Raw genomic sequence first — 524,817 nt, 5'->3', positions numbered from 1 at the left:
GCCCATCCAGTTACCTGGTGGCAAAGCCAAAACTAAAACCCAGGTCTCCTTATTTCCAAATCAGCGCAGACCTGTTCAGGGTCTCCCAAGTCAGTTTTCTGTTTTCTGTTGTGATCCTCCTGATCACTTACAAGCCTCTCCCTGGATTTCCTTGACAACCTGAGAGAGGAAAGGGCGGTTGTTTGTCACATCTAGCTAAGTAGTGTCCCTTGACATCAGCGTTTGCATCTGAAAAAATCTAGGGCAGCGCTCCCGTTGGCACCTTTGGGCTCGTTGAGACTACAAAGCGTGAGGTTGGTATTATGCCTTAATCCACATGGTTCCAGTATTCACGATCTGCATCCCCCAACCATAATGTTTTTTAAAGAATTTTATTGTGAAATAATTTTCAGACTCAGGAAAGTTGCAAGAATAGTACAAAGAATTTCTGTATATTCATTATATAACACTTTTGAATCAAGATTTATTTTATCCTGAAATCTGAACTCATTCAATGTGACAATCCGGGTGTGACTTTAAAGATGGAAAATAAGTGCATTAGAAGGTGAAACAGATTTTATTAATATAATTTTTTTAAGAGTAAAATGTTCTAATTTAATAAATGTTAAGTAATTCAATTTGGCTTTGACATTTGGCAAAGAAGTTGTTTGTCACTGTATGTCTACTGTGTGTGAGGCACTGAGAGAAAATAGTGAGAAACAGACGCATAGTTTCTCCTCTTGGAGCTTACAGTATAGTCATTCTTCATGCTGTTTTCCAAAGCAACCCAAAGGACACCAAAATGACATTTGCAGGAAAACATAACATAGACACAGGAACATGGTAGTGCCAACTTTATTAAATAAAAAAGAGGTGAAAACTGTATGTAAATCAAGTTTTTGTTTTTGTTTTTGGTTATTTTAATGTTTGTTTTTTTTACTATCATAAAAGTGATACATCACTACAATATAGATTATGGGTACACACAAGTGTTTGAAAAGCATTAAAAACTGGCCTAGATAAATATATAAAGAAGTATCAAAATTTCAACCATAAGAGAACAACCTAATAAAGAAATGGACAAAAGATTTGAACTGATGCTTGGAAGAAGACAAAAGGAGGGCAAACAAGCTCATGAAAAACTTTCAACATTATTAGTCACTGGGGAATTGCAAATGAAAACCTCAGTGAGATACAGCTATGCAATCTACTGGAATGGCTAAAAATTGTTAAATAGAACAGGAACAAAAACGATAATACTAAGTGCAAGCAAGAATGTGGAGCAACTGGACCTCTCAAACATTGCTAGTGGGAATGCAAAACTATACAGCCACTGGGAAAACAGCTTAGCAAGTTTTTGTGAAGTTAAACATAACACCATATGAGCCAGCAATCTTTCTCCTAGATGATTCTCACCTAAGAGAAATGAAAACTTATATTCACAAAAAAAGCTTATATGCAAATGTTTATAGCAGTTTTATTAATAATTGCTAAAAACGAAGTAACTCGTCCTTCAGTTGGTGAGTTGGTAGTGGAATACTACTTGGCAGTAAAAAGGAATAAGCTTTGATAGGTACTGCAACACAAATCCGAAATGCATGATGCTAGGTGAAAAACCAGACAGAGAAGGCTCCATACCGTATGAGTCCGTTATATGACATTCTGGAAAAGGGAAAACTCTAAGGACAAGGGAGAGACGTCAGTGGTTGCCAAGGCATAAGCCTGGGGGTAGGGTTTGACCACAAAGGAATTTTTGGGGCTGATGGAATATTCTGTATTTTGATTGTGGTGATGGTCACACAACTCTGCGTTTGTCAAAACTCAGATCTACATACCAGAAAGAGTGAATTCTACTATATGTAAATTTAAAATAAATTTAGAAAAAAATAGCCTGGGTAGATACACATCAAAGTTGCTGCCTCTGGGGAGGAATGAGGGAAATGGGACCAGTGTGGAAATTAAAGGGTGTTTTTGCCTTCTCATTTGTGCTGGTGGTGGTTTTTTAAAGGAAAGTAGTGTAAAAATATATTGTTAATTTTATATGGTGAGACTATCAGTTTTGCTTTGTTATTATACTTTGTATTTTTTAATCAAAATATAAACAAGGCAAAATATATTCTCCTAAAAGAAAATTTAGAAGATGGAAAAGTAGAAAGGAAAAAATCATCAGTGATCTTAAAACACTTGGGAGGGTTTTCTTCTATTCCTCTCTACGTGTTTGTTTTTACATAGTGGAAAGTGTACTTTAAGAACAATATAGTCTGGGGCTGGCCCCGTGGCCGAGTGGTTAAGTTCATGCACTCTGCTTCAGCGGCCCAGGGTTTCGCTGGTTCAAATCCTGGGCGCCGACGTGGTACCACTCGTCAGGCCATGCTGAGGCAGCGTCCCACATGCCACAACTAGAAGGACCCACAACTAAAAATAGGCAACTATGGGGGCTGGCCCAGTGGCGCAGCGGTTAAGTGCGCACATTCCACTTTGGCGGCCTGGGGTTTGCCAGTTCGGATCCCGGGTACAGACATGGCACACAATTATGTACCAGATTGTTTTGGGGAGAAAAAGAAAAAATAAAATCTTAAAAAAAAAGAACGATATAATCTGTAGTTTTACTTAATATATCCTAAATATGTTTTTCTTGCACTTAAATTATCTTCCTTAACCTTATTTGCAGTGATGCAATATCAATCTTAAGGCCTGCATTTATCTAAACAACTCTCATTTTAGGGATGCAGGCATTTTTGTAAGAATAAACTGGTGTGTTTCACCTCAGTAGCCTGGGAGTACAAGTTAGGATGTGTTTGCATGAATCCTGAGATTTATGATGGCTCTGAGCCATTGTAGTTTTTTTTTTTTTGAGGACGATTAATCCTGAGCTAACATCTGCCGCCAGTCCTCCTCTTTGCTGAGGAAGACTGGCCCTGAGCAAACATCCATGCCTATCTTCCTCCACTTTATATGTGGGATGCCTGCCACAGCATGGCTTGACAAGCAGTATGTAGGTCTGCACCTGGGATCCTAACGAGGGAACCCCAGGCTGCCAAAGCAAAACGTGTGAACTTAACCGCTGCCCCACCAGGCCGGCCCCAAGCCGTTGTAATTTGATTAACAACAAGTGCCATCTTTCCCGGGGGTTTCCCTCCACAAATGTTTCCATGTTGTTAATGTTCAGTATAACTAGAGGTCCAGCATCACTGCTGGTCGTTTAATCCTGCTGGAGGCCATCAGAAGACACCATCTCTTTGTATAATGCACTGCCAAAGAGAGACCACTGCAAAATTACCTAGGTTCAGAGTGTTAAGTTCCTTTGTAGATTTGTCTGACTCCTTAGATTGACTCACAAGTCATTTCCACCCAGGGCACCAGATGATGAGCCTCTCTGATCCAGCACTCTCCTCTGACCACTGTCTTCACACCCTTATGTACCCTTCAGTGGAAAATGGAGATAATGATGTAGCTTTTTTTTTTTTTGAGGAAGATTAGCCCTGAGCTAACTGTTGCCAATCCTCTTTTTGCTGAGGAAGACTGGCCCTGAGCTAACATCCATGCCCATCTTCCTCTACTTTATGTGCGGGATGCCTGCCACAGCGTGGCGTGCCAAGCGGTGCCATGTCCGCATTCAGGATCCAAACTGGCAAACCCCAGGCCGCTGAAGTGGAATGTGCGCACTTAACTGCTGTGCCACTGGGCCGGCCCCATGATGTAACTTTAATGCATGTGGAATGCTTAGTACTGAGCCTGGCCCTTGATAGATAGGTAGATAGATAGATAGATAGATAGATTTTTTTCTTGAAGTTCATCTTTGACTAAAATGAAACCCTCTCAACCCTGCTATTTCTGTGCTGCCTCTCCCGTTAGTCTATTCTACATCAGTGGATGTTTAATTACACAGAATTATGTACCATCTTCCAGCCTTCCATTTCACCACAGGTCTCTTTTGTTGCACTAGTCATAGTTGCAACTTTGTTTTTCCTTGTGCCGTTGTTGATTATTGTGTGACCCTCCTATTGCAGTGCTGTGAAAGCAGAGACCATGACTGTTCTCTCTAATAGTCTTAGCACTTAACACAGTACCTGGCACATGGGAGGCCCTCAATAAATATTTACAGAATGAAGGAAGTAATGAGTGTTTATACTTTGTAGTTTTAATCTCCCAGAAATGAATGTCTCATATCCCAAATTTGCACCATAGTACTCTGCACATAGTGGGTCTGATTAGTTTTCCCTCTTTACCAGTCGCTTATGGCTTTTAAGAATTGATTTAGATCAATTATATCTCAATAAAATGGGGGAAAAAAGAATTGATTTCATTTTCATTATAAAGGTAATGTAACCCCATCCCAGAGAATGGTGGGGGAATAACTGCATATATTTTACACAAACGTCATCACGCTACACATACAATTTGATGGCTCTTTCCCTCCTTTTATTTCATTTCCATATCCTCAATAAGCTTTTCCTTATTTTAATGGGGTTGCCGTATGTTTGCATCAGTCTTCCTTGTCAGGCAATCAAAGAAATTGAAAGAGGTTGCCCAGATGGGTGAAATCATACATCTAAACCTCTTCTTCATTTGCAGATTTGATTGAGAGAAGATGCCAGAGTGTAGCCAAAACCGAAAAAGGCCTATTTGTTCCCTTCTCCTGCCATTTCTTTTAAATGTTAGGGCCATAATGCTAGTCTGTGGACATAGACATTTGTCCCTCTTTGGCCTAGGCCACCAGGTGGGTTTTCAGTAAGTGATAGTGTTACCAGAACCAAAGTGGGTTCCCTCCTGGTGAGTTAAGTCAGACTCTCCCCCAGAAGTAGTTGTCACACAAAGTAAAGTGTATTTGCAGTAAATAGGAGACCGTATGGAATTATCGCCAAAGTCATGGTGTCCCTGTACAAAGGGAGCAGGGACATTTATTTCAGATGGGGAATGAATACTCAAAAGGGAGAGGAGGGCGCAGGCTCAGTTGGCAAACATGCTTACACGTGCACTGCAGGCTATGGTGATAAGGCCTAAACTCCTCCTGGAGAGGAGATTTTAGCATTAAAAATAAGGCAAAGGTCAAAGGCAGAGCTCTTGTGGTGAGGCTAGGTCTGGTTCAGGGTGGTTGGTGATTGCATCTCCTTAACAAAGAAAAAAAAAACTTTGGAAAAACAGTTAAATACTTTCAAATGCACCCCTGAGTTCCTCATTCCTTGAGGCAATCAGTAGGTGAGGGTAGGTTTGTCTGAGTCCTGGGCTTGGAGGTGGTAGGTAAAAAATCAGTGAGAAGCAAACTGAATTGGGGAATCAGTGCCTACTGTGGGGTCTGCCCTGTCTCCTGAATGCATGAGCCTGATCCGACATCCAGGCTGGATATTTGTACGATGGGAGATAGGAAGGGAAAACTCATAGTCTTTATTCGAAGGCCATCTCAGATATAACCCCTCCAGGGAAGACTTACCTGATTCTTTTCAGGGCCAGGTAGTCACTTTCCTCCTGCTCCTTTACAACCAATATCACAATCTACTGTAACAACACGTCCTGTCTGTTTGCCCAGTAGCCCAAGAGCAGTTTGAGAGCAGAGACGGTGTATTTAATTCATCTTTATAATAATAAGTGCTGCTGTTTGCTGAGTGCTTACTATGTGCTAGGCACTGAACACTTTTCCACCTAATCTACACTTTTATGACGTAGGTACTTCTTAAAAATGCCAATTTCAGGGCTGGCCCCATGGTGTGGTGGTTAAGTTTGCGTGCTCTGCTTTGGCAGCCTGGGGTTTGCCGGTTCAGATCTTGGGCATAGACATACCTACCACTTGTCAAGCCATGTTATGGCAGTGTCCCGCATATAAAGTAGAGGAAGATGGGCACGGATGTTAGCTCAGGGCCAATCTTCCTCAAAAAAAATTTTAAAAAGCCAGTTTCAAAGATGAGCAATTAAAGGCTCAGAGAATTTAGAGTTTTGCGCAATATCTAGACCCAGAATGAGAACCCAGGTGGGTGTGAATTTCAGAGGGCAAACAAACTGCATGTGAAAAGTTACTCCTTTTCGGTTTCCTTTGATCTTCCTGATCATGTCTAGGAGAAAACTGGTTTGACAGCTTACACTCGGCATCTAACATCTACCACTTGGCTAACCATTTTGAACCAAGAGAGAGTTTCTAAACCAAGTTTAGAGCCTTTAACAGACAATAGATAAAATTTAATAACTTGTTTTGTTTTCTTTGAAGTTAGTTCCACTGTTCTCTTCTATGGCAAATGATAATGAATTTCCACTGATGGCAGTGATATAGAATTTCCTCTCAAACCTGTTTAATTGCTTGTGTATGCATAGAATACCTTTGAAAGGAAGTACGTTAGCCTGGTGATACTTGTGGCCTCCAGGGACTCTTTCAGGGTAGCTAAGGGAACTGGGATCAGAGGAAAATTTTAACTTTATTATATTCTTCTGTACAAAATTAGAATTTTGTGACCCAAAGTGGAGATGAAACAAACTTGATTAATGAGAAAATTATTAAATAAATAATAGCGAAGATGGTAGGGAAAATATAGCAAAAACCGCGAAAGTCATAATGATGTAGATCAAGGCTGCCCCAGGGAGAGAAGCCCAAGGCGTCCTGGCCTACACGGCAATCTGTATGACCCGATTCATATCTAAAGTTATAGGACTACACAATATAGGACCGATGGGCAGTGAAGGGCTGCAGTGTGTTGAGGGTTAGGGCTAAATTTATAAGGCATGGGTACATGAGTTATTTTTACCAGACAAAGGAAAGATGATGTAAAAAGTCTCTAAAATGGTATTCCTGCAGGTGGGGTCTGGTTATTGTGCGGTCATATAACTTTAGATATGAATCGGGTCACATAGATCCGCATGTAGGCCAGGACGCCTTGGGCTTCTCTCCCTGGGGCAGCCTCGATCCCCATCAACAAGAGAATGAAGCTAAAGAAAGGCTGTCACAAACTTAACAGGAGGGAAACATTTATTTTTATAGGAAACCGGGAGATGTGGTGCTACCGCCACCCTCCCTCTCAGCGAGGATTCGGCCCCTGTAGCTAGAGGATCCACCTGCGCATGCGCACAGTCTCCAGCCGGCCATTTCTGCAAGCGTGTATTCCCTCCCTCACCGAGAGCGCGCGGAAGCCGCACGCACGCCTGCCCGGGGACGCGCACGCACGCGCGCCCCGCCCCGCCCCGCGAGGCCCGGGTTGTCTAGGCTCCGGGAGGTAATGACCCGGAAGGCGGGGCGGGTGGAAGAGGCCGAGGAGGACGGCCCTGAAGAGGACGGCCGCGAGGAGGCGGGCGCCGAGGAGTCCGGCCCGGAAGAGTCGGACCCGGAGGAGCCTGGCGCCGCGGAGGAGATGGAGGCCGGGCGGCCGCGGCCGGTGCTGCGCTCGGTGAACTCGCGCGAGCCGTCCCAGGTCATCTTCTGCAACCGCAGCCCGCGCGTCGTGCTGCCCGTGTGGCTCAACTTCGACGGCGAGCCGCAGCCCTACCCGACGCTGCAGCCCGGCACCGGCCGCCGCATCCACAGCTACCGAGGTAGGCGCGCCGGGGTCGCCCTCTTTGTCCCGGGGCCTGGCGAGCGCCTGCCCGCGCCCGTGCCGAGCTATGCCCGGCGCGCTAGGCCTGATGACAACGGGAACGGTGGCCCCATCTTACTGAAGCCCCTCCGCCGTCCGGGAGGCGCGTGCTGTAGTCATGATGCCCATTTCACGCTCAAGGAACTGAGGCCCCAGAGAGGTCGTGACAGATCCAAGTTGACGCTGCTAGTAAGTGGCAGAGCGTTCTGAGACTGAGTAGTTTGCATTTGATGGTGGCTTCCCCTCCCCGTTCACGTGCATTTACCCCTGAAAGAAGTGCTCCATCCCTAATGCCCATTTGTTCAGTCCTTGAATGGGAGAATTTCGATGTCCCCAGCGGGCCGGGTCCGCGTAGGGTCCCTACCTTCCCGGAGAGCACAGTCCAGCGGGGGAGACAGACGAGTGCATGAACAGGTAAGAACAAGCCAGTGTCATCGTTGCTTCGATAGAAACCGAGCCCAGCGGGCTGCGGGAGCTTGGCACAGGTACCTGCTTAGTGAAGGGAGGGGGCGGATGGTTTCAGTTAGGGAGAGCTTCCCAGAGAAGAAGGGAGTCCTGCAGGGTGAACGCGAGCCAACCACCCCAAGACGGAGGGGAGAGTTCTGGGCAGAGAGCGCCGCGTGGGCTGAAGCCTGGAGTCGCGGGGGAAGAGGAGAGGGTATGGAATGCAGGGAGAGGAAGCCCCAAAGGTGATTTTTACCTTTATGGGGGCCACTGAAAGTTTTTAAGCGGAGAAATGACTCTGTCGGACTTGCATACTGGAAAGCTCAGCCAGGCTGCAGAATGGTTTGGAGTGGGGAGACTACTGGTGAGGAACTAGTTAGTAAGCTGTAGTAACAGCCGAGGTGAGGCATAGCCAGGCCTTCCTGCCTTAGGAGGCGGCTGTCGTCCATGGCTGTCAAGCAGCATAGTCCTCTTCCAGCCGGATTTTCACAACCACCCTGGGAGGATCCCGAGGGATCAGAAACCTGGAGGGTAGTACAGTTAATAAGCTAATGCTTCTCAAACTTTTACACAAGCTCCCCTAAGAATAGGTGAGGAAGCACACAGTTCTGGTAGGAATCAACGTTTGTTTCGCCTCCTATTTTATCTAGGGAATTCTCTGAATTTGTATTCTACTCCAAAATTTATCTGTACCTGATTTAATATAAAAATTTTTTTAAATTACTTACCATGTGAACATACTTAATGTCACTGAATTGTATACTTAAAAGTGGTTAAAATGGGGGGTGGGCCTGGTGGCGTAGTGGTTAAGTTCACATACTCCGCTTTAGAGGCCCAGGGTTCTCAGGTGCAGATCCAGGCTGGCACCTAGCACCCCTTGTCAAGCCATGCTGTGGCCGCATCCCACATAAAATAGAGGAAGATGGGCACAGATGTTAGCTCAGGGCCAGTCTTCCTCACACACACACACACACACACACACAAAAGGAGTTAAAATGGTAAATTTTATGTATATTTTACCACAATAAAAAAAATTACCAGTTTACATTTCTTAAATTTTCCTACCAAATCTTCAAGTAAGTTTATGCCCCAGAAACACATGCTATATTTATTCTGAGACAACCTGTTCCCTCCTTAATGAGGCTTTTAGGCCTGGGGGTTTGCCTCCTTCCTCCCCTGCCTGCCTGTTTTGCATATGATGATTTTGTTTCTTAAATTCAAGTATAATTTACGTACAGTAAGATGCACAGATCTTTGGGTTTGATGGGTTTTGACAAATGTAGCAGCACCTAGATCAAGTGATAGATGAGAATGTTTCCACCCCCCCAGGAAGTTGCCTGCTGCCCCTCACGCGCAGTCCCGGCCTGCAGCCACTCTTCTGACTTTTCACCCCACACGTTAGTTTTGCCTGTTCCTGCAGAAGGTACCCTTTTCTGTCTGGCTTCTTTCTCTCCACGTGATGTTTTTGCACTTTGGTTTTGAGAAGCACAGATCTGAGAAGTTGATGACCTCTCAGTTCGCAGCCTTTGGTGTGATTTGCTTTTCCACCACGGTGGCAGAAAGGGTGTGGGGTTTGGAGCCTCAAGTCCGTGCTCTTCTGCTTCCTGTCCCTGTGGCCTTGAGCAAGTCACTTGGCTTTTTCAGACCTGTTTTCTCGTCTGTAAATGGACCTCTTGTGAGGATCGAATGAGACGATATTATTGGAAGAGCGCTGGGTGATAGTTAAGCGGAATATGAGAGGCAAGCGTTTCATGTTGGTCAGGGGAGGTGAAGGAAGTGGGTGTGGCTACTGACCAGCCTCTGCTTGTCTTAACAGGTCACCTTTGGCTCTTCCGAGATGCAGGGACATACGATGGGCTGCTGGTTAACCAGACTGAACTCTTTGTGCCATCTCTCAATGTTGATGGACAGCCTATCTTTGCCAACATCACACTGCCAGGTACTAATGTTCCGCCTTACTTGTTAAAGAGTCCAGGCGGTTGTGATAAGTAGAGGCTGGGCCACTGGAAGGAGCCAAGCCTTTACTGACCTGATACTGCACGAGGTCTCCAACCTGTCTGCGCCCTATTCTCCACCATAAATAAAACGGAAGTAATTTATTCGTATGCTCTGTATTGAACAAAGATGTCCTGGTGTCTCAGAAGCTCTTTGGGCTTGTCAGAGGTGAGCTAAATCAAAATATCTGATTGTGGAATTATGAATGCATTTTGTTTCCCTGGCCTTAGAGCAAAGTTATGCCCTGGAGCCCCAGGAGAAGAACAAGGTGGAGAGAATGAGATATCGGGGCTTATTCTTATGACTTCTAGTGTTGTATCTTTTAATGTTATTTAACCTGGTCAAGCTACGGTGCCAGTCAGGGGTTAAATAAATTACCAAATCAAACATTAGGATTATAGTTTACTATTTAAGACTCCAATGATTTTATTAGGTTGAACCCTAAGAAACTGATGTTCCTGTGGCTTAAAAAAAACGAAAATACCTGCAGCTTCATAGGGTTCAAACTAATAGGTATATATAGATTCTATTTTAAGGAAGTGGGTATTCAAAAATGAGCACTGATAAGTTAAATGTAAATTTTGCCTCATAGGCAAAGAGTAAGTTTCATAGTGAGTTTAAAATAGGGTTTGAGTTACCCTCCAATCCAGTTACTCAGTTTGGGTAATCTATTGCTATGTGACAACTACCCCAAAACGAAGAACCGTTTTATTCGTAGTTCTGCAGTCTGGGCTTAGCTTACTAGGTGGTCACTCTGCTCTTGGTGGTCATTGTGTGGCTGCCTTCTGCTGGCAGGTTGGCTGGGGGCTGGGCCTCTCTCCCAGGTAGTCTCAGGGCCTGTTCTTCTTTGGGTGGTCTCCTGCAGCCTAGCTCAGGGCTCCCGAGAGCGTAAAAGCAGAAGTTGCCAGGCCTTCTTAAGACTTAGGCCCAGCATTGCCACACTGCCGCTTCCCCACATTCAGTTGGTTAAAGCACATCGCAGGCCCAGCCGCTTTCAAGGAGAAGTTGCTATAAGGGGTCCTGAATACCTTGAGATGTGCACTGGGGTCATCACGTTACCCTCTGCCACAACACAGCTACTCACTCTTTTTGCCCAAAGTGAGGTCCGTCTGTAGTAACTGTGATTACCGTTTTTGGCAAAGCCTCTTGCTCGTCCCCTGGCCCAAGGCCTGAGTCTGCTGCTGAGGATTCGGTTTTCTGCCCTTGCAGTATACACCCTGAAAGAGCGATGCCTCCAGGTTGTCCGGAGCTTAGTCAAGCCTGAGAATTACAGGCGACTGGACATCGTGAGATCGCTCTACGAAGATCTGGAAGACCACCCGAATGTGAGGAAAGACCTGGAGCGGCTGACGCAGGAGCACATTGAAAATCAGCAGGTGGAAGAGGAGACTGAAGATTTTAACTGAAACTTGTGCTCTTGAGTCTCAGCTTTTGATGGCACTGACTCGTCTTGACCTAGGTATGGGACTGGTCACTTATTCTCGGTTTCCAGGTGTCTCATTCTTGGAGTAGAAACTGCTGCATTGCTTACCAGAAAGTTAGCTGACTTCACTGGGCGTGATGTTTAGGGGCAAATATCACAAAATGTAATTTAGTGCCTGCTCCTTCTGGAAGTATTTATCAAGGGAAAGTAGGTGCATTTTTGCTTCCTAGTAAGTCAGGAAAGTTTCTGTGTAAGGACTTTTGTGTGAGTAATTCAATGAGAATTGCAGCATCTTCTTTAATTATAAGAAAGCAGTGGCATCTGCTTATAATTGCTTATAATGATTGATGATGTATCCACCTCCTGCTCTGAGAAGACCGGGATGGCCTTGAGGCAGGGACACGTCTGTCTCCTGTTTGAGACCCCAGTGCCTCACACACTATGAGCCTTTAGTCAGTGTTTGTTGAATGAACAAACCAGTGAATATGTGGGTAGAAAATGTTTGGAGGTTTTGCCCTTTTGTCGGGGAGGAGGAGGGACCTTAAAGTGTGTACAGTAAACACATGTCTTAAAGGGAATCATTTTGGGGCCAGGCCTGTGGTGTAGTGGTTGAGTTTGGTGCTCAACTTTCGTGGCCCAGGTTCGCAGGTTTGGTTCCTGGGTGGGGACCTAGCACCACTCGTCAAGCCACGGTGTGGTGGCATCCCACATAAAATAGAGGAAGATTGGCACAGATGTTAGCTCAGCGACAATCTTCCTCAAGCAAAAAGAGGAAGATTGGCAACAGATGTTTGCTCAGGGCCAGTCTTCCTCACCAAAAAAAGAAAAAAAAGGAATCCTTTTTATAGAAAGCACTTTTCATAATTTTCTAAATTTTGTGCTTTTCTCTGTCCACTATTGTTGCAGTGCTGTCATTTCTGTTTCTAAACCAGGTTTAGCTTTCTACAGTAATTGTGATGATGGCTGTTTGAAACTTGACATCTGCACAGAAAATAAGAGAAAATAACCGTCCTCTTGTTTAATTCTTGTATTAAGGAGCTACTACTGTACTGTAAATGGGTTTTTGCCAAATGTGGGTATTTCTGTTCCTTTCAGTAAAGCCATGACATTTCTGTTGGGTTCAATATTTTTCATCAGGCAGGATCTGGTGACGCTTTGCATCTGGCTGGAGGAGAGCCCGAAGCCCTCCCACCTCTGGGAACTTATTCCTAACACACAGTGGATTCACACCTAATCTTAGCCAAAAGGCTGAGAAGCGATAACACACAGTGGATTCAGAGAGTCGCCTGGAATGTTTTTTAGTTTTGTAAATGTATAAATCCTTTCTTGTAGGCTGGACTTAAAGTCATCAACTCAAATTCAATACTTCTATCAGGCTTCCTTTTTTGTAACTAATAGTTAAAAAAAATCCTCCTGGTAGAGAAAATTTTGGATAGAAAAGTAAAAGGAAGAAAAAAGATCACAGTAGATACACTACTTAAATACAACCACTAACCTAATATCTTGAACTTTCAGCCCCTTTTAGGGCATCTTTTGGTTGGTTTGGTTTACATGGCTGAGATCATACTGAATATACAGTTTTGTGTTCTGCTTTCTCATTTACCTTTATAACATAAACATTTTTCCATGGTATTAAAAGCTCTTCATAGACGGTCTTCCTTTTATAGATACTGTTGGGATGTTTCTTGGCGTCTTTCGTTCCTCTTGCTGACCCTTGGGCGCAGTTCCGTGCCCTGAAATCAGAGTGAAGGGAAGGGAGCCAAGGCCCCCGGGTCCCCCACTGTCGTCTGTTCACCTCATCTTACTCCCCTCTTTCAACATTCAGCAAATACGTTGGCCTTTTTTTTCAGCATGTTGTAGTACTCGTTCAGTGACACCCCGCTAAATGTCTCATTTTTTTGTTGAATTCTGGGGTAGGGAAGAAGAAATGCTGCTACAGAAGGCAGCTGTGTGAGCCCGAGAGTGGGAGAGATGGGGCATTTAAGGAAGTTGCTGCTGCTGGATTAGTTCAACGTTGGCTTTTGTGTTTTTATTTTTTTTTTTACCTGTCTTTGTGTCAAAACGAGATTTCATGTTCGTCTTGTTAAAACATGTGGTTTGAGTCCTGTGTTTCTTGTGTTGTCCAAGGAAGATGGAAAACCTGTAGTGTGAATAATACACGTCTTTCATTTGAAATCTTATGAATGTATTAAATGTATTGCTTTTATAAGACTGTGATGTTTCCTATTTTGAGTTAAAAAAAAAAAGCTGTTCTTTAATACCTTAAATGGTGCTAAGTAAAGGAAATAGGTAGGGGGTGTTGTGTTATTTTAACCAGGCTCTTCTCTCTTGGGGAATTTTGAAAGCTGGTTGTTTAAAGGCGTAAGGTGGGGAGGGGCTGGCAGACACAAGCAACCAGCTTCATTCTCAGTCCCTTCTCTTTCCAACCCTGGATTTTTTAAAAAAAATTGTTTCTCTTAGCTTTCTTTTTCTTGTAAAAGTGAAATATCTTTGTAAAAAAATTTAAGCACTACAGAAAGATATTAAGAAGAAAACTATTCACATTGGGAACAAAGGTGGTGGTGTATTTTTTCGTGAAAACAGAACCAATCTTAACAGACACCTTACTGAAGAAGAGCTAAGGTGGCAGCTAGACACATGAAAAGATGCTCCACGTCCTGTGTCATCAGGGAAATGCAAATTAGAACAACAGTGAGATACCACTACACACCTATTAGAATGGCCCAAATCTGGGACACTGACAACACCAGATGCTGGCAAGGATGCAGAGCAGCAGGAGCTGTCACTCATCGCTGGTGGGAACGCAAGACGGTCCAGCCACTTCGGAGGACAGTTTAGTGGTTTCTTACAAAACTGAACAAACTCTTACCGTACGACCCAGCAATTGTGCTCCTTGGTATTTATTCAAAGGAGTGGAAAATTATGTCCACAAACTTGTACTTGGATATTTAGAGCAGCTTTATTCATAATTGCCAAAACTTAGAAGCACCCAAAATATCCTTCAGTAGGTGAATGGATAAATAAACTGTGGTCCATCCAGACAATGGAATATTATTCAGTGCTAAAAAGAAATGAGCCGTCACCATGAAAAGACGTGGAGGAAACTTAAATGCATATTACTAAGTGAAAGAAGCCAATTTGAAAAGGCCACATACTGTACAATTCCAACTATACAACATTCTGGAAAAGGCAAAACTATGGGGTAAGAAGATCAGTGGTTGCCAGGGTTTTAGGGTTAGGGAGGGATAAATAGGCAGAATACAGAGGATTTTTTAGGGCAGTGAAACTATTCTGTATAATATTATAATGGTAGATATATGTCATTATACATTTGTCCAAACTTATGATACACCTTAAGTTAACTCCCTGCCCAACAAAACATTTTCCTGGGGGCTCCCTGACTCACCACACGTACCCAGTAATCCATTGGCAGATTGCAGAAAATTAGACACACTTGGGATGGTAATCAAAAGGATTGGGCAGTAATGCTGGATATGTAAAAGAGAAACCCACAAAACTTGTTTCAGACTTTAGAACATGAAACCTCAGGAAAGTCTGTCAGCTTAACATACAAATAGCAGATGCTCTCTCCCTATTCTTCAGGTAGAAAACAAAAAAGATTGTTTTGTTCCACTTGGGAGATGTTGAGTCCTAGAGGACTGGGGCTGGCCCCACTAATGTTAATAACAGACTGAGGTGACCGAAAGGCCCAGAGGGAATCACAGTGAACCATTTTATCCTCAGATAAATTGAAGGAGAGTGAGTTGGGCAAAGGATGGCTTAGCGGCAGTTAGCTTGATAGAGAGTGATGTGAGGTGACCTTCTTCGCTCGTAGGAGGGGCCCATTTACCCAGGTCCAACGCGAGAGGGAGAGACCTCTCCTTGTGTCCAGGGCTCAGCAGCAGCAGGCAGGACCCGAAGGTGAGGGTCATTCTAGCAGCTCCAGAGCAGCTACGGGCAGAAGGGAGGAATTTGGAGGGTGGGCCGGTGTGTGCCCCGGGGCAGCAGTTTTCTAAATGTTGGTTTATGGTTTTCCTTGGTCGACTTTAGGACTCTCCTACCCCCTCTATACAGGCGAAGGCAGGCCCCTCCGACACATACCCCAATGCTGGAAAGAAATGTACATTGGCAGGAGATTGGCCAAATAAAGTATGGCGTTCCCAAACAAGCCATTAAAAGGAAGAGGTAGATGCTTGCTTGTTGATATGAAAAGCTATTAATTGAAAAAAATTACAGAAAATTAAGTGTGTTTTTAAAAATTTCATGTTTAAAAAGTTAATTTTATAGAAGTCTAAAAAACATGGGAAAGTATATACTCCAAACTATTAACGGTGATCCATCAGGGATGAGACTGTGGGAAAGCATTCATTTTCTCTCTCTCTGTGACATAATAAAAGGCACAGAGCTCCTAAAACGCTTGTAAATTCCTACATGAAAAGAGCACTAGGAGGGCTGGCCCCGTGGCTGAGTGGTTAAGTTCGCGCGCTCCGCTGCAGGCGGCCCAGTGTTTCGTCAGTTCGAATCCTGGGCGCAGACATGGCACCACTCATCAAACCACGCTGAGGTGGCGTCCCACATGCCACAACTAGAAGGACCCACAACTAAGAATATACAACTATGTACCGGGGGGCTTTGGGAAGAAAAAGGAAAAAAAGTAAAATAAAACCTTTAAAAAAAAAAAAGCGCACTAGGAGCATCTTTTGTTCTGTTGAGGTGACTCTGGGTGGGCTCCTGGATGGAGTCTGGTCACCAGAAAGACCAAGCCATGATTAGCCCCACCGTCCCATCCTCCAGAGAGAGGAGAGGGGCTGGAAATGGAGTCAGTAACTGATCGTGCCCATGTGAGGAAGCCTCCTTGAAATCCCAATAGCGTGCGCTTCAGAGAGCTCCAGGTGGGTGAACATATCCACACTGGGAGGGTGGTGCACCCCATCTCCATGGGGACAGAAGCTCCTGCGCTCAGGACCCTCCTAGACTTCAGCTACCTGTCTCTTCATCGGTGTTTATCTGCATCCCTTATCATATCCTTTAACAAACTGGTAAACATAAGTGTTTCCTTGAGTTCTGTGAGCGGCTCTAGCAAATTAATTGAACCTGAGGAGGGGGTCGTTTGAACCTCTGATTTGTAGCCAAGTCAGGCAGAAGTTGTGGGGAGCCTGGGGACCAACTACTTGTGACTGGCATCTGAAGTGGGGGCAGTCTTGTGGGACTGAGCCCTTAACCTACAGGATCTGACGCTATCTCCAGGCAGACAGTGTCAGAACTGAGCTAAATTATAGGACACCCAGCCAACGTCGGAGAGAATTGCTTGTCGTGGGGAAAACCCCTCACACATTTGGTGACCAGAAGTACAGAAAGTGTTCTGTGTAAAGTAAAGGAAAAACACACAAGAGAAGGGACCGTTGGGTTTTTCCCTACACAGGAGGAGGAAAGACTAGGACTGGGTTTTTTCTTAATTCTCTCTTTTTTTGACAATGATCATGTACCATCAAAAAAGCCGATAAAGATATTGTTAGGAAAGAAAAAAATGTGTGCAAAGTACACAGGGAAGCCTATGATTGTCCTTCCCTTTTCATCAGTCTTCCTTCACGCCACGGCCTCCTGATGTAATGCTGGTTCTCAACTCTCCCTGCACCTAATTAGAATGACCTGGGAAGATTTCTAAACTTCTGGTGCCTGAGCCCCACCCCAGAACAACTGAGTCTGGCGCTCTGGAGGCAGGGCTGGGCGTGTGCAGTTTTTTAAAGCTCCCCAGATAATGCTGATGTGCGGCCGCGATTGCAAACCACTGAGTAATTTCAGGGGACTTAAACACAAACAGGTCAAAATGACATAACTATATAGCTAATTACATTCAGCCTCAATAACTGTTCCTAACTGATCCTGGTGGAAAGGGTCTTAGCCATGGAAAATAGCTACTTAGGGGAAGAAATGAACCGCACAGGATCAGAGGAAATTTTTGGTGGCGAGGCAGAATCCTAGGGCAGAAGGAGGACTTCCTCGGGAGTCAGGTTTTGGTTGAATCCTGTCACTTGGCCAATTTGACCAGGCCAAGTTACAATTGCCTTGAGCCTCAGTTTCCTCATCTGTAGAAAGGGAACAATAAACCCGCCTTGGAGGGTCATTGTGGAGATCCCAGATAATGTATGCTAAATGCCTGGGACGTGGCAAATGAGTGGCAGCTCTCTTAGTAACAGCAAAGACTTGACTTTGAAGAACTCATTTTAAAGAATGGGGACCAAGATGTGCTCCTAAAATGGCCTGCTCAGGGCCTGAACCACTCAACCTCTCTGACTGAGAGGACTGGGGATGAGGGGGGAAGGACACTTGCCAAGAGCCCAAGGAGACAGCAGAGGGAGGAGCCGCGGGGCCTGTCTGTCCTGGATGGGCCAGGGCTGAACGGGACTGTCAGTGGTCTTAAAGCCTCATCCAGGAGAAGAGTCCTCATGGTGCTAAGGGAGGAGGGCTACAAAGACACATGCTCTGTGCTTGCAGCAGAGGGAGAGCAGACCGAGGGCTCTGCAAACAGAGAGGAGAGAAAGAAGAGGACCCTTCGCCTCCTTTGCCCTGGGACAAGGCGCTTTCCCACTCGGGCTGTCACCGGACTTTCTCTGCCTCAAATCCCACCTTCAACCGTTGCTGAAACACGGGACTCTGGCAAGCAGTCTCAGAATGCTGGAGCGTGCCCCGCTTCCCATATCAAGGAGGTGGACTCGCATAAAAGCGTCCTTCAGCACAACTAGAAGGACCCACAACTAGAATGTATAACTATGAACCGGGGGGCTTTGGGGAGAAAGGAAAAAAAAGATTGGCAACAGATGTTAGCTCAGGTGCCAAGCTTTAAAAAAAAGAATAAAAGCATCCTTTACTGGGCTCAGTTTACAATCTATCTCAAGCATTTTGGGGTCCATTTAAGCTTCACAGGAATCCTGCAAAGTGGTTGGGGCAGGAACCCAATGTACAAAAGAGAAAACTGCAAACTTGCACAAGGATAAACAGCCAGTGGCTGAACTAGGACACATATCTGGATGGGATTCTAAGGCCAGTGGGTGCTCTTTTCTTTTTAAAATGTCGTTTATTCAAGGGAAACAGCCCCTGGATTAGGGGAGTATGGTGCCTCACAAGCAATATCATCAATGGCAGCTGCTTTTTTAAAGCACATTCTTTGTGCAAAGAAGACCGTGTAGTAGGTGTCTGTATGGGCTGTATACATTGATTTAATCCGCTTTCCTCGCTCACAATGCTGAGCAATAGGAATGCTCAGTCCCATTTTACAGATAGGGAAAGCAAGGCTGGAGAAGCAAAACGAGTTGTCCAGGGTCACAAAGCCTGTTGGTGGCAGAACTGGGTCTTGCCCCAGGGACTTGTCACTGGCAGTTCAGGCTCCTTGGGCAGCCATACTCCCTAGCTGATGTTCACAGCTGCAATCTGCCTAGTTGCTTATCTGCCCTCAATGACGTTGCCTAAAATCCTGGGATCTATCTACTTTTGTGTAAAAAGGAGATAATATCTATAGCATAGGCTTATGAGAATTACAGAAAATGATTTATGCAAAGCACATTGTAGGTGTAGAAAAACAGTAGTTATTATAATAAAGAAGCAGTTTGTAGCTGATGGTCAGACTGCTTGGGTTCAAATCCCAGCTCTGCCACTTTGTTCCTGGATAACTTTAGGCAAGTTATTTAACCTCTCTGTGCCTCAGTTTCCTCATCTGTACAATGGGGGTGATAACCACACCTACCTCACAGGGTCGTTATGAGGAATAAGCAAAATAACCCCTAGTGAAGTCTGCACATCGTAAAAACAATAAATACTAGCCATGATTAGCCTGAGTTCTCTCCCTACCCTCTTTAATAATTCAATTTGCCCCACAGTCCCTCTTACCACATTCTGCTTCCCCCCAATAATATTTATTACCTTCTAAGATAGTGAACGATGCAATTAGCCAACCCCTTTCATCGGACTCTACTTTCATCCTCTAACATTAACTAGCACCTTCTATAATGCTGAGTGATTTACTTATTTAGTATTTTCATTGCTTATTGTCAGTCTCCCTCCAGGGCAGGGATTTTGTCCTTGTTTCTGCAGAGGTATCCCCAGCACCCAGAACAGTGCCTGGCACATAGTAGCTGCTCAGGAAATATTAGCCGTCATTATGATAAGGTCTATCCTGACGGTATCTAATAGAGGGTCCTCCCCCTGATATCGACCCTGATATCAGTTTCCCCACACTAAACCCAGCATATATGGGGTTAAAACCAAAACACTCATTCCCTGCTTACTCTCTGGCTTCCTGGCTCCAGAATCCACTATGCTCCATGGAGACAGACACCGTCAAGGACAAGCACCTGGACTATCTCCTCCCGCAGAGATACGGGCTGGTGGGAAAGCTTCTGACCAGCAAGGTCATGAGCTCCCTCCTCTCTGCAAGTGTCTCAAGGCCAAAGACAGGCTGGTGGGAAAGCTCCGACCAGCAAGGCCATATGCTCCCCCTCCCCTACCTAAAGTCCCAAATAAAAACCCTTCCTTTTAGCTTTTTCGGGGAGTTTGGGATTTCAGCGTTAGCTGCCCTCTCTCCTTGCTCAGCGCTGTGCAAAAATAAAGTTCCTACTTTCTTCCATCACCCCCGGTGTCAGAGATTGGCTTGCTGCACAACGGGTGAGTGAACTCACTTCAGGTTCGGTAACACCCCTGCTGGTTCTGCATTCCTGACTCCCCTTAACCAACTTTCCTTTTTCTTTTTTTGCAATAGCACTTATTACCTTTTAACATACTATGTAACTTAACTTTTTCAGTATCTTTATTATTTATTGCTAGTCTCCCCCCCATCCCCCTAGGTTGTAAGTCCCCGAAAGCAAGGACTTTTGTAGGTTTTCTCCACTTACGTATCCCCAACACCTAGCACAGGGCTTGGCACGGAGTAGGTAATTAATGCAACATCTGTTGAATGAACTACATGTGGCAGGGCGCCGAGAGCACTGGAAGTGGAGTCAGCGGCCCTCCTGGGACAGCCACTGAATTCGCGTGTGACCTTAAACGTGTTACCGCGCGCCCTGGGCCTCAGTTTCCCTTCCCAGCTCCGATCCTTTTGGTTTCCCAGCCGCCTGGGTCCAGTCGGGCGGGCAGCGTCGCGGCCACCGGGGGGCAGTCGTGCCCGGCGCCCGCCCCACCCACTGCCCCGCGGCCGCGCTGGGTGGGACCGGCCGGCCCCGCCCCCGCCCGGGTAGAGGAGCCGGGTCCTCGCCGCGTCTGATTCAGTCGCTCGCGTGCCTGTCCGCCGGCGGTCGCAGCCCCGCCATGTCCTGCTACATCTACCAGCTGCCCTCCTGGGTGGTGGACGACCTGTGCCGCAACATGGACACGCTCAGCGAGTGGGACTGGATGCATTTCGGTGAGTGGCCCCGCCAGCGATCCCGCCGGAGCCCGTCCTCTAAGCCCCCTCCCCGCCTCTTTAAACGGGTCCTCATCCGAGGAGTTCTATGCGCCGCCCGTCTGGACCCGGGCCTCGCTGTGTGCCCTCGGGCAGGCCGCTGCCCCCTCTGGACCCCAGTGCGATCCGTCATCGGGAAGGTGGTGCGTGATCTTTGAAGATTTCTGCTCTTAGTCTGTCGCTAAGTAATGACCGGCTGGACTTGGCTGTTTACGGTCAAGTTTATAATAATCTCTGTCAGCAGTTACCCTGTTTTTACTGTGTGTCAGGCCCTGATGTCTGCACTTGACACAGATTGTCTCATTTGATTCCCATCACAGCCTATAAAGTGCTGTTCCTCTTACCCCATCTTACAGACGAGGAAACGGGTTTAGAGGTAGAGTAACTTGCCGCGGGCATGGCGTTACTAAGTGACAAAGTGGGATTTAAACCCTGGCATCTGGCTACGCCGGGACATTGTAACTCCTCGGTGTGCTTTGTTTGTTTGTTTGCGCCTGATAATTGGCTGAGAGGGCATGGCATCTAGGGGGAGGCTTTGCGCGGGTGGTTCTCTGCCTTTCAGGCTCCGCCACCTCCCAGCTGGTGACTTTGGGCGAGTTGCTTAACCTCTCCGAGCCTCAGTTTCTTAATCTGTAAATTGAAGGTGGTTGTGAGGAATGAAAATTGTATAAAAAGCACCTGATACCTAAGTGTCAGAGATTCTTGTAAGAAGGAAGTGTTAACAATGATCGTTCTTTGTTTTAATTCAGTGTAACTGGTGCCACTTTATTTCTTAAATAGTATCTATATTTTCTTTAAAATTTAGATTATGATATATATCATTTATACAAGAGTATATAACATGTATGTACAGTTGAAAGAATGATAATGAAATGAACATGTTGGTGTTATCCATCCAGTTTGAGCAAATAATACGTATTTTAACCTAGTGGTTCTCTGCCAGGGTGATTTCACCCCCTTGGGAACATTTGCCAATGTCTGGAGACGTTTTTGGTTGTCACACCTTGGAGGATGCAATGGGTAGAGGCCGGGGATGTCGCTAAGCATCCTAAAATGCACAGGACAGCCCCCGCCACAAAGAATTTTCCGGCCCAACGTGTCAGTAGCGTGGAGGTTCAGAAACTCCGTTTTACACCAGTAACAAAAAAAGTACATGCTTACTGCAAAATACTGTAGGAAACACACATAGATGAGCTCAAATGCCACTCCTCAGGGATAAGCTTTCTTACTATTTGGATATCAATAACAATAACAACAATGGCAGCAGCTAACATTTATTGGCTCTGACTGTGTGTCGGCAGAGGTGTTTTATGCCTTCTGGTCTTTTTTCCAAAACATATTTACTTATCTGTATATATTTTTCAAAAATCATGTCATTTTGTACATTCTAATAGTCTGCTTTTTCCCCTTAGAATATATCACAGTTATTTCTTCCTGCCAAGCAATGTTCTTTAGCAACATAGATTTAGGTTTTTATTTTCAGTATGTATTTTTATTAACTATTTTTAATGGAGAAAGTACCAAATGCGCTAGGTTAGATGATGTAAGTAATACACTCAAGATAGAGAGGAAGGTAAATCTCTTTCCTCTCGCTGGTCCCCAGCCTCCTGGTCCTCCCCCTGGAGTCACTGATGACATGTCAGGGTACCTCTGAGGGCATCTGTTACCACCTGATTTTCTAGACTACACTGTGTTCCTTTGCTCTGTGATTCAATGTGGTTTACCTACTTTGAATGTTTCCTGGGCAGCGGACAAACTTTGTGTAAGAGACTCCCAGCAGTTTTTTCCGTGTTGGCCTCAATTGTGAATGTCAGAACAACTTCTGCTCCTAGAATATTCATTTAGAGAGCACACTTAGGACTTTTTTTTTTTAACAGCTTTATTGAGATATAACTCGCATACCATATAATTCACCCATTGAAAGTATACAATTCAATAGCATTTAGTATATGCGGAGTTGTGCATCCATCTCCACAGTCGGTCTTAGAACATGTTCATTACCCCAAAAAGAAACCCCCAGCCCTTAACCGTCACCCTCAACACTCCCACACACACCTCCCATTTTCGGAATCATTCGGAATCAATCAGACGGAATCATTCAATATGTGCTCACTCGTGCTGACTGACTGCATTTAGTGTGTTTTCAGGGCTTGTCCATGTTGTAGCATGTGTCAGTGCTTAATGTCTTTTTATGGCTGAATAATATTCCATTGTGTGGATGTACCACATTTCATTTACCCATTCACCAGTTGATGGACATTTGGGTTCTTTCCACTTCTGGCTGTTATGAACAATGCTCCTGTGCACATCCGTGTGCCAGTTTTTGTGTGGACATAGGTTCTCGTTTCCCATGGGTGGACACCTAGGAGTGGAATTACTGAGTCATGTGGCAACTCCACGTTCAAAATTGTGAGGAGCTGCCAGACTGTTTCCCAAACTGGCTGCACCGTTTTACATTCCCACCAGCAGTATATGAGGGTTCCGATTTCTCTGCATTCCCCCCAGCACTTCTTGTCATCTGTCTTTTTGATTCTAGCCATCGGAGCAGGTGTGAAGGAGTATCTCACTGTGGCTTTGATTGGTATGTTCCTGTGACTAATGATGTTGAGCATCTTTGCATGTGCTTATTGGCCCTTTGTACATCCTCTTTGGAGAATACCTCTGGCCTTTTTAGGCCCTGGAGACACCAGAATTGGTCAAAGTCCTCAGCAGCTTCCTCTGGTGGTTGAGGATATAGTCCCAACTCCTCACCAGGATCTGGCACCACCTGACCCCCACTGACCTCTGACCTCCTCTCCTCCCAGATGCCTTCTTGCTCACCCTGCGCCAGCTCACACTTAGCCTCCTTGGTCCAGACTCAGGGCCTTTGCACTTGCTATTCCCTCTGCCTGGGACATTCTTCCCCCTGTGTTCCCCATGGCTGGCTTTCTAGTCTGTATTAGTTTCCTCTTGCTGCTGGAAAAAATAGTCATAGATTTAGTGTCTTAAAAACAGCACAGATTTATTATGTTACAATTCTGGAGTCAGAAGTCCTAAGACTGAGGTCTTGGCAGGGCTGCACTCCTTCTGGAGGCTCCGGGGAGAATCCGTTTCCTTGCCTTTACCAGCTTCTGGAGGCCATCTGCATCCCGGGCTCGTGGCCCCCTCCCCACTTTTAAAGCCAACAGCATAGCATCTTCAACTCTTTCTCTCTGACCTCTGCTTCTGTCATGATATGTTCTCTTCTGACACTCCTGCCTCCCTCTTATACGGACCCTTGTGACTACATTGGGCCCACTGAGATAATCCAGGGTACCCTCCTCTCCAGACCCTTAACTTAATCCCCTCTGCAAAGTCCCTTTTGTCGCATGAGGTACCATATTCACAGGCTTTGGGTTTTAGGACACTGACATCTTTTGGGGGCATCACCTAGTTTGAGAAGCCTGCCCTGCCCCGTTACTCTACCCCATCACTGTGTCCTGTTTCCTTCATTCCACTTACCCTGCTTGGACGTCACCTTGTTCCTTGCTTATGTCTGTGTCTCTCTGTAGGACGTAAGCGCCGTGAGGGCATGGACCTCACCTGTCTAGTTCACTCCTGTATTCTCAGAGCCTAGGTCAGCACCTGGCCAGTGGGCAGATACTCCCTGATCAGTCGGGTGAAGGATGAGCTCAAGGATGTAGGAATGGTGAGGGTGTGGGGCATCCCACATCCCACATTCTCGCCCCACAGAGATGCTTTGAGCCCATGGTCAGCCAGCTCTCTATGTTGGATCAGGGGTCACTGGGCTGGGAGCCAGCCATGCCCCCTACTTAGCTGCTCCTTGCCAAGTCAAAGCACTCTCTGGTTTCCTCTTCAGCAGAACAAGTGATTGTGGTTATCCTTCCAGTCCTAAAGAGTCTCTGCTTCTCTGAGTCACTTTAGAAAAGAGAGTCCCTTAGGGCTGATTGTGGTGCTGGGGGGTAGGGGTGAGAAGATCCTTGAAGTGATTCAGAGAATCACACAGCCACAAACATGCATGCTCTTTGGATTTGACAATTGTTGGCAGATGGCGTGGCTGCCTCCTGTTCATTTCCCTATGATTGCAGCTGCATCCATTTTTGCCTTTGGGGGAAAAAAGGCTTCCTACACCGTCACCCACCCAGGTGTCTTCCGAGGGGCCCAGGGCAGGGGTTCCTTGATGGGACTGCTCCCTATCTTGCTCACTCATGCATGTGCCAGCCTTTGTGCATAGCCCTGCTTTGTCCCTGCCCAGCTGTGTGACTTCGGACAAGTGACTGCCTCCCTCTGAGCCTTTAGTTTCCTCAACTGTAAAGTGGGGGGAGTGCTGAGAGGCTTAGGGGCAGGAGCACTTTCCCCTTCTCTCAACCAGGGAGGACTCTGTTTGGTCCAGATAAGGGGCATGTGACCCTCGGGCGGGTCCTTTTGGGAGGCCGGGCTGTGTCTGCTCCAGAGGGCTTTGAAGACGGGCAGGGTTTTCTACTTCGGTAGGTGAACCCCTGCAGGATTCAGGAACTGAGACCTGGCGGGATGAAAGCAGGTTTTCAGAGAGTGTAGACGGTGGGCCAACTACCCTACCGTGAATATCCCATTTACTGTGTTCTGAGCACTCTTCCAAGTGCGGCTGTGTGTGCAGCTAATCTGATCCTCACGGCAGCCTCGAGGCAGGTGCTGCTGTTATCCTAGTTTGCAGATGAGGAAACTGAGGCACAGGGAGAGGGCCTTCCCCGAGCACACAACAAGGAAGTAGCAGAGATAGGGTTTGAACCCAGGCTGAACCACTGTTGCACTGTCCTAAGCATAGAAAAGTCTGGACGATTAGAAGCGGAAGTGTAACCAGTGCTTTTCTCAGGGTCTTCAAGTGGAACAACCGCAGGCACTTTGATTTTCTCCCGTTTTCCAGATGTTCCGTTATGACTGGGTATCACTCGTGCGTGTTGGGAAAAGAGCGCGGACTTGGCAGGGCCCTGGGTGGTGACTCACCCCCACAAGAGCTTTAGCCTGTCTTGAGCCTGTTTTAAGTACCTGGTTAAGTGCTCACTGGTCGTGACCTTAAGATTTGTCACTTTCATGGAGCTAAAATGTCCAAACTGCGAGGCACCTCAGAGTTCACTTCCTGTTTCTCGGTGTCGCCTGTGAGGGAAGTGTGGCCCTCGTCCCGCGGCCTCTGGAGAGTGGGAGGGATGCTGTGAAGGACAGGTTCGTGTGCCGGAAGGGGTTGCGGGAGGTGTTCCTTCCCCTTCCCTCCACTCCTTTCTCTTTGCTGCTGGAAGCGGCCGCTGACCCTGCTGACATCACTTCCCACTGACCAGGAGTTTGGCCCGGGGTTTCCAGTGACTAAAGCTGCAACTCCAGAACTTTCCATCCCTAACCAGCACTTCTCCCAGAGGCTTTCTCTCCGCAGAGCTGTCACAACCTTCCCCATTCCTCCAGAGGGGAGGCGATTATGCAACGCCATCACGTCACTCCCTGGCTCTGAGGCCTGTCCTGTCCGTGGCTCTTAGGATCAAGTCCAAACCCCGCAGCCCGGCGTTCAAGGCCCCTTGTTATATGGCCCTGGGCTTCATCTCTTGCCTCCTCTTCCCCACTCAGTTCACTTACTTTTGTATTTTTCAAACACAAAAGCCCCATGGGCTTCTGGTTTACTCACCACGGCATCTCTAGAGGTTGTCACAGGCCTGGAGCACAGTGTTGCTCACTAATATTTTGCTGAATGAATGAATGACTTGATGTTCACATAGATTCCTGCTCCATGATTTCTGAAATCCTGGAACTGAAGCGTGATTTTTTTATTACTAACTAAAAAAAAAAGGATGCCTCCCTCACTTCAGTAAACTCAGCGGGGTACTAGGTGACCATTTCAAATCGCGGTGTATGAAGAGCTTGTGACAACTCAGGAAGTGCTTATGGTGTCAGGTTAATAGGCAAAGCAGGAAGCTAATCTAACTGGAGCTTCAGCAGCTGCCTCCAGAACCAGCCCTGTGTGAGTGTTGAGTGGGCAGTTTTGCAAAGGGCAAGGACCTGAGTGGCACATGTGTAACTTGTTTTCTTAGTTTTTTCCCCTATATTTTCCAAGTTTTCTTTCCTAAACAACCATTCATTTTATAATAAAAAATGAAAACAGGAATGTATTACTTTTAGTATTGCCCACCGCAAATCTTGTACACTGCTTCAGAGTAGGCACAGTGCTGTCAGATCTGCGGGCTCTCTTGATCCTTCCAACAGCTCTGTGAGGATATGGGGCCAGGGGTTCATTCATTTGTTCATTGAGTTCCCCCTGCCGGTGGGTGAGGAGGGTGAGATCCCCAGGGCAAAATTTAAGGAGGCATCTACCCTCCAGCTGCTGCGAGTGAAGGATCAGCCCTGAGAGTGAACACCTCCTTAAATTTTCTCCTCTGGGTGCCTCCCTTGCCTTACCCTGGTCCTGCCCCCATTCTGTGCCAGGCACTGTTCTCTGTTCTGGGGATCTAACAGTGAACGGGACAGATAAAAGTGCCTGCCTCCACAGGGCTTCTATGCCAGAAGGGGAGGCAGGCAAAGTCCTACTAACCCCCCTTGCCCCTCCCACCCCGTTACAGTCGAGGGAACTGAGGCTCCCACTGATGAAGTTACTTGCCCATAGCAAACGAGCAGCTAGAGCTCCAGGCCCGACCCTCTCATCCAGTGGTCTTTCTCTTAAGTCTTGGGGGGCAGTGAAGTTGATGTTTATGTTCAAGTGTTAATACGCTGGTCCCTGTGGCTGTTAAATGGAGTCAGCATTATAACTTGGGCTGCCCGTGGACCCCAGCTGATGGTGGAATTTCGGGAATGGGGAGGGGGCGGGTGGAGAAGATGTTCTGGACAAAGCCCGGCCAGCGTGGTGGCCCTCTCGTGGAGGGACTGCCTGTCTGACTCTAAGCAGATCCTCTTGCTCACCCTCCAGCCTCCTACGTGATCACAGATCTGACCCAGCTGCGGAAGATCAAGTCGATGGAGCGGGTGCAGGGCGTGAGCATCACCCGGGAGGTGCTGTGGTGGTGGGGGATGCGGCAGGCCACCGTCCAGCAGCTGGTGGACCTCCTGTGCCACCTGGAGCTCTACCGTGCCGCCCAGATCGTCCTGAACTGTGAGTAACTGAGGTGGCCCCGTGGCCGGCCCCCGAGCGTGTTTCAGCATGAGCTGCACTCTCTGGCCTTAAGCTTCTTCAATCTTACAAAAAAATTTGAATGAAAGAGTTTACTGTCCAGCTAGGAAATTAGTAACAGTGGTTCCCTCTGGGGAGAGGAATTGGGTGGCTAGGGACCAAGATGTTGGAGAGAGACTTTGCTATAAGTCCTTTTCTACCATTTAAATTTTGATTCTCTATTCTAAAAATAAGTAAATTATAATTTTTTTAAAAAGCTATAATATAAAAATTCAAAAAAGTCTATAGGAAAAATTATTGACTTCCTCATCCTATTTCCCAATTTTACATCTCAAGAAATAACCACTATTAACAAGTGCTTGTCTATCTTACTAGAAATTTTCTGCATGTAGGCAAGCATACAGATGTATCTACAACCTTTTTTAGTACAGATCGGAGCGCCCCATGCACTCAGTTGTGGACTTTTCCTCCCCAGCCATCGAGATCGCAGGCTGCTTCACACCGGCACAGTCTTTCAACAGCTACGTTGTATTCCTTTGACAGATGCACCATGATCCATGCACCGCACCCGCACTGATCAGTGCTTCAGTTGCTCCTAGCAGTTTTCTCTTGTATACAGGGTCGTGGTAGCACCTAGGACATACATGCCCTGTTTGCACACATGTGAGTCTAGCTGTGGGATGACTTTGCAGTGTTGGAATGGTTGGGTTGAAGGTTTATGTATTTTAAGTTGTTTTTTTTTCCTGAGGAAGATTCACTCTGAGCTAACATCTGTGCCAATCCTCCTCTATTTTTTTGTATGTGGGGTGCCTCCACAGCATGGCTGGTGAGTAGAGCAGGTGTGCACCTGGGATCTGAACCCGGGAACCGGGCTGCCAAAGTGGAGCATGCAGAACTTTACTTGGCCACAGGGCCAGGCCCAATTTTAAGTTTGGATTGATGTCAGTATCAATATTACCAAATAACCCTCCTAAGAGAGAATACGATCATGCTGGGAATGCATTTAGCAGGCAATAATACCCCCCTTCCTTGAAGGGAGGCTGTTGAAGAAGTGGAACACACCAAGCACCTGGTGTCAGCCGGTGCTCAGCAGGAGGTGGGGGGAGGAGGGGCCTGGTCACCCTCACCTGGGTCCCCCACCCCTCCTCACGTCCCCACAGAGACCCCTTCAGTGTGAGCCAGTGAGCTAGTCTTTTAGCAGGTACTTCTGAGCACCTGCCCAGTACCTGGGGCTGTCCTAGGTTCTGGACTATGGTGGCAGCAAAGTGACAGGTCCTTTCTGTCCTGGAGAGCATAGTTTTATGAAGACACAGTCAATAGACAGGAAAACAAGTAACAATAATGGGATAGAGTGAGCAGGTAGGGGAGTCTCCTAGAACTCGGTGGTCGGAGAAGGCCAGTGTGAGGAGGGGAAATTGGAGGAGTGGAAAGAAGAGCTGGGATAAGAGAGCCCAGGGGAGAGGGAACAGCATGTGCAAAAGCCCTGAAGAGCCCAGGGAACGGACTAGTAGAGCTGGTGTGGGAGTTAGTGAGCAGGGTGCTCAGAACCCCAGAGGCTGCAGAAGACCCTGTGCGGGCCTGGAGCCATCCTCTCTGGGTTTCTGAGCTGGGAATAATGTGGCTGAACCAACAGACCCGGGTTGAGCACCTGCCTGATGTACCTCAGGCCTTGTGGAATCAGGGAGGGCTTCCAGGAGGAGAGCTTCCAGGAGGAGAGGTGGTGGGGTCCAGAGCAAGGAGCTGAGGGATGGGGGCTTAGAGACTTCCACCCTCAGAGACAAGTCGGGACAGCAGGGGGCATTGGAGTGGCCCTGCCCGGGAGGATCTAGAGCTGCACCCCACCCGGGCTTTCAGGGACACCATGGGGGCAGACCACGCTGGGGACATGGGAGCGTGGGGGCGTGGGAGGCCAGTGGGGCAGCAGGACCATCTCCCGCCCTTTAGCCACGTACTGGGGACACAGGGCTGTGGCACAGCAGGTCTCACTGGATAAAGGAGAGTTCCTCTGGGGGCAGGAGTCCCGTCTGGGGGCAGGTTGTGGTGAAGATCCTGCTCCCCCTGGGGGTGATTCCATGAGGAGACTCTAGCCGGCTCCTTTCTGCACTGGCTGACCCCCGGCCCCCAAGAGTGGGCACATCTCAAGACATCTGCCATCTCCGCCCTGTCTGGCCGGCCTCCCCAAGCCCACCATCCTCCTCAGACGGGGTTGGGGGGTGTTCTGTTCAGCCCAGCCTCCCCACTCCTTTGGAACCTCCTGAGATCCCTGTCTGCCCTACCAGCCCTTCCGTCCAAGAGGGTTCCGCCTGGTCCTGTCAGACAGCATCCCTCTCCTTGCGTCCCATCCCCCCTAGGGCCAGGTCCTCTTTTGGGTCAGCCAAGGGCTGGGCGGTTGACTGGGAAGTGGAGCCTCAGTGCTCGCTTGTGCCACCCGGCAGGCCCTGCCTTTCCCTGGGCCTTTGTCCAGCGGAGGTGGCTGCGTGACTCTGTGCTTTGTGCTCTGAGCACAGAGCCTCCTCTGGACCTGCTGTGGCCCACCCGCTGGTGATTCTCCGGTTGCTGTGACCGCCACCCACCCAGTTTCACTGCATGTGGCCTGGCTCTGGCTCCTCTGCCTTCCCAGAGCCTGGCCCGCGGGGAACGCCGAGGAACTACTGGGGGGTGAACCTGCCCTCGCGTGCTTTTCATGTTGTGTGGTTTGTTTTAGAATTGGCAGCTGAGCTAACATCTGTTGCCAATCTTCTTTTTTTCTTCTTCTTCTTCTCCCCAAAGCCTCTCAGTACATAGTTGTATATTTTTAGTTGTGGGTCCTTCTAGTTGTGGCATGTGGGACGCCACCTCAGCATGGCCTGATGAGTGGTGCCATGTCCGCATCCAGGATCCGAACCAGTGAAATCCTGGGCCGAACCTCTCGGCCACAGGGCGGCCCCTCTTTCAAGGTTTAAGGGAATTAAGGATAAGCTCTTAATGAGTTCAAAAGGAGGTGGGGAGGGAGGGGGCCTGGGGAGAGGAGAAGCCGCTGGGTGGAGGAGTGCGGTCAGATGCTGGCTGGCCAGTGCGCCCTGGGGAGGGGACATGCTGGGGAGGGGCCGCAGGGCCTGAGAGGCTGCGGTGCCCTGAGGCCTGAAAGCAGAGAAGTCTGGGGGATTGAGACACAGGCCTCCGGGTGGACATGCCAACTTGCCATTGACGTCAGAACCTGACTGCTGAGTCATCTCAAACAATTCTTGACAGTTTGAGGAGAACACAGAGTGCGGTGCCAGACTCCAGAGCTGCAGTGGGGGCAGTGTGACCCTGTGGTCAGCAAACACTGACGGGGCACTTTTGACCAGCCAGGCGCAGGCTCTCCGCAGCCCCTCGAGGCACGTGCTGTCAGGAGCCCCCTCTCCGCCTGAGGACACTGAGGGCAAGACTGGCTAGGGGACCTCCCCAAGGGTGCAGGTCGGCTAGGGTGGAGGTGGATGGAGCGCGCAAGCCTCATTCTTAGCTTTCTCATGGGAACTTCCTGAGTGCAGTGTCGGGCTTCCAGGAAACAGTGGTGTGTCCCCTGTCAGCCTCTCTCTGCCTCCAGCTTTGCTCGCTCCCTGCTTCCCTGTCCACGGCCTGACCTCTGGGGCTGTGACAGCCTGCCTTTGTTCCCCAGCCCTCTTTTCTCTCCCCTTTGGCCTTGCCAAGATTAAAGTCTGTTTCTGCCTCCGCGAATGCCCTGGCTGCTCATTTGTTTGGGGAGCCTGGCTCTATTTTTACTATTGCTTTGAGTCATCAAGACACTTCCCCTTTCTCTGTCTTGTTTTTGTTTCTTTAGGGAGAAAAGTGCTATAAATCTCTGTCACTTTTTGGGGGAGAATATAGAGGGTGGGTGTGAAGCAGTTTAGTTTTCTGGAGTCCAACTGGTCAAAGCCTTTTCGCTCCCCTAATCGTAAGATGAGTTAAACCCTGTTTTGCATTTACTTGCTGAAGATTGTTTATGAACTTGCTCAGCTGTCTCCCGAGTTTGAGAACCTCACTTGTGCCCACCACTTCTTAAAGCGCTTTAAGAATAGATTTGAATAAAACAGTGCTTGAAAACCACACACCCCAAAAGTCGTAGATATAAAGTGGCTTCCTCAGAGACTTGTGTCTCCAGGTAATATATTTGTGTTTAACACAGGCCTTCTGAAGGTTGTGCCTGAGCTGAAAGGCGGTGTAGGGGGGCCACGTGTGTGTCCAGGCTCTTGAAATCATGTACTGTGGGTGGCTGTTGGTCTGACTTTGTAAAGAGCTGAGTCTTGATGTTTTTCTCGGCGTTAATTGCTAAGACCATTGTTATTCAGTTTGTCAAACATTGAATGTTATAAGAATTCGAATAAACTAGTACAGAAGCCTTACTACCCAACTTCCTGTTCCTTCTTCTGGCAGATCTGCTTGCCAGTGTCAACCTCTTTTTGCGGTTTTTGGTAGTCTCCTGTGTCAGCATTCCAGGTTCACCAAGGGCAGACTACGGTGACTGAAGACACACGTTTATTTCTCTCTCCTGACAGTCCGAGCCACCCAGGGCTGAGGGGCAGCTCCGTGTGGTCAAGGACCATCTCACTGCTGTGCTGTCGTGGACACCTGGCTACCAGCGGGGACGGCTCCCCTGCACCTCCACGTGCACGTTCCAGCCAGCAAGAAGGGCCTGCCCTGGGAGCTGCACACCTAGCTCCCTTTCACAACCCATTGGCTGAGACCTAGTCACATGATCACACCTGGTTGCAAAGGAGGCTGGGAAATGTAATCTTTAGCTGGGTTGATCTTAAAGGAAAAGACAGCCAGTATGGCGAGCCACATGCAAGTTCCAAGCATCAAGGGGAGAAGAGGTAGTCGGGAGGGCTATTGGAAACAAAGAGACCTTTGGAGGAATGGAGAGTTTGAAGTATGGTGGCTTTTCATTGGCTGAGCTCTTGCTGAGCGAGAAGAGGAAGTCTGTCTCCTTTCTGTTGGCTCTGCCATTGTAGGGCATGAGAGCGCCCCCTTCTGGCTTACCAACTCCATTTTAAATTAGGTTTCTGTTTATTAATTTTTACATTTTCCCCTTTTGGTTGAGATCGTTCTCTGAAAGCATCACTGATTTAGTCAGGTTTTTCCAGTTTCATTGGTCTTTTGTTTCTTGAGGTCTAGAAGGATCTTTCCTGTGTGTCGTGTCCCATGTTGGAGGGAGAGTACAGATTGGAAACCTATTGAGGTCACATTTGAGTGACAAGGAGGGGTAGGAGGGCGAGCTCGCAGGCATTTCCCTTAAAGTCCCTGTGTAATCAAGATCATAGGCCTTGGAGATCATCTGAAGCGTTATGTCATCATCAGAGGTTTGGCAGACTTCCAATGGGCCTGGTCTGGACATCTGGGAAAGCTGTCCTATCCACTGTCATCTGCTTCAATTCTGGGAAATCTTTACTTCCAGGTCACCTGATGATGGGTGGGCAGGTCCAGTCAGGGCTTGGTGCTTTCTGTAGGTGTGTCACGTGAATCCAAGAGTCTGTTTCCTGGAGTTTGGCAGCACAAGCGTTAGTAACAGTACCTGACAGGGGCCTTTCCAGTGAGGTTGAAGGGAATCCTCCTGGAGGTGTCTTTTCTAATAGATGAGATCCCTGGGTTGCAAGGTGTAGTGCTTAAGGTCTCTGTCTCCCTGGAGCGCACTGTGAAAGATCACTCTACCAAAACGTGGTTAGTTTTAATAGAAGCAGTTAGGCCTTTGCAATATAGGAGTATATCTCCTTTTATCAGCTGTAGGTCAAAAGAGGCAGGAGCCAAGTGCACTGGGCATCCTGTGACTCTCTCAAAGGGGAGAGTTTATGAGTTCCAGAGGGGTGGATTTGAGGTTTAGAAGGACCAATGGCAGTGCTTTGGACCAGGGTGTTTGGAGGGTCTCTGCAAATTTCGCCAGTTGAGTCTTAATAATGCCATTAGTGCATTCCACTAAACTAGAGGATTGAGGGTGATAAGCACAGTGACAGTGTTGTGAAACAGGCCAACTAGCACAGACTTGTCGAAGCGCCTGACCAATAAAATGGGTTCTTTGATCACTGTGAAGTTGGAGAGGAGTTCCCCAGGTAGGGATAATCTTTTCCAAAAGGATCTCAGCCATGGAAGAGGCGTTAGCTTGTCTGCAAGAGAGGCTTCAGTCCAGTGAGAAAACGTACAGACCATGACTAAAACAGGTTTATATCCACGAGATGGGGGAAGTTGTATGAGATGCATTTATCAAACTTCAAATGGTCCATTAGGCATTTGATGTGTCCGGGAGCAGTACCAACAGGCTGGCCTGGGTTGTATTTTGGACAAATGGGACAAGTGAATTAGGCACTTTTCGCATTCTTCTTAATATTTGTCCTCCAATGTTGATTCATGAATGCTGTCATTTTGTCAGTAGAGCCGTATTTTGATGCACGTACAGTGGTGAGGACTGGGAATTTTAGAGTCTCCGGTAGGACTGGGTTGTTAATTTGGTCCGAACCAGAGCTTTCTCTTTTTATCAAACCAACGATTGTTGAATTTCCAATTTCCACTCATGTTTTTACTCTTCTGAGGCCAATTGTTGGGCTTCTCTAGCCGCTTTTTCTAAGTTATCATTTGGGGAAATATCCCTTTGGACCATGACAGAGGCTTGGCTGCTCTTGGTTCCTTTAAGGGCAGCATAACTTGCGGAGGTATTGGAAGGTGATTTCCCTTAGCTTCCAGAGAGTCAAGTTTAGAATTCCTGGGGATCTTAATAATAACTAAACAGCGGGTAAAATTATAGCATTCGGTAGATCCTGAACATAGAGGCCATTTTAAATTTTATTTCCATTGGAAGTAAGGGAGCCATGTTAGTTCCACAACATTCCAAAATCATGACCTACTCTGAAAGCGTGTCTCATGTCAGTATAAGTCTTGGCAATTTTGCCCTTGGCTAAAGTACAAGCCAGTATAAGAATGTACAATTCAGCATAAGGGGCCGAAGTAGCCATAGGTAAAGATGCTGCTTCAGTAATAGCAAAGGGAGTTGCAACATCACACCCAGCACAGTACTCACCATTGTCACCTGTCATCAGTGAACATGACAAGGCAGCATTATTCATAGGAGTTTCCTGCAGATCATCAGGAGGTGACACATCAGTGTTAAAAGCCCTGAGGGGCCTCATTGGTAGCAGAGGGGAGAAGAGTGGCAGAGTTACAGTTATTAGAGCGTGAAAGAGTTACAGGAGGAGTGGTTAACAAAAGGATTTCACAGGAGCTGAGGTGGCTGGCTGAAATGTGTTGAGTGTGGTGGGAATTCAGGAGGGCTTCTACTGCGTGAGGTGCAGAGATGGTTAAAAGGATACACAAGGATTTTCTCGGTGGCCTTAACCAAAAGGACAGTGGCAGTAATGGCTCTAAGACAAGGGGATATCCCCATGCCACAGCATCCAGTTGCTGGCTGTAATACTGTATGGGACAATGGTGGTCCCCGCGTTTTTGGGTGAGTGCCCCAAAGGCGTTCCCCTCCTTTTATATTACAAAAAGGAAAAGGGGAATCTGATAATTGGGATGTCCAAGGGCAGGTGGGTTCATCAACTTTCCTTCAAGGCCTTAAGGGCTGTATTGTTCAATTCTTCCCATAGAATTGGGTTGGCATTGTTGTTCTTTAGTAAAATATACAGAGGTTTGGTCGTAAGAGAAATTTGGAATCCAGTTTCTGCAATAACCAGCTAGTCCGAGAGAACCTTCCAGTTGGCACTTAGTTTTGGGCTTTGGGAAACTTAGGGCACCGTGAAGCATGTCTGGATCTGGGTGTAGCCCTTGTTCTGATATCTGAGGCCCTAAATGTTGAAGTATTTTGGGCAAACTGCAATTTCTCTTTGGTGATCTTCCATCCTTGTAGGGCTAAAAGCTTTAGCAAGGAGATGCTGACTTCCTGTGAGGAGACTTGGGAGGGAAACAGGCAGATGGCCCACATGTTGCAACAAAGTAGAACCCCTGTGGAATTTTGTATCCTCCAGATCAGCCTTCAGGATTTGTGAGAACTAAGAAGGCGCAGCAGTAAAACTCTAGGCATTACTGTCCGGGTGAATTGTGTTCCTTCCCAAGTGACAGCAAAGAGGTTTGGGCCAGTTTCATCCACTGCAATGCTAAAGAATGCACTGCAGACATCGATTATCATAAAGAATTCACTCCCGGGGCCGGCCCGGTGGCCCAGCAATTAAGTGTGCACGTTCTGCTTTGGCGGCCTGGGGTTCGCCCAGGTGCAGACGTGGCACTGCTTGGCATGCCATACTGTGGCAGGCGTCCCACATATAAAGCAGAGGAAGATGGGCACGGATGTTAGCTCAGGGCCAGTCTTCCTCAGCAAAAAGAGGAGGATTCGCAGCAGTTAGCTCAGGGCTAATCTTCCTCAAGAAAGAAAGAAAGAAAGAAAGAAAGAATTTGCTCCCAGTGGAATGGATGTTAGTAGCGTAGGAGGGTTAGGAACAACAGGGTGTCGAGGGATAAGGATGTTGTTTATTGCTCGGCGGTCCTGGACAAACCTCCAGCCTTGGTCCTTGGGTTTTCTTGCAGGTAAAAGGCTAGTGCAAGGGATAATAAGCCTTGAGCCTCGTAATCCTCTATTATGGGCTTTCTACCTTGATGGATTTCTTTACTTATAGGATATTGATTAATTCTGGGGAGAGGTTTGGAGGGATCTATTTGAATCTTGATGGGAGGCACGCTGTGCATTTTACCAATATCAGTTGGAGATTTTGCCTATAAGGAGGGTGGTAGTTGATTCAATAGGGACAAGTGATCAGTATTTCCAGAATGAGCTCTAGTACTGTCAGATACAGAGCAAATAAAAGATGGCAAAGGGTCTTTTAATTCTCTTGGCTGGCTGTTTTTTTTTTTTTTAGGTTTTATTTTTCCTTTTTCTCTCCAAAGCCCCCCAATACATAGTTGTGTATTTTCAGTTGTGGGTGCTTCTAGTTGTGGCATGTGGGACACCGCCTCAGCATGGCTTGATGAGTGGCGCCATGTGCGTGCCCAGGATTGGAACCAGCAAAACCCTGGGCCACTGAAGCGGAGCGCGACATCTTAACCACTCGGCCACGGGGCTGGCCCCCTGGTTGGCTGTTTAGATGGCCAAACGGGAAATTCTGGAATTATTTCCCCTGGGAGAAAGAAATTCCGGCATGATACTTTTCCAAGTCCCAGCCTAGTAAATGAATAGGGGCAGAGGAACTAAGGAGAAAAGGGTGTGTCTCTCAAAGGGCCTAAATAAAAGAAAATAGGATCAGAGAGGGGAACCTGTTGAGGCTTATCAGAAATGCCCACTATTTGAACTGTTTTAGTATTCCCGTGGCAGGGCTGCTTTACAGTTGTGGGGCTGAGCACCAAGAGTGTGGCTCCAGTGTCAGTTAGGACAGAAAGAAATTCATCTCCAATCTGGAGAAGTGTTTCCCCCAGTTGATTAAGAGGCAGGATTCGGAAGAGCCCCTGTGGTTCCTTGGAGCCCTGTCGTTTAGAATTTGGAGGACGCTGGAAAGGCTGGTGAGAGGGCTGAAGTGGCCCGAAGCGCTTAAATGAGTCCCAATCTCTTTTCCAATGTCCTGGCTCTTTGCAGTAATAACTAGGAAAGAAACTAGAAGAATTTTGGTTTTGTTTAGGGGCCTTCATTTGCTGGAGTTGCAGATTAAGAATTTTATCAGTCTTTCTTTTCGGTGACTCAGCTAGGGTGTGAGAGAGCTAGTTTCCCAGATTAACTAAATCGGAAGTGGACACAGTTTCCCATTCCATCCTGGTACTTTTTACTAGAAGGGAAAGGTCCTGGTTTAGCCCAGCAATAACCATAGAGATAAAAAGCTACCTGGGTGGAACCCAACATCTGAAGAAAAAACAGAATTTTATTTAAAAACAATCTAAAGTTGATTGTAATAGCCATGAACAGGTTCATCAGGTTTTTGTGAGCGAGCCTGAATTTTGTTCCAATCAACAGGCTTTGGGAAAGCCCTAGGACTTGCCCGATGAAGTCACCTAGCTATTGCCTAAGCCTGGACATACAACAGGTCAGCGGGTTGGTCTCCTGGTTGTAATTCTACAGCCCTCTCGGGATTTTCCCAATTTATGGTTTTCATCCAGTGCTGGGCTTGGCCTTCACCAACAAGCATATGAACTAGCTGATGTAAGTCAGAGAAACCAGGTTGATAAGTGTGAATAACTATATTAAATCCCTCCGCAAATTTGTGAGGATCTTCACTTACTTTTGGGAAGACTTTGACTATGGTTAGCAGTTCAGCTTTAGTCCAGGGAATATAAGAAATTAAGGGTTTAGCCTTTGGATCCTCAGAAGGATCTGGGACAGGTTCTGACAGGTTCAGAGGAAGAGGGAGTGGGGAGAGGTCCAGGGAAAAGGGGAAGTTTCGTGAGAGAGTTAGTGTGGGGGAACCGAGGGTATGCAGGAGGTGTAGACAGTATGGAAGGGGAGGAGGGAGGTGGCAATGGAGGCGAGGCCTGAGCACGAGGAGCCTGGGGAGAGGAACATAAGGCTTCAGAAGCCATTTTATCTTTTTCTAATTGTTTATTTGCTTCCGTTAATCTTAAAATTTTATCCTGCAAAGAGGCAATCTTAGACTCCTGATAGCGTTTGGAAGCCTCAAAATACCAATTGAAATAGGTGTTTGATTCAGTTTTGGAAATTACAGAGTTATGCTTGCCCAATTTGGTTTTAAGAAAAGTAAGTTTGGGAGGCCAGCCCTGTGGCGTAGTGGGTAAGTTCCACATGCTCCATGTTGGTGGCCTGGGGTTCACGGGTTCGGATCCCAGGTGTAGACCTACACTGCTCGTCAAGCCATGCTGTGGGAGTGACCCATATACAAAATAAAGGAAGATTGACACAGATGTTAGCTCAGGGACAATCTTCCTCAAGCAAAAAAAAAAAGGTAAGCTTGGGGAGTTCAAAAGTTTCCCATAATGGCCATTGGTGTTCTAAATTACCTTTGGTTAAGTCAATTCATTTATTTAGAAATGCACATGAGGAAAGACCGCAGTGTTTAAACAAAAAATTGGCCAGGGTCCCTGTAGGAGGAGTGCCCCCAAAATATTTGGGTAACTGGGATCTCATTTCTCAGAGGTTTTTCTCTAGAGTAAAAGAATAATTTTCAAACAGCTCAAACAGCTTAAACAGCTCCAGCAGCCTGCAGGCTTACTCCCAGCACAGTTCTAAGGGATCAGCCTAATCCCGAAGGAGTCAGGCTGAAGGCTGAAGACACAGCTGCACTAAAACAGCCTCATCTTGAAGGAGTTAGACCAAAGGCGAAACAGCTAGTTGCAGTAGAACAGCCTGGTTCCAAAGGAATCAGGCTGAAGGCCAAATGGCACAGTTCCAGTGAAACAGTCGGATTCCAGAGGAATTGGACTGAAGGCTGAGCAGCCAGTTCCAGTGGAACAGCCTGATTCAAAAGTCAGGCTGAAATGCCAACCGAGTGCTCACAGGCAAAACCAGGCCTTAACCAGAAAAGGACAAAGTCTTAAAATAGATCCTGAATAGAGCCTGGAGAACTTCAAAATGCAGAGAGTGGAAGCACAAATCCAGGAGCAAGACTTACCCTCACACTCCAGGGTTGGTGAGAAAGACAGTGAGCTCACTGGGCTCTGTGGGTACCAACACTTGTTTGCCCACCCCAGCCTTGGAGCTGTCAGGCATCTTCTCTGGACCCCCACATGGGCCACCAAATGTTGGCCTTAAACAAATAGACAGCCACTTATTTCTCCAGCAAAAATGGGTTTATTCAGGATCACTGAAGAATAGCAATTTGAGATCTGCAGCCATGGTGAGCCACGTGCAAGTTCTGAGCAATTAGGAGAGGAGAAACTCTTATAGAGAGGAAGAGGAAGGTGGGAGGGCTATTGTAAACAAGGAGCCCATTGGAGGAATGGAGAGTCCGATGTGTCGTGGCTTTTTCTTGGCTGAGTTGTCACAGTCTCTCTTTGGCTGAGCTCTTGCTGGGCAAGAAGAGGAAGTTTTTCTTCTTCCTGTTGGGCTCTGCCGTCATCATGGGGCTTGAGAGCTGCCCCTTCTGGCCTCTCGACCCCATTTTAAATGAGGTTTATGTTTATTAACTTTTACAACTGGGAGGTGATATGCACAACTGAAGCTTCTATGACTCTAGAAGAGGATGGAATAAAAGTAGAGGGACAGCAGTCTTGCTACAGTCCTCCCCTTTGGGCCACCCAAGCATCCACATACACCTGTTTTCCCACACATAGAACATGCTCGCCCTTTGCCCAGGGGAGACAGGCTTGGAGTCCTGATCAGTTCCTTCCTGTAGCTCAAGGCCTCTGATCTGTGGGTGATGCCCCACAGATTCTCTATCAGCCCCTGAAGATCCTGTACATCTCCCCCAAAGAGAAGTTTTGTGCTCCTTTTCCCCCAACACAACCAAAACTCAATGGTGGAATCTGAGCAGGAAGCCACAACCAAAGCTCCCATTTGAAATGAGGAACCCCCTGTAGTCACTTGTCTGTAGCAGTCGACACGTCTGGCTGCGCAGCAGTTGTGAAAGGTCCCCTCTGGCTAGAGGGGCAAGTCCTCTGCTTAGTCCACCTGGCAGCCGCTTGTTCTTGTCAGTAGACCAGTGATTCTCAAAGTGTGTTCCCCATACTTCGAAGCATCCGCAGCACCTGGGAACTTGTTAGAAATGCAAATTCTTGGGGCCGGCCCAGTGGCACAGCAGTTAAGTGCGCACGTTCCACTTCGACGGCCTGGGGTTTGCCGCTTTGGTGTGGACATGGCACCGTTTGGCACGCCATGCTGTGGTAGGCGTCCCATATATAAAGCAGAGGAAGATGGGCACAGATGTTAGCTGAGGGCCAGTCTTCCTCAGCAAAAAGAGGAGGATTGGCAGCAGATGTGAGCTCAGGGCTAATCTTCCTCAAAAAAAAGGCAAATTCTTGGGCCTTGCCTCATCTTCTGACTCAGAAACTCCAGAGGTGGGTGCCCTGAGTCTGTGTTTTAACAAGCCCTCCAAGCGATTCTGATGTAGATAAAGGATCCCTTTCTTCTGGCTCTGTCGTCGGGGGATGGCACTGGGGGGAGCTTTCCTGTTCATTATTCTCTGTGGCCTCATCTGAAGTGGGAACCGGGGAGAGTCCCTTATGGAGGGCTACATGGCTCTCACAGTCCACTTCCTGCTAATGTGTGTTTTTGGGGGTCTGCTGGGAGCTGTAGGGGTCAAATGATTACAAGCTTTTGTCACACCCGGCCTCTAGTTTCTCTGGCAATACAATTCTCTCAAAGAACTAGAAGCTTCCGGTCTCTTGGCTTCTAATTAGTTCCACATGTGATAAGCACAGCTAACAAACCAGCCTAGACAAGTCTTAGTTCTTAACCCTGAAATGTTTGATCTTTGGTTCAGTGGCCTGAGTGCTCAGCTCCCCCCACCCCCCACCCCTTTAATTTAACATGCTTGCCTGGAGCTTCCCTGGAGGCCACCTGAAACGTAACTTGGATGGGAAGGAAGCCTCTTAACTTGGCCCTGGGCTCTGTGTCTCTGGCAGACAACCTCTTCTGAGGTTCATTGGTGGAACTGACAAAGGTCGCATGGTGATTAGAAAGGTTGGGATCACAGTCTTAGCTTCTGCTGAGGCTGTCTCTTGAGAGCCCTTAGAATGGGGCTTTTCAGTCAGCTTGGATCGTTAACTCAAGGTTGAGACAGTCTTCCTTTTCAATTCTGCTTGTTCATAGTCTGGCTTCACTGGAGTTAATCTCTCTTGTTGGAGGATCCCAAAAGAGAGCCACGTACACCAACATTTAAAACATTTTCAACTTCTCCCCTTAGAGTTACAGGTGCCGTCAGCACATGGACTGTCTTCCAAGTGTCACAGGTCATGGTTTTACCCACTTCTTTGCTTTGGTGTGAGAAGAGTAACCAGCTTTCCAGCCTGCAATATCTGGATCCTTGCTGCCTAGAGCTCCACTCCTGGGTGCCAGATTCTGTCTTGGTTGTTATATTGGTTTGGCTGCTGTAAGGGAGACCAAAATACCGCAGCCTAAACAAAAAGAGGGTTTCTTTCAACTGGTAGTGTGTGTGTTGGCAATCCAAGGCTGATATGGTGGATCCACAGTGTCGGGTATTCAGCCTTTTTCTGTCTTTTTATTCTGCTGTTCCTAATGTATGGCTTCCATCTCGTGGTTTGAGATCCTTGTTCCTGCTCCTACTGCTGTATCCGCAGTCCAGCCAACAGGAAGGGAGGACACTTTTCTTTCCTTTTAAGGATAAAATCTGGAAGATGCACAGCATTTCGCTAAGTTCTGTTGGCTAGAACTTAGTCACTTGACCATAATTAGCTGCAAAGGAGTCTGGGAAATGTAGTTTTTAGCCAGGCAGCCATATGTCTACCTAAAACTTCTAGAATGTAGGAAGACCGGGGGACTGGATATTCTCTATCACATAGTACTGTCACTAAATAATGTGCTTATACTATTCTTTTCATATTTATCAATTTAAATATTATCCACTCACTTCCTAGAAGTGGCTTATACACACCTCCCTTCCCCCTTCCTCCCCATACATTTATATCATAATTTTTAGTTCCTCTATAGGTTGCTTTTGCAACTCTTAATGTATATCCTTACACTTCTAGTTCTTTTTTCCATCCGCTCTAGGCAGTGCCTCCTGATCCTCCACTTTGTAAGATGAAGACGACTGTTCCCTTGCCCTCTCCTACCCTCTCCTACCCTCTCCTCTCCACTTTCACCTCCCAGTTCTGGCAAAGACCAGTTGAGAACTAGTCCTCCACAGCTGTCGGCACCTCTCCGGGCTCTGCTGAGCCCAGGGAGAAGAGCTGGACCGTAGACGAAGCCCTGGTCTCTGGGTGAGGACAGGAAGGGGAGTGCTGCCTTTGTGTCCTGGTTGAAAGATGGCTTGCTGTGATGGGGAAAGTGCTGTGTGTATAGGACAGCTGCAGGCGAATAATAGTCTAGAGCAGAGTTTCCTAAACCACGTACCTCAGAATCGTGCTCTGGCAAGATAACCCCCCTGCAAACAAAGGACTCACGACTAACTAAACTTGGGAAATCCTGTATGCTTTATCAGTGCCCCCCACCTTTGGAAATTCATAATGCACATCAGCATATTAAGGCTCTGATAAGTCCTGTAGCAAAGAAACCTATTTAGGCCCGTGTTTTCCATTTAAATTTGACTGTGGAATTCCCTTTTCATTTGATACTTGTTATTATTCCCATGGAACCAGAACACTGTGGGAATCAGTGCTCTGGTGAAATGATGACCATGGTGAAATTGCTGGGCATCTCAGGGGAGCCTCGTGATGGACAGTCTGGGGCATCAGGGTCCTCATTTACATGGTCAGGCCATCGTTCAGCATCAGAAGAGTCTCACCCCGGGGGCTAGGACCAACCCTCACCCTGGGGCCTCAAACACGAGAGTCCTCCTCCTGAGAGGGACTCTTCCAGACTACCAGGCTTAGGAGGGGACTGCGAGCCAGGCTCCAGAGCCTGTGTGCCAGCGTCTTAGGGGCTCAGGAGCAGAATCAAGGCAGAGGCCGAAGGATCACAGCTGTGGCTCAGCTATTATCCCTGCTGAGCTCTAGAATGGGTTAAATGCCACCCAAGCCAGGCCCGGGAGCCGAGCCCATCCATGGTGCGGGCAGATGGCTCAGGCTCCGAGATGGAGGCTGGAAACCAGGGGTGCCCAACCTGTGAGGTGAGACTCTCCCTTGTTCCTTCCCACAGGGAGCTAGATACACAGAAGCTGGACTAGAGAGTCAGCAATGAACTGAAGAAGTATTCGTCAGGTGCCTACTATGTGCTAAGTGAAAATACAGACAAGGTCCCAGAGCTCAAGGAGCTTGCAGTTCAGTGAGGGAGACACATATTGACAGGATGATGACGCAGAGACGCATAACCCACTGCGGTGTGAGTGGTCAAAGGAGAAGCGTGGGCAGGGCGGGTAGATAGGTGGGAGAGAGGAAGATTTGATCTCATCGGGGGAGGCTTCCTCCAGGAAGTGAAACTGGAGCCTCTGTTCGAAGGACAAGTGGGCCGACTGACCGAAGTGGGGGACCACGCAGGCATTTCCAGGCAGAGGGGACAGCAGGAGTGAAGGCCCGGTGGTGGGAAGGGGCGATGTCTGAGGACCCAAAGAGAGGCCATGGGGCCTCAGTCAGAGGACACCGGGAGTGTGGTGGGCTGAGACTGCGGAGAGGGCCGGGTCAGGCCACCCAAGGCCGCACAGGCCATGGTCCAGAGTTTGCTTTCACGGGAGCAAAGGCAGAATTTTGGAGGGCTCCTGCATGGGAGTACCCCGTTGTCGTAGCCACTGTGTGGAATGGGGGCCTGTGAGGTTCCAGATGTCAACTGAGTAGGAGAGCCAAAGGCTTTTGGAATCTGAAGGGATTTGGGAGATGACCAAGATTTTATCTTCCCCTCTGCTGCTACCGTCTTCCTGGGAGTTTTCTTTCAATTTTCATGATTTTCATGCGGTCTCTTCTTGGTTGTGCAGTCTTAACAGTTTCTAACTTTTGGTTTGGCGTCTCAGCCAAAGATGTCTCCTTCATGGAGTCAGGCTCGCATCGGCTGGGGAATTTTTGGCTGCTGCCTAAAGTGAAACAGAAAAGAACGAATTCTTTCTCTCCTGCAGAGGCCCAGCGGTGGGGGGGCCTGGGAGGGGACACACAGGGCTCCTGCATTTGCTCTCTTGGGAGGTTCCCCAGCACCATCCCTTTCCAGCCACTAGGGAGCAACAAAACATGGATAGGATTCAGAGCCTGGGGCCACTGGAGACGGTGCTGTGTTGGGCTAAGACCTCCCTGCCCCGGGGTCAGCGTATCTGGGTTCTAGTCATAACTCGTGTTTAGCACCTGAGATGTGCCAGGCAAGCATCTTATCTCACAAATCTTATCTCCACTTTATAGATGGGGAAACTGAGGCTCCGCGATTAAGTAACATGCCCAAAGGCACATAGCTAGTAAGTAATGGGCCAGGATGGGAACTCAGGTCAGCTTGACCTTAACCCCTCCTGGGGTGGGTTACTGGATGGCATCCAGTCTCACTTTCCCCCTCTGAACAATATGTACGGACATTGCCCTACTTTCCTTGTAAATGGGAAACTTCAAAACTCGACAGATGGTGAGATATTTTTAGTTATTGCTGTGTGGCTAGGCTGGGTCACCTGACTTTCCTTCCACACATTAGTTATTCCATTGGGAAAAAGTGGGCCTTTTATCGCTGTGGGTTTCTTGGACATATGAGAGAACGAACAGGGTGTCGTGCGGTGCTTCTAAACCAGTCACCACTTTGTGGAGAGGGAGGGTAGGAGCTGGAATGGAAGGAACTGCCGTGTGTTGAGCTGCTCTGCGCTGAGCCGCTGTGGCCAGGCTCCTCTGGGTTGCAAGGTCTGGACGCATATGGAGATTCCCCGTTAATCTGGGTAGTCTGGGTTCTGTTGCAGTCATAGATAAACCCTGAAATCTCAGCTGGTCAACACAACAAAGGTTGACGTCAAGCCCAGTCTGCCTCCTGCATTCTTGTGGCCGGCTGTCCTCTGGAACTCATGGCTTCCACGGGCACTGTGGCTGAGGGAGAGAGCGATGGAAGAGGCTCCCTAGCTCTTAATTGCTTTGTCCAGGAAGCGACAATAGCATTTCCCCTTAAAATCCATTGGCCCAATCCCGTCACGTGGCCTCAGCCTAATTGCAAGGAGGCTGGGGTATGAGAGGGAGCAAGTGACTATTGGGTAAGCACTGTCTTGGCTATAGCTTACCTCAGTTCAGGGGGGGTTATGATAAGGTTCTACCTGACCATGGCCTACGAGGTCTCACATGGTCTACCCTTGCCCAGCTCTTTCACCTCTTCTCAGCCCCTTCCCCCTCATTCATTCAGCTCAGCCACTAGGGTCATCCTTCATTTGAGGATATATGCCAAACTGTTTTCTGCCTCAGGACCTTTACATATGCTCTTCCTTCTCCTCAGAACACTGGTCTCTGCCCAACTCCCCTGCATTCTTCCCATGGCTAATCCTTCTCATCTTTTGGGTCTCTGCTTAAATGGCACCTGCTCATAGGAGCCTTCCCTGGACACCCCATATAAGTAGGCCTGTCAGGTACCCCTCCCTCAAGTTTGTTTTCAGCATAGAACTTCTCCCAGTTTATAATTAGATGTCTCTTATTTAACTAGCTTAATGTCAGGATCCTGTCAGTTTTGATAATGAATGGTCTCCCCACTCCCTAACACAATGAGTGAATGACTGAGGAAGGGCGAGTCATGTCAGCGGCTGGTGGAGTGCAGGTGCACTGGAGAACCGGAGATGGGGCGAGTAGGAAGACAGGTCATCTCCTCAGACTTCCTGCCTAGCTTGAGTTGGGAGTTTCAAGTAGGGGTGTGTGTGGGTGTGGTGGACTTTGGGTGCCCAGGAGGGCAGAGCCCAGGGATGAGGAGGGCAAGGGAAAGAGAGGCCCAGAAAGCTGCGTTTGTCCCTAATGTGGCCAGCCAGCCACAAGGCCTTTAGTTATGGCCGAATCACTTTCCTGTGTTCTAGAGTGGATCCGTTCAGCCAGATGAGTCACTTTAAGAATAAAAACAAATATATAAATATTTCGTGACTGTTGAACTTGAGGGCTGTGCCTGGTGGGGGATTTCCAGAGTTGCTTATTGAGGACAGACCTTGTTGGCAGCTGGAGGTCCCTCTGCCCCAGAGTGCGGCTCCCGGATTCGCCACCGTGACCCATGTTCTCAGGCAGCCAGGAAGGAGGCCCCAGGACCCTCCGCCAGGGGCCCCACACACATACGCCTTTCTCCGGAACGAAGTGGGAGTACATGAACAAAATATAAATAAGGTGACTATTCTAGGTTTTGCTTTATTCAAGTATAAAACAGAGATAGCATTGAAACTTTATCTGCAGAGCTGTTATGTGAATTAAATAGGCCGTGCGTGTGGGAAAGCACTTAGGACAAAGCCTGACCTGGGGTTAGGGATGAAGATAATAGCGATGGTAAGTAATAATAACAGCTTATAACTGTTGAGCACTTGCTTCATCCTCGCGGCAACTCTCTGTGGCGGGGGGTGCGGTTGCTCCTCTCGTTTGTCGGATGGGACTTACAAAGCTCCCGCCGTGAGCCTGGCTCCGGCCCAGAGAGCTGGTTGGAAGCGCTGGAGCGCTCTGGTTCCTCATTAAGTGATTCATGCTTCTTAGAGAGAGTGTGGGCCATCCTGAAAAGACAGAACAAGGGATCAGGCCTGTCAACTGCCGTGAACCGTGAAGGGGGCCCCGAGAAACGCTCTGCTCCCCTCGCTCTGTCCCCCTGGTGCCTGAGACTCAACCCTCATCAGTCTGGGTTGAGCCAATCGTTCTCAGCCTCACCTCAGGAACTTACGGGAACATCCAGACTCTGATTTAATGGGTCTGAGAACCAATATGTCAACCCCTTGGTGCCCACGGCCGCCAAAGCTGTTACTTGGATCACTGCCATCCTCTCCCCATCTGGGGGTCCCAGCAGGGAGAGGAACCCGGAGCTGCCTGTCCTGTGTGCGCCAAGGCTGGCTGCCAGTGGCACAAGCAGGTGGAAGCAGGTCCCACTGTCCCCTGTGTTACTCTGCCCTGCGGCCACTGTGACTTTCGAGACCAAGCCACTGCCCGCTGACAGTCAGTGTCCATTAGAGGGTTTAAAATGTTGAAAATGGCCGTCCACCCCAAAAGCTTCCTCCAGAGACCCGAAGTTGGGAATGGAGTTTCTTACGCTGCGCCTTTCGGGCAGGGAGAGAGGACAGGGGATGACCACTTGCACGGTTTCTGCCCCTGACCTTGGGCCAGCTGCTTTACATATCTTGTTCCACTGAGTCCTGGGATAGCTCTGAGACAGAGGAGTTATAATTTTATAATTATTCTGACTCCAGGGAAGGTGCAAATGAAGCTCAGAGGGTTAAGAACTGTTCCCTGGGGCACACAGCCAGGAGTGATAGGGGCTGGATCCGGAAGCAGAAGTGTCCCCACACTTAGTCTCTTTCTGCTCTTCAATCACGATTCGTATTTTTGGATCTCGTGATCCTACAGAGTCAACTTCATGTGCAGCATCTGTTTGAGAATATAATCCCGGGAGAAGCGCGTTGTCCTGGAAGCATGGGCTGCCCCTCTGTGCCAGCCATTGGAAGGATGTAGCCAGCTTGCTTCTGGGTCAGGCCCCTGGCAGACGGGAAACTGTGTGAGATTCAAGCTTGTCACACCCTTGCCCACGAACCTTTTGGCCTCCTTTGCCCCATTCTGCCCTCGATTTTCTGTTTTTGTTTCCACACACTCTGACGTCCCAGTGTGAAGGAGTGGGCGTTGTCGCATCTGCACAGTGGTCGGAGACCAGGCTTCCAGGCACCCGGGACAGACAAGCCACGTTTCCTCCCTCTTCTGGCTTTGATGGTGAAAAAGGAGGCAAGCCCAGCCTGCCCTGCGCCTTCCGGCTCAGACCAGGCACCAGCGGGTCCCGCGTAGAAGTGAGGACCTTTGATGTGTATACATATTTTTTATTGTCTGCATCTGAAAGGCGTGTCAGCCCACAGCGTGCTGACACAGGGCTCCACAGGAAGCCGAAACTGCGCATCAGATTGTCACTGTGCACCCGGGGCCCGATGTGGGGCCAGGCCGCAGGACGGTTCTCCCCTCCCCAAGTGGGGCCCCCCACTCCTGTTGCTTGCACGTGACCCAGGGTGCCAGCCGTAGGCCACTGCGTGTTACTGCAAAAGGACGAGAAAAACAGAAAAGCTGGATTCTCCTCAGGATGAGAACATAAAGCAGCCTTTTACATTCCCCATGGGTGGAGGCCATAGAGGTCAGCCACAGACGGGCTGCGGCCTCGGTGTTCCTGCCAGATATGTCCTGACAGAGGCCAAGTCTGTGCAGAAAAGGGAACAAAAAAGGAACAGGGACTGAGGTGAGGCCAGGCCGGTGGTTGTCCTCACCCCCGTTTGACTGGGGAGGAAACTGAGGCTCAGCTGGGCCTCGGACAGGGGGAAGGTGCTGCTGCTTCTGGGGCCACAGGCAGTTTGGGGTGCAGGTGGGAGCTCCAGGAAGCCAATGTAGCCGGGAGCATCTCCTGCTCTTGTGCGCATGGCCTCTGCAGGAAGTCGCTGTCTGGGGCCCCCTTTGCCAGCAGGCCCCGCTGGCCCTGTGTGAGGGGAGCTGGGGCTAGGCCGTCGCTGGCCTCACACACAGGAGCCGCCTCTGCGCTTTGGCCTCACAGAGATGTCGTGAGGACACCACTGACGTGGCCCTTGGAAGAACACAGGTGGGATCCCACCTGAGGCGGTTTGTGGAGGGAAGATGGTCTCCCTGGGCCAGAGAGGGGAGCACGGGGCGGGGGTGAGGACTCTGAGTGGCCCGGGTGGCCCCTTCCTCCTGGGGCAGGGCACAGCGCTCACTCCTGCACACACTCCGGGAGCGGGCAGCTCTGTGCTGGCTCCGCTCACAAATCAGCATTCACCGCTGGCAACTGTTCACTGTTGTCATTGTGCACAGGGACTGTGCGTTCTGCCCCGGCCTGTGGAAGGGGGACCTGTGATTTTGTGAGTCCTGCTGGCAAGGTGCTGTTGGGGGCACCTTGCTTCTAGGCTCCCAGTTTCGGCCAGAATGACCTTGGCCTAGTGGGAGTTGGGGTGGGGCCACGTGGCCCATGGATGCCCTTCTGCGGTACCGGAGGACCCCAGGTGAGGAGAAATGAAGGGTGTGTTCTCCGGGGCTCCCACTGTCGGGCGCGAGTCCTGCCCACAGCCCTGGCCTCACACCTTCCTGCCTCAGTGTCCATCTTTTCACTCTCTCCCTCAGGCAAGTGTCCTCCACTCTCGCTGAGTCTCCGTTTCCTTACTTCCAGGGTTGTGGTGCGGAGGCTTGTGGGAAAATAGCAGGAGCACGTCTTAGACAGCCGGCGGCACAAAGCAGCGGCGAGCCGGATCTGCGTCTGGTGCTCGCCCGCTGGCTAATCTGGCTGGCGGATTCCCCAGGGCCAGCGGCTGGGCGCTCTGGTTTAGAAGTCTCCGTTCCGGTCATTATTTTAGTTAGCTTGCTTGCTGATTTTTTTCTCAAGAAACATAATTTACTGTGCAACTGATGCATGATTGCTGTTGAAAAATTCTGCAATGTGAATAAACTGAAAAACAAGACCCCCTGAAAACCCACAATACAAAGTTGTTGATAATCATACTGCCTAGAAATAATGTGTTAAAATTTTGTGTATATTTTCAGGCTTTATCTCTTCATATATAGATGTCTTCTATATTTTTACACATGTTTTACCACAAATCTGGTCATATCTAATTATATATTCTCTTTCGTCGTCACTCAACAATATATTGTGGTTTCCAGAGGCAGGGGGTGGGGGTGGGTGAAATGGGGGAAGGGGGTCAAAAGGTGCAAAATTCCAGTCATGAGATAAATAAGTCCTGGGTGTGTAATGGACAGCATGGTGACTACAGTTAATAACACTGTATTGAATATTTGAAAGTTGCTAAGAGAGATCTTAAAAGTTCTCATCACAAGGAAAAGGATGTTAACTAGACTTGTGGTGATCATTTCACAGTATGTGCGGATATCCAATCGCTGTATTGTACACCTGAAACTAATATAATGTTATATGTCAATTAAAAAAATATGTTAACAGCTTTCCACGGAATGGATATGCACATACGTCGTTTTAGTTACTATTAAAGTAAAAAACCCCACACAAGTTAAAAAATTTCAATGAATAGTTAAATTCATAGAAACAGAAAGTGGAATGGGGGTTGCCAGGCGCTGCGGAAGGGGAAGTTGTGTTTAATGGGGACAGAGTTTCAGTTTGGGAAGTTGAAAAAGTTCTGGAGGTAGATGGTGGTGACAGCTGCACGACAGCGTGAGTGCACTCAATGCCACCAAACGGTAGACTTAAAAGGAGTTAAATTTTATGTTATGTGTATTTTACCACAATTAAAAAATATACATAATAAAACAAAAACTAAGTGTCAGTGATTCAGAGTTGTATGCAGCGAAAAGAAAAGCCTCGCGCCCTGCCCTCCTTACACGCTCTGTTTGGGCTGCTGAACAGATAACTGGGATTTGAAAATACCACCCAGAGCAGTAACGGAGCTCCAGTCCTTTGAGGGAAGGCTTGCGGGCAGCGTCTGCCCAGCCCTCCTGAAGGGCGTCCACAGTGGATGCAGCTGGGAAGCCAGGGCCTGGACTCTGAACGGCTAAGCTATGCTACTTCTTTTATAAGATAGTTTCATTTCAAAGAATAAGGTGTCAGTGACAGTAAAGGAAACACAACAAGGACAAAGTCACCCATTATCCCCCATCCAGCCTTCTCGTCCCTTCTGTGCATTCCCAACAGCCTTTCTTCACATGCTCCCACCCTTTTTGCCAGCTTTTCCACAGGCGGCCCCGGGGCGGCACCCTCGGCAGAGGGGAGTGGGGGCTGGAGGGGTGGTGGTGACAGCGGTGTTCCAGTAGTTCTGCCCGAGCCAACCCAGGTTTGAATCTTTTCAGCTGTTTGGCTTGGGACACATCATCTTACCTATCTGATTCTCAATACTAAAATGTAGATAATTCTGTTAACTACCAGAGATTGTCATGAAAATAAAAAATCTGTGTGTGCCATACAAGTGTAGTGCCAGAATTTAGGCGTTGTTAATACTGTTCTAGCCCCAAAGCTTGGGCTTGAAAAACTTGGTCCCACGGTAATGATCGGCTTTGTTTAGAGACACAGTTTACTTGTTGGAATAAATGCTGCTGGAGACTCAGAGGCCAGAGAGGTTTTGTTCCAGCCCTGCCTGATGCTCGATGAGAGTAAGCAAGTCGGCGGCCTTCCCTGGGACTTCAGTGCCCCCATTTTTTCGATTCTCAAACATGGGTCCACCTCAGACCAGCAGAGGGTGAAGGGCCTTGAACGCAGGGCTGTAGGGTTTGGATTTGATCTGGGAGGCACGGGGGAGATAGACGAGTTCAGTGAAGAGTGTACACCTTATCTGGGCCACAGGGAGTCACAAAGGCTGCAAGCAGGCGGGTGATGAGGCCAGGGCTGCATTTTAGTAAGATGCGTCCTGGGTGGGGATCTGGAGGCCTCCTGCGTGGGAGGGAGCGGTCAGCCTGCAGAGGTGAAGCCGCGGCTGCGGTGGAGGAGGGCAGAGGAAGCTAGTTCACCAAGAGCAGGCTCCGAGAAGCTGGTGGAAGCCAGTGTGCATACGCCCTCACAGCACCTTTAGGGTTTCCCAAATTCATGCAAAGGGGAAGTGACTGCTCTCAAGAAAGCAGGTGACCTCCGCCCAGGCTGCTTTCGCCAGTCCCGCCTGCCTAGGCTGTGTGACAGCAAGCCACTTAACCTGCTCAGGCCTCGGTTTCCTCATCTCTAACGGCGATGGAATGCAAAGACCTGGTGGGGATTTGGTGTCTGCAGAGTTAGGCTGGGCCTGGCAGAGTGGGTGCTCTGTTGATGTAGCTGCCAGTTGCAGGGTTTTCGTCTACAGAATGGGGAAGGGCACACGTTTCCACTGCTTGTGGAAGGGGAAGCTAAACGACTGCCAGAACTTTTATATTTAGGGGCTCAACTAAGGGTTTACTGAGATGGATATCTTTAACTTCCCCACATGTTCAGGGAAATGCACAGCCTTACGAAGTCCTTTCACATCTGCATCTCATTTCCCCCTCCCAACAGCCCTGTGACGTAGGTAAGCTGCTATTATCATTATCATCATCTCCATTTCGTAGGTGAGGAAACAGGCTCAGAGAAGAAAAGTGACTTGTCTAAGGTCACACAGCTGGTAGGACTGGAAGGCAGCTGTGTCTGACTCAGAATATGAGAGCTGGGCCAATCACGGGAGATTGTCGTGTCCCCCCACTGCATTTTATGGAGGAGGAGGCCGAGGTCCAAAGTGGGAAAGAACTCGCTGGGGCACACTGGATTGGAGGCAGAGCCAGGAACAGAACACGAGTCTCTTACTTCCAGACCCAGCCCCTCGATGGCTCCCCACTTCATTGAACCATAATAACTTTGTTTCCACCTTGTTTCAGGGAAACCAGCTCCTGAAATCAAGTCTTCTGTCCCATACTTCCCGGATGCCGTGAACGCAGGGAGGCCTTTGGCAGCGTCTGTGAGAGACACCAAGGATGGACAGGAGCAGGGGCAGCCCACGAGGACGGCTGCCTCCCCAGGCTCAAGTACTTTAATTCAATTTAATTTTTTATTTAAAGGAAATTTATTTAAGGAAATGATATATCTATAAGGATGTTCAGCTCAGCATGTAGTAGCAAAAAATTGGAAACAACAATGGGGATGATAAAATTAATGACAGAGGGTCTTAAAGGTAATACTGTTACATAACATAATAATATGTTAACAATGAGGTATGTGTGTTTACATACATGGAAACATGCTCATGCTATATTGAGTTTAAAAAGTCAGATAACCTGGGCCAGCCTGGTGGCATAGTGGTTACGTTCCTGGGATTCGTGGGTTCGGATCCTGGATGCAGACCTATACACTGCTTGTCAATCCACGCTGTGCCAGCGTCCCACATAAAACAGAGGAAGACTGGCACAGATGTTAGCTCAGTGGCAATCTTCCTCAAGTAAAAAAAGTCAGATAACAAAAGAATGTGTATCATTTCTTACCATTTTTATAAAAAGAAATAAATAACTCAGTAGATGAAGGCATTCTACGTCCCAGACACTGTTCTAAGCACTTCATAGATGTGACATTTAATCCTCAGCCATATGAGTTAGGTATTGTAATTATCCCCACTTCACACACGAGGAGGCTGAAGCACAGAGAGGGTAAACAGCCTGCCAAGGTCATGTGCTTCGGGCCCAGGTATTTCACCTGTGATTCTCAGCCCCCAGCCGGGAGCTTCTGGGCGGTGCCTCACTGAGTTGCCCGACAGGTGAAGCGAGGAAGCACAGCCTGCCCAAGGTCAAATCTCTGGTGATGATGGAGGCAGGCCTTGAGCCCAGCTCTGTCGGATCCCAGGAGGGCAGATGGGGAAGCTGGAGAGGCAGAGCCGCTGCCAGCCACAGGGCGGGACACAGAAAACCCCAGGTTACACACAGCACTGCTCCCTGTTCTGTACTCGTGCTACAAGGATGCAACTCAGCAGGATGAGATGCAGAGCATTCTGCTTGGGAAGTAGACATTCTAGAAAGATTTCTGTGGGAAACGGTATTTTTTTTTTTTTTTTTTAGGAAAAGTTTCAGCACACGAAGGGTTAACTCTTAGTGTTTTGGAAATGATATTTATGGAGACCAGTGTCTTCCCTGCCCCATTCCTTCCACAGGCTTTACAAAGTAAGGGCGAGTGCTTATCTGATTTGTCAGCCTTGTGGTATTGGCCCAAATCCCATTCCTTTTTTCCTCAAAACCACAGGGCAAAGTAGACTCAGCCAGTCCTCCAACTAGTGGCCCTCATATGTCACAAGAGCAGACCTCAGCCGTCCCCCAGCTTGAGAGGCCTGGTGCAGCCTCAGAGCAAACCTCAGGCATCAAGTCAGACCAGAAAGAGTCATGGCTGGTGTGAGGCCAGCACTGACCTTGGAGCCCCTGGGCCAAGGGGAGGACCAGGGACCTGTGCGCAGTGAGCGCTGGGGCCAGAGCGCCAAGGGGCAGAACTCAGGAGGGAAGCAGGGGGGACGTCTAATTGCCTGGAGCAGTGGTTCCAGGGTGGGGAGCCTGTACCCCCAGTGGTGCATGAGAACATGGGTGTTAGAAAAAAATATGTATCACATGCACAAAAACCCAGGGATTTCAAGACTAAATGCATAGTATATGCATTAAAGTGGATTAAAAGAAAAACAACTCACAGTGACATGGCACAGAGACACGCCCAACAACTAGGAGATGGATGAACGTGACTATGGTTTGTGGGGTGCTGGCCAAGGCTATGGAGCTGAGGCCAGAGAAAGCAGGGCTCAGGCCGAGGCCTCTGCCAGGGGAGCAGCTGTGGCGGGAACCTTTCTGCCAGGCCAGGACCCTGTGCCAGCCAGCGGCCAGCATAGGCGGGTATTAGTCCAGGTCACCTGAGAAGCGTGCAAGGGTTTTCACAGGACAGATGCCTGAGAGAAAAGGGGGGGAGCTGGCAGGACTGGGGGAAGGAGAGGGGGTAGGGTTGGGTGGGAGTGTCCTGCCTGCCTGCAGTCTAAGGCAGGCTCCCAGGGCGTCCTCGGCGGGCCCAGAGTCATCATCAGAGTCCTCAGTGTCCCCTCAGTCTCCCCTCTGCCCTCAGTCACAGGGCAACAGCCAGCGGGCAGCACGGGTCGGGTCAGCTAGGGGATGGGATCGTGTGAGGGCGGGGCTCCGAGTCCATTATGCTGCCAGCAGCTGTTCTGTGGCGCGTTTGTTTATTTTATATTCTAGTTTTATTTTTTCCCTTTTTTTGCCCAAGGTTTACTCCCAGTCTGAGCTGTAGCCCTTACCCCCGACGCTCGGTTTACAGTTACTGCGCACGGATGGGCTGAGGGTGTGTGCCAATGTGTGTGCACACCTGTGTGTGTATTTTGGGGAGGTGTGTTTACTTTTAGTAGCCATTCTGGGGTTCCCTGATGCGGTGTGGGTGTGCACACACGGGACCTCCTCAGTGTAGTTCTTTCAAATATAGCCAACCCTGGAAAATGTGAAAAAAAAAACAAAACCAAAACCCGAAGCCCCTGGAAGCAGCAGAGGCCCCCGGCCAGCCCTGTGGGGTGAGGGGCTCAGGCCCAGCGTGGGGCCTTCCATTTTCTCGGCTGCCTGGGGAGCAGCTTAGCAAGGCTGACTCTGGTTTCAGCATGCTGCTATTTTCTATCTTCCCAATTAATTCTTTTATGGCCAAGGTTCCAGATTAATCACTCCTTTCTGGATGTCGTGAACCAGAAATACCTGAAGCAGGTGGATTTGACTAGCAACCCTGGGGTCAAAGCCAGGTTCCCTCGGAAGGGCCGGCCCCCAGTTACTCACACGCCATTCCTGCCGTGGAGCCACTTGAGTCTTTCCCAATGGTGACATCTGCAGCTTCCGGTTTCTGGCCAAGGCCTGCTTCCACATGTGGCAGCCACAACAGCCCGTCCCACCCCCAGCAGCCCCCGCCCTGATCAGGCAGACCCCGGACTGCCACACTGGTCTTCAGATTAATCTTCCTGTCGTGCCTGCTGAGGAAATGTCACCCCCTTTGACCTGACTTTTCCCTCACCCCTTGACTCCTCTTAAAGCCTTCTCTCTTGTGGATCTTCATTCACTGAGGGATTAAGAGCACACACTGGAGCCACTGACTGTGTGCCCTTGGAAAGGTTACTTAACTGCTCTGTGCCTCAGTTTCACCGTCTGTAAGGAGTAGGTGATAATGCTCCCCGTCTCCTAGGTTATGGTGAGGGTTAAATGAGTTGACACTGAAGCATTTAGAACAGTGCCTGGAGTGATGTCAGCGTTTGCTCAGTAAGCGTGCCTGGAATATTTACTGCACGCCTGGGCTTTCCCAGTGCCACACCTCCTCAGGGGCCGGTGCCACCGCCACGGTGCCCTCCTACCTCACACACACTTGGCCCAGGTCAAATGCTCCTTCCTCTGTGAACCTCCTTGGTCTCCCTACCTGCTTGGCCAGCCTCTCCTGCCTCCCACCTTGGAGGTTGGTTGTTGCTGTTCCCGCTGCGGTGGAGGTTTCTGGAAGGCAGGCGCCGTAGCTAATTCGCCTCTGAGTCCTCTGCTCCTCGCACAGGAGGTGGGATGGTGTGGGGTTAGACGTCACACGAATTTTCGTTTGAAGGCTGGCTCTGCCGCTTACTCTCTGTGTGGCCCTGGGCAAGTGGCCACCTGCAGTGCCTCCATTTCTCCACCGAGCAAATGGGGGTTATTTGCAGGACCAACCCGTAGGGCTGTCATAAGGCTTCAGTGAGGTGACGGACGAGGAGTGTGTAGGATGGCGTCTGGAAGGGCCGCGGAGTGGCCGCTGTCATTATTGACAGTGAGTGTTTGTGGAGTGAATGAGAGACAGGCTCGGTCTGGGGGCCGGAGAGAGAACCACCCCCCTCCTTCTCCAGTGAGCAGCAGCCTGACCCACACTCTCTCCTTTCCAGGGCCCCCTCTGGCCAGAGCCAGCCTCCCGCTTCCTCCTGAAGATGCCTCTTCTGCCTTAAACACCGAGCCTCCAGCTTCATCTGATTCAAAGGTAAATCGCGCCATCCCCCAGCTTGCTGCTCTCCCTCGAAAATGCAGCCTGAGGCCAGTGGAGGGGTCGGGGGTCAGGGCGAGGGGAGAGAGGAGGCCCTTTGGATTGCTCTGAGCTTCTAAGACTGTACCTGTCAGAGTCGGGGGTCAGTACAGCGGGGTGGGGAGGGGTGGGGCTTGAGTGAACCCACGTTTTTTTTTTTTTTTTATTAATGTTATGATAGATTACAACCTTGTGAGATTTCAGTTGTACATTTTTGTTAGTCATGTGTGGGTACACCACTTCCCCCTCTGTGCCCTCCCCCCACCTCCCCTTTAGTCTGGTAACCACCGATCTGATCTCCTTATCAATATACTAACTTCCACCTATGAGTGGAGTCATATAGAGTTCGTCTTTCTCTGACTGGCTTATTTCGCTTAACATAATACCCTCGAGGTCCATCCACATTGTTGTGAATGGGCCAATTTTGTCTTTTTTTATGGCTGAGTAGTATTCCATTGTGTATATATACCACATCTTCTTTATCCAATCATCAGTTTCTGGGCATGTAGGCTGGTTCCACTTCTTGGCTATTGTAAATAATGCTGCGATGAACATAGGGGTGCAACGGACTCTTGAGGTTTCTGATATCAGGTTCTTAGGATAGATACCCAGTAATGGGATGGCTGGGTCATAGGGTATTTCTATTTTTAACTTTTTGAGAAATCTCCATACTGTTTTCCATAGTGGCTATACCAGTTTGCATTCCCACCAACAGTGTATGAGGGTTCCTCTTTCTCCACAACCTCTCCAACATTTGTCGCTCTTGGTTTTGGATGTTTTTGCCAATCTAACGGGTGTAAGGTGATATCTTAGTGTAGTTTTGATTTGCATTTCCCTGATGATTAGCGATGATGAACATCTTTTCATGTGTCTATTGGCCATATTCATATCTTCTTTTGAGAAATGTCTGTTCATGTCCTCTGCCCATTTTTTGATCGGGTTGTTTGTTTTTTTGTTGTTAAGCAGTGTGAGTTCTTTGTATATTATGGAGATTAACCCTTTGTCGGATAAGTGGCTTGTAAATATTTTTTCCCAATTAGTGAGCTGTTTTTTTGTTTCAATCCTGTTTTCCCTTGCCTTGAAGAAGCTCTTTAGTCTGATGAAGTCCCATTTGTTTATTCTTTCTATTGTTTCCCTCAACTGAGGAGTTATAGTGTCCGAAAAGATTCTTTTGAAACTGATGTCAAAGAGTGTACTGCCTATATTCTCTTCCCAAAGACTTATTGTCTCAGGCCTAATCTTTAGGTCTTTGATCCATTTTGAGTTTATTTTGGTGTGTGGTGAAAAAGAATGGTCAATTTTCAGTCTTTTGCATGTGGCTGTCCAGTTTTCCCAGCACCATTTGTTGAAGAGACTTTCTTTTCTCCAATGTAGGCCCTCTGCTCCTTTGTCGAAGATTAGCTGTCCATAGATGTGTGGTTTTATCTCTGGGCTTTCAATTCTGTTCCATTGATCTGTGGACCTGTTTTTGTACCAGTACTATGCTGTTTTGATCACTGTAGCTTTGTAGTATGTTTTGAAATTGGGGTTTGTGATTCCGCTGGCTTTGTTTTTCTTGCTCAGGATTGCTTTAGCAATTCGCGGTCTTTTGTTGCCCCATATGAATTTTAGGATTGTTTGTTCAATTTCTGTGAAGAATGTTCTTGGGATTCTGATTGGGATAGCATTGAATCTGTATATTGCTTTAGGTAGTATGGACATTTTAACTATGTTTATTCTTCCAATCCATGTGCATGGAATGTCTTTCCATCTCTTTATGTCATCGTCAATTTCTTTCAAGAAAGTCTTGTAGTTTTCATTGTATAGATCCTTCACTTCCTTGGTTAAGTTTATCCCAAGGTATTTTATTCTTTTCGTTGCGATTGTGAATGGGATTGAGTTCTTGAGTTCTTTTTCTGTTAGTTCATTGTTAGTGTATAGAAATGCTACTGATTTATGCATGTTAATTTTATACCCTGCTACTTTGCTGTAGTTGTTGATTATTTCTAATAGTTTTTCTATGGATTCTTTGGGGTTTTCTATATATAAGATCATGTCGTCTGCAAACAGCGAGAGTTTTACTTCTTCGTTACCTATTTGGATTCCTTTTATTTTTTTTTCCTGCTGAATTGCTCTGGCCAGCACCTCCAGTACTATGTTGAATAGGAGTGGTGAAAGTGGGCACCCTTGTCTTGTTCCTGTCCTCAGAGGGATGGCTTTCAGCTTTTGTCCATTGAGTATTATGTTGGCTGTGGGTTTGTCATATATGGCCTTTATTATGTTGAGGTACTTTCCTTCTATACCCATTTTATTGAGGGTTTTTATCATAAATGGGTGTTGGATCTTGTCGAATGCTTTCTCTGCATCTATTGAGATGATCATGTGGTTTTTGTTTTTCATTTTGTTGATGTAGTGTATCACGTTGATTGACTTGCGGATGTTGAACCATCCCTGTGTCCCTGGTATAAATCCCACTTGATCATGGTGTATAATCTTTTTGATGTATTGCTGTATTCGGTTTGCCAAAAATTTGTTGAGGATTTTTGCATCTATGTTCATCAGTGATATCGGCCTGTAGTTCTCCTTCTTTGTGTTGTCCTTGTCAGGTTTGGGGATCAGAGTGATGTTGGCTTCATAGAATGTGTTAGGGAGTACTCCATCTTTCTCAATTTTCTGGAACAGTTTGAGAAGAATAGGTATTAAGTCTTCTTTGAATGTTTGGTAGAATTCTCCAGAGAAGCCGTCTGGTCCTGGACTCTTATTTTTGGGGAGGTTTTTGATTACCGTTTCTATTTCCTTACTTGTGGTTGGCCTATTCAGATTCTCCATTTCTTCCTGATTCAGTTTGGGGAGATTGTAGGAGTCTAGGAATTTGTCTATTTCTTCCAGGTTGTTCAATTTGTTGGCATATAGTTTTTCATAGTATTCTCTTATGATCTCTTGTATTTCATTGGTATCTGTTGTGATTTCTCCTCTGTCATTCCTAATTTTATTAATTTGCAATTTCTCTCTTCTTTTCTTGGTGAGTCTGGCTAGGGGTTTGTCAATTTTGTTAATTCTTTCGAAGAACCAACTCTTTGTTTCATTGATCCTTTCTATTGTCTTTTTTGTTTCAATATCGTTTATTTCTGCTCTTATTTTTATTATTTCCCTCCTTCTACTGACTCTGGGCTTTGTTTGTTCTTCTTTTTCTAGTTCTGTTAGGTGTCGTTTGAGGTTGCTTATGTGAGCTTTTTCTTGTTTAGTGAGGTGAGCCTGTATTGCGATGAATTTCCCTCTTAGGACTGCTTTTGCTGCATCCCAAATGATTTGGTATGTCGTGTTCTCATTTTCATTTGTCTCCAGATAAAATCTGATTTCTTCTTTAATTTCTTCAATGATCCATTGTTTGTTCAGAAGCGTGTTGTTTAGTCTCCACATTTTTGCACCTTTCTCTGCTTTTTTCTTGTAGTTGATTTCTAGTTTAATAGCATTATGATCAGAAAAGATGCTTGATATTATTTCAACTCTCTTGTATTTATTGATGTTTGCTTTGGTTCCCAAAATATGGTCAATCCTTGAGAATGTTCCATGTGCACTTGAGAAGAATGTGTAACCTGCTGTTTTTGGATGAAGTGTTGTATATATATCTATTAAGTCCATCTGGTCTAATTTTTCATTTAATTCTATAATTTCCTTGTTGATTTTCTGTCTGGATTGAACCCACGTTTTTAATGCGTTTTTCCATTATTTGTGTTTAAATGAGAACTGATCGTTGGTATCTTCCTCCCCCCCCCAAATATATCAGTTGCAGTAGTGCCTTGCTTACAATCCGCCTCCCCTCCAACCTTTCTTCAACCCAAAGTATGTCTGAGTTATCCTGAATTTTCAATGACTTGGGTGCAGGCCCACACATGGCTTTTGTGGGTCTTCGGCACTTCTGTCTTCACGAGCCCTTTCCTTTGTTAAAAAAAAATTTTAAATTCTATCTTACGATTGCGTTAACATAGAGATGGATTAAAAATTAAAACATTTTCTTCGCCTCTAAAAGTTTATTTTTGTTCTTCTGATTTTAAAAGAGATTCAAATGTTTTTGTGGGCCCCTAAGGGTGTCGTCGTGGGCAGCTGCCTGGCGAGGAAGCCCGCTCCGGCGGGGTCTGCGAAGTGGAGCTCCCCCAGAACAGAGACTGCCGCTCAAGCAGGCTTTTAGTTTTCTTTGAAAATTAATCATTTTCAAAGACGATTTAGTAACTTAGAAGAGTGACCATGGGTTAATGTTAAGTGAAAACACCAGAATTCAAAACTGTGCATGTGCCTGATTCCAGTTTGTTGAATAGACCCGTGTATATCTAATTGTCATGGGACGCCCCAAACTTGAGTGGGAGTTAAGTGGATGAGGGGTTATGGATGACTTCCCCCCTACTTTTCTAAGACAGTTTATAAGAACACATTAGTTTAAAAGGACTTTGGTTTATGTACAGCTGTTTGAAGGCAAGTGATCGGAGCAGAGCTCTTTTTATAGGCTTGTGCTTGCAAGCAGCCTCCGCAGCTCTGATGACAGCATCATGTTTGGTTACGTGAACCTGTATCCCGCTTCCCAGCGTGTACACCACGGCTAGGACCAGGGGTGCCAGCTTGGCTGTCGACCAGCCGTGTGACCTCCCCTCAGCTCTTCAACCCCCTCGGTGCTCCCCTTTGTAAACTGAAAAGAAGGAAACATCAACCGTGTGCCAGGAATACTCACATTTTAGTTAATCTGCACAATTACCCTCCGGAGTACTATTGTTAGCTTCACTTTTGCTGATGAAGAAATGAGGTCTCAGAGAGGTTAAGTAACTTGTCCAAGTTCACAGAGCAAGCTAGAGGTGGAGCTGGGGTTTGAGCTGGCCTTGTTCATGTCCTTTTTGCCATTCCTCCTCACTGGATAAGATGACCCTCCTTACCCCCCAGCTCTGATGTTCTGAGATACCCCGAGGTGGGAGGGAAAATAATATTTTCCGTATTAATTCCATATTAATCTCCGTCTCTTCTCCCTGAATTCCTAGGATTTTAGCGCCTCCATTCCCGAGAAAGAAACACTTTTGAGCCTGGCTGGAGACAGCCTTTTCTGGAGTGAGGCGGACGTGGTCCAAGCAACAGATAACTTCAACCAAAACCACAAAATCAGCGAGGGGACCTTTGCTGATGTCTACAGAGGGCACCGGCACGGCGAGCCATTCGTCTTCAAGAAGCTCAGAGAGGCAAGCACATCTTGCCTTCCAGTTCCGCGTGGAGGCTGCAGGCATGGGGCGGGATTTTCATATTTCTATGTCTTTTCCCACAGATGGCCTGCTCAGGTCTAGGATCAATCAAAAAGTTTTTCCAGGCAGAGGTCCAAATCTGTCACAGGTAAGCCTGCCCCTGGGAAAATACTTTGTTTAATAATGATGACAGCTCACCCTTATGTCGTGCTTCCTATGTGGCAGGCGTGTTTTAAGCACTCTATGTGTATAAACTCATTTAATCCTCACAAGAATTCTGTAACGTAGGTACTATTATCACATTATTTTACACATGGGCAGATTGAAGCACAGAGAGGTTAAGTGTCTTGTCCAAGATCACATAGCTAGTAAGTGGCAGAGCTGGAATTTGAACCTAGGTTGATGTGGCTCCATAGTCCATGCTTTCCCTATGTAGCAACTATATTCATAGGTTAGAATTAGAAAAGAATGTGGGCTCACTTGGCCCGACTGCTTCCTTCCAGGGAGGGAGTCATCTGCTTCTATGCCAGCTTTTGAGATGGGCAGAGACTCACTGGTTCCAACCCTCAGGGAGAATCCTTCTTAAAATCAGAGCGCTCTAGAGCAGGCCTCGGCAAAGGACCCGCGGGCTAACTCTGGCCCCACCTAGAGGAGGGAGATACCTCGAGGAGCAGCTTGTAAAACAAGGTGGTGAGCCCAGCCAAGGAGACTCAGGTTTCAAAGGAAGACAGAGGAGGAGGATCTTGGTGAAAAAGGCCAAGAAAGAGTGGCCGGAGAGGAAGGAGGAGGGAACAATGACTTATAACCCAGCGGAAGAGGATTTTGGGGAAGCACTCCAGTCCTGGGAGTCAGACAGACCTGCAGGCTGATCCTGGCTTCACTGCTTGCTGCTCGTGACCTTGGGCAAGTTCCGTAAGCTCTGATCCTCAGTTTCCGGAAGATGGGGTGGTTAAGGTGTCATTTGCTGCAGAGTAGTGAGGCGGGATACCTTGGAGCCCCTTGACTTGAGGCTCCTCGAAGGCAGGCAGTTTTCATCCTTCTGCCCTGGTGCTGGGCCCTCTGCGGGGTGGCGAGGGCGGGAGAGGGCTGAGAGGTGAGGAAGTGGAGCAGTCTTTGATCGTTCTTTCTGTCTGACTCCTCACCCCTGCGCCGGTGCCTGTTTTCAGATGCTGCCACCCCAACGTCTTACCTCTGCTGGGCTTCTGCACCGGAGGACAGTTTCACAGCTTGGTCCACCCCTACATGGCAAATGGTTCTCTACAGGACAGACTCCAGCACCAGGTAAGGCGCTGGGTCACGGTCAGAGAACAGGGCCAGGCAGCACCCAGTTAGAGAATCAAGGGTGAAGGATTTATAGGAGCCCAGAGGGAGAGGAGCCATCCAGAGAGGCTCTTAAGGAGAGAAGTCAGGCCAGGATAGTTACGATCTGGCTAAACATCTTCAGGTAAAAACCTATGGGGGGCCAGCCTGGCAGCTGAGTGGTTAAGTTCCCGTGCTCCATTTCGGCAGCCCTGGGTTTTACCGATTGGGATCCTGGATGCGGTCATGGCACCGCTCATCAGGCCATGCTGAGGTGGCGTCCCACATAGCACAGCCAGGACCTACAACTAGAATATACAATTATGTACTGGGGGCTTTGGGGAGAAGAAGAAAGAAAAAAAAAAAAAAAAAAAAGAAGAAGATTGGCAACAGATGTTAGCTCAGGTGCCAATCTTAAAAAAAAACCTATGAAAAAATTATTTGACAAGAGGCATTTCATTTAAGTCAAGAACAAGACAGTGGTATCCCATAGTGCTAATTTTATTCAACGTTCTTCTGGAGGTGCTAGCCAATGCAATAGGACAAGGAAAAGAATTGAGAGAGAGATTATGAAAAAGTAGAGACAAGTTTTTATTAAAAAAATGCTATTCTAATGGATACCTGTTTGCTTGTATATTCATGGAATATCTCTGGAAAGATACAGGAAACTGGTACCTGGGCCACCTCTGGGGAGGAGAGCAGGTAGCTGGGCTCAGGACAGGAGGGGACCTTTTATACACACCCTTTTGCACCTCTCACATGTTATACCACATGAGTGTAATACCTATTAAAATTACAATTTTTCAAACAAACCAACCTCCTTCCCATAAAATCCTCAAACAGAGGGGAAAAAGTTATTGCACAACACAATTATTGCCTCCTTTGGCAGGGCCCAGACAAAGCCGCTGTTCATGGTGTAGTGCTGGTCACCGGCTCTGCTGAGCCTCGCTGTGTGTGAGATGCTGTGATGAGGGCTTCACACACTTCTCCTTCAGGCCTTGCCACAGCCCAAGAGGTTTTCTCCATTTTCCAAAAGACGAGTCTCTGGCACAGAGAGCTGCAGCGTCTTTCCCAAAGGAACACAGTTGATAAGGATCAGGGCCAGGGTTTAAACTGGGTTCATCTGGTTCCAGATTCCTGAATTTTTGTGAAGAAATCTATTAGCAAAGGCCAGTTCTTAGAGGATGTGGGATCTAAGACAGGACTTGAAAAATACGTGGCAATTTAGCCTGGAGATTCAGTCTTAGAACAACAGTGGCAGCCCCTGGGGAGGGTGGGGGGCCTTAGTCCACCCTACAAGCCCCATCAGCCCTTGTGAAGTCTCCCCAAATATGCTTAAAATTGGCCTAAGGCCCATTTGCTTGTTGTGCCAACACAAGCTCCCTAGCTCCTCTCCCGACCAGCCCCTCCTAGAGAAGAATTTCAGAGCTGCCGCTATAATAGTTGTGATAAAAATAGCTGCTGCTGGGGCCTGGCCCGGTGGCATAGTGGTTAAGTTCACAAGCTCCACTTCAGTGGCCCGAGGCTCACAGGTTCAGATCCCAGGTGCAGACCTACACACCACTCATTGTCCCATGTACAAAACAGAAGACGACTCGCACGGATGTTAGCTCAGAGACCGTCTTCCTCAGCAAAAAGAGGAAGATTGGCAACAGATGTTAGCTCGGAGCCAATCTTCCTCACCAAAAAAGTCCCACAAGAAACAAAATAGCTGCTACTTATTGAGCACCCACTGTGTGGCAGGCACTATGCTAGGAGCAGACCATACACTCCTTTGAATTCTTATGACAACCCTAAACCATAGGGATTAACATTTCCATTTTATGTCTGAAGAAACCAAGGCTCAGAGACATTTGAGTGTCTTTTCCAGTCACACAGCTAGTGCGTGTCTGAGCTGGGATTTACACCTAGATCTGTCTGATGTCAAAACTGGTACCTAGCTGTTGCAGAGGACAGGAAGGGCTGGAGGAGAGACAGGAGCTCAAGACCCTGCCACTGGGACTTTAAAAAGGCACAGGTGGGACTTTTCCTCTGCCTCCTTTTCTTTCTCTCAGCGTGGCTCAGACCCCCTCCTCTGGCTCCAGCGCGTCAGCATCTGCTCGGGGCTGCTTCGTGCCGTGGAGCATCTGCACGGCCTGGATATCATCCACAGCAACATCAAGAGGTGAGAGAGGGCGCTGCACCCTGCCGAGGGCCCAGGCTGCAGAGAAGAGGCAGCACACGTTCCTGGGTCCCCTTCCTCTCCCTCTGCCTCTCTTCTCTTTGCCTTTCTCTCCCTGCCTCACCTCCCTTGGGTTTCTTCTTCCTATCTTTGTTATACCCTCAAAAATCAGTATTTCTGGGTTGTGTCTCTGCTAGCTGTCAGCCTGAGCTGCCTGCCTGTTACCAAGCTCGTCTTTCTGAGCTGGGGTTTTCCCAGCAAGCACTACACACCCCTGATGGATTTCCCTTCTCACACAGCAGCTGATCTGGACCTGTCCTGTGACCCTGGGATTTTGAGCTCCTTGCTCGGGTCTCCTCAGGGCCTGCCCCTGCTGTGTATGTGTTGGTGAGAGCAGCTCGTGTGTGGGAGGCTCCCTGTAGGCCAGGCGTGCACCCCAGCATCTCAGCACATGCTCCCAAGAGCAAGAGATCTCCGTCTGGGGACTCAAGGCACAGAGTCCGGAAGATACCAGAAAATCTGGCAAAACTGACCTCGAAACCACAGAACTCACGCTTCCCCAAAGTTCTCCCTCTCTGTCCACTTAGCAAGCGGAAGCCCTTTCCTCTTTTCTCTCCCCTCATTATTATTTGATTGCACATAATAGTAAGAAAGGAAATGGAAAGGTGGGAGGTCATCCTGACCCTCCTGCCCGCTCTGACTGTCAGCTGGCCTCCAGTTCTCTGTTTCTCTTGTCAACTGCTGCCCACACAGAAGTCTTAGTCCCAAGGCGGCATGGTTACCTGGTAACCAATTCACAGTCTCTTCCCCTCCAGTTAAACATGGTAAATATGTCCCCACACTGCATGTCATCATTTTCAGTGACTTCTTAGTCTTCCGTTGAAGGGATTTGCCCATAATTTACTTAACCACTCCTTAGAGTAGATATTGGAATTGGTGTCTACTTTTTAAAAATACTTAAGGTTAGTTTGAATATTTTTGCAAATGTAGCTTAGTTTTCTTCATTTTTTTTCCCCTTCAGAGTACTTTCTGAGAGTGTTCACTCCCACGGTTTAGAGGACTGAGTCCAAGAAGATTTTAATTACCCTTCTTCTTCCCCACAATCTGGCAGGTTCAGTAACAAAGGATGCTGGCATTTCGACTTGAGCGAGCTGGGCCAGAGCTCGGGGGTCCGCACAGCTTTGGGAGGGACTGAGCCGACAGCGCCTGTGGGCTTGGCAAGCCAAGGGGGATCAGGGTTGACGTCTGTGGGGATGAGGATGGCCGCACCTGTTTGCCATACCACCTGCCATTCCTGGGGCAGCAGGACTAATCTTAGCTTCATCCCCATTTCCTGGTGGGATTGGGCTCCCAATACCGTCTCTTTCCCTATCAGGACTGGCTCAGAAACCCCATGGTGAGGATCTTCAGTGACCCCCCTCTTGCAGGAGCCAACATTGCTCACTGCTAAGTTGTTTCCGAAAGGGGTCTCTATGGCAACCTCTTCCCATCCAGCTCGAAACGAGAAGGTTCTCTCTGCTTTCTTTTCCACAGCTCCAATGTTTTGCTAGATGAAAACTTCACCCCCAAGCTGGCACATCCAATGGCTCACCTGTGTCCTGTCAACAAAAGGTCAAGGTACACTGTGATGAAGACCCACCTTTTCCAGGCCTCCGCTGCGTATCTGCCAGACGATTTCATCAGGGTGGGGCAGCTGACGAAGCGAGTGGACGTCTTCAGCTGTGGGATAGTAAGAGCTTCCTTTTCTCTTAGACTCGGGCCAGCACTCATTTGTCCTTCTTGCGGCTCCTTTTCAAGCACAGATATAATAGAGGCTCAGATGTGTTCCATCAAATGTAGTAGGGGCTGGCAAACTGTGGCCTATCTTTTATGGCCTATAACTCAGAATAGTTTTTACATTTATAAAAGATTGAAGAAGAAGAAAAAGACAAAGAAGACTATGTGATAGAGACTTGGTTTGTGGCCCAGAAAGCCTAAAATATTTACTATCTAGCCTGTTACAGAAAAACTTTGCCAACCCTTGAAGTAAAGCCACTCATGAGAGTCCGGATTCCAGTAGGCTACAGATATCATCTCCTGAGCTCCCTGATTCCCACCCAGCTGGCCTCTAATGATCCATCCAATTGTTTGTCCTTGTTTGTTCATCCAGCTGTTTTGTCCATCTCTCCATCCGTCTGTCCAGCCATTCATCCAACATCCATCCAACATCCATCCATCCATCCGTCCAACCACCTCCCATCCATTCTGCATCCATCTACCCATCCAACCTCCGTCCCCGCTACACTGCCATCCCTGTCTGTTATTACTCTGTACCAGGTACTTGGGATATAAATGTGACTGAAACACAGTCCCTCCCCCAGGAGCTCATGGTCTGAGAGTAGCGGTCTGCAGAGTATATTTCTATAGAACGCCGATTCCTTGAGATCTCTATAGGTTTGATGTGTTTAAAGGGTTTGTGACCAAACAGGTTTGGGAAATGCTCGGTTAAGCAAAGTCAAGCAGATTTCTTTACCACAAAATTAATCAGAGCCTTTAATATGGTAATGAGCCTTTAATCTGGTAATTGTGAATTCACCATAGCCTGGCAAAGGGTATGCAGCATTTCTCAAGTTAATTTGACTGTGGAACCTTGTTTTCTCAGTATCCTTCAGCATCAGTGTCCCATGGAACCCAGCCTGGGAAATGCTGGCTGGGAAAAGTGACAGTCTGTGGTTGACTTCTGCCAAGACCAAACAACTGCATCTTGGACCTTGCCCTCTCTCTTCCACTCCAGCCTCAAACTCTGCACTTCCTCTTTGACCACAGTCTCCTGTCTGTCTACCTCTCCCAGTGGTGCCCTCGCCCTGGGCTATCTTCTGCCCTCAGCCCAACCTCCACATGCCGGATTCTGCTGCCCCCGTCTCCCAGCCCATCGGCTCCTCCGGTTTCCTTGCCCTGCCATCAGCCCCACTGTGAGTGGCTCAGTGAAGCTCAGCAGGGCTAGCCCAGGCTTTGCTCCTTTAAGAACCAGTGGGACTGAGCCCTGAGGCTGCCAGGCACCGTAGTGTAGAGCTTAAGAGCATGGGTCTGAGTCCTGGCTCAGTTACTTTCAGCTCTGTGACCTCGGGTGCATCACCTGTAACTCTGGGCCTCAGTTTTGTCCTCCCTAAAATGGAGGTAATGCTACATACATGGAGACTAATAAGATACTTTATGTATTATTGTGGTTATTGTTACTATTTCTGTCTTCACACCCTCACTCCTCATTACTATTTACTCTTGACTTTTTAACTCAGCTCTTGATGTGACAGTTGACTTTCTCATTTATTCACTCGTTCATTCATTCGCTGAGTGCCCACTGGCTCCCTTCTCTCTTTTTCTCAGCCCTGCCACTGACTGACAGCAGGTTTTGAACCTCAGTTCCTGTTGTGGGAAACACTATGTTTCTCAGTGTTTTTTGGTGAGCACTACATGACCTCTGTTAAAGGCCCACCACAGAGCCTGCCATGTGGAAGGGGCAGAGGAAATGTTTGTTTATTCATTTCCCCTCATTCTTCCCTCCCTTCCTGGCAACCGCCCATTGGGAGTCCCCTTTCAATTGGCTGCCATCTTCTTGCTGTGGGGTGCCCTCCGCTGCCCCCTACTGGCCTCTGCCAGTCTGTTACTGACCCTGCAGGCCCTTCCTCTTGGGGTGGAGGATCTCTTGGCGGTAAATGTGACCCTGTTCTGACTTGCTTCCAGAGAGGTTGTGGGAGAGAGGTTTGACACTAAGGGTGGGGCACTCTCGTACATTCAACACCACCAGATCACCATTTGCCAGATAAAGATACAGGCGCAGGTTTTAGTGACTTGCCCAAAGATCACCTGTGCATGTAATGAACAGAGTCGGAATTTGAACCCAGGCCTGGCTGGTAACTGACAGTAATACATGCACATTTGGCTTCCATCCTCCCTGCCTGCCATCAGTTAATTCGACCAGCAGTGGGGTGGCGTGTTTAATTGGAGCGGGCGTTTAGTGATATTCCTGTGTTCCAGATTTCAGGCAAGTGTCTGTGCTGGCAAATGGCAGAGCCGGGCCTGGAGTTCAGCCTCTGTTACTGAGAAGCAGCTTCTCTCTTGGCCAGAGTTCCCTGCCTGACCTTGTGCATGCGTGTCTGAGCCGTGCTAACTGCATGTTCTCTGCAGGTGTTAGCTGAGGTCCTCACTGGCATCCCTGCGATGGATAACGGCCGCAGCCCGGTGTACCTGGTAAGGGGCCATCACTCCACTCACACCCGCGGCGGGGCAGGGAGGGCAGGGACCTCCACTGGACCCTTCTTATGATGCTGGTGAGCCCTCAGTCTAGGGTTTCATTTACATCTGTGCAAAGTAGCTTTCACCTCCCCTCCTCCCCAGCCAGCCAACAATTACTTTTTCATGATAATAGAATTTAGAATGTTTAGGGGAAACCCGTTTCTTCTCTCTCTATATCTTCATGTCTTCAAATTAACTTCAAAAGTGAATTTCAGCCCTTTTAAGCAGGTTTCTGTAATAAAAACAATCATGTCCATTTTGTAGGTTCAAAGAAGTATCATTCGTATATATACGTATTTATAGTGTCATTTCAAAAATGTGACAGCACAGCCCTACTCTGTGTTCAGCACTTTACGTATATTATCTTTCTAAATCATCTCCAAATCTCTCAGATTGATGGGGTCGTTATGTTCATCTACGGGTAAGGAAAGCAGGCTCTGAGGTTTCCGAGAGATCTCAGCTTTACTATCAGAGCTAGAGATCCTGAGTCAGGCCTTCTGACCTGCACATCCTGAGTTCTTAACCCCAACACTCTCCTGACCGTTTAATTCTCGTGACGGTCCAAACATATGGATTCAGGGTTCTTATGATCCCCAGTTTACAGATAGAAAACTAAGGCAAAGTAAGAGCCTTGTCTCCTGCCCCCTGGTGAGATCAGAGTGGACCTGGGATTTGAACCGTGTCTTCTGCAGAGTTCCAAATCCTGTGCAACCTCTAGTCCTCTTCATCAGTTTGCGGGGGACACGTTTTCTGACTTGATGTTGGGGCCATGGGAGTAGCTGGCTTTTTTGTGACAGGGCCCCAAAAGCATCTCCCGGGCCCTGGGGCGGGGGCTGAAGACCTCCCCTGTACGCAGAAAGTCACGACTTGGCCTTTTGCTGAACTCCCCGAGCTCTCCCCTCCTGAGCACCAGGCCCCAGATACGGCACAGAGATCGGTTTGGGCAGCTCAGATGTGGTTTGGTGCAGTTTGGGGCAGTTTCTCATATTCTGACAGTTTTCTCAAGATACAGTCCCCAACAATGCTCTTGGGCTCCCTGGGTAAATGCCACAGCAGAACGAGCCTTTTGAGATACTTATGTGAAGTTTTCTAGAAGGTTTTTTTTGTTAATGATTTCTAAAAATGTGGAAGATATAATTTTTTTAAAATCTGGTTTTTTTCCCTTCTTCTAGACCCAAATATAATCTCCCATCTTCTTCTGTTTAAATTAAAATTGTGCATGTAATTAAGATTCAAGTCCGAGATGGAAGCTGCTGATACCTAGTGTGGTCCAGGATGGGAGGAAGCAGCCCGTTCATCCAGGCTTGGGGGAGTGTTTGTGGCCGCAGTGTTTCTGGAGGTCATTGGTGGTTTCCACCAAAACTGAAACTGTGTGTACCCTCTGATGCAGCAATTTCACGTGCGTGCTAGGGAAGCAGCGCACAAGAGTGAGGAAAGAGAGATGGGCAAGGATGTTCGTTGTACTATTATTCATGATAGTGAAGTACTCAAACAAGTGAGATATCTATCAGTTGGGAGATGGTTAAAAAAATATGATATAGGGTCTGGCCCCATGGCCCAGTGGTTAAGTTCAAGCGTTCCGCTTCAGTGGCCTGGGGTTTCACTGGTTTGGATCCTGGGCGCAGACATGGCACCACTCATCAGGCCATGCTGAGGCAGCGTCCCACATGCCACAACCAGAGGCACTCACAACTAGCATATACAGCTATATACTTGGGGGCTTTGGGGAGAAGAAGAAGAAGAAAAAAAAGAAGATTGGCAACAGATGTTAGCTCAGGTGCCAATCTTTAAAAAACAAAAACAAAAACAATATAATCGTATACACCCTGGAATACCATGAAGTTATTTATAAATAACTATGAATATGTTTATAAGTATTTACAAATAATGATAATATGATAAATTTTGACATACATATATATCTGTGAAATAATCACCAAATCAGGATAATGAGCATGCCTACTGCCCCAGAAGTTTCTCCCTTAGAATCCTGCCCTCCCCCCCAACCCCCGCCCCTGCCACCCCCGTAGCCATTGATCTGCTTTCCATCACGGTCCAAAAGTTTCTCTTTTCTGGAGCTTCATGTAAACGAAGTCAGAGAGAATGTGCTCTTGTACTGCCTGGCTTTTTCCACTCAGCATGGCTGCTCTGAGATACATCCATGTTCTGCGTGTGTCAGTGCTTCATTTCTTTTGCCGCTGAATGGCATTCCATTGCATGGATATGCCACCGTTTGTCCGTTCACCTGCTGATGGACATTTGGGATGTTTCCAGTTTTGGCCATTACAAACAGCTACTAGGCACCTTTACTAGTGTGGGGGTCTTGGTGTGGACGTAGGCATCTGTTTCTCCTGAGCTGTCACTCACACTTTTGAGGTATACAAAATGGTATGGGTTTTGACAAATATAGACAGTCATGTAACCAGCACCACAATCAAGATATGGAGTATTTCCATTGTTCCAGAAAATTCCCTTGGGCCCCTTTATAGTCAACCTCCTCACTCCACTTCCAGCCCCTGGCAACTGCTGAGCCAGTTCCTGTCCGTGTGATTCTGTCTTTTTTGGGGTGTCATATAAATGGAATCATAGAGTGTGTACTTGTTTCGGGCTTCTGTCACTCAAGAGGCTTTTGAGGTTCATCCGTGTTGTTTCAGTGGCAGTGTGGGTCATTCCTTTTGTTTCTCTTCCACGGTACGGAAACAAAGAGAAACAATGTCACCATTTGCTTATCCCTACACCAGTTGTGGGACGTTTAGGTTGTTTCCAGGTTTTGGCAATTCTGAATAAAGCTGACATAAACGTTCTTATAAAAAAAATGAGAAAGACATATATATTCTGAGAGGGAAATATCTCCAAGTGAGAAAAGCAAGTTCCGGACCATGTACAGTATAATCCCATCTTTGGTGATAAATAGATGAATGAATAAAAACACTGTGTCTTAGATTTTGCTATTTGTGAATTGAGGGTATAATAGTACCTGCCTGGTAGGGTTTAGTGAGGGTTAATAAGACGTGAAGTTCCCGAAACAGTGATGAGAACATAATAAGCACGGTATGTGGTAGCTGTTATTGTTATTATTTCTATTGTTTTAATAGCTCTTTAGGAGACTGCTTGCTGTTACTATATTTGTTTATGTGTAGCTGTAGACTTTTGTAGCAGAAAGGCTACAATAATCTAATCCAAATTATTAGGAGGGGTTACCTTTGGAGAGTTGAAATGTCTCTTGCCCTAAAACTTTGACCACTTCTATTTTAATTTTTAACAAAAACTTTTTGTAATAATAATTTCTGTTAATTAGCATTTTAAATTCAAGTAACCCGCGTGCTTGCTTAGAAAATCCAGCAGCCCCAGGCAGCGGCTCCCTGCCCGTCTCCTCCCCATCCGTGTCCTGCGCCCAGGGATGGCCACTTCTCAAAAGCCCTTTTCACTGTGGACAGTTTCAAACGTACACATGAGGAAAGAGAAGAATATAAGGAATCTCCATTGATCCAGCCTGTCAGTTATCAACATCGTGCTTTTCTTATTTCTTTTGCACCCAAAAACCCTTTTTTTGTGTGTGGATTCTAAAGGGCAACCCAGGGGCCGGCCCCGTGGCTGAGTGGTTCAGTTCTCACGCTCTGCTTCCGCGGTCTGGGGTTTCACGGGTTCGGATCCTGTGCGTGGACATGGCACCGCTCTCAGGCCACGTTGAGGTGGCATCCCACATGCCACAACTAGAAGGACCCACCACTAAAATACACAGCTATGTACTGGGGGGGATTTGGGGAGAAAAAAGCAATTAAAAAAAAAAAGATTGGTAACAGTTGTTAGCTCAGGTGCCAATCTTCAAAAAAATAAAAATAGAGTGCAACCCAGATATTGTATTATTTTGTCCATAAAATATAGTTTTCTTAATTTGTTAGTCTCATTTAGTACCCATTCCATATTTAGCTTTCCCAAATTGTCTCGAAAGTTGCTTTTGATAGTTGTTTTGTTTGAAACTGATCCACACAGGGTGCGCCTGTTGCCTCTGGTTTTGTTTCTTGACTCTCTCACCCCTCCCCGCGCCCCTCCCCCATTTTCCTTTCTGCATTTTTGCAGCAAGTGGGTCATTTGTCCTGTGAACTGTCTCAGGGTCCAGATTCTGCTGACTGCGTCTCGTGGGTCCCTTGCTTCTCCTTCCCTCGGGTTTCCTGCGCACGGGTCGATAGCTCTTGAGACTTGCCTAGATTCATGGTCAGGGCTGTTCCTACCCGTGCTGGGTGTCACGCCACCGCGTGAGGCACAGAGCAGAGCGTCCTTTCAGTGCGAAGGTTCATCATGGGTTCAGGTGCAGTTGCTGATTCGCGCCGTTACCAAGTTTCCCGTCCCCCTGCCGCCGAGCGTTGTCAGCATCTCTCGATGACGACTGCTGGATGAGACCCACGGCTTCACTGAGGGTGGTCAGATGGGGGGCCCCTGCTTCTGTCCTTTTCTCAGGGCAATTGCTTTGAACAGTTTCAGATTCTGTTTCACGTGGAGTAAACTCCATATCTGTAAATAATACGCTTCGACTGTTATTTATTGATTTATCAACTTTAAACACCATTACACTTTTTTAAAAAGATAAACATTTAAAAGGGAGAGCTCCCATGAGAGAATTGTGCACAAAGGTATTGAAAAATGCACTCCTTGCCAACTAGAGGTTTTTAGTCCCCAGGGACTGACTTCCTGATGGTGTCAGGCATTTAGCCATTATTGGATCCTCAGGCAACCCATTTTCTGGATAAGAAAACTGAGGTCAACGGGGACTGTTTTGTTTTTGGAGCAAATATCACAACCCATGTCTGATAATCTTTTTTTCTGAATTATAAATATATTTATATGAACAGCTGTATAAAGCAATAAAAACAATTTTATATTTAGTGAATCACTTCTATTAAAAATAATAAAATTATGTAAAAAAGAAAAGATGAAACTTAGCCAAAATAAGTTAGTCTGTACAATTTATGAAAATGTTTATGAGGCACTTACTATGTGCCTCTGTTCTTGGTGCTGGGGATACAAAGGTGAGCAAGATAAAGTTTCTACCCTCATGGGCTTTCATTCTAGTGGGAGAAAACAAATGACAGTCAAGTAAATGAAAATATGTTCTATTCCAGGCTGGTGGTATGTGCTCTGAAGAAATGTGAAGTAAGGTTAGGGGATAGGGTGAAAGAGTTGGGGGAGGGCAATTTTAGTTCAGGGAAGGCTTCTTGGAGAAGGTGATATCTGAGCAGAGATCCGAATGAAGTGAGGGACCAGGCCATGATAAAACTTGAGGGAAATGCATTCTAGGCAGAGGGAACAGCAAGTGCAAAGGCCCTGAGGCAGGATGAGCTTAGGGGTTTTCCAAGAATAGAAAGAAGCCAGTGTGGCTGAGTACAGTGAGCTGGAGGCAGAGAGGGAGGAGAGGGGATGGGATAGGTTGGCAGGTGCCAAGGTGTCACAAAATCTGGGATTTCTGAAGGACAGTTAACAGATGGGAACTATTATAAGAGTTAAGGAACTCTTGACATTAAAAACAAACACGTACAAAAACCTTTTAACTTTTATTTTTCTAATCATAAATGCAAAAAAAGCTTGTAGAACACTTGGTAAATATAAAATACAAATCATTCTTGGAGATAACCACTGTAAATATTTGGCCACCTGCCCTCTGGGTCTTTATTTTATGTATGTGCATATATACACATAGTTTATATTATTTATGTATTTATATTTAAGGATCTATTATGTTTTTATTATTTATGGCATGGATTTTCATCAATTTTTGCATTTTATGTGGTATGAAATATTATATAATATTTATATATAATGCACATAGCATATAGTATATAACATAAAGTGCATTGAAATATTTGTATGTAAATATTTTATACAGTATATATATTTTATATACATGCATAACTATATAAAATACTATATATTCTATGAAACATAATTACAAATATGTACATATATATGTTTAAAGTATACTATATATGTATATCAATATGTGTATATATATACATAGGATATACATGGAAAACGTAAATATATTATTTACACGAATAAATATAACAGATGTAAAAACATAAATATAAATGTTTCATGTTAATGTAATATATAATATATACTATATCAATATTATACATAATTATATTGCATATTAATTTTCTTATAATGTTTAATCAATATAAGTATTTAATATATTTGTAGCATGTTTATATATTTGTATGTAATATAAATATATAATATATAATAGATATTTATATATCTATAATAATTAATATAGATATTTATATAGAATATTTATTATTTATATGTCATATCTTCTGTTATATATGCATAGTTCAGATTCCTGCTTTCTATGTAGTATAAAATGTTATAAAACATATAATATGTAAATAGAAAATTTATAAAAGATACATATAATATTATTTGTATAGTAGATCTCCTGTTACATATACATGGGTCAGAATCCTCCATCCTAAAATGTTTATTTTGTATCACAAGAGATTGTCCCTGTAACTGTTAGTAAGGTTAAATTATTAATGTAAATGAAGCGCTCACATGCAGTAAGCACTGTATAAATGATGGCTATTACTGCCAGTTATGATCACTAATAGACTATGAATATTCTGTGTCGAGTGTCACACCTCCCGCCTTAGATGCGTTATGTCATTTAGCCTTTGTGTTAGTCCTATTATCCCCGTTTCCCGATGAAGCAGCCAAGGACGAAGGAGGAACGCTGCTGCTTTGCGGTATGAGTGGACCGTAGAATGCCCTGTGCATGTATGTGGGGAATCTAGCAGTTCTCCAGTTCTGGTCTGTTTGCCTTGTTTCTGGGATCCTTGCATTAATGTTTTTCAATCCTGTTGGGTTTCTGAGACGCTTTTGCAGCTCCGGCAGTCATGCAGGTGGGTGGGCTGCACGTGGTTGGGTCTCACACCCCTGCGGCCCACACGGGGGTATTTCCACTCTTCTTCCCACAGAAGGATTTACTCCTCAGTGAAATTCCCAGCAGCACCACCTCGCTGTGCTCCAGGAAGACGGACGTGGAGAAGGTGATGGCCAAGGAGCTCTGCCAAAAGTACCTGGAGAAGAGAGCGGGGAGGCTGCCGGAGGGCTGCGCCGAGGCCTTGGCCACCGCCGCCTGCCTCTGCCTGCGGAGGCGCAACGCCAGCCTGGCGGAGGTGAGCCTGGCGCGCAGCCCTTTGCCCTGGGCCAGCGGGGCCTCAGTGCCCAGGCCATGGGTCTGCTTTACCAGAGGCTGGGTCACTGCTGGAGGCCGATCCCTTTCCCAGACATGATTTCATATCCCGAGCCCTGTTTGGTTGTAAGTACCAGAACCTAGTGGAGCTCGCATCAGCAAGACAGGGAAGTACATGCATAAGGTGTCTCAGGAGCCTGAGGGCCACGTGCTGCTGCCTCGAGCGCCCACAGCCACGCCCTCGGGTGTTAACAGAGCTCTGGGTGCCTTCTCTGCGTCTGCTTTCTTCCTCCTCTGTCTCTGTAGGCCCCGTTTCTCTTTCCCTCCATCCTCTTGGTTAGGGGACATGGCAATATTCAATTATATGTTAAAGTTCTACCCCCACTGAGAGACCCATTCCGGGTCTCAAGGCCAGCCTCTCACTGAGAGAATCTGATTGGCCTGATTACAGTCAGGTGGCCACCCGTTGGCCAATCAGGTAAGGCGAGGGGGTGGGGTCCGGTATGTAAACCTCGTGGTCAGGGCCTGCCCCCGGCAGGTGGAAGGGCCGCGTCCCAAGGGTAGGCAGACAGCCAGAAGTCAGCCATCACAGGGGATGAAGTGTTTTCCTGTGGATGGGACATGGAGAGGTGGTTTCCATATTAACAGGTGTAGATCTGGGGACCGCTGCTAGGTCGTTCTCGGACAAAATAGCTGCGTGAGAGGGCTCTTGGAGATCATTTAGCTGAGCGGTTTTCGAGTGGTGTCTGGCAGAGCCGGCTCCCGGAGAACACCTCAGGAGTTGTGTTGGCAGCGAGAGGGCTGTGGGGAGCCGCAGCCCCACCGTGACTCCAACCAGACACCCACTTTCACTTCTCATAATTATATTGGGTTCTCAGTATTTTATTTGAGGGAACGGTTTGGTAACTGAAAAAAATCTTCAAACATCACTGCTGTAGCCCAAGCCTCCCATTTTACGGACGGGAAAGTAAAGGCTCAGGGAGGAGAAGATGAGGCCACAGAGTGAGTTTCTGTCTGAGCTCTCTGGACTCCTGGTGCAGCCCCGTGTCGGCCATCTTGCACAGTGATGTGGCAGGAGCTGGAGGCCGAGTCATTGTTCTAAGCCTGGGCTGCTCTCCAAGTGCCCGAGTGCCACGGCGTGTGGTCACGCATTCAGCGCCTGTGTGCTGGGCAGTGGGTGTATCGATGAACAAGACAGGCCCAGCTCCACTTTCCTGGAGCTCACAGACGTTGCATGGTGATCGTCTGTGTGGTGAGCACGGGGATAGCGTGTGACAGGGGCCCCACCCAGGAGGACTTTCCTGAGGAAGTGACGTGTAAGCAGATGGAGAACAATCTAAGCAGAAGGAACAGCTCATGCAAATGGCCCGAGTCGGGAGAGAGCCTGGCAGGGTCAAGGGCCTGGAGAAGGTCAGAGCGGCAAGAACACAAAGTCGGGGGGCAGAGCGTTGGTGATGAGGGAGGAGCCGAATAATGGAGGACTTCGCAGGCACAGTCAGGATTTTGAGGAAGTCACCAGGGGTGTTAAGCAGGGGCAGGACATAATCAGATTGATGTTCTAAGAAGATCTCTGTCTATCAACCACTTACTCTTTCATTCAGGCTTTCCTCCCTTCATTGATTTCATTCATTTGTTCAGTGTATCAGTTAAAGTACACTCAAAGAAGGTGCTGAAATGAGGAGATTCCAAAATACAGTGATTTAAGCGAGATAGAAGTTTATTCTCTTTAGCTTAACAGTTTGAATGTAGACAGTCCAGAGCTGATGTGGCAGTGCCACAGTCCCGGGCTCCTTCTATACTCTTGTTCTGCTATCCTTACCTTGTGGCTTCCATTTCAGAGTCCAAGATGGCTGCTCTAGCTCAGGCCATCACATCTACATTCCAGCCACTGAAAGGGGGTTAAAAGGAAGAGGGGAACACACCTCCTTCCTTTTAAAAGTGTGACCTGGACATGCACACATCACTTTTTCTCAAACCCCATAGGCCAAAACCTAGTTACGTGGCCATACCTAGCTACAAGGGAATATAGTTTTGAGCTTGGCAAATATTTACTGGGCATATTCTATGAAGATTTATCTCAAGAAGTGATATTTGAACTCGGCCTTGAAAGATGAGGCTTTTGCTATATAGAATGAAGGGGCTAGGGCTCTTTAGGTATACAAAGAGGAATGAGAAATGGTCCTTGCTCCCAGTATTTCAGAACCAAGCTAGGAAGATGAGAGATCAACTGGGTAATGGACCTGAAGACAAGCAGGCCTGGGTTCAGTGGTCAGCTCTGCCGCTCACTGGCTGGGTGGCCTTCAGCAGGGAACTTAACCTCTCTGGTCTGTTCATTTTTTATCTATACTCATGGTGCAACACGTGTCAAGTGTACTTTGTAAATTGCAAGACACTGAGCAAATGAGATTTGTTATTGTTATTAAGGGAGTGTGTGTGTGTGTAAAGAAGAAACATCTCTTCCCCATCTCCGTCTAAATTTCCTGACCTCTCTAATCAGAAGAGCCTTCAAGGGCAATATCTATATTACTTAGGGCATTTCTAGTTGAAAGTGATAGAAACTCAACTCAAACTCTTCGACACAGACACACAGAAAGAAAGGGGGGGCAGGAGAGAGAGAATACAAATGAGTGAATGAATGAGTGAACCACATGGGAGACAGGACAGGCATTGCTACGGCAGCTAGATCCAGGGTCTCAACCAGCAAAGGTTCAACTGTCTGTGTCTCTGTGTCTGAGGCCCTCTCTGTCTCTTGCCTCTGGTTTACTCTGCGTAGGGGCTTCATTTTCTCCTGCTGTAAGTGGGTTTTCTGAGTGTGGTGGGAGTCTGGCTCTGCCACTACAAAGGAAAGGGGAGTTTTTCCTCAATAAGCTTTAGGTGGAAAAATCCCAGAGAAGGATTCTGATTGGCTTGTTTGGGTCACGTGCCCAAATCTGGACCAATCATTAAGGTCAGAGGAATGGGATACTGTGATTGGTCCATCTCTGTCCTGGCCTCTCATCCATGGCTGGGGTGGATGGGAGCAAGTTCAGCTCTTCTCAAAGAAAGGATGCTGTTCTTCCAGACAAAGCAAAAAGCATTTGATTCTTCAGTGTGTCTCGCTCCTGAGACCTGGGAGACCTGTTAGATTTTTGATTTCAGAAAGGGTTCTTAGTGCGTGCTTGTCTCTCTCTTTCCTAAGGTGTGTGGCTCTGTGGCCGCCGTGGAAGAGAAGCTCAGAGGTCAGGACACATCTCTCCCTTGGAGTGGGCTTTCTGAGGGCACAGGCTCTTCCTCCAACACCCCAGAAGAAACGGATGATGTGGACAATTCCAGCTTCGATGGCTCCTGCTCCATGAGGACGGCACCCTCGGCTGGGGCTGCTGCCTTGCCTCCCCCGACAGAGGATGGAGAAGGCAGGCCTCCAGCTGGTGGGGAAATAGAGGCTGACTCCTCCTCTGAGGCCTGTGCCAGCGGGGAGCCCCCCGGGGATGGTGAGTGCGTGGAGATTTGACATCCACGCTCATTTATGTGTCCCTAACTCAGCCTATCATTTACTCCCTCCCCCTCCCTCGTTCACAAGTTCATTTGGTTATTCAGCCATTCACCTACTAGCTGACTGCACAAGCAGGCACTGGGGGAGTCATCCTTGATATCTCCCTCTCCCCAAGGCCCTCCTATGTCCATCTATCCCTGCTCCTATCTGGTGATCTCCTAAATACCTCTCAGCTCCATCTGCTTCTCTGCATTGTCCCCTCATCTAAGCAACTCTCCTCTCTTGCTGGATGTCTGCACAGCCTCCTGAGCCACCCCGGCCTCTCTCCAGTCCTATCTCTGGGGGCCAGCTGGAATGGCTTTTAAAATCAACTCATGTCACTCCATGTTTAAAACCCTTATACGGTTCCCCACTGCACTTAGAGACCAAGTCAGAACTCTCCCTCCGGATCATCAAGGCCCGGTGTGGACTGCCCCTGCTCTCCTCTCCATCCTCACTTCACAATGCCAGCCCATCCTTGCCAGCTGCTTCTGAAGATACCTTCTATCTCTGCCTCTTGGGTCCAAATATACCAGGCTTCCTTCTGAAATAAAACTTCTGAAGCCCTTTTCAATGCAGTGTCCCTGTCCCCTAGTAAATGTGGCTTAATGAATGTCCCAGGTTGCTCCCCCCCAATGGGGAGGAGACAGGGAGAGAGAGAGGGTGTAGGCATTAACTCTAAACCCTCCTCGCCCCGTGGGGAGGAACATGGAAGCCCTCCGCTCTGAAAGGTGGGCAGGTGGCTGGGCTTCCCTGCAAAGGCAGAAGCAGTGAAAATGCTCGTTCCACTCGGGCCTGATGCAGAGACCTAATTCAAGGGGAAAACTCTGACCAAGTGTGACTTTCTAAGAATTAGAATAACAGTAACTATTTCCAAATGGCTTTTGTTCAAGTTGTGTTGTTTTTTACTTTCCATTGAACGTCAGCTACAGAGACTTCATGGAAAATTGAGATCAATGAGGCCAAAAGGAAACTGATGCAGAATATCCTGCTCTACAAAGAGAAGAAACTGGACAGCATTGAGCTTTTTGGCCTCTGATAACCAGAACACAGAACACTTGTCCTCAGTTGGAAGGACACCCGTCAAATCAAGAAAAAGATCTGAGGCGAATTAAAATCTCCTAGGAAACACAGAAACCAAACATCAGCTTTCCTGGGACGGAGAGAAGCTTCCATTTTACCAGTGTGAGGTAGGGGAGAAGGGACGTCAGCTGTCAGAGACACCAAAATCCAGGAAATCCTCATCCTTTCTGGGATTTGTCCGTCAGAGCTGGTCACCAGGAGACTGAAGCGGAAATTCGGGCCCAGGATGTGGGTGATTTTGTGGTTCCGGGGAGCGTGTGACAATAACCACCCCAGCAGATGTTGTTACCCAGCTCGCTCTGCTTGACAACTGACAGAGCATTCTGAACGCTCACAGCACTTTCCGAAGTTAAGATCTCTGGGTCATATTTGCCAACAACCACCTGCAAACTTCCGTGACCTGAAAGATTTTCAACTTGTGTCCCAATGCATTTCTTGACTCACCTCTCAAGCTCTCAGGTTTTACAAATGCCAGACACCTGGCAAGGGTCTCTGTAAGTTTTCTGTTCTCTCTACTGGAAATCTTGCAGCCCACCGATATTTATTTAATGCCCGTTCTGTGCCTTTATCCTCCCATCCCACTGATGCTGATATGTTCAATGGGGGTTTTTGTTTTGAGAATGTGTGTTATTTATGGCTGGATGAAGAATCAGGAGAACGAGTTTCATGCCTGATTCTGCTGCTAATTAAGTCAATCATTTTATTTCTGGAACCTCAGTTTCTTCGTTAGTAACACCTGTTCATTCTCCCGCCCTGGGCAGTTGGGAAGAACAGGTAAGACATGGCTGCAGAAGTACCTGGAAAATGCACTTGTCCTGTATTATAAAATAAATTAATAAATAAGCATATATTTCTGCCATGTACCTAATGTTTATGCAGTGGGTATATTTCTGAAAAGTCATGTTGCAAATCTTTTTGTGAAACAAATGCTATTTTAAATTGTGTGTCCTATTTTAATCCTACGATAGTGATTTTGTCTTCTTTCTTTTTGTAAAATAAAAATATATTGGTAAAATCAAGAGAGATCTTGTAATTAGTTTTGTGTCCGGATGAATTTGTTTGGAGAAGGTGCTCTGCATCCATGAGAGGGGTATCGTGGGGTGCAGAGATTGGGCACTGGCTGTAAATGTTGGCTGTTAATAGCTGCAGGATCTTGGGCCAAGTTAGGGAGTTACTCTGAGCCTCTTTTTCTTCATCTACGCAATGGGGAGAATAAAAAGTACCTGTTTCATAGGTTGTTGTCTGGGCAAGGGGCAGATCCTGCCTGATGAAAGCATTCAACAGCCCTTCGGCAAGGTCAGCTTTGTACTGATGTGTAACAAAGCCTAATGGGCTCCAGCCCCAGTGGACAGTGCTCTGTACTGACACCCCTGTCTAAGCTCTGGTTGCTGTGAGGATTCAACTAGAGTGTGTGTCATGTGTCCCAAACAGGACCTGGCACGTGGTAAGCACCTGACAATTATGAGCAGGGTGTTTCCAGGGCTGTTGGAGCAGTAGAATGCTGATGCCAATTGGGTACTGGTTATCCAGACATGCTTGCATTTGCAGACGAGGGCTTCATATATTTCATAAGAGACCAATGAACCACTTGGAGAATCTGATGAAAGCTACGGGCCTTCTCTTCTCAGCAAGCTGTAAATATTCCATAGATATAAATTCCATATATGAATTCCAGGGGTTCATGGGCACGGCGATGTCTTCCCATGAATCTCCAGAGGTTGGCCTTTCTTTTTTTTTAAGTTAATAGATGCACATGACCCAAAAATCCAAATAGTACAAAAGATTACATGGTAGAAAGGAAGCCTTTCTCCCACTGGGATCCTAGTGTCTCCTTTCTTCTCCCCAGAAGCAACACTGTTACTAATTTGGGGTATCCTTCTAGAGATGATAAAAAATTTTTTATCTGGTTGCTCAACTGCGTTAGTCATTAGTGAAATGTAAGTCAAAGGCACAATGAGACACAACTTCATACCTCCTCAGATGGCTAAAATAAAAAGACATCAACAAGTGTTGGCAAGGATATGGAGACACTGGAAACTTCTCACATTGCTGGTGGGATTGTACGATGGTGAACCACTTTGGAAAACAGTCTGGCAGTTCCTCAAAAGGTTAAACATAGTTTCCGTATGACCCAGGAATTCCCACTCCTACATATCTGCCTAAGAGAAATGAAACATACAAAAACCTGTGTACCAGTGGTCATAGCAGCAATATTCGGAATAGCCAAAAAGTAGAAACAACCCAAGTGTCCATCTGTGGATGAATGGATAAACAGAATGTGCTATATCCCTACAATGGAATATTATTTAGCCATAAAAAGAATGAAGTACTGACACATGCATGCTACAGCACTGATGAACTTTGAAAAGATTATACCAAGTAAAAGAAGCCAATCAAATATTGTATGATTCCATTTTTTGTGAAATGTCCAGAACAGGGAAATCTATAGAGACAGAAACTATGAATGTGTGTGGGGGGATTGGGGGAAGAGGAAGAGTGGTAATGGTCACAAGATTCTGGGGTGATGAAAATGTTCTAAAATTAGATTAAGGTTTGGTGATGGTTACACAACTCTATACTAAAAAATCATGGAATTATATACTAAAAAACCATTTTGAATACTAAAAACCCATTGAATTATATATGGGTGAATTTTATGATATGTAAATTATGTCTCAATAAACTTAGAAACAGAAATACGCAGTGGTAATTCTCAGGCACTAAAAAATTTTCTTTTATCTTGAGACCCCACTCCTCTCTCCTTTATTATTATTATTATTATTAATATTTGCTAGCCACAGGGTATTTCATTCACGCTGTTCTGGATCCTGTGTTTTTTCATGTCTGTCTTGGCCTTTCTTCCTCAACAGTACTTTTTACCTGGTATTCTATTGTATGGATGTTCCCTAATTTATACAACTAGCTTCGCTTGCTGGGTACTGAGGGTGTTTTCATTCTCGGTCCTACAAACAGTGCTGCCTTTCAAGGAGGTTGTACCAGTTTACATGTCCATCAGTGATGTATGGGAGTGCATTTCATCACATCCTCAGCTAGAGAGATTATCATGCTTTTTGATCACTGCCAATCTAACAGGTGAAAACTTAATTTTATTTCTATTTTTTAAATGAGCTGGAGCCATCTTTTCATACGTTAAAGAGCCTTTCATAATTTCTGTGCATTGGTTCATTTCCTTTGCCTATTTTAATACTGAATTATCTTACTGAGAGAGTTTTTACATAGTAAGGACATCAGCCCTCTGTCATGTGTTGCAAATACTTTTCTAAGTTTGTACCTTGTCTTTTGACTTTGATATATTTGCTGGGCGGATATTTTACATTTTTGTGTAGTCTCCTTTTTTTTTCGGGGCTTCTAACTTCTAATTCCAATTCTGCCACTTTCCGGATGTGTCACTTGGCCTCTCTGAGCCACAGTTTCCTGCCCCGTAAATGGGGTGATTAGGTTGGCGTGGGTGCGATGAGATTATCCGGAGCTGAAAGCGTCCAGCGAAGGAGGGCAGCGCTGAGCGGCAGGGAGCGGCCCTCGGGGCCCCGGGTCAGCCAGCGGGCCTGCACCCGTACAGCCCGCAGCTCGAGGAACTGCGGCTCTGCCTCGGCTTCGCGCTCTTCGGGCCCATGTGAGACGCCCCGCCCAGCTTCCGACCAATGGATGAGCTTCGTAAGGCGTAGGGTCCCGCCTCCAAGCCTCCTGACCAATAGGCGAGCTCCGTCTTGCTCGGGGTCCCGCCCCTGGCCGATTTGAGCAATGGGCGTCCTCCGTTCGGCGTAGGGCCCGCCTCTGCTGCACGCTGGGCTGCGGGCCGCAGGGCTGGTTCCGGGAGGCGGGCGCGGCGGAGGCCAGTGTGGTCGGAGTTCGGGCGGAGGCCGGGCCAGGGCTGCGGGACTGGGGCGGGCGGCGAGCGGGCGGCCGGGCCGCGGGGGGTGCGGAGCCGCCATCCGGGCCGCGGCGGCTGGGCGGGCGGGCGCGCCCTGAGGGGCGGCTCGGGCCCCTTCCGGCCGGGGCGGGGCGGCGGGGCCGCGGGAGCAGGCGGGCGGCGCGCCGGTGCGGCCCTGGCTGGCGGCCGCCATGTGCGGCCCGTGAGGCGCCGCGCGGTCCCTCGGAGCGCTCTGGCGTCTCGGAAGGGCTTTGTGTTGCACACTCGATGGAAGCGCTTCGTAGTCCCGGAAGCGCTTTGACATCTCGGAAGGAGCGCTGTGCTAGGTGATCGCGGAAGCGCGCTGTGGGCGTGAAAGCCGGACCGAAGCCCTTGGCAGACCCACTGGGGTCGTTGGGACTTCTCCGAAGCGCTTTGGGATCGCAAACAGTCGAAGCGCTTTGGCATCTCTGAAACCTTGAGAACTGTGATGGGCAGTGGAAAGAAGGGGGAAAGGTCAGTGAGGCCAGCCCCTGGCTCTGACCTTCTGGCTCGCCCGTCCCCTCCCAGGGGGCCCGGGGTGGCGGGGGTCTGAGGACGGGCAGCCAGGAGGGGTGGTGGTGGAATCCGGGCCCTCTTTACCTTGCAGGTGCCCATGGCGTCGGAGCGGCGCAAGGTCAAGTACCACTGGAGTAGCACTTCGGGAGGGTGTCCCCGCAAGCGCAGCCGCCCCCGGGAGCCCGGCCATGTGGCCCCCTCCAGCCGGCCCGCTCGCAGCTCTGCGTCGCGGTCAGGAGGGGCCAGCAGCCCCAAGCGCCTGAAAGCCCAGGAGGACGAAGATGTGGCCTGCACGCTGCGGCTGTCCCGGGGCTCATCCCGCCACAGGAATTCCTCCTCCTCCTCTTCCCAGTCGTCTGGCCCAGGTGTGGGCGGGGCTGCCTCCAAGGGCTGCCTGAGTCGGAGCGCACAGGGGTTCCTTTCGTCCGGGGAGTCCCGTCTGGGCCCTGCCAACCCCTCGCTAGAAGAGATGGCTTCTCTAGAGGAGGGAGCCTGCAGCCTTAAGGTAGGTGGCTGCAACGCTTCCCGCCCAGTGAAGCCCCTTCCACGTGGCTTGCGATGTTGGTTGGGGATGGGGATTTTGGTGGACGGAGGCTAAAAAAATCATGTGCTGTAAGATCGCTGGGGTCTTCCTAAGGGATCTTCACAAACCTGGGAAACCAAGCGGTTGGCCAGGGGTGGCCTGAAGTTCCGCAGCGAGATAGTTTTCAGACTTGGCCGCACTTTAGCACTGCTTGGAAAGGTTTAAAATGCTTGTGCCTACCTCCCAGCCTGATGTGGTTGGGCTGGGTGTGGTCTGGGCTTCCGGGTTCCTGAATGTGCCTCAGGTCATTGCAACGTGCATGCGGGTTGGAGAGTCTGTGCAGTAGAGGGTGGGCTGCATGCTCAGACACAGAAGCTGTGTCTGTCTGTTTTGGTTGTAAATTTAGGGAATTGTGCCCTTGCACTTCAAGCCACTTTGAATTGTAGAGCCAAGAATAAGAATTTGGTTCTTGGGGCCAGCTCTGTGGCCGAGTGGTTGGGTTTGCGTGCTCCCCTGCGGCGGCCCATCAGATCCTGGGTGCGGACATGGCACCGCTGGTCAGGCCATGTTGAAGCGGCGTCCCACATCCCACAACTAGAAGGGCCTGCAACTAAGATATACAACTATGTACGGGGGGATTTGAGGAGATAAAGCAGGAAAAAAAAGAAAAAGAAGATTGGCAACACTTGTTAGCTCAGATGCCAATCTTTAAAAAAAAAAAAAGAATTTGGTTCTTGCTGTGGCTTTTCACCAGAGTTATGGTTTCCAGCATGTGGGGGTTTTGCTTTGTGGGGCAGGGTTTGTTTTGGAGGGTGGACATTTAATTACCCAATAGAAACACACGGAAGGGTTTCATAAGTATTTGGGAGCAGATGCAGGAGTGCTTAACAGAGGTACATTCCAGCCACTCGTTCATTTTATATTCACTTTTTAAAGAAAAGGGTTAGTAAAATTTTCCTAGCTTGGGGCTGGCCCAGTGGCAAAGTGGTTAAGTTCACGGGCTGCATTTCAGTGGCCCAGGGTTCACTGGTTCGGATCCTGGGCATGGACCTGTGCACTGCTCATCAAGCTGTGCTGTGGCAGCATCCCACATAAAACAGCTAGAAGGACCTACAGCTAGGATATACAACTATGTACTGGGGCTTTGGGGAGAAAAAAAAAAAGAGGAAGATTGGCAACAGACGTTAGCTCAGGGCCAATCTGCCTCACCAAAAATCATACCTTTAAAAAAAAAAAGAACTAAGTCTCCCTTTAAAAAAATTTTTTTTCCCCCATCTTTTTTGTGTAAGGGAAAGTAGAGCATGAGGCTGTTGGAAACAGAAGCAAATACAGTTGAGTCTCTTGTAGTCTGCTGTTTCCCCGTTAGAGAGAGGAGCGCAGGCACTAGCTGGTGACCCGGCCATCCTGTGTGAGCTTCGTCCACTCATGAGTCGGGTTTTGAACAGTGTTTACTGAGGGCAGTCTGTGCCAGGCAGTGTTGTACTTGCCTGGGGTCCTCCGGTAACACAGCAGAGATCACTGCCCTCTTGGAGTTTGCATTCTAGATGCTGGAGCTCTGGGCCTTAAAAGGTGCGAAGTTCTGCATGTGGGGAGAGGAGGAAGGGTCTTATTTGGGTGAGATGGGCTGCCCCTACATAAAGTTATTTTACAAAAGCAATAAACACAGGCCCTAAGGAAAGTGAGTTTGTCTTTAAGCCCTGGCTCAGTGGTGTCTTAGGTAGAACTGAGAAATGGGGCTGTATTTGGCTGTTTGTCCTGGGGACCCTTTGGAGAAGTGCTCCGGGTGTTTTCCATGTGGACCTCACAGCTAGAACCCTTGCATGGGCACATGGATTGTTTTTTTTAATTTAATGGTGAGTTGAAAAGCTTTGTCTTTGGCATAAGAATACTGAATATGACTCAGATGTAAATCAGGTAAATGTGGGGCTTTGCTCATATGATTTACTCTTGTCATTAATCCTTCTTGCTACAATTTCAGTGGATTTGGATACAGTATAAAATAATATCAATAGATTACATTTAACTTCCATGACGATTACAGATAGAGTGAAGCCTGGTATCAGAAGGGACAAGGGGGCCAGCCGGGTGATGGATACAGTATAAAATAATATCAATTGATTACATTTAACTTCCATGGCGATTACAGACAGAGTGAAGCCTGGTATCAGAAGGGACAAGGGGGCCAGCCGGGTGGTGCAGTGCTTAAGTTCCCACGTTCTGCTTCAGCAGCCCAGAGCTCACTGGTTCAGATCCCGGATGCGGACTTGGCACGGCTTGTCAAGCCATGCTGTGGTAGGCGTCCCACATATAAAGTAGAGGAAGATGGGCGTGGGTGTTAGCTCAGGGCCAGTCTTCCTCAGCAAAAAAAGAGGAGGATTGGCAGCAGATGTTAGCTCAGGGCTAATCTTCCTCAAAAACAAAACAAACAGAAGGGGCAGGAAATGAATCTTGCTTAGTGTTTCAGGTGTGCTGCCTCCCTGGCTCAGGCTGTGCGGCAGACCAGGAACTCAAGCTTTGAGGGTGTGGCCTCTGATCCAGTGGGTCTAGTCCTGTCCCGGGCCTGCCTTTCTTTCATTTAGGCCTAAGGGGCCTTGTTTTGCAAAAATCCATTTAACGGTTAACTGGGGATCACTGTAGTCTGGTCGAGTCTCAGAAGCCTTGGGGTCCCAGCAGTGCCTTGCTTTCAGTCAGTGAGCACTGGAGGGTTATTGCGTGTGAATCCAGCTGTTGGGTTGTGGAGCCATGCGTTGGCTTCTAGGGAGCACACAGTCTGGTGGGAGGGCTGAGGACGTCACAAGACTGCCTCACAATGTGGCATGGTGGAGCAGAGAGCCCAGAATGGAGGCTGGAGAGCTAGGTAGGGGCAGATAGCAGCGGGGTTTTGTTAGCTGAGGGAATTTGGATGGAGAAAGGTGGGAGGTGATGCTGGAAGGGAAGGTTGGGGGCCAGCCTGGGAAGGGCTTCTGATGTCATGCTCGGGAGTTTGGGATGCATTCCTTAGGCAAATGCAGAGCCATTGAAGGGTTTTAAGCAGAGGAGTGACATAACCAGAGTTTAGAACGTCTCCTGGCACACTCTTAGAGAAAGGCTTGGAAGAGTCTAAGCCATTAGAGAGTTTGTGCAGGATTCTATACACAGGGAAGGCAGATTTGCATTTTTGAAAGATCACTGGTGTTGAGTGAGGATAGACTAGGAGGATGTTGCTCTTGGTGATCCTAACCGTCCATCTCTAGTGCTGCGAAGGGCCCTCCCCAGAGCATATCAGTTAGTCTGAGAGCAAGGCACAGTGCTTTGTTCTCTTGCCTTGCCCTCAGTATGCACCTCTGCCCTTCTTGCTTTGCAGTCGTGTGTGAACTTGTTTGTCTAAGTCCTAAGTCCTGTCAGCGGGCACAGTTGAGGGGCACTCCCAAGTCAGCATGCTCTCTCCCTCGGTCCTTCAGAGGTCCCCTCACCACTCTCCTACCCTCTACACACCCATCCACCTGCTCTTCTGCATTTGCTCTGTCAGCTTTGAGGGTACACGCTTGGTTTTCTGTGTGGTGCCCCCCAGCCTCAGCACAGAGGTCTCTGGGCCAGGTCACAAAATATTCCGAGGGGAAGACGTTTGTCTTAGTCTGTTCTGGCTGCTGTAACAAAATGGCACAGACTGGGCGGCTTAGAAACGGCAGAAACTTATTTCTCACGGTTCTGGAGGCTGGAAGTCTGAGATCAGGGTGCCAGCAGGGTTGGGTGAGAGCCCTCTTCTGGGCTGCAGATGTCTCTGTGTCCTCACATGGCAGAAGCGGGCAAGGGACTTTTTGGGGCCTCTTCTGTAGTGGCACTAATCCTGTTCATAAGGGCTCCACTTTTATGACCTCATCACTTCCCGAAGGACCCACCCAGTACCATCACCTTGGGGTCAGATCTCAACGGAGGGATCTTAGGGGGACACATGCAGATCATAGCTAGTCTGGGCATGTTGCAATTGCTAGAGGTTCCTGCTGGTCAGCTCATTGTTTGTTCCCTGTTACCTCGAGGACAGTTGTCTGAGAGGTTTTCTCAAATTCTAGTGGTAGCTGATGATCTTTTACTCCATAGAAAAGGTTAAATGTGTCTAGTATGAGCCTCTTCACCTACCTTCTATTCAGTCTTCAGTATGATGTGTAAATTTCTACATTTAATTTAGGGAAGGAAGAATGAAAGGGAAAATTTGAGCCTTTATGATGTAACATAGTTGATGATATGTGATTCTCAATATTTGACCTGTAGAACCTCCCATAAGCTTCAGAGTCTCGGGAAGTAGGTAGTAGTGTTTTTCATATCTGTTAGCGAATGTTTACATAGCGATTAATAAACATTGGAGCACCTGCTATGTTTGGGCGCTGGGAAAATGAGACTCGGAAAGGTTAAAGAACTTGACCAGGGCCACACAGCTTGTCCAGATCAGTCTGTCTTCAAGGCCAGGGTTCCTTCTGCTGCTGCCTGCCCTCTGAGCACCTGCTCTGTCCTGGCCCGGAGTGAGATGTGAAGGGTGGGGAGATGAAGAGGGCAGGATCCTCCACTTGAGGAGCTCTGCAGGGGGACACAGCTCAGACACCAGAACCCACTGTGTGTCCCAGCTCTCGGGCGGCAGAGCTGTCACGCGTCATCCCGATTCCTGCATCCTCACTCAGCAGATGTCCAGCTTGGATAGGGGTCTGTGCGAGGGGCTGGACCTGCAAAGAAGAAGGCCGTGGTCGACACATGGAAAAATTGTTCATCACCGTGCAGTGCGTGGAGTGTCAGAACAAGGATATTTGAAATACTTTGCGTCTAACCATGGGGGAAAGTCCTCACAGAAGAGGTGTCATTTGAGTTTTCCTGATGGACAAGGAGGAGGAAAGGACAGTTCAGGCAACAGGAGTAATATGTGTACAAAAAGTGTTAAGAAATGCTGCTGGTTCCAGCATGGCACTGGTACAAAGACAGGCGCACAGATCAGTGGGACAGAACTGAAAGCCCAGAGACAAAACCACACATCTACGGACAGCATGGCACTGGTACAAAGACAGGCGCACAGATCAGTGGGACAGAACTGAAAGCCCAGAGATAAAACCACACGTCTATGGACAGCATGGCACTGGTACAAAGACAGGCGCACAGATCAATGGGACAGAACTGAAAGCCCAGAAATAAAACCACACATCTACGGACAGCTAATCTTCGACAAAGGAGCAGAGGGCATACAACGGAGAAAAGAAAGTCTCTTCAACAAATGGTGCTGGGAAAACTGGAAAGCCACATGTAAAAGAATGAAAATTGACCATTCTTTTTCACCATTCACCAAAATAAACTCACAATGGATTAAAGACCTAAAGGTGAGACCTGAAACCATAAGGCTTCTGGAAGAAAACGTAGGCAGTACACTCTTTGACATCAGTATTAAAAGGATCTTTTCGGACACCATGCCTTCTCAGAGAAGGAAAACAATAGAAAGAATAAACAAATGGGACTTCATCAGATTAAAGAGCTTCTTCAAGGCAAATGAAAACAGGATTGAAACAAAAAAACAACCCACTAACTGGGAAAAAATATTTGCAAGTCATATATCTGACAAAGGCTTAATGTCCATAATATATAAAGAACTCTCGCAACTCAACAACAAAACATCAAACAACCCAATCAAAAAATGGGCTGGAGACATGAACAGACATTTCTCCAAAGAAGATATACTGATGGCCAATAGGCACATGAAAAGATGCTCATCATCGCTGATCATCAGGGAAATGCAAATCAAAACTACACTAAGATATTACCTTACACCCGTTAGAATGACAAAAATATCTAAAACTAATAGCAACAAATGTTGGAGAGGTTGCGGAGAAAAAGGAACCCTCATACACTGCTGGTGGGAATGCAAACTGGTGCAGCCACTATGGAAAACAGTATGGAGATTCCTCAAAAAATTAAAAATAGAACTACCATACGATCCAGCCATCCCACTACTGGGTATTTATCCAAAGAGCTTGAAGTCAGCAATCCCAAAAGTCCTGTGCACCCCAATGTTTATTGCAGCACTGTTTACAATAGCCAAGACGTGGAAGCAACCTAAGTGTCCAGCAACAGACGAATGGATAAAGAAGACGTGGTACATATATACAATGGAATACTACTCAGCTGCAAAACAGAACAAAATCATTCCATTTGCAATAACATGGATGGACCTTGAGAGAATTATGTTAAGTGAAATAAGCCAGCGAGAGAAAGATAATCTGTATATGACTCCACTCATATGAGGAATTTAAAATTATGGACTAAGAACAGTTTAGTGGATACCAGGGGAAAGGTGGGGTGGGGGGTGGGCACAAAGGGTGAAGTGGTGCACCTACAACATAACTGACAAACATTAATGTACAATTGAAATTTCACAAGATTGTAAGCTATCAATAGCTCAATTAAAAAAAAAAGCTTTGAAAACTGCAAAAAAAAAAAAAAAATAAATAAATAAATACTGCTGGTTCTGGAGGGCCCTTTTTTCCCACTTCAGCGCCTTTTTCCATTCCCCGGACACCTGGGTGTATGGAGAAAGGTGGGAGGTGATGCTGGAAAGGAAGGTTGGGGCCAGCCTGGGAAGGGCTTCTGATGTCATGCACAGGAGGTTGGGATGTATTCTGTAGGCAAATGCAGAGCCATTGAAGGGTTTTAAGCAGAGGCATGACATTACCAGAGTTTAGAATGCCTCCTGGCACACTGTCGAGAAAGGATGGGAGGGAGTAGGCGGGGAGCTGGTTAGGAACCGTTGAAATTGTTCCGGCTGGTGGTGGTGAGAGCTGGAGTGACATCTCCACTTGATCTTTCCCTTCTGCCTTTAGAGGTGCACAGTTCCCCAACAGTACTGCCAGGAAAAACTGCATCTCTCCTTTTTGAAGCCAGGTAGTTTGTCTTCTCTTGCACTTTCTGCCTAATCTTTGCTTCTGTAGCCTCCCATCCGCTGTTGGAACTCTTCCTCCGTGACCTGGATCCGTCTTAGGTCCTCATGGTCTTTGACATCTCAGCCTTTGATACTGTTTTCAACTTTCATATTTTCACTATTCTCCCTTGATTTCTAGGATGTTAAGGGAAACTTGAGTTTGAATCCTGCCACTTAGAGGCTGTGTGGCAGTTTCCCTTCTCGGTAAAAGAGGGATGACACTGTGGCTGCTCTGTAAATTGTAAGTCCATATGAAAATATAAGTGATGTTTTTACATTCCTGACCTTTTTTTCTCCTGCAAGGACAATCCTGGTCTTCTCTACCAGGGTTGGCAAACTGGTGGTCCAAACAATGAGTGTGGCCTGCTTGGTCCTCTCAGTATTTAAAATTTTGGAAAGTTAACACTAAAAATACTATGCCTCCAGTCCTAACCTCTACCCTGAACTCGGAAGACTTGAGTGATCCCCTCTGCCTCCCCACGTTCTGCTCCCTTCCCTGGTTTATTTTTCTCCCTGGCACTTGTCACTCTAACATATATATTACCTTGCCTCTGGTTTTTTCTTTCCCTCGTCAACTAGAGAATGAGGTCCAGGCAGCAGGCAGTTTTGTCTGTTTTATTGAATGCTAAACTCCCACATCCAGAATAGTACCTGCTGTCCCATGGTGAGTGGTCAACAAATGCTTGCTGACTGGATGAAAAACGCATTACATTTGAGATTTCTTGTTTTACGTGGAAACCAGAATCTCTGACTCTGGGTCTGTACCCCCAAGTGGCAGCAGTTGGCTTGCGGTGAGGAGCTGTGGCCCTTCGGAAGGTGCAGGGGCTGCTCAGTTTGCTGTAGACCTCACCTTCCCATGTTGTCTGACACCTGGCCTGGGCAGTGGACGAGCAAAGGGGCAGCTGGTCCCACTGGCAGAGGTGGAGAAGTCAAAGGAGGGATGTGGGGCCTTAAAGGACGACTAGGAGTTTCTCAAGCATGGAGTGAGGCTGAGGCAAAGCTATCGCAAGTGGAGGAAGTAAGACGTGCGGATGACAGGGTATGAGAAGGTGTGATGGGCCCGGGATGGCAGGTGGGTGGTGGTGGAGAAGTGAGCAGGGGAGAAGTGGGCTGGGAAGTTGTGGCTGTCTCCTGTAGGGCAGGTCCGGGGAGCCTTCAAGTTTATTTTTAACATTTGTTAGATTTTTCTTAAATATATAAAGGTATAAAGAAAACAAAAATAGCCCAAATCTTCTTTCTCAGATAATCCCTCTAGATATTATTTTAAAATATCTAACATGTTAGAAAATTCAGAGAGGTTCAAAGTGAGAGTGTAAGCCACCTGTCCTGTCCATCTTCCCAAAGTCAATAGCTGCCAACAATCTGAGGGCTTCTAGGAAAAAATATTATGCCTATACTACCACCTAGGTTTACATATTTCCAAAGGTTTGGTGATTTTTCTTTAGCAAACATTATGTGCTTCTCAGGAAAAAAAATTCAAATAATATGAAAAGCTTATGAAATAAGAGCTCTGGTCCTGATTCCTCTTTCCCCTTAATCTCCAAAGCCACTGTGTCTGTTCCATTAGAAACATTTTGTCTTTCAGACTTCATCTGCGAACGCATGCATGTAAAGCATTTTTGTCTTTTCCCAGGTGAGATTACACTGTGCTTGTCAGTTGGCTACTTGCTTTTACTCTTACTATATAGCATGGCCGTCAGAGCTCCCTTGTTCTCTTTAAAAGTTGGGTAGTACGTCTTTTTACTTTATTTAACCACTGCCTTATTGATGGATGTCTCTTGGGTTGACTCCTTGTCCTCAGTGGAGGCAAAGGATTAGCAAGCCTAGTGTGGAGTTCCTTTCTCTAAGTCTACGTACGTTTGAGAGGAGTTTAGTACTCATGAATTAGAAGTGCAAGCTGTGGGGGCTGTGGGATGCATTGGGGTGATGGTAAATGCAGGTCACAGCTGGGGAGCTTTGGCCTTCACTGCTTTGGGGATGGTTCTGGGGGAAGGTTTATGGAGCATTCTCACACCAGGCTGGGGTTAGACTGGATCTGAGTTTCACAGCAAATTAACATTGTGAACAAATAGTCTAGCTTCTTCCCTGTGGACTCTGCAGTGAGTGGGTGCGGGGGGAAAAGAGCAAAGGGGCTGAGACCTCACCTGTACCTGTGAGGAGGGTCGGAGTCAGGGGTGATTAGAGTCTCTTGATTGACCCTGGTGTGGGTCTCTGGGAAACAAGGCACCTTCCAACATCAAGGTTTTGATTTGGGCAAAGAGTTTGCAGAGAACTTAAAGGACGCTGGGGTGTAGCGGGAAGCACACTGCCCTCAGGACTCAGGAGATTGGGGTCTGCTCCTCCTGGGCCCTGGGGTTTCCTTGACTGTCAATTTGTGAGAGTGGGTTAGCTGGCTTTTAGGGCCCCTTCCAGTGCTAAAATTTTGAGCTTCTGTTTTGTGTGTGTTCTGAAGCATGTGGTAATCCTTGCTCTCATGGAGCTTGCAGTCCTGTGTTACTGGACTGTTGATCTCTGCTCATTCCTTCCCAGTGCAGGCTGAGGATACTATCTGATAAGCACAAGAAGGTAAATATAAGAGATGGCAGCAACTCAGTCCCTTTTACAGTGGCACATCTCAGTGGCTGGGATGGAAACCACCACCCAGAGAGAATCTTTGCCATGACCACTGTTACTTTCCCTTTGAGTGGTGGAACCACTGCTGATTTCTCATTTGCTACATGCTTTGTGTATGAAATCAGCCTTTCATAATCTCTGGTTTTTCTTCCAGGTTGATTCCAAAGATAGTTCTCGTAATTCCATGAACTCTGAATTTGCAGCTGAAGCTGAGGGCCAGAATGAGGTGACTGAGGAACCTAATAAGGTCCAGAAAAGGAAGAGGGATAGACTTCGAGACCAAGGCTCTACCGTGATCTACCTGAAGGCTATCCAGGGCATTCTGGGAAAGTCGATGCCAAAAAGGAAGGGAGAGGCTGCCACTAGGGCAAAACCAGGCCCCGGAGAGCGTCCCAGCTGTGGAGAAGGACCAGCCAGGAGTGTCAGTGTGTCTGCTCCTCAGAAAGAGAGGGAGTCAGCCCCAGACATCAGAGCGGAGGAGGAAAAGCCTGTGCTGGAGGGGAGCAGCTTCCGCGACAGGAGAGTGGTGATAGACCCTCAGGAGACCCCCAGTGAGGAGCCACTTGGGGACCGAAGGACAGTCATTGACAAGCGCTCTCCACCCCTAGAGTTTTTGGATGACTCTGACACTCATTTAGAAAGCCAAAAGGTGAGTCAAGCTCATGCCAGGCATGGGGTTTTTAGTTTTCTTGATTACATGTATTTGGTCTTTCTCATTTGATCCTAAGTGGTACTCATACAAAGCAGTACTTTACTTACCCAGGACTCAAGGAGACAGGTTGATCGTTCTCTTCTAACATATCTTTCAGAGTTAAGAAACCTCAATTCACTGCTCTTTTTTGGGGGGGAATTATATGTTTTTAGGATATGGATTTGATTGCCATAACAAAGGCCAAAATAACAGTGGCTTAAAGGAAATAGAAGTTTGGCTTAAGGAGGATGGCTCCACAGTGTCAGGGACCCTGATGCCTTCCGTCTTGAACCTCTGCTGCCCCTCAGCACAGTGTCCATCTTGTGGTCTGAGATGGCTACTCTGATGGGGCTCAGAGTACATGACATTGACACTCCAGCCAGCAGGAAGAGGAGAGGAAAGTGTACTCCCTCCCTTTTAAGAGCTTGGCTCAGAAGCTGTCCACATCGTATCTGCTCGTATCTGTTGACCAGAATCTAGAAACCTGGCCAAAACCTAGCTGCAAGAGAGTCTGGAAGATTAACTTCCATCTGGGCAGACTTCCACCCAGATCGACTTCTGCTATAGAAGGAGACAGTGATCTTGGAGGGAAGCTAGCAGTTTTTAACATAGCTTATAATTGTGCCTCAGAGGCAGCCCCTTTATCTCTTTTAGCCCTTTCTTCTGGTACTACCTCCATATTTCTAAGTAATTTTGCTGTGTATTGATTTTTCAGTTTTAGACATTTGTGGACTTCCTACTCAGGAAGATGAGAATTTAGTTCTCTTCACTTGCTTTGGCAGGACCCACACCCATAAACATATCTTCCTGCAGCTCCCTGTGTCGTTGTAATGCAGTTTTTGACTAAATCTGTTTAAGATTTATCATCACCATGTTCAGAGCTGAGTCACCTGGTATACTCATTACATTTTTTCTTTTAAAAGATTGGCGCCTAAGCCAGCATCTGTTGCCAATCTTTTTTTTTTTTGCCTTATTCTTCTCTCCAAAGCCCCCCCCAGTACATAGTTGTATCTTCTAGTTGTAGGTCCTTCTGGCTCTGCTGTGTGGGACGCCACCTCAGCATGGCCTGACGAGCAGTGCCGTGTCCATGCTTAGGATCTGAACCAGTGAAACCCTGGGCTGCTGAAGTGGAGTGTGTGAACTTAACCACTCGGCCACGGGGCCAGCCCTACTCATTACATTTTCTTTCTTGTAAAAGTTTATTTTCCTTGGAATTCATCATTACAGAAGACTGAGGACCGACTTCTCAACAACAGTGATAGAAACCAGAGGACAAGGGGAGAATTTCGTCAAGGTCCTGAGAGAAAAACACTCTCAACTTAGTATTCTGCTCACATGAAGGAGAAGACATATTTTCCACAAAGCTTGAGAGCGCTTGTTTTTTTCTTTAGTTTTCTCTGTACCTGTCTCTAATTTATCCCCAAACTGCTAGTGCCATAAAATATTCCTCAATACTGTCAAAATAAGTAATCTGTCCCATTTTTTACTTGAAAGTGTACATCCCTTAATTGTTTCTTTAAGATTCTTTTTTCCCTGTTTCTTTTCATCTCTGCTTTCTTTATGAGTAATTAAGATAAGTGTGTGTAATGATACGTACTTTTTTTCATTTTTGACATACTTAATTTCTAAGAACCCTGGTTTAGGGTTTTGAGTATTCCTTTCTTAGAACATCCACTTCTTGTTTTGAGCTTACAATACCTTCTCTTTTTTCCTCTGAGAATATTAATTATATAGGTTTGTTTTGAAGTTTTCTTCTGCTTTCTGCACTGCTTTCTCTGAGTTTCCTTCTGATTCTTTTTTTGCTTTTTCCCCTGAACATTTTGGTCTCTATCATTTGTGGTCGGGCTCTCCTCAGATGTCTTGGCTGTCTGTCTGTATTTAAAGGTGAAGCATTAGAAAGCCGATTGGAAGTTCTGAGTGGTGGATGGGCCGATCAACTGCTAGGGTTAGCACAGGGCGCTGCCTTTGGCTGATTCTGCTCCCCATCGGGGTCTGTAGCTCGATCCTCAGAGGCTGCTCCATGTCCCCTGGGAGAACCCTCCACTCCTCTGCCTAGGAGGCACACATGTGGCCGCCAGTGTTCTGGGAGTCAGATTGAAGGAGGTGCCTGGGCTCTCACTGTCCAACATGTGATGGTCCCTCACCCTCGACTGTGTGTCCCTGATTATTCCACAGCCTCCCTGGTTCAACTTTTCCAAATGTGAACCTTAGTCTCTTGCTGGGGGGGAGGGGCAGACCCGTCTGCACAGGGTGGGAGCAGGGGTCTGGCATCTGACTTCGCAGACTTCCAGCTCAGTCTTCTATTTTCATCACCAACTTCACCTTCTTTTTAAGAGGTCTGGAACTTCCAATTCCTAAGTCTTTCTGGGGTTCTTTAGTGTGATTCAGCCTGTTTCTGGGTTTTTCTCACTGTAGCCTTAGGTTTGGCCGTCTGTGATCTGCTTATCCAATAACTATTCATCTGTCTGCTCTCTGGCATCTAATTTTTATTTAATTTGCTTTGCTGTTTATTCTGTATACTTTCTCTGTGTAGGTTTATGCTTTTTCAAGTCCATTTCCTATAATTTTCAAAAGGTTTTTTGACAGGAAGGACAGAAACTACGTGTGCTATATTTAGTTGGAAATCCCAAGAACATATGTTTTGTAACCTACGTTGCCCCTTCAATATTTAATGGCCGTGTTTCCTGTCTAGCGTGGATCACCATCCTGTTTGGCTACCTAGAATTCTGTTGTATGGACAAACTTTCCAAACCTCTATACCTGAACTCCTGTTTGTGAGACTGGATGTTCAGATTGTCTCTGTCAGTTGTAGGTTTGGAGGCAGCATGATATAGTAGGTAAGCACATGAGAGTTGAGATCAGACAGTTTGGGTTCAAATCCTGGCTCTGCCACCTGAACTGTGATCATGAGAAAGTCACTTAACCTCTTGGAGCCCCAGTTTCTTCCTCTGGTAAAAAGGCATGGTTCTTCAAATGTTATCACAGTTAAACTCAGAGAGAGATCAGCTAACCTTTTCTATAAAGAGTCAGATAACATTTCAGGCTTAGTGGGCCATAGGCACTGCTGCAGCTGTCCAGCTCTCCTGTGGTAGCATGGAAGCCTCTGTAGACAGTATTGAGTGAGTGGGCCTGTGTCCCAGTAAAACTGTACTTACAACAACAGGCAGTGCGTTGGATTTGGCTTGTGGGTCTCAGTTTCCTGAACCTTCAATTAATACATGAAAACACTTTGTTCAGTGCCTGGTATATAGTAGGCCCTCAATAAATGTAACTTTCAGTTTTACCACGGGTGTCAACCTAGGCAATCCTGAATGTAGGTAATCTTCCATTTTCCCAGAAAGAAAATCCCAAAACCTTTTGTTGGCCCACTTGTATATAAGCCTTTCAAGGACGTAGACAACATAATCCTAAGTCTGTTTATGGTGTGATATGGTATGTTTATGGTAATTTCCAGTTACATGTGCATTTTTGAAATCACTTTTTCCCCCCGCTCTGCCATTTTTCCCACTTGCACGTTTTATTAAATAATTTTATTAAGCCTTTTCAGTGTGTCTCTGACATGGCTTTGTCACTAGAGTTACTTTTTGAGTCGTGTAATGTGATTTCCTGACTCCCCTCTTGATAAGAATGAGAGAGTGACTCAGGTCTGAGCTGGCACCTCGGAATTGGTGTTTTTAAGAAATACCCCTGGATGGTAGAGAAGTTTGGGAAGCAGCCAGCGACATCATCTGCCCTTCCATCTGAGTTGGATTTCTATTCCAATTTTTGTTATTTTTATTTTAACTTTTTATTATGAACATTTTAAAACATTTATGAAAATTACCCACTTACCCATCACTCATCTTCAACAATTTCTGCCTCACTGCCAGTCTTGTCTTGTTTTGTCTCTGTTTCTCTTTTCTCTCCATGAATTTTGAAGCAAATCCCAGCTAACAAATCATTTCATCCAGAAATATTTCAGTGTGTATCTCTAAAAAATATAGGATCTTTAGGAAAAAACCCAAATATAACTACGATTTTATTATCTCATAGACACAAAATCCTTAATGTCAACTAGCCAGTCAGTGATTAAATTTCCCTGTTTGTTTCGTGATTGTTTTAATTTGAAACAGGATCCAAATAAGAGCCGTAAGATGCTATTTCTAAATAGGTTCTCTCTCAGTGTCTAGATTGCTCCCCTTGCCCCTGAGCTATAATTTATTTGTTGTAAAAAACAGCGTCTTTTGTAGCTTCCTGCGGCTGAGATTTTGCTCTCAAGATGTACCACTTTCTGAATCTTTGTGTGATTCTGTCCCTGGAAATTTTATCCCAGGTTGCAAATAGCTGTTCCCATCACATTCAGGCAGTTTGTTCATTTTTTCTAGAGGTGTATTTTTGGGATTGCCACAATGTAACCACCTTCACTTATTTTTTAGATTGCTTTTTGAGTAAACATATTTTGATGGTTCAAAAATTAAAAATAAGAGGTATTTAGTGAAAAGTAGCTTTCCAGTCTGACCCTGTCTTGCTCTGTTCCTTCACCTAGATACCACTTTATAAGTTTCTTGAGTATTTTTTCAGTGTATCTTTATGCATAACCACTGAAAGAAAAGTGATCTTCAAAAAAACCTGGGGCTGGCCCTGTGGCCGAGTGGTTAAGTTCTTGTGCTCCGCTGCAGGCGGCTCAGTGTTTCGTTGGTTCGAATCCTGGGCGCGGACATGGCACTGCTCATCAAACCATGCTGAGGCAGCGTCCCACATGCCACAACTAGAAGGACCCACAACGAAGAATATACAGCTATGTACTGGGGGGCTTTGGGGAGAAACAGGAAAAAATAAAATCTTTAAAAAAAAAAAAAAACCCAAAAGTGATCTTTAAAACAAGTTTCTTAAAATTGACATCCACACAGAACTGTGAGGTCATGTCCCCAGGAATAAATATTAAATCTGTTATATTTCTTTGCCTCTTCTCTCCCCTCCTGTTTTAAAAAATGAATTTAGGGAACCTCTGTAAGCATCCAAAATTAGCTTGGTTGAGGTCTGTTTGGGGTCATTTGTCTTCCTCAAATAAAAGAGAGTACATCTTTTTCTTTTTTTTTTTTTGAGGAAGATTAGCCCTGAGCTACATCTGCTGCCAATCCTCCTCTTTTTGCTGAGGAAGACTGGCCCTGAGCTAACATCCATGCCCATCTTCCTCTATGTGTGGGACACCTGCCACAGCATGGCTTGCCAAGTGGTGCCATGTCCACACCCTGGACCTGAACCTGCAAACCCTGGGCTGCCGAAGAGGAATGTACGAACTTAACTGTTGCGCCACCCGGCTGGCCCTGAGATTAACTTTTGTTTTAATCTTCAGCTGCTCTTTTGAAGGAAGTATTGCTTTTTTTTTTTTCCCCAAGATTGGCCCTGAGCTAACATCTGTTCCCAATCATCCTCGTTTTTTGTTTTTTTCCTCTCCAAAGCCCCCCAGAGCACAGTTGTGTATCCTGGTTGTAGGTCATTCTAGTTCTTCTTTGTGGGACACCACCTCAGCATGGCTTGATGAGCAGCGCCAGGTCCACCCAGGATCCATACCCGTGAATCCCTGGGCCGCTGAAGCAGAGCGTGTGAACTTCACCACTCGGCCACCAGGCCTGCCCCCTGAAATTAACTTCTAAAAACCGTTCTATGGGAAGTTTCAAACATATTCAAAGTAAACAGACTAGTGTAACGAGTGCCCCAGGTCCCCATTACCCAGCTTCAGGGCTTCAGATTAAATTTTAAATGTGCTGCAATTGAAGTTGTATTGCATTTTAGAAAAGGCTCTTGCTTGGATATTTCTGTTATTCAGGAAGGGAGCAGTATTAGGAAAAGTCTACAGTGGGGAAGGTGTCAAATGGGAAATTTATCATTCATTGGAATTTTTGTTACCAGTATTTGTTTCCTTTTGGAATGTTGACAGAGGTGTGGAACATTAGTATAAGCAATAGAAACAGAAATTTTTTGTTTCATTTTAAGGAGGTAATCATTATATCCATAATGCTCTTTCATAGTGAGTTTTTTGTTATATTGTGTGAATTGTGTTTGCTTATAAAAATATTAAGAAAAGAGATCTGTAGGGTCTCTGGGTCAAGTCATCTGGTGCTGGTCGACCAGATGGCTTCGTTAACCAGAAGAAACAAGGGCACTAAAGCACAGTTTGTTTTTTTTGTGTGTTTTTTTTTAAGATTTTATTTTTTTCCTTTTTCTCCCCAAAGCCCCCCGGGACATAGTTGTATATTCTTCGTTGTGGTATGTGAGACGCTGCCTCAGTGTGGTGTGATGAGCAGTGCCATGTCCGCGCCCAGGATTCAAACCAACGAAACACTGGGCCGCCTGCAGCGGAGCGCACGAACTTAACCACTCGGCCACGGGGCCAGCCCCGCACAGTTTGTTTTCTTTCATGAGTTGAAGTCTCTGTGTTTACTGTATTCTTAAACCTGATCTGTATCAAAATTATATGGAGAATTAAATACAGATTCCCTGGCCCCGCTCTGGACCTACTGAGTTATAATACCTCAGGGTGGAGTGGGCCTTAAAAAGCTGTTTTTCAAAGGCGCTCTAGTGGTTCTGATATGGAGCTAATAAGTTCAGGAACCATTGCATCATTTATTCTGGAAATTAATTCCAACATTTATGAGCACGTGGTATGTGCCTGGCATCATTCTCGGTGTTTGGGAGACATTGGTGAGGAAAAGAAAAGTTCCTGACCTTGTGGAACTGAGGTTCCGGCAGGGCTACATCGATTTAACACGATGTGTAGGTGCTTCTGGTTACTGTTGCTGCCTAGTGGCATAAAATAGCTGTTCTGTTTTCTCTCAATTTTGTGAGTCAGGAATTCAGAAAGGTCCCGACTGGGCAGGTCCTGCCTGGGGGTCTCATGTGTTTCCAGTAGATGTTGGGAGGCTGCAGTCTGAAAGCTCAGCAAGCCTGCATGTCCAGGATGTTCACTCACACGTTGGGTAGTTGCTGCTGGCACCTACACGTGGCCTCTCCAGCCTGACGTCTGGGGTGGTCTGACTTCTTATATTTGGTGGTTGGCTTCCCCCAGAGGAGCAAGCTGAGAGAACCAGAGGAAGCTATAAGGCTGTTCTGACCTAGCCTTGAAAGTTGCACAGTATCACTTCTTCGTTCTCTTGGGTACAAGTAAGTGACTAGGTTTGCCAGATTCAAGGGGAGGGGTCACAGATTCCACCTTTCAACGGGAAGTAGTGTCAAAGAATTTGTGAACATATCTTAAAACTGCCACAATTGTGTTGTTTTACATTTTGAATGTATTAGAGACATGTCAGCAATGAGATGCTTGGCCCTGCTTTTCTCGAAAATCCCAAATACACAGTGTGTTTTAGGGAGCAGTTTTTCTTGAGAGGGCTCACTAGAAAGGGCGGGCGGGCGTAGCATCCCCTTTAGGGACAGAGTTGTAAGACCATGGTCACAAGTTGTTCCCTGAACCCGATATGACTGTTCATAGCTGTAACCTTTCTGGAAATTATAAGGAAACCAGGTGCAAAGTGAGCCAGTGGGCCAATGCAAAGCCTTCACCATGGCCAGAAAAAACAGCCAGGGCTTCCGTTCCACAGACGACTGAGTGTGGGAGGCCGTCTTTACGTAGGTAGGATCACCCTGTCCTCTTTTCCTTTCTGCAGCCTAAAGAAAGGGAGGTGGTGCTAGAGCACACCTCTTCAGGAAGTGACTGGTCCGATGTGGACGAGATCTCCACAGTCAGATTCTCTCAGGAGGAGCCTGTCTCGCTGAAACTCCCAGCAGTTCCAGAGCCTTCTGCCTTCCCCACTGACTATGTCATGTACCCGGCTCATTTGTACAGTAGTCCTTGGTGTGACTATGCCAGCTATTGGACCAGCAGTCCCAAGCCTTCCAGCTACCCCTCTGTGGGCAGCGGCAGCGGCAATGACACATCGCAGGCTGGGAGGGGCAGCCGGGGCCTCCTGAGTGATTATCCTGCCAACTCCACAGTGAGCTCCCACAACGCCTCCCGAGACTTGGTGGCCACAGAGGAGGGCAGATCCCAGAATTCGCGTTCATCGCGCTTCTCCAGAAGCTCGGAAGAAGAAGAGCTGAAGGAGAGACGGACATTCCAGGAGGAGACGCCACTGCGTCCTTGTGGAGGACATGGGTCTAGCTCCCTGCCAAGGAGCCATCGGGAGCCCATCCCAGAGGAGGGTTTCATCGATACCCATTGTCACTTGGACATGCTCTATTCCAAGTTGTCTTTCAAAGGGACCTTTACCAAGTTCAGAAAAATTTATAGCAGCTCCTTCCCTAAGGAATTTCAGGGCTGCATCTCTGACTTCTGCGATCCTCGGACTCTGACAGACTGCCTGTGGGAGGAGCTGTTGAAAGAGGATCTGGTTTGGGGGGCCTTTGGCTGTCACCCTCATTTTGCACGTTACTACAGTGATATTCAAGAAAGAAATCTTTTGCAAGCCTTAAGGCACCCCAAAGCTGTGGCATTCGGGGAGATGGGCCTGGATTACTCTCACAAGTGCACCACGCCTGTGCCCGAGCAGCACAAGGTAATGAGCTTCTCTTTACTTTCTTATGGTTTTAATTCCTCTTAGTTGTTGAAACCTCACAATGCGCGTTTCTCTACTTTTGGAACTAAAGACTTTAGAATCTGTAAAAATTCAGTTGCTCTTATCCAGACCAGCTAGAGGTTGTTTGTCCCATGCTTCACAAGCTGTATCCCTTTCAGTTTTATTATGTGGGAGAGGGGCGTACTGTGTGACTTCTTATGGCTAATGATATGAATGTCAAAACATTTGTCTTCCTTCCTTCTTGGGAAGCAACAAATTTTGTTTTTGATTAACCAATTTATTTTTATTCTGATTTTAAAGTTAAGTATGCCCATTGTAGAATGTTTAGAAAATACAAAAATGTGTAACGAAGATAATTTTCCATTCCACCAGAGATAACAACTCTTACCATCTTAATATTTTTCCCTCCTCATATTTTTTGAGCCTGGAGATCTGGCAGTGTGAGAGTAGTTGTGGCATTTCAGTGGAAGTTTCTGATTTGGGAAGGAGCAGGACAAGGAGAAAGACCCTCCCACTCCATCACTGTCCATGGTGCCAGGTTGAATTTCTTGTATGCTGTCCTCCTGTGTGCACCTGTTAGGTCTGGATCTGCATGGCCGGTATGCTCCAGGTCTTGGTGAGCAGCTGCGTGGATTCCAGCCTGGGCAGAGCCGGGCACACCAGCTTACCCTTTTGGTGCTGTCCCCCACTCAGCTGGGTCAACCTCCACAGTACACTGATGCTGTGCCCCATTGACACTTGCATCTGTGGTTAACTGTATGAATGTTTAAGACAAGGAATCTTTCAGAGCCAGTGGTTTCTTATTTTTCCTTTGACCAAAAAGAGAAAGTTCAAAGGTATCAGTGCTCTTCTGCTGGAGCAGGCAACTCCAGATTTATAGGAGGTACAGATTCCAATTTGAATACAGCTGTCCAAGACAGTCCATAAGCATGCGAAGCTTGACCGTTAATTTACTCAAGAAATAAGCTCGGCTGTTCCAACCTTTCAGATGAGTTTGCTGGGACCTGTCAAGCTTGCTAAATCCAGAGCACGGTGGTTTCCACTTGAGGGTCTGCACTCAGACAAGCAAGTAGGATGTTGTTTGGTGGGTGTTTTCAGTTTTCAGCTGGGTCTAGAGAGTTTCTGGTAGAAGGAGTGTTTCTGTTCAGAATTAGGTTTGTCCTGCACATTCAGACAGCCTCTTGCCTGTGCAGACTTCCTTTCCACTATCAGGACTAGGACACTTGGAATTTCTAGCTTGGGGTGGTGATTTGTTAGCCAGAAGTGAATGGAAAAATAGCTAAATCTGAAGACATAGGAAGAAATAGGTTTTTAAGAAAGTGAAACAAATATTTATTCTGCTTTGCCAGCTGGTTTCCATGGCACAGGGCAGGCGTGGTGTGGAAAGGGGACAGTTCCGGAATGTGTCTCCTGAGGCGACTGGACGGAGGGAGCCGGGGATTCTCTGTAGAGCTGGTGCTGTGGAATGCCCGTTCTGTGCCAGGAGGTAGCTAGGTATTTCACAGTGACTTTTTCCTTTCTGGTTGTTTCCTTTTTCCTTTCCTTTCTGATCGTTATGGTATCAGATCTGCAGTTAGAGGTGGGTGGGCCCTGCTGCACAACAGACTGAACTTGTGATGGCACACGGTGATAAAATCTTGCGGGCGTGATTTGGCTTGGTGAGATGGAACTCAGATAGATGGGAAAATGACACTTCAGAGGAAATAAATTGCTGGCAGGGGGAGGGCACATAGCAGGGGGGAAGACAAAATATTTCTGTAGAACACTGGAGACTCCTCGCCTGGGCAGAGAGAGCAGCTGCCACGTTCTTGTAAATCTAAACTTCAGCACCCAAATGAGAAGTGGTGGTGGCCTGCGGAGAAGAGGTGGTGGCCGCTGGCCGCGCTGGGTGGACAGCTGCGCCGAGGTGCGTTTGCCTAAGAGCAGAGTGGCTGGCAGGTGTGGATGTGTCCTGCGGAACATTTTATCTCGCGAAGGGAAGAAGAGCCTGTGGAAGGACCGTATCTGGTCAAATGATTGAGTGCCAGCTCTGGCTTGTTCTGAGAGAGAGCTCGGGTTCTGTTACCGCATATTTTCTGGAAGGATTGCAAAATAGAGAAAAGCAAAAGAATTGGGCGGAAAAATCAGTAATTATCCTGCCACCCAGAGCAAACCACTGTTAGCCTTCTCCTTGCTGATCTGTGTGTTCATGGGTTTAACCATTGAACTTCCTGTTTAACTCCTAAGAGTCGTGGGTAGTTCGTGTGTGAGTCGCTCACATCGACCAGTGTATTAACAGAATCTCTTGGTATCTGGGGTTCGAAAGCCAGGGAGAATGGACTGTCCTTCCCCACCTGGGCTAGTTGAACCAGGCTACTTCTGCCTCTCTTTGTGTTTGACTGGAATTAATTATTGAGGTAATGAGCATGCAAGAGCCTCCGGGGCCACCCCCTGGAGAGACTGGTTAACTCTGGAGTCCCTGGAAATAATGCATCCGGGAAGCAAGCTTCTGCTGGGTGCATAACGGTCTGCACTTCATTCACTCTGTTCTTTTCCAGCTGGGTTCCTGGGGAGGGCAGGTGCTCTGGATAGCCCTAACCTAGCCGCTGCTTCCAGCGAATTCTTCTTCCATCTTAACATTTTTGAAGTTTGGATGCGTTTTACAAAATATTGTATTTTTAATGTTACTGTCCCTTGGAGAATTACAAGGGACACTTGGTGGCTTGTCCTGTCATAGAATTAAGGAAATTTGTGTTTTATATACATGCTTTTTAAAAAAGAAATTAAGGAAATTTAAAAAAAGAAAGTAATAGTTTTGAATGTTTTTTTCCACTGGTGAAAATATTCCTGTTTCATTAAGTACACTTTGAAAAATATGCTTTTAAACAGCTGTGTAATAGTCCACCTTAAGGCTATCGTGATTTAACTACCCTAAGGAATTCTTTTTTAGAAGCAGGAATTAAATGTTGGAATTAGACTCTCTTGCAATCTCCTGCCTCCGTGGGGTCCAAGGAGGGCAGGTGTGTTAGACGGGGGGTCGAGCCAGCTGTAGACATGGGGACTAGCCTGTCTTTAAAGCCCCTGGCAAGAATTTTGATTCTGGTTCCTAGGGTAATTTTCCTTTAGTTGAAAACACGGGTTAAACAAGAGTTCTGTCAGAATTGGCATTGGCACAGGACTGCTATTTTGCGAGGAGGTAGCATGAGCGTTAGAAGTGAAAATGTCACTCTCAGGTGAGGATCGCCTGCCTCAGGTCACCAAGAGCATCTTATGGTTTGATGTTAAAAATGCAAAGATGAATTATGTTCCACGGTTGAAAAAACCACTCATGGAAACATTAAGTTTAAGATGAAGTAATTTGTTTATAATGGATTAGTGCTTTTGTTTTTGTTCTAAACCTGAACTTGTTAGAGAAAAGAATGAGTTCTAGCCCTACTTTTTTCATTTAAATTATAGCAACATGTGTATTTTACTAATGAAGATTTAGAAGTGGCTAGAGTTAGAAAAAAAGAAAGAAAGAAAAAGAATGTAGTACATGTGTAGGTCTTCACCTAGAAGGATATCCGATTTTGGTTGAGTAAAGACAGCAAGTTACAGAAAATATATATAATATTTGTTCTTTCCACAAAAATTTGAGCACCTTCTGAGCGCCAGGCGTTGTGCAGGGGTGTGTGTGCACCCCTTTGCATAGGAAGAGGTGGGAAGGTGGGTACCTCTTGGGAGTGGGAGTAGAGGGGGGCAATGAAGGGAAGGACATTTAACTTGTACTCTACGTTCCGGGCCCTGCCCTGCTCCTGGCCCCCAGACGAGCATTGTGTAGTAGTTGCTGTGTGGACTGCCAGATTTGAATCGTAGCACTGTGCTTCCCAGCTGCAAGTTCCTTGACCTCACTCGGGCCCTCAGTTTCTCGGACTGCACGATGGGCCGGCAGCAGTGCTCCCTCAGGGTGCTTGTGAGGATTACACTGCCTGGCTCCGTCATAAGCACTCAGTAAGCGTTAGCTGTGACGCATTATATAGTCTAAGAATACAGAATTAGAAACAGTGGGGGTGCCCATTGGACTGGATGCTCTGGAGGTGACAGACTTCTGCAGTGGCCCCAGTCCATTGGCGTGTCACTTTGTCTTCTTCCAGGTGTTTGAGAGACAGCTGCAGCTGGCCGTGTCTCTGAAGAAGCCCTTGGTGATCCACTGCCGAGAAGCTGACGAAGATCTGCTGAGCATCATGAAAAAATTTGTGCCCTCAGACTACAAGATCCATAGGTTAGAAGGCGAGCAGTTCAGCGGGCAAATGAAATGAACACTTCCCTTTGTGGTGGACATAGCTGGAAAAAGGAAAACTCGGGAGAACATTGATAATGTTGTGTCTTTATGTAGTATCTTTTCTAAATATTAAGTATTAGATTGAACCATATGAAATTTCTGATATTTGACCATTTTTTACTTATAAAACGGCAACTTCATATGGTCTGAGCTAATACCCTAAATCTCCAGTGAGCGAGAAGGGGCTTTGGTGCCTCCTGTCCCAGGAGGCAAGCTGAAATGGAGTCTCGGTTCTCAGGGTGAGGACTCTTGATCCTGGGAGAGGCTGCTGGCACTCCGGTGACTTAGTGCACAGAGAACGTTCCAGGGCACCTAAAAAGAAATTTTCTTCCTTTTTGAATTTGAAAGCCCACATCCCCCCATTAAAGTTTGGGGTGTGTTTTATCTGAGTGCTATCTGGAGGTTCTTCAGTTCGGTTTGAATTCTGATCTCCTTCCATGTGCCTGTCTTGGGCCTTGGCCTGGCTCAGGAGCACCCGGGAGGAGCTGTGGGAGCCGGAGGAGAGGGGCCGTTAGCTTAGCCTGGCTAGAACTGGGTCAGAAGGTGTCGCCTGGCTGGCTCTTTCAAGGTGAGTGAGATGAGTTAACTGAAAAAACAAGGAGTCTAGAGCCCAGTCCAGGTCTTGACAGGTAGCAGAAGTGGATGCAGCCTTTCAGATCAGAGGATCTGACCTGTGACTGGGGAGCTCACCCCAGAGAGGAAGCACAGTCTCCAGGCCCTTCTGGGTGGGTGGGTTTGATTCTGAGCTGACTTTAAAGGAAATCTAATGGGTAAGATTTCCTAAATCTAGGCTAAGATGGCTTCACGAAGTGTTGTGGCTGGAGGAAGCGCTCAGTTTCAGATCGGTTTACAACGCATGTGCACTAAGAACATGAACAGCTATCAAATTAAGAGAAGAAATTCACCTGAAGTCCCGCTGTCTAGTATTTTTCTTTTTTGTTTCCTTCCGGTTCATTTAACTACATGGACATAATTTTTACCTATTGTGGTCATAATCTTAAAGGGGCCACAGTTTTTAATTCTGCTTCCCTTTCTGTGTTATAAGTACCGTATCCGTGTCTTGTTGCTGTGTGTTCCTCCTGGTGACCGTTTCAAGTGGCTGTGTAGTCTTCTGAGTGTTGGGGGTTGATGGGTGAGCAGCACTCACCAAGAGCCATCGTGGGTCTTACCAGGTCTGTGGTTATTGTGGAGCCCTTCCTTTGGTTGCAGCCTTTCCGTTTCTGGGGATTTATCCACAGAAAATAATTTAAAAGGGCTAGTATGTCTAGAGGGGCTTGGGGGCTGCCGCGAGGGGCTTGAGAGCGCCCTGATCCGGACTTCTCCTCCTCCAGGCACTGCTTCACCGGCAGCTACCCGGTCATCGAGCCCCTGCTGAAGCACTTCCCCAACATGTCTGTGGGCTTCACGGCGGTGCTGACGTACTCCTCTGCCTGGGAGGCCCGGGAGGCCCTGAAGCAGATCCCGCTGGAGAGGATCATCGTGGAAACTGACGCGCCCTACTTCTTGCCTCGACAGGTGGGGGTGTCTTCAGGCTGAGTTGAGGCACTGAGGAGAGAGGGTGGGGAGGTGGGTGGTGTCCCCTACAAGGATGGCAGGGCCAGAGCCCCAGTGACTTCCAGGTCCCACCCTTGGCTGTGTAGATGTCTCCTCATTGTTTCTCTGCAGAACCAAAAGTCTAGGGGGCTGAGAAGCTGAAGGGTAACCACTCTCTTCCAGGCAGTGCAAAGCCCTACCCTGTAGAGGGTAGTCCAAGGAAGCGTGGGACCCTGCTCACCCAGAGCCCCCCATGACTAGGACTCTTCCTGCACCCGCAGGTAAAGGGGTCTCTACAGGGCAGCCCCAAAGAGGTCCTTGCCGGGGAAGGGCCGGGGAGGGAGTTCTGACTAGTGGCTATGCACAGAAGGCTCAGTGATGTCCTGAATGCTTGATGTCTTCCAGGTTCCCAGAAGCGTCTGCCAGTATGCCCACCCAGGCCTGGCTTTGCATACAGTTCGAGAGATTGCCAGGGTCAAAGATCAGCCACTCTCCCATACTTTGGCCACTCTGCGTGAGAACACCAGTCGCCTCTACAACCTTTAATCAGAGAGGGTGCCATCAGGAGTCTCCCAGAAAAGGTCAGAAAATTCACATTACATGTTTTTTAAAAAATCAAGACAAAAATGTCTTTTGCTGCATTTTCTTAATATAGAGAAGGTAAATACAGGGTGAGCATTAAGCCTGACTTGTCTTAAGTGAACTTGGTTTGGAGCTTTCTTCCTCTTCTCTTCCCAACCCTCCAGGACGACCAGCAGCCTGACAGAACATAGGCTGGGTTTGAACTCTGCCTGTGTCCCGGGTCAAGGATGTGTTTGGAGAGCCCATTGGAGTGGAGAAAACCAGGCAGGATGTTTTCCTTGAAACCTCATCATAAGGCTTCTACTTCCGGCTGGTGGGGGGGCAGGGGGAGGGGCGCACGATAGAGGCGGATAAGGGGTGGGTTTTGCCTCCTGGCCACAGAGCTCCAGGGCATTCAGTGAAGAAGAAAGCGGCTGATGGAAGGATGCAACAGGTTTGCCAGTCCACATCCCTGTTTTCTGCAGCCTGTGTTTTTGAGCAGTCTGTGAATAAAGTCCCTTCCTACTGTCTGAGTACATGTGGGCGTGTAACTTCGTTCCTGGTTCTCAGTGCTAAAAATGAACTCCCAAGTGGGAAAGCTCCTCTGTGGGACAGTCACTGGAGACCTGCCTCAGAGGTTTATTTTCCTGCAACCGGTGGAGTCATCCCCCTTCCTTCCCTGGATAACTCTGCAGTGCGGCTGTCACTGTTGCTGCATCAGCTCTGCGTTGGCACAGGCGAAAGGACCTCAGCTGCTGGTCTCACTGGTTCCACTGCCATCAACGCGGAGGGGCAGAGGGGTGTTCGCTGACCAGGGAAAGTCCTGGCAGATGGCGATCCAGACAGATTTGGGGAGTCAAGGAAGAGGCTTCTTGAGGAAGAGGACCCCAAAAAAGGTGTTCCCACTTCCTGATGCCCCCAGGGCTGCAGCTTGGGTGTGTTAAACTGATAAAGGTCCAGGGTGCAGCAGAAGCTACCTCTGGTCTGCTGTCAGGGGGTCCTAGCCGCCCTTTGCTCCATTTTTGCCCTCTTCTGGAGCACTGGACCAAAAATACTCCTCCCGTTTGATCCTATATAACCGCCCCTTGTTTGCCCCCATCTAGGTTTAGAGGTAAACAATTTAATTCTCTGAAGCTCTGCTGGGGCTGCTCAGCCATGTTCTCTTGCCTCTGCAGGAGAAGCAGGCCTGGTGTCTATACATTTCTCCCCTTCCTGGGCTCTCCTTTGCCTTTGCCTCCTCCCTGTCCTTGCTCCATGCTGGAGGTGAGAGCCTCTTCTTTGACTTTCGAGCAGCTGGGTCATCTCAAGTTCTGAGTGTTTGCTCCCTGCTGGTGCCTTGTAAAGGTGTATTCATTACCGGCCCTGGAAGGTTACAGTGGTCAAGGGTCAAGTGTGAGGACACCGGACTTTGTCCAAAAGGGTCCTTTACCCCAACCTCCCACGGTGAGAAGGCCACCCTGAGTCCCTTGTCTGTTTCTTGGAGGCCAGCAGCTTAAGGTGTATAATCCGTCACTCAGGCTGGACTCCTCTAGGTGTTTTTGGAAGGCCCACTTGAGCCTTGTACAGTAAGAGGGAGTGCACTGAACGTGTCGTATCTGATACTTCCGTCTTGCCCTGGCACACAAGTCGTTGGCCTGGGAAGGAGGCCTTGATTCACTGTCGGCCTTCCATGGATCAGCTGTTTGTGCCTCAAGTTTGCCAGTGTGGGGAATTGGGCCTAGTTCTCCTGCTTGGAAGATTTGGGGTACTGCTGAGTATTTCAGGGTGCTTTATTGACACCCAGGTGAACATCAGCATATCCATCTCCTTCACAACAAGCCCTACAAGTCAATACTGCCTCTTCGGGAAACCAGCTAGTCCTGTTAGAGGATTGAAAGCGGTGACAGCGGATGTCTCTGAGCCTGTGCGGACTCCCTGCCAAGGTAAAGCACAAGGTGCTATAGACTTTCCTCGAGGATTTGGGAGTATCCTGTCTTTGCTGGTACACAGTGACACCTGTGTGGGCATGGAAGCTGGCCGGCATGGCTTTGATTCAGTTTTTGGATGGCTGACATGATTGTTTTTGCTGTGCTGCTGGAATGCCTCTGTATCCCCCCGGGCCATCTCTTTCTGAAAATAAAGTGATGGATCTTCCTCCAACTCCATGCTCTCCATGTGTGTTTGCATTTCTCGTAGTGATGACAATGGTTTAGTTGTCGGCCAGCTTTATAACCTCAGAATCCAAAGGTCTGGAGACATTCTCGAGGATATACATGCCTCTTGGCAAAACTAAACTGGAAATGAGAATGCATGGTACCTTCTTTAAAGTCCTGCTGCCTTTGAACTTGGCTTTCATTATACTGCCTGGGAACTCAGGTACTCCTGCTTCTTAGCCTTTGAAAAGTATGTAGATACCTTTTCTTTGTTTTCCAGAGCAGTGCAGTAGGAGGAAGAAAAATGGAGTACGAGGGGGTGTTGGGGACTCAGTCGTACTGTAGGCTTTGGATGTGAACTCCTCGATGCCTTTGTGTAGACTTGGCAGGAAGTTCTGTTTCACTACTTGGAGTCAGTCCTCTTAATTTTGGACTAAAGTGTTCTTGAACACAAGTGCACGAGCCAAAAGTAAACCCGTACGAAGGAGGGCTGTGTTCCAGGAATGCTAAACAAATCTGAAATCTCTGTGGATTCTTCATCTTTGAGACACAGTCGTTGACTCTAAATTTGCAGCATGTTCATTCACTTCCTCTCAGTTCCTTCCCAGTTCAAAACACAGTTGGCCGCGTCCGTTCAGTGGCAGTCTCTTTGTGGCTGGAGATCTGCTGCTCTTGGCTTTTCTGGTGTTTGCATCTTCCTGTGTTAAGTTTGAGACCAACATTAATTATTTACTGTCAGCATTTTCATTTTTACTTCACTCATTTTTATAAAGTAAGGGCAAATGGCCACTGAAATACACAGTGATTGAACAAACTCTGTCAAAAAAAGATGGCAGAGAACGGTTGATAGTGGTCGGCCAGCCCCCATGATCACTCTAAAATGCTTGTTTGTCGGTGACATTTGGAAGTGTATTCAGATTAGGAAAGCTGGCCAGGCGTGGGCCTGTGTCTTCTGTTTGCACAGCATCATAAGAGAATTTCTTAGCACACCCCTGTAAGTGTATAAGGAGTTAAATACATGTGTGCTGCTATCCTAATGTACTAGATATGTTAAAGCATAAAATAAAAGTGGTTTTGAAGAGAAGTATTTTCTCCAGCAAGTATGTCACTCGCCCCAGGGGTAAATACACTCTACTTCAGAGAACCTTAAGTTAGTGGTATCCCTAAATGATGCGCGGAGGAGGAGTTTTCAGAAAGCTGACGTGGCACTGTGTTTGAAATGTTAAATTTTCTCAAGTGTGTCCTGGTTCTTGGATAAATTTTATTTCTGCCAATTGTTGACTTGAAATTGTCTTCAGCCCACTCCAGGTTGACCCAACGTATTATGAAGGAAAATGAAAAACAGAAGCAAAAGAAATCCCTTGTATCCTAGGCAGCAGGGCAAGAGAAGTGACATTGATTGAGAGAGTAGAAGATGAAAAAGCAGCCTGAGTACTGCAGTCTGAATATGAGTAGTCAGCGTGTTTGCTATGTGACCTTGCAAAGTTACTTAATTTCTCTGAGCTTTAGTTTTCTCCCTCTTACGTGGGCTTGTTGTGAAAATTAACTGGAATTACATTAATTACATGTAAGTCTAGAACTCAATGCGTGGTGCACAGCAGGAATGCGGTGCATGATGGCTGTTAGAATGGCTACTATATGCCAGGCGTCCTCATGGGAGATGCTGTGTTCAGTCTTGACAGTAACCCAGGTAGGTGTTTTACGTGTGAGGAGCCTGAGAAATTCAATGACTTGGTCTGGATCACAGAGCTGGTATTGAAATTGGGGTCTGAGCCTGAAGCCCATAGCTTTCCAGCACACCATGCTGCCTGGTCCAGAGGGTGCTCAACATCTGTTGAGTGAAGGACCTAGGCAAGTAGGAGAGAATGCTGTGAGTCCTTTGAGAGAGGAGTAAGCCCTTGTCTTTGTTGGAGGAAGCATCAGGTGACCAGCATTCCCCCCAGGGCCTGGCACCCATCCTCCCCCGAGCCCATTGGTGGCTTCTGCTTCACTGAGTCAGGAGCTGGTTTCCTGGGCCGCTTTGACCACGTGCGGGTGTTGGATCCCTCTCTCTAGCTATTGAGAAGAGGCCTGTGGGCATGGTTAGAGATGAGCCATAAAGCTGGGGCGTAGCTAAGCTCCAGGACAGCATGTTAGTCTCTGCACCGGTGCTAGGGGGCTGAGTAAGTTGGGGGCTGGCTATCTGGAGGCTGGAGAAGGTCATTTCCCTCCACTTCTACTTCCTTTCTCCTTCCCCCCTCTCTCTGCTTAGTTCACCTGCTCTCTAACACCTTACATTCCTTTAATGGTGATAACACCTTCCAATCTGATTATTACTGAGGCTTAAAGGCAGATGCTTTTGGAAGCAAAGACTTGGTGGACTAAGTCACTGTGTGGTCCTATGTTAGGTATGTGTATATAGTCATCTGAGAGATGGAAGAGTGTGTGTGTGTGTGTGTGTGTGTGTGTGTGTGTGTGTGGTCTGCCCAAGGGATGGACATGGAGTTGACAACAGCTGGGGCTAGAGAGCTGGGGGATGGTATGTTAAAGAGGAAACAGGACACCTTTTCCATGTGTTCTCAGTTTTGTGAGGGCCCCATCTGGCCAGGTCTGAATTTTCTAAAGAGTTCTATATGAGAGTCAACACTTGCTCTATGCCAGGTGGGGTAATGTGGCTCTGCAGTGTGCTGTGCTGCCTAATAGGATCCTTGCCTCTAAGCCACTTTATACAAGCCATTTAATAGCCTGATGATCTCGTTAAAATGCAGATCCTGATATAATAGGGTTGGGGCCGGAGAGTCTGCATTTCTAAGAGGCTCCCAGAAGATGGTGACGTTTCACAGGCCACGTGCAGCTCCTCCGTTAGGGATGGCAGTTGGGTTTTGGTGTGCCTGCCAAGTCTGATCAATGGTTAGTGCCCATAGGGCTGTGCCTTGAGTGCCAAGTGGCCAGAATTTTACTCGAGAAGATACTTGGCTCCTAGAGCCCTCCGTGATAGAGGCTTTTCCAGAGTGTGGATGTTACTACCCTAACTCTCTGCAGAGGAGTGTCCTACAGATCTCTAGTAGGTATTCATATGTCTGAATGGGCAGGTCAGCAGTGCTTATCTTTGGAGCCTCCTGGTTCTTTGCCTTTCCCTTCCCTTACTGATTCACCCATCTGTCATCACCAGCTCTCAGAAATCAGTTCACTTGTTTACGCTGAAGTGTAAATGACTGATAAGTGACATTCCCCCTAGAAAGACTGGTGTCTTCACTGAATTAAGTTGTAGAACTTAAGGACCAAGGCTCACTTCAGGTGTGAGCTGGAGTTGGACATATTTTGGGACGCCTACCTGTATCACTGAAGTAGCCATGGCCAGCCTTGCCCACATGAGGCAGCATTTGCTGTGCCAGGCCGTGTCGGTGGTGTTGTCGGTGGTGGACAAGGTAAGGAGAAGCAGTTACTTCAGCTGTGTCCAGCAGTGGCTGGTAGCCATTGTTAGCGCCCACCTGTGTATAGCCTCAGACTCATGCCTTGGCATTGCCAGCATCCCCTTCTGATCTTTTTTTTTTTTTTTTGAGGAAGATTAGCCCTGAGCTAACATCCATGCCCATCTTCCTATACTTTATATGTGGGACGCCTGCTACAGCATGGCGTGCCATGTCTGCACCCGGGATCCGAACCGGTGAACCCTGGGCCGCCGAGAAGTAGAATGTGCGCATTTAACCGCTGCGCCACTGGGCCGGCCCCGTCCTGCTGTGATCTTGAGTGTCAATTCAAGGCATGTTGGCTCTGGTAATGTCACCTGGGGTTTCTTTGTCCACACAGTCCTTGCTGATTGTTAGTAAGCTCTCAATGCAATTTCGATGCACTCAGGAATCTCTGATATTTAAAGGAACATCTGTCTTTCTGCCTTCCTTTCCTCGCTCCCTCCCCTCTTTCCCCCTTCCTCTCCCCCTCCCCCTCCTGTCATACATTCCACCAGTGGTCTGTCTGCTTGTAGGCGTTGGTCTAATTTGGTTTTCTAAGCATGCACACCTGCCTTGCTGCATATCCTTTTCTATTCCCATTGACCATGGGCCCCAGACCAAGAATTGTTTGTTTTCAGAGAAATGTAATATTTTCCTCTTTGGTGAAATAAATTCCCATTTTGAACATTCAGCATACACTTTGAACATTTATTGACATCCTAAGCTAGTGCCACTCAGAGCTGGGAGTTGTTGCAGAAGCCATCTAAAAGCTGGGTGAGCGCTTCTAAGGTTGGGAGGAAAAGAGGTGGGCCAGTCATGTGGGTGATCACCTGTCAGCCGGGGCCTCTGAAAAAAGCAAGAGGTCAAATCAAAATTCTGAGTCTGCCATCCTGCCAGTGGCATCAAGGATGGCTTTTCTTCCACCGCGGTGACATTGGAGGTGCTGTGTTGTAATGGGTGGAAAGCATTGACCTTGGTGTGTGGACTGTGTGCTTTGGGCGAGTCCCCTAAAACTCTGAGTCTTGGTGTCCTTATCTGCACCGCAGGGCACTGTCCCCCCACCCCCCTGCCCTGGTTGATGGGGGAGAAGCGGTGTTGGGGAGGGAGCCTTGCAGATGGCAGTGGGCTTCCGAAGGGCTGTTCGCCTCCTGGCCCGGGAACCTGTTGGGTGGTTTCTTTTTACAAGGCCGGAGGGGCTTCCAAACAAAACCCAACCCTGTCCTTACCTGGCTGCGGAGCCATTTTGAATGCAATTGTGGCACTAATTCCTTTTGTTTGTGAAGTGATTACAGTAAAGGAGCTGTGACACCAAATAATTTTATGTTCTCACAGTGGCTGTTGGCTCCATTTTATGGTTGAGGAAATTGGGGTTCACTGGGGCCCCAAAGCTAGTTAACGTGCTAGTCCGCGGAACATGGCGCCCCTTGAATACGAAGACTGAGCTCAGCCCCGCACAGATACCGCCTCCCCCCAGGCCCCCCCCCCCCCCCCCCCCCCCCCCACCGGCTCCTGCAGCTGCTGGGAAAGGATTGAAGCTCCGTCTGAGAGTCAGGGTGTGGGAAGAAAGCTTCTCTTGTGTCACCCGGGGGATGGGCTCACAGTTGGGACTCCGAGGACACTCTGAATTGACCTGACCCAGGCAAGGACTCACCGTTGGCCTCCTCCCAGAGGATGTCCTGAAGAAATGTCCCCAGGGCCTGGCTGTGCTGGTGGTACTGAGCCCCTGACAGCTTGATTCCAACATCAAAGGGGGCGTTGAACTAGGAGGAGGGGCAGGGAGGACCAGGAGGTGTCAGGTCACACTCTCCCACTGCTCCCCCAAATGCACCCCCATCCCAAAGGAGGGCCCTCAGGGTCTCACCCGAGGGGCAGGGAGGGAGAGGCCGCAGGCACCAGTGAGGGACAGCTCAGCCAGTTTCCTCGGCCTTTCTAGACCCCTTTTTCCCACCCCCACCATCTTTAGAGACTTACCTTGCACTCTTTCCTTAGCTCTAAGGAGGTTGCTGTAAAAAAAAAAAAGTGAGGTCCCCTAGATCAAGTTTTGGCCCTCTTGCAATTCGGGGACACATAAGGTCGAAGTGCCAGTGGTAGAATTTCGTGCCTGGCAGGGAGACTTGGGGGCAGTGGTCTACCCTGCGTGCACAGCCTGGGGGATGGCCTCGGTCCCCTCTGCAACCGCCGCTTCCTCCTTTCCCCGGTGTTCTTCCTCTTGTGTGCCTTTCCTGGTTCCATGGGAAATCCAACAGGAAGCTGACCTTCTAGAGATGCTCCGAGCCGAGTCCTTTCTTCTTTTTCTGCCTCCGCCTCTTCCCTTCTACGGGGGCAGTGCCCATTTCCTTACTTTCTCGGCCTTCTGTGAGGTGGTTATTGGCGCTAGAGCTTTGGGTGGATGGGAAAGAGCCCTGATGGCAGCCACAGCGTTGTTCCTGCCCCTTGAGAGCAGAGATGGGTCTCGGTTCATCCTGCAGCTGCCTTCATTCCTGGCTGTGTCGGTCATTAAGACAAATGAAGGAACCTTGGTGCTGAAGGGAGCCTTAAGTCATTGGTCCTTCTGTCCCCTGCCCTCCAGCAGCAGAGGTCCAGAGTAGTTCAGTGACTAGACCGAGGCCGCAGAGGGGGCTGGCGGCCAAGCACCAGAGTGCAGGGCCCCGAGTCCACAGCCCTGGGACCCCGTCTAGTCCGGGTGCTGCAGCAGCGCCCGGTGTGCAGCCCTCACCCTGGTCAGCCCGCACTGAGTGCCCTTCCTCCGCGTTGTGTCAGTCCTCTGTGCCTCCCCACCGGCCGGTACCACTATGACTCCTGTTTTCCAAGTGGGCAAACGTGCCTGGAGAAGTTAGTGAAGCAGCAAACCGCTGCTTGTTCCCCTTCACAGTTTACCTCCCGCCTTGTCTCTGCTGTGAAGGTGGAGTGAGTGGGGAATGACGTGCTCGATTCTTTAGAGAACTTGGGCCCTCCTGTTCCCTCCCTTCAGCACCTCCTCGTTTTTCCTCCACCCCTGTGGCTACCTTGGGGTGGTCAGATCCCCCGGGCAGACTTCTTAGGGACCACATGAGCACCAATCTGGGGAGCTGCTGGCTCGTCTGGCAGCCTGGAACTGGTGGCAGGGGCAGTTGAGAGGCGGCATGGTGGCTGTGGGTTGGGAGATCTGCTCTGAGTGACCTGAGAAGGCTCCCTTGGCCTCAGGGTCTCACCTCCTCAGTGGGGGATGAGCGGGGTGCGGGGGGAATGGAGAATGGATAGGACTTGGTCTCAAGTCTTCCAGCTCTGAAGCTCAATTTTAGGAGCAGGTGTTTGGGGGTGGGGGGCCTGCGATGAGAGCGGGGGGACCCCGGCACCGGAGAGGTCGGGGAGCAGCCGCCCCAGCACGTCCAGGCTTTTCAGACTTCTGCTTCTAGCTGAGGCAGTGCGGCTGTTTCGTCCAAGGCCAACCTTCATGGAAACTGGAACCTTCCAGTTGTCCCAGCCCTGCCTTGAGTCACCAGCCACAGAAACCTCTTCCCCATCTCAGCTAATTTAGAGCTACTCTGGCTGCGGCGGGCACCGCGGGCGGGAGCCGGCGTCTCACGGGGGCAGCTCCCGGTCTTAGTTGGAGGCTTTGCAGCCCATGGGGCGGGCGTGTGCTGGGCTGGGAGTCCACACGTGCTGTGGACGAGGTGCCTGAGCGCCTTGAGGTCCTGGTGAGGGTCGGAGGGAGGTGGGTTCCTCCTTGACCGGAGAAGAGGCTGGTGGGTAGGGAGGGGAGGCCACGGCGGGACACGCTTCAGCTTCTTCCCTCCCAGCCTCGACCAGGAGGGGGCGAGCGGGAGTGCCCCGACTCTGTGTGCCAGGCGGTGAGGGCTTGGGGCCTGGAGTCAGGCCCGACCCCAGCCCCCTCTGCCGCGCCGGCTCTGGCCCCTCGGGCCGTGAGTCCCCCGTCTGCACCGCTGTTCCTGGTCTATGAAAGAAGGGCAGAAACCTCAGCTGCCTTACCCCCAGGTGTTGTAGACATAAACGGTAGGCAGCAAGGGGAGAAGCTTCGTAAGCGAAGCCTCGGGACACAGGCCCCGCAGTCCCGTCGCCACGTGAGTGCCGCCCCAGGGCGGTTCTGGTTTTGCGCTTGGAGCTGGCTCACTGCCCAGCTTGTCGGAACCTCCCCGGAGCCACCGCCGGCCCTTCAGGGAGGCTGCGTAGATAACCCTGTACGGTCCCCTCGCCCCCTCCTCTCGTTTGTCTGTCTGCGTTTAATGAATCCTCCATTCCTCTCTGCCCCACGCACCATGTGTCAGAGCCCAAACCAGCCTGATTGGCCCCGTCCTCCTTGACAGGACCAGGGCCAGGCCGCCGGAGCTCGCCTGTCCAGGGAGCTGTCTCGGAATGCCCCAGGCGCAGCGAAGGCCCGCGAGGCCCCTGAGCCAACCAGAAAGTTCCTGTGGGGAAGCATCTTCCATCTACGACCAGCTGTTTCTCCCTGGGTGCCTTTGTCTCTTGGTGCCATATTTGCTGGCTCCACTGGCGTCTGCTAGCGCCCCCCCCCTCCTCTGCTCAGGGCTCCCGTCATTCCTATTCAGTTGTAGCAAAGTGACTTCTCTCAGACATTTGCCTCTTGATGGGCAAAGACCTTGCAGAGCCCGGGGCAGAGTCAACTATTGTCGTGCGATTTGATATTTGTTGAGTAGCTAGTAAGTAGGTCCCTGTTCATAGCCATTCCCCTGCCTTCCCCTCCCACAGCCCCTCCAGTGCCACAGAAGCGTAAAACTTAGAGAGCGGGACCCACCCGGATCTCCAGCTCCTCCTCTGCCCCTTGCGCCTGACCTCCATCTTCAGAGGGGAGCCAGTCTTCTAGAGCTCGGGGCTTCAGTTTGGCTGGCGGCTTCTTGGACTCCTTTCTGTGCTGGAAAGGAGGCGTTCTCTTTAGGGCCCTGAGCCCCATATCCTTCCAGAAGCAGAGTGAGGCATGGCCCTATGGTCAGACCCACAGTCCTCCTTTGTGCTCTGGGAGAAGGCTGAGGACCAGAGAGGTTGGGCCGCTGCCCAGGTTGCACAGCCGGCTGCCATGTGGCAGGGCTGGGACGAGACAACCCAGTCAGGATGTGAGGCTGTGTGGAGACACGTCTCACCTGCACTTTGTGGTGTTCGGGGCTCAGGAAGCTGGAGCCCGCCATGGTCAAGTCCACCCAGAGCACACTGAGGAGCAGCAGGCTGCAGATGGTCCCCCGGGAGGGCATGGCCTTAGCCGACTGGGGACAGATGGGCCTGGAGGAGAGAGGGTCTTTAGGCAGCGTGCCCTCCCTGCTCCCTGTGCCTCAGAACTCACGTGGGTAGGAGCCCAGCAGACAGGGTGCGGGGGCTCCGTCCGACCCGGGATCGTGACTACTGAAGAAGCTCTTCCCCCCCCTCGAGAGGAGCTCCCTCTGCCCCTCCCCAAGGTACCAGTAAATTGAAGGCTCTTGGTTTAGGGCAGAATGCTTGGCATTGGCACTCCCCATGTTGTTTGTCCCAGGCCCCAAGGAGTTTGTGCCAAGTTTCTCAACAGGGATGATGAAGCTGAACCAGCAAGGGACGCAGGGGGACTGGGGCAGCTCCTGACCCCGCTGGGTCTCTGCAGCCGGGTGGCCCGAGGCTGCGCAGCCTTCCCTTTGTTCAGATGGGCCAGCGAGCACAGTGAGTTAAACCTGGAGACAAGCCCACACGTGAAGAGTCGAGAGAGAGAGCCTACCTGGGATTCCTGGCGGAGGTGGTACCTGGTGGTTGGGGGGCTCTTATATAGGAAGCCGCATGTTTGTTTTAAAACAGCATCCCCATTTCAGGCAGCCCGCTTCCGGGGGCTGATCTACATTCCTGAGGCACTAAAAACGCTCACTTCTCTGAGTAGAAATCAACAATAGAGGTCAAATGTCTTGGGAGATTGCTGGGTTGCCCTGGGGTGGTGTATTTGCTCCAGCTGTCCCTAAGTGGGCCTGGCCTGATTTAGGTGGGGGGCCGGGGTAGGGGTTCAGGGGTCCAGCTGGCTTTGCTGCTCTGTGACTTGCTTGCTTCCCTTTCTGAAACTCCCTTGCTCCCCGGTAGAAGGAGCTTATCCACACCAGATCTCCCAGCACTTGCTGTTCTCTGTGAGCGGTGCTGTGCTGGCTCCCCAAACCTCTGGAGCACAGGGAGAGCCCAGCTCCTGCAATTCTCACGCCTCCCCAGTTGGGGGAGTCCTGTGTACAGCTGAGGAAGCTGCTGAGGGGCCGGCAGTGCAAGCTCCGAACCCTCCTCTCCCAGGAGCAGGCGTAGGGACTGTTTCAGACGTCTTCTGGCTGGTGCATCATGACTGCTTGGCATGGTGTTTCTTTGACATGTGGGTTTGCCGCCCCTTCTCCCAGCCAGGTTCTGAGGGAACAGATGGGACCTGGGCAGAAGAGCTGTGGCCTAGTACTGGCACAGGTGGCTGCTCATAAATTGATTGGCCCTAGGCGGGTCACTAATAATCCCGCTTGCTTCAGGGCTGCCTCTCACAGTGCTTTGAGGATTAAATGAGGCGAAGGGTGTCTGTGTAACCTGTACAGTGTCATGCAGGTGACACTATTTTTGTACCAGGCCCATAGGGCTTGCAAGCATACGCCACGGTCACGTGTTCCCGGAGCAAGAGTTAATTAACACGGGGATGACTTACCTGTCCGCAGTGCTGCGTCTAATTGGATGGCCAGGCAGTGACTCTTGAGGGCTCAGGGAGTTGTCTACAAAGAAATGCTAGCATTTCAGAGGAGGGACTCGCTTCAGGTTGGCACCCTGGGCTGGGAGGTCAGGAAGGGCCTGGGTGTAGAATGTCTGGACAATAATGAGAAGGCGGGGTGGCTTGGAGGAGAGTGGCAGTGATGGGGGTCATAAGGAAAGGCCTAGAAGGAGGTTCGGGGTCAGGTTATGCACAGCCTTAAAGCTCCAACCCAAGGATTATTATTTCACTGGAGGAAAACCTGAACACCGAAAGGGCCACACTTGCCCCAACGCCGCCCAACCTTCCGCGGCAATGCTGGGACTGCCCAGGTTCCTGACCCCAGTGCGGGCTCTCTGCCGTGCCACCCTACTTTCACAGTGAACGGGTGCTCCAGGAAAATCAGCCTGCTCTGCGGCCTGGGCTTGGGGCAGGGCGGCCGGTTAGGATGATGCTGAGGCGGTAGACAGCTGGCTGTAACGTGACCACCCAACTGAAAGGTGGATCCAGGGGCACCGGAGCCTTCTAGAGACTCCAGGGACGCTGGAGGCACCGGGGGGCTGGACAAGCCCTCCGTGGAGTGTGGGGGACTCCTTCCTGCTGGAAACCATCACCAGCCTGCTGTGGGGCCGGAATCCCTCCTTCAGTCCCAGCAGAATGTAAGCATGTCCCCAGGACGCCTTCACCCTTGTCGGCCGCCTGATCTTAGACCTCTTGGCCCCAGGCCCGGAAGGGCTGAAGCGGGAGAAGGGTGCGGAGAAATCTCAAGTCCTCAGAGAAGACTTGCAGCTTTTTCAGAGCCCACCCCCCACCCCGCCACCGCAAAAAAGATGACCCAGAAAACCCCAACTGTGGTGACCAAGGCATCTACTGAGACACAAAGCCTCCTGACCCTGGAGGCCTCTGGAGGCAGGAGCCGCCAGTGTTGATCTTAGATAACAGTACCAGCGAGCAAACACCCAGTGCTCGCTGTGCTATCTCTGCGGAACAGAGAGGTCGCCTGTGAGTTGGAAACCACCCTAACCACATGCCACAGAGTCCAGGCTGGTCAGGGGAGGAAGGAAGCTCTGATGGGAGTCAGAGCCGTGGAGGCGACGCCCAGAAAGTACCACACTGCCCACTCGCAGCTGTGGAAGGTGGGAAATGTATGCAAATCTGAGCCAAGAGGAGTTTGGAGGAAGGCCGTGTGACTTGGGGAAAGGACTGACTTTCCCCTGGCTCCTTTTCTTCCTCATTCCTTTTGAGTGTGGATACTGCCAAGGCCAGTTGGGCGCCTCCCTGTTCTGCATCCTCAGAGCTGAGCAGGTGCTCAGTACGCACGCTTCCTCTGGATGGCCTGCTGGCGGGTGATCTCCTTCCCATTTCGGGGCCTCGAGGGCCTGCCTTAGTGAGCGGATGAAAAAGACTCATCATGACGGAATTGACTGTTATATGTAAATGGTATCTGGAAACAAATCATCTTCATACACTTTCCACTGTAATTTCACTTGTACTGATAATAGTTGGCTTAGCAAGCAGGTTTTTTTAATCAATTTGGCTAAACCTCAGTGTGAATGAGGCAGATTTTGGGGTTGCAGAAAGAGGTTTTATCTTTTGAGATAGGGCTTTTTGGTGGGGTTCCTTTTTTCTCCTAGTTCTGGCTTCTGTAACTTCTAGATCAGCACTGTTCGACAGAAATATCATGCCAGTCTCAAGAGCCTCATGTATAATTTTAAATTTCCTAGGAGTCTATTAAAAAATGCAAAAAGAAACAGATGAAATCAATTTTAATATACTTTATTTAATCTATCCAAAATATTATCAGTTTGACATGTAATTAGTATAAAAAATGATTGAGATATTTGACCTTGGTCTTCTTTTTATTAAATCTTCAAAATCCAATGTGTATGTTATTTTTACAGCACATTTCAATTCAGACTAGCCACATTTCAGGGACTCAGTAGCTGCATGTGGCTCGTGGCCACCACACTGGTGGCACAGTTCTCCATGATCCTGAGCGTCACTCTGAAAACTCCCATGACCTGAGCCACGCTCTCTCGTCTCTCCTGCCATCCAAACCCAGCCTCTCCCACCGTCGCTTCCCTCTTCTCCTGCCATCATGGCGCTGGAGCCCCAACAGTTTGTCTCTTTCCTCTCTTCAGTCTTTCTCTCCAACAGCTTCTGCTCTCAGCCTTAAAATACGCCCAGGTCTTGAATGCTGGAAAGGTCTATTTTGCACCAATCCCGCCTTCCCCTCGTGCATAGTTTCCTTTCCCTTTCCCTGTATCCCATTCCTTGCTGTATTCTGGCCCCTCAAAACTCTCTAGCTTGGCTTCCATCTCCACCACGGTGTTGCAACTGTTCTCAGAGCTGCAGGCAGTGTGGCCTTGGTCTAGGGACCACTGAGAACCACAGGAGCTCGGAGGGAGGCCTTTAGCGCCATCTAACCTCAACTGCTGGGAGCAGACCTCGCTGAGCTGCACTGGATTCATGAGGGAAGCATGTTAGAATGCAGATGTTGGGGCTGGACCTGTGGCCTAGTGGTTTGCGCATTCCGCTTTGGCGGCCCAGGGTTTCTCTGGTTCAGATCCTGGGCGCGGACATGGCACCGCTCGTCAGGCCACTCTGAGGTGGTGTCCCACATCCCACAACTGGAAGGACTCAACTAGAATATACAACTATGTACTGGGGGGCTTTGGGGAGAAGATGAAGAAGAAAAAAAAAGATTGGCAACAGTTGTTAGCTCAGGTGCCAATTTTTAAAACAAATAAAAAAGAAAAGTAGGTGGTTGTCAATTGTTCAATAAAAAAAGAATGCAGATGTTTGTGCCTCATCCTCTGATTCTGACCCAGTAGGTCTGGAGTGGGGCCCCAGAATCTGAAACTTAACAAGCATCTTAGGCAATTCCTTTCTGATTATAAAATGCTTGCTTCCAGCAGAAAATTTGGCCATATGGAAGATAAACTCTCTCTCTCCATGTATATTTTAATTTCTTTTTCTGGAAAATCTCAAACGATTTGAAATTAATTTCAAAATTAATATGAGGTTAATATGAGTCTCCAAGCACCCATCATCAGCTCCCACATTTATTAACATGTTGCTTCATAGATTTATCCCTCACACTGTTTTTTCCTTTTGGGGAATATCTTAAAAGCAAATCCCAGCAATCATGTACATTCAGCCTTAAAATCTTCAGGATGTACCTTTAACAGATAAAACTCATAGTTGGTTTGTTTCCGTCAGGATCCACGGAAAGTCCACTTTGGCCGATGCGTCTCTTAGGTCTTCGTCTGCAACAGTGCCCTCACCTGCTGCTCCTCTTTCATCCCAGGTCGTTTATTTTACAGACAGGTTATTTGTCCTCTATAGTTTCCCACTTTCTGGACTTGGCTGGTTGCTTCCTTGTGGTGGTGTTTAACTTGTTCCTCTCTCCCCCGTGCTTTTTGGAAACTGGTAATTACACCTGGAGACGTAGTTTTATTCAGATTCAACTTTTACTTTTATTTTATTTTTTGGTAGGGAAGATTCACCCTGAGCTAACATCCATGCCAATCCTCATCTTTTTCTTGTATGTGGGATGCCTCCACAGCATGGCTGATGAGTAGGTTTGCGCCCAGGCCCCGAACCCGCAAACCCAGGCCACCAAAGCAGAGTGGGGGGAACTTTAACCACTCGGACATGGGGCCGGCCCCTCAACTTTTACCTTTTGGCAAGAATACTTCATTGTTGGTATTTTTTACTCACTACTGCATCCCATTACAAGGCATACAGTGTCCATTGGGTCCGCTTTTACTGTTGTTTTAAGAATAAGACTTATCCATGGGTTCAGTGTTACTACATGAGCCCATTTATTTTAAAGTTCTCCTGTTAACTTTTCACTTAATGAACTTATCAGTAACATTGATAATTGTTGTCTACATCCATTATTAGGGATTACAAATGGCAATTTTCTATTCTATTGTTCCTTTCTACATTTATTAACATTTTTTCCTCCAGCAGTTATTTTATTACCTTGATATACAGGGTTGTACAGGAAAGGCAACATAAATACATGATTTTTTCTATTTGCTAATTTTCAAAATAAGCCTGGTGTCCTAGCAACCTCCAGTTTTTTCCTATTATAAACTCATCGATTTTTTATATGTGTTTCAGTCAATTATAGTCCTCATTCTTTTTGAGGCTTCCGTGTTTGATGAGCTAATTCCTGTGTGCTTTTGACATGACCCTATAGTTTTTAGTAGCTTCCTTGTTTTCTGTCCCAATAAGAGATCTGGGCTCATCTTGTGCATGTCCTTCCTGTCTCAACCTGAATCAACCATCTTTCTAAGAAATCTTGGTTTCTTTTAGTGGGAAATAGGTTTTAGAGACTACAGTCTGGATTCTAACCAATACCATTATTGCTTCTGGGCCTTTTCAGTGCACAGAGATGGAAATACCTACTTTGTAGGAGAAAAATAAGTCATGAGTTCATACTGTTATTTCCAAGTAAAATTTAAGGTCACAGTATTTTCACTTTTTGGGTTTTATACTTAGATTTCTTTCCTTTACCCTAATAACTTTGTTTCTAATTATATTAACAAATCTTGCTCTATCTTACAATACCAACATAATACTTTCAGAATAAGAGTACTATAATTAGTACTAACCATAAAACTATCAAATGCCGCCGACTAGGGATGGACAGTCCAAACACTTGAATATGCATTTTCTCAGTATGGTTATGCCATGGGCTTGATATATTTGTTTGATTGATTGTTTTCAGTTTTTAGGGATTTTTTCCTTTATGACTTCATTTTATTTGTTAACTATTAAATATTACTTGGTTCCAAAGTCAATGGTATAAAACAAGGTACCTGCAGAGAGCATATCTTTCATCCCTGTCCTCTCCACTCTGTTCCTTCTTTTCCCCTGTAGGGGACTATTTGTATTGTGAATTTTTTCTTTGACTTCCCCACCCACCCCCGTTATTTAGATGTGTAGTGCTTAAATTTCCAAATATCCTTCTATTATTGATTTCTAGTTTACTTCTATTATGGTCAGAGAACATGTTCTCTATGATTTCAATTCTTTTATATTTGTTAAAGTTTGTTTTAGGGTCCAGAAATTGGTCTGTTTTGGTGAGTGTTTCAGATGCAATTGAAAAGCATGTGTTGAAGTATTGTTGGGCAGAATGTTCTGTACGTGCCAGTTATGTCAGACTGAGTGATAGGCTTGTTTATGTATTCTAGAACCTTACTGATTTTCGGGGTCTCCTTGTTCTGTTACTGGAAGAGGAGTGTTGAGAGCTCCAACTGCAGTTGTAGGAGTCCCGTCAGTACTTGTTTCCCATGTTTTGTGCTGCTCTGTTTGCTGTGTGGACATATTTAGGACTGTTAGTCTTCTTGATGAATTGTAATCCTTTTATTAAGTCCCTCTTTATCCTTGTTTTGAAGTCTAGTTTATATGTATATTAATATAGGCAATTTGGCTTTCTTTTGATTAGTGTTTATATAGTATATCTTTTAAAAAAAATCATTTCCAGGGGCTGGCCTGGTGGCTTAGCGGTTAAGTTTGCCTGCTCCACGTCAGTGGCCTGGGGTTCGCCAGTTCAGATCCTGGGCACAGACCTATGCACTGTTTATCAAGCCACACTGTGGCAGGCATCCCATATATAAAGTAGAGAAAGATGGGCACAGATATTAGCTCAGGGCCAGTCTTCCTCAGCAAAAAGAGGAGGATTGGTGGTGGATGTTAGCTCAGGGCTAATCTTCCTCCCCAAAAAATCATTTCCATTGTTTTACTCTGTGTGTTTCCATTTAAATTGGGTCTCATATAAACAGCATATGGTTGGGTCTTGTTTTTTTAAATCCATTCTGATAATCTCTTACCAGGCGCCTCTTATTTGGAGTGTTTAGACCATTTATATTTATTGTAATGACCTGTGTAGTCTGGTTTAAATCTACCCTCTGGCTATTTGTTTTCTATTTGCCTCATCTGTTCTTTGTTCCTTTTTTGGTTCTCTTTTCATGCCCACTTTTGTATTGTGTATTTTTTATGATATCATGTTATCTTCAGTACTGGCTTATTAGCTATAGTCTCTGCTTTATTCTTTTAGTGGTTGACCTAGGATTTACAAATACAAGTTCAACGTATCACAGTAGACATTCAACAAATATGATACCCCTTCATATATACTCTAAGACCCTTACAACAGACTTTCATTCTCTCACTTCCATTATTTGTGCTATTGTTGTCACACAGTTTATTTCTATGTAAATTATAAGCCCCACAATACACTTTAGTCAATATTTTTAGAGTGATTAAAGAAATGAAAAACAGAAGTCTTATATCTACTCGGATATTTGCTCTTTCTGATGCTCCTTATTCCTTGGTGTAGATACAAATTTTCACCTGGATTATTTTCCTTCTGCCTGAAGACTTCCTTTGACATTTCTTGTAATGCAGCTCTGCTGGTGATCCATTCTTCTGTGTTTTATTTGGAAAAGTCTTTTTTTCACCTTCAGTTTTTAAAAGATATTTTCAGTAGGTACAGGATCCTAGGCTGGCGTTTTGTCCTCTCAGCCCTTCAGAGGTGTCCATTTCCTTGTGGTTTGCACAATTCGGATAAATGGCTGCCATTCTCGTATTTGTTCTTCTATGTGTAACATCTCTTTTTCTTTGGCTAATTTTATAATTTTTTTTATTTCACCAGTTTTATTGTGGGATATGTGTCTGTTTTAGTGTTTCTTATGCTTGGGGTTCTCTGATTTTCTTGGATCTGTAGGGTTATAGTTTTAATGCAATTTGGAAAAATCTTGGCTGTTGTTTTTTATGTATTTTTTCAGTCCCCTTTCTCCCTTAAAAGTTTTCTCCTTGGGACTCCAACTTACACACGTTTTACACTGAGACTGCCCCACAGGTCACAGCTGTTTGGCTAATTTTTTAGTCCTTTCTCCCTGTTTTAGTTTGTGTAGTTCCTATGTCTTCAGACTAACAGGTCTTTCTTACACAGTGTCTAATCTGCTCTTACTCCCATCCAGTGTATTTTCCACTTCAGATATTGAATTCATTCCTAGAAATTCCATTTGCAACTTTTTTGTACCTCCCATTTTTCTTATGTTCATTTTCCTTTACATTCTTGAATATAACAGCTGTTTTTAAGGTCCTCATCTGCTAATTCCATGACCTCTCTCATTTCTGGGTCTGTGTCTATTAATTTTTTTCTCTCCTGGTTATGGGTCATATTTTCCTGCTTCTTTGCATGCCTGGTAAATTTGGGCTGGATGCTGGACATTGTGAATTTTATATTGTCAAGTGATGAATTTTGTTATTCCTTTAGAGTGTTAGGCTCTTATCTGGCACAAAGTGAAATTATTTGCGGGTCAGTTTGATCCTTTCAAAGCTTGCTTTTGAACCCCAGCGTAGCCTTTGCTCTAGACCTACTTTAAGATGTACTATTAAGGCACGATGGCATAATCTTTCTTAGGACTCTTCCCAATGCCCAGTGTGATTTTAGGTTGTTGCACTCTAGTTCTTGGGAACATGAACTACTTCCACGCCCCTCTGTGAGTTCCAGAAATTTTTTGTCTATTGCTTTCCAGGCACAAAGAGTTTCACCTTTCACATATGCAGGTTACTATTGTCAGACTCCAGGAGACCCTTCTGCAGATCTCAGGTGATTGCTCTCTCTGAGCAGCTCCCTCTTCTCTCTCTTCTTCATTCTAAGTTCTAGCTTAGCTTTCCTGCACTCTGTCGCTTTAACTCAGTGAGATCACTAGACTCTAGATTCTGTCTCCCTGCCCTTTGGCCTGGAAACTGCCTCTAGGCAGTAAGCTGGGGCAATTGCAGTCCTCCTCTCACTTGCTTCCCTCCTCCCAAACACTGCCTGCTGTCATATGTCTGAAAGCAGTTATTTCAGGTATTTTCTGTGGTTTTCTAGTTGTTTATGGTGTGAGGGAAACTCTTATAGCTCTTAATTCTTCATATGTGGAAGTGGAAATCTCCCTCTTAGTCTTTTTGTACTCACTTATAAATGAAAGCCTGTGAATCTTCTGATTTTGTCAGTTGTTCTCAACATTGTCTTGCTGAGTTTTCTATTCAGATGGTTATTCTTGGGTTACCTGGCTCATAGAACCCCCGAAACTCCTCATTTTCTTCCCAGTGCTGATTCCACACAGGTTGTATGGCTATGGATGGTTTGGCCCTACTCCTTCATGTTCTAGGGTTCTAGGTAGTCCTGAGTGTTGTCCGGGGGTTCCTTTTGCTATCCTAGTTGCTTTGTTTTTGTGAAAGGATTAAAAAATTTTGTGGCTGCTACTTCCATCTTGCCCTAATGAGAACTTCCTATACCTTTTAAATTATCCTTACATTTCATTTACCTCCAGAATATTTTAACTGATCCTCGGTGGTATCAGCTACAAAGAGAGCATGTGGGCAGGATCGTACTGACCTATCACCAACCCACTGTGTGACCCGGGACTAGTCCCTCCTCATTATTCATCCGTTGACAGTAGCAGGCACCGTAAAGCAGACCAGGCCTGTCCTTGGGGAGCACAGAGTTTGTCAGGGAAGGCAGACATGTATGCAGAGCGAACTAGAATTCACTGTAGTCCGTGTCCACTGAGAAGTATATGCAGAGGTGCCTTTCTGTTCTCATCTGAGTAACGGCAGGAAGTAAGCAGCAGTTTTCATACCGTTGTCTGAGAGCTTGGATCTTGCAGAATGACTTGGGAGGCTGGGTGGGCCGGGCCCTGGTCTCTCTATCCTCACTTCAACCAAAGCACTTCTACCTTTTCCCATTTTATGTATTACGATCTAAGATTTATTTCAAAACGGGTGTTGCTGGTGAAAACCAAAGAAAGGGTGGAGAGCAGGTAGAATAGGGGCCCACACTTACCTGTGCACAGTCCTGAGGTGAGTGGCCTGACCTTTCACCTAAGTGTGTTCCTGTAAAGGTCTGGTGTGAGCACCACCCCAGATGATGCCTCCTCCCTGATGCTACCTTGCGCAGTACCAACTTCTGGGTTGAGATGGATCAGGACTCAAACACTGGCTTTTACCATGTGGCAGGGGACAACCCTGGGCAGGTCTTTTATCTTCTGGGCCAGTGTCCTCCTTGGTAAATTGGGTATATAGATCTACAGACGTTTGTTGTGTTGCTTAATGTGTGACAGACCCAAGTGTAGTGTTGAATCATAGCAAGTCTTAGTAAGTGGCAGCTCTTGTGACTGCTGAGTTGGGGGCGGGGGGTCAGCGCTGCTGCTGAGAGGTGACCCTTGGTTCAGGGTCCATGAGGACCAGAACCGTGTTCCTCAGCACAGGTCCCTCCTTTCACAGACAAGGTCAATAAACAATGAATCGTGCCCACTTTCCTGGCCCGTCTCTGAGCTACTGGTCTTTGGTTAATACTACCCTGCATTTTCATGGCGTTTTGTGGGTCACCCCCATGCATCAGCTTACCTGAGTGGGGCAGTCTTTGAGTCTCATTCTCTAGAAGAGGATGTATACTCTGAGGATAAGTAGCAGAGCCAGGGCCACAGTTCCCGTCACTAAGGGCCAAGGCTAGTGCTCCGTGTACAGTGCTCTGGATGGTGCCTTCAGGATAAACTGGATCACAGGGATGCTTACACAGTGACAGGCCGGCTTTGTGTGGGGGGTTCTGCCAGGCCACCGAGGACCTGGGTCTTGGCGAATGTTGTTCTAGTACGTTGACGAGCAAGAGTCAAAATGAGCTTTTTAGGGAGGGCTTAGGATAATGTAGGAAGAATTATAAGCAATATGAGTTTATTTAATTACTTTGGAAACGAAACCCTGCAGATAATGCCTGAACCCAAAAGGTACATAAAAATGGCCAAAAAACAATAGACTTGAAGATCATTTTAAGTTTTTTCCTCATAACATGAACGCTTTCAGCTGGACAGTAAATTACAAACCTTATCAAGTCACGTTAAGGCAGATGATTAATCTGGTCACGTTTGTAACTATTCCTGGGCAGGTCATCTTGGTGGAGTTGGGAGCTCCTCCTCCTAGCTGTTTGGTTGGTTGGCCCAGGAAGGGGCAGTCCTGCAGTCAGCAGGTGAGGTGCCAGGCCCCACCTGTCTTGTCACTGCTCATTCTGCTGGCCCTCTGTGACTGAAGTGGACACAGAACCCTGGCCCTTGTTGACATCACTGATGCATACCCACTGCCCGTCGACAGACTCTTTCCACAGGGTCACCTGCAAGCCAGCACACACACAGCCTGTTATAGGTTTGTGCCCCTTACCTCTGCGGTCCTCATCTCACTGGGTCCCCTAATGAGGGCCAAGATCCCCATCAAGAACCACGGCCCACAGGCCTTATGGATAAACAGAGCACTGACCCTGGTTTCCCCACTGAAATCCCATCAAAACGGAAGGAATAAAAACCCACACAAAGGAGAGGAAAAGTAACATCATCAAGATGGTGACACAGGTTGTCCCTGATTTCACTCCTCCTCACAAGAACGACTAACAACTCTTCCTGGACACGACACCACTGAGAGAATCCTAGGACACGGGAGTGAGGCTGAAGCACCCCCTGCGCCATAGAGACCAAGACTGACTGCCTTAGAAGGTAAGAGGAACAGCTACACACTGACCACGCTGCCCTGTCCCTAGGCTGGCCCACCCGCTGAACCTGCGGTTCCTCCAGAGGGAAGAGAGCCCAGGGGTGACATCCAGCCCCATGGCATCGTGCGTCCTCACTTCGTGGGAGCCCCCACGATGACTTCACCCCAAGGGGATCACAGGCGGATCTGCAGGGCTCAACCACTGGGAATCTGATTGTGATGGGGAGGTGGGAGGGGCTTCCAACAACCAGTGCTCGGACCTTGTCAGGTGGAGTTCTGACTGCACAGCTCAAGTGCTAGTCCCAAGCAGCAGCCCTGCTCATCTGCAGAACCAAGTATGGGGCACAGTCTGACCGGGGAACTTGGCAGGGTGCAGGTCTGCCTAGTGTGTATCCACACATGCGGAGTTCTGCTGGCTCTGGAGCCTGCTCTGTTCATGCCTAGGCAGCAGAGCTGAGTCACAGCCCCACCTGCTGCCAAGTGTGGCCCTGGCCGCCTCTGACAAGAAGGGCCAGCAAGAACCCCTGCAAGCTGCATGACTCAGCAACTCTTGAGCTCAGAGGCAGGAAGGTGGGCAGAGCTGATGGCCTCCAGAGCAAAGCCAGTGGCCCTGATCAGCCAGGGAACGTGGGGCATGAGTTGGTTTGAGTCAAGAGCTCAAACAAAAAGCATTAGCCGCCTTAGAGCTGCTTCTCCCATGGTGCCTGGGAAGGGAAACTAATTCATAGCCCCACTTACTGCTGAACACTGCCTTCAGCCTGCCTGACCTGGGAACCTTACCAGAGCACATGGGAAGCTGCAGAGCCCCTCTGACAGCCCTGGTGCCAGTGGCACTGGAACAGAAAGCACAAACCTGTGGCTTCCCCTGCCTGCAGAGCAAAGCCAGTGGTGTCACCTGACCAGGATATTCAGTGTACACTCTTGCCTGATATGGGTCCCCAAATGAGCCGTGCAGGCTCTGGGTCCCTTCCCTGCCAGGGCAGGGAAAATAACTCATAGCCCCACCTACTGCTGAGTAGAGTACTCAGTCCTGACCATCTAGTAAGCCTCACCAGAGAATCCGGGCAACCACAAGGCCCATCCTACAGCCACACTTGGGCAGGGAATCAAGCCAGCAGCCTTATCCAGCTGTTCTCAGCCAGTGGCACATCCCCCCACTCCTGACTTCAGAGCCCATCAGTTGCCTTGCCCCAAAACAGACCCTAACAGCAGGCCCACCTGCCGAAGGACATTATCAGCAGACATGTTCAGAAACCACACTGAGCTGACTGGTGAAGATCTGTCTCTGCCAAAGTGAGCCTGTGAAGTTGGGGAGAGGAGCCCACTGACTCCAGTGTGCAGACACCAGCACGAGGAGACAAGGGCCACAAAGAACCAGGTAAATGTGACACCACTAAAGACACTGACAAAGCTCTAATACCCGATCCCAAAGAAACAGAGATCTACAACTATCAGACGAAGAATTCATGATAATCTTCTTAAAGAAGTCTAGTGAACTACAAGGACACACAGATAGCTAAATGAAATTAGGAGAACAATGCATGAATGAAAAGTTTGACAAAGCAATACACCATAAGAAAAAATAAACAAATCTGAGAGCTGAAAAATACAAAAACTGAACTGAAGAATTCAACAGAGAGCTTCAAAAGCAGACTCGACCATGTAGAAAAAAGAATCAGCAACCTGAAAGATAGGACATTTGAAATTATCCAGTCAGAGGAACAAAAAGAAAAAAAGACTGAAAAAGGATGAAGAAAGCACACAGGGCTTATGGGACACAATGAAAAGAGACAATATTTGCATTATGGGAATTCCAGAAGGAGAAGAAAGGGCCAGAAAGTATATTTAAAGCAATAAAGGCTGAAAACTTCCCAAACCTGGGGAGAAAAATAGATATCCAGATCCAAGAGGCCAAAGGACCCCAAATAGGTTCAGTCCGAATAGGGCTACACCGAGACACATTATACAGGCAAACCTCAGAGATATTGCCAGCTTAGTTCCAGACCCGCTGCAATAAAGCAAATATCACAATAGAGCAAGTCATGTGAATTTTTTGGTTTCCTGGTGCACATAAAAGTTGTCTACACTATACTGCAATCTAAGTATGCAACAGCATCATGTCTAAAACACAATGTACATACCTTAATTAAATAATACTTTATTGCTAAAAAAATGCTAATCATCATCTGAGCCTTCAGTGAATGATAATCTTTTTGCTGGTGGAGGGTCTTATAAAAAATGCAACATCTGGGGCCAGCCCAGTGGCACAGCAGTTGAGTTTGCATGTTTTGCTTCGGTGGCCCGGGGTTCACCAGTTTGGATCCCAGATGCAGACCTATGCACCACTTATCAAGCCATGCTGTGGCAGGCATCCCAAATATAAAATAGATGAAAATGGGCAGGGATTTTAGCTCAGGGCCAGTCTTCCTCAGCAAAAAGAGGAGGATTTGCTCAAGAAAAGGAGGGGGATTGGCAGCAGATGTTACCTCAGGGCTAATCTTCCTCAAAAAAAAAAAAAAAGCAGTATCTGTGATGCAAAATAAAGCAAAGAGCAATAAAATGAGGTCTACTTGTAATTAAACTGTCAAAAGTCACAGAAAGAATTTTAAAAGAAGCAAGTGAAAAGACTGAAGGGACATACATGAACCCCCCATGTATGTATATTTGAAATACTGAAAGAAAAGAACTGTCAACCAAAAATACTATACCTGGCAAAGCTGTCCTTCAGAAATGAAGGAGGGATAAAGCCTTTCCAAACACACAAAAGCTGAGGGAGTTCATTACCAACCAACCTACCTCACAAGAGATGCTAAAGGGAGTGCTTTGAGTGGAAGTAAAAGGACGCTAATTAACATCATAAAACATAAGAAGGCAGTGTAAAACTCACTGGTAATGACAAAAATATAGTCAAAATTGGATTCTGGAAAATGGTAATGTGGTGCATATAATTCACTTACATCTCTAGTTTAAAAATTAAAAAACAAATGTAAAAAACAACCATAACTACAATAATCTATTAGTTACACAATATAAAAAATACGTAAATTGTAATATCAATGACCTAAAAAAGTGAGGGGGAGGAGAAATAGAAGTGTAAAGCTTAGGAATTGTATTGACGTTAAGTTGTTATTAGTTTAAGATAGAATTATAATTTTAAGATGTTTTATGTAAGCCTCATGATAACCACAAGGGAAAAACTGTAATAATTACACAAAAGAACATGATAAAGAAGTCAAAGCAGGGGCTGTCCTGGTGGCACAGCGGTTAAGTTTGCATGTTCTGCTTCAGCAGCCAGGAGTTCACCGGTTCAGATCCTGGGCACGGACCTACACACTGCTTATCAAGCCATGCTGTGGTATGCATCCCACATATAAAATAGAGGAAGATGGGCACAGATGTTAAGATGGCCAATCTTCCTTAGCAAAAAGAAGAGGATTGGCGGTGGATGTTAGCTCAGGGCTAATCTTCCTCAAAAAAAAGGAAAAAAAAGAGACAACAGGGCAAAAATGGAGTCACTTGTGCGAAGCCCCACATCAGCCAATCAAGACTTAATACTTAACTGCAGCTTCAGTCTCCCCCAGGAATGAAATCTTAACCAGTCAGTCTAGAATTTCCTGGTCAGCACCAGTGAAGTCATCTGCCTGACAGACCCTTTTTGTCCCCTAAAGGAAGGTGACCTTGCCTGAAACAACGCACTCTTTCCCCCTCCTGCCTATGAAAGCCTTCCATTTTGTAGGCTCCTTGGAGCTCCTTTCTATTTGCTAGATGGGATACTGCCTGATTCATGGATCACTGAATAAAAATTAAATCTTCAAATTTACACAGTTGAATTTTGTTTTTTTTAACATATCACATTAATAGAATAAAAAAATCATATGATCATCTCAATAGATGCAGAAAAAGCATTGACAAAATTCAACATCTGTTCATGATAAAAACTCAACAAATGAGGTACAGAAGAAACATATCTCAACATAATAAAGGCCATGTATGACAAGTCTACAGCCAACATCACACTTAATGGTGAAAGGCTGAAAGCTTTTCCTCTAAGATCGGGAACAAGACAAGGGTACCCACTCCTGTTCAACGCAGCACAGGCAGTCCTAGCCGAAGCAATCAGACAAGAAAAATAAAAGACATCAGAATTGGAAAGGAAGAAGTAAACCTGTCTCTATTTGCTCATGACATGGTTTTATATACAGAAAATCCTAAAGACTCCTCCAAAAAAACTGTTAGATCTAATCAATGAATCCAGCAAAGTTGCAGGATACAAAATTAACATACAAAAATCAGTAGCATTTCTATACGCTAACAACAAATCATCTGAAAAGGAAATAAAGAAAATGATCCCATTTACAATAGCATCAAAAACAACAAAATACTTGGGAATAAACTTAACCAAGGAGGTGAACGATCTCTACTCTGAAAACTACAAGACATTGATGAAAGAAATCAAAGAAGGCACAAATAAATGGAAAGGGGTCCCATGTTCATGAACTGGGAGAATATTGTTAAAATGTCCACACTACCCGAAGCCATCTATAGATTCAAGGCAATCACGATCAAGATTCCAATGGCATTTTTTACGGAAGTAGGAAAAACAATCCTAAAATTTATATGAAACCAAAAAAGACTGTGAATAGCCTAAGCAATCCTGATAAAGAAGAACAAAATGGGAGGTATCACACTTCCCAATTTCAGGCTATACTATAAAGGTATAGTAACCAAAACAATATGGTACTGGCATGAAAACAGACAAATGGATCAATGGAACAGAATTGAAAGCCTAGAAATAAACCCAAGCATATATGGCCAACTGACATTTGTCAAGGAAGCCAAGAATACTCAATGGACAAAAGACAGTCTCTTCAATAAATGGTGCTGGGAAAACTGGATATTCACATGTAAAAGAATGGGACTAGACCTCTATCTTACACCATTCACAAAAATTAATTTGAAATACACTAAAGTCTTAAATGTTAAGACCTGAAACCATGAAACTCCTAAAAGAAAACAGGAAAAGGCTCTTTGATATGGGTCTTGGCAATGATTTTTTGGATATGACACCTAAAGCGCATACATCAAACTAAAAAATGAACAAGTGGGACCACGTCAAACTAAAACACTTCTGCACAGCAAAAAAAAAAAGAAGAAACAAAACAAAACACCTACAGAATGGAAAAATATTTGCAAACGATGTATCTCATAAGTGGCTAATATCAAAATATATAAAAAAACTCATACAACTCAACAGCAAAAAAATAAGCAATCCAATTAAAAAATATGCAAAAGACCTGAAGAGACAATTTTCCAAAGATGATACATGAAAGGTCAATAGGTCCATGAAAATATGCTCAACATCACTAGTCATCAGTGAAATGCAAATCAAACCCACAATGAGGTATCACCTCACAGCTGCTAGAATGGCCATCATCAAAAAGATAAGAGAGAACAAATGCTGATGAGGATGTGGAGAAAAGGGAACCCCTGTGCACTGTTGGTGGCATTGTAAACTGGTACAGCTGCTATGGAAAACGGTATGGAGGATGTCAAAAAATTAAAAATAGAACTTCCATATGGTCCAGCAACTCCACTTCTGGTAATATAGTCAAAGAAAATGAAAACACTAACTTGAAAAGATATCTGTACCCCCACGTTCACAACAGCATTACAATAGCCAAGACATGGCAACAACCTAAGTGTCCATCAATGGATGAATGGATAAAGAAGTTGTGGGGTGTGTGTAATGGAATACTATTTAGCCATAAAAAATGAGGAAATCCTGACATTTGTGACATGAATGGACCTCAAGGGTATTGTGCTAAGTGAAATGAGTCTGACAGAGAAAGACAAATACTGTATGATCTCACTTATATGTGGAATCTAAAGAAAAACAAAAAACAAAACACCCAAAAAACCAAACTCATAAAAAAAGGGATCAGACTTATGGTTACCGGACGTGAGGAGTCTGGGGAGGGAGAACAGGAAAAAGGTGCAAACTTCCAGTTACAAGAGAAATAAACATTAGGGATGTAATGTGCAGCATGTGACTATAGCTAGCACTGCTGTACAATATATGAAACTCACTCAGTAAATCCTGAGAGTTCTCATCACAAGGAAAAAAAGTTTTTTTCTTTTTTTGCTTTCTCTTTATTTTATCTATATGAGATGATGGATCATTTCACAATTTATGTAAGTCAAAGCACTATGTTTGTACACTTTAAACTATACAGTGATGTATGTCAACTATATCCCAACAAAACTGGGAAAAAAACACAAAAAAGGAATATGAGTAAGAGCAGCTGAGAGATGGCAAGGCTGTGACTAATAGTGACGTAACACAATAATAATGACGTAAACACGGATGCTGTTTTAACCAAGCTGACACAGCTTCAGTGAGAGGACATAGGGTGGCACAGAGCAGTGGTTCTCCAAGTGTGCTCCCTACACCGGCACATCCACATCCCCTGGGAGCTTATCAAAACTGCACATTTCGGGTCCCAGCCCAGACCCACTGATTCACAAACTCTGCGGGCAGAGTTGGCAATCTGTATTTTAACAAGTTTAACAATGCTAAAGTTGAGAACTGTGGTGGAGGTGGGCAAGAGATCAATAAGTATGCTGTTTCTCCAGTGAAGTTAACAGTGAAAGAAACAGCTAAGAGTTGAAAAGGTCTGCCCCTGGAGAGTGAAAATTAGGAGACTGCATTAAAAAAAATTATAATAAAAACTACCTAAAGCTATGTACATATATTAATTTGATAAAAAACCACAAATATGGATTTTAAGAACTCCTGCTTCAGGGACAGATTTTTTCACTAAACATGCACTGTGCAGAATGCTCTGGACTGAAAACATACTAAGTCCGTTAGCAAAGAAATGCTATGGAGAAAGCACAAGTTCCTTTGTAGGAAACAGGCTTGTAAAGAAGAATAAGAAACATAAAGGCATAGTGACAGCAGAGCCCGAACGTGGCATGTACAACCTGGCACTTGCTCACAAGTTAGTAAACATTACTGCAGGGCAACCTCAGGCAAGTCAGGTCCCTTGGCCTGTCCTGGGTGCCACCAAACCTGAGTTCTAGTCCTCACCCTGGCACTCACTAGAAATAAAGAAGGCTGGATTAGCTGTCCTCTGAAGGTCATTCCAGCTCCAAAATTCTATGGTTTTGAGATGGGGTCTGCTGGATCTTTCTAGGACCACTGTACATGAAAGGGCCCCTAGGCTGGATAAAAGTGGCCTGCGGAGGGTCTCAAAGAGATTATTACTTGTACACCCATGTGCATAGAAGCATTTTTCACAACAGCCAAAAGGTGGAAGCACCCCAGTATCCATCAATGGAGGAATGGATAAGCAGAATGTAGTATAATGGAGTATCATTCAGCCTTAAAAAGGAAGGAAACTATGACACATGTTACAACATAAATGACCTACAACACAGATGAGGACACTATGCTGAGTGAAATAAGCCAGTCACAAAAAGACGAATACTGTATGAATACATGAGCTCCCTAGAGTAGTCAGATTCCTAGAGACAGAAATTGGCATGGTGGCTGCCAGGGGGGAGGGGAGGGGGCACGAGCAGTTGTTGTTTAAGGGGTAGAGAGTTTCAGTTGGGGCAGATGAAAAAGTTCTGGAGATGGATGGTGGGATGGCTGCACAACAGTGTGAACGTGCTTAATGCCACTGAACTGTGCACTTAAAAACGGCGATGAGGGTACATTTTATGTCAGGTGTATTTACCACAGTTAAAAACCCCACAAAGCTGCCTACAGAAAGGAAGAAGTAACAAGCCACCACCATCTGCCCTGCTGACTCCACTAAGGCAGAGGGCCCCTAACTTTCAAAGGCAGTGGTCACGATGAGTTTTCAAGTACATCTGGCTCTGTTGCTATCGCCCTGTGCTGGTCTTTGTTTTACTAAGTTTTCCAGTAGCCACTTGGGCTCCATGTTCCTTCCTTTGTATCGTTCATAGCATAACAGGAAGAGGTACACAGTTGGTGTATAATAAGTACTCACGAATTGTACTGAGTTTTAAAAATATGCTGCTTAGGTGTTTTGGACCCCCCCGTCCCCCCTCTTTTTGCTTTTGTTTGAGTTTTCCTGTTGACTTACTTTTTGGGCAGAGCTAATTGATGTCATCAAGATGAGGTCGTCAAATGGCTAGTGGGATGGGCTAAGCGGCTTTGGATTTAACTTGGGCCTGATTATTGGCTCTGCCACCTAACAGCTTTGTGACCCCTATGCAAGTCTCATCGCCTCTGTGTGCTTCTTTCCTATCTGTAAAAGGGGGACATGCATCTCTCAGGGAACTGTAAGATTTAATGATGTAACTGAGACATGCTCTAAACGCAGTCCTCGTTAGGGTTCCTTCCAAGCCCCCCATTAGATGGGAAATTCAACTGAACTCGCTACTTGGCAAGGTAAAGACAAACAGGGCCCTGTCCACCAGGTCATGGAAATGGGGTGTACCTTATTGTCTCCGCCCGAGACGGCCAGGATGTTGGCTGTGATGGACCAGCTCACGTGCCACACAACATCGTTGAACTTGTGTAGCAGTTTGGGGGACCACGTATTGCCCGAGGCATCGTCACAGGTCCAAATGAACACACGACCATCCTGGGAAAAGACAGACTCGAGTCAGGAGACGGGGGCAGGGATCCTGCACTGGTGATAGCCTCTCAATCCGGGGCCATACTGGACCTCTGCAGGAACAGTGCAAAGCACAGCCTGTGTGTCCACAGCACTGACGACCAATTTCCAGCCCAGTACCCTTGCTTTTATCCCTTTACCCTGGGAACACACTCCTTGGTTCCTTTCCTCAAATTGGTTTCAGGCATGGACTTTGTCTGCATTGCTACCTCTCAAATTTTCTCTGGCGCTTCCCTCATGTCTGCTAAGTCACTTCCTTGTTTTGGCTCCCTGTGGCTGTGTCTATACTTTCTCAGCTGAATGGGTACAGCTGTCTAAAAACGAAGCTTGGAGAATGAGAAGGGACAAGTTAAAAAAAAAAAAAAACCCTCTCAAATTTAGGACCAAACAAAACAGGCTCAAATGATGTAAAAGGCCTGGCTTCCCCTTGTCTAGGGTGGTGATAGCATATAACTGAAGGCTTGTCCTTGGTCTTACTTCTGTGATCTGTCTGGGAAGAGCAGATAGTAGATGAGTGCAAGGTCTTAGAGCGTCCCATTGCCCTGGTCCTTGCTTGTGAATACTCTCAGAATTGCACCTGGGCACCTCCATTCTCTACCCAAACAAGGGTCAGGAGGGGAAATCGGTCCTGACCGTGGCCCTGGTCTTGGCCTAGTGGAGGCAAGCCACTTGTGGTTTCTGACGGAGACTTCACTGTGTGATGACCCAGCCCCACACGCCCCCCATTCTGCACTGGTCTAAAAGCACCTGTTCCCTGCCCTTACCTTTCAAGGACTTTTCCCCAGGGGGACTGGCAGGGCTGATGGGACTCACTCAGAGATTAAATAACACGGGATGCTGTCATGGGTCTGAGCTGACCTGGGAGCAGCTGGCGATGGTGCTGGTGGGCAGGCCAATGGAGGGGGCCCAGGCCACGTCTCGAACCCAGTCACTGTGTGCTTCCAGCTTCTGCTCCTCCTTCCACTGGCCATCCTCCTCCTCCCTAACAGAGGAGATCAAAGAGAGAATCCAGCAGGTAGTAGCCCAGGTGCCTTTCCCATACCTCCACTCCTCCCCCACCCTCTAGGCTCCACAGGGGCCAAGAAGCTACTCCATCTTTCTGATTTCATTCACTGAGCCTGTAGAATTTTATTCAGTTCACCAGCTCCAATCCTCCAAGGGGCCAGCCCTGTGGTGAGTGGTTAAGTTCATGTGCACTGCTTTGGTGGCCCAGGGTTTCCCTGGTTCAGATCCTGGGTGTGGACCTAGCACTGCTCATCAAGCCATGCTGAGGCAGCATCCCAAATAACAGAGCCAGAAGGACCTACAACCAGAATATACAACTACATGCTGGGGGGCTTTGGGGAGGAGAAGAAAAAGAGGATTGGCAACAGATGTTAGCTCAGGTGCCAATCTTTAAAAAAAAAAAAGAAAGAAAGAAAGAAAGAAATCCTCCAGGAAATACTTGGTTCCTCCACAGCCAACAAGTCGGCTTCAGCAGTTGGGAATCAGGTGAAGAGTAAAAGTGCTTGAGCAAAGGGCAAGTTCACTTTTAAAGGATGTCCTCTGAGAGACTGAAAACAGTATTCCACGGAAAGAAAGGTGATCCTGTTTCTCGAGAGCTGGGCTGAGTCATGGCAGGTGGAGGAGAAGGTTAAGAAGCGTCCCCTTGAACCCCACTTACTTCCACAGCTTGACGAGGTTGTCACAGCCGCCCGACGCAAACTTCTTGATGTAGTTGGGTTTCTGCCCCGATGGCTGGTCTATGAGGCTTCCAGGCACAACAGCAGGGGCCCAGCTGACGGCATTGCAGCCAATCTGCAGGGAGGGGAACTTGTGGTGACTCGGCCCTGTGCCCTGCAACAGAGCGCTGCTTCTGCAGACCCAAGGCTGCTGCTCATTCTCCCTCAGTTCTCAGGACTGGATTATGTAGGACAGCTGTTCTGATGAACTAAGGATCAGCCACGCGTAATTCTCCTTCAAGGATTCCTAATGGCGCATGTGTTCTTCAGCAATAAGCATTTAAAGTAGGAATTAGGGACTCTCAGGAATTGAAGCAACAGAACATTTTCCAAACATTCAAACATATGAAGGGAGGGCACAGATTCAGAAAACCACACAAAGTAAATATATAGCTTAATGAATTACTCTTGTAACCACCACCAGATCAAGGAATAAAACTGCCATTTACCCAAGAAGCCCTGTCGTATGTCCTATCCGAATCACCGCCCCCCTTTTCCCCTGTAACCATTATCCTGACATTTCTCTTTTGTCACCCAAATGTGCATCCCTAGACACTACAGTTTAGTCTTGCCAATTAAACATTTTTGATTTTCTTACATTTCCTAATTTATAGATTCCTCCTCTGATCCTGTTTTTCCTTACAATGTTTCTGTTGAAGAAAATTGACCTGTAGTCTCTCAGGCTGACTTTTGCTCTTGCATACTCAGTTCAACACATTCTGAATTTCTGAAAATTGTCAGCTGGATCCAAGACTGGTTCAGACCCAGGTTTGGTCCCTTTGCCAAGACCACAGGTGGTCGTATATTCTTTCATCAGGAGGCACATGGTGTCAGATTGCCTAGCTTTATATTATTTGCACCTGTCAATAATTTAGGCTCCTCTTAATTCACTAGGCCTAAGTTACAAAATGGTGACACTGTAATTCTGTTCATTTCTTTGTCATTTATTACATGGAATACTGTAGACAGGCGCAACTCCTCTCATTAATATTTTGTTCCCCAGGGGTACAGATCAGATAGGAAAGGCAGGATAAAGGCATGATTATGAACTGGTTCCACGTCACTTCCCAAAGGTCAGTGACTCTTTCTCTTTAGTATCATTATGAACTCGTGGATTTAAGCATATTTAATGGGTTTCAGTTCATTGCAATTATTCCCATTTTTGGCACTCAAACTGCCCATCTTTGGCAGTGTGAGCTTGTTCAAGTTGGCCCCTTTGACATAACTCTAGCGTGTCAAAGTACGTCTTTATTTCCTTTCTATCTGGGGTGACAGTGTTCCAGGCTCATCTTATACCCTTCCTGCCTCCGACCTGGGATCAGCCGTTTCCTCGAGAGCTCTGGTTTCTTTTAGTGAAACTGTATTTCAAGACTATCGTCTACTGCTAGGGATGCTCACTGCCACGGCACTATTTATTTTCTCTCATTTCACAACAGTGTCAGAATAGTAATATTGCCAATACGACTACTAAAAACATTTAAGAAAGTGTTTGCAATGCTCTCCCATTCTCTCCCAGTTTTGTTTTTTTTGGGGGAGGGGAGTGGTTTGTATGAATGGTGCCAATATTAAAAAATCTGGGGGCTGGCCCCGTGGCCCAGTGGTTAAGTTCGCGCGCTCCGCTGCAGGCGGCCCAGTGTTTCGTCAGTTCGAATCCTGGGCGCGGACATGGCACTGCTCATCAGACCACGCTGAGGCAGCGTCCCACATGCCACAACTAGAGGAACCCACAACGAAGAATACACAACTATGTACCGGGGGGCTTTGGGGAGAAAAAGGAAAAAATAAAATCTTAAAAAAAAAAACAAAAATCTGGCTCTCCGGCTGCTTGTGCCCCACACTGTTTTCACAGCTGTGCTCTATCTACCTTAGCAGAGCACACGCCGCTACTTCCTAGAGGCTGCCTTTTAACCCTCGTTTCATCCTAGTTCTCTACAATTAACTGTATATTTATATGGATGTCTTTCTAGTTATTTTGTTGTTTGAAGCTTATACTTTAATAGATACCTCAGAAAGGGCTCATGGAAACAACAGGCCTTGACTTCTTGCATACTGATAATAGTTTGTGTCCTTTATATTCCAAAATCAAATTTTAAAAACAGCTTTGAGGTATAATTGAGATTAACTACACATAAAGTCTACAATTTGAGGAACTTTGACATAGGTATACCCTGTAAAACCATCACTACAATCCAGATAACAAACATATCTCAAAGTGCTGAAGGAAAAACTTCCAACTAAGACCACTCTACGTGGCAAAGCTGTCATTGAGAATTGAAGGAGAGAGTGAGTTTTCCAGACAGTGAGCTGGAAGGAGCTGAAGGAGCTCATCACCACTCAACTGGCCTACAAGAATTGTTAAAGGGACTTCGTTAAGCTAACAAGAAGAGTTATGAAAGTATAAACGTCACTGGTAAATGTAAATATATAGTAAAAGTAGAGGATTAATCACTTATAAAGCTAGTATGAAGGTTAAAAGACAAAAGTAGTAAAAATAGCTGTAACTACAATAATTAAAGGATACACAAGAAAGAGATGTACAATGTGACATCAAAAACATAAAACATGGGTAGGGAGAAAGTAAAAATACAGAGCTTTAGAATGTGTCCAAACTTAAGTTGTTATCAACTTAAAATAGACTTATGAATATAGGTGGTTATAGGTGAGCCTCATAACCACAAAGCAAAAACCTATAGTAGATACACAAAAGATAAAGAGAAAGGAATCTAGCACACCACTAACGAAGGTCATCAAACCACAAAGGAAGAGAGCAAGAGCAGAAGGAACAGAGAAGAACTACAAAACAGTCAGAAAACAATTAAACAAAATGGCAATACAACATACCAAAATTTATGGGATGCTGCAAAAGGAGTTCTAAGGGGAAGTTTATAGTGATAAATGCTGACTTTAAAAACAAGAAAAATCTCAAACAACCTAACTTTAGAGCTCAAACTAGAAAAAGAACAGCAAATGGAGCCCAATGTTAGTAGAAGGAAGGATATAACAAAGATCAGAGCAGAAATAAATGAAATAGAGACTAAAAAGACGACAGAAAAGATCAAGGAAACTAAGAGCTGGTTCCTTAAAAGGATAAACAAATTGACAAATTTTTAGCTAGACTCACTAAGAAAAAAAGGGATGGCATTTTTCACAGAAATAGAACAAACCATCCTAAAATTTGTATGGAACCATAAAAGACCCCAAATAGCCAAATCAATCTTGAGGAAGAACAAAAAAGCTGGAGGCATCACGCTCCCTGATTTTAAACTACATCACAAAGCTCTGGTGATCAAAATAGTATGGTATTGGCATACAAACAAACAACTACATCAGTGGAACAGAATAGAGAGTCCAGAAATAAACCCATGCATATATGGTCAATTAATTTATGATGAAGGAGCCAAGAATATACAATGGGGAAATGACAGTCTCTTCAATAAATGGTGTTGGGGAAACTGGACAGCCACGTGCAAAAGAATGAAACTGGACCACTATCTTACACCACACACAAAAATTAACTCAAACTGGATTAAAGACTTGACTGTTAAGACCTGAAACCATAAAACTCCTAGAAGAAAGCACAGGCAGTAAATGCCTTGACATCGGTCTTGGCGATAATTTTCTGGATTTGACTCCAAAAGCGAAGGGAACAAAATAAAAAATAAACAAGTGGGACTACATCCAACTAAAAAGCTTCTGCACAGCAAAGAAAATCATCAACAAAAGGGAAAGGCAACCTACTGAATGGGAGAAAATATTTGCAAATCATATATCTATAAGGCGTTAATATCTAAAATATAAAAGAACTCATATAACTCAATAGCAAAAGAAACCAAACAATCCAATTAGAAAATGCAGAGGATCTGAATATCCATTTCTCCAAAGAAGACACACATATGGTCAACAGGCACATGAAAATATGCTCATCACCACTAATCATCAGGGAAATGCCAATCAAAATCACAATATCACCTCATGCTCGTTAGAATAACTATCAAAAGACGAGAGATAACAAACACTGGTGAGGATGTGGAGAAAAGGGAGCCCTGGTGCACTGTTGGTGGGCATGTAAATCGGTGCAGCCACTATGAACAACAGTATGGAGGTTCCTCAAAAAATTAAAAACAGAACTACCATATGATCCAGTAATTTCATTTCTGGGTATTTATCTGAGGAAAATGAAAACACTAATTCGAAAATATACATATACCCCATGTTCACTGCAGATTTATTTACAAAAGCCAAGATATGGAAACAATTTAAGTGTCCATTGATTGAGGAATGGCTAAAGATGTGGTACATATATATATATATATATATCTACGATGGAATATGATTCAGCCATAAAGAATAAAATCTTGCCATTTGTGACAATGTGGATGGAACTTGAGGGCATTATGCTAAATGAAGTAAGTCAGTCAGAAAGATAAATACCGTATGATCTCAATTCTGTGGAATCTAAAAAAAAGAAAGAACAAGCCTCCCTCACCAAAGGCATAGATACAAAGAACAGATTGGTGGTTGCCAGAGGCAGGAGGAGGGAGATGGCAAAATGTGTGAAGGGGGTCAAAAGGTACCTACTTCCAGCTATAAAACAGATTAGTCATGTGGATGTAATATACAGCATGGTGACTATAGTTAATACTGTATTGCACATTTGAGAGTTGCTAAGAGAGTAGATCCTAAAAGTCCCCATCACAAGAAAAAAAATTTTTTTTGGTAACTATGTATGGTGACAGATGTTAACTAGACTTATCGTGGTGATCACTTTGCAATGTATACAAATACTGAATCATTATGTGGAACACCTGAGACTTATATAATGTTGCATGCCAATTATACCTCCATTAAAAAAATAAAAGAGGTGGGGCCGGCCCTGTGGCCGAGTGATTAAGTTCGCGCACTCTGCTTCGGTGGCCCAGGGTTTCGCCGGTTCGGATCCTGGGCGCAGATACGGCACCGCTAGTCAGGCCACGCTGAGGCGGCGTCCCACATAGCACAATCAGAAGGACCCACAACTAAAATATACAACTATATACTGGGGTGATTTGGGGAGAAAAAGCAGAAAAAAAAAAGAGAAGATTGACAACAGTTGTTAGCTCAGGTGCCAATCTTAAAAAAAAAATAAATAAAAGAGGTAATAAAAACATAGTGTTTTATTGGGAAAAAAAAGGATAATAACTACATCCATCATTCCCCAGTTTTCTCAGGTCCCTTTGTAATCCATCTCCCCACATCTCCACCCCCCTTAGCAACCACTGATCTGTTACTGTAGATTAGTTTGCTTTTTCTGGAATTTTAGATCAATGGAATCATAGTATGTATTTTTTTGTCTGATTTTTTTCACCCAGCATAATTATTTTAAAGTTCTTCATCTTGTGTGTGTATCAGTAGTTGTTCCTTTTTATTGCTAAGTAGCATTTCTATTGTGTGGATATACCACCATTTGTCGATCCATTCACCTGCTGATGCACATGTGGATTATTTCCAGTTTTGGGCTATTAGGGCTGCTATGAACTTCTGAGTATGAGACTTTGTGTGAACTTGAAAGTCAGCGTTGCTGGCTATAAATCCTTGGCTCACACGTTCTACCCTTGAGTTTTGTAAATGGGTTCTTTTTTCTTATGCGTGAATCATTGCTGTTGAAAAGTCTGATGATAATCTATTTTCCTTATTAGTCACATGGCTTTTTCCTAGATGCGTAAAGGATTTTTTTCTTTTTCTTTAAAAGCCAGTAATCCTACTAGAATTATGTCCTTTTGCTGGTGAATTCTGGGTTGATATCCTTAAGTGTAGGGTATGCTCTTTCAATATGTAGTTTTAAATCTTTTTAAAAAAATTTTAAGATAGTTTTCTTGAATTAGTTTTTAGTATTTGTTCTTTCTTCTTCTTCAGGGATTCCTATTATTCATACATTTGATCTTTGCCTGTCTCTACTTTCTCTCTCTTTTTTTTTTTTTCGAGGAAGATTGGCCCTGAGCTAACATCTGTGCCCACCTTCCTCTATTTTATATGTGGGACGCCTGCCACAGCATGGCCTGATAAGCAGTGCTAGGTCTGTGCCTGGAATCGGAACTGGCGCACCCTGGGCCACTGAAGTGGAGTGTGCAAACTTAACTGCTGCACCACTGAGCCAGCCCCTCTCTCTTCATTTTTTTGATTTAAAAAATTTTCTGCTTTTCACACTCTGTTTCTCTTAAGGCATTATCTGTTGTGTTTATTTGCTCTTGTGTTCCTTCTAATTCAGACTTTATTTCTGAGAAAAAATTTATTTCTAATGCTTCCCTGAGTGCTGTCACCTCGCTTCTGAGTTTGTTAATTTTGATTTATGCTGTTTTTTGTTGTCTCACATCATTTAAAAGTGCCTCTGAGCTTGATTTGAAAGAGTGGGTGACAGTTGTTCTGTTTCGTGGGCATGTCTTTCTTTCATTGCTTATAGGGATGTTATTCTGCAGATCTTTTTCTTTCTTACAAGGAAGACTTTGTATGTGGCTTCACTCAAACACTTTTCTGTTATTTTTATGTAAGATTAGTTTTTCTGATAAAGTGAGGCTCAGGAAAGCCGTTCTAAGTTCAGAAGTCTCTGTTTTGTGTAAACAAACGTGCCGGCTTGCTCTGGGGCTTTCCAGGCTCTGTTCCCCTCCCTGACTGTGGTCTCCATCCTCTCTGTGTCCCTGTGTGGCTCTGTTTTGATCTCACTCCCAGCAGTTCCTCCCCCGTGAGGCCCTGTTGTGGACGCAAGTCCTGGTGGGTCCTAAAGGTCAGGTTTCCCCAAGCCTCTTCAGTCTCCCTTACAGTGGGCTCCTTGATGCAGTACAAAACCCCTCCCAGCCAGTTCTCCACAGAAGACACACAAATGGCCAATAAGCACGTGAAAAGATGCTCAACCTCATGACTCATTAGAGAAATGCAAATCAAAACCACAATGAAATACTACTCCACACCCACTTGGATGGCTATAATGAGAAAGACGGATGACAACATGTGTTGGCAAGGATGTGGACAAACTGAAACCCTCATACGTTCCTGGTAAGATTGTAACATGGTGCAGTTAATTTGGAAAACAGTTTGGGGCCAGCCCTGTGGCTCAGTGGTTAAGTTCATGCACTCTGCTTCAGTGGCCTGGGGTTTCACCAGTTCGGATCCTGTGCGCGGACATGGCACTGCTCATCAGGCCATGCTGAGGCGGCGCCCCACATGCCATAACTAGAAGGACCCACGACTAAAATATACAACTATGTACTGGGGGGATTTAGGGAGAAAAAGCAAAAAAAAAAGAAAAAAGAAACTAATGAATGGAAAAAAAAAAAAAAGAAAACAGTTTAGCAGCATCTTGAAAAGTTAAACATGAAGTTTCCATGACTCAGCAATTGTACTCCCAGGTATATACCCAAGAAAACTGAAAACATATGTTCACACAAAACTTAGACTTGAATGTGTAAACAGCATTATTTATAATAGCTGAAAATGTCCATCAACTGAAGGATGGCTAAACAAAATGTGTATATTCACACAATGGAATACTATTCAGCCATTAAAAGGAATGAAACACTGATATATGCTATGATATCGATGCATCTTGAAAACATGCTAACGGAAAGAAGCCAGTCACAAAAGACCACATATTGTATGATTCCGTTTACAGGAAATGTCCCACATAGGAAAACCCATAGACACAGAAGGCAGATTAGCAGTTGCCTAGGGCTGGGGGTAGGGTAGGGTGAAGAGTGACTGCTAATTGGGTTTCTTTTTGGGGTGATGAAAAAGTTCTGGAAATTAGATAGTGGTGATAGTTGCAGAACTTTGTGAATATACTAAAAATTATGGAACTATGTACTTTAAAAAAGAATGAATTTTATGATATGTGAATTGTATCTTAATTTATAAAAAGTTAAAAACAAAAACACAAAACTTCTCCCAGTTTCAGCTATTCTCAAACTGGCCAGCTATGCTTTCCAGTGAGTATTTGCCAGCCATTTTGGGGGCACTCCTCTTCTCAGGCTGAGAAGGAACCCACTGCTTCCTTCTTCCTCTGCTTGGACACCAATGCCATGCAGTCCTGTGGCTGTTGCTGGTTCATTCCTTTCTGCTTGTATTTTGGAGTTTGTGGAAATAGCCTGTTACATGGCTTCATTGTAAATGTTGTTCATGAGGTTTTGATTTTACCACCTAGTTGCTCTGTTGGTTTTTAGGAAGAGATGTGGAAAGAATGAAAAACTACAATGCCACTCCCTACCTTCTTCCCAGAAGCCTCCCAGCTTATTCCTTTTTGCAAATTAGTCAGCAAATGGGGACCACAGGGCCCAAGTAACAAGACCCTGAGCCAGGCTCCTGGGGCCTTGAGGGCTGGACAGGCTGTGGATCCCCTGAATTTGAGAACTGCAAAAGTACAGTGTCAAGCTTGGGGGTACCGCCTTTAAATTCCCACCTGGGTAAATTGCAGAAGCATTTGGAGCCATCAAAGCTGGAACTGCTGTGTGGAGAAGGCACACAGGTTCCAGGGTTCTGACCCCAGCACAGTACCTTCTCTAAGTCACTACTTTTTCTGAGCCTCATCATAACAAGGGAATAAGACTGCTTACCTTGCAAATCTGTACATTTGTCAGTTTCTTTTTTCATTCACAAATGTTTGTGAGGATTACAGAACACACGGCAGGGGCTCAAGAAATGTGAGTTTTTCCTCCTGTCCACAGTGCTTTCTTGACTGTTTCAAACTTAATGCCCAATGACTAGAAGTACAGGGAAGTAAATTCCTATGATGCTTTTTATAACACCACTCAGTTCTCAGGGGTCCCAATGACCACTGCAAGGCATGTCAACTTGAGGTGTCCACAGCAAAGGTGGTAGGTAGGCAGACTGCTGCCTTCACCTTGCCAGTGCCCTGGCCCTCCCTGACATGGCAGCTTGCAATGAGGAACCAGTGCCAGCTCCTGCCCTGGCCTGAATGAGGCTGGTGCAGCCTGGCCTCCCTGAATGCAGCTTCTGTCTGGCTTCAGAGCAAAGAGGCTCAGAGCTACTCCACCAAGCAAGTCTGACTGACTGCCCCCTCCCTGGCCCACTGCACAGCAGCGACACTATCCTGCCACTCTCTAGGGAGTCCACAGGAGACACACGGCAAGGCAGCAGAGCTACCCTCTCCGTGCAGGCAGGGTCTGGACTTACCGTGTGAGCATTGTTGATCTTCTTCACTTCCCACTGGCCCTCCCCAGTGTAGGTCAGCAGGGAGATGGCCCCGTCGGAGCTCCCACAGGCTAGGATCAGGCCGTAGTCATGGGGGGCCCAGCACACAGAGTTTACTGCAGGAAGGAGGGAGGCACAGTGAGCAGACTTTCATTTCCCAGATTTACCATTTTACTAAATTTCTGAAAAAAATTCCAGGGATCAGCAGGGGCAAATTGTAATTTTGTCAATTAGGGAGATCGAAAAAACCCATCACCTACCAATATCATCATTTCACAAACTGACATCTATCTTAACAAAAAGTAGGATGGGCAATAAACTGAGAATAAAGGCCAGTACTTAAAATGAGTAAGGCTTTAAAAAAACTCAGTGTGTTATTTTTGCTTTTCTCATTTTGCTTTGGACTGGCTTTAGATCTTAGGCCCTTCCCTCCATTGTGGACAGACTAGCAGATAAGCCAACTAAAGCACAAGGGACAAACAAGGAGCATCACAAGGAGCAAGGAACCAGAGTGCTGGCCAAGACAGAGACCTTTCTCCCCAAAGGTTTCCCCCACCTTGTCCTGCCCCACTCAGTGTACCTGAGGAGTCGTGTCCCGTGTGCTCGTGCGTCTTCTCCCAGGTGCCATTTTCCTCTTTCCAGATAATGACTTTCCGGTCATAGGAGCAGGATGCCAGGATGTTGCCATACATGGGGTGGGCCCAGGCCACTTGCCACACAGGACCCTCATGACTGCAAGGGGAGAGGCTGCTCAGATGGGCCAGAGGAACTCACTGTGCTCTGCCAGCCACTACTCTGGAAAGAACTGAATAGCTTTCTTGGTTGGCAGAGCCAGTGTCTTAAGATGGAACTGCCTAAGAAGTTCAAAAGGGAGAGCCATAGAACGCCATTGCCAAAAGGGATCTTCATTGGGCAGTGAGGACCCTGAGGCCCAGGGAGGTCACAGAGGCTCTGGAAGTGAGTCAGGACTCTAAGTCAGCCTCTCTGTCCTGAGCCGGCAGAACTCTCACTTGCCCCAGACTGCAGCCAGCACCATCTACATCTATTGCCATCAGCACTGTCACCGATCAGTCTAGGGTTTGCACCCGCAAGAGCTCAGTGAGCATCTGTAGAGAATCGCTGTTCTGCCTTCCAGATGGCCAGCTTTTTGAGGAGGCAGTATCTGTTTCATTTTGATACTTTCCAGGACTCTTGTATTTTGTTCCACAAGCATGTCTCCCTCTTTTCTGATCTTTGCGCATTCACCTATCAGTACTGTCTGAGCACGTACCCTGTGCTGGCTTCTGTACTGGAGATGTTTCTTGGTCCAGGGAAGGGTGGGCACCCAGCACACAGGAGGTGGCACGGTGCAGAGGTGATGGGCCAGGCTCTTTCACACCCCTCCCCATGCACTAGAGCTTGACTTTAGACAAGGACCACATCCTCTCTATGGCTTGGTCTCTTCATGGGGCTATAAACAAGACTGCTTCCACAGGGTGACCACGAGAGGAGACGTTTTGTGATAAATCATATCAAGAGCACGGAACAGTGCTTGGTACAAGAAAAGGAAAAAACCCCAACACAAAAGACGCTCAATGCCTCTTAGGTATTATTGCTGCTCCTTGTTCACTCTTTCACCCTCTGGCTGGGACAATAGTATATTTCCAGTCCCTACAAAAGGAGCTGCTAATGAAACTCTCAGTAGCCTCAAATGTCCTACAACTAGCACAGTTCTAACTGAGGCAAAAAAGAATAGGGGTGTGAATTTTTTCTCTCACCAATTCACATCCTTCGAGCGTAAGAAAAACACAGAGCAGAAAGGACTGTGTGACAGCAGACGTGACTGCCTCTGCCAGTGCTGGCAGCCAGGCCTCACCTTAGCAGCTCTCTGCTCAGCCAGGGGCTGCTGGACAGGGAAGGTGGCATTGGGCTCTTCAGTCACTTGATTCTTGACACTCAGGATGAGGGCAACTTCTAGGCCATCTGCCCAAACGGCTACCACTTTAGTTAGGTCTTCTTTAATTCAGTTAACAAACGTGTACTGAGCCCCTACTCATCCGGGGCTTTAGTCTCTTTTGTGCAGTCTGGGGAAGGTTACGGTCCCTTCTCAGAATAACAGATAAAATACTTAGATTATACTAGGATTATAAAGGAAACCCAGTTATATGGAAATACAGTCACTGAAACGCTAAAGAACACTTTATGATACAGTGACATGTGTGCTTCTTTAAGACATTTAGTAACAAACTCTAGTGGCAGGTCTAACAGCCACTCTGATTTCAAAGTAGTGATGAGCATACCTGCTATCGTGAGATGGCTACAACACCTGAAATGTGATAGGAAGATATCTCTGACTTCTGGTAAAAAAGTGACAAGCACTATGAATACTACTGTGGTTTCTGGCCTACATCCATAACTGAAGGAAATGCTAAATATCAGAGTCACTGAAAATAAAGATGTGACTTTTTTTCCCTGCTCCAGTTCCCCAACCCCTGAATTCTATCCACAGAACCCCTGCAGATCTGTGGATTAAGGTTAAGGTCAAGAGCCCCCATCTATTTGAAAGGAAGTGAACTGAAGAAGAGCAGCAGAGATGTGGCCATAAAAATGAGAGCCAGGATCTCAAGAATCTCAGGAGGGAGAAGGTATGTCAAACACTTGTAAATATTCACTGAATACCTGCCATGGGCAAACGGGCAGAATTACGGGATTTATATAATAACTAGGACATTCTACACTACCGCCCTTGAGTGACACTTTAGATCATCTGGCTAAACTTGTAAAAAAAAAAAAAAAAAGAGGCAGTTTCCCAATTTTAAAAGTAGCAGTAGCTACCGAAGGCTTGCTGCGAGCGGCTCTATCGGGGAGGGGGCAGCACCAGCCTGTTCTGAGGGTGAGCAGGGGAAGGCTCCTAGAGGTAACCTCTCTGGCCTAAGGTCTTCCAGTGGGTACTTTGGTAGCAGAGCTGGGACCCTCTCCTGGATCATCAGCCCAGGACCTCTGCTCACTGCACTACGGGCTGCTCCAATGTGGGCTCTCAGCCTTTCCTGCCACATCCGAGAAGCCCAGCCATTCTCTGAGACCTTGCCCTGCACTTACCCCCTTAGGTCGGCGATGAGGATCTGCCCTCCGTTGCGCACGTCGAAGATTTTGACAGACCTGTCTGACGAGCAGGTTGCCAGGCGGGTGCCATAGTAGTCCATCTGTGCATCGTGCTGCAAAGGAAGGACAGCTCAGGAAGCCTGCAGACTGGGTGGCGGGGGTGGGCTGGGGGCAGTCACCAGGACAGAGTCTAGTTTGGACCAGAGTCTACAGAAATGAATCTAACCTCAAAGAATAATCACTATTAGGCAGGAAGCTAGCCTGTCAACATTCTCACTTCTCTGACAGGCAATGTCTTTCTGAAAGGGACAAGAAAAACCAGATCCAGCTGCTTTTAGACCCTTCACATACACAGGGGAAGTCCTTTCCAATCCTGTCCTGTAGGGTGGGTATAGAGGAGAAAAAGCTGGTCCAGCCTCTCTCTTCTTCCTCTTTCCTCAGGCTCCACCATGTTCTGAGGCTCCATGGGCTACTGGGGAAGATACCCGGGGGTTCAGCTCAGCCCCAGAATCCAGGGCTAATGCTGACCCAAAGGAGGTGGCCTCTGACTGTCTGTAGGTCCCAATCAGGTCCTCCATGATGCACATCTGGCCGGGACACAGGGTTCCATTCAGACACTTGGACTCCTTCTTCCACGCATGGCCCTGGATCCTTTGTGGACCTCTGGTCCTGGGTTTCTACTTGACCTTCTTCCTAGTAGTGTACCCAGTAAGCCAGACTCTCCACCCATGGCTTAAATGTCCCCTGTCCCACCACTGATGAACTGACTTCCTCGATGCTGATCGGCCATCCAGACCTAAGGTTGGCCCCCACCCTTAGCTCTTTGTCCAGCTGTGCGATGGCTTCTCTGAGCCACTATGCCTGCTACCCCACTGAACATATTGGTTGGTCCCTCCTGTTTGCTGGCCCTGCCTATTCCAACAGATGGCACTTTCCTCAGCTGTCCTACCCCAGGGGTTTAGGAACTATCAGCTGTCACTCTTGTGATTATCAGCAGCAATGATACTCTATCAACGGAAGCAATCATTCCATCTGCTTCAACATTCTCTCCTCCTCTCCCTACCTAAGGAAAGCAGCCCGATTCTTCTTCGGAAGTCAACTCCCTCCACTAGTCCAGGTCTTGGCTTCTTGGAAGGCAGGCAGTGCAGGTGTTAAGACAGCTCTTCTCTGCAAGTCTATTTCTGAAGCACTTCTCCTGCAGAGTGCTATCCCATGCTTCGGGAGGAAGCAGGGCACAGTACCTAAGAGATTTAAATCCTATCTCTTTAGCTTATCTGCTGTGCAACCTTGAAACATTACCTAATCTCCTTGAACCTCACTTTTCTTATCTTTAAATGGAGCTAATGATGGCATCTGCCTAAAGTTGTCATGAAGGTTCACTGAGATACTGAGTGAACAGCATTTGGCATGGGGTCTGACACTCAGTGAGCATGCAGATGTTATTCCTTACTACTTTGCCTGATCTTTTCCTCAAACTGAACCCACACAAGTAGGTACATATCCATTATTTTCCCCATTTTAGCTATAAGGAAATCAAGGCTGGCTCACAGAAGTTAAGAGATTGGTTAGGGAGTCTCACATTGGATTTTCTTATCCATGGTGCCACACTATCTCCAAGGAGGTGTGGCCTCACAGCTAGACCGCACACGACTGCATCCAGGGAATGTATACAACTATGAGACGGGGCAAGCTCTCAGCAGCCCAAAAGCAACCAGTGGTGGGCAGCTTGTGAGGGCGGGAACTCTGGGACAAAATGCTGTAGGGCTGCCTGGACTGCTTGGCCTTGCATGACGCAGAGTTTGCATCGTTGCTGCTGGAGACTTCAACCTTGGGACCTTCTCCACAGCCCTGTCCTCTTACACTGAGCCCTGTGTTGGCCTCTCAGGAAATACCCGCGCTGACTGCCTTCTGGCTCAAAGAGCCTTGTGTGGCCGCTGTCTGTGGTGGTCCTACCTGGCTCTGCCTTGGGGCCTGGCCTCTGTCCTGGTAGTGAGTCATCTTCTCCTCGCCCTTCTTTTAACCCCCTTTCCAGTGGGGCCAAGAAGTGGCTGCAGGAGGAAGACAGGTGGGAACACTGCTGTCAAACCTCCATACCCACTCAGTCTCCATCCCGGAGCAGGTGACATTGTTGGCCAGAAGGCTGAGGGCCCTGAGCTACAAACCAGTCCCACGTTCTTCCCACCAGAGAGTGACCAGACTGCCACAGCCCTGCCAACATGCAGGACACTGCTGGCAGGCTGACCGCACCCGAGGCTACAGCCTAACAGGCAAAGGCTGCAAAGCCACACTGGATTCATACATTATCAATGGTAACGTTTCCCTCCCACAGAAATACCCATGTCCACAGCCCATGAGGGAGGGCTAAAGGAATACTTACAATCATGTCCTCATGGGAGGTGTCCACAGTGTTAATTACTGACACCTAGAACCAAAAGTATCATGGGTAAGTGAACTGATGGCAGTTCAAATGCAATCAAGTCATTATATTCACTGATCATTTCAAAAGCTCTTGATCTCATTTGTTCACTCACTCATTTAGTAAACATTCACTCTAAGTACCTTCTTTTTGAAAAGGGACTGGAGCCACAGACACAAATAAGAGGCATTTCTTGCCCCTGAGAAGCTTGTACATAAGTACCCTTAACATGGCAAGATAAATACTTTAATGCTGGTTTACAAGTGCTACAGCACCCTGGTTGTGGCCATGAACTGGGGCTTAGATGATGAGGAATTTCCAGGTGGCACAGGGAAAAAAGTACAGTCCAAGCAGAGGGGATAACATGAGCAAAGAGGAGGGATGTCAAGCAGTCCTGGCTACCTTTGAGGCGAAGGGGGTCCCTGAGGGAGCTATGGCTGGTTCCCTTCCCTCTATCAGACAGAGGCTCTGATGTTCCAGGCAGGTTTTTGCATAACAGAGTTAATATCTAAGACCTGGAGAACTGATTCAAGTTTCTCCTGAGTTTCAAGCTACTTCCTGGTCCACCCCCTTGATAGATCCTAGACTGTCACCTACTGATCCAACTCGAATTATGCCCCCTTTTTTGAAGATTCCCAGATCCCCCAAATAGCTGGACTCCTCTGAATATCTTCAGCACTTAATGTCTACAACACTTTATGCTGTTTCTTCTCCCAACTAGAAGGTGAGCTCCCTGGAGCCAGGGTCTGTGTCGGCCAGTTTTGAATCCTCTCAAATCACCCAGCGCAATGCTTTGCAACCAGAAGGAATGAATAAGCAAATGAACAAAAACAGACAGTTTTACTTTGCTCAACCACTATTCTTTTAAAACTCCTGGGATTGAAAAGGAGGTTTCAGTTTGGTATTTCTTACCATTTCCCCCCTTTCATCTTTTTCCAGCACAAGCCCTGCAGGTATAAAGTCTGACTTGACTTTTCAGAAAGGTGGACACTGGAAGAGGATGCAAAGCAGTTCAAGAGGCGTACATTAAGTAAGCACAGGTTCTCTCGTCAAATTCTACAGTCCTAAAAAGGCCCCCCCCCCGCCGCCCTCCAGTGTGCGAAGGCAAGTAAGGAAGAAAGAAGAAAAGAGTCTCTTAAGGGTGCCAAGCTCGAGGTGTCACCGCGAGGTGACAGAGTGCTTTCACACGTGCACTGGGAAGGACAAAGAGCAGGGTTAATCAGAGCTGACTGGCAGATGAAAGAACTGAAGGCGCCCAAGGAAGAGACACGAGTCAAAGGTGGAGCTGGGAAGAGCCCCACCTGCTAACTCCCAGCCCACAGAGCTTTCCACTCCACCAGGCCGCTTCTCCAGAACATCAAGTAGTCATTACCTCCAACTCCCTAAATTGATGGCTGAGCGCTAAGCAGTCAGGAAGAAAGTTTACTGGTAGTTTCACACCAGGTCACCAAAGGACCTTAGAGACAACCAGCACTTATTTTTAACCACTCTTACCCACCAGCCAGAACTGCTGAACCACACTTCTGAATAACTGTTTTTTTTTCTTAAAACCTTTTTTCAAAAGTCTTTTCTCCCAAGCACTTCAAGTTGTCTGGTCCTTGTTAAGTAGTAGAAGGCAGCCCTCAAAAAAGTTCAGCTCTTCAGCGTCATTTAAGGAGCTAAAAATTCACTTAGAAAGAGCTGACTGTCAGAGCACAAGAGACCCCAACTCTACTCAGCAGCTGAAGAATCGGAGGCTAAAGGAGAGGAATAATGTAAAACCCAGCCCTCTGCAGAGCAAGAACTAAACCCAGTGTCTTGACTTCTGGGTTCAGCTAGGTTTCCTGAATACTCCAGGCACGCCCACTTTGCCGAGAGCACTGCTTAGCTGAAGCCCTACTCTGTGCCAGGCTCAGGCCAGACACCTTCATCCGTAAGTTCCCATCAGCCAGTCACCGCTCCCCGAGCAGGTGCGGAGTGATGGACACTGCGAATACCACCGAGATCCAGAACGCCTAGCCCCCGCCCTCAGAGTCCTCGCTCCGCCGGACCTCTGTGTGCTGATCCCCGGGGCCCTCGTCTGGCAAACGCTCCACGAACATCTCTGCTGAGAGAGGCGGGTGGGAGGCGGCAGAAGGGAAGGGCTGGGGGCTTCGAGTCTCGGCTCTGCCACTCAGCCCCTGTGCAGGAGGCCTGGCCTCTGTGATCCTCCAGCCCCCTCGTTCGTAAGGTGTGGACAACGACAGCTCCGGGTGCCCCTACGAGCAACGCTGGCAATGACCTAGGGGCTCAGGACACGGCAGCTCCGACGGTGTTCCTGGTTCCGTTTTCGACGCTGGGGGACGAGAAGCAAAGGCAGGAGCAGGAGGCACGGCCGCAGAACTCCGGGCGCTCCCAAGGCCGCCCTGCCCCAGGAAGGCGCGGGGGGCAGGCCCAGAGCTCCCACACCTCGCAGCGGCGGAAGGGGCAGAACGGCCCCGGCGCCTGGAGGAGCACGGAGGGCTGCGACCACGGCCCCGACACTCACCATGGCTGCTGCGCGGCGGCTCCCGGCCTCGGACGTGGCAGCTTCCCCGGCGCCTCCGACAGGCGTATTTCCGTTGCCGGGCCGGCGGGCCGGCGGGCCGCGGCGCAGGAGCCTCCGGGCAGCAACGCACGCCGCTCTCGCCCAGGTTCCGGGCCTTCCGAAGGCCGCGCCACGCCCTCCCACGGCCCCGCCCCTTCTCCGCGCAGAACCCGCGAGACGCACGGGGTGGAGCTCTCGTTTCCGCGGCTATCCTGACCCGGGGCTTTTGGAATGTGATGCTCTAGCCTGTCTTGTCTCCCGATCACCGGGAGATCCGTATATAAAAGAGAGGATTCATAGCTACAGCTTCACCCCCCTCTCTGCGGTTCTAGGTGCGACTGGCCTTATGATGTCCATCGTAGGATGATTAATTTGGGGGGGAGTGGTGCTTCCTTGTCGTTAGGACATCCTCAGGACCCAAGGCTGGGACCAGGGGCAGAGAAGTCCAGGGGATGCCCCCTACCAGAGGCTGAGCCCTCTCCCCCTGCCCTCTCCAAGCCATGGGACCCGCGCCTCCTAACTTCCCCTTCCCTACAGTCCTGGGATCCTGTGAGTCTGGGTCGTTGGGTAGGTGCCCCAGGCAAGGAGGGATCTCAGCCAGGCTCCTGCCGCTGGAGCCCAGGACCCAAGCCCCAGGGTTCCCAACCTCTGGGTCCCTGGCTTCCCACAAGCACAGTGAGAACGCTGCCCTGCTGGACAGAGCCGAGGGCTCCCTCAGCCACACCGGATGTGGCAGCCCTGGGCCCCTCGTGGCATCAAGGAGTCAGCTAGGGTGGAGCCTGGCTCTCCTTGGGTAGGTCACAGTCCCTCCGTTTCCTCTCTTGAAACTGAGGTGAGAACCCCAGCTGGAGATGTCGCTGCTTGAAGGAAGATGTTGAGGCTCAGAGGGCGTCACAGACCCTGACCATCAAGGAGCTTTGGAGGGGGGCCAAGGGAGTGGGGTCTCACAGAACTCAGGGCTGGGCCTCTGGGCAGCAACCCACCCTTCCACCCCCACCCCAGCTTTCAAGACTCCTTACTGCCCTCTAATGGAGAAATAGGGGAGAGGTGTGATCAGCGGATGTTAGGGTGGAGCACAGCAAAGGAGGCGGGGCACCTGAGTCTCCTGTTCTTCAAGGGGCAGGCCCTGCGCTTGGCTCTGTAGCTGCACCGCTGATTCTCTGGGTGATCAGGTCAAATCACTTCCCTCTGAGCCTGGTCTTCCTTGAGTGGAAAATGGGGACAGTGGCATGTTAGGTGTAATAGAACTATAATGCACGGGGCATAGTTGTTATTGAAGGAATTCCTTGGTGCTTTGAAGTTGGAGAGATTGGGGATTTGGGACAAACAATGCAACAGTATTTTCTTCAATAGGGTCTTTGCTGGTGGGACTGAAAGGCGTTATAATATAGTGGTTTTGAGTGCTGATTCTGGGCTCGACACTGCAAGGTATCAGCACTGAATCTCCTACTTACTGGGCGGCACACCTTTCACCTCTCTGAGCTGCTGTCTCCTCTTCTGTCAAGTGGGAATTATGATACCTCCTCTGAAGGTGGATGTTTGGATTATATGGACCCTTGGATGTGAAACTGTTTGGAATTTGGATGGGCCTATGGTGCTTGATCTGAGGATCGGTTCTCTCTGAAAAGGGATTCAGTGTGTGAGTGTGTGTGTTGTGTACTTGTGCAACCCTCAACCTTTGTACCAACATTGAGATGATCTCTTGGTCTGGGCACGTTCTCATTCTCTGCTGCTGCTCAGCAGAGGTTTGCAAAGTTCAGACTCTTAGGGTGCCGGGTTTCCCTCTGCCTTCCCCCTCCCCAAGAGGGGGTGCCACCTACATCCTGTGTCCATATCTCCCATCACCTTCCTTTGGTTAATCCCAGACCCCAACTCAGCCCATTCTTAGCTTTCTCCAATTTGTGCCTCTACCTTGCAGACCCTCTGCCCCTGAATCTCTTCTTCCTCCTCCTCCTCTTGAGGCCCCTTCCCCCGAAGTCTTGCTCCCTAGGACTGTCACCCATTCCCCGTGAAAGGTTAATGACTCACAGCAAGTTAAACGTGCGTCCCTCAAATCATAGGGTGTTCAAAAGGTGGGTCTTGGTGGAAGGAGAGAGACTGCCCACTGAGCTGTGCACCCTTGGGCAAAGTGCTTTTCCCTCCCAGGGACTGTTTCCCTTGAAGTTCAAATCCACGGAGGATGGGGACCCAGCTGTCCTGCGGAAAAAGGCCTTGTGATGTGTACCGTGTCTGTGTTTCCATGTGTGCATTTATTGTTATTGCTCAGTATAGTGTTGAAAAGGCAGACAAATCCCATTAATTACAAAGAGCACAAGCCAGAGATACAGAGAAATAGTGTACAATAAGAGCACAGTCACTTCCCAGCCCCAATTGTCCCAGAGCCCCCCAGAGCCTGGGCAGCTTGTGGAAGCTGGAGGCGGCACCATTTTCTCGCTACTCTGTTATAAAATATGTGCACACAAGAGTTAGCAAAGTGTGGCGACCCCCGAGAGGAAAGGTCCGGAGGGAGAGCACCACAGGCATTACAAAACAGACTCAGAGGGGTGAGAAGGGCGGTCCCAAAGCAGCCTCAAATCTCTTGTTTTTGGTGGAGGGGGTGATGGCTGATGCCCAGGGCCTGGGATCCCCTCCCCCAACTCGGGTGGGTGGGATCTCTATGTCAACGTCAGGAGAGCTTGCTTTGGAACTTAGAAGACTTGGGGATTTTCTGCTGTTGTCTCATTTAGGCCTTGGCTCTGCAAGACCCAAAAGCATTCAAGAAATGCACCCCTGCCCTGATCTTCCGATGGTGGGATCTCAGACAGTGTGGGGAGAGGTTTGGGCAGGAGGCATGCCATAGTGCCGCGGGGTGACAGCCTCCTGTAAGTGGAACAAGAAAGGGTAGGGGAGACAGGATGGTGAGAAAGGCCAGGCAGGGAATCGCTGCACCCCAAACGGCCTCGCACCCAACTGCTGAAGACTCTGAATGAAGAGCAAGAACTGACCCCCTCCCCCCACAGAGAAGCAGCTCAGGGAAGGGAGGCAGGAATAAGTGTTTCTCCAGGAGGAGAATTAGGAATACGGGCAACCGGGCCCTGTGTTCTGGTAGCTCCGGGTCTGGGGGAGACCCCTCTTTCTTGTCTGGACCAGGGCCGATGGAGGGAGCACCCAAGCACAACCAAGGTGGGTGACTTTGGGTCCCAAACTGAGATTGGGTGGTGGCTCGGTGGCCTCTCTGATGACACCCTGGCTTAGGGGACAGCTGAGACGATGGGAGGAACACTGGGCTTCCCTCAAGATTCAGGACGCCCTTTGGTCTCTCCTCACAGGCCCCTTTACTTAGGGAGCCTGAGTGGACAGCACTTACGGTGGCGGGAAGGGGTTTATACACAGAATGACAGGGCTGGTATTTGGGGTGGGAGGAGGGCACAGGTGGAGCACTTGGCAAAATTTTAAAGTTTACTTGGAAGAATAGATGTGAGAGAATAACCAGGAAATTTTGGAAATTTTTTGTAAAAAAAAAAAAAAAGAGTGAAGGGGACTTGTCCCACCACATATTAAAAAAATTATATAAAGTGATAATAATTAAAACCATGTGGCTGGTGCCACATGAGACACCCAGATAAGGGAACACAAGAGAAATTCCAGAAATAGACCCACGTTTATCTGTCAGTCTGTGGTAAAGGTGGCATCTCAACACGGTTGGGAAAAAGTGTGGCTGTTGAGTAACTGGGATACCCAGGATGAGATAGGTCCGGGGCTCTGCCCCATTGCAGGCATTGTCATGAGTCTCGTGTCAGCAGCAGGGCAGCCTCCCCTTGTCGTCTCTATGCTCTGGGTGGGACAAGGGGGCAAGGGGCCATGGGGAGGGGCTGGTGGGAGCAATCGAGGCTGCTTGTGGGTCAGGGAAAGCACTGCTTGAGTTGCAGGAATGAAACACCTCAGTTTCCTCCCCCCCACCTTAAAGGCAGGTGACTCCACAGCCCTGGAGGTCACTGAATGGGCCCCTGCTCTTCCCTCATCTGTTGTGGGGGGCTAAGTTGGTGAGCTTAGACCCCAGAACGGAATCTGCTGCCTTCTCCTGGAGCCCTTGTCCAGAATAATGAAAAGAAGCTAAGTGGATGGTGCAGTCCCAAACCAGAAAAAAGTATACATTACAGAGTATATATTTACTGTGTTCTGTCTGATGTTGGTTTTTGCCTTTCTTTTTTCAAACCACAGACATTTCAGAACCACACTGCGGGAGTACGAAGAGTCAGCAATTGAAAGCATAACCATTGCATAGTATTAAATGAACAGAGACGGTGAGTTCTTTATTTACAGTTATTGTCTAGATAAAAAAATTCATAAAAACAGATGAATGGTCATAAATTATTTACCCCCTAATGGGGTGAACTGCCAAACGTACCCCATGCTGCTAGATATAGGACGCAGAGTGCAAGCTTTATGTACTACAGTGAGTTTTGACAAACCAATCATTTCCTGTGTGTGGATGTGTGTGCAAGTGTGAGAGTGAGGGTGCGTGTGTGAGCATCCATCATTCCTGACAAGAGAAGACCGACACAAATGTCAGGCATTCTTGGTAGCTTCCATCGCTCCCTGCTCTGCAAGCTTGGCTCCACTCAGAGAAACCCCTCCTGCCTTCCTTGCATCCTGGCTCCAGATGAACAGGGAGGACGGTGCGCAAGCACAACTTCCCTGGTGTCATGGAATGAGGTCATGGACACAAAATTGGAACAAAGAAGGGGGTGATGGAAAACCCTGACAAAGGAAACTACAAAAAACTCCACATTCCAAGGCTGCCCCGAGTTTGACGGGCACAGGTCTCTCCTTTCTCGGCAGGAGAGCTGTGGGCTGGCTTTTGGTGGTGTTCCTATCGGAATCCAGTAAGCGTCTCTGAGGGCTGGCCACCCCTTTCGGGATGCAGTTTCCTCTGCTGGGTACATTCAGAGCTATTTCTCCGTGACATTCAGGCGATGCTCGCTCACAGAGAAGGTCCTCCTTCCAGGAAGGGTTTGCCAAGTGGGTGGGCTGACTTGGGATTCCAAACCCTCAGGTTTCTCCACAGCCGTCCAGACACAGGCCCTCCTGGCTGACTATGGCTCTTTTCCCAAGTGGCTCTCATCTTGTTTGTGGAAGAATTCTCTGGGCCTGGAGCAGGGAAGGGGCGGGCTGACACACAGCAACTGTGGGGAGGGTCAGTATGAGGAACGAACTTCGCAAGCGAGGCGGAAAGTGTTTGGTTTTCCTTGAAGCATGGGACATCATCGATCATGGTATTCAAAATGTCTTTTGCACTGTACAAGTTTATGGAAAAAGATTGTATGCCGAAAAGTCTCAACGCAAACTTTGTATTAAATACAAAAGTTCTTTTATGAAAAAAGCTGATACCCACAAAGTGCTTAGCAGTTAAGAGGCTGACATACAATTAAATAAGCTCTTATTAAGTGGGATTACTAGTGCTGTTATTGTCTTGGGGGGAAAATAACCACCTTTTCTCACCTGTGATACTGTAGGGTTTCAGAATGGCTTTCTGTCTGGGAAAGCAACACTTGTTGTTAAAAGGCTACAGTATATATTGCGACTATGGGAAGACAATTTGGTTTAAAAGTCACACTGAATACATCTCAATATACACGTCATAAGGTTCGTTCGGATCTAAATAGTGCAGAGAAAAAGGCTATTCTTCTTCAAAAATAAAAATTAAAAGCAGCAAGCCATAATGATTCTCATCCAATATGCCAACAGCTCATATGCTGCAATTTATAAGGAAATAAACTCCTAAATTACTAACTGAAAAAAAAATCAACACAATAGCATTTATAATATTGCAACACTACCTCCATCTCTGTACAGACAGCGCCAAAGAGGACCTCTTTTTGAAATGCTCTTAGTAAACTCAAGCGAGTTTCATTGAGAGAAAAGTCTTCAACCCAATGCTTGGCGGGTCCCGTCATCCTTGGGCCAGGCCGGCCGTCAGTGCTGCAAGCCCAGGGAACCTTCTCTCCTCCTCTCCCTTCGTCTACGGAGCATGGTGTGCAACCCCTCAGGATGGGGACTTGGTGGCATTTGGCTTCTGCCTGAGCCTTCCGCGGTAGTGATGTTATCAAACGGAAACAGCAGGCAAAAATCAAACATGGCTATCGTAAAACATCAAGGATGCAATCCAGGGAAATGTCTGTTGGGCCGAGCTATTTTTATAGCATCTCAGCCACCAGTGTTCTTAAACCGTACAAATAGCCAAAGATGTTATCTACAGGTTTGTAAACAAATTACATTCTTCTTTTAGGACATAAATAAGTTAAAATAGAGCAATTTAAGCAGAAACAAGGCAACATGCCGGCAAAGAAACTTTATATATCCATGTATATATATTTATATATATATATATATATCTACCTATCTATATGGACGTATACGGTCTTGGAGAAGTATACGTTGATATAGATACAAAGAAATGGATATAACGTTGTGAGTGTCTATGAAGTTCTTCGGTTCCATTGGTGCAAATCTACTAGGCGAGTTAAGCTCTGCAATTTCAAAAAGTTGTTAAATTAACCTATACAACTGAGACCATGCTGTGCAAGCATTTCAAAAACTCACGGACCAGTGGATTGGATAAGTAGTCTCAGAAAAGAGTCTGTTTGCAGTTCCCGCCTAAGAAAACAAACAAAAACCCCTCCCCAACCCCCCATAAACCAAACAAGGGGAGGACTGGAAGTGTACAGTACATTCATGCAGGGGACGTGGCGGCCGGGCGGGTGCATGGCTGGTCCAGGTTTGGGCGGGAGCCAGGAAGGGCTTGCTCTGGGAAAAATCGCTCACTCCCTTAAGCCCCCAGAGGAGATCCTGCCCCTTGCCTCAAAGTGAAAAAGTGTTCAAACAGCATCGCAGCCAGAAAAAGGGTCTGTTGGGTGGAAACGTTGGTTTTCTCGCCAGTATTTGGTTTCCTGTTGTTGCTCGTTGCTGCTTGGGTGAGCTGGGTGCCTGGATGGGTGGGTGCCCGGGAGGTGGGTGGCGGCGGGGTCCTCAGCTAAAGCGACGTCTCCAGGCTGTGGATGGGGCTCCCTGGACTTGAAGAGGTAGCTGATTTGCTTGTGTCGGTCGTCAGGTTGATCCCGCTGTCGATGGCGCTGTTGTTCTTGTTGAGCGATGACGGCGGGCTCGAGTTCTGCTTGAGCGCAGCATCTTCTTCCAGGTCGGTGTCGTCGATGAGGGGGATGTGGGGCTGTGAATCTTCAATCCGGAATTCAGGATGAGCCATGAAATTATGGATGGAGGTTCGAGACTCAGGCTTTTCTAGACCTTCATAGAGAGAGCTACGGAACGCCTTCACGACGCGGATCTGTAAGGAAAGCACAGGAGTGAGAAGCGCTGCCCTTGGGGGGCGACAGCCAAGCTCTGGGGGCCTCAGAGGAGGGGCGGGTGGGAGAGGGGTAAGGGCACACAGCAGGTGGCTGGAATCCACAGTCGTTGGGTGTTATGAGCATGGACAGGAGGGGAGGAATGGAAGAGGGGCTCAGGTTATATGCATCCATGAGGTTTTTAAAATTGCTTTGGTTTTGGTCAGAACTACAGTCTTAGGACAGGAGGAATCAAGCCCCATCAAAGAGGTGATGGGAAACAGTGGTTAGAGGAAGCATAGTCCGCTCCGGCGGGCACCCAGACCTAGTGAGAGACTGAGCCTTGTTAACTTTGAAGCAGAGGTCCAACCATGCAGAAGGGGAGTGGGACCAGGTGGGAATAAAGTAGGAAGGAGGAGAGGCTATTTAAAAAAATTAATCTTAAAAAAAACCACACGCAGTTAAGAAACGATACAACGTGGAACAGATAACGTGTCACAAACAGAAGAGGAACAGAAAGGAGAGACAGTGGGATGAGCTGGGATGAGAGAAGACACACAAGGACCAAACAGAGAATGGGACATCACACTGAAGGCAGCGAAGCAAACCAAAGCCAACTCAGGGCTTTCCGGGGTGCAGAGCAGAGGCAGCCAGAAAGCACGAAGGAGCCGGCGGACTGATGACATTCAGGGGCGGGAGCATGCCACGGTGGGGGTCAGGAACCACACAGCACACACAGACACACACACGGCTACACTTGGAAGCCTGGACAATGTGAACGGAGGCCGTTTGTCCCACCGTTTCTTTCCTTCATGCATTTGGGAGGTAAACACTCGAGTATAGACTCAAAGCCCTGGCCGGTTATTGGAGTTGGCTTTGGGGCCCCTTATTTCCTGGGGTATTTTCTTTCTTTCTTTATTTGTGCTTTGAAAACACAAAACCAAAAACTGAGGCAGAATCAGATGGCCAAACCCAGCCTTGGGTGGGGCTCTAAGGGAGTGGGGAACGGAGCCACTGAACAGCACGTTCTTTCCTCTTCCGTGTCTCAGTGGAACCTGTGGTTCTCTGGAGAGTGGAAGGAGGTTGGACCCTGAGTCTTCCAGGCCAGTGGGAAGAGCACTGGACTTGGCTCAGGCAGACCTAAGTCTGGGTCCTGGCTCTGCCACTCGGATGTCTTGACCGTGGGCAAGCCACACTGCCTCGCTGGTCGTCCTCTGTCCTGCCTCACAGGGTGCAGAGGAACAAGATCCTCACTTTGAAGAGTGTCCCTTCTCTGGACTCCTGGGAGGGGGCCATGCCTGTCGTCTCAAGGGGCTGATGAGACTAGTGCCAAAGGTGCCTCCTTATCTCTTCCCAGCCCCACCTCAGAGCGGAGCCAGTGGTGGGAAACAGACAGCACTGATGCCTCCAAGGAGCAGAGCCTCAGGTGAGGTGGCCCTGGTGCTGAGGGTGCCCTGCCTGGCCTCCCCTGCAGAGCGGTGGCCGCCCCAGACCACAGGGACTGAGGGCTGGATTAGGCAATTGTGGGGGGGCCCTTGTGGTCCCAGGATTTGTGAAACTCTCAGCTAAACTCAGAGGTAGCTTGTCGGTGGGGCACAGGTGGGGAAAACCCTGTCCAGGGGTGCGAATCTTCTCCATGACTGTGGCTGACGAGTTTAAGTGTCAGAGCTCCTATTTTATTTTCCCATTTCAGAGGGGAGCCCTTCTGAAGCACAACACATGCTCCTCTGCCTTTTAATTCAGAGCACACAGAGAAGGATTTAAGCTTGTCAATAATCCTTCTTGGTCTTGTGTAAGACCCTATAGTTTTTTTTTTTTGAGTTTTTCTTCTTTGCTGTCAGCCATCATTACTAGATTACTAGTTGTGATTTTTCCCTGTCTTCTCAAGAGCATCTCTGTCCCTTCTCCTCCTTACGTGCTGTGGCCTGGGGACTCCAGGGAACACTGCGTGTTGGAATCCTGCTTTAAATAGGAGGCATCAGGGGCCAAGCGAGAGCCAGCCAGATGCTGTGCATTAGTGCTGGTGTGCCGCGAGGCTGTTTGGCTGCTCTGGGACTTCTTTCTCCCTGGACTCCCTATTTGTGGCTCAGTATTCTGATCTCAGGATAAGTGGGTCATTATACCCTTGATTAAGTGAAAACAACAACAAAAAAGGTGTGGCAGGCCTCCATTTTCTTATCTGTACAATGGAAATAATAATTACCACGGTAGCTGCCCAACCTAGTGCCCAGCACATTCTGAGGCTGAATTGCAATAAGATGCCAGCCGGAGTGCCTGGTGGAGGAGGAGGGATGGTGGCAGGACCCTGTCATGTGACTGACAACGCAGAGGGGACGACACACAATGAGATGCAGGCCCCTCGCCCTCCCCCTGGCATGGAGACAACAGAAAGAATGAACTGCTTTGGACAAGACTGTGGGGACAAGACTTTTCGGGACATCCCGCCATGGCCATCTCAAGTCTCCACTTCGGTCCTCTCCGCGGCTGAAATGGAAAAAAATGTGGGAAGAAAAAAAGCTCTTCCGTCTCCCCTCCCTGCCTACCCTACAGATGGGGTTCGGGCTCACACGCCGCATTTGGGCGTGGGGTGGGGGTGAGAAAAGGACCAGGCTGTGGGGTTTCAGACGTTTTGGTTTCATCAGCACAAAGGGAGCAGGGGGCCCGTGCCGTTGGCGGGCTCTGAGGAAATGCCTAAGCCCCGGGCTGGGATGGGTTCGACATACTCGAATGTTTACCCGGCTTCAAGGAAGCCAAGAGTCTGGGATTGGTTCACATTCATTTCAGGCTCAAGGTTAAAGACTCACAACCTCTTTTAATTTCACTCTCTCTTGCTGAACTCTGTGTCCAGGGTTCTCTAGCCCTCTAGGGAAACAAACACATGGAATATTCAGACAGCGGAGAGCTCCAGGGTCCCCCCCAGAAGCAAGCCATTTTCTCGCCAACCCAAGGTTGCACTAATTTAATTACCAAAATGCTAACGAGAGGTCCAGCTTTCCTTCCTTCCCTTCTTCTTTACTTCTCCCCCTTAGAGATGCAAACTCCTTGCCCTAGCAGTCCTCAGAACCAGGGAGCTGAAGGGGGAGTGGGAGAAGGAGATGCCCTGTCCAGCAGGGGATGGCGTCCAGAGAGTGCCGGTCCTGGGAGCCGGGGGGGCGTCTGATGCTCCTGGCCTGGGTGGTTGAGGGGCCAGGACCTCCACTGATGGACACGAGCCTGCTACAAACTTCTGAATGCAAAGGTGGCTTCAGATGTGTTGGGATTTGTGGGGAGTGAGAAAGGAGCTGTGCGGCTTGGCTGTAGATCCAAGAGCTGAATGCTAGCGTTGGCCTGGGGGGGGGGGGGGCACTGCTTCCTAGTGGAAATTCACCCTCCGGGGGGTGTGGGGCGGGGGGAGAATGAAGGCCTTCAGAGTCATGCCTCTTGCCAACCACCTGCCTCTCTGAGCCTCCGTGTCGTGCTCAGTGAAATGGACGTATGGGCAGACCCTCCCGCCTCGTGTTTCACTTGTGAGGCATACACGAAGTGAAGGCGGTGGGGAGCTGCTTTGGAAAATGTTGAGTGAGGCTCAAGCGTAAGGCGTTAGGGGTGTGCCATTAAGTTTCGGGGGGGAAAAATGAACTCATTTTTCTGTAAGTCAGAAGAGAAAAGCAAGAGAGTGGACCAGAGTTCCCTCCCGAATGTTCCAGATGCCAATCTGGCCAGACCGTCATGTCACGGCATGCATTTGTCTGCCTGGGGCCCTCCGTCTCTCAGTGGTGCTGGGGGAGGGCTATGTGATGTGGTGGGGGGTTCCTCACCCCAGTGAGTCGGAAGTCAGCCCCAAGTACACACTGCCCTGCCCCAGGCCTTGTGGTCAGTCAGCTCTTGATAACTCAGGGGACAGGGGTTTGGTTCCTTCCAGGGCACACAGACCCCAGGTATTTTTGACTCAGCATGCACATGGCCACCCTCTGTTGGAGGATCCCCAGGAAGACCCTGCTCCGAGGAGGCAGGAGGCAGCCCCTCCATCCCTCCCAATTGGGTGCCCCTTCTCTGACTTCCTGGCCACCTGCTTCCCTATGGGCAGAAAGCTTTTTGGCTTCTGAAGGGCCCCTGTCTGGTATGTAGAGAGTCCTCGGAGACCAGAGGTGGTGACATTGTTATAGAAACTACTCAAGCAAAGGAGGAACTAGGGCATATCTATTTAGAGTTCACATTATGCCTATGTTGACCAAAACGTGTGTGTTGAAACCAGAGAGGGTGTGATCCCTTTTGGAACCAGTGCCCTCATGCAGGGGGATGGTTGGGCTCTGTTTGAGACCACACGCCTAAGAAAGGGTCCCAGAAGAGACCCAGAATTACAGGCTGACCTCTACAATAGAGGGTAGGAATGCAAGATTCTTAAGGAGGCCCCTGGGGGAGAGGCAAGATGGTGGTTGGGTTAGGGAGTCATGCCTGGCCAGCCCCTTTGGCACCTCTGAGAGAACGAAGGGTCTTGGGCAAGGCCTATAGGCTCTTTTTCAAAGAGTGTTCCAAAGGTGGGGTCCCCATGGGATAAACAGGAGTAATCTGGCCTGGAAGGAGAGTGGCTTAGACACAGGAAGTGGAAGGTGGGCAGAAATGGGCATTTCTCTGCAGGAGACGTGTTGAGGACTGATTGTCCCAGACTAGCCTTACTGAATGGTTTTATAAATGACAGGAGAAAAGATGAAAATGAAATTGCCAAGGTTCAAGCTGACTGAGCTCTTTCTTCTAGACTGAAAGTGAGGATGAGGGGCTAAACTGAGGGAGGACTTTCAGGGGCTGCATGGGTGCCCAGGAATGCCAGACGAGCTTTGTCGGGCCAGTGTGAAGAGCCACGCTTCAAGAAAGAGGCTGAGCCAGGATGGACAAGGAGCAGAGCGTGCACCCAGAAGCCAGGCTTCTGGCAGTCAGAGGGATGCAGGTGTCCCTGGGGGGTGGGGAGGGGCAGAAAATGAGAGTAATGGACTCTTTTCCAAGTGGCTCTCCAGGCTGGAACACTTTGGTCATTGCACCAGACAGGGGGCAGTGCTGAACAAGGCCAGTGCTAAGTGACGCAGGAGTAGGTCAGCTGGGTGGGGGCCTCCCATCAAGATGAGGGCTCTCTGGTGTGAAGGGGGGAAGGATGGGACCAAAGTGCTTCCTGCCCTGAGAAAGCCTGGCAGTGATTTCCTGGGGACAATATCTCATAGAGACGTGACAGCACCTGTTCAAATATGTCCCCACCTCACCTCGGCTCATCCGGCCTCCTCATTGCCATGTTTCTGTGCTAATGAATGAACAGTGAGGGGCTTTTCCCCCTTCTCTGCATCCATCCTGTCATCTTGCATGCCTAGCAGGACCACATCCACTGGAAGGTCATGGGACATGAGCTTATGTCACCTGCAGGCTCTTTTTCAGCATGTGCCTCCTGCCAGAGGGCAGATGGCAGAGTTCCCACCCAGCGCACGGGTCCTCTCCTGCTCAGAGGCAGAGGATGTACGTTGTGGGTGGTTCTGTGTTTGGAGGCGGCTAGAGGCACCTTATAAAGCATCAAGAGATGAGGCCTGGAGTCGGTTCCTCATCAGAGAAGCCCTGGGGCTGGCTAAGTGAGCAAACACACTGTGTCCACACCAGAAGACCAGACTGGGGCCCCCGGGCAGGAGGAGGGCCCCAGTGGAGACAAGGGAGAGGAGGCAGGTGGTAGAAGGAGACTTCTTATTGCCTCGGGGGCCTGCAGCCAGGGAAGGTCTGAAAGATCTAGACAAGGCCAGAGATGAGAGACCCAGGTCAGAAGTGGCGGCCTGAGGAGATGAGCTCGAGGTGGCAGGAGGAAGATGACAGAGGGGTCAGAGTCCCAGGCTGTCCCTCAGATAAGGAAGGCAGGAAGCCCAAGGTTGGGTCAGATCCCACAGGGCCTGCTGGCACCCAGCCAAGACATGAGGCTGGCCCACCAGTTTTCTCCTGGAGGTCAAGCCGAGTGGGTCAGGAGTCTTGTCCCTTCCGGGAAGGGCACAGACTTTCTGCATGCAGGAAAAAGTGTGTGTGAGGCCACTGATGCCAGCAGGTATGCAAGGGGAGAGGGCAGAGGGTTCTGAACCACTGGGGGCTAGGCCTCCAGGCTGTGATCTCCTTGGGGGCCTGGGAACCCTGGCTGACTGTGACCTCTGACCTACAAGGACCCTTCAATTGGCTGGACCCCGCTGTGACTGACTGTGATCCCTGAGGGTCTTGTCCCTTTGCCTGACCTTGACTGCAAAACTGTGACCTCCTGGCCAGCTCTGACCCTTGCCCTGAGCATGATCCGACACTGACTGGGACCCTCGGTGCCCCCCAGCTGGCTGCTCCCTGGGCTGCTGTGACCCTGTAGGGGCTGGGACACTTGATCTCTGAGACGTCCCAGACCAGTGGTGATCTTTGGACTGGCCCGACTTTTTGACCACTTGCAACCCTCACGACCCTCTCACTGACGGGCAACCCCTGACCCAGGCTGACTCTGGCCTGCCGAGGTACTGCCCCCCGTGACTGGCTCTGATCTCCTGAGTAGCTGGGCCCCTCCTCAATGGCTGTGGCCCCTCAGCCCCTGGGCCTAGCCATGACCAGCTGTCCCCCATGTCCTCGGTGCCCCAGCCCCTGCCCGCCCAGCGCTGGCGTCGCTGGCGCCCAAGGCGGTAAGGATGCACACTCACGCCCAGCTGCAGCAGGAGGAAGGCTGGTCGGAGAGGAAAGAGCATTGGACAACGACACGCGACTAGGGCTAGAGAGATTGGCTACGTCCTGGCTCTGGCTGGTGACGGAGGACTGTCTCCGCAGGGCCCCCTGAAAGGAGGCCCCGCTCTTGAAAGTATTGACTACTTCAATCTGCAACGGAGGAGAGAACGAGACAAGTTGCGAGAAGAACGGACACAACAGCTGCACGACTGACAGGCGCAACCACGAGAACAGCCGCAGCCACGGTGACAAAGACGACGTCACTTAAATCAAAACAAAAGTACCAGACACACTCCAAGGCTCGGGAAGACGTCTGCTCAGCTCCGGGCCATCTGTAGTTCCCAGGGTCCCAGGGAGGACACAGGGGCCCCACCTTTGTCCTGCTCTAGTGGCTCAGGGGCCAATGGGCTGGGGGGTGATTAAACATGGCATTAGAGGTAAGGGGGGTGCTCAGCCCCCTCAGGGCCAGGCATGGAGCCAGAGCCGTGTGCTGGGGGCTCTGCGGTGGACAGACCTTGGCCCAGATCCTGGCTCTGCCACTTAGGAGCTAGGTGACCTTGGGCAAGTCACCTCTCTGAGCGCAGTTTCTTGCCCTTCAGAGAGGGCAATGCCACCTACCTGGCAGGGTTATCTGTAGGTGGCAAAGCACCTGGCCCACCTTACTGTCCATGAGAGCCAGGCTGGAGAGGCACGTGGGCCCACTCCAGAAACTGCAGTCCCGGTGTCCTCCTGCCATTCTAAGGCCCCTGAAAGGCTTTGTGGCTGGACTGGTGACAGCACCAGGGCCATGCGCACTGACAGCTGCCCCAGGAGGGCTGGCTGCTGGGCTTCTTGTCGAGTAGGAGAGCCCAGGCTGTGTCAGGCTGTCCCCTACCCCAGCTCTCAGAAAGGGCTTTCTCCCGAACCTCAGTCACCCCTGAAACTGGGGGAGGGGCATACCTACCTCTCGGGGGCTGTGGAGGCCAAGGAGATGATGTGTGAGACAGTGCACTGTGGGGTGTGAGGCAGCCCAGGGGACCTCTTGCTTGTTGTGTTTGTTAAAGGAAGTGCATGGCCATGCCACTGAGGCCATCAAAGTGGGGGCTCTGCACTTGCCAGAGTGTGATGGGGTGGGGTGGCCATGAACTGCACAGACACCACTCTCTCAGGTGGTCTGGGCCAGACCAACCCTCTCTTAGTCTCATCGTCCCCTCTGTTCCTCTTCTTACGGGGCTGTGAAGGCATGCTGTGAACTACAACCCCCACCCGTGTCGAGGAGCTGGCCCGTGTGAGAGTGTGTGGTGTGTGGGGGGGCCCCGTGGTTGCAGCATGTGGCAGCCATGCAGTCTCTGTCCCGGGGAATGGACACACATCCCACACGTGCACTCTGCACATGTGTCCTTGGTGTGCACGTATGTGTCTGTGTGTGCATGGGGAAAATGGAGCTTTACTCCCCGGAGCTGCCTCAACACCCCGGTGGAGGCTGGGGGCAGAGTCTGAAGCCCCGTGGAGGAAGAGGATGTGTGCACATGTGTAGAAGTGGGCTCATGGGCTGACCACCAGGCCCAGGAAAATCTGGGGCTGACCTTGGCCTGAAGCTGTTATTCTGGCTGCACGTGGACCAGTCTCCAGCCTTGCCCGACCCTCCTGGTGGCCGCCCCACAGCCCTGATCCATGGGCCCTGACCAGAGCCCCTCACTCACCTCAAGCCTCCAAGTCACCCCTTCCCTGCCCTCTTAGGGGCATCCCCCCTGGAAACCCCCAATGGGTGTGATCCCCAGTCTGAACCCTCGCTGGGCTGAGAGGGCGAGGTGGAACATTCCTCAGAAGGCTGCTGTTTCTTTAGCAGCCACGCGGTAGTGTGTGTGAGGAACGTGGGCATACAAAAGGCTGGTGAGATGGTGAGAGCAGGTCTGGACCCCAGCTTCTACGGCCCTGGGGGGTGGCATGGAGCACTCTCATCTCCATCGCCTGCCCACCCCAGCCAGGCGTGGGCCCAGCCCCGGGAGCCTCCTGTACCTGGGTTTGGATCCGATTCAGGCCTCGGAACCACAGAATCTGGCCCCGCCGCAGCTCTCGCTCGGCGTGGTCTATCTCCTCCACGTCCTCATTGAGCTCCTCCTCTGGGATCTCCTCCTTCTGCGTGAGCCTGCCCGCCTCCTTGAGGAACTTGAGCCTGCTGGTCGGGATGGTGGCGATGACCTGCAGGGGACGCGACGGTCAGGGAGATGGGGGCTGTCCATCAGCTGGCCTCCTTCCTTCCCGTCACCTCCACCTTCCTCTCCCTCCCTCTCCTCTTAGCCACTTAGCTAGTTACATGTTCAACTCACTCCTTAACTCATCTCACTCATTCCTCAACTCAATCTTTACATTTCTTATTAATTTGCTTTTTAATTCACTCACTCATCCAGAGTCAGGGGAACACAGTGGAAAACCTTGGCCATTAGGAGTTGGACAGAAGTGACTTTGAATACTCCAGACCCTACTGGTGGCATGACCTTGGGCAAGTCACCCAACCTCTCTGAGCTCTCGTTTTCCCATCCATAAAGCTGAGAGCTATTCTCAGAGCTGGGGTGTCTAAGCTGCCATGTGTGAACCTGGCCCATGGCTGACCCTCAGGTCTCTGGGGTTCATTCCTCCTGAGGCTGTTGGGTCCTGGGATACCCAGCATGGGCAACGGGGGCTCAGGGCCTGGGTACCCTGGGGGAGAGCCAGTCCTGGGACTCTGGGAATGGCTGCCCTCCCAGAAAGGGAAAGCGGTATGGGGAGGGACTATGCCTTCATTCTGAGTCTTCCTCCAAAGGGCTCGTCCAGGGGGCTGAGGCCTGAGAGGCAGGACCTAGGGGGAAGCTGAGGTGGCGGAGGTGAGAGGCCCCTTACATCTCCTGCAAAGACAGACAGGGCTGGCCTGGCCGCTCAGCTCCAGGGCTTCCCTGGGAGTTGAAGGTCAGCATTGCCCACTGGCATCGTCCTTAGGGATTAGGAGTCTGCTGGCCCAGACGCCAAGAGCTCCCTGAGGGTGTGGGCCCCAGGGGACTAATGATGGCTTGTCCCATCATTAGTGCCCAGGGAATGGGGTTGCTAAGTCAAATCCAGTTTGTCAACTCTCTGAAGAAGCCCCAAAGTTTAAAGAAGTTCCCTTTGGATGAAACTAAACTTTCTTCTTCATCTTCTAGTTCATTTCTGCCACTGGAACCTCCCACTCTAGCCTGGGAACAGCTTGAAGGCAAGAACAATGTCTCAGGCCTCTGGTGGCCCCATGGCTGGATGACATGACCTTGGGAATAAAGTCCCTCTCGCCTGGAATCTGGCGCCCGGCGCTTCTCTGGCGCCCGACCACGTCCCAGTCGGCGCCTGTGAGCTGTGAGCACCGTGACCGTGTGGATGTGTTTGCATGCCCTGAACGTGGGCAGAAGTAGAGAAGGGAGTGCATGAGAGAATGTTCTGGGGTCATGGCTGGAAGGACCCCTACAGAACATCCGGCCCAGGGGTCCCCGGAGCCAGGGAGAGAGCATCTCAGATACAGCAAGAATAGCTCTGTGACGTGGCAGAGTTCGTCCCTCTTGCGTCCCCTCGGAGCCCTCCGATGGAGTCTCGGCTTGGTGCCCCACAACCTGCTAATCTCCACCACACCAGGTACTCATCCCTTCTTAACAACAAGCTGGCCTCAGGCTTTGAGCCTTCGCGGGCCATGACATCTGGTTAGCGTTTAATAACGTCATTCTCATTACATTATTTTTTTGTTAGGTTCTGTTTACAACAAGAGATGTTCATTTCCCAACCACGTTAGTAATATAAAGTTGCCTCTTGAAATAAATTTGTTAAAAAGCTGATGCAATTGAAAGAAAGTATTAAGTAAATTAACAAGTTCAGTGGTATATGGATATAAGGCAAAAATCATAGTGGTGGCACCCAAGTGACCAGCATTTGGGAACTGGGCCACCCCCTGTTGCTCCGATGCCCAACGATGGGGCGGGTCTTGCTGGGTGTCAGACAGCGAGTCCATGGCAGAGCCGAGACCCATTTCTGGGCTCCCGGAGTCCCCATCCCGTGCTTTTTCCCTTCCGCCATGACAGGCACCTCCTACAACCACCCGGAACTTACCTGGCCCCAGACGAGTTCGCCTAACCCAATGAAGATGCACCACATCCACTGGTCCAGCTGCAGCGGGGAGCAGCTGAATGGCTTCCCCCCAAACTGCACGATCACTATCTGGAGGGCAAGGGGGCGAGACAGAGACAGAGAGACAGGCCGTCAGGAGCCAGCTCAGGGCTCTGGGCCCAAGGGCCCTGGGGAGGGGCTCCGGCTGCCCACGGCCCGCCCCGGCCGGGTCAGAGTGGGGGCCTGGCTACCTGGATGGCAAAGGTGCCCAGCACGATGGCGCAGAAGATGGGGTTCCGGAAGATGCCGTCAAAGACGTTGCGCTCGCCGTGGATCTTGCGGGCGTTGACCTCGTTGAAGAGCTGCATCATGACGAAGGTGTTGAAGATGATGGTGTAGTGCTCCGAGGGCGGCGAGTGCAGGGGCGCGTTCCTCCCGCTGTCGATCTGGAACATCTTCTCGCCTGCCAAGCCGAGAGAGCGGGCGCTCGGCTGAGGGCCGTGGCCTGGGAGACGCCCGGCCTCGCGGGGGGCCTCTTCTGAGCAGCCAGGTGGGTCACCCAGACACGGAGGTGCCCCTGGACACAGGGGGCAGGGTGGGCCTGTGCTGTGGGGTGGCTGTGAGTGGGAGCGACGGGGTAACCAAACGCTTTCTCCTTTAGGGAGAAAAACCTCGGGAGGACTGTTTTCCACTTTTTCTGTGGAAATCTGATAAGGTGGCACGCCTGCTGGCGACACTGCTTATACAAAGTGACCCCTGGTTGGCAAACTCGCCTGGACTAGGCGGACTAGGCGTGAACTAGGACGCCTGGGGGGCCAGGGCTTTGGGCTCCCCCAGGAGTGCTGATGCTCGTGACTGAGCGTGTCCCTTGCTGACACCTCCGGAAGCTCATGGGGCTGTTACGAGACATCTCAATTCCCATTGGAGTTTGGGGCTTCCAGGCCAGGTAGCTCTGGACACACCCGTGCGGCCCCATTCCCTTACACCTCAGCTGTCACGTGGTGGGGGGCAGCCGCCCGGGCTGCTGTGTGGACCCCCGCGGATGGCATGCCTGGTGCCGTCCTGCAGCCTTCTGCAAAGCTGCGTAAGCTGGTGCCAGAGGGATAGTGGGGTTTTCTGAGTGTGAGGCGTCTTGCTGAGCCCAAGCCCACAGACAGTAGGTGCTCGAGTGGGGAAGCCAGGGTGTAAACCGGGAGCCCGCCCTCCCTCCATCTCCCCTGCCTGACAGCTCTCTCTCGAGTCTCTCCTAGTTTTGCATTCATGTGGCTTCCTCTAAAGCTTTTCACGATAATCTTTACAACAGTCCTGCCAACCCATCACCATCAGCATTTATGAAACAGGGTCCACGCCCCACCCCCATCCGTACTCTGGACTTTGAGGGCACGTGCTCGTTGGCATTGAAAGCCCAGCTCAAAGAGGCTCATGTGGAGGGAGTCTGCCCAGGTTGGGGACTCAGAGTGGGCCCTGACTCGCTGTGTGACTGTGGGCCAGCCCTTCCTTTCTCTGGGCCTTGGTTTCCTCATCCATGACCTGGGGGTAGGCTTTGCCTGGATCATCTGTGAGGCATCCATGGAAACCAGGCCAGTCTTAGCCCCAGACAGACCTTGTCCTTCACTGGGCTTCTCCTCAGACCAGCTGCGTGCCCTCGGGCAAGTCACCTCACCCCTCCAGCCTCAGTGACCTCGTGGTACTGTAAGGTGGGGAGGTGGCACAGGTGCCTGCCTCAGGGAGTGGGTAGGAGACCAGCAGGCAGCCTACACGAAGTGCTGTAGAACAGTCGGCAGGGAGGCTGGACTGTGGCGCTGCCCCCAGCAAGCCTCGGCGAGGATGCCTTCCATGGGCAAGGAGGAGGTGCGGGATGGGTTGGAGAAGGGGCCACTCACTTCCCCAGAGCCGCAGGCCCCGCGGGGCTGGTGTGGGCATTAGTCAGCACCTGGGCACTGCCTTGCATGGCATATGCTGTGTCTGGAGTGGAAAAAGCCCTGGCTTTGGGGTTGGCCAGACCTGGGACAGGGCCTGGCTCTGCCCAAGACTTGCTGTGTGACCTTAAGCAACTAACTGGACCTCCCTGGACCCACTGGCAAACAGGAGGGCGGATGTGAATTCAGAATGTTAGGTCCGGGCCATGGTGTCCCCACTGGACGGGGTGGGGGACTCACCCACAAAGAGCAGGGTGAAGATGAGGGTGAGCTGGTAGACGGCGTGGCCCAGGATGTTCTTCATCATGGTCCGAGAGATGAGGGGCTTGTTGCGCCCGTAAGGCTTCCTCAGAAGCAGCGTCTCGGTGGGCGGCTCGGTGGCCAGTGCCAGTGAGGCGAACGTGTCCATGATGAGGTTCACCCAGAGCATCTGCACGGCCTTCAGAGGGGAGTCCTGGGGACAGCGGCCGTGGACAGGGCTGTCAGGGAGGAGGCCGGCCCCACCTGCTGCTCCAAGTGCCGGCGTGGGGCTCATCGCTGGGGTCGCAGCACCTTCCTGCTGGAGCCTTGGGGCCGGCTCTGCCCAGTGGTCTGCCCTCGGCTGACCTGTGCCCTGGGCTCCCGTGCAGGTCCGCTAGGCCATCCCTGAACAGCCCAGACCTGCCACCTCAGCCCTGTCTTCTCCCCCAGGGAGAAAATGGAATCCCCAGGCCCAGTGGACACCAGCTTCCTGCCTCCCGTAAATTTAGCCCCGTCCCGCCATCTTCCCTCCTCCCTCCAGCCTCTGTGGACCGTCTCCCCTCCTGGCTAAGGCCAAGACCTCCGCCACCGTCTCCAGCCCAGACCCGGTCTCCTCCGCCTCCCTGCCCCTCCCCTCAACTCTCAATGGCTCAGGTCTGTCCTGTCCCACAGACAAGCCCGTGACCACCTCCCCTTTCACTGTTACCCAATTTCTCTTTACTTCGTACGGTCGCTTTACCCTAAGCAATTATTGTGTGTACCTACGATTCCAAAAATAATATATTTTCTTGGTAGAAAATCTGAGCAAGTATGGAATGGCAGGAGCAGCCAAAACCCATCCACGATCTCAGCACTTCCAGGTTCCCACCGTCCGCATTCTGCTGTGGATCCTTCCACACCGCCCTCTGGCTGAGACTGGGGTCGCACATTGATATTGTTCTGTGCACAGTCACATCACGTGGTCTACACTGCCCAAAGTTGCTGAGTCCATTTGTCCTCCTCCTTCCGCCCACCCTCGCATGCCTTGTCCTCCGCAGCCAGATGCTGGCCTGTGCACACCCCCCAAATGCCTCTCTTCAAGGTCACCCATGCCTTCCTTGTCACGGTGGAGGGATGCATCTTCCAGCCTCATCTCACTACCTCGCCACTCTCCTGGTCCCCTCCTCCTCTCTCCATCTCCCTCAGGGCTCCTCTTCCTCTGCCTTCTAGATCTGTGCCGCCCGTGGTCCCTTCTTTGGTCCTGCTGTCCTCTCCCTACCTGTCTCCCTGGCTGCAAGTGCCGACTTTTCCCCCCAAACCCCCTCTCCAACCCAGACCTCCCCCTCTGGCTCTAGCCTCATCTCCTGATGGCATACCTCCTCCAGGAAGCCCACAGACTCTGTCAGCCCAATAGCCTGAATCGAGCTGTTCCTCGCCCCTCGGTCCTCTCTCAGTGTGGCTCCTGAGGCCCCCTCTGCCTGCACCCCGTACACCCACTCACCTCCTAGGTATCGATCACAGCCCTCCTCTGGCCGTCTCTCCCACCTCTGCCCTGGCTCCATCACGCTCCCCATGACCCACTGCTTCTTCCTGCCCATCAGCCTTCTCTGATCGCATGCACCTCAGGGTCAGGGCCCCCACAGTTCCACCAAGGCTTGCATGGCCATGGCACCAACTCAGTCTAAGACCTCAGGCAAACTGATAGTCCTCTCAGAACCTCAGTTTCCCCATCTGGCATCAGTTGGTCTCCAAGAAGCCTTGTGAGAGGGAGTGTCATGGGGTGTCCCCAAGCCACCATTAGGGGGAGCCTCTCACCCACAGGCCAGGAGAAGGTCCTTGTGAGCAGAGGTCCCCCAGCCACCCCGGGGCTCTGACTCAGGGCTGGGGGACTGAGTGCTGCCATGTGCATCCCCAAGGGCTCAGAATGTGACAGAGGGGAGTGGCATTCCCAGGGCCACACAGCGCTTGGGGCAGTGTGGCCTCCAGGCCTCCGGGGCACCTGTGGGCAGCAGCTTGTCTTCCCACGTGGCAGCTGGGAGGATCCCGGCCTCAGAATGCCCCCTGTCTCCTCCCTGGGCCAGGCTAGTCAGCCTCTGGGGGAGGTGGGAGGCTGCGGGAGCAATGGCAGGTGAAGGCCAGTCTACCCTCTGACCTGAGTTTCTGCCTCTGTCAAATGCGGATCCTCACAGTTCTGCTTCCTGGGGCTGGGTGAGGAGGCAGGGAGGCTGGAGATGGCGGGGCCTGCCAGGCGGCTCCACAGGGCTCAGGGTACGGGGCTGCTCAAGACCCAGACATGGTGACTGGACAGATTCCTGCCTCTCCCAATGACACAGAGACCCTGACCCCCTCCTGCTGCCCCAACCTGGCCTCAGGAACCCAGCAAACAGGCCTCTCCCAACACAACCCCATGCCAGAACTAAGGCCCCTGGGCCCCGCTGGCTCCTCATGCCCACCCGGCCACCTGATGGCCCTTCATGGCCAGGGGCCCTGCCTTCCCTCAAGGATTGCCTCTCCAGCCTCCTGGGGCAAGGGCCAGGCCTGTGCCCAGGGCCGGCAGACATGGAGGTGAAGCCTGGCATCTCCCACTTGCTGGTGACCTTGGGCAAACCCCACCACCTCTCTGAGCCTCAGTTCCTCCATCCATGGGGCTGGCGCCTCCCCGAGGTCTGCAAGGCAGCTCCCGGCCCTTGGCAGGCACTCCAGCGATGGGTGCGACAACCTGGAATGCCCCTCTCCCAGGCTTGCCCCTGGAGCACACCCTGCCCTGCCCACCCCCCGGAGGACCCACCTGTGTGATGCAGGCGCCCGTGAAGGCCACGATCACAGCCACCACGTTGACCGTCAGCTGGAACTGTAGGAACTTGGAGATGCTGTCATAGACGTTGCGGCCCCACATCACCGCCTTGACGATGCTGCTGAAGTTGTCGTCCGTCAGGATGATGTCCGAGGCCTCCTTGGCCACATCTGTGCCTGCGATGCCCTGTGGGGACGGGGACAGGAGCCTGGGTGGGGTGACCAGGGAGGCGAGCAGCTCTAGCAACACTGTCCTCGCCCCCATACATCCTCAGTCCTACACAACCCCCCACATACCCACACCCAACTGCCAGCACAGCCAGACCACACGGAACACACGCACATGTGCGCACACACACACAGACACAGGCACAGACACACGCCCCTACTCCTCACAGGACCAGCCCCCCTGAGGCCAACGCTTTGCCCTCAGGAAGCCTCTCTTTGGCCCCCCCCCAGACCCATTACTGCAGGGAGCCCCCTTTAGCCTTCCAGCAGACCCTGAGGGCCAGGTTGAGCCTCGAGAGCACTGGGCACCTAAAGTGGACTCTAGGTGGGCTAGAGTGTGAACTGGGGGTCCTGCACCGCCAGCTCAAGGCTGTGTTGTCCATGTCCCCCAACCCCCTGCCTACAAGCTCCTGCCAGATGCCGCCCAGGTCCCTGTTGAGCCGCTCCTACCATGGCGAAGCCCACGTCGGCCTTCTTGAGTGCAGGTCCGTCGTTGGTGCCATCCCCTGTCACGGCCACCACCTGCCGCTGCTCGGTGTGCGTGCTGTCGATGATGCCTATGGGGTGGGTGGGAGTGTGCTCAGGGCCCCGGGACACTCAGTGGGCAGGGGCAGCCTGGGCCAGCCCTGACCCTCAGGAGGACCCCAGGCTGCGCACAGCCTCCTCTCTGGGCCCTGCCCTGCCCCGACCTTCCGTTGTGGTCCTTCCCAGCCCCAGGCTCACCCACAGCTCCCAGCTCCTGCAGGGGACGTCGGGCACCTTAGCCCAGTGCTGGCTTTCAGCCCTCCATGGTCTGGACCTGCTTGCCTCTCCAGCACCCTCTTTGCTCTCTGCAGACTGTGGCCACACTGGGGGCCACTGTGGCCAGAATCACCCCCCCCTTTCCTGTACTCCAGGGCCCCACCGTCTGCTCCCCCAGCACCCTCTCCGTGGGACGTCCAGTCACATCTGACGAGGCCTGGGCTGTGCCATTTGCCAATGACCCCTGACCCACCGTTCTGGCTTTGACCTCTCTCCAGGCGTTCATCCTCAATAAAATCTTCAACAAATAACAGAATGAACAGGTGACATGTGGCCCTTGTCACTGAGCTGGGACCAACAGAAAAGGGCGGGTGAAAGATGTCATCATTGGACATGTGTGAGTTGGGGTCCCGAGCAGAGATGTCCACGGGCAGGACAGAAATTTGAGTGTCAACCTTGACATGTCTCTCTCTCATTCTGCACACCAAATCCATCACCAAGGCCTGCAGATCCTGGCTCTGAAATTCCCCTGGAACCTGTCCACTTCTCTCTGCCCCACCCCCTCTGCCCCCAGCGTCTCCACGCCCCCTCTCACTAACCCCAGGCTCCCCTCCAATCTGCACTGCAGCCCAGGATCTCTCTCTAACACCCGAGCCTGAACCTGTTCCCCAGCTGAGTCGTCCCCTCACCGCCCGCCCTGGCCTCAGGATGACATGTGCATGCACATTCTCTGCTCCACTGACAAGTCTGAAGTCCTCTGCGGCCAGGCCTCACCTGTCCTCTTCTCTTCTCTTCTCTTGCCCCCTGGCCACCCCCAATCTGTGCTCTAGCCACAGAAATGGCCCTCGGTCCTGCAAAGCCAGCTCCCGCTTGCCCGTCTTTGCACAACCTGTTCTCTCAGCCAGCTGTCCTTGTCACCCACCTGTAGTCTCATGCCACTTTCCCTAGGAAAGCTTTGTGACACCCTGAGGACACCCACCCACTCTAATCAGATCACCGTAGCTCCCATGCGTGGGTCTCCCTGTCCTGTGCCTGGCAAACAGCAGCCTGTGGAATGAGGGTCCCCAACTTGGGGCAGTGTACCCCCTAACACCCCTCTTCCCCCAGCTCTTTGCAACTGTCAAAGTCCCACCCTCTGCAAGGTCCAGCTCCGAGGCATGGGCTCAGGGAGTGTCCTGGCCACTCCCCTAGCCATCCCACTTCCCAGACTGTCCAACCTCTGTCCACTTGGTTTTGAGGCCTTTGACCCCGCTGGTTCCCTCAGCGAGCCTGGGTGCTCCTCCGAGGCAGGGAGGGGGCCAACTTTTTCTCTGGGGCTCCCCAGGCTGGCCCTGGCCTTTGCAGAGCCCTGCCTCTGCTTCCAACAGAGAAGGGAGCTGGGGGAGCACCTTCTCTGTGTGTCGTCTCCTCCACCTCCTGCCCTGCCACTCCGCTGACACAGCCCTGCTACGAATGGTCACGTCCTGTGGCCACCTCCTATGCTCACATCCCTGGCCTGTCTCTCGGGACCTCTCAGCAGCTGGTCATGCTGTGGACTACCCCCTCTCCTCAGCAGGCCTCCTTCCTTGTCTTCCTAGACACCACTGCTCCTGGTCACCCTCCGACCCCCCGCAGACAGGGCTCCGCCTCTGCCCAGCACTCAGCTGGGAGATTCCGGGCTCCAGCCGCATCCTCTGCTCTCCCTCCTCGGCATACTCCACTGACGTCTTTACCCCTGGCCAGCTCTCTCTCCTGACGCCTGACTCCTTGGATGTCCAGCTGTCTTCCGGACATCTCCACTTGGATGGCAGAGGGCCTCCAGCTCAGCCAGTCCCAAACCAAGGGGGTCAGTTTCCCTCAAATCTGTCCCTTCTCTTGCGACTCCTAATAGCCAACTGCCCACTCAAAAACCTCACACCTGCCGACTTCCAGCCCACTGCCCTGTCACCACCCCGGTCCCGGCGTCACCTCTCACAGCTGGACAATCCCGGCAGGCCCTCTGTTTCCGGGCCACTCTCCACACAGCAGGGAGGGAGCTTTCTAAACAAGGCTTCTCCCTTCCAGACCCTCCCAAGCTCCCACCCGGCTAACAGCACAGGTCACGCGCCTGGCGCTCAGGGCCCTGCACCATCTGACGGCCACTCCTCCCTCGCTGGCCTCCTCCTCCCGTCTCCCTCTCTTGCTCAAGGTCCTGGCCCAGCCAGCTGAACTTCTTTCCACTCCTTCAGGGTGCTGGGAAGTCCTTGCCTCTGGGCTTTCCTAGGGCAGTTTCCCCGCCCTGCCTGAAACACAGGCCTTCTCCGGGACTCCCATCCCACCTTCGATGGCCTGTGACCTGCCGCCCATCCTCAGCTCATGTTTGAGGACAGCAGAGGGCCCAGGTCATCCTTCTCTTCCTCCAGTGCTGCCTTCATGGGGAAACCACCTATTTAATGTCTGCTGGATGGAACCTGGGCCGTGAATCCCAAGACGGAGGAACCACGTCTGCCAAGAGCCAGGGCTGGCACATAGTGGATCCTCAGCAAATATTTATCAAGAGAATGAGGGAACGAAGGAATGAGCGAATGAATGAGAAACGGGGATAGGTTGGGGCCTAGTTCTTGGGTATGTGGTTCTGGGGTTCTGTGTTTCTGTTCCCAGGCCTGATCTGCCTCCATTAACGTCCCTGGAGAGCACTTTTGGGAGAGGAATCCAAGATGCCCTACGATGACCCCAGCCGGAAACCGTCCCCACTGTGTGACTCTGGACGTGCCCAGCATCTGGCCACTTGGATGGGCTCAGCGAGGGGTGTGCCCTCTCCCTGGAGGGAGTCGGGGAAGGAGAAGGATGCCGGCTTTCAGCCTCATCTCTCACGTTGCTAGTCCCAGGATAGCCCATCCCTGGGCCTGGTTACAGATACTTGTTAGGGGCCCCAGAGACCAGGCAGACCAAGCGTCTGGAACTCACAAGCTCGGGGCCAGACTGAGAACATAAATAAATGAAGTGGGCTGAGGGTCAGACAACAAGCAGTGGTGAAGACAGTGTCAAATGTGAGAGGGCAGGGTCTGTGTAACGTCATTCAAATTCAACATAAAAAAATGCGTTGTACCACTCAAATAAAAGGTGTCTGTGGGCCCCATTCAGCCCTCAGGCCATGAGTTTTGGACCTAGATTGGCAGGCCCATTGCTTCCTACAGGGGGTGGAGCCCAGAGAGAAGATTCATGACTCCTCATTCCACTGTGGCCCCGAGCAGGCCTCCTAGGCCCGCAAAGGGGACGAGCCGAGGGTGTCCCCAGGTGTGGGTGCAGGTGCCAGGAGAGGGAGGCCGGCAGAGGCCTGGTGCCTGGCCTCAGAACCACCTTCGCCCGCTGAGTCTCACCTTTGACCAGGGTGTGCTTGTCCGTGGGGGAGGAGCGAGCCAGCACCCGCAGCTTCGGCCAGATCTTGTCGATTCGCTCCTGCTCAATCTGGAGAGGGATTGGGAAAGGTGGGTTGGTGGGGTCAGGGAGAGAAACTGAGGCCCGGAGAAGGGAGAGGACTCACCCAGAGTCTCTGGGCTCTTAGTGGCACACTGGCTGGTTTCTGTACAATTATGCAGCACCCGTGCCTCCCAGCCCCCGTCCAAGCTCATCCCTCTGAGGACCCTTTGCACTGGGCCACGTACCTCTCCCTTCTCGTTGCGGATCCTCCGGTTGAACTCCTTGCCCTCAAGGCACAGGAAGTCCTCCCCAGGGTGGATGATGCCACACTTGATGGCGATGGCCCGGGCCGTGTTGATGTTGTCACCAGTGACCATGCGGACGGTGATGCCTGCCCGCTGGCACTTGCGGATAGCTTCTGGGACCTGGGTGGGAAGGCAGGAGCCATGGGGACAGGTACTACCTTGGTCAGGTCCTCCCTGCCCTCATGGACTCCAGAGTGAGCCCTGTTCACAGGCAGCAATACTGTAAGGGTCCTAGATGACCAGAAGATACTGATGGCACGTGGACCATCTCCTCCCTTCCTGTGCCCATGGCAGGCATTGTTAATCGATCACAGCACCCTCTGAATAAACCTGGATGTGGTTTAGAATTCTTCTCTGCAGAGTCCCACGCAGCCACCACCTATCAACTGTAACAGTCCATCCTGAGATGAAACCATTAGCTGTCCTGGCTTGGGCAAGGACTTTGAGAAAGACCCCAATAAACACCCCTCGGATCTGGCCCCAGGCACGAGTAGAGAACACTCCCCTACCGCACAGGATCTTGTCACTGCTTTATCCACCTGCACGTTTCCTGCAAACTCAGCAATAAACACGTTCGAGTATTTTCAGGTTTTTGGGGGGTGGGCAGGGACATTGCATTTGGGGCATTTTATTTACGGAATGTGATATTGTCTTAGAATAAATGCAAATGATTATGCTTCATGTAAGATCTGAAATTTCCCTGTGAGACTAAGGACTGCCTTCTACCTGCTCTGTAATGACAGACTGACATCTGGGCCAATCAGGCCAGCCCAAACCCAGCCAATCAGAAGCCAGCAAGGCCTGTGTGTGTGTGTGTGTGTGTGTGTGTGTGTGTGTGTGTGTGTGTGTGTCTCCCGCAGAGCTGCAGGGGTGTGTGTGTGTGTGTGTGTGTCTCCCGCAGAGCTGCAGGTTTGCCCAGCAATTAGGATGCAAAAACCAGACTGGACACAGAGCAACTGAACAAGTATTCTTACCCAGGGGCAGTGACAAATAATAAAATAATAAGGCACTATTTGCGGCAAAACGTCTTTGAGTGGGAGAGGACATGTCAGAGGCAGAAAGTCCAGTTGTGTTAAAAGACCAAAGCCCTCTAGAATCTCAGGCCTGGAGGGGCTGGGTCCTGCTCCCCATGCCCCTTGCACATCTCAGGGCCTGGGAGCACACTCCCCGCCGCCCGGCCAAGCCACTGCCGAGAGAGTTTAAGGACTGTTATGGGTTAAACCATGTTCCCTCAAAAAGATACACTGACACCTCACCCCCAGTACCTCAGAAGGTGACCTCACTTGGAGACAGGGTCACTACCCCGGTAAGCAAGTTGAGACGAGGGCATTTGGGTGGGCCCCATCCAAGGTGACTGTGTCCCCACAGGGGGGAGTTTGGACACACACACACACACACACACACACACACACGAGGAGAACACCACGTGAAGATGAAGCCGAGACTGTGTGATGCTGCTGCATGACAAGGAGCGCTGACGAGTGCCAGCGAGCCACCAGGAGCTGGGAGAGGCCTGCGACAGCTGCGCCCTCACAGCCTGCAGAAGGAACCGCCCCTGCCGACACCTCCATCGTGCACCTCCAGCCTCCAGAACTGGGAGACATTGCAGTTCTGTTCTTCCAGCCCCCAGTTTGTGGCACTGCCTTACAGCAGCACCAGGAAACGAACACAGAGGGTCAGAACGCTGGTCCAAACCCGGCCGTGGACGACTCCTGCCTGCTGCTCCCCTCCTGCCTTTAGGAATTCTGAGAACAAGGGTCAACCTAGGAAATATCGCCTTTGTCCGACCCCATCCATACCCACTGCTGCCCCTTTAGCCTGAGCACCACACCTGGGGCGGTCACTGACCAGCCCCTCCCTGGCCTCCCTGCCCCTGGCCTTGCCCCTCTTCGTCTGTCCCCACCGTGACCTCCAGCCACCTGCCTAACGTCCAGCCTGTGACCCCTTTCCTTCAGGGGCTCCATCCACCGCTTGTAAAGAAAGTCCTGGGATCTTGGGAGGAGGGAGGAACAGATGCCGTGGGCACAGGGTCCAGGTCAAGGGGAGGCGACCTCTCCCACTGCCAGAGTTCCCTAAGATCTGCTCTGTGGTGGCAGGGAGTGACCTCCTGTCACTGAAGGGCTGGGCGGGGGGAGCCGACCATGGGCCTCCTCTGGTGCATTTCCAGGCCCTGGGAGGAGCCCTCTGGTGCCCACTCAGGCTCGGGGCCACGTGAGCGAGGCCTCTGCCTCTGCCACAGGGGCTGCTCACACGAGCAAACACAGCCTCTTCTCACGGAGCCAGAGGGAGTGGGGCTGTGGGGTGTTTGAGATCCCATTCACATGACTTAGTGTCCTCACAACGGCTGTACCAGGGCCGCAGCCCCTGCCGTCCCTGGTCCCAGAGGACAGGGAAGAGCCACGGTGATCTTGGGAACACATACTTTATCTGGCTCCTGCTTCAAAAGGACTAACTTCGGTTATGTTGGTTTCAAAGATGCTTGAGTTCTTGTAGTCGGAAAGAACTTTAGGTCATGACTCCGACCCTCTAAGGATTACTGCCTGGATCTCCTTCCATGCATTCCCCACAGATGGTCGGCCGGTCTCAGCTTGCATGCCTCTGATGACGGGGTGCTCACTCCCTCTAAGGCTGACTGCTCCATGGTGGAACGAATCTATCGTATCCTTTCACATAACCATTATTTTTTCAAATAAGAGAGCAGTTACTCGGGGTCAGACCTGTCCTCTTGTATGGAGACAGGGTCTTTGCTAAAGGTCTATACAAAGGGCTCCAGGAGGGCGCTGTCACTTTAGAAGGAAGTGGATGGGGAGGAGAAATCCATAAGAGCTTCCTGGAGGAGGGGCTGTTTGAGCTGCTTCTGTTCAGCCAAGAGTAACTGAGGCTCTGGTGCCGGGTACTGTGCCCAGGCTGGGGCTCCAGAGATGACTACTTCCCTGTGGTCCTGGCTGCACAGGAGAGAGGGTGGGAAGGGTGACCCGGAGGGCCCGAGGCTGAGGGCTCTGGAGGCTGCAGTCTGCCGATGGCTCAGAACGCCCGCAGGGCCTGGCGCACGGCCGGTGCCTGGTAAATGTGGGGCCTCGTGGAACGTCTCTGTGCTTAAGTCCCTCCAGGCCTGACCCGGGACCCATGGTTTCACACAGAGCCGGGAAATGGGTTCGGACAGCGACATGCAAACCCTTCACAGTTTAGCTCCAAGCTTTATTCTTCACTCCTTCACCCACTCGGCAAACGGCTGTCGCCCCTCGAACTGTTCAGGGCGCCGAGGATCCAGAGACAATTAAGACTCAAGCCCCAGAGCCGCTGGTCTGGGGTATGCTTTCCACGTAGATAAACTGGCCGTAAAATTAAAACATGAAAGATTCCTTCTTTTGCTAAAATTATCCTGGATATTTCTTGCTGAGGAAAAACAGCCAGGAAATGGGTGCTTCCTGTTTTCATTAAATAAAGGCTTTTAAACATCTGTTGTTTCTGGTGACAGCCGTTGTCTGTGACTCCGAGGGCTCCCAACGCCCCCGGATAACCCGGGAATCCGAGCTGCGCTGTCCTCACGGCTCTGTCCTCACGGCTCTGACCAGCCTCAGAGACCGTGCCCCCGGGGGTGTCAAGCCTGCTCTTATCTGCTCTCTCCTTTGTCTTCTCAAGGGAGGAGGGCAATGTGAGACTCACCCCCTTGACAGATGGGGAAACCGAAGGAGGCAATCTGTCTGGCGGCAGCTGAAAACGAATCTGAACACGCCTGTAGGTGCCTAGAGGTGGTCCGGGCCGAGATGTTCCCCCTGGTCTGCCTCTCAGCTGCCCAGGAGAACCTCACACAAACATGCTCAGTAGACACGGACACACCTCAAAGGTCACCCAGGAGACTGGTGACAGCAGCTGCCTCTGAGGTGGGAACTGGGGGCCCTGGGTGGCCTGGGGGCTCCCTTGCCCTGTCTGTGCCACTGGATCATTTGAATTTGGCTCCAGGTGGACAGATCGCCCAGCCTAAAACAAAGGAACAAACAGGAAACCGCACCTGCCGGCCTGCTTGGCCCTGCGCCCACCCCTGCCCCCCGGGAGATGCTCGCCAGGTCAGAGCTTTTATCCTTTCAAGTAGTGGCACCAGTAACCTTGCTGTGTCCCCCACTTGTGAATGTCCAACTTTCTCTTTGTTCAGATGGGGAAACTGAGGCCTGGGGAAGAGATGTGCCTGAGGTCCTCTGTGAAGGAGTGGCAGGGGCGGGACTAGAATCCCTGTCCCTTGACTGCTGTGTCACCCGAGTGAGTCACTGGTCTCCAGCACAGCTTACAGCTTCTAAGTCCACATCCTGGGGGTGCCAAGGGAGAGAGAAGGTCACCAACACGGATGCGCTGACGGAGGAAGTGAAGGAAAGTGTGGGCAAAACTTCTGGGCAGCTGGCTCCGAGCGTCAGGGCTTAGAAGGGACCTGAGGGGCACCCAGGCCCACCTCCCGTTGTACAGAGGCGGAGACTGAGGCCAGCGAGGGGAAGTGCTTGTCAGGGGTGGAGTTGGGGCTGGGATCCAGGCCCCCTTCCTCCAGCGCAGGGCGAATGGGCTGCCTGTCCTCCCGGAGTCTGTGCCTGAAGCCAGCTTCGCTGCAGGATCCTGTGTCACCAGAAGAGGTCAGGGACCCAGCCCAGCCCCCCTCGGGCCCTCCCTCTCCTCCACTCGCCCTCCTGACTCAGAAATGTTTGCCCTTTCATTTCGCAGCACCGGGAGGAGGTCCCGGGGCAGGAAGGCAGAAAACCTGCTCTCATCTGGCTTTGCTCAGCCACTCACGGCAGGACTTCAGGACGTCGCTGTCCCTGTTTCGGCGGCCGCAGTGTTTTCATCTGCGAATTGGGGGTGTGGGGAGGGGTCAGGACAAGACCAGCAGCTCAAACCTTGAGTCGTGCCCCTTTAGTGGGCTGTGAAATCAGTTTATGGGGTGGGGACCAGCGTTTAGTAAAGACAGAGAGAGAAAAATCCACATTACTTTGTGAGATTCTTATTTTGGTTAAGCGTGTGTTTACTGAGTCATGACCTAAAATACATTTCTTGTTATTGTGGATCATGGCCAAAAAGAGTGTGTGTCCGATGCTGTCTTCCACCACACCTCAGGGGCTCCAGGGTGCAGGGCCAGGAGCTCTGGGCGTGGGGCTGGAGGGGGCTCTGGGGAAGGCAAGGACGGGCGAGCCAGGCTGGCCTCATGCACCGTGCATCTTGTCACCTGAAAGGTCACACATTAGCAGCTGGTAATGAGCAGGCACCCCACAGGGAGGCGGAGCAGACAGCCTGTCTGTCCAGCGAGAGACGCAGCCTGCAGGGAACTGTGCATGGGCTGTGGTGACAAGCACCAGGGGCATGAATCGCCTCTGCTGTTTTAGGCTCTGGGTAGCAGTGAGGACGCCTCTGTGTGTGTGTATGTGTGTGTGTGTGTGTGTGTGTGTGTGTGTGTGTGTGTGTGTGTGAGATGAGCACCAGGCATGGTATTGGAAGACTGGGGTTCAAGTCTCATTCATTCTCATTCACTCATTCCACAAACACTTACTGAGCACCTTCCACCGGCCAGACTTGGTAATAGGGGCTGTTACATGTCACTGGATCCAGGGTAATGAATTTATTGGGAAGGAGCATAAAGGAAGGGGACCTACATTTATGGGCCACCTACCTCATGCCGGACACTCTACCTGTTGCTTGTAAGTATGATCTGACACCTCACAATATCCCAGAGCGTGTGTGTGTGTGTATGATACTATTATTAACCCCAGTCTACAGATGAGGAAATGGAGGCTCAGAGAGGTTATGTAACTGGCCCAAGGTCACAGAGCCAACAATGCTGGGACTTGGGATCCCAGGTCTGTCTGATGCCTGAGGTCCCATTCTTGACCCTCTCCATGCTGCCTAAACATGAAGGTCCCCGTCTGCGGCCTTCTAATTTCCCTCGGTCTTTGGAAGGCAGAATCTTACAGCATGGGGGCCAGGAACTCGGAGAGCGTTTTGTCTGCCTCCTTACACTTTAAAAAGGGGGAAACTGAGGCTCGCAGAGGAGCAGGGAACAGCCAGAGACCTCCAGAGAAGGGTGTCAGGGCAAGTGAGGAACACTAGCCTTGCCCCTGGGGGAGGAAGGTGGCCCCGAGGGGCATTGTCACCAAATCCCATGGCCAAGGTCAATCTGGGCCCAGCCTGGGCCTGGCCGGGGACCCGGGTCTGGGCCCCGCAGCTGTGTTGGTCCTGGGAGGAAGGGAGGCTGGCCGTACTGAGGCATGCCTCGTGCCTGGGCTCTGCCCTCTGGGGCGCCACGGGAAAGCTGACTCACTCGGCCTGCCCACTGCAGTGCTGTAGGGGTTCCAGCCAGCTCTCTCCTCTTCCCATAGCCTCTCTCTAGCCTGGGCAACCTGACTAACCACCAACGGCCATCCTGCCCCACCCCTGCAAACCCCAGCACCGAATTCTCTGCCTTTCCCGAGATGCAGATTCAGCTCAAGAAGACCGGAGACCTGCGGGGAGCTGAGCACCCCAATGAGTGTGTTATTACATGGCCTGCCTCCATCCTTACGGGGCCGGGCTGCCGTCATGCCCTTCCCTTCTGCCTTCAGCTAACTTTCTAGCTCTGTTCCCCTGGAAACCTGATAAAGGCCGACTGCCAGCAGGGTCACGGGCGAGCTTGGTAGGGTAAACTGCATCCGGACGGGGACAACTCGAAATGCTGGTGAGATGCCACACTTGGGGGCTTCCTGAGTGTGGTGATCTTTGTTCCTGGGCATCTCCTGTGCAGGGACCCTGGAATCTAGGAGACTCTGGCTCCCATGGGGCAGGAGGCTTCTAAGGCAGGGCAGCCCCCATGCTTGTCCATTGAGTGCCAGGGGGCTGGGTGGATGGCTCTGGGACTGCCACATGGTGGGGTAACGCCTGCCAGCAGGACGTGCATTCTGCCTTTTGTCCTCAGCAGACTGATGCCAAGGGTGGCCTATGCTGGTCTTAGGAGTCCGAGTGTTTAGAAGCAGGCGGAGTGCTGCAGGGAAATGTGGCTCAGAGAGGTGAGGCAACTTATGCCAGGTCACCCAGCAGGCTGGACTCCCAGCCTCGCCCCCTTCCCCGAGGCTGCTGGTAGCAGGCTTACCTCGGGCCGCACGGGGTCCTCGATGCCCACCACACAGATGCAGGTGAGGTCGTTGAGGATGTCATTCTCGTTGTCCCAGTCGGGCTCGGGGCTGCTGGGGAAGTCGCGGTAGGCCACGCAGATGGTGCGCAGCCCGTCGCAGGCCATGGGCTCAATCACTTTCTTCACCATCTCGTCCCGGTCTCGGGGCCGGAAGACCCGGGGCTCGCCTGCTCCACTGAGGATTTTGCAGCACCTGGGGAAGGACGGGAGGAAGATGGGGGAGGTCCGGCCAAGGGTCCAGAGACCCTCCCGCTGCCCGGCTCGAGCTCACCCTCCGCCCTGCTGGCTGTGGCCGGTCATCCAGTGGCCGTCCAGCCCATCTCCCATAATGCTTCAGGACTGGTCCTGGCCACGGGGCCCCAGGCAGGGATGAAATCAGAACCAGCCAAAAAGAATCAGGCAGCCTTTTTCTTGCCATATCGGCCCAGGCCATTCAGCAAGATCTGCTTTATATTTACAAGATTTCATCTAAAAAAAAAACAGTTCCGTGGCTAAAATGGTTTTCAAAGCTGTAAACGTGGGCCAGCGGTTCTTGACGCTGCCTGCACATTCGATCGGCTTGGGGAGCACTGAGTAAAAATCCATGTGTAAGCCCCACCCCCAAGGTTCCCGTGCAGTGTGTCCAGGAATCAGTGGTTCTTTAAAAGCTCTCTGGGGTGATTCCAATGCGTAACCAGGGTTGAGAACCACTGGACTAGACCAATCTCTTCCAGGTACGAGGGGGGAAACTGAGGCCCAGAGAAGGGGAGGGACTTGCTTAATTCTCAAGGCTTATTTCTGGCACCTGAGGTCAGAGGAGACTGGCTACCGCCAACCAACTCTATGCTAAAGTAGGTGAAATAAGGGAGATCTAACAGCGATAATGGGTAGAACTTCCTACCAGCGACTAAGGGAGGAGGGAGGGAAGGGCTCTGAGGAATAGTAGAAAAAGCACCAGGCCAGGGGACGTGGAGGTGGTCCTGCTGTGGGACGCTGGGCAGGGTCCTCTTGGCGCCTCTGGGTGCCAGGTGGCCCCTCCAACCCGGGCCCCCCGACGGCCAGGGCTGCGTGACCTGGGGGTGTCTAGCTCCCGGAGCCACTTACTTCTTGAGCACGATCTCGGAAGCGCCCTTGCTGTACATGCGGAAGCTCTCGTCGGGCAGCTTGATGACGGTGCTCATGGACTTGCGCACTGAGTTGAAGGTGTACACTTTGTACAGCTTCTCCTCTGGCATCTGGCTGCGCACGGGCTCGTAGTCCTGCTTCAGGTCCAGCACGAAGCCCAGCAGGCCGCACTCCGTCTTGTTGCCCACCTGCCGAGGCAGGGCGCCCTCCTTCTCGGGGGGCTGCGGAGAGAGGCAGGGGTGGCTCACAGGAGGCCCCAGGGCTGCCGCCTGGTGGTCTGGGGGCTGGGGGAGCCAGTGCCAGCCCCGGCCGCCCCCCAACCCCCATCAGCAAGCCTTCTGCCTCCCCTGGCCCCCTCAGGCCTGCATCCCAGACCCAATCCTGGTTGGACGAAAGCAGTTAAGCAAGACCAGCTTTTTGAAACCTATGAACTGTTTCAAACATAAAAACATGACAGAGGATAATAAAAGAAACAGTTGTGTACGGACCATCCAGCTTTATACTTAGTGTGAAGTCACGTTTGCTTCAGATGTTTCTTTTTTAAGAGGTAAAACCTAACAGATAAAGCTGAATCCCCCCCTTGTGTCCCTCCTCATCTGCATAACCCCCCACTTGTCCCAGAAAGAAACTCTGCCTTCAATTTGGCATTAATCGTTACCCTGTATGGGTGGTTTAGCTCTTTATCTTGAGATAGTTCTAGAGTCACAGGCAATGAGAAATAATACAGAGAGATGTCACACATCCTTCATCCAGTTTCCCCCGGGGCTCACCTTCTCCATGGCTTAGCACAATGTGACCAGCAAGATGCAGACACTGATGCAATCAGACTGACCTTGTTCAGAGCTCACCAGTTTTACATGCGCTCCTGTGTGTGTGTGTGTGTGTGTGTGTGTGTGTGTGTGTGTTTAGCTCTAAGCAAGGGCATCGGATATGTATGCTCCTGACCTCCACTGTCAAGACACGCAAGAGTTCAGCCCAACGATCCCTGTGCCACCCTTCAGAGCCACAGTCACCTCACCCCCCCCCCCCCCCCCCCGCCCTGGCAACCACTAACCTGTTCTCCATCTCCGTAATTTGCCACTTCAAGCATGTTATATAAATGGAACCAAACAGTACGCAACCTCTAGAGATTGGCTTCTTTCCACTCAGCACCGTCCCCCTGCAACTCAGGCAAGTTGTTGTATGTGTCAACAGCTTGCTCCTTTTCATTGCTGACTAGTATTTCATGCTACAGATGGACCGTCCCTTATAATTTCAAGTTAGGCTGAACCAAAGGCAACTGCTATTTCTGTGCATCAGACTCGTCAAGCACTGTCAATTTCGCGTCGTTTAACCTCACGTATGTTGGTGTAGCTCTGTTTTGCGTGTTGAAAACTTCACGCAGGGAGGCTGTGCACATTCTTCTGTAACTTGCTTTACTCACATAACATTAAATTTTTCAGGGTTGTCCATGTTAATGGCACTAGTCTGTTCCTTTTTAACTGCTCCGTGCATCCCGTTCTATGAATGAGCCATAGTTTACTCATCCACGCTCCAGGTCCCTCCCTCTCCCCTTCTCTCCACTCACTCATTCGGCACACACTCATAAGCACCTGTCAGGTGCTCTCTGCCAGGTGCTGGGCTGTGTGAGCACCACAAGCCCCTGCCCAGAGACCCTCAGTGAAATCACCGACCACACCACCCAGCACCTCCCACCCACTCCTGTGCCCGCCTGGACAGCGCTGTCTCATGCTTCTGGCCCCACCCCTCCCTGCCAGGTGCACTCCTCCTCGCCCTTCCAGGACCAGCTCCGATATCTCCTTGTCTTTGAAAACTGCTTCGTAGACCTGCCTCCCCCTGAGTAAAGAGTTGCATTCTTTTCCTCTCCAGGTTCTCAGGGCCAGCACAGATCCAGCACACAGTAGGCGCTTCCTAATTGTTTGCCGGATGGCTCAGTGCAGATCAGGCTGGTGGGGAGGCGCAGGTTAACAGGTCAGAACAAGATCCCTCCATGCGGACGCTAAGGGTGGGATGAGCAGATGCCTGGGAGTTCACGTTTGCAGGTAAACGCACCTCCCACGTGCACCAGCCCCCACTCCCGCCCCCGCCACCTATACCCACTCAGACCACTTATATAAAATTAACACGCAGCGACTCCTCAGAAGGCAGCTTTTGGAGCGGTAAACACATCAGAGATAAACCCAAACCCCAGAGAGATTTTGAAGGGGAATAAACACCCATGAACATGCCTGTGTCCCCACCATCAGGGGCTTCTCAGACCAGCCCTGCACAGGAACCCTCCGATCCTCACCCTCAGCCTCCCTCGTATTGTTCCAGAGAGCAGCCCAGGCAGACAGAAGATGGAGTCCAGAGGATGCCGGCAGGGCTGGGCTGTGAAGGGGACAGGACGGCAGATGCACATGTCCCTGGCCCACACCCCCTTCCGGAGTTAGGGCTTGGGCCCAGGGAGCAGACCTGAGCCCTGTGGGCTTGTGGGCATTGATAACAGGGTGGTCCTAAGACCCAGGGATTCATAGCCTTAGCCCCCAAGCTCTGGTCCTCAGTTTCCCCATCTGCAGAATGGAGAGGCTGGAGCATATGATCTCCAGCTAAGAGAAAAACCAACCCTCCCCTTCAAGCAGACGGTGGTGAAGGATGGTGGGGCATGACAGAGCTGCAGGCCCCTCAGCGCGGGCTCGGGAGCCGGGCGCGAGGAACGAGGCTCAGAAGGCCGTCTCTGCTCCCAGGCCCCGCGAGCTGTGTCCCCAGCAGCACGGGCCTCGGAAGGCCCCCGACTCCCACGCTCTCTGCTGGGACTTGATTTGGAAGCAGCGGAAGCTTCCATACAGCTTCCCATTTCTGACGTTTGGGAAAAGAAATTCTAAATGCTCCGCTTTGTCTCTGCAGCGTGCCGTTACACTGTGCTTTTAAAATTTATATATTAATTTACTTTTTTCTCTCTTTTTTTTTTTTTTACAATTTTATAATTAACCTTCTGGTGATTTCCAGAGTTTTATGTATCTTCCACAACAGTTTTTTCCCCCCTCCACTAATGAAAGAAAATGAAGACACCGAGGACTTAAATAAAAATGCCTAATTACTTATTTGCCCAAGAGAGTGAGCGGTTATGCCTGCGAACAGCCGGCATTTTATTACCCTCTGTGAAATATTTTAATTTTCCTCTAAAAGGATTTCAAACAACCCATGGTTGCAAACGGCAGAGCTGCCTCCTCCGTAACTCAATTTGTTTCTGTGATCTTGAGCTCTGAGATCGCCCACGTGCAGTACTGAGAGGCAGGGACCCACCCTTTCTTGCCTTCGGCTTTTTTTATCTTGACAAACTCAGAGGTTTTGCTGTGGCTGCAGACTTTCCAAGACCCTTCCATTTCCAGGGCTCCGATTCTGCAAAGGAGTTAAGGCGTTGGTTTTGAGGGACAGGCATCGGGGCCAGGAGGGAAGTGACTTGCTCCCAGTCACAGGCCTGCGGAGGGTCAGGCCTGGGGCAGAGCGTTGCCCGGCACACTGCCCTGAGTCCTTTGGGAGTGCTGGGGGCAGCCACAGGCATCATTTTGAGGGGACAATTCAGCTCCCTTTTTGGGATGCTAGGCAGTGACTGGAGCTAAGATCAAGGAATGATGACCTGAAGACCTGCAAGTTGTAAGTAACACCTACAAAAATGAGACTAAAAAAACATGGCTGGCACGCACTACCTCACGCCGGGTAGGACGGCTATCACAAAAACAAAACAGGAAACAGTAAGTGTTGATGAGGACACAGAGAAACTGGAATCCTGTGTACTGTTGGTGGGAACATAAAATGGTGCAGCCACTGGGGACAACCGTTTAGTGGTTCCTCAAAAAATTAAAAATAGAATTACCGTACCCAGGAATTCCACTTCTGGGTATGTACCCCAAAGAATTGAAAGCGAGACTTGAAAAGATGTTTGCACACTCATGTTCAAAGCAGCAATATTCACAATAGCCAAAAGGTGGAAGCAACCCAAGAGTCCCGTGATTGGTGACTGGATGATGAAATGTGGTCTATACAAACAGTGGAATATTATTCAGCCTTAAAAAGGAAGGAAGCTCTGACACACGCGACAACATGGACGACCTCTGAGGACATTATGTTGAGTGAAATAAGCCAGTCACAAAAGGACACACGTTGTATGATTCCACTTATATGAGGTCCCTAGATAGTCAGAAACACAGAGACAGGGAGTAGAGTGGGGGTTGCCAAGTGCTGGGGGAGGGGGAATGGGAAGTTAGTGTTTAATGGAGACAGAGTTTCAGTTTGGGAAGATAAAAAGTCCTGGAGAGGGATGGCAGTGATGGCTGCACAGTGTGAATGTATTAATGACGCTAAACTGTACACTTAAAATGGTTAAGATGGTAAATTATGTTATGTGTATTTTACCACAATTTTTTTAAAAACCTCAAAAAAAACCCCAAACAACCCAACAACCATGGCACAGTAAACTGTAGCAACTGCAGCGTGATGATGTGGTTGAGAGGGCGTGAGGAGACAGTTTCTTGCTCACTGGCTGCCCCTGAGGCAGAGCCCCCCTCCGAGGCCCGGATGCACTGCCAGCCTCAGCAGCGGCGCCCATCTTCGCATGCCCACCTGCTCAGCGCTTCGCTACGCTCTTCCCGAGCATGATGTAGCAGTGTCCTTCCAGCTCCCTGGGAGGCAGGCTGCCACCACCCACCTGACAGTTGTGCACACGGAGGCCTGGAGGGGCCAGGTCACACTGCAGTAAGTGGCCGAGCAAGGAGCTCACCCTGGTGTCCTGGGCTCTGAGCCCGCCGCAGGCGCTCTTCCGGCAGCCTGGCCTCTCCTCACCAGCTTCAGAGACTGCCCGGTTAACCAGGTAACTGGGCAGTGATTGGTCTAGAGTCTAAGATGGGGGTGGGGGGGTGTCTGTCTCACTTATCTCTGCCTCCCACTGTGGGGTAACTGGTGAGCAACTGTCAAATGAAGAATTTTGTGTTTGTGTGGGGGGATGCTGCCAACAGGAGGCCAGATGGGACGGAATTTTGTCAGAATTTTGGCTTCCAGAATTGTCATCTAAGGGCCTGCCTCCCCAGGAGCTTCCTGGGTGCCAGGCCTCCTGAGGAGCACGGGCGAGCCATGGGATCTCCCCCAGAGGCCACGAAGGCAGAAGGTCAGGGTGGGTGTCCAGGCCGACAGACGGGGCAGGCTGAGATCCCCTGGGAAGCAGACTCCTAGGGGTCCTTCCCAAGCTCCCCAAAGCACTGTGTGTTTGTGTGTGTGTGTGTGCATTTGTGTGTGTGTGTGGAGTGTATGTGCAGGTGAGGGGGTGGGATGCAGCGATGAACAGCTCTGTTAAAAATCAGAATTCCTCATCTGGGATTATTTGCTTTAAACTCTTCTCCCAGAGGTGGCGTTTGCAAAAAAAACGAAATCAAATCAGTTGTTGACCTCAACACAAAGGCCCCTGCCATTTCACACACCAGAACCACAGCCCACTACCTTCCCCGTTTAATGCCCTGCAAAGGCACTTCCAGAGCCTTCTTCTGGCGCCCCTGGCTTGGCCAGCGCCCAGGCGCAGAGCACGGCTTGACTCAGGGGACTGTGAGGCCCATTCGAATATTCAGTCGAGCCCTGGGATGGGGTCCAGGAGACCTGAGCTCAACTAGAGTCACCCCCCCATTCCCCTAGGTGCTCTAGTTCTAAGATTTATGGGCAACACCATCAGGCAGGTCCTTCCTGCCTTTTGGGGGTTACCGGGGCTCTCGGGGGTAAGGCTCCATTATGGTCACCTCAGCTTAGGATGGAGTATATTGAAGACCTGTGGTTTCTAACTAGGTCAAGTTTGGTTTACTTATTCAGGGAAACCATCCTGCTAAGAAAACCTTTCTTGCTTCTTCCTGCAGAACCACTCCCCTGAGGGGGCTCCCGGAAGATTTGCCTTTCTCTCTATAGTTTGTGTTTCCAGAAATACGGCATAAGCTTCCCACAGTTCAGCCCCACAAGAGCCCACTGTCCATTTAATAATTCAGAGGTTAACTGGAGTGCGAACTGGCTTTAGAACAGGTCTCGTGAAGGATGAAGGTAAAGTCCACGCAGGTGGGTTCAGTGCGCAGAATGAGCGCGGCAGAAAGGAGGACGTTCCCCAAGAGGGCACAGCACCTCCCAAGTCCGAGGGAGCGGCTGGCTCCCTCTGGAGGCTCAGCTGGGGCTCCGAGAAGCAGCAGCGCGACGAGAAGAAGCTGGTGGAAGGCTTGACGTTCAAAGAGTCGGAGGTGACAAAGGAAATCTGAGGGTGTGCCAGGATTTCTGAGGCAGGGAAGCAATTTCTGACTAAAAGACAATTCACATAGCTTCCCTCTGAGGGCAAGTTTACTTCCTAATGATCAGAAAGAAAGATGCTCCTGCCCGCCTCAGAAGGGATGGGGCGTGGCATTGAGGTGGGCCCCTGAGAAGGCACTCATGGGCCGCTTTTCCTGGCCTCCCTACTGGCAGCCTTGGTCCTCACACCATCCTCCACCCCTGCATGGAGGCGGTTCTTCTGAGCGCTGTGAGGAGAGAGCCTATTAAGGGCCCATCTGCTACCACCCGGCTCCCCACAGCCCTCCCGGCCTCACCTCTCAGCATTCCAGCCCTGCAGAAACGGCCAGGCCACCAAAGGCCACATTTCCTGAACGAGCCATGCATCTTTGGGTCTCCGGTCTTTGCAGGGCTGTGCCCCTGCTGGGAATGCCCTTGTCCCCTGCCTGCTTGGTAAACTCCTCCAGAATTCTCTGGGCCCAACTCTGCCACTTGGTGGTTAGGAGCAACATTGGGCGGGTTACTTGACATTTCTGCAGCGCAGTTTTCTTAGCTGCAAGGTGAGAATGGTCATATTTGCCTTGATTACCTGGAAGGGATGTGGAGGGTCTAGCAAGACAGTGGCTGGCAAAGCAAACTACAGAAGGGAAGGCTCAGAAGTAATAATAGAGGTAATAAGAGTAATAACTGATGTGGACTGAGTACTTGCTACATGGTGAGCATTGTGCTGGGGCCCCACAGACATTTTCTCTTCTGATCTTCACAGCAGCCCTGGAAGTGCCTTGACGTGCAGATGCAGCCAGATGAGCCGGGCGTGGAGCTGTGGGGAGCTGCTCCGGCTCTGGACTGACACACCTGGGCTCTAATCTGGGCCCAGCCTCTCATCTGCTCTGGGACTCTGGGCACACTCTTTAACTCCTCCAAGCCTCAGTGTCCTTATATAGCAAGTGGAGATGTGATGTCACCTACTTCATGGGGTCATCGTCCATGGCAACACGGGGTAAGCACTCAGTAGTGAGCCTGGCTAAGAGATGTTACCGATTATGATTAATTGTATGCTCACTTTACTGATTGGAACAGAGGCTGGAAGAGGTTAAGTGACTTGCTCAGTGGTGGACCTGAGGTCTGAACTCTGATCTGTGGGACTTCAGAGCCAAAGCTCTTAACCATCACTTCCTGGATGGGTGTCAGGACACCTGGATTCTAATTCCACTAACCCACAGGTGACTTAGCACAAGTCTCTTCCCATTTCTGGGCCTCAGAGTAAAGTGAGGGCCGGATCAGGTGGTCTCTAAGGTCTGTGAATCCGTGTACATGACACCCACACAACCTACAACCCACCCTTATAAATACTCATCTAGTTTTTTTTTTTTTAGAATAAAAGGCACTAGCTAATTGGGAGGTCTCTGGAGGAATGCAGACTAGAGAGCTGAGGGCAGTTGTAGAATAGATGAGCTCAGTATGCTGGAGGTACTGCGAGAGAGAGCTGGTGTTGGCCATGGGGCTGGGACTGGGGCCACAAGAACAGGAAAGCAGAACATACAGATAGTCCTGTCCTGAGCCTCTTATCAATTCATATTCATCCATACACCACCCACATATCCATCCATCCACTCATCCATTCATTCATCCATCCACACCCCCATCCATCCACCCATCCATCCACCCATCCATCCCCCTCCCATCCATCCACCCATCCATCCCCCACCCATCTACCCAGCCATCCATCCATCCATCCCCCACCCATCTACCCATCCATCCATCCATCCATCCCCCATCCACCCACCCATCCACCCATCCATCCATCCCTCTCCCTACCTTGTCCTCATCTCATTAATTATACACCTGTACATTTATTCACCAACCAATTCACATACCTCATCCACCCAAACAGTACTTCCCAAGAGCCTATGCCAGGGGAACAGAGATGACTCAGAATGTAAACAAGTTACTTAATCTCTCTGTGCCTCAGTTTCCTGGGGGGAAATGATTACTGTGAGGATGAAATGAATTAGTGAGTGGAAAACGCTTAGCACCACGCCTGGCACATACTCAGCACTCAGTATGATTAGCATTGTTGTTATTCAGCAATAAAACCCCCACTGAAGGGGGATTCATTTGTAGCACGCAGAGGCTAACCAATAAATAAATAGACAGCAGAGGCGCTGAGGTTACAGAAGGAAAGGGTGTGCCCAAAGTCACACAGACAATTAGTGGCAAAGCCAACTTACAGACACCCCGAAGCCAGCTTTTGAGTAGGATGCCCAGACCAGCTTCTCGGTCATTGAAACAATCCTGCAGCATCTTTAGCACAGGGCAGTCTTGGGAAGGCAGGCCCGGGATCCAGGTGGTCAGGGTCACAGCCAGGGCCTGCCAGCCATACGGGGCAAAGGGGTTCTCGAGGACTGCTCTTCCAGGCCCAGAAGGATCCTGAGAAGAGTCAGGGGGCTGCTCGATCCAGGGTGGAAGTCCAGCCCCCCTCCACACCAGGCTGGGAAGTCTAGACTGCAGAACATCCTAAACCATGCAAGAGGGGAGAGGGCAGGAAGGCAGGCAATGTCCTCCTCATACCACCCATCAGCTCTGTCTGGGAAACGAGCCCAGCCTGGGAGAACCAGAGCACGGGCAGGGCTGTCCTTCCCCCCCAACGAGGCAGTGGCTCTTCTGTGTCCTCCTGCTGCCTGATGCAGCCCGCCGGCTCTGTGAAAGTGAGAGACAGGGTGCGCCAGGCGCTGTGCTAAGCACTTGCCACTTACTGACTCCTCTCATTCTCGAAATAATCCCATCATTTCCCCCGGGAAACCGAGGCATGGAGAGGTTAAGTAACGTGTTTACATTCACACAGCTAGTGAGGGCTATGAACCCAGGCCATCTGGCTCCAGAGTGTGAGATTTAACCATCACCTGGTCATACCAGGGGGCTCTGCTGTCCTTACGCACCAATGGCCATCAGGCCCTAGCAAGGAGAACCATGTGGCCAGCGTTCTTTCAGGAAAGACCTAGAAAGAGAGGCACAGACGTCCTAGGACACCACGGTTCAAGGCACAAAAGGGGACACTGGTGCCCGAGAAGTAAGTGACTTGCAACCTGAGGACCCCAGCTCCCTGAACTCTCTCCAGTCTCGGCAGCTACACCTTCTCCCAGGTGGACGGAGTGACCCCTGTCCTTCAAGCCCCCTGGACACAGCCTCTGCCAGCCAATATCTGGAAACGCGCTTTTAGCTTTGCCGCCGCTGCTGTGAGACACGGCCTGAGTGAGACTTATCCCCGAGGAGATGCTCCCACAGCCCTCCTGGCAGGTCCCGGAGCTCCTTCGACTGTAATTGTGTAACATACGTCTCAATCCTAGCCCACCTGGCGGCCCTGCCCGCGCGGCCGCCCCCGTTGCCCGACGCCTGCTCTGGGACTGGCCCCGCTCCCCTCTCTGCCACATCTGCAGGATGTGATCGTTAACAGCATCTCGGTTATTTTAGGAAGGCCTGGGGAACAGAAGAAAGCATTGCTGATCTCCCTTGATTCCCAAATCGGGCTGAGGTGGGGGGGGCGGGGGGAGACGACAAGAACGTCACCGTTTCTGGCATCGCCCCCAGGGCTCTCTGTCACCCATCTGCACGCATTCTCCCGACCTACTTTCTCCCTTTGTTAGTGCTGCCTCCCTCAGCCTGCGACTCGGGGATGAGGGCGGGTGGTTGCTCTGCAGCAGCGGAGGTCCTTGCAGGTCCTTGGGGTCCTTGCAGCCCCAGCGTCTGGAGGCAGAAGGCACCTCCTCCCCCTCCCCGGCCAGCCATCGGCCCCCACGCTGCTGACTCACAGTCTTCTCCCCGTTTAGATAAAGTTGCTGGCGGCTCCCACCTCAGCCTGCGGGTTCACGCTGGCTCAGGGGCAGAAGGGAGAGGTCAGGGCAGGGGCACATTTGGAGGTTAAGCAAAATGCTCAGCCGCTCACCCAGATGCTCCCACTGCAGAAATGCCCTATGTGTGGGTGCCAGCCGACCTCTGGATGGCCAAGTCTGTGTTTCTCTTCATCTAAATGCTGGTTAATTACAAAAAGGCAGCCTGTGCTTCTAAACCAAACAGGGATGACAGCATGAGGAGTCCAGGCAGCTTAGCTGAGACAGGAATAGGACAGCTTTTCTTAGCAAAACCAGGAATACCACTACTGTTCCTAACAACAACAACGTCGTTGGTGGTAGATTGCTTGTGAAAATGGCCACCATCAGTCCCCTCTCTGAATCCACGCCCTGTGCAACGTGACTCTGTGCTTCTTTCCATCAAGAGCTGGAGTCTACCACTCATATGAGGAATTTAAAATTATGGACTAAGAACAGTTTAGTGGATACCAAGGGAAAGGTGGGGTGGGGGGTGGGCACAAAGGGTGAAGTGGTGCACCTACAACATGACTGACAAACATTAATGTACAACTGAAATTTCACAAGATTGTAAGCTATCAATAACTCAAAAAAAAAAAAAAAAAGAGCTGGCGTCTATTTCCCCACTCCTGAGTCTGGGCGGGCCTCTGTGTTGCCCACAGGACACGGCAGTGACAATGTGAACAAGACTGCTGGAGGAGGGGGAACCACACGGAGCCGAGGAGGATCAGCCCAGCGGAGGCCATCCGAGATCAGCCTGCAGTCCTGCCAAGATCAGCAGAGCTGTCCACTTGAGCCGCTGCAGAGGCATGAGGGAGCCTCGCCGAGACCAGAAGACCCACCCAGCTGAGCACAGCCTCAACTGCTCTCACAGAATGATGAGCCAAATGCAGTTTGGTTTTAAGCCGCTAAGTTCTGGACTAGTCAGGTAGCCAAAGCTAAGTACTTAGGGAGGGGGAGGGCAATGAGAGCAACTAAAGAAACACAACTAACAACAATCTTCTTTTTTGTTATACAAACATCATAGCTAAGCCAAAGAGAAACAAGTTGCTTACTATGTAGCCACCCCCAAATATATCATCAGGACTTTAAAAGAAATCCCATTGCTCAGCCAGGCCAGGGCGTCTGCATCACCACGTGGATCTTGCTCCCCCTGGTGGGGGCTGCACCACTTACCAGAATCTTGGTGGTGTAGGCGCTGTTGATGGCGATGGCGTTGACCAGCAGCTCCATGGTCTTGGCGTTGATGGAGCTGGGGTCGGGGATCTCCTTGTAGTGGACGTCGCCGACGTAGGCCTGCACCACTGTCATGCGATTGGTGGTCAGCGTGCCCGTTTTGTCCGAGCAGATGGCGGTGGCATTGCCCATGGTCTCACAGGCGTCCAGATGGCGTACCAGGTTGTTGTCCTTCATCATTTTCTGGGGAAAGAGGCAGTGAGAGGGTGACAGTGAGAAGAGGGAGCTGGGGGCCGGGGCCCGGGGCAAACTCACAGTAAATGAGGTGGGGCTGTCATAGCCCGTCCCTCTGCTGCCCTCACAGGCAAAGCATCCTGGTTGCTGCAGCCTCTGACTTCTGGGCTCTTCTTGTGTGTGCAATTTATTAGTGGAGCTATTTAAAAGATTTAATTGGCTTAATTTGGATTACAGAAGCAATTTGTATTCTTTACGGAAAAGAATGGTAAATTAAGGTTAGGTCCTCTCTAATTACTTCAAATATTTTTCTCTTACATCCTAATAGAAATAAGCATTCCTTATTTGATTATGGGTTTTCTCAAATGTACCATCTTTCACTGGTACTTGGTTTTCATTGTTACTTTGGTTTCATCAAAAGTAAATAAATTTATTTACATAAATAAATTTATGTGTTTATAGACATAAGACAATAGCTGGAAAAATATCAAAATATTAGTGTCATTATTTCTGGGTGATATAATTATAGGAAATTTTTATTGCCTTGCTTTTAAAATCTATAGATTCTATTTTTTCTACAATGAATACATATTATGAGTTGCATAATAAAAATCACAAGTTTCTTTTAAATATAGATACACAAAAAAGAAAACAAATCAGCCATAATGCTGCCACCCGGAACTGATGCATCTCATATAGCAACATCCTTTGTTTTTAAATTTATAACAAAAATGGAATCCTGCTATCCATATTATCATTAATTTTCTTGTATTCGCCTCCCTTTGTCTCTTTCCAGCTCCATACTTCTAGCTTCTTCCAGGTTCTCAAGCAAGAAATGCATGTAAAGTAATTCTCAAGGAACCAGCATGCAACGCAGGCCCTCTGGACACAGTGACCCTGTCAGGCAAGGAGGGACATGAAAAGCTGCTCGAGGCTGAATCAGACATAGTTCTAGTCTGTTCCTAGGAACCTGATTTCTGTAGTCTTGCTCCTCATTATAACTCTTTACAAGGGTAAAAAAGGAGTGCCCTTGGAATAATTTTAATAGCAGTTCATGTTACTAAAAAATGAGTATTGGTAGGATTATATGAGATGGTAGCTCTCTTATAACCTGTGATGATAGTAACAATAAATGTATGTTGCGCAGACGATCAAGAGCAATTTGAATTTGCAACACGCTTCATAGTTTGCAAAGTTCTTCCGCACTTATTTTCTCATCTGATGTTATAAGAATCCTGTGGAACCTTCGAGGATGCTCGTAATCCTTTGGCAGTTGAAGAAGCCGAGGGAAAGCGACCTGACCAGGCTCACACACCTAGTGAGAGTTAAAGCTGGGACTTGAACCCAGCTCTGTTCCACCTCATAGCCTGGATCATCCCACTGGGACTCTGCCCACCTGCACCTCTGCGGAAGATTTGTCTGTTGGGCTTAAGAACGTATAGGCCTGTGCTGCCTAGGATGGTAGGAACTGGAAACGGGGCTGGTCTGACAGGAAATGTGCTGTAAGTGGAAAACACACGTCGGCTTTTTAAGACTTACTATGAAAAGACAAATGGCAAAATATCCTGCTAGTAATTTTCATACTGCTTGTTGGATGGATAATAATTTGGACATATTGGGTTAAATAAATTATATTATTAAAATGAATTTCACCTGTTTCTTCTTACTTTTTCTTTTTAATGTGGCTTCTAGGAAATTTAAAGTCACACGTGCAGCTCACATCGTGCCCCTACTGAACTGTGCTGATCCACGCGGTCACCTCTGTTCCGTGGACGGCGGCCCCCAGGGCGTGGGTCCAGGCTCAGAAGGCGGAGTTTGCCTCACCTGGCATGGGTGCTGTGCTAAGTTTATCAAGCGACCGTACAAGTAACACTACTCAAGATGCCCGAAGCGCCGGGTGCCAGAGATGTGAACTGCAGACGGTGCGGAGGCCTAAACACGTCTGTCCGTGATTCCCCCAAAACCAGCTCAGCGCGACTTTCAAGGAGCCCTTGAGCTCAGGTGGGTGGCTGTGGGAGTCCCGACTCATGGCCGACTCAAATCTCCATCTCCAGACCCTGGGCCCCCGAGCAGCATCATATTGTGACCTGTTTGGGCTTTGGTTTGTGGGATGGAGTTTCTTCGAGAACCCTAAAACAGGGAGACGATAAGGGTCGTATCCTTTACACAGAGCTGCCACTTCCTGGCACCTGCCCGGAGATCTCTTTTCTGTATGAAATTACATCGGCGAGCCCAGCCCAAATGCCAGCTTGGAAACTGATGCTTGCTGTGCCCTTGGGCGGCTCTGCCAATGTCTGGGAGCCAAGGTCTTGTTTGTAAACATGCCCAGGCCTCTGCCCTCGCAGAGACATCCTGGCCTCGGGGCCCTGGGAAACAGGACTGCAGGGTTCTGCCCTCCAAGGAGGGGACCATGGGGCCAACAGGGAAGAGAAGCTCAGGGTGTGAGGACCTGGGGTGAGCCAGGCTGGAAGGCCCCCAAGAGGGTCAGATGTACAGTGCCCACAGAGACACTGGCCCACCCAGCCCAGCATTCGGGCTTCACGGATGGCCAGGGGCCTGGGAGCAGGGCAGGTGGGCGCGTGCCATCAAGGCAGCACGTAGGAACGCCCCACAGCTCCCACAGCATTCATGGCCCACCTGTTCTGCGCCGAACTGCCCTTAAGACCTCATATTTTCAGCCCATCTCCTGAGATGAGGGGGTGTCCATAAAATCGACATCCTTTTTGTTTTGGGTTTATCTCTTCCAAACTTTAGGGAGCAACCTCTGAGATTAGTTGTGTAAGTTCTCCGGCTACCATGGGGCCTCTGACCACGACGGCCAGACCCCTGTCTACATTCCGAGGGATGGGGATGGGTTTGGGCCTGCATGGTGACATCTGCTTTTAATTTTTTTTTTAAAATTGAGTCGACTGTCAACGTTTAGACATCAGAAGGTTCATATTAAGTCCAGGTTTCTGGCTTCCCTTGAAAAAATGTGAAGATCTGGCAACACTAAGGCCTGCATCTCCTCAAGGTGACACTTGGCTGGGCTGAAGAGGGGCTGTCCCCTTAGCCAGGCTGTGGCTCTCTGGTTTGCCACAGGTCCCCGGACTCCCCGAGGACATATGAGTTTTGGGTTCCAGCACGCATCCTCTCTCTGAGCTTCCAGTGTGTCCACTCCCTCCTTAGCTCTTCTCCCCACCCCAGCCCTGGCCCCACCCGCCACCCACAGACCCCCGGCTGGTGGCAGCCGATCTCAGCAGCATCAGCCGGCGGGTACCGCTCGGTCCCTCTCACCTTCACGGAGTAGGCCAGCGAGATGGTGACGGCCAGAGGGAGCCCCTCGGGCACGGCGACCACCAGCACCGTCACGCCGATGATGAAGAACTTGACAAAGTACTGCACGTAGACGGGCGTGCACTCGGGCAGCCACGGCTTCTTGTTGACCACGAAGGTGTCCACCGTGAAGTAGAGCACCAGGATGATGACGGTGATGGCCGACATCACCAGGCCTGCAACACCAGGTGGGGGAGCCGCTCAGGGGCTCTCCTCAGGTGGAGGCCCTGGGCAGCGAGACGTGGCCCAAACCCTCGGACAAAAGGGCTCTGGGTCAGACAGGCCCTCGCTCACATCCCAGCTCTGCCACTTACTTGCTCTGTGGCCTGGGGCAAGTCCTTGATCCTCACAGAGCCTCGGTTTCCTCCTCTGCCCAATGGGGATGCCTATTATCTCACACGGTTTTGTAAGGATCCAGTGTGATTAATGCACGTAAAGTGCCTAGCATGTGCCCGACACATAGTAGGTGCTCAGGAAGTGTGCGCTGAGTGAGTGCATGAAAGAATGAGAACCGCTTGCATGGCCCTTTCATGCCATGATGGTGTGCACTCGGTGCCATTTATTTACTCATTCATTCGGGCACATCGTCGTTCCTATGCCAGGAACTAGGGACATGCAGCAAAAAGGACGGAGTCCCTGCCCTTGGGGAGCTGATATTCTAGAGGGGGAGGCAACAAGAAACAAACACAAGAACAAGATAGTTCAGATATGGAAGATGCTGTGACGAAAAACTCCAGGATGACGTGACAGAAAGGGACATGGGCAAAGATGAGAAAACCACCCAAGTGTCCACTGACAGACAAACGGATAAAGGAAATGTGGTCTAGACATACAATGGAATACTACCAGCCACAAAAAGAAGGAAATCCTGCCATGTGTAATACCATGGATGGACCTGGGGGGCATTATGCTAAGGGAACTAAGGCGGACACAGAAGGACTTTTACGAAGAATCTAAAAGAGTCGAACTGACGAAGGCAGAGACTAGAAGGACGGCTGCCAGGGGCTGGGGGAGAGGGGGGGAGCTGCTTTTCAGTGGGTGTAAAGTTTCAGTTATGCAAGACGAGTGAGTTCCAGAGCTCTATGGTCCAACACAGAGCTTGCAGTTAACAATACGGTATTGTGCACTTCAAAACCGGTTAAGAGGGTGGATCTCCTGTTGAGTGTTCTTACCCGAAAACCAAAACCCAAAAACACCCCACGAAGGAACACAAGGAAACTTTTGGAATTGGTGGATACGGTCAGTACCTCGGTGGTGGTGATGGCATCACAGCTGTATGCAGATGTCGAAACTCATCAAGATGTATGCATTATATGTGTCATTTTTTGTATAGAAATTATATCTCAATAAAGCTAAAAAGGAAGAAAGTGACAAGGGCTGGTAGGAGTGGCTGCTTTAGCTAGGGTGGTCAAGGAAGACTTCCTGGAGGAGGCGATATTTGAGCAGACAGAGGAACGATGAGAAGGAGCACCCAGGCGTGGTGGCCCATGGGAAGAGTGATCTAGGTAGGGTAAACAGCGGGGGGCCCTTTTCTGGATGAGGAAATTGAGGCTGGGAGGGGTGGAGAGGCTTGCCCAAGGCCACAGGGCAAGGAGGTGTGGGGGAGTTAGCAGCTGCAGGAGGCTACCTGCCCGGATCCCCTGGGATCCTCCTGCCAGTTCAGCGTGCCCAGCCCGTCTGCAGCAGGTGCTATGCAGATGCTGCTGAGACCGTGCACCTGCAGCCTCTGCCAGAGGAGGAGCAAGCTGGGACGGCTGGCGTCTCCTTGTCAGGAAGTGCCTGGGAGGGCACCCCACCCCATTGTGATGGCCCATATCCAATGGCTGATGTGGGGGTGCAAAGACCAGCCCCCTTGCTGCAAGGCCGGGCAGAACCTGCGGAGGTACCAAGGCTCCGGAGCTCCCCGAGGGGTCAGGTGGAGCCAGGGATTTCTCCAGAAACCTCAGCTGTGTCTGGCTTCTTCCTAGCCCTGGCACATCCCTTACCCTTTCCTGGTCTCACCTGAGAGCACCCCCTTCAAAAATCCCGTGCCCACCCATCGCAGGCTCGGCTTTCAGGGAATTCAGCTCAAGAGAGAAGCAGAGGTGGGATGTGAACCCAGAAGTGCTCGGATCTGAACTCCCTGATTGGCAGGGCCGAGGAGGGGGCGGGAGACCAGTGAGGACTTTGAAGGCCCTGGGGTTGCTCTCCTCGCTTCCTTCCCTGCCCCCCCAGCGCCATGTTTCCGTGGAGTCTTTTACGCCGCGGGGATGGAGGAAATCCCCGGGTCCATCGCTCCCCCACCCCCACCTCCAGCTGTGGAGCCTCAGAGCCGCTCTACCCCCGTCTGACAGTCGCAGGGGCGGGAAGCCAAGCTCCCAGCAGCCGGGAGCTGTCACCAGGCCTCCAAGTTTAAATATAGACAGCCAAGCCTGTAATTTGCCTCCCTTCTCTGTGCCGTGGTGCCTATAATTAGAGCCGGAGACAGCATGGAGGAGCGAGCAGCCAGGTGGGGAGGCCTGTGCCTGTGCCGCGTCCTTACCCAAGAGGGGAGGCCACGGCCGTGTCAGATGGGCCGGGGCTCACCTTGCAGCTAGGCTGGGCTTCCTGGGCCAGAGGGGCCATCACCAGCCATCACCTATAGCTACTCCGTCAGCTGGGAAGCCCAGCTTTTTGTGCCAAGGTTCAGACAAGGGGCTTCTCATCGGGCACCTGGCACTGCCCTCACCCATTCAATCTACTCTGCACTGCAGCCAGGTGGTCATTACAGAGCCCAAGTCCACCCCTGCCCTCCCTGCTCAAACCTCTCCCATGGCTCCCACTGTCCTTAGGATAAACCGGAGCTGCAAACTCCAGGCCCTGCAGGATCTGCCCCTCTCCAGTCACCACACCCAACACGCATTAAGCACTCTGTATTCATAATCTCCTTTCATCCTCATAACAGTCTCTGAAGGAGGGATCACCGGCACCCCAACTTCACAGACTGGGGGCAGCGGCTCAGGGCCAGGTGCAGTGACTCTCCGTCCACGTGCTGCAGCAGCCTGCCTGAGAGCCCAGGCTTTTCAACGTCACTCCTCTGCCTCTCTAATTGCTAATCAAGTGCCTGTTAAGGACTCGGAGTGGCCTCTGTGCATAGAGAAGGGTGGGTCTCAGGGACCATCTCATGCAGACGAGGTGATGGAAGCCCAGCTGGAGGCAGGGCCCTGTGTCCCCCCGCGCCATCTGCCGCGGCTGCGCACTTACCCGCCTTGCCGATCTGCACGGCCAGCTTGGTGAGCTTGCCCTGCAGCACGGACTTCTCCTTCTTGTGCATGTTGGCCTTCTTCTTGTCGTCGGCATCGCCGCCCTCGGCACTCTTAAGCGGCTGCATCTCCATGGCGGCTGCCCCATCCTGCTGTTTGGCTGCAGGGGGCAGAGCACGCACATGTATACACACACAGACACATGGACACGCACACACAGGTCAGCCTGCCGGGTGGGGATGTTGGTGCCAAGATCCTCCCGCCCACCCCGGAGAGTGTGGTGACATACTTACTCCCTCCCTGTACCCCACATGGCTGGCACAGAAGCCCTGTGAGGGGGTCTGCCTCTTTCAGCTGGAGACCCTGGTCCCAGGGCCACTGGCTGCCTTGGACCTGGAATCCAGGATGCAGCAGAGAGTGACATGGCTCCACCCTGGATACCCAGAAGAAGTGGGCTGGGGTCCCCTCTGGGCCTGAACAAGCCCACCAACCCTCCCCCAGGTGGCCCCTCGGCTTTTCCCACATTCAGACAAGACACATACGTTTGGGTTTACCCAGGTGGTCCCTGGGCCATGTTGTTAAGATATTAAGTAGTCACCAGACAGGAGGGACAAAAAAGGAGGCTGAAAAGGTAAAAGAGGGTGCCCTCATCCATGGGTACCAAGTCCCCTCCTCCTTCAGTGGACTGCCTGGTGGGCCAGGGGCCCTACCCCTGAGCCCTTAAGGATCTTAAAGAACCAGCTCCAAGTCCTCAGCTAAATGGGCAGCACAGCTCAAAGGCTGGGGAGAAGCTGGCCGCAGGCATCCCCTGTCCTCACCGGGGGGTGCCTCCGTTTGGCCTGGCCCCATGTGAATCAGCCTCACCGCCCTAAAGATGCCAGGCACCCATAGGTGTGGATATGCCTGCCTCTGGTGTGGTTCTCAGAGCCAGTGGGGAGGGGACCACAGAAGCCGGTTAAGACAAAAGGGTTACCTTTGCTCTGGCTGGCGTCCACATTGCCATCCTGCATTTTACCTACACGACAAAGAATTTTAACAGACAACAGAGAACAGACAACACACGTTGGTCATCACGAAGACGCAACAGGGCCACAGACACTCATGTCACGGAAGGAGGAAGGGCCAAGCCGGCCAGGCAGGCCCCTGAGGTGAGAGCAGACCCGGCCTGTGTGTTGGCTGCAGGGTCTGTCCTGATTGTCTCGGGGCTCGGAGAGAGAGCTTCTGCAGGAATTCTTTTGGCCCCGAGCATCTTACAGATTAAACGACAGCCTCTGAGGGTAAAGGGCAAGAAGCAGAGGAGCAGGAGCTCTCAGGTCCCCAGTGATTAATTTGGTGCCTTTTGTGGGCTGAGAGGAGGCGAAGAGACACGAGAGAGAGAGAGAGAGAGAGAGAGAGAGAGAGAGAGAGAGGAGGGTTCTAGAACAGGAGGAGTTTGGCCACTGTGCTCCCTGGTTTCTGTCTCCAGAAGGGATGGTCTACTTTCTCCTTCTCCTTCTGAAGGCGCGTGAAGCCCCACAAGGAGCGACACATACAAAGGGCTGGCAGGGGCTCCCCAACAGTGGGCTCTGCGGGTCCCCAAGTGTGTCCAGGGGGCTTGGTGGGAGGGCCCTGGCACCTGAGGGGAAGCTGCTGGCCCCTCCCGTCCATCCGGCTGTGTGCTCTTTATTCTGAGTTTGAGGGGGTGCAGGAAAAAGTCAGGTGGGTGGGCTCCCCGGGGCACCACCCAGCCCCGCACGTCAGGGCCTGATGCTGCCTGGTGCTGGGGAAAGGGCTGAGTCTGGGGCTCCCCGGCCCCTAGTCAGGGATGCCCGGGGGGTCCTCTCCCCAGGCTTGGCCAGAAGCTTGTGGGCTGTGTTCTCAGTGTGGGAGGTACTGGTGGCCATGGCCCCGTGGCTGAGACACCTGCCCTCACCTGCTGGCACTGCTGAGGGGGGTGGCCTCCTGTCTACTGAGCTCATCAGAGCACTGCCCGCGGGCCTTGCCATCCCGGGGGGAATCTGAGAAGGACGGCCCCCTCGGACGTTTGCTGTGAAGGTGGTTCTCACAGCTCACATTCTAGGAGAACCCGGCGTGTGCTGGGTGCACGCATGACCTCCACGATGCCATGTAAGCCTCACCACAGCCCTGCGGAGAGGGCTCCTGCACGACCCCATTCACAGATGAGAAGCTGAGGCTCAGAGAAGGACACGGCCTGCTGGCTCTCAGCAGGTAGACAGAGAGCTGGCCCCAAAGTGTGTGCGTGTTTCTGCCCTAGTCGGGGAGGATGCAGCTACCCCCAGCCCCTCTGAGCCCAGGCGAGAGGCGGTGAAGTGGGACTGGTGGGACTGGGTTCCGGAAGGAACAAGCTGTGTGGCTTTACCTCTCCCAGCCTCAGCTTCCACGTCTGTGAAATGGGGATGTGACATTCACATCCCAGAGCCCCTAAAAGTTGCCTTAGAAATAACCACTTGCCCATTCAGCCTTTTGCAGGTTGAAAGGCTTTTGCAAGTGTCACCTCTTGTCCATCTTCCCGACACCCTGTGAAGTGGGGGGCGGGGGAGTCATCATCCCTCACATTTTACAGACGAGGAAATGGAGGCCCCGGGAGGTTCCGAGGCAGCCCTCACTCATGGCGCGTCCTGATGATAACCCTGGGGCTGCATTACCCGTTCCACAAACACTGTCATCACCAGCACCATGGCCACGCCATGGGCGCCTCAGAGGGGAGAAGTGGCCTTCCTGGGACCCGGCCCCCGCCCTCTGCAGGGAAGCACAGGGCTGCTCCCACCGCCTCTCACGGCAAAGCGCCAGCGACCCGCCCCGGGGCTGAAAGAGAAAGGCCTCCGCTGCACTGTTGTAAAGTTTTTTTTACTGGATTAAAAAACAAAACAGAAAAAGGCTTTTTAGAGCAAAAAGGAGTGAACTACAACAATTATCTTTATTTTTAAAAATAATTTTACTAACTGGGCTAAAGGGACTAGAGGACCCGCTTCAGTAGTGCGTTTCAGAGGCACAAAGGGGCCTGGAGCCGCACTGCACATTATCAGATGCAATAGCCAGTGTGCGTGTGCGCGCCCATTAGCCAAGCGAGGAATTTCCTCTTTTATTTCCATGGTGACCACGTGGCCAGAAGAATAATCACCAACGCGGGTATTTGAGGAAGGGAGCGGCGTTCTGGGGGTGCTTCGGTGCAGATGGCCTGGTTTCTCAGAACCAAGGGACTTATTCGGGGCTCTCCTCAGCCAAACTGGTGCTCGCCCGGTGTGGGACGGGTGGTGGGACAGCCAGCTCTGGCCCCGCGTGGGACCTGGACGATGGCTGTGTTTCAGGGGACCGGGGATGGAGGACAGGACTCAAGATGGGGAGCAGGGGTGGAGACTCAGAGGCCTCCCTCTGCCTCAGATGCCAGACACAGCTTTTCCAATACGTCTGTTCTCTTCCTGCATTGCGAGGGACATGGGCGCGAAAAGCACGGATGTGGAGGACTTCTGGGGAGGTGGCCTCATAAACAGGCTTTGGGGAGACAGGCCACTAGCCAGGAGGCCTGGGAGAAGTCCCTTCTCTTCCCCGAGCCTCTATTTGTTCCTCTGTGAAATGAGACAATGCCGACTAGGGTGATGCTGACAAAAAGCCCTGTGAAGCGCCGTGTAAATGGCTGGAGTTGAGAGTGATGTATTTCTAATCACGATTCTAAGTGATGTATTAAATAGCGATATATTAGTAAATGTAAAAGAAAAGAATAAAGGAATAACGACAGTCCTAATGCCTGCGAGATGGATGGAATGCGGCCACCTTTCAGTCGGGAGGGGCTTGGGGGAGTGGGGGGGGGGCGGGGAATACCGCCACCTGAGCTCAAATCCGGATTCATCCCGATTTGGCTCAGAGGAAAGAGGGGACGGGGACAGTTAATTCTCTGCCTCACCAAAGCTCAGCCTAGTGCTTCTCAGCCATGAAGGCACTCCGGAGCCCGGGCAGCTTGTTAGAACGCAGATTCTCATTCAGCAGGTCTGGGGGGGCCTGAGAGTCTGCATTTCTAACAAGCTCCCAGGAGATGCCCAGGCTTCTGGTCCTCTGATCACATTCTGAGTAGCAACGGTCTAGAGCACTGTTTCCCAAAGTATATACTGGGAGTGTACCAATCCTACAAGATTCAGCCAGGAAAGGTCCTGCAGCCAGACCAGCCTGGGAACCCCTGCACAGCTCTGTAACTCTCCACTATCCGCCAGCTTATTCAAGGCTCTGAGAAGTCCTGCAATGAGGAAGAAACAAATTCTATCCAGTGGTTCTTAAGCATCTTTGACCACAGGAAACTTTTCTTGTGGGGAAGACCTTGTGAAGTTTACAAGACACACTCCACGGGACATCCTGGATCAGGAAGAGGAACACACACTTTAGAGCCAGCCAGGCCTGGGTTCAAATCCCAGCTCTGCTACTTTCTAGCTCTGTGACCTTGGGCTAGTGTCTTGATCCCTCTGAGCCTCAGTTTCCTCATCTTTAAAATGGGGACAATAAATTCTGCATCACAGGGCTGTCATGAGGATTAAATGAGACGGCGAGCATGAGATGCTGGCGAGGGGCCTGGTGTACAGGAGAGGTGGCCACGAAATGACAGTTCCCCATCTTCCCTGCAGTTTTTCTGGGGATACCTGGAGTTTTCTGCTCCAGTTTGGAAGTGAGGCTGCCCCTTCTCAGGGACCAGCAGCCAGGATGCTGTCTATTGGTTCAGGGAGCCCAGCAGGCGCAGCGCCCGGGGGCTCAGGACGCCACCTCCGTTTCCTCCCCCACCGTGGGTCTGCCCGCCTCGGTCCTCCCTGTCATCCCTCCGCCACCGTCCCTGACGCATGACGTCTCCCACAGCCCAAGCTATCCTCCTTCCTTCTCCTGCGCCTGAAATAGACCACGCCCGAATCAGCCTTTCTTGGCAAGGACGGCACTGCTCAAGGAAGCCCAGCCCTGACAGCACCTGAGGTGCGTCCATCTCGGGTCACTCTGAATCCGGGTGGCTCAGCCTGAGGTCTGGCCAGGGGATGCGAGGATCAGGTGGGACAAGATCCCCACGTCTTCTGGGAGAGGGGAGGAGTAAATGATACAACGGATGAGAAACCCCATGCCCGACACGCAGCGATGCTGGAGGGAAGGCTTTTCCCTCCGCCTCCCTCCATCTGCAGGAGCGATGGGCTCAGGGCTGAGCCCGAACGGCTCTCAGCAGTTCAGGAGCAGCCTGGGGAACTCTTACGTGACCTAACTGGAGCATAGGGGATGTATCTGAAGATGGGAGGGTAGAGACATAAGAAATCTTCTACAGGCTTGGAGGCAAGTGAATGGAATTCCTCCCTGCTGTGTGTAAAGAGGTTAGGATGCAGACCCCAGGTCCAGTAGCAGCCCCCCACCCCCACCCCAAGGAGCCAGGAAGAATGCAGAGACTCAGAACAACGCTCCAGCACAGGCAACAGCTTGAAACACCGGTCCACATCCGGGGGACAAAACTAGGCTCGAGCCCAAGCGAACCCCTTGCCCATCCGCTCTGTGAAAGAGAAGAGGAAGAAACATCCGCTGCGGGCTCAGCCATGCTACAGGGTGGGGCCAAGTAGCTGAACCCTGGCCTGGGTCCCCCCGGCTCGAGGGACTTTTAGAGTCAGGGATTGGAGCTGTCACTGGGGACCCAGATGCCAGCTTCAGCCCAGGTCCTGAGCCCAGGCCTTCTTCCCAAAGCCGGGCCCAGGAATGTGCTTAGGAGAGGGTCACACCAGGTGGGATGCTGCTTCCGGGGGGCCAGATCTGAAGCCAAGGTCATGTCCCTCTCCTGGGCTCCACTGGGGGTCAAGGGCACCACAGGAGTCAGCTCTATTCTGGCAGCCACGAGCGGGCGCCGAGCTGATTCTCTGGTGGGTGGCCCCTCTCCTAAGCACCTACCCCACATGAGAGGTTTGTCCCAGAGCCGCCCATGCACATCCGAGAATGTGCAGTCCAGAACAGGGAGAGGCAAGCCCAGAGCCGGGGCGGAGAGAGACGCCCGTTCACCCGAGACCGAGAGCTCGCCGGCAGAGACGTACCATTGACTAGGCTGGTATTTGCACTATCGGCGGCGTTTGAACTTGCCGCACCATCGGCCTCTGCGGGGGTGGGAGGGATGGAAAATGCAGTGTGTCACAATGGAGAAACGCAACAATGCAAACAGCAACAACAATACAGACGTGAACCAACTTGTGCGAAGTGATGACTATATTCTTAAAAAAAAAAAGTCTCCCTTGGAAATCAAGAAACTCAAATTGGGTGAGGGGTGTGTGAAATGTTCCCACAGAGATGCCACAGGAGTTGGGGGAGAAAACTCAGACATGGAGGGTCTTTGAAATAAAACATGGAGGATGATCAACGTGGTTAGGCGGGATGGAACTGCTGTGTGGTAAGGTCTGGACCAGTGTGCCCTGTTGGCACAGCCAATCAGGCAGGTCTCCCTCAGAGAGGGTTCCACGAGGAGAGGGGGTCTGGCTGCCCATCAGGGCCAGAGGGGCCCATGGCCAGGAGTCAATTCAAAATATTCAACAGCCGGTACAGTACGGCACCAGCCATTCTGAATGGGTGTTCGCTGCGACAACCACTGCCGCGTCCCAGTAGAACATCGGCTGATGGTGGCGACTTAGCAGGATTCACACCCTCGACTCAGGCCACTGCCCATGGCCACCTCCTCCTTCCCTAACCAGCGCCCTAGATTGCCTTGGTGACCTCCATGCGTGCCACCATTTAAAAGGTGACATCGAGCATGTTGCATTTTGCACGAGACAGGGGAGATACGAGCGAGTTTTCCTTAATTTACAGATTAAAAATGATATGAGATGGTCAATTCACTCTTGTTCTTTCTCGGGGTGGGGAAACGGGTTCTGTGGGAAGGAGAGGGAACAGACGCTCCCGGGTGAGGTGGACACGCCGTGTGGCAAGAGGAAGCCGGGATGAGCTGTGTGGGTGCGGCAGGGATGGCAGGGCTGTGGTGGTGAGCAGGGCTGAGCACCGTGTGGAGACAGTGGTGGTGCCATGCACACTTGGCCGGCAGGGGGCAGCACCTGGAGGGTAAGTAGGCAGAGGGGGGCGGTGCTGGCTGGTCACGTGGGGCTGGATCACACCGGGGCGCAGTGGAGGGCCTGGTGGTGCCCAGCCTCCAGCTGTCACGTGGCCTCCTCCAGCTGTGTGCTGGGGGTGTGGGGCCAGGGCTCGGTGGTTAAAGGCTGCTGCTATTTGTAAAAGCCACATCTACCCTGAGGGCGTCTTACTGTACCTGGTAGCTGAAGGCCATCCCCCTTCTTCACACCTGTGTGATGATTTTGGAGACATGTTAATGAAGGAGAAGCACACACAGCCTGCTCTGTGCACATGTGCACACGTGCTCATGCACACACACACACGCATGCACACACACCGGCACGCCGGGGTCGTCCTGAAATAGGCACCCACGGTTGGTGGGCTCTAAGTGATGTCCCTGGTGGAGTGATGAGACGGGAGTGCCGAGGGGGCCCAGCCCTGGCCGTGCTGCTCACGGGAGCCTGGGAGGCTGGGCTGCCCCCGTCTCCCTCCGCCACCTCCCCTCCACGTCCCACCTCTTCCCACTACACTGACACCCCCATCTCACTGGGGTGCAGGAATGCACTCAGCAAGGGACCCGACCTGTGCTTTGGGGCAGGAGACGCCTGTCTTCCTATTGGTATTTTAAAAAATACAGGCCTGGCCCGTGGGAGCTTCTGGGTGCTTCTGCCCCTCATCCTGGCCCCAGAGAGGCCAAGGAAATGGGTGACGGCTGCCGCAACCTGCCCAATGGCCCACATCTGCCAAAAGCTGCCTGCACCCTGGGGCCACAGCTGGCCACAGCTTCTGCGTCACTGTGTGGACACTGTCCTGACACCCTGTGGGCCTCTTGGCCAGGACTCTGTCCTCACTTTCAACCTCAGCTCTCCCTTTGCTCTCTCCAGCCTCTGGATTTCCCAGCTCACAGCTTAGCTCCATTGTTTGTGCTGGTAGGTAGTCAGAAGCTTAGGGGGCCCCACTAGAAAATGAGTTTCACCCTTGGGAGCAAGTATCCTTTGATCACGACCCAGGCCCTGTGCCTCGTTGGCCTCAGAGCTGGAGGGCAGGGCTGCCCGTAAAACTCAGGGAGGGGCCACCTGCTATTTCATCTCCTTCCCCTGGACTCCAGGAGGTCTGGGCGTTGGAGATCTTCCTCTGAAGACATGAGCGGGGCTGTCCCTGAGACGGAGAGTGGGTGTTGGGTGAGGAGCTGGCTGTGCTGGGCCAGAGGCCTGAGCCTTTGGATTTCGGCCCAGCCTGATGGGATTTGGGCTCCTTGTGTCTTCTAAGCATCACCCCCTCTGCTCTGAGAGGCACCTGTGGCCCAGGCTGCCAGCGTGCTGCACTGATGGGGAGCCCAGAGAACAAGGAGTACTGTTCCCAAGGGGGAGTGGGAGCAGAGCTCAGGTGAGGGACTCACAGCAAGGGACCTGGGCCATCTTCCCCAGAAGCTGCTCTGCCACATCTGGGGCGAGTCTGTGCTGGGCGGATACGCAGCTCTGCTCAGCGGAGCTGAGAACAGGCAGGAACATGCCTGGATGGGGATTTCTACTGGATATCAGGGTGATGATGGGACCAGGTCACACTTGAGGCTGGAGACTCAAAGAAGCGCTCAGCACCCTCGATCTGGCCCGGGGAGGGAGGGGCTTCCATGACATGACCGGACAAGACAGAGACTGGGACAAGACCCTGGAGATGGAACAGACAGAGCGCTCCTGGCTGAGCAGGGCCTCAAGGATGCAGGAGGTGGCTGTTGGCACAGGGTGTGGACATAAAAGGCACTCAGTAACTATTTTGTTGAGTGAATGAATAAACAAAAAAATGTGGCCTTAAGAGCTCCTCTCCCGGTCTGCAAGGGGGTTGGGCCTACCTTTCTTGTCTTTCTTCTCCTCCTCCTCGCCGCCAGCCCCCAGCAGGGTAAAGATGATGCCAGTCTGAGAGTTCACGCCCACGGCTGTCACCACCATCCGTCCAGAGCCCTCCATTACATGGGTCCCTGGGGACAAAAGCCAAATTACCATTGCAGGAAAGTTACTGTTGCAGGAGCCCAAGCCCTCCCCAAAGGGGTGGAGGGAGCTTGGCCCCAGTCAGCTCCCATCTCCCTGCTTGCTCAGGGCCTGGGCACCACCCAGGTGCTGTGATGGGCCTGGGGCTCAAACACTGCTGTACCTCAGTTCCCAGGCCCCAAGAGCTCAGGCCCACCACCTACTATCTTCTCCCAGACAGTCGCTTCCTCCTGCTGCCCCCCCTCCCCCCTCCTCTCTCACCCTTACAGGTCACGCAGGGCCCACTCTCGCTTTTCCTTATCAATGGGATCTAGGACTACTTCGCACTCTGCTTAATTCTGTAACCAGCAAAGAAATGCCAGCTAAGCCCTAGACAGGACTCCTTAAGATGGGGTCCAGCCCCACCCAGAGACCTGGGGAAAGAGCACAGGGCTCTGTGAACTTGGATGAGAAAACAATGACTCTCTATTTTAACAAACATCTACCTGAAATTTAGCATTTTTCCCCTGTGAGGAACACAGGCCACAAATCCCAGAAGCGTTAGCGGCGCCCACAACGCCATCACGCGCATTACAGAAATCCCAGGCCCCCTCCTGTCACTTTACGGTGCTGTGCTCACTTATGCTCATCCTTAGGTTACAACGAGGGCAGTTGTTAGACTGACTGCTGGAACTCGTTCTGCAGTGCGCTAATAAAGCACAGATGTTACCATACCACGCTTTCCTTAATTACTTTACCCAAGTTAAGATAACTGGCTTCCTTTGTGATCCAATATATTTTATCTTATGCATTTCAAAGCATTATTCCGAGCAGGGGTGGCGTGTGTGGACACCAGGCCACCCCAGGGTCCATGGCGCCAGAGAAGTTAAGAGCCCTTCCTTAGAATTTTAGATTTTTCAAATTGAGATCCAAAGGGCCCTGGAATTCTTTCCAGGGTAGAGAGGGCCCTTTGGTCAGAGTGGCTCCACTTTATTCATCTTTGGGGTTTCCGTGTCAGCTTCTGTTTGACAAGAGAGCCTTGTTGCTACTGTGAGGCAGGCCTCTCCACCGTGCAGGCTCAGGGAGCAACGTGGCAGAGAGAGGATAAAACGCAAAGAAGACTCATTGAAAATGTGGTCTGTCCCTACAACAGAGTCTGGACACATGGAGCATGTACGACGGAGTCTGTACACGTGGAGAGTCTGTATACATTGAGTGTGCATGATGGAGTCTGTACATATGGAGTGTGAGTGACGTAGTCTGTACACATGGAGTGTGCATGATGGAGTCTGTACACATGGAGTGTGTATGACAGAGTCTGTACACATGGAGTGTGCATGATGGAGTCTGTACACATGGAGTGTGTATGACAGAGTCTGTACACATGGAGTGTGCATGATGGAGTCTGTACACATGGAGTGTGAGTGACGTAGTCTGTACACATGGAGTGTGCATGATGGAGTCTGTACACATGGAGTGTGTATGACAGAGTCTGTACATATGGAGCGTACATGATAGAGTTTGTACATACGGAGTGTGCATGATGGAGTCTGTACATACGGAGCGTGCATGATGGAGTCTATAGATATGCAGTGTGCATGATAGAGTCTGCACATATGCAGCATGCATGATGGAGTCTGTAGATATGCAGTGTGCATGATGGAGTCTGCACATATGCAGCGTGCATGATGGAGTCTGTAGATATGCAGTGTGCATGATGGAGTCTGCACATATGCAGCGTGCATGATGGAGTCTGTAGATATGCAGTGTGCATGATGGAGTCTGCACATATGCAGCATGCATGATGGAGTCTGTAGATATGCAGTGTGCATGATGGAGTCTGCACATATGCAGCGTGCATGATGGAGTCTGTAGATATGCAGTGTGCATGATGGAGTCTGCACATATGCAGCGTGCATGATGGAGTCTGTAGATATGCAGTGTGCATGATGGAGTCTGCACATATGCAGCATGCATGATGGAGTCTGTAGATATGCAGTGTGCATGATGGAGTCTGCACATATGCAGCGTGCATGATGGAGTCTGTAGATATGCAGTGTGCATGATGGAGTCTGCACATATGCAGCGTGCATGATGGAGTCTGTAGATATGCAGCGTGCATGATGGAGTCTGTACATACGGAGTGTGTATGACGGAGTCTGTACATATGGTTCAGCCTTAAAAAGAAGGCAATTCTGACACATGCTACAACATGGATAGACCTTGAAATGATGCCAAGTGAAATCAGCTAGTCATAAAAGGACAAAGAGTGTATGATTTCACATGCATGGGGGCCCTAGGGTAGTCAGATTCAGAGAGGCAGAAAGCAGCATGGGGATGCCAGGGGCTGGGGGAGGAGGGGGAGCTGGAGTCCCATGGGCTGCAGTTTCAGTTTTGCAAGATGAAAAGAGTTCTGTGGATGGATAGAGGTGATGGTTGCCTAACAACATGAATGTATCTAACGCCACAGAACTGTACACTTAAAAATGGTTAAAAGAGTCAGTTTTATGTTACATATATTTTTCTATGATAAAAAAATTGGAAAAAACATACAAAAAAAGAAAAAACAAACTGCTGGAGCCATGGCCTTTCTGGGGAAACAGGTGACCCCAGGGAGGGTGGCTGGGACCAGCCCGGGAATCGACGGCAGCGACGACAGCCGGGTTTTGACAGTGGGAGGCGCAGCACGGCTGGCCCTTCATCCTCAGGCTGGAGCTGGGGACGCGCGGCCACTGCATCCCGCCCAGCAGCCCTCACAGAACCGACGGGCCACTCACAAAACAGAGCTGGCCTGTCCGGCCTACTGGGCCTGGGTGGTGGCGTCTGCAGAAGGCCAGGGCCCCATGGAGGCCCCCTCAGCCCCTCAGGGACTTTGTTTTGTAAAGAATCTAGATATGTGAAGTTTGGCCCGTCAGGCACCCACTTTTTTCTGGTTCTAATTTTTACCACTCTGGATAGAAAGTTCTCTACAACACAGCTGTGTCTCCTTCCAGAGAGAAGGAAGAATCTAGTCCTGGCCTGGGGCAGTGGCTCAGGCTGCCTCAGGCTGCACAGTGAGAACTGTCTACAGACAGGGTCCGAGGGCTGACGGCCACGCACGCTGACCCCAACACCAAATGGCCTCGGGGACCTGCTTCTTGACCTCTGTTCTGATTGTCAGAGTTTTCCCTTCTTTCGCCTCAACACTGACGGCCACTTCTGCCTGCTTCGGGGAACCTAGCCTCTGACAGCCTTCTCTTTGTCTCCCAAGTTGCTTCAGACTCGCAGTCCCGGTCAACAGCTTCATGAGAACCGTGCGCAGAACGGATGAGTCAGGACTCCAGCACTTTCCTGAAGCGAGGAGCCCACTCTTGCTGTTCAAGAGGCTTCGCCCACTCCTTCCCTTTCCTTCCAGGATCTGAGGGATAGTTTGAGATTGCGTGTGTGCACGTGTGTGCATGTATGCATTTGTGTGTGTGCATGCGTGTATGGTGTTCTAGCCTCTTGTCCTCTAGGGTCTCAGGACCTTAAAGTGCTTTACAGACAGACAGACTCTCCAGTGAGTTCCTTTAAAGTAGGTAAAGGTCAGTCCGTCCATCCTCTGATGGGTAAACCAAGTCACGCAGGCTCCCTGAGGGGGCATGAAGCCCGCCGAGCTGTAACAGAACGCAGATTTTCAGATGGCGAGCTCTTTAGCTGGCTCCCTGGCCGTTCCTAGGACAGAAGGACAGTGCTCTTTTGTCCCTGGGCAGGGAATAGCAGGGACCACAGGATGAGCTCAGGCCTGGTGTCGTCCCATCACAGGAGACCCTGGAGCCAACTAGCTGCCAAGAGGCACAGACAGGGAGAACCCGGCCCCACACCAGGACCCGGGGAATTATAACTTGCTGACAAAATGCTTTCTCGTGCAGCGGCCCACCTTGTGCGGGGGCTGGCAGGAGGGGTTGTTCAATATGGGCATATTAGACAGAGGAGGACACTGAGAGGTCACGGGGTGGGGGCACTGAGACCTCTAAACATGAGGGATGAACACACTTCTCTGCATTCCCAGTGTAGACAGCAGTGTCGGTAACCAGCGCCACCTCCTCCAGGATACATGCTCTGCGCGGGCCTTGTGCTGAGCCCATCACAATCGTCTCAGCGGTCCTCACACTGGCCCTCGGTTTACAGAGGAGGAAGCTGAGGCTCAGGGAGAACTGGCATGCCCTGGGTTGCCAGCTGGGGAGGGGCAGAGCCCAAATTTGAACTCTCCCCTTTCTCTCGGGCCTGTCCTTGGTCACACACCACTCCCCCTAGGAAACGAGGCCCTCACATCCTGGAAAATGTGGGCTGGCCACAGTTGAGGCTGTTCCCCACCTTCGCAGCCCTAGGCGGGATGGAAAAAGATGCAGGGGGCCAATTTCCACCCAAGCTAATCAGACCCCAAATCACTTTCTGATCTCATCACTGCCATCGCAGGAGGAGCTGGCAGCTCTGCACTGGGAGGAGGGAGGAGGGAGGAGGGAGGAGGAGGATGGGGAGGCAGCCCAACACAAGGACATGGGGACCTGGGCGAAGACACAGCATGCCCCCTGCCCTGCCTCAGATGAGCCCCCAGGTGGTCCTCCAGGCCCCAGCATGGGACCGGAGCAAGGAGCTGGGGCATCACCCTCCTCCTGTGGTCCTCTGCACCCCAGCAGCCCCCAGCCTCTGCTCTGACCTCTGTCCCCCAGCTCAGACACCCTCAATAGCTCCCTGAAGCCCAAATGCCTCAGTCAGTGCCCCCTGGGTCGGACCTCAGCCTTCTTCTGGCCCTTGACCTCTGACTCCTGCCCTGTGGCCTCTGCCCTGGGAGCATGCACAGCTCACCCGGCCTTTGTGTCCAGGCCCTTCCTCGTGCCCCAACTTTGCTCACACAGTTACCTGAATGCCCTTCCACCTCTTGTCCAAATGCCCCTCCTCTTAGGGGGCCTTCTCTCACCCCCACAAGGGGACCTCCCCTCTCTCCTCTGACCCATCCCCTGCGGGTCCCGTGGGCTGCTTCCAGGCCTGGCCCCCCACTAGACTGTGGGAACTCTTGAGGGCAGGCTCTGGGTGTGAGTAACCCCCAGCAGAGCCTGGCTTCTCGCTGGCCCTCCAGCACCTTTTTCACTGTTCCCCCTTCTTTATCAGGCAGGACCCCCACAGCCCCTCAAGCCATTTCATGGTTTCACAAAGGGGCCCATTCACCTGCCCCACCTGCTCCCGCTCCCCACTGGGCGTCTCCCTCCCCTCCTGGGAGCTCGGAGCCTGGCTGCCCCTCCCACCAGAGGAATAACCAAGGGACCAGGTCACCACCCGCTCCAGGACCCCTGCAGAGGGCAAAGCTTAACAGCAAGGCCTGCTGCTCTAATGGTGGAACCACAGGCACTCAAGCCACTGGTCGGCTGACTAAATGCCTCCGAGGAAACAGCAGGGTCTTTGCTGGGGGCAGAGGCGGGAGCCCTCAGGTGTGGGGGCCTCGGCAGGGCCTCACACAGGACCTCACTGTCCACGGTCTTTTGGGCACCATCTTGTGGCCCCCAGATCCCCTAAGCTCCCACGGACCCCTCAGAATACACAAGCACGGTGGCTGGATAGAGAGGGCCCTGGGCTGAGAGGGGGACCCGGAGCCAGTGTGGCGTCTGCTTCTGATCTGCTGTGTGACCTGAGGCCAGCCCTCTCCTCTCTGGACCTCAGTTTTGTCCTCTGCAAAATGGGCAGGTCTGGCTTGGTCACCACCTCAGCGATGAAGAGTGGGCACCCCGGGCCCCAGGGAGACAGGGGCCACTCCTGGGTGGCATAGGGCAGCTTCCACTCAAAGGCTGCACCTCAGGGGAGAACGGCTCAGATGGGGCCCCAAGGCCTCTGCGGACAGACTGCGCAAAGGTGGGGTCCCCTGCCCGGGGCCCACTCATTCGCTGGACGGACAGACATGGTGGAGGGCCGACTCCGCCAGGCCCCAGGGCCTGCAGGGAGGGTCCCCGTGGTCCCTGCCCCCCAGGAGCTCGCAGTCTCATTGGGGTTGAGGGGCATGGACAGGCACACGGGGCCACAACATAGGACGGCAGAGGCCCAGTGGCTCTCAGGCTGAGGGGGGCAGCCCGGGTGGAGGTGGAGGCGGGACGGTGCTCGACCGAGCTCGGCTCATGAAGGAGGGTGGGGGGCTGGATGGGGGAGGCCCAGGGGGGGCGCAGAGCTGGGTCTGTGCTCGGTGTTCAATAGGGAGCCACTGAAAGGATTCTGGGGGAGGAAGGAAGAGAACCAGTCTTTACAGAGCGTCCCGAAGCGTCAGTTCTGTCTGAGCTGCTGTCACCACCACTCCGCAAGGTCACGACCTCTTGCCCCCACTTCATAGGCAGGGAAGCGGCTCAGAGAGGCCGGCCCGCCCCCAGCCAGGAGGGCAGAGCTGGGGTTGGAGCAGGTGTGTGGCTCCAGCCTCGTGGTCTTCCCGCCATGGAGGTGGTGCGCAGACCCAGGGACTGAGACGGGGCAGGAGAGCACTGGGGGCTGTGTCACCACCTGGCTCCCTCCCTCCATCCATGAGAGAAAAGGAGCTCAGGCCCAGGGAGCACGGGGCTCCCGCTAATGGGACACCCTGTCCTGCCCACTGGAACCTTCATCCTGTGCCCAGGGAGGGGAGTTCTGTGGCCTTTGACCCAGCAGCAGAAGGTGAGCCAGAACCTTCCCGACTGCAGGTTCAAAGCCCGCCTGTGCCTCAGACTGCTCTGAGCAGCAGGAAATGGTCCCTTAGGTCTGGTCCAGACGTTGGCTGTTTCGGGGCCAAAACATCATATGGTGGCAAGTGGGGTGCGCAAGTGGGGTGCGCTGAGCCCCCACTGGCAGAGCTGGTGGGGCCTAGTTTTACAAAATGAGGATTCAGAGCCCAGAGAGGGCAAACAACTGACTGAGGTTGCACAGCGCATGAGGGACAGGCGGGGGCTCGAACCCAGGGCTTCTCTCTGGACAGGGAGAGGGGAGAGGTCCTGTCTTCTAAAAGGTCTCTTTCTCGGCGGGGATGTGAAGAAGGGGTAGAGGCTGTTTCTGGGGATTATTATCAGCCTCCAGGACAGGCGCCGAGCAAAGCCAATCTGATTCCCAGCCCAACACAGTTCTGTCACAATTATTGTGATCAATGCAGTTAATAACAGTAATAAAGCATGCTTGCAGAGCCCTAGACAGTCGGCAAAGCATTTCAGCACCCACAAGCCCACCCCCCTCACAACAGCCCTGTGAGGTAGGTTTTGGCACAAGCACAACCCTGAGCCCCTCCACCACCCGCGGCCTCCCTGGCTCAGAGAGGTTGAGTGATGGCCCAGGGTCACACAGCTGTGAGTGGTGGAGCCGGGACTTGAACCCGTGCTCTATCCACTACACCCCGCTGCCTCTCATGGAGAAGAGGCAGGGTAGTGTAATGGAGAGAGCGCGGGCCGAGCGGCAGACTGGGCCTTCCTGCAGTCACGGTGTCATCCTAGGCTCCCTGGAGGTGGCGGCAGTGGCGGCAGGTCCACTCAGCAGGGTGGGCAGCAGGCCCAAGAGGGTTTGCCGATGTCCTGTGCAACTTTGTGCTGTTAACGCTCTGGCTCCAGGTTGATGGGGGGGGGGGGGCCGTCCTGAGGGGCTCCAAGCCAGTGGGCTTGCTGGAGCCAGGCCCCGCTGCTTTTAAGAACAGTCCCCAGCCCTGACCTGGGCCCCAGGTCCCTGCCCCTTCCACAGCCACATCGATGGCACCTCGTCGTTGGTTTTCCAATGGAAGTCACTGTGAGATGCTTTAAACAGGCCGTGCTCCTGGGTCACGGTCACAGGGCCCTCGGAGGCGGGCTCGCGCACGGGGGCTGCAGAAGGATGACGGGCTGGGCGGCCGGAGGGCTGGGGTCTTGCTCTGCCCTCTGTGGGGCCTGATGCTCCTGCTCTGGGCCTCGATTTCCACGGCTGCAAATCAGGACAAGACCAGGGCGCTCCAGGGATCTGTGACTCTCCTGAGAGGCTGCAACGTCACAGTCTGGCATTCGTTTCTCCTAAGAGGGAGCATCGCGCCATGGGCCTCTCACAGGGGCTCCCGACCCAGGAGTGTGACAAACCACGGCCTCCCGCGAAGTCCAGGGCAGGCTGGGACCAGCCCCGTGTTACGGGGGCTGAAGAGGCAGGACGTCCCAATGCCACACAGGGTCCTGCAGTTGGTCCCGGCCTGGAGGATGCCGAGGGGACCGTCGGGGGGACGTGAGTATGGGCAGGATGCTAGGTGACAGCACGGCATCAACGAAGAGTTTCCTGACTCGATGGCTGGGCTGTGGCCACGTGCAGGACTGTGCTTTCCCAGGACACAGGCCTGCAGGGTGAGGGGCAGGGGGCCGGCACGTCTGCAGGCTGAGGGACAGCGAGGCTCCAGAGAGCGCCAGGCACGGCGGGAATGGCGGGGGTCCGAGAGGAGGGCGTGCAGGCGTTCTCTGTACTATTCTCACAACTTCTCTGAAAGTTTGAAATGATCTTAAAACACAGAGCTAAAGACCAACAGGCCCAGGTGAGAGTTTGCACCCAGGGCCCACCCGGCTGCTGCCTCACTCACACAGGCTTTTAAAGAACTGGAATTTCTCGTTCACACGCATACGTCAGGAGATTGTACACGGAAATCGGGCTTTCCGGCTCCCGGGCGCAGCGAGCATTGCAGCCCCGCTGGGCTCCCTATGGAGGTGGCTGTGATCCTGGACATCTCTGGTCCGCCTGCACGGGAGCCACTGCAGCAGCCTGAGTCCGCCTCTCCGTCCTGGGCGGCGAGCCGCAGGCCTTCAGGGTTCCTTGTGCCCTGAGCCCTGGACCTCTGAGGCTTTCTGAAGGCGGGTCTGCCCCCATTTGTCAGATGGAGGCTGAGGTCCCGAGGGCAGAGGTCATGGCAGAGCTGACGGAGGGCCAGGCCCCGGTGTTCTGTCTCCCAACACCATGCTCGCTCCACACCAGCCGCCCCGACACCAGCCCATGCACAGAGGACAGTCACACCTGTCTGTGCATGTGGCCCCACAGCAGCCCTGTGGGGGACGTGGCAGGGGAGGCCTCCCCCCGGCTCCCCACAGAGGCCCAGGGAGGCGAAGGCACTGTCCAGGGTCACAGGCAGGGCACGGCTGGGCCAAGGGGCCCAGAATCAGAGTGTACTCTGTGCTCCTTTAGGCTGAGCCAGCGGCCAGATGCCACTAGGGGGGTTTCTAAACCAGGAGGACCCCAAAGGTGCCCCGTGTTCCACCAACACAAAGGCACGTCAGCCGTCTGTGTTCCCCGAGGGTCGTCTGAGCAGAGGGCCAGCAAGGCCTCCCGGCACAGGGAAAGGAGCCTGCAAATGGCTGGTGTCGAGCACAGAGCACGGGGAAGAGAGCAGTCCAGGAAACCCCCTGGAGGAGGCAGGCTCACGCCAAAGGAGGGGAGGAGCCAGATGGTGCAGGGAGCGGGCAGCCCAGGGAACGGGGAGGGGGGACATCCTAGATGGAGGGAGAGAGGGGGGATGGACGCTTCGACACGACCTCACCAGCTGGGCTTACCCCGCATTTTACAGGTGAGGAAATGGAGGCTCAGAGAGGGTCAGCAGCTTGTCCACGGTCTCCCAGCCAGAGAGGGGCAGAGTCAGAATCTGAACCCAGGCCTATTTCACCCTCAGTCCAGGCTCTGTCCGAGGACCGGAAGGGAGCCAGGCCGCCTGGAGCATCCCTCCGCTGCCGGCACCGTGCTGGCAAGGGGCTTCCCCCCTAGATCACAGACCAGGACGCCCCTGTTGTCCTCACAGGTAAACTGAGGCTCAGAGAAGACAAGCGACGTGCCCGAGGCCACACAGCAAGTTCATTCCAGAGCCCAGGTCCAGCTCAGCCAGCCCACCTCTGCTCTTTCTAAACACAGCATGGCTTCTCTCTTCACTCTGGCTGAGAATGCCTGGGCCCCAGGGTGTGTGGGGCCGGGGCTGGAACTGGGCACGGCCTCCCACAGCCTCTGGCTCGGGCCCTGCTGCGTGGACCCATCTGGGGAGGGATCGACATAGAAGCCCATCACGGAGGTGTCCACCCACACACGGCCAAGGATGGGAGGGGCCCATATGAGAGAGGCGTTCCATCTGCCTGGGTGGGGGGACCGTGGATGGGTTTTATTCTTTATTTTATTTGAGATGGTTTGCGCGGTGCAAGACTCAGTGAACATTATGAGGCTGTGTCTGAACGGGCCAAGCACAGAGTGGGAGTCTCAGGCTGAAATGGGAGTGTCAGGCGGCATGGGGCGTGACTGCCCCAGGGCAGTGGTGGTCAGAGAAGGCTTCCTGGAGGAGGCGAGGCCTGAGCAGATGGGTGAGAGTTACATGAGGAAGGGAGAAGGCGTCTGGGAGGAGGGAAGAGCCTTAGCAGAGGCAGGGCCCAGGGAAGGAGGCCATGTGGGTTTACAGCGGAGGCACAGGGTGAGGATAGGTGTGATGGATCTGTGACTCTCACGGCTGGAGGGCATTGAATGCAGCGTCCACTCAGTGCTTGGGCCTACTCTACAACTCCTCTACCCACAGCCTGTCCAGGTCCCGCTCACACACAATCAGTGACGGGGGGCTTACTACCTTCCAGGCAGCGTCTTTTATCCTAGAACGGTTCTGCCTGCTACAGAATTCTTCCCTTTCCAGCTGGACTGCTCTCTACGGGGCCAGCTATGCCCCTTTCTCACTATCTTCTCCCCACGGGTCTGGGCTATGCCCCTCCCTACCCCGCACACTTGTGTTTCTGATATCAGCCCTGCAGCTAGTTAGTTCACCCTGCTCTCTGGCCATCTCTGCAGGTCCTGACTCCTGCTTTCCTTCTGCCACCCTCCCCGGGCTTGCGGTCTCAGCAAATTTGATGGGCGCACTGTCCATACCGTGACCGGGAAGGCCTCTAGAAACCGTCCACCAGATGACCCGTAACCCAGGACTCGGCACGCACCCACCGACACCTCCTGGCCTTGGCCCACCAGCTCCATCCTGCGCACGGGGCATGGTGGGTCAGCAGCTGCCTTCTGGCATCTGGAGGCCCAGGGTCTACACCATCTACCCCCGCTTCCAGCCAGATGCATACGTCGAGACCAAAGCAGCTGGTCCGCCTCGACTGGCAGCTGATGCCCAGTCCATCTCTGCCCCGCCTGTGTCTTTCCAGGGTCCCTCTGCACCTGTGCCCACTTCCTCGGCTGGTTCAAGATGCTTCGCATCAGTGATTCTGAACATTTTCTCTCCCCAGCCTCCTGCCATGTAACTGCTCATCCTCTCCCTTTTCCAAACCGTCTGGAACCTGCATCGTCCATCCACTCTGGCCCAGGGCCTCCTCGCCACTCCTACTGACCTGGATGACCCACAGACCACTTCTCCCAAGGATGACCTCTCTTTGCAACCACTGCAGCCTGGAGGTGGGAACCAGGGCCGCAGGGCTGCACCCTCTCACTGAGCTCTCATGTGGCCCTAAGTTCCAGGAGGGAATTCAAGGCTCTCCATGATCCCTTGGTCAGATCCCAGGACCTTTGCACTTGCTGTCCCTCTGCCTGGAATGTTCTTTCTTCTCATTGTTCTGGTTTCAGCTCAAATGCGATCTCCCCAGAGGCCTTCCCTGACCAGCTAAGCTCCCTTCCTCGGAGTCTCTACATCACAACAACGGTATAATGTCTTCCTCTGACTTATCACCATCTGAAACAACTGGGCACACTTGCTTGCTTGTTCCTTTATTGTCCATCCCTTTTACTAGATTCTAAGCTCCAGGTGGACAGAGATCTTGTTTGTCCCGTTAACCTCTGGCACACAGTAGGTGCCTAATAAATGTCGGTTGAATAAGTTCTGGATCAATAAATGTCCCAGCCCCGAGCCTCACTTCTCTCTACCGTCCTGCCCTGCAGCCCTCTTGTTTCTCTTCTCTGCATTTCCAGGACACCCCACACTCCTCCAGATCTCTGTGCCTTTGCACATGTTTGCCTCTGCTAGGAGGGTGGTTTCTCCACAACTCTGCTGGGTGAGCTCCTATTCACCCTTTAAAACCTAGCTCAAGTCCACCTCGTCTGGGTAGTTCTGTTTCCTTCTTGGCTTTCTCGCACCTTCCTCCCTCCTCTGCTGTGGAATCAGCTGTGTGCAGGTCTGTGCCCCCAGCTTATCTGGCTGGGGGGAGGGTCTGAGTCACCTGGGGGGCCCAGAGCTCAGTCCAGCACCAGGACCAGAGTGGCTGCTCAGAGACAGTTTGCTGAGCACCACTGGCAATGAGGCCTTCTGGGTGTCCCTGCTGGGGAAGGGCTGTTTCATCTGGCTGGTGCCTCACCGCTACAGGGTCTCCCCACCTCCTCCCTTGCTCCCTGCAGCAGCCAGAGTAAGGTTTTTAAAATGGAAATGTGATCAGCTCACTGCTTACGACCATTCCAGAGAATCCTCATCACACAGAGAGAATTTCCAAACTCCTGACCATGGCCCACAAGGCCTGACATCTGGGCCCTCCATCCTTTCCATCTTGCTTACAATCCTCCAGCATGGTCCTGCCTCAGGGCCTTTGCACTTGCTATTCCCACTGCCTGGCATACACTTCCCCTGGGAAGTCACAAGACCAGCTCCTTCTCATCATTCACACCTTGGCTCACGTGTGGCCTCCCCGGCCTCCCAGCCACCTGCCTTCCATTGCCCGGCTTTATTTCTGTACACCTGTCACTCGCTGGAATGCTCGCCTTGTCTGTCTCTCCTCCTCACTGCACCACAGCTCCTCAGGGTGGGGGTCTCGTCTGCCTCATTCCTTGCTGTATCCGCAGCACCCAGCCCAGTGCCTGGCACACAGCAGGTGCCCAAAATGATTGCCGTCTGACCAATTCTCTCACCCCTGATGAGAACGGCTTCAATGTTTCACTTTCCAGAAAACCAAGTCCCCAGAAGGCAAGTTCCACAGGGTGCGCATTCTTTGTCAGTTTATTCCCTGTGCTCTCCCCAGGGCCCGGAGCAGAGCTGAGTGCACAGTGGGCTCACTGTACATTTGTGGGGGAGAAGGGAGGGAGCGCCCATTTGGGGCTGAGCTGGCCAGAGATCGGGAGCCAAGGACCGAAGCCTCCGGACCCTCCAGCCTCATGAGGGGGACGCAGGTGCCCCCTCTGCACGGGGGCAGGACCGGCAACGGGAGGGAGCCCACGGCGGGCCGCATCTCACCTGACAGCAGCATGGGGTCCTTGTCCACGGACTTGCGCACCTGGTCAGACTCCCCGGTCAGGGAGCTCTCGTCGATCTTGAGGTCATTGCCCTGGATGAAGAGGCCGTCGGCAGGGAGGAGGTCACCTGGTGGGGCGAAGGGCAGAAGAGTCAGGGGGCTCAGGGGGCTGGAGAGGCTGGGACATCCCCTTAAAGGGGTGAGGGTTCTAGGCGAGCTTCACTACTGGGGACCGGCAGCCCAGAGCTCCTGGGTGCAGGAACCACGATGGCGCCCACCACAGGTCAACAGGCAGCGCCAGCTGGGGCCGAGGCATCGGTCCACGGCCTGGAGGGCCGAGGTCGGGCCCAACAACAATCCTAGCTCCAGTGGGCACGTCCTTCAGTTTATAAAGTGCTTCTCTTGGCTGGGCGTGGATTTCGGGTCTGGTTTTCCCAACGACTCATTCTTCTCTGGTCTCACCTACAGTTTGGGGAAATCCTTTTGGAAGGGACTGGTCTGCCTTGGTTGAGCTGGGGAGACCCCAAGTCAGGCTCATTATCAGAGGAAACCACACTCCCTAGGACTGCCCTAGGGGGGACACTCCCATCTCTCCCCCATCTTCCGCCTCTACTCACCCAGGACATTCTCACTGACATGCCCTTTGGCAACAGCCTGACTCCTTTCCCATGCCAGTATCAGAGGTCCAGAATGTTCGCTCACCCACGACACTGCCTATAACACCTTCTCTAGCCCAACAACCATCCACCAACAGCCAAACCAGAGACGGGCAATGAATTTCATCTCATAGACCCCTTCTGAGTGTTAGTGATCCTTGGGGTGTTGTGTGGAGAAGGCTTCTGAGGCTATATCTAGGCTCTGAGTTGTGATTGATTAGTAATGTCTGCTATGGGTGGAGGCTTTGCGAGAGTGGTACATGTGCCATGTATTTGCCATTCCTGATTTAAATGGATCCCGGAATCCTGCCTTCTCCAGGAAGTAGACTTCCGCCTCCCAAAGGATCTCAGAATCATTGTGGTGTGGGACCAGCCTTCAGGGACCCACCCCTCTCCCTCGGCCAGCCTCTCCAGGTCTGCCTGGCCTATCCCGCCTCTGCCCCAACTCCAGCTCTAGCCTCCAGCTCTGCAGCTGGAACACTCACCATATTTGACCTGAGCAATGTCTCCAACCACAATCTCGGCCACGGGGATCTGGACCACCTGGCCCGCCCGGACCACAGTGAACTTCTGCTCCTGCTCGATGCGGCTCTGCAGGCCCCGGAACTGTTTCTCTTTGCTCCAGTCATTGAAGGCCGTGACCAGGACCACACAGATGACCGAAAGGAGGATGGCGGCCCCCTCGATCCAGCCCGCCTCCGCCTCCCCTTCATCCTCTGCTCCGCCCTGGGCTGTCGCGCATCCTGCAGAGGGCAGAAGGAGGCAGGCAGGGTAGGGTCAGCCAGGCAGGAGGGGCCCCACGGCCTGGATTTAAATCTCAGCTCCGTTAAGTAAAACCCAGACGATCATGGTCCATCTATTCATTGTGCCTGGGCGCCAAGCCCCGCGCCTCACACAGACGGTCTCGGAGGGCTCACTCTGCCCCTTTCACATGTGGAAGCTGAAGCCTCTTAGAGAAGCAATGTGCTCACACTAGGAAGGGCAAGGGGGAGCGGGAGGGTCAGGCTTGGGAGCCTCCGGTCTTAGCCATGTCGGTTTCCCGCCTGTGTTCTAGCTGTGAGCTCTTGGGTAAACAACTTCACCTCTCTGAGCCTCAGTTTTGTCGTCTGTAAAATGGAGAGAATATTCTTTATCTCAGGGCCCTAGGGTGAGGGTTGAAATTGAATGAGGTGAGGTCCCTGGCGTCTTCGGCACAGACCTGGCACAGAGGACAGGCCTGATTCACGGGAAAAGAGAAAAAGTGAGGATGGAACAGAATGAAGGCAATCAACTCTGCACGTGCTTCAAGGTCAAAGCGCAGTTTTGCTGAGGTCCTTTCCTTCCATCCTTCCAGCCAGCGGCAGGCAGGTCTCCAAGCTGGGGGCAGGACCACAGCCCTGGACTTGCCCTCCGACCAGCTGGTCCTGAGCCCACTGCCGCCCCTTCACCATCCTGGGCGGGTCCTCGCCCCCCTGAGCCGCAGCATCCTCGTCTGGGGCCACCTGGGCTGTGGGAGAGGAAGGCGGACGCTCCGGCCTCGCTCAGCACGCACGGGTTCTCCCTCTGCCGGGTCGGATCTGAGCCCCGCTGCACAGCGAGGATGCCAACGCTCCGTGACCCTGCACCCCACGCCCTCCACCACTGAACCTCCCGCCCTGGGAGGCCTGCTGAGCCCACCGTGTGCAAAAAAGAGAAACAAAACCCGCCAGACACGCCTAAGGCAAAGGCTCAGACTCCGAGAAGGTCCTGCCCACGCGGAGCCGAGCCGGGGGCCTGCCCAAGACCCTCTGCTGGCCCAGCCTCTGCATCCGCACAGGATCCACAGAGGGAGAGGTACCACCCCCGTGAACAGATGGGGAAACTGAGGCCCAGAGAGGCGAGGGGACAGCCCAGGGCAGTGCTTCAGCCAGGCCTAGCCCAGGCCCTTTTTCACACTGGGGGTGGGGAACGGCCCCTTCCACGGAGAGTGATGTGAGCAGCATCTGACTATCCACTCCCGGAAAACTCAGAGCGGTTCCCTTCTGTGGGGGCTGGGCAGGGGGCTGGGCCATTTGCAAGGTCTGCTGTGTGCCAAGCATTCGCTTTAATTCTCAAGCTGGCTGAGAGAAGGGAAGCAGTTCAGAGAGGGACCGCAACTCACCCAGGGTCACACAGCAGATCTGGAGTTGGAATCCAGGCCTGGAATCTGACCCTGGCCCTGGCCTGCCTACCGCCCCAGAGCCCAGTGGCCCCCTCTGCTGTGTACCGGCTTCATGTGGGAAAGTAGAAAACGTTGCCAAAGACCCACGGCTGACTGTCTGGAAGTCCAGCTCAGTCCCAAGGAAGACAGAACGGCAGTTTCAAGAGACCCCATCAGGCACCTCTGGGAAGCAGGGTCAGAAGCAACATGGTGAGAAGCCAGGGGGTACAGGGAGCGTTTCTTGGCCCCCAGCTCCTTGGAGGGTCAAGGCTTGGTGGGTGGCCTGGGCTTGGACCGGTGCAGTCACCGCGGCCCAGCAGCGTGTGTCGCTGGAGCACGCCACATCTTCTGCTGAGCCAGCTGCTCCCTCAGGCTGGTAACAACCACGTCACCGTGTGGGGTTCTCAGAGCCACTTCTCTTTCCTTGGGAATTGCAGATTTTCTGATAATTTTAAATGTTTAACTGGCCCAGCCCTCAGGGGCAATGAGAATCATAATTGTGCTAATGGTAAGTGACACGGGCCAGTCCCGAGTGCAGATCCCAGTTGTGCTCCTCCCTGCGTGTGCCCGCGAACGAGCCACTGAACCCTGTGCCTCGGGGCTCCCGTCTGCAAAACAGGGTGGCGACAGGCGCTCCCTCCCAGGTGGCTGAGGGGACCCGGGGGATGGCCCGCGTGGAGCCTTGGCCCTTGTCACCGGGATCCGGCTGGACGCAGCACAATGTGAACACGGGAGGACGGGACGAGGGGGAGGGCACCAGGAGGAGTCCCCATGCTGGGAGCACAGGTGAACCTGGCTGATGGAAACCTGGCATGGGGAGCTGCGTCCTCTCGGACTCGGTGACTCGGGACACAGAGCCCTTCCCTGCGTGGCTGGTGCCCATCCGCTGCCCGGCACAGCTCCGTGAACGGCAGGGCTGTTGGTCCCTCGCAGTGCACTTCGTCAGTGTGCCCATTAGTTATGGAGCCTTTAGCACATGTAGAGACAGCCCAGGACAACGGAAAGCCTTCCGGCTCTGGAACTGAAAGACCTGGCTTCAAACGCAGGCTCTGCTGTGTGACCTTGGGTAAGCGACTTGGCCTCTCAGAGCCTCAGTTTAGACAGCTGTAAAGCAGGATGACCCCAGGCACTTTGGCAGGCCAGGCCTGGTGTATAATGGGCACATGATAAACCTTGGTCCTCTCCCTGTTTCATGAGCAACTCCCCTTGGACTGGCTCCTGGGAGCCCCGGGTATGGTGGCCAGTGGGCTCCACACCCTGTTCCCTGACCCCAACCTGCCTGCCGCCCTGCAGAGCGATACCCAGCAGCCTCGGGGCCCCGGAGGGTCCTCACTCAGCCAGCAGAAGCCATGAGCTTTCACGTCCTTTTGAGAACCATCTGGGGGACACACGGTGCCCGGGGCCAGGCCAGGGAGTGGCGGTGTGACCGCCGGGTGCTGCCCCTGGTGCAATGAGGGGGAAGAGATGAGGCAGGGGAAGGAAGAGGCAGTGGGAGGCCCTGCCGCGCTCTCCCCTGGGGTCCCCGCGGGCTGGAGCAGAGCAGGATCTGGAGACTGTGACCCGCTCTGGACCTGGGGTTTTCCAGGGTGTGGCCTTACACCGTCTGTGTGACCTTGGGGAACCCAGTTGGCCTCTCTGGGCCTCCTTCTACTTCTTCAGCAGTAAAACGAGGAAGCTGCTTCCTAGGTGGTTACCAGGGCCTGGCATCGAATAAGGGCCCTCAGAACTGGTCACGCCATGAATGTTTTCTAAGCATCTACCATGTGCCTGTCACTCTGCTGGCACTCTGGCACCAGGGGAGCACTGGGTATGCCAGTCCCAGCCCTGCCACAAACATGCTGTGTGACCTCTGACAAGTGTCTGGAGGTCTCTGAGCCAAGAAAGCTCAGGGACGGGCTGTGGGTGCTGCAGGGACTCTATTGCTTGGCAGTCCATCATCAGCACCATTTTATACGTAACTGATGAAGCCTGAGTCAGACCCGGCAGGGGGTGGCCTGGCAGCACGGAAGGTCCAGAGCTCAGAGCTCAGGCCCGGGTCTGGGTGTCGGGGAGGATGAGCATAATCACAAAGGGCAGGAAGTGCTCTCTGGGGCTAGGCGGTGTGCAGCTGCCCTCACTGACCCAGAGTGGGGCCTGAGCCAGTGTCTCAGCTGGAGGCTGGGTGAGCAGTGGAAAGAACCAGAAGACTTGGGTTTAACATCCAGCCCTACCGCCTACAAGCTGTGTGAGCCCAGGCAAGTCCTTCCCCTCTCTGGGCCTCGGTTTCCACCTGTCCAGGACGGAGGTGACGGCAGCCGTCTGTCTGGAGGGCTGTGGGCAGCCTCCTCCTGGCACATACCTGGAGCTTGATCCATGCTCCACCCGCCCTCTGAGGTCCCCTCTTGCACTGAGTTGGGTCACATGAGGCCACTTACCCGGGTGGCACTGACTCAACCCTGTGCCTTTCTGAGGAAATGCAGCGGAGGGACAGGAGCGAGGGCTCGGCAGCCAGAACGGCTGGGTCTGAGTCACGCTTCCGCCATTTCCCAGACTGCGACCTAGCAAGTCGTCCCTATCTCAGGGATAATAATAGCACTACCCACAGCGTTGTTGTGAGGGTCAAATGACCTTCCACCGTGAGAGTTCCCAACTGGCGATGCCTATCAAACTGTAAGAATAATCGTTATTATCATGCTTTCGTGTTGCAGCCTTAGCTTTGTTCAAGGCTTATTCATGTAGCCATGTACACTCTTCCTCTATATTCTCTATGAAACGTCTGCAAACAGTGCTGCCCGTTATGCATCTCTTATAACACCCTATGTGAAAGGTCAGCCCAGAATTCACTGTCAGGGGACATGCTATCTTCCTAAAGAACTGTTTTTCCTCCTTGTTGATAACTTGGGCTTATGCAAATCATCCTAATTCCCTTTCTGCCTTGGCTGCCAGGAAGCCCAAAGCCAAATTTAAATCTCAATCACTGTAGCAAGTATAGTTAGTTTATTTGCTTCTGTTCCTTTCCTGTCTGGCTTTCTGTTTGACCTGATCTTGTGAGATGTGTCCTTCTTGTGTCTTTAAACACTCTTTGGAAAGAGGTCATATGGAAAAAAAATCAACCTAGTAACATCACGGATAAAATTGAGGTAGCTGGCCTCATAGACTTGATTTTCAGTTTCTCTGGCAACTCTGGCTTGGGAGGAGGTGGGGAGACAGATGTTCAAGGGACCTCACAGACTTCCTGCTTGTTTGGGGAAAATGAGGCCCATGATGGTTATTTCTTATTTGCTCTTCACTTTCCATGTGCCTGCCTGAAGCAGTGAACATAGTAGGACTATCTATTTACACAGCCCATTCCTTAGGAAATATCGAGGCATAATTAATAACCAAGACAGCTGTTCGCAATATCCTACTAATGCAAAATCAGATTACAAAACAATTCTAACAACAAAACAATATGTCTTATGTGATCCGATGTCCCACAGAGTATGTGCGTGCATCTCTCTCTCTCTCTATCTATCCGTCCATCTGTGTGTCTGTCTGCCTGTGTGTCCAGGCATCTCCAGTGGGTAGAGGCCGGCGGACTTTGCCGCACGAAGCAGAGCAGCCGTGGAGCTGGCAAGGCCCTGGCCCCTGGCAGGTGATCGGCGTCTGGAGCGAAGGGAAGAGTGGAGCCCAGGTTTGCCATCAGGAGGCCCACGTCCTGACCTGGAGAAGAGGGGGTTTGCTCCAGAAGCCCCCCGGGTGAGTGGGTGGTGCCTCCTCCACCCACGGAGCAGCGTCCCACTCAGAACCTGGGGACGGAGGTCAGGACGCCGCCTCGAGACCAAGGCTCCTCATGCGGGAAAACACTGTCAGCATCAGCCCACAAGCGTGCGCGTTACCCTGAGCCGACCCCGGGGTGGGGACATGAGAGGAAGGAGAGGCGCAGGGACTGAGGGTCCTTCTCACGCAAGGCACAAAGGACGAACGCAAGGGGAAGACGCACGGAAGGAAGCCCAGGGCAGGTCCAGCACCCACAGGGCACCTTCCGTGTGTCAGACACTGGCCACATGTCCCTTTATCACCTCCTCATCATAACCCTTCCAGGCGAGGCCATTCGCCTTGTTCTGCAGATGAGGAAACTGAGGATCAGAGAAGGAAAGTGACTTGCTTCAGGTCACACAGCTGGGAAATGATGGAGACAGGATTCTAACCCAGGGGGGTCTGACTTCAGAAACTATGCCTTCGACCATTTATTCTCCTTCCACACCTGGCGGGGTGTGTAAGGGGGAGAGGGAGATGGTTTTCCTGAGGCAAAACATCCCATCCTCATCTTCTAGAACAGAGGTCGGCAAACTTTCTCTGTAAAAGGCCCGAGAGGAAATATTTAGGCTCTGCGGGCCGTACGAAAGCAGGAGGTGAGCCCAATCTGGCCCGCGGGCCGCGGTTTGCCAACCACGTTCTAGAACGTCAGGGCAAGGAGCTCTGACGTCACCATGAGTGTTCCCCGCGGCTGCAGGCCTCAAGGAGCGGCCGACCTGCGGTTCTGAGGAGACGCCAGGCTCGGAGCTGAACGGGGTCCCTCAAAGGCTGGAGCACCAGGGGGCCCCGGGACCGAGGGGGCCCTTAGTCAGTGGGGCTGAAGCACCGTCAGCCCAGAGTGTGACAGATCCAATGGGTAATAGATAGAGATTCGGGGGCCTTGTCCTCAGATGTGGGCATGGGGAGCCCTCAGAGAGCAACCTGGACAGAAGTCCAGGGCTCTGCCCAACAGAACCGACTCTCTCAGAGCAGCCTGGACAGCGGTGTCTGTAACGAGCTGCATTGAGAAACCTGAGGACTCTATCAGCTGGGCGACCTCAAGCAAGTTAACGCACTTCTCTGTGCCTTGGTCTCCTCATCTTTAAAATGGGCATAATCATGGCCCCGACCCCACGGGGCTGTTCGTAGGACAACATCTCAGAGCAGAGCTTGGCATGCTGTAAGTGCTCAATAAATGCTCACTACAATTAGGTCTATTGTTGGTCCAACCCTCGCATTTCACACACGGGAAACTGGGGCGTGGGCTGTGGGCCTCGGTTTCCTGGCCGAGGGGCGGTGGTTGTGAGCCCCGCGCAGGGCGGGCTGTCCTGGCCCCTCACCTTCGTTGCCCTCGCCGGGCGGGTGGTAGAAGGACAGCCCCAGGGAGATGATGGCGGCGATCTCCAGGATGATCAGCGTCACGTCCTGCAGCGCTTCCCACACGAGCTGCAGGAAGGTTTTTGGCTTCTTTGGAGGTATAAAATTCTGCCCAAAAATCTGCTTCCTCTTTTCCAGGTCTGGAGCGGTGCCCGGCAAACCTGTGGAGAGAGTGCAGAGAGGTTGGCCTGGGGGACGTTCCGGAATCGTCCCGAGCGGGGCCGGCCCCACTGCAGAGGGCAGAGGGCAGAGGGCAGAGGGCGCAGGAGGAGAGGGGAGGACAAGGCAGGGCGCGTACAGGCGCCAGCCGGGAGCCTGCACCCAATGCCCGCTCCGGGCCCAGGGGCTCCTGTGACCTGCCAGAGACACTGCAGGGTAGGGTGCAGAGTGACCCCCAAAACGGTACGTCAACATCCTGACCCCTGGAACCTGTGAATGCGACCTGAGGAGAAAATGGTCTTTATTGACGTAATTGAGTTAAGGATCCGGAGATGCGATCACCCTGGGTTATCCGCATGGGCCCTAAACCCGGTGACAAGGGTCCCAGAGAGACAGGAGGGGAGAAGGCCAGGTGAAGACGGAGGCAGAGATTGGAGTGATGTGGCCACAGCCAAGGAACGCGCGGAGCCACCAGACGCTGGAGGAGGGGAGGATGGGAACGTGCCCTCCAGCCGTGGAGGGAGCATGGCCCTGCGGACACTGAGACTCTGCAGACAGCGAGACTCAGGACTTCCGGCCTCCAGACCCATGAGAGAGTTCTCCTGTTCAAAGCCACCCTGGTTGTGTCACTTGTTGGGGCAGCCAGGGGGAGCGGGCGCACCCACGGGGCTGCTCATGCCCACAGCCTCACTCCTGCTGTGTTGCCCGCCTGCCCCTTCCATGAGCACAGCCCCAGGGGATCCCCAGCCCAGGCCCCTGCTCTCTGAGCCTCGCGTCCTCCTCTGCACTGGGATGCAGGTGGCTCCCGACCCATGGGTGGTAGTGAGCATCTCGTGAGAGAACCACGCAGTCAGCCGGGTTCCCTGAGCCCTGCCGTGTGCCTGGCACCATCCTGGACACTGGGACAGAACTGCGAGCAGGACAGATGTGGTGCCCGCCCCGGGCAGAGAGCCATGTGCTGTGCCTGAGCTGTGCGGGGGGTGGCAGACCCAAGGCCGATGCCAGCGGTCTTGGCCGTCTCCCCCAGGTCACTGGTGTCCCAGGAGAGGAGCCTCAGGGATCCGCTGCCCCGGCAGGACCTGGGAGCCCAGACAGGTTGCTCAGAGCTGGCTCCCTCCACCCCACTGTCTGCCGGCCCCTCCAGGACCACTGCATCCCCCTGCTCCTCTCCTGCCTCTGCTGCTCCCCCGTCATCCCACGTCACCGGTGTGTCATGTAACTGTTCCATAACAGGCACGCTGGCACGCTTCCAGCCTTGCTCACGCTGCTCAGTGAGTGGGCCAGAGCTTTCCTTCCGTCCACATGGCAAGCCCGCGCCTAGGCCCTGTGCTGGGAGCCTGCCCCTCCACCCAGACAGAGGGCACCTGCCTGCCTGGCTGCACGGCCCGCACCCCTGCGGGACTCACCTGTTCACTGGCCTTGGGGGCAAAGACCGGTCTGATTCCTGTCCCCAACCACCTCAGAATCCTCCCACCCACTAGACGCAGGTGACATGCCCGAGTGTTACGAGGCTGGCCTGGGGTGTCATTGCAGGGAACACAGCACAAATGAGCCCCCAGAGGTGGGCAGTCAGTCCTGTCCCCGCGGCTAGCCCAACCCGAGCTCACCTGCAGCTTAATGAGGACAGCTGGGGAAGGGACCGGACGGGGCAGAGAGGGGCACACCCCCCAGTGGACCTCTGGCCTCTGTCCACTCCAGGCAAGGGGGAACCTGGAGGGATCTCCAGAACAGCACCACTAGCGTGCTGAGGTTGGAGCGCTGGAACATTCTGCGGTTACAGTTACGGGGCCGAGCGGTCCAACTCCACAGGGCTCCAGGACCTGACAGTCTGTCATCTGTTGGCCTGTTCACCCGTTCATTCTTTCAACCTGTGCTTCTCGGGCCTCCACCCAGTGTCCCGCCTGTGCTGTGAGAACGAGGAAGCCCAGAGCCGGGGTATGTCCATTTTATGGATGGGGAGACTGACGCCTTTGTGAGAACAAGCTGCTGCCTTGGGGCAGCTCCTGGGCCCTGAGAACCCAGGTCAGCCCTGCTCTCAACACAAGGAATTGTTGCCTCCATCTTCCTCTGCCGGGGTGGCCATCTGGAATATCCACATGCAGAGCAAGCAGGCGGGACGTAGCGTGACTCTAGAAACTGCAGGAAGGTTCCTCGTCTTCCATCCTCTGTCCAATTCCACGCACAGCCAGCATCTGAAACTCTTCCCCTTGCCTTCAATCCTTTAACTAAAAGCTCCAGTTCCTTTAGACTCCCTGGGACGGGGAAGCCATCATCTGTTCTGGACACCATGGTGTGAATGAGTTTCAGGCTTTTTCCTGGGAGTGGGTTTTGATAAGAGGAAGAAGGCAGAACTCAAGAGGGTGGTGGGCCTCTGAGGGAGGGGGCTACGCCCAGTTAACACTGGCCTGTTATAGCTGTTTGCTGTGCCTTTGGCCAGCTAGTTCCTTTCTCTGAGCTTCAGTTTCCCCATCTTGACAATAGGAGAGTTCAATCCTCAGGGCGGGCCCTGAGGATCCCAGGGGTTCCAAGGTCTGCAGGCCCTAAAGTGGTCTTCCTGGGGCTGTCCACATTTTGGGGCTCCTCATAGGGTTTGGTGTAAATAAAGGGTTTGGCAGCAAAGAGCTTGGCGAGGGTGGGGCCAGCCCACATCCCAAGCCCCTCCTGATTGATTCAAAGAGAGACAACGCTCTGACTGTTCTGAAGGCCCGTGACTCAGATGTTCTGGAGTCTACAGTATGACTAGTTGAAAACGGGCACGTTTGCTAGTTCTGGGTCTGGCCATGGCTCAGGGGTTCCGTCATGCTGGGGATCCACAGGCCTGGCATTGAGATCCTGGGCCCTGCGACAGTGAACAGGGCAGAGTCTGCAAATTCGAACGGCTGTGAGGGCCAGGCGGGTTTTGTGAACGAGTGAGGTGGGTGAGCGGGAGACGACAGAGCGTGGTGGGGACTGGGGCAAAGTGAAGAAGCTCAGCCTTCTAAAAGGGGGCGGCTACCTCTCAGCTCCTGTGCGGGAATGTGGGCCAGTGTGGCAGATCTTCTGACGGTCTAGGAGAAGCTGGACACTTGGAATTTGATGTAAAATCTCTCCACTAAAAATATTCCAGGGCTGAATACAACACATCCGTGAGCTGGATTCGGCCCCCGGGTTGCTGGTTTGACACCCCCAAGCCTATGGGTTGGGAAGCAGGGGGGGAGGCCGGAAGGGTGAGGGGCCTGCGCAGAACAGCCTCTGTTCCTTCCCCCTGTCTCCTGGGCCGCCTCCTCCCCAGCCCAGTCCTGGCCCGCTCCCCAAGGCTTCCACAAGCCCCTCCGTTGTTCAGAACCGATAGCTCCTGGAATAAAAGTACCTGTGTGTTCTGCTGGGGCCGTCCCCACGGGAGAAACTGCTAGGCAGTTTCCACAACAAACACCCCCATATACAAACCGACGATGGGAAGCTTGGTGTCAAGGCTCACATGGGGCGGCGGAGACGGCAGACGGTGGCCATGACATCTCCCCACCCTCTTTCTCTCAGGGGAAGGGGGGCTGAGGTGGAGCTGGGGATACCAAGCCCCAAGAACTCGGGTGGGGTTTGGACTCAGAGGTCATGGGTTCAAATTCAAGCTCTGAGGGGTTTTGGGGAAGTGACTTTACGTCTCAGTGCCTCAGTTTCCCCATCTGTAAAAAGCGGGAAACAGCAGGGCGCATGTAACAGGGGCGGGGTGAGGCTTCTGCAGGATGTCTGGTGGGAGGTGCACAGGGCTGTGCTGGCACCAGATGAGGGGGGCGAGTTATGATTATTGTCCGGTCTTAGGTGGTGTGGTAAGGAATCACGACCTCCTGGAGGAGCGAGACTCTGGACAGGTGGGGTGTCAATAAGACACGCAGGAGGGTGGTCAAGGCGAGGACAGGCACAGCAGAAGGGCCGTGTGACTGCGGACATGCCTCTTCTCCTCTCTGGGCCTCCGTTTCCCCACACGTCACATGAAGGCCTGGCTTAGCTGAAGGCTGGGAGCTCGTGGCTCTGATCCGTGGGATCCAAGGACAGTGGTTTGGAGGACCTGCGGGTGGGACGGCTCACCTGTCTCTCCCTTCCCGGGAGCCTATCTCAGAGCCTCCTGCCTCCAGGCTGAAAATTAACAAGCCTATTTTTGGAGCAGAAACACCCGAGGCCGGCGGGAGAGGCGAACGGTGTCGGAGATTCAATTTAGATTAAAGAGCGTCTCACCATTTAGCATATTAAAAATTAATATACTGTGTCAAATATCTCTGGGCAAAGCCCGAAGGCCCAGAAAATTCAGAGACACAGACGCCTGGGAACTGATGTCAGACGCTGTGTGGGGCTGCGGGCTCCCAAACGTGAGTTTCTTTTAGCACGAGAGGCAGAGGGCAGAGCATGGGGCGAGCAGTCAGGGTTGTGGGTGAACTTGAGCCTGTTATTTCATCCCCTGGAGACTTAGTTTTCTCACCAATAAAATGGGAGCAAAGTAACCCCTAGGCCAGGCGAGCCACACACAGAGGGACGCGTGTGAAAGCCCTCTGCAAGTGTAAAGGAGCAGGGAGTGTGCCTTCACGGCAAGAAAACCTCCCCCAGGTGTCCACACCCTCCTGTGGGAGTCAGAACTGCATGTTCTATCAGCTACCGGAAAGGAGAGAGCCAAGTGTGGAGCGCAGGGGCCTTTGGTTGTACAGGAATTATTTGTTGTAACGGCTGCTTGCCGTTGTTGGATATTTGAGGAATCTTTGCCCCAAAGTTCATCTCTGTCCAGCTGTCCTGCGCACAAGCTGGGTTTCCCCAGCCTCTAAGCTGCGCCACCGCCAGTCCCTGTTCCTCCGCTTGGAAGGCCTCCCTCTCTCCTCAGACCCAGGCTGGGGTGTGGCCAACGGCAGCCTCAGGCCATCAGTGGGATCTTGTTTGGTCTGCACAATGTTTAAAAAAACCGGAAATTTGTCGCAAACATTAAAAATGCAGGTGAGGGGCCGGCCCGGTGGTGCAGCAGTTAAGTGCTCATGTTCCGCTTCTCGGTGGCCCGGGGTTTGCCGGTTCGGAGCCCAGGTGTGGACATGGCAGCGCTTGGCAAGCCATGCTGTGATAGGCGTCCCACATATAAACTAGAGGAAGATAGGCATGATGTTAGCTCAGGGCCAGTCTTCCTCAGCAAAAACAGGAGGATTGGCAGCAGATGTTAGCTCAGGACTAATCTTCCTCGGAAAAAAAAAAAAAATGCAGGTGATTCCACATAACAATCCTGGCTCCAGGCTCGGCCAGAGCAGGTGCTCGGACCCCAGGGAGCTAGAACTGTGACTGAGGGCCTTCTGACCCAAATGTGGGCCCCTCCTTAGCTCTGGGACGTGTTTCCAGTGGAGGACAGTGAGTGCCGGCTTAAGTTCTTTCGGGGACAAAGGGAGCCAGAGCAGGGGACCAGGAAGAGGAGGCACGGGGAGGGGCCCTGGCCTTCTCGGAGGGAAGGACTCTCTCACCCGTGAGCTGAAGGTGCACGGATGATCTAGCAGGGGAAAGGGAGAGTGCAAGCCGAGGCTGCGTGACCTGCCGTGGGCGTCCTGTCCCCAGGGGCTGGGCCCCCGGGGACTCAGGATCCTCCCATTTAAAGAGGTCCAGTCCCCCAGCCTTCTTCAGCCCCTCTCAAGGTAGAGAAGGTAGCTCGGGTCATATTAGATGGTGAGCCATCCCCTGGCTCATTTAATCAATCAACAAATATTTATTGAGCATCTCCTATGAGCCAAACCTTGTTCTCCACGCTGGAGACACTGCAGTGAGGAAGATGGGGGTGCAGGAAGGGTTTCCTGAAATTGGGTGAGCTTGGAAGAAGGAGGGGGGTTAATCAGAGGGTGTATCTGTTGTGTGCCACGCAGGGTCATCACAATGCAGGCCTTGGGCGAAGGGGAGGGGTCATCTAATAGAGACTTTGGCTCATGGAACTCATCTTGTTGCCCTTTTCCCCTTACCAGCCTGGCAGCTCAGCACTAAATTTGCTGAAAGTTCCCCGCTTGGAGCTGCACTGGAGGACTCAGCGGCAAGCGTTGTGCCTGTGAATTGTCATCTTATTTCTACTTTCTTCCCTTTGTCTGAATTTCCTTCCTTAAGTCATTTTAAATCTTTTTGCATGAGACAAACTTCTATAAGCTGCTTTGGAGGTAGGATATGGATAATTAATCAGAATAAAAAGGAGCTATTGGGGCAGGTAAAGGTGCAGGGTTGGGTGGGAGGTCAGAATGAAGGGGTGAGAGGAGGGAAGGGAGACATAAAATGTGACTGCCTTTCTGGTCTGGTCACTGGGGACACGGCTCCACTCTTCCCGTGTGTGGCGGGCAGTGTAGCAAAGCACCTCCCGCCGACAGGCTGGGCTCCATCAAAGGCAGGGCCTCTACCCATTGGGAGGAACTCCAGGTGAGCGGGCCAGGCCATCCAGATGACCTCTGACCTCTTCTCCCCTGCTCTGAGACTCCGCGAGGCTGACACCCGTTTCCCGCAGAGGGGCCCCAGAGGGTTGTCCGGGCCCCAGAGGGTTGTCCAGCCCCCAGCAGAAGGTGAGGCGAGCTCCGCTCACTGGAGCTGGCTCACATCCGGGGGCACCGTCGGGCTGAGTGGACCTGTCCGCTCTCTGAGCACATGGCTTCAAATACAAAGTGACCACGATAATCACGTCCCCAGACTCTCCATCTGCTGCTCCAAGTCCGCACAAAAAGAAACGGTTCCCCCATGCCAGGTGGGAGGCCAGGACTGCAGTGGCGGCCACGGGGTGGAGGCGGAAGTGAGCCACGTGGGCAGTGGGAACTCGTCCCCTTGTCTGCAGGGCAGGGGCCTCAGGTGGGATGGGCTGTGCGGCGGGCGGAACAGCAGGCTGCGGAAGATCTCAGACCTGGGTCCAATCCCAGCTGCTCTCTGGTTCAGAGTTGGTGCCCTGGGCAAACCATTTCCTCTCTCTGAGCCTCAGTTTCCCCCTCTGCGAAGTGGGGATAAAAATACAATTGTCTTTCGGGGTTGATGGAGGATCAAGAATATGATGTGTGTAAATTGTGCCGGGCACATATTGGCCCTCGTAAATGACGGATGCAGTTGTTACTACTAACCACCACTATTACTAACTACCACCACTACTAACTACCACCACTACTACTAACTACCACATTACCACTACTGCCATTACTCTGCGCCTGGAATGTCTTCTGGATATTTCTGTGTCAGAACCCGCCATCACAGCCACGACACAGCCCTGCCTTGGTCCTGAGATGTACCTTTACTTGCTGTGTGACCTTGAGTCGATCACTCACCCTCACCAAGGCTCTGACAGCGCTCTGTGAACTGCAACGTTCTTCTTCCACTGTGCTCACCCCATTACGCAGGCGCGTACAGAGGCACAGCTTGGGAAGGCAACTGCGTCCGGCCTCCTGCCACTGAGCCCAGGGGTCGCACCTGCCCTGCTCCAGCCCGATCTGGTCAGGGGTGGGCCGTGTCTGCTCGGAACAACGCCCGCCCCACAGGGACCGGGCCGAGATAAGCTGAGGCGTCATGGATTCATGCCGGCCTGACCCGTCAGCTCTGGGGCTGGGGAAGTTTCAGATGAGACGACTCAAGGCTCTCCCAGGGACACCAGAGGTGGCCTCGTGGCCCTGCCTCGTGCATTAAAGAACAGACACGGGGCCCAAAGCGGGCGATGCCTGAGGGGCACCTGAGGGCAGGCCTGGGACTCGGTACGTGGGAGACCCTACCCCAGCAGGTATGTGTGCTCTCGAGGGCGTGGCTGTGCGTCCGTGCGCACACACAGGTTGCGTGTGCAAAGGGGAGTCCATGTATGCGTACCCCTTCAGCGGGCAGGAAGAGGGGGCAGCTTACAGAGGCCCCCCCCCCACCCCCCCCCCCCCCCCCCGCTGGGATGTTTCCGGAATTCATGACATTCAAGATAAAACAGTGAAATGAGAGGAAACAGTCATCTAAGCCTTGCCTGAGGCTGCTTCCTGCCCAGCTGTGTGACCTTGGGCTGGTGACTTTGCCTCCCTGGGCCTTAGCGTCCTCACGTGCAACTTGAGCATGACGATAGCACCGACGTCACAGCACCGTCACTGGGAGGAGGGAACACGTCTACCATGCCAGACGGGCTCCTGGCACGTGGTGAGGGCTAGATAAGAATCAGGTGCGACTACTGTTGCTGTTGAGCTGCCCCCAAAGCACTAGCTCCCTGAGTGTGTTAGAACTGTGAATGCTCGGGCCCACCCAGCCCTCCTGAGGCAGATGCTCTGGGGCGGGGCCCAGGCACGTGCCCTGTGCCAGGCCCTCCTCCGGGGATGGGCCAGGCTCAGGCAGGAGAACCGCTGCCCTGGGGAGGAGGGAGGAGCAAGGAGGGGGAGCTCACCCGCAGGAGCCCCAGGCCTCTGAGCCTCACCAACAGCTGTGACAGGGGGGCTCCTGCCGAGGCTCCGACAGGGCAGCGGCCTGCGCAGGCCCCACAGCGGGTGGGGGGACAGAGCCCAGACCCAGGCTGGGCCCGCCTTTCCCTTCCTTCTGCAGGGGCAGCCAGCTCCTCGGAAGATGCCCATGGTCAGCTCACAACCTGCCCTGAGGCAGCCGAGGAGGGAATTCATGCTGCGGTTTGAACAGCCGACAAACCCAGACTTGAGGCCAAGGGGGATGTGGGGACCACACTCGGAGCCCCTGTCTCCTGCTGGCGGCTGAAGGAGTGTGGAGAAGAGAAACCAGAAACGAGGTGGGGAGAGAAAGGAAACCACCTCAGGCAACGTGGGGCCAGCAGCTCACGCTCAAGGTCGCTCTGACTGCATCCCTGTCCTGCTCTACAAGCTTCTGTGGCTCCCCATTCACCACTGTGTCCAATGCCCGGGCTCATAGTGGCCTTTCTGAGGTGGCCTCAAAGGACTCTTTCCACCTCACTCCCAGTCCCACCATATTTATCCACTTTCCTGCCAAGCCACAGCCCCTGTAACATGTCTGGCATCTGTCTGCCTCTGTCTGGGCTCATCTGGCCCCTAACCCAGGATGCCCACCCCACCCCTCTGTTGAGCTATTTAGTCTTCTGAGACTCAGAGGAGAGTCAGCTGTGCCTGCCTTCATTCGTCCAGCAAGGGCAGTCCGTCCTTCCTGTCCTTCCCTGACGGCATTTGTCACCCAGCTCATTCATTCACTGACACATTTATCAGCATCTCTCCTGTGCCACGTCCTGGTCCTGGGGGTCAAACGCAACTGACAGCTACCCTTTGCTGCCACTGTCTTCTGGATGTTGATCCCACCAGCCCCTGGAGGGAGGGTGTTTATGCCAGCACACAGTAGGCCCTTGGGAAACCTCCCTCTCTCTCCTGCCTCACTGGGGACCAGACATGGGGATGTGGGTGCTGAGGCTGCCCAGGCTCACGCACACATGGGTGGCCACGTGCCACCCGTAAGAGCCATTTAACAACCTGGGCCTGACAACACCTGTGCAAGAACCGCCAGTGCCGTAGGCATCCCTCTGGTCTGTGTCTGCGTCTGTGGGCGCTGTTGCTGCAAGTTCAGGCCAGACTTGACGGCACGTGTACAGTGCCTGGAGCTGCCACCACGTCACTGCGCGTGGTTCCTGATGGGCGGGGTGCAGGGTGACAGGCCATGGCCCAGGTGGGGGCTCCCAGGGACCCAGGGTCTCTAATAACTAAGGATGATGGCATGGAGGCAGTGTTCACGGGTCCATGTGCGCACACAGACCCGGCGCAGGTGCACGCAGATGCGCACACAGCTGGGGATGCAGCATTCGGTGGCTGGTGCGCATGCACACGGCAATGGCGCTGGCCAGCCTCTCTGTCCCACGTGGATGCAGTGTCCGCTAGTGTATTGCACACCTGTGGACACAGCACAGGATGGGACCAACCGCTTGTGAGCACCACAGACACTGTGCCCCTCTAGCCATTGTGACAAATGTGTAGACACGAATTTCTCCACCGACTTGAATCCACCGCTTGTCTTTGCCAAGCGAGGCGGAGTTTCTCTACCAAAGAAGGGGTCCCGTGGAGCGGGGGCCTGAACGGGGCTCCAGGTAAAAGACAGGGTGCCTGGTTAAATTTGAATCCCAGATAAACAGGAAATAACTTTTTAGTATAAGTTATGCCGCATATAATATTGGGGATATACTAATAATAAAAACATTACTTTCTGTTTATCTGAAATTCAAATTTAACTGGATGTCCTGTATTTTTCCTTGTTAAATCTGACAACACGAAAGCACCTCCCTCTCCTTGGCTGCCCGCTGTCAGAGCAGGGCGAATCCGGTGGCTAGTCAGCCTTCCCCTCCCATTTGACAGGTGGGAAAACCGAGGCCCAGAGACGGGGAAGGGGCTTGGCTGAGATGCAGGGTAACCAGCTGCAAAGCCAGGGCTGGACCCCTGACTCCTGGCCCAAGGTCGGGGGACACTCGCGCGGCTCAAGCAAGCTTCGAAGATCTGAGCCTTGTGCACACACAAGAGTTACAGCCATTCCATATTCTCTCTCTGTCACTTAGGAGATTTGATTCAGACTGTCCCGAGGTGACCCCTGAGAAGCCCTCATCTCACCCGCTTGGAAAAACGGAGGCCAGAAAAGCCATTTTTCTCTCCTTCCGTGAAGGAGTCTCGATGCAGAATGCAGACACGGGAGAGGCCGTCCCAGGAGGAGCTTCCCCATCCCTCCACGCGGGGGTACCCCGCAGAGCCGCTGCTCGCAGCCCCCGGACGGCTCGCAGGGGCACGGGGCGCCGAGCGGACCCCACCACCGACGGAGACCTTGGGCAAGTGGCGTCCCCTCTCTGAGCCTCAGTTTCCTCATCTGCAAATTGGAGCAGAGGGACAACCCAGCTCTGCCCGCTGGGGTGAAGACGAAGGGAGGGCCACCGTGGGGAGTGCCTGGCACACAGCTGGGGCCCAGAACCTGGGCAGAAAACCCCTCTCCTGCCCTTGAACTCAAACGCCACCCCCACACGGCGTCGCCAGCTGTGGCTCACTGTTCCTGTCTTCTCGCTGCTCTGTGACCTTGAGTGACCCCTTCAGGGATGCGGGACCAACACCCCCCCTCCACTACACGGAGGTTGCAGAGGGGGGTGGGGCGCTAAACGCACACGCGTGTGCTCTTACACGGTCATCAGGTTACACACATGGCTTTCATTTAATTCTCCTGGCCATTCCAGAAGATGCGGATTACAAGCTCCATTTTACGGATGGAGAAACTGAGGCTCAAAGAGGAAAAGTAACTTGCTCAGGGCCACACAAGGAAAGCCAAGATTTGAACCCTGGTCCTTCAGGCCCCGCAGCTGTGCTCTTTCCACACCGTGACAGGCTGCCGGCTTCAGGACCCAGCGCTGAAACCAAAGCCGGCATCTCCACCCTCCTCCCTGTTGCTCTCAGACAGCCTTTGGCTATAAACAGAGAGTTGGCAGCGGAAGGACGAGAGCTGGCTCCAGGGACGCCAAGCACCTGAAGGAAACTGGGAAAACTTAGTCACACGGTGGGTGTTGCTAAATATTTGTGTTGTCACTGCGGTGTGGGTTCCTCCATTAGCATAAATAAGAGTCTTACATTTTGAAAGGAAAAAACTCCACAAGCCCTTTGAAAGCTGCAACATTTATAGAAAAATGCATTTCTGTCTTTGGAAAGCGAGTGGGCTAAATAAACTGTGGTACATCCAGTGCATAAAATACTATGCAACAGTTAAAAAAAATGAGATCCATTTATACGTACTGACATAGAAGGCTCTCCAAGACGAACTGCTGAGTGAAAAAAGCAAGTTGCAGAGCAGTGTATAGCTTGATTCTATTTATGTAAAACACAAAACTCAACAAAACAAGAGTTTATATTTTCCATGGGCACATATATAGGTACATGTGTAGCAAAAGGTCTGTAAGGATCTGCTCCAGACACATGAAGGTGGGATCTCTGAGGAGGGGAAAGGGCACAATGGCCAAGCGGACTCTAGCTTTCAGTGAAAAATTTTAATTTTAATCAGGAGAACGTGTTCATATTTTATTTGAATAATTCAGAGTTTAATTTAAAGACAGAAATTGATATGTACTGTAAGAAAATACATTTGTTTCTGTATAACCTTTGGATAGAGTGGACTTGCAGACAAATATTCCTGGGTTCCAGTCTTGGCTTCATCATTGGCTACCCATGTGTCTCTGCACCCCAAGAAACACGCATCTCGGATCCAACCACTCCCCTTCCACTCACTGCCCACATGTCGGTCCAGGTGGCTTCAGTGGCCATCTCATCAGTCTCCCTGCTCCTACCCTCAGTCCATTCTCCACCCAGCGGTCAGAGAAATGCTTTAAAAGTGTAAAGCATACTGTGTTAATGTCAGGCCCCTGCTTAAAATGCTCCAGTGGCTTCCACTGCACACAGAAAAAAATCCTTGCTCCTTGGCAAGATCTGGGAGGCCCTGCACAGTGTGCTCCGCGCCCACCACCATGCTCCAGCGACACCAGCCTCTGTTCTGTGGCTTCAACACAGGCGCTTTCCTGCCTCATGGCCTTTGCACATGCTGTTCCCTCTGCCTGGAATGCTCCTCCCCCCTTTGCACCTAACTCAGCACTTCCTTTGGCTGAACCTACCCAGCCCCACACCCAAGGTTGGACCCCCTTTCGAATGTTCTCATAGCTCCCTGAAAATCTCTTTTATTTTATCATTATTTAAATAATTAATAATGGAATTGGTTTTTCTTAATGTTTGATTCCCCGCTGACTCTGAGCTCCACGAGGGCAGGGACTGCATCTGTCTCGGTCTGATACGTCGTAAGTGTTCAATAAACACTTACGTGGCCTCTCTTGCACACACCTGCCCTGGAAGAAAGCAGGTGAGGAGGGGCAGTGCTGAACTCCGCAGCCATGTCTGCTCCCAGGCATTTTCAGGCCGGGGGCTGGGGGCAGGGGACAAACCCGGGGTCCTCCAATCACTCCCCTCTGTGTCCAAGGCCACACGCGTTCACCCCGTGGCCTCCTCTGTCCTTGCTGCTGTGGAGGGTGGGAGGAGGCTGCAGCCAGACCCTCACGAGGGACTTGTAGGGGAAACACACACCTCAGGCCCGGCCTCCCCTGGGGCGTCCCTCACCCCTGGCTTTGTGCCTGAAGTTACGACACAGGCACGGTCGGGAGGCCCGCCATGGGACGTAAACGCCAGGAGAGGAGACGCCTTCATTTCTGCGGCTGTAGCTTCTCCTGCTCGTAAAAAGGGCGGCTTGAGGACCAGAGGCGTCTCCTGGGAACAGATTCTGCCCCAGGAGGACAGAATTCAGGGGTGGGGGAGGGTGGCGGCAGTTACAAGGCAAATCAGAAAGCCCAGGAAGACCCCAGAGAGCTGGGCACAACCCCTATGTGAAAGTTGTTTCCGGAACCACGTCCACACCTGTCCCCGTGTTTGGGCCTCGCGACTCTGCAAGGTGCGTGTTAAGAGGTTTCTGTGGCAGATGAGGGACGGTGGTTCGCAGGCTAAGGGGCTGACCCCAGGCCACCCCTAAACCCCAGAACCACGACAACTCGCACGGCGCCCTTGGGCACTGACTCTGCGCCGGGCCCTTGTGGGCGGGATTTCATCTCCTCCTCATGGTGTCCCTGTGACTTCATTTTGTTACCTCCATTCCACAGGTGGGGAAACTGAGGCACGAGGCTGTAAAGAAGCCACCCTCCAGGTTTCAATTCCAGGTCTGTCCGACCTGGAGTCTAAGTCTGCTGCACCGTGTCCGGGGTCTCTCTCCCTGTCTGTAACCTGTGCAAACTGCCAACAGGCAGACCCTCGAGAAGGAGGCCAGCGGGTGCTAGGAGAGGCCCCATTTCATGGACGAGGAAACTGAGGCACGGAGAGGGCAGACGGTGACTCTCCGCAAGGCGGATCACGCAGTGGGGACTGTCCGCGCCTGCACCCCGCCTTTGAAGAGGATGTTTCTGAGCCTAAACCCTGACACGCTCCTGGCACCTGGGCCTCCTGGAAGGTTGGTTCTGTGACCTGGTGGGCTGTACCGCTGGGGGCTTACGGAGGTTGGTGGAGTTGGAATCCTGGCTCTGTCACTTTCCAGTTGTATGACCTTGAACCAGTGACACAGACAGCTCTGGGCCTCAGTTTCCCCTTCCGTACAGTGGGGATAACTGGCCCCTTCCTCCCAGGACGGGCACGTGAGCCATGGGAGGTAACGCCCATCATACACCTGGCGCAGGGAAACGCCTCCATCAGCAGGAGCCCTGACTGGTGCTATTATCACTTCCTCAGGAGCCGCGACCTTCACTTTCTGTGCTCAGGGCCACAGCCCCAAGGTCCTCCGTGACTGCGAGCTGTAGCAGCGGTGGGCAGGCCCTGAGTATGCTGGCCACAGCCCCTCAGCTGCCCACAAATCCGACTTCTGCTTCAGGGCTCTCCCTGCAGCTGGGAGGTCGCCAGGTGCCCCCAGCCCGGGCCCAGAGCGCCGGGAGTCACCCAGGCCATACCTGGAGTCAGGACGGACGCTCCCGCCTTGCATCTGTGGAGGAGCGATGCTGAGGCGCACCCCACACGCTCCCTGCAAAGGTCCTGGCGGGTGAACCCCCTGTGCCCGCTGCAGGACCAGCTCAACCTCATTTCTCTCCCCCGTTTTCCTCTCCTCACTCTCTCTCTCCTGAGATCGCTCCCAAATACACCACCTGCACTCCACCCTCGACTCGTCCTCTGCTTCTGGGGGAACCCACAGCGGACAGGCGGGTAGGTGGGCGAGCATGTGAGAAGGCCCTGGGCCTGGCCTCCGGCTGCCTTCCTCCATCACTGGCCATGGGACCTCGCGGGGCCTCCTCGCTCCCGACTGAGGGGCTTGGATCAGCTCTCTAAGGCCCTGCCTGCTTGAAAATGCTGAGGTCCTCCTGCACGCTTCTCTTGTAACCGGATCATTCATTCATGAAGCCGTTACCCTTGATAAGGGGCCTTCCAAGGCTGCTGGGTCAGCGCAGTGGCCCCGCACCCAGGGGGTGACTGAGCTGACTGAGGGAGGGGATGAACCCGCACTGTGTGTGGAACACTGAGAGGCGGGTCCCAGGGGTGCAGGGTGCCCTGTCGACAGCGTCACTTTGGTGCCAACCTCTCGTCTCCGCTGTGCCTACTCTCTCTGTCCAGCAGCTGCCTGGCTGTCCTCCAGCCCTCGTCCCTCTGGGACGGCTCACGGCGCCTTCCTGGGGAAGTCACGCCTGAGCAGCCCCACCCTGACTGACGGCCCAGCCCGGCTGCCTCCTCCCCTCACAGAGCCATTAGGTGGTATTTTAACTGACTTTTCAGGTTACTTAATTTTGAGCTCCTGAAAGGCAAGGCCAGTGTCGTTTCATTTTGCATCCTTGGTTGTGGCTGGTACACAGTGAGCAGTCACTATGTGCTTGTGGAGGGAGGGAGGATGTGGGGGGAGATGGAGGGAGGCTAGAGGAAGGAAGGATGGAGGAAGAAAGGATGGAGGGAGGGGAGAGGGAAGGAGGGTGGAGGGAGGAAAGCAGAGGGAGAGAGGGGGAGACGGTTGGGGGGGGAGGCGCGCTGGTGTGAATCTACAGGAAACCCTCCTGACCAGCTCACGGACAACACCTGCTGCTTATTCTGTGCCGGCTCCTCCGCCAACCCTCTTACCCGTAGGAACTTGTGTAACCCTCCAAGTGACTCCTTGTGGCAAGTGCCATTATCACCCCATTTTACACACAACTAGGAAGAGGCAGAGCTGGAATTGAACCCACGGAAGCTGGCTGAGCCGTGTTCTGAATTTCTCCGTGTTTGGCCTCATTCATTCCTTCAGTAGACTGTGACCGTGCACTCTGCACTCCACCCAGCACCGGTCACACGCTCGTGAGCAGAAATGTCAGTTCCCGCCCTGCTGGGACCTTCTACCCCCACCTGGGGGCCTGACTGTGTGACGCTGCCACCGTCTGCCGCGGCAAAATCTTTTGGGAGCAAGTAGGACATGCACTTAATTTTGATCCTCTGGGCTTTGAACCACAGTATCCAATGACTAACCATGGCTCCAGCCGGACCACTTTCCAGCTGTGTGACTTGAGGCAAGTCACTCACCTTCTCTGGGCCTCTTGGGCTATAAAATGGAGAGATCCTGCAGACCCCAGAGGGCTGAGGAGAGGGCTGTGTGAGGCAATGCATTGCACACGGTGGCTGGCCTAGAGTGGGCAATGACAATATTCTCTAAATTTACATTAAAGGACTTTGACCACATAAGGCCAAGAGCCTTGTCTACACTCTATGGAGGAGGAAACTGGGGCTCAGAGGTGAAGTGACTTGTTTGAGCTCATGCAGCTATTACTGGCATATCCAGGACTGGACCCCAGGTCTGGAGACATCGAGACCCCATGATCTTGCTGCTCTGTGACACTGGCGTGCGTGGGCGTCTCTTTTGGGAACAGCTGACTATGTGCACCACGAGGCTGTCATTTATGTGGACGCTTAACTGCACACAGTTGGCTGTTCCTTTGTAATTTAAATGTTTTGTGTGTCTTTCCAATAATTTCACAAAGGCCACCTCTGTTGCTGCCTGTGCAACAAAGGAGGGTTGGCACCTCTTTCATTTCATGTACTGGGCACTTCCCGTCCAGCAGGAAACCAGCCACTCCCCTCCCTCGGGGCCTGGGGTGGTGGTGAGGGTGGCACCAGGGCTTGGTGAAGACGCTGCACTGACCAAGGCTCCCGTGAAAACGAGCCACAGTGGCCATCAGGGGACACTGTCAGTGAGTCCGGCTGGAACAGCCATTGTCGTCAGCACATCCATCTACTGATTTGTGGCAAAACCCACAGAGGCCTCTCGAGAAACCTCCACTTTCTCTCCTAAGTGTCCTTGAGAAGAGAGAGAGTGCTTCCTTTAGCAAGCTGTTGCTGGAATTTCGCTAACTCTAAACCCTGGAGAAGTTGGCGTGCGTCTGGTTTTAGGTCTGGTTGAGGGCCCCCAGGTCCCCGGCCAGCCCCTCGGGGCATTCCTGCTGGGAGGTGCCTCCGTCCTCCTCTGGGAGAGAAGGGATGGTTTCTCTGCTGACCAGCCACAGCCCCACTCTCGCCAGGTTGAAAGCAGGGACGCTGGAAGGCTGGCTGTGATGCTTTCTTGATAACTGGAAGGAGTCTGAGAACATTCTCCCTCTTTCTCCAGTCTGTGGAGGAGGAGAAGTCGCTGGGCCTGGTTGCCAGTGAAACCGCAGATGGCTCTGAGGCTGGTTCTTGCCCTAGTTTGCCAGACGGGAGCTCTCACCTGGAGGAGGCTGGTGGAGATGTCCCGTGCCTAAGGTCGGAGCCCAGAACACAGTAGGTGCTTAGTAAAAGGCGTGGAGCGGCTGGCTGGCAGGCCACAGACCCTGCAGCAGGCAGAAAGCACGTCCTTCCAGTCTTCACCAAAGAGTAATGCTGAACTCAGCTGAGAACAGCTCGGCCACTCAGGAAAGTGCCCGAACTGCCCTCAGAAGATGATTACCCACAGGAGTGAATGCTTGTTCACTAACTGGAATGAATGCATGGCAATAGCTGGGTGATTTTGCTTGAATATATTTTTTTAAAACTCTTAAAAAGTTTAAGCATTTAAACTCTCTTAGCCTTCAAAGTCTGTCTCAAAAAAAAAAAGAGTTTAGAAGTTTACAGAGGGAAAAGTTCACGGTTCTAACCTGGACCTCAGGTGGTTTATACTGACCTTGACCCCGAGGGCTCGCTACCCCCACCTCTGCTCCTTCATGGCCTGTTCCCTCTTTTATTCTGGCTTTCTGAGGGGGGCCCGGGCTGAAGGCTCCCCCCGCTGCCCCTAAACAGGGGCAACAGACAAGTTTCATCTTGCATGTCAATGGTGATTGATTAATAGGGGCCACCTGGAGCTTGAGGTGTCTGAGTGCTGAGATTGATTGGTGATGTCTGCCACAGATGTGGGTTCAGGAAGTGGGGATTTGCGTTTCAGATATCTGCTGTGTCCTGTCCTCTCTCTCTTTCAGTCCCCAGGCTAGGATTTCACCAGGCCCACAACGTAGCTCCACTTGGTTGTTTTGTCCCCATCTCCAACTCAGCAAGTCTAAGACCGACCTCTTTGTTTCCTTCAGATCTATTCCTCCTTCAGACCATATTGATCAGCTTCCTTGATATCTCCTGGAATTGACCTTTCCTCTTCATTCTTGAGGTCATTATCTGACTTCGGGCTCCCAGCATCTCTCGTTTGGCTCTTCCCGTCATGGCTCCTTAGTGGGTCCCCCTCCCAGCCCCACCACCTTCTGACGCTCGCTGCTCTGACCTCCCTTAAGTGTCCGTTATGGAATTTACTTCTCCATTCTGGAACGTTCCATGGCTCTAACTGTTCAACAAACAGTGTGTAACATTCTCCGCTCGACAGTTAAGACCAACCTCCCTCAGCCCCCATTCGTTCACTCCCGTCCTTTCCTCTTTGTTCACATATTTGCTAAACAAACATTTTGTGATCGCCGTATCCAAGACGTCAGATATGTGTTGTCTCCTAAGGACATGAAGATAAATGGCACCTGACCTCTGCTTCGAGGAGCTCACGGCCTGGAGGGGAGAGAGACCCCTAAAAACTTAATTCCAATCCGAGGTGATAGAATGCACCTGAAATGCCTCTCTTTCCACTTCGGTACTTTTCCAGGCCTGGTCTGTCGCCTCTCTGGGATCTGCCTCGACGCCCTCTCCCAGCATCCTCTTCTTCTCTCTCGTAGTGCCTGCCACACCTGGTAGAAATTGTGATAGGCTGTTCAGGCCTATCTGCCTCCACTCCCTTCCCACTAGCCTGAGCTCTTTACCTCATTTCTGCATAATGTAAATTGTCCAGCGCACAGTGGGGCCACAATAAGAGTTGAACTGATTCAGCTCCAGTTTTTGAGCAAATCTCTCGTGTGTTCTGTTCCTCCTCGCTGACCCCCAATCTGCTGTCTCAGACGGGCCGTCCGTTCATTTGCTTTGCTGCTGAGCTTGGGGCCGGACGACCTGGCTCTGCCACTGACAGGTTGGGCATGAGAACCCCAAGGCGCCTGAGTTTTCCCATCTTTAAAATGGGGATTATGACAGTACCCACCTCATAGGGTTGTCGTGAAGACACGATGAGTTACTGTGCTTAGGACAGTGTTTGCCACGTGGTAAATCTCTGGGCCACTATTATGGTCGTAAGGACTTTCCCTACATATGGGGATAGGTCCTTCTCTTTCTTTTTCCTTTGGGGCTGAACCCATTTAATATTTGTTGGGAACTGTCACCTCTCCTGCTTGCATCTATTATGTAGTTTGTCCCGTTCCTTGTGAGTCCCTGGGGCTCTCCTTCCTGGCTGGGAGGGTCTGGTCCTGGGGGGCTGTGGAGAGGCAAGAGTGGGTGGACCAGCCACCTCTGTCTGGAAAGAATCGTCACCCCACTGCTCACGGGGTCACACCTGGTTGCCCAGCAACCAGGAATGCACATCTCTCCCACAGCTTGTAATTTTACGGGAAACAAAATGTTCCCGAGGAACCCTCAAATCACATTGCCTGGAGCTCTGTTCAGCCGGAGGCCCAGCAAAAACCCAAAATGAACAGAACAAAGCACCAAGACCCTTGAGGGACAGGGCACTGAGCTGGGAGGCTGGGGCAGGCGTTCTGGCCACACCCTCCCCTGGCCGGCAGGGCGATGCAGAGACCCTCACCCGGGTGCGGGTTTGAAAAGTGGCCTTGTCACCTCCTCACTGGCTGAGCCATCTCTCCTACCCTCGCCTGCTGGAGTGAGGATTTAGTACCTGCTTTGCGGGGCCATGGCATCGTGTCACCCCCCTGTTCTCAGCCCCCCATGGCTGCCTCACTTTAGAGGGGGAACCCATGCTCCTCCTGAACGTCCCCTCGCCCAGCTGCTCACTCCCCTGGCCTCACCTCTCGCCGAATGCCCCTCAGGGCCCCCCTCCCAGCCTTTGCCCCTTCCACATGGCAGCCTCCCTCTCATTCTCCAGATGTCCTCTGCCTCCGGGTCCCAGGGTCTCAGAGGGTCACTCTGTTATCCCGACCCCAGACCCTTGCTTATTTCCTCCGGAGCCCTTATTACGATGGACAATCGCAATCTCGCTCCCATTTACTTGGCGTTTTGCTTGCCACCCGCGCTCGAACTCAGGCCCCACAAGGGCGGTGGCATTGACTGCTTTGTTCACTGCTGGCTCTCTCCCCAGGGCCCAGAGCCACGTGGAGTACACAGTGAGTGCTCAGGACACGTCTACTGAAGGATCAAATACACAGACGAAAGCTTTCCCAACGCCCAAGCTTAGTAGGTGTCCACAAGCCTCCTTACCCTTCGCTCACTTTAGGCTTTTCCGCAAAGGGGGGGGGGGGTGGGGAACGACACCCTTAAATCCCGCACTGCTTGTTCCCACTTCTACTGGGGGCGATTCTTTTTAGATATTTATAGCAAAAGGTAAAAACACCCTTTAACTGAGACACACGCTAGCAGAAAATCATCCCTGGCACTTTCCAGGGACAAAACTTCAGGACGGAGCTGTCATGACGTGTGCCAAGAGACTCTGAAATTTAAATACACGAAACAGGGCGAGGGGAGGACACCTGAGATTGGAGGGCATCTGGAACACACGGAGAGAGCGGCGTGGGCCGGGCAGGCCCGGGCTCGGATGTCACCTCAGCAACCTGTTGGCAAGTGACCTTGGGCACACTGTGCCTCAGTTTCCTCATCTGTGAAATGGTGATAATACTGAAATGAGAGGCCATACATAAAGAGCAAGGCCCCCCACCCCCAGCGCTCGGAATTAAACCTCAGGGTTGGGACCTGGCCCCCAGCCCTCAAGGGGTCTCCACCTGCCTCCCACATCGAGGCTGTACTTCCTCTGTCACTGGGCCGAGGTCTGAAGCATGGCTGGCTCCCCGAGACGGTAATTGTTAGGACAATTTAGGAAAGCCTTTGGGGGCTACAGAAAAGTTGGCAGTTCCAGATCAAACAGCCAGCCGTCCCCAGAGCCCGTCATCAGAACATCAGAGGGACAGTCTGCAGCCTGGCTCTGCATGAACTGCTGCGGTCAAAAACCTGATTATTCCAAACCCCGGTGCGCGCTCGCTCCGCACTTTCTCCTTGTCTGGGTAATTAGATCTCCCAGGACTTCAACAGGATGCTGGCAGCTCTGTGCCAGCTCGCGCGTCCTTGAGGCTGGCAAGGGGGTGGCAGGAGATGAGTCTCTGCTGATCAGATCACAACCCTCCCAGCTGGTGCCCTCCCCCTGGGCATGACCTCTAGGTGGGGATGAAAGGGTGACATTGGAGACAGAGGGAAGGAGGCCGGGCTGGGCGTGCACAGGGAGGTGGTACAGACACTGCCGGCGGCTTTGGCCAGGGTTAGATTCCCCGACATCCCTGTGGTCCCCAGGCCGAGCTGGGCTGTGGGTTCTGGTCGTGGGGAGGTGGACTGGGGAGCCCTCAGCACGCACATATGCATGCAATCATCACTCAGGTTTTCATTTACTTAGAATCCCTGCTGGGTGCCGGGGCTTCAGTGGCGGATGCAACTGCCCTTGTCCTCAGGAAGCACAAAATCCAAAAGCCTAGGACGTACTGCCTACCCACCAATATGCTATGGCCGCCTCTCTCAAGCGGAAGGAAAACACTTTAGCCCTTTAGGAGCTGAGCCAAAGTGCTGTAATTCACAAAGCTACCCTCAGGGTCCTACAGTTTGCCTCCAGGGGATTTTTTTTTTTTTTTTTTTTTTCTGCAATGGGGTTTGGCCAGGATTCTCCCACAGGCCTATTCCTCCAGGATTGGGCCACAGTTTTGTGACTCCTTTTTCTCACTGAGCACACAGTTTAGGCCTCTTGGGACCTGGTTCTCTCCCAGCTGACAGCTCCAGCTTCTAACAGACTAGAGGGCTCTTTTTCTGATGCTGTGATTTCTCCAAACGCATCCCAGCCGGGAAAGAGGTGGGGGGAGGGGCACAGGGCTGGGAAAGTTAGGAGACCCAAAGACAGGTCCCAACTCTGTCACTCACTCGCTGTGTGACCCTGTGCAAGTCCTTTGTGAGCCTTAGTTTCTTTACTATAAAATGGGAGGCTGAAAATACTTACCTCCCAAAGCAGGACTGATATAAAAAGAGATCATCAAGGTCACAGGGCCTGGCAGAGCCCAGGAAATGGACAGAGGGGATCTGACAACACTGAAGAGCAGGAGCCCCACCAGAACTCACCCTCAGGCAACTGCGGAAAGCAATTCTTAGGCATCCGGCACATCAGTTGAACCTCAGGTTAAATGTCACCTCCACAGGGAAGCCCTCCTTGACTGTCCCCTAAGCTGCCCCTCCCCGTAGTCATTCTCAAAGTCCTTATCCACCTGATATTGTCTTGTTCATTTATTGGTTGCTATATTTTTTGCTGGACTCCCATAATATTTGGGGGGATGAGGATCTTTGTTCACTGCTGGATCCCTAGTACCTAGGATAGCATCTAGCATCAAGTAGGTGATAATAAACGCTTCTTTAAAGGACAGATGAATTAAAGGAATGTAGTGATTCTCAGCCAGAGGGTGGGGCATACCCCACCAGAGGATGTGTCAACATTTGGCAGGGGTAGTGAGGGGCAGGGCATCTATAGTCTCAACATTATAATTATCATTTATTTTCAGTTACAATCTTCAATTTATTCTGGAGTCCCAGATGGCATTAATGGAGGAGCAAGCTCTGCAGTTTTAAAGGAAGCTCTGGTTTTCTATAGGCTGGGGACTCTGATCTCCTGTTCCTGTCCTTGAGGACCCTGCTAAAGGGTGGCGGCTGGATCACACCATGCTTGCAGGCCACAGTGAAGAGTTTAGATTTCATTCTAAGAGCATTGGGAGCCATTAGGCTTCCAGCACGCGGTGGCACAAGTTGCTTCATATTTAAGTTTACTCTGGCCACTGTGGGGAGAACAGCTTGGAGACGGAAAGGATAGAGAAGGGAGGGGCTTACACATCCATCATTCTCACTTAATTTTCCTAGCAACCCTGTAGGTAGGCATATCTAATCCACTTTTCAGACGAGGAAACTGAGGCTCAGAGAGGAAAAGTGATTTGCCTGAGGTCACACAGCGAGTGAGTAGAGTTGCTGACATGGGACCCTCAGTTGGTGCTCCACGTCCAGGCCCTAAAAGGCTCCAGGGCTAAAAGCCTCCAAACCCTAGGTCTCGGATTTTGGGCTCATCTTTTAGAGTCCACGAGGCCCAGACCCAGAGGCCCTTGAGAATGTAGCCGGCCAGAAGGAGGCAGATGAGGGAGCTCTGGAAAGCAGAATCAAGTTCTTGGCCATCCCGTTGACAGAGGGGGTGTCTGCTTGTCCCCCACCCCATCCCTCCCTCTCATATTTGGGCCTGACCTCCAGAGTGTTTGGGAGCAACTGAAAACTCCCAGGCTTCGGGGCCAGAGTCCCAGCACCACTCTGTGGGGACCACAGGGCCCTAGGGGTGCCCTCCATCCCTGTGTGACAGCCGGTTAAGGGCCCGAGGTGCGGCCCCATCCAGGCCCAGGGTTTTACTCCCACAGGTGTGTAAGTTGGACAAGTGAGTCACTCCTTCTGTGCCTCCGTTTCCTCATCTACAAAATGGGGATAATAGAGGCATCTTGGCATACCACTTTGTCCAAGGTGGTCACCAGCTCGGCTATTACTGCAGGACAGGGCAGACTTCCCCGTGGGCTCCCTTCTGAACTGGACCACCTGGCCTGCCCTAGGTTGAGCCTTCTGCTGGCCACCAGATGGTGACCAGTAAGGGGGCAGCTGGAGGAGCTCAGGTGGGGGTCTGGTTCTTCACTTTGGCCATCTGTGGCCATGAGCCAGAGACATGCAGCCACAAGAGGGCTCCAGCATCCTCCTGTGGGGTTGACGGGGTCCCCAGGACATCGTGCATTCACTATGGCGTCCTCCTGTGGGGTTGACGGGGTCCCCAGGACATCGTGGATTCACTACGGCGTCCTCCTGTGGGGTCGACGGGGCCCCAGGACACCGTGCATTCACTACAGCGTCCTCCTGCGGGGTCGATGGGGCCCCAGGACAGCGTGCATTCACTACAGCGTCCTCCTGCGGGGTCGACGGGGCCCCAGGACACCGTGCATTCACTACAGCGTCCTCCTGCGGGGTCGACGGGGCCCCAGGACACCGTGCATTCACTACAGCGTCCTCCTGCGGGGTCGACGGGGCCCCAGGACACCGTGCATTCACTACAGCGTCCTCCTGCGGGGTCGACGGGGCCCCAGGACACCGTGCATTCACTAGGCCTAGGATGCCCACTCTGCCTACAGTGCTGAGAGGAGGCCTCAGGTCCAGAGGTCCTTCTCCCACGCGTGGGCCACTCCCACCTCCTGAGGGTCCCTACTCACCCTCGCCTGCCCTTAGGGGAACTTGAGAACACCCTGCCCTAAGATCCTCTTCACCCGGGGGTGTCTGTGTCCTCCTGGGAGAACCTCTAAGGTGGCCTCTCAGGCAGTGGATGGACGTTTCATTCACTCATTTCCCTCCTTGGAGAAGGTGGGGGGGCTGTGTGGGTCGGGGGTGGGGGCAGCCGCGCTGCTCTGAACCCACTGCCTCTCCTGGCTGGTCCTTCGGTTCACTGATGTCAGGATTAAGCCCCGGACTCTTTTTAAAGACTCTGGGATTGTAAGCAATGATGATTTTTGTTTTGTTTTTTTTTTTAAAGCGTGTGTTAGACGTTTACCTGCACAGCAGTGCTTGGCACCGAGTGACACAAGGACCCAAAAAAGGCCAGAGAGGATTTCTCCTCACCCCACATTCCCCAAAGGGACATCTGTAGTGTCAGTCCTGCCATCCGTGCCTGCACGTCCGTCCCAACTTCCCTCTGGAGAACCGAGCTAAGTCTTCCAGCCTTTGCCCCAGCTCGGGGGGCCACTCCCAGCTGCCAGGGACCATCCTCACAGGCGCGGCCAGCTCCTGCCGCTCACCCCGTCCACCTGAGCTGACCCTCCTAAGAAGGACGTCCCCCCAAGGCACAAAGACGGGCTAAGAGAGACACCACCGCCCCTGATCTCACCCCGCGGCCCCAGCCCCGGCCCCTCGGGATGTTTCCTTGCAGCCTCCTCCCTGCCTCTGTCTTCGTGGCGCCGTCGCCACGCGCAGTGCAAAACCCCGCTCTCTTCACATCGCCTGCTTTAAAGAGCCTCATCCGTGCTGCTCCACATTCCCTGTAACTGTCATTTTCCTACTGTTCCATGAGGTACATGGAGAAGCTGAAAGGGGCTTAATTGCTCTCCTAATGTTGGGCATTAAGGAATTACTTTTTTTTGTTGTTTAAATATAGCACAGGGATGTGGTTAAAAAAGCTAGGACTGAGGGTTGAGAGGCCCGAGTTCTCATTTGGTTTTGTGCCAAATGGCTGTGTGAGCTTGGGCAGGATCTGTCCCTCTCTGGGCCTCAGCTTTGTAAACCTATCATATGTTAACACTGATGACGATGATGACAATAGTAACAATAATAAAGGCCGCTTCCATTCTCTGCAGGCTTCCTGCACTGTGCTGTGTGCTCTCATTTGCACCAGCTCATTTATTCCTTACAGCGGCCCAGGAGTAAGTGCTATTTCACAGATGAGTAACCAGGTTCCGAGAGGTGAAGTCATTTGCTCGGCACAACACAGCGAAGAAGGAAGCGGCACAGCTGGGAGTCAGACCCAGGACGTCTGCTGCCTGATGTGTGGGTGGCATTGCTACCTCCTAACACCCACTGGGGAGGGGTCTCCAGACAAACGTGGCCACACAGATTGGAGCTCGTCTGCCCTCACCACCGTCCTCGTCTGGTCCCGTTTACGCCCCCACTTTACAGGAGAGAAGCTGTGGCTCCAAGTGCAGAAGTGACTGTCTCAAGGGAGAACGTTCTGGTTGAACTGCGTTCCCCTGAATCCACAACTTGACGTCCTAAGTCCCAGGACCCCAGCATGGCACCATAGCGGGAGGCAGGGTCACGGCAGAGGGGAGCAGTGACTAAGCGAAGACGAGGTCATTAGGGTGGGCTCTAGTCCGACATGACTGGTGTCCTTACAGAGGAAACATGGACACGAGACAGACACACACAGAAGGAAGACAGCGTGAAGACGCAGGGAGAAGACGGCCACCCCCGAGGCAAGGAAAGAGGCCTGGAGCCGACTCTCCCTCCAGGCCCGCAGGAGGACCAAGCCTGCCGACGCCCTGATCTCCCAGCACAGCCTCCAGACTGGGAGACAGTGTGTGTCTGCAGCTGAGCACCCAGTCTGTGCTCTTTGTCATGGCAGCCCCAAAACTCAACCATAGCAAGGAAGGGATGGGCGAGAGAGCTGAGGGCCTGGGGGAGGCGGGAGGCTGTGACGGAGGCCAGGGAGGAGGCACGTGTGTCCCCTTCATGACGTCCAGGGATGACTCGAGGGCCCCAGCCCTGGGTCGGGGCCTCACCCACTGTGCGCTTGGGCAGGTCCCTTCCCTCCTGGGCCTCAGTGTCCCCATGTGAACCCTGGGATTGCTGGATAAGATGCTCCCTGAGAGCTGTTCCAGACCTGTGGTCCCGTGGATCCATGAGTCCCTCAGGCCCTCATCCCATCCGCTTACTGACTCAGCTGGTATAGAGGCAGAGGGTAGCCCCAGGGAATGCTCCATTCTGCTCTTGTGTCCAGCAGAGGTTTCCAGGAGCTCATCCCACAGCCTGCCCTTGAGGCTGTTACTCCTTCATTGTCCTCTTTGAACCCTTTCAGTGGCAGCTCCTATGTCTGACTGCCTATCCAGTGTCAGACACCCTGATCATGCCCTACCTGCAGGTGACCCTCTCCTTCTACTTCTCTTACTTTTGCTTTGCCTGCTGCTTGCTCCCTTGTAGCTGGGGTTCCCTAAGGACCTGTGCTTGACGAGGGCCCCAGGTGAATTTACTCCTGCACGCTTATGAAGCATCTTCTGTGCTGGATGCTGTTCCAGGTGGCAGGATACAGCAGTGAATGACACAGGCCCAAATCTCTGCTCCCCTGGGTAAGTGGGGGCTTGTTAGCAGAGACAGGACTTCCTTATAGACATCTCTGTCATCTGGATGTTTCATCCCCAGCCCAGCCTCTCTCCAGGGCTCCAGGCCCGCTGTCCTGTCCCCAGGCAGGGGAATGCCTGGTGCTCAGCACAGACCTCCCACCTCACCCGACACCGCTCCTCTCCTCGTTGGCCCCGTTTCTGCCACAAGTGGCCAGCAGCTGTCTTGAAAACTGAGTCTGTGTTGACACCCCTCCCCGCTGACCACCTACCACAGGCTGCGTCCCGCTGCTCCACGCCCGCTCCTCTGCATCGCCAGTCCCCGTCCCTGGTCCGGCCCTGTCGCCTCATTCCAGACGCCTCTCCCCACTCCCCACGGGCTTTACCCCTGGGGTGTCTCCCCATTCCACACCCAACTCACGGCTGCCGGACCAAGCGTCCCAGCGACACTCTCCTCTGCCCAGGAGTCGGCAAGGGCTCCCTCCTGCCTCTGAACTTAAGCCCAAACTTTTAGGCTCGGCAGTCAGAGCTTTTCAAAGGGGTCCCTACTAGAGACTCTGCAGCTATCTGCCTGCGTCCAAACCCACGTCCTCTACTTGTTAGCTGTGTGAACGTGGGCAAGGGATTTACCTCCTCTGTGCCTCAGTTTCCTCTTCTGTAACAATGGGGATGATACCAGTGCCTACCTCATAAGGTTGCTGGGAGGATCAAAGGGGGTAGTGAAGCTCTTAGGATGGTGTCTGGAACACCTATAGTGTGTGATTGCTCTTAATTATTATCACCACTTCTAGTCCCTTCCTCCCCGAAGCCCCAGCCAGACAGAAAGATCGGCTCTTCCACTGCACACCCTTCTTCTTTGCCTCCGTGCCTTCGTCCATTCTGTTCCCTCTACCTGTGTGCCCTTCCTACTGCAAACCTCGTCTGCCCCTCAACATCTTGCCCGAGTACCGCCTCCTCCGTCGGCCCTCCCAGATCCTCCAGCTGGAAGGGCTCACGCCCACCTCTCAGCCCCACGGCATCTTGTCTAAAGCCGTCCCACAGAAACAGCAGAGTCCTCTCTGCTCAGGAACGGTCCCTGGGACCATGTGCTGGGACCATGGAAATGTCAAGGGGGCCACCCTGTGGGGTGGAGCTGGAGCTGACGCCGGCAGGCGGGGACCAGGGAACCATCGGCTGAGGCGCTCATTTCCACCGACTGTAAATAACTCCAGATCTGAAACCACAGCAGAGGCCTGGATCGCGCCAGGGGGAGTAAGATAATCGTTGTGGGGTGAGAGGGCCCTGTATAAATAACTTCCCTGCCCCCTCGGGGCCTCTCGTGTGACAGGCGGGCCGCAGGGAGAGGCTGTGCAGCGTCCTCCAGCTGAACTCGGGGCCTTTGTCGGACCCAGGCTGGGTGGACAGCTGAGGTTGTCCTAGCGCTAGAGAGGGTCCAGGCTGCAGTACTGAGCAACATCTCTCCCCCTCAGCCCACCCGATGGATGAGGAAACCGAGACTCAGGGAGGTGATGTCATCAGAAACTGGTGTCCAGACCCCTGGACCTCTGGGAGCCAGGGAACTGTGGCCAGGGGACACGCACGGGCCTGTGGAAGCCTGTGGGTAGGGGTCCGAAGCCACGTGGTAGGGACGGGCTGTGACGGGGCCTCAGCCACAGCCCAAGGCTCTGAGGTCACAGCCTTTCAGGGGACAGAGAGCTGGGGTCTGGCTGCGAGTCGGCCACCCTTTGCAGTCTGATGTCTAGCTGCGGGGGCGCTGGGGCTCACAGTTCCAGAATGGCTGCGTCTGGAGGAGCCTCAGAGACCAGCAGAGCCGCGCCCTGTATTTCCCACATGGGGAGACAGAGGCACAGGATTGGGGAGGAGCTTGGAGGGGGCCCCAGTCAACAAGGACCAAAGTCAGACTGGTCCCCACCTGAGTCCTCCCAGCTCAGAGCGTCCTCTCACACAGGTGAGGGGACTGAACGTCCTTTTCCTGCACCCCTGGGGGGCCCAGCACACGAGGCCTGACCATAGCTGGGGGCAGGGAGGCGGCTGCAAGACAACCCGCCCCCTCCACCAGGGCCCTGCGGGCCTGCACCCTGTGTGTTTTCCCTTTTAATCCACAGACCAGTGTGGACCCCGGGAGCTGGACACGCCCCAATCCATTCGACAGATGTCAGACCCGAGGCCTGAGAACTTATGTAACCTGGGCCCCAACCCAGGCTTGGAGACACTCTAGTTTAGCACCTTTCTTCCAGCATCGGAAGTTTCCAAAATTCTTTTCTTTTCTTTTTTCTCAATGCTTTGTTAAAAAAAAATCTTACCAGATGCTTCCCCATGCAAAACAGATAAAAAAAGGAGCAGCCCTGGTACACGGTGGGGCAGGACGCCCAGAGCCCCACCCACTCAGCATCTCCCTGCCTCCTGCGGAACCCCAGGGAACCCAGTATGAGAACTACCTCCCAAGCCTCAGCTTCCCTGTGTTTAGCCAGTTCTTTGGTTTACTGGCCCTGGAGAGGAGCTGTGTTCAGGGCCTCCCCCTCCCCGAGCTCACGGCTCAGTTAGCACTCACACGGAGAGCATTATCACCCAAGCTGCACACACAGCAGGAGAAAACCAACAAAAACCAGAGTCTAAAAATCAGTCCACAGTCTGTGGGCTGGAGTCCTCTGCCCTTTAGATACAGCCGAGGCCCCAGGCTCAGGGGATTCCTCACTTCTCCCCATGCACAGCCAGTGCTTGCCTCAGGGCCTTTGCTCATGCTGCTTTCCACCGCTAAGAATGTGCTCTCCTCCCCATCTCTGCATATTCTACTCCTTCCTGTCCCAGATTTGGCTCAGAGGCAGCCTCTCCCAGTGTGGCCTCTGGTCAGGCAGGGGTCGCCCCCTCCTCCGACCTTCAGCACGCTCCCTCTTGCCGCAGAGTTATTTTTGTCAACAGGAGGCAGTAGATTAAGGAGGTTACGTGTGCACACTCTGGAGCGAGCCTGCCTGGGGACCAGTCCTGGCTGGGCTCCTCGTTCGTGGCGGTGCCCTGTGCCTCGATTTCCTCATCTGTAAGCTGGGGATACGAACAGCTCCTGCTTCACAGGGGTTTGCAAAGATTAAACGAGGCGATGCCGCAAAGCTTCTGCAGAGAGCCTGGCTGGCCGTGAGTGCTCAGGCTGGGCTAAGAGTCTCTAGCGTCTGTTGGACTGCCGTCACGGCCAGGAACCAGCAACACAGCTAGACGGGGAGAGTCTCTGGGCGGCGGCAGGTTACAGCCCAGCTCTGCCTCCCTCTTTCCTGGGCGTCTCTGGGGAGCCCTGGAGGGGACAGGCTTCTGGAGGGGCTCCTCCTCGCCCCCTCTGGCTGGCCTGAGTCCTGGCCCCCGCCCGGCTGCCATCTTTCCTGCTGGTCCCTGCCTGCTTCTGCGCCCCTGAAGCTGTCTCCTGTCTGAAAATCTTCCCCCTCTGCCCCTGCTCCTTGGACCCAGAGGGAAGATCCTGGAAGGCTGTCCCGGCCCTGTCGCACCAACGCTGCTCCTGAGGAGCAGACGGAACCTCTCTTCCCAGAGGAACAATGTGGCCCAAGCCTGCGCATAGTAGGTACACAACACATACTGGTTCAACAAATGAATGTGTGTCAGCCCACACCTCTGCCTGGCATGGGAGAGGTGGAGGAAGCACTGGGGATGTGCATTGAACACCTGTATATGTTGGTTCTGGGAGGCGGGCATTATTTTCATACCATTTACAGGTAGGGAAACTGAGGCTCAGAGGGAGGGAGTGACTTGCTCCAGGTCTTGGTGGCGGAGCTGGGACAGTCCAGAGTTAATGCTCCTCTCATTCCTTCTCTTTTCTGAGCACGCGGCAGGCACTTAGCGTCTAGACCACATTTATTCTGCAAAGCAAAGATGCTTTCAGAGCAAGAATCGGGGCCCACGTCCTCTCAGAGCCTTTGTTTCCCGCTCCAGGAGCTGCTGTGAGGACCACGCGAGTCGATGCATCGCAAGGGCCTGGCCCTGATAAGTGTGAACTCAGGGAACCACAGTCACGGGGTGGCTTCGGCATTTAGACTTTTGTGTGGTGCGTCTGCCTCCCCCACCGCCCATGTCCCCCACCCCTCTGGGTGCCTGGCTGTCGAAGCTTCTCCCAGGCCCAGCGGCGCCATCCGTGGGCCACAAAGTCCCTCTAGTCCTGCTGGACTCCATGCGGCGGTCAGCTGGAGGTCAGGCCCTCTCCCTCCCCGTCCTGCCTCCCCTGGCCACCCCAGGCCCGAAGGACGGCTTGCCCAGCAGACTCGGCTGCCCCGGCCTGGGAAACGGAGAGCAGGCCTCAGTCAACGTGTGAGTTTGTTGGTGATTCGCAAAGACGTGCGGGTGGCATTCTGGAACGCGTCCACACGTGAGTCATCAGACCTTCACAGAAAGCTGTGCTTTTAAAGGATTTATTTTTCCTGATTCGGGTGTGTGTGTGTGTGTGTGTGTGTGTGTGTGTGTAAGCACTGCAAATCCAATACGGGGTGGACTTTTTTCTTTCTAACCCAGAGCCTCGCGCGTGCCATCTAAGCCCACTGAGCTGCCCAGATAAGATGCCTTTCTCTTCTCCACCAATTTACACCCAGCTTGTCCCTTAAAGTCCCTGGTGTGGCACCTGTCCTATGACACTGGCACCGGCCCTTTACGCATGTTACCCTGACCCTTACAGCAACTGTATGAGAGAGGCACTGTTATTATTCCCGGGCACCAATCAGGAAACTGAGGCACAGAGAAGTTAGACAACCGGCCCAACGTTCCACAGCTGGAAAAGAAGTGGAGCCAGGATTCGACCATGACACCAAGTTGGGCTCTTCACTTCTGGGACACTGGCTGTGGACCAGCCTCGCCCAGACAGGCCCGGCTTATGCCCACGACCCTGGGTGATTACTCCCAGGGCTGCGGTTTGGCTGTGGTCACTCCGAATCTGGTGCTCCTGGATCCGGCCCTTCTCCCCAGCTGCCTCCTTGATTCTGTCCTTTCTCGCCCTCCAGGCCGAGCACCCCTCAGAGGCATGGAGCACGGCTGTTCTTCACCCAGGCCCTCCTCAGCACGCGCACAGTAGGGGCCCTCCACACAGTAGGCCCACAAGCATACGTGGCTTGTTCTCCATCCCCTGCGCTTCCCCAGTCTCCATGTGATCTGAGGAACCAACCCGCCCGCTCTGGGGTGAGCATGTGAGCTGGTCCGACCTATTAGCCGAGTCCATCCTCTGGCCACAGGGATGGTTCAAGACTGGCCATGTGACTCCAGGTGGCCCAGTGAGAGTCTGTTCTCAGACTTAAAGGGGGGCACCCTGAGAAAGAGGTGCCTTTAGCTGTGGGGCGGCTGGGATGGGAGGCTGTTAGCCTGAAGTGGCTGGGGCCCCCATGAGGTGAGGGCCTGCCTGAGAATGAAGCCAACGCAGAGGACGGTGGAGGCGAAAGATGGCAGGAGAAGGACGGACAAAGGTCTGCTGCAGCACTGGAGGCCCTGGATCCAGCCACACCTGACGGCAGAACAGCCCCTGGACTTTTCAGTTGCACAAACCAGAACATCTCTTTTTTTGACTAAGCCACTTTGAGATGAATTTCTATCAAATAGAATCCTAATAGATAGAAACCGTTAGTAAATACCAGAAGATGAGGATTCTTTTGTAGAAAACTTTCAAAGCAGTTTCGACTCACTATCTCAAAATGGCAGAGGGAAGTAACACAATGCCCGTTTTACAGATAAGAAAACTGAGGTCATGAGCCTGCTTGGTGACAGAGGCGAGTCCAGGAGGTCTCCCCTGTCTCAGTGCCTTCCGTCCTCCAGCCCTGCGTGCATCTCTGAGCAGGTGGCTTCCTTTCCTGAGCCTCTTAAATACCGTGATGAGTTTCTTTCCTCCAGGCATCGCACCTGCCACAGTCCTGGGCCGGAAAACGGAGCCTGGGTCACTTCATATTAAGACCCGGGGGGAGGCGCTCTTGCTCATCTCTGGCCAGGCTGCGAACTCCCCACATGGACCCCGTGTCTGAGTGGCCCCCAGCTTCACCCTGCCTGGGACACTGCTGGATCTGTGGCTGCCTCAGTTTCCCTGTCTACCCCTTAGGGCCCCAGCAATCCTTGCCGAGATGGAGTACACAGAGAAATAGGGCGGCACAATGACAAACGGAGGCCCCCACTCTCTACTTTCACACCCTCCCCTGTGCCCAGCTGGTGGCGGCTCGGGGATGACATGGACCCCGCCAAGTCCGAGAGGCGTTCTCACTTAACGTCACGTTTATGCAGCACGGGGCGCAATCCCCACGGTCTGTCTCCTGTCCTCCCCCCGCCCCTCTCTCTCCTCCACTCGGGCAGGCTGTAGGATTCATACAAAATTAACCGGAGGTTCCGTTTCACAACACTCCCAAGTATCCGGTTCCTCCCCCGCTGCTGCCCCATCTTCTTTGCTCCCTTTCCTCCCCCAGCTGGAAACACGCGATGCGGGAGCACCCCATGGGGCCCGTCCCAGGCCCTGTCTGCCAGCCGAGGAGCAGGGTCAGGAAGTGAAGGATGAGGGCCGTGCGTGCCCAGCAGCTCATGACAGCACCACTCTGGGCTCGGGGAACAGAAGCCAATGGTTCCACGGGTGACACAAGGTGTCCTGTGTCCTGTCCCCAGGCTTCAGGGAGTGGCCGGGGTGTCCCCCACCACTTCTTTCTCCTTCCCTTCTTCCTTCCTGCCAGCATGTCACAAACCCCCGGGCACTGCACCAGGAGGAGAGTAACAAACAGCTCCTGCCTCCAGGGTCTCAGTGGCCACCCCAACTCCCACGACCCATCTTTCCAGACTCACTGCGAAGTCGTCTACTCCGGGAAGCCTCCTGTGACAGCACAGTAACTCTCTGTCGGGCACCGTCTTATTTAATTGCCCAATTCTTTCATGCATGTTGTTTCTTAAAATAATATTTGGGGACAATAATAACAATGACAATGAGCATCATTCTGTAAGTGTCTGGGGTCTGCCATACTCGGCACCGAGGCCCTCCTGTGGATTATCCGATCCAACACTCACACATCCTGTGAGGTGGGGGCACGATCACCCCCACTTCACAGACGAGGCAATGAAGGCTCGGAGAGGTTACCCTGAGCTCTCCCAGTGTCCCTTGAAGAGTAAGCCAGTCAGGGTTCCAACCCGAGTCTCTGGGGCTCTACCATCCTAGGCTGGAAGGGTGTGGAAGGAGAGGGAGCCGGGAAGGACAAGCAGGGAAAGGCATTAGCAGAATGGAACAGAACCAAGAGCGGGAGAGGAAGGGAATGGAGCCCAGATGCGGGCGAGGCCCCCTTGGCCTCACAGGGGCCAGGTTTCCTTCAGGTGGAAAATCCAACAGTGCCAGCCCCTGGGAGCTGAGTCCATGGCCTGTGCCGGCAGCACACAGAGCCCTGGGTGGGAGCTTATTTCCACTGCTTCAAACCCCCTCTATCACTTGCAGAGACCTTTCTGGCTAAATTAGCTGATGCGACCAGGAAGGCTGATTTATGCGTAGCCCGAGCAGCTTCCTGTAGGGTGACTCAGAGGCCGGGCTCCCTGCCCACGTCAGCAGATTAGGGGCAGGGGGTGCGGGGAACAGCCAACCTGAGTCCTTTCTGGAGCTGGCACAACCCCAGACCACGTGGCTATTAAGTTGGGGGCTGGAGGCCAAGCATTTCTTTAAATTAGAAGCGGGCCAAACAGGGCAGGTCAAGTGCTGCACATGAGAGAGAACAAAGCAAAGCTCCCCGGTGGCCCCCACGCAGGCACTCATCAGTCAGAGAGTGGCCTCAGAGGACCGTTCCCAGGTGCACACGCTGGGCTCGGGGCCGTGGGCACACCTGGTGTGATGGCCGGTGGGGCTGTTATTCAGAGTTTGCTCTGATGTGAACCGTGGTGCCGACGTCGAGCCCCCGGCTCCCATCTGTAAAATGGGATAACCACCCTGCTTCCAGGAACACGTGTAACCAGGAAGCAGGACAGCCTGGTGAGCAGCGCTGCACCACTGGGGACACTGGCCAGGGTTCTGCAAGAGTCAGACTCCGGCTGTTCTGGAGAATGTGACTGCTTCTTCCAGAGGAGTGATAGTCACAATGAAAACAACAAGGGCCGACAGTGGTTGAGCACTTATGTGTGGGGCACTTGCCCTGACCTCATGCAATACTCATGGCCCGTTTTACTGATGGGGAAACACGTGTCTGGTCTCCAAGGCTGATCCTAGCACTGCCCAAGCGTCAGGTGCTGTCCTAAGCTACCTCACCTTGTCCTCACCGTGACCCTATGAAGCAGCCACTGTTACTATCCCCATTTTGCAGAAGAGGAAACTGAGGCACAGAGAGGTTGAGTAACGTTCCAGAGCTGGTAAATGGCAGAGCAGGATTTGAACCCAGGCTGCCCAAGTCTGGGGTCTGCAGCATTATGCTGTTCCGCCCCTCCCCAAGGCTCTTGCAGCTCCACTGGGAGGCCCCTTCTGGGACCAGTGCATCAGAGGCTCTGGGGAATCCTCCTACGCACTCTCCTCCTTCTCGGGATCTTTCCCATTGGAGATCTCATTTGGTCACAAAAAATTAGGGAACCAAGGCCTGGGGAGGTCAGACAAAAGGCTGAAAGCTGCACCCACAGGGCAGACGAGAGGCAGAGCTACAGACAAAGCTGTCATCATTCTTTCCACTTACAGATGAGAAAACCGAGGCCCTTTCATTTTTCACATAACGCCTGACTTCTTGCAGCACACCGGTATTCGATGGAATTCTGTCTAAGAAACTCTGCTCTCTGCCATGCTATGTGCTTTCCCTTCTCTTTCCTTCATGGCCAAAGTTGAACACCTTCTCCAGGAAGCCTTCCTTGACCTTCACAGCCCACCCGCCTCACCTCTCCTCTGAGCTCCGAGGCCTTGCTGCTCTGAGTCTGGATTATCTGCTCAGACGTCTGAGCTGCTCCCTGTGGGCTGGGACTCAGTGGCCATGTCTCAGGGTTTTACTGGACAATTATCCATCCTCCTCTGTGCTAGGCTCCAGGCTGGGAAACAGACGTAGAGAGGAGCGGGGCAGGACTCCTGCCTCAGTGTGCTCATGCTCCCCAGAAGGACACAGGGGACACAATGAGCCAGCTGGTAATGGCCCTGCACAGTGCCGGAGTGCAGCCACACACTGCTCCACGTCCCAGGGTCTGAGAGCCCGTCAGGTGGGCAGGGAGGGCAGACGTCTTAACCCGGGGTCCATGGCCTGGCTTTGAGGGGCTCTGTGAACCTGCCGACGGTGTGAGCTCCATCTGTTGCATGCACTTGGCTGTTTTTCTGCAGAGAGGGGCCACGGCTTCCATCAGGCCCTCAACAGAGTCCGGGGCCCAGAGACACTTGAATTCCTAACTCAGGAGACTCTCCTGGTCCCACACAAAAGGCAAAGACCACGGACCCACCCTGCTTCCCAGCAGGCCATGTGTGCCGACCTAATGGCAACAGGGAGCCTGGGCCATCCTGCCACAGACTGGTGGTTGCACAAGGCTGGCCCAGAAGCCCCCAGGCGGAGCCCGCTGCCTTCTCAGGGCCCCATGTGGGCCTTCTCAAGCCCTGACCTAGACTTGCACAGAAAAGATGCTTCCCCTCTTTCCACCCTCCCTGACAAAACAAAACTAAACACCGAGAAAGAAAGGTGTTTCTAAACCGCCCGGGCTCAGCACGCGGGCCCGAGTCAGAGATGGCAGCCAATCTGCGATGGAGGACCAGTCTCAGCTTTTCCTCCTGACCCAAGAGAGGAGGGCCCCAGACACAAAGGGACACGGACACCCAGAGCCACCAGGCACAGTGGGTGCGGGCACAGCAATCACTGGGTGGACCGCTTGGCCCCAGCTGGGCGGCTGGGTCCACAAGCAGCCTGGGCAGGAAATGGGTCCAGGGTTGGTGCCCACCAGTGCCCAGGCACAGGGGCTGGAGTTAGGGGACAGTGTAGGAGAAACGCCCAATCTCAGAGTTCTAAACTGTCATATGGGGATAATAATTCAGATACATGGGGAAGGGACTGCTACTCACTCTCCTTAGAATAATAATGGCTGCCACTTACTGAGTGCCTACTGTATGCTCAGGCCTCCACTAGGCACTGTGAGGTAGGCACTGGACCCATTTTCCAGAGGAAGAAACTGAGGCTCGGTGCAGCCTCTTTGCACAAAGCAGGAGGATTGGGGAACGCCAGGCGGAGCCTCACATCCACGTCTTTTGGGTTCATGTCTGGAACTCTTCTCCCTCATGTGAGGGGAAGGCAGCTGTGAGGATGGAGACCTGAACTCTGAGCTCTGGTGCCCAAGCTGGGCTGGTTTTTCTTCTCTCGGCCTCGTGGCAGATGGCCTGGCTTTTGTTGCTCCAGAGGAGCCCCAGGAAGCTGAGATCCTCTCTCTCCAGAGGTCCCAGGCCTGCTCATTTTGGCAGTTGCAAGAAAGCCCAACACTCATCTCCAGGGCAAGACACACATGGGCATCTGCCACCCTTCCCGTGACAGCCCATCTTCCTGCCTGCGCTGTCTGCCCAGCCGATCCGCGGCCCACGGCCGCCCCAGAACCCCGACCAGAGCCAGGATTTGGGACAGTAGAACATGACGCAGCCCAGCGGCACGGGTTGGGGAGCTGGAATTGGCTGTGCGGCAACAATGCGGTGGTCTCAGGCTCAGATGAGGGGGGTCCTGGGGTCTGGGGAAGGGAGGGCGAGGCTGGGGGGCTGGACCCCAAAGTCCAACCACTGTGGACTGGGTGGAGCCCTGCCTGAGCCTGACTGCAGGCAAGCAAGGTGTGGGTCCTCTTTGGGCCCCACCTGCCTCCCTCCCGGCCCCGCCTTACAGTCTGGGCACCTCCCAGATTTCCAGGACGGTGAGTGACGCCTGTGCCAGTGGTGAGCTGCTATTTCGTGTTGATTCTGGCACCTGGTTTTAGAACATAGCCTTGACCCAGCTCTGTTCCCGCTGTGCTCTCTGCAGGTGTTTTGCATCACACCTCAACCCAGGATGGTGAGAAAACAGACTCCTCTTCCCTGACCCATCCCAAGGGGCTGACCCTCAGCCAGAACACGCTAGAATGGCTACACTGGCATTTCAGCTGTGTCCTAGGCATGCTTGTGGTTAAATATGAAATTGCCCCTGTGGCCTCCTGACACGGCAGCTGTCAGGGCCACAGCCTGGCTTCGAGTCTCCCACACCTACCTTCGACAGGTGAGGTTTTGAGGCGCCGGCAGATGGCTTCGGTGTCCCCATACGTCTCCTTGATCTTGACCACGGCCTCGGTGCCCCGCAACTCCATGAGGGAGCGCAGCTCCTCCATTGTGCACCCAAACTCGCCCCCATGGCTCGACTCATTTCTTTGGTTTTTGGAGTAAAAGTCGCTGTTGGTCATGTCACCCATGTTTGCCGCAGTCCCTGCTTGGGGTGGGACTGAGGGTCAGCGCCGGACCAGAGGCTGCAGGGCGATGGCTCCGTGTGGCTGTCCACAGCACAACCTCACTGGACGGCTGTGGCTCCTGGCTGCCGACTCCGGGTCCCAGGGGGCGGGGGTGGCTGAGGCGGGCTGGCGACAGTGGTGGCGAGCTCCAGGGGCCAGAGGGGCTCAGGGTTGTAAACCCAGGAGTCTCCATTCAGTGGGGCCCATGCTGCTCCCTGGAGCTTGCATCTACATGGTCAGGGGTGGCCGCTCCTGTGGGGGCAAGCACAGAGTGGTGACGGGGTCAGGAGCTGGAGGCCTCTTGGGAAGGTGCTCAGGAAGGCCCAGCCTGCACATGCTTGCACACACACCACCCCAAGTAACACCCACTGCACACACACACCCCCTGACACGGGATTTTCATGCAACGCCCCATTACACTGGAAATACAAATGTACCAGGGCACTTCACAAAACACCACCCCCGAGGCCCAGCCTAACACACCCTCACAACACACTCAGCTCTCTAACTACATAACACGCTCACTTCACAACACGCACCCTGGGGTACACACACTCTCAGACACACACAGCTCAGGGTGCCCTGCAACACTCAACTCACCTACTTTTAGGGCCCACCCCACTGCCATACACACATGACAATACACGGCCCCCCATGCACACTGTCACACACAGTCACACCTCTAGGCACACATCTTAACATGCCCACCTCCTTCCCTCAGAAGTGCCTGTGCTCACAGCCCCTCTGCGCACACAGACCCTTATATCTCTCACCGTCCTCAACACGTTTACACATATCCCATGCCCACACAATCTGGGGCACACCCCACAAGTACATAGCTCTCAGGCTCCCCAGCAGAGATGCTCCCCCATCCAAGTTACCTATATCCGCAGATATACACTATTCTCCCCACTTGGGTCCCACAGGCATGGGGACGGGAGGGAGCCACCCATCTCCACCGGCAGCCCCCAACCACACTGATCAAGGCACTCAGCCTGGCCAGAGAAGCCAGCTCAGGCATATTCACCAGGACATCCCTGAGCTCACAGCTTGGCCCCCAGTATGAGGTCGGGTCCACAGAGCCCTCACCTTGGGCTCCCCACAGTCCAGCACCACGGACAGCGGCTGCCACGTCCCTCTGACCGTCCAGGATGAGCAGGGAGTGGCAGCTTCTCTGCCCGCCAGGCCACCCTGCCGGGAGTGCGGCATCAGCGGGGCTGCCAGGAGAGAATCTGATCCGCCCCGACACCCAACACCGGTGGCCAAGTCCCGGCAAGCGTTGGGTGACAAAGGGCCCCTGCTGAGCTCGGCTGGACCTGGCATGAGGACTGGCCCTGCCCAGCAGCCGTGGACAGCTGGCCATCCCAAGTGCAGGACAGTGAGGAGAAAGGGGTTGGGGGAGCAAGACGGGACTGAGCTGTCTCTCCAGTCCCCCCTTCTCCCTCTCCTCTGCCCCCTCTCCCTCCTTTACAACTCTTTCCTCTTGCAGAGAAGTTTAGAGCAGGCGGCATTTTAAAGTTAATCTCATTTTCCCAGTGAGGAAGCTGAAGCTCAGAGAGAGAAAGGAACTTGTCCAAAGCCACACAGAGCAAGAGTGGAGGGAGCCCAGAGGTCGGCTGCTCTCCTGACTCTCAGCCCGGGGCTGCTTCCTCTTGCCCTAGGGGGCGCTCCCTCCATTCTCTCCGAAGAGTCGAGGCTGGAGAGTGGACTGTGCCCGACAGAGGTGAAGGACGCAGGGTCTGGAATCAGAGCAGCCCGGGTGCAAATCTGAGCTCCCCGAAATCCTGGCTGTGGGACCCTGGGCAAGTCTCTTCACTTTCCGAGGCTTGGTTTCCTCACCTGCAAGACAAGAGCCATTTTCTCCTGCCCCCCTGCTACCTCCAGCTTACTGGGAACTAATTATAAACCATGTCCAAATCTGGTGTGTTTCCTCCTCGGCTACAGGGCTTCCTAGCTGTGGGCCAGGGGGGGCTGGAGCCACAAGAGAGCCCTGTCATGCCTTCCAGGAGGGCATTTTTCCCAAGGTGGCAGGAGGAAGCCTTATTTTCACACTGGGGCTAACATGTATTTTAAGGAGTAGAACCATAAAGCGGACAGGATGCCTCGAGCAGAGACACGAGATGAAAGAAAGTGTCATTTTGGGTTCCCAGCCCATTCCTGCAGGAGCACTCATGCCCCTTGGCCACCCGAGCATGTACCATGCCTGGAGCCCATGAATTCTGACCCCAACAGAGTGCCCCTGGGAGGCGGAGGGGAGGCAGGGACCAGGGACACCTGTGTGTAGAGATGCTGTAGAAGTTAGCAGTAGGGGCTCCAGAAGCCACAGTCTCTGGGTTCAAATTCTGGCTCCTCCACCTCCCAGCAGAATGGGAGATAAATTAACTTTAGTTTCATTATCTTAAAAAAGGGAGAAGGAATAATAGTATCTATCTCACAGGTGTTATGAGGCTCAAAGGAGTTATGGAGAATACTTAGAACTGAGCTCAGCACACGGTAAGCACTCAGTGATTATTGTACATATTGCTAACCCCTACCACCACTTTATGAGATTGGCAGTCTCGTTATTCCCATAGAATATATGGGCAAACTGAGGCCAAAAGAGGCGAAGTAACTTGCCCGAGGTCACACAGCGAGCAAGCAGGCGAGCTAGGATTAGAACTCGGGCAGTCTGCATCAGAGACTCACTCTTAATCAGGATGCTCTGCCACCTCCCCTGGTGAATCTCCCTCACGGGGGTTCTTATGATGCTTAAATGAAGTGCCGGATGCGAACAAAAGTGCTTGTGAACCACAAAGGACTTTCTAAACCTGAGGCGCTGTTTTCTCTCTGTCTCCCTGCTACCTGTGGCATGGCTCACGGGCACTGATAATTACATCTCTGCCAGCATGAGCTATGAGAATCGTTAGTGGTAATTATATTTGTGATGACAATAGAAGGCATGAGGTAATGGGCTTCTGGTGACTTTTAATGATTATTGTGTTAAGAGGAACAACGATCTTCAACCATCTATCCATGCATCTACCCATCCATCTATTTGTCTGTCCATGTGTCCATCCATCCACCCACCCATCCATCCATCCATCCTTCCATTCATCCGTCCAACCAATAATTGTGTTTCGGGAACCTACTCCACGTCAGGCACTGGATAATCCAGACATGGTCCCTGCCCTCCAGAAGCTGACACAGGGGAAGAGGGCCAATTAAATGAGTGAATTCTATAACATGACGGGTTTGGCATGAGGGGAGTCCCAGGTGCTGTGGACATTTAGAGCAGGAAGATCTGACCCGGCACAGGGTATCAGGAAAGATGTTTCCTCTCAATATGAGTAGGAAATATTTTTTCCTCAGCACGTTACGCAGGACTTAAACTAAAAGATGGACATGGAAGAAACCAAAATATACAACTGTCTGTTAGTAAGGAGCGACATGGTTAAAGGTATGGGAAGGGACCCGTGTGAGCATGTGCGGAGGGATGAAATTCTGGGATAACAAAATCGGTTAAAAATCAGAGCTCCATCCTTGTAGGTATTGATCTTAAACTTCCTTCTCTGAGATTTCCCAATGCAGCTGCCTTTTCTGACGTCCCCTGCCCCATCGCCTCCTGCTCCTGCAACTCATGGGCGGGTGCATGAGAGCAGCCGTGTTCCGGGCATCTTGGTTTCCTTCTAAGTTGCAGAATTAATTTGGTACTTGATCTGACTGCGGGATTTGCTCAGTTTGAGAGTGTGAAGTCCACCGGCACAAAAGCACTTGTATGATGCCACAAGAATGACCTTCTGATGGAGCTGAAGACCTGGTAGTCTGTATAGAATCCGTCAGCTGCTCAAACCCTCCAGTCCTGCCTGACACCTGGGACAGAGCACTCTCCATCCCCGGGCCCTCATGACCCTGTCCTGCTCAGGGTAGTGTCCTTTCCTTGGGAGCCTTCCCTGGCCACCCATGGAATGCTCCTGACTCCCAGATGCCTCCTGGATCACAGCACACTTTACACTTTATTACTTGGGCCTGCTTAGCTGTCTCCCTTCCCCAGGAGCCTGAGAGCTCCGCGTGGGTAGCAGCCATAGTTATTTTGTACCTGGTATGGTGTCTGGCATCCAGAAGGTGCTCAATAAATGCTTGGTGAATGAATGCATATCGGATCAGTCCTTGGGTCATCCATCCATGGGAGGCCCTTGGACCTCAGTTTCCTCATCTGTAAAATGGGCTAGTGATTCCTACTCTGCCTGCCTTACAGATTTGCTGGGGATCAGAAAAGATATCAGAATCAACAGTATTATTTTTTTTCTTTAAGACGTGTCCCCTGCCCTCCACTTGTCAGTTTTAGTTTCCCTTCACTGTCATGAGGCACAGGCGTGAGGCTGAGGGCAGGCAGCTCCTCAGCCACAGCCCACCAGACTCTGATATCTTTGCTGCCTTGTCCAAACACCACGTGGGCCAACGCTCTACGCCTGAGGGGTTCAATGAGCTGTGTGACCTTGGAGAAGTCACCTAACCTTGATGGGCCTCACTGCAAAGCGCAGTCCACACGTCTGTCTTACATGCTGCCGTGAGGACCCACTGAGGCCCCCGTGTGTGTGCTCTTGGAGTGGCCTCCTGGCCTGGAGCAGACGCTCCACTTCTGCGCCTCCCCGCTCCCCGCCTCCCCATTATGAGCAAGTGCACCTCCCTTGCTGCTGCAACGAGCTTCATCTGCAGCCAGCTCTCAACCCCACACAGTCAGCCCTGCCCCACGTAACGGGCACACTGGCTGCCGAGGACGGAATGTGTCTCCGCCAGATTCCCATGTAGAAGCCCCCATCCCCGACGTGATGGTCTCTGGGGTCTCTGGGGGCCAGTTAGGTCATGAGGGTGGAGTGCCCACGAATGGGATTAGGGTTCTCATAAAAAAGATGCCCGAGATGATCTTTCTCGGCCCTGTGAGGACCCCGCGAGAAGATGGTCACCTGTGAGCCAGGAAGCGGCTCTCACTAGGAATGCAACCTGCCAGCACCTTGATCTTGGACTTCCAGCCTCCAGAACTGTGAGAAATAAATATGTGTTGTTTAAGGCACCCAGTCTACAGTATTCTATTATAGCAGCCTGAGCTGACTAAGACATGGGCCTAGACAGGGCACGTAGCCAGTGCTGGGCCCAGAGAGGGTGAGCAATGCTCTAGGGGTCACACAGCCAACTGAGGCCAGAGCACACCGAAAAGCGCCTCGCCGTTTTCCAAGCTCCAGCTGTGTAACCTTGACCAAGCCCCTTTCCTCCCTGGGCCTCAGTTTCCCCACGTGGAAAGAGAAGGGATCGGACTAGTGTTCTCTGGAGTCCCTTCAGGCTCTGAAGCACCAGGCCTTTCAGAATCCAGAGGAACATTCTGACAACATTGAATTTATGAATTTCGGTTTCATCTTATTAGCATTTAAATGACTCTGTATTGTTACATTTCAATGACTCAAGACCAGGTTAGGGGCGCCTTAATAAAAAGCCTCCGCCAGGAGGGACCCCGGCAGAGGACAAGCAATGTTTTTTGCTGGAGTTAATTTTACATAGAAGGAATCTATCTTTCGAAGGAAGGATTAAAAAAAGCCAAAACCCCAAACTAACCGCTTTTTAAATCCTAACTGAAGGATGGTAGCTGGGCCAATCGCAAATGAATTATGCGCTAAAAATAACTTTCAGATGCCGAATCCTTCTGTTTTAGGATGTGCTGAATTTAAACGCCACCTTAATAAGTATTTTTAAAGTCACCTTTTCCTTTGAATCATCCCTGGCAGCAGTGACAGATGCGGGGACACAGGCCACGTCTGGAGACCCCGGGTGATGAGGCCTGGCTCTGCCATTTGATGGTTGTGTGGCTTGGACGTTGCTCCTAAGCCCTCCCTGTGCCTCAGTGTCCTGCCCCTCAAACAGAGCCAGCCGCGGAGCCTGCCTCCTGGGGTTTGTGAGGACTCACTGAGGCAGAGCTCAGCCCAGTTCCTGGCACACAGGAGGAACTTGCTGAATGGGGACTGTTCCTATGAGGACAACTTAACTCACTCCCCGGCCTCTCCTCTGCTCAGCTGGACTCTCCTCTCCGCTGCCGCCATGCTTAATGCAGAACGCAGGCCGAATGCGCCAAATCCGCAAGGCCTGGCCCTGCTCGGAAGGCAAGGGAGGCTCCCGGCTTGTTGGCACCGCATGCAAGGCTGGCCTCCCCTCTGCTCTGGTCCTGACTGACCAGTTCCCATGGGTAGGACATTTCCTTTCCTCTCCTGGATGCGAACTCTGGCCTTTCTGTAGGGCCCCTGCCCCAGCGATGGGGACCCTCCTGCTTGGCACCAACCCAGAGAAACGGGGGAGCTCAGCTGGCAGCCAGGGGCAGAGGACAACTGCTCCTCCCTCAGCCTCACCCAGGGAGGTGTAGCCACTGCCTTAGATGCCTCGTCTAGGGAGGGAGTGTTCTGGGTGTGTGTGCGCGTGCGTGAGAAGGAGAGAGCCTGATGGCTCTGGAGTGACTACGTGAGTGTGCAAGATCAGTGTGAACGTGTTACAGTGGACGTTAAGCACAGCCAGTCCATAGTCTGGGGGCACACCTGAGTCAGAAAGAGTGTGAAAATGCCAGTGTAGGGTTGGGCCTGTAAGTGACTTTTTGTGTGAATGTCAGAGGGTCCCTGTGGCATGGCAGCAGATGGGAGCTTACTGTGGATGACCCTGAAGGACAATGTTTGCTGTGCAGATCGACTAGAGTATGTGAGCATGAGTACGTGTCTGTGAGTGCGAGTGAGCCACAGATGTCTGTGTCCACACGTGTCTCTGAGTGTGCAAGCCCCACGGTGTGTGAGTGTGGGTATGCATCAAAGCTGACAATGACAGTCTCAGCTTTGCATTCTCACAGTTGAGGAGAGAGAATGGGGAAGCAGAAAGGGAATTGAAAATGAATACCTCAGAAGCAAATTTAGTGCTATTTTTAGAAAACTATCCTGTTAACCAGAAAAGGAAAATCTAAAAAGAAAAAAAAATCCCGCAGAAACAGCCACACATCAGCCTTGAAGGCAAGGATGGTGGAAGCAGGGCCAGAGGGTGCGCTATTAGGGCCCAGAGCTTCTCACAGAGCTTCTCACCCTCCTGCCTGGCCTGGGGGAGGGCAAGTTCAGCCCTTAGCTTCCCACCAGGGTCAACTCCCTCCGCTGCCCCCTGTTCCCCAGAGGAGTTGCCAATGTTAGATGATAGTAAAAAACCCCCTCATTTCTGGTCCTACAGCCACCTCACATACCCACTCATCCACCCACCCATCCATCCATCCATCCATCCATCCATTCATCCGTCCATCCACCCATCTACCCGTCCACTCATCTATCCATCCCATCTACCCATCCACCCATCCATCCACCCATCTACCCATCCACCCATCCGTCCACCCATCTACCCATCCCTCCATCTGTCCATGCATCTATCCATCCATACATCCATCAGCTGTCCGTCTATCCATCCATCTACTCATCCGTCTGTCCATCCATCCATGAGCTGTCCATCCATCTGTCCATCTCTCCATCCTTGCATCCATTCACCCATCGAATAAACCTAAGGAGGTGCATCTCAGGCCCTGCCCCCGAGCATTGGGATTTTGAAGAGAGCAAAGGAGGTGCTCAGATCCTCCTTCCCACTGTTTAAAGTCTGCTCACTCTGCCACAAAGAGCATCCAATAGCCCCATGGTCAGGCTCTGCAGGCTGAGTTGGGTGATTCCTGCACAACTTTTGCTTCAGATTTTTGTAGGATGTAACCAATGACACTGGAAACCAAATTCGCTGGGTCCTGATCTTGGCTTGACCACTACTATTAACAGAGACTGCTTAGCAAATGCTTCCATGGGCTGTGTGGTTTCACTGTCTCTGCCTTACAGGAGAGGAAGCTGGGGCTCAGAGAGGTTACAGATGGCCAAGGAAATACAGACCGGACTTGGCATAGTTTAAATACGCCTGCTGCCTCTCCTCTGCGTCCCACTGCCTTCCGCCGGTTTGCAGTACGGCCTTGCACCAGGGCCTTCTCCCCTGTGCTTCTGTTTCCTCCTCTGTAAAGTGATGGGGGGGGGGGGCATTGGACAGATACTCAGTCTCAAAGGGCATTTCAGAGCCATCCTCAAGGAGGCTCCCATCACCTGATACTTGCTTCTTGGGACACACGCTCTTCCCTGGGCCTCCATGCTGCCCTGTTGTCCCCAGCAGGAGCAGCTATTCTGATTGATGCCAAGCTCTGCTTGGCTGGAGGCTGAAGGAAGGAGAAGTGGCCCTAGAACTGGGGAGTCACAGCTGATCAAAATTCACCTGCTGCCTATGACATCCGCTGCCCTCCCTCTGGCCTCTGCAAGGCACCGTCTGCCTTCCAAGACACTTTATGTGCTCCTTGCTTAGAAATCTTTTCTTAAGAAAATCCTTGACAGTTTTCTCATGAAGCCCAAACAGTAAAGTCACCAGAAGCCGGAGGCAAGAAAGCCTAGTTGAGGCAAAAAAGTGTTGGGGCAGACTTTGCTTTGGGCTGCAAGAGAGGGGACATGCACTGAGAAGGCTGGGGACAGTGGCTTTGCCTGGACCAGCCTCTCTGGACATTGTTCTCTGGTTTCAGCCAAATGCCTTGAACACATCCCGAGCCTCAGCTCTAGCCCTGTCCAACTCTTCTGACAGCGGCACTGAACTTCCTGGGGCCCTCTCTGCAGTCCTGGCTGTCCCCAGCCTCCAGATCCTGACTGACTATGGGGACGCTGCCCCCTCTTGTCTTCATCTGCCTCCTTCTCTTTACCCCCTGCTCTGTCCCCAAGGATTACAAGCAGAGGCCTGAAGAAAAGACAAAAAATGATGATAACAGCAACACTTTGATCACACCTACTATGTGTCAAGCACCATTTTACACACTTTATGCTTGTTATCTCATTTAATCCTTCACAACAACCCCATAACACAGGTACTGCCAGCACCCCTGTTTTACAGAGGGAGAAAGAGTGCAGTGATAGTGTAATGTCCTTTGGTTGGGGTTGGCAGAAAACTCTCAAAGATTTTTTAAAGGGAAGATTTGTAAACAAGAAGCACAGAGCGTACAAATCTAGGAGGGCAGAAGCTGCCATGCAGAGGCCCAAGGGGGGCGGGTAGCAAATGTCAAGGGCAGCAGGTGAATTCTGATCAGCTAGTGATCAAACACACACACAGACACTCTTAAGGGCCCCCCAGGCTCACTCACATCCCTCTCTCCACCAGACCAGGCTCCTGCCTTTTTTCCTAGTTTCTATAGTGAAGCACAGGGTTCTGCTGTGTCAGTGCTCTGATCACACACGACAGGTCACTGGCTGGTTGGTGAGTCCTCAGGCTTCACCTCTGACCGTGGAGGGTTGAGGCCCAGAGTGCTGTCTCTGGGGATGAAGTGCTGATGGATGGATGGAGGTGGGTGCTGGAGAGGGATTGGGTAGCTGAGGTCAGGGAACCTGATACCTGTGGGTGTCCCTCTCCCCTGCAGGCTCATCAGCAAGGGGCTGGAGTGAGCACTGTCCACGTAGTCAGGTGCTGACTGACAGCCCCCTGGGGAGGACAAAGAAACGGGCACAGAGGAACCATCTCCACTGGGAGCTGTCCCCAAGGCCACAGTGCTGACTGGGGATGTGGGGTGGGCTTTAAGGACCACGTGCCAAGGAGCTGTCCATGTGCTTTGGTGCTGACGTAGAGCAAAGGGTTCTAAGTGCCCTAGGAGCTTTCCAGTACGGTAGTGCTGACTGACGGAGCGTGGAGTTGCAGACCCTGAGGAGTTGGGTGTGGGTGGAGTGGGGAGGGCACAGGGCCTTTTCCATGAGCTCTGTGAGCAGGCATGGGAAGCTGACCCCAGATATTTGGTACTGACACTCAAAGCCTGGTTCTCTGGCAGTGAGGTGTCCCAGTCAGCAGGTCTGAGCCAACAAAATGACACTACATAAAAGGCCATTCATGGACACTCATGTGCATACACAGAAGACCCACCGGGCCCATCAGTGCCATCTGTCATCAACGCCAGAAATCCCACCATCAGTGATCCATTCTTTTGCATTGTGCGTGGTCCTTTCCCTCTGGTTCCTGCCAGGACCACATTTAAGTGGTGGCATCTCAGTCTGAATTTTTAAAATTCTTTCCTCCACAGAGTGGAGGAGGGATATTCATCTACAGATGTACCAGGGGATGAGTCTAAGTTGGGAGATTACTTTTGAATAGCTGAGTGAGTCCTTTGGGGTCCAGACCAGAGAAGCAGGAAGCTAAGGTGTGGGGGAAAGTCATTCTGCATGGCCTGAGAATGCAGAGGACAGGAGACAAAACTATACGGAGAGGGAGGAAAAAGAGCAGAAAAGCAGAACTCCTGGATTTGAGAGAGGAGGGGAGTCAGAATGACGCAGGCACTGGCCCAGGTTGGTGTATGTATGTGGGAGGGTGTTTTTTAGATTCTATTTCTCACTACTGTGGCCAGTCTCCTGGGCGAGAGCAGAGCTGTCGCTGGTTTGGTGCCTGTGCACTCACTGCCTTCCATGCCCGAGCCCTGGTTCTCTCCCCTGGAGTCTCTCTAGTGGGAAGCCAGACATGTCTGTCATGCCACCACCTTGGCATCAGACTTGAAGGAGGTGAATCAAAAGGCCAGGAGACCAGAGGCGGAGCTAAGGGCAGGAGAGTGAGTAGAGGTCTGTACCTGGCCTGCAGCCTCCCCTGCGGCCAATGTTTCCTCTCTGTCCTCTCCTGATAAAGGCTTCTCTGGGTGGAGCTCAGGGACCCCAGGGCAGGGCTGCTCAAAGTGTGGTTCCCCGAGGGCCACCTGTGTTGGCATCGCTTGGAGGCTGGTTGGAATGCAGATCCTCAGCCCCAAGCCTCCCGAGACGAATCAGGCTCGGGTGATGGGGGCTGGGAATTTTAAACAAGCAGAACCACTGCCCAAGAGCTTTGGGGCTCCCATTCCAGCCCTTCTTTTGGCTCTCTTCCTCTTGTAGCAAAAACTCTCCTGGTTCTGGGTTCTAGAATCCTTCCCAACCTCTGGCTCAAAATCACCTCTGGCTCCCTGTCCCTGACCATCCAAATGCCACTTCCTGCTAGGCCCGGCTCTTGGGTGGTTTCTGGGGACATCTCCTACCGGCTGACACCAGGGCCCTTCTCAGTCTTCAAGCTCTTGCCTATGGCTGACCACTCCTCACCCCTACTTCTCACGCTCCTGGGACTTCTCTGGCCATGTCTTTCCAGGGATCTGCATGGCTTCTTGGTTTGGGGTCAACTGTAGGCTTTTCCCATGGTCCTTCCTTGACCTTCTTAATGCCCTGGGCAATATCACCCATCTGGCATCAACTCTCATCCTAACATGGATGGTTTCCAGACATTTCCACTCTGCCCCTTTCTCCAAGCTCTAGAGCCAACCCTCCCCTGACTGCCCAGTGTCCCCTCTGAAGGTCCTCCAGGCCTCAGACTCCCTCAAATGTCCCCATCCTTCTGTGACCCCTGTCACTTATGGCATCTAATGCACCCTCCCAGGTCCTCAGAGTAGGTCTATCAGGGTCACCCTTGACTCTGTTCCCTTCTTCCCGTCCAATCAGGTATCCAGACCCAGGGAAGAGTGCAGTAAGGGCTCAGGCTCCCTCCTCTTCCTCGCCTCCCTGGGCTCTTGACTGTAGTTCAGGTTCCTCATCCACAACCTCCCCTACTTCACTGTTCCCAAAGTGATGCTAATGGTGACTCCCATTTACTGAGTGGCCTCCATGTGTCAGGAACGGTGTTAGGCTCTGAACATACCTTATCCTAGAACAACCCCATGAGGTAGGCATTATTATGTCTATTGTACAGATGAGGAAACCGAGGCTCCGAGAGGTGAAGTAACATCATGCCCAAGGTCACACAGATAACCAGTGGCAAAGCTGGGAGTAAACTGGGATCTGTCTGACTCTAAAACCACCATATTTTGCTGCCTCTCGGGTGTGAGCATGGCACTCTCTGGATTAAAAACCGTCGCTGGCTCCCTGGTGCCTATTTAAAACAAACATATTCATGACCATGGCATCCAGGATCCTGCCTGACTGGCATGGAGCCAGCTTCCCTGGGCTCTGGTCTAAGAGAATTTCTAGCATTTCCCAAACAACTAATGCAGGCTCTCACCTCTCACCCTTTGCAAACTCTGTTCCCTCTACCCAGGACTGTCTACACCTGCTTTTCCGTTTATCAACACATTCCTCTCCAAGGCCTGGATCCGAAGCCAACTTCTCCAGGTCCCCTGCTCCAAATTTCAAGTCCTCTCCACCGCCAGCCCAGCCCGTGCGGCTCACTCCTCGACTGTGCAGCCTCCACCCTCAGTCTCAGGGTGGGTTTTGTTAGCCTGCCTCCCCCTTGACCATGAACTCCCTGAGGACAGGGCCTCCCCAGGCCCCCAGCACAGGACAGACCTCCGCCAATGTTGGTTCCATGACTGAGAAAGCAATCTGAGTATGGAAGGACACTGGGGACAGTGAATCTTAGGGTGCAGTCTGCATCAGAAAAGAGGAAACTGGTCAGCCAGACGGTAGAGGAGCTGATGTCGAATGCACCCAGGTGGCGGGCCACAGCCTCACAGGCATCACATCGGCAAACCTGTACCTGGACCCCATGAAGGAGCTGCTATGGCACCCCATGTGCATACGAGCGGACGGAGCCTTCACCAGGTTAAGAGGTTGCCCAGGGTCACGTAGTTGTTGGATCTGAAGCCAGGCAGTCTGCTATCAAAGCCCCCGCTTTCATCACCAGCCCAAGTCCCTCCCGAGGTGACTCAGAAGCCCTAGGAGGTGGCAGCTCAGAGGGTGGGACACACTGAAGCGTTCGGGGTCTGGTGGGAAGATGTCTCAGCACAGGACGCCCCCCCACGCCGAGCTTGTCCTATGTGTTGGCCGCCTTGGCCCTGGAGCCACCCCACTGGCAGTCCCAGCCCCAGATCCCAGAAGCCCATGTCCTGTGGGGCCGAGAGTCTCTTCAGTGCCCCATCCAGCAGGCTGGCGTGCTGATCAGTGGCCATCCCAGCCAGTCAGCGCTGCAGCTCTCCCCCTGACTTGGCATGGCTGTCCCGGCCACTGCGGAGACGAACAGAATCCACCGGCACCTTGAACAGACGGTGCCACTTCTAAAAATAATGCCGCACCACGCTCCCCTCCCCAGCGCAGCCAAGTCCCGGCGACAGAAGGGGGTGCGGGTGGGGGCGGGGGCCGCTAGCTACGCTCACCAGCCATCTGCACAGGGACAGATGCGAAGGCAGCCTCCCGGGGGACGCAGGCCCAGGGGACCCCAGCCTCGCTGAAGCTGTGCAGAGCCACAGCCTTCCCCGGAGGCTCCAAGCCCCGAAATGAAAGTGAGCGAGGCCGCGGCAGGTGTGTGCAGCCTGGCTCCCCTCTACCCCCATCATCGGGGCCCTCCAGCAGCCCCCCTCCATATGTATATGGCTGGGACCCCTCCCTGGCAAGCCCCTTTCCCTGCCTGTTGAGTTCTACCCCATCGCTGGGTCCCTAGATTACAACCCCGAGTGCCATCCCCTCTCGGGAATTTCCTCCCACTCCCAGAAGTTTCTTACTTCTGTGGATTCTTACACACTTTCCATTTGATTCGCAACTCAAGCAGGGCCAGCACGGCTTTGTCTAGGCTTAGGGTCAGAGCGATGTGGGCAGGAACGCTTGCTCCGCCGTCACCGAGCGGCCGTGGGGCCAATCCAGGCGGCTCTCTGGCCTCCGCTGTCACATCTCTCGAATAGAGATAATAATCGTTCCTACCTTACAGGGTTGTTGGGAAGATAATGCGGGTCTAGGCAGGGCCACCAAAGGGACACCAGGGTTTGCAAAGCTTGACAGAAAAGCCAGAAGAGGCCCTCACTCCCCAAGCTCACTTGAATCCAGAGACCAGAGGTAAAAATCCCTGTGATGCCCAAGCCCCTTCACAGCACCTGTATAAAGTCCAGCTTGTGCTTGCATGCCTCCCTTGACAGGGGGTTCACTCCCTCCTTCCATGATGATCTGTGTCAATGCTGGTGGTTACAAAGTTCTTTAGGTTGAGCTGAAATTTCCTTCTTGCTAACTATTTTTATTATTTCATAGTTAATGGGCCTTTTCTGACTCATGCAGAATATGCCTGCTCCCTTTTCCACTGGAGGTTCACATCCGTGAGTGCATAGGTGTGTGTGTGTGTGCCAGGGCAACGCAGAATGTGTGCACGGCTGTGCAACCAGGTGTGCATGTACAGATGCGTGGCTTTGCTGGAGCACATGTGTGCTTGCATACAGGGTGTGTGTGAGCCTGCCCGAGCACGTCTGAGGGGGCATGTGTTGAGGTGTGCAAAAAGTGTGGGGATTTCGGAAATACAACTCTAGACTGTGTGTAGGGGGGTGTGAGGAAGCAATGGGTCACAGTGAAGGGTTTTATTACTATCTTGAGACTACCTCAGGCTCCCAGTTTGAGAGGTAGGTGGGTACCAAGAGGGGGCCGCCCACAAGGGCTCCAGAAAGAGCACAGGAGGCTGACCAGCAGCCGACGCTTTGTCACTGTCTCTGGGGCTGTCTGCAGGGTGGCCTTTAGTTCTCAGGGAACGCTGCCACCGGGGCTCAGCCAGGACAAAATGACAGCAACGACAAACGGCACTTTTTAAGAGCGTTCACAGAATGCTTTTCAGTTTGAAGTTCACAAAGAGCCCCACCGGTCTTTTCTATTTCATAAATAAGAAAACTAAGGTTAGAAAGATTCAGGGGCCTGTGGTAGGTCCCGCAGAGAGTGACTCCTCCAGCGGGTGGGTGACCTGGGGGCTCAAGATCATGCACAGAACATACAGCTCCAGAGCTGGTCACTCCCAACCACGAGTGAGTAGGCCTGGGGCAAGCCTGGCTAGGAGGTCCACTGTTAGCTGTCCTCACTCCTCTGCCTTCCCTCTTTGGGCCTCAGTTTCCCCATCTGTAAAATGAGGTCAGACCAGATGGTTTCTAAGAGACTTTCACATGTTGACTTGTGATAAGTTTTGGACAGCGGATCAAGGCCCAGGGAAGGGGGCCTCTCTGGCTCATGGCACCCCCACCCCGATGGGCATGTACATGCCCTGGGACTGGCCAGAGTTATCTTCTGGAAACTGAGACATCAATGGGGGGAAAATTTCTTGGTTTAGTAATAAAAAATCAATGCAGAACTGCCTTGTGGACCACCTGCCATGCTTTTTAGCACAAGCTGTTCCCTCCTTTCTGCTTCTCGGCCTGGTAGACTCCTATTCATCCTGCAGGGCCCAGCTCAGAAGGCCCCTCCTCAGTGAACCCCATGCTGACCCCACTCTCCAAGCAGAGTCAACTGATCCCTCAAAGGGCTTAAATCTTTGTGCCCTTGAGGGCATGGGACTCCATCCATCCCTGGGTCCCCAGTGCAACTGGAAGACACAGTTGGTGCCTAACAGAGCTTGCAGAGTGGACATGTGGAAAAGCGGCTGCAGGATTATGTAGCTCGACTCCAGAAACCGAGAGAGAACGGAATTCCATGGGTCATGGACTCATCCATTTCTTTAACAAGCGCTTGCGTTTGAATACCAAGGCAGAGAGCATGCAGTGGTACCCACTAGATACCCAGCACTGAGCTCCGGGAATGATGGACGCTGTGGCTGAACCAGAGGAAACAAGCTCTCATTGCTGGCACGGAGGCAGCCGCGGTTATAACAGCATTGGAGTAGCGATGGTCACAAAAACAATCGTAAGAGCAGCTAAGTGTTATTCTGACCAAGTGCTGTTCCCATATTCAGCTTTGCCCTGCATGGTCCTGCTCATACCTACGACAGCCCCCGAGGGAGATAATCTTATTCTCTTCACTGTACAGACGAGGAAGCTGAGGTTCAGACAGTGGGATGACTGGTCAAGGTCACATTAGGGTCTGCCTTAGGGTCTGAGTCCCAAAGCTATGCTCTTGACCTGGGCACTCAACAGATTCCGGGACCTGGAACCAGCACAGATGGAGCTGCCCTGTGGCGGGGACCGCACTGGAGTGAAATGTGCTGTTCTCAGGGAGAGAGAAAGCCGGGTGGCCCCGCTCCTCTTCCCTGAGGCTGAGGAGCAGCGTCTGGCGCCGCAGTGGCCTGGGCGGGAGGAGGTCCCCAGGCTATCGCCGGCTCTAGCATCCACTGAGGAAACCCCCAGTGGGACTCTTCTCCCCCACACTGCTGACAGGTGTGAGGTGGGGTTCTGGCCGACCTGGCAGGCTGTGTGTGAGGGGCGGAAAGCAGATGGCAGCCCCTTCCTGTGTTTGGAAGAAGTCAAGGGTGAAATCTTGGAGCCATCAGCCAGGCCGCATCACCTGCTGTTAGAAATGGCTCCCCGGCCAGAGGGCTGGCGGCCACCCAACGCGGCTTTGCTGACGAATGGGAGGCCCTGGGGAGGCACTGCCACCAGCCCAGCCCTCTTCCATGGACCGCATCGCTATCTTTTGATAAACAAAGGCTGCTGCTGGCATGAGTTCTTCACAGCACAACCTGCCATGTCTCATCTGTGACTCTGGGGCAGATGGAGCAGGGTGTCCATTTAAAGACGAGGGGACGGAGGCTGAAGGAGGGTAAGTGACTTGCTTGACACAGGTCACTCAGAGACAGTGCTGGGACTAGGGAGAGGCAAGTAGGCACTGAGGGTGTACAATGTGAGGAGGCACTCGCTCTCGGGTTCCTGTAAGCGCCGGACCCCCACCCACCACTGGCTGTCTGCCCTGCTCTCCGAGCCGACCTGAATTACCCGGGGCCCCGCCTGCCCCGCCCCACCCCAAACACAGGCCAGCGATGGAAAATCTCCAAAGAGATTTCAAACCCGCTTTGGTCACTTTGCCGATGATACAGACGAAATAGATTCTAAAGAAAACCCGAAATTGTAAAAGATGTTTGCAGCCCATGCCTCAGCTCAGCTCCCTGAGCAGCAGTGGATTTCAGGGGAAACGGTGCATCTCTCGCCTCCACTCCTTTGGCAGACTCCACCGTGGGCCTGTGAGGTGCTAGGACCTGTGCAACGCAGCATGGATGGAGAGCAACCCCACATTGCCTGTTCTCAGAGAGCTTTGCGTCGTTCCCTCCCTGCCTGGCACGGCGCCTGCACGCTGTAAGGATCTAATACAAATGAGCGCGACAGGCCGACCTTCACAGAGCGTCTTCTACGTGCCGAGCTGTGTGCTAAGCACTTTACACCGTCACCTCGTTCGATCCACATCACAACTCTCCAGGGCAGGAGTTCTTATTAGCCCCATTTTGCAGAAAAGAAAACAGAGGCAAAGAGAAGTTAAGTCACCTGCTGAGGTCACTCAGGCAGAACCCCATAGAGCTGGGCTGCACGCTCAGTGCAGTATTCCCAGGGTGGACGAATGCAGACGCGGGAGGGTCGTGCAAAGAGGCTCAGGAAACATAAGAGGGACCGGATTTGTTACCTCTGGCAGCGCAAAGTGCCCCAGGGAGCTCCAGGGCACCAGGCCTCCTGAGGTATTGGTAGGGGAGGGTTGGGAATTCTCCCTGCTTTGGGGCAAAGGTGGGCTGCAGGCCTCCAGGAAGAGGGTGACGGTGACAGCGCTGTATCAGTTAGCAGCTCAATGAGGTTCCAATTTCTTTCTCTCTGAGCCTGACCACGTGCCCCACCTATAAAAATATCCCAGGCAGATGGCCCCTTTGGCCCTGAGAAGGTGGGCTCTGAGACAGCCTGGGCCTGGGCAGGTACACAAGGAGCGGAGGCCCCTCCTGGGCTGGTCCAGGCAAGAGCCCCTGGCCTGAGCCCTCCGGCTCCCTGGCTGCACAGTGCGGGGCCTCTGGCCCCCAGGGAGGGGGCTGCAGCTGGACACCCTGACACTCAAGCCTCCCCAGCTCAAGCCTCGGTTGCCAGGCAACCACACAGCTCAGGTTTCGGGAGCCAAGGACAGGGCCAGGGTGAGGACGCCAGGATATAATATTAGATGCAGCCCAGCCCGGTGGGGCTGCTTGAGATACACAAATCTCAGACCCTGGCAGGGCCAGAGTGGTCTTGCGGTCATTTTGCAGGTGGGGAGACCGAGACCTGGGAGGGAAAGGGAGCTGTCTGAAGTGACCAGTGAGTCAGTGATGAAGGCAGGGTCCTCTCTGCCAAGAAGCCTGGAACGGAAGTGACAGCTCAGAAGGTGGTGGCAAGCACAGCCACCCTGTGCAGGGGGCTGGCGATGCGTGCAGCACTGTGCCAGTGGTTTCTCCCACCTCGGCTCAACTCATCCTCAAAACAACAGGGCGAGCTGTAGATGTGGTTTTCACACCCATTTTATAGATGGGGAAACTGAGGCTCAGAGAGGTTGTGCAACCTACCTGAGATCATCCGGCCGGTGAATGGCAGAGGCCGGATAGGAAGTCAGTGTGCCCCTGAAGTCTGGGAGCTTCCCCCTGACCCCTTACTGTGCTCAGGGACTGAGAAGAGCATGGATGAGACTGACGGGCCACCCCCCAGCTGGTCTCTGATGCCTTCAGCAACCCTGGGGGCAGGTGCATCACTCTTCGTGTCTCAACACTGAGGATGCTGAGCTCAGAGCCCCAAGAGGTGGTCCCAAGGTGACCTAAGTAGCAGGTGGGGATGCAGGATTTGAACTGACGTCTCTCTGGCTTCAAGGCCTAGGCTGACCCACTGTGCCCAGTTTACTGGCAGTGGCCGGGGGCGGCATCCCTCTGCCAGGCCTTCAGGTGTCAGACATCTCTGCCCCCCACCCCTCAGCAAGGTGAGATTTCTGGGGAACAGGATGCCTCCCCAGCCCCCAAGAGAGCCCGCAAGCCCCAGCACAGAGCAGTGACTAGGCCACTGGACCTCTCCCTCCGTTGCCCACACCCCCACCTCCCGCAACCTGAGCCTGGCTGGATGGGGACACGCAGGTTGCCACGGCGATGGCACATCAGCCACTGACCTGGGGACCCGCTGGCGGCACGGGGGAGGGGTGGGCCTTGCCTCCGAGGGATGGCTGGAGAGGTGGAGGACGGGGGCCTGAAGGCCCCGTGGCGGCCGTGGTTGATCTATGGGCCAGGCTGGGCACAAGCTGCTATTTATAATTCTGCTGAATGGGCCCAATGACCCGATCCGCAGCCCGGGCAGCCCAGCAGCTGCACAGAGGGGAGGAAACAGCTCAGGAACCTCGCCTGGCCCCCAGCTCTGAGCACGGGAGTGAGGGAAGACCGGCAGACGGACAGCAGGACGGGGCCTCCGTCTCCCCACCGCCTCCATTAGCCTCAACCTCCAGCCCTGTGGCTGACCCTGCCCTCATCCCTGCGTTCTGGGCCAGGCTCAGCCAGTGTGGGAGGCTGTGGGCGCTGGAGTCTGGGCTCTGGTCTCAAAGGGGCTCAGAGAGTGTGTGCATGTGTGCTTGTGTGTGTGTGTGTGTGTGTGTGTGTGTGTGTGTGTTCTAGAATGCCTCCCACTGGAGGGAGAGGAAGGGGTAGGGACGGAGGAGAAGAAAGTGGAGAGAGAGAAGCTGCAAGGCCGAGAGGAACTTGAGAGGCTGGGGGAGGGAGGGAGGAAGGAGGTGGAGGAGGGAGAGAGAGAAACAGAGGCAGACTTCAAAAGAGATAAAGTGAGACGTTGAGGGGGAGGGAGAGAGAGAGAAAGAGGGAGAGAGAGAGACGGAGAGAAAAAGAGCCAGAGGAGCTGAAGTAGAGACACAGAGACTGAAATCTGGGGACCGGGAGCCAGACCCAGAGGCAGGAGCGGGGAGGGCCAGGGCTCTGGAGCATGTCCTTTTCGGCCTCGGCAGTCAAGCTGGTCCAGAAGCCGAAATGCAAACTTGACGGGTCCCATGGGGACAGCTCAGAGGCCTGTGTGCCGCCGCTCTGACTGCCTGGCGCCCCCGCCCAGGGGAGCTCTGGTTGGGGCATCCCGCCTCCAGGCCCTCTTGCCACCTGGGGGCCCTGGGCACGGCAAGGACTGCTCCGAGGAAGCCAGAAGCGGGCCAGGAAAGACAGAGTGGCGGCTCCGGGAGCTTGTCCGGCCGTCCGCCCTCGGAGCCGGGTTATTCTGGGAGCTGAGCAGCCAGAACACACCCCCCTCCCTTGTTCACGGGCCAGTGGCTGCTGACTCAAAATATTCTCTCAAGGAAACTGCCTTTCCGAAACCCAATGTCACTTCTTCTGGGAGGCCTTCTCTGACCCTCCCGGATTTAACTCTCTGCTCGCACAGGCCCAGCTTGTACCTTCAGGGCAGGGCTCATCCTGGGGACCACAGGCCGAGGTTTATCTGCCCGTCTCCCCCATCGAACAGGGAGCATCCCGTTCATTGATCACTTATGACATCCCCAAAACTTTCCCCGCACCATCTCCTTTAACACCTCAGTAGCTCACGTGTAGGCTTTGTTAGCAGGCCCTGTGTTACAAAGGAGGAAACCAAGGCTCAAGGCAGGCCAAACGGTCTGCCCGAGGTCTCCTGGTTGGGAAGTTGCTGAACCAAGATCTGACCCAAGGCAGCCTGACTTCAGAGCTGGTCACATGACCACCAGGCACCCAGCCTCCCCTGCTCTAATGATCACTTCCATTTCCATGACTCTGCTCAAGAACCTTCTGTGGCTCCCCAGTGCCTCTAAGATCAAATCCAAACATCCCGCCTGGGCTCGTTCCTTTCCTCTATTTGCCCTTTGTGCTTTCAGGTCTCATTCTCTCTCCCATGGCCTCCTGCTTGTAGGTCCCCTTCTTCTATTCTCTGAATTATTCACTCAGAGTTAATGAATAAGCACCTACTGTGTGCCAGGCACACAGTGCTTACTCCTGTTGGGAAGACAGACTGTGGAAAGTGCTATGAAAAGAATAAGGCATTATGAGGACCGCCAGGGGACCTATTTTGCCAAGTGGATGTGCAAAAATCTGGGCCAGTGTGTGCCAGGCAGAGGGAACAGCACAGGCAGGTACCCTGAGGTGGAGAGGGGCAGGGCGTGCTTTCAACGACACAGAGAGGGCCAGCAAGGCTGGGGCCTGCGAGGGAGGGACAGTGAGGCGAGGCGAGCTCAGAGAAGGCAGAGGCCAGGTCACACAAGGCTTCCCAGCCACGCCGAGGAGAGTGGGCTTTCCTCCAGGGGCAGAGGGATGCCTCCAAAGGGTCTGAGGCAGCAAGACGGCACAGCTCCTTACTTTTAAGCTCCAACATCCATTGGAGAATGGACTGTTGGGGTGAGAAGACGAGAGGGAGAAAGAGGCGGCAACTGCGCCATCCAGGCGAGTGCAGGTGGGTGGTGGTGGGGTGAAGAGATGGGGGAGGTGGGAGTCAGGAAGCGGGACCCAGAGGACAAGCTCCAGAGGCAGGAGGAGGAGCGAGGCTGTGCCTGAGAAGGCTCAGCCCTCAGAGGAGGGTGGATGGGGGCCGTTTCCTAGGATGGGAGCTGAGAAGGAGCAGGCTGTGGGGGCGGGTGGGCGTGAGCAAGGATCCTGCTTTGGACTTGCTCACGTCGAGATGCCTGAGAGGCGTCCATGCAGAGATGCCAAGCGGCCAGTTGGACGACGAGCCGGGAGCACAGAAGAGAGGCTCCGGCTGAAGATATAAATATGGGAATCAGCAGCTTAAGGAAGGTATTTAAAGCCCTGGGACAGGGTGAGATCACCAGAGGAGAGAGCGCGGGGACAGAAGGGAAGGGGCTCAGAGCCGAGCTCCGGCTCCCAGAGGTCGGCAGGGAAGGAGAGGGAAGCCAGGCAACCGTGCCGGCAGACCTGTCGCCTGACCTGACTTCCCCGCACCATCCGTGGCTCCCTGCAGCCCTCAGAACAAGGTTCAAATCCTCAGCCCGGCGCACAAGCCCTGTGCCCTTGTCCAGCCTTGTGTCCTCGGCCCCTTCCTTCCAATCATAATGAACACCTTGTGGGGGGGTGCTGCACCTCCAGACTCGCCCAGGCGGCTCCCCGGCCTGGGGTGCCCCTCTAAAGGCTAATTAATTCGAACTCTTGCTCTTCTAAAGCCTTCTCCTTCTCAAGAGCCAGCTGCCAATACCCCAGTCGTGTTTCTACGGCCCCTGGACACACCGCACTCTCCTGGTCTTTCTGGGAGCTCCTTGGGCGAGGGGGCTGGCCCACCGCTGCGCCCTGGCCCAGGCTGCTCGTGGGTCACTGAGAGCACCCCTGCTCTCGGCATCTGTCCCTGTGTCACTCACGAGTCTGGAATGTCCCAGAGCTGGGGTGCTAAGACTCAGTCACTTCCAGTTTGAGCCTGGGTGGCCACTCTGAACAGCCTGGGAAGAAGGAAGGTTAACAGAGGGAGGAGGTGAGCGGGCATGAGAACGAGGGGTGGCCACGCCGAACATTTGCTGGGTCCCCCACCTGCCCCTGCAGCAGGAGGGGAAACAACAAAAAGACCAAAGCAGGGAAAGAAGGGCAACCGAGCTCATGCTCTCTCACCGCTGCTCAAGCTTAGGTCAGCCTGCCGCGTGGGAATCAGAGCACGAGGTAGGGAGCGGGACCCGGCCTGGAGAGGCCGCTTCCACTCTGCTCGTGTCTACCACTCCCACCCGTGGGCACCTGCGGAAGCCCCTCTGGGGACAGGGAGGGGCAGCGCCCACTTATTGAGCACCTACTAAGTGCTGGGCACCAGGCACTTGGTCAAGGGCACAGACCGGGTGAGGCGGACCTGGGCTCTGATTCCAGCTCTGCTACTTGCTACGCGGCCTTGGGCAGGCCACTGCCTTGCGCTGCGCCTCGGTTTCTCTGCCCGTGAGATGTGGCTATTTACACGTGCCTGCCTAGGCTTTAGGGGAGGTGACAGTGCTGTGAAACACTGAGCAAGTGCCTGTCACACGATGTCTCTGTTCATCTTCCTAACAACTCTGTCACAGGAGCGTTGATGCTCCCATTTTACACGCAGGGAAACCGAGGCTCAGAGAGGCCCAGATCACAGAGCTGGGATGGACAGGGCTGACATCTAGGAGCCTTTCTTAGCCAGAGGCCCCTCCCACGTGCGATGCCCCACATGGCTCCTGTCACGGAGTCGGTTGATTCTGGGGCCTCAGGTCGGACGCTGGGGACTTGAAGGTGATTCAGACAAAAGCTCAGCTCCCCCGGGGTCAGGGCCTCCCACCCCCGACTACTTGACACCCCTCCCTCCCGCTGGGAGAAGCCGGGGGTGGCGTGGGGGGGACTCCAGGCCACACAGGAGGAGAAAGTGAGTTTGGGACGCCCAGCACACAGGCCCAGCTACTCCTCCAGGACCAGGCAGGCAGTTTGGGGGACCACTCTGAGCCCTAGTTTTTCCATCTGCAACAGTGGCATAACCATATCTCCCCCAGAAGACAACCAGATGGCAAAGCAGGAAAGCACTCAGGGCGGCCTTGGCGCCGTTACGTGGAGCCCCGGGTCAGGCTGCCTCTAGCTGAGGTCCATGGGGGCTGCGGGGGGGGGCAGCCCGTGAACCTGCTGAAATTCTTGGTGAGGGTTTGTGTTGATTCACGTTTTTCTGTGGTTTTCATCACCTTCTCAAATGAGCCCCTGACCCCTTTGTCCCACACAGACCCAGAGGCACCGTCTAGTGGGGCCAAGTCTACTCCCTGCTTTCCAAGGAAAGCCGTGTAGAAACAGACCCGGGATGGCGGAGCCAGGAAACCCGGGGGCTGGGGCCGGCTACAGAGGGCAGGGTGCAAGGCTGGGAGCTGAGGCTGGAGACCCTCGGTGAGGCAAGGCCACCAGGAAACCACCTCTCACTCCACAGTTTTCCCAGGGTCCCGTGGCTGGGGATCCTGTGTGTCCAACCCCCTCCACGCCAGCAGGGCGGAGGAGAAAGAGCTCGGACGCTGTTCTTTCCCAAGCAAAACGGGAAGCTAACTCTTGCAGACAGTAAGTTCCTTTCACTGTGATGGACCAGCCTCTAGTAGAGGAAATCAGATTCCATCCGACTCCGTCATCAGCCCCGGGGACGGGAGTGCAGGCCACGGAGCTGGGCAGAGGGCCGTCCGCACAGACGCACCTCAAGTTCGGCCGGAGAAGTCGACGGATGGTCCCAGCCGCACCGGGTGAGGGGCCGCTCCGAGCAGGACCCCTGGGCAAGCGCCCAGGGCTCACCTGCTCCGACATCCACGAGGCCCCTTCCAGAGGCGGCCCCAAGTCACTTCGTCTAGACTGGTGTGTCAGAAGGCGGGGTACCCCACTGTGGGCCCCAAAGGCAGGTTGTGGCTTGAAATATCAGCGGACTGCAGGGGTCTGACATGGCTCCTCCAGCCCAGGCCACCATGTGAGCGACAGACACCAGGGGAACCCGGCCTCCACCTGGAGTCCCCACGCCTCACACTCAGCAGACCTCAGGCCAACGCGTCAGTTCTTTCTTTTATGTCGTGTTTTTTGTGTCTTCTGTGAAAAGTCATTTCTTGCCCCTAGGCGGTGAAGATGTTCTGTTTTCTTCCAGAAGTTTTACAGTTGTAGCTTTCACGTTCAGGTCTGGGGGTCCTCTCAATTTAATTTCTTTCATCTACTGTTCTTGTCTTATTTCACTGAGCACAATGTCCTCAAGTTTCATCCGTGTTGCAGCATGTGTCAGAATTTCCTTCCTTTTTAAGGTTGAATACCATTCCATTGTGTGCAGGGAGCACACTGTGTTTACCCGTTTTTCTGCCGATGGACACTTGGGTCGCTTCCACCTCTTGGCTACTGTGAATAACACCGCCATGTACACGGTGTACAAATATCTGTTTGAATCCTGCTTTCAATTCTTTTGGGTATATGCCCAGACGTGGAATTGCTGGATCATCTGGTAATTCTATGTTTAATCTCTTGAGGAACCACCATACAATTCCCCACAGCAGCTGCACCATTTTCCATTCCCACCAAAAGTGCACCAGGGTCCCAGTTTCTCCACATCCTCGCCAACACTTGCTATTTTCTCTTTTTGGTTTTTGTTCTAGCCACCCTAACGGGTGTGAAGTGGAATCTCACTGAAGCTTTGATTTGCGTTTCCCTAATGATTACAGATATTGGGCATCCTTTCACGTGCATATCGGCCTACGAATGTCTACGTGAGTCCTGTGCCCATTTTTGAATTGCGCCATTTGTCTTCTTGTGGTTGAATTGTCTGAGTTCCTTCTATATTCCGGACATTAATCCCTCATCCGAGAGACGATTTGCAGCTATCTTCTCCCATCCTGTGGGTTGTCTTTTGCTCTGTTGATAATATTCTTTGATGCATAAAAGCTTTAAAGTTCGATGAAGTCCAATTTATCTATCTTTTCTTTTGTTGCCTGCACTTTTGTTGTCATATCTAAGAAATCACTGCCAAGTCCAAAGTCTTGAAGATTTCCCCTTCTGTTTTCTTGATTTGATCTGCATACGGTGTGAGGTAGGGGTTCAAAGTGAACATTTCTGAGAGTCAACCCTTAAGCTTCCCCACCCTGCCTCACTCTCCCCCGGGGTTCACTGTCACATGAAATGCCTCATCTTCTCTCCAGGTGGACAGCCCAGGAAACGAGAGTCACCGTCTCTGTCCCCTCCATCACCCAGGTCCTGTGGATTCTGCTCCTTCCTCCGTGTCCTCGGAACCTCTCATTTCCCGCATCTCCACAGCCCCTGCCCCATCCAGGTCTTTCTCATCTCTCACCTGGAGGACCGTAGCAGCCTTTTAACTGGCCTCCTTGTGGCCACTGGGCAAAGCAGTTCTGATCACATCACAACCCACTCCCCCCCATCCCACACACACCACACGTTACTCTTAGGATAAAGACAAAATGCCGTAAAGTGGTCAGAGCCCTGGCAGCCTGCCCCGGCTCCACCAGCCCCACCCAGCACCCCATTCTCCTCTCTCTGCTCTCCCTGCCGGGCCTTTGTCTGTTCTGCTCCCTCTGCCTGGAATGCTGATGCTGTTCCCTCCCCATCACCACCTTGTAAACTCCTACTCACCCTCCTCCCACCGCCTCAGGGAGGCCTCCCTGATTCGCCTGTTATATACTCTCCGTTGTCTCACTCACCACAGTTGCACTTTACACATATTTGTGTGACTGTTGGGTTAGTGTTCGACACTAGACCACTGAGGGCAGGCCTGGGTCTGGTTTTTAATCACTACTGTAGTCCTAGGGCCTAGCACAGTGTTTAGCACATAGTGGGTCACCTGTGAATAGTTTGGGAAGGAAGGGAGGGAGGGGGAAGGGAGGGGGTGCATGGGGCGAGAAGAATGATTTCCTTTGCTATAAAGGTTCTTCCCAAAGTGGGAAGCTACGACGTGCTGTGCATGATCTCCAGGGGGCAGGGGGTGACACTCATTTTCTGTTGATCTCAGATTTTCTGGGAACTTATTCCATGACAAATGCCATGCAGGCCCTTTCCAAGCCTCAGTTTCCTCATCTGTAAAGTGGGGATAACAACACCCCCCTGTAGGATTGTCCCGTTAAAAGAGATGATGTGTGTGAAAGTGTTGAGCCCCAAACAGGTGCTCCCTAGGTGACCTTGAGCCCAGTCATGCTCCCAAACACGGTCAAACTCTCCCTGGTCTCTGTGCCTCAAAGTCATCTCTTCGTTAGCTACCAGATCTGGGCATGGGCACATCCCTAGGATGGTACATGGAGACCTGAGTCCCTTCTGAAGCACACAGACTTTGAGAACTGCCCCAGGTACATGCCCTGGGAGGCTTAACTCAGCTACACCTGGATCTGGCCATACCTGAAGTCTGGTCAGAGCAGGAACTTTAGAAAAATGCTCATGGCTCGTCTGTTTGGACATCCATTCTAGAAGTGGCCAAGGACCTAGTCCTGTCTGGTGGGGCAGAAAGTGGGTGATCCCAACGTGGGCCCACCGTTTCCTACAAGCCTAGACTCTGGGCAGTTCTTCCCTTGCAGTGACTCTGGCCAGTTTCTCTGGTGGGCAGGGGAGACCCTTTAGCTGCCCTGAGGCACCAAGTGAAGGCCAGGCCAGGTCCTGAGAAGCTCTGGGACCCAGCCTGCACCCTGCTGTTCCTCTCAGGGGATCCTGGCTTGCCCTGGACCCAGGACTAGCAGAAGGGGCAATGCCCACGGCTGAAGCAGGAGGCTCCCTCAATTCTGCACCGCCTCTGTCTCTGGGTGGGCTCCTTGCCCTCTCAACTCTCTTTTTCTCACAGCTGGGGCCACATGCACGCCACCTGCAGGCTCCAGGCTCTGGCCCCAGCTGCCCCCTAACTGGGAGGAGAGTCAGAGGTCCCAGGCCTCCAGCTCAGGGCACTCACGTCATCCAGGCAAACAGGCCCTGACTCTAGGGACTGGCCCCTGCCTTGTCCCTGGCACAGAGGTCCCTCCCGTACCCCAGTTCCTTCGGGGCTGAGACCCTGCTAAGTTCTTGATGGTGCCCCTACCCCCACCTAGACCCAAGCTGGGTCCCGGCCTTCTCCTACGTCCCTCTCCAGTCCATCCCATTCTCTCCATCTCTACTTCCACCGTCAATGCTCACCTGGGCGATCGCACCAGCCCCCCTGCTGATTTCCCTTCTGCCCCCCGGCCCTACAACCCATTTCCCACACAGCAACCAAACTGATATTCCTAAAACACAAAATGGACCACGTCACTTCCCTGCTTAAAACCTTCCGATGGCTCTCAGCACACTCAGAACTAAGTCTGACGTCCTCACAGGATCTACAAGGCTGGGCCCAGGTGCTCAGGGCCTTCTTATCCTCCTCCCCCCTCTCCATCTCACACACGCGCTGCTCCAGCCACACTAGACCTCATCTGCTCCCATCTGCCACGCCTGGACCTCAGGACTGTGCACCTCCTTTTGCTGCAGTTACAGATGGATAGGAGGTGTGCCCAGGTTGCTGGGACTTCCCTGAGAATGAAGGTAACACAGATGCAAGCAAAGCTGAGAAATGGAAAGACCTCATTTGAGCACCAGGATACAGCCATACCTGAAGCCAATCCTTCTGCTATTCTTTTTCCTGTTAGGTTAGCTAATACAGCTTTTTTCCTTAAGCTAACTTGAGTTGGCATTTATATTACTTGCTTCTGAAAGGAGTCCCAATTAATTTGACTCGTCAACCTTTCCTCACCCCACCCCATCTGCTTTTCTGCTCCTCCAACACGCCAGCACAGTCCCACCTCAGGGCTTTTGCCCATGCTGTTCCCTCTGTCTGGAGCGCTCATTCCACAGGTGTCTACCTGTGTCACTCCCTAACCTCTTGAGGTCCCTGCTCAAATGTCACCTCCTCGGAGAGGCCTGCCCTGACCACCCCATCACTCCTCTCCCTTACTCTGTGTTATTTTTTAAGCAACACTTTTAACCGCCACACATGTTATGTATTTACTTGTTGTCTGTCTCCCCCCACTACACTTTAAACTCCCAGAGGGCAGGGATGCTTACGGCCAACAACCGTCTTGGTTTGCCCGAGACTGAGGGGTTTTCTCAGGGCTGCAGGACTTTGGGGGCTAAAACCAAGAATGTCCCGGGCAAACCAGGCCGCGATGACCAGCCCAGGCCACCTGTTTGTTCACTGTAAGGTCCCACCGCCCAGACCAGGGCTGGCTCAGGGAGGACGCGCGACACCCAGCGGAGCCGGCGGATGAGTGCAGGCCCAGGCCAGGCGGGGCCACGCGGCACTTGTGTGTCTCTTTCATCCTACGCTCAGCCAGCCCGCGGGGTGCGCTCCTTCGTCATTCCCACTTTACAGAAGGGGAGCTGAGGCCTGGGCAGCTGGCCCAGCCCCACAGCGGGGGAAAGGACGGGAATCCAGCTGCGCCAGGCTCCAGTCAGCCCTAACTGTCCTGCAGCACGGGACTCCAGTCACCGCCGGCTCTGCTACCGCCAACTGAGCCTCACTCGGCCCCTGTCGCCTGGCCACTTCCTGGCCTGGAAACCCGCCCCCTCCACCGCCCCGCCCTGCCCCACCATGTGGGCAAGAACCGGCCCAAGGGCAGCTCCTCCAGCAGGCTGGTGGTGAGGGCAGAGGGGGAGCGGGCAGTTCAGGGGCTGGCGTGGAGCTGCATTAGGGCTGGAACCCGGAGTGTGGTGGCCGCTGCTCCTCAGCTACGCATCACCCCAGGCACTGCGGTCCAGGCTCCCCGGGCACCAGCTGCCCCGATGGCTTGTCAGTCCAGCTGCCCTCTCAGCTGGTCCTCACCCCTGAGACCAAGCTGGGATAGCCTGCATTCTGCCCAACAACAGCAGCCTGAACTAAAACACCCTCCCTCCCCAGTTAAGGGAAAGGCCATGCCAGACCTGCCACTCCCCTTGCCCTGCTCTCCCATCAGAACAAGGGGAACCACACTGGGGGAGCACGCTTCCCGCCCCCCGGCCAGTTTCCTTCTTGTTTGATCCCTACAGTCAACCCTTGCAACAGCTGCTCTTCTTTATCCCACTTCACGGGGGAGGAACCTAAGGCCCAGAGAGGTGAAGTCACTTGCCCAAGGCAACACAGCTCATCATGGGGATTCTCAGAGCCGGACTCAGGGCTGCCTCCCCAGCTCATGTGTTATCTGTTCTACCTCGTCTTGCTGGGGAGGGTCACGATGGAGATGATCAAGTCCGCCTGTTCACTGAGCCAGGCACGTCACGTGTGGCATTTCTCATTTCAGCCCGCCTTGTAAGGCACGTGCACCTGCCTCCACCCCATAGGAAGCTGGGCAGACCAGGAGGGAAGCCACTGACCGAGGTCACACGGCACGGGCGGACGGCACAACTCCTCCGAATGGAAGCTGTCTCACCAACACGCTCCCCTCCCTCCTGCCCTTCCTCCCCGTCACCCCGCCCAGGCCCCCATCTACCCACCAACCAACATTCACGGAGCATCAACAGTGTGCAAGGCCCTGCCCGCCATGCCCACACGGTCCGAGCACCAACAGCAGGACAGCAGGCGGAAATCCTTGGCCCGTGGCCGCCCTGGCTCTTGGCCCGGAGCAGCTGGAAATCCCGGCCTGAGAGGCGCCTGGATTCCACCCCGGATCTCCTGGGTCCGATTAGCCGTCTCCTGGGAGCCTCTCGCTGGAGAATTCTCCACAGGTTCCCTTCTGGGATCTCAGCTGCTCTGTCCCTGCCGGGCCACCAAGGAGCTGTTTTTCATAACAAAGTGGGGCGGGAGAAGGGCCGCAGGAGGTTTGACTAACTCGATCATCGGAAATTTCCATGGTGGTGGAAAAGGCCTGCTGGCTAGCCTCCAGACACCTTCCTGAAAAACCTTCCAAAAGGAGCCATGGGCCTGGCCCGCCGAGGAGCCGCTGGAGCCGCCCAGGGAAGGGCCCGGGGGCCAGTGCACTGCCATCAGCCGCAGCACAGAGCTGGGCACCCAGAGGCCCAGGGAGCAAGGAAAATGGGGAGCCCCCTTCTCTCCTGGAGGGAAGTGAGAAAGAACAAGGAAGGTGCTCCCCCGGGAGTAAGCCACAAGCCTGGAGTCCACTTCTTTGCCACTGGCTTGCTGTGTGACCTTGAGCAGTTACTAGACTTCTCTGGGCCCGGCTCCTCCCCTGTGAAAGGAGGTAATTTGGCAGGATGCTCTCTGAGGTCTAAAGCCTCAGTGATGAGTGCTGGCTCTGACTCTGGGTCTCCTGAGTCCTGGGGACTGAGGCCAGGAAGGGTGCAGAGGAACTGAGTCTCTGGGAACTCTGGAGGCACCTGCAGGGGCCGGGGGCTTCCTGGGAAAGAAAAAGACGGGGACAGCCTGCGGGTCCTGGAGGGCACCAGCCAGGGGGTGAGCAGGCAGCCTCCTCCTGCCGGGCCACTGTCCGCCCTCCCATGGGCACGTGGCTCCCCGGATGCCTTTCCGTGACAGGAAGGGACAGGTCGAGGCATCTGCACAAAGGCGAGGACCTGGGGATGCCTCGGCGTCTCCCCGCTTCGCGCCCGCAGCCCTGCCGCTGCCCCCGGCTCTGGGGGCTCTGTGACATTCTGAGCTCTCCACACCCTCCTGCCCCGTGAATTCCCCACCTCCTGCCCCAGGCGGTCTGCTCCAGCTCTGTCTTCACTCCCCGGCCAGGCTAGGCATTTCCTCCGGCTGCCGAAGGCCCTGCAGGGTCCCCCGCCCCCGCTCCCCACTCGGCAGGACTGGGGCCATGGCCCACGGGCCGCCTCTCCCTTCACCCCCACCTCTGCTCCAAACGCAGGACAGCCCTGGCCCGTTAGAGGCCACAGCGGGTACAGGCTCCACGACAGTCAAGAAGGATCCCCGCAGGTCGGGAAAAGGGGTGACTTCCTGGGTGGCCCTGGGTTTGAGCCTGGCTCCTCTCTCTCTGTGCAGACTCCCTCACAGCTGTGAGCCTCAGTTTCCCCAGCCACGAAACGGGGACGAGGCCACGTCCCTCACACTGTGGTTGTGGGATAAGAGGAGAATGAGACGGAGCCTGGCCTGGAGAGACCCGGGCGGAGCTGACGCAGTGGGACCCTCTCCTCCAAGGAAGGGGCTGGTGGGGGCAGGTAGGTGGGGGGGCGGGTGTGAGAGGAGGCGGGGAGGAGGGGAGGGAGGTGTCATTGCCACCATCGCAGCTGCCTCTGCTTTCCAGACTGAGCACCGACAGCGCACCAGGCCCTGAGTGAGGGCTTCTTGCGCCTTCCTCACAGACGTCTCCCATGATCTGGCCCCTCACTACTTCTTCCGCCTCATCCACCTCTCTCCCCTTCCCTCTAGCCACAGTGGCCTCTGATCTTCAAACATACCTAGCTCGTTTCCACCCCAGGGCCTTTGCATGTGCTGGCTCCTTTGCTGGGACTGCACTTCCACTAGATGGTGGCATAGCCAAGTACTTCCCATCATCTCAAACATCATCTCCTCAGGGAGGCCTACCCTGACCATCCTACTCAAGCTATCTCAGGTAGCCCCTTAAATTCCCCTGTTAATTTTCTTTGTAACACTCACCACTGCCTGGACCTGCTCCTTTCATTTGTTAGCGAGGCCTCCTCTGTCTTGTTCACCACTATCTCCCCACTGCCTCAAACAGTGCCTGCCACGCAGGGAGGGTTCAAGAGACACTTGTTAAATGAACTAATAGGTATGTAATGAGCCTGAAGCTTAGCAAGCAGCAAACGCAGACTGGGCCCTCTTCCTCGCCCCATTCCCAGCACAGCTTTCCCCCTGAACACTCGCGTGTGCACACACACACACTCACGACCAAACGAAACCAAAGAACAAAACCCACCAAGAAAACTGTGCTAGGAAGAGGATGCGGGGGTCTCCAGGGTTCCCAGACCGGTTGTGAGGCCTGGCCTGGCTTCCTGGGTCTAAGGCTGCAGGAGGTCAAGGTCACTGGAAAGGGCAGAGGGCGATCCATCCCTTCTCAGCATGAAGCTGGTGGGCGCTGACCCCTGGATCACCAGCATCCCCTTCTGGTTCTCCAGCCGTGGGGGTGAAGCAGGTGTCCTGTGGCAGAGATGGGTCTGGTGCGTTCACGCCACGTCGCCAGCACCCTCAGCTCAGAGTAAGTGCTCAGTGAATACTTGTTAATGAACAGCTGAATGAGGGTGGGGGGTTGGACAGTAGGAAATAGAGACGATTGGCCATCAGTGTCCATGGGAGTTGCCAGCTTGGGCCACGGTACCAGGCACCACCCAAGACCAGCATCTGAAAGTGCCTCCAACAGTACTCACATCCTGCCACGCCCCTGCTCAAGAACCTGCAATGGCTCCCACTGCCTCTGAGAAAGTGAGGATTTCTTAGTCTGGCATTTAGGGCTTGCCTGCTTTCCTGCCTCCATCCGTTCATACACCCCTCCCCTCTACTCCCCATCTATCTATCTGCCTGCCCATTCACCCATCCATCCCTCCCTCCACCCAGCCACCCACATTCATCTTTCATGCCATATTTGCTGAGAGCTCACCAGGTTCTAGACAACGTGCCAGGGGCTGCAGCCAACCCAGCTCTTCAATTCCAAATATCTATCTGCAAATCCTGTCTGCTCTACCTTCAAAACACACCCAAAATGTGGTCACTTCTCACCCCTCCACGGTCCCTACCCAGGCCCGGCCACCACCTTCCCTCCCCACACTCACTGCGGGAGCCTGCTCCCTGGCGTCCTGGCCTCTCCTCTCGCCCCCACAGTCTGTTCTCCACACACAGCCAGATACAAGCCAAGTCTCTCTTCTGCTCAGAGCCCTCCCGTGGCTCCTGTCGTTCTGCGAGGACAAGCCAAAGTCCCTGCCACAGCTCATGTGGCCCTGCATGACCTGCACCCCACCCGGTTCCCTCTCTGAACTCCCCTCCCAGCCTCCCCCTCGCTCACTCCCCTTTCCCACACTGGCCTCCCTGCTGCTCCTTCAGCCCACTGAGCATGCACCCACCTCAGGACCTTTGCACTGGCTGCTCCTCCGGCCTGGAACCCTCTTCCTGGGACAGCACACGGCTCCCACAGGTCTCTGCTGAAACACCAGCGTCTCAGGGAGGCCTTCTCTGACCCCCTATTTGAGACGACCCTCTCCATCTTCCTTTCTCTGTCTTATCTTTCTCCACACACCGACCGATCTTTGGCATGCTACCCACTGATGTCTTTCTTTATTCTGTCTCCACCCCTCGGATGCAAGGCCGCGAGGCAGTGAACTGGCAGCTGTATTCAGTGTGGCATGCCCGCTGTCTGGCGCACAGTAGGCCCTCCACTGCCGTCTGTGGATGAACGAATGCCCCCTGAGGTACCGGCAGCTGTTTTCATGTTATGGGGACTCTCAGTCTTGTTTGTCTGTTTGTCAATGTCCCTCTGGCAGATTCGGAGGCTCCCCCGACCTGCCTCCCCTCTCACCATCCCCATCTCTCTCTGAATGGCCCCAGGGCAGCTGGGCCTCACCGTGGCCCCCGCAGTTGCCCCTGCCCCGTCATCTTGCTCTGCGCCCCCGTCATGGGAACCTGCCTCCTCACTGGGATGCTGTCCAGCCCCTCCTCCATGGCTGCAGCCTCCAGCCTCGTCCCTCCAGCGCATCACTCTCACCAGGGCCACCAGATCTTCAGAGCAAATCCGGTGGCATCGCTCCCCAGCGTAACACTGTCCAGCCCGCCGCCCTTGGCCTGGCCCAGTGCCCTCGCCCGCCGGGTGCTGCCCGCCCCTGCCTGGCGCCTTCTGCTCTGGGCCAGTGGCTTCCGTGCGCTCGAGCTGAGCCTTTGCCTGGAGCACGCTCCCCACTCCCTCCTGCTGTCCGGCTCTGGCTTATCCTTCCCCAGGCTGCCCTCTCCAGGTTGTGCCCTGACGGCCCCACAGTGGCCGTGGGCTCCCTCCTCCCACAGCTGCCTCCAGCCCCGTGGCCAGCACAACGGTTTGCAACCACCCATCTCCCTGCCAGACTGAGCGCTCCAGGACTGTGTAGCCGTCGTCACGGTGTAGCTGGGGGCTCTCCAGTCAGCCTGCAGTGGGGTGCCCTCGGGCAGCCACTGTAGGTCTCAGAGCCTCAGTTTCCTCAGCTGTGAAATGGGGACAACAACTGCCAGAGAGAGGGATGCTGCATTAAATAAGTCCCACAAAGCAGGTAGAACCAGGCCGAGGACACGTCAGGCACGGCACTCAGAGTCACGAACGGGCAGGGGAGGGCCCGGGGCCCGGCTGTGGGTGCCTCTGGCCCCCAGCCACCTGGCGCTAGCCGGGCCTGCCCCTGGGGGGCCGGGCCAGGGCGGCTGGCACATCCTCTCGGCCTCTCTGTGACTCTCTCCTTACTAAAAAGCCTCTATTTGCTTTGGTTGATTTTTAAAAATGTGTCTTATTTGCTTTGGGGGAAGTGCCCTCTGCCCTCTGTTGTCTTGTCTGACCTTTGAGCCTGTTTTCTGACTCTCCCTCCTGCCCTTGTTTGCACGTGGCTTTCTGCAGCCAACCTTTCTCATCCAACCTTTTCATCGAGCGCAGACTCCCCTCTCTGGGTCTCAGGGCTGCTTGGTTGAGGAGGGGGCGGCAACGTGTCCCGCTGCGCCACACCATCCGCGTGGCGGGGGAAGGAGAAAAGCGCCAGCCCCGGCGCAGCCTCCGTGCCAGGCTGTGCTGGGCGCGCTGCACGTGTGCTGGCACCTTAACGCAGGAATGGGGGCACAGAGAGGGCACCCACAGCTGGTAGACGGGAGAGCTGGCAGCTCCCAAGCCCTGTCGTCTGCAGCAGCGTCTGCTGCCTCGCCAAGACTGCTGAACCCCCAGGACGGCCCAGACACTCACGGCAGGACACTAGGGACAAAACAGAGCCACAGGCATGAGTAAATGACCCCACAGAAAAGACCAACCTCTCTGAACTCACGCCCACCAGCAGGGGAAAGAACAAGCCAGGGAAAGAAACAGCAAAGGCCAGATTCCGTGGGATCTCAGGTGAACCGTGAGTTGAGCACGGTTTTACGCACCACTAAGAAAGGACAAGCTCTCCTGATAGACCTCCAGGTGCCACCAGCGGTGGGATGAACCCCAATCTCAGGGACGTGAAAACAGGGGGAACATGCATCCCCGAATCGACAAAACAGGGTCTCGACAGAGGTCCCCGGGTAACGGAGGGTGCGGGCGGCGGGGGGAGCCGGCCGTCTGCTGCAGATCCCTGTGCACCATGCCATGTGCTCCGACAAGCATGCTGTTATTTTTGTAATTCAAATGACTACGGTTTAAAAAAGGAAAATAGGGTTTTCCAAGCGGTTGCCACCTGGTCTCTTTTCCGGCCACCTCGTGGCTGGGGACACGGGCATTGGCAGCTCTGGGGGCCCTGCGGGAGGAGAAGCCTGGGGGCTCGCGGTCGGGCAGGTAGTGGCCTGAGCTCACCCGGCGGGCTCACCGGCAGAAACTCCCTTTATTAAGGCCTGGCCCTCAAACCCATCACCAAGGGCTCTTCGAGCTTGACAGCACACGGTGCAGCCACAAACGCCGCGACGAAACCCACTGTCCCGGCGAACGGGGACCGGGATCTCGCCCTCCCACGTCTTCCTCCTCCCCAGTCCTCACTCCACCCCGCCTGGCGCCATGGCACAGCGGCGCCATCGCCGCCAGCAGTACTGGGCAACTTACACACCGCTCTGTCTCCGGAACGAACGGACTGCATCTCTCTTTTACGGCTGCATCCCTCGCCCACCATCTTCCCCTTTCCCGGGGTGGGGGCCCAGGGAGGCTGCCTAAAGGCAGGTGGGGCAAGCGTGGGCTCCTCAGCAACCTCCCACAGTCATTGCTCCCCGACTCGTGGATACCAGGTCAAGTGTGACGCTGAGGGAGGACTCTGTGCCCCCCTTCACAGCTGCACAAACCAGAAAACCTCCCCCTGTGCTAGGACCTCGAATGCAACAGTGAACGAGACACAGAGCCTCCTGTCCTGAAGGAGTTGATCGTCTAGAGGAGAAAGGCAACAAACAACGGAATAAGTATCGAAAAGAATGTCAATTGTGATAAATGCTTTTAAAAAACAAGCGCTGTAACAAGGAAAGCTCCTTTAGATGGGGGAAGGCCTCAATGGGGAAGTGCCATTTAGCTTGATGAGGAGGAACCCACCACAAAAAGAGAAGGAGAAAAAGCATTCTGGATGCGGGAACAGCATGTGCAAAGGCCCTGAGGCAGGAAAGAGGCTGATGAGTTTGAGGAATGGCAAGGAGGCCCTTAAGCTAGAGAGTGAGTGAGGAGAGCGGGGTGGGATGAGGGGCCAGGCCCCGAAGGGCTCAGAGGCTGTGGAAAGGAGTTTGGGAAGACTGCAGAGTTTTAAGCAGAGAGCATCATAATCTGATTTATATGGTTAAAAGGATCCATGCCTCCACTTAGGAAGAACAGATGATTAGGGGGAGCGAGAGATGACATGGAGGACCAGTGAGGAAGGTCATCTTTTCATTTATTCAACATGTGTTTATCCAACAATGTTCTAATGAAATCTCTGAAAAACACAAAAATGAAAACAAACAAAACTCCTCGGCTGGGGCATGACTCCAGAGGTCCAGGGTCTGCTGCCTGGGGTCTTACAACCAAGGGAGAGGCAGGAGGGCCTCCTGAAGGAGGAGGCACTTCAGTGCGGCTTTGACGGGTGGCTACAGGGTGGCCCGGGGATGGGCACAGCTTGGGCGCAGGCTCAGAGGTGGGGAAGGGCTCCGCGTGAATGGGAGGTGTACTCCAGTTCATACCGAACGACTGAATTTCTGACCAACTCAGGGCATAAGTAATCAGCTGACGGAGGAGGAGCGGTATGAAGGCGAAGCGTGGAGGAAGATGCTGGAAGGGGGGGAGGGGACGGATCACAGAGCACTGAGTGGGGCCAAGGACCCTGGGCTTACCCTCTTGGCAATGGGGAGCACTTGAGGCCTTGAGCAGAGAGTGGCCCACCAGACGGACCACCTGAGAAGGCCCCCTGGCAGCCATGGGGGCCGTGGAGGAGCCTGGGGCTAGATTCAGGGAGAAAGGGAAAAGGGCAGGCCTGGCTCACCCTGTCTTTCTGATTCCATGATTAATAACAAAGCAGCTGATACTTCACAGAGCTTTCTACGAAGACTGTCAGGCACTGTTCTAAGCTCTTTACACCCATTAAATTATTTAATCTGCACAAGAACTCTATGAAGTTGGCACTTTCATTTACTCCCATTTTACAGGTGAGGCGACTGGGGCACAGAGAGGGCAAGTCACTTGCTCAAGGTCACACAGCTGGGAAGCATTAGGGGCTGGGAATCAGTCCGGCCCTCGGGCTCCCACGTCTGCTCTTACCCACGGCCTTATCCTGTCTCCTCCTTCTAAGCCCCTACAGTTCTGCATTCTGGGATTTCATCTCTTTGGCAGAGAAAATGCTTTCTGAACAGCATCCCTGGCTGCCCTGTGAGACCCCAGGAATATGATAACAAGCCCCTCAAAGTACAGGAACTGACCAGAGCCCACTCACGGCTCTGCTGCCAGCCCGTGTGAGCGGGGGCGAGGCCCAGAGCCCTCTGAGGGACCTGCGTCCCGTCTGGGGGGTGAGGATGGGAACGCCCCCCTCATGGTGACACGAGCAGTATAATCCCAGTGGCTACCAGGCAACGGGCAGGGCTGCACGGAGCCCGTCACCCACAGCCTGCACAGTCTCCTCCACGGCCACCGTCCCCTCTCCCCTGTGGAGGTGCAGAGAGGGACACTAGCCCGCCGGGGACATGGCCTGCGTTTCCCTTAGGAGTGTCTGCCAGTCGCTCCTCTCCCCACACTGTGGACCCCGCATGGCTCCGACCCCGTGAGGGTTCCCGGGTGTCTCCAGGGAGAGAGGAGGGAGAGCAAGGACACGGTCCATCCCCGGGGCCCAGGCCGGTCGTCGCTGGGGGCCAGACCCAAGGGCGTCCGGGACTCGCCCTGGTGGCCGTTGTGCTTGGGACAGGGCTGGGATGAGTGACCCTGCCCCAGGCCTGAGGTCTGGCCGAGGCCTCGCCCCTTCTCCGAGGGTCGGGGTGGCACTGGAGCTCTTGGGTGGCGGCTGACACCAGGCGCAGAGTCGGGGCTTCTGGACCCGCTCTGGCAACCGTGGGCGGTGCGGCTCCGGGCACGGCCTCCCCATGAGTCCAGCGTGAACGGCAGGCCCAGGAGGCCCCGCGCCGCCTGCCAGCCCCACGCGTCCATCAGTGAGAGCCGGCCGGAGCTGGGTGCTCCTCCAGGACCAGGTCGCCTACCGGTCAGCGATGCCATTGCGGCCGTGAGGGGAAAGGGCCGTGCGCGTGGAGCGCCCAGCGCGGAGGTGCCGGTTCACGCCAGCTGCTGGCATCGTCCAGGCCACCTTGAAGGCTGTGGGGGCTCGGGCGACCGCCGTGCGAAGGCTCGGGGGCCACTTTTCAGCCCCAGCATGTGCATCGTTTTTAGCAGCTGCAGTCCCATGGCAGAGGTCTACTCGAGTTCAGAGAGAATCCCGGGAGAAGCTTCTGGAGGTCCGGAGGCGGGCACGGCAGACGCAGGCCTCTTAGAGGGCAGAGAAATACCCAGAAACAGCCCTGGGCCCCAGCGCACAGCCAAGCTTAATTCTATTCCCACCGCCTGAGCACGGGGGCGGCCAAGGCCGTGGACGCCTCCCTGCACCAGCTCCTTTTATAGATGGGGAAACTGAGGCACTGTGCAATCCAAAGTCTGTGGCTGGTGAGGCCAAGTCTCGGGCACAGAAGTCACTCGTGGTCCAGCCCCCGGCTGGGTGTCTGCCGTCAGCCACCAGCTCCTATCTGGGCGGCCCGGTCTCCCCAGGGAGAGCTGTTTCCCGACCAGATTCATCCCTGGGCTCGGCTCGGAGCCCAGCACACGGCCCGCACACACTGAGTACTCGGCCGATATTGGTTTTATTGATTTACATTCTCTCCTCTCTTCAAGATCCTCTGTGCTTGGAAACCCGAAATTGGCTGGGGGTGGGGTGGGGAGAAGGGCCTCATTTTAATCTGAAGTGAGTCACGTAAGTTGATAAATTTAGAAGTGGCCTCAAGAGCTCTTAAGCTCCTGCCTTCAGATAGTTGCTAGGAAGAGACCAGCTCTCAGCAGCCTTTGCACGGCAGATGCACAAGACAGCGGGGACACCATCGGCGCCCCACCAGGGTCCCCTCCCCAGCCTGCAGCATACCCCAGCTGCGGCTGCTGGAGCCCCCAGCTGCCCCCTTGTCTGCAGAGTCGCCCTGGGGCGAGCGGGAGCTGCCCCTGTCTCAAGCTTGCTCCCACGGCCCCCCACCTACGATCCACGGGCATGTGCATCCCACACGTGGTCAGAGCTCCTCCCCTCCACCCCGTCCCCTCCCTGAGACCTGACTATCAGCAACGCCCAGGCAATTCTGAATCGCAGACATTTAACGTTCCGGGGGCTCCATCTGGCCCCAAAGTCCTTGTTTCAAAGATGGGCAACTGGTGACCAGAGAAGGACTGTGGCGGGTCCAAGGTCACTGGGAGTGTCTGTGAAGGCCGGGCCGCACCCAGGTCTCGGCCACCTCGCCCCCCACCCCTAATCCATTCTGCGGCCCTCATGCTGCCTGGCGGCTGGACCAGCTGGCCAGCGGGGGCTTCTGCTCTCTCTGGAGGGGAGTCCTGCTGTGTCAACTCTGCAGCAGCCACGGGGAAGGCACCTGGAGGCCATGAAGCGCTGGCTGGAGGCTTGTGGGATGGGCAGGCTCTGTCACCCTGGGGCCCGGCCCGGCTCAGCCCTTCCCCTGGGCTGCGGTGGACAGCAGACACGTGGGGGGAGAAGGAAACCACCTCTGATGAAAGCCTGGACTCGTGGATGCTGATCTGGCTGCGGCTTCTTCTAGAAACCCTCCCTCCCCTGACAAGAACCCCACTCTCCCCATAAGAAGCAAGAGTCCTGGAACCACACAGGCAAAGAGGCAACACCGGGCCGGCGCCTGGACGCTGGGGTCTGGTTCCCGCTCTGGGAAGAGCCAGCTGTGCGACCTTGGGCAAACCAACGCGCAGCCGGAGCCACAGCTGCCCGTGTGTACGACGAGGGCAGTCTGCATTGTTATGATTTTGTTGGGCCCCGTCTATTTCAGCTACCATTTATTGAACTAGAAGAGACTCATTAGAAGTTCATCAAATAATAACTGCCCACACTTCTGCCAAGCACGGCCCTAAGCACTTCAATTTTTTTTAATTCTCACAGCAATCCTACGAATTGGATATTTCGTTATCCCCATTTTATAGAGGGTGGGACTAAGGCACAGAGAAGTTAAGAAACTTGCACAAAGTCACACAGCAAGGAAGTGGTGGAGTGGGGATTGGAATCTCAGAGTCTGTGCTTTAGACTCCTCCCTGTACTACCGTCTTTGCTGTTTGTTTTGAGCTGCCATTTATTAAGCACCTACTGCATACAGGTCCTCTGCCGGGCACGTGATACACACATACGCTTGTTGACTTCTCACAACAACTCTGAGAGGTGGGTCTTCTCACGCCCCTGGTTTTAGAAGAGGAAACAAAGGCTCGTCTGAGGTGCACACAGCGCCCCAGGTCCCACTGTGACTGAGCGGGGGAGGCCACTGGGGGACTGGCCTGTCCCCCCAGCCTGGTGGCCCTAAGTCCTGTAAAGGTGTTATCTTATTTACCACATCTCACCAAATCGATGATGCGTCCATTGCCAGGATGCACCGCTGCTTTACGTCCACTTGAGAAAGAAAAAGGCGTGTTGTTCTCCCGTGACGGGCCACCAGCTGCCACAGGCGCCCTAGCTCAGAGACGCAGAAACGTGCGTCTGGGGATCCACACAGCTCTGCGTTCCCCACAGCCACCCTACAGGGAGGCACTGAGACCATCCCCATTTTACAGCTGCGGGAACCAAGCTGAGGACACACAGCCGGTCAGCGCGCAGGCCTCGGATCTGACGCTGGGCCAGCCTCGGTCCTGAACCCGCCGTGCTGTGTCACTGCCATGTCAACCCAGGGGCATGTGTGTCCCGCCCGTGGGCACAGATCAGATGCTGAGGAGACTCAGTCAGCTGGACGGAGCCCGGCACCCCCTTCTCTGGACGAGCTCGCAGCCCTCACCTGCTGCAGAGGCCGCAGGCAGCTGGGGACACTCCCACACGGCTTCCGAGGATCGCCCCCCAGCTCTGCTCCCCGTGACAGCTCAGCTCCCCGGGCCACCCTGAGCCGAGGCTGCGGCCCAGAGGCAGGGCTTCACAGGAGCCAGGTCTCCGGGCCGCAGACACGGCCCAGCGGAGCAGCCCCATTCATCGTGAGAAGGCCCCTGCTCTGCAGAAAACTGCCCTCGGGGTGCCAGCCCCCGAGGCCTGCTTCCACCCTTCGACGCTAAATAGTTTGGACCCCAAGCCGGGTCATCCATTCATGGCTGCCTCCAACCCCACGCTCCACTGCAGCACGACTTCTCTGGGTCTTGACGAAAACTGAATTTCCCCCCCACCTCCACCCACTGTCGGACTAGGATTTGCCCCTTCTGAGGACATCTTTAAGGAAGCCCTCTGGGGCCTTTCCCCAGCAGCAGGACAGAAGCTCCGCATACCCTGAATGTCTGGCAGGACTGAGCCACTGTTTGTGACTGTTTTCTATCCATCACATTATACACAATCTTGTGAGGCAGGTCCCTCCAACCCCACTTGACATATGAGGATGCTGAGCTCAGAGAGGCAAAGCTACTCGCTCAAGGTCACACAGCAGTAAACACTGGCACTAGGATTTAAATTCAAGTTGCTCTGACGGCACAGAGGAGGCCCTGTTAACACCGATCTCCGGACAAGCCAAGCCAAGCGCTTCCTTTGCGTTACTCCACCAAACCCTCCCACGACAAACAAGAGTATAACAATATCATTACCCCCATTCTACAGATGGGAAAACATCCTCTGAGCCTTCAACCAGACTGTAACCCCAGGCCAGGCACTTTGCCTGAACTCCACCTGCCTCTCCCAACACCCGGGAAGGTGGGGGCCAGTGTGACCCCATTTTCCAAGACGTAAACTCAGGTGAGGTCACTAGTTCAACCACACGAGCTACTTAATGGTCGAGCCACTTAGGATGTGGCTCGGAACAAGCAATCACCCTCCCACACATTAAATGAAAAAGTATTTGTAAAGTGCTCGAGAACACATTTCAGCTCTTAGGAACAGCCATCCTGATGCACATTTTAGGACTTGGCAGTCACCCTACAGGGTCGGTGCTGCTGTCCCCATTCTGCAGACGAGGACACCGAGGTTCAGAGAGTACGTGGCTGAGGTAAGAACGGACCGTGGCCTCTCAGCGGCACTGGTCCCTGGGGCCAGCGGGGGTCCCTCACACCCCGAGCTCCCCTGCCCGCCTCCAGCTCTTCTCTCTGGGGCCCAGCAGCCCCACAGCCCCAGCTCACACGGGCTGTTCCCCCCCCTCGGGTTCCTGGCTCTGGGCAGCCCCCAGACAGCTCTCAGAAGATGAAAAGGAGAAAGAGCACCAGAGACCTGGGTTCGAATCCCAGCCCTGCCCCCACCTGCTGTGCGACTTGGGCACATCCTTAAGCCTTGGTTTCTTTACCTGTGAAATGAGTGGCAGTGAGGAAGAAATGAGACACTGTGCAAAGGACTCATCGACACACTTAGTGGTCAGAGGGGGTTGAAAGTGTCCCCCCCAATCCATGTCCACTTGGAACCTCAGAACGTGACCTGACCTGGAAATGGGGTCTTTGCTGGTGTGTTTAAAGATCTCGAGATGAAACCATCCTGGATGGAGGGTGGGCGCTGTATCCAGTGGCCGGTGGCCTTACCAGAAGAGAGGACGAGGGGAGACACAGTAAGAAGGTGATGAGGACATGGAGGCAGAAGTCCGAGGGACGCGGCCACAGGCCAGAGATCAAGGCGACCACCAGGAGCTCAGAAGGGGCAGGGCCTCTGGGGGAGCCACCCTGGACACCTCCATCTCAGACTTGCAGCCTCCATTTCTGTTGTTTTGAGCTGCCCAGCCTGTGGTCCTTTGTCAGGGCGGCCACACGAGACGGAGCCAGCGGCTCTAACTGCTCCCACGGCTGTTAACACCTGATGCTTGCAGGGCGCAGACCCCTTACCCTGAGGCCGGCTGGCAGGAGAACCCACCCGCACCAAGGAACAAGGCGGGCAGGGGCACGGGGCCTCTTCCGAGGGGAGAGCATGAGGCCAGAGGGCTGACACGACAGGGGCAAGTTCACCCGTCAGGGGCCGGGCTGGGCCGAGCCTCAGACCAAGGCCTCCTCCCCAGGCCCGGGGGCCCCCCCGAAGCCTCAGGGACACCAGCCCTGGCCCCCTGCCCGCCCCCCGTCGGGCCTGCCCTGTGTCCTCCCAGCCCTCTGACCTCTGAAGTTTTCTGGGTCGTGTGCACTGAGTCTAAGGTCTTACACACACTGCCCCCTCTGTCGCAGGCTCCCCCCTGGAGACCAGGGTGAGGCCCTCAGCACACGGCCCGGCACATGGCGGGTCCTCGGGAGGCCAACAGTGTCCTTAGTGTCACGCCCCACTCTGCAGATCAAACACCAAGGGCGGAAGAGGCGATGGGGGCACCAACTCAGGACTCCTCGCAGCAGCACAGGCTCTGAACTCGCCCCGCCTCAACCCAGACTGATGCTCAGGCTCGAGAACTTCCACTCCCTGAGCCCGGCAGACGGGCCGCGCCCTGAGCCCAGCCCTCTGGGCCACTGCTTCTCCCGCCACCTCTCACCGCTGCCTGGGAGGCGGGTTCTGTTACTACAGTCGTCCCTCTGCGTCCACGGGGACGGCTTCCAGGACCCCCTCGGACACCCCAATCCGCGGATGCTCGAGTCCCTCAGTAGGCACTTCCTGTCTGTGGTTCTGCATCCCTGGGTGCAGAGGGCCAACTGTACCTACTACACAGATGGGCCGGCTGAGGCTCCGCCCCACTGCCCCGAAGGCCAGGGCCTTGCCCTCTTCCCTATCTATTACCAGCTCTGCATGAAGGGTACAGCCAGACATCCCCTTGTCTCTGTCCAGGGGGCCTTCTCCCTAAATATTTTCTTGTTTGAGGTTCCCACTGGGAGGGAGAAATGAGCTACAGAGTTGAGAATGCTGGGGCACCTGTGAAGACGCAGCCCCCAGGACCTCCGGAATCCTTGTGGGGGACGCAGGGATCTGCCCCCCACCAGGTGGTTTTTTAGGTCCATTAATGCTCGAGGCCCTCCAGCCTCGAGACTTCCCTTCCTTGCTTCCCCTTCTGACCTTGGCCAATGGCAGCAGCAAGGCACTCAGCTACTCTGGTTCCAGGCCCTGACGCCAGTGACACCTCCGTGCACAGCCCTCCACAGTGCCCAAGGCTCTCAGACCGCTGTGGGCCAAGGCAGGGCAGGGTCAGGCAGGCCCTGGTCACAGACGAGGAGCCTGAGGTGCAGAGACAAAGCGACTTGCCGAAGGTCACCCAGCTGGTCACAGCCAGTCAGGAGCAGAGGCTGGCCTTGTGCCTTCATCCTTTCAAGTTGGACTCGAACATTTGGGAAAACCAGGGCTCCAAACAGGCCCCCTGCTGCTTTGTGCCCGAGAGCTCAGAGAGGTTGGCAAGATCCCCCACTCTGCAGACAGCACAGTGTGACCTTGGACAAGTCCCTTTCCCTGGCTGGGCCTCAGTTTCCCTCTTATAAATGGGCCCAGGTTCCCAGGCCAGGCAAACACAGAGTGCACACATCTGCTTTGGCTTTGTTGGTGCCATCAGTTCCACGGTGCAAAGGGGGCAGAGCAATCGGGCTGCCTGGGACAGGGCCGAACCTGCCTTCACCCACAGGAGACTCTGGACTCTTTCTTGGAGCCTTGCTCAAAATCGCAAGTTCTTGGCCTATTAGTTCCCAAGAAGTTAGCACCTCAAACTGGAACTGGCCTCAGACAGGAGGGGAGGGAAGGGAGGGTCTAAGAGGGCAGCCAGGGGGATTGATGGCTTGCCTTCCACCCCACCTCTGCCATGTTTCAGCTGTGTGACCTTGGGTGAGTGTCTTCACTTCTCTGTGCAGCTTCCTCATCTGTGGCATGTTAATAACAAGGCTGTGGGAGCCCCCACTGTAGTGATGTGTGCAGAGCAATTAGTTCAGCGAATGCTAGCTGGGTTATTATTATTCACCCAAGTGCCGCGACCCATACTTGTGCTGGGTGGGAAGAAAGGGAGCGGGGGCAGGAGGAGAACGAGGGAGGGGTCAGCATTTCAGTCCTCCCACAGCATAAGCCACAGGCAGCTTTTCTGACCTCTGGTCTGGAGAGGACTTTGGGAGATGCTGGAGGGAACCCGGTTCCCAGCTCTCAGAGACCCCACACCGGCGTGTCGGTCTCCTGGTGCCAGAGAAGGGGGTCGGCGGGGCCAGTGCGAGCTCCTGGTAGTCTGGGCCATGGGCAGCAGCCATGCCCCTACCCCCTCCTCTGTCTCTTTCCCAACGCTGGGCAGCCTTTTCTGCAGAACATCAGTAACCCAAGATGGCCCTCCCCTCGGGCCTGTGTGGGGCTGTGGCAGCCACTCGGGAGCCAGTGTCCCTCTGTCCTCATGGGCGGTCCCCTGAGGGGCAAGCCTCTCCCCGGTGCCCACACAGACACCTTTAGTCTCACAGAGGATGCCCAGAAGCTCAGGGGCAGGTGTGTGCACGCAGCATCCGCAGAGGTGCTGCATCTCGGTGCCCAGGCCATCTCTGTAGGTGTGCAACCCACATTCACCTGTGGGCACATTCCAGCGTGCCATGTGCCTGCCAATGCACCGACAGGCATGCAAATGGCATTCAGGACACCACGTGTGTGCTTGTCACTTTCACATCAGGGCCAGCCCTCACATGTGCACATGCCACATTTGTGGCTACTGCAGGGCACCACGTGCAGGCCAATTCACCCATGTGCAGCCTACTGCATTCCCACGTTAGTGCTTCATGCATGTGTGGGCATGCTGCATTCACAGGTGTGTGTGCGTGTGTGTGTGCATGCTGCATTTTGCAGGTGAGTGGGTGGTATGCAGGGATGTGAGCTGTATTTACATGTGCTGGGTGTATCTGAGGGCACGGGCACTCTGTATGTGTGTGTATGATTTGAACATATACGACGCACTACTGTGTGGACTATAGTTGTGTGTGTGCATCTGTGCAAATCTGTGGACACGTATATGCCCAGATACAAATGGGACTGGGTGTACGAAGGTGGCTAAATAACATGGGCCATCGGCATCTTTCCTGGACTCCCCCTGAAGGCTGCGCCCCGAGCAGCAGCCCCTCCCTGCCGCTGCCCCTTCAAGGAAGTTAAGAGGCGGAGGCCCCCCGTGGCCTGTGCCCCGAGCCCCCTCCTACTGCACACGTCAAAGGAGAATTTCTCCGGATAGCGCTCGCCGCTCCTGGAAATGCCCCGCGCGTCAGCTCTGCCTCCTGCCAGCGGTCTGGAAAGCAGTGCAGGCGGGAGCTGAGCCCCTTCTGCACCGGGCGAGGGGTGTGCAGCCTCACACCAGGACCTTCTGCTGGCCGAGCTGGCTTGCCCATTTACCCTTCTGAAGGTCGCACCAGGCCGGGCCTCTGCGTGGGGGCCCAAGACCCCCAGGCCCCTTGCCTGACTGAGGCAGGCCAGCTGCAGAGACCCCCTCCCCACACAACCCTGGTGAGCAGAGGACAGCCGTGCTGTGGAATGGCCACTTGGCTAGAAAGGGGCAGGTGCCCGCAGCAGCCCACCCTTGGGGAGTCCGGAGGCCCCCTGCTGGACTCCCCAGCCCTGACCCTTCAGGGGGCAGAGAGGAGCCCAGGTGCCTGAGCAGAGCAGCCAGAGGCCACCAGGCCGGCCGAGGACCAGGGCTTCCGGGCAGAAAGTGCCAACTCCACCACCGGCGTGACTGCTGCAAAATGGCCCGGCCATCCCATTCCTGTCCGGCTCCTGGCCATCCAGGGGACCCAGGCACCCGGCCCTGCCGCCACACACCCTGGCTGGCCTGACCTGGTGTGTCCTGGCACACTGAAGCCCACCCTGCCAAGGGGACCCTCCGTGGGGGCAGCTTTCCTGGGACCCTGGCCAGGGCGGGCAGGGGGCACCCTCTGGTTCTCTGCATTTCCACGGGACGCGCTCAGCGGGAAGAGAACACTGCCCCCTCCCACCGACTGGCTGGCCCTTGCGTAACGTCCATCGGGGGCATTTGCTGTCCAGAGACTGCCGGAATCTACCTGAGACCCCGGCATCGGCCTGTCCGAGGCCCCCCGCCCGTGTCCCCAGCACCCAGCCCCCCTCCCCAGCGCACGGACCCTCACACTAGCGGCTCCCTCGGCGGCCGGCGGCTCCCAACGCAGCCTCAGCTGCCGCCAGATAAACAAGCCCCGCTCCCACCCCTCCACGCCGCCACCTCCATCAGCACTGAAAAACCCCAACGAAATGAAACAAAATAAAATGGGTGAGGGAGGCAGGGGAGAGCGGAGTGGGGCGCTTTTTATTTTTTATTTTCTCATGCTGGGGGATGCCGGTACTTACTTGGCTACGAAAATCACCACCAATCGGGCACGGGTTCCAGGCGGGCAGCCCCGGAATCGCGGTGCGGCAGCTGGCGCCGCGGCTGAGCCCAGCCAGCGTGCCGGTCCCTCTGCAGACTGTACCATCCTGCGAGCAGGTTGGGGGGGCGGGGGGCGGGGGCGCCGCGCCGGCTTCTAGGAGAGCATCTCGCCGGCGAAACGCGGTCTCAGGGGAGGCAGCGGCCGCCCCTGCCCCTGCACCGCCGCGCCCGGGGGAGGGGCCGGGACGAGGGAGGGGCGCGGGGAGGGCCGTTCTGCTGCGGGGCCCGGGCGCGGGGAGGGAGGGGCGGCGGGTGCGTGGACCGAACCACCACGGTGTTGTTTGCGGTTTTAATCCCTCCCGTGGGATCAGGAGGAACTGAAGCTGGCAGAGTCCCAGGAATATGCCTGCTCCCCGAAGTAGGAGGGAATGTCAAGGGCACGGTGAGGGTCGACTTGGGCCCGCCAGAAGGGAGGGGGTCCCGCGAATGGTGGGAGCTGGGGTGACAGCGGAGAGGGGAGGGTTCTGCTCAAATGGTCCTAAGTGGTCCCCTACTTTCCGGGGGACTTGTTTCGCTGGGAAGGGGCTCTAGTGCCCCCTTCTATTGTTCAGGACACCCCCAGACCTGGGGGGCAAAGTTCACGTGGGGGGAGCAATGGACTCAACACACACTAAACACATCTGTGGCTGCAGGGCCAGCAGAGCAGAGCCGGCAGTGAGCCTCTTGCCGCCATCTAAACACTCCCCCTGCAGCCCCACCTCCCGGCCGGGATGCGCCCTGTCTGCCTGGGGGCCTCAGGTCTGGCAGAAGACCCCCTCCAGGGGCCATTTCTCTGCTCGCAGGGGCCCACTGGCAGGGGTGTCTGCATATATCTTGTGCACCCACATAATCTGCAGGGACATCTGTGGTGAGCTGGGGACTATCGATGCACAGGGGACCCCAGAGACCCCCAAGGAGGGGTCTGCAGGAATAGAATCCCCCAGCCAGGTGCCCACTTCTTCCTGCCTCACCTGCGGCAAACTTGCTGTCCCTTTAAATCCACACTGGTGGGAGGACAGCCCTGGGAGCAAGGTTAGGAGGTCCCAGTGGGCAGAGGGGCTTCGGAAGCCTCCTTTCCACTGCCCTGCCCCCTCCAGAGGGGCACCCTGCTTGGGAGCAGGGCACTGATGTGGAAGGACCTTCAGGACCAGCATCTCAGTGTGGAGGGGGCATGTGTGGGTTGAGGGGCAGGGCTGGGGGTTGCCCCAGGAAGCAGCTCCAAACGGAAGCTGCCTCTTTCCCCCGCCCCCACCCCCTGCCCACTTCTGAGCTGCCCGGCTGAGTGTCCCGAGCTGCCGCTCCATCCCTGGGCTGGCACAGAATATCAATTTGTCTCGTTAAGCTGAAAGTCTGCACTGCACCAAAATCAGAACCCGGCCGGGCAGAGGGGCGGCGGGAAGCCGGGAGCTGGGAGCACGGGCGGCTGGGCCCCTGCCAGCGGGGCCACGCTGACACCCCCTTGCTCTTCATCCCCCCCCAGCCCTCCCAGAGGGTCCCATTCTGCCCCTGGGCCAAGGAGAGTGGCCCCAGTGCAGGGAGGATGCTGAGAAGCTAAGGATGCTGAGCGCCCGGTGGCCCTCGGCTCCATTGGGGCAGGCCAGGAAGGTGCCCAGCGGGGTTCCCACAGAGCAGCCCCGGGGCCCCTCCCAGAGAGGCTCTTGTCCCCCACCAACTGCCCGGGACAAGGAGCTCCCACACTGGCCCCTTCTTGGGGGGTGCAGATCTGGGGACTCCGGGGCCCCCTCCAGGCAAACTTCTAAGTCAGCCCTCACCTCAGGGCTGGGCCAGGCCAGGAGTCCCTGCTCCTCCAGGGGCTAGAGGCAGCCTCTGCCCCCCACGGGGCCAAGTAAAAGTGTCCTGAGAAGGCTAGGGTGAGGGTGGGCCGGAGAGGGCAGAGGCTGAAAGGCCCACTGCCACTCACGTCTGGTCCAAGCAAAGGTGTCAGTGTCAGGAATCCTGCCATCATTACCACGACATCGATGGGGGCAGACCACTTTCTCTGGTTACAAAACAAACGGCCACACAAGGGGCCGGTTATGAGCCTCCATTTCAACAATAATAATCCCTTCCGTGTCCAGCACCCTTTACGGTTGGTAGAGGCCACCTGCAAACCAGTGAATCTCTTGACCCTCACAGCTACCGCAGGCAGCACCCTAGTTACAGACAAGGAAGCTCGTGGGGTTCAGATGCACCAGGTGCCAGGACAAGGGCCTCACCCGGGAGGGGGGACGCCAGACCTGTGACCGAGGCCTGGGCACTCCCAGCCTAGGGTGCCCTGCATGTGAAGGCCAGCGTGGCGTGGGCCATCTGGGAGCCCTCCCTACTTGTCCTCTTGAAGTCCTGAGTCCCACCTGCTCACCTCCCTGTCTGAGCCTTCACCCACAGCCAGCGAACTCTCGGGAGCTCATGGGTTTTGGTTCCCTGAATCTCAGACTAGAACTGGCACCTGGCTACGCTCCCATCTCCTTGGCCTTCCAGGCCTTATGTCCTTCAGCCCCTGCGTCTATACCCCAGTTACAGGATACCCTCTAACCTCGGAGGTGGCCCAAATGTTGACTAGCATAGTTGTAAAGTTTTTCCTTACTCGAGGCCCATGAACTTCTATTCATCCTTTAAAGTCCATCTCAAATGCCCCTTCCTCTGACAGTCCTTGCTGATTCCACCAACAGAATTCGTTCAAGCCTCTGCCCTGCCTCTGAGCACAGCACACTGTGATGGTCTATACCTCTGTCCTCCTCACTGGGCTGTGACCACATCCGTGAGGTCTCTGGCGTCCCAGCTCCCAGCATGTGGTAGGCGTCATCGTAAAGCCTTGAATGAATCTGCTGCTGTGTGATTTCGAGTCATCAAATGCCAGAACAAGAAGGACCCTCAAGGACTCCTGTCTGACTCTCCCATTTTACAGTTGAGCAAACTGAGGCCTCAAGAAAAGGATGGCTTGCCCAAGGTCATCCTGGGGGGTGGAATCTGGCCACAGATGTCTGTCCCCTGTCCTGCCCCCTGTGCCTCCCCTTCTTGCAGCAGACGCACCTGGGCATCTGGCCTGTCTTTCCAGGATGTGTCGGGGGGCAGGGGATACTGGACAGGCAGTGGTGTTGTGAAATCAGACAAACAATGGTGCTAGTGTCGCAACTCCAGGAAGGTTGGAAGCAGCAGGTCAGGGTCACCCACAGGGAAGAGGGGGAAAGGGGCAGGAGGCCGGCCGGGAGGATTACTGAGAGCTGCTGCCTCCAGCGTGGTTTGGCTTATGGTGGACATGGACTGAGGGCGGGGCAGAAGGTGTGAGAAAAGGGTAGGGGGACAGCCAGCTCAGTCTGCTTTTCAAACGGGGTTTAGTTGGCCAAACCACGTTTCTCCCTTGGGGACAGGCCCTGTCCCATGGGGGCGTGGAGAGGGCCACTCTGCCTAGGGATGGGGTGGGAGCTCGGTCCAGTCTGACGGAGGCAATTTGCATAAGGGAGACAGATGAGGTGGGTCCAGACAGGTCTGAGGAGACAGAACTGAGTGCACCCAGAGGTCAGACATGGGCCCTGCCGCTTCCCCTCTTGAGGGAACAGGCACGAGGGCTATACCCACCCTCGCCTCGCCCAGCTCACGGCAGGGGTCCTGGGGCAGCTATTGCCACAAGGAGCTGCTGGCTGGGCCCCTCAGGGGACGAGGAACCATCTCCCAAGGCCCCCCACATCCTCGTCTTGTCTGCCCTCCAGAGATCACCCTCAGAGAGACTGGGCTGCTTCCCATGTTACAGAAGAGGAAATTGAGGCCCGGAGACCTGAAGCACCTTCCTTGGGAGTTCCAGAGCGAGCGAGAGCAAGAGCCAAGAATGGGACGCAGGCCCGCCCCTCGAGCTCTGGGCCCTTCGCTCTGTCCCTGCCTGGAGCTACCCAGGTTCCAGGCGCAGGACTCAGGCTTTCTCATTCCATGACTTCGAGGGGCCATGGCGTTTGCGTGCGGGGGACCCTGTGGCCGGCTCGTCTCAGGTCTCCCCTCCAGTCACGCTGGGGCCCTACCCCCACTCCCACCAAGGTCCACAATTCCCTCAGTCGACCGATCTCAGGCTGAGGTTTTGTGGCCAGAGAGACAGACATGGGTTCAAATCTCCACTCCTTCATTTACCGGCTGTGTGACCTTGGGAAAACGCCTCGACCTCCCTGAGTCCCAGGTCTCTCATCTGCAAAATGGAGACGACAATACCTACTTGGCCGGGCTCCAGCTAACAGAGAATGGCACCTGTCACTAGTAGACAAAACACAGAGGGTCAGAATCGCCAGAAGGCCCCTGGGAAACGCGGTGGGGAGGGGGTTTCTTCCAGCCCTCAGTCTACTGGGGTGTGACGGTTCTCAGATAGGGGGGCTGGGCGGGGCTGGCCTCCGGGACCCTGACAGGCCCAAGCAGCCCTGCTGAGACTCGAACCCAGGTCTCAGTTCCTGGCTCCTCCCACTGGTTCTTGCTCCCCCTGCGAGGAGGGTGCAGGCCTGGCTTCTGGCTAAATCCAGCCGCTATCACATCAACATCCTATCGTGTATCTCATGTGATGTGAGCTTCGCAAAGTCCCGGGACGTAGGTCTTGTTTTTATCCCCGTCTCACAGAGAAGGAAACCGAGGTACAGACAGGGGAAACTGTGCTGCCCAAGGTCATAGAGTGAGTAGGGGAGCCAGGAGGCTCCACCCCAAGCCCAGGGACCCTGTGGGAGGTGGGTGTGAACCTGGGTCCAGGGAGCCACCAGGCTGTGAATTCCCTACAGTTGTGGTATGTCCTCTCAGCCACGCAGGGAGAAAACCTCAGCCGGACGCCCACCCCAGCCGTCCAGAGGGTCGGGCTGACCTTCCGCCTCTCCTCCAGGCCAGAGGCCAGGAACAGGGGTCAGTTAGGGAGCTGGCGCTTGTCCTCCCAGAAGAACAGAGCCTGGGGACCAAGAGCTCCTCTGGAAGGACTCCTAGGAGAGCCTGCCTTTCCCAGGCCTGGGAAACATGGCCTCAACCACGCCACTCTCGGGTTCGAACCGCATGTTAATGCGTGCACACACATACACGCACTCACACGCTCACACACACAGATACTGCCCACTCACACCACGCAAGTGCATGCCTCAGTGTCTTTGCATGCACCATACATTCTGCCGGGGATGACTTCCCTCCCCACTTCTTTGCCTGGAGAACTCCTACTCATCCTTCAACGCTCAGCTTCATCAACCCCTCTATGAAGCCTTCCTTGATTTCACCTTCATCATCCCCATCCCCCAAGAAGAGTTGGTTGCAATTAACCTTTGCATATGCGTCTGTCTCATCCATCAGGATAGGGGAGTCCATGCAGAGAGAGATAGGGTCCCATTTGCCTGTTAGATCCCCAGCACTGGGCACACAGCCTCAATCAATATTGATTGAACCGATAAGTGCAGGTTTATTGAATGAAAAAGCAATTCCCCTGGTGGTTTTGAACTGGTATTTGCATCTCTCTGTGGCTCTGGAAATATTCTCTAGACTCTCTGGGAGGTCCTGGTGTAGGAGTTGCTATTTCCTGAGCCTGTCATTGCCTGGGGCTCCCTCTGCATGCCCAGCTTGGGAAGGAGAGGTGAGGACCCCAGCTTCAGTCACACATCCCTGTCCAGAGATGTCGCAGCTGGGACTGGGATGCCTGAGCTCAGGGCAGGACTCAAGGTGAGCTGAGCACCCAGGGAGGAGCCCCCATCCCAAAACGCTCCCTCCAGCTACCTAGGCCTGACATTTCACCATTAGTGATTCATTTCTTTGGATTATTCAGTCAGCAAATATTTATTCAGCTCTCACTGAATGAGGCACTGTGCTGGGGTCCCTAGTTAACACGTATGTGTGTGTTTTCGCTCCTGCTGGAAGGCTGACTCCCTGGAGGAAGAAGGGGGGTAAACTGAGGCAGTGGGGATGATGAATCCAGGAACGCTAGAAGACGGAAGGGAGTCTGTCATTTGCCGAGCGCCTTCTACATGCCAGGGACCTAACACATGAGCTGTCACTTACTCCTCTCCACTACTCCTGGTGAATTTGGTGTGACCAGTCCTCAACTTAGAGGTGAAGAACAAGCCCAGAGAGGGTGAGTGGCTTGCTCAGGGGCACACAGCTGTGTGGCACAGAACCAAGCACTCACACCTAGCACTGTCTGCCCTGCAGCCTGCCATCTCTCTAGATGTCCCCCTTCTGAGGAGGCCGAGGGGACCCAGCAGGGAAAGAGGGTCCCCAGAAAGGACAGGAGCAGAGGGGTGACCACTGAGAATGCCACAAGGGGAGAGGCCCGCCCGCTGACAGGAAGGCCGGACACGCTGGGGCTGTAACAGGGAGAGGTCAGAGACCAGAGCGTGGCCGCGCTGGGAGTCTGCATGTGGCCGGGCTGGGCCGGAGGCTGCCGGGCCGTGTCGGCTGTCTCGGCCAAGCGCCTCCCTGTGTGCCAATGCACACGTCTGTGTCTGGCACAGACCCTGCTGTGTGCAGAGCCTCACTCCCACTTTGCTGATGAGGAAACTGAGGTCTGCGGGTGGAGGTGACGAGCCAGGATCGCACAGCTGCAGTCAGAATGAGAACTCAGATCTTTCCTGGAGGGCTCCCAGAGGCGCGTGGGGCTGTGGGCTCATCCCTTACAGGGTTCCAAGCAGCCGGGGCTCCCAGAGGAACAGAAGCCCTTGGCCGGTGGCTCAAGCCCATCCCCCGGGACGCAAAAGGGCTCATCTGCCTCAGTCTCCACTGCACCCAAGGGTGGCAAGGGAGTGGGGGTGGGTGCAAAGGGCTCGGGAGCTGGAGCCCCATGGACCAGCTCAAATCCCTCCCCTGACAGCGGCGTGACTCTGGGCAAGGCCCTCAGTCCCTCTGGCCTCAGGCTCCTCACCTGTGTGACAGGTGTGTTGCCACCTGCTGCTCGCTCCTCTGTCTGCTCGTGTCCCACAGATGTCCGTGGACACCGACTACATGTCGGGCTCTGAGCTGGGTGCTGGGGAAACAGCTGTGGGCAGCGAAGCCCAGGGACCTGCCCTCTCGAGGGCTTAGAGACAGACGTGAAATGACCCACAGACCACGCAGATGTACAACAGGGGGTGAGCTCCAGGGCAGGGGCCACGAGCACCGGCAGCCGGAGGGCCAACCGTCTCTGGTAGGAGTGGAAGGGGGAGCGGCAGAAGCTTCCCTGGGTGAGTGGAGACTTGGGGGGGTCCTGAAGGCTGAGCAGGAGGCACTGGGTAAAAGAAGGGGAAAGGAATGGCATGTGAAAAGGCCCTGGGGCCAGAAAGAGCTTAGCAGCTCTCAAGGAATTGAAAGGCGCCTGGATGACTAGACTAGACGGGAAGAGAGTGGGCAAGGGGAAGAGGGGGCGGGGGCCTTACGGACCGAGTTACAGATCTCTGTCCTTATCCGGGGAATAGGAGGAACCTTAGAAGGGTGTCAAGAATTAAATGGGATGAGGAACATAAAGCCCTGGGCGACGGCCTACCCCGTGATGGACTTCCACAATGGCCTTAGGCAGCCCCACCACAGTACCTTTGCACTTTCCACAGGTAACACATTCATTCAACAAACTATGCCTGGGGCAGACTGAGCTGGGGACATGTTGGCAAGCAGGAAAGGGGTCCTGCTTGCACAGAGCCTCGGCTGGAAGGATAAGAGCATCCAGGAGACATTTCTGGAGTCCCATATATGCTGGGAGCTGAGGGGAGCCACCTGCCAGAAGGGTAAACTGAGGCTAGGAGAAGTGAAGAGGCCCCTGTACCCCAGGGTCATGGGTGATTGTGATGAGAGCTGTAGGCTCAGGGCTCTCAGTCTAGTGGTCCCTTTAGGGCCCTAGGCTGCCCCTAACGGTCGCCCCCGCTGAGAGCTGCTGGGCAGAAGTGATGACATGACTCAAATTACAAATGGTGGTACTGAGAGGTGCGTTGATGGAACAACGACCACATGACAGGTGCTGTTTGCGCCCAGAACTTCACATGTTTGGCTCATTTAATTCCTTTCCTTTAAGGTAGTTTGATTATCATCCTCATTTTACAGACGATAAAACTGAGGCACAGTTAGAGGTCATGTAACTTGCCCAAGGAACTCAGATATCTTCTTCACTAGCCTGGTCTGGCGAATGCAAGCCTTGATGGCCTCCAAGTTCGTCCCCACAGGGGCGTCCCACTTTCTCCCCACAGGGAGTTCCCTTTGGGATCTGCCTGAGGAGCTGGGTTATGTGGACTCATGGCTCACGGGGCTGGGAGGCACGGCCGTGCCCCTCCATCAGCCCTACCCTTCCATTTTACAGATGGGGAGCCGGAGGCCCAGAGAGGGGCAGCCACCTGCCTTGGACACACCGCAGCAAGCCAGGGCTGGGAGGCAAATGCTGGTTCCAGGGCAGCCCTTTAACCCTACAAGAAACCCGCCTGTCACCTTGTGGGGCCACCTCGCTCAGAACCTGTCTTCATCAGATGTGGCTCCGAACAGCCTCTGTCCAGGTGCCACGGCCGCCGTCCGGGGAGACCCCGCAGCAGTGGGGACTCCAGGCCTGGGGGGCCTCTCTGCCACCCTCAGTTGGGGGGCTGCCCCCGAGGCTGGGCTGACTCTCTCCCCACAAGGTCACCGACAGGCCGCCCCAGAGTGTGGGCTGAGCACCGGACCAGGAGGCGGCCGAGGTGGGACTGAGTGCCGTGGGCCAGGGGGGCGCCCTGCCATCTGGAGTCCGGCCTCCTCTCCCGCAGCCGCCCTGCCCTGCCCGCTGCATGAGCAACCTCCACAAGGAGACACAAGGAGGAAACGGAGGGGCTTGACAAGCTGTAGGTGGCCTCTCAGACACAAGGGGCAGTTTCTTTCCGGGGCACACAGCAGAGCAGAGCAGAGTGGGGCCCCGGGGTCAAAGAACCCCAGCTCTGCCGCTTACGCTTGGGTGGCCCTGAGCTGATCATGTGGCCAGTCTGAGCCTCAGTTTCCCCATCTGTGAAGTGGGAATAACACCTGCGATTCCGAGAGGTTTGGGAGGCACGAATGAGCGGCCAGCACTTTCAAGTTGTAGGAAATCTGGTCTTTGGTTTCAGACACAATGAGACGGCATCTGAAGATATCATTGGCTCAAAGTGGTGCTCCTGCTCTGTCGGGGCTGTCCCCAACCTCTCACGACCTCCCCCGGCGTGGGCACCATCTCCTCTTGGGCTCTCAGCTGCCAGCTGCACAGAGGAACCCACCCATGAATCACCTGAAAACCCCACCCCACCTCAGGTCCCAGAACCACCCTGGCTGGGGGCCAGGTGCTGTATGGCTGGGGCGTGGGCTCTGAACTCACCCACATCTGGGTTCAAATCCAGGCTCCACCACTCACTGGCTGTGTGACCTTGGGCAAGTCACTTCCCCTCTCTGAGCCTCCGTTTCTTCATCAGTAAGATAGAGCTAATGTCTACCTCAGAGGATTATACTGGGAATTAACTGAGATACAGCGTGGAACATATTCTGCCTGTCCTGTGTTACATGCACAATTAGCAGTAGCTTAAAATGACCCACAAGCCCCTCCTGTCTTGCCTGAAGCGAGCAGGACACAAATATCCTCTCCTGGCTGGCTTGTGTGGTGGCAGTCTTGCCCAGTGACGTTCCAGGGCAGCTCGTACTGGCTCGTGAGAGCTAACTGTGTCCTGGCGATCTCAGCCTGCCTGGGTGGGAGCACGCACAGCCGGGAAACCGGTAAACCCTCCAAGGCAGGGCAGCCCCTCCCGCAGAGCCGTCAGTAAACGCTCACCCGCACACCACGGAGCCCGGGGCAGGACGTCACCCTGCGGCCTGGATGCACCGCCTCACGTGTCTCGGGACCCCACCCCGGCTTTCCCTCCACCTGCCCCGCTGCCCTCGCCCATCCCAGCACCGTAACCAGCTCTCGGGGTTCCTCTCTACCCCTCCCACCACCCCAACCACGGGGCCAGCTGAGGATCACCGCCCTGTCCAATGGGATTTCAGTGTCAGATGAGGTGACCCAGGTGTGGCGCTGCCCTAGAAAGCGTTGGGCACTTATCCTCTCTCTCTCTGCCCCAGTGCCTCTCCCGTGGCCGCGCCCTTGCCAGTCCTCCTCCCGGCAGCCCCCAGCACCCCAGTCACCACCTTCTCGCTCAAACTCGCATCCGGAAGGTTCCACAGCACCAACACCCCCTCCTCTGATCTTCCCACATCCACCTCTTCTCCGGCCCTGTTAGGCCTGCAGGCAGCCAGCGGACTGTCGCACTTGGAGACAGATGGCCCCAAGGGGTTCCTGGTCCTTCCTCCCTGTGTGGCACCGGACAAGCTACTTGGCCTCTCAGAGACTCCACAACAAGGACAGTGACATATATCGGGCTCTCGTCAAGGGTCGGCACCAGGCCAGTGGCTTTACTGGCCCATCTCAGTCCTTATTTCCTCATCTGCAGGATGGGGACAACACAAGTGCCCCCCAGGGAACGGCGCGGCGATCCCAGCAATAGCATCAGTGAGTTGGTTCGCAGACTGCAGAGCGCCGTGCGAACGCTGTGGTTCTACTCGAAAGGGCAAGGCTTGTTTAGATCTATGATTTTTAGATGTGCTTTTAAAAACAAAGCCACAGCCCCGGGCACGTTATTTATAGCCGGCTCCCGTACAGGTTTCTATCATTCCTCGTCAGCTGGGCTACGGTAACAACAAAGGTCACGGCTGCTCTTGCCTCTCGGAGCGACCTGCAAAGAGGGCGGCTTTCCAGTCACTGCCTAGCCAGATGGGCGCCCGCCCGCCCCGCCCCGTGGCGCTGAGATTCTGGGACTCCTCCCCAGGTCTCGCTGGCCACGCGGAGGAGGGGAGGGGAGGAGAGGAGCTTGGGAGTCCTCTTCCCCAGCCCGGGGAGGGAGGTGGTGGTGGGACAACCACAGATTGAAGGGTGGGATTCTGGCCTTGGCTCCGTGAGTGTGGGCCTCAGTTTCCCCATATTCAAAAGGAGAGGAGCAGAGTAAGTAGGCACGGAGAACTTCCCGCCCGTCCTAAATGCAAAGATGCTCTTTTCTCATTTCCATTTCCTCCACTGTGCACCACTGCGGACGAACGCCCGTGGTCCCTGATAATGACAATCACGCTGACAATGCGAATAATCAGAGCCAACATCTGTGTGCTGACGCCACGCCCGGCGCTGGGCTAAGGAGACCTTAGGTGGAGTGAACCCACTGACTCCACACACCACCCCTGGGGAAGGAAACACCGTGCCCATCTGACAGGCGAGGAAGGGATGGAGCCCGAGGGTGAGGCTGCACCCGGGCCGTCTTGTACTGGCGGCGATGGCGGCCTCCAGCAGTATCTGCCTCCCGGACGCGTGCTGGGCACCAGGGACCAAGCCGGGCACAGCAGGTGGGAGGGCAGACACACCCAGGGCTTGCTTTTCCCATCTCGGAGGGAGTGATGGTCGCAGTGTGGAGAGGCTCACATAGTGTGGGGAGTGGCGGTGGGTGGATGAGGGCCCGGGGCAGCCCGGAGGAGGAGGCCTCCATCGGGCCTGTGGAGGCTCCAGTGGGGAGCTCACTGCACCCGTTCCCTGCCCGTCGAAGCGGGGAGGGGAAGGCGACCCAGGTGTGGGCACAGCCAGAGTGGAGGCAGGAGGTGCCAAGTGCCCGGGATATTTGGGGAATGGCTGGCTGCAGGGGGGGGTGGTGGGAGTCGCGGAAGGCGACCGGAGCCCCGCGGCAAGGAGGCCAGTATTTCGCCTGTGGGCCGGGAGCCCCAGACCTCACGCACGCTGTTTGCCAGTCCCACGCGTGCTGCATATCCTTCACATTCTTCCTTAAATCAGCTCCCTTTTAAAACACTTGCACACCTACTTGGTATTATCTTGAGCACCCAGAGCCACGAGATCATGGATTTGCTTTGCCAGTAGTATTTTTCTCCTAACACATTAAAATAAGTGCACAGGAATGAAAATAGAAAGGATGTGCTTGTTCCCACCCCAGAACGGGCCCGGGTCTGCCCTGCGGGAACCGCCGCTGTGGCCTCGGCCAAGGGTGGGTTTTGGGGAGCTGCTCTGATCTGGGTTACAGAAGGATTTCTCCGTGATTACAAGAGGCAGGGGAGGCATTCCTGGGGTCTGCTGCCTTCCCCAGGACAAGGGCTGGGGCACCAGAGTGACCCAGCTGAGCACCGTCCGTCACCCTCCTCCTCGGCACTGCTCTCCGGCTTCAACTGAGCCCGGGGAGCTCACTCCTGGATACCTTCCTTTCCCAGCCCAGAGCCGCTGCGGCCGTTCTGACCTCAATGACTAGCACACATTCCTGGCCTAGTTAGCAAGCCCCTCGTCTCTCATATTTATAGCCACCTCCCGACTCCACCGCACCTCCGAGGGAGGCCTGGCCCTGCCTTCGCCGCCCCGCGCTGCCCCGGCCCCACTTGTCCCCACAGGCGCTGTCGGTCCTCCTCTGAGAGAGGGGGGTGGAGCAGGGGACTTCACCCCGGTGACCACGGCCATTGGCTTCTCCTCCTGAACCCCGTTCATAAAATGGGAGCCAGCGTGCGGCCATGCTGGGCTGCGGAGAGTCCGTGAGATCCTGGTTCTGAAACACGAGTCATGACTAGCGCTTGGGGAGCCCCAGCTGTGCGCCAGGCCCTGATCTAAGCACTTGGCACACAAACTCATTTAATCCTTACAACAATTTTATGAAGGATGTACTATTGTTATCAGGCCATTTTGCAGAGGAAGAAAGTGAGGCACAGAAAAGTTAGGTAACTTGCCCAAGGTCACACAGCCAGCTGGGATTCAAACCAGACTCCAGAATCTACATACCAAGCACTCAGCTGAACTTGGCGCAGAGTGGGTCCTCAGCCACTCAGTGGATCCACCCCCATTTGGTCCCTGCCTTTGGGGTCTCCGTAGTCAGCTGAGCATGTCATCTGCTGTCTGCAATCAAGTGGCTGGGGTGGGAGCGAATACTGAAGGCCATGCGCTGGTCTGGGGCATCAGCCCCTTCGAGGAAGTCAGAGAGGACTCGGCTAATGAGGGAACAGAGCAGGGAGGGGCCGAGAGTCACAGTGGGACTTGCATCAAGGCGCCCCTCTTTACCGAGGGGAATGCTGAGGCACAGAGAGAGGAAGAGCAGGCCGTGGCGGGGAACCCTTGGCTCCCCCCGCCCCCCACCCATCTCTGACCTCTCTGGCCCTCGCATCTCAAAGGGGAAGACGTGGAATAGACATATTCATGTAAAGCCTTTAGGGACGCAGCCACCCTGTCCCGTGAATGTGCACGGCTACATTCGGGGACTCCTAGAGGGACAAGAGAACCGACACCATTTGCCGTGTACTCTGCACAAAGCACTGGGCCAGGCTCTTTGCAGTCACTTGTTCATTCAACAAACTCAGTCCGGCACTTGCTCCACGCTGGCTGCTTTATATGTTATCTCATTTAATTCTCAGCAACTCTGCGAGGAAGGCACTATCATCACCAGATGAGGAAACTGAGGCCCAGAGAGGCAGAGACCCCTGCCGAGGGCACTCACCCAGGAGGGGCAGGCCTGCGACCGAAGGCTGGAGTTTTGCTCACGTCACACGACTGCTGGTGGAGGATGTGGGGGCGTCGGCACGGTGGGGTCTCGAAGGAGCACCCGCCCCCTGCTTTGTCTCCTCACCCTCCTTTCTCGAGCTGCACAGGCCTGGCTGTACCCCAGTCTTTCTGGCCCCCAATCTGATCCCACACGGTCCCCCTGTCCCGTCTGGCTGCTCTTCCTAAAATCAGCCCTAAGATGGAAAACCCTGTCCTCAAGCACGAACGAGGCTCCGAGCTGTGGTTCCAGGATGCTGCAGCGGAAAACAGGTGTCGGGCTGCTCGTCCTCAGCCAGAAAATGGATGGCCGACCCCGATTTAATTAGCTTTTCCTTGCAATGACTTAGGGAAGCCTGTAATTAGCTCAGGGGCCCCGAGGGAGCGGCAGGTGTGGGAGCCACACGGGAGCCGGCGGTGAGGGGTGGGTGGGTGCGTGGGGCTGGATTAAGCGCAGACTCCCGCTCTTGCCAGGTATGGAGGCTGGGTGAACCTCTTGCTGCCCACGGAGGGGGGTTGGAGAGAAATCCTATATGAGCGCAGAGAAAAAGATGGGGGCTGGAGAGGCCGAGAGCGGGCTCGGAGATCGTGCCTTTACCTTCTGATTTATAGTGGGCCAAACTAAGCGACTTCCGCAGGCAGCGCGTGACCACAACTCATAGGGTGGCCTTGAGGCTGCATTGCTGCAGAGAAACTCTCCAAGGGCCTTGCAGATGGCTGTGGGGACCCTCCGACAGTGCTGGCCCTTAAAGCAGGGTCTCCCCAGCTAAGAATGGGGCAAAACCTGTCCCCAGTCCTGAAGAGCAGGCTCCCAGAACAGCGTCTGCGCTGCACGTAGGGCAAGTGGATGTGAGCCAGACACAGCTGTGGCCTGAGACCCTCGCCAGCTACAGACCTCAAGGGCATAACCCCCACCACGGGCAGGCGGCCCCTCGATGGGCCCCAGAATTCACAGGCCTCACCTGTGCAGGTTTCCTGCCCCCACACGTCCTCACAGGGACGCAGAGCCAGCCCCACTTTCAGGAACTTAGCCCGAAAACCAGGAGGCACCAGAGAAAGACCCATAAATAGTCAGTTGAGCGCTGGTGCCGTTTATTCATCCTCGAGAAGAAGACGTGGGACTCAGGACCAGAAGCCCTTCACTGATGAACCTCCAACCTGAGAACTTTCACAGACACGAAGAAAGCCCCAGCCAGGGGGCGGTGTCAGCGACTACAGACGGGTGTTCTAGCCCCGAGGGCAGTTAGTTCCTTGAAACCTGGTGATTTCCCCGTTGATGCTCATTTTTGAGGTGTCCTCTGGACGTTGTTAAGCCCGCCATGTCCAGCCAGCATGGAGCAGGGTGGGAACTGTATAAAGAGACTGTGGGACAGGGCTGACACGTCACTCTTCACAGCCCAGGGGCTTGTATTGTCTCAGCTGAGCTACAAGGACAGAGCGCAAACACCGCAGGGAGTCTAGTCTGTGTGCCGTGGAGAAGCCGGAGGTGGCCGTGGGCCACACTTGTCGGAACTACAGCCTTTGCTGCTGCCACTGTCAGAACGCCTGCGACACGGCAGGGACCATGGCAGGGACCACGGCAGGTGCTTTCACATACAGCATCTCTGCTTCCGACAATAACTCTGCTGCGGAGGCAGACTTAGCCCCCGGACGGAAGAGGACACTGAGGGTCAGAGAGGGGAGGTGACTTGCCCAAGCCCACCCAGCCAGAAGAGGCAGAGTTTGGATTCGAACTCAAGTCTGTCAGATCCCAGAGCCTGGGTTCCCCGACATTTCACAGAGGTGAGGCGGCGGGGTTGGAGATGGAAAGACAAGGACGGTGAAGGGGGGGCCCGTGGGGCAGAGACGAAAGGGAATGTGAGCCTCAGTAGTTAAATGTGTGCTGAGCACCTGTTGGGAGCCAGGCCACCGAGAGGAGACGCACACTGTGCCTGCCCTCCAGCCGCTGGGGGAGCCATGGACGCGTCCGCTAAGTCCTACTTGATCTGTCCTCCCTCCCGGGTTCAGCAGCTGACCCTCCTCCCCTGGGCTGGCCCCTGGACCAGTCTGTGTCCTGGTTCCCATCCCTGCAAGGTCTGCATCCCCTGCCTTGGGCTTGGCTCTGGGCTCACTGGATGTTTGTGGACCCCCAGGCTTTGCTGCGCCTCAGCTGCTGTGCTCATCCCCTTATCACAACAGTCCTCTCTGTGAGGTTCAGAGAGGTTAAGTAGCTGGCCCGAGGTGGTCCAGCCGGTAAGCGGAAGAGGCAGGATTTGATCTCACGCCTGTCTCACTTCATGGCCTGAGGCATGCCCTGTGATCCTGTCTCCCCTATGGCCACCGTGCCCAGCCCTTCCCACCTCCCGGCTCCTTCCACAGGGTGTCCCCTGCTTGGAGCACAGCCTCTGCTGAAGCCAGCTCCGCACTCATTAGCTGGAGGAGATGCATTTTGGAAACCACCCAAGGAAAAGACACTTGAGATAACTTTCCTCCGTAGCTTTTGCTGCCAAAATGCGCTGAACCCCGACTGGGGGCAGGCCTCTGCAGGACCCATGTCGACGCTGCCCGTTTGGCTGGGATTTACAGCCGGCAGCACACTTTCCAAGTTATTACCTCACAGACCCAAACGGCAGCCCTGGGCTGGCTGTCCCGACCCTCCTTCTACAGATGAGGCGGCCAGAGACTCAGGAAGGTCATGGGGCTTGCTCAAGGTCACATTCCCCCCTGTGGTGACCTTGGAGAAGTCACGCTCCCTCCCAGAGCCTCAGATGATGATGGTGCTGGCTTCTCAGGGCTGCTCAGGGCGGGGGGGGGGGGGGGGGGGGGGGGGGGGAGGGGGGGGATGTGGGGCGTGGGTAAGGAAAGGAAAACGGGTGGAAGGGTCCAGCACAGAACCTGACCCACGAGAGGCGCCCCGCAGCTGACTCTCCAGACAAAGAAAATCCCAGACGTGTGGATGGTCAGGGAAAAGGAAGGCCAAGGGGGAAACTTCTCAAGCCCCCACTGTGCCAACAGCAGGCAGGTCGCTGCGGATAGCTACTGTGCCCATTGGTGCTGTCTACTCCTCGGCACGCGTGGTCGCATTTCACCTTCATTACAAGGGACAATTTCTCTCCCCAGTTCACAGAGGAGGAAAGAGACGTGCAGACACGTTAGGTAAGTGGGAACCAAAGGGCAGTTTTTCAACAGAAAAGAAAAAACAACTCAAGTTCAGAGTAAGACAAGCCTGTAAAGTAACCCTCTGCCCCCAAAAGACCCCTCCGGAACTTCTCTCCAGAACATCTCCTTTCTCTCCTCAACCCCTCAAGCTCTCACTTAGCAACTTCCTTGACCTCAGAGTTTACGGCTAGCCGCCTCCCTCAGCCTGAGGTTCAGGAGCCCCTGGGAACCCCGGCCCCCACCTGCTGGGCCAGGCCAGGAGTGACACTGGGCTCGGTCCCTTGAGAATCTCTGCTCTGTTTTTGGGAGTGGGGGCACTCCTGCCTCACACTCAGCCGTGCCCCTGAGGCATGGTGCATCTGGTTAACAAACATCCTGTTTCCTGGAAATAGGAAGAACCCCGGCCTGGTCCTGTCTCTGGAGCCTCTCCCACCTGGAAGTCTGGGTGATTCCCCGGGGACCCCCGTGTCACCTGCAGCCAGGAGAGGGGAACGAGGGATGCTCGTCGGCTCCACTAAGCAGACAGACCCAACAGGTCCAAGCATTTCTCTCTGGGCCTCAGTTTCCTGTTCTCTAAATTGCAGGAGAAAAATAAAAGAAAGCAAACTGGCAGGACCAGACTGGGGCAGGAGCCGCAAACCAACCGCTCGGGAGAGCAGCCAGCTTAAAATAAATTTGTTTGTTTTGCTAGAGCTTAAAATAAAAATTGAACTAAGTGCCAATGTTTAAAAACTGGGAGATCGTGCATAGGAATCCAGATTTCTGGCTTCTCGTATAATATTGGAAGTGCTGCCCACCGGGCGTTGGCTGGAGGTGGGGGAGGCCGGAGAGATGGGAAGCAGGTCACCAGGTCAGCCCTCTCCCCATCTGACTCCATCAAGGGTGCGTTCTCGCCTGCATCCAGGAGATAAGTGAGTTTGCAGCTCCTGGACCTCGCTGTCTCCCGAAAGCCAGGGCCCCTCCAGGCAAGAGGGTGGGCTTCTGCTATAAAACCTTTCCCATTTATTTCACAAACACTCAGTATATGCCAGGGGTTGTTTTAAACATACCAGGAACAGTCCTGAGTACTATACACATACCAGTCAACTACTTACTTCTCATAACAACCTTGTGAGGTGAGTACCACTGTCATCACACACATTTTATTGATAGGGACACTGAGGCACAGAGAGGTTAACTCACTTGCCCAAGGCCACACAGATAGGAAGTGGCGGTCTTGGGATTTGAACCCTGGCAGCCTGACTCCCGAATCTGTGCTCTCACCACTGTATGAAGCTACCCACCCGCCTTCTCTGGGAAGTGGCCAGTCTTGTGGTTTTGTCCAAGTTTCCATGAGCCAATATGAAATCCAGATGATCACCCCTCCCCCATTTCTCCTTCCCTCCTCTCCTGTATGGATTACTTCCCTCCCTCATGTGTCGATCAACTCCCTCAACCCTCCTAACAACCCTGTAGGGTGTAGGTACTGCCAGTATCCCCATTTGAAGATGAGGACATTGAGGCACAGAGAGGTCCAGTGACCTAGCCAAGGTCATGGGGCTGGAAGCGGCAGAGCCAGGGCTGGACCGAGGCCACCTGCTGCAGAGCCTGTACTCTCAGCACCTTTCTCTCCCCCTCACGCCCCCAGCCGCCCACCCTTGCCATTCATTTCTTCCCTCCTTCTGTTTTTCACTCACCCATCCATCCAACACTCAGCTCAGACCCTGGGCTGGGCATGGAGGACAGCTGTAAGGGGCATCGAGGTTGGGTGGAGCGGGAAGGTGGCATTCTGCTCCCAGACCAGGAACTGCCCATGACCACTCCCTCTGGAGCTGAGGCCAGTGGGAGAACTGGTTTCCAGCTGACGGCCCTGGAGAGCTCAGGAGGAAGCAGCAGAGGGAGGCCTGTGGCCCCCAGCAGCTTCCTGCAGGTGAGGCCCCAGCAAGGCCCTGGGAGATCCTGGGAGACCGGCAGCCGCCCATGGCCCAGACCCCACGCTTCACAGCTGCAGCACTAACCAGCCTCTGCTCCTGGCTCTGCCATCCATCTGCTATGAGATCCTGTGCAAGGGGGCTCCCTTTTCTGGGCCTCAATTTCCCCATCTGTAAAATGAGGGTGTTGGGCCACTGGAGGCTGCAAACTGGCAGTTTCCCCGATTACTGACAGCCGACAGTAGGATGGTACATTCTTCACAATTTGAGTCAATATTGATATGTGGATATTAATGACAGTCCATACTTGATCCAAATTTCCTTAGTTTTAATCTAATGTCCTTTGCTGTCCCAGGATCCCACGCAGGTACCATACTATATTTAGTCACATGTCCCCTCTGGATCCTCTTGGCTGTGACAGTTTTGCAGAACTTTTTAAAGTTAAATTTGAATGCCTCAGAAGGAAGGCTTCTGGGTACCAGAAATAGTCTACACTTGGATCTGGGCGGTGGTTACAGGTGTACAAATACATGTGAAAATCATCCGGTGGTACCCTGAAGATGAGGGCACATCACCCACTTTACTGTAGGCATATCAAGCCCCAATAAAAAACAACTGAATGACTCTCTCCAACTTGCCACAGTCCCCAGCACTCCCTATTACACTCCACTCAGAGTTTATCATTCTTTTCTATCATCTGCTTGGCACCTGCAGCCACCACATGGTATATATATAAGCCTCTTCCAGTTTACTCATTTGTAAAATGGGTGTAACGATATTTTCTACTGGATAAGACTGTAGTGACGATTAACTGAGATAACATATATACTATAAAGTTCTTAGCACAGTGCCTGGTGCATAGTAAGTGTTCAATAAATGGGAACAATTATTATTATTGCTCATGTAATGTTTATATCATTAAAACAAGTGCACAGCTCTCCTTTCTCCTTAAAGCAAACCCTGTCCTCTCTCTCTTCTTCCTCCCCTGCCTCCTCTTACGTCTTCGTCCCAAGGCCCAAACTGACGACCAGAAAATGGAGGAGTCATCCATGCCTGCAGAAGTGGCCCACATCTGCCAGCAGAGCCAGGAGACCACGAGGCTGACCCGGAGACCTGTCCCCAGTGCCCAAGGACACTCTGGTGGAAGCTGGGGCCCCAATCCCCCCCTTCGTAAGGAGCCCCTTGGGGTGCAAGGAGCTCTTCAGTTCCCAGACACTCGCCATCAAAAGCTGCATCCTGTCCCCCCAGGGGATCCCCTGGACAAGGACCCCGGGGGAAGCTGGAGGGCTTTTGGAGGTGGGCTGTGGAAATCCTGGGGAGAAGGGAACCTCCCACATGGCTCGCTGCTGGCCCAGCCTCTGCGGGATGCCAGCATCCCCTGTGAGGCTCCCCCAGACCTGAGCCCAGAAGCAATGAGGTCAGCGGGAGACAGGTTCTCAGACACTTTAGGGCGACCTCTGTTAAGGAGAAACCAAGCTCTGGGCAGGAGGTCCTGAGGGTTGACAAAGGCCAATGAGGCCAAGGAGGTGGGGAGGGGACTGGGGGTTGGGAGGCCAGCACTGGGTCCTGTCTTGCCCCCTGACTCGCCATGTGACCACTGGCAAGCCCCTTTCCATCTCTGAGCCTCCCTTTCCTGATAGTAATAACAACAAGAACAAGAATAAATAGTAACAGTAGCGACGATGGCAGCGATGATGGTGGCGGTGCTGATAGTGGCTCCCAACTTAAGTATGAGGTGTGGGGCGAGCCCTGTGTGTGCGCAGTGCAGTTTCACCCTTACAAGTACCCCACGCCGCAGGGCCTGTAAGGATCTCCATGCATGGAAAACACGGGCATCGGAGGGTCAAGAACTTGTCTAAGGCTCCAAGCTAAGAAAGGCTGCAGACACAGGACTCGAACCCCAGTCCAGGCCATCTCCTTTGCAGCTGCACCTGTGAGACCCCTGGCGGGTCTCCTAACTTTCCTTCCAGCTCTGGCCTCGCGGCCTCTGGAGGCCGGTCCACGTGCAGGGAGTCCCAGGGAGCAGTGAGGCCACTCAGGGGTATGCAGCACTCAGCAGTGCTGAGGGGCCGCATCTGTCGTCTCATCTGATCCCACAACAGTGTTGGGAAATACGTACTGTTGTCACCAGCCCCAGTTTACAGCGTGGGAAACGGAGGCACAGAGAGACCGGAGTACACGTGCAAAGTCTCATACAGGTGTCAGGATCTGAGCCCGGGCCATCTGGCTCCAGGGCGCCCACACCTGCACGCTTGAGCAGCCCTCTGAGGGGAGGGGGCCCATAGAGCCCCCCAGGCCAGGCTCCACCTCGGTTTCCAAAGGGCTCATGTGGCCCAGGCCTCATCCTCCACCCTCCCTCCCAGCCCAGGACTCCAAGGCCGGCAGAGCCCTCCTCTTACACCCAGCTGCTTCCCAGCACTGGAGACCCAAGTTCCCCAGGGGCCCAGCCCGTCCAGGGCCGTGGGCAGTGCCCGGCAGACCCGCCCTCCCATACCTGGGCTGGAGATGGTGGCGATTCCCCCGGTGTCCCGGCCAGGTCCCAGGCCACAGACACAAACCCTCGCTCTGACCTCTCGGCTTCAGCAGCAACAGCCACTGCAGACTTCTGCACCCAGCGAGGGGCCGCGGCACCTGGTCTGGCTGCCAGCAGGGCTGCCGCCCTTTCTGGCCTCGGGATCAGCGAGGCGGGAGGCTGGTGGGGAGGGGCGGGGGAGCACGGCTGGCCACCAGGGGCCATGGGCTGGCCTCGGCAGTGCCACGTGCTGGGCAAAACGGCAGCCTGTGCCAAAAGCAGCGTGGGGGGCGGGCACGGCTCTGCCCGGCTTCCTCCTGGGCCCCAGCGCTGGAGGCTTCGGATCCTATCAGCGGCGCCCTGGCTCCAGGCCTGGCTACCTGGAAGTGCTCTTGTTCTGAGGACTCCCTGTACGCCTGGCTGGTGCAGAGTGGCCCTGGGGACACGAGGAAAGGGCAGCCACCATGCGTACATCAGGCTGGACCCAGGAACGGAGGCTTCCAATGAAACGGGTCATGTGAGTGTGGATGTCGGGGAGAGGCCAGGCTGCGAGAGGAGGAGGACCTGGGCCAGGCAGCCCAATCTCACCTCCTCCAGGAAGCCGCTCTGGACTGAAGGGGAAAAAAGGCGAGAGTCTCCCACCCGGCCTGTGTCTTGGCCCCATGACACTCCTTGCTGTTCCCTCTCATAACGAGCCCACCGCCTTCTCTCCGTTTACAGAGAACAGTAAGGAAACGCGCTGTGTCCTGTCAAGCAGAGCACAGCGTCCCTTCTCCAACATCCCCGGAGAGGGAACCCTTCACGGGAGCCTCCCAGCTCCCAGAATCCTGTGTTTGCTTTATCTGAAACATTTCAGGTGTGAGGAACTCACCCCGACTGTTTTTTTTCACCTTTACGTGAATTGATATTTTGCTCGTCATGACGGCTCCTATCTGACAAATCGTAGAACGTCTGTGCCACAAACATATTATTTAGTGAGCGAGTGCCTGCCTCCACTTCCCAGCCTTTGGTTTTTTGAAATACGGTTTAAGTCGCACAGGGACCAGATGAAAAGCCCCCTTCCGGGCAGAGCCAGGGCGGGGACCCCAGCCTGGCGGTTCCGGGAGGCGGGCGCTGGGTGGACGGGGGGCTCTGCCTGGCCTTTGCCTCTGCTGCCCCCCACGACGCAGCCCCCAGGGATGCGTGTGTCAAGCCTGGGCATCGATCGTAGCTTCCTGACCGTTCGTCTCTGCTCCTGGCTTCAATGCGGCGAGACTCCCTCACTTCACAACTACGCCCCTCAACGGCCTCCTTGTACTTCCTTTCTCAACAGTGCTGAGCACCTGCTGTGTGTCAGGGACTAGGGATCCAGAGCAAGACTTGGACTCTGTACCCATGAGCGTGAGAGGATCACGAAGACACTGATGAGCATCCACGTGCTCAGAGAGGGTAGGTCACTTCCTCCAGGTCACACAGGTGGGAGGAAATGGGGCATGATAGTCAGACCTATTTGAGTCTAAGGCCCAAGAAAACTCTTTGCACTGCCCCACTGCTCCTGGGGAGTTTAGAGTCTAGTGGGAGAGATGTAACTAAACAACCAAATAAGACACAAGACGACACATTCCACAGAGGCGTACCTGAAGGGCTTCCGGGACAGAGAGGATGGAGGGACCAACTTTCATGGGGTGGAAGTCACACTGGGGATGGGTCCTGGGGAGGCGAAACCTGAGCAGTGCGTTCCATTCTCTAGCTTAAGAAATCAGATAACTCGTGTGGTTAAAACTGTGTCTCAAGTACGAGTCGCCCAGCCCTCCAGGAGCGCTTCCACCCTCATGACCACTCTGTGACCTGTTTGCTGGCCAACCGAGGACCAGAGAGGTGAGGTCACTCACCCAAAGTCACCCAGCTGGGCAAGATTTGAGCCCAAAGTTCGGGCTGTCTCCACCACGCCATGCGTCCCTCCACTCCTACACATTTCCTTGTTTCATCCTCCCCTTGGTGCAGAGGGATGAGCAGAGTTCCCCAGAGACAGTGGAAAGGCACCCCCAGCACCATCTCAAGGCTTGAGGCAGACCTTAGTCTGTGACAAGCGGCGCAGAGGAAGGTAGATTTGAATGCAGCCTCCAGCCCTCCCGCCCACGGGTGGCTGCGAGGCCACCCTTAGTGCCCCAGTGGTTTCAGGTAAGCACTTCCTTCTGCTGCAGCTCCTCTCTGAAAACACGAATGTTCCTGGGCCGTGTACGCCCACCGCCTCCCGCCCCTGAGGGGGTGGAGCACCCTGCTGGACCTCAGTCTGGGTGAGGTGGTCCAGCAATATATCCAGCTCCACAGACATTGGATGGGTGCCACCTAGAGACACGGCCTGTGCTAGGGGCTGGGGGTCCCTGCGAAGACGCCGTTGCCCCCAGCGCTCCAGGGATGGGAAGGGGCTGTCCGACTTGGCAGCCTTGGCTCCCAGCTCTGCCACCCCAAGCTGGAACTCAGAGCCTCCAAAATGGGCAAAATGAGGAGCAGGAAAAGGATGGGGATACGGGAATTTATGGCACTGGGGGGGGGGGCACAAACTCAGGCCCCCGGACGGCCGCACTAGGTCAGAGGCTCCAGGTGCCTCGCCACAGTCACCCGGAGCCACTGCACCTACAGAGAGCAGGGAGCAGTCGCCCCAGGTCACACAACAGCTCCCAGCAGAGCGGGCCTGCGAGCATGGGAGGTTTCCTCTGCCCAGCCAGACTGGACTGGACTGGCCTTTCTGGAGGCCACTCCTAAAGCCAGACAGAGCTGGCCAGGACCCATCTGGTCCACCAGCCTCGCTTGCAGTGAATGAAACCGAGGCCCAGAGAGAGAAGATGGAGGCTGCCAGCCAGGTGCCCAGCACCCTGTGAGGCCCTTTATAGACATCCCTCACTCACAATGTAGGAACCATCTCTGCTTTGCAAATGGGGAGACGGAGACTGGAGAAGCAGCAAGATTCACCCAGGGCCGCACAGCCCAGACTGGCAGCGCTTGGATTTGAACCCAGCACCCAGGCACGTGCACGTCTAGTCTGGTCACTCTGCCCAGTTCACAGCACAGTGTCTTCAGGGGTCATGGCAGCCTTGGAAATACAGATCGATGGCTCTTAGCTCGAGTGATGTGGGACCCTCCAATATGTGGGGTAAGGAAGCTTATTTTAAGAATAGGGATCTCGAAAGAAGGGGGGTCTACCACCCACCCTTCACCTCTCCAGGGACCCCAGACAAGCCACGGACGCCGTGGGGGTGACCGGCTCAGGGTCCCCTGCACTCCCTGTGCTCCCAGAGTCCAGCGTGCAGCCAGGTTGACAAAGAGCTTGGGTTCAAACCCACTTGCTCCTCAGGTAGGTAATGGCCCGAGAGCCCCAGACTGGAGTTTGCGAAGGCCGAGGCCTATGCGGGAATCTCCTGGGAGCTAAGGAGTCAGTGATTTTGAGAAGGACATTGCCCTTTTGCAAAATGATGTAAAATATATTTGAGCCTATTTGAGAAATGTCATGAATGAGCTGGCGGCCCATTCAGAGTCCATCTCAAACCATGATGACGGTGTTACGGATTGAACTGGGGTGGGGGCACCCCACCAAAAGGTACTTTAGAGTCCTAACCCCCAGTACCTGTGAATGTGACCTTCCAAAGAAATAGGGTCTTCTCAGAGGCAAGCAAATTAAGATGAGGTCATTAGGGTGGGCTCTGATCCAACACGGCTGCTTTTCTTATAAAAAGGGGCAATTTGGGCACACACACACAGCAAAGATGAGGTGAAGGTGGGGGATCAGGGAAATGCACGCACACCCAGGAGTGCCAAAGATCACCAGCAAACCACCAGCAGAAGGAGAGGGGTGTGGGACAGTCTTCCCTCACGGTACTCGGAAGGAGCCTGCCCTGCCGACACCTGGACGTTGGACTTCAGCCTCCAGGGCTGTGCGACAACAAGGTTCTGTTCCTTTAAGCCACCCCGTCGGGGTGCTCTGTTAGGGCAGCCCCAGCAAACCAATGCAGATGGCGAGCCGACTGTTCCCAGCCGTGCAGGTGAGAGAGTCTGACACGGTCCCAGCAGAAAGAGGCCCGGGCTCCCCACAATCTGAGGCAGCTGTCCCCACCGGGGACCACCAGGAGAACAGAGACCCACTGAGCAGCCGGTGATATCAGGCCCCCTGCTGGATACCTTGGATTTTCTCTCCTCTTAGTCCTTCCAACATCCTCAAAAGGGAGGGCCTCTTACTCCCATTTTATGGAACATAAAATCGAGGTGGGAGAGTGTCTACACAACTTGCCCAGGGCTGCACGGGCAGGACCTGAACTGGCAGAGGTGAGCCGCGCAGTCAGGGTGTCTGGCCGCCTCCCCAGACAGAGCCTGCACAGAGCACCCTCCCCGGGGAACGAGGCCTCACCGAAGGGCTGGGCGTGTCCCCCAACCTCTTTGCTCCGTCCCCCGTATTTCGGACTCTGGGGAAGTCTGCTCAGGGGGAGGGCCCACGTTTTACTCCCTTCTCTCATTGAGGAAAACAGGATGGAAAAAGGATAAGACGCTTAAGAATCCTCAAGGACTTTTAAGGCCCTCGTTGGTGCAGGTTCTCACCCTTACAAAGCATGTTCCCGTGCGTTGTCCCCGCTGCCAGCACAGGCCTCAGATGGGAATCGCCGTCCGCACTGGAGGCAGGACCGGCTGCTTTGTAAATGAGCGTTAGTTAGGGCAGCCTCAGATGGCGCTCCAACGTGGAAATTCTGCCAGTCGAATTTATTTATAAGGAAGGATGCTTGTAACTTTCACTTAAAAGGGATTTCCACTGGGACGTTTTGGGCGTTGTTCTGGCACAGACTGGGAGTGAAATGTTTCCCCTGAATGTTCTCTGACTCCATTAACCTCTCTCTCGGTTCACCTTCTCTCTGGAAGCTCCTACTGGCAAAGAAGGTGGGGGCTCGCTCCACTCCCTTATCAAGGAGGTGACGTTTCTCTACTCAGCCTGTCTTGGCTCATCTTGGCGGTGGCAGGGGGGTCGGGCTCCGGGAGGCCCTTCTGCTTTGGCCACTGGGGAGCCCGAGGCTCTGGGGAGGACAGTGGTCTCCATGGCTCCTGGAGGGCCTGTCCCCACCCAGAGCCCCGGTCCAGCCAGGCCTGGCCCAAAGGGGTGCTGTGGCATGCTCGCTGGATGAGCAAGGGGCCTTGACCCCAGACTGGGAAATGCAGACAGAGCCCAGTCGGACTGTTGGTTCTCCACTTTCCTCCACTTCCTCTGCAGTTTGCTAAAAACCTGGACTCCAGAGCCAGACCTCCCGGGTTCGAATCCCAGCTAGGGTAAGTAAGGCAGCACTCTGTGCTTCAGTTTCTCCTTTTATAAAATGGGGATGATGGCCATGCATGCCTACCTCATGGGCTGTTGTGAAGACTAAATGATTAATATTTTTAAAGCACTTAGGATAGGGCCAGCACTGTATTATGTGACTGCTATTATTATTGTGATTATTGTGATTAATTAATTTAGCCAACACGGGTTGAGGGCCCTATGTGTAGAGTCTCAGATGGACCAGCTTTGCTATACTTGCTGAGCGACCCTGGGCATTCTAGTTAACCACTCTGTGCCTTGGTTCCCTCTTCTGTGAAACAAAGGTAATAAAGCTACGCATATTACAGGCTGGTGGTGGGGATAAGGGGCTTGTCCCAGCGCCCGGCCCATGGAAAGTGCTTAGTAAGCCATAGGTACTATTATCATCATCGATGCCAGAGTTGCTGGATTCCTGCCGGGTCAGGCTGGGCCCTCCCCAGCTGCCCTGGGAGAAACTCCGATCACCTTGGACAGATCCACCGGCGCCTGGCCCCAATTCTTCCTGCCAACGTCCCAGCCCTCCAGACCCAGAACTTTGGCCCAGCCCTTCCTGGCACGCCGGCCACCCCGTAGTCATCTCCCAGCCCCAGAGGGACGTTTCCCAAACAGTCATCGGATCTCTAGAAGCCTCCAATAGTGGCTAGCATGCGTGCAGACTCAATGCAAACTCCGCAGGGGCCCTCGAGGTCCGGCCCACGGGCCCTGAGGTGCATTCCTCTGTCCACATCACCTCCGTGGGGCCCTTGCTCACCCTCCCCAGCCCACTGCCCTCCTTGCTCTTCCTCAGCCCCACCGGGCCACTTGCTCGTGGGGTCTCCCACCTGCCCAGCACGCTCTCCCCAACCCCGGACCTCTGCATGGCTGGCTGCTCCTGCCATCGAGACGTCCTCTCAGAAGTCCCCTCCTCAGTGACTGCCACCCTGTTTTGTTTTCTTTGCAGTGCCTGCCACACCCTGGAGCCATCTCATTCATTTGTCTGGTCTCCTGTCAGCATCAGCAGCAGGAGGACGGGGCCTCACCTGTGTCATTCACGAGGGCACCCCTGGGGTGAATGCAGGCCTGACAGTGACAGCACAGAGGTGCTCAACAAACACCTGTAAACCAATGGACAGGGGCTGAGCCCTGACACCAAGCATCCTTTGGGGAAACAATAATGCATCTCTGTTATATAATAAAAGAGGTTGAGGCCCTGGGTGAAAATTTCACCATGTGGTTGCCAGCCACTGGCCGGGGAAGCCTTTCAGCCCATCTCAGAGGAGGAGGGGGGATGTCACCTCCCCTGCCGTGGACCCTCACAGACAGCTCTCCTCTGTCTCCCGCCTGCCCATGCCCGTCAAAAGCTGCTGGGTTTCAACACCCATGTTTCTGTTCCGTATTATCGATCGTTTAATATTCAAGAGACGGCATTAAATAAATATGTGAGCAATTATGTAATATGTTTGGAAACAATCTGGTTCGTCCCAGAGTGACTGGGAGAGGAACAAAACTTCAGCCAAGCAAGAATCTGGGTGATCCCTGAGGGCGGGGACAGGCATGCGGCCAGTCTGCCTGCCTGCGGCCTCCCTGATTCGGGTCCGAGTTCCTCATCTCCTGGGCACCGGCGGGTGGGGTGGTAGGAAGCGAGCTCAGCATCCTGGGTTGCATCCTGGCTCTCCCACCGCCGGGCTGTAAGCGCCTTCTCTCTGGGCCTCAGTGTTCTCATCTGTGAAAGGGCTAACAACGCCTACTGGGCCCTCAGCTGAGACAGTGACTCTGAGCTCTGGCTCAAGGACATCCTTCCGGAAGGTAAGCTGTGTCTGATGCTGGAAGATGAGCAGCATGAGCTCTGGTTCCTGACAGAGGTGGGAAGTGGGGCACAGAGCATGGACTCTGAGGTTTGTAGATACACAGTGCAAGGCGGACGGAGCAAGGCAGTAACAGAGGCCCAAAGGAAGGGCTCGGGTGTGCAGAGTAAGACATGCTTAATCCCAGCCAGGAGCCAGGGGATCCTACGGAGCTGCCATATGGGCTGGCTCTGCAAGGCTGGGTGGCCTTTTGACCCCAGAGAGAGGGCTGCCCCATTTAACTAACATTCATCAGGCACCTAGCATGTTTATTCATCCAACAAGCATTTATTGAGCACCACTGTGTTCCAGCTACTCTGCAAAGCACTTTACACGGATTATCTTTGCTTGGCCTTCACGAGAGGAAGATGCTGCTGCCGTCCCCATTTTACAGACGAGGGAACCGAGACTCAGTTCACTGTGCGAGGCGATGCTGCCTTCCTTCTCCCCGTTCTATGCCATACTTCCTATTCAAATGCAAAAGGGATGGGGGGAATTGACCCAAACCAGGACAATGCTGCATAAATCATTCACATGTCCCGGTCAGGGGGTGGAGGGAAGGTAGCTGCTGCCACGCACTGCTTTCCTGCTCAGCTGACCCACCGTTAGCCACCCCCTGCCCTGTCAGCAGTGCTCTCTCCCCAGATCTGCCCCACCCCCAGCCCCAGCCAACCCCAGTCTCCAACTCACCCTCCACGTCTTCTGCTTAAACGCAAGGTATCAGGATTTGGAAGATGGGGCCCATGTCTTGCTGGCTCTGGGGACTGGGTGACGAATTCAGCTCTAGAAAAGGGGAGATGACATTGGTTAAGGATGGGTGACCCGACGGGGACCTGGGTCAGGATAGGAAGGGAACAGTGGTGTGGAGCGCCCCCAGCTGCCGGCACTGGGCCAAGGGCAGGCGGGGCTGGAGACAGAAGACAAGCAGGGCTGCCTCTTCTCTCCACCTGCCCCCAGGGGCTGACCAGCCGCAGGGGGACCCAGCCCCTGCCTTTGCCTTCAAGACACCCCTCCCAGGCCCTCCCAGGCTCCAAGCCCATCTTAGGAGAGGAAGTCCACCCGCTGGCAGGGGTGTCAGGATGGGTCCCACTGCCCTCCATCCTCTGTCGTATGGCCTCCAAGGGCAGAGGGAGTGTGGCAGCGTGGTCATGGCGTGTGCTCTGGAGAGACAGAAGCCCTGAGGCAGGCGGCTTCATCTTTCCGAGCCTCGGTTTCCCCACCCGTAGGACAGAGACGATAACAGCTATCATCCAGGGCCTTGTGAGGAGTCACTGAAACGTACTGCCTGTGGGGCCCTGGCTCTGAGAAGTTCCGTGAACAGCAGCAGAAGGCAATCAGATGCCACACATCTCTCCGTCGGGCTCCCTTTATTTGCTTTTATATCCATTTATTCAATTATTTGTGACTTTTTATTTTGAAATAATTATTGATTCAAAGGAAGTGGCAAAGAAATGTACAGGGAGGTCCAGTGCCCCGTCCCCCGGCCTCCCCCAGCGTCATCTCACACAGCTATGGGACACCGTCAAAACCAGGCACGTGACATGAGCACAATCCATGGAGCTCGCTCAGATTTCTCCCGTGTTACATGTCCTCGTGTGTGTGCAGGTCCACGCAATCTTATCACGTGCGAAGCTTTATGTAACCACAATCACAGTCAAGATACAGAACCGTTCCTTGGGCCACCGCTTTATAACTGCCCCATTCCCCGGCTGCCATCCTCCCTGACCCCTGGCGACCACGAGTCTGTCCACCATCCCCATAACACCGTTCTTTCGATGATGTTCCACACGTGGAATCATGCTATATGTAATCCTTGGGGACTGGAGTTTTCATGCACGTAATTCTCTGGAGATTCATCAGGTTGTGTGTATCGCGAGTTCATTCCTTTTTATTGTTGAATTCTATTCTATGATATGGAAGTATCACAGTCCATTTAATTATTCACCCTTTAAAGGACGCCTGGGTTATTTCTGGTTTTGACTATTACGAATAAAGCTGCTATAAACATTTGTGTAAAGGGTTTTTGCGTGAACCTAAGTTTTGGAATAAATGCCCAAGAGTGCAACTGTTGGGTCATGTGGTTTAGTGTCTTTTAAAAGAGAAAATTTCCTTTTTTTTTTCTTTTGAGGAAGATTAGCCCTGAGCTAACCGCTGCCAATCCTCCTCTTTTTGCTGAGGAAGACTGGCCCTGAGCCATCCGAGCCCATCTTCCTCCACTTTATATGTGGGACGCCTACCACAGCATGGCATGCCAAGTGGTGCCATGTCCACACCTGGGATCCAAACCAGCGAACCCCGGGCCACCAAAGCAGAACGTTTGAACTTAACTGCTGCGCCACCAGGCCGGCCCAGAACATTTCATTTTAAAAAGAAAATGGTACAGAGTGGCTGTACCATTTTACATTCCCACCAGCAACCTATGAATGGTCCAGTTTTTCTGCATCTTTGTGAGCATTTGGTGTTGCCATTTTTTATTTTAGCTATTCTGATAGGTGTGACATACTTCTCCTTGTGGTTTTAATTTGCATTTCTCAAACGGCTGATGATGTCAAATACCTTTTCTTGTGCTTATTCACCATCTGCATATCCTCTTTGAAGAAACGTCTCTTCATGACTTTTGTCCATTTTCTAATTGGATTTGTTCAAAATTTTTTTTTTTTACTATTGAGTTTTGAAAGTTTTTTTATATATGTCAGTTACCAGTACTTTGTCAGATTTTGTGGTTTGCAAATATTTTCTCCAGATCTGTAGCTTATCTTTTCATCCTCTTAACAGAGTCCTTTCCAGAGCATGATCTTTTAATTTGGTGAAGCCCAATTTATCATTTTTTCTTTTTATGAATCACGCTTTTGGTGTCAAGTCCAAGAACTCTTTGTATCGCCCTAGATTCTGAAGATTTCCCACTTACATTGTTTTCCTAGAAGTTTTATAGTTTTGCATTTTACTCTTAAGTCCATGGTCTATTTTGAGTTATTTTTGTATAAGGTGTGAGACTTAGATAGAAGTTCTTTCTTTTTACTTTCGCTATGGACGTCCAAGTGCTCCAGCACTGTTTGCTGAAAAGGTTATCATCTTCCCTCCACTGGAATTCTTTTGTCGAAAATCAGTTGGGCTTATTTGTGTGGGCTTACTTCTGTATCCTCTATTCCATTCCATCGATCTGTGTGTCATCTGTCTGTTAACACCGCATAGTCTCGGGGCGGCCCCGTGGCCGAGGGGTTAAGTTCTCGCACTCCGCTTCGGTGGCCCAGGGTTTCGCTGGTTTGGATCCTGGGCGTGGACATGGCACCGCTCGTCAGGCCATGCTGTGGTGGCGTCCCACATGCCACACCTAGAAGGACCCACAACTAAAATATACAACTATGTACTGGGGGGCTTTGGGGAGAAGAAAAAGAAAAAAAAGGAGACTGGCAACAGCTGTTAGCTCAGGTGCTAATCTTTAAAAAAAATAAAATACCACAGAGTCTTGATTTCTACGTAATACATCTTGAAATCAGGTCGACTGATTCTTCTCACTTTATTCTTCTTTTTCAAAACTGCTCTAGCTTTTCTCGCTCCTTTGCCTTTCCAGGTAAATTTTAGAATAATCTTTTCTACACCTACAACAATTTTGCTGGGATTTTGGTAGGAACTGCAGAGAACTGACATGTTCATCATGTTGAGTTTTCCAATGCATAAAAACAGTACATTGCTTCATTTATTCAGATCTTCTTTGATTTCTTTCACTGGCATTTTTTAGCTTTCAGCGTACAAATCTTATACAGTTTTGTTAAATTTACACCTAAGTATTTCGTTTTTTTGAGTGACTGTAATGGCATTGTATTTTGAATTTTGGTGTCCACCTGTTCATCACCAGTATGTAGAAATACAATAGATTGGTGTGTGCTTGTCTTAAGTCCTGTGACGTGTGTAGGGTCGTTCATGGTGCTCCCTTACCATTTGGATACCGGCAGGGTCTGCAGCGACGTTCCCTGTTTCATTCCTGATTTTGGTAATTGCTGTCTTCTCTCTCTCTTTCTCTCTCCAGCTCTCTCTCCTTCTCTGTCTTGCTAGAATTTTGTCAATGTTATTGATCTTTTCAAAGACTCGGCTCTTTGTTTCATTGGTTTTCTTGACTGTTTTTCTGTTTTCAACTGCCTTGATTTCTGCTCTGATCTTTATTATTTCCTTCCTGCTGACTGATTTGGGTTTATTTCGCTCTTCCTTTTACAGTTCCTCAAGATGGGAGCCTCGATTATTGTTTTGAGACTTTTTCTCTGTGCTAATTATGCATTTAGTGCTATAATTTTCCTCTCAGCCCTGCTTTAGTTATATCCCGCAAATTTTAATACGTTGTATCAAACTTCATCAAATTTCATTTTCATAGAATTCAATACATTTTAAAACTTTCCATTTAGACTTTCTCTTTGACCCATGGATTATTTATATGTGTATCACTTAGTTCCAAGTGGGTGGAGATTTTCCGATTATCTTCCTGTTACTGACTCCTTGTTTGATTTTATTGTAGCCAAAGAACATACTCTGTAAAATTTCAATTACAATTTTTCCGAGGTTCGTTTTATGGCCCAGGATATAGTTCATCTTGGAATACGCTCTGTGGACGCTTGAAAAGAATGTGTGTTCTGCTGCTGTTGGGCGGAGTGTCCTATAAATGTCGATTTGATCCTGTCGGCTGCTGGCGGTGTTGGGCTCTCCTATATCCTTGCTGATACTCTGTGTAGTCATTCGACCAGTTACTGAGAGGGGGGTGTTGAAGCCTCTCACTGTAACAGTTCTGTCAGTTTTTGCTTCACATATCTTATGGCTCTGTTGTTTGATGCATACACATTCAGTATTGCTATGTCTTCTTGGTGGATTGACCCTTTTATCATTATATAATATCTCTCTCTATCTCAAGTAGTTTTCTTTGCTTTGAAGTCTACTTTATCAAATATTAATATAGATACTTCTACTTTCTTTCTTTTATTTATTTACTTACTTATTTATCTGAGGAAGACTGGCCCTGAGCTAACATACATGCCCATCTTCCTCTACTTTACAGGTAGGCACTCATCCGAGTCTGGGATATATGAGGCATAAAGAAACCCCAGGAAAGGGCCAGCCTAGTGGTGCAGGGGTTAAGTTTGTGCACTCCACTTTGGCATCCCAGGGTTTGCATCCCGGGCACAGACCTACACACCACTCACCAAGCGAGGCTATGACGGTATCCCACATACAAAGTAGAGGAAGGTTGGCACAGAGTTGGAGCTGAAGAAGCCAGAAGTGAGGACATGCCAATGCGCAAGCAAAAAACGTCCCAACAAAAGCCTGTTCTCTCCAGCAAAGTCCGAGTGCCTACCTGTCCAGTCAGGAGACAAGAGGAACTATGGGCTTTTAAGAGCCCTTTTCCTTTCAAAGTTGTAGAGGTGATTTTTCTTTTGATATTGTATAACAAAATGTGCAAACATTTGAAAGATCTACATGACTCATGACCCAATATTTTCTAAATGACCAGTGCATGATGTTGCCAAAGCACACATGCGTAAAAGACTCATCAAAGGGGAAGACAGAAAAAAATGGATTTTAATGTACAGAAGGAAAAGTTCATTGACATGGCTTCAGATTCTCCATTGCAATTAACTTTTTAAAAACTTTGCTTTTTTTTTTTTTTTTGCTGAGGAAGATTAGCCCTTAGCTAAATCTGTGCCAGCCTTCCTCTACTTTATATGTGGGTCACTGCCACAGCGTGGCTGACAAGTAATGTAGGTCTGTGCCTGGGATCCGAACCCATGAACCCAGGCTGCTGAAGCGGAATGTGACAAACTTAACCACTGTGCCATGGGGCTGGCCCTGCAATTAATTTTTAAGATGCTATCTGTTATGGGTTGAACGGTGTCCCCTCCACAATTCATATGTTGAAGTTCTAACCCCCAGGACCTCAGAATGTGACTGTATTTGGAGAGAGGACCTCTGAAGAGGTGATCAAGTTAAAAGGAGGCCATTAGAGTGGGGCCTAATGGAATCTGACTGGTGTCTTTAGAAGTAGAGGAAATCTGGACACACACGGAGACATCGGGAGGAGCATGTGCAGAGGAACGGCCCTGTGAGGACACAGCGAGAAGACGGCCACTGAAGGCCAAGGAGAGAGGCCACAGGAGCAACCAGCCCCATAACACCCTGATCTTGAACTTCCAGCCTCCAGAAGTGCGAGGAGACGCACACCTGTTGTCTGTGTGTGTGTGGCATTTGTTGTGGCAGCCGGACCAGACTGACACAGTATCAGTTGTTGAGTTTGGGTGTAGTATCAAAGCAGAATCTCTAATTATCTGAAAAGGCTGTTAAAATACTCCCTCCCTTTCCCACCATACATCTCTGTGCAGTTGGAATTTCTCCATATACATTAACCGAAACATCACATGGCAGCAGGCCGAACACAGAGGCGGATGAGGATCCAGCCGCCTTCGATGGAGTCATTAAAGAGATTTGCAAAAATAGAAAACGACGTTACTCTGCTCACTAATTTTTTTCTGTTTTGGAAAATATAGTTATTTTTCACAAAATATGTTGTCATAATGGGTTTATTATTTGAAATGAATTAATAAGGAAGTATTAAAATCTCAGTTTTAATTCTTAATATGGTAAATATGGAGAGATGGTATTTGTGTAGGCAAAACTCTTTTGGGTCTTCAGTCATTTTTAAGAGTGTAAAGGGTTCTGAGACAGAAGGTTTGAGGTCAGCCTTTCCCACACCTGGGTCAATCGAATATGACTGTCAAGATGGTTAACAGCTGTCCCTCACTTGATCTCAAGTTTGTTTTTTCCCTTAATAACTTGCTTGATTAATACTTAAACACATTTATTTTTAAAGGAAGCTTTTATCACTACCATCAGTGAAAAACCAGTGCCACTTTCCAGAAATAAATGATGACAGTAACAAAGAAATGTGATGGTGCATCCTTACATTTACTGAATTATTTTGCCTCAAGCAGAAGAATGAAACTGGACCACTATCTTACACCACACAAAAATTAACTCAAGCTGGATTAAAGACTTGAATGTAAGACATGAAACCATAAAACTCCTAGAAGAAAACATAGGCAGTAAGTTCCTTGACACGAGTCTTGGTGATAATTTTCTGAATTTGACTCCGAAAGTGAAGGCAACAAAATAAAAAACAAACAAATGGGACTACATCGAACTAAAAAGCTTCTGCACAGCAAAGAAAATCATCAACAAAATGAAAAGGCAACCTACTGAATGGGAGAAAATATTTGCAAATCATTTATCTGATAAGGGGTTAATATTCAAAATACATAAAGAACTCATACAACGCAATAGCAAAAAAACAAACAATCCGATTAAAAAATGGGCAGAAGATTTGGACAGACATTTTTCTAAAGATGATATACAAATGGCCAACAGGCACATGAAAAGATGCTCAATGTCATTAAACATTAGGAAATGCAAGTGAGAACAACAGTGAGATATCACCTCACACCTGTTAGAATGGCTATTATCAAAAAGACAAGAAATAACAAGTGTGGGCAAGGATGTGGAGAAAAGAGAACCTTTGTGTATTGTGTGGGAACGTAAACTGGTGCAGCCACTATGGAAGCCAGTATGGAGGATCCTCAAAAAATTAAAAATAGAAATACCATATGATCCAGCAATTCCACCTCTGGGTACTTACCCACAGAAAACAAAAACACTAATTTGAAAAGACACACCCACCCCCATATTCACTGCAGCATTATTTACAAAGCCAAGATATGGAAACAACCTAAGCATCCAACAATGGATGAATGGATAAAGAAAATGTGGTATATATGCACAATGGAATATTATTCAGCAATAAAAAAGAATGAAATCTTGCCATTTGCAACAACATGGATGGATCTCGAGGGCATTATGCTAAGTGAAATAAGTCAGACAGAGAAAGACAAATACTGTATGATCTCTCTTATATGTGGAATCTGAAAAAAACAACAAAAAAACCAAACAAAACTAAGCTTATAGATACAGAGAACAGATTGGTGGTTGCCAGAGATGGCGTTAGTGGGTAGGAGAAATGGCTGAACTGTTTTTGTTTTTTAGTTTAAATACGCTGACTAATAATAAAAAGAAGACAAGTCTCTTATATACCTATGTTCTTACGTTTCACCACAGAACAAGCATTGAACTCATGACTCACAAGCCTGTTAAAGGTCAGATGCCAAACAGGACATCTACGATGAAGAATCCAGGTCTGGAGTAGCCTACTCAAAATTGGAGTTGCAGCCGATAACAGCTAATTGTCCAAAAGAAAAAAAATTGAGTCAACAACTCAAGATAAAAATTCTTCCCAGAGACTTCGGCCTCAGGACCTGGGGAAAGGTAAAGCGTCTGCCTGAGCGTAACGTACACAAAGCAATGTTCCAGCCCTATGCCGTTCTCATCATCTCCTTCTCAGTCCCACGCCTTTGGGAGACGGGAGATATTCAGGTAACTGATGTGTGTTCACTTAGTCCACTTAAACTGGTTGTGATCATCCTGCTGTATTTCCTGAACCTTGAGAAAGGGTCGCCCATATTTGCACACGTGGAAAGCACTATCCCTGTAGCTGCTTGTGGGGCCCCAGATGCATCAGAAGAGTCAGGTAACTGAGTCTCTTCCAATATATTCCATCTTAAATTGTCACACCTGGAGCATTCAGTTCACTACAAATCCAACATCAACTCCACTTCTTTTTCAGAGGGAAACATGCAAGCACCCTACACTGAAATACGCTTCTTTTATCCAACTCAGATTCAAATATTATTTTATTATTTTACTTTTATAAATATTATTTATTTATCTCCTCCATCTAGACCCTTGGTTTCCTCTGATATCCCATTAAGTCACTTTTCTATTTCTTCTCTGCTAGGTCCAAAATTTCATTCTCTATTGATTCTTCAAGAACTATGAATTCTTAAGAATTAAAGAATTAGAGAATTATGAAATGTCTTAACACTCAAAAATTATTCTTGATCTCTGTATTTTTCCTTTTCTTCATAATATGTTTCTATCAAATCTTAGTCAATAATTGTCAATTTCACCAAAACCAATGTACTCTTTTTTATTAAAATATAATTGACATATTACATTATGTAAGTTTAAGGTGTGCAATGTGTTGAAAAAAACTCCAGTGGTTTTGACATAAAGATACGCACATATTCAAAGGAGCAGAACAGAGTCCGAAAACAAAGCTATCCGTGTAAGAAGAACTGATTTTTAACAAAGGCATAAAGGCAATTTAGTGCAGAAAGGATGCCCCTGTCAACCAGTGGTACTCAGACAAGTGGACATCCATATGCAAAAATAAACAAACCTGGATCCACATCTCACACCATATACAAAAATTAACTCTAAGTGAATCATAGGCCTAAATCTCAAGCCTCAAATTATAAAACTTTTAAAAGAAAACAGAAGAAACCCTTTGTGACCCTGACTTTGGCAATAAAAGTGTAATCCATAAAAGAACAAACTGATAAATTAACCTTCGTTAAAACTAAAAACTCCTGCTCTTCACGAGACACTGTTAAGAGGATGAGAAGACAAGGCACAAGGAGAAAATCTTTGTAAAACATCTATCTGAGAAAGGGCTTGAATCTAGAATATGTAAAGAACTCTCAAAAATCAACAATAAGAAAACCACACAATTTTAAAAATGAGTAAAAGATTTGAATAGGCAAAGAAGATTGCCAGATGGCAAATAAGAACACGAAAAGACGCTCAACATCATTAGTCATTGAGGAAACGCAAATTAAAAATGGAACAAGATACCGCTGCACACCTATTAAAATAGCTAAAGTTGAGAAGACTGACCAGACCAAACACTGGCAAGGATGTACTGTGCTTTCTTCTTGGTGGGGGGAGACGCAAGATGCAATAAGTCATCTTTTATTTTGGAGGTGATGTCCCAGACTACTGGACCCTTCGAAAGGTTACTGATGCGGTAGACCCCTGAATCCTCTGAGGACTTATCTCCCAGCCATTGTACCACGTGGCTCTTACCAGGGACTCCGCCATGCTGGCCATTTATTGCTTATTTGGTCCACGTAGCATGATGTCATCAATAGAGTGGACCAACGTGATATTCCGAAGGATGTCCAGATTGTTTAGATCTCTTTATTTTATAATTTGATAGAAGTCAGGAGAGTTAAGATAGCTTTGAGGAAAAAAACAAGAAGGAACAGGATGTCCTTATGTTTAGTGGACCCTATTGCCTGCCTGAGGCCCCGACTCCACAGGCAGCTTGTTCTCTGCTCAGAGTTTAGCCAACGTTTAGGTGGGGGGGGGGGCTGTAATGAAAGATACGCTAGTTCCAGACAGAAACTTTTGCCTTGATGTGACCTGGAAAACTGAAAGAGGACTGAAAATGAACTAGTTTTCCCACAGGTGATGGGCTGTTATTTCATAATATCCTCTTGGGTACCATCAGAGGCACATGCCCCACTCTTAGGGATGCTCAGATTTAATGGCGCCAAGGCTAAGAGGTGGGGGGAGTGGCTCCTTCACAAACTGTGCTTCTGGCTCCTTGAAGCAGGTGGGGGAGAGGGTCCTTCTCTTGCTCCCAAGCCCAAGATCATTGACCTTGGCAGCTAAGCTTGAGAAATAATGCACTGTAGCTCAGGTGAGCCCACGAGATGTTCTCTGCAGTCCTTCTCTGAAAACAAATCAGTTTACGACCTGCAGACACCTCAACCCAAGCTAGTGCACACTCCCTTCTCGATTCCACCCGCTCCGGAATCTGTGTTAACCTCCTGTGTTCCTTTCTAGGCGATGGTACCATGGCCAAGAATGTGGCCAGCAACATTGTCTATAGGAGCCACTCTGGAAACAACGCACATGTCCACCAGCAGGAGAATGAATCAACAGACTGTGATATCTTCATGCCAGGGAATATTACACAGCAATGCAAACAAATGAACTCTAGCGGCAGCAACCTCATGGATGACTCTGAGTGACATGATGTTGCCCAAAAGAAGCAAGACCCAGAAGGTTCCATACTGAGCAATGTCATATTAAAGCACTAAAACAAAATCAAAACCAAACCCTAGGTGGTATCAGCATACACACACAAGGTAAAAATGTTTCTTAAAAAAAGCACATGGGCAGCGACAATCTTCCTCAAGCAAAAAGAGGAAGACTGGCAACAGATGTTAGCTCAGGTCAGGGCCAATCTTCCTCACCAAAATAAATAAATAAATAAATAAATAAATAAATAAACAAAGTATATGGGAATTCTCTGTACTTTCCACTGAATTTTGCATGAACCTAAAACTGCTCTAAAAATACAGTCTATAGAACAAAAAAAAGCAAAGAAATGATAAACCTAGGACGGTCATTTCCTCTAGAAGAGGCAGGGGGTTGAAATGGCGACACTCACACAGGAATATGCAAATTATTGGTGACATTTTAGTTCCTGAGTGGGGTGGTGGGTCCATGATCTATGTTGTATTATTAAGCTAAAATACATGCTACACAATTTCCTTTGCATGCATCAAATATAATATTAAAAAATTTAATAAAGGAAAAAAAGGTACAGTCTCTCACCCAGCAACTTTGCTTCTTAAGAACTTATTCTAATGGAAATAATTGGAAATGAAAACAATGTTTCAGTCATAAAGATGTCCATTATGGTGATAATTTGGACACAATCTAAATTTTGAATCCTAGGGAATCAGTTAAGTAAATTACTGAGTAGCCACAGGATAGAATATTATGCATCTATCAAAAATCATGTTTTCAAATAATTTTTAATGACCCAGGAAAATATCTTGATAACCTGGAGTGGAAAATGTAGAGTAGAGAACTGAAGAAGAAACTTATTATGTTTATAGTATAGGAAAAAAAAAATAATGTAGAAAGATGTTCCCAAATGTCATCATTGCTGGGGTAAGGTTTTCGGTTCCTCGGTAACACGGCTCCATTTCCCGGTTCTCCACAGCACACGGGCCTGTAGAACACATACAGGAAGCCGGCTTGCCCATCTCCAGGGCGCTCACAGCCCCCTCCCCTCGAATGATCATCCCACCGGCCCTGAGGCTGGAGTTTAGAGCCTGCTAAGCCCCAGGCAGCTCGACTCCACCAGGGGGCAAGAGAGGGAGGGAATGAGGCTCAGACACCCCTCCCCTCCCCCAGCCTTCAGCCTCCTGACTGAAGACGCCCTCAGTGCACCTCCCTTCCCACCTCAGCCTGACCCCTCCTTCACTGGGCCCGCCCCACCCAGCCCCTGTCCGGGGTCGCCTACTGGGAACAGGAGAAGGAGCCATTCCCCGGGCTTTGCCTGGCTCTGCCCCAGCCGCCAGCCTCTCTACACAGCTGGGGCCGCTAAACCCCTACCTAGGGGCATGGAGGGCCTTCACTGAGGACTGCCCCACTCCAAGCCCCAGCTGGGGGCCTGCCAGGGACTCCCCCCTTCTGAAGGCCCCACGGTCCCATCACTCCCCCTCTCCAGAGATGGAAGTCAGACCCTAAAGTCCTCCAGCACGTGTGCATCCCCTCCCACTATGTAGTCAACTGCCCCTCAGACTGACGAGGTATGGCCTATGGGCCTCCTCACCCCATTTTACAAACGGGGAGACTGAGGCTCTTAGAGATCAGACCGTGTAACCAAGGGCGCACAGCCAGAAGGTGGCCGAGCCAGGATTCGAACCCAGGCTGCGTGGCTCTCCATTCTGCTGCCCCGTGCTCCAGACTCGCCACCCCCTCTGCGAGCACTATGCACGTGTGTGATGCCCTCTCTGAGTCAAAAATAAACCGGCTCAGTTCTGTTGTGCCATCTGCCACGCACCAACTCACAGGCAGACATGTTGACTCGCTGCAGAGACGGGGCGCCGGGGCAGCCGGGAAGTGAGCAGCAAGAGGGCCTGCACCCTCCCAGGCTTCCTGGCTGGCGGTGAGTCAGTTCTACGGGCATGGGGAGCAGAGGGGCTCAGGGTAGTGGGGAGGGCACGGGGGCTGGGAGGGGCTCAGTTCTCAGCAGATGGTGGGTGAGAGCTATGGGCTGGAAATCAGCATCTCTGGGCCAAAGACGACTGCTACGGAGGCTGGTGGCCTTGGGCCAGTCCTCTCCCGTCTCCGGGCCTCAGTTTCCCCACTATAAGGAGTTGGAACATATGATTCCTTCCAGGCCCGACAAGATTACATTCTATGGCTACAGTCTTAGGGAGCTGCCCTTACATTCCTGGTCCTTCGGGGTCAACAATAACCAATGCAGAGATGGAGAGAGGATCCTTAGAGGAACTGGCCGGCCCAAGGTCACATTAATCCTAACAACAATCAACAACAATGACAACGACACTCTCCTACCTGTGACATGCAGGGAGCTGACATTTCCCAAAGCACGCTCATGCCGGTTATTCCATTGACAGTCCCCACTTCACAGATGAGGAAAATGGCCCAGAGAGGGAGAGGAGGAGCCTAAGGCCACACAGCTAGCCCAGGGCAGCGGGGAGAGATCCTTGTTTCCACGTGTCTGTTCCATGAAACTTCTGAATTTTAGTCCCCGGGGAAGCTGCAGGCATGGACTCTCCAGACACCTGTCCAGGGAAGCTGAAGCCCCTTTTGAGCCAAAATCACCTCATGCCAAAGGTGGCAGGGACTCTCCACCCAGGAAATTTCTCAGTTCAGGCATCTGCCGAACATGTTTCCTGTGCTGCAAAAATCATCACTGGGCAGCCCAGCTGGAGGGCTCGCCCAACGCCCTCCACATGTGTGACGCTCACTTCAAAGGCCCCTGGGAGGAGCACTGCACGAGGAGTCCAGTCTCGCCACTGCCCCCTCAGCATGTGCCCTGGAGAGTCCCTCTCTGTAAAGTGAGGGGTGGGACGAGGCGGCTCCCTGGGTCTTCACCACTCTGGGTACTGGGCTGGCCATTATTGGGGGCATGCCCATCATCGCTCCTTCAACCTCTGTCAGCCAGGAAGGACCACGAACGCTGATGGCCAGGACCTGCTGGCGAAGCTCACTGCTGCACCCCCGTACCCGGCCCTCAGTAGGACCTCGTCACCACCTGCAGATTGGTGGCACGGTTCTAAGGAGCAGATCCCATGGGCATCTGTTTCGTATCACACAGAGGGTGCTGGGAAAAGGCTCCTCACGGCTCATCCAGAGCTTACTGTGTTCCAGGGTCTCTCTAAGCTTTACCTCACTGAACCCACTTAATCCCCATAGTGAGGCTAAGAGTACATAGCTGCCGTTGCTGCTCCGCCCGTAACCGCACGGATCTAACCACTGTGGAATGATTTCCCCCACAGCATCTGCACCTCTTTGCCTGGGGGCCTTCCCTGGTGGGCAGAGCTTCTGAAAGTTCTGCAGAAGTACTGCCACTCCCCCCACGCCTGCAGGCTCAGCCAGTGACTGACGGGAACTGGGAATTGGTGTACAAACACCCCGGCTCCCTTGCTCCTCCGGCGGGAAAACCGTGAGCTGTGGGCTCTGTGCTGGCTCCCAGAGTCCCCAGGGCAGCTGAGCCCCAGCTGCCTGCAGTGAAAATTAATAACTAACTTGAAAACACCTCCCTCCCTTTCCTCTCTCACTTCCCCACTCTCCTATCAGCATTCCTGTGCGTGCCAAATAAATTACTGCCACTGAATCATTGTCTTATCATCTGCTTCTGGGAGAACCCAGCCGGAGAGGGGAGGCACTGATACTCCTGCCCTCTGGATGAGAACAAAGCCAGTGCCCAGAGAGAAGGCACTTCCCCAGGGCGACACGGGAAGCCCACATCTGAACCCAGCCCCACTCATCCTAGAGGTTCTGTTTTGATGATTGCATATGCCAGGAAGGAGAACTAAGGGTGAGACTGAGAGTCTAGTGAGAGAAGGGCCACCGAGGGATGGTGACTCACCCATTCATTCATTCATTCATTCAAAGACTCTTTACTGAAATCAGCTACTGGTCAAGCCCTGCACTAGGTGCTGGGGGTACACTGGCTAAATGCTCTGGCCCTGCAATCCTGGGGACATGGGCTCCATCCAGGCTCTGACCATGTGCCAGCTGTGTGATGTGGGCAGATCATTCAACCTCTCCCGACCTCTGCTTTGTCATCTGTCACATGGAGGAGCCCAGTGGTGCCTATGCCACCGGCTGCTGGGAGGTAAACAGGCTCACATGTATAAATAAGTGCTCAACACGTGTCAGCTATAAGATGACGGTGATGTCAGTGCTGAATACTGACTGGGAAGGGACATGTGGCAGAAATATTATCATTTTTAGCATGCCTTATCACTTAGGCCAGCCTAAGACTAAAATAAGTAACTACGTGTTGCAGAGGAGTTTAAAGCTTGCACTTTTCCCTACTTTCTCTCCCTCCCTTCCTTTCTTCTTCCTACCCAGCCAAAACCCCTTCTCTCTGCTCCTTGCCAGGTCCTGCACTGGGCACTGGGACAGAGATGACACAGCTCTCAGGGAGCACTTGTTGCCCGGGGAAGACAGGGAGATAGAGAGGGAACTGTGTCGCTCAGTGTGGTGAACGAAGGCCAGCACAAGGGCAGGGCAGCATGAGGAGGGGCATGTGACCCTGCCTGCTGATGCTGGAATTGAGAAGAGGGTGCCACATGGCTCAGAGAGGTTAAGTCACTTGCTTAAAGCCACACAGCAAGTAAATGGTCCTTCTGACTCCAAATCCCGTGACCCCTAATATCCTGCTATGTGGTCACATTCTATTAAGAGTCCCAAGGCATCCATAACAACAATGACTTCTATCACAAGACAGGTCTTGGGGACTCGCCCAAGGGAGACTTGTGTGGCGGCCTAGCCACAGAGAACAGAGCCTCTGAAGTCTCACTGGAAAGAGCAACTGAAGAGCTGTGAACAATACAAAAGCAATAAACGTTTATTGAAAGGAAGGCTGATAGGACATAGGAACAATTTCTGAGACTTAGAACCTGAGCAAATAGCAGACACGTGACAAGTCTCCTTTACTGGAGACTAAGGACCACGTTGGAACCTAGAGCATTTTACCTTCTACAGGCTATTGTTTCTCTTTCCAGTCACTTTAAGATTAATTTAACTACGTAACAATCTTTATTTTTTTCTTTGTGTTTTTTTCCTGTTTAACCCAGAAATAAACTGGATCCTAATTCTACAGATTTCTGATGTTTGTTTTCAGATAGCACACTTTATGTGATTCTTTTTCTAAAAGATCTAGTCCAATTTGAGGTACAGATCTCTTATCTTTTGGAGTTGAAAACTTCTCTCTCCCAGAAGGACACATTCCCAATGTTCCCAAGAAAGTGACTAGCATACAGGTTCTGATAAACCAAAATCCACTTCACAGGAACCCTGTCAAGACTTAACGTGCCCACTCCAGGATCCCAGGCTGCCTGGGCACCACATCGCACATTCTCCTGAGCACGGCGAGGAGCCACGTCACCCCGAACTCTGCAGAATTGGTTGCAGGAGAGTTTTAAATAGTAGGAAGTCCGTGCCGGGTGAGGTCATGGGCGGACGACAGGGGCACATACACACTGGCTCGGGGAGAGAAGGAAGCTGTTCCTCGCAGCTGCCCAGGCCAGACGCGGGGCACAGACCGCAGTCAGGCCAGGCTGCTGGAGGACACGACTCAGCCTGCTGGCTCTCTGGCTGAAGGCACAGACGGGCTTTCTTCGACTTGGGTCAGGCAAGTCTAAGGCTGGGACAGGACTGAGGGGGTGGGAATGCACGTGGGCCCTTTCTGCCTCCTCCACTCTCACTGATGCCTGTTTCCCTCCGGGCTGGACAGGACAGCAGGAGTGCTTCATTAAGAGGACTCCAGCCGAGGTGCAAAATCACCTGAATGCCTGTGCAAGTATTTTCTAAGCCTCCTGCCCCCACAGCCTCCGGGAGCTCAGGTCTGAATCTTAATGAGCTCACGGGACCGTGAGTGGGTACCTAGCGGAAAAGGAACTAGTGAGTTCAGTGGGGAAAGAGAAAGACGCAGCCCACGGTGACCAGGCAAGGCAGCCGTGAACGATGCTCCCACTGCAGCAGGTGCCTCGGGCACAGAGTAGACGCGGCGAGAGCGCCAGCCTCGGCAGCTCGCACGAGGATCTGCGACCGTCATCGCAGCTGCTGGCCACACACAGCCCTCAACACATCTTTCTCTTTAATACGGATACCACACGCCCCGCCCCCCAACCCCCCCACGGCCCAGCTTTAACAATGCAAAGTTTTATATGAAGAAATATTTCCCCATAGAAACGCTTCTATTCTAAGTGAACTTACACTTAGAAATAGATTTTTCATTATCAGAAATCAGAGTTCAAACTTCCAGCCCAGCAATGGGACACAATTGCTCACAATTACGTTTCATTTGAAAAAAAATAAAATGGATCACATTTACCTGTTTCGCTGTCTCTGGTTCCGAAAGCTACCTAGGACGGCCAGCGGGGGCAGCTCTGAGGGCTGATGTGGAGAGCCGGGGCTGGAGTGTCCCAGCCACGCGGCCTCAAGCATGCCTCAGTTTCCCCCCCTGTAGAAGGGGACGCGAGCTCCGTCTGGGCTGCTGGCAGCGGGACCTGAGGCCGGGGCCGGGGCCGGGCAGCTCTCTGGAGCCCCGGGCAGACGGAAGCCAGGAACGTTAACAGCGCGTCTAAACAATGCTAACAGTTGCATAAGGAGGGCAGCCGTGCTCGTCACGGGCCTGGTTTTGGCTTTCTGGAGCAGTCCTGCAGCAGCATTTCTGCAGCCGGAGAGGGAACACCCTTCCCACGGCCGCCGCCTCGGTGCCGGGTGGTGACTCATAGCGCTGGCAAGGGGCGTGGGCGGCAGCCACTTAGGCATCGCCATGGGATCTGACAGATCTGCCCCCATGGGGCTGCTCCGCAAGGAAAAGGGCGCGAGCGGCCCTGCTCCTCCTGCAAGGTGAGCGGGGCGCGGGGGGAACAGCCTTCAGCGGCCGGGCCCCCTTGCTGCCAACGCAGCTGGAAGCAGAGCCCAAGCCGGCGCCGGCACAGGCTCCTGGGGTGGGTGTAAACACCGCCTCGGGGGTGCTGCCTGCTCCCACCCCCAAACCCTTCACTCCTCCAACACTTAGCAAAGACGCCTGCAACACCCAACGGCAGAAAAGCAAGATAGAACTCCCATCCTTGAGACCATCTTCACGCTGGGCCCCTACCAAGCCTTCCACGGGCTTTGCTTCCTTCCACCCTCACAACCACCTGCTACTCTGCCCATTTCACAGACCAGGACACTGAGGCTGGAAGCAGGGCCCACAGCTGCCCCGAGGCAGAGCTGGGAATCCTGCTGGATCGGCTCCGGGGCTCTGAAACGTGCGAGGAGCCCCCCAAAGTGGGGTCTGCGGGCACGGGAGAAACAGGTGAACCTCCTGAAAATGCAGCTGCCGGGGCCACGACAGCTCGGGCGGAGGCGCTCATTTGTGGCAGCTGCTGTTTTTTAAAGGACGGTTTCGTGTTGTCGCACTGACTTCTCATGACAGTTCCGTGAAGCAGGCGCCGAGGTGGAGCCGCCTCCCAGGGTCACCCAGCCATGTGCCGTCTGGACCACCGCCCTCTCTGACCTCTGGCCTCCAGCTCCCCATTGGTGCAATGGGGACACACGAAAATCGCACCCTCAGACGGCGGCAGGGTTAAATGAGGTGACAGAAGGGAACCGCTTTGGAACTGCAAAGTGCCACCCTCATACGAAGGAGCATTATTATTTACTAAAATAGCTTAGTGGGGAGTGCAAGCCAGGCTGAGAACTACAAGGTTCTGTATTCAATCCTGGGTTTCTGCAGAGTGCTTCGTGGCATTCTCCCCTGAGCTGGAAGCTCCTGAGAGCAGGGATGACGTCTGGTTTGCCTCAGTTTCCCTAGAGCCCAGCTCTAGGCATGGCACAGAAAAAGTCCTTGAAAAACCTTGGCCGAACTATTCAGGATTAATTCAGGACTGAGGAAGAGGGCGGAGGGGGAGAATAACGGCATCAAGGGCTGGAAGGGGCCTTGGGGTGACCAGAAATTCGGTCTTCCAACTGGGGACACTTGAGAATGAAAAGGACGCTTTCAATAGTCATGATAACCCGGGACTGATTCGGGCCAACCAGGACACATGGTTACCCTATTTGTTGATCCTTTAGTCTGAACCCCACATTTCGGGGAAAGCCCAGCGAGAGGGGTGGAGCTGGGACAGGACTGGGGGCTCTGGCTCCCTCGCGGGCCCGCTCTTGGAAGAGCTGGAACGCAGCTACAAGCGGGTGGAGGTCGCTTCTGAGGGCCTGCAGCTCTCTGGAAGGCACTGGGCGTTAGCCATGCAACCCGAAGTTTCTGCTGGGTAAATATCACCACTTCTGGGCCGGTTACTAAGGGCCTGAGCAGTTGCTAAGCGGCCGTGTGACCTCATGAGGGGCTATTGTTCGGCGCTCAATAGGCATCCTTGAGTGACATTCCCCAACTCCCAAATCCCAGGGGCCCTGGGGTTCTGGGAAAAGAAGCGAGAGATTATAATGAGCAGGAGCAGTTGACAGACCCTCGTTTGTTTTCCGGGGGTGGAGTGGGGGGGGGGGGTGGCTGCAGCCTTTCACAGCAAAGTATACGAAGGCTGGAGTGGCCAGTGAGAGCTGTCAGTGGGTGTCACCAGCGACAGAAACACCCCAGGAATAAAGAACGGACCCCACGGGCAGTGCCTGATCTTCCACAACCCACGTGAACACACATCGTCTCCGTTTGCTTTCAAGGCAGCAGGAGGTGGGGGGGTCACAATGATCCCCCCCATTTCAAAACAGAGGAAGCTGAGGTCCAAAGAGAAGAAACGGCTTGCCCAAAGGCTCCCCAAGACATCCTGGTTTCCAGGCGTAGTGGGCAGAACAGTGGTCTCCCAAAGACGTCCGCGTTCTGACGCCTGGAGCCTGTGACTACCCCAGGTTACATGCAAAGGGGACTGAAGGTTGCTCATCGGCTGACCCTGAGAAGGGAGGTGGTCCTGGGTGACCGGGGCGGGCCCGATGTAGTCACAGGGGTCCTGCAAGGGGAAAAGGGAGGCAGGAGAGTCAGGGGGCAAGTGATGTGGTGTGAGAAAGCCAAGGCCGCCTGCGGAGGGAGGAAGGCCTGCGAGGAGGAGGGCAGCCTCCGGGAGCTGGGAAGGCGAGGCGTCAACGCCCCACGAAGGCCTCCCGGAGGGACACACCCCGTCCCGGTGTTAGCCTGGGGGCCGGTGCCGACTCCTGACCCACAGAAGTGTTAGCTGACACCTTCTAAGCTGCTCTCTTGGGGTCATTGTGACAGCGGCCATCTGCAAGGTCTGAGCCAAGAGGGCGGCTTCGAAGATCCTTTAGCTCCTGGGAGTTAGGGAAACAAGAGGCCCAGAGAAACAAAGAGATCTGCTCAGGGTCGCAAAGCAAGTGAGAGAGACAGCGACGGAGACCTCCGGGTGTGGGTCAGACCTCCCCAAGGCTGCTGACGTGGCCCAGAGGGTCTTCTAGGCCACTTCTCTGCCAGTTTCTCAGGACCAGGCTGGCCCAGGACCCGGGGCCCCGACACCATCTCCTGTCTCTCTTTGCCAGAGGCAGGTCAGCAGCCCGTTTTATGACAGGCAGGAGGCGCGCTCCTCCCACGTTGCACCACCAAACCCAGGCGGCCCGCAGCCAGACTCACAGCCCACGGCTTCAGGTCCCTCATCTGAAAATGTGCACCATACCCTCTGTATCAAATGGTGGGAATGCAATGTGAGGGGGCGAAGGGGGTGCCTTGGCGCTGTGCCTGGCGCACAGTAGGTGCTCATGCCTGCTCCTCTGCTTTGCTCAGTGAGGCCCAGGCCCTGCCCCAGGTCTCCCAAGGCCGCTGGCCCTAATACCTCAGCTAACTTTGGAGTTCAAGAGCCTCATTCCCCGAAGGGTGTTCTCTCTGCCTGGGACGTAGAAGCCGCTCCACGAACGCTTGTGGAATGGACCACAGGACGGACCCCTGAAGGCTCTGCTCTCTCCTCTTTGCCTGGAAGCCTCCTACGTACCCATCAAGGTCCAGATCAAGTGCCCCCTCCTCCAGGCAGCCTTCCCTGATCCCACTGCACAAGGTCCTGCTCCCCTCTGTGTGCTGGGCTTCCAGCTCCCTCCCGGCACCCTAGTTTTGGTGTCTAGGGCCCCAGCCATGGCGGCAGATACACCTGGGCTCGAATTCCCCCGGTTTGATTCTGGGCCAGTCCCACCTCCTCTCCGAGCTGGCCTCCTCTGTTGAATGGGAATGCTGACAGCACCCCCACGGTGGGCTGCTGGGAGGAGCACATGAGGGCGGCACGCGAAGGGCGAGGCACAGTGACGGACAGAGCCCGCCCGGAGCAGGTGTTTTCATTAGAACGGTTGTTACTGTCTTAGATGTTGCTCAGTGCAAACCGAGCTCCCGGGGCAGGGACGGGTCTAACCACCTCCTCAACAGCCTGCAGTCTTCACTGAGCGCCCCTTATGTGCCAGGCTGTCCTCCAGCATGTGGACGCCAGAAGGGAACAAGGTCCCTGCCCCCATGGGCTGACTTTCCAGGGGCGGGAGACAGATACTCAACAATCCACACAGATAGCAACAGGACGTCTCAGGAGGGGACTGCCGCCATGAAGCCCAGAAAGGCAGGGCAGGTGGGAGGGCTGGAGGGCCTCTCTGAGGAGGCGGTGCATAAGCCCTACTGGAGGGAGGGAGTAGAGCCAGCCACGAGGACCTATGGGGAAGGGCATTCCCAGGGCGGGAACAGCAAGGGCAAAATCCCTGAAGAGGGGAGTGTGTCCGGCATGTTTGAAAAACAGCAAGGAGGCCACGTAGTGTGTGCTCAGAAAACATGCAGAACTGAAATGTTATTACATTATTTCATTGTTTTATAAAAAATGTTGTTATGCCTATGTACTTATTCTTTTCTATTTTATTAACAGGAAACAAATAGCTTCTTCAATCTATTATGTCATTGGATGCTCACAGCAACTCTCTGGGGTGGGTACAATTGTCCCCATTTTGTACATGTGCAAAACTAAGGCTCAGAGAGGCGAAGTGCTTTGCCCAAGGTCACACAGCAGATAGGTGGCAAACTCAGGATTTGAAGCCAAGACTGTGTGATATTTCAGTTCTGGCTTTTGCTCCTGGGACACCAGGCTGTGGGTGGTACTCACGCTCCCCAATTCCTGCTCCTCCATCGCAAGTCACTCCAGGCCCGAGGGGGCTCCCCTCCTTCCTTCCCTGGCCGTGTGGTGGATCAGTGACCTGTGGCCTCCCAGCCTGGGCCTCTGCTCTGAGACACAGAGTGAGCCTGGGGCGTAGGCCTGGGGCGGCACGTGGGCTCTGGCAGGCAGTTCGAGTTCCAGGAGCGCCGCTGGCTGGGAGGTCAATGAAGATGCTGGAGGGTAGGCAGGTGCCCGGGAAGCGTGAACTTCTGAAGACTTATAAAAGCACATCGGAAAAGTGAACTGCGGACGCACCGTTGGATTGTGGGGGGGTCTCCCACCGCTTTTGCAACATCGGAAATCAGGACAGCCTGGCCGAGGCTGGATGCCCTGGGAAGTCACACCTCCATGGTGCAATGCAAGAAAGTGGGAGAACCTTCCGTTAGGAGAGCTGAGGGAGGGAGGGGGCGAGTGATCCCAGGGTGGGGCTCCAGGGGGACCAGGCTGCAGAGAGATGCAGGGCCAGCGTTGTGGGGACAGGATTCCCAGAGGACAGGGCACTGGGGCTGTCTTCAGGGGAGGAGGAGAAATGGCCCGGGCGTCAAGCAGGCAGCATAGGGCGGGTGCAGTCACCGAGGGCTGTGTTCCGGGCAGGGGGAGCAGTCAGAGGTGCTGGAAAGGGCGCTGCACCCGAGGGTAACATTCCAGACCACTTTTCTGTTCTGATCCTTCCCCCAACATCATTGATCTCAGTAAGCGGCAGAGCAGGGCTCCGAACCCAGATCTGTGCGAGTCTGAGGCCCATGCTGGTTCCACGCCATCCCACTAGAGCCAGAAGGTGGGGCATCATGGTGACAGGACCGAGGTGGCTGAGGAGGACGGGGGAGCAGAAGGCCCAGTAGTGGGGCCAGCCATGCGCCAAAGCTGGCGGTGTGGGGCTGCTTCCTGGCTGAAGACGGTCCCATGCAGGCCCCGTGGCAAGGGAGTGCTGTGGGGACATTTCCGCCGTGTGCAGAGTAAGGCAGCACCAGATCCCCACATGCTTCCCAGCTGCTGGAGGTGTGGCCTGGCACGGAGAAGCCTGTGGCCCCTGCTGGCCACTACGCCTCCTCCTCTGGGTCAGAGCAGCCAGGACTGCCTTCGGGGAGCCACTCATCCCCACTCTCAGACTGCGGGGCTTGCACAAGGCTGAGCCCAGCTGGCTCCCAGGGTGGGTCTGAGTCCTGGCCTTGGCCAAACAAAGCTTTGCTTTGCGTCCCCACAACAGTGACTGGTCCACAGATGCGCGTGTGACCTGGGAGCCACTGAGAGTCAGCCTGAAGACGAGCTAAGACTACAGGGAGGGACGCGCTCTTTCTGCCGGGGCGGCTGAGCTGTTAGGATGTAAGCCTGAAGCTGCTGGGGGGCCACCTTTACCACCACACAAGGAGAAGCTACCTGAGGATGAAGCCAGCACAGGGAGAGGCAGAACTGAGAGATGGAGAGAGAAGGAGAGAAGGAGTGCTGATGATCTTGTTCCGGCCCCTGGATCCAGCTGTACCTGAAGCCTGTAACCCTGAGACTTTTCAGTGACTCAAGCCAATAAATTCCTTTTGGGGCTTAAATCAGTTTGAGTCACTTTCAACAGAAAGACTCTTGACTTATATAGCTCATAACTTTCTTAGAGCAAAAAAGGGAGAAAGGAACTCAGAAGGGGAAAAAAAAAAAAGGAGAAAGATGGGTAGGGGAATGGGAGGGAGAATTAGTGTTTAATGAGTATAGAGTTTCAGTTTTGCAAGATGAAAAAGTTCTAGAGATCTATTGCCCAACAATGTAAACATACTTAACACCACTGAACTGACCTTAAAAATGGTTAAGATGGTAAATTTTTAAAAACCAGAGTATAAAAAAAAAAGAGGGAGAGGTGGGTGAGAGGAGGCAGTAGAAACATGGAAAGGGGAGGACAGGAGGCAGGGGAGGTGACGGGAGGAGAGGAGAGAACAAGGAGGAGAGTGACAGAAGGTGGCCCTGTGGCCTCCAGGAGCGAGGCCAGCTGCTCCTGTCACCTACTCTGCTATTTTTACACCTTGTGGCTCTCAAGGTAACTTCACACCTGGTCCTCCTGCCCTTCAAACGTTAATTTGTTTTCTAACATTTTAGAAATGCTTTCCTGCTTCTCTAAGTTCCTTGACTTTTAAATTGAGCCATCCCAGGAGGGGTAATGAGCCGAACAGCGGTCACCACTGCCGGGTGCGCCTTCTGCTTACGGGGGACTTTCACAGTTTGCATCGTACTGAGGCCTCTCGAAAACCTAGAGAGGTGGACGGGGAAGTCCTCAGCCCATTGTACAGACGGGCAGATCCGCCGCACCAGAGACGTGCTCACTGCCGGAGTTTGCACCCAGCGCCTCTGACTCCCGCCCTGCTCTCTGAGAAGACGGGGTGGGGCTGGCGGCTCTGGGAGATGATCTGCAGAGCTCGCTGGCTCCTCCAGGTTCATCCCGGGCTCGATCTGAAGGGACTGAAGGGACGTCCGAGGAGACAGGAGGCCCACAGGGACCTCTCCGCACGTGTGCCCTCCCGGGGAGCTTGGGACGAGGCCTGGGGCCTCCGCTTCCAAAGCAAAGCCATGTAAAGATGCAGCAGGCAGTTCAAACGCTGGGAATTGCTTCACACTCTTCCTTTCAAGTCTCCGAGCCGAGCAATTTGCTTTCCATGTGAGGGGAGTAAAGCTGCTCCGAGCTTAAGGAGCTGCTGACGAGAGTGACACCGGCCTCTTGCGGGCTTTGATCACGGCGCATTTCACTCCCACTTCCCAAACCTGAACAGCTGGTCCAGGCCCTTTCAAATCGAGCAGGCAATTAAATTTTCAGAAAAAGAAGTGGAAACTCCAGGGATAACGAGATGGGAGCCACTCAAAGGCGGCAGCTGGGCTTCTGAACAAACCAGGGAGGACCAGGGTGAGGCGGACGCCCTCTACCACGCGGAGCCACGGGCAGTGTGGGCTGGGGAGGCTGGGGATGGGAGCCCTGCGGCTGGACGCACCAAGCTTCTGCTGTCAGCTGAGAGCTGAGACCTGCCCTCCCGGGGGCTGCAGCGCGGCAGGGGCTCAAGAGAGGGGCTGACAACTGTGGGGTCTCACCCAGGTGCCCTGTCTCTGATGTGCCCCTAAAACCAAAGGAGCCTGCCCGTGGCTGCCCCCAGTCTGAGGGCCAGGACTTCATGGCTGAAAAGCGCCCCAACCGAGCCCCATCTCTCTCCCCAGGCTGCTCCTCCTCCAGGCTTCCTCATCTCAGGATATGGCTGCCACAGCCAGTCAACCAGTTGCCTGCCATCCATCACCTGCTCACACCAGGCCCACCACCCAATCCTGTAGATTCTACATTCAGCATCTCTTACCTCCTCTCCCCTACACTGTCACCAACCTCATCAGTCCACCATGATGACTCGCCTGAACGAATGCACTACCTTCCACCCGGTCTCCTGGCCTCCATTCTTGCCCCTATAATCCACTCTCCAACAGAAGGGTCTTCTGGAAGCTGAATCCCCAGTTAGGATGAAGTGCGAACTGCACTCATGTCCTGCAGGCTCCTGCCCACCTTCCTCATGGCACCGTCTCTGCCCTCTAGGCTCCAGTCACACTGGCCTGCCTTCAGTGTCCCCAGTGCACCTGACCTGTTTCCACCTCAGGATCTTTGCACGTACTGCTCCCTTTGCCTGGACCGCTCATGCCCTGCTCTCCTCCTGTTAAATCCTTCTGATCATCCAGGTCACTGCTGCAGAATGTTCTTCCCTGACCCTCTGATCAGAAGCCGTTCCCCTGGCGCTCACATGGCCTTCTAGACGCGTCTCTCACAGCACAGAGCTGGGACGGAAACTGGGCAGCACCCTGTGTGATGATTTGTCTGACTCTTGTCTCCCCACCAGGCTGAGCCCCTGGGAGCAGAGAGCATTTGCCCCGTGGACAGTCATACTCTCCAAGCCTCATGCTGCACCCAGCACACAGCCAGCGCCAGTGGACAGCCTGAACAAGTGACACCGGGCCGGGCGTGGCAGTGGCTGCGTTTCCTGGCACAAGTGCTACGTGTTGTGCGGTGTCAGAGCGGTTGCTGCCAGCAGTGCCTGACACCTGGACGGGCGGGCACCCGCCATGCCGCACAGCCAGAATTGTCCCCGTCCCCATTTTCCCAACGCAGAAGCCGCAGCTCGCAGCGGTGACAGGACTTGCCCGAGGTCACACAGCCGGCAAACGGCAGAGCCACAGTTCCCACCGGCTGCCTCTCCAGGTGCCGCATTTAGCGGCTCGGCTCGCCTGTGTCTCAAAGCGCCTCGCACCACAGCTGCCTTTCGTTTCCAGACCACGTCTCACCCTAGGACACGCTTCCACGAGGGACGCGACAAGACAACGTCCCTGCGCTGAGGGAGCCCATCGTCTGGGTGGCACCCACCGTGGGCGGGCTGGGAACTCCTGAGTGCCGTGGGTGGGGACAGAGCCTTGATGGGAGAGAGGCCGTCTGAGCCCCACCTTGAGGCGGGTCCCCGTGAGCGGGCCCAGGCGGGGGCGGCCAGGCTGAGGCCGGGCGGGTGGCTCGCGGGCTGCTGAGTCAGGCAGGGCCGGGGCGCGGGCGGCACAGGGAGCCCCATTCTCAGTCCCGCGTCTGCTCTGATCTCAGGAGGGGCTGCCCCCCGCGGTGGGGAGCCAGCCTCGCCTCCCCCTCCCTGGCCACAGGGTCTGTCCCGCTAGGCCTCGGGGAAGGAGGGTAGATGAGCAGCAACGATGGCGGGATGTCTGAGTCCCTGAGTCCCTGCCCCTCCCCCAGCCCCTCTCAATCTCCAGCCCCTCATCTCTCCTCGGGACCCCCGTCCCATCCCATCTCTGTCTTTTCCCGTTGGGAAGACTAGGAAGGTCTGGCTGGTCGTTGAATTGATAACAGTGACAGGCATACATTCAAGAGTCACGCAAACATGCATACTGGGATAGTCACTGTAACACCGTTCATGATAGAGAAAAACTGTGAACAACCTAAATGCCCATCAATGGGGATTAATTAAATAAATTATGGACTACCCATCCATATATTCTATAATGACTATGATTGCTTATGCATTAGGTATGGTTGCAACCATGTACCCATGCATAATAAATCTGCTTTCCCTCTTTGCTTTGGCTTCTAGGAAACTCAAAACCAAATATAAGGCATACATGCTGTGAACTAACCTTCCATGGTTCCATCTTATTTTCCTACCATTATTTTCTGATTCCCTAGTTCATCTCTTTTCAACCTTGCTGCGTGGTGTAAACAGGCTGACGCAAATCCTTCCCTTTTAACTGTTAGAATAGCAATGATGGAAGCACCTTATCTTCAGTGCTGCCCCGGCTCAACACGGAGCCAAGAACTCTGCACGCAGTATTTCACCCAGTTCCCACGCCAGCCCATGAGGAAGACATTATCGTCACCACTTTACAGATGGGGACACTGAGGCCGGAGACGTGACATACCTTTTGCAAGGTCAACTGCTCAGCGTGGCTGGATCAGGACTAAGGTCCAGTCTGGCCTGACCCCTGACCTGGAGTCCCCTCTGCCCTTGCGGGTGAGGGGCCGACAGGGCTGGGTGGGGTGACTTTGTAAAGTCTGAGAAGCAGAGCCTCCGTGAGCCTGTGTGGCCCCAGACTGCCCCGGAAGGTGCTGGAAGTACCCCAACCGCTGCCTATCGGGGCTGGCAGGGACCTCCGAGGGCACCCAGGCCCACCCCTCCCTGCCTCTAGGGGGAGACAGGCAATTATCAGGCTTCTTCTTGCATACCTTTTGTAAAAGGGAGCTCACCACCTACCAAGGCAGCTGCCCCACAATGGTTGGCTCAGAGTGTTGGAAATATTTTTCTTACCCCGAAATTTGCCTCACTGTAACCAGATATCATTAATAATAACAGTGAACAAGAGAAACCAGGCCACTGAGTCAGCCACTTGGCTATGATTATTTCATTTAATCCCTGAAAAAGTTCTCCAAGGGCAGCATCAGCATCCTCATTTTGCAGAAGTGGCAACTGAAGCTCAGAGAGGCTACCAACTTGTCCAAGGACACACAGCTTCTAAGCAGTGGAGCCAAATTTAGACTTAAGTCTGCTTATACTTTAACTTCCACCTGTGGGGCCCAGTTCCACCCACGGAGCCACAGCAAACAAGCCCCCACTTCTGACCAAGGTGGCCCTTCAGATATTTGGGGTGATCTCTTCTGTCTCCTCGACGTGGGAGATACGGTGAGGCAGGGGCAAAGGGGCAGGAGTGGGCAGAGAGGTGTGAGCAGCAGTTGTGGGAAATACACGAGGTGGTGTCCATGCACACAGGCCCCGCACGCAGCGTGCTTCCACGGGGCTGCCACACTGGGAACTCCCCCCGAACCCCAGGGAGAAGGAACTGTCAAGGGAGCAGGCAGACCCCCATTCTGGGTCCAGCCTCGGCTCTGAGGCTGGGAATCTCAAACCCGTCAGCTCGGGCCACGTGCATCTGTCCACTGGGAACAGACTCACGCTAACCCAACTCTCGGGGGCTGATCAGTCCTACCCACGGGTGGCAGTGACTTTCTGCGCTGCCCACCCCTGGGGTGCCGCCCTGTCCGTTATTTGCCTTCAACTCTTCTGTTAACACGTGATCAATTCCCTGCATTCAACTCCTCTATCTGTAGCGCCTGGAGTGGCATCTGTGCTCCCCACTGGCCTCCAGCACCTCCGTGTTTACACCTGGGCTGAGGCCACCTGAGCTACACAGGTCGGCCGGGGCCAGCAGCCCCTCCCCTCCCCGGGAGCATGCTCCTTGCCCACCTCCTTCTGCCTTCTGCTCAACCCTGGCTCCAGGCTGACTCTTCTTCTCCTAAAACCTTCTCTCCCCTCTCCCGTCCCCCGATTGTGGCCCGAAACACTTTCCATTTTGGAACTGCCTGGAGCTGTCTCTGATCTCTCGCCATGTACTGACTTTGCAGCCAGACCTCAGAGTTCTGGGAGGACCTTGTTGCCCTTCTACGGGTCATTTGCACGTCCATTAACAGTGGTGAAGACACCTACCATTTCCCAGCTTCTACCTCACACCAGGCCTGTGCCAGGGGCTCCAGAGACAAGACCTCATTCTGCCTCAAGGATAACTCTGTATCCCACAGTTCCCAGATGTGACAGATTTCCCAGTATGCTCCCAAACTCATTCTCTTCTTACCCCGGGTGATTGCCATTTGCCTGGGCACGTGGTGGCTCTCATGGACTACACTTCCCAGCTTCCCCTGCAGCTGGGTGTGATCATGGGACCGAATTCTCACTGAGAGGAAATATTGTCCCTAGAAGTGTCATTCTAGACCCTGACTTAAAACATTGGGTGTGTCCCCCTCCACCTGGCCCCCACCCGTGTGACCTGGAACGTGACATGCCTGAGCCCCACCTTCCACCATGCAGATGTGGGCGTCATCTTAAGGGGAGGCTGAGCAACAAGAGGGAAGGACCCGGGGTCCGTGAGTGACCCTGTGGAGCACAGCATCAGGCTGGAGCAGCCAACAAGGAGAAGGCTCCTGGCTTGGTTAAGCTGCAGTCTGGGGCGGGGGACCCTTTGTTGCGGCAGCCTGGCCTTTGTTGCCCTAAGGAACACGCTAGACACAGAAGGTGAGGCTCAGGAAGGGGAGGAGACTGTGTCCAGGGCCACACAGACCCCTGTGATTTCTGCTCTTCCTCGTTTCTTGCATGGTTTAGTCACCAGGTCCTGACAACTCAGATTCTGGAAGCTTTCTGAAGCTGTTTGCTCCTCTGCCCCCACAGCTGTTTCTCCGGCTCGTCTCCTTGTTGACTGATGCTGCCACAGCCTCCTGACGGGCGGCCCCCACGCCCCAGACCACACTGCTGGGTGAATCACCTTTCTGAACTCAGAACTGACGGTGTGACGGCCAGGCTGGAACGAAACCCTGTGCCGGCTCCCTATGCCTGTGGCATTCATAATTGCACCCCCCAGCATGTTATTTTCCAGTCTCCAGCCCAGTGTGGTAGTAGACCTGAATCAGACAGACCTGGGGGCAAATCGTGGCTTCATCTATCCCTAGCTGGTGACCTGGGTAAGTTACCTCATCAAATGTAAGGCAGCGATTAAGAGAAGGGGCTCTGGCATCAGACTGCCTGGGTTCCAACCCTGCTGACTAGCGGGGTGATCTTGGGCAGGTGAATAAACCTCTCTGTGCTCATCTTCCACCTTCCCTCATTTCATCCATCCGCCCTTCCCCCTACCCACCCACTCTCCTGTCCTTCCACCCAGACACCTTCCCATCTGTCCAGCCACTCACTCATCTGTTTCTGCCCACCTGTCGTGTCTGTCCACCTCAGTCCATTTGTTCACCACCTGTCTGTCCGTGCACACACCCACCCATCCAGCCACCCATTTGTCCACCTGCGCTCTTATCCACCCACACGCCCACTCATCTGTCTGTCCACCCACCACATCCATCCATCCATTCGCCTCTCCATCTGTGCACCCGCCTGCCCATCCATCCATCCATTCACCCAATTACGTGTCCATCCAACGCCCATCATCTGTTTTCTGTCAACACCCGCTGTTCCCCCACTCATCTAGTGGGAGAACCAAATGAAGTGAATGACGTCAGAGGCCTGGGAGAAGAGCCATTCTGAGTTCCGGCGATTAGGGGCAGCGCAGCAGCCCCAGCCCCGTTTCTGTCCACTGTGCCAGCGGTCCTCGGCCCCATCTAAAGCAACAGCCCTTTTACTGTCTTGAAAGCAAATTCCCCAATAATATAAGCTGCCAATACACATCATTTAGAAAAGGGATACAATGCCCCAGCTGCAATATAGACGAGGAATGAAAGACAAGTCATCTACGACAACACTGCTCGCGTTTCCACGTTGCCGTGCCCGGGGACCATGACGCTGGGACACAGAGTGAAGCAGCCTACTTGGATCCTACTTGGGATGAACTAGTTCGGATGGAAGAGAAGACAATATTCAACTGAGTCTTGTCAGCTCTTTTCACTACGTTTGACATTTTGAAGTGAGGGCTAAGTAAACTCATTCACAGCTATACACTGAGCCCCTGGACTGTGATGCCACCAACATAGACAGGGCCGTTGTACCAGCATCTCCAACAACACGGCTGCTGTTCCTGCATTTTAAAATGGGGACGGTTCTTGGCGAAGCTCTGAACAAGACGAAGGGCAGTTTTCCCTCGATTTACTTGTAGTTTTACTCCCGGAAATTCCAGGATATATAATGTGTCAGCCTGTGACACAAGGGCAGACTCTGGGCTTAGATATGAGAAAACAGGATTTTCCCTGACGTCAACATCCAATGTGACACTCGACACTGTGCCGCACTCAGCATAGGCCTGCGATGTGCCTTGTGGGGCCTATAACACCCCTGGTCCTGGCCCACAAACGCCAGCAGCCTCCAGCCATTGTGACAACCCAGAAAGCTCCCCACTCCCCCAGGGACAGCCAGGCTGGGCCCCTCCTTCCAGAGCTGACTCTCCTGGGGCCATCTCTCCTCCCGGCCAGAGTCTGACAGGGGCCAGGGGCCCGAGGCATATTCTGCAACCTACAGGGCTTCATCTCAGCCATGGCTCATCAGAGCCCATTGCAGGACAAAACGCCCTTCTGGAATTCAGGGGCCACGTGTGGCAGCAAAAGTGGATTGGCAGCCAGAAGTCCTGAAATCAAAGTCTCAGCTGGGTGACCTCAGGGAAGTCTATGGGCCTCTCTGAGCCTCAGTTTCTGGAATCACCAAATTGGAATAATAACATTTCCTGTGTTAGGAGGAGGTCAAATGAAACGTGCACGTTCTCACCCTAATCTTGTTCATGCTGACAGAGGCACATAACGGGGGAGAGCGCCCAGGAACCCGCCAGCCTCGCTTTGTGATCGATAACCCCACTTATCAGCTCTGTGGCCTCGGGCAAGATGCATGACTTTCATGAGTCTCAGTTTCCTCATCCATAAAATGGAGGTGACGACCGGGGCTGCTTCACAAGACAGGGCGAGAATCTCAGGAGAAAACTCACGCAGAGCGCTTCGCAGAGGAGCTCCCCATAAACGTTAGCTGTAGTGTGGTTACTGCTTCTAGTCCTTGTTGTTACGAGCATGAGGAATGTGTGCTGGGCTTGGAGAATGGGGTGTGATGATGGAAAACAACGCCTAGACTGGGGAGGCCCCAGCCGGTGCTCAGGGAACGAGTGAACGGTCACTGGGTTCATGGAGAGGATCCAGGAGGAGGGGCAGCGAGGAGGGGGGGAACCGTGTGCAGGAGGCAGCACTGGTGGTCTTCTGGGAAGGGCTCAGATACTATCTCCTGTCTGGCCGACTTCAAAAATCACCCCTGCTCCCCAGGGGAGAGGAAGGCAAAATGAAGAGGCCCTTCATCGCTGGGCCAGGCTCTGTCCCTCAGCGGAGTCCAGGAGACCCAAGGAGGGTGGGCCCGGTCCTTTCCAGGGGGCCCAGCTCAGGCCATGCCCCCGATGGCCCAGGCCCGGTCAGCACCAGGTGTAGGACAGAATGAAAGGCAGCCTTCTCGCCTCTGCCATCCCACAAAGGGGAGACTGGGGGGCGTGTGGGGGGTCCTGGACCATGGCACTGGAGCTAAGCCAGCCTGCTCCCACCTTTCTGCCGCCCACACACCAAAGGCTCGTGTGTCCAGGAGGAGACGCTCAAAGCAGCCTGGGCGTTTAGGCTCCTGGCAGGATGAGGGGTTCGGAGAGGCCCACGGCACGAAAATCCACACCTGATGTTCAAAGAAAGAAAAACTTCCAGAACACCAGCCTCAGAGAGAGCCTACATTTTCCAAGATTTAGGAGATACAGGCCAGGTGGCTGGGGCTCAGGGGAGGCTGGCCCCCCACACCACAATTCTGCCTGGTGAACCATCAGTTTACCACCAGCTATTTTTGGCTCCCGCTGCTGCAGAAATGTCCTTTCGGAAGAGGGGCCTCGGGGAACCGTGGCCTCCTGTGCGGCCTGAGAAGCATGCGTGACCTCCCCGATAAGATCAGGCAACATCCCTTAACAGCGGCTCAGATGGCTCTCGGACGCGTTCCCGGCCTCCACCGAGCTCCGGCCCTGAACGATCTCTTTCCATTTGCGTGCTTCCCGCTGTTTAGAATGCCACCGTGAAGCCCAGATTTTCCATTTTCCCTGCCTCGTTTCTGTTAGAACAACAGACAGGCGAACTAAAAACCTACCAACTGACCAGTGTCAGGGAAAAAAAAGGAAAGGACAGAGATTTGCCATCAACAGGAAAAAACAATCAGGCCAAATATAACCACAGCGGCCGCTATTTACAGAGCCATTCCCGTCTCGACTGAGCCTCCGGTCAACTCCATGACGTGGCCCTGCTGTCCTCTTTTTCCAGATGAGGAAACTCAGGCTCAGAGAGGTGACACAAGCGACCCGGGCTCATGCTCCAGGGAGCACTAGAGCCAGACATCAGAGTCCACCCTCTACCGAGAGAAACAGCGACAAAGGTGACAATCGTAAAGCCACAGCCGCTCTTTACCGAGCACCTGCTCTGTGCAAGGTGCTGCCCAGGTTACACAGGTGACACATGTGAAGTGGTTCCACGCCTCACTCACGTCCTCCAGGGACGGACTCAGCCTATTTTGCTGCGGGGGGACGGGAGCCTGGAGACGTGAAGTGACTTGCCCACGTGAGGGGGGGGGTGGGGTGGGAACAGAGTCTGACTTCTTTCCTTTTCCAGATGCTTTCAGAGGGGACCCCAGCAAACAGTTTTTCTTATTTGAGTAGTTATGGGTTATTTTTATGAACCAGGAAAAAATGTGTAACCAGAATGTAACCCCTGACCTCCTGGATATTATTCCTTGTGACAAAGCCAAGGATGATGTTTAAATGATGAAAATGAGTGAGTTCAAGGAAACATATTAAGCTGAGCTGTTCAGAGCCTTGTGGAGTGTGTGAGCTGGAAGGGGTTCAGGCCCAGTCCTGCGGGGGCACAGTGGAGGAGGCGAGGCCGAGAAGTGAGGGTCCTGCCGAGGGTCGGCAGCCCCAGACTAGTGGGGTTGACAGCACAGAGCGCCCCCGATATTCCCTGGGGCTGCCTCTGCCTACTGACCTTATTTTACAAACCTGGTTGGTCAGAGGACTTTGGAGAATTTCCAGGTATGGAAAGAGAGGAAATGAAATTGGGAAGCTAAACCAGTGTCTTCCTGCGGGCCTTTGTAAGGCTTATCTGCACCACAGGAAGAAGGTTTAAAACCTAGCCTGGCCCACCACCTTCTTCCTGGGATACTTGTCACTTACTTTGGCCACCTGGTGTCTGAACCGCTTCCTGTATTTGGGGAGCTGCCCACCTTGTGACTCAGAGCGCACCTTCCCATCAGGAATCTGAAAATGCCTGTGCCTGGCTGCCCTCCCTCCCAGGCCCAGGCTCGTGACGGGGGCTCCCCCAGCCAGAAGCAGCCACCCCAGCCTTGGCATTGGGAGGGCAGAGGGAGTGACCTTGGGAGTGGGGGGGGGGTCTTCCCCAGGCTGATTCTGCCGCAGAGCCTGGGGCCTCGATTCTGGCCAAGCAGCCCCTGAGCCTGGCTCCCCGTCCTTGCTGAGAGTTCCTGCAAGGCCCCGTGTGCTTTTCATGAATTCCTCTGCTGCTAAAATCAGCCAGGGTCAATCTCTGCTGTTTGCCGTCTAAAATCCAGGCAGATCCAGCGCTTTGTGGGCGACCTGCCCAGGGGCATTTACAATTAAAATAAGAGGCCTCGTAGAGAGAGGTCAATGCTAACTTCTACCAAGAGCTCCATTATAGGGGAAAGAACAGAAGCCCCGGGACCAACGGGACCAAAGTTCCAGCGCCACCTCCACGCGGGCTGTGCCACGCTGGGAAAGTTGCTTGATTAGTTTTCCATTGCTGCCATGACAAATTACCACAAATTGAGTGGATTAAAACAACACAGATTTGTCCCCTTCCCGTAAACTTAAGGTGTCGGCAGGGCTGTGCTCTTCTCTGGGAAGAATATGTTTCTTTGTCTCCTCCAGCTTCTAGAGATGGTCTGCTGGCCTTGGGCAATGCCCCCTCCCTCCATCTTCAAAGCTGGCAGACACTGCATCTCTCTAACTCTCCTTCCATCCTCACAGCGCTCTCTGACCACAGCTGCAAAAGGTTCTCTACTTTTTTTTTTTGAGGAAGATTAGCCCTGAGTTAACTACTGCCAATCCTCCTCTTTTTGCTGAGGAAGACTGGCCCTGAGCTAACATCCATGCCCATCTTCCTCTACTTTATATGTGGGACGCCTGCCACAGCATGGCTTGCCAAGCGGTGCCATGTCCACACCCGGCATCTGAACCTGCAAACCCCGGGCAGATGAAGTGGAACACGTGAACTTAACCACTGTGCCACCCAGCCGATCCCAAAGGTTCTCTACTTTTAAGGACTCATCTGATTAGACTGGGCCCCCATGGACAGTCTAGGATACTCTCCTCGCCTCAAATTCCTTGACCTTAATCACATCCACAAAGTCCCTTTTGCCACGTAAGGTCACATATTCACAGGTTCTGGGGACTAGGATGTGGATTTGGGGGCCATTCCTCTGTCTACAACAGGTTGCCCTGTGGCCCACTACGATGCAGGTCTGTTTCACAAACAGAACACATTCACTCCGTCCCAAGATCCCCCAAATTCTCGTCCTGTTACAGCATCAACTTGAAATTCAAAACCTGGTCTGAATCTCAGCAGCTCAAAAGTCCCAAATATCATCAGCTAAGTCATGTAAATTGGGGTGGGGCTCTGGGTATGATCCATCCTGGGGCACAGTTCCTCTAAGGGAACAAGGTAAGTGTTCCTTAGAAACGATGAGGGGGCACACAGGAAAACGGTTATAGACATTCCTGTGCAAAACAGGAAAGAATGGGAGGAAGGAGAGAGTCACTGGTCCTGAGCAATTTTGAAATCCAGCCAGGCAAGCTCCATCAGGTCTCAGGGTCTGGGGACAACCCTCTGTGGCTGAGGCCTTTGCCACTCCACCCTCTGAGCCATCCTTTCCTCCTTGCGAAAGGTGGCATGTGTTTGCAGATGAGCGATTCCACCAGCCTGTGTCCTGGCAGCAGAGTGTTTGGGGTCTGACGGCCTACTTTCATTTCATATTCTCTTTCTGTCCCAGCTGGGAGAGTTTCTGCTGGTCTAACATTCTCAAGAACCCTGTGGGCCTCCTGTGTGAGTCATGGGAATTCACCGCATTAGACAAGAGGCTCATCCACACACCTTTCCTAGATAATTCCTTCTTTCTTTTTGGCTTTTGCTGAGCAGGCTGAGGAAACACGCCCTGAAGCCTCTGAGATATTCTTGGGTTTGATTGAGGGGATCCGTGACTCACACTCTTCATCTCTTCAAAGAGCCTTTTTTGTGACTACTGGAATACTTTGAACTTTTGATCTTTCTAAGGTGTTAGCAGAAAGTTGTACAGCCGCACACTCAGCTTTTTCTTTAGAGCACGATGTCCTGACAACGAACCTCTTAATCTTAGCATCTTTCCCCAGTGAGGTAGGCAGAGAACTCCCCGACCATTTTTGCTTAACAGCTCTTCCCGCAAATCTGCCTCTTTCTGCTCCCATTTCCCTATAAGCAGCAGGAAGATACCGCAGGTCCTACCTTCAACGCTTGGTTTGGAAATTTCAGCTAAATATCAAGTTCTGCTTCCACATAGCTGCAGGATGCAATCCTGCTACGACTTATGCCCCCATACAACTAGGTCGCCTTTCTTCCGGTTCCCAATAACACCATCCTCCCCTCCTGAGCTCTCACCAGCAGTGCCTTTAACGTCCCTCTTTCTACTAACAGCTGGTTCATGATGCTCCTCATTTCCTTCTGAGTCATCACTGACCAAGCTGTTAATAACCACATCTAGGACTTTTCTATCATACTTCTCAAAACTCTCCCAGCCTCTGCCCACTGCCCAGTTCCAACGCCACTCCACATTTTTAGGTATTTGTTAAAGCAACTACTCTGGGCACCAAATCTGCATTTTTTTTCCTGTTGCTATCATAATACATTACCACAAATTTAGAGGCTTCAGACCACACAAATGTATTCTCTCACAATTTTGTGGGTTGGAATTCCAGCATGGGTCTCCCTGGGCTAACGACGAGGTGCTGGCAGGACCGCCTCCTTCTCCGGGGGCTCCAGGGGAAACCGTTTTCTTGCCTTTTCCAGCTTCTAGAAGCAGCCAGCACTCCTTGGCTCAGGCCCCTGCCTCCATCTTCAAAGCCAGCAACTGTCACATCTCTCTGGTTCTCTTTCCACCCTCACAGTGCTCTCTGGCCACAGCCAGGAGAGATTCTCTACTTTTAAGGACTCATCTGATTAGACTGGGCCCACCCGGACCATCCAGGATACTCTCCTCACCTCAAGTTCCTTAACCTTAATCGCATCTGCAAAGTCCCTTTCGCCACATAAGGTAACACATTCACAGGTTCCAAAGATCAGAGTGCTGACACCTTTGGGGGCCATTACTCTGCATGCCGCATCCCCAGCTCTAAGCCTCCATTTTCTCATCTACAAAATGGGGATAAGAACATTGCTCCCAGGACCGTCATGAGGACTGAATGAGAGAGCTTGTCATAAACGCAGAATTTCAGGCCACACCCCAGATGCACTGACCCAGACTGTGCATTTTTAACAAAATCCCCAGGAGACTGAGATGCATAGCAGAGGTTGAGACACACTGGTGTCAGGAATTGAGTGTTGGACTGAGAAGTTTATGCCCTGGACCCTAACCCAGCTCTGGCACTGGTCCCCTCTAACATAAGAGACGGGGTCAGAAGTCCTCCGAGAGATTCCCCCAGAGCATCGCACCAGGCAGGTTCCAAGGCTAATTACGAGCCGAGATCTGACATTTGATGGTTCAAGTGCTGAGGGTGGAACCAGTGAGGGGGACGGGCTCCGTGGGGGAGCTTCCTGGCACCTCTCAAGTCACGTCACTCAGGTGGCCGCCCACTCTGTGTAGCCCTGAGGTCAGCTTGGTCCACTGTCTGTGCTTTTCACCGTCTGCCAGCAGGCTGGGCTGGAGCTGAAAGGTGTGCTAGGTGCTGTGCCGGAAACAATGAAACAGTTGTCCACCTTCCCAACTCATTCTCCCCCATCATTAAGGTGACGTTAAGAAGGTAGATTCCTCACTTCTCTGGCCCAGATTATGTGAACACGAAGCCAGCTTCTTGGTGGAGAGAGTTACTGGGAAGCCCCTGGCGTGTTGAGCAATGAGCTGGCACAGGTCAGCCCCGGGGGAGCCCAGCCCAGCGCTTTGCCGGCTGAGGGCCAAGGGCTTCCCGCCCCCCCAAGGGCAGAATGCTTTCCCCACGTTCTCTCAGCCCCCCAACATCCTGCCATCTCGACCCCGGTCTGAAAGGCCCCTCCCTCCACTACACCCAGAGAGGCCCACTTTGCCCACCTGAGCCCACCCTGCTACCTGGTCCTTAAAGCAGACAAATTCTCCCTATTATTACTGAAGCACATGTGAAAAGCTGGGTTTAAATATGAAATTCTGAGTCAGTGAGCTGGCCTGCTCCATCCTGTTCATTTCTCCTAGGCCCCAGATGAAAAGAGAAAAATCTCTCCACATTTCGGTTGCTCCAAGAGCAGGTCGAGAAGGAGGGGGTGTCTGGAAGTTCCTCGTGCTGGGGTCACCCCAAAGGAAGAGGAGGAGAATATCCTCAAGACTGACTTAGTGCCCACAGGGTCAATGCCATCCCCTAGCGCTCTCCAGCTCTGCTGAGACGGCAGAAGCTGGGGAAGGCCCTTGTCCAGGGCTGGGAGGACTGCCCAGTGGCACCAGGGACAGAACAGGGCAGGAGACCTGTGGCCTTGTGCCCCATGGGCTGTGAGAGGCAGCTAGGCTGCATCGGCCAGGGGAAGCCAGCCCTCTGCCTGGAGTCTCTAGCAGCAGACAGCCTGGAGGAGGGGGCCCTGACCTGGGTGCAGAAGCCTGGGTGGTTTCCACAAAGAAGTCCATGTGAGAAAGGCACAGTCGTGGGCGTGTGGCCAACAGTCTGGCAAGACCCAGAGGCCAGAAGGCCCTGGAGCACTGAGAGCCAAGCTAGGAGCTTTGGATGGAGTTGTGAACTGTTGTGGCAGGTGTCCCAATTTAAGTGCACGTGGATGAAGCCTTTCCTGAAGGAAGTGAGCATGGTGGGCTCCTCGTCCGCGCCCAGGAGCGTCCCGCATGACTCCCCATGGCAGCCGGCTCATGCTTCAAACGCTCCTGCGAGGTCAGACTTAGTCATCTCTGAAGCGGAGCTGAGGAAGACGGTCTGATCGGCCCTCACTCCTGAGCTTGCTATGGACCCAAGCCTGGCTAAGTGACGTGGCAGTTACTCCCACCCAAGGAGGGCATCCGTTCCCTGCCCCTGGCTTTGCTTGTGGCCACGTGACTTGCTCTGGCCAACAGAACAAGGTGTGCCAGCTGGACTCCAGACCTTAAGAGGTATTGTGGGTTTCCGTCTGCCCCCTTGTGCCTCTGCCTTTACCACGAGGAGAACACTCCCCACAGTGAGCTTGCTGGCTCCAGGCAGAGGCTCAGAGACGACGGAGCCCGCCTGGACCTGCTGCCCGGGCCCCTGAAGACCCCTACCTAACACAGTGCTTATGACGGCCCCTGGCTGAGGGACTGTGGTTGTTACACAGCATTACCACGGCCATGGCTGACGGCTACACGGGAATAATCACAGACCCTACCTCACAGAGTTTTAGTGAGGAGTCAATGAAAATAATCCACACAACACTCTTAGACGAGAGTCCCAGTTTGGGAGGATGAAGAACTTTTGGAGATGGAAGGTGCTGATGGTTATGCAACAACATGAGTGCACTGATGCCACTGACCCGCACACTTCAGCACGGTTAAAATGGTAAATTTGATGTCATGTATGTTCTACTACAAAAAACAGCAGGGAGCGCTCGCTAAGTGTGAGCAATTATTAGACGGGAGGAGGCGGGGGTGACACTCCACACTCCAGCATCACTACCAGGGGCGATCAGTGAAGTCCCCAGGTGAATGGCTCTGGGGTGACCGCCTGGCCGCTCTGCTCATCTCCTAAAGGGAGGGGCATCAGCTCACTCGTCCTAACGGCTGGAGTGGTAACACGATGAGGAGAAGGTCAGGGCTGGAAGAGTGTTTAGCAGTGTCTGACTCCAGTCCCCTCACTGGGAGAAACTGAGGCTCAGAGAGGCAACCCAAGATCACTCAGTAACCTGGTGGCAGATCTGAAATTGGAGCTGGGTCTCTTGACTCGTAGTCCAGTGCTCTTTCTACTCTGCCAAAGACAAGGACACACAGGGCTTCATCTGACCAGTGACATTAGGATCTCCGGATCCTGCAGATGGGGTCTGGGGGCTCCTGGTGCATCTCAAACCACGTGAGCAAGACGTCCACCAACGCACGCAGCAATTCCTGCCTGCAGGTTCCTCTGACACAGTGATAAAGAGAGAAAATGTTTTTTTTCCCCCCCTCTCCTCCTTTTTTTAATTAAGCCAAATACATTTCTGCATAGGATCTTTACTCCAGTTTTGGACAGGGTTAATTAAAAGAAAAAAAAGACATATTAAAAGGCCAATTTGATTACTGCTACACATTAGTAATGCAATGAATAATTGATTGAATGTCTATGTTATTTGCTTCCTGAAGCAGTGATTTTGCTCCTGAATACCGCAGAGCTGTTGCTATTTTGAAATTAGTAATAATTTCACGGCACTGGGATGGCAGAGCGCACCACATGAGCATCCTCCTGGGTTCAAACCCGCCTCTCCTCCCCGTTCGCTGCCTTCACCCTGACTTCTCATTTCTTCCCTGAATCCCTGTCTACCACCTGCTCCTGAGACCGGCAGGTCTCAAGCTTTGGTCTATACCGGACTCCCAGGGGAGCTTGCTGAAATGCAGATTCCTGACCCCTCCAGCCCTGGCAGGCCTGAAATCTGTAGTTAACAAGCATCTCAGAGGCTGGGTTGGGGGCTTCCCTTTGAAAAGAACTGACAGAGATAGAGCTGCCCTATGAGGCACCAGCTTCCAAACTCGGACAGCGACGGCTCCCCTCACTGGGGTTCCATCTCTGCTTCTTTGCGGCGATCTCCTTCCAGCCCCCTCACGTAGAATGAGCCCATTATTGGCCTCCCACAATCTGCTTTCCTCGTGAGCTCCCAGCTCTGCAAATACGGGCTCTGCCCAGCCCTACTTGCTCAAACCCAGGAGCCTCTGCTACCCTCTCCCCAGCCCTTCCCCAAACATCCATTCAGCAGCCAGATCTTGTCCGTGTCCCCCCATTACACATCCTATTGAAAGACGCATTTGTGCGACTTTAAAACACTCATTTCCAAGAGTTCTCCCAACGGTCCCTTATTGCCTGTCTGTCTCACTGACGCAGTACCTTCTCTCTCTGACATGCTGATTATAGCATTTGTAGGAAGTTATCTTCTGCTCCCTGCAGCATCTCTATTTTCTCCCAGTTTCTTTTTCCTGTTTTGGTCCCCACTTCCTTCAGGTGCCTGCTGAGCCCGGATGTCTATTTCTGCTTAGGGGAGAGGCACGAACCAGCTGACTGGGAGCTCTGTGGGGTGGGCTGACCTGTGAAGGGTGGACTTCACTGAAGGTGGCTGAGGTGGGCCGTGCCCGGGGAGGCCCCAACATGGCGGTGTCCGTGGGTGTTTCTTTGGGGGCTGGTGAGTGTCCCTGGAGCAGAACTATCCAGTCCTCTGCCTGGGGGATCTGCCTGGTGGGCATTCCCAGAGCAAACGAGGCAAGGGGCCTTCCTTCATCGACCTTTCCTTCTAGTGACTTCCAGCCCATCCGCTCCTTCTAACGTGGCCTCTCACGCCACCCCATCCTCAGCTGTGCCTTCAGCACACATCTGCTCAGTGCATCAGACCAGCCCCTGCTTCCAGAGACTGCCGGCTTCTAGCCACCTTGGCCCTGGCTCTTCCTCCCCTCCAGGCCCTGGAGGATACCCCCTAAAGGCCCAGCTTGCACGCCCCATCTGTGGGCAGCCTTCCACTGCCCGGAGCAGCATGGCCGTCCCTCCTCTGAGTCTCAGGCACTCAGCGAGGTGGCCGAGGGTGGGGGCTCTGGAGGCTAGATGCCCAAATTCAGGATCTCCTGGGGCCTGGCAAGCAGTGGCCCCTCTGACCCTAGTCTCTGCCCTGTGAAAGGGACGTGAGGGGAGCATGACTTCACTGAGAGGACGGACGGAGGGAGCGCGTGGAAAGCTCTGCAAGGCCTGGCACAGGGCGCATGCTCGGTCACCGCCAGCAAGAGGAGCTGGCGGTTTCTGCATTCCTGGCCTGGAGTCCAGCACGTTCCCCATTCAGACGGGGCCCCAAGTGGAAAAGGAGGTCTCCCGGTGGGGGAGGGTGCTGGACACGGCCTGGGCGGGGACAGGGTCAACGGGTCCTGCTGCTTCTGTCTCTCTGGATGAGGAGGAGGCAGAGCAGAGTCACGGAGAGCATGGGGGCCTCAGAAGCACCAAGCAGGAGCCAGATCCCCTTCTTCCCTGTCAATGGAACGTTTTCTTGATTAGGGCATGAACACAGCCCGCCACACATACATACACCAAACAAGGTGAAGGCTCCTGGCTCCTCATCCCACTCTCTTTCCTGTTTCCTTATCAATTGAGAACTTTAAGGAAAATAATTGAACACACTTTGTTTTAACTCATTGTTATAAACTCCACCAAATGTCAGAGCTGGAAGCCCCTTTTAGGATCACCCAGCAGGCAGGGAAACTGAGGCCTGGAGAGGCAACAGGCTCGTCCAAGGTCACACAGCGAGGGGTACAGAGGTGGGAGGACAGCCGGGGTTCCCCAATCCAAGGCCGCTGCCCACGCTGGCTTCCTCTCATCCCTGCTGCCCCTACACTGGTCATCTTCAGGGGCAGACGCTGCACGGGGATTCTGTCATCCTTGGACCCTTCAGGCTTTCATAACTGAGCCCCTTGCAGCCCTCGGCGTCCTCGCCAGCCGGGGCCGGGGCAGGAGAAAGGGAGGTCCTGCAGAGTTTATCCCCAAATAGAGGTGGGAGGGCATGCGGACTTCCTTTCCTTCTGAAAGTTTTAAAGGAGTTTTTGTTTTCTCGTTTGCCTTCTTTTAAAAGTGCCATATTAAGAAAAATGACATAATAATTAATCAGGAGTCTTAGCTAAGAGAGAGCAGGTTATTTTCTTAGTTTTTTTTCCTGTCTGATCCTCAGTTTCCCTCAGCTGTAAAATGGGCATATTAATTCTCACAGACTTGTGAGACAAGCGCGAAGGTATCTGGCCCAATACTAGGTACACCATCGGTGATCAATAAATGTTCACCCCTCTCTTCCTCACCCGGGTGTCTAGACTCCTCAGGTGCGCCCTGGGTTCTCCCACTGGGGGCTGGAAGCAGCCCCAGCAAGTAGATGTGAGGCCATAATCCAGCTCATCACAGTGTTATTTAGAACAAAATGTACAAGCTCTCTCATTGTCCAGCAACACAGAAATGGTTCAGTAAATCACGGTATGTGACGAGACGTGCTAGGGCGCGGCCATTTACAACCGTAACTAGAATGTCTAGAGGCACGCAGCATTCACTTTGACTGGGTGCTTCCTAGGAGCCCGACGTCATGCCCCTCACCTGCCCGTGGGGCCGGCGGCCTTGTCCTCCCATCTCACAGACGAGAACACTGAGCCATGAGTCAAAGCGAAATATGCACCGTACAAAATCGACCGTCCTTCATAATTACATCTGTACAACGACAGAGTGCAAAAGAGAAAAAGGCCAGCGGGAAATAGAAAACGTGACAGTGGTCCTATTTTTCTTTCTATTTAGAAAACGTTCTATAATGTTAATTTATTACTTTTTGAATCTTTTAGAAAAATAATTTGAAATGTAGGCAGTGGGGGATCATTGAAAATAATCAGACAGAGCCAATCCAGACCCCGGCTCTGGCTCTCGCCAACTGTGACATTAAATGAGTCACTCCGTGGGTCGGAGCCTCAGTTTCCTGTTTGGGAAACGAGGGCAATGTTTCGGGTGATTATTGTTTCCTTATTGTTCCTTATCTCTAATTTCTAACTGTCCTTTAGGTTTCATTATACCTATTTACTTGCATAACATGGAGAAAAGATATTTAAAAATAATATCTACTTTGCACAATGTTTTTAAGATTAAATTAGGTCACAGGTGTAAGGAACCTGGCAAAGCTCACAACACTCATTTAAAAAGAGTAAGCAGGTCTCATCAGGGTCGGGGGGTGTGGACCAAGCAGGGGTGGGGATATGAGGGCGGGGGACTCTGCTCATCTGCCCCTTGCAGGTGCACAGGCCCTGCAGGGCTGGGACACCCCCAGGCCTGTGGTGTCCACAAGGCCCCTGACCACACAATGGCGTTGCTGAATCCTTGGTGAAGCCACCCGCTCCGGACAGCTCAGGGCCTGGGGTCACAGGACAGCCTGCCCTCCCTGGGGAGTAGTTGAGGGGGAGGACTGGAGTCAGGCCAGGTTCCCCAACCCCCCAACTCAGGCTCTATCACCAGAAAAGTGGTATGAATGGCAATCCAGGGTGAGGGCGTACCTGGGGGAGGTGGGAGGGGGCTGAGCCTGCAGGCCCTGGTATTACTTACGCCCATTTTACAGATGAGGATACTGAGGCTAATGGGGCTCCAATGAGACAAGGACCACAAGAGGTCATTGGGGAAAGCACCGAGTGTGGTGCCAGTGCCAAATGGCACTAGATTTACAGTTGGCAGGAGCTGGAACCACTACACACACACACACACGCACTCCCACCCCCACACTTAGGTGGTAAGTGTAGCCCAGAGCTGAAGACGCGTGTATATATGCATATGTAAAGGTCAGAGACAGGAGAGAGCACATCTGTGGCTATGGGGGACGTGGGGCGGGGGGCGTTGGGCGTGATAGCAGCAGAAACTGAGAGAAGGAAGGAAGGCACATCCAGCTGGAGGGAGGAGGGGCTGGAGGAGCAGACCGGCGACGCCAGGCTCAGGGAATGTTCTGGGGAGGGCATGTCTCTCAGCTCAGGACGTGGGGGTCTGTGGAGGGCGTGCGGAGGTGGGAAAGCTGTGTCGGGTTTGTGTCTGTGCTGAGGGGTCTGCATAGAGCCCCAGAGGCAGCGGGAGGGCCGGTGAGGCATCCCGGGGTCCTGCTCTTAGCACTGCACTTGAGGGGGGCTGAGCTGGGATGCTCCTGCTTTCTCCAGGGGGGCTCTGGCTCCTGGCAGGCCCACATGGAGGAGCTTTGCCCAAATTGAGAGCCTTCTGGGATAACCTGGAGGAGGGCTGATTATTTGAAGGAGAATCTGACTTCTGGAAACAGTTCCAAGCCTGGGCCCTGTAGACACCACGTGTTTGGTTCCCAAACAAGGGAGGAAAGTTAAAAATCATCCTTCATTCACAAGGCACACACCACCGCGTAGCAAGCCCTCGGCACGGACGGCCTGATTTTCCCTGCATGCTGGCTCTGCACCCCGAGGGCTGCTCACATGCCCATTTCTCGGGTGAGGAAGCTGAGGCCTGGCCCAGGCCCCACAGTGGGATGCTGGCGGAGCCCAGTCTCGAACCCGGGGCTCCGGGCTGTGGCCACCTCCAGGGCACTCGAGACTGCGCTGACTTCTTTCGGCGCACAGAGCTGGGACCAGAGGAACGGAAGTCTCGCCGTGGCTTGCAAACGTCCTCCTTGTGGGTGTGAGCTCCTGGCCGACCTCATCTCACTCCCCAGGCCGAGTCCAGCCGGAAGGGTGATTTCAGAGTCCATCTGAGGAGCTGGCCTGTGGGGGTGAGCCTGGTGCAGCCTGAGAGGCCACTCCCGTCAATAGTGAATGTGTCCATTTCATTGTGCGTTTGGCAAAAGACATGCCCGGCACTTCAAACCAGAGGTTCACTTGTGTTACCGGCTGGGATAAATCTATGTTAAAAAAAAGTGATTTAAAGAAACACAGGGACTGGGGGGAGGGGTACCTAGGCTCTCACTACCCAAGTGAGGTCCTCAACCAGCAGCATTAATGTCACCGGGGAGCTTGACAGAAATCCAGGATGTCAGACCCCACCCCAGCCCCACTGAGAAGAATGCGAAGGCACCAAGATGCTGAGGAGAAGCACATGCACGTTAGAACCCGAGAGGCACTGGGCTGGGTGGCCCACAGATGTGGCAAAGCCACCAAGTTGCCACAGGAAATACCAAGAGAGTCCTCCCCGACTTCTTAGCCAGTCTCTCTGTTTTATGCACAGTGACAGGGGCTCCGAGACGGAAGGTGACTTTCCTGATGTCACCCAGCAAGACAGCAGCAGAGCCGGTCTACGATCTCGGGCTTTTGTTGTCCCGGGCCCCAGCCTGAATTCCCCAGGCACACCCAGGGAGACACAGGGCTCTAGAAACTCGAGGCTGGGCCAGCGCTGACGAGGAGCCTCCGGCAGCCCTGGTGTCCTCATTAATCTCCCAACCTCAGAACGGGTTGTTTTCCAGAGAGGAACAATCGGTGCCTCTGGGGACCGCAGAGCCCCGGGGTGGGGACTCCGGGAGAGCCCTGGGCTGCGGAATGCAGACTGTGTCCTGCCAGCTCGCAAAAGAACAGTCTTTCCTGGCAAGCCCGCAGGGACGCGTTCCTGGCAGCGTGGCTGGGAAGAGCAGGGTTACCGGGGAGCCCGGGCTCTCCCTGGATGCTGGAGGGGACCCAAGGCGCTGTGCCACAGGAGGAGGAGCACCGGCCGGTCGCTGCCACTGGGGAGAGCCCTGGGTTTCAGCCACCCACTTCACGTTCAGAAACGTTTACGAGTACCTTCCACTCTGATTCTGTCCTGAGCTCCGTGCCTTGAACTCTGGCCACGACACAGCCCCAGAATCTCCCAGAGCCAGAGTCTCTGCTCTGACATCAGTAGCTGTGTGGTCTGGGGCAAAGGGCTCAGCATGTCTGAGCCTCAGTTTCTGCTTCCACGAAATGGGTATCTTTGCACACTCACCAGAGTTACTAAAAGGAGAATGACTGACTGTACCAAGTGTCGAGAAGGCTGTGGAGCGACAGGAACTCACACTGCTGGTGGGAGCATGAAACGGAACGGCCATTTTGGAAAAACTCCTGACAGTTTCTAGGAAAGCTAAACTTACACCTATCGTATGTCCCAACAGCCCCACTTGAGTAAGAGAAATGAAAATACACGTCCACACCAAGACTTGACAGGAACATTCATAAAGACTCAATTCATAATAGCCTAAAACCGGAAACACCCCAAATGCCCACCCACAGGAGAACAGAGGAACAACTTGTGATGGAGTCATAGGATGGAATACTACACAGCACTGAAAAAGAATGGACGGCAGATGCCTGTAACAACATGGAGGAATCTCACAGGCACATTGAGTGAAAGAAGCCAGACGCAAGAGAGAACATACTATATGATTCTATTGATACGAGATTCAAGAGAAGGCAGAACCAATCCATGGCGATAAGTCAGAGCAGGGGTTGCCTCGGGGCAGGTGAGGAGGAACTGACTGGAATGGGCATGAGGGAGCCCCCCGGGAGCTGAAATGTGCTCTAACCGTATCTGGGTGGTGGGCACACAGGTATAAACAGAGGTAAAATTCATCCAGCCATACCCTTGCAATTTGTTTATTTTACTGCGCAATTTTATTCAATGAGAGAAAGACAGAGAGAGGGCAGGTGAGAGGGATGGAAGGGGCATCTCTGCCTCCCAGGGTATTCTGACAACAAGATTAGAGAGGAGGAGGAGCCAGCTCCTGTGGACTCTCAATCAATGATCACTATGGATCCACCACAGTCCAGCAGGGGAGGGACCTCTCGTTCTCTCCAGCCGTGTGCTTTTGCTTTTTAAAATGGGAACAGGGAGGGGCTCACAGCTCACAGAGGAAATGCTGCAAAGCTGCCCAGAATGGAGCCTGCCCCCCGGGTGGCCAAGGGGGGTCTCTGTAGCCAGTCTTCATGCTGGGATGCTCCCAGTGTGCCCCTAGGTGCCATCCTTTCCAGTTCCCTTCCAGAAACTTAGCACAAGTCACTCCATTCAGCTCCACACAGTTGCTAACACCCCCGGCAGGTGGGATTTTGGGCGCCTGGTCACAGAGAGGCCCCCGAGACTCACAAAGCCACAACCCAGAGACTCCAACAGCAAGGACGGGTCGAGGCCCTAACCATCCTGCATTGACGGGGGAGCACGGATCACGGGCCTCATGTTACAGTCAGGGGAACTGAGGCTCACAAAGGTGCTGGGGCTGGATGGCGGGGGTATGAGACTCAAATCCAGGTCAATGTGACCTCAGATCCTGTGCTCATCCCACTGCAGCAAGCGTAACCTTGGAAGGCATTGAAAAACCAACGGATGCTCACCAGCTACGTGACCCCGAGGAGTCACTTAGCCTCTCTGGGCCTCAGTTTCCCTCCTCTGCTGGAACCCAAGCTCTTATGAGAGCAGGGGATCCTGTGTGGCCTCAGCACACAGCACAGTGTGTGGCACACAGTAAGTGCTCAGTAAACACTCGTTAGTTACACGCGGGAATCTGTGGTTGTTGAATGAATGTGGCATCAAGGTCGGCCCGACGGGGCCCAAACTGGCATTTCTAGGCCCCCTCTCACGATGCCCACCTCCTCCCCACTCCTCTGCTTTCTTATCCTTGGGCCTTATCCCGGTCCTTGGGCACCCTCCCCGCCGCCCCCTTCCTGTCTGCCTGCTCCCAGCCCTTCTCCCGAGAGAAACGTCCCTGTCTGGGAGGGAGGCGAGAGCTTTCGCTCTTCTGATCTCCCACAGCATTTCAGAGCTGATCATAACAGAAGCTGCTCCCCAGACCAGTGTGAGCAAACCACAGCCTGCGGGTCAAATCAGCCTGCCGTCTGTTTTTGTAAATACAGTTTTATCTGAACACAGCCATGCTCATTTGTTTACGTATTTACTATGCTGTTTACACACTACAGCAGCAGAGTGGAAAAGCTGCAACAGAAATCGTCCGACCTAAAATCCTAAATCCTAAATATCCAACCCAAAATCCTAAAATATCTACAATCCGTCTCTTTACAGAAAAAGTTTGCTGACCTCTGCCAGAGATTAAGTGCAGGTGATGAGGTTTTACACATCTGTCACATCTCCACCACCACGTTCTAGGAGCTTGGGAACTACTTTCAAGTCCGTTTTATGGATGTGGACAACGAGGCCCAGGGATGAAGAGACCGGCCCGGGGTCGTGGAACCAGGAGACGACAGAGCTGGGACGTGAATCCACCCGAATCGCAGATTCGAGACAAACACAACGGGACTGGCTTGCGTGTTGCAAGCAGACTAGAAGCCCAGGAGAAGTTCTGCAGACGAGGGGAAATGGGGCCAGAGGAGCCCAAAAGCCTCTTGGAAGAGGCGGATTTGGAGCTGAGTCATTCTGAGAGAGAGTTAGCCGGATGGGGGAGGTGAGAGATGTGGAAGGAAATCCGGATGGGGTGGGGGGGTGGTAGATAACTGGGACAGGCAGAGGCAGGAGCCAGCGGGGAGGGTCGGCCCACAGCCGGGGTGACGGGGACCCGCAGAAGGACACTGAAAATGGTGCTGATGGATGATTTGTCTGCAGGGCCCCAGAAGACTGCCAAGTCCACAGGAGGAGAAGGAGGGAAACGCTGCAGGAAATTCCTCACCGAGGCATCACAAGGAATGTCTAATTCCCTAAGAAGGACACAAGCGAAGCGGCTTCTAAGCAAGGTTTTCCTTGTGGCCAAATGTTAGCAAAAACTCCCCCAAGGGGACAAGCCCGGCGAACTTGGGCAAGCACTTTAAGTCCGTGCCTCGGTTTCCTCACCAAAGTGGGGAATGCCGTGGGCCTGTGGGAGGGTGAAAGGCATTGATATTAGCAAAGCACATCGCACGGGGCCTGGCACGGAGTGAGTGCTATGCAGGGTTTACCTGTAAACACAGAACACAAATGAGACCCGACTCCAGCAAATATCAGCTCCCAACTTTTTCACCCCAAATGATTCACACGCTGTTCGGAATCCACTGGGCGCACAATGTGGTTAATTTAAACACTGCCGCAGAGTGGCAAACCTGAACGGCATTTCAATGAACATAAACCTTATTTTTAACAAGATACACTTGGGCACTTGCAAGAACATTTAAAAATACCTTCCCCATCCCAAAGCAGCATTGTGTGGCAACCAGGTCCAGGGAGAAATCCTTAGTTTTGGGGTCGTGGTTTTCTTTGGGACCCAGGCTCCAGGGAGGGGCACGGCCAGGGCTGCTGCAGAGGCTGCCATGGGCATTCGTGGCCAAGAGCTGGAAAGACAGTTGGTAGGTTGTTGACCAAACCCTCAAGCTGGCAACCGTCGGTCTGTCTGCTCCCCTCTGGACTGGGGGTCCTCAGAGAGTTTCTGCATCTTCCTTCATTCAACAAACACACAGGGACCCCTGCCACGTGCCTGCACTGTGGACACGGGGGTGGGTACAATGGAAGGGTCCTGAGTCACAGGGCTCATGTTCCAGTGGAGACGCAGACAATGAACATGGAAAGGAGCAAACAAGCCAACAAGACCATTCCAGAGACTTACATGTGCTTTGGAGAAAATAAAGCAGGAAAACAGGACCCCTGTGCGTGCGGTAGGAGGCGAGGGTGTTCAGGTGGTCAGAGAGGGCTTCTCTGAGGCGGTGATGTTTGAGCTGAGAATGGAATGAGGAGGAGGAGCCAGTCCTGGAAGATCTGGGGAAGAGTGTTGGAGGCAGAGGGAACAGCAAGTGCAAAGTTCCAGAGTGGGGTGGAGCCTGGTCATTTTCGAACTCACAGAAGGGCGGGTGCTGGGGGGTGAAGGGCTATGAGAGTGGCCAAGACGCAGTGGAAGGGCCAGACCACACACCGCACAGAGACCCACTAGAGGCCCCGCGGGACTCCCAGGAAGAGGTGCTGGGTGGCCCGAGCTAGGGTGGGGGCAGTGGCTCAGGGAGTAGTGGGGAAGCCACGGCATGACTCCAGCTGATACCATTCACGCTGCATTTTATGTGCACAGTGTCCCTTGCATTGCTCAGGTTGAGCAGTGCTGTCCTAGTACCACGCCCAGCACACAGTAGGTATTTAATAAATATTCAGTGAATAGTCATAAAACCCAGCTCCGCTTCACTGTCTGTGACAGGCCCTCCATTTCGAGCAAACGTGCTTGTGTTTAAACCAAGCACATGCTTCCTGTGTTTTCTTTCTTTCAGACGGTTCTTGGGCATCTCTCTGCCACCCCAGTTTGCTGGACTGTTGGGCAAGAGGGCTACGTGGTGTAATGTAGACCACGCAGGGTCTTGAAGGCCCTGCAGGGAGGCTGGCCATCTCGGGCCTGTCACTCACAGTCCCGTGGCTGGGAGGGACTGCGTGTTGATCGATGCTTGGAGTTGCAGCGAAATGTTGATGTCAAGTGTTTAAGGAACAACAAATAGAAGAAAGCCCGTCCAGTAATGATTTGTTTCAGCACTTCCTCAGCTCCCGAGAAAATGCCTGTGGAGTATCTGACTAGCCAACAGCACGTGCAACGTGCCTCGTAAGAGAAGGCTGATTCCTTGATCTAAGCCCCATGTCTTCCCAGCTTGAGCGTATCTCGGTCCTTCGTAGCGAGAGCGTGCTGGCATCCTTGGCGCCCTGCCCCATGTCCATGTTTCATTTGGTCATTTCTTATCTCGGGTGGCTGACTACAAAAGATGCAAGTTGTTTTAAATGTACTTCACCAACATCAGGCAGCTTTGCAAATGCGATCTTATTCCTCCCTGTGAGGGAATCGATGATTCCCAATTTACAGAGAGGGAGACTGAGGCCTGAGGATTTGTATCTGGTGGCGCTCAGGCTCTCCCGGGTCTTCTGCCTCCAGTTCAGGCCCTCTTTTCCACTACAAGGGGCCAGACAGGTGTGAAAGCAGAGCGTCCTGTCTCGGATCTGAGAGGGAGCCATGATGTCTGTCACCCAGCCTCAGCCATCAGCAACCGCTGAGCACAGACTGGAAACCAAGCGGCTGTGCCCAGGCCAGACGACAGCACCTGGGAGAATCCAAGTCAGCAATCTGGCCGGGCACCTGCTGCTGGCCGGGCCCTGGGAACATGGCGGTAAACTCGACACCCGCAGCCACTGCCACCTGCAGCGGATGGTATGACCAGATGCAGAAGGGCCTGCTGGGAAGTGGGCTTCAAGCTCGGTCTCAGGGAACGGCCGGAGCATGCCTCGCAGAGAGAGGCCGAGAGGAGGCCGTGAGAAGCCCGGAGAGGCAAGATTGGCGGATGGAGGGAGGCCCAGGCCGGGTGGGGGTGGGGAACGGCCGGCAGGTGGGTGCTGAGGCTGCGGCGGCATTTCCGCAGTCAGAGTCCGAGGTGGGAGGAGGCCCAGCAAGGCAGGGATGAGGGTGGGGGCCAGCTCGCCCCCCGGGCTGTGAAGTTTGCCTCGAGACCTTTCTCGCTCCTCTTCTGTTGGTGCTGACACAGCCCACAGGTGTGCAAACACGACTCTCCCAGTGACACCCTGGATCTCTTTAGGGGCTTCCTGACACACACGGGCCCCTCTGGACCCAGTGGAAACCTGCGAGTGCTAGAGAAGCAGGGATCACAGTCCCGAAAATCTGCACGGAGCCCAGCCTTCCCGTCTCCAGAGAGGGTGGGGCACCTGCTCCCGGCTAACGGTCACTTCATGTCCTCACTGCCACCTCTCCCGGGGCTGTGTTCCCCGAACCTCCTGCCTGAGCTCCTTGTCAGTCACGTCCCACCCCTCCCTGGCACTCACCCGCCTCCAGGCTCACACTCTGCAGCACGACCCCACCCCACAAGGCTTCTACTCCCTGGGCTTTCCATCTTGGCAAACGGCCTCTGTCTTGCCAGTTGCTCAGGAAAAAACCAGGAAGCCAGGCTCGGCTCCTCTCATTTCCTCATTGCATCCAGCCCCTCAGCAAGTCCTATCGGCGCTGTCTCCAAATACAGCCCGAATCCGAGCCTCCCCACCTCGTCCCCGCCTCACCCAGGTCCGGGCCACCACGGTCTGTCACAACTCTCCAGCCTGAGCCCCGGCCGGCTGTACCATGGCTCCCATGGAGCGGCCAGAACGGGTTCCTCCAAAGCACAGATCAGATCACGTCACTCCCCACTCAGACCCCTCCGACGGTTTGCACTGGAATCAGAATCCAGCGGAAGCTCCATTCTGTAGCCTGCACGACCCTACAGGATCTGGCTCTGCTGGCCTCTCCAGGTTCTTTTCTGCCTCGTCTCCTCTATCACTCTATACCTGCCTTCTTTCCGTCTCACCAACATGCAAGTTTACTCCTGCCTCAGGGCCTTTGCACTTGCTGTTCCCTCTACCTGGAACATGCTGTCCCCAGATGTCGGTCTACCTCGCTCCCATAATTCAGATCCCACTCCAGTGTCCTCCTCACAGACACCTTCCCTTCCCATCTTGCCTCCCCATCATGCCGCCTCCCCATCACTTCCCATCACACCACTCTGTTTTGTGATGACCTCAAAACCAGCTTCTATTTGTCTACGTTTGAGGCCTCTGTCCCGCCCCTGGAGCGTACGCCCCATGAGAACACAGACTCTCCGTGCTCTCTGTTAAGTTCCCTGGGGTGTCTCCGGAACATAGAACTGTGCGCTCAATGAACGCCTGCCGGCTGACCGACTCAGTGCCATGCTCGGGCTCCCTCCTCTCGAGGGCCTTCCCCTCAGTGGTTGTTTTTATTAGTCAAAGACATTTTGAGAGAAGATAAATAGTGGCATTTATTTGCTGCTGATCAAAACCACAATGTCATCAGTCTTGCTGCCATTATTGAAAAAAGTGGTATTGGAGATTTCATTTTCCTCACATCTGCAGCCGGGGTCCCTCGACTCAGGTTATTAGGAGCATGAGAGAAGGATGCTGGGAGCAGAGGAGAGGAGGGAGGAAGGGCACACTCTTAGCCCCCCGTGTGCCAGGATCTCTGCCAGAGCTGTCCTTGCACCGTGTCGGCTGAGCCTCCTACCACGGCCCCAGGGAGCAGGTGTTACTGCTGCCTTTGTGCGGATGAGGGAGCCGCGGCCCAGAGACCCGAAGCACCTGCCCGAGGCCACAGGGCTGGCGAGCGGTGGAGCTGAACTCTGCGCTGCCTCTCCAGGAAGAGAAACTGCGAGGTTCCTCGAGAGAACACTTCCCGTCCTCGAGGTCTTCCTTTATGCCCGTGCATCCTTCTCGACCTTCTCCGAGGAAGGTGCTGCTCAGAACCCGCCATCGCCGCTTCTCAGAGGCAGCATGGTGACGGATCGCGCTTCCTAAATAAGAATTCCTGCCATTTCTCAAAGCTTGACAGGGACCTTCCAGAAAAGGGCAGTGCATGTCTGCTTTAAACACACATGACGCCCACGTTTGGTCCATTTATCACATCCTGCTCCCCAGCTTTGCTCAGGCCCCCGCTCACAGTCGCCTCTGCACAGAGACCTGCTCACATCAGCTCTTCTCGCACTCTCTCCCCACCTGCTCTCTTGCCTTCCTCATGCACCTGTTGCCACCGGCTCGTCTACCGTCTAAGAAACACCATACATCGATTTGTTTAGTTCTCGGTTGTCTCCTTCTACTAGAACATTAGCTCCAAGAGAGCAACTTTATCTGGTTTTCTTCCTACTGTGTGTCCCCACTGCCTAGAACCACTCACGGTATGTAGTGGGGGACAAGTAAATATTGCTTAAATGAATGAATGAATTTAATTACTACATAGATTCAGTACTCAGTTTATGCCTTTCTGACATTATTCTGTTTTTTCTCCCTTAAATAAAGTTTTTATTATGTAAAGCAATACAAATCCACAGTTGGAAATTTTTTTTAAATACAGATAAGCAAAGAGGAAAATAAGGATCTTCAGTCATCCCACTACACCGCTGCGACATTTAGGCGTATTCTCTGCCGGATTTTACTGACCCACAGGTACACACGTACCTTTTCACAAACACTTATTCAAAAGCGACGTGGGGCACGTTTGCTGCATCCCTGGCACCACGCAGGGCCCTGGGCCCTGTGAACCCCGTTCTGGGCCAGTGGTGGGAGAAGGCGGGCAAAAACCACCCCATGGAGACCCGCTGGTCTAGAGGAGGAGACCGATGTTTAGAGAGGCTCATACTGTCCCTTGCCTTGAGTGACCAGCAGCTGTCACTCGCTGATTTTTGTGACCCCATTTCCAAGTCCCTAGACACATTTCTGGTGGCTGCCCGTCCCACAGTTCACACCCACGGTTCCCTGTTCTGGACGCTTCGGTTGAAGACCCAACTCTGACTCAGAGGCAGAGCCCGAGGAACAGGGAGCCCTCTGCCGAACTCGGGCCAGCCTCGCCCAGCCTAAGCGCCACCAGCACCACCGTGGATCTCTGGTGGAAAAGATCTCGGACCACAGACCTCTCGCCTACGCCAGGCACCCAGCCCCAAATCCTCTCCCATCTCTCACTACCTCCACTCACCCCCTGCACCACCAGAAAAGGGCAAATGGAACCTGCAAGGGAAGGTCGTCAGAGCAGGGGCCGGTGGAGACTGTCCTGCTCAACATTCCCATTTCACAGGCGTGGAAACTACGGCCGGGAGGAGAGGAGGCTGGCGGCCACCTGGCGTGAACGTCCTAAGGGGACTTTGCACCATTTTCCGAGGGCCACGTGAGACTCACATGGACGGAGCTTGCGGGAATAGGGGGTGAGTGCTCCCCAGCACTCCCTGAGCACTTCCTGGGGCTCCCTCGCTGACGATGCACGGGCATCATTTCACTGAATCTCTGCCACAGTCTTAAGAGGTAGGGGTGCTTTTTATGCCCATTTTACAGAGAGGTTGACTGACTGAATGTTACTGTTAAGGAAAAAAGCACTAGAATAGACCCACCTGGAAATAACCTCCCCTGTTACATTTCAAGTCCAGCTGGATTCCCAAAGAGGTGTCCACGGCCGGCAAGGCCTCAGGGGCCTGTGTATCAGACACTAGGAGGAACTGGGAAGCCAGTAGGAAGTTCCCCAGATCCTGACCTCTCATCTGGGTCTGAGCCAGGGCAGCAAGGAGGGAACAAAGCCCACTGGGCTGGGGCTCTGAGACCCTGTCCGTGGGAGGACCCAGGGCTGAGATGGGTCAGGATGGGCCCCCGTGGGGGGTCTAGCTGGCAGAGCTGCACCCACCTGGCCTGGTCCTCTGACCTCTGGCCACTGTCCATTTGCAAGCAGCTCCCCCTCCAGGGGCAGGAGTGGCCCGGAGAAGCTGCTGGAATCCAGGGAAGGACAGGGGTCCCTCGGGGGCCAGCGGGGGAGTCAGCCTCGCAGCAGGAGCTCACTCACTTGCTGCCTCTCTCAAGTCGAGTCTGTCCCAGGCCTGGAGATGCAGAGATGACCAGGGCACGGCCCTTTGGGGGGATACAGGCCATCAAAGGAGGCAGGCAGGCTAAGAAGTGACCATAATGAGAGATGTGCTCGAGTGGAGGGAGACGTGAGCCAGGTTCTGAACCAGGTTTTCCTGGGGTATGAGCGTGCGCTGGTCCCATTCCAAGAACCTCTTGGAATGGCCCAGGGGGAAAGGCTCTGCCTCAGACCAGACAGTGGCGTTTCCACCCTCTGGGCCAGTGCTTGTCCTGAGGGACCTCAGAAACCCCTCTGCGCTTCAGTTTCCAAACCTGCAAAATGATAGCCCAGGCCCAGCACTTGAGAGAATGTGCACAGAGCACCTAGCTTGGTGCCTAGCACTTAGGAGGTACTTAGCAATACCTCCCCAACACCTGTCAGCAAACAAGAGAAGAAATGACGATACTGCGAGGCGCTGTGAGGATGTGGAGCACTGACACTCTCACCCACAGCTGGGGTGCAAAATGGGACGCCCACGCTGAAGAAGAGTTGGGCAGTTTCTTACACAAAGAAACATAAACTTATCATACAACCCAGTAACCCCACTCGTAGGTACTTACCCAGGAGAAATAAAAGCTTATGTGCATCCAAAAATAAAGTGGCTTTATTCCCAGTTAGAAAAAATTGAAACAAACCCTGATGTCTCTCAGTGGATGATAGAATGACTGGACAAACAAACTCTGGGGCATCCTTCAATGGAATACTACTCAGCCGTGAAAAGGAATGAACTAGTGACGTGTGTGATAGCATCTCAAATGCAACGTGAGGAGTGAAACAAGCCAGGTTCATAAGTTGCGCACTGCATCCCTTCTGTGCTATGGAAAAGGCAACTCTGTTATCAGTGGTTGCCAGAGATCTGGGGGAGGGGAAGAGGTTGACTACAAGTGATGGGGGAAAATTTGGGGGGTAACAGAACTGCTCTGTACCTGATTAAAGGGGAGGTCACACAATGGTGTGCATCTGTCCAAACTCACAGAACTGTACACTAAAAGAGGTGAATGTTACTGTATAAAAATTATACCTGAATTTAAAAAATAGGAAAAAAGCCTTCTAGAATGTCCTTGGCCTGCTGGAGGTTCTAGGACCAGCCCCTGGACCAATCCTTCCTCCGCTGGACTGTCTAGGGCTGGCAGGGCCTCGCCTCCTGCCTGGCAGCCCAACCTTTTCCACCCCGAGGCGGAGGGAGGCAGAGCTGCTCCGGGGCCCAGCCTGCCTTGTCGTTAGCATAGAATCCCTCGGCGGCTTCCCGGGGCCGCGGGAGCCGTGGGTGCTGCTGTTATCCCCACTGTCGCTCCTCAGCAGACAGCTCAGCACAAGGAGGGACGTGGGAGGGGCGCCAGCCAGGCCTGAGGGCAGGGATGACAGAGGAGGAGGCCCGGGTGGGGCTCCAGGCTAGCCACTCCACTCCAGGACCCACAAGCTGGGCACTGAGGCCTGGAACCATCTTCCATTTGACCCTTGCTGTGTCTTAAAAAAATTACAGCCAATGTTTAAAGTTGTACCATCCAAGACGGTCACTTTGAGCCACACGTGGCTACTGAGCACTTGAAAGGCGGTTAGTCCTACCGGAGACGTGCTTCAAGTAAAATACACAGCAGATTTCAAAGATGCAGTGTGGACAAAAAGGTATAAAATTTTGTTTTGCTTTCATATCAATTCTATGCTGAAATAATACTTTGGATATATTCGGTTAAATAAAAATATATCATTAAAATCATTTTTGCCTGTTTCACTTTACTTCTTTTAAAGTGACTACTAGAAAATTTAAAGTTATGTACTTATGTAGCCTGAATTACATTTCTATTGGGTTGCTCTGGTTTAAAGACTGGGCAAGTTCACATAAAAATCTAGACTTCTGGAGTCCCTTGAAAATTCTGGCAACACTGGGTCTGCAAGGAAGCAGCGAGCTGGGGCTGAGTAACTGCTGAGCTCTTTGGAGGGGGCAGGTGTCTCTAGTTTGCCACAGTTCCCACCACTCCCTATTGCATTACATCTGTCCCCCTTCCCTTATTTATACGACCTGCTCAGTCCCTACAGGCACGTAAGTTTACAATCCTGGTCTACATGTGCCTTATTTGAGCAACCTCTGCCCTTCCACAGCTGAAGTAACCACAGTGCCGGTGACCCCTAAGTCAACCCACCCTTCTGAGAGGAACACTTGTGTGAACTTCCCCAGCACATGTTCGAGAAGCACGCAGACACTTGTCTGTGAATATTTAACTGAATTCCCAGGAGGTGCCCGGCACTGAGGATTCAGTGAGGAGCAGACATAGTTCCCTTCACTTGAACACTTCCCAACCCCCCTCAGTGGTTCTCTTCACGCAATCTCGCCCTCACCAGTCTGTCCTCCACACAGCAGGCAGGCCCATGTCACTCCCCTGCTCAAAGCTCTTCAAGGGCCCCATTGATTTCAGGACAAGGTTCAAACACCCACAGCCCCTGGGACAGAGGCCTGCTGACAGCGATGCCTCCCATGAGAGCTCACCCCAGCAGGTACCGTCAGCTCCCCTCTGCCTTGAATCTTCCCTCTCTACTGGATGGTTCCCCACCAGCTTCAAGCATGCTGTGCTCTCTCCCATCTTAAAAACATATCCTCTCTTGACCTCAGCCTTCTCCTCTCGCTCCATTTCTCTGTTTTCCTCAATGGCTACGATCCTCTTCTACAATGCTTACTCCAAAGGGGATGAATAGCAGAATATCAGGCCTTGTAACAGCCTTCACAGCTTAAATTCTGCAAAGCACTTTATGACATGGAGTTGGGACTCTTCCAAATGAGGAAGCCGAGGCTTGCACTGGCAAAAGCCATTTAACTAGGGTGATAGAAATCCATGTTTCCTGACTTTCAATTCCATGGCATCTTCATCGGCCTTGGATCAGGACAGACCAGAGGAATTGAGGAGAAACCTCAATTCCCAAAGGTGAGGGGCAACTAGAGTAATGGGGGCCAGTTCCAGAAGGTAGGTCTACATGCAGAGGTCAGATCTGAGCAGGAGGAAGATCAGAGAACCCTGCCATGGAGAAGGAGATCTGCGGTCCAGGTCCGCCTCGATCTAAGACTCAACCGGGTGGGAGGGTAGGAAGAAGAGGGAACTCACAGTGACGTCAACCACCGTCAGGACTCCATCTTGCTCCTCCTTCATGCTCCCAGATGCCCCGTGCTTCTGACGCCACTATCACCCCTGATTTATGGCTCAGGAAACTGGGCTTGGAGAGGGGAATACCTACTGCCGCCCAGCTGACTTGCCTCACCACGGTACAGGAGGGAGGGAAATGGATGGGGAAGAGAGGAGACAAGGTTAACCAATGGTTGATAATTATTGAAGCTGGGTAATGAGTACATGGGGCTTTACTAAGTTATTCTATTTTTCATTACGTTTGAAATTCCCCATAATTAAAAGTTAGCCATAAATAAAGTCACCCAGTTAAGTGGTGGAGCCGACACTGAAAGTCAAGCCTGGGTGACTCCCACACCATGTGCTCTCCTCTCTGCCTCCCCAGGGACTCTGCCCATCCCACTTTGTGCTTTTCTGTTGGAAAAGTTTCCGGTACTCAAAGGCCCACAACTTTGCTCTTCTCCCTGTATGAATATGGAAACTTTAGGAACAAACTTCACAAACATTTTTGCTCTTATACCCCAAGGGCCCTGCCCCATCTGAGAACAAATCTTTTTCTTGGGGTTGTGACCATGAACCATTGGTGGTCACATGCCTCAGACTCCACCTAAGAGTGACGGTGTTCCCACAGGGTTGTATCTGCTCCACTCAAAAAAAGACGGTCCATTTCATTTCACACTGTCACGCGGGAACACGACCACGTGCTTCCATTTACTGTTTGCCCCCTTTTAAGGGGTTCAGGGAAGCATCACACATCTGCTGTCAGGTTAGAGATGGATTTCAAATTCAATTCTGTTTTAAAAAGAAAAGGAAAGGAGGGTCATCCAAAAACTCAATCTGAAACCACAAGTCTTTGCCGGGCACTTACCAAATTCTAGCTATTAGACCTTATCAAATATGCAGGATTAGCTCCATTGTGCAGGTGAGGAAACTGAGACTTAGAGAAGCTGAGCCACCTGCAGGAAACAGAGCTGGAATTTGTACAAGGTCTGAGCGACCTCAGAGTCCATACTCTCATAACCAACACTCTGGCCTAGAATAGGCCTCCCCGACAGTTTACTGCCTGGGCAGAGAAACATCTATGTAATGAGCATATATATTTCTCTGGCATTGCATTTGGTTCTTTCGATGCTTTAGCTCATTAACTCACACAGCCAACAACAAATAGGCACCACTTGGGGTGGGCCCTGTGGCAAAGTGGTTAAGGTCACGTGCTCTGCTTCAGTGGCCCAGGATTCAAGGGTTTGGATCCTGGGCGTGGACCTACACACCGCTCATCAAGCCATGCTGTGGCAGCGTCCCACGTACAAAATAGAGGAAGATGGGCACAGATGTTAGCTCAGGGACAATCTTCCTCACAAAAAAAAAAAAAAAAGGAAAGAAAGGAAGAAAGGAAAGAAAAGAAAAGAAATAGGCATCATCATCCCCACTTTATAGATGAGGAAATGGAGGTTTAAGGGGTTAAGGTCATCAGTTGGTTAGAGATTTTAATCTAGGTCTCCCTCATCCCGAACGTGATTGTTTTTCCAGACACTGGTTCTTGGTCCAGATGTAAGCACAATCCATTTCTAAGACAACGCAGTGGGAGTCAGAGCTGTACTAAGGCGACTGACTGCAATGTTCTGGGCACCCCCGCTGGTCAGGACCCTGGAGAGCTCCAAGCGCTTCCGTGCTGATTGGCTCCCGGATGCGCACCTCAGGGCAATCCAGGCTCTCATAGGTCTATCCTGGACAGGTCCCTCCCACTAGAGCCCGGAAGCCATCGCAGGGCTGGCAACTTGTCCTACGTGCGGGCCTTTAGCTACAGGGCCTTGTCAGGTGTCCGGGGTTTGGGGGGCAGGATGGGGGCTGGAGGTCCTCCAGGAATGAGGCGGGGTGTTAGATAGTCTTCTTAGATATCTTCCCTCCTCCCCCTGGTTGAGGCCTTTCAAGGCCTTCTTTTCCGTCTGTAGTGGGCATCTCCTCCCTTCGGGGCAGTCTTAAGGTCCTAGTTAGTAAGGGGTGCCTTCGTGGAGAGTTCTCGGTGGAATAATACACCTTTCCAGCTGCATACCACCAGGCAGTTTATAAAATACTTTTTTTGTGGCATCATCACTTTCCATTTCCACAACAGCCCTGTGGGTCAAATATTAATTACCCCACCGTGCAGAGAAGGAAACAGAGGCTCAGAAATAGTAGATGACCCGCCCAAGGTCACACAGCTAGAAAATCTCAGAGCTGAAACTCGAACCCTGTGACCAGTACACCAAGTTGCCATGACACATTTACAGAGCAACCACGTCACCTTCCATTAAGGATATTACCTTCACCAAAATTATGTTTACTTGATGCTTGACAATTTTGTTTTGAGAGCAAAACGGTAAATATGACCATAATCTATCACCCCTCCTGGATTCAAGCAGTATTTGTTAACCAATAAATGCAGTCTACTTAATAGAATAAAATCCAAGCCCTTTGCACAGCCTACAGGCTCAGCCCAGCCTCTGCCCAGCCTCTGACCTTGTCTCCCACCATTGTCCTCGTCCTTGCCGCACCGTGAACTCACCAAGCTCGTTCCCAACTTGACGCTTCTGCACTGACTGTACCTCTGCTGGGGAAGCCCTCCCCCCAGATCCCTGCATGGCTGCCTGCTTGTCACTCCACTCTCAGCTCAAAGGCCCCCACTTCTGAGAAGGCCCTCTGATGACCTGAGCTAAGGAGCCACGTCACCCTCTCCCATTACCCTGTGTCACCCTTCCTGGCACTCACCACTATGTGAACCAATCACCTGGACTTTTCAGGCCATTGCCCTTCTTTCCTGTATTGAACCTAAGTTCCACGGGCGCAGGGACTGTGTGGGTCTGAATGTCACGCATGGCGTAGACACCCAAGGAACGTCTGCTAAATGAAGAAACGTCATCATTTATCTCATGCAGTGACCACAGATTTAGGTCACCAGTGTGTCTCTGATTACCTCAAGGGAGGTGCCAAGGATGGGAAAACAAGTTCTCAACAAATTTTTCCAAAAATGAGCACGCCCCATCTCACAATTGTAGAGCAAGCGGCTGTCACTTTGGAGTGGTTAAGAGTCACGTTAGCAGTCAGAAGAGCCCATACTTCTTCAAAGAGGAAAAGCCAGTCCTAGGCAGGCTTGTGAATTCCTTGGCTGTCGCTCCTGCATGGCTTAGTTTCAAAAGGAAACCAGAGTTCCCTGAAGAAGGCCCAGATCATTCTGAAGGGCCACTTCTCTCTGTCCCTCAAGATGAAAACTCCACAAGAGTCAGCTGCCAGCAGAGTCCAGGGGCGGGAGAAACACACAGTCAGGAATGCCTTCATCCCCACATGAAGGAGGCCGCGGGGAGGCAGCGGGAGCTCCCCCAGGCACACTCTACAAGGAATCTCGGCACACTGGCACGCGGCATGCCACACACACATGCACACACACATGTGCGCACACACACACAGGAGCACATCCTCTCAGGGACTAAGAGCACTTGAAACGAGCGCCCGCGGCACGTGGGATTCTGTTGTGGCAGGGCAGTCAAAAACGCTAGGTTGAGAAGGTCAGTGATGAGCAGTCAAGTCACCCCCAAATATGTGCCAAGTGTTTCTGCCCCCTCCCCACTAGCCAGCTGTGTGACAGCCAAATGAAATGGTTCACAGTGTGGGTTATGGAGCCAGATGTCCTGGGTTTGAATCTCGGTTCCACCTCTCACTAGCTGTAACCTTGGGTAGGTTACTCTAGAACCTGGTGCCTCAGTTTCCCCCCCTGATGAAAGGGAACAACAACGGTGTTTACTGCCTTAAGTAAGCTCTGCATGCATTTTAGCTGCTGTAATTTTTATTATTGCCATTGTCCTCAAGCCTTTGAGCCCTGGTCACCTCCTCTGTCAAATGGCCCTCAAGCCACCAACACTCAGAAGGACGTGGCAAGGATTAAACAGGAAAAGACTTGCAAACCGTGCACATCACACAGTTAGGAGGGAACAGCACCTCAGATGAAACTCCAGGCTGGGCTGCCACTGAGCGGGGAAAGGCAGATGTCAGGGGAAGATACGTGATAAGACCACCAGCCAAGGAGGCTCCTCAGAATGCACAGGGCCCCCTGGAAGTCAGGGAAGGGAGAAGATCCTCTGAGATGTGTGTTCCAGAAAGGCCTCACAAAGAGGTGAACTGAGCACAGTCTGGGGTGAAATTAGCTAGCTGCAGAGGAGTGAAAGAAGGATGGAGAACCGCTGTAGTGGCTGAAAACAGGGTTGGTGGGGCCGGAGTCCCTGGGTTCAAAACCCAGTTACTCTGCTTCCAAACTGTGTGACTGTGAGCAAGTGACTTCCCGTCTCTGTGCCTCAGCTTATTCACCTGTGAAATGGAGGCAATTACAGTCCTTACTTTCATGGGTTGTTATAAAGATTAAGAGATGATACACTTAGCCTAATGCCACAAACTTTATGTTCTTAAATGACAAACATGTGGGGTGAACACAAAGAAATGGGGTTTCTGTGCCTCCCAACTGTTCACTCTCCTGTGAAAGAGAGGGCTCCAAGGCTACAAGGATGTAAAATAAAAGATCCTTAGCCTCCTCTTCAACTTGTTCCAGACTTATTCTTACCTCTGTGCCTTTGCCCATGCTGTCCCGCCCCACCCTCTAGGAGGATCTCTGGTTGAAGAGCATAAAGAAGCAAGCAAGCAGGGGCGACGACCTGCAGTCCAGGCCTGGAGGACAGACCCAGGGTACACTGACACGGTACCTGCCCCTCGGCCACTAAGTGAGGAAGCCGATTATCCCCTTCAGAGCAAAGTGCGTCTTAAGACAGGGAAGTGATCCCACCTGCCCCGCAGCACTGCTGGGCCCCTGGCAGAGGCTGCACCAACAGTCGTCCTCAGACAGGGGCATGGTGCCTGGGCTCACATTCCATATCCCCAGTGGGAGCACAGGCGGGCCCCGCGTCCCCGGGCCTCAGTCCACACACCAAGCTGCTGCTGGAGGAATGCCCCTAAAACCCAGCTCTGCCGGTGCCCTGCCCCTGCTAAATAACCTTCAGTGGCTCCCTACTGCCTTGAGCCTGGGTGTGGCATCTGAAGCCCTTTGGAGACAGGGCTCCACCTACCCTCTGACCCCAGGCTTCACCACTTCTCACTGTTGGTTCCCAGAACTGCCCTCACCTTTGACTCTCTCCTGGCAGACTCACACTCATCCTCCTCGGTTGTCCTCTCCTCCAGGAAGCCTACCCATCCTCCGCCTGGACTCTCCCACCCTCCATTGCAGCCGCACCCCACTGAACCGTGGTTTCGCATCTGTCTTTCCTGGACCGAGAATCCCTTGCGGTGGGCATGGTGCTGGCTTCAGCTCTGCACCCCCAGCACCGCCCACCATGGGCCGGACAGAGCAGCCTGGAGGAGCCCCCGCAGCAGCGCGCTCACAACGGACTTTTACTCGGTTGAAGTTACACTGCGTTTTCAGGTGGAACCTTTGCCCCCAGGTTTTACTAAGTGTATTCATTCAACCACGACTGAGTATGTGATCCGTGCCAGGCACTGAGGGAATAAACAGACACAGCCCCTGTCCTCACGGAGCTTACGTGCCACGGGGGAGAGACAGCCAATACGCAGGAATTCAAACAAACAAGAGGATTTTAGAGCGATGACTAACACAGACTGTGGGGCCATAGGGGACAACCCAGATTCCGGAGGGCTTCCTGGAGGAGGAGACCTCTGAGCCGTGATGACGTGGATTGGGGCAGGTGGGATGGGTACCTCAGGCTGGGTTTCCTGCAGGCCTCTCGATGCCGAGGTTCGTCTGAGCTGTCTTGCTGAACAGTGGACTGTTTCTGGGTATGAAACCAGCATGTGGCAGGCCTAGAAGATGGCATCAGAGAGCAGAGGGGCTGGGGCGGGTGGGGCGGACGGGCTGCCACCCCGGCACAGCCCTCCACCTGCTCCTCCCTGAGCCCCTGCTGGGCCTGTGTAAAATCAGAAAATATCCTTCTCCTGCCACTGGGTCGAATTTCCCAAGTGTGTCCCTGAAGGTGCTGTGAACCAGTGCCCAGGGAGGGCTGGCGCCCTGCAGGGCGAATTCCTCCGCGATGAACATTAACCAGCTGCTGACCGACAGGCGGCCACCTGCCCCGGCTCTCCCCCCGCGTCACTGCCCCTCGCCCCTGAGCAGAGGGCTCAGCAGCTTGCTCAACCCCAGCCGCTGCATATTTAATTAAAATGGGATCACTGCTCACCCAGGAACCATGGGGGAGAACAAAAGGCCCTTTCACGGCGGGAACTGGCTCGGTGGCATCGGTGGCGTCGGCTACGGCTGTACTCAGGAGCCTCTGGTTTCAGACGGCAGACGTGCTGGGGCTCCGCCTCTCCTGTGGCGGGACCTGCAGCCCCCTCCCTGCGCCCGGCCCGCCCGTGCCAACTCTCACTCGGCCTTGGATAGGGGCTCTGACGGCCTGCAGGCAGCTGTCCCGGGAGCACCTGGGGACCACTCACCTGCTCACCAGAAAGCCAACCTTTTCTGCAAAGGGTGGGAGGATGAGCTGGAATGAGGGGTGTGACCACGGAAAACAGACGAGGTCAGGCGGGAACCAGAATAAGCGTTATGGGCAGGGCAAGACTGAGAAGTCCCCGGGGGGAGAGGCCTGGTCAGCAGTGGTGGCTCACTGTCCAGTGGTTAAGGACCCCTGTCCTGCATTCAAGTAACAGCCCCAGATTCCGAGCCCTGGAGCCACTCTGAGCCTGCAGCAGCCAGCTGCTCCAACAGAGGAGGTCCTGGAGCCACCCTGAGCCTGTGGCAGCCAGCTGCTCCAACAGAGGAGGTCCTGGAGCCACCCTGAGCCTGTGGCAGCCAGCTGCTCCAACAGAGGAGGTCCTGGAGCCACCCTGAGCCTGTGGCAGCCAGCTGCTCCGACAGAGGAGGTCCTGGTGCACGGGGAGGGGCCCCTCGTGCATGCTGGAGCCTGTGTGGCCTTGCCGGCTTGCCCGGCTGAGACAGAGTCAGAGTCTGAAGATGGAGGAGACTGTGTGTCAAGCTCAGCAAAGTGCGGGGAAGTGGCCACAATCTCTAGGCAGAAAAGGGGAAGATGCGCCCAGAGGCCACGACTGGAGGCAGGAGTGAGAACAGACACACCTGAAGCACGCAGAACTGGCACAGATGGGAGTCCAGCTGGGTTGAATCCGGGGCCCGAGGCCCATATAACAGGGACACCAGGCTGGCGGGGCCCTGGGGCAGGCTTTGAAGCTGTCCCCACGTATGAAGCAGCAACCCCCCGAGAGGAGAAGGAACGCCCGGAGGAGGCTGGGGCGGGGGTCGGGAGCCTGGGGTCTGGCTTGGCTCTGCCCCAGACTGACTGGCTGTCAGACTTTCCCCTCTGGAACTCGGTTTCCTCATCTGTAAAATGCGGACCATGATTTGCACCCCTGGCCATGAAGTAACAATGAACTAGAAGGTCTCCAAGATCCTTTCCATCTAACCTTCTCTGTCCGCTCATGGTTGTTCAGAACAATTCTCTGCCTCCCATCCCTCACCCCTCCTAATTCGGGCCAGTAGCTGAGCAAAGCCCAGGGGGAAGGCCCCCTCGGAGGCAAGGAGGGGGCGCTCGGGAGCACGCACACACAGCATAAGCTCGCGCATGACGGCCGGGCAGGGAGGGGACCCACACGCCAGAACTCAGGCAGAGCCCAAACAGAGGCTGGCTGAGCTCAGGGCTGCTGGGGGGGCACTGAGCATGACTCTGACACCGTTAGGAGCAACCCCCCGACCCCGTCCCCCTCCAGCCTCCCAAGGAGGGAGAGGGTTTGCTTTGTTTTCGTCACTTCCCCCAGGGAAGCCAGCTCCTGGGCACATCACTTCATTAATATGGGATTACAGGGATCACGGCCTGCAGGGTGGAGCAGGCCACAGAGGCAGACTGTGGGGCCTCGAGATGGCCTCCCTGCCAGGCAGAAGGAGACACTGAGGCCCGAGCGGCTGTCCCTGGAAGGCAGAGGGAGCCGGCTGAAGCCCTCGGAGCTGCCTGCCCCTCCCCACCCACGTCAGAGGAACGAGGCCCGGGAAACAGGCTGCCTGGAACCCCACCCGCTCCTGCCGTTTCCCTCCTCTGTGGGCCTCTCAAGGGCAGATGTCCCCAGACTCTGTGCAGGTCACGACACCACTCCTGGCCCAGCTTTCTGAGAGCCTGACCCCAGACCCTGGGGTCCCAGGAGGCGACTTCAGGACGCACCAACAACGCCGCCCCACCGTGTGGGACAGGGCTCCAGCTCCCTGCAGCTCCTGCTGGTTCTGTGCCGGAGGGAAGACTCAGCTCACAGCCACTGTGTCTTTAATGCGCCCCCCACCGCGTCCCCTTCTAACAGAGAGCTGGGCCTCGGGCACAAGAGCTGGGTAGAATTTCATCACAGGATTATTTTCTACTCCTTTGTATTTATTTTGATGGTTGGCTTCTATGTACAACAAGTGATATTCTATTCCACTGAAGTTGCATAACAAAGTTTATCTTTAAAATAACGTAATTGAGTAAAATGGTGAACTGACGAAAGCAAGAAGATGTGGGTGATAACAGGTGATTCACAGACACCGGGAAACGGTGGGGCGGGACACGAGTGACGGCAGCTGGGCAGAGCGGGTGTGGGGGACAAATGCCTCCCTTTGCAGATGGGTAAACTGAGGCCTGGAGAGGGAAAAAGACTTGCCCGAGGGGAGCTCATGGCAAAGCTGGTATTTGAACAAGACCACGCCCCGTGCCAGCCCTCGGACCCTCCTCCATCTCCATTCTGGGGGCTGTGTCATCCCTCTTTCCTCTGAACGGGGCCCCTCATTTCCCTGACTTCTCAGCTCCCCCCTCCTACATTTTCTCTCTTCCTCCGCTCTCCACACCAGACCATCCTTGCTCTGGTCGAGGGACGGAAAGCTGCATTAGTGAGAAACCATGGTGAGATGTATCAGAAAGAACTCAGACCTTGCAGCCAGCACTGGGTGACTCCGCCCTTGAAAGCTGAGCGCGTCTGCACCTGCAGCTGGCCCTCTCTGGCCTGGCCTCCTTTCCTGAGCAAGAAACGATACCACGGCCCTCCAGGGACCGCTGTGAGGCTGAAAGGAGCCGTCGCCACCCCTGAAACGCCCAGCACGGCGCCTGGCGTGTCTGGCAGACGCTCAATGGGCGTTCCTGCCCTAACAGAAGAGTTTCATTTCAGAAGGAGCGCGGCGTGGCTGTGCCTGCCCTTGCGATGCTCCGTGACACTCTTGAGAGCACATGAGAAGTCTTAAAACTGCTTGAAAAATAGAGAAGTCATATAGAATTTGTACACTCGTCGTTGGAGTGCGAACCCTGCTGCTGCAGGCCCGCCCTGCTGAGTGGGCTTGCTCAGCGCCCCGTCTGCCCAGCAGACCCCTCTCTTCTCTAAAGGTCAGGTGACTCCCGTGCAAGAGTTCGGGCTACCAGCTCAGAGCCCGGCTCAGAGAAGGAGATCTGATGATGCAGTGACTGTGGGGCCTGCTAACCGGGGCGCTCTTTGCCCGCCCTCCCAGCCGCCCCCCTCGGGGCGGAGGTGGGCAGGCTCGATCAGAGACGCCTTCACAGACCTTTGTTCTGGCATTCAGTACGAACCCACCTTCTTCCTCTCCAGCCTTTCCAGGAACAAAACACAAACCGAAACCTGAGAAACAAACTTCTCAACTCTCAGGCGACAGAGCAACCCCAAAGAGAACTAAGGTCTTAGGGGCCCCTGGGAAGAGGGTGCGATCCGGGTGGGGGTGCCTGTCTGAGCCTTCAGCCCTCCCGCTCTTGAGAGCTGCATGCTTAGCCAGGTGGCGCATCTCCCCTCGGGTGGACCGTGGGCATCTAAACTTAACATCGTCCGAACCGGACCCCTCGCCCTCCTCCCCTGCCCCTCCGTCCTTCTCCTCCCAGATTCCCCGCCTTGGGGAGAAGCACGCTGAGTCACGCATGTGGGTCAGGGCGCCGGCGAGCAGCCTGGCCTCCCTCTCGCTCACTCCCCAAGTCCATTGCCACGAATGCTGCATTCCTCTCGGATCCCTCCTCTCCTCTCACCCCACAGCCTTGAACCCGCCACCTACCTTCAGCCTGGAGCCTTGGGAAGCATCCTGCCCCCCCACCATCTCCCCTCCCTCCAAGCCAGCCTCCGTGTGGCCTCCATGTGGCAGGTGGAGTAATGGCCACAAAACACACTTCCCATACTTCACTCCTCTGCCCCAAACCTCCGTTTCCCCTAACCATCCAGATAAAGTCTGAGTTCCCTGACTCATCTGCAGAAAAAGCATTGATTGGGCACCACCTGTGTGCCAGGCCCTGGACCCAACTCAGACACAGGCTGGTCAGCACAAAGCAGAGTCTAGAACCCACAGCTTTACCCCTTCTCACACCCACCCACTCCCACCCCACCGCTTGGGTCTAAACCAGAGGCTGCAAACTGGCAGTCCCCAGGGGTATCTTGTTTGGCTTTTCCAGTGTTGGCCCAAAGTTTCAAATTTAGGAGATTTCACATAAAAACCTGGATTCCTGGCATCTCTTGAGAACCTGGCCATTCTGGGCCAGCTTTCCTTCACAGCAACAATTGCCTGGAGCCAAGTCCTACTTTCCCTTTAGACTGTGAAGCACTTTCCTTTTGGCCACAGTCCCCACCACTCCACGTTGTCTTATAGCCAGCCTGCTTCTTGCACTTAGCTCACGTGCCTGGGCCCTGGAGATATAAGAACCTGCCCCCCGGTCCACTTACATTTTCTCCAGTGCGTCTGACTGTTCTCCCCTGAGCTGTTGCCCCTGATCATCCCTCCTCCTGGAAGGCCCTTTCTCACCCTGCCTGATGGGAAGATAGCCCCTCTTATGAGACCCCACCTCTGAGTTCCCCCTGCTTCTTGGCAGAAGGTACCACAGGCTTCTGTGCTCCCATGTACCCCGTACAAATCTCCCTGCATGTCCTGCACCACAGTACCCTCGTTTATCGATACTACCATCTCCCTCACTAGAACGAGAGCCGGCCCCATATCTCTAGAGCAGAGCACCCTTACTCCCCCACCGAGCGGGCCCAAGGAAACCGTGAGGGGCAGATGCTAACTAACAAAGCAACAGCGCAGCCTGCAAGCCGGGCTCCGGGTGAGCTCTTGACACGTGCATCTCATTAACACTCAACAGAACCCAACCGGGGTACTTATTATCCCCACTTTACAGACGGAGAGACTGAGTCTGGCGTTGGCGGGGTGGGGGGGGGGGGTGGGCGGTACCCTGACTGCAAAGCTGGCCTGTCTACCATCTCAGAGCAGCAGCTTCCTCACCCCTCTGTTAGGCTCAACGTCCTTCCTTCCCACCCGACCAGTCACTGACCAAGAGGCCAGGCTGGGGGGAGACCGGACAATGACCCCGGGACCCAGGACTGGGGCATCGGGAGCAGGGGCCCTGTGCCCCGGCAGGCTCAGCGGGTCAGGATGTCACAAGAGAGACCTGAGGACCCCCCACCCAAGGTGGCCCGGGCACCTGGGTCACCTGCACAACCAGCACTAACCGCCACTCCAGGGGGAGGAGTCTGGGCTTCAAGTCGGGCCTGTCGCTCGTGAGCACAGGAGAGCCCTGCAACGCCAGCTCTCTGAGCCTCAGTTTCTGCTCCTGCACAATGGGGGTACAAGTGTACCCACCTCCAGGGCCAGAACAAGTGTGAAAGGAGCCAGGTGCCCAGGTCCGTGTGCAAGAGACGGCGGCAGCGACTCTCGACAGAGGCCCCGGGGAACGGCAGGCAGCGCGGGGAGGAGCCGGGACTGAGGCTGGTGCTGCTGTTCCCGGGGACACGGGCTGGGCGGCTCTTCCAGTGCCCCCGGCTCTCACGTCCCGAGCCAGCCCTGTGGGTGAACGTGTGCGCGTGGGGTGTGCACATGCGTGAGTGCCAGCACTGGGGGCTGTCTGTGTGGGTCTGTGCTGGGCGCAGTGTCTATTCTTACGACACTGGTTTGCAACCTCAGTGCAGGCACACACGTGTGTTGCCACATACCTGCTCATGCATAAGACCCTTCTGCAGAGGCCCCCCTTCCCCCTGCAGCCCGGACAACGTCTGCCTCAGTCACTGCTGTGTCCCCAGGGCCTGGCTCGTAGCAGTTGCTCAGTCAGTGTAAGTGTGATGACGGAGTCCACACACACACACACACACACCTCTGCTGTTTCCAACCAGTCTATGTTTTAAAAAACACTTGATTTGGTAATCAGGGACAGATCTCACACTGTTCTTAAATGTTCTCCCTCAACTTAACTCAGAGGCTGAGGTGCGCCACTGGCATGGCGGTCGGCGGAGGGGGATGAGCAGCCCAGTCCCCGAGTTGGCCAGGCTTGGCCAGGAACCCGATTCTACACGTACTGGCTGTGTGACACTGGCCAGTTGCTTCACCTCTCTGATCCCCTTGTGTGAGGATCAAATATGCCTGGACAGGGGAAAGCCCAGCACAGAGCGGAACACAATGGAGTTATCTGTCTAGGTGACTCTGACCTGGGGACCCCCACAAAGCTGGGCACCCCAGCCCTCCAGCACCAGGCCTCCCACTTTAGAAAAAACTCTCCGCCAGGCTTCTAATTCTCCTAGCCCCAAGGTCTGTTCCAAAGCCAGGGAGAATCTGGAACTCCAGGAGAGGGGTCCGTGGTGGCCCGAGGCAGTGCTCAATCAGCCAGCCTCAGTCACCCCTCCCGCCCTCTGCCACCGTGTCCAGGCTCTCCCAGCACCTAGAGGGACACGAGGCCGTCCTGAACACCTAGTGTCAAGCTGAGGTTCAGCACAGCCAGCCTGCCCCCCCAGCATTCCCATTCGATGGCCAGGAAACCCGCCCGCAGTGGGGACATGGCGCCCCCGTCACACTCACATCCATTAGCACTCACTCCCGTGGGTGGGGTGTGTGCGGGGTTAGATCTTCCTGTCCCATTGATGCTGGCACCACAGGTCCTGTGGCCCCACCGGGAGAGCCCAGAATCCGGGCCGTGTGGGTGGTGGGCCCGGCTGCGGGAGCCCGCCGGGATAAGGGAGGGAGGGTGCCTGAGGTGACAGCACCCTGAAGGGACGTCCCGCCATGCCCCCAGCTCAGCCTGACCACACTGGAGCTCGTCACCTCTCCTCCCCCCACTGCACCCCTCGCCCATCCCCTCTCTCACCGGGAGGCCCCATCACCCACCCAGTCCCACCGCCTCCTCTGAAGTCACCCCAGTTAATCACACTCAGTGCAGAGCAGAGCTGTCCACTGGTCCCTGATCCCGACCCCACCGCCTTGGTCTAAAGCATCAACCTCCAGGAGTCTGAGGACGCAGCTTTCTCCTGGGGGGTCTCCTGGTCTCCTTCCTCACCCCGCCCACACTGTAGCCAGACTGAGTTTTCTAAGATGCGAAACCAATCACATCACACCACAGTTTTAAAATCTTTAGTGCCTCTCACCTGTCTGCAGGACCAAGAGCAACCTCCTTCACCTGACATGTGAGGCCTTTCATGATGTGGCCCCATCAGTCAGTCTTTTCTACAGCCTCTGCTCAGGCCTGCTGAGCCTGTACCCATGCACTGTTACATTTCTCTCTGTCTAAACCTCTTTGCAGTCGCTCATAACATCTTGGCTGCTTTTTGTCCCCTGAACAACACCTACTCATCCTTCAAGACCCAACCCGAATGGTCCTTCTTCTGTAAATCTTCTCTAGCACCCTAAAGCCCTGTTGGTTTCCTTCTCCTCTGGACAGACTCTCCCTATCACACATCACATGCACTATGGTTACTTAAGCAGCCCTCCTCCTGGAAAGACTAGGGGCATTCTGGGTAGAAGCTTACCCTAGTCCTCTTTGAACCCCCTTATTCCAGGCAGTGAGCCTGGCATGCACATGGCCCTCGGTAAACATCCGGCAAAGGATGGGGGAAGGAGCTAAGGTCCCACGGGGAAGTCCTATAACCGCCTGGCTTTGCTTCCTCCCCCAGAATTCCGGCCCCTCAGGTGTGAGGAGCGCCAAGCCCTGCAGCTGCATCACAGAATCACCGGGAACAGGCTCCAGCTGTTTCCTCCTTCAGTCTCCCTGGCCACAGCTGTCCCAGCTCTGCGCTTCTGGAAGTCCCAGAGCCCTGGCTCCTTCCCGGCCTCCCTGGGTCCACAGCACTCGCAGCCCTCACTCCACCTCCGAGCTGTGCTGGGCCAGCGCGGCTGCAGGCGCGGGCCTCTCCAGCACCCTGGGCCCTGGTGCTCTGGCCCGAGGGGTCCTCAGGGCAAGGCGCCGTCGCAGCTCGGGCTGCCAGCAGCAGAGGCGGACAGAGCACGTCTGCAGAGCCCACAGCCACCCCCACCGCCACTGCGGCTCCAGGCCTCCTGACGTGCCTGCCCGAAGCCCGGAGCTTTGCAAGTGCACGGAGAGAGAGAGAGAGGACCGGAGAAGAACACCTAACTGGAGGTCACCCGTGGGGGCTGGACAGTTAACCATGTGCTGCTGGAGGAACGGCCCCAGACGGGGTGGAGGGGGTGGCGGGGGCTCCAGGCCACTGGCGGGGAGCTCTGAGGGAGCTAGGGCCTCTGCACACTGGGTTTTGTTTTTGTTTTAATGGGAATGGGCATAAAACCCACACCGTGACAGCAGCAGCCCTGGCTGGTGATCACGCCTCTTTTGATGGCTCGGGCGATGAGGTGACCGTCCCTGGGATGGGGCAGCCCCTTCAGTCTGTTCATGGGCAAGGGGGCTGTTTGGCCAGACACCAAATGACCCCATCCTGCTGGCCACTCCTCACCAACTTCCTACTCCACCGCCCTGTGCTGCCTCTGAGGTCAGCTCACATTCCCAGTGGGCTGCTCACAGTTCTGGAAAAATCTGTGACTCAATCTACCCTCCTTGACCATTGCTGGTTCCTTTGCTTCTCTCCGTGACCCCGTTTTGTGTTCTTGTGTCTCTCTCATCAGCGGATCAATCAATCGGTCAGTCCTATTTTTCCGGCCCCCTATTCCCGGCTCTGGCCTTGAGCTCTGCTGTCCCCATTCCTGACGATCACAGGGCGCAAGCCCTCCTCCCGGCCCCCACTGATCCCTTCCAGCTTCCGCACTCCTGAAGCCGCTCACCCCTTTGACTATTTTTGGAGTGGCCCAATGTGGGGGCATTTCCAGGACCTTGGGGCCCTTCCAGGATTTGAGGCCAGGCATTCCCACAGTGGGGCCGACATGAACTGCACATGAGGACAGCGGACCCTCTGGGCTTGCAAACATGACTGGGTAGGGGGAGGGAAAGAGAAAGGAACAGCCAAGCCAGCCAAGGGACCAGGTCCGGACCCCTGTCAGCACCAGCTGCAGACCCCCCACCCGAGGGCATGCATGCCGGGCAGGGCCAGGCCGACTCCAGACCCAGGCCTGCGTCCCTGGACCTGGCTTCCCATCCTGCTCCCCTCACTTTGTGTCTGGGTGTTCCAGGGCAAGCTACTTGGCCTCTCTGAGCCTCAGTTTCCCTCAGGTGATTGGAGAGAGCGATGCCCACACCCTTCAGAAGCCAGGCAAGTCTTCCGCGGGACAGTGTGCACGACACTCTGGCCCAGCACCCCCAACCGGCGGTGGCTCGAGAGCTGTGACTTCCTCTCTCCTGATGCCCCCCCACCACCCCCAGTCTCCCAAGGGGCCCCTGGAAGACGTGGAGCTGGGTAAGGAAGTTCCAGAAAGCTGTGTAATGACCTGCAGCTAGGACCCCACCAGGACGGCCCAGAAGTGAGGGTTTCTGGAAGGCAGCAGGGAGCCCCTGGGAGGGATGGAGGCTCTGGCTTTTCAGAACTGGCCTGTGGCTGCCCGGTGAGAACGAGGACGAGGACGAGGACGAGGACAAGGATGGGAGAAAGGAGGAGGGCCAGGCATCCCTAGACTCTTTGCCGCCTCCTCTAGGTCCCAGGCCCCGCCCACACTTTCGAGCCCCTTTCAAAGTCGTGCTCGTGGGCGTGTGGCAGCCCCTCATGGCCCCTGGAGCCCAAATCACTGAGTGTTTCTCTCCTTCTAGATGCTTCTGCCCACATAGCCTGAGACTAAACCACCACCACGTTCGCTGCACAAGGAGAATGAAACGGGGTCACAGACGTGCAGGGAAAGTGACCGGCTTAACAGGTTCCACCCTGAGAATGTTCTAGGCCTCGCTCGCTCTTCAAGTGCCTGACGGAGCCAGGATTCCTAACACCCTCCTTCTTGAAAACAAAGGTGAGCCTCAGTCTCCCAAACCCACGCGGCACCCTGGGTCTCATTCCTCTGTCCCCCCTCTGTTTCTCTGTCGTCCCTCCCCGTCCGTGGTGTATAAAGAGGCTCAGGGAGGACATGTCAACAACTGCCAGAGGGAGCCATGGCCCCACCTCCCTGGGCCTCAGTCTACTCCTCTGTGAAATGGGAGGCGTTGGGGGGGCGCCCTGCCAGCCCGGACAGGCCAGGAACGTGTCAAGCCCAGCAGGGCCACACACACTGCCAGAGGGACCCGCGGGAGAGCATCCTCAGCGACCACTAAAGGTCACGGAAGCACAGCCCACCTGGCTGGGCTCCCGGCGTCTCAGTGGGGGCCCACAGCCCGACTCAGCCGGGACGAGCCCATTTCACGGGTGGGAAACCAGGACCCAAGGGCTCACAGGTGCCTCCGAAGATTTAGACATTTCAGAACCAAAGAGCTGCCGCGTCCCAGCCGAGAAGTTGCCCCTGATTCCGTCCGTCTGTCCGTCTGTCGGAACTGCTGGTGCTCATCCACCCCCGAAGGGTTCCGCCGGGCGTTTCTGTTAAGCGCCTTCCCCTCACGTGTTATCTTAAGTCGTGAATGTGCAGCCGGCGGGGGCGGGCAGGGCCCACTGCTCCCGGTTTACAACTGGGGCATGATGAGCGCTGTGAGCAGACACGCCTCTGCCCTGGCCGTGTGTCTGCTGGCGGCTGAGGGACGGGCAGGGCCGTGTGGGTCTGCGCCCGCCTCTCCGGCCACACAGCCCGGGCCCCGGAGAGCGTCCTCAGACATGAGTGTCGCCCGGCCCCACTGCCCTCTCCTCTTGGGCTCTGCCAGCCCTCGCATCCCGGCACTGACCTGGGGGCGGGTGTTACCCTCCCTTTGCAGGATGAAGGCAGCCTGAGGGGTTAGGAGCTTGCCGGAGGCCACACCGCCGGTGACCGGAGCAGAATCATCCCCGGGGGGGACTGGGTCCCTCCTTGAGTGACTCAGCTGGGAGTAGGGACCTGTCCCACTCCTGCTCCCAATGAGTCTGCCATGCCCCCAAACCCACATGGGCTTTCCTGTCCCCGATTCTCATTTCAGCCTGTCCCCTGCCCCTTCTTGCCTCTGTCTGTAAAAATCCTTTACAGTCTGCGTTAACTTCTGCCTCTGGCGAGTCCAGAGTGACCCAACCTCTCCAAGCCTCAGTTTCCTTGTCTGTAAAATGGGGACAGTACTAATACTGCGAGTATTTAATAAGAGAACGCACTTCAAGGGCTGGGCATGTCCCCGGGCACAGAGAAGGCAGCCCCCCAAAAACACCTGTAGTTGCGGCTACGTCTGTCCTGGTGACCCCCAGTCAGAAGCGATTTTGCCTGCATTTCCGTCACGCCACGTCCTGTTTTTCACACTGTTCTAAAGCATGGAGAGCGACTCCCATCTCTTCTCTCCATCCACACTCTGAGCTCCCAGAACCGGGCGCACTGAGCGCTGGACCATTCCCTCCAGCCTGCCGTGACAGCTCCCACCTTAGCCCCTCCCAGGCCCCACAGCCCCGAGGGGGTCCCTGCTTCCTCACCAACATTCCACCTTGGTCTCATGCAGGTGGCTTCCGTCCCATCCCCTCCCCTGAAGCCACTCAGCGCAAGGTCGTGGCAGGCCCCCTCCCTGGCTTACAGCAGCTCTTAGCACTGATGCCCGCCCCTCCCTGGAAAACCCCGGCCAGGGGACCGTGTCCTCGGCTCTTCTCCTCCCTCTTAGGCCATCCTGCTTTCTCCCCCGCGGGCCCTCCCCTCTCCAACCTCTAACTGCTGGATGCCACCCAGCACTGCCCTGGGTGGGCTTTGTCTCCCCTCCAACGACACTCACTTCCTGAGTCATCTCGTCCAGTCCCGTGGCTTCAAATAGGCGCTATACACTGATGTCTCCCTGAGCGCCAGACTCACAGATCCACCTGCCAGCTCCACATCTCTCCTGGGGGCCTAACGAACATCTGGAAGCTGGCACATCCAGACCACGACCCTTCATCTCTCCTCCCACGCCCACCTCTGGCCTCCGGTCCTCTGCTGGTCTCGGTAAATGGCATCAGCATCTGCCCTGCTGTAGAATAAACAATTTGACTGGCTTTTGTCCCTGGTCCCTGGAGGGAAACTCTAAATCCCTGGAATTTCCCAGGTGACAGAGGTGTCTGTGTTGTTCACGAGCCCCTGGGACCACAGCTGAGTTTATGCCAAGGAGCTCAGTCAGGATGGGAGCTGGTCCCCGGGAAGACCAGCCATGGGATTAGAGGGCTGGGCTCTGAGCCAGCCCCAGCTCCGGGAGGAGGGGGAGGATGGAGATTGCCTTCTGTCACGTGGCCCAAGATTCAGCCACTCATGCCCACGTAATGAAACCTCAATAAAAACCCTGGACACCGGAGCTCAGCACAGCTTCCTGGCTGGTCAACAACTGATTTGTCAGGAGGGCGGACCTCCTGGTGGGACCCTGCCAGGCCTGCCTGATGTGTCTTCACTCAGCGGGTCCTGATCTGTGTCCTTTATCACAAACTGTAGTTGTAAGTACAGTGCTTTCCTGAGTTCCATGCGTCATTCTAGTGAGATATCAAACGAGAGGGGATTACAGAACCCCCACTTTGTAGCCAGTCCATCAGAAGTGTGGCAGCTTGGGGACCCCCCTTGCAGCTCGCCTCTGACGGGGGGCAGTCTTGTTGGGAACCGTGCCCTCTAACTCGTGGGGTCTGCTAACTTGGGGGGTCAGCCACAGATTTGAATGTCAGCACCCCAGTGGGCATCAGAATACACTCCAAGGGTCCCCCTGGATCCCCTCCTTCCCTCACCCCCACATCCAATATAAGAGTGGGTCCAGTCTGCTCAACCCCATGTCGCTCAGAACACGGCCACTTCTCCTGCCTCCGCTGCCACTGTCCTGGTCCAGCCAGCAGCACCTCCCCCCCGAATGCCCCAGCAGCCTTCTCCCTTGCTCCCTGGGGCCTGCCCTCCACACAGCAGCCAGGGGTTCTGTTAAGGCACAGTCAGCCCGCGCCACTCCCCTGCTCGGTGCCCCATCCCCCCAGGAATGAAGGCGGAGTCCTCAGGATCGAGCCCCGCTGCAGCCTCCCTGACCTCACCTCCCACCGCGTGCCGCCAGCCTCTGGGCAAGCTGTCACAGAGACGACCTGGGGTGTGAGAGCATCTCCCGGTCTGCAGCTGGTTGCGATAAAGACGTGTTTCCATAGAGACGGGAGGAACCACAATAGGGTCACACGGTTCCAACAGTCGGAGAGAAAGGAGACCCACGCTCTGTTAGCAGGCAACGAGCGGACGCTCCGAAAGCCAAAAGCACCAGGTCGTTTACTTCAAAAGTTACTGAGAGATTACGGACAAAAACTCAAATGAGAGAAACGCACTGAACCCAGACTCTCCTAACTCGGGTTTTCGTCCTGTTTCTACCGTTTCTGACTTGTGTGACCATGGGCAAGCGGCACCCTCTCCATGAGCCTCGTTTGTTTTCTGTAGAATGGGGGGACACTAGTCTCTCCTGGCCTACGTCCCGGTCACTGCGAGGGGCCGGGAGAGGCGGGCGGGAGCAGGTCCGCCGGATGCGGCTCAGTTGACTCCTGTGCCCACATCCACCGGGACAGGCAGGCCCAGGACACTCAGGCAAGAAATGAAGATCTAAGTGGATCTCTAGGAATAACAGCCAATTTTCAGTCTCCCAGGAAAGGTGCTGAGAGAAGAGATTTTGCTAAATCAAAGGAAAATGCTGAAACCAAGCTTCGTGCACTGTGGGGCCAAGTTTTCTCGGTCAACCGTCCGCTCCACAACTCGGAGATCCTGGGCACAGGCTGGGGTTCCCCGCCGGGGCCTCTGGCAGGCGGCCTCTTCACCTCTCCGGACCTGGGGACAGGCTGCCATCCCTGTCAGCCGACCTGCCGGGGTCAGAACCCCTCTGAGGGGCTGGCGGTTGGGCTGGCGGAGCTCAGTGTGGGGTGAGAGTTTGGCAAAGGCACCCTCAAATATCTCTGCGGACATCTTCCTTGCTGCCCTTGCCTAGATCCAAAACCTGGAGTCGTCCTTGCTCTCTCTCCCTTTCTGCCCACGTCTTGACTGCCATTCTCTTCCCTCCACTTCTCCTGACTCATGGCCTCCGTCGAGTCCAGGCCACCACATTCTTGCTTGAACAACTGCATCAGCCACCCTGCTGGTCCCCGTCTTGCTCCCGGCATCTATTCACTCCATAGCAGCAGCCAGAGCAGTCTTTCCAAAACACAAATCTGTTCCAATCGCTCTCTGACTATAACCCTCCAGTAGCGTCCCGATGTTCTTAGGCTGAAATCCAAACCCTCCTGATAATAGTGGCCTTAGGATGCTGTTCTCCTGCCTTCACCTCTGACCTTTTATCTCACCAGCCTCCCCTCTTGCTCTCTGTGTTCTAGTGATGCTCAGCTTCTGTGTTTCCAATGCTTCTTGCTCACCGTAGGGCCTTTGCACAGGTCATGCCTTTACAGGAATATCTTTTCTCCTTGTTTGGGCTTCCCTTTTCCTCATCTTCTTCTTGGTCCATCATCTAACATCTACGATCTGCTCAAGTAGATGTATTCTCACACACCCTCCAGTTTGCATCTTAAATAAGCACTTCCTCAAGGAAGCCTGCCTTGATTCCACCATCCCCTCCCCTGCCATTAGGCTCTCATAGCCGGCTGGGCTTCACAGCACTCATCACATTATAATTCTTGTTTCGTTATCTGTTTTCCCCCTTAGGCTGTAAGCTCCATGGGGGTAGGGACCCTGTCCACTCGCTCACTCCTCTCTCTCCAGAGCCACGCCCCTAACAGGAACTCGATGCTTTGTTAGTTTTATAGACTCACCTCGGAATCAGTTTTGAATCCTTTATGCTCCACCTCCCTCTGCAGCTTACACCCAGCCCCGGATCTCCCTTATGTCACCAACCTTGCCCCACAGACACTTGCTGAGCACCCACTTCTCAGCCCCACTGAGGCCCGGCAGCCCTCAAGGAGACGTGCAGACAGACCCCCGTGATGTGGCGTGCCAGTGCTCTGCTAGGGGCAAGCCCCAGAGAAGGCAGGACTGCCTGGGAGGTCAAGAGAAGCTTCAGGGCAGAGGAGCCCCATGAATAGGGCCTTAACGGATGTATAGGAGTTTGTCAGGTTGGGGGTAGAGTAGAGGGAAGGGCATGGACAAACACCCAGAAAAATGAAATCGCACTAACAATGTCTCCCAGGTCTTCCTCTGGAGTCCCACTTCCAGGGCTGACATCTACATCCTCATCCCAGCACGTCTGCTAAGCTTCTTAACTAGATTTTTCTGCCACAGTCTCTCTTAGCTTTACTCTCACTCTGTTCCACCTTTGCTCAAGAACCTGCTGTGGCTCCCTACTACCTTCCACCTTCCACCTTAAATCTAAGGGGCCTGCCTGCCATCAGATGCCTGCCTCAGCCTCTCCCCGTCTCTCTCACTCGGTGATTCTCTCATTACTCTCTGACATAATCAGCTTTGCTTCTGCTACACTTGACAACCACAACCTTCCACAGCCAACTTGCTCATCCTACTCCTTCTGTCCACCATTGATTTTATAAATCAATCACTTTTAAGTCGATGCAAAGAAAAATTATGTTTTAAATTTGAGTTTTAACGTCCAGAAACCCATTTGAATGATTTAAGTGGTTTTTAAAAGTTTTTAATTATTTTATCGAGGTCATATTGGCTTATAATATTGTGTAAATTTCAGGAGTACGTGATTATACTTCAGTTTCTGTATAGGCTGCATCGTGTTCACCAAGAAAAAATAGACAAATGGGAGTAAATCAGACTAAAAAGCTGCACAGCAAAGGAAACCAACAAAATGAAAAGACAACCCACCAAGTGGGAGAAAATATTTGCAAACCGTATATCCAAGCTGGGGTTAATTTCCAAAATATATAAAGAACTTATACAACTCAACAACAAAAAAATGAACAACCAGATCAAAACATGTGCAGAGGATCTGAGCAGACATTTTTCCAAATACGACAGACAGGCGGCCAACAGGCACATGAAAAGATGCTCAACATCACTAATCATCAGGGGAGCGCCAACCAAAACCACAAGGAGACATGGCCTCCCACCCATCAGAATGGCTACAATAGACATGACGAGAAACAACAAGTGTTGGGGAGGATGTGGAAGAAAGGCAACCCTCACACTCTGCTGGTGGGAGTGCAGACTGGTTTAATTGTTTATGGCTAACTCTCTGCTTCTCCTCGCAGAAGTGCTTGAGTCTCTCTTAGCAAAATTAATTTCTGTGGGCTGAGCTCCTTTGCTCCAGCCTCGAGCGGCCGGTTGGTGGTGCATGGGCTCAGCTGGGAGTGGTGCTACTTTGCTCCCGGGTCCTGCTGGAGAGGTGAGTGGTTACTCAGCTGCACTGCTTGCGTTAGGGGTCTGCTTCACCCCTCCTGGGGGCCTCTTCCGGAGCGGGACAGTGTCTTCTCCACCCACACTCACCTGCTCCCCCTCCAGCTTCAAGCTCAGTGCTCTGTGAAAGAAATGGCCGCCGGCCCCAGGAACAGGCTGCCCCTGTTGTGGGCTAAGCTGTGACCCCAAATTCATACGCTGTAGCCCCAACCCCCGGCACCTCGGGACGTGACTGTATCGGAGGAGGGTCTCTAGAGAAGTCATCAAGGTGGGATGAGGTCACAGGGGTGGACCTAGTCCAATGTGACTGACGTCCTTACGAGAAGGGGAGTTCAGGACACAGACACACACAGAGGCAGGACCATGTGAGGACCCAGGGAGCAGGCGGCCGCCTACAGGCCCAGCAGAGAGGCCTCAGACGGAACCAGCCCTGCCGATGCCTTGATCTTGGACTTGCGGCCTCAGAGCCGTGAGAGAGTCCATGTCCATCGCCTCAGCGCCCCCGTCTGCGGTCTTTGCAACGGCAGCCTGCCAACCAACGCAGCTCCCAGTGCCCGTTCCCCCAGAGCCACCGTGCCGGGGCCAGAAGAAAGACTGGGTGGCGCTGACATTGGCTTCCAGGAAAAAAGTGCTCTGAGCAAAAGAACCCTTTAGACTGGAAAGTGCCAGCGTGACAATTGTCATACAGCTGACTGGAGAAGCGCACACACACACTGGGGGGCCGGGGATCTCGTAACCACACCGCTCTTCATGCTTGTACAGACGGTGAACGTCCCCTGTGGGAAGTTCAGAAAGCGCAGAGAAGCACAAAGAAGAAATAAGTCACCGCACCCTCCCGCACGTGGGTACCTGTTTCTCCAGTCTTCTCTCTCTCCTCTCTTTCTCCCTTGCTTACTGATGCTCCTTCGTGCCTATTTTTTTTTTTTTATGCAGTTACGATTAATTTTTGGCAAATTGCCTTTTGCTTAACACTGAAATATGAACACTTCCCCCTCCGTGATTGAAAATTCATCTCCAACATCGAATTCAATAGCTGCCCAGGACATTCCACGACCGGCACGTGCCGTCACGGGCGCCCCCAGTCCCCTGCTGTTGGACATTCGCCTTGTTCTCTATTTTTTAGCCAATCCAAACAATGCCGTGATAAACATCCCTGTAGAGAAATCTCCGTCCTCGTCTTGGGCTATTTCCCTGGGGCAAACCTCCTAGACGGGAATTACTGGTGACTCACATTTTGAAAGAGGAAATTTTTAGAAAAATTCTTAAAACTTTCTAGTAGGTCATCTCCCTTTTTAGGGGTGTAACAACCTCTGACCACACAAATTAAAAGCTCCCCAGAATCTGTATTGTAATTTTAGACATCTTAAAAAACAGAAAAAAGAGGTGCCACCGCGGTGACCTAGTGGTTAGTTTTGGTGCGCTCCGCTTTGGCAGCCTGGGTTCGTGGGTTTGGTTCCCGGGCACGGACCTGTGCCACTCATCAGCCATACTGTGGTACCATCCACATACAAAGCAGAGGAAGACTGGCACAGATGTTAGCTCAGGGCCAATCTTCCTCAGGAAAAATAAACAGAAAAAAGAAAGAACAAAGAACACCTAGGTTATCCGGCTATAGTCAACGTAAGAAAGTGACAACCATGACTGGCTAAAAGGAAGTTGCCCCTCAGGTAAGAGACTGGTTCCTTAGGAAGGGAAGGGAAGGAGGTGGCTGGCTGTATTTACAACACTCTGTGGAGTGGGGACCCATTTTACAGATGAGGAAACTGAGGCACAGAGAGCTAGAGTCACTCGCTTGCCCAAGGCCACACACAGCTTGGGAATAGAAGTAAATGTGTGCACAGGTCAAAGCAGGGAGGAACAACACCCGCCCAACACATGCCTGCGGCAACAAGGAGAGGAAACTGTGAGTAAGTAGTTTCTGTATTTTCCAGCCTTTCAAAAATGTGATGTTGCTTTCACAGGGATGCCATGGAAAATACAAGGTGAAGGAAGCCAGCTGGACCTGGGTTCCAATCCTGCCTCGTAGCAGCTGTGTGACCTCGGGAAGTGCCTTCCCGTCCCTGAGCCTCAGTCTCCTCGGCTCAGACGGGCACGATCACGCCATCTTGGTCTCGGGACACCTCGGTCAGTCCTCAGCAGCACCCGGCGCGGCAGCAACTCAGCAAACACCAGTTCCCACACAAACCAGCACCTTGCCGGGCCCTGGAAATGCAGACAGAGGGGACAGGGCCGGCTCAGGGAGGGGCTGAGCGTGCAGAGGGAGAGACAACTATATCCTGAGGTGACAAGCACTTGAATGGAGGGAAAAACCAAGTCCACATTATTTTCGGAAAACGACCCTGGCTCGGCTGCTTCCTCAGGAGCTCAGAGATCAGGAGGCCACGTGCTCCTCTGACAGACCTCCATCCTTCCCCACAGCACCTCCGACTGCTCCATCACCACCCACCTGTCCAGCCCCAGGTCCCCCAGCCCTGCCACCTGCTGGGCTGATCTGGTCGGACAACCTGCACAAGGGACACGAGGCCCAGAGGTTGCCAGATCACCCCAGACGGCGTTCGGGGAAAAACGGAGAGTAATGTGCTCATTACATACAACTTGGAAAACACAGAAAACTCGACTTGCCCACAATCTCGCAGCTCGGAAATAACCTCCTCGAACCTCCAGGTGACATTTGGACAGAAGCTTTCGACACTTCTTCCTCCTCCTCTCCCAAGAAGTGGGACAGGCGGCGGTGACGTGGGCGCCATGACAGGCTGGTCACCAGGGAGGGGTTGCTGAGTTCTCTGCTCCCGTCCACCCCCCGGAGCGCCTGTGGATCCGGCCGAGGGGCGAGGCCAGCTCCTCATACACCCACCCAGCCCGGGAAGGACGATTTCTCCGAGGCCCCCAGGGAAGCAGCAGCCTGGGGGCCACTGGCAGCGGATCTGCTGGCGGGTCCTGGAGAACTCCTGGGCAGTCCCCCAGGCAAAGGGGCCGTGTCTCCGATGGATGGTTTTTAGCTGGGGCGTGCTTTCGCTGGGGCATCGCAGTGGGGAGGGTCACAGGCTAGCCCACAGAGGCCCCATCCACTCAGGACTGGGGCCAAGAACAGTGTTCCTAGAGCCAGCTCCGCACAGTCACTAAGCTCCCAGGACCGTCCTCTGCAGGCCCCCAGGCCTTCATTCTGTCGCAACCCACCCCCCTCGCAGGCTGGGCTGGGGCCCTCTGCACAGTGCTCCCCCTTCTCAAGTCCCCAGATCCAAAAAGAACCCCTCAGTGTGGCTTACCTCAGCAAAACAATAATTAAAAAGTAATCTGACGGCATTAAAAGATACTAAAGTGTGAATGACTGATAGGATACCCACGTAACCCACACAGGAATACTGCTCTTTATCTCAGAAGGACACTAATCCACGCACACTGAGGTAAAGTGGCAACACACAGGCTCCATGGGGCACAGAGAAGGGACAAAGTCACACCCAGGAAATATGCCCAAGCTGCAGTGTCAGGCCAGCCTCTGCCTCCCATTTTCTCCTGTGCCCCAGGTTTCGGGGAGCGGTTGAGGACGGCGTCAGTGTCGGGAGGGGGTTAGGAAGGCGGTGGGGGGGGGGCGTCTGACAGGAGGGGTGCAGAGAGCGGGGTGGCTGACCCTACAGACAGGTAGTTTGCAAACCGGGTGTTTCTAAGTCGGGCCACAAATGGTGCTGAAGTGGCGCACCTGCCGGGGGGGAGGTTCTGGGTCCCCACAGTGAGCCAGGGTCTTGGGCGCACACTCACCTGTCTCCTGGCTGCTCTGTGTCCGCGCTCCGGGTGCGGGAAACCTGCGAGCGGACAGATCAGAGAGGTCTGTCAGAGGGGCCTGTGTTTTCTAGGTCACAAACCGGTGGCCAGAGATCTGGATCCGGCTGTTTAAAATTTAATATTTGTTTAAAATTTAATCTTTAAACTGATCTCAGCATTTAGAACCGAGGGATTTCATGCAAAAGTCCAGCTTCCCGACTGCTCCGGGAGAGCTGTGCCTCTGGGCCGCGTGCAGAGGACAGTGACGGGCTGGAGCCACGTGGCTGCCCCTCCAGGCCCACAGATGCCCCCGCTCCTGCCTGTCTGTCCCCGCAGGGCTCAGGTGTGCGCCCCTGTTCTGGGATCTGACGCCGGGACCTGCACAACTCCGGGGGGTGGGGTATTGCTCTCCTTCCGGACCCCCTGGCCCCTCCACTCCCTTCCCTCCACCCACTCCAGCTCCAGACACACAAATGGAGAAGTCCGGAGGGAGACCGCCAGGCCCGGCCTTTGGAGAAATCAAGGGTGAGAAGATTGAGTCAGGCTCCAGACAAAATTCGGGTGGGGCCCTGCTACCCCCTCTCCAGCGTTGCTTTCCAGTATGCTCTGTGCCTCTGGGGGCTGAATCGGGCAGTCCTGAGGGTTTCAGAAAGGACCTCTTCCCAAAAGCATGGGCGGGACCAGTGCAGCTAGCCCCCCCAGGGAAGCAGAGTGGGGGATGCTGCAGCCGCCATCCCCGGTCGGAAAGGCTGTAGGGGGGCAATGGTTTCCAGACCCAGGCACACAGAGGGCTGGGTGGAGAAGACCCTTGACAGGGGCTGCCACCTGTGGTCAAGGGGTGAGCCAGCCCAAGGCAATGCTGAGGGAGAGGGCTACGGGTCTAACCACCCTAACCTCTGTCACCCTCCCTCTATATCCTGCCAGAGCTCCCCAGTGGCCAAAGCCAACAGGAAGCCGGGGGAAGGCGTGCACATTCAGCCTTTTGCCTCCCAGGGTGCAGGCAGGTGCAGAAGGGTAGACAGTGGGTCTCGAGGGGCAAATGGCAGACGCCCAGCACAGCGGCCATGCCTCCCGGAGCTCTGCTGACCCACAGACCCTCAGTCCTCAGGAGGCCAAGGCCAGCTGGGTCCTCCAAGCGTCAGGAGCCCGGCTCTGCTCCTACGGCTGAGAGCTGTGCCGACCCTCCCCAGCCCATTCGGCCCAGCTGGCCTCCAGGGCCCCCGACCCCAATGCCCAGAGCCGGGCCCAGGCCCTGAGCACCCCTCGCTGCCCCGCCTGCTCTCTTCCCGGACACCCTTCAAACTCCTCTCACCCCACAGCCGGCTGCCCCCTTCCTAGAAAGACAACGCAGCCCAGGGTTCACAGAGATCCAGGAGCAGAGCTGTGGGGACCCCACAGACACGAGGCCCACAGGGGGCAGTCACGGGGGCGAGGCGGCCGGCTGAGAGTCCCTTCCCCAAATCTCTTCCGGGAAAAGCAAGAGCCCCAGAGGACAGACCACATGCAGGACTGGTTTCATGGAACCCAGGGCCAGAAGGGACCCGGGAGACCACCTGCTCTGGTACCTGCTTTGTACAGATGGGGAAACTGAGGCCGGCCACACAGCCAGAAAGTGGCAGGCACCGTGTTTTGTTCGCCCAGCAGATGGTCCCCTCCTGCTGGCCTGGGACACACGGGGGCCCGGCCACGTCGGGAGACTGACGTTCGGCTGCGTTTGCTCAATAGTGATCTTACAACATCCAGGGATCCCCAGTCTGTCCACTCTGCGCCCCAGCTCTGTGAGGCAGGTTCTGTGACGATTCCTGTCACAGAAGAGGAAGCTGAGTCCCAGAGGAGATACCCAACATGCCTTAGACCAGCACGGCAGGAGAGTTCTGGAGCAGAGGCAACAATATCGACGACAGTAATAATAGCCAGCATCCCGATGAGCATGCTTTCTCCCTGTGCTCCGTGTTGATTCGACACCCTTAGATCATCCCCATAGCGTCAGCTAACACCTGCATCACGACACACAATTACCATCTTGTTTTTTGTGGTGAGAACATTTAGCATCTACTCTCTTAGCAACTTCCCAGCATCCCGGCCCACCCGCCTTGGAAGGGATAAGCACCCGCCACGTGGTACTTAGGCGCCTCAGACCGTTTTGCTCCCACACTCCTTTTCTGACCCTCTGTGGGCCTCGCCCTGATGTCTCAGCCCACAGGAGGCGGAAAGCTCAGAGGTGGCGCCTGTCACGCCCACTGCCCGTCTGGTGATGTTCAAGAGCCCCCTGGCTCAGCCGGGCCCCCCGCTCCCCACCTAGGCCCTGAGCTCAGGCGCACGGCAGCCAGGCCGCGGGCTGGGAGCAGAGGCCCGCATTGTCGGGGCGCCCCCCGCTTCTCCCGCGGGGCCTGCGGAAATGAAAGATTGATGAGCAATCTGTCCGCACTGGTGAATTTTTAATTACGGAAGAAAGGAGACCCCGGCCCCTGGCCCAGACCAGAACCTCGGGGAGGGTGGTTCTTGGGTGTCACCACTGTCAAATTTCATCCACGCCGACAACAGCTAGGAACCCTGTGTCCGAGCTTTTCTGTCCATAAATAAAGGCGAAGGGTTGGGATGGGGAGTAATTGGTGGGAAAACCGCCAGACCCCCAGCGTGGAAAGTTCTGGAGTGGGACGAGGGTGAGTGGGACGAGGCCTGGGGCAGGCCCACGCACGGGAGCCTGAAGGCCGTCCAGCTGCCGGGCTACGACCCTGCCCTCCTGACTCGCAGTGGCTGCACCTCGCACCCTGATCCGCTTACGGTCAACAAGCTGGCGCAGGGCCGGGCGAGGGCCCCGGCTTGAGGTCACCGGCCCAGGAGAGCAGCCCTGTGGGCGCATCCATGACGCAGTCCGTCCAATCTCACGAGCCAGCCGGTAAAGAGGAACGAAGGCCTGGGTTCGAGTCTCAGCTTCCTCACCCACTGGCCCATGTTCCCGAGCAAGACCCCTCAACCTCCCGCACCTCAGTCTTTGCCTCCACAAAATGGGGACAGAAGCAGCTGCTGTTCGGGCCGCGGTGAAGGGGCATTGGGGCTGCAGGGCAGACACCGACTCTGTGCCGGCACACAGTGAGCTCTGGATAAACATTAGCCGGAACAAGGAAGAATAACCCAGCAGCTCTGCTCTCCTATCACTTATAAACCAGCGGGGACCTCACAGCCGCTGAAACCAGAACAAGCGAGGAAGACAGACTAAGGGTGAAAGACACCACCAAACACCGGAGGTGAGAATTCGGGGGCAGGATCATTTTGATTTAGGGGTAGCATTCAGGGGAGGCTTCCCGGAAGAGGGGACCTCAAAAATATACCTCCAAGAGCTTCCACCCTTTGTGAGCTCAGGGACTGATCTCATCAGGTGGGAGGCCTTCCCCATCCTGACGTCCCCTTGTGGCAATGTGGGCATCGCTGAGGTTCCAGCATGTATCTGGTTCTAGTGACACCACTGCTCAGTCAATAAAGTCACGAATCATTACTTCCCCGGGACTCCAGATTCCCAGCTCACGCCCCACCTCCTCCAGGAGCCCACCCAGGATTTCTCCAGTGCACGTGGACTCCATTCTTCTCATGTGCCACTGGCACCCAAGGCCCAAACCACATGCCCTGAACAGCCTGCTTGCAGGGGAGGAGCCCTGGGGTCTAGCCCCAGCTTGGCCCTGCTCCCTGTGAGACGCTGGGCAAGTGCCAGCCATTCTCTGGGCCTCAGTTTCCTCATCTGTGAACAAAGGGGTTGGACTAGGTTAGAGTCCCCGAGAGTGAGCTCCAGGGGGCACTAGTCTTTTGAGAGGCTCCCTAAAATAGGGCACCATGATTCACACTGTGGCCCCTGCCTCCCTTATAGATTTCACAAAGCAATGAACACGTCAAGCCTCTGATAAGTCCTGCAACACAGAAACTGGCTTAGTTTTGCTTGACTCAGCATTTCCCAAATTAACTTGACTATTGAACTTCTTTGGAGTAATGTCTATTAACACCCCACAAAACTGGCATTCTTCAGAACCCATTTTGGGAATACTGGCCTCACAGATCTTTCAGGTACCTTCCTGCTCTGTCAATAAGGGGATTCTAGAGTTTGGGGTGTGCTGGGGCCAGCCCCGTGGCCAAGTGGTTAAGTTTGCGTGCTCCGCTGGGGCAGCCCAGGGTTTTGCTGGTTTGGATCCTGGGCATGGTCATGGCATTGCTCATCAGGCCATGCTGAGGCAGCGTCCCACATGCCACAACTAGAAGGACCTACAACTAAAATATGCAACTATGCACTGGGGGGCTTTGGGGAGAAGAAGAAGGAAACAAAAACAACAAAAAGAAGATTGGCAACAGATGTTAGCTCAGGTGCCAATCTTTTAAAAAAAAAGGAGAGAGTTTGGGGTGTGAAATTTCACCCTCTGAGTAACTTTTCCAAAATGCCTCCGCTTCATTTCTGGCCAAGATGTGGGGGCACCCTCCCTGAGCTCCCGCAGCTGGTGGGCACTGTGTCTGGCTCTCATCACGACAATCCCTGCGTCTGCTCCTGCAGTGGACCACCAGCTCTTGGGGGGGGGGAACCACGTCTGGACACAGGTGTGTCCCAGGGCCTGACAAGCGTGACACAGTTGCGCTCAATAAATGCTTTTCAAATACAGGGGTGAAGCTTTAAATATTTGACAGGTGGTATGGCCTGGGCACATACCAAGAGGGATGTCAGCGTACAGGGCTCTCCTGAGCAGCCTGTCAGTCAAACACCAGCCTGGTGGAATGAATGAATGAAAGAATGAATTGCAAGCCCGGCATGAGAGACTATATTAACTAGAGGGAAAAAGCACTTTCTAAGGCAAAGCCCACTGCTGTGCTTTTAACCTCTTCCCCCTTCTGGGCTTTTCTGGCTTGGCCGCTCAGATCTGGGGATAGGGGCTGGGTGGTACCGAGATGAGCCTGCCCCCCAGGGGCCCAGCCTGGAGCCAAGGCCAGAGGAGAAAGTGGGCTTTTCCGTGCCCTCAACCGAGCTGGCAGCAGCTTGAGCATTTCAAATATCCTTCTGAAATCGGAATCCAAAATGGAGCATTTTTTCAAGCAAATGATACGCTTGATGTCCGCGTTGCTGCGGGAGGCGGGGCAGCCCCAACCCGAGCCGGGGCCCCGCGCACCCGCCGGCCGCTGCCTCCAGCGGGTCAGCCGGCGCCGCCCGAGGGACCGCGCGGCCGGGAGACCTGGTTCCCGACCACACCTGACAGCGCGCAGGGGACTTCAGAGAGGCCACACCGGGGCCCTGCACTGGCGTGGCTTTGGGGACTCGGGGTCGAGGGGACGGGTGGTGACCGCAGGCGGAGGGGACACCGGCGGGGCCCTCTCCGAGTGACGCCCGCGGGGCCGGCTTCAGGTTCCCCGCTGGGCTCCCTCCGCGCTCCGGATTTGAAGCAGATACGGCGGGTGTGAGTTACGGAATCGGCTCGCGGCCTCCTGACCCTCGGCTCCTGGGAGGCTGGGGGCAGGTGTGAGTTCTCCAGGGGCCAGGGCTCGGCCAGAGGAATGAGGAGGGAGCCGGGACAGCCGGGGGCTGACGCTGCCCCGGGCAGCGGCCCCTGGGGGCAGGAGCGGCGCCCACCCTCGGGACCCTCGGGGTTGCGCCCTCCCCAGGCACCCGCGGCCTGGAGGCGCACGGCGGGAAACCGCTCCCTGATGAGTCGGGCTCATCCTGAGCACCGCTCCTCCTACGCTCACTGGTCAAGTTCTTTCTGACCCCGGGAGGCCAGGCCTCGGCCCCCGGAAGCACTGTCTACCCAGAACTTAACTCCAGCAGTTTGCCTTTTTTTAAAAGTATTTTTACAGTTACTTTCTACTTGTGACAGATGTTACCATCTTTTTTCCATTTATGGTAGCAATAAAGTTTCATTCTAAAATGTATTTTGGTGGAAAAAAAAAAGTGTGCTCATTTGAATGAAGTCATTAAGTACTGTTAGTCCAGGTGATCTCATCTACAGGTGTGGAGGGAGCTATGTGGCTGACTGCGGTCTCAGAAACACTCATCTGGTCCAGCCTGCCCACTCCACAGCCGGACACACTGAGTCCAGAGGGAGGGGCCTCACCTCGGCACACACAGCCAGTCAACAGCAAGAGCTGAGGGGAAGAGCTCAGGGTCGGGGTCTCCAGACTCCTTCTGTGTGGTCATGTCTTCTTTGCGAAGCCACACTGTGAGCACCTCCCTTAGTGTGGTCCTCACAGTGCAGGAAATGTGGCCTGATAGATGGGTTGCCTCCAGGGGACTGGGGGCTCTGCAGAGGCCGGAACTGAGCCATATCCTCCTCTTCATCCCACAGAGCCAGTCGCAGAATTGGTGTTCAGTGAGAATTTGGGAAAAGGAATGGATGGGTGAGTGGATGGATAGATGGGTGGGTGTGTGGTGGATGGATGGATGGATGGAGGGATGGATGGATGAAAGGGTTGATGGGTGGGTGGGTGGATGGATGGAGGGATGGATGGAGGGATGAAAGGGTTGATGGGTGGGTGGGTGGATGGATGGAGGGATGGATGGAGGGATGAAAGGGTTGATGGGGAGATGGGTGGGTGGGGGGATGGAGGGATGGATGGAGGGATGAAAGGGTTGATGGGTGGGTGGGTGGATGGATGGAGGGATGGATGGAGGGATGAAAAGGTTGATGGGGGGATGGGTGGGTGGGGGGATGGAGGGATGGATGGAGGGATGAAAGGGTTGATGGATGGGTGGGTGGATGGATGGAGGGATGGATGGAGGGATGAAAGGGTTGATGGGGGGATGGGTGGGTGGGGGGATGGAGGGATGGATGGAGGGATGAAAGGGTTTATGGGCGGGCGGATGGATGGAGAGACAGATAAACAAATAGATACAGATATACACGGAGCGAAGGAGATGGGCAGATGGCTGTAGACACGAATGCGTAAACTGCTCGGCTGATGACTTTGGTCTCCCTCCCCCTTCACCCATCTGAGGGTATTTTCATTCTGTTGGAGAACTAGCAGAAATTTCTCTAAGACAGAGAACGAATGGGGAGACTTCAGATACCCTGACAGACTGTACAGACAGAGAGCCTTCCCCGTCCCCGTTCCACCAGCAGGACCTCGAGGCGAAGGTGAGTGACGCTGCCCGGGGAGCCCGGAGCCTCAGCTTCTCCTTTTGAGTTTGAAACCCACTCTCTGACCTTGGAGGAGTTCCTCCCTTCCCTGGGCCTCAGTTTCCCCACATGTACAATAAGGGGCTGAGTCAAATAAGTCCCAGTCTCTCAGCGTCCCTGGCTCCCGGAAGGCCCGCCAGGGTCCACAGCCTGCCCGAGCCCCCGCGGTGCCGACATGCACTGAGTCAGTTGGTCACAACTGGCTTCTCTAAGAGGCGAGCACCTGTCTGTAAAACGATGTGCTGAGGGCAGCCAGACAAGCAGGCAGCGCCCGGGAGCAGAACCAGCGCTGGGCTCCCTCCGGCTCTGCCTTTGGAACCAGCGTCCACAGAGGAGAAGCCATCAGAAAGCCTGGTGACCTGAGATCAAGGTCTCAGTCTCTAAATGATGCATCGCTTCACATATAAAACTACCACACGCAGGGTGTGGACCATCCAAAGGCGGGGAGACCAGCGAGGGGCCGAGGGAGGGGCTCAGAGCCCAGACTCCTGGGTCAGCCAGGCCTGGGTGCAAATTCTGCCCTTGCCCCTTCTTAGCTGTGTGACCTTGGGCCAGTTTTCCCCGTCTCTGAGCCTCATCATCATTTTCTTCCCATACAGGGACATATTAGCTCTCCACGTCACTGGGTGGTTGTGAGACTGGAAGGAGACAATCCACGTAAAGCTTGGGCCCCACAGACGTCAGCTCATTGTCCTTGCAGCCTGTGAGCGGCAGGCAGAGCCTGGGTCTCGTCCAGGGGACCTTCCCTGTGGGCCGCCTAGGGGTGGCGTCTGCTCCCTTACTCGGTGTTTCCTGAGCACCTGCGATGTGCCGGGCCCTCTTCTGTGCTCTGGGGACTTGGTGGTGAGCTCAGGCAGCCCCAGGGTCTGACCTCGTGGAGTCTGAAGTCTGGGGGAGGGGTGGAGAGACAGTCATTTCCCAAACGGGCACTCAGATGAACGTGAACTGTCACTGAGGCAGGTTCTGTAGGGGGGAAAGTGAGGGGGAGTGGGGCTACGTCACGGGGCCCACTGTGCCCTCGGGCAGGGTCATGAGGGAAGTGACTTGAGCTGAGACCTGAAGGATGCGCAGGCTGTGAGCAGGGAAAGGTGTTGGGGGAGTGGGTATGGAGACAGGCAGAGAGCTTCAGCAAGAGCAAAGGCCCTGTGGCAGGAGGGGCATGATGTACTCAAGGATGTGGGAGGAAGCCAGCACGGCTGGAACAGAGAGCGAGGGGACCATGGTATCAGAAGAAGCTGCAGACGTGGGCAGCGGCCTGACCAGCCAGAGCCTCGTGGGCCACGGCCAGGGCCTTGGGCTTTTTCCCAGGAAAAATGGGAAGCCGTTGAAGGGCACATAGTGGAAAGGCGAGGGGTCCGGCCCCTGTGGTGTGGAGAATGGATGTAGGGAACTCAGAGGGGAGGCAGGGAGCAGTAAGACGGCGATCCCACTGTCCAGGCAACAGACAGTGGTGGCCAGGACTGCGTGGTGGCCACCGAGTGGACAGCAGCCAGGAACAGCCTCATCCAAGCTCTGGCAATGACTGATATGGAGGCAAGTGAAGCTGGCAAAGGCCACCAGGACTTCCCCACACTCTTTTAACGCAGTCTCCCTTACGGCCCTAGAGCTCAATCTCAGCCCCATGGACCAAGGCAGGACCTCCCAAGAGGCCCTGGCACAGGACAACTTCCCTGGAGCAGCATGTCCGCGCCATAGTTAAGGTGATGCCATTTACAATGCCCATCACGGACTTTACAGTTTACAGCCAGCTTTCACAGCCTTGATCATATTTGATCCTCACAACCACAGCCAAGATGAGAGAACTCCAAGTCCCAACCTCTTTCCTGACTCCCTTTTGAAGAATAAAAACAATCATCACCATAATTATTGCTATATCGTTGATTCTCATTATTAGTGGTAGTTATATTCTATAGTCTCCATGGACACTGAATCAGTGAATACTGGACAATCGCTCCCAGGGGAAATGCAGCGGTAGGCTCCTGCCAGCCTCTGGTCACAACATTTTCATCCATCCATCCATGTATAACTTTGTTTCATGTGTGTTTCTGTGTAAACACACCTCATTTAATATCCACTGTTGACTCACTAACATTGGGCTCGCGGCCGACAGCACGGTCCCTGACGCCTGAAGGAAGCTGACCTCACACACATATTTCCTCCGTATCATCACAGCCTTCTCGGCTTAGGACACTAGACAGCACGGCAGCATCGCATTTGGGGGCCATTTTAAACAGCGAAATCACCAAAAAAAAAAAAGCGCAAAAATGTGAAAAACATGGCACCAAGCAGACCGCAGAAAACCACACTTGTTTACACATGAGGGCGGAGACAAGAAGGCAGGGCGGCACCCGGTTGGACTCAGCTGGGAGCGAGCGCACTGGGACGGCCCTCGTCTGCACTGCCCCGCGCACCTGCAGGTGACCGGGAGAGCACCCAGGGTACCGACTGTGGGCTACAAAGAAATTCCAGCGAGTAGGCGAATTTGCAGATACGGAATCCGTGAAGAATGAGGGTCGCCTGTGTTTCCCGTGCATCTGCTGATCTGACACACTTTCATCAAGGGACCGTTACTTTTCAGAGGGGATGGAGAGCTCTGGTCGCAGTGGAGGGCCCCACGGTCGGGACGCGGCCCAGCAGGGATGGACAGCCAGGAGCTTCCTCCGGAGGCCAGCTCCACGCTCCTACGCGGCACGTGCACATGCATGCCCTCGTTCTAAAAACCGTTTTCACACCAGATTTCTTCAAATCCTGTTCATTCCCCCTTCCTGCCAAGTAAGCAGTTTGGCTCACAAACTATATTAGTCTCTGCATAAATTCACTTAGACAAAATATTGCCAGGCAACGCGAAGGGAGAAATCCTCTTACGACCCACATGGGTACCGACACTGCGTTGAGCGAGGCCTTAGCCTCTCAACGTCTGATTGTAAGCATGCCGAATCCTGGAGCAAAGAGGCCAGGCAGGGCCAGGGGACAGCCCACCCGGACAAGCCCCGCCCCGGGACAGACTGACCGCTGGCCGTGCTGGGGGACGGGGCTGCTGCACACTTTCTTTTACGTGCTGCACACATTTTTAGTGAAAACACGGCTTTGTGACCCTGACTATGTGACCTCCGCAGGCCCCAGCGTCCTCATCCGTGGGACGGTCCCTGCTGTGTTTAAGACCTCAGCAGGCACTGCGCATCCAGCGGGCTCCGCTTCCCTCCAGGAGAGAGGAAGGTGGTGGTGTCAGCCCAGCCCAGAGGTGAGCACAGCTGGCTCAGGGAGCGGGAATCAGTTCCTCCGAGTCCCACAGCCAGCAGGAGGAGGGGCGGGGATGGGACCCCACGTCCTTTGTCCCCCAGCAGCACAGTCTTTCAACTACTATCTGAGGTAGAGAAAGGCTGCTTTCTTCCTTTGAGGTGACCACTCCCACAGTGGAAAATGTGTTTCAGAAGCAACAACGTAGGAAAGGAGGGAGTAAGGTGGTTGTGCCTGCAGCCCTTCCACCACCCGCACTGCCCTGCAGCCAAGCCCTGCCACGTACTGTGCATTCTAGAGCAAGTGACTTACCCTCTCTGCGTCTGTTTCCTCATCTGTAAACCTGTAAAACACTCTCTGCCTCAGAGCGTGGTCGCAAGGATTAAAAGTGCTTAGCACATGCTCTGGAACTTAGTAAAGGCTACATAAATATGTGTTAAAATAAAAAAAAAATTAACCTAGGCGTAAATCAGAAAGGGAAAGCATTTGCCAAATTTGTTTTGACCCAAGTTTTCTGTTTCTTATTTGGTTGAACTACATGTCGATTTGTTGTAATTAACACTACTTTTAACAGCCAAGTGGCAGGTCCATCTTTCCTACTTATAGGAGCTTCAGGTGGGAACAGAGTTGAACTACAACTCTATGAGTAAATATTATTGAGCCACTTTACAGATGAGGAATCCTGAGGCTCAGAGAGGTGAAGTGACTTCCCCAAGGACACACAGCTGGTAGGTGGTAAAGCCAGGATTCGAATCCAGCTCCATTTGGCAACAAGGCCTGTGCTGTTGGCCACTCTCCTCCGGTCTGATAGTGGCACCCACGCTCCTGCTAACTGAGACAGGCCCTGGCAAAGGGGCTGCTGTGGACATGGTGGGACAGACCCTGCACGGTGGACCCCACTCCTGCCCCCAGGGAGGCCCCGCCCCAGAGAGTACAGCCCAGGAGGGAACCCGGGACTCCACACACTGAGTCCCCTGCATTCTGAGCAAGGAGGAGCAGAAACGCCTCCGTGTCACACAGCTTCAGGATGAAAATCACAGAGCACTAGCCAGAAGGTGCCGGAAGATTTACCACGATTTCCCAATTTCGTCTCTTATGACGACGTTTCAGAAGGGCTGGCTCTCTTACCCTAAGTAGTCGCATCCAAAGCTAAAATAGCGCCACGTCCAGAAGAGAGAACGGACTCTGAAGTCAACATGGAGCAGGCCCACGGGGTCCCCGCCCGGACCAGGGGACTCGGGTTCCAGGCCTAGCTCGTCCACTATCTCGCTGTGTGACCTCAGGAAAATCCTTTCCTTCTCTGTGCCTCATGAACAGTGAGCAGTGGCCACGGGCTAAATCCAGCTTGCAGATGAATTTTCGTTGTTGGCTTAGAGAGAATTTTAAAAATTAGGAAAATTACATATAAAAGTGCATGGTTCTGGATTTTCTTAAAAATGGGACCACCCGACTCCTGGATCCCACACTACCACAAGGTGGACAACTGGCTGCTGTCAGGTGTGGCTGTTCCCTTAGAGGAGCCAAAGACCCCACTGCTCCCCACTGCTTAGCCCACCTCCATGCAGCATGGCATCCGCCTGGCCCTGGGGACATCTGAGTTTGCCACCCCCGGAGTGAGCCCGGATCCTTGGTGGGTCCATTAAGCACTAACATTTACTGGTTCCATGTTGCCTGTCATTGTTCCGAGGCCCAGGGGGAGCAGGGACCTTGCCGTGCTCACCTGGTCACCCCAGGGCCTAGCACATGGCAGGCGCTTCATAAACTTCTGATGAAATATTCTGAGGCCGAGTGGACCATGGTGACCACAGCTGGAATGGGCACTGAATGAGTCAGGAGAGGCTGGCTCTGCTCTGGCCCAGCCACATAGGGACCCTGGGCGAGGACGGTCCCTCCTCCCATCTCGGGGGCCTCTCTCTTTGCATCTAAAGAGGATGGGCCAGCTCTGCCAGGCTCCCAGCAGGTGGTTCTGGTGACAAGGCCTGCAAAGGCTTGGCCATCGAGGTCCTGACTTGGTCCCCCCATGTCAGCCCAGGGAAAGTGAGGCCCAGTAGACCTGCTGCTCACTTCTGCTTCCCTGCAGCCCCGGCTGAGTCAGGGCTCCCTCGAAATGAAGATGATGAAAAGCAAGGCTATGCAGGAGCTGAGTGGGACCAGTGGCCTGAGCAATATAGGTCTGGGGTTGGAATCCTCACTCTGCTACCTCTCAGCTGTGTGACTTTGGATAAGTGACTTCACCTTTCTGAGCTTCTCTCGCCTCATCTATAAAACGGGAATCCTAATCTCTATCTTATAGGGTCATTGTGAGAATTAAATGAGTTAATACACGTGTGCTTCAAAAATGCTATTTCTTCCAGCCAAGTCCTGCTTCCAAAGGGTTTCTGCCATCCAGTGATGGCATAACAGAGGGTGTGATTCCCTCCATACCAGATTTCCCACACACCCCGCCCCCCACCATCCCTGCTAGGAACAATATATTTCTCTTGCCCAAACCCCACCCTCTGAAACCTAATACTAATGATTTATTCTTTGAGGTTAACAAGTCCTTGTGTGTTAATGGACATGGACCAAGACAGAGGCCTACCAGTCACTAACACTTTAGTGTGAATTTGTTCAAATCAAATGCCTTCTTCCCTGATGGTAAGATGTGGGGATGGGAATTTAATGGAGGGAGGGCATCAGATTGAAGCACTGGGACCTTCTCAGGGACTACTGGGCAGGCAAGAAAAACTGAAAAGCTGCCAGGGGAGGAGGTCTAACTTAACCTTCGATATTCCAGCACTTTCTGAAATGATAACCCTGAGCAACAAAGCTCAGACAAACATGTATTTCAGGGCATCTGGCTGGAGCCCCAGGAAAGCCTCAGTCCACCTCCATTCCACAGATGACACAGGACAGCCTTGGGTCTTGTCCACCCATGGCCATTCTCCTCCCCTCTCCATGCTGCCAGACACAGGACAGGCAGGAACTGCCCGGCACTCTCCTTCCTAGACCCCTCCCTGCTAACAGTGCCCTCGGGTCCGTTCTAGCCAATAAGACTTCTTCCAGAGGAAACCCAGGAAAGATGTCCCTCCCCAGTTAAAAGAGAGACAAAGGAGAACGCTTCTTCCTTGCCCCCTTTCTGCCCATCTTCCCCTGTGAGGAGGTGAGGCCTGAGGCAATGGCAGCCATTCTGTAGCCATGAGGCAGACACAAGGAGATGGTACCCAGATCCTCACTGAATCAACCTGGGGGCCTTCCACTACCAGGTACTTACTACTTTAGTACTTTTAGTACTGCAGGCAAAATGCTCCTTCGTGATGCACAAGGCAGCTGAAGCTCCAGGACTTGCTTACAGCCGGCTCGCCGTTAGGAGATAGTGGTGGCTGCCCAGGAAGATCCTGGTTTCCACGGTTTCAATATCTGCCGTCCCACTGTATCCCAAGGTCACCCTCTGGAGCCTCACCCCACAGCCTGGGGGACAGCCCCAGGGTGGCCCAAACCACCCCTCCACTCAACAGTGCAGCTTCCACGGCCTCCCACAGAACACCAAGCCAGTCCCTGAGCAAGACCGGCTGAATGGCCTCCCTAATGCCGAGAGGGGCCCCAGGACCTCCTCTCTGTGGCCTGGAGGAAACGGTTTCGGGGTCACTGTGACGTAAAGAAAACATACAGCACATCCTTTGGGAACCTCCCATCACAGGCTTTGAGAGCTGAGAGCGCCTGGCACAGGCACTGGGTCATCCCCCTGCCTCCAGAGGGGTGGCCTGTCCCCTCCAAGAAAGAGGAGGACATGCCTGCCTTCTGCCCTGTGACCCCACGTCAGGCCAGCCGGAAGAGCCCCGGCCCCCACAGTCCTCCCCCTTGAGCCCCCGGCACCCGGAACCCCATGTCGGCATGCCGGGCCCTCGGTTTAAGGCCTGGCCCTCTGCTACACGCATCTCTTCCCTCTTCCCAGGATGGAGCTTCCGAGCTCGCTCACGAGGACAGGTGTGGCAAGGAGCCCGGACCTGTGGAGCCGAGGATCCTGCTGGGAGGCTCTGGGGCTGAGCTGGGCACCTCAGGGTGACACGGCAGCACGTCATTCAGCTTGAGCCGTCACAGCGGAAAGGGAGAGGACCCTTCAGTGTGGTTTCAGGGACTTCCGTGTGGAAACTAGAGAGGGACAAGCCCACACGACATCTTCCACACTCATGGGTTCACGGTAAGCATTGTCAGGGCAGGGAGTGCTCAGGAAGCAACAGGGAGTGGCGGGGACTGTGGGGCTTGGAGAGTGGCCATCATGCAGCTCAGGCTTGCCTGACCTTCCACATTTTCAAGAGAAGTTGGAAATCCAGGTTTTTCCATGACATCTGCCAATTTGGGGATGTTGGCAACTGATTCCTGTCTAAAAGAGCGGGCCGGGTAATGCCACGTACACAAGATTAAACCTGTGTCCACACGATTAGCCGGGTGCCCCCAGTTTGGAGGCTCTGACTCAGGGCTCCAGTGGCTGGAGTGTTGCAGGTCAAGTCGTCAGGAAGCAGCTGGAAAAGCCACACGCGGCTGCCTTCCCTCCGCCCATGCCATCCTGAGGACACCGCACAGTACGACGCGCCTAGGCATGCACGGAGTGGCTGCTCCATCGCACCCCCTGCCATTCCTTCCCGCACCCTGAGACCCCCAAAGCCCCCCGCCCCTCGTCCGCCCTCCCCAGTGTCCCGAGCACTAGAGCTCGCGGGGACAGACGAGCATCGGAGGCTGCTCTCTATCGTGGTCCACCATGATTTGGCCTCCATGGAAAATTCCACCGGCTCCTCCTAAGGAGCAGCCTGCATGCAGCGACCACACAGCGTCCACAGGCACCTTCCCTGAAGCCCTGCTTTCCCGGCAAGGATGGCACCATCCTGGCCATCCTCATCCATCCCCTTGCTTTGCACAAGTAGGCAAGGCCGACCTCTGCCAGGGGTCCCCAGGAGGTGATCCCCTGAGCCTTCCCGGCCTCAGCTCAAAGAGACTCCTGTGGGCGAGGGACGCTGTGGTGGTGGCTCTGAGTCACCCCCAGGCCTTCCCACCGGGCCTCCTGGGGACACAGGCAAGGGCAGAGGATCCCTCGGAGTCACCCAAACCAGGGCCCTGGGCCCCAAAACCTGCACAAGCACTCAGAGACACAAACCATGCCACTTAGCGGCTGGTGACGCCCCACAACTCCAGCCTCTGAGAACGAGACAGCAGTCCTCGGTCTGTTGTCCCCACGGGGATCAGGGGTGGAGGACCTGAGCAGAAGTGCAGTCGCACAGAAAAGGCTCATTCCTCTTCCCGTGGCCCACGAGTGCTCTCCCAGAGTCCACTCCCCCGCTCTGGCCAACACAGTGACAAGTGGCTTTGCTCACGTAAACGCTCCCTGCCTCCGAGTGCCAGGGACCTGCAGACACGAATGGGAGGTGACAGCAGGAGGGCAGGGCCGCTGCCCGGGAAAGGCACAGGGCTGGTCTTGAAGGGCTGGCTTCAGGCCCACGCCACCTTTCTGGGCTGGAGGAGGCTGGGAAAATGAGCTCACTCAGGCAGAGGGGCCCAGACGCCTAAGATCCCAGGGAGATCGGGAAGAATTTCTAGAAATGAGGACTGTTCTAAGAGGGGAAGCTGGCCCGTTGCTTCCCTGATTTAAACTGCTCGGGGGGCTTCCACTCCCAGCCACGATGGAGTAACAGAGACCAGTTCACCCTCACGCTTGCAGAAAACTGAAAATGGGCCAAACACATGAAACAGTAATTTGTTTGCAACTGGATATCAGACAATGACGGTCAGTGATAACTGAGATATGGAAAACGGAGGTGACCCCCGTGATGGCCCAGCTTACCGCCTAGAGAGGTTTACAGGCCACGGCTCAGGAGGGGACCAGGAGGAGCCTGGAGGACTCCTTCAGTTGAGGAGATGGAGCTGAGTGTCCAGGGCAGAATGCCGGAGTGATGAGAGCCGTGCAGAGGGAGACCTCTGGGGATCGGCAGGGGGTCCCCCTCCAGTACTCAGCTGCACACTAATCTGGCCTGTGTGTGAGGAAACTGCCTAAGGCCAAGGAAAGAACCATCCAAAAGGATTGGAGGGACCGAAGCCTAGCACTCAGGCAGGGGTGGAACACGGCCTGTTGCCAGCAGCCAGACTGGCAAACCTCAGGATTCATGGGACACTGAGTTAAGTACTTGGAAGCGGGAATAACAAGTCCTAAACTGAGCACTGCTCTGGTCCCATCGGACAAAAATTCAAAGCAGGACCCAAAAGGATCGAACTGCTTCCAAGTGTCTTAAGTGCATCTCAGACAAAGCTCCAGAATATTGATAGGGACACAAGAACACCTCGCTCCTGAGGTAAAGCCCAGTGTCTGGAATCCAAGAAAAGTTATCAGGCATGCAAAGAAGCAGGAAATTACATACAATCATAATCAGGAGATAAATCAATCAAAACTGACCCAGACATTAGGATGAGCAGATAAGGACACAGTAGAGGTTGTTATTACTGGACTCCATATGTTCAAACGGTGAAGTAGAGAAAGGGAAGACATAAAAAAGACAGGTGGAACTTGTAGAGATGAAAACTACAATGTGTGAAATGAAAAAGATACAGGATGAGATCAGCAGCAGATTAGACAGTGCTGAAGAAAAGATTAATGAACTTGAAGACAGCAATGGAAACTACCCAAAATGAAACATAATGAGAAGAGAGAATAAAAAACAACAGAGCATCAGGGAGCCGTGGGGACAACTTTAAGTGGCCTAATACATGTGCAGCTGGAGTCCTCAGGAGAGGAGAAGGGGCGGGAGTGCAGGAGAAACACTTGGAGAACGGATGGCTCCAAATTCTCCAACATTTGATGAAAACCATAAACACACCCCCTCAGGAAGCTCGCAGACTCCCAAGCACAAGAAATGTGAAGAAAACGACATCAAGGCTCGCCATAATCAAATTTCTCAAAACAAGTGATAAAAAGAGAATATTAAAAGCAGCCAGGAAAAAAAAGATGCATTATTTATGGAGAAATAAAGATGATGATGACAGATTTCTCATTGAAAACAATGCAAGTGAGAAGACAGTGGGGCAACATCTTCAAAACACAGAAAGAAAAGAACTGTAAACCTATCAGCAAAAATATCTTTCAAAAATAAAGGCAAAATAGAGACATTTTCAAACACACAAAATCTGACAGAATTCATCACCAGCAGAGTTGCACTCTAAGAAATGTTACAGGAAGTCTTCCAGACAGAAGGAAAATGGTACCAGATGGCAATACAGATTCTCACAAGGAATGAAGAGCATTGGAAATGTAACTACATAGGCAAATACAGAGTTAAAAAAGATACTGACTGTTTAAACAAAAATAATAAAGTAGTGTGGTGTTTATAACATACACAAAAGTGAAGGGTATGATCATAATAGTACAAAGGCCCAGAGGGAGAAGAATGGACACATACTATTATAAGGCATACTATACGTGAAGTGATATCTCTTGGAGATAGACTGTGATAAGTGAAAGATCTATTTTATAAATCCTAAAGAAACCACTAAAATAGAACACAGAATTAGAGCTAAAAAGCTAACAAACAAAATAAGACAGAATCATAAAGATAATCAATGCTAAAGACAGCAGAAAAAGAGAAAAAATGAAACAGAACAGATGGGACAAAGAGCAAGTTGAGAGATTTAAAGCTAATTGTACCTGTTATCTCAATAAATGTAAGTCGGCTAACTCCTTCCACTTAAAAGGCAGAGATTGGCAGATTGGATTAAGGAGCAAGGCACAGCTCTACGCTGCCCACAAGAAATGCACCTGAGCTCTTCAACACAAAGACACAAATATGTTAAAAGCAAAAAGACAGACAAAGTTATCGCACGCTAACACCATCAAAAGCGGGAGTGGCTACATTCGCATCAGACAAAGTGGATTTCAGAGCAAAGAATACTAGCAGGGATAAAGAAGGTCATTTCACAAAAATAAAGGAGTCAGTTCATCAAGAGGACATAACAGTCCTAAGTGTTTAAGGCCCGAGCTGGAGAGCTTAAAATATATGAGGCAAAAACTGATGGAAATGGAGGGGAAACAGACAAATTCACAATCACAGTTGTAGATTTCAACAGCCCCTCTCAATAATGATAGAATAAGGGACAGAAACAGGAGAAAACTGTTGCAAAGATGTAGGGAAGTATTTCTTAGATATAATGCCAAAAGCACTATCCATAAAAGAACAAACTGATAAATCGGGCCTCATCAAAACTAAAAACTTCTGCTCTTTGAAGCACACCGCTAAATGAATAGTCAAGTCACAGACTCAGAGAAAATATTTGCAAAGCATATATCTGATCAAGGACATGTATCCAAAAGATATAAAGAACTCTTGAAACTAAATAGTAAGAAAACAAACAACCCAATACAAAAGGAGGGAAAGATTTGAACAGATGCTCCACTAAAGAAGATATGCAGATGGCACATAAATATTTGGCAAGATGCTCAACATCATTAGTCATGAGGGAAATGCAAATTAAAACCACAATGAGATACAACTACCCAAGTATTGGTTACGAGTTGTCACGTGATCCAAGCTTCATTGATCAGGCTCAAGGAAACCTAATTTCAGGCCTTTCGCTGGAGCAAAGGGCACTTGCTTTCTTCTGGGGCCTCTGAGCTGGTGAGACATAAGTTTGGAGCTGCTGGGGGCCATCTTTAAATATCACGGGCAGATACAGAAGAAATCAGAGCTGACAGGCGGAGGCAGACAAATTGGTGGCAACAGAATTGGTGTCCCTGGATCCAGCTTTGCCTGAAGCTGTACAATTTTAGTTATGAGAATCTGTACATTCCTTTCTTAAAAATGTACAACAATTGGAACTGAATTTGTACAACTTGCAACCTAAATGATCAATGATACAAGACAGTACCACTAACAGAAACCAACGCAACAGGCCATTGAGTACCATAATAGGGAACACAAGGACCTCCGAATCTCAGAGCTGGAGGGGATCTCAGGCTTCCGAGTGTGTACTGTGCTGACCATCACGCCTGCCAGCCACATCAGGGCCACTGGACTCAGGAAGGGAGTTCCTAAACTAGTGTTAAGTCCTGCACCCTGTTCTCTCCACACCTCCCTGGAGGACACGCCGGCGGTGCGCACAGATGGCCGCTCTGATTCAGCTTCAGCTGGCACAGGGGGAGGGCCTGGGAGGTGCTGCAGTGTCCCTGTGGCACAGACGAGAAGCTGCGCTGACCGCAAGCTGGCAGAAACCACACTTCACGTCCTCCTCTCGACCTGCCAGATGGAAAGGACGAGTGAAGGGGATGCTGTGGGGCCAGAGGCCAGGATACTAGAAACTTCTGCAAGCAACCTCTGACGGTTGCATTTGTCACCGACGCTTCCTTGGGAACACAGCACGACAGAGAGGCAGCACTTCCTCAAGCAGGTGTACATCCTTGGGGTCCTCATCTTGCTCACAGGGCAGTGAAGGCCACGGGAAGGGTCTCCTACCACCAGTCACTTCTCTGGACGCCAGGCACAGATTCAAATCGCCCCCCAGGCACCAGCCACAGCAGGGGTTACTGTGAAGGACCCCTCCTCCCGGATGAGGAAGCTGAAGCTCAGAGAGATGCAGGGGCTTGCTCAACCACACGCTCAGAATTAAGAGTCAGGACCCACGCTGAGCTTTTTCGACCTACGAGTTCCATACACCTTCGAACACACCCAGATAAAAAAGGTGCCAGCTGGAAATTAGCATGACAGTAACCATAAACAGTAAAGGAGAAAGAGTGCCACGGGAGCCCAGTGACAGCGGGAGCCATGGTGGAGGCCCCTAAGCAGAGGGAGAGACGAAGAAAGACCCCCACCTGTCTCTCCTCCACCATCCGATCTGCTGGTGCTCCCACTGGCTGAACCCAAGCTCAAGCTGGAGGCCAGAGGAGCTCAGGGAACAGCCCCCCGGAGTCAGCCTCCCAGGACACACAGCAGCGTGGAGAGTGGGTCTGGGTGGGGCCGCAAGGGGCCGACCATCCAGGTCTTCCCGGGGACTGTCTGTGTCTTAGGCAGGCACACGGAGCCAGCTGGTCACTCTGGTGGGGCGAGTGGAGAGGGGCCTGCACACGGCCGGTGTCCTCATTCCCCTTGTACAGAGGAGGAGCCTGAGGTCCGAGGCCCTGAGTCACCCACACAACAGGGCGCAGCATTTGGTCCCACATCTATCTAAGGACTTGTTCTGAAGGTGGTGAATGACTCGGGAACGATGCCAGAGGTCAGGACAGAAAGACAGGTGGCCCAAGGGGAGGAGAAGACAGCGCAGCAGCTCCTTTCTAAACTAGCTTCTGTCTGCTCCGTCAAGGATAACCATCCTCAGGTTGCGGACAGCGCGGAGCAGGCGCGGGAGTCGGCCTAGGCATGGTGCTGGCCTGGGACCACTTGGTTTATCTAGGGGGACATCTGGGGAAATGGGGGTCCTGTGACGCGGTCTCCCAGGGCTGTCGGGGACCTGAGGATCTGTGGGAAGGCTGGAGGCAGTGAGGCAGGAGGCTGCAGGAGACAGTGGGACCTCCCTGGGGACTTCCGGGGGGCTTCGGCGATGGAGGAGTAGGGTGACTTGAACCACGAAAGAGGGGGGTCAGGCCCGGACATCCCCAGCCTACCCCCAATCCTGGCTGGAACACTCCCGCCTCCTGCCTTCTCTCCCAGGGCTTCTGGGCAGAGAAACAAGAGCAGAGCAGCGGCTGGTGTGTGCTGGTGCTTCCGAGGAGACGCCGGAGAGAGGAGGACCAGGTCATGGGACCACAGAGGGACTCACGGACTGCGGACGAGCAGATGAACTTGGCCGTGCTACCCAGAGGGCATCTCTGACAGCACGGGCTCTGCCCTCCCCCCTTCACCACACTGATCATCGACCTGGATGAGGCTGTCAGTGGCCTCCTGACCAACAGTGGGGTGTACGCCCCAAGGAGCGGGGCTCAGAGAACCCCAGGTGAGCAGCGACCTCAGAGTCTCAACTGAACTCAGGGCAACTAACAACCTCGGGACTCAACTGAAGGGAAGGAAGCACAGAAACGGAGCAGGGTCCGCTCTGGCAGGGGTGCAGGGAGCAGACGGGGCAACCTTCCACGCAACAGAGTCCAAGGGGGACGCTGCACCAAGGAAGGGAGGCTCACTTTGGACTGGTTGACCAGAGGGGCAGCGTCTTGACCTGGGAGTGCAAACTCGGGCCCTCCAGGGGGCCAAGTAGATGATGAGTGAGGGGGGATGGGTGGGGACCACAGCAAGTGGAGGGCGTCAAGTCCCAAGTCACACAAACAGCTGCCGCTCAGCCCAGCCCAGAGCGGCCCAGCGCACATGCAGGCCCAAGTTCCTGCATCTTCCAATTGATCTCAGAGGAGCTGGAAGTCAAGATTCAAGGCAACGCTCCTGATTTTTAAGTACTAAATCTTTGGTTTTAATGCTTTGTAGATCAAACAGAACAGATCCAGGGGCCACATCTGGCCCTTAAACTGCCACTCAGTGACCTCTGGTCTAGACTCAGGGTGGCAGCTGTTCTCTGTCTGTCTGTCTGTCTCTCTCCTGTTGCTCGGCTGTAACCGGGAATGCAGCTGAGGGAACAGCTCCAGGAGACACTGTGAAAGGGAGCGAGTTCCAAGGGAGCAGGAACAGAGGGCACGGAGACGCTCCCAGTGAGAAGCTAAGTCAAAGGGCAGGAGAGAAAGGCTGAGCCACCACATCTGGTTGACTCATCCATCCATCCATCCACCCACCCACCCATGCATCCACTCGTCAATCCATCCATCCACCCACACACCCCTCCCTCCCTCCCTCCATCTCTCCCTCCCTCCCTCCCAGAGGATGCTATTGCAGTTAAGAGCGTGGATTCAGGAGCCAGGCAGCCCGGGAGTGAATCTAGCTTTGCCATTTCCTGGATGTGTGAACTTGGGCAAGGCATTCAACCTTCCTGAACCTCAGTTTCCTCATCTGTAAAATGGGTAAGACAACAGTAGAGCCACTGTGAGGACTGACAGAGTTGATTCACGTAAAGCACTTTGAATAACACCTGGCATGTTGTAAGTGCCCTGTACGTGGCAGCTATATTTGGCCATTAGTATTCACTCAACAGGCATCTACAGAGTTCCAGGCATGTGCCAGGCACTCAACTGGGTGCTGGGTGGGGAGGAAAACAGACACAGGCACTGGCCTCACGGAGCCGAGAGTCTCCTGGAGGAGACGAGCAATGCACAGGTAGGTCTACAGTCTCAGCTCTCAGGACAAACGAGGACACTGTGTACATGCACACTCACACACACACTCTCACCCCCAAAGAACAAGAACAAAACAAAGATGGAGGCAGGGCACAAGGACACAAACACTGGCTTGCAGGCGCTCCCATTGGCTGATTCTGGGATGATCTGAACACCAAAATAATTAAATATAATAATGAATGATAAGCCATTGGGTAAAAAACAGGAATTCGTGAATCCACATAGAAAAATCTGATAAATCAATGAATCGATGTGGAGAAGGGAGAGCTGGGGCCGAGAGCCAGATGCTGCGGTCCGCGTGGTAAACACAGAGAGATTGCTGGAGCCGCAAAATCAGCTTTTGGCCACCATCACAGTAAGAGATGGATGGGGCACCATTTACCAACGGATGCTGAGTCTAGGGGAGCCGCCGTGGAGAAGCAGGATGTTTACACGGTCTTCAAGTGCCTCCCTACAGCGTGGGGATAAAATAGTAAGGATACGGTGGAGAAACTAAACAGCGCCTGCCCAGGTCATCAAAGCAAACATTTCCACTGCTGGCACATGCCCCCAAAACATGGAAACAGGCGGTCACACAAGTATATACACACTAGTCACCCCAGCCAAAGGGTGGAAACAGCCCGACTGTCCATCAACGGAGAAAAAGATGAAAAAAATATGATATAGCCATATAGCAGAGTATTACACAGTCATAAAAAGGGATGAAGTTCTGATGCATACTACTGACATGGATGAATCTTGAAAACATCACGCTTAGTGAAAGAAGCCAGACACAAAAGGTCACATATTGTATGATTCTACTGATACAAAATATCCAGAATCGATAAATCCGTACAGACAGCTCTCAGATTACTGCTTATCAGGGGCTGGAGGGAGGTGAGGATAGGGGAGAAACTGCCTCATGGGTAGGAGGTTTCCTTTTGGGGTGATACAAACGTTTTGGAACTAGATAGAGGCGGTGGTTGCATGAACAATGCCACTGAATTGTTCACTTTAAAATGGTTAATGCTATACTATGTGAATTTCATCTCAATAGAAAAGTATTCTATCGGTGTTAATTTTATGGCGTGCATAAGTGTACTGTGGTTTCTTATGAAATACACACTGAAGTATGTAGGGGTCACAGATGTGTGGTATGCAAGTTACTCTCAAGTGGCTTAAGAAAAATTGTTCTGTATGTCGACGATGGATAGATAGAGATAAATGTGTAAATGGAGCAAAACATCAACAATAAGCGGCTCGGCTACGATAGATGGGTGTTCTTTGCAGGATTCTTGCAGCTATTTGGTGATCTTGAAATTATTTCCAAATAAAATGTTAAAAATTAAAAGTGGGATGTGCTCAAAAGAAGCCAGGGAGAAAAGCTTTGGAGGGCGTTGTTGGGGCCGTCGATGATCTGTGAGTGAATGTGGAGGTGGACTAAGCAGCGTGAGTGAATGTGGAGGTGGACTAAGCAGCAGTACCTCATTAATGCTACGTTTTCAGGTTTTGATACCACGCTGACCTTTGTTCTTAGCAAACGCACACTGAAGTAACGAGGGGTGAAGCATAGGGAGTGTGCATCTTGCTCAGATGTACCCACATGTGAGCACACACACCCTCACACACATACACACACCACACACAGCGAGCAAACGAGGAAACTGTAAACAGGGTGCTGTGAACAAAAGTATATGGGAGTTCTTTTTACTTTTCTTGCGGTTTGAAATTACGCTCCCCAAAAAAAGTCACCAAAAGGAAAATAAAGGCCATAGTGGGGACAGGCGTGAGAAACAAGGTCTGCGAATGCGGTTTGCATTTATCTCCTCTAACAGTGCCTTGGGCGATGCCTGGAAGAAGATTAACACGTCCCTCAGCTGTCCCCACTGCTCCTTCGTCTGCGGCTCCTTCCTGCTGGGGTGACAGTGTGGGTCTCCTTTCGTCCTAAAACATTTCAGTCTCCTTATGCGACTAGAAGGAGTCAAAGGGAGCACTGGGGGCTTCACCCCCGTGTTTGTGACATAAGGCCTGCAGCATCGTGGTGCCCATGAGACCTTTGCTGTGGCCCTGCTGAGCCTGGGAAGACCCGCCTGACGCCTCGCAGGATCCCTGTTGCAAAGACATTGATGCATAGAGCCCTGCGCGGGTGCGTGGCAGATGCTGTCTGTCACAGTGACCAAGGGCCCCAGCAGACCACCCTCCCCAGACACAAGCACCGAAACCCACCCTTTGCCTCTCAGGATTCAGAGGCCACAGCCGATCAAGGGCCGAGGGCTGCCACGGTGACAGGAGGGGAGCAGGAAAAGGGACAGAAAAAGGGGTGTCGAGAGGGTTCTGGCTGACATAATTGTTGGTGACAGTTCACATTTATGAGCCGGGAGAATTGCTTATTTGGGAACCTCGATGGCTCTCCTGAAATTTATAAAGACTCCTAGGTTTCTGCAGGTTACACTAGTTTCCAACGTCCTCACACCGTCCTGGAAATGCCCAAGAGGACACAGATGCTGCAATGATTGTCCCAGCAGCTGCATCACTTTGCTCCTCCAATTCTCCTTGCCAGGAACCCCTTCAGGTCTTCCTGCCTCAATCCCCCCCATCCGAGAGACCCAGCGGAAGCCCTCCCCTCCCAGAGCAGCGTCGATGATCAGAGCGCATTAGGACACCCACGCTTCTCTGACTTAACCACGGCCTTCACGGCTTCTCCATTCATCATTTAATTCCATACGTGGCTCCCACTTGTGATCACTTCCTGAGCATGTCAGGGCGACGGGGGCCTCCATCAGCCGTTTCTTCACTAGCCGCTTCTTCATCTCCAAAGTCCCTCCCCGGTACCACCCACCCAGCAAACACTCAATAATGCTGGCCGACTAAATCGAGGGAGCCAGATGAGTTACGTAATGAGAACAATCCCGGAGAAAGATTTTTCTGACAGGAGCATAAAGGATGGGCTGGAGAAAAATAAACCACGAGCCCACCAATCCTCACGCGTCTATCGAGCATCTCCTGTGTGAGCTACTCTGCTAAGAGTCTGGGAGGACTCGAAGACGGAGAAGGCAGCCCTGCCTGCTCCCCACCCACACCGGAACGTCATTCAGGTTGAAGAGCCCACACGTGGGGAGTTACATAATAATACAAGGCATGAAGCGCCCTGCCAACCGACAGCATCAGAGACGGGGCCCAGCAGGATGTGACTAATTGCCAGGTGAAGCACGGACTACAGAGGAACACGACAGACGCGGTGCTGTGTTCCAGCAGAGCCGCGGGGCCTGGTGCACGGCGCGCGTTGGGCAGTGGGGAGGAGGGGGCCGCAGGCAGCCCCTTCCGCAGTGCGCGGATTTGGGAAGGGCCCGACTGTGGAGAGAGAGGACTTTGCATTGTGTCCAGCCCATGGGGAAGGTTTCTATAGGGGAAATGAGGGGAAGGCATTCCTGGCAGGGGAAATGGGCCTATAAAAAGCGGAAAGGGGGGCGGTGGCTCAGGGGCCTTGGGTGGGTAAGTCTGGCGGGAGGAAGGTGAGCGGTGGGCGTCAGGCCGGGTGGACGGGAAAGTAACGTCACATCCAACTGTGAAATCTGAACGGTCCTCACCTCTCCGCTCGGTTTTATTCTGTTTTTCTTCCCTCTCTCCCCAAATCTTCTAGGTTCCAAGCTTGTCATCACAGACACCAAGGAGTGGGGTTCCACAAAGAAGAGGATGAGTGGGACTGCCCACCCCCTCAACGTTACCACAGCTGCTGTGGGGAAGTGGAAGGATGGACACGAAAAGGTCCCCTGGGTTTGTCCACACAGGGTGGGCCCCTGCTAGGGTTTCAGAGGATGGAGATGGGGGGGTGGGCAGCCGACGTACAGCTCTCTCTTGGGAATTCAGGCTGGAGAAGGAAGGAGAAGCTAACAGATGATCCTTGGAGAAGGATCGCATCAAAGGAAGGAGTATTGTTTCCTCAGGAGAGGAACCCAGGGCGTGTCTGAGAAGAGAGGAAAGGAAGGCGAGGATGAGCCATAAAAGGGCGGGGAGGTGAGGGCATAAAACTCAGGGGCGACGTCCAGAGAAGTGCAGGAGAGGAGACGCCTGCCTTCGCAGAGGGAAGGCGGGCGGACGGGGGGAAGAGATGCAAAGGGAGGACGCTGAGGTTTGCACGCAGTGGTCCTCGTTGCCCGGTTCCAGGCTGCTCTCTACTTTCCACCATGATGTATCCTGGAAAAGGCGGCATATTCCGGGAAAGCAGAGGACTGGCGGTAGAGCGGGTGCGTTTGGCGGCAGAGATGGGAGCAGCTGGGAGTCTAACTTGGGAGGAGGAGGTTGAAAACAGTCTCGTCAGCAAATCAGCAAGGAGATCCCCACGAGGACGGCTGGGCTGACCTTGGTGTTGAGAGGATGGCAGCAGCAGTAGGAGATCCCAAGCCAGCCTGACCCCATGACTTTCTCCAGCAACTCTGGGCCAGTGGAGGGACTGAGGAAAGGGATGCTGATGGCCTATAGGTGGGAGGCCCGTGTCTGGCTGGCCAGTCTGCCCTCAGGAAAAGGTCACCTCGTGCCTTTAAATCCATGTCTGAAAACCCTACTGGACACCCACTGTGCCTGTCCAGGACGCCCAGCCATCTTGGGGAACTGTGCCTCACTTCACTCTACCCACGTGGTCACCGAGGGAGCCGCCATATACGAACGGCATGACCCCAGGCCCGGCAAAGCTGACTGGTCCAGGGGCAGGCACTTGACCCAACTGAACCAATCAGCTTCCTTCCTGAGAGTTAGAGCCTGAACTGAGACAGAGAAGTTACTTTCTCTCTCCTTGTCACCCACACTGAGGCCTGGTAAACTCAGGAGTTGTTGGTGGCCAGGTGGACTGGGGGACAATAATGGCTAATTGATGGTAAGAAGGAAAAATGAAAGACTCAAAGAATCTTCCAGGGTTCTCAGTCCTCTTCTCCATCTACATTCACCACCTGGATGATCTCAACCCGCCCATCTCAAGACATTCAAGACTTGCCTTATGCCGGCGACTCGCTAATTGAGATCTCCAGCCCGGACCGTTGTATCCACCTGCCTGCTCGACACGTCCTCTTAGATTTCTCACAGGCATCGCAAGCTTACGACACCCGGAACCAAACCCCTGGTATTCCTACCCCGCCCTGCTTGTCCAGTCATCTTCTCCATCCTCTGTTAATGACAAAGCCATCCTTCCAGTTCTCAATCTCAAAACCTTGGTGCTGTCCTTGACTCGTCTTCCACCTCCAGCCCACCTTTAGGAGGTAATCCAGAATCTGACCATTTCCACCACCACCTACTGTCTCTTTCGACCGCTGTCTCTGTTCCGGATTATGGCATCGCTGGTCTCTGTTTCTGCTCTTGGCCTTCTCCTAACAGGACCCGTCCTCTTCAAGCCACATCACGTGACTCCTCGGCTCAAAACGCCCCCGTGACTCCCCTTTGCCTTCAGAATGAAAGCAGAGTCCCTGCAGTGACCCTGCACGGTCTCACCCCCACTGCCATTCTGCCCTCACCGACCACACGACTGTCCCATCACTCCCTCTGCTCCAGCCTCACTGGTCTTGGGCACGCAGGCCCACTGCTGCCTCAGCATCTCCCGGCTCTCTCCTTCACTCCCTTCCAGGCTCTGTTCGAATGTCACCTTCTCTGTGAGGCCCTCCCTGATTGGCCTCTATGAAAACTGCACCCCTCTCCCTTCTCACTCCAGGTCTTCCTTCCTCGATTATCAGCCTCCGCATCACATCCACATGCTTTACTTGTTGGTTTATTGACTGCCTCCCGTGTGTCCGCAACAGTGCCTGGCACACGGCTGGAACACTGAATGAACGAATGAGTGAAGAAATGAATGGGTCCCTTGCAGCATGCCAGTTCCCCACTTGGGCATATGGCAACCAGAATTGGATTCTTCCTCTACCAGTCAAAAGTGTCCTAACACCTGCGGAAATGATTGGGGAAAATGAGGTGCGCTAAGCAGGAGCAGAGGACAGAGGGGACCGGACGTGGAGTTCAGAAGTAAGTTCCGGTCCCTCGGGCTCTAGATGGGAATGGGGATGGTGCAAAGGCAGATTAATTAAGCTAAATCTAGGAGACAAGGGGGCAGAACCCGCTGCATTTATAACTAACCAGATGTGGGGGACCCGCCTTCTTTGTGACAGTAGCTGTCAACACTGCTTCCAGAACTTGAGGGCTACCGTATGCTGCCCCCAAGAGCACAGGAAAGAGGGAACCAGATTCTGGCTGACAGCCTTCCTTTAAAATCAACGCGAAGTCCCCTTCCACCAGTTCCTAAGTCTGCGGGTTTGACTGTAACTCGGCGGAAGTGAGGAGCCAGCAAAGACGCGAAGCATGGGGCAGACACGGGCATGCGGGAGCCGCAGTGCACAGGCAGCCGCCGGCTGTCCCCAGCTGGTCACCATGGAGCAAGATCACCGCTGACTTTCACACCCACACGTCTGATGGACGTGGCTCTGTCCTCAGCCTGCGTGACCTCTCACCAGCTCTCTACCCCACTTCCTAGCTCTCTATCTGGAAACGGTCTCTTCTCTTGGTTTCCACGACCAACAGCATCCTGGGTTCCCTTTGACATCTCTGGCCGTGCCTTCTCCATCACCCCTGTAGATGCACCTTCTTCCACCCAGCATCCGTGCCCAGGGCCTCCATCTCAACCCATTCACAAACCACTCGCAAGTTTCTATCTCCAACCCACACTTTTCCTCAGAGCTCCAGCTCCCAACTGACATTTCCTCTTAGACAACTCAAAAACCACTCATGCTCGACATGACCCAAGCAGAACTCAGGACCCCCGAACTCCCCCAAATCTGGTCCCCCTCCAGGGTTCCCTGTCTCAGAGAAAGCACTGCTCTCCATCGCACTGTGTTTGCCAGAGACCAGGGGGTCATCCCAATGCCTCCGCTTCCAAATCACCGACAGGGCCCTCGTCACCAAGTCCTGCTGACTTTCCATCCCTGGTCTTTCCCAAATGTCTTCACTTCTCTCTACTTCCGTCTCATCCCACCCCCAGCCCAGACGGCCACTCCTCTTCTCTGGACCACTGCAGAAGCCTCCTCACCGGGTGTTCCCACATCCTCTCTTCCTCTTCCCAACCCATTCTCTGCCCAGCAGCCAGAGACCACTGTGATCATGTTGACTCATCCCTTGCTGAAACCCTTCACATGGCCTCCCAGTGTTTTTAGGGTATAGACCTGCCAGTCCAAGGCAGCAGCCAGAAGCCATATGTGGCCATTTAAATTTAAATTAACTAAAATGAAATAAAGACAAAAGCTCGGTTCCCAAGTCATTCTAGCCACATTTCAAGTGCTCAGTAGCGACGTGTGACTAGGTGCTATTATATTGGACCCACAGATATAGAACACTTCCATCACTACAGGAAGTTCTCCTGGATACTGTTGGTATAGTCAGGACACCGTACGGTTTCCCACGTGCCTGCATGGTCTGGCCCCTGCTCACCCCTCCAGCCTCATCTTGTGCCACCCTCCTGCTAATCTCTCTGATCCAGCTCTACTGGCTGACAAACTCCCTCCCACCACAGGCCCTTTGCATATGATCTTCCCTCAGCTTGAAGCACTCTTCTCTGTCTTATTAGACGGGTTAACTCCTATTCCTCCTCAGACCTCCACTTAAGGATGGATGGTTGGATGGACTGATGGACAGATGGATAGGTGGGTGGGTGGATGGGTGGATGAAAACGACAGTAGATTTAGCTAGTGTCAAGGGTTGTAATCTGACCAGCCCTTGCCCATTGAGAGTAGAGTCCTTTAGCTTGATGCCATCCTGCACACCTTCCCTCTCAATTTGGAGCTGTCTTCTGATGCCACATAACCTTGTAAACCAGGAAAGAATGCACTGACCACAGTTACAGGTCTCTAGTCGGGGTAACGGTGGTTCCACAGTAAATACATACAATGGCCTTCTGTTCTGATTTGGTTTCCTGTGGAGCCTGGGGCTTCAAGGAGAGAATATTCTGGTCCAGATAATGGGGCTATTTTTCATCACAAATGAATAAATGAGCCTTCCAGAGTCCACTCCAGCCCCGGATGTGGCCTGGCTGCTGGGAATCTCGGAAGGCTGAAGACCTCATGCACTGCCCCGAGGGGCGGACAGGTCTCCATCGTTTCCAGGGGAAATCCATCACCCAGCCATACTACACTGGGGAAAACAAATGACGGACAACACACTCTAGGAGTCAGATGCGAGCTGAGGCTGTAAGGGAAGACCTTTTAAACTCACGAAGGAGAGCTGTCCCATTGCTGGTACGTCACTTTAGCAAACTAGACTTTAGCTCTAACTCAGCCACTTAAGCGTCACTATAGCACCCCCTGCTCATGTTACAGGGCGACCTGAATCCAAGGAGGTCTTGGCTGCATGAGCACGTGGAGGATGCAGCAACGGGCAGTGTCCTTGGGGCAGCCATGGTGGAAAACAGGGTGGAGCTTCCTCGAAAAATTAAAAGGAGAATATCATTTGTCGCAGCAAGTCCACTCCTGGTACATCCACAAAAGAATGGAAAGCGGGGACGCCAACAGATGCTTCTATACCCGTGTTCACAGCAGCATAATCACAACAGCCAAAAGCTGGGAACAGCCCGAGTGTCCATCAAAGATGAACGGATAGACGAAATGTGGTCCACACATAGAGAGGAATATTACTCAGCCTTAAAGAGGAAGGAAACCGTGTCACATGCTACACATGGATGAGCCTTGAGGACACTATGCTGAGTGAAACAGGCCAGTCACAAAAAGACAAATACTGTCTGAGGCCCCTGGAGCAGCTGGATTCACAGAGACAGAAAGGAGAATGGGGGTTCAGGGGCTGGGGGAGGGGGAAGCGGGAGTTAGCATTTAATAGATATGGAGTTTCAGTTTGGGAAGGTGACAAAGTTCTGGAGATGGATGTGGTGGTTGCACGGCAATGTGAATGTACCTAATGCCACTGAATTGCACACCTGAAAATGGCAAAATGGTAAGTTTTATGTTCTGTACATTTTACCACAATATAAAAAAATCAAAGCCAAAAAAATCAGGCAGTATCGTCTCCTGGGTATCTCTAAGGTAAGCACTCAGAGCGGCAGGCTGGTGGGACCCCTCCGCGGGCTGTGTCCGTGCAGGGGAGGCACCCAGAGCGGTCAGGGAAGGCGGGAAGTGCGCGGTGACTCTTTCCACGCCACTGCTCGTCGGCCCCGCCTGGGAACTTTCTTGTGAAGACTTAAAAGTGTCCATCTTCACTGGTTGCGGGCACCTTTGCTTTCTAGAGAGCCCAGAGGCATCCTGAGCCGAGTCTGACCCGGACAGGGCGGGAACCAGGAAGGGAGGGACCAGAGCTGAGGGACCCACGTAGGGGATCAGAAACTGGGTGGGGCTACAACGTAACCCTATGAACAGGCCCCCCTGTGCTGCTTCTAGAATATTCTGCCAAAGGCCAAATCCCTGCATATAAATCAGGGCACCTTATCCATTCACCAGTGGATACTTCTGAGCAACAGTAACAAGAATGATAACTAAGCCTTACTGACCCTTGCACACTGGGCCCATTATTATCTTATTCAATCCTCACTGTATCCCCACAGGGGCATATGCTATTATCATCCTCACTTTTCAGATGAGGATACTGAGGGTCAGAGAGGCCCCCTCAGCTCACTTCTCCCATGGTCTGCTCTCTACGCCATGCCCCAGCTTCACAGAGCACCCTGACCGTGTCCTTTCCTCTCCCGCTCGAGGCCTTAGCAGAAGCACAGGCTGGCTGTTCTCTCTCCCTGGCGTGCCCGGCCTCCCCTTCCGCTACTCAACAGCACTTTGCTCACACTGCACATCCACTTCCCACGTCCCCCTTCTGCAAGGGCTTCTCGACTCCTTTAGGCAGTGGAAGGAGTCCTCGCTTCCCTAAGGTCCCGCAGACAGCATCAACCCCACTCTTACTGAACTCTTCTTTGGAGCCTAGAAATTATCAGGCAACCTGCATTCATTAGCTTCTTCACTCCTCACATAAAGTCTCCAAAGCAGCATTATTTTACCTCTATTTTAAAGGTGAGAAAACTAGAGCACAGAGAGGTTATGATACTTACCCAACGTCACACAGATATTGAGGACACAGCCAGGACTCAAACCCAGGCAGCCTGACTCCAAAGTCCTCATCAGAGTGTTTTTATTACTGTAGTGTGTGTGTGTGTGTGTGTCTCCCACACAAGACCGTGAGCTTCTCTGGGGCAGTGCTGTGTTCGTCTTGGAACCCAGGGCCTGGTTAGAACCTGACATACAAAAGGTCCTGATAAATATTTGCTGAATTATGACTAGCTGACTCGAGAAGGAGAGGCCGAAGTGCTGTTGGTGACAGGGGTCTCGATTAACCCGAGGCAGAAGGCAGCTGAGTGTCCACATAGACGAGGTGGGAAATACATACTACGGACGATCCGAGGAAGGGAGAGACATGCGTGGGCTGGGAAGGCTTCCTCGAGGAGGCAGGTCCTGGAAGAAGGGTGGGCGCCTACCAGGAAGAGAATGTGGAAGAAGGAATTCCAGCACAGGCGAAAGCTAAGAGAACAGAATCCACGGATTCCACTCCCTCCAGCGTGCACTCAGTCTTGTGTCGTCTGGGGCAGAAAGTTCCACAGGAAAGTGGTACGATGAGCGCCCAGAACCACGTAGTGTGTTTTGTTTTGGGAGGAGTGGTCCTCAGTGTATTAAAATCCCCCAGGAAGTTGGCAAAGGAAATGCCAGCTCTGGGATTTCCTGGAGATTCACAAAGTCTGGGGCCCAGGAATCTGCATTTTTTACAACTCCCAAGAGATTCTGACAAAGCTGTCTGCAAACCACATTTAGAGAAACACTGCGGTAGTAGCCAGTGCTGTGGCTTCCTTGTCGCCAGGCCTCCGTTCCAGGAGCTGTCACTAAGGGCCCTCTGGGCCTGGGCGGACTTAGAGGACCCGCCTAGTTTTAAAATGCCGCCATTTTTGCCTTCCTATAAGCTAGAACTAGTAAATAATAACACTAATGCCTGACAAGTCACAAATACGCAGCTTGCCAACAGTCGAGGTACCATACAGAATAATGGCAGCCCAATGGAAATGCCCCGGTTACGGCCTTGGGCATCAGCTCCCCCCAGGTCCCCGTACCCAGCATGCCTCGCTTCCCTCCCGTCTTCCCTTTTCTCTTCGCCCCTTGTCCTCTTCCCTCTCCTGCTGGGAGTCCAAGTCCTTGAAGACAGTCTGGCCTGTCAGTTGCTTAACTACCAGCCTGACCTTGCACTCTAGGACCTAAGTGTGGTCCATGCGCCAAGCCCATTGGCCCCACCTGGAAGCCTGTTAGAAATGCAAGTTCCCAGGTGCCCCCCCAGACCTGCTCAGTCCAAATCCTTCAAGTGAGGACACAGGAAGCCTACTTTCCACATTCCCCGGGCACTTCAGAAGCCTCCAGCCTGGCAGCAGCCACCGCACTCTAGTCCGCTAGACCTTTGCTGCCCAAAGTGCGGTCCGCGGGCCAGCGGCGTCGGCATTCCCTGCAGTCACTAGAATTGCAAGCCCTCTGATCCGGCAGCGACCCAGCGTCCCAGGTGATTCACACACACGTGACAGGGAAGAACTGGCCCCACGTCCCTTCATTTCTCTGGAGTCACCTGCCCGTGTGGACCCCTCAGTACCCCCCTTTCCCACTTAACCATTTGGAAGCGACTCTCTCCATTTCTTCTCACCAAGAGGAGCTCCTCCCTTGTGAACAGCCTGACTCAGCACATGCTTCCGGGGGCAGCAGGACAAGACCTCCCCAGGACCAACCGTGCAAACCTGATGCAGAAATCTACCCAGCTCGCACGCCGCCTCCTCCCTTGTCGATGCTTGGTTTACAATTAATTGGCGTATTTAATAACTCTCTTCAACTCTTTACAAGCCGACGCCATGAAAGGACAAAGCATCTTTCCTCTTGGAAACGTAGTTGAGGGAGAGGAAGGCCCAGCCCTCGATCGATGAGCCCAAACGATATAAGGTTTCACTGCACAGCGGAGTCCTCAGGGACGGGCTAAGGTTCCTGGAGGAACCCGAACCAGGCATCTGACTTATTTCATGGGCAATGGGGACGGCAGGGTGGGGACGGGAAGGCGCGAGGAGGGACGAGGCCGGCGAGGTGGTGCCCAGGGAGCAGAGACGGAGGCTCTGATGAGGGGAGTCTGGGCCGACTTCTGTCCCCCATTTCCCTTTCACAGCCCCTAGAACAGGATGGGGCAGGCGCTGGGCACAGGCAGGAGGGGGCAGCCCACTTCAGGACTGATTGAGAGCCAATCTGTCTGCTCTGGGCGTCCCAGAGCACCCAGGGCGCTCTCTCTTTCCCTCCTCTCAACACTGGGACTGGCTGAGGCAGCACTTTGACTGCTATCTCCTTATGACTCAAAAGAAGCTCCAAATGCCTGACCTTGGCATTCAAGGCCTTTCACCACCCGGCCCTGGCCTATCCCCAGCCTCTGATCCTTCCACACACACCACTCAAATGCAGCAATTATTCTTGAGGACCTACTATGTGCCAGCTACTGCTAGAGACACTTGGGATAAAGAGGTGAGAGAGACAAGGTCCCTGCCCTCAGAGAGCTCACATTCCAGTGGAGGGATGTGCGATAGACCAGAAAACAATCAAACAAACCTGACGACTGGAGCTGTTACACATGTTATACAGGAAACCAACAGGCAATAATGTGCTGGGGTGTGACTTCTCTGAGGCACGACATGAAACGAGACCTCACAGAAGAGAAGAAGACAGCCCTGTGAAGAAACTTTCTTCCTCCAGAAGACAACATAGCAAGTGCAAAGGCCCTGGGGCAGGAACAAGCTTACAACGTTCAGAGAACAGAGTGGCCATGGAGGCTGGAGTGAGTGGAGGGGGCAGGGCAGGAGAAGAGGGCAGAGGATGGCTAGGCAAGGTCTCCATGGCTGGTTGAACGTGGAAGGACGTTCAGGTTGTTTTCAAGTGGAAGAGGAAGTCGCTGAAGGTTTTTGTCTTGGTTTTGGAGGAGGTTTAATGAGACATAATCAGATTTACATTTCTAAAACACAACTCTGGCTGCTTCTGCTTGGAGACTAGATTGGAAGGACGTGGACTGAAAGCAGGGAGGCATTTCTGAGGAGGTGAGAAACGATGAGGCTGGAAGACGGGAGCACATCTTGTTCCCACCAGCAGTGTTTTTCACATCTCAGTGCCTTTGCATGTGCTGTTCCCTCCTCCTACAATGCTGTTCCCACCATCTCCATCTGAAAAATCCCCCCGTGCTTCCATGTGCCATCTACCCTCATGCCCTTACATGATCATTTGCTGCCCCCTCCTCTGGCTTCATTTGGAAACTGATGCCCCTCTTTGCCTTAGCCCTTGTCACACACCACAGCATGTAAAAAACCTGGGCTTAGCAGCCAAACCACAGTGGGCCAAGGCCAAGCTCAGCTGCCAATGGCTGTGGGACACCTGAGACAGTGGCTGAAACACCCTGAACCTCAGAGTGGGAACAATCGCACCTCGTGCAGACCTAAGATGAGGATTCCTGTGTGAGGGTTCATGGAGAGGGCACTCCAGGGAGACCATAAGGCAGGGAGAAGCAGGAGAGGGGCAGGGAGGGAGTAAGCATGGGGGTGACCTCGGGCAGAACTCTCTCAGGCAGCTCCAGCCCGAAGTGATGTTGCAGGGAGCTTGGGGGTAGAAGTGATGCCACGGGCAGCTCGGGGGGTAGAGGTGATGCTGCGGGGAGCTCAGGGGTAGAAGTGATGCTGCAGGGAGCTCGGGGGTGGAAGTGATGCTGCAGGGAGCTCAGGGGTGGAAGTGATGCTGTGGGAGCTCAGGGGTAGAAGTGATGCTGCAGGGAGCTCAGGGGTGGAAGTGACGCCGCGGGGAGCTCGGGGGTGGAAGTGATGCTGCAGAGATCTTGGGGGGCGGAAGTGATGCCACAGGGAGCTCAGAGGTGGAAGTGATGCTGCGGGGAGCTCGGGGGTAGAAGTGATGCTGCAGGGAGCTCGGGGGTGGAAGTGATGCTGCGGGGAGCTCGGGGGTAGAAGTGATGCTGCGGGGAGCTCGGGGGTAGAAGTGATGCTGCAGGGATCTTGGAGGGTAGAAGTGATGCCGCAGGAGCTTGGGGGGTAGAAGTGATGCTGCGGGGAGCTCAGGGGTGGAAGTGATGCTGTGGGGAGCTCAGGGGTGGAAGTGATGCTGTGGGGAGCTCCGGGGTAGAAGTGATGCTGCAGGGATCTTGGGGGGGTAGAAGTGATGCTGCAGGAGCTTGGGGGGTAGAAGTGATGCTGCGGGGAGCTCAGGGGTGGAAGTGATGCCACAGGGAGCTCAGGGGTGGAAGTGATGCCACGGGGAGCTCAGAGGTAGAAGTGATGCTGTAGAGATCTTGGGGGGTGGAAGTGATGCTGCAGGAGCTTGGGGGGTAGAAGTGATGCTGCGGGGGGCTCGGGGGTGGAAGTGATGCCACAGGGAGCTCGGGGGTGGAAGTGATGCTGCAGAGATCTTGGGGGGCGGAAGTGATGCCACAGGGAGCTCAGGGGTGGAAGTGATGCTGTGGGGAGCTCGTGGGTAGAAGTGATGCTGCAGGGAGCTCGGGGGTGGAAGTGATGCCACGGGGAGCTCAGGGGTGGAAGTGACGCTGCAGGGAGCTCAGGGGTGGAAGTGATGCCGCGGGGAGTTCGGGGGTGGAAGTGATGCCGCGAGGAGCTCGGGGGTGGAAGTGATGCTGCAGAGATCTTGGGGGGTGGAAGTGATGCTGCAGGAGCTCGGGGGGTAGAAGTGATGCTGCGGGGAGCTCGGGGGTGGAAGTGATGCTGCAGGGAGCTCAGGGGTGGAAGTGATGCTGTGGGAGCTCAGGGGTAGAAGTGATGCTGCAGGGAGCTCAGGAGTGGAAGTGATGCTGCGGGGAGCTCAGGTGTAGAAGTCACACCCCAGTGTTGCCTGGCCTGGGACCTGCACTGGGCTTTCACCCACCAGTCGCCGCCCCTGCCAGTCACAGGCTAAGGGCCCCGCCCCAAAGGGGAGGTAAACTGCCAGGAATTGTTGGTTTCTGCAGGTGCTGGCAGGGCGACTCCAGGAAGCCGAGGGCAGCCTGCTGAAGAAGAGCGGCAGTGCAGGCAGTAAAGCAACGCCCATCCCAGCTGGAGAAGGGGGGTGCGCTGGGGTCGAAGGTATGGCCACTGCACTAGGCCCCTGGTCCCCTGGTCTGGACGCTGCAAGGATCCCCCCGCCGCTGGGGGAGGGGAGGCAAAGATGGACCATCTCACTGAGGAGACTCTGGGCTGAGGACAGGACTGGGTGCCCTCTACCCTGGTCCACGGAAGGACATTACTGCGTGACGAAATGCCCTGCGGTCACCAATACTGCTTCACAAAGACATCCACTCACTCCAAAGCCAGTGCGCCAGGCAAGACAGCGAGCATCTTACGAGGCGTTTCACGGATGGCGCACACCCACCCCGGAAGGTCAGGAACAGCACCAGCCCGTGTTACAGAGGAGGACACCGAGGCCCAGGGAAGTGGAGCAGGGGCCCAGACCCGGGAGCCCTTCATCCTGTGCACATGTGGCCTCCCTGGTGGGTTCCAGGTGGGAAGGTCACCTCTCCCCTTCCCTGAAGCCCCCCAGGCCCTGTGGCTGTGAGGACTTGATGTGTCCTTAACAACAGAGCAGCTTCTGGGGTCCCCAGGGAGACCCACAGCCCACATGTCCCCCTGTCTCCAAAGCGGAGCCCCTCGCCCCAGCCCCCGACTCCAGAGCAGTCAGGTACTCACTCACGAAGGCCGGGCTCCCCCCAAAAGATCTGTGTCTGACGACAAGCGGGCGTCGCCCGAGGGCACCTCTGGAAGGCTCCTGGTCATGGGACTCGGCTTCTCCACGGGGTGGCCCGCCCCTCCGCCTGGCAAGGCCCCACGAGCTCTGCTGGGACTTAGGAACTAATCCTATTTCACCAGAACTCCTTTGTGAGCATGTTTTCAATTTGCTTTTTCTCAGAGGTAAGAGAGATGATAAAAGATCGCTGGGAACACAGCGGCAAAGGCATCTGACCTGCCCGTGCCTTGAAAAGGGACAGAAAGGAGAAGGCCACCGCTGCCACTCAGGGGAAGGAGAAAAGGCCCATCGTTTCCCCGTGAATTGGAGTCTTCCTGCAGTCTCCCCATCTCAGGAAGAGGCACGAGCAACTGCCAGACGCCTAAACCCGGGACCCGGGGCTCATCCGGACACCCCCGTACCCCCACTGCAGCTCCCATCCTACGATCCCAAGTGCAAGCTGCTCTCCAGTCCAGCCCCTGCCCCCCTTTCTGTCACTGCCGCTGCCGCCTCTGGGCCCCTAGCCCGGGCAACTGCGGTGGCTCCACCCTGGGCTTGCCCACCCGCCCAGCCCTTTACCACTCGAGCTTTCAGGATGGCAAACTGGGTCTGCATCACCTCATAACCCGCTCCCCAGCTCCCCTGCTTCAAACACCTGAGAAGCTCCCCTTTGCACTGAGGATGAAGAACAAGCTCCATACAGGGCCTACCAGGCCAGGTCTGGCCCCACCCATCTCAGCCTGCACCTCTCCCTCCTGGCTCTCACAGAGTTCAGGCCACAGGCCCTTTGCACAGGCTAACTGCTCAGTGTCTCCGTTCTCCCCTTAGGCTGGCTAACGCCTCCCCATCCTGCAGGCCCTGGCCCAACATCTCTGCTTCGGGGAAGCCTCCCCTGACCACATTGCCCGGGCCCACCCGTGGTCCCCCCACAGCTCCGTGCCTGGCGTGCCTCTCAGCACAGACACAACCGTACACACAGCTGGATGACTCCTCGACTCACGCCCGTCCCCGGGAGTGGGAAGGGACCTCCCTGGTTTTGCTCGTTGTTGTATCTGGAGCACATCCACGGTGCCTGGTCCGCAGCCCGTCCGTAGCAGGCCCCTGAAAACCGCTGCCTGATGAGCGAACTGAAGCAGAGGAGTGCAGAACACCGGGCTGAGACTGCTTCTGAGCTCGCACGGGGGACACGCCGAAGACCAACTTCTTCCCCAAACCTAGGTTCCACATCCCCCCTCCCACCGACAGCCTAAGCTCCCGAGGGAATGACAGGCCTGGCGTCCCCTGTTGCTGTGGGGTCTCACCCGCCCCAGCATGGGGAGAGGCAGGCGTCAGAGCCGGCAGCAGAGAGAAGCACTCACTGAGGAAACGGACTGCGGGCTGCGACCCCAACCCGCCTGCCTGGGGAGGGCTCCACTTCTGTCCCGGCGGTCAGGAAACCCAGGGGTTCTTTAGGAAGGAAGGAGCTCACTCCCCAGCGCCTCTGGGAAGGCCCCACTGACCAGGGCACAGAGACAGCGGCAGGCAGGCCAAGGACGTGGGGCAGGACCCGCAGCGGGGCAGCACAGACCCAGGCCACTGCTCCAGCTTTCCTGCCGCCACTGCCGCTCTCCCAGCCCGAGACACCTTCTCAGAAGTGCCTGCGCTGTCTGGCAGGTCAGAGTCCCTCCCCGCTGCCCCAAACCCCCAGGCTGCTCCTAAAAGCAGAGACTTGGTGGCAACTGAGAGAGACAACCAGAGGGCGGGGGAGCAACCCTGCCCTTGTGGGTGAACGCAAACACCGGGCTCGCGCCCTCGCTCCTCTGCTCTGACCTTCTCTGCGACACTGTCCCCGGCTCCCTGGAACCTGGGTGCTGGTCGGCATGGAGGGCATGTCCTCAGCACCCTCCGCCTCCTCCTCGCCAAACCACACCCAGCTCTCCAGCACCGCCTCTCGCCTCTCGAAGGAGGCCCCAGGCAGCTGCTGGTGGCCCCTACTCTCTGGCAGGTCCAGCCGTCTCCTCTGTCCCCCGGCTCCCTAGAAGATGCCCGGGGCAGCCCCGAGGAGGCGCACGGATGGACAGAGGAGGCTCCACTCCGGGGCCAGCCCCTCCCTCTCTGTCCCGCTCCCCCTTCAGCGTGGGGCCCCTGCGTGGGTTGAACCCCACTGCCCTGGAGGAGAGCCCGCGTGTGGCCCAGGGATGCAGGCCCCCTCAGGCCCGCTTTTCTCTGGAGCCCAGTAGGTACGCGGTGGGCGGGGAGGTCTCCCCCTCAGGAACACGGGGCTCTGCCCACATGGCTCGTATTGTTTAAAATTGCACCAGCGATTTTCTCCCGGCTTCCCACTTCAGCCAGGTTACCAGGCAACTGGGACGATTTCTCCCCCGAGACTCCTGTGATGACCCAGGCAGCGTTTCCACCGTCACGGACGCTCCAGCAGGACAGAGCCCCGGGGACCCAGGAGACCCCAGCCGTGTGCCCCTGAGCTGACCCTGTGCCCTCCTGGGCCTCAGTTTCCCAATCTGGAGAATGAAGGGATGAGGCAGGACCTTCCCAGAGGTGACACCTCCTCTTTGCTGGGCACTGTCCAGAAGTCCCCCAGTAGCCAGGGCAGTTAGATGTTCTCCCATTTTATAGATGAGGAAACCGAGGCAGAGAAGCAAGCCACTGGCTCAAGGTCACCCAGCTGGTCAGCCATGGGGGGACCGCAGTCTGGGCCTCTCTAGTTCAGGCTGTCTGTGCTCTGACCCCACAACACGATGTCCTTGGGTGATGGGGGCCCCGATGGGCTCCTGAGGCCAGCCTTCCTTAGCAGGAATCCCACACGGACAGACCTTCCACACGTCCCCTGGCACGGGTCTTCGCAAACAGCCCTGAGCCAGCGAGCACCTTCCCTGGTGTGCCGTCCTGCCGACACGGGAGTGGGGCCAAGAGGGGGCCCCTGGCCAAGCTCACGGGCGCCCCAGCCAGACCCAGATCCCTCAACCCCAGCTGCAGCGCGCTCTGCCCCGAGCTACATGCGGAAGGAACAAGGTGGAGAGACAGCAGCCACGACTGTGGCCAAGAACCCACCAGCTCAGGACCCTCCAGTCCTCAGGGTAAATTCCAGTCCTCACTGTGCAAGTAAACAAACGAGACAACCTAATTAGCGGGAGGCAGAACTCAGGGGGAGCTATTTTCAAAGTCGAGGCTGCTGTTTCATTTTTAAAAAGAAGTAGCTGAACCAGGATAGAAAGTGTGGGGGTGGGCAGGGGTGGGGAGCTCGGGGGCCCGCATGGTGGCTGCTGGGGCCCCGCCCTGACCTCCTGGCACCATGTGACCTTGGGTGGCAGTGCTGGGGATTGGCTTCCCAACCTGTAAGGTCAGAGGTGACGATGGGGCTCACAGCAGCTCACTAGTGCCCCACACTTTAGGGTCGACTCCATGCTTCTGTGCATTTGATCCCGGTGACAGACTTGAGATAGTTCTCATTGTTATCACCAATGGGTGGAAGCTCAGAGAGGTTAAGTAGTCGGTCATGATCACACAGCTTGAGACTTGCAGAGTTGGGGCTCAAATCCAGACTGCTCTGACTCCTGATTCATGCCCTAAACTGCCACAGGCTTCAGAAGTGAGATTCTACGGCTCTACCAAGATTATCAATACCAAGGATGTTACTGATAATACTGAGCAATTAAATCACATACTGTGTACCAGGTCACTTTAAATCGAACCTCGTGCCTCCAGGCATGCCCCGGCCTCAGGGCCTTTGCACTGGCTGTTCCCATTCCCGGACAGCTCTTTCCCAGTTGGACAGCTCTTTCCCAGTTATCCTCGTGGCTCGCTTCCTCACCTCCTTCATGTCTTTGCTTAAGCGTCACCTCCCAGACCCTCTACTTACACACCCGCCTTCTCCACCCAAACTCCCGATTCCTCTGTCCTGTTTTATTTCTCCTGCATGGCACTCCGCACCATGGAAAGCACTCAGGGCATTTTATTTGCTGTCTGCCCCAGCAGAATTTACCCCGGCTCACGGGGCTCCCCATCTGCTTGCTTCCTGCCACATCCGCAGCCCCCAGCACACAGCACAGCGCACAGTGGGCAGCACACAGTAGGCACTCGTGGATCGTGTTGAACTGTAACTGCTCACAACAACTGAGGAGAGACGTAGTTTTGTCCCTTTTACAAGTGGAGACCTGAGAGAACCTGTCCCGAGTCACTGCTGGCAAATGTGAAACTCAGCTCCAGGAACAAACACCGAACAACCAAGAGACTCAGAACAGAACAGGGGTCGGGGCCCTTTGTGGAATCGGGGAACCTGTGGGAAGCCACGTCCTCTGGATGCCAGGGTGTGGGGCTACGTGCCAAACGCTTTTCTCTTCTCATCCCAAAGAGGACTCAGTTTGGGACCCCAGGCAGGACACTGATGCTGTTTTGAACCCCTGGCCACATCTGTGGAGTCAGAGCACAGAGATGCTGCAGGGTCTTCCTGAGCAGGCAGGGGGTGGGGGCGGCCTGTGGTGACCTCCTCAGGGCCCCAGAGCCCCGTGTGGCCTGCAGCCCACCCCCAGACTTCTTCAGCATCTAGAGGGCCCTCCCCTCCCATCCGCTCCCCTCACCTCCCTCCCTTCCCCTCCCTTCCCCTCCCTGACCCCTGCGTCCTGGGCTCACCTCCCTTTAAACTGTGCATTCTAACTCGGGCCTGTGACCGGGAGCTACAAGATGAGGGCTGGCCCCTCCCCCAGACTCTGGTCCCTGAGCCGAGCGGGTCCTGGTGCCTGTATTTGGGGCCAGTTCCCAGGCAGTGGTACGTGAGTGACTCACAGATGCCCCTGAACAAGAGCTCCCTCAGGGACTGCGCCTCCAACCTTGGCCTTGCGGGCACCGGCCTCTGTGCCCTGCAGACGAGCCTCACTTACAACCAGACGTAGACCCCCGAGAGACAGGGACACCGGTCACACTTCTATCCTCTGAGTCTAACCTGACACTCAGTAGGTGTTCAGTGAAGTCCTGAGGGTCAGCTGAGGCCAGCCCAGCTGGGAGGGACGACTGATTCACAAGTGAAAGACTTGAGAACCAAAATTATCCCAACAGGCAGGAGCCCGGGGCCAGACGGAGAGAGAATGACATTCAAGGATAGATGGAAGGCAGGCATCCAGGCTCAGAAAATTAAGTACAAATCAGTGGAGGGATTTGCTTGGTAGTCGTTTATGTGGGAAAGATCTGAGAGGCCTATTTGACATGGTTAATATGAGTTAACAACGTGACGTGGTTGCTTAAAATAAAAAAGCCAAACCAAAATTAGGTTGCGTTAAAAGAGGTCGAGTCTCTAATCAAGGGAGGTGATGGTGCTCCTCTTTTCCGACTAGGCCACCCTCAGCTGGAGTGTGATAGTCGCCTCTCTTGAAGAGGGATACTGACAGGCAGCCATCACTCTGCAGATGATGACTGAGATGGTGGTTTGGGGGCGCAGGGAGGAGAAGACATCTAAAAATCATATTACCCAAAGAACAAGGTAAAAACAAAAAAACAGGAAGTCTAGCCTGGAGAAGGTAAGTCCTGACACCAGTTTTCAGACGTCCACAGGAGTCTTGTGCGGGAGACGGCCCGGCCCTTTCCAAGCTACTCGAGAGAGCAGAAGTCGGGTTGGGGGGCAGAAGCTGCAGGAGGAAGAATTCATCTAATGTGGGAAATGAGCACAAAAACTATTACTGTTTTCCAACAAGAGAGCTGATGCGCTCTGAGGGAGCGACTGCCCCGTCACCACGGGCATGCGAGCAGAGCTGGCTGGCCTCGCCGAGGGAGGCTATAAGACAGTTTTCTGCACTGGGCTGAAAACTCAGGTAGCCTCAGCCTTCCCAACCTCCCGGTGCTCCAGCGTCCGCCCTGGAAGCCGAGTGTGGACAAGCCCAGGCCTTCGGAGAGCCGGCATCAAGAAACCAGCTTTGCATTTGGCATGAGGTGGTTTGGATTAACCATTATTTGCGCCATTCCCGTTGCTTGGAGCCAGACCCCTGGCCTGGGCCCAGGTACAGTCACTAAATTTTAAAGGTTTGCAGACCACCGGCCAGTGAGCGACGATACGACCAGGATGTGTGGAATAGGATTATCAGGGTCATAAATTTTTATTAAAGGCCACTAACAGATTTATAGAAAGCACTGTAAAATGACACTTGTTTTTATTAGCACGGATCCCACTCCTTGACAGAAGGCGCCTGGGCCGAAGCAAAGCCGGAGGGCTTTCTCCAACAACAGAGGGGCCTTTGATTCAGGTTCTTACGACCCACGGGCCCTCCTCCGAGGGGGCGGGCGCCCCGGGATTACCCAGCACCGGCCTGAAGGGAGGGCAGGCGGGATGCGCAGAGCTGTCACAGGCCGCTCGGCTCCTGCCTCTGCCACATGCTAGATGCTGACCTGAGCCAGTCGTTTCTCCTCTCGGAGCCTCAGTTTCCTCCTCTGAAAAACAGGGGCCGTGACGTCCACTCTTAGGAACGAACACTGTGAGGGTCAAGATGCATTATGTCTGCTGATATGAGCCGGCGGCACACCAGGGCTCCCAGCCAATCCACCACCACTGCCTTTATTTCCCAAGCTCGGGTCAGGAGCCTGAATAGACTTGGTTTACCAAAACGGAAAGGCAGATCTGGAAGTCTGGCCTGGCAAGGGGTGACCTCAATTTCCGGCTGGGACACCTGCCCCAGGTGCTCCCGATGGGGTGTGTCCAGGTCCCTCAGGAGTCTCCAGGGCTCTCACATCAACATAGAACCTCAATGTGCTTTTCTTAAAAAGAAAAAAAGCCTTAGGAGATGGAAAAAGACTGGAAGTGATGGTGTCAGGCCGGAGTTCAGGGGCTCTTTTCCCTGCCATTTCCCCAGACTTTTTGTAGTAAGAAAGGTGTTTGTAGAAAAAAGAGGGGCGCATGGGCTCTGGGGGCAGGCCGACCCAGGTTCAAACCCCAGCTTTCCTTTCCTGGTGGTGAGACCCTGGACAAACTGCATAAGCTCTCTGAGTCATGGGTTCCTGATACACAAGGGGTAAGACCATCTGCCTCCTGGATTACATGCAAGTGTGGAAGCCATCTGGGGGGGCCCTTTCCAGCATCCTTTCCCTCCTCCCTTTAGGGAATTTACCCTCTACCCGTTGGTCCTGGCAGCCATCTAATGCTCAGGAGGAGGGAGAATGTGTCTGAAAATGAAGCCAAACCAGAAGAAGCAGAGAAACAGAGGGAAGGAAGATGGGTCACGTCTTTTAGGTCCTGGATCAAGCCTGACCTGAAACTGGAGATCCCTGGATTGTTCAGATACGTAGACCAATAAATATCCACTTCAGTTATTTGGTTGGATTTTTATTACTTATAAAGACCTAACTGACTCATGAGATTGTATATTATGCATATTAAATGCCTAATAGGTAAGGGACAAACAGCTCTAACTTGATGAGTGGTAGTTTTTTTTAATAAAAAATATTATTTTTAAATCTTATTTCCCCAATTTTTATTTTGAAAAATTTAAATCCTACAGAAGACTTGCAAGAATAGTTCAATGCACGTTCACGTACTCTTCACTTCCATGCACCGACTGTTAACATTTTACCCTATCTGTGCTCCTGTTTCCCTCCCTCTCTGCCTCTCTGTCCCCGTTACTGAGACATTGGTCCATTTCCACCCTAAAAACTGGAGCAGGAATCTGAAGAGAACAGACATCCTCCCACACGACCCCCCCCCCCAGGAAGTTCAGCATCACCCAGTGTATCGACCGTCTAATGCACGTCCTGTTCAGACCCTGGGCTGTCCCCACGTCGTCACAGCTACGCCTCTACCCAGGGTGACCCACTGTGGACGGCTGTCGCACCACTCCCCTCTCCTCTGACACAGAACAGATCGCAGACTCTGTCTTCCTTTCTTCGGCTATTTGGGGGAAGTCCCTCACTTCGGATTCCTCTTACGATTTCTATGATTAGACTCATATTAGATTCAGACATCCTGGGCAGGAATCCCACAGGGGTGATGTGGGGGAAACAGGACTTTCTTGGAGTAAACATTTCACCGCAGTCTCACAGACACACAGAAGGTGACCGGGTGCCGCCTTTGCACAAGCTGAATACACCTGTGTGTGCGGTGCCCAGGCAAACACGGCCACGACCGGCCCCCGGAAGCCCCGCCCTCCTGTCCCCGGAGAGCTCCTTCGCCACAGAGAGGTGCTGCCTGCTCCTGACGCTCACACGACGGGCTCGGTGGCGGCTCCCCCTGAGCCGTGCCTTCCCTCCCCGCACGCCATCCGTGCAGACTCGGTGTGCCGTTCGCACCTCTGTGGCGCACGGCGTTGAGGATGACTGGTCCACCACTTCCACAGGAATAAAGGGTGAAAGGCCACTTACATTTTCAGCCACAAGAACAAATGGGAGGGCCTGGCGCTGTCCCTTGACGCTGACCTGGCCTGCCACTCGCCGGCCACCTCCTGGCTCCTAAGTCGAGCAGCAAACACGGCCAGAGGTCTCGGCACAGCCCAGGAGGCCTGAGGATCTGGCCCTGCCCTGCTCCCGCTCACACCAACTTCACCCAACTCGCACCTTGGCCTTGATCTCAAGCTGGGCCACCCATCCCGTCAGGCTCTGCTTTTGCTGTTCAGAACTGCAAGACGCTGCCGGTCTGCCCACCTCCCTTGCCATTCCCTACACCTCACCTGTGCACTCCGGCCACACTGGCCTCCTTTCAGTTCCCACCTCAGGCCCTTTGCACAAGCTGAGCTCTCTGCCTGGAATGCCCTTTCCCCATTCTTTCCCTGGTGATCACACACTCATCCTTCAGGCCTTGGTGGAAACGCTGGTTCCTGAGAGAGGTTGTCCCTGCTGACCACAGTGAGCGTCGCTCCTGGTCACTCTCCCACAGCAGCGCAGCCTTTCCCTTCACAGTCCTGGTCACAATTCGCCATGCTGCCTTTGTGAATTGATCTGTTTTCTGTCTGTCTCTTCCACTAGTTCCTTGAGGGCAGAGGCTGGGTGTGTTTTGTTTTTATGGACCATGGAACACTTAGCACAGGATCTGGCACTTTCTGAGCTCAGTGAAGAAGGAAGGAAGGAAGGAGAGAGTTAAAGGAGGGGCAAGGGATGGAGGGAAGCAGGCCCTGGTCTCTGGGTCTTGGTTTTTCCCTGGACCTCAGCCGGTTCCCCTCATGGGGCCCAGCCCCTTCTGCTGCCAGGGGTGGGGTGCCACATAGCCCTGGGGAGCCCTTGGCCACCCCCCGTGGTCTAGCCTCAGACTCTCTGTGAGCGAGATAGTGGCAGATGGCTGATGCAAGCGGCTGCCACACCCACGGGAACACCACCGCCCTCCCAACGGGAGCAGCCCCTCGCTCACCTTCAGCGGCGAGTTTACACACTGACCCGCGTGGCGGGGTGGGGGCGGGGGACGGAGCTGCGTGAGGGGGAAGCTGCTGCGAAGGGTCCTGGGAGGCCAATTTGACTCCACGTGCCTGGCACTCAGTGGGAGGGCCATGGGGATTTCTCCAAGGAACCGACTGGCCTTTGGCCTGGGGATCCCATTCTAGAAAGCCATTCTACAGGAAAGAAAAGTAAGGGGGCCGGCCCCGTGGCTGAGTGGTTAAGTTCGTGTGCTCTGCTTTGGCAGCCCGGGGTTTCGCTGGTTTGGATCTTGGGTGCAGACCCAGCACCGCTCATCAGGCCACGCTGAGGCGGCGTCCCATATAGCACAACCAGAGGCACTCACAACTCAAATATACAACTATGTACTGGGGGGCTTTGGGGAGAAAAAGCAGAAAAAAAAAAAGAAGATTGGCAACAGTTGTTAGCTCAGGTGCCAACCTTAAAAAAAAACAGTAAGGACGTGTATAGAGACCTCCCTACAAGGCAGTTCCCTCCAGTGCAATTTACAATAGTTACAGAATAAATATAGACCGAGGTCCAAAATAAAGGCGTGCCTAAATATGTTATGTGGAAGGTGATCGAGCCGCTTTAAATTATGTTGTGGATGATCATTTATTGGCCAGGAAAGATATGGGATGAGAAGAAAGGCTATAAGACGGTATATTAAATACGATCCCATGTTCGATCAAAACAATACTAATGAGTAACAGTTACCAAAACTGACTGTGCCAGGCCCTGTTCTAACTACTTTCCACAAATTACCCCACGTGCTCGTCCCGCAGCTCCGTGAGGCCCCGAGCAGAGGGCCAGCTGAGCCGGGCTGGACCCGGCTCCTGGGAAACTATGACATAATAAAGGTGCGTGTCTTAAGCTATTAAGTTTGTAATAATTTGTTAGGCGGCAATAGAAAACTAATACACCGTGTCACAGGAATGCTTCTGAGATAATGCACGTGCCATTTCACACACACACATGTGCACGCGGGCATGTACACCTGTATGCACATGAGGTCTATCCTGCACTACGTATTTGACTCCCTTCCCTTCTTCTAAGTGTCAGGGCCGCTCTAGCGAGGTCTGTCGGCACCACCCTCCCGTTAAACCCACCACCCCAGCCGGGGACCCCTAAACAGGCTTGAAGGAGCTGGCAGGGGGCCCTCCCGGGCGAGGCCACCATCCTGCCACCCTCACCACAGCTATCTGAGGCCTTCAAGGTGGATGCTTGGTAGCCGACAACTGACTTGATAAAAGCAGCAGATGTCCTTTTTGGCTTCCAGCTCCTGCCCAGTTTGGGGATCATCAGGAGGGGACAGGTGGAAGCTGAGCTTGAAGGGGAGAGACCCCCGCCCATCTGCATAGGGGGAGGTGCACAGGAATGGCCACTGCGGCGCTGTCATTGTGAAACAGCAGGAGAACAGACAAATAAACTGCCACGCGGCCACACGGTGGAATACTACACAGCCGTGAAGATGAGCTGGAGCCTTAGGTATTAATGATAACACATCCTCCAACAGCAGTGAGTTGCAGAAAGACATGAACAGTACGATGCCATTTATGGAAGGCTTGAAAACATGCATATGTCCTGAAAGTATAAAAAGATGCCCGGGGATGAGAAGCCTCAAATTCGGGCTTGTGGTACCTCCAGGGGGTGGGGGGTGTGGAATAAGCGAGCAGGAGGGTTCAGGTGTGTTAATCATGCTGCATTTCTTAAGCTAGAGGTGAGCACACGGGGCAAGAACGTTGGCAGCACGTCAGCTCCACGAGGGGTGTTAGGTTTATTCATCCTGGAGCCCCTGCACCTAAAAAAGTGCCTGACACACAGTAGGTGGGCAATACACGTCAGTTGGATGAACGGATGGTGTTGGTTACGTTATCCTCTGTTAGATTCCTGACACGCATCTTAAAAAGAAAACCTTGAAGGTCCCCTGGGACCACAGACAGCCATCTCCAGCCACCAACTTGCTCTGTGGCCCTGGGAGACGGCTGCCCCTCTTGGGGCCTCCACTCCACCATCGGTAAGATGGACCATTGCACGGCTGGCCTCACTTTCCTCCTGCTGCAGGAGTCTGTGCTCTCAGAGGATTCCAGAGGCCCAGGGGAGGGGCAGGGTGGGGCAAGGGGCTTGTCACCGACCACTGCAGCTCTGGTCCCTGTGGGACTTCTTAAAGTTTCCCACATTCCTTGCAGGGTTTGGGTCACACTGCTGACAGGCGTGGCCCTTGTTAGCGATGCAACCTTGGACACCTGTCCACCTCTTGATGCCTTAGTGTCCCATCCAGAAAGCCACGACGGTAATCCATCCTCAGTCCACCTGAGGCTGTGACCAGCGTGACAGCCCCGTCAGGTCTCACTCTGCACCTGCTAAATGCCAGGCCCAGGGCGAGGATGCCACCCCGGCTCACTGATTAGCAGAAGCTGGTTTCATATCTTCTTCCTCAGCAGAGCTCCTCGGAACGCACAGTTTCCTAGAGAGCAGAGGGGCTCCCAGGACCCGTCCCGAGCTGGCCCCTGCAGGTGGGGTCTCCCAGACAGCAGATCCCCCCGCCCCAGCCCTGCCTGAGTGGCCACACTCCTAGGTCAGGTGCCCCCCCTGGGGGCCCGGAGGACCAGCCCCAGGTCATTTGTCCCCACAGCCACCCTGATGGCAATCTCCCCGCTGTGTGCAGGGCAGCTCCCGCTTCCACAGCGCTGGCCCACCCCATGCACCCCACTAACCCCACAACAAGCTGGGCAGGCGAACGGCTCCCTATTCACATCCGGGAGATTCACACGTGAAGGGGGACGTGTCCATCTCACTCACTCACTCTTCTGCTCCCACAAACATTCGTGGGGCACCTGCGGGGTGCAGGCACCGCCTGGTCCTCAAGACACAAACACGAAAAACAGCCTCAAAAACCACCAGGAACCTATATTAAGCACCCGTGACCTGCAAACTATTATTAAGTACCCACCAGATTCGGACATATAACTCATGCAATCTTTCCAACCACACTCTGAGAGGCAGGGACTAGTTTCAGGCTCATTTAACAGAGGGGGAAACTGAGGTTAAGGAATTTGCCCAAGGCCATACTGATAGTTAACAGAGGAAGCAGGATTCAAACACACAGTCTGGCTCCCGAGCCTGTAAACCTGACTCTTCTCCTCATCTGGTCCCTGCCTTCGAGAGTCTGCAGTTTGGTCCCGAGAACTTAGGACCTGCAAGCACACAGTAGTTGCTCAGAAAGAACTTGTTAGGTAAATGGATGATTGGCAGTGTGGGGCGATCAGAGATACCTAAGGCGGGCAGGGAAGGTTTCCCTGAGGAGGAGGCATTGGAGCTGGGTCATGAGGGATGAGCAGGAGTTTACCAGGACTCCACATCCAGATTTCCTGTTCTTTCAACAAGCCATAGCCATTCCATAAGATCAGAGACGGATGGAAGAGGATCTCAAGGGTTTGGGGGATCCATCCAGACCTTACAAAGGTTGCCATGAAGGACTTTCCATCCGCCTCCACCACCAGGTCTGAAGTCCTCTTTGCCCTGCATCTGACAGCAAGTTAGGGGCACTGAGTCCCATTTAAATGCATGTGTTATCTCGGAAAGTAGGGGGGCCCCAAGATTAAAACCCAACACAGGAAGCATGATTCAGAGAGGTGCAGAGTCAGATACTGGCCAAGAAGACGGGCTCTGGAGTAGACAGACTTGGGTTCAAATCCCAGCTCCCTCATTAACTGGCTGTGTGACCTTGGGTAAGTTACTTAACTTCTCTGTGCCTCAGTTTCTTGCCCTGTAAAATGACGATAACAACAGTACCTACCTTATAGGGCTGTGGCAGTTATTAAATAAGTTGGTAGATGTAAAGTGTTTACAAAGCACCATGGGAAATGCTCAGTAAGTATGGCCTCTCATTTAAATTAATAGTCTAAACCTGGGAGCTGAATGGGAAGACCGAGCAGCTGCATGAAGGTCCAGGAGGAGGACAGACCGGAGGAGGCGTCCTGTGGACTCTGAGCACAAGGACTTGCACCCCGGGCAGAAGTAGGGCCAGGTGGGGGCTTTAGGTGGATGAATCCAAGAGAAACAACAGATTCTGGAATTCTCTGTACCTAGTCCAGACCTGGCCCAAAGCAGGCTCTGAGTGACCATTCGTTACAGAAGGACTGTGGATGAGAATGTCTCACAGGGCAGGTCGTGACAGGACATCCACAGGGTACCCGGCAGGAAGCAGCTTTGCAACTGGAACGAGACCCAGAATGAGACACCGGCCCGTCTTTGTGCGCCCGCAGTTCTGCAGACTGTCAAGCGCTGTGCTGTGCACACGTCAGGCTCTCTATGGAATCTGATGGGCTAAAACACGGGGACATAAAACTCTGTGGTTACAAATAACGAAATAACGATCACACATATGCCCAATGAGCCCACTGTGCGCGCTTCACCTCCACTGTCTCGTCTGACTTTCATGACGCCCCTGCCAGATGGGGACTGCCATCAGGCCCATTTCACACACGAGAAAGCTGAGGCTCAGAGAGCTGAACCACTAGGGGTAGTCCTGGGATCAGAACCCGTGGTCGTGGGGCTTCAGGGCCTGTGCTCTTAAGCACGCTCTGTAATCCCTAGGATGAGTCAGAGAAAGAGGCACGGGGCACGTGCGAGGAGAGACCACTACGAATGAAGGTAGTGGAAACTTCTTCAGGGGCTGGAAGGCGGGGATGGGCGTCGGCGTTGGTTAAAGATGAGTGCTGCTGACTTCACGGCTCTGCCCACTCCTTCATGTGGCACAGGGGTGGGGGGAGTGTGGTGACTGGATAATGTGAACTCCAGCCTCGACCCCCTGCCCGTGAGAGCGGTCTCCAGAGAAGCCTCAGACCTGTTCCTTCTAGGCTGCTACTGAGAACCTCTCTGCCAACACCCCTTCCAACGTTGGTGGTGAATCACCCAAGAACCCCAACTTTATTTCACAAATCGTTATGTTCTCATTTTGACCTTATCATTCAATTTATAATCCTTGTTAGACTGTCTGACTGACATTTTGCCCTTTTCAGAAACCCATCCTCATTCCAGTGAACACCTACTGTCTGCTGAGCCCCAACCTCCATCGGAGAATGGTCCCCTCCCCATCCCATGGGGCTGGGGAAAGCTGTCAATCATTGTGCCTCCCCTGGCCAATCACAGCAGCCCATTCCTCTGTCCGCAGTGACTGGTCTAGAGGAAGGGCATGTGACCCGAGCTGGGCCAATCCCAGCCCTTCCAGGAGATTTGCTTCACGGATTCTCTGCATAAGTCTGTGAACTGAGTGTAAGAGCCAGTCAGCCTAGCACCACTGGCGGCTATCTGATCTACCAAGAGGAAAGAACCCCTAAGAAGGAAGCCAACACTGGAAGTGGAGCTGAGAGGAGAGGAAAACCAAGGCCCAGGAATAGGATTCAAGCCCCTGGATTCAGCTGTGCCTGATGCCCTCGCCCCTATGCTTTGCAGCCATGTGAGCCAATAAATTCATTTTTCGCTTAAACTAGTTTGTGTTGTGATTCAGCCACCAGCAACGGAAAGAGTTGTTCTATCATACCACCCTCCGAGGATTCAATTAATTGCCTCATTCAACAATGATGTATTCAGCACCCACTCTTGGCCTGGCACTCTTATGCTATCAGCCTAAATGGAGACTAGAATGCGGATTTACCATCATTAGGCTATTTGGGGCAATGGCACCCAGGTTCTGAAGACAATTTCTAAAGAGAAGTGGTCCAACATATCTGGGGCCAGGTCCAGCTCTTAGGAGCAGGTTTGGAGCAATGATGACCACAGCAGTGACCACCGGAGGGGTCACCCTAGCAATGAAGGCCAATCGAGTGTGTGGCAACGAGCTCGCACAGCGATCATGGTCACTGGCTGCCTGTTTCACTTGGGACGAGGACAAAATCGAGACAACGGCTGAGTTTCTGCTGCTGTGAGTTCAGGGTGGGGGCTCAGCTCAGTGGGGACAGGGGAAGGGAAGCCAAGGCTGAGAGGTCACGAAGGTTCCCACTGTGGAGGGAATTTACCAGAAGAGGAGCTGAGCTGTAGAATCACTCAAGACAGGCGACAGACTCTCTAAATCTGGATCACCTGCGATGTCCTGCCTTTCTGAGCTTCCTCTCAGAGCCCGTTCCTCACCCGTAAAATGGGTGTGTCAATGCCCCACCGTCTGACCCTCAGGGATGCTGTGAAGATCCAGTGAGGTGCTCTGTAAACAGCCAGGCCTGAGGCTTTTTTCCAGGGAAGCAGGTCCCTGATCGAAGGAATCAAATCCGTACTCTTGAGTCAAACCGATACTCGTGCTTGCTGGGACCAGACGTGTCGGGAAGAGGCACAGAACAGAACTGATTATCTTCAAGAAGGCGGCTGAGCAAGCAGAGAGAAACTGTGGGTTTTGTAGAAATGACCTCTTGGAGAGCAAGCACCGCGGTGGAGCCCGTGCAGACTGTAGCCAAAGCGTCTCCACTTGCCCGTGAGATTAGCGGACCCCAGCTGGAGGCTCCTCACCCGCCCGAGGGACAGAGCAAGCATGTGTGCACGTGTGTGGCCACACTCACCTCTGTGCAGAGCCACACACACCTGGCTGAGACGGTGAGTAAGGTTTACATCCAGCCCGCCGTCTGCTCGCCAAACACTGTGCCCTGGGCTGCTCCACCCACAGGGAGAGCCTTCTCCTCGCGTGCACAGAGGCGCCCTGTGGTCTGGTGGTGGGCGTGTGCATGCAAAACCACACACGAGTGCACAGACGCACGACAGCGGCAGGGCCCTATTTGTAAACCTTTATGATGGACAAATCTTTGGCAACCATCATTCTAGGTCCATTCCTCATTGATTTGTTCTTTAAGCCCCAACTCAGAGGCTTCCCATTGCTAAAACTAAATTGCTTTTTATACGATGTCTGGGCTTTTTAGCTAAAGACACCAAAGGACAACGTTCAAGCAAATGGATCCATTTGGATCAGGAGTGACTTTGTTTTAGTGAGCCACTCACTCTCCTCTCACGGCTAAACTGTAAAATGCTTATCCCATCTCCTCTTCCTTCCTGTGTGCCTCATCGTCCTCCCCTCTCTTTTTGGTTCCAATTGACCTAGAACCTTATGGTTGCCCCCATTTGAGCCCTGAGGGATGGGAACTTCAATTTGTTTAAGCAGAGAGAGGTCAATGCCTCTCTGATAAAGGCAGTCTGGAACACGCTGTTCTCCACAGAAAAGCACCGAGGGACCAGTGAAACCCTCTACATGGTTCCCTCAAACCAACGTCAGGCTTGTGGAGGACACGGACCACGTCTTGGGACCCCCACGAGCATCTGTGACAAGTGCATCCACAGAATAGAACACTTCTGTTTTTTAAATGAGCAACTATAAGCTCTCATTATGTTCCAGGCATACGCTGGGTGCTTGTTGCATTCCCAGTAAGTCTTCACAACAACCCTGCTGCACAGAGAAGTAAACTGAGAAGTTTTCTAAATGACAGTTTCTATGCCCTCTGAAAGGTAAAACCAAGAAGGAAAGAAGTCAGGTTCGATTCATGGAAGCCTCTAGTTTTGGAACATGGGGGTGGGCGTGATGTGTGGTCCTGATGCCACCTAACATGCTCATTTTATAAATGGGGAGACTGAGTCCCCAAGGGGAGCCTGGGAAGTTAGAAAGGCACAACTGGGGGGCTGGAACCCCGTCTTCCGAAAGCACAGAGGGCACTGAGACTTTGGGGCCGGGCTGGCATTGTCATGCACGGCCCACAGAGCTGGTGCAGAGAAGCTGCTTCTGCAGGGGGGCCTCCTAATACACACGGACCTCAGCAAAGAGAGAGCACGGGGGGATGGGCGTGGGGGCTCAGTTCTGCCTCTTACTGGTGGCCTTGGGTGGACCATTAACCCCTCTGCACCCGTCTCCTCATATATAAATGGGAACAATACAATACCTTCCTCAAAGTATTGCTGTGAGGATCAGGCGGGATAACCCACCTGAAATGCTTCCCCGGGGCCTGGCGCACACCAAGTGATCAAGCATTGTTGACTCATATCACCTTGGGGGCCAAAGAGCGCCCACCAAGAAATCAGAAATCTGTTCTAATCAGACAGAGAACTAGGTAATAAAACGAGAGGAATAAAAAAGGTCATTAGGACTCAAGACATCTGCCAGTTGCTAGTTGTGTGGCCTTAGAAATAACATTAATAACGATCAATAACCAATATTTATTGAATAGTTCCATGTGCCAAGCACTTGTCCTGATTTATACACACACATATGTATTCACTATCATTATGCACACCATGTATTCATTAAATTCTCACCAGGACCCCTGTGAGGAAAGCATTAGGTGTTTTGCCCATCTACTGCTCCCAGCCTCAGTTTCCCCAATTGTGTGAAAGGCCAGTGGAGACTGGCCCACTCTGCTGGGTGACCAGGATTACCCAGAAGACAAGATACGTGCAAATGCTTCTCAGATGCGAAGTCCTAGGAAGCGCCAAGGGCTGGTCACTGCTGCCAGACGTGAGCCGCTCTCGGAGGAGCTCCAGCCACACACGGCCCCGACTGTGGGAGGGACACCCCAGTTCCAGGTGCCGTCCCTGCCCCCAGGAGCCTGTCCTCAACAGCACGGTGACTTGAGAGCACAGGCCTAGAAGAAGGGGCAGTCTTCCTTTCAACACTGTTCCATGTGGCCTTTGCGTCAAATTCCTACTGTTCAAGATCAGAAGGGAAAACCTTTTATTCAGAGATCAGTCCGTGTCCTCCAAGAGAGCCACCAGAGAAAGAAGGTCCACTCTCAGAGGGGGATGAAGTGAAGGCAACAGACCTCCACGTTGGCATGCTCACCCGCCGCCAGGCCTCTGACGCCAGCGGAAGCAGCCAAACCAGCAAGTCATTTTACAAAACCTGCCAAGTGCTTACTTACTAAAATAAAGGCCATTAATCCCCCTGGATGTCAGATGGGCAAGATGGAAGCCTGGGCTTGGCTGAGGGGGGAAATGCAGTGCAGAGAGAGGGGGAGGCGGCCCAGAAAGGGTTCAGTGTGGCCCTCAGTTTAAAAAGGCAAAGCGCAGGATCGCGAGGATCTTTCCCCTCCCTGTACTGATGTGGAAACCGCCTGAGCCGGGATTCCTGCTGCCGTGACCGGGTGTGAGGGGTCAGGGAGGAGGGCGGGTCCATGACCAATGGAGGGGACCCACTGCGGGCTGGGTGTGACCTCAGATTTGAAGACCCATCACCATGTACCCCTTTGTTAGCACTATTCAACTAACGGGGTTACTTGGCCTCCCTGTGGCTCTAGATAGGCGACAGACCCTTGAGTTACCTGGTGCAGATCTCAATGCGTCTCAGCATACTCCACAAGGCGCATCCCCTGAGCGTCCGGAGTAGGCGGAGGCTGGGCGGGGCACATGTGGGCTCGGGCAGGAGCCAGGAGTGGGCCTGAGACTTGCCTCTGCCCTTATGGACTCAGGGGAAGCCCCCCCTGCACCTCAATTTTCTCACCTGTGCAACGGGAACCTTAATGTCTATGTCACAGAATTGTTAGTAATATTAAATAAGATAAACCCCTCCCAACATAAGATAACTCAGTGTTTACTGGACTTACAGATGTCTTGGGCCAGTAAAATTAAAAAAGCAAAACAAAACCAAGCAACCAAACATTAGGCAGATCAATCTAGTGATGCCAAATACAAACATTAAAAGACCTTCTGGCATCAGCATCACAGAAGAAAGGCCCCTTTAACACGGTAAGAGTGGGAAGGTCAAAATCTCAGGACTAAAGGGCTCCTCTTCCCTCAGCTTTATTGAAAGCTCCCCACCATCCCCCAACCTGCCTGGACCAGTGAACCCCGCCTTGGACCAGCACTGGCCCTCACGCAGCTACAGGAAATCACTGAGATGAAGTCCTCTGCACCTGGAGGGAGCTGGTGGCATTGGCGCCCTGCGTTACTAATCACACTCCGCTGTGCGGTTAAGGTATCTGCTGGGCATCCTCTGCCGGCGCTGGGCTTTGGGTGGGCAGGACCCAGGCGCTGACAGAGGAGGTGCTCAGTGAGGGCGGGGCGGGCAGGAGAAGGAAGCACATCCTAGAGGCGGCAGCAGGCCGGTCCCAGAGACCATGCAGAGATCAAAACTGCAGGGAAGGGCCCACTGCCCGCCCGTACACACCAGCCCAACCCCAGCACCCGGCATACACAGAGGGTTCTGTCCTCACACTGCAGAGCAGACACAAAGGCTCCGTGACAAACTGCAGCAAAAATGTTCATGTCAAAAGAAGACAAGCTTTCATTCTGAAAGGGCAAAGCGGAAAAGGGACCGAGAGGGAACTAAGACACAGCAATGACGCTGGGCACCATCTGAGACTGACACAAAGGACGAGACACCCCTGATTCTTGAATGAGGCCCCTTTAAGCTGCTGTTGCGGTGGAATCTTGTACCACCATCCTCTTAACAGCTGACACTTACTGAGTGCTCATACACGCCAGTATAGACTAAGTGATGGATGGATGGATGAGTAGACGGATGGATGAGCAGACGGATGGATGGATAGACGGACAGACAGAGATAAACAGACATATATCTCCATAGCTCAATCTCTCTGTACAGAAGATACTACTCTCTATATTAAAGATGAGGAAACCGAGGCCTCTGAAGTTTAAGTCAAACTCCCTCCCTTTTGATGATTAAACTGCCTGAGGGAGATGCATACAATTTTTCCCAGAACCACCCCCAGACAGAGAAGTGGCTCTGATGGGGCGCAGGGTCCACCTGCATCAGCAATGCTGCACGGAGAGGAAGAGAAGGGCAGCAAAATCAACTCCTAGAGGAAGATCGCTCCGTTAATTATGGGAAAGGCCACGGTCTGACAATTCTCACCTGGTTATGAATTAAAAGATGCCCAAACCCACTTTAGCAAAGCCTTCAAACCAAGTTTTTAAAACTCAATCCACAACCGCCTATGGAGCAGCTCATTGTTCACCGGCGAATCCCCAACACCTAGCACAGCACCTGACACGCAGCAGGTGCTCGGCACGTAGGGGCTGAGTCTGTACTGCACTCTTTACCCACGTGGAAGGCACTTCCTAAAGGTCTGCTCCGGGTCTCCAGTTCTTCCTAACCAGATGCTTTCAAGTCAGAATGGAAATATTTCTTTTAAAACAAGAATGGAAACAGCACAGGCCTTGTGGGGAATTCTGGCCCAGCCACTTGTGGGCTGTGTGATTTCAGAAGGTTCCTTAGCTTCTCGGAGCGTCAGGGTCTCCTCTGTGAAACAGGGACAGACATATCTCTAGATCACAGGACTGTTCACACAGTGATGTTCACAAGCAACCACACAATCGATCGTGCCGTGAAGGAGAGCATTCCAGGCCAGGAGTGCCATGAGGGGGGCTCCCAGGGCGGCCATGTTAATCCGCTCTCCCCTCGCTGGTTTCCAGGCCCACCTGTTCCAGCTGCTGCAGGAGGCCCAGACAGCAGCTCCATCTGGCCCGGAGAGGACCTGGGTCCCTTGGCTGCGCCAGCTGTGGTTCTCTGGACCCACCGCCAAGGCAGCCCCTCTGCAGGGCCCTCGGGCTTTCCTGGACAGCCTGTGCTCTGAGCACCCAGCTCACGTTTCTCTCTTCCAGTCCTCCACACCAGTCCGCTCCCCGGAGCCGACGCAGTCACACTCCAGGAGGGGGACTGCTCAGACTCCTCCATGCAAGTGAACTGCCACTTTCCAGAGAACCACCACACTGAACAGAGGTCCTTTCCTGGAGGCGGGGGCCCAGTGCCGAAGGCCAGTACCCGATGTCACCAGGAGGTCCCCACGGTCTCCATGTGACTGCACTTAGGAGGTGCTCAGCAAAAATCTGATAATCAATGAGTATGATGTTTTCATTCTCCTGTCCCAGACTTGGACACTGAGGCAGAAGGATGGAGATCCTCCCTCACCCCGTGTCTCAAGTGGATGAAGGCAGCGATGTTAAATTCCCCAGCATCACACAGCAGCTCACGCCCGAACCTCGATACCCGGGATGGGGCGATGGTTCTCTTTATACATAAGGGGTCTAACACCAATGCAGGGCCTACAGGTGCCGGGAACATTCCCAGACGGCATCTCCCTTAATCTTCCAACAACGCTCCTTCCGATCCCCGCCTCACAGTTGAGGAAACTGAAGCCCAGACAGGTCACGTGACGCTCAAAAAGTGGAAAAGTCAAGATGGGAATTCGGGTCGGCCTGACCTCAGCCTGTTTTGCTGGCTGGCTCTGAGAAGGTTTTGATGACTCATATTAAGTCAGAACGAGAGAGTGAGAGTCGATCTTCGCAGTAGCTTTATTTTCTATTAATTCAAAATCTGCATGTTTTTACAAGGCATACAAACTTGAGGAGCTCAGCGTTGGTGAGCGAATAAAAAACCTAAGCCCATGTGACTTTGATTTCTGTTCGAAGGGCGGACAGAGCTAACACACGGCTGCAGGGACGTGCTTGAACAGAGCGAGCCTGAAACAGCACCGTCTGATTCCCCGCCTCTCCCCAGCCGTCATACATTAATTTCTCCTCGTGGGTGCCGAGGCTCACTGCTTGCAGACAGGTCATCTGGCCTCACAGCCTTCTCTGCAGCAGGGTGACAAACGTTCCCAGGGACCCGGTAGAGAAACGGATGAGGGGACGCGTCGAGGTCATGATCACAGCTCCCGGATGCCCATGTTCCAGGGGTATCCCTGGGTCTGAAGTGATTCCCTCGGTGACCCCAAGAGCATCTTCGTGTTTCAGCATCTCGGCCGGCACTTGCAAGGATGGCTGGATGGGGACAGCTAGGCGTCGCAGCAACTCGTGTGCTGTGGGCCCCCAGGAGGCAGGCTCCCACGCCACGCTGGGTAAACTGAGGGCCTGCTTCCTCGACCTGAGGACGGCGCTTGGCCTGGGTCAAATCTGTACACCCAGGACCAGTCACAGGGCCTGGCTCAAACCAGGCCCTCAAGACATACTGAGTGAATGAGTGAGTGAATGAGTGAACCGCTTTGAGTCTCAGTGTCCTTGCTGGTGAAGTCATCCGACCACATAAATCCTCACGCAGTTTAAGGTAAATGAACACACTCTTGCCTCTCACCTTAAAACCTAAGTGTTCTAAAAGAGTTACTTGTGAATGAAAATTCAGCACTCGGCTTTCAAATATCTCAGTGCACATCAATTCAGCAAACAGTCCCCAGGGGTCCATTCCGTGTTCTGTTCTAAGCCGCACACGGGCAGATGGAGACGAAGAGCCACAGCAGGTGGCAGACGCTCCCCACATCTGAGAGAGAGGAGCCTTCCCCGTGGCCCCCAGGACACGTGGTGGACGAGAGAATGGGCTGGGTGGGGAGCAGAGAGAAACGAGAACGCACACCAGCCCCTCAAGACCCTCGTGCAGGTTCCAGGGAATTTCTGTGCGTCCCGTAACAGATGCTTGAGCCTCCAGCCAGCCATCACCGCCTGCCCGAAAACCTACAGGAGGGGCTGGGGCCTGAGATCAGACAGAAAGGGTATGATCATCCATTTTCCCCCAAACAGAATTGAGAGGAGGATTAAATGAGATCATGCAGGCAGGTGTGCCTGCACACTCTACCACGAGCCACAGAAGCGTGAAATTATTGTACAACCAACCGCCAGTGTGGACAAGCAAGACCTAAGACTTGCAGTTTCTCAGATTGGGGTGGGAAATGTGCTCATGATGACAAAGCTGAAAGAAAGGTACGTGGTACCCTCGAGGTCACGGGCATTCGATCCACCCTGCACGGCTCTCCTGGGAGCAAAGCTGATGTGTCAGTGCTGAGGACCCCATGCTCCTGCTGGCCGCCCTGTGAAATGGGTACAAATCACTCTGTCCTTCAGCAGATCTGCGAGCCCTTCCTGTGTGCCAGGCCTGCTCTGGTGTGGGGCATCACGAGGAACAAACAGCCCCCATTCCCTGCCTCGTGGGCCATGCATTCCAGCGAGGCAGGCCGGCCCAGTGGGCGGCGAAGTGCGCGCCAAAGTGGGGCCCTGCCTTTAACTCGCTGTGGGTCTTCGCTCTTCTCAAAATAAACGGCGTGCCGAATGCCTGATTCTGCTTCTTGCTTGTTCCTCACAGCGACTGTTCTGAGACAGAGCCACGTTAGCACACAGAGACACGGAGCTACCTCATTTCTCTGTTTCTGCTCTGTGGGTTCCTCAGGGTGGCTACTCCGTGGTTTGATCCATCAGCTCCCTACTGTGTGACAATCACTCGGATGCAAACCCCTAATGGACGGACTTGGCCTATTTTGTTCACAGCTATATCCCCACAGCCTGGCACATAGTAGGCACTCAACAAATGAGCATTTGGTGAAAGAATCCATTCGAGTTGTTTCCAATGCTTTGTTATCAGTGTTCAGGGACCGTCTGCACAAGCCTCCAGGGCCATAGGACTGTGTTTCTGTGATGGACACCAGGCCGGCCAGCCTGTGTATTTATTTTTAATTTCTTATTTGGAAATAAGTATAGATTCACAGGAGATTGCCAACGAAATGCACAGGGAAGACCCAGGCTCGCTTCCCTTAGCCTCCCCTAGTCAGGATCTTGCATGAATAGAGCCCAGTATCAAAACCAAGAAATGGACATTGGTACAACCCACAGAGCTCATCCGGATTGCACCAGCTATACAGGCACCTGTGTGTGTGCATACCCACATGAGTGTGCACATGTGTATCTTTGTGTAAACACCACCACCATCAAGATACTCGACAGTGCCATCATGAGGGCCCACCCCCTCCTTATGCCACATACCCCTCTCCCCGTCCCTAACCCGACAACCACTAACCCGTCTTCCATTGCTGTAATCATGCCAGTTCACTAATGTTACGTAAGTGGAATCGTGCAGTCTGAAAGCTTTTCCAGCCCTTGAGGTTCATCCAGCGGCTGCACGTATCAACAGCTCACTCCTTTCACTGCTGAGTGCATCCCACGGGACGGCCGTACCACGTGTGTTTAACCCATACCTGTATCTTTAATTCTAGGAGATTCTGCAGAATTGCCCTTCCATGGGCCGTGGCACGGAAACTCTGACCAGCGGTGGATACAGTACCTTCTTCCCCCACGTTCTCACCAAAACTTGAGGGCATCAAACTTTTCATTCTGCCAGTCTCGTGAGAGAAACTGATACCTCTCATTGTTCGGGGGCGTACAGTTCCTGGTTCCACAGAGAAGACTTTCGTGGAAAACTCTGCACAGCAAGGCACTGCTGGGCATCAGGAAGACTTTGGGATGGATGGCCGCCCCCCCACGACGGCCCGAGAGCCCAACACCGACACCGGCGGTCTTGCAGACTGAAGGCACTGACGGCCCCAGTGAAAGGCCTGCCTAGATCCAAGTCCTTTCCCGTGTGACTCTGCCATCAAGAGGTGCCACCATATTTCCCCACTCCTTGAATTTGGGGTGACCTTGTGTCTTGCTTTGGCCAACAGAAAGCACTGGAAGTAACACTCTGCTGATTCAGGGCCTAGGTCCCCAGAGTCCACGCACGCTCTGCTCTCTGTCTCTCATAGCCCTGCCACTGCAGGTGAACAAGCCAGGCAAGACGCTGGAGGAGGAGACACTGCATGCGGCAGAGACAAGCCATCCCACTGAGATTATCCTAGGCCGGCCCAGAGCCAGCCAATCCCCAAACGCACGAGAGAGCCCACCGGGGTCAGCAGAGCTGCCTGCCTGACGGACAGTGGACTACAGCATGCAAGGAAACCCAGCCAGGTCCCGGAGAACCAGCCAACTGACCTGTAGACTCGTCAGCAATAACACACACTTACTGCTTCGAGGCACCGAGTTTGGGGCAGTTTGTTACGTGGCAACAGCTAACTGACACAGCAGGGCAGGAGAAACTCTCTAGCCAGACGAAGCTCCCTGGGCACTGCGACAACCACACAAGATGGATCTGAAGGAGTCTCTGGGGAATTAAGTTTCACAGATCTCTGTTCCAAGAGACAAAAGTCCCAGACAAGTGAGTTCTTTGGCTCACTCCCCGGCCCCCAGCCACCCACTCTGGGCGAAGAAATTTAACAACTCTGACAACGACAGCTCCTGTCTTAACTCGACAGTGGGTGAGAAACCCAAAGTGGCGAGCTGCCTGCTCCCCAGTCTCGCCCTATGAGACACCATGTTTGCAGTTAAAAATACTCTCCCCTCCTCTCAAACATGGAAGCTGTCCAGGGTCAGCCTCCCACACACTTCCACTCAGTTTCTGACTCTCGTTATAAAACCTGGTGCCCAAAAATAGATTTCAAGGGGATTTCACAGACATGTTCTCAGGCATAATTGCAGCGTGCCCGCAAACTTTGGAGAGATTCAATTTCAATCTTTGAACGCACACTCTTCAAAGCCCCACCCCCCAGGTGTGCAGCATCAGGAAGAGCGGTCTGGATTCCTCTCCCTCGGTTCTCCCTCCAAGGCGGCAGGTGTCGACGCAGCTGCTCTCAGCTGGCTTCTGCCTCATCAGGTTGCAGCCTCGATGCCCACTTCCAAACGGCCTGGCGCCGGGTCTGCCGCCTGCCTGCTCCCTGCTGGCTGCTCCGGCTCCTCCTTGCTCTTCCTTCCATCCTCTGCCCTTCCCTTCCTTTCTGCCCCAGAACAAAGCATCCCCTGACACCCCCTTGCTCCAATCTGATCCCTTCTGTCAGCGCAGCCTCCCCCCTCCACCTCACACAAGTGCAGAGTTTGGAGCAGAGGAAGATGCTGCAAATCAACCGGCCCAACCCCCTCCGTTTACAGATGAAGCGTGAACGGTCAGACCAGGAGGAGGAAGTCAAGGTCAAACGTGGAGGCAGCAATCAAGGCAGAATTAGAAGCCAGGACCCCCGGAACCAAGGGAGGGCCCTCTAGATGTGGTTCTAGGCCCAAACCCTAAAACGACAGCAGCAACAACAATGACAATAATAACAGATCCATTCATTAAATTCTTATTATGTGCCGGGCACTGGGTACACATTTAATTGTTATCATCACTTGATAAATGGAGAAACTGAGGTACAGAGAAGGGGAGTGTCCTGTCCGAGGTCACAGCTATTAATTGGCAAAGCAGGGACTTGGAGTCGATGCCAAAGACTGGGGCTCCCCATCCCACCCTGAATCCTGTTATCAACACTGCTCCCATTGGGACTTTTTGCTGCACCAAGCCTTTTCCGGGCACCCCTGTCAGTTTCCAGGCTCCCCTCCCCCATCCCCTCCCCCACCTGGTGGTCTTAGGGTGGGGGGGGCCTCTACAGCCATCACAGCCCCTCTGCAGAAGGGAGCCAGCTTTCCAGAACAGATCTGCATTCTCAGCCAAACCCCACCACTTCCTGGCTGTGTGACCTTGGGCAAGTAACCCCACCCTCTGAGCCTCACCTTCTCCGTCCTTAAAATGGGGATAGAATGACCCACTTCACAGAGACACAGGAAAAGACGAGAAAAAATGAGTACAAGCCTGATGCCCAGCACATAATCGGCCCAGTCAGTGCCCCCACCGCCTCAAATCCATCACACTCACATCTACTCTCTGAGCACACAGTGTTTTCTTCCACCACCCACCTCTGCCCATCATGGTGTCTGGTCCCTAGTGGGCCTGTCCTATTTCTCTGGGCACCTATGGAGGCATTTACCTCCCATGACATGTCCAGTCTGCACCGGAGTCCGGGCCCCAATTCCACATTTTTGGGGAGGGGTTTCTAGCGTCTTCCACACAACGAAATTACCACGTCTTTCAGGGCAAAGCCATCCCTATGCTTTCTGAAATACCTAACACACCAGCAAAGCGCCGGCATTGCTGGTACACAGAGCATCCTAAAGTCTCAGGGTTTGACAGAGTCTCCAGAAACACCCACCGATTCATTTCATCCGTTCATTTGTTCATTCATTCATTCCACCAATATTTTCCTCAACATCTACCATCCGCCTAGCCCTCTGCTGGCCTTCAAAGGACGGCTGGGCGGACACTGGGGGCCGCCTTCCCAGCGGCCATCCCCTCCTCCTTCCTGCCGGGCAGGGCCCTGACTGTTGGGCATCTCCTGGTGTTCTCAACTGACTCAGAGACAAGTCCCGGTCCTTTTAAGCCCATGGTCCCATTCCCTTGGCTCTGACTGGTGTAGGCGTGGCCATGTGACCCACTTCCAGCCAATGAGACACAGGAAGTCAGCTGGGGCTTCTGCGAAAGAATTCCTCTCTGATAAAAGAAATGCAGAAGCACGCCTTTCGACCCCCAGGCACTGTGAGACTGGCAGGGCGTGCTGGGGACGGGGGACATCCCTCCAGCTGATGGCGGCAGAGGAGAAGGGCAGAAGGACCACGGTGTCGATGGCACGGATGAGCCGCTGGATTAACCGACTCCAGAGTGTCTGATTATGTGGGGTGAGGAAGGTCTCACTGTTTGTCGGTTGAGTCAGAGAATCCAATTCACTGAAGGCAGAAGCAGGCCCCCTGCTCAACAGCTAACACACAACAGTTAGTGCTCTGCCGAGGGCCTAGGGAGCATCCTTGCTGAGCCCTGACCACCTCTGCCTCGCCTTCAGGCGTGGGGTGGGGTGAGGGGGCCCACGAGGAAAGTTCCCAATCAAGTCACACATGACCAGTCTTCCTTCCCACTCTTGGGAAGCTGGCCTGTCAGACAGATGGCATTTGCAGCCTGGAGGCAGGAGCCAGCCCAGGGTGTGCGCAGAGGGAAGGTCTGGAGCTGCGAGGGAGCCCACGTACTGTACATGAAGACACTGCTCCTCTCGACACATCCTCTCCAGGTCTCACTTTGCTCCGCTGACAAGATGGGGACAGAGACCTTCCCTGAAGGCGGCGGTGTGGCTCGAATGGGACCATGCACATGCAAGTGCTTGGAATCGCCTGGCCGTACACACACCACGACTGTTGTGTGCATTTCACCTTTGCCTGGGGGATGGCCCACCTAAAACCGAGGACTGGGGGCCTCTAAAACCAGCGCCCTCCGTGCCCTCCCTCCTCTCTTCCGCCCCCTCCAGCCTCCCAGCCCAGCCACAATCTCCCTCTCATCTCTTTCTTCCTTCAGACCCTCTGCAGCTGCCCTGAAGCCAGAAATGGTTTGTCCACCTGCTCAAACCACAGCGCTCTTCTCTTCCTTCATCCCAAAGAGTCTGGCCTGATTCAGTGGCTCCACTTTTAGGAATTCATCGTCAGGAGATGCCTGGACATGCCCAGGGGCCCACATACAAGAATGTGCATCACAGTGTTGTCTATATGGCCAAACTCTGGACACAACCTAAGTGCCCATCAGGAAGGGATCCATTAAGTAAATTATGGCAGAGCCACTTATAAAAGATGAGGCAGAGATATATTTATTGATATTTAAGATGTCCATACTCTATTATTGAGTGAGAGAAAGGTACAGAAAAAAAACAGTGTCTATCTATATACCTATCAATCATAGACAAATGTCTGGAAGGACTTTTAACAAAATGTTAATGGAGATGAGCTCAGTTTTATGGCATTTCATTTGAGTTTTACTTTCTTCTTTACAATTTTCAATACCATCTGAATTTTCTACAACCATTATGTAACACGGCTATCATCAGGGGGAAAAGCTACTTTTATTCTGAAAAGGGAGACAGAGAGAGAAAATCGCAGCTAAGACCCACCTTCTTTGGGCAATCTCACCTGAAGACACGTACAACAGGATGGCAGAGTTTGCGCTGGTCCTGCCCACCTGGCACCCCCACACAACACCCCGCCTCTGGTGTGGTGAGCTCACTGCCATGCCAGCCCAACCTCTAACAGCCAGAAAACTGTGTCACGTTGATCAGGAATCTCGCTCTCTGTCCCAATTCTGCCTCTGTGCTCACGGAACAAGCCCAGTGGTCCCCTCTCCCCTGTGCACCTGTCACCCTCCACCCAGCCGCTCATCAAGGGACATGACCTCCTGGGGGACCCCCCATTCCAGGCAGAGCACAAGCAAAGGCCTGGAGATGTACAAGCACGTGGCTCCTCTCAAGGATGCTGAGGCGGGTCCGGCAGAGCATGGAGCACACGTGGGACGAAGCAGAGGAGGCCAAGGGGAAACTGGAAAGGTCCACGTACGCCATACTGGGGAGACTGGCCTTCCCCTCAGGGCAGTGGCTCCACCTGCCTCTTGTTCACAACTCCTTCAAACACTAAAATTTCTGGCATCACCCTTGAAGGAATTAAAAGACTCAAAAATATCTCTAAACGAGTTGTGATTATTTCAACTCACTCCCTGCCTGTATCAGTCAGGATGGGCCAGGTTACGCTGCGATAACAAATAAGCCCAAAGTGCCAGTGGCTTTCAGCAAAGGCTCACTTCTCACTGAGGCTACCTGCCCATCACAGGGTGGCTGGGGGCCCTTCTCTGCATACGTTCACTCAGGAATCAGACTGACAGAGCCTCCATCTCCAGGCCGCCTCAATTGCCGAGGGAGAGAAAAGGGAAAGTGGCTAACCGCATGCTGGCTATTCAAGCTTCCACCTAGAAACGACACATGTCGCCACTTCTCACTGGCAAAGCAAGACACACAGCTATAACTAATGTCAAAACAGGCAAGGAGGCTCAATTTATCACGTGTCTAGGGAGTAAGGAGCTGGAAGTATTTCTATAGCACTAATGACAAACCCAATTACTACATTAAAAAGAAGAGGGGGGAAAAGGAGGAGGAAGAAGAGGACAAGGGAGGAAGATGATATTTATGACCCTGGCTCTCTGCCAAACACTTTACAAAGCTTAATTCTTAATCCTATGCACTACTTTCACTTTCCTTCTGTTTCTGCTGAAGAAACGGAAGTACAGAGAGGTTAAGCCACTTGCCCAAAGTCACACAGCAAGCAAGAGGTCTGTGCAGAATTGTTCCCAGGCATTCTTAACCACCATTATATTACTGAACAGTCAACAGTGAATCAATGTCAGTAGAAACACTCAGATATTTCAGAATTCCGCTGGGTGCCCTTTGCACTCACTTGCTGAGAGAGAACCTCCCTGGCCTCACGTTCTTCTCTACTCCTGATGACGACGTCTGGGAGATTCCACTCAACATGGCATCTCTCTCCAATGTGGGTTCATTGCACACCATGCCTCTTATAGCCCACCCACATGCTGGACCCTCTTTACATGCTCCCCCTGCACAGCTCCCCCAGTTCATGTCCTCAAATGGCATCAAAAGCCATTCTTGAAAAAGATTTTTCAAGTTGATCACATGTTGATGGCCCACCTGTGAGTTTCTGTGGTCCGCAATCACTGCGTAGGCAAGGTGGCCTCGTTCCAGGGTTTTGTTGTCGGCAGGTGGGGGGGGGTGAGCAGTGACTACTTGTGTTTCATAAGAAATTCATTCATCCAACACACATTTATTAACTACCTACTATGTGCCAGGGCCTAAGGATGCGAAGTTAAAACCAGAAAAGACCCAGTTAGTCCCACCTCCCCAGAAGCACGGTGACCACTGGGCAACAGATGCCGAGGCCGTTCCGCCTTTGGGGCACTGCTCCCTTCCCCTCAGATCCTCCCCCATCAGGGCCTAGCACGTCACTGCTCTCCGACCTCCCAGCCCCACAAAGCCGGCAAGCATCCATCAGCAGTATCTTCATACAAGCGGGCTTCCAGCCACCCAGAGAGGGCGCCACGTGGTGAGGCCAGGCTGGAAGTGGAAACCCGAGGACTGGGTTGGCATCTGGCTTCCTCAGTGAGTAACCACTTTACGGGGAAAGGAAGCTGATATTTACCGAGCCACATCACAGGCTTGCTGTAAGAAAACAAAGCTTGTGAAAGGTACTCTGTGAGTTACAAGATGATGAGGATGGGAACTATAATAGCTGACATCTAGAAAGCACCTACTGTGTGCTGGGCACCGCTCTAAGAGCTTTCCTTGTCTTAATTCCTGTCAGTCATCACAAAAGTTCCCATGAGGCAGGCGTTGTTAGCATCCCGTTTTACAGATCATGGAACAGACAGAGCGAGCTGAAGCCACTCACCCAAGGTCACACAGCTACAGCTCAAAAGTGATGACAGCCAGACGCGAGCCCCACAGGCTGGCTCGAATGGCAGGCACTCCTGTGTACACTTGACAGTTTTCTCTCTAAATGTGGATTGAACAGTTGTTGTTGTGGGCTCCTCCTTCTACAGAACTTCTGATTTTTCAGCACTGGTGTGACCTTTAGGGGAAAGGGAGCTTATCCTCACCTCAAGTCATAAACATTCGCTCACTCTTTGGGTCACTGTTGTCGTGTGTTGAACTGTGTCCTCCAGAAAGGCACGTTGGAGTCCTGAGCCCTGGTACCCGTGACAGCGACATAACTTAGAAATAGAGTCTTTGCAGATGTAATTAGATTTAGATGGGCCATACTCTCCTAGGATGGGCCCCAGTGCAATGGGACGGTGTCCTTACGAGGAGACAGAGGTTGGGAACAGAGACACAGACAGGCAGGGCAGCCACGTGAAGACAGAGATGCAGCTACAAGCTAAGGCATAGCAGAGATTGCTGGCGACCGTCGGAAGCCAGGAAGAGGTGAGGAAGGGGTCTTCCTTACAGGTTTCAGAGCAAGTGCGGCCCCCGACACCTTGATCTCAGACTGCTAGCTTCCAGAGCTGTGAGAGAACACATTTCTGTTGTTCTAAGTGTCCCTGCTTGTGGTGACTTGTCACAGCAGCCCTAGGAACTGATCCAATCATGTATTGAGCATCTCCTATGTTCCAGACACACTGGGGGTGTGATGTTAAACGGGACAGGAACGCAGACCCTAATTCGTTCACAGTCTGGTGGACCTGGCCTCATCATAACTGCTCTAGAGAAAGAATAAACAATAGCCAAGTAGTGGTTTGAGTAGTGGGAGAGATGAATTCTAGCTCTAGTTCAGCCTCCTTAAAATGCTGTGTGACCTTGGAGAAGTCACTTTCCCTCTCTGGGCCTATCTTTTCACTTGTGAAATCAGGAGTGGCCCAGATACTCCTCAAGGGGTACCCTAGCTCTAAATTTCTACGACCTGCTGGGGTGAGGTCAGGTGGCAGGGCAGAGAAAGCACAGGCAGCCTCCCATACTCCTCCAGCCACCTCCTTTATGCAGCTCTGGCACTCTGGGCCACCACTCCCCTGCCCAATCACCCAGGGCCAGGTACCAGACAACCAGGGACAGTCCCCATGCCCCAGAGCCACTGAAATTATTCAAAGTAGGCAATCCTAAACGGGCGGACCCTGCCTCACCTGTTCCTTCCTGTGGCAACCACAACAAAGGCTCCTGCCCACGTCTTCCTCCTGCTCCCTCTGCCCACTGACCGGTGCTGGTGCTTCCTCGTGTGGCACCCCCATGGCGTGGTGCGCCCCCTCCTCTTGGGAACTGCGAGTAAGAAACTGTCTTCTTGATGCCAGTGGTCTCCTGATCTGCTGGCTTCATCACAAGGGAATCATAATAGAATCTGCATTTTAAAACAGGGACGCTGTTGGGGCTGGCCCCGTGGCCGAGTGGTTAAGTTCGCGCGCTCCACTGCAGGCGGCCCAGTGTTTCGTTGGTTCGAATCCTGGGCGCGGACATGGCACTGCTCATCAAACCACGCTGAGGCAGCGTCCCACATGCCACAACTAGAAGAACCCACAACGAAGAATATACAATTATGTACTGGGGGGCTTTGGGGAGAAAAAGGAAAAATAAAATCTTTAAAAAAAAAAAAAAAACAGGGACGCTGTCACCCACCTCACAGCATTGTCACGAAGGTTAAAGTAGACAAACGTGGACAGCGGTCTCACACAGCATCCCGTAGACGGCGGGGGGGCTTTAAAATGTGACTTTCGTTTCTCTCTCCCCATCTGTATCTTTTCCCTCTTCCTACCCCCACCTCTGTCTCCTGCCCGCCCTCCCGGGATTGGCTACATAATTTGTGGGACCCACTGCAAAATGAAAACGTGGGGCCCTGTTCAACAATCATTAAGAATTTCAATATGGCGAGCACAGAGTCTTAAGTCCAGCGTGGGGCTCTTCTTGGCACAGGGCCCCGCGTGCCACACAGGCCACAGGCCCACGGAGGGCCCGGCTCCCTCCTCCTTCCCGACCTTCCGTCACGTTCTCTCCTGCTTCTCTAATCTTTCTAGCCTGATTTTCCAATCCCAAGGCCCCAATAATTGACCCCATTTTTTGTTCTCTATTAATGGATTCAAATTTTTAGATACCATAAAGCTTTAATAATTCCTCTTTATTGGGGAGGGAGGAAAGGAGGCCAGTCTGAATTAATAAAAAGTCTGAGAAATAAGACATTCCTAAAGAAATACAGTTTCATAGCTCTCCGATTTATCTGGTGACACGGAGGGAGAAGAAGAGAGGAGAAAGTTAGAGTTTCTTGGATGTGATTTCACAAACAGAAAAGATTTCGTTTATAATAAGCATATTCCTTACTTGCAAATGATGCTTCTAACAACCCTTCCCCTTAAGTAGGTTAATATTTTTCCTGCCGGCAATTAATTTGCTTGGCGAAACCTTTCTGCTGCTCCAGATGCTGGTAAAATCTTTCTGCAGGGATTCGACACAACGAAATGCCTTCCCTAACCTTGCAGGCAATCCAGAGTATAGCTCAGGGTATAGAAAATTCTGGTCAAGGGAAATTCAGCACAACAAGCTGTCGCTCTGCTCCCCACCTGCAGAACAGTCCCGTCTCCAGCGCGTCCTCCTAGAATGCAGAGCTCCTGGGGTGCACAGCCCACCAGTCTCACGGTGACTCTGCTGCCTCCCGCTGTTTCAGCCCTAACACTTGTCCTGTTACAACTGGATCGTACCTATTTTGGGGTGATATTCCAAACAGTCCACACGCCCCACACCTCCGGGCCTTAGCAAACTGGGCTTGAAATGTCCTCCCACCAAACCTGCAGTCGGTCAAAATCCTAACTCACATTCTAAGGTCCAGTTCAAAGGTGCCCTCCTCTGGGGAGCTGCCTCTCACTGTTCCCGGCAGGACCTCTGCCTCCATCTGCCCCCACGGTACATTTATCACAGCCTCCGTGCCCCCGCCGAACCGTCGTCCGTGGGCCTGTGTGAGAGAGACCCCTAGGCCTGGGTCTTGCCTGTCTCTGGGGAGGCAGTGCAGCCCAGCAGTCAAGCAGCAGAGGTGGTCCCAGCCCCACCGCTAACCAGCTGCACGCAGACGGTAACACCAGCTCCACAGCACCATGAGGGTTAAACCAGACGACGACCCAAAAGCCCTCTGCACAGAGCCTGGCCTGAAAGCCCCGAACACTGGCGCCTACGCTCCTCGAGGCCACAGGACTGCCACATGTCCCTGTTGGGCTGGACAATCCCGGTTGAAGCCTGTAGCCCTGGTGTGGTTATTAATAATACCCCCTCTTGTTCTCAAAAGTGCCTCAGTTTGGATGACAAATTATATGGTCACCCCAGACAGCCAGGTCCAAGTCTGTCTTATTTAACAATGCGTCCCCGGCCCAGCAGACAGCGCCAACATAGATCAGGTGCATAACAAAAATTTGTCAAATGAATGAATGTGTCCTCTCCAGTGCCTAGCAGGTGCCTGGAACCTGGTGGGAGCTTCGTAACTGCTAGAAATGGTTGATTTCTCTGCATTTCCAGGCACTTCTTGACGCAGGGGAGGCGCGACCCGAGGCCTGGTGAGCGAATAAATGATTGAGCCCCCACCGCCCACCCACCACCATCTCCTCTGCTGCGGACAGACGGTACCTCTAGGGGAAGGAAGGACATCTCGCAGAGGTGGGGCAGAGTGGGTCAGAGGAAGAGGTGAGGACCACGCTGCCCCCACTAGACCGTGTGGAGAGGGGGTCTCTTTCTGGGGCCACAGCAGGGCCCTGTCCTCATTTCCAAGCTAGAAATTAGGGATTGGTCTCCCCACGGAAGCAGCTGGAAACCACAGCCCAGGGGCAGCCCGACTGGTGGGTCCAGCAGGCCCCTGAGGGTGGGTGCTGGGACCCTGCCTCCCCCAAACATCCCACATAGAGTAGGGGGGCTCAGGGCTGCAGCAGGGGCTGCCGTCCACCAGCCCACACAGCCGCAGGGGGAACCCTCCCAAATCTAGGTGCCAGAAGTAGAAGGAAGAGAGTGGGAACAACTCCCTCCCTTCCAGGCTCAGAAAGGAAATTTCACATGTTCGTAGCCAAAAATTGTTGGACACAGACCATGCACTAGGCATAATGGTAAGAACTTTAAGAACATTAGCACAGCCATCAGAACTGCCCTGTGAGGCAACCACCCCCATTTTACACATGAGGAAAGTGAGTCAGAGGGTAAGTGACTTGCCAGAGGTCACACAGCTATTCAGAGGCAGCATGTCCCTGAGCCCGAATGCCCCAGGTGAAAGAACCAGAGAGGAGTCCTCTCCATTCCTCCCCAGTCCATGATAAGGAAGCCCAGTTCTTGTTCCTCCCGGGATGGCTGTGTGACCTTGAGGCTGGCTCACCCTCTCTGGGCCTCAATTCTCTTTTCCAAGGCTAATATCCCAGGAGGAGAGAACATACCCGCTGGCCAGTGCATCGCTTTCTCCTGACACCACAGGGCTTCAGGGTGACCAGGCCCTGGGTGAGTCCAGGTGTCCAGGAACATAACGATCCACCCTGGGGGCCTGGGGGTACCTGCCCGAGCCCACTTTCTGAAGCAGCCTTTGCCGCTGGGCTGAAAAATCAAGCTGCAGATCTGAGAGCCCAACTGTGGGGCTTCGGAGCTCTTTCGTCCCCAGGTGGGGGACACCCGCGTCGTGCCTGCGAAAGGGCTGTGGGCAGGGTGCGGGGCGCCGGGAAAAGCCAAGGCCGAAGATGCGGAGAGCACCTGGCCGAGCGTCCTCCTGCGCTTCGGCCTCAGAAGCTCGGACACGGCCTTTGGGGAGGGGAGAAGCCCCCAGCCCAGGGTCAACGTGCAAGCTCTGGTCCTGTCCCAGGCCCGCAGGAATCAGGGCCTGGAGAAACGGGAGCCCCTCACACTGGGGGGACGCCAGATGGAGAAGTCGGAGAGCGCCGGGAAGGAGGAAACTGGTGGGCTCCAGCGCCCTGGACGCCCCCCGGCTCCGGGGCTGCTCCAAGCCCGGAAAGTTTGCGCGCGGCAGGCGCGGCGCGCCCCCTCCCCGCGCCCGGGGGCCGGGTCCGCAGGCGCCCACCCCGCGCCCCGCCCGCCGCCCGGGCCGGCTCAAGGTCACCGCTGACGAGGCGCCTGCCTCCGCGGGGCGAGGGACCCAGGACGCGCTCCGCCCCGGGCTGGGCTCTGGCCGGCAGCGGGCCCCGGGGCCGAGCGCCTATTTAAGGGGAACCGCAGGAAGGGAGCTGGCGACCGAGGGAGAGGGGAGGAGGCCCAGAGCCCGGCCCGCCGCCCCGCCTCACCTGCGCCGGCTCCGCGAGCGAGATGCTGCCGCCGCCGCCACTGCCACTGGTGCGCGCCCGCCCGGCCGCCCGGCCCCGCTGCGGCTGCGGCTCCGGCTCCTCCGCCGCGGCTGCCCCGCTCGCCTCGCCCGCGGCCCCGCCGCCGCCCGCCGGCCTCCCTCCCTCTGCCGCCGCCGCTGCCACCGCTGCACTGCGCTCTGCCCGCCTCCCTCTCTCCCCCCTCCCTCCCCCGTCCCCTCCCGCTCCCTCCTCCCCACGCACTCCCCCTCGGCCCTCCCCAAACTCCGCGCCCAGAGCGCCCTGCGGGACCGGAGCGCGCCGTCCCGCCCGCGCCCTCCTCCGCGCGCACGTGCGGGCGGCCGCGGAGGGTCTCCGGCCTCTCCCGGACGCCATCTCCAGGTGCCTCCGTCAGCAGCAGCCCTTACCCGACCCCGCCTCCACCGTCAGCCTGGCCCGTGGAGGCACCCCTGCCCACCCTTGCTCCTGGGGGAGGGCGCCCCGAGCCTCCCCAGCACAACTGGCACCTGCGGCTGGGGTCACCCAGTGTGAGTGAATTGGGACGTGGAACAGGCACATCCAGCAAGCGGGAGACCCAGCTTTGAGGGAGGGCGCCGACTAAAACAATCCTAGCGAGTTTAGCCCGAGGGCACTGAGACCCCGAGACAAGATGGGGGTAGGTCAGGGACACCTGTTGACCCTCGGCCTCCAACCTGGCGCGCTTAGGGCCCGGAGGAGGCCAGGAAAGAGGCTGTGCCTGAGAAGCAAGGCGAAAGCCCCGGGCACGCACGGAGAGCAGCTCCCCAAAGCAGACTTCCCTTCCTTGGCACAGGCCCCGGGTCACTGGAAAGCTGCTCAGGGAAGCCTGGCCACCTGACTCCCAGCGCCTTGGTCTGCTCCACGCCATCAATTAATCATGCCCCCTTCCTTATTTATTTATTGACTTTATAAAAAGCCAAATGCAGTGCTCTGCGCACAGGAAGAAAGAAGAAGATGGGCCCCCATGGGGGTGGAGGCGGAGAGGGCCAGACTGCCATATCCACGCCTCCCCAGGCCTTCGGTTCATAAATAAGGGGGTGGGGCCTGGGGAGCCCCTGGCTCGGGAGTCCGGAGCACCTGCTTCCGGGGAGTGTCTGGGGTCTTGCCACATTTCATGGGGCTGAAATTGGTCACGGCCTGTGGGCTCTGCAGCCCTGGGTGGGACAAAGGATGCTCACTCTTGGGGGCTTGGGCATAGAGGGAAGAGGGGGCCCTGGGAGGCCAGTGACTGCCGGAAATCCGGCTGGTGTGACAGCAGGTGTCTCCAGGCTCTTCTTGGCTCCGAGCACCCCGTTCTCACTGCCCACACTCGGCTTGGCAGGCGGCACTGCATCACCTGCTGCGGCCCTGGCCTCTCTCCTCGGGCCCGAGGACATCTCCCTGTGGATGTCCCACCAACCCCCATCTCCTCCCACCTTCCCCACCCCAGTTAGGGACACTGCAGTGCCTCCAGATGACCAGCTGTAGGCATTGCATCACCGAGTCCTCGATGCCGGGCCTCAGCAGTCTGCCCGGGGTCTGCTCTCTGCCCTCTGTTGAGGTGCTTTCCTTCAGGCCCCAACACCTCTCCCCTGGGTTCTGGCTCGTAGTGGCATCCTCCCTGCCTCCATCCTGCTGCCACACTAGTCATCCTGCAGCCAGACATGACTCATGTCCGCTCCTGCTCTAAAACCTTTCATGGCTCCCCAGTGCCCTCAGAAGTCCCACAGCCCTGGGCTGCCATTCGAAGCCTTCCATGCTCTGGCCCCAAGCGCCCTTTCCACTCCTTCTCCCCGGTGGTTCACAGGGCCTCTCCTTGACACACATTTAGCTGTATCCCGTGTCTGTGTCTCTGCTGTCCCTTTGATGACAATGCCTTTCTCCCTCTCTCAGTCAGTCTATGCGCAGGCGGAGTGTCAAGGCTCAGCATTAGGAACTCTCTCTTTTATGAAACCTTCAGAAACCAGCAGGTAAGATGAAAAGGCAAAAGGAATGGGCATGAAAACCTGCAAGACGTGAGGCAACTCCAAGCTAAAAGGAGGGACACCACGAAGTCCTGGTGATAAAAATCACCAGCTATGTGACCTTGGGCATGCCCTGGACCTCTCTGAGCCTGTTAGTTTGTCTGTTAAAAGGGTGATAGATTCCGTAGCCTCCGCCAGGGTAAGCATTCAACAAATGGTAGCTATAGTTATTTTTGAGCACCTACTGTGTGCCCAGGCACTGGGATTTGCAAGGATGGTTTGGGGGGGGGGGTGGATTTGAAGGACAGCAGAGATTGCAAACTCAAATGCCTATATGGACCAGGCAACACTCAGTGAGGTGGGCTAGTTCTGATGTACGGCTCTCTCCCCTGGAATCGGCCAATAAGAAAAAGCAACAATGTATGTGACACCTCACATACACACAGTAGCGGACACTGGCTCCGTGTGGGGAGGTAATAAGGAGTGGCGGGGACTGTGGCATCTGCCCCGTTAAATGGGTACAGCCACTACTTGGCTCCACCTGACTGAGGCCAAGCAGGGATACAAGCCTAGACAGCCAGCTTTCTATGTCCAGATAGCCAGAAGCTGGACATCTGGATTTTTATGTGACTACTCTTGATCTTTAAATGTCATGAACTAATTTAAAAACATTTGAAACTCTGAGAGGACCGAACACAATATAGCTGTGATAGGTTTTTGGCCAGTGGGCTCGCTGCTTATGACCTCTGGGTTAGCAGGAGGAAGATTGATGTTATCTATTTATACACAGACACACACACCCCTTCTCCGGCAGAATGAGGCCGTGTCCGCATCAGAGGCACGAAGGGTTGTGGGAATGGCTTGGAAGGAGCACCTCACCACAGCTGACAGGATGGGGGGCCAGGTGAGGCACCGGGATCGGAGCCGGAGCAGGAGGCCCCGTTCTGCCCCTGCTACGCGTGGGAACTTAGCCGGGCCACCTCTCCTCCCTGAGCCTCAGTTTCCTCATCTATAGTGGGCGGGGGGGGGGGCACTACTCAGATGTGGCAGAGGTTGCGTGAGGTGACGAGCGTGTGAGAAGTGAGGAAGCCGGAGGTTCCACTGATGACATGGAAGCACATCGGGCAATGAGGGAGCCTCAACGACCTGGGTGCCCCGCGAAGCCCCGCTCCACTGAAGGTAGGGCCCCCACACAGTCTGGAAACTCGAAGACTGCTTGGGAGAGGGAACTGGCTGCAAACGATGAGGGACGCAGCCACTTCCCTCTGCTGGACGAGGAAGAAGCGATGCGGAAGCGACGGGCGCCTGGCGAGCGAGTGAGCATGACATCTCTGAGTTCATAGTAGGAAGAGAAAGACGCACCGGTCCCCGCTGGCCCGTTAGAGAGGCCGCGGCCAGAAATGGCTGAGAGCAAAACTGGGAGTGATGGTGTGAAAGTCCCTCGAAGGTGGTTTGATGGGGTGGGATTAAAGCCGACTTTATTTTCCAGCTCCCCACAGTGACTGTGTCTTTACTGTGTTAGTCACAAAGTTATTCAGTGCACACAC

The 524,817-nt window shown here is 53.1% G+C and overlaps 6 protein-coding genes and 2 long non-coding RNA genes across 26 annotated transcripts; 5 read left to right on the top strand and 3 right to left on the bottom strand.

Annotated features, from left to right (window-relative positions):
- Positions 1-6,943: 6,943 nt before the first annotated feature.
- On the top strand, positions 6,944-13,549 carry VHL (von Hippel-Lindau tumor suppressor). 3 transcript variants are annotated; one of them, XM_014848154.3, is made up of 3 exons: positions 6,944-7,491; positions 9,793-9,915; positions 11,181-13,549. In XM_014848154.3, the coding sequence occupies exons 1-3, from the start codon at positions 7,179-7,181 to the stop codon at positions 11,375-11,377; spliced, it is 633 nt and encodes a 210-aa protein (XP_014703640.1). In that variant the 5' UTR covers positions 6,944-7,178; the 3' UTR covers positions 11,378-13,549. The 3 variants fall into 3 exon arrangements, with proteins under 3 accessions (XP_014703640.1, XP_070349404.1, XP_070349403.1); XM_070493302.1 differs by having other exon boundaries at positions 7,059-7,721; XM_070493303.1 differs by lacking the exon at positions 11,181-13,549 and having other exon boundaries at positions 7,037-7,721; positions 9,793-10,081.
- On the top strand, positions 11,290-82,801 carry IRAK2 (interleukin 1 receptor associated kinase 2). 4 transcript variants are annotated; one of them, XM_014848153.3, is made up of 13 exons: positions 11,290-11,430; positions 27,726-27,908; positions 52,908-53,054; positions 56,933-57,024; positions 62,070-62,264; positions 62,348-62,412; positions 63,431-63,545; positions 65,618-65,727; positions 67,258-67,453; positions 69,889-69,951; positions 76,971-77,171; positions 80,367-80,658; positions 81,626-82,801. In XM_014848153.3, the coding sequence occupies exons 1-13, from the start codon at positions 11,406-11,408 to the stop codon at positions 81,736-81,738; spliced, it is 1,797 nt and encodes a 598-aa protein (XP_014703639.2). In that variant the 5' UTR covers positions 11,290-11,405; the 3' UTR covers positions 81,739-82,801. The 4 variants fall into 4 exon arrangements, with proteins under 4 accessions (XP_014703639.2, XP_014703638.2, XP_044610848.1 ...); XM_014848152.3 differs by lacking the exon at positions 11,290-11,430 and adding an exon at positions 20,595-20,785; XM_044754913.2 differs by lacking the exon at positions 11,290-11,430 and adding an exon at positions 20,596-20,785 and having other exon boundaries at positions 27,705-27,908.
- Positions 82,802-85,797: 2,996 nt separating this feature from the next.
- TATDN2 (TatD DNase domain containing 2) lies at positions 85,798-114,051 on the top strand. 2 transcript variants are annotated; one of them, XR_011496536.1, is made up of 9 exons: positions 85,798-86,169; positions 86,303-86,716; positions 96,430-96,924; positions 104,610-105,497; positions 109,631-109,758; positions 111,150-111,333; positions 111,535-111,632; positions 111,757-111,932; positions 112,098-114,051. XR_011496536.1 is itself a non-coding variant. In XM_014848155.3 (8 exons), exons 2-7 carry the CDS (start codon positions 86,309-86,311, stop codon positions 111,895-111,897), a joined length of 2,244 nt encoding a protein of 747 aa, XP_014703641.1. In that variant the 5' UTR covers positions 85,798-86,169; positions 86,303-86,308; the 3' UTR covers positions 111,898-111,932; positions 112,098-114,051. The 2 variants fall into 2 exon arrangements, 1 of the variants encoding a protein (XP_014703641.1); XM_014848155.3 differs by lacking the exon at positions 111,535-111,632.
- A 4,118-nt stretch (positions 114,052-118,169) lies between these two features.
- Positions 118,170-122,806, bottom strand: GHRL (ghrelin and obestatin prepropeptide). The gene is made up of 4 exons (XM_044755369.2): positions 122,572-122,806; positions 122,229-122,345; positions 119,127-119,235; positions 118,170-118,321 (listed from the first exon to the last, which is right to left on the bottom strand). The coding sequence occupies exons 1-4, from the start codon at positions 122,677-122,679 to the stop codon at positions 118,302-118,304; spliced, it is 354 nt and encodes a 117-aa protein (XP_044611304.1). The 5' UTR covers positions 122,680-122,806; the 3' UTR covers positions 118,170-118,301.
- An 11,066-nt stretch (positions 122,807-133,872) lies between these two features.
- Positions 133,873-162,439, bottom strand: SEC13 (SEC13 homolog, nuclear pore and COPII coat complex component). Of its 2 annotated transcripts, none has more exons than XM_014848158.3 (9): positions 162,246-162,439; positions 159,701-159,745; positions 157,321-157,436; positions 154,823-154,974; positions 154,225-154,358; positions 145,008-145,141; positions 144,203-144,326; positions 143,165-143,311; positions 133,873-134,322 (listed from the first exon to the last, which is right to left on the bottom strand). In XM_014848158.3, the coding sequence occupies exons 1-9, from the start codon at positions 162,246-162,248 to the stop codon at positions 134,209-134,211; spliced, it is 969 nt and encodes a 322-aa protein (XP_014703644.1). In that variant the 5' UTR covers positions 162,249-162,439; the 3' UTR covers positions 133,873-134,208. The 2 variants fall into 2 exon arrangements, with proteins under 2 accessions (XP_014703644.1, XP_044611303.1); XM_044755368.2 differs by having other exon boundaries at positions 161,770-162,275.
- Positions 162,440-166,545: 4,106 nt separating this feature from the next.
- Positions 166,546-521,470, bottom strand: ATP2B2 (ATPase plasma membrane Ca2+ transporting 2). Of its 12 annotated transcripts, XM_044755363.2 has the most exons (27): positions 521,292-521,470; positions 446,349-446,392; positions 361,299-361,391; positions 284,556-285,042; positions 246,335-246,532; positions 239,566-239,823; positions 238,427-238,552; positions 225,189-225,314; positions 223,536-223,568; positions 222,319-222,378; positions 217,260-217,301; positions 216,288-216,446; positions 213,027-213,241; positions 209,517-209,759; positions 198,184-198,425; positions 197,059-197,293; positions 189,900-190,079; positions 189,615-189,702; positions 185,986-186,092; positions 185,303-185,494; positions 182,536-182,749; positions 180,628-180,839; positions 180,380-180,487; positions 178,295-178,477; positions 176,275-176,446; positions 172,414-172,468; positions 169,472-169,608 (listed from the first exon to the last, which is right to left on the bottom strand). In XM_044755363.2, the coding sequence occupies exons 4-26, from the start codon at positions 284,752-284,754 to the stop codon at positions 172,461-172,463; spliced, it is 3,600 nt and encodes a 1,199-aa protein (XP_044611298.1). In that variant the 5' UTR covers positions 284,755-285,042; positions 361,299-361,391; positions 446,349-446,392; positions 521,292-521,470; the 3' UTR covers positions 169,472-169,608; positions 172,414-172,460. The 12 variants fall into 12 exon arrangements, with proteins under 12 accessions (XP_044611294.1, XP_070348553.1, XP_044611295.1 ...); XM_044755359.2 differs by lacking the exons at positions 172,414-172,468; positions 176,275-176,446 and having other exon boundaries at positions 166,546-169,608; positions 521,292-521,468; XM_070492453.1 differs by lacking the exons at positions 222,319-222,378; positions 223,536-223,568.
- On the top strand, positions 169,615-180,437 carry LOC123279704 (uncharacterized). Its single transcript, XR_006517967.2, has 3 exons — positions 169,615-171,032; positions 179,452-179,911; positions 180,352-180,437. It is a non-coding gene; the product is annotated as an uncharacterized lncRNA (long non-coding RNA).
- LOC139041388 (uncharacterized) lies at positions 194,259-194,925 on the top strand. Its single transcript, XR_011496448.1, has 2 exons — positions 194,259-194,578; positions 194,667-194,925. It is a non-coding gene; the product is annotated as an uncharacterized lncRNA (long non-coding RNA).
- Positions 521,471-524,817: the final 3,347 nt, after the last annotated feature.

This window comes from Equus asinus, chromosome 21, assembly GCF_041296235.1.
Source record: "Equus asinus isolate D_3611 breed Donkey chromosome 21, EquAss-T2T_v2, whole genome shotgun sequence".
Taxonomy (NCBI): Eukaryota; Metazoa; Chordata; class Mammalia; order Perissodactyla; family Equidae; genus Equus; species Equus asinus.
Note: the sequence above shows the minus strand (reverse complement) of the source record. Positions and strands in the feature narration are given on the sequence as shown.

Excerpts from the sequence above, each read along its gene's own strand:
- ATP2B2 (XM_044755359.2), bottom strand. The coding sequence starts at position 284,754 with ATGGGTGACATGACCAACAGCGACTTTTACTCCAAAAACCAAAGAAAT. Across the intron at positions 209,760-213,026 it reads CGCTGGCCTACTCCGTGAAG|AAAATGATGAAGGACAACAA; the intron begins GTGAGAGGGACC and ends CTCTTTCCCCAG. Across the intron at positions 180,488-180,627 it reads TGGGCACCTTTGCCATCCAG|ATAGTGATCGTGCAGTTTGG; the intron begins GTAGCCAGGCCC and ends CTTGCCCTCCAG.
- IRAK2 (XM_044754913.2), top strand. The coding sequence starts at position 20,692 with ATGTCCTGCTACATCTACCAGCTGCCCTCCTGGGTGGTGGACGACCTG. Across the intron at positions 77,172-80,366 it reads GCAACGCCAGCCTGGCGGAG|GTGTGTGGCTCTGTGGCCGC; the intron begins GTGAGCCTGGCG and ends CTCTTTCCTAAG. Across the intron at positions 80,659-81,625 it reads CGGGGAGCCCCCCGGGGATG|CTACAGAGACTTCATGGAAA; the intron begins GTGAGTGCGTGG and ends ATTGAACGTCAG.
- VHL (XM_070493303.1), top strand. The coding sequence starts at position 7,179 with ATGACCCGGAAGGCGGGGCGGGTGGAAGAGGCCGAGGAGGACGGCCCT. Across the intron at positions 7,722-9,792 it reads GATCCAAGTTGACGCTGCTA|GTCACCTTTGGCTCTTCCGA; the intron begins GTAAGTGGCAGA and ends TTGTCTTAACAG.
- GHRL (XM_044755369.2), bottom strand. The coding sequence starts at position 122,679 with ATGCCCTCCCGGGGGACCATCTGCAGCCTGCTGCTCCTCAGTGTGCTC. Across the intron at positions 122,346-122,571 it reads CCGAACACCACAAAGTGCAG|CACAGAAAGGAGTCCAAGAA; the intron begins GTGAGACGTGTC and ends CCTCCTTTCCAG. Across the intron at positions 118,322-119,126 it reads CCTCTGGGAGGAGGCCAACG|AGGCCCCGGCTGACAGGTGA; the intron begins GTGAGTCCTTGC and ends TGCTTTTTTCAG.
- SEC13 (XM_044755368.2), bottom strand. The coding sequence starts at position 161,820 with ATGTTCGTGGAGCGTTTGCCAGACGAGGGCCCCGGGGATCAGCACACA. Across the intron at positions 157,437-159,700 it reads CCTCCCATGAGGACATGATT|CACGATGCACAGATGGACTA; the intron begins GTAAGTATTCCT and ends CTTCCTTTGCAG. Across the intron at positions 143,312-144,202 it reads CCATCGCCAGCTGCTCCCAG|GATGGTCGTGTGTTCATTTG; the intron begins GTCAGCTCAGAC and ends GTCTTTTCCCAG.
- TATDN2 (XM_014848155.3), top strand. The coding sequence starts at position 86,309 with ATGGCGTCGGAGCGGCGCAAGGTCAAGTACCACTGGAGTAGCACTTCG. Across the intron at positions 105,498-109,630 it reads CTGTGCCCGAGCAGCACAAG|GTGTTTGAGAGACAGCTGCA; the intron begins GTAATGAGCTTC and ends GTCTTCTTCCAG. Across the intron at positions 109,759-111,149 it reads TCAGACTACAAGATCCATAG|GCACTGCTTCACCGGCAGCT; the intron begins GTTAGAAGGCGA and ends CTCCTCCTCCAG.